Source organism: Dasypus novemcinctus, chromosome 17 (assembly GCF_030445035.2).
Source record: "Dasypus novemcinctus isolate mDasNov1 chromosome 17, mDasNov1.1.hap2, whole genome shotgun sequence".
NCBI classification, from domain to species: domain Eukaryota; kingdom Metazoa; phylum Chordata; class Mammalia; order Cingulata; family Dasypodidae; genus Dasypus; species Dasypus novemcinctus.
This window is the reverse complement of record NC_080689.1, coordinates 78,344,296-78,921,011: the sequence shown is the minus strand read 5'-3', so window position 1 is coordinate 78,921,011 and position 576,716 is coordinate 78,344,296. Positions and strand designations below refer to the sequence as shown.

At 42.9% G+C, this 576,716-nt stretch overlaps 3 protein-coding genes and 2 pseudogenes across 3 annotated transcripts in view; all 5 read right to left on the bottom strand.

Moving 5' to 3' along the window:
- KCMF1 (potassium channel modulatory factor 1) overlaps positions 1-55,489 on the bottom strand; it is an 87,695-nt gene extending 32,206 nt beyond the window's left edge. The window contains exon 1 of the mRNA XM_058278998.2: positions 55,357-55,489. Within this exon, the coding sequence (XP_058134981.1) occupies positions 55,357-55,372 (16 nt within the window). The 5' untranslated portion in view covers positions 55,373-55,489. The remainder of the gene's footprint in view (positions 1-55,356) is intronic.
- Positions 55,490-125,401: 69,912 nt separating this feature from the next.
- TMSB10 (thymosin beta 10) lies at positions 125,402-219,000 on the bottom strand. Its single transcript, XM_071208675.1, is given in 16 exon segments — positions 125,402-125,436; positions 125,642-125,756; positions 216,749-216,950; positions 216,952-217,105; positions 217,108-217,374; positions 217,377-217,409; positions 217,412-217,528; positions 217,531-217,656; positions 217,659-218,063; positions 218,066-218,186; positions 218,188-218,252; positions 218,255-218,480; positions 218,483-218,709; positions 218,712-218,781; positions 218,783-218,873; positions 218,975-219,000. Coding segments are annotated over 16 exon segments (2,280 nt in total).
- Positions 219,001-219,731: 731 nt separating this feature from the next.
- Positions 219,732-224,357, bottom strand: LOC101424858 (TATA box-binding protein-associated factor RNA polymerase I subunit D pseudogene; annotated as a pseudogene).
- Positions 224,358-245,218: 20,861 nt separating this feature from the next.
- Positions 245,219-565,560, bottom strand: DNAH6 (dynein axonemal heavy chain 6). The gene is made up of 77 exons (XM_058278997.2): positions 565,457-565,560; positions 563,572-563,804; positions 522,106-522,282; positions 518,300-518,562; positions 494,239-494,506; positions 492,130-492,264; positions 491,914-492,034; positions 491,159-491,288; positions 489,315-489,483; positions 486,434-486,550; positions 481,123-481,323; positions 474,006-474,126; positions 470,204-470,355; positions 466,744-466,896; positions 462,452-462,703; positions 458,860-458,988; positions 457,127-457,240; positions 455,284-455,427; positions 450,336-450,548; positions 449,676-449,768; positions 447,821-447,940; positions 444,454-444,634; positions 435,109-435,205; positions 431,556-431,775; positions 429,645-429,809; positions 429,425-429,538; positions 428,112-428,237; positions 427,873-428,028; positions 427,423-427,584; positions 417,060-417,197; positions 415,442-415,609; positions 412,767-412,915; positions 410,832-410,939; positions 378,183-378,738; positions 377,402-377,524; positions 375,547-375,729; positions 374,875-375,018; positions 366,280-366,501; positions 365,304-365,451; positions 364,212-364,369; positions 362,357-362,488; positions 358,528-358,699; positions 354,601-354,747; positions 353,981-354,054; positions 349,088-349,242; positions 342,990-343,221; positions 337,654-337,806; positions 335,561-335,701; positions 333,968-334,210; positions 332,494-332,661; positions 331,828-332,063; positions 330,043-330,304; positions 328,811-328,934; positions 327,671-327,867; positions 326,493-326,696; positions 325,641-325,766; positions 321,924-322,088; positions 319,784-319,851; positions 315,302-315,482; positions 311,015-311,194; positions 305,881-306,114; positions 300,804-300,939; positions 295,700-295,869; positions 291,421-291,611; positions 284,078-284,238; positions 283,111-283,199; positions 282,157-282,303; positions 279,733-279,871; positions 273,686-273,805; positions 272,702-272,823; positions 261,704-261,833; positions 258,989-259,116; positions 253,968-254,153; positions 253,436-253,508; positions 252,535-252,686; positions 250,563-250,785; positions 245,219-245,505 (listed from the first exon to the last, which is right to left on the bottom strand). The coding sequence occupies exons 2-77, from the start codon at positions 563,794-563,796 to the stop codon at positions 245,402-245,404; spliced, it is 12,480 nt and encodes a 4,159-aa protein (XP_058134980.1). The 5' UTR covers positions 563,797-563,804; positions 565,457-565,560; the 3' UTR covers positions 245,219-245,401.
- Positions 371,013-372,915, bottom strand: LOC101422364 (baculoviral IAP repeat-containing protein 2 pseudogene; annotated as a pseudogene).
- Positions 565,561-576,716: the final 11,156 nt, after the last annotated feature.

Sequence of the window (576,716 nt, the reverse complement as noted above, 5' to 3'; positions counted from 1 at the left end):
AGACCGGTGGGAATGGGTGGAACAGATCATAAACAAGCTGGGAAAGCGGATTATCCACATGTGGGGAAAATAAACTGGGACTTCTTCTTTACATCTCACACAAAAATCAATTCCAGATGGTTCAAAGACAAATGCAAAAGGCAAACTACGAAATTTCTGGAAGACAATGTAGGGAAATGTTTTTATGAACGGAAAACAATGTATTAAATCACACACATAGTCCACACCCTAAAGTAAAACAGATAAACCCAACCACATTAAAATTAAGACTTCTTCATACTACTGAGTTGTATGTGCCCTTGAATGTGGTTGAAATGATAAGTTTTGTGCACTATAATAAAAATTTTAAAGGGGGGGGAGGGGCTTTACTTCACCTTTTGACATCCTACTGTGGCTGACAAGTCAAGGCCCAGAAACTAGGAAGTGATGTGTGTAACATACATCACAGGTTCACTATTCTGAATACAGTAACAACTTCAATGTATCAATAAGAAACAATATAAAACAAAGGGCAAAGATTTCAACAGGCATTATAAAGAACAACAAACAACTGTATGACCAATAAACATGAATAGATATTCAATTTCATTAGTCGAAGTGCAAATAAAACCATCACAAGCTATAATTTTACACCTACCAATCTGGCAAAACTTAGAGGTCGGATGATATTAAGTGCTTGTGAAAATAAGGAACAAGACATATACATTAGTACAACCACTTTAAAACTGTCTTCATATTCTAGTAAAGCTAAATACATATACTTCCTATGACTCTACATATTCACTCTTAGATACAATGCCTGGAGAAACTTCTCATGTACACCAGGAAAATGTAGAAAGTTAGGACATTTTTGTAACTCAGTAGTGTGTGGGAGAGGGAGAAGAGTCTGTTCCAACCCAAAGGCCCACCAAAAAATGTTTATTATGAAAAATTATACATAAATGCAAAAGAATGAATCATAGCCTCAGGAGAAGGTACCTAAGAATCTCAGATGAATGAAAGAAATCTGAAACTAACAGCTATTAACTCAAATGGGATCAAGAAGCTCCAGGCTCCATCACCCCACAGATGCTTTAAACAGCAAATAAGAACTGGTAGCACTACTCACAATAGCCAAAAGGTAGAAGCCATCCAGGTGTCCATGAACGGACGAACGCATCAACAAAATGCAGTATATACATAAAGTGGAATATTACTCAGGCATGAAAAGGAATGAAGTCCTGATACATGTGACAACATGGATGAGCCTTGAAGACACCATGTTGAATGAAGTAAGTCAGACACAAAGAACAAATATTGTATGATCTCACTGATATGAAATAATTAGAACAAGCAAATTCATAGAGGTTATCAGGAGTAGAGGTGGGATAGGGAATGGAGAGTTAATGCCTAGTTGACACAGAGTTTCTGTTTGGGGGGACAGAAAAGCTCTGGTAGTGGGTGGTGGTGACAGTAGCACAATTAATACCACTCATTGCATATTTTAAAGTGGTTAGAAAATTTTGAGCTATATATATATGTTAGCAGGATAAAATAAATTTAAAAACATAACAAAACCAAAACCATATAGAACTATACAACATAGAGAACCCTAGCGTAAATTATGAACTATAGTTAAGAGTATAATTAAACAGTATTGTTTTTAACAAAGGTACCACAGTAATGCAAAGTGTTAATAACACAAAAAACTGTGTGACAGAGGTATACTATACTTCCTGCATGAATTTTTCTGTAGACCTACAACTTCTGTACTTAAGACAAACAAAACAGTTGGATCTCGTGGTGCCCTTGCTGGCCTGGCCGGGGGCTGGCCCATGCGCCCAGTGTGGCTCTCTGGCCCGGTTCCTGAGGGGCAGAGCAACCCTCAAGCGCACACCAGGACAAGTATGCTGTGCCAGTCTATCTGGTACAGCCGGCGAGACTACACCACGACATTCGTCACAGGCTTCGCGGAGCCAGAATTCGCCCAGGGCAGACAGGCAGCTCACAGAGGACTCCCACAGGACGGCGGGAGGGTGGCCTGGCGGTCATACAGGGAGTGTGTGAGACTGTGAGGAAAAGGGGGCACTCGAATCTGTGTAAACTGAGGAATTCCTAGGGTGATGAGCGCATACTCAGGACAGGATGAATGCAAAGAAGAGACCAGAAAGCAACCTACGCTGTTCTCTAAATATTTTGTTAGAAAAGCTAAGCTCTGAAGGACAGCACTCACACAGGCAAACTGCAAAGACTGGGAAAGGGTGTTCTGTTCTCTTTCTCTCTCTCTCTCTCTCTCTCTCTGTTGTTGTTGGCTCCTGGCACTCAAGGAATTCTCAGTCATAACACTAGCCAAAATTCTGGAGATACCACATTAAAATATTAAAATGTCCAGGTTTCAAAGAAGATTACAAATCATACCAAGAAACAGGAATGGCAGCTCATACAAAGCAGCAGAATAAACAAGGAAAACCAGTTCTTGGACATATATACAAAGACATTTTAAAAATGGACCCGAGTATACTCAAAGAGGTAAAGGAAAACATGGACAAAGAAATAAATTCAGAAAACAATAGATGAGTACAAAGGTCATGAAAAATGTTCCTTATAACAACTTTCCCAGCTATAGTGTTTTCAGCCAATCTTGAATTCCAGACTTGAGACATATATTATGCCCTCAATTTGAGCCTTTCCAGAGATCTGCTTGCTACTACTGTTTTCCCTTCCGTATGCAATGAAATTTCATCTTTCTCTGCCTTGCCATGTAAGTTTGAAAATTCATTCATCTACTTTCCCAACTTGCAAGAAATCATTGCAATCTCTCATCTCTGTCATATTTGTCCTTAGGTGTTTAAAACTTTATTACCCAATTGTTCTTTCAGTGGTGATTCATGAGGTCAATCTTTGTGCTCAATAGGTCATATTTAACTGGAAAACATTGTTGTTCAAACAGACCAGTGTCTTATAGCAAGTTGAGCTGTTTAATAAAATAAATGGTCTTAAAAAAAAAAGTCATGAAAAGGAACCCGACAGAGCTGAAGACCACAGTAGTAGGAATTAAAAATTCCCTGGAGGGATTCAAAAGCAGATTGGAGCTGCCAGAGGAATCAGTGAACAAAGATAAAACAGTTAAAATCATTCTGCCTGAGGCACAGAAAGTAACAAGAATAAAGAAAAGGAAAAGAGCCTGGAAGACCTGTGGGATACTATCAAGCATATCAATATCCACACTGTGGGAGTCCTAGAAGAAGAGGGCTGAGATAAAGAGGCAGACAGATATTCAGAGGAATAAAAACTGAAAACTTCCTGCTTTCAAAAGACATGAATATGTACATTCAAGAGGCTCAAGGAACTACAAACAGGATAAACCCAAGTTAACCTAGACCAAGACATATGCTGTTTACAGGAGGCTCGTCTTAAATTCAAAAGTAGGTTGAAAGTATGATGGGAAAAAATATCTCACGAAAATAGTAATCAAAAGAGAGATGGGGTGGCTATACTAAAATCAGACAAAATAGACTATATAAAAAATTGTTAAAAGGGACAAAGAAAGGAACTATATCCTGATAAAAGGGTCAATTCACCAAGAAGATATTCAAGGGAAGATGTGGCTCAAGCAATTGGGCTCCCGTCTACTACATAGGAGGTCCAGGTTTTGATATCCAGGGCCTCCTGGTGAAGGCAAGCTGCTCCGTGTGGCCACCTGACCCACGTGGAGGCCTGGCCTGCGCAGAGTGCTGCCCTGCACAGGAGTGCTGGCCCACGTGGAGAGCTGGTGCAGCAAGATGAGACACAGAGGAGAGACAACAAGAGATGCAGCAGATCAGGGAGCTGAGGTGGCGCAAGAGAATGATCACCTCTCTCCCACTCTGGAACATCCCAAGATTGGTTCCTGGAGCCGCCCAGTGAGAATACAAGCAGACACAGAAGAATATACCACAAATGGACACAGAAAGCAGACAATGGCGGGGGGGGGGGGGGGGGGGTGGGGTAGTAAATAAAATAAATCTTTAAAAAACAAGAAGATATTATATAATAATTATAACATATATGCACTGAACAACAGAGTCCTAAAACATTGACAGATTTAAAGGAAGAAATAGACAATTGTACATCAATAGTAAGAGATGTCAATACATCTTTTTCAATAAAGGATACTGAACATCTAGGTAGAAGATCAGTAAAGAAATAGAAGATGAACAATACTACGAACAAATTAAATCTAGTGGACATACATAACACTTCATCCAACAACAGGAGAATATACATTCTTCACAAGTGCACAGAGATCATTCTCTTGGATAGGCCGTATTAGGTCACAAAACTAGAAGGCTCAATAAATTTAAAAAGACTGAAATCATACCAAGTATGTTCTCTGGCTACAATGAAATGAAGTTAAAAATCAGTAAGAGGGAAAACTGAAAAATTCACAAATATGTTGAATTAAACAGTACACTCTTCAATGAACAAGGGACCAAACAAAAAATTTTAAGAAAATTGAGAAATACATTGAAAAGAATGAAAACAGGCACACAACATACCAAATTGTGTGGGATGAAACAAAGGTAGCCCTATATGTTTACATTAAAAAAGAGCTATCTCAAATTAGTAACCTGACCTCATATCTGGAGGAACTAGTAAACAAAGAGCAAACTAAACCCAGAGCAAACAGAAGGAATTAATAAAGATTAGAGATAAATGAAATAGAGAAGAGAGAAACAATAGAGAGAAACAATGAAACTAACAGCTGGTTCTTGACAAACCTTTAGCTAAACTGACAAAAGGAAGAGAGAGGACACAAATAAGTAAATCAGAATAAAAGTGGGGATGTTACTATTGATGTTACAGAAATAAAAGGGATTATAAGAGGATATTATGAACAACTGTACACCAACAAATGAGACAACTTAGATGAAATAGATAAATTCCTAGAAACGTACAAATTATTTAAACTGACTCAAGAAGCAACAGAAGATGTCAACGGAATAACAACTAGTAAAGAGACTGAATCAGTAATGAAAAACTACTAACAAGGGAATTCCAGAACCAGATGGCTTCACTGGTGAATTTTACCATTCCAAGAATTATCACTAATCCTGCTCGAACTCTTCCAAAAATTGAAGAGGTTACACTTCCTAATTCATTCCAGGAGACGAGTAGCAGCCTAATACCAAAGCCAGATAGAGATATCACAAGAAAAGATAATTACTGATCAATAACCCTTAAGAATATAGATGTAAAAAATCCTCAACAAAATAAAAGCAAATTGAACCCAAGAGCACATTAAAAGGATTATATAACATGATCAAAAGGGATTTATCTCAGGAATGCAAGGGTGGTTCAACATAAAATCAATCAATGTAATATACCAATTAGTGGAATGGAAGATAAAAACCATGTGATTATTTCAATTGACAGAGAAAAGGTATTTGACAAACTCCAGCACAATTTCTTGACAAAAGTTTTCAGAAAACTAGGAACAAAAGGGTACTTCTTCAACATGATAAAAGGTGTCTATGAAAAACCCACAGATAACATTATACTGAATAGGGAAAGACTGAAAACCTTCCCCCAGGATGAGAAACAAGACAAGGATGCCTACTACCACTAACCACTGCTATTCAACATTGTACTGGGAGTACTAGCCAGAGTGAGCAGGCAAGAAAAAGAAACAAAAGGTATCCAAATTTGAAAGAAATAAGTAAATCAATTCTTATTCAGAGAAAATATGATACTACATATAAAATATAGTGAAGACTACAAGAAAGCTACTAGAGCTAATAAATTAATTCAGCAATGTAGCAGGGTACAAGATCAGTACACAAAAATCGGTGATGTTTATATGTACCAGTAAGGAAAAACTTGAAAAGGAAATTGAGAAAACAAATCTGCTTATAATAGCAAATGGAGGGAAGTGGACTTGGCCCAGTGGTTAGGGCATCTGTCTACCACATGGGAGGTCTGTGGTTCAAACCGCGGGCCTCCTTGACCCGTGTGGAGCTGGCCCATGCACAGTGCTGATGTGTGCAAGGAGTGCCCTGCCACGCAGGGGTGTCCCCCATGTATGGGAGCCCCACGCGCAAGGAGTGCGCCCGTAAGGAGAGCCGCCCAGCGCAAAAGAAAGTGCAGCCTGCCCAAGAATGGCACCGCACACATGGAGAACTGACACAACAAGATGATGAAACAAAAAGAAACACAGATTCCCATGCTGCTGACAACAACAGAAGCAGACAAAGAAGAACATGCAGCAAACAGACACAGAGAACAGACAACTGGGGTGGGAGGGAAGGGGAGAGAAATAAATAAATAAATCTATTTAAAAAAAAATCAAATGGAAGAATAAAATATCCAGAAATAAATTTAACCAAAGATTTATAAGACTTGTATACAAAAAAATAAATCATTCAAGAAATTACAGATCTAAATAACTGGAAAGATTTCATGTTCATGAATTAGAATAATTAAGACCATTAAGATGTCAATAGCACCCACAGCAACTTAGAGATTTAACATAATCCCAACCAAAATTCCAACAGTCTTCTTTGCAGTAATAAAAAAGCTAGATATAAAATTATTTGGAAGAGTAAAGGGCCCCAAATAGCCCAAACCATCTTGAAATAAAACAACAAAGTTGGAGGACTTACACTTGCTGATTTCAAAACTTATTACAGGGGAGCAGATGTAGCTCAAGTAGTTGAGCACCTGCTTCCTATGTAGAGGTCCTGGGTTTGATCCCCAGTACCTCCTAAAAAACAAACAAGCAAACAAACAAAATGAAAAACCAACTCTCATTGGGGAGCAGTTGTAGTTCAGCAGTTGAGCACATGCTTCCCATGTACAAGGTCCTGAGTTCAATTTCCAGTACCTCCTAAAAAAAAAACCACACACACAACTTATTACAAAGCTACAGTAATGAAAACAATGTGGTACAGGCACAAAGACAAATGAACTCAAAATGGATCAACGTCCTAAAGAGCTATAACTATAAAACTCTTAGAAAAAAACACAGGGAAATATCATCAGGACCTTGTACTAGGCAATGGATTCTTAGACGTTATACCCAAAGCATGAGCAATAAAAGAAAAAAAAAATAGATAATTGAACTTCATCAAAATTCCAATCTTCTGTGAAAAGGACATTACCAAGACAATGAAAAGAAGGTACAGAAGAAATTATCTGGAAACAGACATATCCAGAATAAACAACTCCTCCACCTCAATAACAAGACAAACAATCTAAATGAAAAATAGGCAAAGAATTTGAATAGACATTCTTCCAAAGAAGATATTCAAATGGCCAATAAGCACATGGTAAGTTGCTGGATATCATTAGCCATTAAGAAAATACAAACCTAAATCACAATGAAATACTACCTCACATTCATTAGAATGGCTATATTAAGAAAACAGAGGGAAGTGGATGTGGCTCAACTGATAGAGCGTCCGCCTTCCACATGGGAGGTCCAGGGTTCAAACCCAGGGCCTGCTGACCCGTGTGGTGAGCTGGCCCACGCGCAGTGCTGATGCATGCAAGGAGTGCCAAGCCCTGCAGGGTTGTCCCCACATAAGGGAGCCCCACGCGCGAGGAGTGTGCCCCATAAGGAGAGCTGCCCCACGCGAAAAAAGCGCAGCCTACCCGGGAGTGGCGCCGCACACACGGAGAGCTGATGCAACAAGATGATGCTACAAAAAGAGACACAGATTCCTGGTGCTGCTGACAAGAATACAATCAGACACAGAAGAACAAAGAACGAACAGACACAGAGAGCAGGCAGTTGGGGGCAGGGGTGAGGGAGGAATAAATTAAAAAATAAATCTTAAAACAAAACAAAATAACAAGTGCTGACAAGGATGCACAGAAACAGAAATGTTAGCACACTGTTGGAGGGAATGTAAAATGGTGTAGCCACTGTGGAAAACAGTTTGGCATTTCCTCAAAAGTTGAACATGCAACCATTATATGACCTGGCAGTCCCACTTCTAGGTATATAACCAAAAGAACTGAAAGCAGAGGTGAACACCAATGTTCACAGAAGCATTATTCATAATAGGTAATATTAATAGGCAGAAGTAACTATTAACACCAGCAGATGAACGAATAAACAAAACTGTTAAATACATACAATGGAATATAATTTTGTTGTAAAAAGTAATGAATTTCTAATACATGCTACATAGATGAACCTTGAAGACATAATGCTGAATGAATTAAGTCAGTCAAAGTGACAGATATCTTATGATTCCATTTTAAATCCAAATTTCCTGAACTTGGTAACTGTAATTAAGGTGGTTACTTAAGTGAATAGCCTTACTCTTAGGAAAAGTATATGGAAGTATTAAGTGTTAAAATGTTCATAAAATAGACATAAAATAGATGGAAGAGAAAGAATGATATGGCAAATATGGCAAAATGTTAAAATTTGGTGGGTCTGGGTATCTGGGTGGGTGGGAGTATGCTGGATTTCCCTATGTCTGTTTTTGTAGTATTTCTGCAATTGTCCTGTTTAAGTTTAAAATTATATAAAAAATATACACGGAAGTGGATTTGACTCAACAGATAGAGTGTCTGCCTACCACATGGGAGGTCCAGGGTTCAAACCCAAGGCCTCCTGACCCGTGTGGAGCTGGCCCACGCGCAGTGCTGATGTGCGCAAGGAGTGCCATGCCACGCAGGGGTGTCCTCTGTGTAGGGTTCATCCCACGCGCAAAGAGTGCGCCCTGAGTGAAAAAAAAGTGCAGCCTGCCCAGGAGTGGCGCAGCACACACGGAGAGCTGATGCAGCAAGATGATGCAACAAGAAGAGACACAGATTCCTGGTGCTGCTGACAAGAACTCAAGAAAACACAGGAGAACACACAGCAAATGGACACAGAGAGCAGAAGGGGAGAGAGAGAAAAATATATACATACATACTTTTTAAAAAGACTATATATCATACCAAGTTCAAAACCAATATTTTGTTTAGGAAATTAAATATATGATAAAACTATAAAGGAAAACAGGGGAATGTTAAACAAAATTCTGGTTAGTGCTTCCCTCTGGAGGATGAAGAGAGAGGGGAAAGGAGCAACAAGGAGCCTGTGGAGTCTTGAGAGGTAACCATTTTTAAATCTGGGGGTGGGTATCTGTGGCACCGTTTTTATTTTATCTTGCATTTATTTTACAAATATTCTTATATATTCACTTGGTATTTTATTTTTATCTCTCTCCTCTTCCCCACTCAAGAAAAACAAAGCAAAACAAAAACCAAAGGTATGACTGTTCACAATAACCTGTAGGTAGTCACAGTTCAGGGTAGAAAACTAGCTTAGTTCTGACCGACTGCATATTCTCAATAAATGTTTAATAAATGAATATATTTTTATTTTAAAAGATATGGGATTCCTGTTATATTAGCCACTAACCATGAGCTTTTAGGCAAATCACTTAATCGTTCTCTGCCCAATTTCTTTTTCATGTTTGCTCTGATAATCAACGGGAGGGGGAAGAAGAGATATAAAGTCCTAAAATTTTAAAGGTGCTAATCTTAATAATTAGCTCAATATTTTATTCAAATACAGTGAAATCATGCTATCACATTTCCTAATATATAATTTAATCTCACCAGTAATATACATTACCTTTTAAATTAGTCCTCAAAATAGCCTTCAGGATCTTTTAGATTTCCAAAGTTTGCCCTGACATTCCACCAAGTTACAATGAGAGCCAATAATGGCATTAAGGCAGCAATTTTTCAACAAACTCAACATATACTGAGTGCCTATTATGATATAAGCACTGGGTATACAGCAGTGAACAATACAGACAAAACCCTGTCTCCACTGAGCTAGCAAGCAGGTGGGTAGAGAGACATAAAAACAAAACAACTGGGAAGCAGGCTTGGCCCAGTGGTTAGGGCGACCGTCTACCACACGGGAGGTCCGCGGTTCAAACCCTGGGCCTCCTTGACCCGTGTGGAGCTGGCCCATGTGCAGTGCTGATGCGCGCAAGGAGTGCTGCGCCACGCAGGGGTGTCCCCTGCATAGAGGAGCCCCACGCGCAAGGAGTGCGCCCGCCCCGTAAGGAGAGCCGCCCAGCGCAAAAAGAAAAGTGCAGCCTGCCCAAGAATGGTGCCGCACACACAGAGAGTTGACGCAGCAAGATGACGCAGCAAAAAGAGACACAGATTACTGTGCCGCTGACAACAACAGAAGCGGACAAAGAAGAACCCGCAGCAAAATGGACACAGAGAGCAGACAACGGGGCGGGGCGTGTTAGGGGGGAAGGGGAGAGAAATAAATGAATAAATAAATCTAAAGAAAAAAAACAAACAAAAAAACCCCCAAAACAACGAAGTTATATGGCATGTCAGACACAGTATGGAAAAAATAAAACAGGGAAAGATAGTGTGGGCAAAGAAAGCCTCACTGAAAAGGTGTTATTTGAGAAAAAAGCATATTTGAAATAGCTTCCAAGCATGACAATGCTTTAAGCCTAACACTGAAAATATTAAAGGGGGTAAATATCTATTTAGATTCTCAAACGAAAGTTTAATGTAGCTGGTTATGATAACCTTGCCAAACAGATGTAGTGAGAACTGTGCTAAAAAGGTGCCAGGAAGATAAATCCAGTCCTGAACACGCAACGCTTTGGAGTGTGCCCTGCCTCTTCTTTGACAAGTAAAAATGAACAAAGCAAGGCTACTGTGGACTATAGTATTACTAAACACTGCTTCATTTCAGTAAGAAGGTGCCAATGATGCCTGCAACTATTGCTGGCTCTGCTTTCCTAATTTCATTAGAAGCTGTCTGAATCTGAACGCCCGTGACTCACGGAATGGGGGTGGAGTCTTGGCTTCAGCTACAACCCAGCTGGAATTTAGTAGCTGTTAGTCCTTTAGGAAATGATGTTTCTTTGATATGTTCTATTAAAATGTATTTACTATTTTTTAAATGAACTTTGTCTAAAAATATTGTTTTCTAGCTTCTTAAACACTGAAAGACACTGAGCAACTTTTAGGACTCGAGGTCATTATTTGACACATCAAATATCATATATTTAAGTCATACCATCAAACATTAAGCTAGGTGAGTTCTCAACAGGTTCTCTTGCAAGATTCCTTTATGATAGCAAGTACCCTGTAGAGGACGTGGGGTTTTTGGGTGCAATTAGCATACCATGAATAAGAAATCAAGGAAGTAAAAATGTTTTAGGACATATAGCTTCCCTTATAATCTGGTATGCCCTTCTCACTCTTTTGCTTGAAACAGCTCTGCCCTTTCATATTGTCTAATCTGTTGTCATAAGCTTCAGTCAATATTTAATTTTATAGACAATTCCACACCATTTTGACTTGAAGGTAGCTCTCAGTCTCTAGTAAAAACCCAGAAGCACGCATGGACTTTGCTGCATTTTCTCGGCAGCAGCATCCCTGCCCCTACCACATACACATGTAACTTAGCATTATTAAATCTCATTTAGCTTTGAAAAGGACTGCAGAGTCCCGAGAAGTGGACGTGGCTCAAGCGATTGGGCTCCCATCTACCACATGGGAGGTCCAGGGTTCGATTCCCATAGCCTCCTGGTGAAGGCAAGCTGGCCCACGCAGGAGTGGTGGCCTGAGTGGAGAGCTGGAGCAGCAAGAATAGGCAACAAAAAGAGACACAGAGGAGAGACAGTAAGAGACACAGCAGACCAGGGAGCTAAGGTGGCGCAAGAGATTGAGCACCTCTCTCCCTCCCACTCCAGAAGGTCCAGGGATCGGTTCCTGGTGCTACCTAAAGAGAAGACAAGCAGACACAGAAGAACTCACAGAGAATGGACACGGGTGTATGTGTGTGTTGAAATAAATAAATCTTAAAACAAAACAGAGTCCCTTCTAAGCATACCTGCAAGAATTTGTGCATTTTATAATACAGGCTGACAAAATTTTTTCCCTTAGAGTAATGAAGGTAACATGCAGTTGCTATGAGAGAAAACACATTAGCTCTTTGCTGCACAGTCCCTTTTTTAACACCAGTGGTTCAACCTGGTGCCATGATACTCGGGAATCTGAAATAGAACATACATGTGGTGCATGTAAAACTATCAGTTCCTTGACAGGAAGACTGGAGTTGCTTCTGATGAGCTATCAATAAGACATATTTAAGATATTAAGAATTAATTTCCTATAGAAAAAGTATTATGTCATTACAATATGTCAAATAGAATATTTCTTTGAAAGACAAGAATGGAGAATCATGGGTAACACTGAGAGCCACTGGAAAAGTGTTTTGGTTTCATTTACTTCATTTTACACCCTGCAGAAAACAGAGTTAACAAAATAAAACATGCAACTCTCCCTTGAGTGATTTAGCTTTAGATATCCTGTGTCATAAAGAACTAAAATGGTAATTAGCACAAGCCACATCATGAGGTTACTGTAAGATTTGTGACCCCTTATCTGATTAGGTTCACCTATGAAGAGAAACGAAAATGCAAGTAAATACAGTTTAACTTCAATTTTGACACTAACATAGGTGGAATCCAAATGAAAATGACAGTGTCTATGTTACAACCCTTCTCTACATTTACCTTTGAATTCGGCAAGTCTGTAAAATATATAAAAGCTATGGACTAAAAACTAAAGAGAGAGAGAAAGAATGCCCTCTAGTGGGAACAGGTTTTTGAAAGTCATTAAAGTAATAGGAAAAGTCATTTCTTTCTTTCTTCCTTTTTTTAAAAAATAGAACTAAGAGGTTTGTCTATTTATTTATTTACAGCTTTTAAAAAGGGAATAAAAAAATTTACTGATATTCTGCTATAAAAATATTGTGACTAGTAATAGAAAATATTGTAGCGTCGAGGTGGAGATAGCGGCCACGGTACTTGCTGAGGGCAGGGAGAGGGAAGCAGTGTGACGTGGGGGCATTTTTGGGACTTTGAGCTGTCCTAAATGATATTGCAGGGGCAGATGCTGGACTTTATATATTCTGCCATAACCCACTGAATGTACGGGGCGAGACTGTGAACTACAGGGTAAACTATTATCCATGTGGTGCAGCAGTGCTCCAAAATGTGTTCACCGAGTGCGATGAGTGTGCCACAACGATGCAGGAGGTTGTTGGTGTGGGAGGAGTGGGGTGGGGAAGTGGGGGGTATATGGGAACCTCTTATTTTTTTAATGTAACACTTTTTGAGATGTATATATCTTCAAAAAAATACAACTTACAAAAATGATGGGGGTGGGGAGTGGGTTATATGGGAAACTCTTATGTTTTTTAATGTAACGTTCCTTGTGGTCTATTACCTTTAATTTTAAAAAGTGTTAAATAAAAAACAAAACAAACAAACAACCCAAAGGTTGCTATAGTTTTACTTTTGATTTGAATTAATTTTTAGGTAGGGAGTAGAGAGCTGGTAGGAAGGGAAGGTCAAAAAAGGGCAAGTTATCTGTCAAGAAACACAGTGAAAAAGAAAACAAGAGGAAGTAGACCCCACCTGGAATCTAAAAGCCCAGGGTGGCCGTCCAACATTTGACAATGACAAACCTATTTGGACTTCTGGAAGCCATGTAACAGGCAGGCGGGGTGGGGGGTTCTTTTTACTTCAGCAAGAATTCTCTCTCTTCAGGGCCTATTCACCTCTGACAAGGGTGACTTTAAATATACTACGCAATAGTCTTGAGAACGGCATAGAAAACTATGCCACTAATAAAATTTTTTAATGATAAAGACAATTTTTAAGAAGAGAATCTTTTTCTGTGTGTTTAGGCAGCTGAAAAATCATGTACTCTTTGAAGAGGATATCAGATGATAATAAAAGAAACTAAAGGCATGATTTATAGTAACACTGAAAAGCTGTAGCAGTCAGAATTATTTTGCTTAAAGGCTAATTTCCAGAAGTAAAACTGTTAGAGGAAGGAATCAGATTAGATATGACAAATTTTATAAGGCTTCACAAGCTGGGAGCCTGCACCAGGAGTGGAAAGCTTTTTGCTCTTCTATTAAAGAATCAATCAAGAAGACAATCAAGCATGCCCTGCAAAGGTAAAAAGTAACTTTAAGGGTTTGTTTCCTTTTTTTTTTTTTTAAAAAAGGAGCACTGTTTCTTTTTAGAATTAAGAACAGAATTATTAAATATTATTAAATATACATATAAATATACATAAAAATAAGTGTTCAATGTAGAGGAAGTTGGTCCAGTTTGGAACAAATGATTGGCTTGCTTGGTTTTACAGAAGTGTCTTACACATATTTCGTAGAAATGCATTCCTGGCCTGCAAACAGAAACCTATCTAGTAACAATGGACTTGTCAATGAGTGAGTCTTTCAGAGCCTCTTATCAAGTATAGAGAAGCTTCTATCTTACTGAATCTACTATTATACTCAGCCATGATGAGAGCCCGTTTCCTGTGTCATATGAAATGAAGGAAGGGGAGATGTGTAAGGAGTGCCTGGAACAAAGGAGGGATTCAATGAATATCTGATCAAATGAAGTGAATGGAAAGAGAAGGGGATATTTTCCTAGAGTAATTAGGGTGAGAGTTCAAAAAGCAAGAAAGGGGAGTGATATGTGTCTATGACAGATCTCTTATAACAGATACGAGAATTTGACTGAATGATGAAAGTACAGAGGAAAAAAGAAGGGTTGAACAACAGGTAGATACTTGTTTTCTGCAGGAGAAAAAAAATTTAAGCAGGTAAAAATACTGTCAGATATTTCTAAGCATCAGCCACCAGGCGGCAAGGTCTGCCCAGGAGAGCTGGCTTGTCAACTCTAACAATTAAGTGGTTAGGGGCTTCTATATTGGTGGGAAACAGGTTTTAAGAAATGAATCCTCTGTCAGACAGTTTTACAATAATTTTAGATGTAAAAACCAAAAATTTAAAAAACAATGCTTTCGTATTGCATAATTCTGTTTACTTGCTTTTCAAAATGTACAAGAGACAAAAACTACTACTGCTCCTTTTTAAGGTCCTGTAGATACAGCTTGGTTCAGTCTCTACCCCTTCCAGAAGACACTTCCCTTAGGGAAGGTAATCATGTTTGTGAAAAGATCTGGTGATTACAAGAGCATTTTGCAGAGACTTTTAAAAGAAGAACATCAATGTAAAAAAAACAAATAAAAAACATTAAATTTCAAAACTATAGGGGCTTGTCTAAAAAATTTAAAACCTTTAAATGGCTTAATACCACATATGAGGATTTCCCTCAGATATCTCTACCCAGCAATGTCTCTTCAATAACCAATTAGGGCTGGGTGCCCATGTGGTGAGCCAAGTGCCCACGCAAGTGCCCATGCGGTGAGCCAGTGCCCATGCAAGTGAGTCATGCAGCAAGATGATGGCACAACAAAAAGAGAGATGAAGGGAGAGCCAAGGTGAAGCGGAGCAGAGACCAGGAACTGAGGCGGTGCAGGTGACAGGGAACCTCTCTCCATGTCAGAGGTCCCCAGGATAGAATCCCGGTGAATCCCAGAGGAGAAAAAACAAGGAGAGAAGACAAAAAAGAGAAATAGATACAGAAGATCACACAGCGAATGGACACAGACAGCAAGAACAGCAGGGAGAGGGGAGGGGAAGGGGAAGAAAAAAAATAACCAATTAGCTACTAACCTCAGTGCCCCAGGCACCTACTAAGGTCTCGGCTAGTTAACTTTTCTTCTTTTACTGATGAAGAAACTGAGGCATACAAGCACAAAATAACTTGCCCCAAAGACAAACAGGCCATTATGTGGCAAAAGCAGTCATTGGGATGAAGGGCTCGCTATCTACTGAAGCTTGTCTTTCAACACCAGTGGGTCTGATTTTTTTTTTTTGAGGGTGTGCAGTGGAACTTTAGAACTTTTTATTTACTATGGTACAGAATATACATTTAGTGCCATGTTTGCTGTTTTTCCCTCAACTTTTTGTTTTCTAAGAAACCTTAACATTACCAATCGCGTAACTTCTTTGGAATGGAATCTTGAGGTTGAGGAATTACCCTTGAGGCCAGTGCTTAGAGATCCTGGCCTCAAACACAGCTTACCTGAAGTCAGTATTTTGTAAGTTCTTACTCTAGAGTAGTGTTTACAACTTCTTGAAAATCCATGTCCCACACTGGTAAATGTTGAAAAATGCTACCATCTCAATATTATTTAAACCAAAATACATTAAGTAAACATAACTAAAACCAAATCAAGATAATAGTAAATTTTAATGATTTTTCAAGCTAGAAACATATCTTACCTCACCTTTTGACTTAGTGCGGAATGAATAACAATCATTGTGCCCCTCAAATATATAACTTATTTTTCATTTTCAGTCTTTTCGAACATATAAATAACTCTGGCACACTTACATCTTCAGACATGAGAGTCAACAATCTATGACATCTGATATAATCACATAATGAAATAGAACACTAAGCTCCAAAGAATCAGATTTGTGTATCAATGTGTAAATCCCTACAACAATCCTCACAAAAACAAGTTGCAAGAGAATATGTACTATATGGAACCACTCATGTAAATTTAAAAATGCATAACAACACTATATAATTATTTATGGACATACATATGTGTGGAAAATATGGTAAAAAGTGGATGGCATGGATACACACCAACTGCAAAGAGTGATGGCCTTTGAGAGTTAGGGAGAGAAAAAGAAATAGAATGGAATCTAGAAAGTGTCTAAAGTGGAATTTACTTGTATCTGCAACACCATATTGCTCCATTAAGAGAAAATTTTAAAAAACTAACATGGACAAAACTCCCACCTCTGCTCAATCTGCAACATTCACACTGCAAGCAGCATGTAAGGTGGCTTTTGGTGACTGGGCGGTGGGTTTTATGATGAATAAAAATCGCAAAATTGAGAAAGAAAACTACCCTTTTTTGCCCCCAAAGTTGGTAACATCCTTCAATGTACCACAAGATAAATACGGAGAGATAGAAAATATACTGTTTGCTTAATGGTATTTGAGCTAAAACGTGATGCCTGCTTGTGTATTTGTGACAGATTCCCAGTCAAGTCAGACACATGTCAGTGAACGTCAAACTAAGTGTTCACAGCCTGGCCTCTGCTGGGTGCAGCACAGGACACAGACATGCCACACAGCCTTGGGCACGAGCAGCCGTGTCTGGGAACTACTGGAAGGCCTGCCCACTATCCACTTGGCCAATAAGGGTCACAGGGTGCCAGGGGCTCTGGCCTGGAAAGGCAGATTGCTGAGATGGAAATGAGAGAAGGATGTCATCTCAAGCTAAAGGGTGAAACGTACATTCAATGGGGCTTCCCTTTTTTGGATCCTCTAGCCTGTTGCTTAAGGACTTTTAAAGTGATTTTCGGCAACAGTTATGAAGTAAAGGGGGAGAAAACTGGAAATCCTTAGTGTACCACAAGATGAATAAGGAGGGAGCTGAAAACATGCTTTGCTTGCTTAGTGGTATTTTAACTAGAGTCTATTTGCACATGTATTTGTGAGAGTCCCAGTAAAGCCAGGCACATTGACAGCTTTCTACTGGAGTGAAAAAAAGATGTGCCCTGGATCCATATTAGCAGACCATTTTGCATTGACTTATCTTAACATTATTTCAATGAATAAAATGTTTTTTAAGTACCTGCAGTACCCATTTAGTGCTTCAGTCTAACAGAAAATACAATAAACAAACAAAGTATGAAGACAGAGGAACAGAAGAACAGAGAAATATAGAAACACATCCAACATATAAAAACAATAAAAGAAGACCTGTTCTGGTGGTAGTGGGGTTTGGAACAGAAGCCGACGTGCAGCCCTACCCTGACATAACTCTCCATACCAAGCAGCACTCAAGGAACCTACTCTTGAAAACACTGACAGACCACTTCAGGTTGCTTTGTTCCATGCTCTCGTCAAAAAGAGCAGTTACTCTAAATCCTCTTTTTAAAAACATACAATATAGCTCAAGACAAGAATTAAGTCACTTCCTCTTCTTTCCAGGCTAACTCAATTTAAATCCAATAGGTTCTCAACAATGCCACATTCAATTACTTTATTTTTCTTTATGTCTGCTCTAGTTCCTTTGTTGATTTTTTTCCCCATTAATTCAAAGATATTTAATTTACATTGCTATATATACAAGGATTAAAGGATGGATAAGATCCAGTTCTTACCTCGGAGGGCTCAGAGTTGTGATTATATGAAATACTTGATACACTAATTCGAGTACCATATTCTCTATTCAATTAATTTTTAAAAATTTTAAGATCATAAAAAATTTATTTATTTATTTAAAAGAAACTTTAGATTACATAAATGTTAGACAAAAAATGTAGAGATTCCCATATGCCTTACTCCCTCCCCATCCCACACTTTCCCACATTAACAACATACTTCATTAGTGTGGTACATTTGTTACAACTGATGAACACATACTGAGGCACTGCCACTAACCACAGATTATAGTTTACGTTATAGTTTTCACTCCGTCCCACGTAATTTTCTAAGTTATGAAAAAATATATAATGACCTGTTTCTGTCATTGTGACCTCATGCAGGACAATTCCAATGTCCCGAAAATGCCCCCATATTACATCTCTTTATCCCTCTCACTTCCCTAGAACCTCCAGTGGCCACTGCCTCAACATCCATGATAAAAGTTCTTCCACTGCTAGAACAACAGTTAAGTCTGTAGTAGAATAACAGTAAGTCTCCTTTAGTCCAGTGTTCATGCCCCAGTCCTGAGAGTTTTGGGATGGGGATGCTCACTCTGCCTCTATTTAGATCCCATGGGGCAGATGGGTGGAACTACCTTGCTTGCAGCTGCCAGACTCTTTCTGTTTCTTGAGATCATCACCTTGTTTGTTGTCCTGGGTGAGTCCAATGAACTGGAGAGCAGATGTTGCAACTCCACTGCGGCTCAGGGCCCAAGTGGCACATGCTCAGACCAAAGATTTAAGCCTCTTGGTCATACATCTATCAAGTATAGTACTAACGACAGGTTCAAACAGAGGGGGCAGAAGAACCATGTGTAGGGAAACCACCAATTAGTCTAACCCTGTTACAGCGGGCACCATAAACTCTAAGGTAAGGCCCACTGGCAGAGTGCCAAAGTCCTGAGCTGTCTGTCCTGCCTACAGTGCCTGGATGTTTCTAGAGTCCTGATATTGGACACACTATTTACCGTTGCAGTCAATGAGCTCCTGCTGAGAGGTGCATAAGCATAGCCTCTGGAATGACCTTTCGACTGTAGCCCACCATACCGACACCCCGCACCAATGTTCCTCCCCTGCCACAGCTGTGACCCTTCTGTGATCCAAAACCTCTCCAAAGATTTTTAAAATGAAGGAATCAACATCAAACAACTCTGGACAGGACTGGGAAAAATTAACCCAAAATACAGAGGAAGCTCTGGCACTGGGAGGAAAAGGTATGGCTTATGTCTACTTTAGGAGGCAAGTAAACTGAATTCTACATGTTAGGTCTGAGGTGATTATGAGACATGCAAGTAGAAAGGTACATTAAATAGCTGCTTAGGATGATTTTTAAATTTCCTTTGAGAGAGAACAAGTTTTTCTATCACTGAGAGTGATATATGACAGTGTGGATTGGAATGAAGAATTAAGCATAAAGATTAAATGAAGAAAATGGACAGTGCTTGTATAATGTGAAGTGAATCTCTAGGAAATCAAGTTAACTGGTCAAATATAAGTATCCCAATATACAAATATATTTTTAAATCACTGGGCTTTAATATAAATATTATCCATGTTTTTTTTTCTCTCTATTTATGAACACTTTGAGCCATGATTCTGGTTAGTAAGGATGATCCCTGCAGGGCTACATTTAGAAAGAGCAACCAGGTTGACAATGTATCAAAAGCAACTTGAGGGAAGTGGATTTGGTTCAACTGATTGAGCATCCACCTACCACATGGGAGGTCCAGGGTTCAAACCCAGGGCCTGACCTGTGTGGTGAGCTGGCCCACGCGCAGTGCTGATGCGCGCAAGGAGTGCCATCCGACGCAGGGGTGTCCTCCGCGTAGGAGAGCCCCACACGCAAGGAGTGCCATGCGACGCAGGGGTGTCCCCCGCGTAGGAGAGCCCCACGTGCAAGGAGTGCGCCCCTCAAGGAAAGCTGCCCCGCACGAGAAAAGAGCAGCCTGCCCAGGAGTGGCGCTGCACATACGGAGAGCTGACACAACAAGATGATGCAACAAAAAGAGACACAGATTCCTCGTGCTGCTGACAAGAGTGCAAGCAGACAAAGAAGAACACACAGTGAATGGACACAGAGAGCAGACAATAGGAGAGGAAGGGGAGAGAAATAAATAATCTTTTTTAAAAAAGCAACTCTGAAATGCAATTCTCAAGCGTAGTTCACCCATTTAATAATTGAATGGTAATACCTTCAACCCAGAAAATTTGAGAGCAAACTTTAAGGTCATGTAAACAAACCTCAACTTTATTAACTGTATTAGTTAGGATCAAGGACTTGAATCCTGCCTAAAAAATATACATACAGGGAAGCAGACTTGGCCCAGTGGTTAGGGTGTCCGCCTACCACATGGGAGGTCCACGGTTCAAACCCCGGGCCTCCCTGACCCGTGTGGAGCTGGCCCATGCACAGTGCTGATGCGCGCAAGGAGTGCCATGCCATGCCATGCAGAGGGGATCCCCCATGTAGGGGAGCCCCACGCGCAAGCAGTGCACCCCGTAAGGAGAGCCGCCCAGTGCAAAAAAAAATGCTGCCCCATGTGAAAAAAGGGTAGCCCACCCAGGAGTGGTGCCGCACACATGGAGCGCTGACACAGCAAGATGATGCAACAAAAAAGACGCACAGTTTCCCAGTACCACTTCATAATACAAGTGGGCGCAGAAGAACATATAGTGAATTGACACAGAGAGCAGACAATTAGGGGGAAGGGGAGAGAAATAAATCTTAAAAAAAAAAAAATACACTAGAGGCATACATCAGCAGATTTGAACAGGCAGAAGAAGATATCAGTGACCTAAAAGACAGGATGACCAAACTGACACAGTCAGAACACAGAGAACGAAGAACTGAAAAAATCTGAGCAGTGCCTCAGGGATTTGAGTGACAGCATGAAGTGCACAAATACACACATCATGAGTGTCCCAGAAGGAGAAGAAAAGGCAAAAGGGGCAGAAGGAATATTTGAGGTAGTAATGGTCAAAATTTTCCCAACTCTTGTGAAAGACATAAATATACATGTCCAAGAAGCGCAATGCACTCCAAACAGAATAAACCCTAATAGACCTTCTCTGACACACATCCAAATGTCACATCAGAATGTCAAATGCCAAAGATAAAGAGAATTCTGAAAGCAGCAAGAGAAAAGCAATTCATCATATACAAGGAATTCTCAATAAGCCTAAGTGCTGATTTTTCATCAGAAACCATGGAGATAAGGCAGCAGTTGTATGATATATTTAAGGTAGAGAAAGAGAACAACTGCCAGGCTGAAATTCTTTATTTGGAAAACTGTCCTTAAAAAATGAGGGAGAAATTAAAATAGTCACAGATAAACAGAAACCAAGAGAGTATGTCAACAACAAGACCTGCCCTACAAGAATTATCAAAGGAAATTCTGCAGAGTGCAAGGAAAATACAGGAAGGAGTGGCTTAGATTAGTGTGAAGAAATGAAGATCTTCAGTAAGGGTAACTAAAAGTGTAAATCCAAAACTCAATGGTACTGTAATTTCAATATACAACTCTACTGTTTAATTCCTACAAAGAGCCAGAAAACAACTGAACAGGAAAAGGGCATATTTCCTGAAAATGGACATGCAAAATATAAAGTGGTAATGTGGGTCAAAAACAACCCAAAGGGCAAACAGGGATACGGGAGCAGAGAACACATATGCTATTGAAGTGAAGTGGGTCTCTTTTCAAATTAGATTATAGGTGTAGGTTGTGTAATACAAACCCTAGGGTAACCAAAAAGAAAATATTTAATGATACATACAGAAACAAAAAATGAGAAAGGAACCAGGCAGATACATCACACAAGATCAACTATACAGAAAAGGAAGTTGCAATGAAGGAAAACAGAGACCCCCCTCCCAAAAAAAAATATGACATATGAAACCTAAAGAACACAATAGCTGAAGGAAGTCTTTACAGTAGTAACACTGAATGCTAATGATTAAACTCCCCTAGCAAACGGAGAGTGGCAGAATGGACAAAAAAGCAAGATCCAACTATATGTTGTTTATAGGAGACTCACCTTGGACCCAGACACAAATTGGCTGAAAGAGAAAGGATGGAAAAAGATATTCTATGGAAATAGTTAACCAAAATAGAATTGGAGTAGTTATACTAATACTGGACAAAATAGAGTTTAAGTCCAAAGTTATTATAAGAGATAAAGAAGGACATTATATATTAATAAAAGGGACAATCCACCAAGAAGAAATAGCAATCAAAAATATTTATGCATCTAACCATGGTGCCCCAAAATGTATGAGGCAAACACTGGCAAAACTTAAGGGAGAAACAGACACCTCTACAATAATAGTTGGGGACTTCAATATACCACTCTGATCAACAGACAGAACATCTAGATGGATGATCAATAAGGAAACAGATAACCTGAATAATAGATGAACTAGACCCAAGAGACATATACAAAACAACGCACCTCATACCAAAAGAATATACATTATTTTCAAGTGTGCATGGACCATTCTACAGGACAGACCACACGCTGGGTTAGAAACAAGTCTCAATAAATTTTAAAAGACTGAAATTAAATGGAGTATCTCTCCGACAATAACAAAATGAAGGTGGAAATCAACAACAGGCACAGAACTGGAAAATCCACAAATATATGGAAGTTAAACAAAACACTCAAATAATCAGTAGGCCAAATCAGAAATTGCAAGGAAAATAGGTAAACGTCTTGAGACAAATGAAAACAAGAACACAACAAATCAAAACTTATGGGATGCAGCACAGGCAGTGATGAGAGGTAATTGTAATTTTACATTAAAAAAGAAGAAAGAGCTAAAACTTATGGGATGCAGCTCAGGCAGTGCTGAGAGGTAATTGTAATTTTACATTAAAAAAGAAGAAAGAGCTAAAATCAAAGACCTAACTGCACACATGGAGGAACAAGAAAACTGTAAACTAAACCCAAAGCAAACAGAAGGAAAGAAATAACAAAGATCAGAATAGAAATAAATGAAGTTGAGAACAGAATTAACAAAACCAAAAGCTGGTTCTTCGAAAAGACCAATAAAGGTGACAAGCCCTTAAATTGACAAAGAAAAAAGAAAGAAGCAAATAAAATCAGAATTGAGAGGGGGGTACATTACCAGTCACCCCACAGAAATAAAAAGGATCATAAGAGGATACTATGAACCACTGTATGCCAACAGATAAGACAACTTGGACTAAATAGACAAATTCCTAGAAACACACCAACAAGCTGTACTGATCTTAGAAGAAATAGAAGATCTTAAAAGACCAATTACAAGTAAAGAGATTGACGCAGTCATCAAAAACCTCCCAAAGAAAAGCCCAGGACCAGATGGCTTCACAGGGGAAATCTACCAATCTTTCCAAGAAAAATTAATAGCAATCCTGCTCAAACTCCTCCAAAAAAACTGAAGAAGGACACCTACCTAAATCATTCTAAAGAAGCCAACATCACCTTAATATCAAAGCCAGATAGATATTACAAGATAAGAAAATTAGACCAATTTCTCTTACGAATATATAGATGCAAAAATTCTCAATACTTGCAAATCAGATCCAACAGCACATTAAAATAATTATACACCACAATCAAGTGGGTTTTATCCCGGTATGCAAGGGTGGTTCAACCTAAGAAATCAATTAATGTAATTAATTGTACCACATGATCATCTCACTTGACATAGAAAAGTCATTTGACAAAATTCGACATCCATTCTTGATTTAAAAACACTAAGAAAAATAGGAATAGAAGGAAACTTCTTCAACATGATGAAAGGAATATATCAAAAACCCACAGCTAACATCATAATCACAAAAGACTGAAAACTTTCCCCTCTAAAATCTGGAACAAGATAAGGATGCCCACTGTCACCACTGTTATTCAACATTGCATTGGGGGTTCTGGTCAGAGCAGTTAGGTAAGAAAAAGAAATAAAATGCATCAGAATAGAAAAGGAGGAAGTAAAACTTTTTCTACTTGCAGATGACAAGCCCTGAAAAACTATAACAAAGCTACTAGAGCTAATAAACAAATTCAGCAAGGTAGCGGGTACAAGACAACATGCAAAAAATTAGCAGAATTTTTATATACTAATAATGAGCAATCTGAGGAGATAATCAAGAAAATAATTCCATTTATAATAGCAACTAGAAGAGTAAAACATCTAGGAATAAATTTAACCATGGATGCAAAGGACTTGTACACAGGAAATTCAAAACATTACTAATAAAAATCAAAGAAGTCCTAAATAAATGGAAGGACATTTCATGTTCATGGATTGGAAAACCAAATTCACTGAATGTCAATTCTACACAAACTCATGTTCACACTCAACACAATTCCAATCAAAATTCTAACAGCCTACTTTGCAAAAATGGAAAAGCCAATTATCAAATTTATTTGGCAGTGTAAGGGGCCCCAAATAACCAAAAACATCTTGAAAAAGAACTCCCATTTCCTGACTTTAAAGCTTATCACAAAGCTACAATAGTCAAAACAGCATGGTACCGGCACAAGGAAACTATAGTGATCAACGGAACTGAATTGAAAGTTCAGAAATAGACCGTCACATTTATGGCCAACTTTTTTTTTTTTTTTTAAGATTTTTAATTTATTTCTCTCCCCTTCCATCCCCTCCCCTCCCCCAGTTGTCTGCTCTCTGTGTCCATTTGCTGTGTGTTCTTCTGTGTCCGCTTGTATTCTCGTCAGCGGCACCAGGAATCTGTCAGCTCTCCATGTGTGCAGCGCCACTCCTGGGCAGGCTGCATTTTTTTCACGCTGGGCAGCTCTCCTTACAGGGTGCATTCCTTGCGCGTGGGGCTCCCCTACGTGGGGGACACCCCTGCGTGGCATGGCACTCCTTGCGAGCATCAGCACTGCACATGGGCCAGCTCATCACGTGGGTCAGGGAGCCCTGGGTTTGAACCCTGAACCTCCCATGTGGTAGGCGGACACTCTATCCATTGAGCCAAATCTGCTTCCCTGGCCAATCCATTATTTATTTATTTATTTATTTTTTTAAAATGTTTTTTGGCCAATCCATTTTTGATGGGGAAATAGTCTCTTCAACAAATGGTGCTGGGAGAACTGGATATCCATATGCAAAAGAATGAAAGAGGATCCCTACCTCACACCATACACAAAAATTAACTCAAAATGGATCAAAGACCTAAATATAAGAACCAGGACGGTAAAAGTCCTTGAAGAGAATATAGGAAAGCATCCTCAGGATCTTGTGTTAGGTAAGGTTTTTTATTCTTTACACAAAAAGCACAATAAATAAATCTTTTTAAAAATCTGATATTTTCCACAGCAACACTGGACACTAAGAGATTATGCATTCATGTCATCAGAGTTCTAAAGGAAAGGATTTCCAAATTTTAAAAATCCTATACCTTGGGGAGCAGATGTGGCTCAAGTGGCTGAGTGCCTGTTTCCCACATGGGAGGTGCTGGGTTCAACCCCTGGTGCCTCCTAAAACAAACAAACAAACAACAAGGAAAACAAATGAAAAAACCAACTCGGGAGCCAATGTGACTCAGTAGTTGAGCATCAGCTTCCCACAGGGCTCAAAAAACTACTTCCCATGCATTCCTTCTTTGGAAGGTATAGAAGCATGTGCTGTGAAAAGCGAGGAGGAGGAATAAATGAGGAGATAGGATCTAGCAATCCAGAGATACAATTTAAGAGAGAAGCAATGAAAATCATCAGGAAGATGGTGAAGGGAAAACCCGGAATAAGAAGCCTCAGTGAAGCAGATGAGGAGGGCAACTAACAGGTCCACAACTGGATCAGTGACATTCAAGAGCCAGAAACAAGAAGCCTAGTCACCACCCAGACCCTGAGGCTAAGGGATTGTTTTAAACTGTTTTCTCAGGAGTACACAGGCAGAAAGTATTCCAATAACAAATGCTCTCACCTCCAGGTGAAAGTTTCAGCTGAGGACCCTCATTTTACCCCTGAACTGTTCTGCTGAAATTCTGCTCCTGGGAGCTGGAGATGGGCCATGGTGAACAGTTTATCCTCTTCTGAAAATCCAATCCCTGATCCAAACAGAACAGCCCAGCCAAATTTCCCCTCAGTGTGGCCTCTGAGCCTCCAAGGTTTACCTGTGACCTTACTAATGACTTCCCCGAAAGGGTCTCTCATAAACTCTAAGGGAGTCTGAAGACAGACTACAGCTTCTCCTCTTCTAATAATGCAAGCTGCCCTTCCCTCACAGAGCTAAATCTGAGCTTGCTACTCCATTGTTTCATAACTAAACAATATGTTGCATGCTTAGGAATACATATATGTAGATAAGGTCCAGATAGTGGTTAATGACATTTAAATGAGATATTTTAGTTCTTAATCTGGGTGATGGATACATAGGTGTTTGCTTTATCATTTTACTGAATACATAAATTCTGAACACTTCTGAATGCAAGATTCTGCGCATATAAATACAGATTCCATACTCAGAGAAAAGATGTATGGCTGGCCCCATACATCTAAAAAATCATAATATTTAGATTAAAAAAAAACAAACACCTACAGACTCCTTAAAAGAAAAGATGACATTTTTATCTATTGGTGGGTGAGGCCTTTCTTAGCAATACAGAGAACCATGAAACCACGGGAGGGAGTACCTTGTAAATTTGGTAAGTATAAAGCTTTATATGTAAAGTCAAATTACAAAAGATGGGAATAAATATTTGCCATAAATATAACCAAAAATGGGTTCTTAAAATTAATAAGAAAAAGCAATAGAAAAAAATAGAAAAGTGAGAAATGATATTTCACTAGGCATTACAGATGAGGAAATATGTCATTCACATATCTCCTTGATAATAAAAAGTAATATGCCTAAAGTCCTAAAATTTTCAGTGTCATTCATAAAAAGACCTAATTCAAGCAAGGCTCATGAAAAGTTTACAGTTTTGGTGAATAAAATTATAAGATACACTAACAATCCTGTCAATCACAATTGGCTTCACTCTTAACTAAGCGTGACCCTCCCCCACCTGCCTCTTCTCCAAAAACTTCTGTTGCTTTCATTCTGCAACTAGCAGTAAGAATGAATCAAGGCCTTCACCCTACGAATCAAGGCCTTCGCCCTACGCTAACAGGATTTTTAGCCTTCTCACCCAGTTACATATTCGTTACATCTTCTTGTCTCTTGCCCTGGTATCTTTCTTCTTTCTTTTTTTTTCTTTGAGGTGCCAGGGCCGGGGATTGAAGCCAGGATCTCCTATGTGGGAAGCCAGTGCTCAACCAGTGAGCCACACTGGCTCCCCTGAGTTGGTCTTTCCATTTGTTTTGCTTGTATGTTTATTTGTTTTTAGGAGGCACTGGAACCAAAACCAGGACCTCCCATGTGGGAAGCAGGTGCTCAACCACTTGAGGCACATCTGTTCCCTTGCCCAGTTATCTTGCCGTAGAGGAAGGTTCCAGTACTTGACCCTGTTCTTCACAATGTTTTTATTGGGGGCTTCGAAAATGACGGAAAACATGCCTACAAACTTGAGTACCAAAGAGTTAAAATATTGGGTGATAGACTAGAGACGCAAGAGAGGAAGTAGGTGTGCCAAACAAACGAAGAATTTTAAAAGGGATTCATATACAGTCTTGCCGTTTGGATTTTTTCACATCAAAACCAATTCTGGGTGAATTAACTAAGCAGAATTTCCGCTTCAATATTAGTCCAAGATGGGATGCAGTTGCTAAAAAGCCAGGAAATAGACAAACTAGTTTAGTCCTCATTAACAGATGTACTGGATACATACTATATTTCCACAACATTCTACTCTTGTCAGACCATATGTGAAGAAATGCACTCATTGGGTTCTGGTATCTTGTTTTAAATCAAAAGCAGCACAGTATACTGATAGAACGGCAAAAGATTTGGAAACTATGTCAAGAGAAATTACAGAAAGGCAAAATGGGCTATGTAGCAGATGAGCAGAGAGAGGGCAATGCTGAAGGGATGTGCATGCTTCAAACAGACCTAGCATAACTGAGACAACACACTTATCCTGGGTGTAGCTACTGAGGTTAAAATTACATGCAACATGGCATCCTAGATTGCATCCTGAAACAGAAAAGAGATACTAGAAAAACTGGTAAAGTATGAATAACGTCTGGAGTTGAGCTAGTAGTAAAGTTACAGGGTTGGTTTCTTAGATTTGGCAAGTATGCCTTGGAGATGTAAGACGTTAACATGAGGAAAACAAGGTAAGGATTGGAGGGGAACTCTCTGTACTATCATCTGGCCAACTTAGTTCAAAAAATGACTTCCTGGTAGGTGTAATGAATGCTCTGGCCATGCACAGCTGGCGCTCCGAGATCGAGATCCGAAAACAACCCATGCCAGGGGCTAGTGATGGGAGTGGGACTGACCATAAACAGCAAGAGGAACTTTGGGGATGATGAGAACATTCTGAAACTGGAATGTGGTTAAGGCTGTACAACTATATCCATTTACTAGAGATTATTGATCTGTACACATTCCATGGGTGAATTTTATGGTATATAAACTACTCCTCAATAAAGTTAAAAAATAAAAAAATAAAAAACTGATTTACAGTTTACGCAACCCCAATAAAAATCCCAACAGCCTTTTTTGCACAAACCAAAAAGCCAATAATCAAATTTATTTGGGAGAGTAAGGGACCCCGAATAGAAAAAAATGTCTTAAAAAAGAAGGAAGTTGGAGGACTCTCACTTTCTGACTTTAAAGCATATTACTCAGCAACAACGGTAAAAACAGCATGGTACTGGCATAAGGACAGACTGACTAATGGAACCGAATCAAAAACTCAGAAACAGACCCTCACATCTATAGTCAGGCGATTTTTGACAAGGCTGTTAAGCCCACGCAGCTGGGCCAGAACAGTCTATTCAACAAATGGTGCTGGGAGAGCTGGGGAGCCTTATCCAAAAGAAGACCCCTACCTCACATCTTATACAAAAATTAACCTAAAATAGATAAAAGACTTAAAACATAAAAACCACCACCATAAAACTCATAAAAGAAAATGTAGGAAAACAACTTCAAGATCTTGTGGTTACAAAGCTGATTTAGGTCAAATGATAAGAGTGTCCACCTACTATATGGGAGGTCCAGGGTTCAAACCCAGGGCATCCTGACCCGTGTGGTGAGCTGGCCCACGCGCCGTGCTGATGCACACAAGGAGTGCTGTGCCACACAAGATGGTCCCCTGCGTAGGGGAGCCCCACGCACAAGGAGTGCACCAGTAAGGAGCGCCGCCCTGTGAGAAAAAAGTGCAGCCTGCCCAGGAGTGGTGCTGCACACAGGGAGAGCTGACACAGCAAGATGACGCAACAAAAAGACACAGATTCCTGGTGCTGCTGACAAGAATGCAAGTAGACACAGAAGAACACACAGCGAATGGACAGAGAGAGCAGACAACAGGGGTGGGGAAGGGAAGAGAAATAAATAAAAAGTAAATAAATAAGATCTTGTGGTAAGCATTAGTTTCTTAAAACTTACGTCCAAAGCAAGAGCAACAAAAGAAAAAAATAGATAAATGGGACCTTCTCAAAATTCGAAACTTTTTCACCTCAAAGGACTTTGTCAACAGGGTGAAAAGGCAGCCGACTCAATGGGAGAAAATATTTGGTAATCACATATCTGATAAGCGTTTAATATTCATGATATAAGGAGATCATACAATTCAACAATAAAAAGACAAGGTATCCAATTAAAAAATGGGCAAAAGACTCGATAAGACAACTGTCCAAAGAAGAAATACATGAAAAAATATTCGACATCACTAGCAATTAGGGAAATGCAAATCAAAACTACAATGAGGGAAGTAGGTGTGGTTCAACTGATAGAGCATCCACCTACCATATAGGAGGTTCAAACCCTGGGCCTCCTGGCCTGTGTGGCGAGCTGGCATGTGCAAGGGGTGCCATGCCATGCAGGGATGTCCTCTGTGTAGGGGAGCCCCATGTGCAAGGAGCACACCCGACAAGGACAGCTGCCCTGTGCGAAAAAATGCAGCCAGCCCAGGAGTGGCGCCGCACACATGGAGAACTCACTCAGCAAGATGATGCAACTAAGAGAGACAGAGATTTCTGGTGCCACCAAGAATGCAAGCGGACACAGAAGAACACACAGTGAATAGACACAAGACAGCAGACAATCGGGTGGGGGAGGGAAGGGGAGAGAAATCTTAAAAAAAAAACTACAATGAGAGATCATTTCACACTTACTAGACTGGCTGCTATCAAAAAAAAAGTCAGAAAATTGTAAATGTTGGAGAGGATGCAGAGAGGCAAGAGTGCTTATTCACTGCTGGTGGGAATGTAGAAAGGTACAGCCACTGTGGAGGACTGTTTGGCAGTTACTAACGAGGTTGAATATAGACTTGCCATGGGACCTGGCAATACCAGTGCTGGGTATATACCCAAAAGAACTGAGAGCAGTGACATGAATAGACATCTGCACGTTGATGCTCATAGCAGGGTTAGCCATAACAGCCAAAAGTTGGAACAACCCAGGTGTCCATCAACTGATGAATGGATAAACAAACTCTACACAGATGATGGATTACGCAGTAGTAAGAAATGAAGTTGTGAAACTTATGACAACATGAACATGGAGGATACCTTGTTGAGTGAAGCAAGCTAGACACAAAAAGAAAAACACTTTTGCTCTATGAACTAAATAAATGTCAAATATATATTATTTTGCATATATGACTTATTTTTCCTTGAAGCTGATCAAATATAAGCTGATACTCTACAATGTTAATCAGACCAAAAAATTATAAAAGTGAAGGAGACCAGAGATACTACATATTGGATGATTCCATTTATATAAAATGTAAATATAAATCAGTTCATAAAGATGAAAGGAGATTAGTTGTTAAGCAGGTCTGAGAAAAGAATGGTAAGGGGTTTGGAGTCTTTCTTTTTGGAGTAATGAAATTGTTCTAATATTTTTAAGATGATGAAATACATCATTGTGATTATACTAAAAGCCACTGATTATACATTTTGGATAGAATGGCCAGAAAGAGCAGTTATGTACAGTGGGACAAGCATAGAGAGATTTTGAGAGGTGAGGAATTTTTTTGTTTGTCTGTTTTATTATTATTGAAATAATGAAAACGCTCTAATGATCGAAGTGATGAATGCACAACTATGTGATTACAGCAAATACCACTGATTGTATACCTTGGATGAACTGCATATTTTATTAATATGTATCAATAAAATTTATTTAAAAATAAGTTTATACAATTAAAAAAAAAAAAGACAACAGCCCAAAATGGGTGCTCTTGAAAGGACCCCTCACTATTCTGTGGGACACTGGTACCATTAATATGTATTTTGGATCTGAATGACAGAAAGTGAAGAACAAAGCTAACCAAAGCAGATCCATCCATACCAGGAAATAACAATCTTTTATTTGCAATCTGTGATTTCTTCATTCTTCTACCTGTTTTGAGGAGGATCCCAAAGCCTCTACAAATGTGTTTCAAACTTGAGGCTATAGCCCAGGGAAATCAATTCAGTCAGAGACACTCCACTGGGAGGTACTCCACACCCCATGGCATTTTGGGACACTGGGAGTGTGATTTTTGGTTGTCACAATGATTGGGGATCTTACTGACATTGGTGCTGGTGGTGGTAGGGGAGAAGGTGCCAAAGACGTTAGGCATCTTAGTCTGCCTACCACATGGGAGGTACGCGGTTCAAACCCCGGGCCTCCTCGACCCATGTGGAGCTGGCCCATGCGCAGTGCTGATGCGCGAAAGGAGTGCCGTGCCACGCAGGGGTGTCCCCCGCGTGGGGGAGCCCCACGCGCAAGGAGTGCGCCCTGTAAGGAGAGCCGCCCAGCGCCAAAGAAAGAGCAGCCTGCCCAGGACTGGTGCCATACACACAGAGAGCTGACACAGCAAGATGACACAGCAAAAAGAAACACAGATTCCCGTGCCGCTGATAAGGACAGAAGCGGTCACAGAAGAACACACAGCGAATGGACACAGAGAGCAGCCAACTGGGGCGGGGGGGGCGGGAAGGGGAGAGAAATAAATAAAAAATAAATCTTAAAAAAAAAAAAAAAAAGAATTGTCCAGCATCTCAACAGGGCTTTCAAATCTCTCACCAGATATTCAAGAAGAAAATGGAGGTGGGGGTGGGGGTGGAGCAGACAACAAAAATCCAAGACTTTATATCTAAGTATACTATCTAACTTCATTTTTCACATAAATGCAAAATATTTTAGCAGTTTCAATAAATGCTTATTTTATAGGCATGCCACTATCCCCAAAATTTTAAAAAAATTGTTTTACTTTATTTACAACTTTACCATAGCCTGTATGGCATCTCCAAAAACCTGATGGTGAAACTGTTCATAGTAGCTGAATTGTGAGTACAGCATACCTGTATCATCCTGCTTTTACAGCTGCTGTTTCCAAATATGTAATAAACTGGAGACTATGCTGGACAGATTTATTTTCAAATGTTATTAAATTAACAGGAACTCAAGAAACACAATTCTTGCTAAACTTCATTAACATAAAAAAATCACCTCAATGTCATCTTACAAAATTATTTTTAATTTTGTGGCACAATGATTAGAAAGCTATGTTGTGACAAGTAAATACTGAACTTATTTGGGGGTTACTACCATTTTTCTTTCTTACTCTCACATTCCCCAAAGTCTACCATATAAGCTGCTGCTATATCTTCTGACCTATTCGCTAGTCCCTATGGATGATCTCCAGGGGTTTTAAGTACTAGAGGCTAAATAAACGTATGGATATAAAGATATGATTATCTGTGAGACTTCATCATTTTCCTGCCCCATGCCAGGTCATTTCATAGGGAATTATTTTCACACTACACTTCTAAATAAAACTGAACTCACTGGAAAGATAGGTGATATTTTATTTCTCCATGCTGATAGTCTGTAATTTGTCTTATGGTAGATCTGCATCAAGTAAGATTATCTCCTGCTTTCTCTTATATACAAATGATTCTGTTTTTATTTATCCCAATAGTTTTTATTCTAGTGTCTACCTATATCTCAGCTCTTTTATTTTCCTACACTTTTTGCTGGGTATACCTTCTGATCTTATTTCTTTTAAATCCAAAATTATCTATTTTAAGCAGGTGCAGACACTCAACTACTTCAGTATAACTTCTCAGGCAGCTGTGGCCCAAGAGGGAAAAAGGTGTAATATGGGGGCATTTTTGGGACTTAAGAGTTTTTCTGAATGATACTGCCAGACATTACATATCTTCCCTTAACCCACTGAATGGACAGGCAGAGAGTATAAACTACCACATAAACTAAAATCCATGTGCTCCAAAATTATCATCAAATGCAATGAATGTACCACACTAAATGAAAGAAGTTGTTGATGTGGGAAAAGGGAGGGGTTGTGGGGAGGCAGACATATGGGAACACTCTGTATTTTTTATTTGTAACATTTTGTGTTCTATGTATCTTTTAAAAATAAATATTTTTAAAAATGGGGGGTATAAATAAATAATCTTTTAAAAAATAAAATAAATGAAATGGCTCAGTGGTTGAGTACCGGCTTCTCACATGAGGTCCTGGGTTCAGTCCTTGGCCCAGTACCTAAAAAATGAATGAATGAACGAATAAGTAAATAAATGAGGGAGAGTGGAATGTAACTCAAGTGGCTGAGCACCTGCTTCCCATACATATGAGGTTGTATGTTTGATTCCCCGGTACCTCCTAAAAACAAAACAAGCAAACAAAAGGACCAACTCTCACTGAGGAGTGGATGTAGCTCAGTGCTTGAGCACCTGATTCTCACATATGAAGTCCTGGGTTTAATCCCCAATCAATCAATAAATGAGGCACTAGGTCTGATAGGGATGAGAATCACTAATCCACCAGAATTTCTTAAAAATGGTACAAAATTGAAAATAGCAGAGCACAGTGCAAATAGTGTATGTTTCACAAAACTTGTTTCCATTACTTGTGCTGTAAAAATGTACTTCTTCCTTATTTTCAGTCAAGCTCAAATAAGTTTGCAAGCCATTATTAAAACGCTCCCCCAACCCCAAGGCTTTTCAGCACTTTTATTTTTTTTTTTAAGATTTATTTATTTCTCTCCCCTCCTCCCCCCCACCCCACCCCAGCTGTCTGTTCTCTGTGTCTATTGGCTGCGTGTTCTTCTTTGTCCACTTCTGTTGTTGTCAGCGGCCCGGGAATCTGTGTTTCTTTTTGTTGTGTTTGTTTTGTCAGCTCTCCGTGTGTGCGGCACCATTCCTGGGCAGGCTGCACTTTCTTTCGCGCTGGGCGGCTCTCCCCACAGAGCACACTCCTTGCACGTGGGACTCCCCTACGCGGGGGACACCCCTGAGTGGCAGGGCACTGCTTGCGCACATCAGCACTGCGCATGGGCCAGCTCCACATGGGTCAAGGAGGCCCGGGGTTTGAACCGGGGACCTCCCATGTGGTAGACGGACGCCCTAACCACTGGGCCAAGTCTGCTTCCCTTTTCAGCACTTTTAGATGAGGTTCAACAGAAGAACAGATCTGAGTTCTCCTACAAGATCCCTTAAGCTTCCTTCACAAAGGTCTTCTCCATTCTTGGCTCTTACTCTGTGATCCACGTGCCAGCTCTAGGTTCTCCCCCACCCAAGGGGATGCTCTCACCTTCCCCACTTCTGCGTATGCCTTCCTCAAATCACTCCTTTAACTGCTCTTTTACCTTTTCAGTTTTTTGTTGTTTTTGAAGCATGGGCACAGCAGCGGCCTTTTTAGGGATGATAAGATGCAGAAATCATAAAAGAAAAGGCAGCAGCTCTTACTTACAGGTATGTGCCCAGGAGAAAGGAGGGCATCTGTCCACTTCCACCACATTCCACTGGTCAGTGCAAGTGACAAGGTCAGCCCATCCCAAGAGGAGGGGAGAGATTCCCTTGATGGGTGTGAGGGGAGGGTTGAGCAGACAGGGAGGGAAAGAACTGATGGCAGCCAATCTCTCTACCACACTCTCTACCACAGTTTTCTTCACGTGCCTTTCTTATTTGATTTACTACCAAAAATTTTACAGTTTTTATTATTCCTGTGAAATAATTTCCCTCACATTTCAATGTTTAGGTGCTTATGCTAGAGCAGAAGAAAACTATTTATCATAATTATCATGTATCCAACCACTTACTAAATTATCTCACGAATTCTAATAATTTTAAAAGAATTAAAAAGATAATTTTTAAAAAGATTGCTGAAAAAAGGGAAAAAAGGAAATATACTATACTAAGGGAAAGAAACTAGACAAACGGTACTCAATTATTGCTTGACTCCATCTATATAAAACATAAATACAAATAAACTAGAGACAAATAGAATAGCAGCTATGTATGGTGGAACTGAGGTGAATTATTTTTGTCTCATTTTTGTTTATTATCGGAATGATGAAAATGCTCTACTAATGATTGAAGTGATAAATGCACAACTATGTGATTATACCAAATACCGTTGGTTGTACACTTTGAATGGACTGTGTGCTTTATTAACATCAATAAAATTGATTAAAAAAAGAAAAAAGAAAAAAAAACTGAAGTAATATCAGTAGAAAGCAGTTTCTAATCTCAAATTTTCAAATGTTTATTTATGTTGATTATTTTATTTTTGCCTAAAGATATTCATTTGACCTGGTTCTTAAGGAGGTCAGTACTACGTTCTAAAGGGCATTTTCAAATCTGGTTGTCACAGTATCTGGGTGCCATCAGAGCCTGCGATGCTGTCCTGTGACAGACAGCACTACCCAGTGAAGAATAGGCCTGCCCCTCACATGGCTTTCAAGGGTGCTGGCAGGAAAATCTGTCTATCTGAACTGAGAAGCGAGCTCAATCTTACAGAGGGATACAAAGTATTTTTGCATGGTTTTAGCTTTCATGGAAATTACTAGTAATACAACTACTGGTAAATGGTTTGGAACTTGCTACAATGAGTTGTTTGAAAAGAACCAGCACTGTGGCAACACTGCTTATGGTATTTGACTTGCCAACACAGTGCTGGTATGGATTTGCATTTGACATGGGAACATTCACAGTGACACTATATATAGGTACAGACCTCTAACCCCTTCTTTATATCCTCTAATATAATTGTGTCTGACCACCTCTATCTTGAATTACGTATTATTTTACTATACATGATTGTATTTTATTACCTTAGAGCATTACAGTGATTTTTAAAAGTATGTGAGTAGAATTCCAATGAATAAAGTCAGAAAAACATCAACATCTTGGAACAACTATGAAACAATGGCTCCAGGTAGCTTAAGTCAGTGACGACCAATGGAGGGACAGGTTGACATGTGAATCCACTGAGACAAGCAGACATTATAGCACTCTTGATGTTAAAAGCTAGGCAGTATTATGAAATATTCAGCACCTATGAAATATTCTTACCAACCCCCTCCCAAAAAACAAAAATAAAATGGACCTGAATCAAAACAAGCCTCCAGAACTGAGTCTCACCTCAAAGAAATATGGGGGATGGGAGGATATGTTAAAAATGACACCATAAAAATGCAAGCCAGAATGTGGGAAATTCTACCAAACAAATAACCCAGTTTCTTTAATAAACAGCATTTTAAATTGGGGGGGGGGGGGGCGGTGACTGTAATGATCCAGATTAAGAGAGATTTCAAAAGATATACCAACCGTCATAAGTCAATCTTGTTTGGATCTTCATTTTAACAAAAATACATTTCATTTTATTTTTTAAAGATTTATTTATTTATTTATTTATTTACTTCTCCCCCCTCCCTCCATTGTCTGCTCTCTGTGTCCATTTGCTGTGTGTTCTTCTGTGTCTGCTTGTATTCTCAGTAGGCGGCTCCAGGAACCAATCCTGGGACCATCTGGAGTGGGAGAGAGGTGTTCATTCTCTTGCATCACCTCAGCTCCTTGGTTTTGCTGTGTCTTTTTATTTCTCCTCTGTGTCTCTTTCTGTTGTGTCATCTTGCTGTGCCAGCTCTCCACATGGGCCAGCATTCCTGTGTGGGACAGCACTCCTGCACGCACTCCATGCAGGCCAGCACTCCATGTGAGCCAGCTCGCTGTACAGGCTAGCTTGCCTTCACCAGGAGGCCCTGGGCATCGAACCCTGGACCTCCTATAATATAGATGGGAGCCCAACTGCTTGAGCCACATCCGCTTCCCACAACCTAACTTTAAAAACGTATTTTTGAGACAATCAGGAAAACTGAACAGATAATATTTAAAAATTACCATTAATTTTGTGTTATGATGTGACATTGTGGCTTCTGTAGTTACACAAACATACACTGTTCCTATCTGTTGTTAGAGAAAAATACTGAAATATTTACGTATAAAATACGCAGGTCTGGGATTTTCTTTAAAACACACAACAAAAAAAAGGGGGGAGGGATAGGGAATTGATCTAAAAATGGCAAAAACACTGATAAGCAATGATGGATAATAGTACAAGGGAATATATTAACCATGTGCTAATCTCAGTCAAAAACAAAACAAAACACCTTAGAACCAAAAAAAGTTACGTTCTCTCTTTACACTAAGTTGATACTAACCAATGAGCTACTGTATGATAAGTTCCTCTACTATCATCATCCAACACATCCGGCTTGTCCTTGTGGACAATGAGTCTCTGTTTGGTACTCCCTGTTCATGAAGAAAGGTATACTATGACTATGATGATGCTCTGATATACAAATCTGGAAACCCAATCAAAAAGAGGTTAAGTTTGGTTTGTTTAGTCTTGGTATATCCCCAACAAATCTAATTACTACTATTTTCCATGGACCTTTTCCTTAGCAAAACTGTTCTTTTCACTGCTCACAAATTCTCTCCTGGGTGTTCCTGTCTTGTTCTTGCACACTCACTTCTGCCCACCCCACAGGCCCAGGGTGATCTGCTGGTGTACCCAGGCAAGTCCCTTCTTCCCTTCTCCACAAGCCTTGCTCAAACTCCTCTTCAGTCCCCTCGCCTTTATCTGAACATTAGATTCGCAGAATGTCAGAAAAGATTTTTCATAGCTAAAACTATGCTGTAATTTTAAATAGGGACTTTCATGTATCTCCTATTTTTTTACAATTCCTAGTTCATAATGCCTGCTATTTACGAATTTATGCCCTGTCCTTCCCCAAAAGAATGCAAATTCCTTGAGGGCAGAGACCATATTTTCCTAAGGAAATAAATCCTGTGTATTACTAGTACTCAAATTATATACTAAGTATTTGAGAATGGTAGACAGCTGTTTTCCGTATCCAAGATGAAAATGATGGTGCCATCTACTAAGAGCTAAAACAATGAGTGTTCACTTTATGCCTGGCAATATTTTAAACAAAATGTACATATATTCAAGAATCCTAATGCCACCAACAAGCTTGTAATTTACTCATCTTCATTTAAGCTGGCTTACTCACCAAACAGTACATATATCATCACCACCTGAACATCTAACAGGTATCTCCAACCTAACAGGTCTAAAAGGGAATCCCCAACCACCACCTCCAAAAATGATCCTCCCTCCCCTGTCTTCTCCATCTGAGGGAGCAGTCCTCTTCTCACTCACATGCACCTGTAAGTATGACCTAGGTGCATGCTCCCCAAACAACACCAACAAGTCCTGCCGGCTTTTCTTCAAAATATACCCAGGTTTGGGAAGCGGACTTGGCCCAATCGATAGAGCATCCACCTACCACATGGGAGGTCCGCGGTTCAAACCCCGGGCCTCCTTGACCCATGTGGAGCTGGCCCACGTGCAGTGCTGATGTGCACAAGGAGTGCTGTGCCACACAGGGGTGTCCCTGCACAGGGGAGCCCACGCGCGAGGAGTGCACCCTGTAAGGAGAGCTGCCCAGGGCGAAAGAAAGTACAGCCCGCCCAGGAATGGAGCTGCAAACACGGAGAGCTGACACAGCAAGATGACCCAACAAAATGAGACACAGATTCCCTTGCCGCTGATGAGGACAGAAGCGGACAAAGAAGAACACACAGCGAATGGAGAGAGAGCAGACAACTGGGGTGTGTGTGTGGTTGTGAAATTTAAATCTTTAGAACAAAAAACAAAAACCCCATATAGGCCAGGTCAGGTCAGGTCTCACCACCTTTATGCCATCACTGTCTAGTTCAAGCTATTTTCATCTTTTGCCTAGAAAAGCCTCCCAATGGTCTCTTTGCCTTCTATTCTTGCCTTACTCCACCTGATAGCTAGAACATATTTTTTAGAAAGCATAAATCAGGTCGAGTCACTCACTTAAATTTAAATTTTTAAAAAACTCGATTTAATTAAATTCCTCACCATAACCTCTAAGGCCTCATGTAATGTGGACCCAGTCTATCCGTACCTCATCTTCTCTACCTCTCTCCGTTGCTTAATCTGCTCTAACCACTCTGTTCGTCAAGCATTCTAACTCCTTGTCACCCCAGAGCTTTTATAATTGATGAAGTCTCTGCTCAAATGTCGCCTCCTCTGAAAGGCCTTCCCTGATCACTTTCTAAAATAGCCATACAGACCACTCATCTGCCTTCCATCAATCTGTATTCCCCTACTCCTTTATTTTCTTCAAAAATTTATCACCATCCAAAATTATATCGTTTCTTTTCTGCCTCCCCACCCCCATCGAAATGAAAGCTCTATGATTAGAAGAACTGTCTGAGCTTTCATTGCTCTTCCCCAGCTTCAGTAACAGTGCCTGGCATGGTATTTGTTGCAATGAATGAATTTTCCCAGGCTCTCTTATGTGTCATACCGGGTGCTAGGGATGCCTCTAGCTGTTGTCGCCTCTCCTTCCCTTCCCAGCCAAACCCCCGGGCAGCGTCTCCAGCTCTCATGTTCACTGAGGCCTGGACACGCTGCAACACGGACGCCAGCCCCCTCCTCTGAAGCCACTCGCTAAGTTCCGCGGCCTTCCGCACTCCAAGGGCCCAAGCCCATGAACACTGCATTCCTTATTTTCTTGACCCTTCTGCAGCAATACTGACCATGTCCTCCTCCCTAAATTCCAATATTAATATTCTTCTCCAGGTTCTCCTTCTAGCCTCTAGACCAGGGATTCTTAACAAGGGGTCTGTAAGCCTGAATTGAAATAAAAAATATATTATTCTTGTGGGGATGTGTTGTTACAGATGTGATGTATTTAATAAATAATACACAGTACAATGTGAACTTAATAAGATATCCATGGTTTTCACCTGACTGGCAAAGGGGTCCATGGAACAAAAAAGGTTAAGAACCCCTGCTCCAGGCTGTTTCCATTCAATCTTTCTCCTTAAATATTAAGTTCATCCCAGGGTTTAGCCTCATATTCTAACTCCCCCTGAGCAAGCAACACCACCACCATGGCTTTATCTTAGCCCAGACCTCTTCCTCCTATCTTCCAGATCCACATATTCAACTCCCCCTGGACTTCCCTCCCTAGATGTTCTACAAACCCAACAAGGCTAAAAACAGACTTTACCTCTCCTGTCCCTGCTCCCTGCTGCCACTCCACCCCTACTCTCAAAATATGTTACTCTGTCCCGTATTTGAATCCTGATGAATGGCACTATCCAACTAATCAAGCCTGAAATTGGAGTCTTCCTAGAGTTTTCATTCTTCCACAATCCCCGTGCTAAAACACCACATCGATCTCCTATCTATCCTACTACTGCAACTGTAGCATCTTGTGGTAATGCATCTGCCACCCTCCTGCAAATCCATCCTCCAGAACCTATCTTCTTGGGACAAAAACCAACAAGTCACTCCTTGCCTTAAAATTTCAGAAAAACGCACTCCCCAGTGCCTTGCCCTCTGGAGAGGCATCTCCTGGCATCAGCAAGCCCCTTCTCCCCAGGAAGGTTCCGCTCTCGATGGTGCCCCACGAAGGACAACCCCGTTCCGCTGTTCGTGCCCCCAGGCCTGCTCTCCTCTCCGTGGAGTGCACACTCTGGAGTGCACGCACTGCATGCCTGGCAACTCACCAACCAGCAGCTCCAACCCCTTTTCTTCTGGACGCCCTCAGGAACTCATCCACGCAAACTGAGGATCCGCCCATATCTATTCTTCCACTACACCTTAGACGAACATTCTACCACCACGGCTGGCTTTTCTTTTAATACACTATATTATAATTACCTGTCTCATTTCAGAGGGCTGGAACTCCCTTTGTTTTATGTCCCCAGTGCACAGCACAATGACTCCAAATAAGATAAGTATTCACTACACATTAATTCAATACCTACTTACAGCTGTGTTAGTACTACAACAGCAGAGCTGTATGGCTGTGAAAGGCAGCATTTGGTTAGCAAAGCCAAAAATACTTACTACCTACTTCTGTAGAGAAAGTGTGCCAACCTCTGGATTAAATATAAATGGACAGGGTTTGGTTTCTGACAGAACCTGGTTCAAAACCTTGGTTTTACCACTTACTACCTGTGTGTCCCAGGGCAAGTAACCTAACCTCTCTGAGACTCAATTTCCTAATTTGTAAAAGAGAGTATCATTTACCTTTGCTGGGTTGTTTTGGCATTTTAATACTCCTTTTAACTGAGCTCCCTTTATCAAGTGCGTGGTACAGGGTATTACTAAATGATCAGAACCCAGGCCTGGGTCTGAATTATAGCTCTACCACATACTAACTAGTGACCCTGGGCAAGACACTTAGCTTCTCAGTGTGTCAATTTCCTCATCTATAAAACTGGGATAGTAATACCTGTATCAAAGGAGTACTGTGGTGAGAATTAAATGAGTTAGTACATATGAAAGGCTGAGAGGAATGCCTGCCACAAAGCAAGCACTCAGTCAATTTCAGCAGTAAATGAATGCTTGGTTGATATTTATTTAATGCTTAATGCTACTCCACCTCCCACCCACAATTCCAAGAAGCTTACACCTACAGGAGGAGACAGGCAAGTTGAGTCAACAGCTGGAGTCCTGCGTGACAAGTGCTACTCCAGAGGGGAGGTGGACGGGAACCGGGCTCTGGCTTCCAGGTCAACATGCTGCATGATGCTGCATGGCTCTCCTCTCCACTCTCTGCCTCGTCCCACCCTGATGCCTTCCTTTCCCCTTGCTCCTAAATAAATACCCACTCAATTCTCCTCCCTTCTCTAGGCTTTCTTCCTTAGAAACAAAGCCAGTCCCCCAGGTAATTAATTCTTAATCATGCAATTCTTAGTCCCCAACAAAATTCTTATCTCTAGTCATGATTCCTCCCTCCTGGGCCCAACTCCTGGACATATTTTTTCTATCTCATCTTAAATTCAAAACGTCAAAAGCTGAAAATTCATTCTTTTCTTTCTCTCCACCCCATCTTCCCTATTTACTAGAAGAACCTGCCATTCTTCCAGCAGGTTCTAGCTGGCTGTCCTGAAATTACACTTTCTTCTTTGTTCCCTCACAGTGATTTCACAGTCATCTTTCTCCTTTCCGTTCCTATGGCCACTGACTAATTCAAGGTCTTTTTACTTCAAATCTTATTCAGGAAAAAGCCTCAGGAACCAGTCTGTCCCTCACATACTACTACACTAGTCTTCTAGGTACTGCCTTTCATCACGCTCTTTCACTGCTTGAGAATTTTTACTGCCACATCCTCTTCTCCTTCCCATCATCTCTGTATGGAAAGAGGAAGACTGACCTTAGTCAATCAGAATCCTTCACCATCTACCTGGCTCCAACCGCCCTTTCCAATCTTATCTCCCATGATAAAAATACCATCACCTTACATTTAGGCAGTGCTTTATCTAGCTGCGAGAACGTTCTCACGTGTCCTGGCGTTTCATCCCCACAACCACCCTAGGAGAGAGGCTAACAGGCAGTAGTATCCTTTCCTTTTACAGATGAGAACACAGACGTCTAGCATTGAACTGGGAGTTGGAACAAATGGGCCTTGTCCCACTTTCCTTTCAGAAATCTTAGCTAAGTCAAACCACCTTCCTGACATAGCTCACTCTCACCACTTACATACAGGAGCCTTCTGTTCCAGAAACTGGTCTACTCAGTGCAGGCCACCCACCTCTCTCAGACACACCTCGTGTTTGCTTAGCTCTGCACTTGACCTTCTACCATTCTCTCATTTGGTAGAGACGTCCCTATCCCAACTGTTTCTATAAAAATACAGTGTTTCTTCAAAAGTCTTGAATTTAAGTGCCTCAACTTTGGAAATGCCTTCCCTGACACCCAAACAAAACCTCTTTCTAATTGCCAACTCTATGGAACTTGGAGTAATTATTGTGACACTTTTTACTACTCCAGTCATACTACAGCTATAAAGTATTTTATATACTTAGATCTTACTGTTTCAGCCACATAACATAACCCTCTGTGAGAAAAAATTACATACCTTTAACACAACACCTTGCATAGAAGGATTCAGAGTTTTGGACTGGACAGCCGAGGCCAGTGCTGTACTCAAACAGCAGGTTATCCACGAGTAGAGTGTGAAATCAATTTAGAAGGTCACCACTAGCATTTTTAATGAAACAAAACAGAAAATAAACTACACTTTTCACAGTAAAGGTAAGTAATGTTTTGTGAAACTTATTTCAATTATAAATGTATGTGGCTATTGGATCATAAATATAAAACATATTTCTTACTATGTGTCAAAATATTTTAAAAAATATTTAAAATTAAAATTTAGAAAAATCGCTAATGTAGATGACCCAATTTCCAGCCTCAAGGGTTGTACAATCAAACCAGGGAGATATTTATTCTCCACCAAACCCAGACCCTCTAAGACACAGCAGTTACACAGAATACATACATGGGGGCCACAGAAGACAAAACTTAATGATGCTTGTGGGGCAAAGGTAGTAAAGAAACACCGTTCCTTTATTCAAAAAGTCACCTCTAAGCAGGGCTGCTGAACTTCCAAAGCACTCACAGTAAAACAGAGTCCTCACTGCAAGCTGCCCTGCAAGGGTATACAGGATCTGGCCTTGGCTATATCAGCTCATTTCCCACCCCATTCCCCCTAGAACATTCCAAGTATCAGAGCCCCTGCACTTGCTGGCCCCTTAGCTATACCATGTCTTCTTTAAATATCTCTTTTATTCAGGTTTTTCTTTACATGCCCCATCATCAGTAAGGCCTCCCTGACCATTCTACCTAAAACCGCCCCCTCTTCTCTGTTCCCTTGCCTGCTTTAAGGTTTTTCACTCACTCGTCACTTCCTAACCCTCGATTATGCTGTCTGTTTCTTTGTTTTTGTCTAGCAAGGGGGGGTCCACAAACTCTTTCTGTAAAGAATGGGTTAGTAAATATTTTCACATCACAGGCTATTATTCAACTCTGCCACTTTAGCATGGAATGGCCATAAGCAATAGGTAAATGAGCAGATGTGGCTGTGTTCCAATAAAACTTCACAAAAACAAGAGGTGGTCCATAGCCGGTCAACTTCTACTGTTTTCCTTATAATAGAATGTGAGTGTCACAGGAACAAGAACCTTCCAGTTTTCTTCACTGTGGTGTTCCTTATGGTCAAAATAGAGGCTGGTCCCATATATGTATTCAATAAGTATGTGCTGGGTGAGTGAACAGTACTAAACTGTGGTGGGAGCGCCATTTCTCTTCCACCTCCTCAGGTGACAGGACCACTAGGTTCAAGCATAAAAGAACGAATCCAAGATTAGCAGCTTCACTCCCATTTGGTCAATGTCATACCATTAAAAATGGCCCCATAATCATTGTGTCCCCCTGTCACCACTAATAACCAACTCGCACATAAATGCCTTTGATAATAACCAGGTTCAGGTAGGAGTTTAACACACAGATTGCTGGGTCATGCCCAAAAGTTCTGTTTCAGCAGATTTAGGGTGGGGCCCAAGAAACCTGCATTTCTAGCAAATTTCCAGTTGATGTGGATGCTGCTGGTCCGACGGCCACACGTGGAGAACTACTGGATGGGCACACCCAAAGCTGTAGTTCTAGCATTTTTATACTAGTAAAAAAAAGTCGCACATTCCTGAAGCTCCAGTGAGCTGGCTGGAGGCAAAATGAAAAAGAATACAACCACAAAACTGACTGCTCAGTGGAATTGTTGCTTCAGTAAAATGAAGGCAGGAAAACACTATGACTTTAATTTTTAACAGACTGTTTTCTAAACGCGGTTTTATTTTTGCTTGCAAAACTAGTTTTAACTACTTTAACCAGTTAAAATAATAAGCCAGACAAGGAGAGAAATCACCAGAAGGTTGCTAACCTTGAGAGTGGGCTATCGTCTTTGCAATCAGTTTCCTTAAAATTACCTTAAAGAAGGATCATTACCATCTGCTTTTCTATTGTTAGATGCCAAGAGCCTTTATGGGACGGATATAGAAGATCAAATTTTGTTTCAATGAAATATACCTGCAATAAATCACTAAGCCCAGTTTGCTTTCTTCAAATGATGAAAAGTCTATCACAACCAGACAGAACTCACATCTATCCTTGGAATTCATCATTATAAAATGTGCACTGCACGAGTAACAAATTCTTCAAGTTCTACATTTCTCAGGACAGGGGACTTTAAAATACTCCCCAACTCATATGAAAACCACTCCAAGGGAAGCGGATGTGGCTCAAGGGATAAGGTCTCCGCCTATCATATGGGAAGATCCAGGTTCGATCCCTGGGGCCTCCTGGTGAAAAAGAATAGAAAGCGTGCCTGCACAGCAAGCCAGTGCCCATGTGGTGAGCCGAGGGCCCGCGTGGTGAGCCGAAGCTTGCATGGTAAGCCAAGTGCCTGTGTGTGTGCCCAGGTAGAGAACCAAGTGCCTGTGTGGAGAGCCAAGTGCCCGCGCAGCAAGCCAAGTGCCCGCACAGTGAGCCAGTGCCCGCACAAGTGAGTCACACAGCAAGATGATGACGCAACGAGAGAGAGATGAAGGGGAAAGTCAAGGTGAAGCACAGCAGAGAATAGGAACTGAGGTGGCACAATTGACAGGGAACCTCTCTTCACATCAGAGGTCCCCAGGATCGAATGCCAGTGAATCCTATAGGAGAAAGACGAGAAGAGAAGACAAAAAAGAGAAAGAGCTACAGATACAGAGGATCACACAGTGAATGGACACAGACAGCAAAAACGGGGGGGGGGGGGGGGGATAAAAAAAAAAACACTCCAAGTCATTACTTACTCCTCCAACCTGAACTGCCCACAGAGATTTGAAATTATGTACATATAAATTTATAAATTGATGTGATGATGGTTATGTTCCTGAAGTAGATGAAAATATAATTTTAAGATTAAAAAAAGGTAAGATAAAAGCCATGTTCTTAGAAGAGAAATTCAAGAAACAGAACTATAACACGTTAAAGGATGACCCATTACGTAGAAGGCAATACTGTTATCAAGATGTGCGTACAAAATGAGGCAGCACGTGCAAGTCTTAAGAGAATTCTCATCTAAGATCACTTTTTTTAAAATCAAAGTTTAGCATCCACATTAAAATTTGCTGAGATGGAAGCGGATGTGGCTCAAACGACTAGGCTCCTGTCTACCTTATAAAGGGTCCTGTGTTTGGTTCCTGGGGGCCTCCTGGTGAAAGTGAGCTGGCCCAAGCAGCATGGAGAGCGGGCCTGTACCATGTAGAGCTGGCACAACGAGATGACACACAAAAAAAAAAAGACACGGAGAGAGTGAGAAACACAACAAACCAGGGAGCTGGGGGTGGCTCAGGCAATTAAGTGCCTCTCCCCCAAATCGGAAGGTCCCGGGGTCAGTTCCTGGTGCTTCCTGAAGAGAAGATGAGAGGAGACAAGCAGACACAGAAGAACGTGCAGTGAATGGACACACAGAGCAGACGCAGCAAGCGTAAGTGGCAAGGGTGGGGGGAATAAATAAATAAATCTTTAAAAATAAATAATGGAAGTGGATGTGGAAGTGGATGTGGCTCAACAGATAGAGCGTCTGTCTACCATATGGAGGGTCTACGGTTCAATCCCAGGCCTCCTGACCTGTGTGGTGCTCTGGCCCTTGCACAGTGCTGATGCGTGGAAGGAGTGCCCTGCCACGCAGGGGCACCTCCACGTAGGGGTGCCCCACGCACAAGGAGTGCGCCCCGCAAGGGGAGCCACCCCACACAAAAAAGCGCAGCTTGCCCAGGAGTGGTGCCGCACACACAGAAAGCTGATGCAGCTAAATGACGCAACAACAATAGATACAGTTTCCTAGTGCAGCCGGATAATGCAAGCAGACACAGAAGAACACATAGCAAATGGACATAGAGAGCAGACAACGGGGGGTAAGGGGAGAGAAATAAATAAAATAAATCTTAAATAAATAAATATGCTGAGGATAAAATGCATACCAGATTTAAAGATCTCATATTTTTAAAAAGGTAAAATTATCTCTTTTTATATGGATTATACCTTAAAGTGATATTTTGGGTCTATTGACTTAAATTGTTAAAATTAATTTTACCTGCTTCTTTTAATTTTTTAATGTGGCTCCTAGGAAATTTAACAGAGATAGCACTGGTCTACCCCCACTCTGCTTTTTCCTCTTCCTTGGGTGGCTTCTTAAAAGCTTGTAGAAAAGAGCATGGAGCAATGAAGGAACATAAAGATACACAGTGCGTCACACAGGTAGTGAGAGTCCTTCATCCTCTTGGTGCTCATCACCATTTTCCCTTGAGAAGAGAAGAGGACAAATAAGTCCCTCCTCCACAACCATTATGTAGTCCATATCTACAGCCGTACCATCATACTGTACAGTCTACAAAAAATTCAAATTGCAATTAACTGTATCAGAATCTGTCATGGTGTTAATTAGGCTGAACAGAAGATTTCTGAAGATGAAAACTACTGATCCCCATCATTCGACCACTCCCAGCTCCTAGCATCTCCTTCATCCTTACAAAAAAAAAAAAAAAAAAGGGACATATCTGTAACAACTTCTCCTTTATATAATCACTGCCCCCTTACTTGAATGACTTTAACTTCTAATTTAGAAAGCTGCTCACTTGCTTGCACTGCCAGACCTCTACACACAGAGGACACCAAAGGAGAATACTGCTTGACAAAGAGTAACAGGAGTTGGGTCTCGCTGCTTACCCTGGCAGCTGTCAGTCACACAGCTATTAGGGTTTTGCACAAACGTATAGTGCAAAAAACTACACTGAACACAAAAATTAAGCATTTAATCCCTCAAGTTGTTTTCCCTGGAAGCATCAACAAGACAATTACGGACTTACGAGGAATCCTCTATTGGGGCATACTTTACCATATGTGGATATATGTTGAGATTTCAGAATGACTATAGTTTAAGGACACTACTGTTAAGGAAAGAAATTTGCTGCTGAGCAGAATTAAAAGTAATTGTGAAATTTAGAAGAAAATACACTTTAAAAAAAAGGGCAGGGTGCAAATATTTGCCAAAACGCTAAAATACTTGATTTAATTACCAGTCATAAAATTTAAACTTCAAAGATGAATTCCTGCACACTGGAAAAAAGCCACAGCCCATGCAGCAGGAAAGCATTTAATTTCCAAAGATGTGTTTCAAAAGCACTAAATATTATCATCCTTCGGCAAGGGTCAACAACCTATGCCAAGCACTGGAGATGACTCTAGTGGTACTTGAGTAAGCACCCCATAAATATCTGCTGAATGAATGACTGAATGAACCAGAAAACTCTCACACACAGTACAATTAATATGCAGAACCCAAGGCCAGTTAATCTGAAACCAGAGCCAAAGGGAGAACAAAACCGTCTAGTCCCAGGCCGTTCCCCCGGGAATCAGTTCCCAAGTCATTCATCCCCTCCTCTACTTAGAAATCCACCAATTCTGTAGAAGTTCCAAGTCCTCTTTCCCATAATCCCCCTTCCTCTTAACCAGCTCCCATCCCCCCACACCCCCAGAAAAACAGAGGAGTGCATTTTCCAGTCTGTGTTTTAGACAAGTGTGAACAAACCTAACAGCCACCCACAAGTGTTCACCTGGCCTCCCACAGGCCAGACACGCTGCTGTGGGATAGGGTACCAAGGTAAGAGAAAACTACTGCCCATCATGTGGCTTGTGGGCTAGAGGGGGAGGCAGGCAAATAAACCATTAGTGTAAAAAACACCCAGAGAGTAAGGTGGGAGTACCGCTGGAGAGGCTCTTACTTTGCCAGGTAGGAGAGGAGGGTGACAGAATCAGAAGCTTAAAGGAACAACAACAAAAAAGAAACAAAAGACAAAGCCCAAAACTACAGTCGAAGACACCTGTCACTGTCATAGTCTACCAGTCAACTGATCAGGTCAGCACTCTAAAGTGACTCTCCTAAAGACAATCCTCTTACTGGGGAAAAAGCTGGAGCCCATGACACTGGCACCACCAGAGAAAACCTGAACAGACTGGCAGAAGGTAACATGCAACCCTAACGAGCCATGATGTCAAGTGGCTTCACCCACTTACCTCTTCTGTCCCTCTTGGCTGAAGGTGACATGAGTGACCCACTCAGGATCTCAGTGTTTTGTTTCTAGCAAGAGATGAGACCAACTGGCTGCATATATGAACTGGGCTGACCTGCCACTCCGCTTGGCTACTCTTCATAAAGCCAGCAACTACGACGACGATACCCGCAGTGATGACAATTAGCAAGCGCTTAGGAAGGGCGGGTGCGGGAGGCAGCAGCAGGGCTCGGTGGAAGGTGCCTAACAAGGCCAGTCATCTCCTGCTCCTTTCCCAGGACACGGAGTGTTCGCGGCCCTGGTACCCAGCTCCAGGACATTCCAATCAGGCATGCCAGCACATTTGCTATTTCTGACTCCTGTAGCTGCCGATCATTTCCCAGCTGCATACCCACCTTGTCCGCCTCTCCCCTGCCCACACCCGCCCTGGCCTCCTGGCCTCACCATCCCTCTTCTGGATCACTCCCTTCCTTTCCAGGTAGTCCAGGCCATCTGTTCCTTAGGGGACTGTCTGCCTTATCCTAGACCCCAAAATCAATCATAGCTTGTCTAATATGTTAGAAATGGTCCCATTTAAACATGCTCTCGTCTGTGTATCTCTTTATTTCTGAGGCACCAGGGTTGGGGACTGAACCTGGACCTTCTATGTGGGAGGCTAGTACTCAACCACTGAGCCACGTCAGCTCTCAAGTTGAGTTTTTGCTTGTTTTGCTTGTTGAAATGAAATACACCATGACCCTTAGCACAACACTAAAGTTAGCACACAATTAATCTTCTATAAACAAAGATTTTTATTATGAACTGCATTTACATTTAACTTTTGTAAATATGAAGTGCAGTAAATGACTCCTGTGAATCCATATTCATAATTATAGTCCTGTGGTAACATCTGTAATGTAATTTTTAAAAACGCTATTTCTAAAATAATCCAAAAACTCCTTAACATTCACTAAAAACAAGTCTTGGAAACTTTAATTTAAAAAACTTATGAAATTTGTACATAGATGTTATAAAGCTGATGTTTTAGAAATTAACTTCTGATTCATAAATGCGCAAATGGCTTTTTAAAAACTGTTTCAGGCCTATTGTAGGGATTGGATCATTTCAAATAAAGTTTCATAATTTCTACTGTGAAAAGAAGTTCACTATCTTTAAACAAGGTTGCTGCTAATATACCTTAAAATTCTAGTAAAACTAAAAGGAATTAAATCCCCAATTTAAAAGAGAAAAAAGGTTTTATTTTTCTAATTTCAACTTAAACTCAAATAATGTCAAAGTATGGGGAACAGCTTCAAAATCAACTTTATATGAAATCATGAAGTCAAAGACTCCAAAAACCGCATTTTTTTCTGTAAATTTACATTCTCATCTATCCTTTCTTGAAAGCCAAGATAGATGGAATTACTGATGTTTTGAAATTGAAAAATTCTTAAGAATATCATAATCTTTTAACAGATTATAGTTAAGGTAAAATAAATTGTAAGAAGACATGATAGTAAACATCTTTTCAATGGCAGTCAATTTACTTTGCTACAGGAAGGCAAAAGGCATGACATTAAAATCACAGCTAATTATCAATCCTGGCTTTGAAGTAATCAAATCCTGAAAACAAAATTATTGCAATTCACTCTGGGACTGTGTTTTAAATGCCATACAGAATTTTTTTGAGAGGAGAAAACTGAAATCTACTAACAAGAGTGGCAAACCTTCCAAAAAGTTGGGAATAACCAGACTAATGACCGACTTAGTCTTATACTTTACATTCTGAAAATATCAGATGTTTCTGAGAATAGCATAACAATATGATCACCTGTCTATTTACCAATTATATTTTTAACTTACAACAATCTTCATAAACCTAGGGGAATAATAAGTCAGGTAAAGGACTCCCTTTGAAATCTTGAACAATTTTGCCCAAAATCAAGAGTAGCCCCCAAATATTAAGAAGACCCTCAAGAAGAGGGTGTTAGAAATTACAGTAGATTCCAATCTCAAATTGGACAAAATTAGTATGAAAAAAGCTGGCAATTACTTTATCATCAATTTATTTATCCCTTCCTTATAGCATGTATCATGCTGTGCTGTAGAAGCACAGAAGATGTATAGATGCATGTTCTCCAGCAGACGGAAGGGAAGGAGCTGCATCTCATTCACTTCATCCATCTCTGCATCCCTTCGTACTTAGCAGAGAGTGCTTTATGCACAGTAGCAACTGAAAAAACCTTGACTGATTTAAGGGGATCAATGCATTCCTAACTCCAGGTTAATTAGCCTCCAACTCCTGCAAGAATATTCACAATTTCATATTAGCTGATAAGGAGAGTGATTTGATAAGTGTTTTCCTTAATGTACAAAGCTCTGCAATGGACTTTAAGCTCAGAATAACATGTTTTAAATGTATTTAAAAGAAAGTACAATAGTGAGAAATCTTTAAAATATGCTTACACAAATAAAATAGAAAATGATTGGTTTAACTGAGTGTAACAGAACTAGATGGTTTTGGTATGGTGGACACAAAGTGACAGGGCCTAATGTCTGTATATATGCTTGTTAACATAACAAGAACATTACAAAGAGTATAGTAGGCCCTGGAATTCTGGCTGGAAAAGTCAGAATACGTAAGCAGAAGGCTTAATGAGTGTAGCTGCCATCTCCACTCACGACGGGTCTGGGAGGTGGAAAGCCCACTCCCCAGCCCCGAGATACACTCTACCCCCGTCAAGACGATGCTGCTAGAAAGTGAGGTACAGAACAGCGAGCAAAGACCAGGGACTCACTCTCCGTGACTCAAAAGATACGATGGAATACCAAACAGAGTGGTCCTTTTCTAGGCTCCCAAAAGTTCCAGTTCCATCAAATCTCCAAAGCTCTTTTCTGGAGGAAGGGTCAGCAAAGTAAGGCCAAAGGACGAGCCCCAGGCTGAATTCAGCCACCACTTGTTTCTGTGTGGACTGTGAGCTAAGAATGGTTTTCACATTTCAAGATAGCGTGAGGGGAAATCAAATAAAGAATAGTATTTTGTGGCATGTGAAAAGTATATAAAATTCAAACATCAGTGTTCATATGTGTCAACTGGAATATGCCCATGCTCATGCATTTACTCAGTCTACACCTGCCTTCCCCTGAAAACGACAGTGCTGACAGAGGCCTCAGAGCTCACAAAGCCTAAAATATTTACTATCTGGCTCTTTACAGAAAGTTTGCTGAGCCCTAGTCTTAGAGCACTTTGGTGTGCTCTCGGTCGTCTCCCTCCTGCCCCAGAGGCAGTTCACTGCTTCACTAAGTAAAAGCTCAAAGTTTGACAGGGTCCATCCTGGGACAGTTTTCTAGCCAACAAGGTTGTCCAAAGTTACATCATTACATACAATATAATACAATTTATAAGAGTGGGCACAAAGACAGGGTAACAGAGTATAGGCACACAGAAGGACCTGAAAAGGTAGCACAAGAAAGTACATCACAGGCAAGAGAGAAAGCAGACCTTTTTCCCGACTACTTACTTACACGTAGTTCTAGGTCATACTACTGAAAGGAAACAAGGAAGACAGGATTTAGAGGTGGGCAGATGATTAAAAGAGCTAAAAATCATACTTCTAAAGAAATGTTAAAAGACATGGGATTAGGTGACCCAAAGTAGAGGTTAGGTGAGAAAAGAACTATAATCGTGAGGGAGTCAGACACTACATTTGCGGAAAGGTCAAATTCCCAGATGAAATTATAGGCAGCCTGAGCTAATATTCCACAAAACGCATACCTAATGAATTAAACGTGATTCTTAATGAGACTGCCATTCCTGCCTTGGGCCATAAATCAGACCCTTAAAAGATAATCACTTGTCAAAACTGTACTGTAAGTCTTCAACAGATGTATTATAGGAATGTTCCTTCTTCAGAAACATCTGGCATGAATGAAAGCTACCAGGAAAGGTGTGCTATTGGGGTGCTGAGGTTCAGTGATGTTCAAGTAACCAAAAGGTAACACAGGTTTCATAATCACACGTCTTTCCACAGGACCAAATAGGGGGGAACTGAGTTTAAGTTACAGAATTTACATTACTTTCAAGAACGTGCCAAATGTGGGATTTTAATTGCTCCAAGAGATTATTAAGGGTATAGGAATCTTCTTCCCGGGACACTGTTCATGTTCAATTAGAACACTCGGTCTGAACTACCTGGATGTTTGCTTGAAGCAAGGAGAATGGGCTACCTAAGTTCAAAACCCTCCTTCCGTCTTGCAGGCTATGATTCTGTAATTTTAACTCTCCCAGTTCTTATAAGCAAGAGAGCCGGCAGCCATTGCTCACTTTCGTTTTGTCTTCAAGGTGGTCAATGTACACAGCTACCTACACGTTGAGATAAACCTTAATATTCCAAAATAAAATTTGATTAAAAGTATAATTACAACTTCTTTTCAATTACAGAGATAGGGGATAGATTCCCATTAAGCAGGTAAAATGGAGAAATAGGTATAGCTTCTAAATATGTCCTTGTTCCTTTCAATGTTACTAAGTACCTTATTTCAAAATGTCCACAACAACTGAACACAGTAAATGCTCAATAAATACTGTGTTGAGAAAATGCAGTCATTTCATATTATTTTTGTAACTTGAAATACTGAATCCTTGAACACAAAATGTTGAGTCAATCTCAACACTGCAATTAGGATTGCAAATTCTGAAACTTGCTCCAAATATAATTTCAACCAATCTGGGCTTCTTAACCCCCAAATTCTAAATTCTTTATTTCCTTAAAAATATGGTGGGAATCACACACTAAACGGGCATGTTAAACTTTCTCCTCTCGTCCATCACCTCTACACGATTTTAAAATCAAGAGTACACAATACTTTCAAGCCACTTCTACAATCTTGAATTAACCTTACCAGGATAAACTTTTACTTAAAAGACCTGCAGCAGTGAAACAAAGAAAACACGCCCCCCTCCCCCTTTTCTAACCCATATGGCAGTAAATTGAAGTTAACTTATTTTTCACCGGCTCCACGCCTAGCCCTCGGCCCCCAAACATTTGTCTCTTTGTGCCCAGGAACTGGGCGAGAGGTGCCTGCTCATTTGCAGCTGGACCCCCGCCGTATTTTCAAATCGACAACAAAGTCCAAAGGGCTCCCGGCCCCTCCACTGAGCCCTCGCCAGAACCACCGACCAAAACCTGGTTCGGGCGGCCGCGGCGGGCGGGCGAGGGCCCCGGGGCTGGCCGGGAGCGGGTCCCGCGCCGGCGGGGTGACGGGGCAGGGAGTTCCCTCGCCGCGGCCGGGCCGGGCCCGCCCCGGGAACTTAGTTACCAGAGCCCAGGGCGGCGCCGAGGCCTAGCCGCGAGGCCGGGGCGGGCTCGGGGCGGCGGGGGCTTCCCGGGCGCCGGCCGCACGGCCTTCCCGCCCGCCCCGCGGGGGGAGGGGGCCCTCGCCGTCGTCGCCCGGCGACCGGACGCGCCCGCCGAGTCCCGGGTCGGCTCCCCGGCCCCCGCCGCCCCGCTCGGCCGCCGCGCCGGGCCCTTCCGGGGCGGCGGGAGCGCTAGGCCGCGCCGGGGCCCGCGGCTCCGGGGTGGGCCGGGCGGGCCGCGGCGGCCGGTATCAGTCCCGAGGGCCGGGCTCCCGCCGGTAACGGGCTCCGCCGCCTGCCCTCCCCTCCCCCGCCCCATGACAGTGCAAACCCTCCCGCCGGCCCGGCCGCCCCGCCTCCGGCACCAGGCCCGACTCAGGGCCGCGGCCGAGGCGGCGGCGCCGCGGCTCGCCACCCTCGCTCGCTCGCTCGCTCCCGGGCCCGGCGCCTCGGGCCCGCCCGGGGCCCCCCGCCGCTGCCCGGCCGCCCTCCGCGGCGTCCCGGCCGGGCCCGGGTAGGCCGAGGCCCGGGCGGTGGGGGCGGGGGCGCCTCTCACCTTCATGTCGGGACATCCTAGTTCAGACGGTGGCGGCGCGGCCCCTCCCGGGCTCCGGCTGCAGCGTCCCCCGCGGGGGTCCCGGCGCTACCCGCGCCGGCCGGCCGACTCCCACTCGACTCCCGGGCTCGGCCGCGGGGGCGGGGTGGGCAGGGAGCGCTCCCGCGGCGGCGGCGGGGAGGCGGCGCGGGGCGGGAATGGGGCCGGGCCTGGCCGGGGCTGCGCTCCTCCAGGAGGCGGGTCCGACGCGGCGGCTCCGCCGGCGCCCGCCGTGACACGGTCACTCTCGGGCCCGCCGGCTCCCGGCAGCGGCGCCGCGCTCCGCAAATCCCGCTCCTCCCCTCCCCCGCCCACCCCCGCCCTCTCCCCCGGCTCCCGGCCGCCGCCTCCTCCTCCTCCTCCTCTTCCTCCTCCGCCGCCTCCTTCCGCCGCCCGCCCGCCGGCCCCGCCTCTCGCGGCCCGCGCCGGGCTCAGCCGCCCCGCAGGCCCCGCGGCCGGAGGTCGCGGCGGGGCGGCGGCGGCGGCGGGGCGGCGGCGGCGGCGGCTCGGGGCGCAGCGCTTGCCCGCGCTCTCCGGCAGGCCCCGGTCGAGCGCCCGAGCCGGGCCTGGGCCTGGCCGCCGCCCCGCCGCGCAGCACGCAGGGAGGAAGAGGAAATGCCGGGCCGCCCGCCCGCGTGGCCCGGGTCGCCCGCCCGCCGCAGCGCCTCCCGGGGCCCGGCCGCCGGCGGGCGGGGGCTGCCTCTCCGCGGCGACCTGGGCCCCCGCCCCCGGCTCGCGCGGCCGCCGGGCGGGCCTCGAACCGCCAGGGGACATGTGCTTGTGCGTCTTTTGAAGCCGGCAGCCCTGGAGGGAACGGCGGCTGCCCCGCGCCCGTCGTCGCGGCCTCCCAGGCCCCCTCCTCGGAAGCCCCCTCTGGCCGCGCCCGCCGCGGCCCGCGGGGGCGCCCTGCGGAACCGCGCCGAGCGCGTCCCAGCGCCGTGGCCCGCCGTGCCGGCGCGGCCTCGGAAAGCCCTGGGGATTTCTTTTCTCCTGTTTTCCTTTCTCGTGGACTTTTCTGTTTCTCCTTTCTACTTTTCCCCCTCCCACCGTACTGTCGACTTGGCCTTCAGGCATTAATTAAACGAATATTTTTAAATGCCCTTTTATCGTGTATCCGTTGGCAGCGGGGCCTGGTGGAAGTAGCTCGCGCCGTCAAGACAGCGCTGCCTTGGGAGTCTGGTTCTGAGCCACACTGTGTAGCTTCCGACAGTTTAGTTGGCCTGGTCAGCCTCTTGTTTTGTTATTTTAATTGCTCTTTTACATTTGAAATTGTTCCTGTGTTTGGCACGAAATAAAACTTTTGTGTTCCTAGGCTAAGTGTGCGTAAGTTAGGTTCTAGAGTACCCACATGCTTTGGGGTTCCTCTGAAACTGCTCAGTTCACAACCCATGTGACCTGGGCAAATGACTGCCTTCCCCATCTTTAAAATGGGCAAAAATGACAGATGTTTGCTAATAGTCATGACAGAGGTAGATGTTTCTGTGCTGAAATGTATATAAGACATCCAGCACAGGAAACCCTAAAAGCACTGTTACCATATTTCATTGAAACTGATTGTAAGATACTTTCTGGTTGCAAAGGGATTGAAAAGCTCTTCAACAAATATTGTATGATTCCACTTATATAAAATACCTAAATAGTAAACAAATTAACCGAGACAGTGGTTTAGAGGTTGAGGGCCGGGGGAAGGAGAAACGGGGAGTTACTGCTTAATGGGTACAGAGTTTCTGTTTGGGGTCATGAAAAAATCTGGGTAATGGATGACGGTGATAGTAGCACGCATTGGGAAGGTAATTAACGCCACTGACGTATGCACTTAAAAATAGCTAAAATGGTAAATGTTGTGTTTTATGTATGTTACCCCAGTTTTTAAAAGAAGTCTGCTAATGGTGTAATCTACCAAAAACGAAGTAAATTATCCTTGCTAATACTGTCACACGAAGGAGCATAGTTATGCTTACATCTGGACTAAACTATAATTAAATAGTAAATCATATCATTTATCATGAGAATTTAGGTCTCCATGATCCAAATTGTGCTACTAAAAAAAGTAAGACACTGATAGCAAGAGTGCAGAGCACTGGAAAACAATGATTTCATCTAGTATAGTTGGAATTAGAACGCTAAACACTTGAGAGGCCTGTGCAGTATAATGATCAGCATCAATTGGATACAACTACTCTGTTATACTCTGTCCTTGGCTCTCAAACACCTGTCTGCAAAAAAGTACTGATGCGTGACAAAATTTTCACTGGTACATGGCAAAAATAAAATTCCATCTAAGGCCATCAGATATCTTTTCTTATAAAGGACTGCACTGTATTCTGAGATTATGTCCTGAATTTACTTCTTGTGTTAAAATGTTCTCTTGTTCTCTTTTATACATAGTGATGATAGATGCTCTTTTTTTTTAATGTCCTTATCGAAATACAAAGCTGATAACAACAACAACAACAATAAAAGTTCTTAAAGTCCAGGAAATAGCCTCAGGTCTGCTCAAGGGCTGTAAGTGGTGTTAACTTAGATAGCAAACAATCAGCCAAACTAAGGCTTAATGAGGGCTTAAATGAGGACTTTTGTGCCCAGAAATATTTCCATTGAGTGTGTGGGCTTTTACCTAGATTCAGTCCAGCACAAGCGGTTGTAGTGACATCGAGGGGACTGACTATTCAGTGGACTAGAGAGCAAGGCTTCTACTACAAGGCTAACTAGCATTTTCTGAGTGCTTGCCACATAGTGGTTGGTGCCACTGTAAGCATTTTACAGTATCCACGTGTTCCTGGGTACCCACTTGGACTGTAAAAGCACATCTCAATGCTTTTCTCACTGTCTCCTGATGAGTAAATGATGTTGGTGAATTTGTTCTGCTATATAGAGATTACAGCATTCTCAGTGATACAGTCAGATAAAATGTTGGAGCAGGTAGGCAAAGCTTACAAAAATGACTGAACTCCAGGAAGGAAGGACAGTAAGTAAGAGGTTTAGCTTGTTTTGGTTTTGGGAGGGGCTAGCTAATCTTGTCAAACAGGTAACTTTGTCTAAACCTCAGGGGAAGGGAAGCGCTTTGTTGCTATTTCATTGTTTTCAATCAGGTAAAAAGAAGAAAGTGGCTGAAATTTTTTCATTGTTTGAATAAGAGTGGGCTGGAGCATTGCATTTATGTGGGACTTTGATGACCTTCCATTTAATTAGTGAGCAGGCCCTGCAACTTAACCTTCAGCTTGCTGGTCTACCATATGGGGCATTTCATTTCCAAAAATAATATTAATTTAAACCATCCTCCACGTTGTTAGTCAAATGCTTTCTGTTCTATCCCAGAAATGTTTTCCTCTCCTTGGTCCTTTCATCTGCAGGCAATTATAACTAACTCCTGTCCTTGACTTGCCGGCCCATGGCCCTATAACATTCTTTAAAACAAGCTAAAGCATGTAGAAATTCGTGGAATCTGAGCAAGGCCTGTAGTCTAGTTAGTAGTATTGCACTAATGTCAATTGCCTAGCTTTGATAGTTTGATAGTTTTCTCTAGTTATATAAAATGTTACCGTTGGAGGAAGCAGAGTAAAGGGTACACCTGTGGGCCTGGAATTATTTCAAAATAAGAAGTTAAACTAAAGGGACAGAAAGTAGATCAGTGGTTGCTTGCAACTGCGGGGGGTGGGGGAGGGGGTTGACTACAGAAAGAACTTTTGGGAGTGATGAAACTCTTCTTTATCTCTGTTGTGGTAGTGTTTACCTGACTGCCTGCGTTCCTCAGGACTCACCTAAAAAGAATGCATTTTACTTCTATGTAAATTATACCTCTACAAACCTGACTTAAAGCGGAGTGGGGGGGGGGGGGGGAAGCACGGGGGAAGCAAGTTCTTGTCATTCCAGACTCCTGTGACCTAGAGAGTAAAAATTTAACTGTCCTATAAGGTACAACATGCTTTTTCCAGGCTAATGAATTTTTCTTCTTTTGCCAATGTACCCTGTGCTCCTCCTTGATTCCTGCCTCTGGGCCTTTGCACATGCCAGTCCCATGGGAAACTTAGAAGGAACACAGGAAACTCAAGGCCAGTTCAAATTCCCTGTACTCGTTAAGCCTTCCCTGCCTCTTTCAGGCACACCAGTCACTTCTTCCTCTATGCTCCCTCATTTAAATTTTTTTAAAAATCACTTTTATCATTTTTTAAAATCACTCTAGGCTAGACTTCTGGAAGTTAGGGACCACACGATTCATCTCTGTATCCCTGGGATCCCGTAGTGTTGAAGGGATGAATGAATAGTTGATTTAGAGAGGAAGAAACCTTAAAGTAGCTCCAAAAGTGCAGTCCAGGGTGGCCTATGGCTTTTCAGAGGGTCAGCAAAGCCCTAGAATTTTCTTCATATGCTTCAACCAACAGCACATCTCAACAGATGGAATGCAGAGGCAGATATTAGAATCCAGCTGTCTTCAATTAAGCCATCCGTTAAAGAGGTTTGTAAAAATGTAAAACAAGTTTACACTTCCAATTTTTTTTGTTTGTTTTGATAAGTGTAGTTATTTTTCATTTAAAAGTGTTATTTATGTTACCAAGTAATGGGTTTGTTATTGTTTTAAAATAAATAAATATTTAAAAGGTAATTTCCTATGGAGTGGGTGTAGCTCAGTGGTTTGAGTGTCAATTCCCATGTATGAGGTCCTGCATTCCATCCCTGGTACTTCCTGGGAAAAAAAAAGTATTTCCTCAGTTTAAATTTCTAATTGGAAGGTATCAATAGGTATAACACATTTAAATTAAAATTTTAAAACTCTTTGGAGTGGCAAGGGGTCCTGAGGCGCTAAAGTATGAGCATCTCCACCTTAGGAACTGTTACGGCCCCTTATTGTTCAGAGGGGCAAGATAATGACATATTTATGTGTTCTCATACACGGGCAGGTGTTGTTCTGAGCTTTACTCGAGTTAATGCAGGACATCCCTACAGGATGGATGCTATTGCCTCTTCATTTTATAGATAAGGCAGATGAGGCACAGAGAAGTTACAGGCCTTGCCCAAGGCCACAGTTATTGAGTGGTAGACCTAGGATTTGAACCCATGTGTTCCAGAGGCCCTGCTGACAACCACAGTCTTCTGCTGTCTTTCTCTAACCCGGGAAAGGGTTTGAAAGGCTCATGCTGTCTGGCTGCCCCACCAGTTCTAACCTCTTCTGAAGTCACAGACACTGCGCAAGAGGCGTGGTGGCCTCAAATCTGCTTTACAGTCTTCACCCCCGGTTGTGGCACCCTGTGTGTTTTCCACAGTGGCCTCACAAAGCCTTGATTTCATCAGATCCAATCATGTGCACCTCCAAAGTCATGACTCCCCTCCCACCACCATCCCTGGATCCAACATAAAACTTCCTGTCATCTAACTTCACATTGTTCCAGTTTTCTTATTCTCTACCGCTAAATCTGTTCTTTTACTTCTTCAGGAATCCAAACTCTTGGTCTTTCCCCTTGGCTTTTTTACTTTTTGTTATTTTCTTCTTTTAACCCAATTTTCTTCCTGATCCAAGGTGTGCCCTATGCTCCACTCAAACCAGTCTCATTTGTCCATTCAACTCCTTAGACGACTTATCTCCAAGCCACATCGGCTTTGCAAAGGCCCAACCCTGAATCAACTGCACGGTTCAGTTTCTCCTCACCTGCACCTGCTGGGGACGCAGAGCACCGGGTGAAAAATGGTGGGATTGCACAGATTGCAGCTGTTTTGAATCCAACAGCAATTGAACCTGTTCCACTGAGCGGTCTTTGCTTTATTCAGCATCCTCTACTCTTCTCAGATTAGTATTGCCTTCATCATTGACACATTTTCCACATTCTTACTTCCCCATATCCCCAGTAGAAAACCTTGCTGCCTCATTCATTGAAGGAATAGTGGACTTGTATGATCAAAACCACAAAACACTGATGAAAGAAATTAAAAATGGCCTGAATAAATGGCAAGACCTCCTATATTCTTGAGTTGGAAGTCTTAATATTGTTAGGATGTCAATATCATCCAGAGTGATCTACTGATTCAACACAACATCTATCAAAATCTCGGTAGTTATTTATGCAGAAATGGAAAATTCATATGGATTTGCATGGAATGCTGTATAGTCAAAACAATTTAGATTCCAAAACTTTTACAAAGCTACAGTAATCAAAACAGTGTGGTGCTGGCATAATGATCAATGGAATTGAACTGAAAATCCAGAAACAGACCTACATATCTATGGTCAGTTGATTTTCAACAAGGGTGCTAAATAAATGTAATGCAGAGAAGGGTGGATGTAACTCAGTGATTTAAGCATGTGCTTCCCATGTATGAGGTCCCAGGTTCAAGCCCCAGAACTTCCTAAAAGTATGTATATTTATATATTAAATATTTATATATATAAATATATATTATACATATATATATAGTGGAAAGAATAGTCCATCTCTATAACAAATGGTTTGGGAAAACTAGAAATCCACATGCGAAATGGTGAAGTTGGAACCCTATCTCACATAATACATAGAAATTAACTCAAAATGGATTAAAGACCTAAATATAAAAGCTAAGGCCAGAGGAATGGAGGTGGCTCAAGCAATGTGGCACCTCCCTCCCATATTGGAGATCCCGGGTTCAGTTCTCAGTGGCTCCAAAAGAAACAAGGAGGATGAACAGACACCAGTGCAAACAACAAGGGGTAAGGAGAAATAAATGAAATAAATCTTAAAAAATAAAAAAAAAAGCTAAAACCATAAAACTCTTAGACGATAACAAAGGGGCAAATCTTCATGACCTTGGATTCAGCAATGGATTCTTAGATGTGATACTAAAAGCACAAGCCAGAAAGACAGACTAGATAAATTGGACTTTATCAAAATTAAAAATTTTGTGCATCAAAGGTCACCATCAAGAAAGTAAAAAGACAACCTATAGGAAAGCAGATGTGGCTCAAGCAATTGGGCTCCCATCTACCATATAGGCAGTCCAGGGTTTGATACTCAGGGCCTCCTGGTGAAGGCAAGCTGGCCCACACGGAGTGCTGGCCCACGTGGAGAGCTGACGCAGCGATATGACACAACAAAAAGAGACACAGAGGAGAGACAATATGGAGAAGTGGCAGACTGGTGAGCTGAGGTGGTGCAAGAGAATGATCACCTCTCTCCCACTCTGGTAAGTCCCAGGATCGGTTCCCAGAGCCGCCTAGTGAGAATAATAGCAGACACAGAAGAACACACAGCGAATGGACACAGAGAGCAGACAATGGAGGGAGGGGGAAGAAATAAATAAATAAATCTTTAAAAAAAAAAAAAAAAAAGACGACCTACAAGGAGTGGATGTAGCTCAGGTGGTTGAACACCTGCTTCCCATGAATGAAGTCCTGGTATCAATCCCCAGTACCTCCGAGAGAGAGACAGAGACAGAGACAGAGACAGAGACAGAGAGACAACCTACAGACTGGGAGAAAATAGTTGCAAACTATGTATCTGATAAGAGTTTAATATCCAGAATATAAAAAGAAATCTTACAACTCAACAACAAAAAAACAAACAATCCGTTGAAAAATGGGCAAAATATTTGAAGACATTTCTCCAAAGAAGATATACACATGGTCAATAAGCACATGAAAAGATGAGCAAAATTATTAGCCATTAGGGAAATACAAATCAAAACCTTACTGAGATACCACATCACACCCACAAAGATAGCTATTATTAAAAAAAAAAAAAAAAAAAACAGAAAATAAAAATGTTAGCAAGAATTTGGAACCCTTGTGCATTATTGGTGCGAATGTAAAATGATGTAGCCACCGTGAAAAGCAGTATGGCAGTTCCTCAAAAAATTAAACATAAATTTACCATATGACTTAACATATAGCCAAAGAAATTGAAAGCGGGGATTCAAACAGATACAAACAGATATGTGTACATGTAGGTTCACAGCACTATTCATTATAGCCAACAAATGGAAACAACCCAAGTCCCCGTCATCAAATGAATGGCTAAACAAAATATGGTACACTCACACACACACACAATTGAATACTATTTGGCTAAAAGAAGGAATGAAGTTCTGAGACTAGATAACATTATATAGGGGGTGAACCTAGATAACATTACGCTGAGTGAAATTTGTCATAAAAAGGACAACTGTTTTATGATTCTGCTTATGAGAAAGATCTAGAATAAGCAAAATGATAGAGACAGAAAGTAGACTAGAGGTTAGTAGGGGCTGGGGTGAGGGGGATGGGGAGTTATTGCTCAACAGGTAAAGAGTTTCAATTTGGGTCATGAAAAAGTTTTAGTAATTGTGCTAATAGTACAGTATTGTCAAAGTGGTTAATGCCACTGATGTGTACACTTAAAAATGGTGAAATGGCAAATTTTGTGTTAAATATATTTAACCACAGTAATTTTTTAAAGTAGACTGTCCATATAGTGAATATCAGCCATAAAAGGAATGAAGTCCTTTTATGCTACAACGAGGAAGAACCTTGAAAACAATTATTCTGTGTGAAATAAGTCAGATACAAAAGGTCACATATTGTGTAATTACATTTATATGCAATATCCAGAACAGGTAAAGTCTACAGCAACAGAGACGGAGGGGAGGGGAGAATGGGGAGTAATTGCTAATGGGTACCTGATTTCTCTTTGGAAATGATGAAAATGTTCTAGAATAGAGACTGGTGATGGTTGCACAGTAATATACTTTAAAAAAATGGGGTGGGGTAGGCATGTGAATTTCATGGTATTTGAATTTTATCTCAATAAATTTTTAAAAAATCCTATCAAGGTCTAAAGGCCCTATTTATTTGTCTGGCTGGTCTTTTGATACCCACTGCATGGTCAGGGTGGTTGGGTTGCTGCAGTGTGGTCTCCTTCCATTGCTGCCTTAGACATTCACATTTGCTACTCTCTTCCTGGAAGGTCTGTACTTGATTCTTCCTGGAGAGACTTAATTTCAAGGTCGTCTCCTTAGAGAGGCCTCTCTTGACCACTACGTCCTCTAAGTTCCTCCCCCACTGACTTTAAAATAAAAATATACTATTCTGTATATTCCCTTTTTTTTGAGGAGGTACCTGAGATTGAACCCAGGACCTTGTACATGGGAAGCAGGTGCTCGACCACTTGAGCTACATCTGCTTTCCTGTGCATTCCTTCTTTTTTTTTTTTTATTTCTTTCCTTTTCCCACCCCTCCCCACCCCACCGCCCCAGTTGTCTGTTCTCTGTCTATTTACTGCATGTTCTTCTGTGTCCACTTCTGTTGTTGTCAGCGGCACGGGAATCTGTGTTTCTTTTTGTTGCATCATCTTGTTTTGTCAGCTCTCCGTGTGTGCACCACCATTCCTGGGCAGGCTGCACTTTCTTTTGCGCTGGGCGGCTCTCCTTACGGGGCGCACTCCTTGCGCGTGGGGCTCCCCTACGCGGGGGACACCCCTGCGTGGCACGGCACTCCTTGGGCGCATCAGCACTGCACATGGGCCAGCTCCACACGGGTCAAGGAGGCCGGGGTTGGAACCGCGGACCTCCCATGTGGTAGACGGATGCCCTAACCACGGGGCCAAGTCCGCTTCCCTGCATTCCTTCTTAAATGCTTATTCATACTGTTACAATTTTGTTTTCTTGTTTATTCTCTGGCTCCCTTTGCTTCAGTGTAGATTTTTAAGGCAGAAATCTCTCCACCTTTCAGCCCAGCACAGGCTGCTCAATGAATATTTGTTCAGTGAACAAATGAATGCTTGGAGGAAATACTGGGGTGGAAAGGGCGTGCAGGAGAGAGATGATGAGAGCCTGAACATGGGCTCTGAAACACTTAGAGGATGAAATTATCAGGACTTGGGAGCTGAGTGCTTATGGAGGGTCGGGGAAATAAAGGAGAGGAGGGTAACTTCTGGGTCAGGGTGGGTGAGGTTGAGGCAGGTTGGTATACGGAACGGGGAATGTGGCTGGCCCGGCAGACAGCACAGCTGACGGACCACGTGGCCATGAGACCCTGTCTGGAAACCTCCTGAGAAGAAGGCTGCTGGAAAGACACTGCAGGATCCTGGCCATGAGAAGCTCTTTTGGAACAAGAGGGAAAGCCCTGGATATCCTCAAAAGGCCCCACCACTGGCCCCCTGAGAAATGACGGTTGGGGTGGCCAATCAGAACAGCAAACAGCTGGGGCCCCACCCCAACATTATACAAAGGGAGATGGAAAGACGTTAAAAAGGTCTGACCTGGGGCCCCAGGTGCACAACTCACCCTGCGGTGTACCCATGATCCATGCCTCAGACTGTGTACTTCTCTTGTTTTCTTGTTACTTAATAAACTCTTTATTTCTCCGCCTACCCTTTGGCATGTCCTTAAATTCTTTCATGTGACATAAGTCGAGAACCTAGATGCCCAGAAACCAGAGCCATCCAGTGACATAATTTGGCGAGCCAGCCAGGAGGCAGAGAGCTAAGTGGTGCTCCTTGACACCGGCTGGGGAGTGGTGAGTTTTAATTGAAGCCTGTCTGTGATTAGCATAGCCCTAAGCCCCAAAATTCTCACCTGGGGCCACACCGGAAGTCTGTTCCTTCACTCAGCCCCAGAGGCCCTGAAGTACCTCTTGATCCTTTGGGACCCCTGAGGCTGTTTGCTCATAAGCCACAGAACTCCCTCTGCTTTATAACATGCCTCTTAATGTCGGGTTTAACTGCAGAACTCGGTCCCTGGGAGGGCTGTGAGATGAGCTTGCTGGTGGCTATCTCCTAAGACCTCTGCAAAGCAGGCAAAAGAAAGGTCCCTAGCCAGTCCCTTTCCTAGCAGGAAAGTCCAGTTTGGGAGCTAAGGTCTGGGAACTGGACCCAGATGTCTCCCAAAACCTCTAAGGCTCTGGGATGCCCAGAGGCATAAGGCTTCCAGTCCCTGCAACATGGGAACAGCGACTGGGGCTCCCGACCTTCAGGACACTGGCTCAGTGAGAAATCCTTCAACCAGGTCTAGCGGTGGGTGCCACTCAGGCTGACGGGCACGATTATCCTCCCTAGGCTAATGGGCGGCTTCTATTTGGGGCAACCTGCCTACTGATGGTCTAACAAGGAAGAGGCTAATCTTTTCTTGCCGCACCACATTGCCACAGTATGGCTGAGGGTGGGTTCTGTAGGGGACCCCGAATTCCATTTAAACCTGTGTAAGACGGAGAGGACAGGCAGATCTGAGGGCCAGAGACCACGTGGGCATATCTCCTTAAAAGATATGAGGAGGGAAGCGGACTTGGCCCAGTGGTTAGGGCGTCCACCTACCACATGGGAGGTCTGCGGTTCAAACCCAGACCCCTTTGATGCATGTGGAGCTGGCCCATGCGCAGTGCTGATGCGCACAAGGAATGCCGTGCCACGCAGGGTTGTCCCCCGCATAGAGGAGCCCTGCGCACAAGGAGTGCGCCCCGTAAGGAGAGCCGCCCAGCGCAAAAGAAAGAGCAGCCTGCCCAGGAATGGCGCTGCACACACAGAGAGCTGACACAACAAGATGACGCAACAACAAGAAACACAGATTCCCGTGCCGCTGACAACAACAGAAGTGGACACAGAAGAACACGCAGCAAATGGACACAGAGAGCAGACAACTCGGGGGAAGGAGAGAGAAATAAATAAAAAAGAAATCTTAAAAAAGAAATAAGTAAAAAATAAAAGGTGTGAGGAAATGTATTACCAAACTGGTCAATTTCAAATAAACTCAGGGTAGTTACTCAGGCAGAACCTAAAAACCCAGCCTTACTTCATAGATGCTGGAAGAGGTAATACAAATACCTTCTTGGTAGATCCCAAGTCTAGGGAAGGACAGGCCCTCTTAGGAGCTCAGGCTGCCTCGGATTTCTGTAGGCAGCCGCAGAAACTTTCCCCGGGCCCCCAGACTTCCACTCACTCCTTTTTAGAAACAGCCTTCTCAGGTTCCAATAATCGAGACCACACCACCAAGAGGGCGAAGGCAAGGAGGGCCAGCTCAGGGTCTGGGCAGGCTCCCCTTTTCACTGCCACCGTTAAAGGCCCCGGTCACCTCGGGGTTACCCGAATCCAGGTAGGAACCTGGCCCCAAGCTGCCCCACCACGGGAAAGCTGGGGCCTGCTCCGGGGAGGGGACTCAAACACCAGAGCAGCCCCAGGCGACCCTTGAAGTGGCAGGTAAGATGGTTGACTTCTTTTTTTTTTTTTAAGATTTCTTTATTCCCCCCTCCCCCCTCCCCCTCCCCTCTCCCCCTCCCCCTCCTCCGCTTTATTTATTTTCTAAAGATTTATTTTATTTTATTTCTCTTCCCTCCGCCCCCCCCCCCTCCCCCAGTTGTCTGCTCTGTGTCTACTCTCTGTGTGTTCTTCTTGTCCGCTTGTATTCTTGTCAGCGGCTAGGAATCTGTCTCTTTTTGTTGAGTCGTCTTGTTGTGTCAGCTCTCCGTGTGTTTTGAACCAAGGACCTCCCATGTGGTAGACGGACGCCCTAAACACTGGGCCAAGTCCGTTTCCGGGTTAACTTCTTAATGAACGTGGGACTCAAGTGCTCAGTCCTGGCCTGCGCTCTGGGCCTCTCCTAATCTTGATTGTGCCTAATGAGGGGAGTGAATGGGGACTCAAGCTCTAGGCTACTTACTACACATAGAATAAGGAACTTTCTCACAAGCCAGCCATTGAGATTAGGGTCCCTGCCTGTCCCTAGCTCCCTGCCTGTTCCCTTTAACGCTCCAATCCTTCCCGTGAAAAAGCCTCGCCCTTGCTGGGGGGTAACCAATGAGCTGCAGTCCCCAGAGCAGCCCCAGGTCCTGTCTCCGCGGGGGCAGGGCTTCCCTGGACCCCTTAGCTCTGTACCTAGAAGCTGCCCGGGGATTTTCCTGGAGGAAGGAAGCTGCACGAGGTTTCTGCCACGGATGGACACTGGGAGCTTTGCATTAAGGTGATTCTAAAGGCAGGACTTTCCCTAAGCTAAGCTAATTGTATAAAACTCTCTCTTCTGTTCTTCTTAACTTTTAAGTTTGTGCTTGCTTTAACTTAGTCAGTCTGCTCATGCCTAGAAACTACTAAATCAGATTGGGGGGTTGCCTGTTACAAATTGGAAAATGGTGAAAGGTAACCTAAAAATGTGACGGAAGGTGTCAATACTATCTTGAAACTGAATTTAATGTATAAAAGAAATCACAAGTGAAATCAAATCAACTGCAAGAGCAGAAAACCTTAGCAAAGTTGTTACTAATAAAATTGTTTTAGTGGCTTAGTTAATAAACAAAAAAGTGCCCAATTTGTTCTAAAGGAAAAACTCACTAGAAACTGTAACTAAGAGTTAAAATCATTATATAGATGCCTTTATGTTATAAAACAGCAGAGGGATAATATCTGAAATTGCTGAACTGGGTGGATGTAGCCTAGAACCTACTATTGTAATAGTAATCTTAGACTTACTGACCATTGTTTCTGGGTATTTCCGGTCTAGCCACATCCTTGCTTTAACTGGCCAGCTTCACCTCACCCTTAGACTTCAGCTAATGTGATGGTAATTATAAACTGAGGGTGCCTTTGTTTATGGTTACTTCAGTCTAGACTCCCCCCTTGCCTTTGCTTATGGTTATGTCATGAAAACATCTGTCCCCATGGCTTAAGGGAAGGCAAACTTAAGACACCTCTGTCTCCTGTCCTTCCACTGGTTTTAGTGACCCTGCTTTCTCTCTTGACTCCAGATGTGAATTAAATTGCTGCCTGGTGGAATTCTCACCCCTTGGGGCTGGACATCCACTCAATGGCCGAGGACTGGGGAGGGCGGCGCCGCCCACCTCGAGTGTCAATGTTCCTAAAAGCAGCAAGGTAAGAGGAAAACAGGTTTCCCTGAGGCTTCAGTGACCGCAGCGAGTATGTACCGGAATTAGTCTTGCTCTCCCAAGGTCTGTCAGAGTCAAAATGGGAAAGAAGCACAGTTCTGAAGTAAAGGAAATTTGTATTTTAAGCACTGGGGACATTTTGGTTATAAGCCCATAATCGAAGAACGAAATTCTTGTGCAAAACTGCATGGACACAGTGCAGATGAATTAGAATTAATTAGAAATAGCTTTCAGAGAGATCTTGGAAATGTTATCTTCCAGTTAAATTTTGAATAATAAGTAACATTAGTGAGTTGTGTGTTTCTGTATCTAACTCTCTAGTTGTGTCTGCCTGTTTGTTCAGTGTATATTTTCGTACATCAGGATGGTGATATCAAATTAACAAATGTAAATTCTTGGGAAGCGGACGTGGCTCGACTGATAGAGCCTCCGCCTACCGTATGGGAGGGTCCAGGGTTCAAACCCAGGGCCTCCTGACTCGTGTGGTGAGCTGGCCCACGTGCAGGGCTGCTGCGCGCAAGGAGTGCTGTGCCACGCAGGGGTGTCCCCGCGTAGGGGAGCCCCACGCACAAGGAGAGTGCCTTGCAAGGAGGGCTGCCCCGTGTGAAAAAAAAAGCACAGCCCACCCAGGAGTGGTGCCGCACACATGGAGAGATGACGCAACAAAAAAGAGACACAGTTTCCCAGTGCCACTGAGGGTGCAAGTGGACACAGAAGAACACACAGTGAGTGGACACGGAGCGCAGGCAATGGGGGGAGGGGTAAGGGAGAGAAAGAAAATAAACCTTTAAAAAAATTAACATGTAAATTCTTAAAAGAGCTCTATTCAAATTGTAAAATCAAATATGTTCTTCTTATGTGAATAAGTATTCCTAGAGCCCAAATTAGGCTAGGCAGGATGGAAAGGTCATATAGAAATCTGGATGTAGAATCTACTGGGAAAGGAAAAAGGTTTTTCCTAAGCTCTTTGACCTACCCACCCCCAGCCCTTCTCTTTGCAAGAGCTGTGGGGGAAGGGCGAGGTGTGACAAATTAAAACTCTATCTTTTAGACTGGGGAATTAAGAATTATAGTTTGTCCTGTAATTCCCCAATTTAAACCTTTAACAGCCTTAAGATAAGGGTAGTTAATAACCCTATTTCCAAATTTCAATAAGTAAAGGAAATGTCCTTGAAAGCTATGGAAAGATCTTTTAAAACAAAGTAAACAATTATAATTATTTCAGAACCTAGCAGTCAGTATGCTTTTAAGACTATTCAGTTTAAACTTTTTTTAGCTTGAATGTAATCTCCTTAGGTTTATAGGATACTAATAAAATAAATCAACATCTTATGTATTAAGTCTTTAAGATGATGAAAATTGTAAGTTCATGTTTAATGAAATTAAGATAAAGGTAAATTTCATTCGTTACTAATTGTAATTTAATAAGCTTATTTAAAGGTAAAGTAACTTCTAGTTAATTAGAAGAGGTTTTGTAAAATATCTTCTAAAGTGAAGCATTTAAATGGCTAATTCCAGGAAGCCATTACTAAATAAAAACCTAAATTAATATTAATAACAAAAAGTAACTTCATAATAGGGAAATCTATCAGAGGCCACCTCAGTCTGTATATTAAAGTGGTGGGGGAAGTGGACTTGGTCCAGTGGTTAGGGCATCCGCCTACCACACAGGAGGTCAGGAGGTCCATAGTTCAAACCTGTCCCATAGTCCTGACCCATCATGTGCAGCTGGCCCACGCGCAGTACTGATGTGCGCAAGGAGTGCCCTGCCACGCAGGGGTGTCCCCCACGTAGGGGAGCCCCACGCTCAAGGAGTGCGCCCCGTAAGGAGAGCCCCCCCAGCACGAAAGAAAGTGCAGCCTGCCCAGGGATGGTGCCGCACACACGGAGAGCTGACACAGCAAGATGACACAACAAAAAGAAACACAGATTCCTGTGCCGCTGATGAGTATAAAAGTGGTCACAGAAGAACACACAGCGCATGGACACAGAGAACTGACACCTGGGGGAGGGGGGGAGAGGGGAAAAAATTATAAAATGTGGTAAGGAAAAATAATCTTCAGTTTTCATAAAATAATTGAGAAGGTAGTTTCTCCTGTACTGCTAAAATAAAATATCTGTTAATTACTGTAATCATGGTAAAGGCATAAAAGTAAAAACAAAGTACTAAAATAGTTAAGTTCATTTGATATGTTATGCATTGCATTGGAAGTGTTTAGAATGTGTATAAAGAATGAAAGAGATAGACTTAGGTATTGTCAAACTCTCTTGTGCATTCAAAGCAGGCCCAAATATCCTGCATGGTGCCTCTCCATTTGCGTTACCGGCAAGGTTGAGCATTGACCCCTAAAACATGAAAGTATCTACTGTACCTCTGAACATGCTCCTGAAGTGGATGGAGAGTACACGGCAGTTTCAGGCTCCTGCAGCAGCCGGCAATGGCTCCGTATGGTCGGCTGTACAATGGCCATTGCCTCTAGACCGGCTCTGTTTCACAGCGCTGAAGGGCGCTATGCACCAGGCCAGTGAAGGGTCAGCGGTGCTGCAGCATGCGGACAGTGTGACGGACATGCCAAGTGGAGCAATGATCACCAGAGAATGTGAGTAGAACTCAAATCCACACAATTGGCATTGCGGCCTGCTCCCATGGAGAGATAACATGCGTGGTATTGCAAACCTGGAGCTTAGAGACTGCAGCTCAAAGAAAAACTTGTGCATTCATTAGTATTAAGAACTCTACCTATATTTCTTCTATTCCAGATCATATGCAGAGGGATACTGAACATGTTAAAAGTCCTGGTAACCAGTACATTTTCTAGTAGTTATTGAGGGTGCCTCTAAGATAAAGGAAAGTCTCTCTTAAGTACTGTCTTTACTTTGCTGCCACATGCTGGTCTTGTTGTTGTCTATCCTGTCTTTGTGAGTTTATGCCCAGGGCAGTGCCTCTCTTCATACCTCTCCAGCTGTCCTAGGCTTAACCGCTGCTGTGGGAACTGGGGTGGCAGTTTATACCCAAACCCAGCAGGTCTCAGTCTCTCCCTAGAGTTAACCAACAGCATAAAAGAATGCAAGGAAGAACGCTGCTTCCCTCAACTTTGGGAGGAGGCGGCCTCTCAAGGCACCGGGCCTTTCTCACTCTCGTGGTCCAGTATGTCGTGCCTGGTGTCCTTTTTGGGCCTGCTTACTACCACCTTCTTCATCCTTTTTTTTTTTTTTTTTAAAGATTTATTTATTTATTTATTTCTCTCCCTTCTCTCCTCCCGCCCTGGTTGTCTGTTCTCTGTGTCTATTTGCTGCATCTTCTTTGTCCGCTTCTGTTGTTGTCAGCGGCACTGGGAATCTGTATTTCTTTTTGCTGGGTCATCTTGCTGCGTCAGCTCTCCGTGTGTGCGGCACCATTCCTGGGCAGGCTGCACTTTCTTTCGCGCTGGGCGGCTCTCCTTATGGGGCGCACTCCTTGCGCGTGGGGCTCCCCTATGCGGGGGACACCCCTGCGTGGCAGGGCACTCCTTGCGCGCATCAGCACTGCGCATGGGCCAGCTCCACACGGGTCAAGGAGGCCTGGGGTTTGAACCGCGGACCTCCCATGTGGTAGGCAGACGCCCTGACCACTGGGCCAAGTCCACCGCCCTTCTTCAACCTTTTAATAGGACCACCTATCTTCAAAATTCTAATTAAGTTTATTTTTTATAGAATCAACGCCTCATTAGTCATGCAGGGATTTCATCCGTTCCAACCAGGGTGCTGGGCCTGTCTTCCCTCAACTGTGATAGAACAAGAGGATTTTATAGCTTGTCAGGCAGTGGCTACTGCCCCTAGCCAGCAGGACGTAGTTACAGAAGAAGGAACACTGTCTTTCAGTGTCACCCTAAGAATAAGGGTGATTACCCCTGAGGGGGAGCTGAGGCAGGTTAGTACAGTGAAACGGGGAAGGCGACTGGCCCAGCGGACAAGACGGCTGTGAGACCCCTCCGGGAGCCTCCTAAGGAGGCTGCTGGAAAGACACTCAGGATGCTGGCCACGAGAATCTCCTTTGGAATGAAAAGGAAAGCCCTGGATATCCTCAAAAGACCCCATCATTGGCCCTCTAAGAAATGCCAGGTGGGACAACCAGTCAGAACAGCAAACAGACTTTAAAAAGCCCTGACCTGGGGTCCCCTGTGCACAGACCCCCTGAGGTATGCCCATGTCCCATGCTTTGGCATGCACCATGAGCTTTTCTCCTTTTCTTGTTTCTTAATAAACTCTTTACTCCCTTGCCTACCCTATGGCGTGTCCTTAAATTCTTTAAGGCGACATAAGCCAAGAACCTAGAAGCCCAGAACCCAGAGCCGTCTGGTAATAGCGTAGCCATCAGCTGAGCCCAGGGTACAGGTTAGGGTGGGAGCGCCCACGGGATCCATTTTGGATACACCGTTGGAGAAGGCTGTGGTTCACCCTGCTGGCCAGGAGAGCCCTGGGGAGAGGTAGGGCAGGGCCACTTTGGAGGGTCTCAGGCCTGCAAGCGGCAATTTAAATTACCATCAGGTGGACAGAGTGTAAGGAAGAATGGGTCCAGGGCGGAGGGGGAAGGCTGGGGGGACTGGCGAGTCCTGGGGAAGAGTGCAGGGACCCTCAGGGAAGAGGACTATGCCGGAGAGCAAGAGTGGCCAAAGAGAGGCTAGGTTTGCAGAAATCAAGCAAGCACACCCAGCCAGGAAAGAGAGCCTGTGGGCTCCACTGCTGCAGTGACATCGCATGAGATACTCGTATTTCAAGACATGGATGTCCTCGGTCACCCTGTCGCGTCCAATGACTGGGGAGGGTCAGTGGCGAGGCGCCAGAGCCAAAAGCAGGAGTCCAGGGCAGCCTAGAAATGGAGCATGGCTAGAGAGGACTTCTTACCAAAGGTAAGCTGAGCCATGCATGCGAAACAATGCTTAACCACCAGGAGTCGAATGCATACCAGCTCAGAAGAGACAACATCTTCATTTCCTGCTCTCAGATTGGCAGATATGTTTTATTTCATGATCCTCAATCATCTTCAGGGTTTGAGAAAGGAATAGGAATTGCTCCAGCCTTTCCAAAAGGATTTTGCAGCGCGTTGGAAGGGCCACTGACTTTTGCCCAGCAATCCCACTTCAACTCATTTAGCCTATTTAAATTATGATTGATACTTGCCAGGACTTTGGAGGGCTGGGGTCCAAGGATCTGCATTTGAAAGGACACCTTTGGGGGTCCTGATGGTGCAATAAAGCCGGAGAACCCCACTAAGTGCCCCCAATTCCCTTTTACAAATCTCCATTATTGCAATGAAACCTTTCCTTCCCCCCACTGGGCTGCCCTCGGGGCAGGTATGTTAAACTTTATTTCCATCTTTTCCTGTAGGTTCTTCTAGTTCAGCCTTGTGCCTGGCTTTTCTAGAGGGCTCTGGGCACTTACTTGTGAAATGAATGAAGGGTGTGTCCACAACCGGCACCCTTTCACAATTTCCCAGACCTACAATTTCCCCCTATCACATCAGATATCATCTCCATTTCAGAAGCCAAGAGAGAAAGTGCTGAATTCATTTTCTGCTTCAAACTGTGCCTAAAAATCCTATGTTCATTTAAGAGCCTCACAAATCCACCTAAAAAGATCCTGGGAAGCAGAGGCAAATCTTCAGGCTGTTCACAGGCCAGCTGAACCCTGAGTCTCAGCAGAGTTGGCAGCCAACACCTACCCCCAGTTCATCAGACTCGCCCAGGACGACTGTCAAAATGATGATGGAAAACCCCCACCTCCAAAGCAAAGAATATCTACAGCTGCAAGCCAAACAGTTCCTTCTATCTGCCCCATAAGGTCTAAGCCCTCTTTCAATCTGAAGCAGAGTGGACATCACCTTCCCCAAATCCTCAAGGCTGAGGAATGAATAAACATAAGGGAGAATTGCAACTGTTACCCGATTTTATTTAGGTTCTTGACTGCTGCAGAAATGAATTTCAAGAGCAGGTCAGGTGAGTTAGGCCAGTAATTTATTCAGGTAGGGAAAGATGAGAAATGGGAGAAAATAACAGAGCAGGGGTCCCAGGTAGAGAGGAAGGGGCTGAAGAGTGATAAAGAGGGCTGGTTTACAGCCTGCAATTCCCCATGATAGATGATAAATGCCCAGGTTTTACTTGCGTGACCACGTGGCAGAGGGAAAACAGCGAGAGCGGCGTGTAGAGGGCAAGGATGGGGTCCACAGGGGAGAGAGAGTGAGAGAGAGAGAGCACTCAGGTCTGTGCCTGCCTTTTTGAGCTGTTGCTTATCCCACCCCTTTGCTAAGGGCAGGGAGGGGTTCCAGCTGTCTGCTGATCTGATGACCCCGCCCATCGGTCCCCCACGAGGCCCCCATGATAAAGTCCCCGGGGAACACCCAGGGCTTCTCCGGGCTTCCAGAAGAAGCCTTTGCTCTGGATGGCAGAATCCTGGCTTGGGGGTGCTCCAGCAGCCATCCTGGGGGCTACTGACGTCCACGTGACTCTCTGCCAGGTTCTAGATCTGTCTATTTATTCCCGATCTTACTAACCGGCTTCACAACCATGGACCAAGGAGAAGTATTATTGTAGTGACGGAAGAACTTGTAAGACTGATATAGAGATAGTGGTCCCCAGGGCTCTGAGGGGAGGGAGAGGGAAGAATAGGTGGAACATGGGGCTTTTTTAGGGCATTGAATTTGTTCCATGATAGACAGAGGCCATTATACATTTTGCAAAACCTATAAAACCGTATGGTACAAAGTGTAAACCATAATGTAAACTATAGACCATGCTTAGTAGCAATGATTTGTTTATTTATTTTTCTATATAATTAAAAAAAATTTTTTATCTCCCCTTCCCACCCCCATTGTCTGCTCTTTGTGTCCATTCGCTTTGTGTTCTTCTTTGTCTGTGGCACTGGGAATCTCTGTCTCTTTTCTGTTACATCAGCTCTCTGTGTGTGCGGCACCGTTCCTGGGCAGGCTATTCTCTTCACGTGGGGCATCTCTCCTTGAGGGGCACACTCCTTGTGCGTGGGGATCCCTTCTGCAAGGGATACCCCTGCATGGCACGGCACTCCCTGTGTGTATCAGCACTGTGTGTGGGCCAGCTCCACACGGGTCAGGAGGCCCGGGGTTTGAACCCTGGACCTCCCATGTGGTAGGTGGATGCCTTATCTGTTGAGCGAAATCCGCTTCCCTGCAATGATTTAATATTTGTTCGTCAATTGTAACAAATGTACCATGAGTAAGATGTTATTAATAGGGGAAAATGTGAGAGGAAGAGAGGGTGAGGCATATGGGAATCCCTGGTACTTTTCAAAAAAATCTTTTTAAAAGTTTTTATTTGACTGTCTTTTTTTTTTTTTTAAGATACATAGATCACAGAAAATGTTGCATTACCCTATACTTTTGGTGTAACTTTTCTGTAATCTAAAACTTCTTTAAAAATCAGGTCCTGGCCATGGGAAGATCCTGGGGAGAATGGGGCTTGGCCCCAGGGAGGTGAGAAAACAAGGCCCTCTGCAAGTGAACGTGAGGGCCATCGACCTCAAATGGAGGTGTGAGCCCCAGCAGCTGTCCTGAGCGTGCTACCCGATGTCCCCCAAACCCATCAGGGAGACGACCCTGGAATGTCCCAGTTACCCAGGTGGATGGATGCTCAGAAGGTAATGAGTCATTACAGAGGGGTTGTGGGCTGCATGGGATCCTGACAAAAGGGACGCCGTAGGCATAGAAATTATGGGTAGTGTCTCCCTCACGCTATCCAAGGATAAAGATGCTCTGATACTGTCGGCTGGTGTCACTATTTTTTCAAACAGTTTTATTCACACACCATACAGTCCATCCAAATTGTACAATTAGGGGCCCTCAGTGGTGATGTTGCTATAGAAAGAACAAGGCCAACAGAATGCCAGTTCCTTTTAGGAGAAAACGAGCTTTCTCCTAAGAACAGCGAGTTCCCTTCCTTTGATCGCTTAGTCGGCCTTTTGGGAGGCCCTCCTATGAGTCAGGGGCTGGACCAGGTGCTAAGACGCAGCCATGGGCAAAGCCGGCCCCGGACCTGGAGTCACTCCTTGAATTTCCAACCTGTAATTTAGGTACGTTTTGTGGATTTGCCTGGCGAGGCATAGTCCTCTGAGCAAGTGGCTGAAGCCAGGTGTTTTGTGAGCGAGGCCTCGTCTTCTTACATGGGCAGCATTCTAGTTTTGAGTCACAACTGACTTGGGTGAGTGGGTAAAATTGTCACTTCCCCATAGTTTAAATTTCCCCAGAAAATGGCAACAGAGTCGGGCCCATTGACCTGAAAAAGACATCCCCACCCTGCGAAGTCCTCCCTGGCGCCAGCTGGCCTGTGCTCAGCGGGCCCCCAGGTACCACACGGCCTCAGTCCCTCCTCCAGCCCCGTAAGGATTGTTAGTGTCCTGTCCCACCAGCATGGCCCCCCCAAGAGGCCTCCGAGAAGATTCTTGGAGCTGTTGGGCCCCTGAGCGTCTTGAAGGCCAAAGAGCTTGGGCAGCAGAAACTGTCGGGTTCTGCCCCCCGCCCCAACTGTATCCCCCCCACCCAGATGGCTCCCTCGGCTGTTTGCTCCTTGTTTTTGCTTGTTGTTTGCATTGTTTTTTTCTCTCATTTGCTCGTTTTTTCTTTAAGAGGAACTGGGAACCAAACCGGGAACCTCCCATGTGGGAGGTGGGCACTCAACTGCTTGAGCCACATCCACTCCTCCAACTGCATTCTATTTTTTTTTAAGATTTATTTTATTTATTTCTCTCCCCTTCCCTCCTGTTGTTTGCTCTCTGTGTCCATTTGCTGTGTGTTCTTCTGCATCTGCTTGCATTGTCAGGCGGCACCGGGAAACTGTGTGTCTTTTTTGTTGCTTCATCTTGCTGCGTCAGCTCTCTGTGTGTGCGGTGCCACTCCTGGGCGGGCTGCACTTTTCTCACGTGGGGCAGCTTTCCTTGTGGGGGCACACTCCTTGCACGTGGGGCTCCCTTACGCGGGGGAGCCCCTGCGTGGCACAACACTCCTTGTGTGCAGCAGCACTGTGCGTGGGCCAACTCACCACATGGGTCAGGAGGCCCTGGAGATTGAACTCTGGGCCCTCCATATAGCAGACGGATGCTCTATCGGTTGAGCCATGAAAGCTTCCCTTTCTTCTTTTTTAAAAATATTTATTTTATTTATTTCCCCCAACTGTATTTGAAAGCAGAGGGAGCAAGATTCAATGATGGCACCTTGAGGAGAATGGATATAATGGGAATAGAATTTTGGCTGGGACACCTGTGACATAGAGAGCTCTTGGTTCTCCTGAGAGAATACCTGAGGGCCAAAACTAGAAATGCTAAGCCCCTGGGAATTCCTAAAGGTAGCTTTCCTCCAACAGGAGGCTTTGAAAACATTCACTTGGGGGGGAGATCCAAGTTTTGAGAGCCTGAGTCTTTTTTGTTTTGAAGATTTATTTCATTTATTTATCCGCCCCTCCCCCCTTTGCCACTTGCTAGCTGTCGGCTCTCGGCGTCCACCCGCTGTGTGCTCTTCCGTGTTTGCTTGTCTCCCTTTGTTGCCCCATCTTGCTGTGCCAGCTCCCCACAGGTGCGGGCTGTCAGTTCTCCGTGGGTGCAAGCCAGCCTGCCTTCACCCTGGGAAGTGAACCCGGGGCCTCCTGTATGGGAGCCCAATAACTGAGCCACATTCGCTTCCCAGGAACCTGAGCCTTAAACGTTTGGGTGGGAGGAGGAGGTGGGGTGATGGCTCTTTAAAAAAGGAAAAAAACACCAATATTAGATCCAGGGCTATGAGTAAGCAAGTGACAGATCCTGAAGCTTAAACCTTAATATTTTCACACACAATCCGCCTGGGCACTCATTTTAGAGTGTAAAAATATCGGACGTCTTTGATCCCAAGGGATCGGAGGTTTCTCTCTGGATGCTTAGAGCAAGGAAAAAGGCCAGGGTGAGAGTAACTGAAGTGTTTGACTTCCTTGATCTTATTAATAAACCACACTCCCTTTTCTTCATGCCCTGTCTCCAGGTAAAAGTTTAAATCCTAGCGTCTGAGCTCCTCAAGGACAGGTCTCAGATCTCCAGGACCCCACACCCAGCAGAAGCAATTGTTTGTTGAATGAATGAATGAACGAGGGACGATCCTGTGTATTTTCTTCTTCCTATCTCTTGCGCTATCTTTTTAATATTTTTTTGTCTTTTTTTTTTTAATATATAGCTCACACAAAATTCCCTTCTCTCTTGACTGCCTCCAGGAGGTGGTGTGGCATAATAAGAAAGTGCACGAGCTGCAGAATCAAACCTGAGTTTGAATCCCGGCTTTGTCTCCCCCTTCGTGTGACCTGGGCAAGTTACCCCATAGCTCTCAGCCTCAATGTCCTCAGTCAAGTGGAATCCATCACACTCCCCTGCCAAGTGGGATAAGCGTCAGCAATAATGTCTGTGAAGTGCCTGGCAAGAGGAGGTTCTCAACAAACGATAGCCGCTTCCGGCCGTCTTTCTGTGCCGCCACAAGGTGTGCGTGAGTGTCCTGGCTGACGTTCTCAGAACACCAACAATGCCAAGAAGAGAGGCCAACGCCAGGTTCTTATCAGGCCATGCTCCAAAGTCACGCCAGGTTTCTAAGTGTGATGAAGCACGGGTACACTGGCGAATTTGAAATCATTGCTGATCGCAGAGCTGGGGAAATTGTTGTGAACCTCACAGGAAGGTTAAACAAGTGTGGAGCGATTGGTCCCAGGTTTGATGTGCAACTCAAAGATCTAGAAAAATGGCAGACTCATCTGCTCCCATCCAGTCAGTTTGGGTTCAAGCTCCTGGCAACCTCAGCTGGCATCAGGGACCATGAGGAAACAAGGTGAAAACACGCAGGAGGAGAAATCCTGGGATTTTTTTTTCTGGGGATGTAAAACATGCATGCAAATAAAATGCCTCCATGGACAAAAATAATAATAAAAAATAGCCATCATATTATAACTTTAGGTCAGGGGTAGGCAAACGGTGGCCCTTGGGCTGAGTCTGGCCCCCCTGCCTGTTTTTGTAAATAAAGTTTTATTGGTGCACAGCCATGCCCACTTGTTATGCATTGTCTTTGTCATTGCTTCTGCACTACAACAGCAGGGTTGAAGAGCCACAGAGACGCGATGGCCCACAAAGCAGGAAATATTTACTCTCTGGCTTCACAGAAAGTTTGTCTCGATTTCAGCTTTCGTCACTTTGCTCTTGATTTGTACTTGCCTTCTAGCTGGTCTCATAGCCTCTGGTCTTTCTCCTTCTCTATTCTCTCTCTACTTTGCTGCCCTCTGTTTTCTAACATATTAATCCCAGTTGGTCCTGCTTCTACTCATAAAAAACAAAATAAAACAAAAAAACAAAACAAACAAAAAATCCTTGTGGTTGGTTCCTCATTTTCCACAAAACAGCATTCACATCCCCAGTGTGGTTTCCCCCTCAAGATGGAGCCTTCATCTGTTTGCTTGTTGTTTTTGCTCTTTGTTTGTGCTTGTTGTCTGCTCATTGTCTATTTGTTTCTTCTTTAGGAGGCACCAGGAGCCCAACCTAGGACCTCTCATGTAGGAGGCAGGCACTCAACTGCTTGAGCCACATCCACTCCCCCCATTGTGGTTTCCAAGACTGGTCCCTGACTGGCCCCAATCTACCTTTTCAGTCTCATCTCTTTCCACTCCCTTCTCCTCTCTGTGTCCTGCACACTGGCCACGGCAGACCACAGGACAGGTCAGTCAGTGGCTCACACAACTTTGTAATTTTGCGGCTCCATCCCTGCTCTAGAGAGTCCTTTGTTCTTTTCTCTTTGGCCTCAGTCCTTTCCATCTTTCCAAGCTTTTCAGTGAAGCCCGGTCTCCTTCCTCTATACTCCTACATTAGTCAGGATAAGGTAAGTAATACTGCAATAACAACCAACCTCAAAATCTCAGTGATTTCAACTACAAATGAATTGAATGAATGATGACTAATGTATATATTTTGCCATTTACTTATGCATATTTTTTTTTTCTTTAGGAGGCACCGGGGACCAAACACAGGACCTCCCAATGGGGAGAGAGATGCTCAATCACTCAAGCTACCTCCACTTGCTGACTGATAGATAAAAAAAGTCCACCTTCCAAGATCACTCGATAAGTAGCTGTGAGGTTTTTTTTCCCTCTCAAGAATAGAAGAAAATAGCCTTCTATTTTATCCTTTTTTGGGGGGGTCATATCTACATGATGACTGATATTACCTTATTAACTTGCCACTTTACCTCAAACAAATGTGATTGTAGAAGCTGTGGTTGATAAATAATTGTAAAAAGAGAATTTCATTTAAGGAAGAAAGAAATAGAAAGTCTGCGTGGATAGACTGCAATTAAAGGCTTGCTTTGGAGTGGTGATTGGCACACGAGGGCCCAGCCAGCGCTGCTCACAGCGGGCCACTGCTGCTTTCTCCGACTCCGGTTCTGGAGCCAGTCCTAACGGAGGTGGGGAAGGATGAGAGCACAGCCCTGGCAGTAGGGTTCAGGGAAGAGGGAAGAAGGTCGGGGCGTTTGTCGTACCCGGCCTGCTGCTTTGACCAGTACCCTCCCCTCAGGAAGGCATGAAAACTACCTTGACTGTGCCCCACTGCTCGGGGATTGCCTCCAGGGCGCCCCGAGCCTCCGTCCTTGCTCTTCCCTGGCAGCTCTAGATCTGGTCCTGCCTCCCGGTATTGGGTGGGGATGTGCCCAAACAAAGCAGAGGAAGCAAGTGCTCCCTCTTGTACAGGAAGATCTTTGGGAGGAAACATGGAAGCAAATCGCCAACGGATATGGTTCATTGGTAGAGCAATGTGCAACATTTTTAAAAATTGGGATTTAATTCATGTGAACATAAAATTCTTCCTTTTAAAGCGTGAGTTCAGGGGTTTTTAGTGTGTTCACGAGGTTGTGCAACCATTCCCACTATCTAATTCCGGAACAGTTTCATCCCTCCCCCAGAAATTCTCCTATCTGTTGGCAGACACTCCCCATTCCCACCTCCCCTGTCCCCACCCCTGGCAAACACTAATCCACTTTCTGTCTCTATGGATTTGCCTTTTCTGGACATTTCATATATGTAAAGCTATAAAATAGTTGTCCTTCAATGCCTGGCCTCTTTCACTCAGCGTAATGACTGCCAGGCTCACCCATTTTTGCAGCATGTATCAGTACTTCTTCATTTCTATAGCTGAATGAGAGTCTACCATATAGACATATCACATTTTGTTTCTTTATTCATCAGTTGAGGGGTATTTAGGTTGTTTTTACTTTTTTTTGATTGTTTTCACCTTTGGTCTATCATGAATAATGCTACTATGAACATTCCTGTACAAATTTTTTGCATGAACATATATTTTCATTTTTCTTGGCATTATACCTAAGAGTGGAATTGCTGAGTCATATGGAACTATACTTTTAACTTTTCCACAGTGGTTGCACCATTTTACATTCCCACCAGCAAAGTATGAAGGTTCCAATTTCTCTACATCCTCTCCAACCCTTGTTCTGGTTTAATTTTTTTACTTTTCATTTTTCAGGAGGTACTGGGGATCGAACCTGGGACCTTGTACTTGGGAAGCAGGTGCTCAACCAATGAGCTATGTCCTCCCCCCCACAGTGAAAGTTGATTTATTGTTCGTTTTTTTTTTTTTTTTGTAGGAGGTACTGGAGATGGAACCCAGGACCTCGTTCATGGGCAGAAGGCACTTAACCACTTGAGCTACATCCATTCCTGATCTGTTTTCAATTGCTGTTATTATAACCATCCTCGTGGTTACACTTGCTTTGTACTTCTCTGATGATGTTGAGCATCTTTTCATGTGCGTATTGGCTATTTGTGTATCTTCTTTGGAGAAATGTGCCTAAATAACAATATGTAACTTTAACATTACACAAGCAAATCTACATTCCCCAGGATAGCCGGAGACTGTGCACTATTTTTGATAACTGCCTCTTTAATTATCGTTGGTGGTTATGTTTGACGGAGGCAATTCCTAAGGCTTGACAGGAGGAAGAATGCAGTATGGGATGATGTCATTCTTTTGGATGTTGGATGCATTTAATCCGTGGGGATTAAACTGAGAGATGAGTAAGGGCAGAGTGATATTTAGCAATTCACACGGTTCAGCATCTACTCTGGCTGGTGGATGCCCTTGCTGTGATGACTGCTCAATATTGGGGATATCGTGCCTATGTACAGTGTATCTAGCACGTGCGACTTGCACCTGCTTGGTAATTGTTAATTTCCCTTTCTTTCCTTTCCCCTTTCATTTGGATATCTTTATGCTCCTCCATGATTGACCGTAGGCCATTGATTGCTAGTGTCTATTATTTTATTGTCTTGCATCCTTGATTTTTCACCTTACCCTGGGCCCTCGACTGGGTTTTGGGGGTCGTTTGGCTTCTTTATCATGGAAACTACCCCTTGGCCTTGGTGACTTTGGCAATTACCCACCTCCCCACCCACAGCGGTCCCTTGAGCCACTTAGGCCGGTTAACTCAAAGGCCGTTTTCAAGGGAACTCTTTCTGCCTGGACACACTGGGCTCACTTCTGCTAATGTTGTCACTCATGATGCCCAAAGGGGTCACCACCTGCAGTTGTGCTGGGGAAAAGGAGTGCTTATGGTGGTATTTGCCATGCTGAATAAATAGAAAGAATGTAAACGTTATCAGTAGGGGGCTGGTTGAGTAAAGCGTGGTACAGCCATATAAAGCAGGGGGTGGCACACGTTTTCTGAAGGTAAACATTTTAGGTTTTGAGGCCATGCAGTTTATCTTATTTATTTTTAAGAGACTTCATTTTTTAAAAAATTAATTTTATTTATTTCTCCCCACCCCCTTGTTGTTTGCATTTGCTGTGTCTGTTTGTTGTGTGCTGTTCTTTTTAGGAGGCACCGGGAACCAAACCCAGGACCTCCCATTGGGAGGGAGCACCTAATCGCTTGAGCCACCTCCGCACCCTGCTTTGTTGTGTCTCTCATGTTTTCCTCCTTGTGTCTCTTGTTGCACCATCTTGTTGAGTCAGCTTGCCACACCAGCCTGTCACGTCAGCTCGCAATCTTGCTCATCTTCTTCAGGAGACACTGGGAACTGAACCTGGGACCCCCCCCCCATGTGATAGGCAGGAGCTCAATTGCTCGAGCCACATCCACTTCTCATACAGTTTCTGAGGCAGCTATTCGACTCTGCAGTTGGAGTGCAAGAGCAGCCAGACAGTAAGACAAATGGGCATGTCTGTGTGCCAATAAAACTTTATTTAGGTGATGGGCCATATTGGGTCTGCAGCCCATAGTTTGCAGCCCCAATAGAGTGAACCTTTCTATGTGATCATTAAAAATAATCAAATAGAACTGTATGTGCTGCCAAAGATGTCCATCACTATTTGGGTTGAATGTTTTTTAATGGCTTGCAATATATTTAAAGCAGTTTTGTTATGATATATGCACATGCTTGCATTATATTTATTGGGCAGTGTTGCCATAGAGATACAATGGGGGGAAAGTGAGAAGATAGGACAGAGGGAGAACTTGAAGGGTCTTGAATGCCAAGCTGAAGAGATTCTGCTTGATTTGGTGGGCTATGAGGAGCAGTTCAAAGCACTCAGATGGAGAGATGGTTCTGCATTTGTCAATATGGCTCTATTTCATGACCTAATTTTTTTTACTAGGAAAGTTGTGAGTTTGCAAAACAATCCTGCATAACTTTCAGGATTCCCACCAAATACCTTGCACTGTTGTGGAACGTTTGTAACAGTTGATAAAAGAACATCTAAATATTACTACTAACTCTAGTCGATAGCTTACATTTCACGTATTTTGCCCATAAACCACCTTACTATTAATGCCAGGAATTAGGACTGTACCTGTTATGAAGGTAAAGTTTCTGAAATGGATGGTAGTGTTGGTTGCACAACATCATGAGTATAATTAGCAGCACTGAATTATATAAGTGGATGTGGTTAAAAGGGGGAAATTTTAGGTGGTATATATACTAGAATAAGACTTAAGGTATAAAACATAAGACTGTACAACACATTAAAGTAAATGATGGACTATAGTTAATAGTACAATTATAAAAATATTCTTTCATGAATTAAACAAATGTACCACACTAATGCAAGGAGTTAATAATAGAGTGGTATATAGGGAAAAATATATATACCCTAATGTAAACTATGGACTACAATTAATTGTAAAATTATATTATTCTTTTATCAGTTTTAACATAGGTACCACATTAATACTAAGTGTTAATAATAGGGAAGGGGGGAAGCGGACTTGGCCCAGTGGTTAGGGCGTCTGCGTACCACATGGGAGGTCTGTGGTTCAAACTGAGGACCTCCTTGACCCGTGTGGAGCTGGACCCTGCGCAGTGCTGATGCGCGCAAGGAGTGCCGTGCCACGCAGGGGTGTCCCCTGCGTAGGGGACCCCCACGAGCAAGGAGTGCGCCCATAAGGAGAGCCACCCTGCGCGAGAGAAAGTGCAGCCTGCTCAGGAATGGTGCTGCACACTCGGAGAGCTGACACAGCAAGATGACGCAACAAAAAGAAACACAGATTCCTGGTGCTGGTGACAACAGAAGCGGACAAAGAAGAACACGCAGCAAATAGACACAGAGAACAGACAACTGGGGTGGGGTGAGGTGGGGTGGGGTGGAGGGGGAAGGGGAGAGAAATGAAATAAATCTTTTTTAAAAAAAAGGGAAGGGGTACATGGGAGTGCTGTACTTTCTACGTGGATTTTTTAAAAAAGATTTATTTTATTTATTTCTCTCCTCCCCCCTCCCCCCCATTGTCTACTCTCTGTGTCCAGTCGCCATGTGTTCTTCTGTGTCTGCTTGCTTTCTTGTCAGGTGTCACCAGGAATCTGTGTCTCTTTTTATTGCATCATCTTGCTGCGTCAGCTTTCTGTGTGTTCGGTGCCACTCTTGGGTGGACTGTGCTTTTTTGCGCAGGGCGGCTCTCCTTGCGGGGTGCACTTCTTGTGTGTGGAGCACCCCTATGCAGGGGACACCCCTGCGTGGCACAGCACTCCTTGCGCATGGCAGCACTGTGCATGGGCCAGCTCCACACGGGTCAGGAGGCCCTGGGTACTGAACGTGGACCCTCCATAGGGTAGGCAGACACCCTATCAGTTGAGCCACATTTGCTTCCCTACACGGATTTTTCATGAAGTGAACCTCCAAACTTCTCTAATTAACAAAATAAAAATAAGGAGCAGGTACAGCCCAGTGGTTGAGCCTGCTTCTCACGTACGAGGTTCTGGTTCAATCCCCAGTAACTCCTAAAAACAGAAAACAAATGACAAATACCAAAACTCATTGGGGAGCAGAGGTAGCTCAGTGGTTGAGCACCTGCTTCCCATGTACGAGGTCCTGGGTTCAATCCCCCATACCTCCTAAAAATATAATAAAAAACAGAAGTAAATAAAAATAAAAAATTAACAAACAAAAACCATACCTTTGTCTACGCCTGAAGAAGAGTCTGTAAGATCACGCCCTCGACTGTTTTTTTTTTTAACCCTCGACTGTTAACAGCAGTCAAGCGGGGGAGGCTGGAGGTGGGGGCATTTTTCCTAACTTCGAGTGGCTTGAAAGAAAGATCCTTGCTTTTGGAAGGAAGAAAAACGCAACCGGGATTTTTTCTGTTTTAAAGCTCAGAAGCGTTTTGCATCTCCAGCCTCACGTACAAAGCTCGTGTCCTAATAGGAACTTCACAGCCCTAAGACGCACGCGCGCTCCAGCCCCGGGTAGGCGTGTGCGCTGGAGTCCAGTCGGGTTAGCGAAGGGAGGTTTGGCCGAGGAGACGGAGCAGAGCTGGCCTGGAGGGTGGAGACGGTGCGGCCGTGAGCGGAGCCGGGATCCGAGCGGAGCCGGGCGCGGGCTGCGCAGCGCAGGCCCTCTTCAGCCGGCCGACCCGCACCTGGAGCGCAGCCTGGTCCTGCGGGGCCTCGGGACGTGCCGGCAGCGTCCACCGCCCAGTGTGGGCCGCCCCGGGCCAGGCACCCTCTTTCCTCCACTTGCTCGCCCGCTGGTGCCGAGTGGAGGAGGCCTGGACCCCCAGCCAGGACAGGAGGGTGACCTGTAAGGAGGTGACGTGCATGGCCCTGGGCTGCCTGCGCCCAGAGGTGGCAGGTGGGAGGGCCTTGGTCGAATAAGGTGCACGGAGTCACTCTGAAGGATGGGTGGGCATTTGCACATCCGCCAAGGCAGGGCGGGGATTCCAGGTCGAGAGGAGCAGGGAAGACCGTCCAGAGATGGCCCCGGCAGGGGTGTAGGAGCTGAGCGAGGCTGAGTGGGCACGGGCGGCGGGGCCAGCCGCGGGGCGCTGGGAAGTCCGCCTTGAGCTTCAGATGCGGTGGAGGAGGACGGGCGGGCAGGGCAGGTGGTGGTCTGTTGCCCAGGTGAGAGGCGGGGTACACCTGGGTTCCGGCCGTGCTCACTGCTGGGCGCTGCAGAAGCTGCCCCCTCCGCCTGCTCTGTCCTCTCCTTTTGGCATCACCAGCTCCCCTTTCAGTCTTCATCTTAAAAACTCAACCCGGGCGTCGCCCACACTAAGCAGAGTTCACTGTGCAGCCGGTGTAGTCGGTGGTTGAGCACCTGCTTTGCATGCACGAGGTCCCGGGTGCAAACCCCAGCACCTCCTAAAAAAAAAAGAGCTCATTGCCATCCCGCACTCCCAGGCCAGGGACCTGCCCGCGTGCCCAGGACGCCCTGCGTGCTTCTCGGCTTCTGTGTGAATCCCGTTGCCCGACTCCTTTGGTCTCATTTCCCTCTGGGTCCCCAACGCCAGGCGCAAAGCCTGGTGTAGAGAAGGTCCTTAGCCAGCGCCTGCTGACCTAGAGATGAAGGAAAGGGGCAGAGGGGAGACGGGAGGGAGCTTCAGGGAGGGAGTCAGACCGCTCGGCCGGTGGTTGACCTGCGGGAGCGGTGGGGGGGGGGGCGGCGAGAGCGGCCTAAGTGTCCCCGGGTCTTCTGGTTTGGGGAGAGGGGGGTTGACGGTGGCATCGACCGGGCAGGAGGGGTGAGAGGAGAAGCAGACCTGGGGAGGAAGGCAGCCCAGCCGTCGCCTGTGTGCGCCGTGGACCCAGCCCTCTGTCGCTGTCTCTCCTGGAGGAGGCGCCGCCCGGGCCCCCACCTCCGCCGCGGGGACAGCCTTGGCCACCAGGCTCGGCTTCAGAGCGACCCGCTTTCCCTTTTCTCCTGGGTCTTTACGAGCCTGCCGGACTGCTTAGGCTTCTGGCGACTTTGTGCAAGAAAGCCTCTCATTAGATCTGTTCTCTCTACCCAGAAGCGCGGAGGACAGAGCCCTCGGGCCGCGTTCTCGCTTGTGACTGAAAGCCTGGCACAAATCGGCCTCAGTCTAAACGGAATTTGTTGGCTCACTGTGTTACTCAGCCAAAGGGGTGCTGATGCAAAATACCAGAAATCGGTTGGTTTTCATAAAGGGTATTTATTTGGGGTAGGAGCTTACAGATACCAGGCCATAAAGCATAAGTTACTTCCCTCACCAAAGTCAATTTTCACATGTTGGAGCAAGAAGGCTGCTGACATCTGCGAGGGTTCAGGCTTCCTGGGCTCCTCTCTTCCCAGGGCTTTCTTCTCTTCCCTCTGTGAGCTTTCTTTCCAGGGCTCTAGCTTAAGGCTTCAGCATCAAACTCCAACATCAAAACTCCAACCTTTAAAAGCCCTAAACTCTGTCCTTCGTCATGCCTTTTACCTTTGGTGGCTGGGGACTCAATGCCCTACTGGCACAAGAGGTTTACATAATTACTTAATCAAGCAAACCTCTGAATCCAATATAATCTAATATGCCCAGAGGAAAAGATCAGTTTACAAACATGATCCAATATTTCTTTTTGGAATTCATCCATAATATCAAATGCTACACTCACCTACTGGAGAATTCCAGGGGCGGCTCTCACTTGGGCGGCTGGCGCTGGGGTGTGACGCTGTGGGGACCTGGGCTTCTCCCTGATGGCCCAGCGGCTCTATCTGGCTCTTGCTTGGCTCTCAGCACTTCCCCGGGTGGCTCGAGTCCAGCCCAGGAGGAGCAGGCCTCTCACTCGCAGGCCAGCCCCGGCCCCGACGGTCCGTCCGATGGGGCGGGAACGGTCACTTGCCGGACCCCTAGCCCACCTCTGAGGTCAGGGCGCCTCGGCAGGGTCCTGTGCTGGAGGAGGAGGAGTGGGTCCTGGAAGGCGAGGGACAAGCTTTCACGACCGGAGGTGACACTCTGGGGTCCCACGGAGTCGGGGCTCCGACGGCACCCGTACGGTACTTGGCAAAGTGTGGGCCTCGGGAAATACTTGCCTGAAAAGAGAGCACCCCGGAACCAAAATCCGGGATCCCGGGAAGAGGCTGCGTCCTGGCTTCGTGGTCGAGGTGAGGCAAAGGGCTCGTGAGCGCTGCTGGCTGAGCGCAGGCCCCCAGAGGCCAGCCAGGCGCTGGCCCTTTTGGGGTTTTGCTCTTTAATTACTCACCTCTCTGCGGAAGTAGCGGCAAGAAGACAAAACCCCCAAATATGGGAAAATTGCAGAGAGTTGAGAAATCTCTGAAGGTGGCGATTGCTTTAGTCTTTATTCTATTGTTTCCAATTATTTTTCTAGATGGAAACCAGAGTTCCCTTGACCAATTTGTTCACTCATCTAATGCACATCTATCAGTCAGCTTGGGGCCAGATTCAGGAGGTGTAAAGATGAATAAGGGCCAACCTTAGCTCTCACAGAGTTCACAGGCCAGAGAGCGAGATGAACTAAACGAGTGACATCGGGAGTTTGATGACTGAATAATAAAGGTATGGGAAGAGACAGGGGGGCTCCCTGGAGGAAGCAGCCCCTTCCTTGGGTGGCTCACTCACCTGTGCTCTTTGCAGGTCTCTTGGATGGGAATTACATGGCACGGTACAGTCCACATCATCTCATTTCATACCTGGAACGATGCCAGATATTGAAAATGGAGTGTGAAGTTGCCAGAAATTTTATGGAGGGCTGCTTGGCAATAATTATACCAAAATTATAAGGGTGCATTCCCTTTTTTCCAGCATTTTCTCTCCAGGAATGTATCCTGTCCATTTCCTTGCACACGTAGGAAATCACACATGCACAGGGTTTTTCACTGTGGTGCTATCGGCAATAACAAAGTCTGGAAACATCCCCCATGTGCCACGAAAATAAAAAGCATGGTGCTGCGGTACCAAGGAATCCCGTGTAACCCCCCCCCCCCCAACAACAAGGAGGCTTTTTAGGAGCTGATCTGGAACGTTCCTCCAAGGCATACTGATCAGTGAAAAAGCAAGGGTCTGACCTGCGTGATAAAATGCTGCTGTTGGTAGAAAAAAGAAGGAAGGATAATATATATATATTGCTAGGATATGTGTGAACTAGTTCTAGAAGGAAACAAAAGAAATGGGTAGTTCCTTAGGGGGAGAGGAACTAGATACTGGGGAGTGACGGGAGGGCGACTTCCCTGGGTCCTCCTTATAGAGTCTGCATTTTGACTCGGGGAACATGCCTGGGTGACTTATCTCAGGGACCCCTTTATTGTCCACCAGCAGGACCTCCTTTCTTCACCTTGACCTGAGCGCTGGGTGTTATCTAATAGCAGCTTCCGTTTCCTCCCTGCGCACCTGCCCCGCCGGGAGAGCCCTGGCGCCTCCACGAACCTCCCTACGGCTGTGGGAGCTCCCGAGCCTCAGGGTCGCCTGTCCCCTGCTCGGCCCCAGCTGGACGTCCAGCATCGCAGCCTTTTCCCTTGCCAGCCGCAGCTGTCTGCAGCCATCTGCTCTTTGCTCTGGGCTCTTCCAGTTGTCAGCCCTTCTTCCTGCCCGGGCGGGGAAAGCCCCCTTTTTTTAAGCCATGTGCTTAAAACTGAAACCCAAGTCCAACGGCCACGGCTGCCACAAAGGCGGGGTTTCCCACCCCCACGCCGGCCCCCAAGGACCTCCTACGTCCTCGCTTCCGTCCTCCACCATGGGAGAGTCAAGGCCAAGGTGGCCGGAGAAACCCAGCTGCCTGAGGCTTCAGAAGCTAGATGTGCTTTCCCTCCAGAGAGGGCTGTCCCCTGCCTTCCCCTTCCCAGCCAAGGCTGCTCTTTTTCACCTTTTAAATTGAGCCAAGGATTGCAGAAAAGTCTTAAAAGATGACAAGAAGCCACAGGGGGAGACCCTCTCTCTGCAGCCCAAGAGGAGGATTGAGGACGTGTCCCCCCATTTCCCTTGGAGGGGTGGGGACTCAAGAGCTGGGCAGATAAAGAGAATGACAGCAGCCACACCCAAAGAAGGTAATAGGGGCGCGGTAAGAACGGGGGGTCCGTGGCTCAGCACAGGAGGCCACGCTACTCGAGTCCACCTGCTACAGCCACGTGGGGTTTTCTGGAGAGGAGGCGGTACGGGCTTTGGATGTGAAATGCCATGTGCCTTTCAAACATCGTGAGCCTCCAAATCTAGGGGGGGCCTCCAGGTGCGCATGCTCCCTAGCAAAAAGCCCACTGTGCCACCGATTTCCCCCCAGCTGCCCCTCCATCTACTGGGACTGTCTCCAGGTGGGCTGCAGGCTCCCGGGCCTGGCACAACGCGTGCCCCAGCCTTGTGCAACTTTTGTTGTTTCCACTCTTTGGATGTCGTGAATAATGCTGCTATGACTATTCACACACGCATTCTTGTGTGGACTTATGTTTATTTCTCTCGGGTATATACTAATGAGGTAGGACAGCATAGGGACCTAAGGAGGAGAAGCAGAAAACCTAATGAATTTCCACCCAAACACCACCCAGGAGAAAAAAACTGAAGCCGCATCCTGCTGGACTCACGAAGGCAGCTGGTGCCTGCTGACACGCACAAATAAGTTAGAGCTTATGCCTGCTGATGTGATGGGAATAGAATCCATACCATTCACACATCGGCTACAGAAACAACACTGGCAATGTGTGTCCACTGACTGCATGAACAAGTAATGGGAATGCAGCTTCCAATGCCCACTCACCAAAAGAAAAGAAGAAAGACAGGATATTCCCACATTACCTGTCTATTTTCACGAGCCCCACGTGCAGCAAATTCCAGCAGAGCTCAGGAGCAACAATGGAGTCAGTTACCACCGGACACCAATCCCTAAAAATCAAACTACCCAATGAATTTTCCCTTCTTTTCCTAACTACTCCAATCAGCCTAAAAACCCTAACCCCAATGATAGCCAGTAAAACCAGAAGTCCCTGGAAAAGGGCATGTCTCTTTCTTGAAAACTGCCTACATATCTTGATCGGTGTACTTTCCCTATAATAAATTCTTGAACTAACTTTCTCATAACTGTGGTGTGTCTCTGAATTCTTTCTAATGATGTAACCAAGAACCGAGAGATCAGTGCCGGCTACACTAAGGAGTGGAATTCTTGGATCATATGGTAACTCTATGTTTAACCATTTGAGGAACTGCCAGAACGTTTTCCAAAGTGGCTGTGCCATTTTACATTCTTGCCATTGGTGTATGAGGGTTCCAAATTTCTCCACATCTTTGTCAGCACTTATTATTATCTGTCTTTTTTTTAAAGATTTATTTTTTTAAATTTATTTTTCTCTCCTTCCCCTCCACCCCAGTTGTCTGCTCTCTGTGTTCATTCGCTGTGTGTTCTTCTGTGACCGCTTCTATCCTTATCAGTGGTACCAGGAATCTGTGTTTCTTTTTGTTGCATCATCTTGTTGTGTCAGCTCTCCGTGTGTGCGGTGCCATTCTTGGGCAGGGTACACTTTCTTTCGTGCTGGGCAGCTCTCCTTATGGGGTGCACTCCTTGCGTGTGGGGCTTTCCTACATGGGGGACACCCCTGCATGGCAGGGCACTCCTTGTGCACATCAGCACTGTGCATGGGTCAGCTCCACAAGGGTCAAGGAGGCCCAGGGTTTGAACCGTGGACCACCCATGTGGTAGGTGGACACCCTATCCATTGGGCCAAGTCCACTTCCCTCTGTCTTCTTTATTATAGCTTTCTTAGTGGGTATCCTATTAACTTGTGTAAATTTTTGGAATAAACCAGGAAGTACACATGAAAACTGAAAATCCACTGATAATCCTACCATTTTACCAACAACAAGTGCCCTCTTTTAACTTTCTGGTGTTATCTTCCTCATAATTTTATATGTATATTTTCTTTTTCATGGTAACCACAGTAGTGGGGTAAAGACCATAGGTTTAAGTAAACTGACCAAGATCAGTGCTAGTAACTAGCAGGGCCTACCCCACTCGAGACCTTAAAATCTCAACCACCCACTCCCCTCCATTTAAATCTTTGGTTAACATTTATTCTGCCTTTGACTGTGGCAGAAACTACAAGAGCTAAGCTAAAGTACTAGGTGGGGTGCTCCCGAGCACATTCTCCAATGGTGGTGGCTTTCGACACATTTTTAAGGTCATGGGTTGAGATGACTATTGTTAAGACTATGACAAAAGGCATCAGAGAAAGAATGTGAGATCAAGGCTTGGGGCGGATGCCTGTTTTTGAGCTGGTAACTAACCAACCAATGGCTCTGCTTTCTCGCCTCCAGACGACAGATCCTCCTTCTCCCCAGGCCTTTTCCCCAGAAGTTAGAGCCTGGCTCGGCGTCTGTCCATGTTGTAACACCACCAAGAGAACCAGCAGCCAACAAAGCAGTTAGAACTTCCCGGGATGTCCTTAAAGCTCTATTGTTTATAATTTTGTTTTTAATGATCTGTGCCAGCTTTGGAAGATCTGGAAGACTGGCCCCTGCTGTAGAAAACAGAAAGACAAGTCTTCTTCCATGGATGTGAAATAGTTAGGAGGGATTTGAGCTGGCAGCAGCCTCAGATGGACCACAGTTCAATGAATCTAAACTCAAGTTATGGTTTAGGGTGAATGTTCCCAACTCTTGACTAATTTAAAAATGGCACTCTCAGTCAAGAATTGGCCAACTATGGCCTGTGGACTAAATCTAGCCCACTGTCTGTAGCTGTATGGCCCATGGGTTAAGAATGGTTTTTACATTTTTGAATGACTGGGGAAAAAAAATCAAAGAAAGAATAATAATTTATAGCATTTGAAAATTGTTTTACTTTGAAATTTCAGTGTTCCTAAATAGAGCTTTATTGGAATAAAGCTACACTCATCCATTTATGTGTTGCCTATGGCTGCTCTTGCCCTACAATGGCAGAAATGAGTAGTTGCAGCTCAGATTTTATGGCCTTGGTGTGCAAAATCTATTTTCTATATGTCTCTTTACAGAAAAATTTTCCAACTCCTGATCTAAGCAATCAAGTTACCCTTTCCTGCCATTTTGCAGTATATCTCCTTAGGGTAGAGAGGGGCACTGGGATGTAATGTTGCTCGAATCTAGCTTGGTAGTGGTTCTCTAAGTGCTTTCCTGAATGTTTATTTTGGTCAAGGCAGGTGTCAGATTTCAGCTCTTTTCAAAACCATTTTGGCCGGGTCAATTGAATTAGGGCATTGAGACCTACTTTATCTGTGCACACAAATGCAGAATGTAGAATGATCTGCTGAGGAGACTCCTGGCCTGTCTACAAGGTACCTTTGACTTAGATGTGTATCTTCCTTTGCTGCTGATCACTGCCTGGAAGTCTTGGACTCAGTCTGCTTGATGGTATGGACTTACTTCCATGCAGCTCAACTGTGGAGAAATGTGGCAGCAGTCCACATGTCCTTTAGCTTTACTGCCCATTCCTGCCACCACCACCACCACCACCACCATCACCACCTCTCTGCATCTTTGTATTTAAACTGAATTTCTTAATTGTCCTGAATGACATTGCAATGACCAATACAGGCCTTTACAAATCTTGCCATAATCTACAGAGTTGGGTAGGAGAGAGTGTAAACTACAATGTAAACTTTAATCCACATTTAGTGGCCATGATCCACAATGTGTTCCTCAAATTTGTAATGAACATAACTCACCAATGAAGGATGTTATTAGTGTGGGAAAATGTGGGAGGTGTGGGGAGTGGGGCATATGGGAATCCCCTATATTTTTAAGTGACATTTTTATAATCTAAGCATCTTTAAAAAAATAAATAAAGTGCATTTCTTATATGCAACATAAAATCGAGTCTTGTTTTTTTAATCCACTCTGAGCGTCTCTGTCTTTTAAATGGCGAATTTAGACCATTTACATTTAGTGTGACTATTGATATATTGGATTATTACCTACCATGTTTTAAAACTGTTTTCAATTCATTGCACTTGCTCTTCATCTCTTTTTTGATCTTCCCTATTTTTTCCTCCTTCTATTTTTTTAAAAGTTTTACTCTTTTTTTTAAAAAAAATATTTACTTTTTATTTATTCTCTTTGCTTCCCCCCCAGTTGTCTGCTCTTTGTGCTCACTTGCTGCATGTTCTTCTGTGATCGCTTCTATCCTTATCCGTGGCACCAGGAATCTGTGTTTCTTTTTGTTGCGTCATTTTGTTATGTCAGCTCTCTGTGTATGCGGTGCCATTCTTGGGCATGCTGTACTTTCACACTGGGCGGCTCTCCTTATGGGGTGCACTTCTTGCACGTGGGGCTCCCCTATGTGTGGGACACCCCTGCGTGGCACGGCACTCCCTGTGCACATCAGCACTGTACATGGGCTAGCTCCACACGGATCAAGGAGGCCCTGGATTTGAACCGTGGACCTCCCATGTGGTAGGCGGATGCCCCTATCCATTGGGTCAAGTCCACTTCCCCCTTCTCTGTTTTAATGGAGCATTTTATGTGATTCCATTTTTTCTCTCTTAACCTATTAATTATACTTCTTTAAAGCATTTCTTAATGATTCCCTTAGAGTTTGTAATATACATTTACAAATAATATGTCTGCTTTCAAATAACATTTTGTGAGTATTTTTTTCCTCTACCCTTCCCCCCTCCCCGTTGTCTGCTCTGTGTCCACTTGCTGTGTGTTCTTGTCCACCCACATTCTTGTCAGAGGCACAGGAATCTGTGTCTCTTTTTGTTGCATGATCTTGTTGCGTCAGCTCTCTGTGTGTGTGGCGCCACTCCTGGGTGGGCTGTGCTTTTTTCATGCGGGGTGGCTCTCCTTGTGGGGTCACACTCCTTGCGTGTGGGGCTCCCCTGTGCAGAGGACACCCCTCTGTGGCATGGCCCTCCTTGTACGTATCAGCACTGCACGTGGGCCAGCTCACCACACGGGTCATGTGGCCCTCCCACATGGTAGGCAGACACTCTATCAGTTGAGCCAAATCTGCTTCCCATCAAATAACATTTTAAAAGTACTATTTTGCATGTGGTACAGGCACGTAATTTATCCATCTATCTCCTCCTTTTTATTTTTCTTCTTTTATTCTCTTCTGAAGTAGTTTAAGTCAAATTGCAGACATTATCTCATCTCTACATACTTCAACATGCAGCTCTGAAAAAGATCACAGGCCTTTTTGTTGTTGTCATTGCTTGGTTTTGCTTATGTCAACTCTGCTGTTTTACTATATAATTCATCTAATTTCATTTTGCTGACAAACTTAATGGCAGAACCATTTTCTTTTAAAAATCAGAATGCTGTTTTTATATTAAATATTAAAATAGCCCTAAACCTAATTAAAAAAAAAAGTTGACCAGGTTCAAAATCACAAGGATCAGCAAACACAAGTATTCCAGGCAAATCCTTAATTAAGAAAATACCTGACTTTTTTTTTAAAGGAGGTACTGGGGATTGAACCCAGGACCTCACACATGGGAAGCAGGTGCTCAACCACAGAGCTCCAGCCGCTCCCACACTTCTCCTCTTACAGGCAGCGTGGGGAAACGCCACAAGCCCCAGAGGTGCTTTTTTCCGAATGCCTTCAGACCTTGGCTTCTTGTCTGTGTCCTAGTGGTATCCACAGTAAAAGTCGTCGGAAGTACTCATGTGTCTGTGTTGGTGACAGCCAGGGAGCTAGGAAGGCTGTGCTCGCTCAAATAGAAAGGCTTGCATGGAGCGTGTGTGTATGAGTGTGGGTGGAGAGGCTGCTTGGGAAAAGGAAAGCCCGCAGGAGACCCACTGAGTCCTGGGAGGCCCCACGGGGGTCTTTTGAGCTTCTTCTCTATAAAAGTTGTGTCTCTTTTAGTGATGCTAAACTCCTCTCGAGTTTGAAGGGTAGCTTCAACCTGCAGAGAGAGTTTAACTGGAACTGTTGAAACAGAGTGGCAAAGACCTGCTGGGAGAGGGGCTTTCTGAAAAATCAGGGGATCTCCTGAGAACCCAAACAGCTCTAAGGACGGCAGGAAGCCTTGCGAGGACTGCAGGCAGACTGAGGTCTATGCACGCGCAGGGTCCTCCAGCTCCCACCTGTCCTTTCTATTGTGTCGTACAGGATTCGCGCACCAGACTTCATCTCAGCGTTCCTGGGCCCCCTCTGGGCCCACGGTCTCCTGGTGGTTTAATTAAAAAGGGGGGACACCGAGGAGAACTCGGCAGCTCACGCCTCCTAGTGGCTCCCAGGGTGCACGCCCTGCGGGAGCTGCTCCGAGGCCAGGTGAAGGAGCTAAGAGCTGCTCAATCCGTGCCTTCCAGGAGCCCGCAGCGGGCCAGGGGGACAGTGACGCGGCCGCCCGCAGCGAGCGCGGCCCTGGCTGGGCAGAGGGTTGGGAGCTTGCAGGGGAGCGCATGAGCCGCGTCAGAACACACAGACGGTCCCTTTAAATCGGGTCTCCAGGGCTGAGCAGGCAGGTGCCGGGAAGGAGAGAAGGGCACTGAGACAGAGAATGACATTAGAGGGGCCCGTGGGACCTGCTTGGGGGGCAGGGGGAGGCGGTTATTTGTGGCCGGAGCAGAGAGCATGCTGTGGACTTCTGCCTGGTCTGGCGTGGCCCTTGGGACGTCGCTCTCTCGGTCCTGCTTTGCTCAAGGTCGCGGAACCGAGCAAAAGTGACAGTGCTCCAGGTCCCCGCCGCTTCCCCGAGGTCCCACCAGGTGGCGCCCGCTCCCCTCCGCGCGCCGGCGCCCCCGGAAGCTGCTCGTTGCTCCCGGCCGGCTGGCGGCTGGAGCGCCCTGATCTTCTGGGGACAAGTCTATTCTCCCAATAAAACTCTAGTGAAGCGCCTCGGGGTGGCAGCGTGACCGAGGAGGTCGGCCTGGGCCGGGGAGGGCGCGGGAATCCTCGAGAAGGGGCGGCCCAGGGAGCGTGGATCCCAAGCAGGGGCCGGGGGCCGCCTCCTCGCGGGGGGCCCGCAGGCTCCTTCCAGAGACGAGCAGGCCCGGGGGGCGCCCGCGCTCCTCCCGCCGCCCGCGGCCGCGTCCCCTTTCCTGACGGCTGCTGGGGCTGCTGTCCAGACAGGAACCCCATCATCGTGCAGGGTCACAAATGCAGATGCCTCAGGGGCCAAGTGGGGTGCCTGTGGGTGAAGCTGGGGGTCACACCCTGGGGAGCGGGGGGCTCTGGTGGGAGCGCAAGCTCCTGTGAAGTCCTTCCTAGTCAACATTTCTTAAAACCCTGTGCGGCCCAGCGCAGGACAGAGTCCCCACTCGCCCCTACGGCTCCAGGACCCTTCGCCGCAATCCCCAACCCCCTTTCCCGCCCTCCCCCGTGCGCCCTGGACAAATGCAGCGCCTCTGCCCGCTGCGCCCGTGCGTCCTGCTGTGCCACGCCCCGCCACCCGGCCCAGAGGGCCCTGCCCCGCGGCCTCACCGCAGTCCAGACAGGCCAGGCGAGGCCCTGTCTTCCCCACGGGGTCGTGGGGCCTTGGGGGGCAGGCAGGCCCTGGCCCGCACCTGTCCCCGGGCCCGGCCACGTCGAACGCTGTGAGCTCCCCAACACGGCCACCAGACTCAGCCCCCGGAAGTCACTGCGGTTGCCGCCTCCGCGGGGAGCCCCCCCATGGCGCGCTCCCGTCCTTCCAGGGGTCGCGCGCCTCCCAGCCTTGGCTTGAGCACTGGACGACTGACCACCACGGAGCCATTCCCTGCCCGGGAGGGGGGGCAGGTCGCTGGGTGTCAGCTGCATTTGCCTGCTCCCAAGGGTCCCCGGACCTCCTGGGCCGGGTGCGTTTTTACCCGGTTCTGCTCCAAAGTTGCTCCTTAAGGCCCCTCGGCCGCAGCTCCTTCCCTGACTGCACACTGTCAGTCAAGAGACCGCCCCTTGCGTCGCCAGATCCCCTCGCGGAGGTCACAGGCATAGAACAGCCAGTTGCCTGGGCCTGGCGGGGCTCAGCCCGCACCCGATGGCTTGGGCAGGCCGAGGGCGAGGCCCGGTGGCTGCCTGTCCCGGCGGATGGCTTTCCAGAGGGTGACCGGGGGGTTCCGGAAAGGCCTCCCCAAGCCTCAAGGAAGGGCAGGAGCGGCGGTTCCTGGGGATGAAGGCGAGGAGGCGGCGCTGGCAGAGACCCGGGGTAGGTGCCAAGTGCGGCGCCAGAGTGCGTCCCTGAAAGAGACTCTTCTTAAGCATGATACAAAAACCAAGAGCATAAAGGAAATGGGCAGAATGATGTGCAACGTGAGTGGGTAAATAATGCCACAAACAAGGCTAAAAGATGAACAACAGGCTGGGAGAAAATAGTCACCACGTGTATTAATTCTGATTCCCATCCAGAAAAACTACAAGTCCTTCACAAAAGGACAAACAGCACGAGTGGAGCAGAGGCTATCGAAATGATTAGGTAAGTCGCAGAAGAAGAAACACAAATCGTGTAAACTTATGGAAATATGCACAACCTCAGTAGCAATCATGGAAATATCAACTAACAGGATATACCGTACTTTTGTCCATCAGAGTGACAATCATTAAAGGTCCATAGTTACCGGTCCTGGTGAGGTGTGGAGAAAAACATATTGTCATACGCAGTTGGGGGAAACATTAACTGGCCCGACTGTTTGGAAGGGGGGCGGCAGTGATCACTAAAATGTAAATGGACATTCCTTTGACCACACAAGGGCACTATTAATGAATGATTCTGCAAAGTATGTTGTACATGCTCGAACTTGGCAGCATTATTTATCATGGCAAAGAATTGTGTCAGCGACATATTCATCACTGGTTACATGGAATTGTAAAGGCATCAAAAGGAACTGTTATTATGCGTAAAAAAATAAGGTTGATCTATTCACACTGAGGTTGAGAGGTAGTATATTAAATGAAAAAAGCAAGCTGATGAATGAACCTTGTGATATGATCCTAATTGTGTTGACTCTGCAAACCAAGCCACTTGGTAGTTCTAGAAGTATATATACATATGAAGTATGTAAACACATAGAAAAAGGTCTTTCAGAGTGCACCCAAAATTGCCCACAGGTAAGTTGCCTTAGAGGAGGGGGAGAGGGCAGGAGAGGTAAAGTGTTTAAGGAGGCTTTGCTTTATCTGCAATGTTTGAATTTCAGCAAGAAATAATTCAAATAGCGCATTTGTTTAAGAATAAATGTAAAAGACACATAGGTCAATGGAATGGTATAGAGCACCCAGAAGTAGTCCTGCACAGTGACAGTCAATTGATTTTTTTACAAAGGTGCAAAAGCAGGTCAATGAACGAAGGATAGTCTTCTCAACAAATGGTGCTGGAGCAATTGAATACCCATAGGTAAAAACAAAAAGCAAACAAAAATCCTCGACCTAAACCTCACTTTATACAAAATCTAACTCAAAGGAATTTTAGATTTAAATGCAAAATATAAAACTTTAAGAAGGGAATAGAGGAGAAACCTTTAGGATCTAGGGCTTGGTGCAGAGCTTTTAGGCATAACCCCAAAAGCACAACTCACAACAGAAAAATTCATAAATTGACACCATCAAAATTAAAAAGCCTTTGTACTGTAGAAGACCCTATTAAGGGATGAAAAGGCAAGCTTTAGACTGCGTGAGTTTCCTATGGCTGCTGTGAAAAAGAGCACAACTTACTCTCTTAAAATTCTGCACATTAGAAGTCTTAAAATCAAGTTGCCAGCTCGGCTGCACTCCTTCTGGAGCTTCAGGTTCCTTTTCTATCTTCCAGAGGCAACTCACGTTCCTTGGCTTGTGGTCCCTTCCTTGCATCACGCCAAACTCTGCTTTCGTTATCCCATCTATTCTGATGACAGAGTTCGTGGGTCCCCACGACCACACTCAAGTTCAATAACTTGCTAGAAGGCCGCACAGAACTCACTGGAACAGTGATGAAAAGTACAGAGTTTCTGTTTGGGGTGATAGGAAAGTTTGGGTAATGGACGGGGGTGATGATGGCACAGCCTCGTGAATGTGGAATGACACCTCTGAATCATATGCTTGGGAATGCTTAACCTGGGAACTGTTATGTCGTACATGTGTTACCAAGATAAAATAAAGCAACAACACAAAAGTCACAAGTTGTAGTTGGTTACAGTCAAAGGATACAGAGCAAAATCAGACAAGGGAAGAAGTATATGGGACAGAGATCAGGAGTGTTCCAAACTCACAGTGTCCAGTGATCCTTTCCCAGTGGAGTCGTGGCCAGCACTAACGTCTCCCAGCAACACTTTGTGACAATTTTCACAGAGTATTGCCAGCCAGGGAAGCTCACTTGAACCCTGGTGTCCAGTGTTTTTATGTGGCTTGGTCACATGGACGTGGATGACCACCTGTGTGTCTGACCTTGGTTTCCTCTGATGCCAAGTAGTCCAGTTGCCCTCACCATAAATCTCATTCTGTGTAGATTTTCTGGCATGGCCCAGACCCCCAGGCAAACAAAAACACTGATCAAGCAGGATATTCCACGGGCCTAGAGGTCACCTCCCAGGGGCTGAGGGCAAAGGCAAGACCTCTCCTGGGGCAAGGTTAATTCTTTTATTTTTTAAAAAGATTTATTTATTTATCTCCCCTTTCCCCTCACCCCCTCCACCCCAGTTGTCTGTTCTTTGTGTCTATTTGCTGCGTCTTCTTTGTCCACTTCAGTTGTTGTCAGCGGCGTGGGAATCTGTGTTTCTTTTTGTTGCATCATCTTGCTGTGTCAGCTCTCCATGTGGGCGGTGCCATTCCTGGGCAGGCTGCACTTTCTTTTGCGCTCGGCTCTCCTTACGGGGTGCACTCCTTGCGCGTGGGGCTCCCCTATGCGGGGGACACCCCTGTGTGGCAGGGCACTCCTTGCGCACATCAGCACTGCGCATGGGCCAGTTCCACATGGGTCAAGGAGGCCGCGGGTTTGAACCGTGGACCTCCCATGTGGTAGGCGGACGCCCTAACCACTGGGCCAAGTCCACTTCCCAGGTTAATTCTTTACTACCTGTGAATCTACTGCCTTCCTCTTATAAGAACCCTTTTAATTACCTTGGGCACATCCAGAAAATCCAGAATAATCCCCCCACCTCAAGATCCTTAACTTAATTCCATCTTCAAAATCTCTTTTGTTATGTAAGGTGACATATTCAAAGGTTCTGGGGTTTAGAATATGGATACCTTTGGGAGACCATTCTGTCCCCCATGATCACATGTCTGATAAAGGACTAATGTCTAGAATATATAAACGACTCTCAAAACTCACCAGTTTAAAAAAGCAAGCAGTCTAGCTAGGAAATGGATAGAAACAGTGAAAGTCATTTCACTGAAAAGGATATGTAGTTGGTGTGTTCATCAGGGTTCTCTAGGGAAACAGAACCCATAGAAGATATCTGTAAGTGTATATTGTGGGAAAATAATTGTATTTGAACTTTGTATGACCTCTTCTATTGTAGATGTTGCCTTATTGTAACTGTTGCAGTTGTTCCCTATTACTGTAGGTGATGTTGCAGTTCTGATAGCAAACAGCTACTTGGTAGTTTCCAATAAATACAATGTGGAAACTAGGGTACAGGCTCTCAGTTCCCGAAGCTGTGAGTCTCCTGGTCCCATCTTTATTTCCTTTCTTGTGTCTCTCTTTCTGTCCTTTTATTTCATAAAGTTCTGCGTTGCCTTCCCTTTGCGCCAACCTGTCGCTGAGCTGATTGCAGCAGTAAATCTTTTAAACAGAACTTTACCATATCAATAGCATAATTATAAAGTTTCTCAATTTACACAGCTGCTGCAAATGTACATGGACAATTCCAAATTCCATAGGACAGGTTGCAAGTTGGCACCTGTGATGAAGGTTTTTGATGAATTTCCCAGGAGAAACTGGCTAGCTGAAGTGAAAATGGAAATTATCCCTTCTCACTGCTGAAATCATCACTTCTTCTTTTAGGACCTTCAGCTGATTGGATGAGACGCCTCCCATGGTTGAGGTCCCTCTTTTCAGTTGATTGTAGATGTCATCAGCCATAGAGCAATCAACTGACTAGTGATTTAAATCCACAGAAGGCTCTTGGATCAGGCCAGCAGATGCATGACCAAACAGCTGGACATCATCACCTGGCCAAGTGGACACATGAGCCTAACCATCACAGATGGCAAATAAGCACATGAAAAAGCTATCCAACATCACAAGCCATCCAGGCAGTGCAAATTAAGACCACAATGAGCTGCCACTACACACCTACAGAAAGGCTAAAATAAAAATACTGACAACACCAAATGCTGGTGAAAATGGGAAGGAACAAGATCTGCCATATACTGCTGCTGGGAATGGAAAATGGTCCACCCTCTCTGGAAAATAGTTTGGCAGTTTCTTAAAAACAACCAAAACCCCATCACTCACCATATGACTCAGCAAGTGTAGTCATGGGTATATAGCTCTGAAAAATGAGAAATGAAAACTTCTGCCCCATAGACAAACCCATACATGATTGCTTGTAGGTGCTTTTATTTTAGCCACAGCAATAAAAATGTGGCTCATTAGGAGGATAGTTAAACAAACTGGTATATCCATATTCAGAAATACAAGGAGTGAATTATTGATATACTCCACAACATAGATGGACCTCAAGAGCATTGTGCTGAGTTGTTTTTTTTAAACTCATCTCAAAAGTTCACATCCTGTATGTTTCCATTTTTTGAATATTCTTGAAATGACAAAATTGTAGAGATGGAGAACAGATTAGTGGTTGTCAGGAGTTTAGGATGGTGGGGTGGGGAGGGGTGGGTGTGACTCTAAGGTGGTAGCAAGAGGGAGAGCATTGTGTTTTGATTGTGATAACGACACAAACTACATGCATATTGTGCCAGTGTCACATTCTGGTTTTGATATTGAACTCTAATTATGTAACATGTAACACCTGGGGTCACTGGGTACAAGTTACACTGGACTTGTGTACTATCTTTGCAACTTACTGGGAAATCTATAATTATTTCTAAATAAAAGGTTAAAAGATAAATTAAAAGGAAAAAATGAATATAAAAGAATATAAAAACAGAGCAAAGAAAAAAGAGAGAGAGAAACCCTACTTGACTGAGAGCATAGATGGCAGTTCCCAGGTAGGCTGGGGCCAGGTGAGACAGTGTGGGGGGTTGAGGGTGGGGGGTGAGTCTGGTGAGGGGCAGAGGCAAAGATGAGTGAGGGACATGCCAGCAGCACCAAGTTTATCTTTCAAGGTCACAGCCCTTTCATTCTAGGTCTATTCTGCTATTCTCCCTTTATCTAAGCTGCTCTCTAGCTACACCACCGCTCCTAAGCAAATCCTACTCTTGGGAAAGGTTGTAACACCTACATTCCTTTTATTTATTCATTTTTCCTAATTACACACTTTATTTTATACCATGAGTGTAATCAACACATTTAGCAGTTCTCACAGGAAGCCTTTGTTTCTAGGTCACTACAAATACACAAGTTATTCTTTGTTCTTATTAGCCCTCTGATAACAGTTTTCTTTCTTCTTTTTTTTTTTTTTTTTTTTGGATAACAGTTTTCTTAGACTTCATTATCCATACTTAGCAGAGTTTGTTCAACACATAACCTTGGCCAGGGGCACCTTCTTGTTTATCTCTGGTCTCTTCACCTCCTTCTTTTATCTACATTCTTTCTGTGAACTTTGGAGCCTCCTTTGCAGGGCTCCCCACATCTCCCCCTTTTTTGTTACAAATTGAGAAAAAGGCTGCCAGCTGTGACTGTGCCTGTTTTGGGTTGGCCTCCTCTGAGGCTCTTACCCATCATTGACTACCAACCATTGACTACCAGCTGTCCCAGGCAGCTCCTTTCTACAGGGCTGTTCACATCTTATTATGCCACAAGGCCTTTGAGTTAGACGTAACTGGGTGCTTTCAGTCTGTCTGTGGTGTATTTGCCGTTGTACATGTGCACGGATTATAGGCAATAGGCACCAGAGAAGTAACAAAAGACTGGCCAGGGCTAATAAACATCAAAAGTAGTTATGGAGGAGGCCCCCAATGGGTGAAATTATGCAAACTGTTTAATAGACTGTTAGCAATAGCTTCAGGATGTAAGGTAGCGAGATGAGCCGATTGAAGGGCTAAAATTTCATTATGCAGGCTCCGTAAATCTATGCTAATATTTTCATGATTCCAAATCCCTTGAAAATGGAGACAGACAGCAGTCCAATTCCACTTTGTATCATTGAATAATACAGGGGTAACACAAACAAAAACATACTGAGGATGACAGTATAAATGCATGTGATATCATAAAGCATCAAGTTGACTACTTAAGGAGATTACAGTTCCTTCTAAAACATTTAGTTTTTGTTCCAATTTGTGATCAGTTTGTTCCTGGTCTTAAAAAGCTACAGAAGTATTATGTGCTAAGGAATTAACAAAATGTGCTGTTTGAATATTTTGAGAAAGTGCAATCTGGCAGCAATAGAGGATGCAATGACTGTTGTAAGTGTGATAATGCCGGCTATGATTAACCCTGAGGCTTGAGGGTGCGGGGTGGAGGTAGGGGGAGCAGGTAATTGCTGTTGAATAATTTGCAGTACTCTCTCTCCAGTGTCACTATACCAGGGGGTGTTTAAGCATGTGGGAAACATCACAAAAGTAGACTGATGGACTATTAGGAGATCATCATCCCAATTAGCAGTAATAACACAGTTAGTTAAATTACAATGCAAGCAATGTACATAAAAATACCCTTCTTTCTTTGAAATGTTAACAGTTCCTGCTGTAATAGCATAGTACAGGGAGGGCACACAGGCCCGAAGTCCATAGGTAGACTTAAACCGTAAGCTACCTGCATTCTTTTTTAAGGGACTTGCCTTATACCATGCAGTGAAGACAAGATACAGTCATTCCATATATCAGTGGGGGGTGGGGATGATTTGGGGGTGTATTAGTCAGCCAAAGGCATGCTGATGCAAAAGAAAAGAAATCGATTGGTTTTTTAAAAAGGATATTTATTTGGGGTAGGAGCTTACATATATCAGGCCATAAAGCATAAATTACTTCCTTTACCAAAGTCTATTTCCACGTGTTGGAGCAAGATGGCTGCCGATGTCTGCGAGGGTTCAGGCTTCCTGGGTTCCTCCCTTCCAGGGTTTTGCTTCTCTCTGGGTTCAGGGTTCCTTTCTTCCCAGGGCTTGCTCCTTCCTGGGCTCAGGGTTCCTCTCTTCTTGGAGCTGGCTTCTCTTTCCTCTGTGAGCCTACTTCCTGGAGCTCCAGCTTAAGGCTTCAGCATCAAACTTCAACATCAAAACTCCAATATCAAAACTCCCTAACTCTGTCCTTTGCCATGCCTTTTATCTGTGAGTCCCCACCCACCAAGGGGTGAAGACTCAACACCCTAATGATGTGGCCCAATCAAAGCCCTAAACATAACTCAATCACACCCAGGTACAGACCAGAGTACAAACATAATCCAATATGTATTTTTAGAATTCATTAACCATATCAAACCACTACACTCTATCCTCTGAATTCCAAAAAGACATTACAATGTTCAAAAATCAAATCAGTAACAATGCAAGTTCTAAATCATATCACAATCAATTTAAAGAAATATAGTTCATCTTGGGGCAAAGCCCTGTCTATTATAGACCTCTGAAACTTACAAAACAATTTATCTGTTTCCAATACACAAATGGACAGACAAAGGATAAACATTTTCATTACAATAAGGAGAAATTGGGAGGGAAACATGAGTCAAGGGTCCTCTACAGTTCAGTAAACCTGTAGGGCATCCTCCATTCAATTTCAGTCTGAGAGTCATTCTTAAGATGATGGTTTCTTCTCCTTGGTGCCGTATGGGAACCCATCCTTTTCACATGCTTGTCCAATGGCCATTTTCTTGATTCTACCCTCGTCAATCACCTGGGGGTTGATTAAACTCCAGACTTCACCCTCCAAGAGTGTTGGGGTGATTGCCACACTTTACCCAATCTTTGGGTTAGAGTCTTAACCCCCCTAGTACAGTGATGTGAAGACAACATTCTCTCTAACCTTCAGCAAACAGGCCGAACCCACTCAGAGTAGTGAGTTGACCACCTAGCCTTCCCTAATCTTGCATACGGGCTCAAGCCTCTCAGAGCAATGAGTTGACCACCTGTTCTAACCTTTGGCATACAGACTCAATCCTCTCAGAGCAACGAGTTGACCACCTGGCCTTCCCTAATCCATGGGGGACAGGTTCACCCCTCTCAGACCTGTGGGGTGCTGACCTTCACCACCATAATCCTTGGGGAACGTGCTCAACCCTCTCTGTACCCTGGGGCAGCAAAACTTTTCCAGAACATTGGACAGGAACATCCACCCTCTTCAACTGCAAACTCACCCTCTCTGTACACATGGGTGAAGTTCCTCTCTTGGCCCAAGGTGATGTCTTAATTCCAGATCTCAGCTTCTATGGTTTTCCTCTTAAAGCCGTTTCTCCTTCAATCTCTCCTTTCCATGTCCCTTTCAGTCCAAGCTGACAGTGGTTTTGTTCACACAGTTCTCTCAAAAACCTTGTTGGTTTAGCATGTGAGAAGCAGGAGTCCAAGCTATCAGACAGTAAGGCTTTCCACAAGTTTTTACGAGATAAGTGCATCTTTAAACCCAGTTTACAAGTTCCAAGTTTAATTGAGTCCTCCAATGGGGCACTTTCTTCTGGGAGCTTGATTTCTAGAGGCTTGGAATTTCCAGAATTAGTTTCTGTTTTCCTGGTGCCTGACAGTTCGGTCCTCAGTGTATCTCTCTCATCTAGCATTTTGCAATAAGCTGCAAGCAGAAGCCAAGCCAAAATTCCCCAGGTTTATTTTGGAAATTTTCTCAGTTAAATGCCCAGGCTCGCCATCTTCAAATTCTGCCTTCCATAAAACACCAGGAGTTGGGACGCAGACTTGACCCAATGGATAGGGCGTCTGCCTACCACATGGGAGGTCCGTGGTTCAAACCCAGGCCTCCTTGACCCATGTGGAGCTGGCCTATGCGCAGTGCTGATGTGCACAAAGAGTGCCCTGCCACACAGGGGTGTCCCCCATGTAGGGGGGCCCCACATGCAAGGAGTGTGCCCCCTAAGGAGAGCTGCCCAACGGGAAAGAAAGTGCAGCCTGCCCAAGAATGGCGCTGCACACACAGAGAGCTGACACAACAAGATGATGCAACAAAAAGAAACAGATTCCCGTGCCACTGACAACAACAGAAGGGGACAAAGAAGAAGACGCAGCAAACAGACACAGAGAACAGACAACTGGGGTCAGGGGGGAAGGGGAGAGAAATAAAAAAAAAAAATCTTAAAAAAAAAAAACAAACACCAGGAGTTAATCTTGCTAAGTTCTCTGCAACTTTAAAACACAATCGCCTTTCCTTCAGTTTCCAGTAATAGTTTCATCATTTACTTCTAAGGCAACATAAAAAAATCTCTTTAGCATCTATATTGCAATCAACAGTCTATTCAAAGCACTGTAGGTCTTTTCTTCCAAGCATCTCACAATTCCTCCAAAAAATACCCGTTACCAGGAAGTGGCTGTGGCTTAATCAGTTGGGCTCCCGTCTTCCATATGGGAGGCCCTGGGTTCGCATCCTGGGGCCTCCTTGTGAAGGCAAGCTCACCTGTACACTGTGGAGCACCACCTGGCCTGCAGATGCTGTGGAGAGCCGACTCAGCAAGGTGACACAACAAAAAAGGGAGACAAGCAAAAACACAGAAGAGTGTGCAGCAAATGGACACAGAGAGCAGTCTGCAAGTAAGCTGCAAGTGGGAAGGGGAAATAAAATAAATAAATACAGACACAGAGAATGCACAGCTAATGGACACAGCAAACAGCATGCAAAAAACCACAAAGGGGGGGGGGGCGGATAAAAAAATACCGCTTACCCCTTTTTAAAACCATTCCAGCATTTCGGTAATTGCAAAGCACTTCCCCACTCCTTGGTACCAAATTCTGTATTAGTTAGCCAAAGGGGTGCTGATGCAAAATAACAGAAATTGGTTGGTTTTTATAATGGGCATATATTTGGGTAGGAGCTTACCAATATCAGACCATAAAGCATAAGTTACTTCCCTCACCAAAGTCTATTTTCACAAGTTGGAGCAAGATGGCTGCCGACGTCTGCAAGAGTTCAGGTTTCTTGGGTTCCTCCCTTCCAGGGTTTTGTTTCCTCTGGGTTCAGGGTCCCTCTCTTCCCAGGGCTCGCTCCTTCCTGGGCTCAGCGTTCCTCTCTTCCTGGGGCTGGCTTCTCTTTCCTCTGTAAGCTTACTTCCTGGGGCTCCAGCTTAAGGCTTCAGCATCAAACTCCAACATCAAAACTCCAATATCAAAAATCCCTAACTCTGTCCTTTGCCATGCCTTTTATCTGTGAGTCCCCATGCCCCAATGACATGGCCCAATCAAAGTCCTAATCATAACTTAATCACACCCAGGTACAGACCAGATCACAAACATAATCTAATACCTACTTTTGGAATTTATAACCATATCAAACTGCTATAGGAGGTAAGACTATGCCTTCAGGAAATTTCAAGTCTATGATCCCATTGACTCCTTATAGAGTACTGGTACCTTGTTTTAAGGATGGAGAAAGTGAGGCTTGGAAAAATTACCTAATTTTCCCAAAGTAACCGAACTGGTCCAGGTAGGGGCAGAGTCTCTCCTTAGTACTCCTGAAACTATGTCTTCCCTTGCCAGTACACAGCTGCCTCCTTGGCCTCTCTAAGACTGGGGCAGCCAGTGCAGGAGGCTCTGAGGCTCCCCTTGGAGCAGTGCTATGTGGTTTCTGGACTTGGTGTCTGCATAAAAATGCCTTTCTCACTCCAGGATTAGAAAAATATTCATCTGTATATTTTTTCTAGATGACTTTATGACTTCATTTTTAAAATATTAAATCTTAATACATCTGGAATTTCCTTTGGCATCTGATGTAAGGAAAATAAAGACAAACAACCCATTTGAAAAATGGGCAAGACACTTGAACAGACACTTTTCCAAAGAGGAAATACAAATGGCTAAAAAGCACATGAAAAGATGTTCAATATCACTCGTAATGAGGGAAATGCAAATCAGAAGTACTATGAGATATTGCTTTATACCTATTAGACTGACGGTTATTAGAAAACAGAGAACTACAAGTGTTGGAGAGCATGTGGAAGAATGTGAACCCTCATTCACTGCTGATGGGAATGTAGAATTGTGCAGCCATCGTGGAGGATGGTTTGGTGGTTCCTCAGGAAGCTAACTTTAGAACTGCCATATGATCCAGCAATCCACTGCTGAAAGCAGTACATACCCAGAAGAATTGAAACCAAGGGCATGAACAGATATATGCACACCATGTTCATAGTGGCATTATTCACTATTGCTAAAAGTTGGAAGCAACCCAAGTGTCCATCAACAGATGAATGGATAAGCAAATCGTGGTATATACATACAATGGAATGAAGTATTGACACATGGGATAACATGGATGAATCTTAAAGACCCTTTATGTTGAGTGAAGCAAGCCAATAACTAAAGGACAAATATTACGTGGCCTCACTGACATGACCTGAGCAAATTGAGCAGACTCATAGAGTTAGAGTCTGGAAGACAGGTTATCAGGAGACAGAAACAGAACACAGTATGGTAAGCCTATGCTCAATATGGGCAAAACCTATGAGAAGATGGAAGGGGGTGGTTTGGCAGTGGATAGAGGTGATAGTGGTGCAGGGATGTGAGATGGGTCAATGGTGCTAGAATGTAAGGGTGAACAGCATGTGGGGGGTTTGGGATGGCCTATCTATGGAACTGGGGGAGGGACTGGAGGAAGGAATAGGTGAATTATGGGGATTTGTAGTTCTGTCATTGAAACTACAATGGTGGGAATATTTTGGGGGGACAAATATGGCAGGGGATGGCCACTGATGCAGGGCATCAGTGGTGGTGGGGATATGTGGGAATGAATGTACCTAGCACATGCTTCAGCGGAATATGAATGTGTTCATCTTGGCATAGGGTGTTATCTCAGTGGGTGGGGACACACAATAAACAAAGTATTAAACTCCCATCCTGGGGAGTCCTGCATCTCAAGTTCATAGGCAGTGCCTAATAAAAGAAAACAGACAGGTATGTCAAGCCCTCAATATTAACAAATGTAACTACAAACTTTATTGTTCAAAAACTGAAATGTAGTGGTTGCCATAGGTTCTGAGGGGAGGGGAGGAAGGAATGGTGGGACATGGGACATCTTTGGGGCATTGGAGTTGTTCTGTTTGATGTTGCAATGGCTGATACAGGTCATTATACATTTTGTTAGAACCTATAAAAGTAAACGGTGCAAAAGGTAAACCATAATGTAAACCACTGACCAAGGTTAGTAGCAATGCTTTGATATTTGTTCATCAATTGTTACAAATGTACCAGACTCATGCAGGATGTTATTGGCAGGGGAGGATGCAGGGGTAGGGGGAGGAAGTGGGGTATATGGGAATTCCTTGTGTTTTCTATGTGACTTTTCTGTAACCTAAAGCTTCTTGGAAAATAAAGTGGAAAGGAGATAAGACATTGGGGGAACATACAGAAAAAAACTTCAAATACATGAAAGATAAGAGATCTTATGGTGATGAAAGGTACAATGCAAAATTTTAAAAAAATTCTTTTTAAATTTTCAGTGTTTTGTTTTTGCTTATTTTATTTTATAATTTTTTTGATGGCTTTGTTTTGGGGGAGGTTTTGGGTTGCAGAGTGTTTGCAGCTGTGGTAGGAATGTCAGTGGTGGGGGATGTGTGTGGAGGGGTGCACCTAAGGCATGCCCCTGTGGAGTGTGAGCATTTTCATGTGGTCATGAGGTTTTGTCTCAGTGGGTGGAGACCCACAGAATAATCAACGGAGTATTGAATTCCCATCCTGGCGAGTCCTGCTACATTCTTTCATAGAGTGTTGAGAATCTCTGGAATACATGGGCAGTGCCTGGCAAAGAAGGGTGGACCAATGCACCAGCCCCTTGATATTGGTGCTTTTACTTATGAACGTTGTTTGTGTGAAACCAAAATCTGGCCTAGTAATATATATTGCCTAAGAGTTACCTCCTGAGGCCTCCTTGTTGCTTAAATGTGACCTCTTTCTAAGCCAAATTCAGCATAAAAATTTACTGTCTTCCTCCCTTTGTGGGACATGATTCCCAGGGATGAGCCTCCTTGGCACTCCAACTAACAATAACTTTGGAAAAAGACTTAGACCAAAGGGGGGAAATATCAAATACAAATGAGTTTTTATAGGTAAGAGATTTCAAAGTGAGTCAATTCCAGGAAAGTATCTATTTTTAAAACAATTAACTAATTATTTTGTACCATTTATTGAACAATTAAATTTTTCAACACTAATTTGAAAGGCCACCTCTACCATATACTTATTTATATATACATACACATGCACATTTAAGCATTATGTAGATATACATATATACATACACATATATTCCATTCATTTAGCTGGCTATTCTAGCAACAGCATCAAACTTTGATTGGATTTTTAAAGGTATTTTGAGATTGGACACCAAGAATATTTTTCCCCTAAGTTTTTTCATTTTTATTTTTATATATGCCCTCCAATTATTCTTCTGGAATGAATTAGTTAGTTTCAGAAGTTAATCTCATTGGGGACTTATTTAAATTGTACTAAATAATAATAATGTTATTTTCACAATTTTGAATCTTTATATTCAAGAGCATGGTATATCACTTATGTTATTCAATTTCCACTAGTAGAATTTAGTAGTTTTCTATATATAGATTCTGTACATTTCTTGCTAAATTTATTCCTACATGTTTTGTTCTGGCTATATTGCTGCTGAACTAAACAACCCCAAAATGTAGAGCCTTAAAACAACTATTTTGTTTTATCTCATCTATTCTGTGGATTGGGAAATTGAGCAGATTTAACTCAGCAATTCTGTTCTTTGTGGCATCAATTGAGGTCACTCAGTGGTACTCAGCAAGCATAGCAGACGGTCTGTTCTAGAAGTTTCCAGGTGGCTTCACTCACATATCTTGCCCTCTAGTGGGGTCAGCCAAAAGGCTCACCTGGGACTGTGGAGACCATGGATGGGAGTGCTAGTCATGGCCTCTCCAGCTTTGTGGCTAGCATGGACTTCTTGTGGCTAGCATGGACTTCTTCCCCAGCCATGGAATGCTTCTTCCTGAACAAGTATTCCAAGGCATCCAGGCAGAAGCTCCATGGCCCTTTCTGACTGAGCCTTCAAAGCCAGGCAGCATCATATCAGCTGAATTCTATTGATTGCAAGCGAGTCACAGGGCCAGCCCAGAGTCAAGGGACTCTTACTATTTTTTGTTGTTGGAGGTACTAGGGATTGAATCCAGGGCCTCATATATGGGGATTTGATGCTCAACCACCTGAACCACATCCACTCCCCTCTAGGGGCTCTTGATGGAAGTGTGGCAAGGTCACCTTGACAAAGAAGATGATGGGTGGGATTTATGGTGGCAGAGAATTTGGAAAATATAGTCTGCCAGATATAGAAATATTGTTATATATTACATATTAATTATATATTATTGAAAGCCTTATTATATATTATATAATAATACAATATACTAATGATATGTTATCTATTGATATATAAATAAACAATTTTATGAATGACCTCCTTTTTTTCTTTGTTTCCTAACCATTTTCTATTTTTTAAAAACAACTTTATTGAGATATAATCCATATACAATACAATTCGCTCACTTTCAAAGGTTTTAATATATTCATGGATATGTGCAGCCATTCACCACTGTCAATTTTAGAGCACTTCCATCGATGTAGGTTTCTCTATTCAGTACATTCACAGGAATGGATCATAGTGTCTGGACTTTGGTGACTGGTTTCTTTCACTTGGCATAATGGTTCAAGGTTCATCCAAGTTGCAGCAAGCATCAGCACTTCATTTCTCTTTATGACTGAATAACATTCCATTGTATGGCTATTTACCACATTTTTGTTTATCCATTCGACTGTTGAACATTTAGGTTGTTTCTACCTTTTGGCTCTTATGAATAGTGGTGCTATACATACCCACGTACAAGTTTTTGTGTGGACATATGTTTTCATTTCTCTGGGCATATTCCAAGCTGTGGAATTGCTGGGTCCTGTGGTAATGCTGTTTAGTTGTCTGAGGAACTGCCAGACTCTCTTCCAAAATGGTGGCACCATTTTGCATTCCTACCAGCAGAGTATGAGGGCTTTGGTTTCTCCACATCCTCACCAACACTTGTTATTATCTGACTTTTTTATGCTAATCATCCAAATAACAAGGTGAACGGTGACAATGGATTTCCCAATGTAGTAATATACTTGAGATCTTGGAATAAACCTTAATTGGCTGTATTGTAATATTATTGTAGTGTAGTTTTCGATTAAATTTGCTAGAGTTTTATTTAGGCTTTTGCAGTAATATTTACAGTTGGTTTTGTTTTCAGGATCATTTTGGCTTTGTCAAATGAGTTGGGAGGCATATGTCCTTTTCTAGCTATTGAAACAAATTTTGAGGTGTTGAAGCTATTGCTTTCTTGCAGCTTTGAAAGAAATCATCTGTGTCACCATCTGGGCCTGGCACTCTTCTCGGTGTTAACTTTGTATGTGTGTGTGTGCGCATGATGTTATTGAGTGCATAAAAGTTTATGGCTGTTTTTAAAATAGTGGATTATCAATATAAACAACGCTCTTTAATTGTTTACTGTTTTTTGTCTCGGATTTTAACATCCTAATCCCTTTCTGGAAAGGACTGTTGCAGATATATGTCTCTTGAAAGAATATGGTTGAAAATGTTTTTGACCCAGGCTTAGAGTCTTTTAAAAGGATTTTTAAAGAATTAGTTCATGATAATGGTCAACCTTGACCTCTGCAGCTCTTTCGTCTTTTTTTTCCTGTCATCTTGAATTATGCCTTCTTTTCAAAAAAGCTTCCTAGCTTAGTCCTTGTCTTCAATGAGTTCTGTCTTCTTTGGAAATCCAGAATTGGGCTCAGCTGTATGATGGAAAACCTCCTAAAATCCAGAGACTAAAATAGCGTAGAAGCTGATATCTCTTGTCATTAAAGAAGTTTGGAATCGACCCCTGAGGCCTGGGGTGGCAGCTCCAAGGTGTCAGGCTCTGACTGAGGCTCTTTCCGGCGTTCTCCTCCACCATTCTTAGCATGGACTTTCTATCCTTAGGGTTTTTCCTGGCGTGATGTTCTGTACTCAGTCTTTCCCAGTGAAGGCCAGGCCTGGGGTGGGGTAGCCTGGTGCCTCCACCCAAGGAGATAATCCCTGCTGGAGTCCTGGTGCCTGTGAGGATGGAACGAGAAAACAAACCTCCAACCCCGAATGCAGAGTTCTGGCTCTCAGGAAGAGCTTCAGCTATTGCTACTGATGCCACCCTCTTCTGAGGCCTGTTTACATACCCTCGGAAGCTCAGTTTCCCCGGTGAGCCCCCCAACATGGCTTTCAGCCTAGACCATGGGTTCTTAACCAGGCATCTATGCACCCAGGGGATTAGGGAGCTCGAAATGAAAAAAGTCAACTTATCTGTATTTTCTCTGACCTCTAACTGAAATCTAGCATTTCCTTCACTTGTGAATGTATGCAAGTAATTACAATAGTATTCATTTCATATCACATTGCAGTTTGTTGCATATCTCGAAAAATCGCTTATGCTCATCCATACTTTGAAATTATGGTTGTTGTTAGACCTGATGCTCCTTGAGTGTCATGAAACTATCTGCTGCTACATTCTGAGAAGGGGTCCCTGGTTTTCACCTGACTGGCAAAGGGTCTGTGGGACGAGAAAGGTGAAGAACCCCTGGCCTAGACTGTTTGAGCTGTAACTATTTTTCTATCTATTGTTAGAATGTTTTTATCTAAAATACAGTTCCTAGTCACATTTCATCAATTATCCAAAAATGTCTTACAGCATTCTTTTTTTCCAATGTAGAATCCAATGCTGAATCAAACCTGTATTTGGTTGTCAGGCTTCTTTACTTCCTTTAAATCGTGAACAGGTCTGTCTTCAACCTTTCTTTTCTTTAGTGATCTCGACATTTTTTTTTCTTTGAGAGTATAGACCTTTAATTTGGGCTCATTTGGTGTTTCCTCATGATGAGCTTCAGGTTTTGTATTTCGGGCAGGAATATCTCAGCATTGATGCCGAGTTCCTCGAAGCCTATCATATCAGAAGGCATGTGATGTAGGTTTATTCCATTATTGACAATGCCAACAGATTCTTTTTTAAAAAAATAATAATTAAAAAAAACAAAACAAACACTGGATGAGTGGAATCACCCCTTGACGAACTTAGCAGCATCTTTTCTTCATCACAGCATTTTCCAGGCCTTAGTCATATTAAAAAGTTAAGAGAATGAACTAGTGTTCTTTGGTTTCTCTTTGTCTTATCCCTACGTGGTACTTTCTGCCCAATTTTTATGTATAGGTAGACCTCCTAGGTGGTGTATGTGTGTAGGTCTGTCTGTCTTTAACTTCAGGACCCTCCCAGCCCTGGTTTTTGGCAGGGACATTGAGAATAGGGCTCTGATGACAAAGAAGGTGCTGTTTGTACCTGGGAGGAATGAAGCCTTTGAGCTGCAGACAAGGTCTTCACGAGAGGGTGGTCAGCCCGAGAATGGAGCTTTTAGCAGCAGCAGAGGGAGCAGCTGTAGCTCAGCGGCTGAGCGCCTGCTTCCCAGGTATGAGGTCCTGGGTTCATTCCCGGTAAGTAAATGCAGAGCTGAGGAATGCGTGAAGGAAACTAGGTTCCTGCTAGAAACTAGTCATTTAACTATCTCCACCAGCCTCCCTGAGGCAAAACCCTCTCAGGAGAAGCCTCATTTCCTTGAGGCAATAAATCCCTTTGGCTTAAGGCAGTTTGGATAGGGTTTAACATCACATACCAAAGAATCCTCTTGACAGAAGGATTGTGCACCTCACCGATTTTTCTCCAAGACCAGCCAGATCAAATTACCTGGATACCTGAGTAGTTGAAAACAAAATCAGGGACAGCTCGGCAGGAGATAACCCAGTGCCACTCTGGTTTCAGTCCTTGTCCCTTTTGGCCTAGATTGCCACAATAGCCTACAAACTGCACATGGATGCATGTTTGCATTTAGATTTTTCCCACTCCAACTCATCATTGTCAGAACGCTTTTGACGACAGTCACAGAGAAGCCAGCCGCAGATTTCTTAAATGGAAGAAAACGGTGCTATTTCACAAAGCAAGAAAGTTCAGCGTTGAGGAAAACCCAGCAGCGCGAGCGCTCATGGAATTTCCAGATTCTTTCTGTATTTTTCCAGCTGTGGGCAGGAATATTCATTACAGCTGTTTTGGTTCAAGCATTACATCCTCACAAAATGGCATTTGTCCCTTCTCCTTATGCCCTTTGTGAAGAGGACATACAGTTTTCCTGGAAGTTCTCCCAGCAGGCTTCCTCTTGGGTCTTTTTTGGCCAGATTTCCAGCCCCCAGTGTGGTGGTCTGGAGATGTGCAAACCCCAGAAAAACGTGGACTTAAATCTAACCCATTCCTGTGGGTGTGAACCCACTGCCAGTAGGAGCTTTTGATGAGGCTGCTTCAGTTAGGGCCACCGCAGCCAGGAGGGTCTTAATCCTGTAATTGGGCTCCATTAGGAGCAGAATGAATGCGATTCAGAGAGAAAGTCAATAGAACCCGGAAGAGAAGGGAGAGACCAGGAGATGCTGTCAAGTGCATTGCCATGTGACAAGCTAAGGACCAAGGTTGCTGGCAGCCAGGACCAAAACGCCAGGGTTTGGGGAGAAAGCTTGCCTTGATGACATCTTGATTTGACCTTATTTTTAGTCTCAAAACCATAAGTTAATAAATTCCCATTGTTTAACCAGATCCATTTCATGGTATTTGCTTGAGTAGTCAAGGAAACTAGAACCCACATCTATTCTTAAATCAATCACTGGCAAGGGGAATGGAATTGCCATGATTGGTTTGGATCATTGTTTCTCAACACTTTAGAACCAACATCTCCTTTTATAGAAACAATTTTATAAAGGTTTTCTTTCCTGAAATGAAAATAAGATAATATAACCCACCCATACTTAAAAAAAGAAACCAATACAAAGCTCTATGGAATATAAAGGTGAAATAAAGAAAGATGATTTATAAAAAACTATACTGCAATGGTCGATTTCATGTGTCAGCTTGGTTAGGTGATGATGTTCAGTTATTTTGTCAAGCCGGCACTGACCTGATGTTTACTGTGAAGGTGTTTCCATAGAAAGATTTACTTCACCAGGCATGTGATTGCACCTAGGGCTGATTAAATCTACAATCAGCAAAGGAGATTGCCTTCAGCAATGAAAGAAGTCTCATCAATCAGTTGGAGGCGGTAAAGGAGAACTGAGGATTTCAGCAATCAGAAAGAATTTCAATGCCTACTTCAGCTGCCTAGCTTGTCCTGGGGAATTCATCCTGACTGTGTGGTTTCCAACTTGCAGCCTCCTACGGAATTCAGACTTGTCAATCTCCATGGTCATGTGAGCCAATTCCTATAATAAATCTCTCTCTCAATATATATACACATATATATCCTGTTATTGGTGCTGTTTCTCTGGAGAACCCTGATTGATATATATACAATTTATATGGTAAATTGTATTATGGCTCCAAATTATTTTCTGTCCTCCTTTTAACAGAATTATACATCCCAGGCTGGAGGCATGTGACATAAGGTAGGCGCCTCACCCCTTTGATGTCAGGCCTGCTTCACGATTTGCTTTGGCCAATGTAATGTGAGTGGAAGTGCCACCTCTGATCTGAATTTGAAAAGCCGTGGCATGACTCTCCAGTTCCTCTTTCCCTCTGCCATGATGACAGCATGGGCTGTTTCTTAGCCTTTTTCCCTGAATCAATGTATCATGCTGTTAGAAGTTAGGATCGTGGTTACACTTGGAAGGGATATGACTAGAAGGAGGTCCTAGACAATGATGGTGATGGTGGTGACGGTGGTGGTGGTGATGGTGGTAGTGATGGTGTGGTGGTGATGGTGGTGATGGTGGTGGTGATAATGGCGATGGCGGTGGTGATGGTGGTAGCGATGGTGGTGGTGATGGTGGTGATGGTGGTAGTGATGATGGTGGTGATGGTGGTGGTGGTGGCGGTGGTGATGGCAGTGGTGATGGTGGTGACGGTGGTGGTGGTGATGGTGGTGATGGTGGTGGTAATAATGGCGATGGTGGTGGTGATGGTGGTGGTTGTGGTGGTGGTGGTGATGGTGATGCTGGTGATGCTGGTGGTGGTGATAATGGCGATGGTAATGGTGGTGGTGATGGTGGTGGTGATGGTGGTGATGGTGGTAGCGATGGTGGTGGTGATGGTGGTAGTGATGGTGGTGGTGATGGTGGTGGTTGTGGTGGTGGTGGTGATGGTGGTGATGGTGATGGTGGTGGTGATAATGGCGATGGTAATGGTGGTGGTGATGGTGGTGATGGTGGTGGTGATGGTGGTAGTGATGGTGGTGGTGATGGTGGTAGTGATGGTGGTGGTGATGGTGGTGGTTGTGGTGGTGGTGGTGATGGTGGTGATGGTGATGGTGGTGGTGATGGTGGTGGTGATGGTGGTTGTGATGGTGGTGGTTGTGGTGGTGGTGGTGATGGTGGTGGTGATAATGGCGATGGTAATGGTGGTGGTGGTGGTGGTGATGGTGGTGGTGGTTGTGGTGGTGGTAGTGGTGTGATGGTGGTTGTTGTGATAGCGGTGGTTGAGTAGATAACCATTTATGTTGGCCACAGCATTCTCCACCTGCTACCAGATACCTCTCAGATCACTCTGCCCCAATTCTCAAAATCTGCAGTGGTTGCCAGCCATCTGGGGGATAAAACATACCCAGTTTACCTTTGTAGGCTAATCTTGAGGCTTATTCTACTCTCACTGAACCAGTGCCCTTTCTAACTTCACTGTATATGCTATGGTATCAATATGTGCTTGCCTTTACTTCTGTTAAGAAAGCCCAGCATTTCATTGCTAGTTGCATTTCACTCTAAGTACATACCAAATTAGTTTATTCAATCTTTTAATGGGCATTTGGATTGTTTTTGCTTTTGGCTAAGGTGAATAAAGCTGCTACGAACATTTTCAACCATGCCCTTTAGTGGATATATACATTCATTTCTTTGGGATATATAACAAATTGTGGTGTTGCTGAGTCATAGGTTTGCACACTTCAGCTTTAGCAGATGCTGCCCTAATTGATTGTATCAATTCTCCCAACATCAGTGTATAAGAATTCCACATCTTCTCCTTGCCATTGTCACATGCTTTGATTTTAGCCATTCTGGTACGTAGTTTCTTAGAGCTTCTGTAACAAAGGACCATAAAAAGTGTGGCTTCAAACAACAGAAACATATTCTCTCACAGTTCAAGATGTCAGCAGAGCCCTGCTCCCTCTGAAACCTGTAGGGGAGAATCCTTCCTTGCCTCTTCCCAGTTTCTGGGGTAGATGCATCACTGTAGTCTATGCCTCCTTCTTCACATGGCCTTCTCTGCATCGTCTTTGTGTCTCTGAGTCCAAATTTCCTTCTTATAAGGACAATCCCCAATCCAGCCTCTCACCTTATCTTAACTTGATCACATCTGCAAAGACCCTATTTCCAATTAAGGTACATTCACAGATTCTGGGTGGGCGTGAATTTTGGTGGATACTCTTCAACCCAGGACAGATGAGTTCTTCATAAAATTATTACCTCACGGTCTCCTGTTCTCTTCATTCAGGTCCTCCACTCCTCAGGGCCCACATTAACCCTTCAAGGGCCAGTTTGGGTCCTGCAACCTATTAAGGGCAGGGAGATGCCTGGGGGTGGGGTGGGGAATAGAAGGTGCTTTGGGGACATGGTAGGTGGTAGTGGGGGAAAGATACGGAAACTGAAGAACCTTCTATTTGCTAGGCTTGCTTGGGGGTGGGAGAGAGATCTGGCATATTGGGAAGTGTTGCAAAAAGTGGGCCTGCTTCCTGAGGATCCTTGAGGGCAGGATGGCTTAGAATTGATCTGCTTTATAATAGTGTAATATTTTTGCACCAATGGCAAGGAAGACATATTAATTCTAAGGGACAACAACAATAGGGGGGAGTAAGGGAGCATGGAATTTTTCCTTTTGGGGTCATGAAAACGTTCTAAAATTGGCTGAGGTGATGACAGATCTGTGATGAAAAAGAGAGCTCCTGGGTGTCTACACTCTGAATGGACTGTCCAAAGCACAGGGCTGCAGAGCACAGGGAATCCAGTGGTGGAAGACGGACAGAGATGAACAGAACAAATATGAAAACGTTCTCTCATGAGCTATAACAAATATCTAATACTAATGATGTGGGCTCTGGGTGGGAGGCTCTTCATCTCTTCGTAGATAACCTAAGCTGTCTGCGACTTGTGGGTGTGGGACTGTGAGAGGCTGCAGTCCTGCCCTTGGTGACCACGGCAACAACTCCAGTCCCAGGAAACAGTTTAGCAAAGCAAACTCTATAAACTTTAAATATTCAGGGAAGATGCAAACCAAATGTGCTAAAAGCTTATCTAGAATATATAAAGGTCCATGCTAAAAGCTTACCTAGGATGTAGACGATACATGCTAATTCAAGCCTATTGAGAACTGAAACAAAGAACAATTCGACCCTTCCTCTCTGTATAACAGGAACTCAAAATTCTTGTTCAGGGCTCGGGTTTGAAACAGAAAGCTCCCTCAATAAACCATTTTTCCTTCTCAAAATCATTCCTGAGTCCTGGCCTTTACGCAAATAATTGAACCTCTCTCAAATTCTATAGCACTAATACAGGGTGTTAATAATCGAGTGGGTTGGGGGAAAATACACCAAATACAAGATATGGGCCATAGTCCGTAGTATTTATTTTGAGATGCTCTTTCATTGTGTAACAAATGTTTCACAATAATGCAAGGCTGAGGTGTGGGGTGTTGTGTGGGAGCCCTGCATGATGCTATGTTTGTTTGTTTTATAAGTTCATTTATTGTTTATGTATATTCATGTATGAATGATATCCTTCAATAAAATAACACTTAAAAAGCGATCTGTTTTCCCAGCACTCTGACCAGCGTGCCCGGCTCTCGGCCTACGCTGGTGGAATAAATGAAGGCTGGGCCCAGGGGGGAGCCTGCTGGTCGGGGCGCTCTGCAGTTCTGAGCCTCCTGGCGCGCCCCAAGATCGACAGCGAGCCGCCCTGAACCCTGAACTCAACAGGGCCCCCTAACTGTTAAAGCTCGTCTTAGGTCTGAAATAGGAAAACAAAACCGAAAGTTCAGGCGCGTTTAAAAAGGACCGCTACCTCTGCATCCGAGCAAGCCTCACGCATTTTGTGACTGCTCTCATCCCTGGTTCCTGAATTCTTAGTTAGAAAAGGGCATTCCTTCGTCATTCAGGATAATCCTCCCAAAGCGGTCGGTGGCCCCAGGTGGCAAGGAGTAGAAGGAGTGGGACGGGGGCCACACTCTGCCACTGGAGCTGGGGGTGGGCGGCCGCCTTCTCCACGAAGCCCCCCGAGACCCCCTGGCGCGCGGGGTCCGCTGCGCGCGGAGGCGGGGCCGCGGGAGGCGGCCGCGGGGCGCATGCGCGGCCGCGGGGCGGGCCCTGGGGGCCGTGACTCGCGGGCCGTGGGCGGCGCAGGTGGGGTGGGCTGCGCCCGCGGCCGAGCCTCGTGCTGCTTCTCGCGCTCTTAGGCAGAGGGGGCGCTCCCCCGCAGCCCCGCACCCCCAGTCTCGGTGGCTTTGCTGGGAGGGGCTGAGTCGTGGGGGTCTGAGCGGAAGCGGGTCCCAGGACACAGGCCTGTGCCCTGCGCCCCGGGGCGAGCGCCAGGAACGGGGACCCGCGAGGAGCCTGCGGGCACCCGGGGAAGAGCGGCCGGGCTCGGAGTCCCGGCGGCGGCCCCCGGGAGGAGGCTGCACGCAGAAGAGCGTCAGGCGTGGGGAGCCCGGGCAGGCCCCCGCGGGCCCCGAGGGGGGCGCCGGGCAGGAGGGGCGCGAGGAGGACCCTCAGCGAGCCTCGCCCCGGCCTCCAAGCCTCCACGGTCTGCTCCGCCCTCGCCCGCCCCAACCCTAGACCAGCCCCGGGGACTTTTTGCTCTTCCTCCAGCGCCTCCAGCGCCGCTTTTCCTCTCTCTTGTGCCCTCGCTCTTCTGAAGGAGGTCCAGGGGATTGAACCCAGGACCTCGTGGACGGGGAAGCAGGCGCTCAGCCGCTGAGCTCCAGCCGCTCCCCTGCGCCTTCTTATCAAGTCTTTTGTACTTGCGGTTCCCTCCGCCCGGGACACTCATCTCCCCTGCCCCTAGGTCCACTTTGCTCTCCGCTCATCCTTTGGATCTTGGCTCAAAGGCCTCCTTCTCCCTGAGGTCTTCCCTGACCACCGGATTTAAAACTGCAATCGCACCACCAGTCCCTCTCCTACCCCGGCACACTACCCCCCACCCAGTTTAATTTTTTTCCAAAGCCCGTCTCACCAGCAGGCACAATCGTCATCTGTGTTTGAAAGGAGAAGTGATTTCTTCTTCATTTAAAAAAAAATTTAATATAACCCTTCCCAACAGGGGTTTTTACACCTTTCTGCCAGCAGCCAACACTCAGGAAAAGCCTGCCACAGACATGAGCTCGTTGGATCCCTCAGGGCGCACACTTGGCCCTCACTCCTGTCTCCTTCCTTACTCGCAGGCTGTGTGATTTCAGCACATCCCTAAATTGCCTCGAACCTCAGTTTCCCCGTTGGTAAAATGGGAATAATCCTGGGACTGCCCTAGTGACGCTGCTGAGAATTAAAGCGCCCAGCACCTCTAGGCCTTCAGTGGTCAGTGTCCCCGCCTGGATGGCACTCCTCCTCTCCAGCCCTCAACAGCCCGGGTCTGTCAGGTCCCTTTACGCGAGACCAGCAGTGGCCGCCAGAGCCCGTGTCCCCAGCTCTGGTCGGCGGTGGCTGGCTGTCTCACTCCCTAGATTCTAGGTTCTTCGAAGTTCGTTCCCGTTCCCACCCTCTCCGGGCCCCGTCCAGCGGGCAGGCGAAAACGTGGGACACAGCATCCAGCAACGCGCCCTCCTCCCGCTCAGAAAGAAAACCCCACCCTGGAATCGGCCTTCCGCCCCAGGCGGCCCGGCGGTCGCTAACGCCCCTTGGGGCTGGTCCTCCCCATATCCCTAGGGCCCTTGGGTTGTCAGTGCCGGGCCCTCCCGTAGGGCCAGGACGGGGAGGGGGCGCTCCCCGCAAGGACTTGCGGGAGGTTTGGAGCCGAGGTTTTACGACACAAAGCAAGGCCGCCCCCCTCCAGGATTTTCGCGCTACGGTTTCCCAGACCCCGCCTTGTTTTTGTTCTCCTGCCTCTTCGGAGCTCCAAGGCCTCTTGGAGACTTGGTGGCCTCACTCCATCTCCAACATTCCATCTGTACCGCCCCCGCCCCTGCCCCCCAGTCTTTTAAAGTAACGTCCTTCCTGATTTGAATCGGAGCTGGGAGGCGACCAGAGGGGACGAGGGCCACCCGGAAGGCTTATCAGAATGCTGCTCCTTTGGCACAGCATTTTCCAGAGCAGGTTCCAGGCACGGCCAAGGGCGTGAGTTGCCCCGGGGCTGCGTTCTTAGCGGGAGAGAAGCAGCTGATAACCCACGAGAGCTAATGGAGAGGCAGGCAAAGCCCAAATGCAGCACCCTCCCGCCCCCGCGGGGCCCGTTCGCGCGCCCTCTCCCCGCCTTTCTGCGGCAGGAAACCCGGCGCCCGCGCCCGCAGTTCTCCGCACGCCCCGAGCCTGCCCGACCAAGCCACTCGGACCACGCCAGCCACGCCACGAGGTGTCTTTTATTGTCACCAATCACACAAATCATTTTCCCTAACATCCCAGGGCAAACCCGGAGAATTTGGCAGTCCGATTGGGGGGGATCCGCTAAGAGACCCGCGAGCCGGTGGCGTCGGCGGGGAGTGCCCGGGTTCACAGTGCAGCTTGTCGCGCGCCTCCATCTCGGGTCCAGCTTGCAGGTGGCTCTTCCACCACGTCGCCACTGGGGCCGCGGAGATGACGGGGCTCGGGGATCCTCTGGGCTCTTAGGAAGTTTCATTCTGCTTCTCCTGCTCGATGGCTGGGGGGGGGGGGAGCGGGAAGGGTGCATTGGGGGTGGGGGGAACGGGGACCCCCTGCAAACCCCCCTCCCCACCGCGCCTGCCTGCAGCCGTGGGGTGGGCGAGGCGCCCATGAGGGATCCGGAGATGGAGGGAGAAGCGGGGCGCTTTGTGCGGGAGGAAGGGGCGGCGGGGGCGGCGCGGGCCAGGGCGGGGCGCACTCACTCTCTTTGGTCGGCAGGGTGTTCTTTTCCTGCGTTTCCGTCTTCTTCAGCTTGGCCTTGTCGAAGCTGGCGATCTCCCCCATGTCGGGCTTGTCTGCCATTTTCTTCCGCGGATTCTAGCGGGGGAGACCCGGGCGGTTGGTCCGGGCCGGGGAGCAGCGTTCCCGCCCGCGCCCCGGGCCCGCGCCTCGCGACGTGGCGCTTCCGCCCGGGCGTGCCCCGCACCCCGGGGGACCGCGCCCCGCACCCCCGCGCCAGGAGCCCCCGGGCGTGGTGGGCGCGCCCCGCCGGAGCCGGGCGCCCCCCGGGGACTCGGGCCCCTCCCCGGGGCGGGCCCCCGCCCCAGCGCCGCGCTCACCGGGGCGTCTGGCTTTCAGCCGGGGCTCGCGAGACTCCCACTCGTGTCGCTGCAGCCGGAGACAAAAGAGCGGCGCCCGCCCCGCGCCTTATATAGGCCGCGCCGCGCCCCGCCCCTCGTCCGCCGCAGCGGGGGCGGCGCTGGCACCCGAGGGGCGGGGGCGCGGGGGGCTCCCGCAGGCAGGGCGCGGCTCTCCCCTCGCCTTGGGGTCGGGGGCTCGCCCCGCCGGGGTCCTCGGAGCTGCGGGCGCCTCCGGGATGGGCGCGCCGTGCGCCCGGCCTCCCGGGTGCCGGGTGGGGCTGCGCCCCCAGCTTCCGGGAATCTGCAGCTCGCCAGGCAGAAAGGGCGTGGAGGCCGGTGCGTGCGTGCGTGCGTGTGTGTGTGTGTGTGTGTGTGTAGTTGGGGGTGTGCGGGCGTGCCGCGCGCTGTGCAGCCATCCCCGCTGGCAGGAAACACCCCCTCCCCGTGCGGGTCCCCAGGCCTCCGGGCTCTGCTCGTCCACACTCGCTCCCGAGCCCTTACTAGATCTCGCACCTAGAGACTCAGCCGCGGGACCCTGAGGCGAAGAGGGGGTACACCGATAGGGGATCAGTGCCCCTTTCTCAGCTTGGGGAGCCACTTGCCCGCTTGTGGGCCGGCCCCTGCAGGAGCCGTGGCGGGGTGCCCCTTGGACGCCTGCCGCGAGCATTGTCTGAAGGAGGTGGGGAGCCCCGCGGGGTCTGGCAGCGCCCTTCCTCTCCCAGGGCTACGGGGAACTTTGCGACAGGGTGCGATTTTCCTCCTGAGGTTACCCAGGAAGAGGCTTGAGACCCACAGCCCTCAAATGTTCTTGTTTTCCTTAATAACCACTTATAGGAATGGTAGAATGCAACGGTTAAAATCTTAGAAAAAAATGTATTTTGGGCCTCTGCAACATCTTTAGGTAGTAAATTCACAACCCACGGGGTGAATAAGTTCCAGAAATCAACAACCAACAACTGCTGGAGTGAAGCAGGTTATTTATTTTCCTTGGCCCAGACTTTCCTTTTTCAAATATCCAGGCATATTACCAAGCTCTATTAAAATGGGATTGGGGGGAACCATTCTAAATTATGTCCTTTCCCTTCCTAATTTTATCTATGTTTCTCACATTCTGTCAGAGTGTGAGAATAGTGAACTAGTGAGAGAAAAGCTTAGGTTTATGAGTTTGACAGAGCAAATTCCCGGGGTGCCTTGGGCAAGTCCTTTCCTGTGCCTCAGTTTCTTCAACTGTGAAACAGCATTGGTGTAAAACCCAAATCAGATCAACAGCAGCCATCGAGTAGAAGCTAAATATGGCGGCCCCATTAGAATGCCACACTCGTACTTTTTTTGGGGTTTTAGTCAACTATGGCCCCCAAAATGCAGTGCGGCTTAAAACAATAACCATTTCTTCGCACTCCCACACGTGCAGGTCAGCTGGTGTTGGTCTGGGGTAGACTGGGCTTGGCTCCAAGCTCAGGGCTGGGTTGGCGTCTGCTCCACGGTCTCCCACTCTCTCCCACCGTCTCTGGACGGGGGGGATTGCTAGAACTTGTTCTCCTTGGGGAGATGGCAGAAAAGCAAGACGGCAGTAGGTCGAGTGTAGAAGCGTTGAAGTGTGTGTAAACACGCTTGAGGCTTTTGCTAGCACCCTGTCCACTAACATTCCACTGACCAAAGCTAGTAAAATAGCCAGGGCCAACATCAGTGGGGTGGGGAAAGATGCTCCACCCATGGTGGGACGGGGAGGGGAGGGATGATTTTCCAAACAAAAATTCGACTTTGCTGTCAAGGTAGGCAAACAACCATAATAAACAGCTCCAAAGAGGCTTAGGACACACACACAAAAAGTATCTCCTCTGTTCATGCAATAACATTCTTTGCTGGGGTTCCTGGTCAGGCACATCTCACCCATCTGGTGATTTGGGTACTCAGGACCCTTCTTAAATGGCTCTGTCCTCTTCTAGGCCCTGGAAGTCCACTCCATCTAGCCTGTGGGTGGGGAAAGAGGAGAGAGGGGAGACTTTTTGGAGTTTTCACGGGCCAGGCTGGGAAGTGGTCTCCATCTCTTCTGCTCTTATTTCTTGGGCCAGTACTCGGTCACCTGGTCTCACCTAACTGCAGAGGAGGGTGGCAAGCCTAGTCTAGCTGTGTGTCCAGGAGAAAATCAAAATGGGGGCGGGTGACCTTGGAGCAGTCTCTGCCCTACCCTGCTGAAGGATCTGCTAAACTTGAACATGAAAATATCAGAATACCCAGAGACAGTAACTTTTTGGAGGGTTTCCCTGGCAAATGATTCCTTATTGGATGCAGTGTCACACATTTTTTTAGGCATTACCTTCCTGGCCGTCACCTTTGATCCCAGGGTGGGACTATTAATCTTTCTAAAGGTCCAGTGATTTTGGATGGTTCTTTAGCTAAAACTTACTATCCTTGGGGCAGAAATTGCATGAACTCCTGGTGAACTCAAATTCCAACTTCCCTTTACTTGGAAAACAAGGAACCTGCTTCTTCTAAATATAGCTGTGGAGATACATGTTTCCAGTGTAGCAAGTGTGCAGAAGTCCCACTCATAGGAGCTCTAAGTAGGCTTGCAAGCATTCCTCGTTCTTCCACAGTGCAACTCTGTGGCCCAGCTCTCAGAAAGCCTCTTTGGCGTCCATTGCTAAAGAACAGTGGTCAAATCTATGAATCTCATCTCATCCTATGGGTAGAGGCTTTAAACTGTACTTTTTAAAAAGACTTGTTTATTTATTATTTATCTCCCCCCGCCCCCCACCTTGTTGTTTTGCATTCGCTGTCAGCTCTCTGTGTGTTCTTCTGTGTCTGCTTGTCTTTTTAGGCAGCACTGGAAACCGATCCTGGGACCTTCCAGAGTGGGAGAGAGGCACTCAATTTCTTGTGCCACCTCAGCTCCCTGGTCTGTTGTGTCTATTATTGTCTCTCTTCTGTGTCTCTGTTTGTTGCATCATCTTGCTGCTCCAGCTTTCCGCACAGGCCAGCACTCCTGCATGGGCCAGCACGCTGCGTGGGCCAGCTCGTTGCGTGGGCCAGCACGCCGTGTGGGCCAGCTCGCCGCGTGGGCCGGCACGCCGCGTGGGCCAGCTCGGCTTCACCAGGAGGCCCAATCACTGGAGCCATATCCACTTCCCTGAGTATCCTCTGACAGTCTTCCCACCATTTTTGAATATAGACTGGCCTTTGTCTTGTATGGAATAAAACGAGACAGAAATGGCGCTTTGTGACTTAGGAGGATAGGTCATAAAAGACCACGGCCAGGATCTCTCTCTCCGGGTGCCTCTGCGCCAGGAAAGGCCACATCCAGGCGTTCCAGCCGCAGCCTCAGTTGAGGTCAAAGCCGGCATCGGCCACGAGGTGTGCGACCGAGTGAGCCTCCGGAGTGTCAGGCTGCCCCGATGACGCAGAAACCAGCTGCCCACAACAGCAGGCGACCGGGACACTACGCTTTAGTCTGCTAGGCGGCCGAAATGGAGCATCCCAGAAATGGGCTGGCTTTTACAGTGAGGATTTATTTGCTGATGAGCTTACACCTCTGAGGCTGTAGAAATGTCCAGATAGCTGCCCGTGACCCTGGACTCCTCCGTCACACGGCAGGGCACACGGCGGTGCCTGTGGGTCTCGCCCTTCTCTTCCAGGTCTCCCTGCCTTCAGCGTCTGGCTCGTGTGGCTCGCTCTCTGTGTCTCTCTCTGTATTCATCCCAGTTATTAAGGACTCCAGGAAGAGGATTAAGATCCACCCTGGGCCATGCCCTTCCGAAGTAACCTAGTCAGAGGGTCCCTCCTGCAGCAGGTTCACATCCACAGGCCTGGCTTTGCTCTAAGGACAGGATTTTCCTGGAATCCATAAAAGCCCCAAACTCCCGCACGCGACAAGACGGAAGACTCGGCCAGGTGGTGCCAGGGTTTCAGATTCCCCTTGAGGATTCTTCCTCAGTATCTTCCACGGGACTCTTGTGTCTCCAGGCCCGTGGCGTGCCTGACGGTGTGCTTGGTGTGGAGGGACCTGGTGGAGCGGACAGCCGGGCTCCAGGCCCAGCAGTGACACCCGTGCTCGTGGCTGTGTTTACGCATGGCTCGGGGGGTCATTTCTGACACCGTTTCAGCCTGCTGCTGGGAGCAGGTTGTGAACTGTTCACAGATTGTAAGCTGTTCCTAGAGAAAGCTGACCCACTCCACTCCAGTTACATTTCCTTCTTCCTTTTTGAGAAGGATGCCCTGGAAAATGCAGCACTGATTGAGGGAGGCTCTGTAACTGTCAAGCCGGGGGGCGGGGAAGGGGAGCCTTTGGAGATGGGCCGAGGGGCTCCATTCCCTCCAGCCTGCCTGATTCGATGTTTTCCATCTGGGACTCGAATGGGGGTATAGATAGAATGTTGACGCCATTTAGGAAGGAGAAACTCCATCAGCCCCAAAGCAAGCTGGGTCCAGTGGAGAAATGGCCAAGATGTGAGGAGATGCACCAGATAGGGACAGATGCCGAGTCCCTCTTGGTCCAAAAACAGGATGGAGAAAGGATGGAGAAACACGGTTAAGGCACATGTTGCAGCTTGGGTTGTGTGAACTGGAGACTGTCCAGTCCAGATTTCCTGTGGCTAGTAGGACATTCACTCCGGCTCCAGGAGCCTTTGTCCTCACTGTTCCTTCAGCCTGAGATGCTCTTCTTCTTTTTCTTCTTTTTTTAAGATTACAACCCCCCCCATGGCTCCCTTGCCTTGTCAGTTTGCTCGTTGTCTGCACTCATCGTCTGTTTGCTGTTTTTTGCTTGTTGTCTGCTCATTGTCCATTTGTTTTTTTTTCTTTAGGAAACACCAGGAACCGAACCTCTGGGACCTCTCATGTGGGATGCAGGCGTTCAACTGCTCGAGCCACATCTGCTCCCTTGAGATGCTCTTTTTTTTTTTTAAGATTGATTTTATTTATTTATTTCTCCTCACCCCCTCATTGTTTGCATTTTGCTGTGTCTGTTTGTTGTGTGCTGGTCTTTTTAGGAGGCACCAGGAACCAAACCCAGTCCCTCCCATGTGGGAGGGAGGCACCTAGTCAGTTGACTCACTTCTGCTCCTTGCTTTCGTTGCGTCTTTCACTATGTTTTCCTCTGTGTGTCTCTTGTTGCGTCATCTTGTTGTGTCAGCTCGACGTGCCTGCCTGTCACGACAGCTCGCTGTCTTGCTTCTCCTCTTCAGGAGGCACTGGAAACTGAACCCCAGGACCTCCCATGTCATAGGCAGGAGCTCAACTGCTTGAGCCACATCTGCATCCCTCATCTTCTTTAGGAGGCTCTGGGAACTGAACCCAGGACCTCCCACACGAGAGGCGAGTGCCCGATGGCCTGAGCCACATCTGCTCCCTAGCCCTGTTCTTCGTTTAATTTTTCTTCGTAGAATCCATCTCTAACAGGTGTGTTATATATTCACTTCTTTGTTTATTGTCTATCTCCTGCACTAAGAAACAGGAGATTCATTCCCCACTGTACACCTAGCAACCAATGCAAGTGCCTGGATCGATTAATCAATCTTTGAATGAGAGCTTAAACTTCCTAATAAAAGTGGGATCAGCTGCTCTGGGAGAGGTGATAAGTTCTCTGTCATTGGAGGCAGTCAACAAGAAGTGGAGAAACAAGTGGTTGGACTGTTAGAGAGCGAGTTCATGGTTTGGGCCAGAACAAGCTCACAAGTGGTCAGAACGGCTTCTCCCTAGATGACTTGCCTGGTCCTTCTATGGCTGCCATTCCAGTTGCAAAACAGCCTCTTCTGGGGTGCCAGTTTTGCCAGCCTGAGAAAAGCTGTGTGCCTTTAACATCGAGGAGGATTGATTGGGAAGCTAAGAAATTAGGATGCGACCTCTGTATTTTCCATATCATCAAAATACTGAAATCTCTTCTTAGGTCATGGAGTTTAAGGCTTCATCCAAGATAAAAGAAAGTGGGGAGGTGGTGGATGTAGCTCTGTGGTTGATCCCTCCTAAAAAAAATATTAAAAAAAAAAAAAGACTACTGCATGGACTTCTGAGGGTCAGCCTCAGTATTCATTGTTCTGCTCTGTCGCTATGCGGGTGAACCCTTGAACAAGTCTCGGCCGGTGCTCAGGTAGCCCACACAGCTAACAGCCATCGTGTGGGTGAGAATCTTGTTTCCGGTTTCGTCCATCTTGCTAGGATAGCAAAAAGTACAGCAGCTAACGTTATTGAGCACTTTTCATTCTGGACCTGGCGCTACGGGCTTTACGTGTGTTACTGTCTCACTCAGTCCTCATCCGAGTGGTGTAAAGGTCACAGTGTGATGCCTCCCCTTTGCAGAGGAGCTCGCTGAGCCTTGGCGGAGTCTCACGATGACGGCAGCCCTGCCTGACCGTCTGACCTCAACCTGCAGAAAGACCCTGAGCCAGAGCCGCCCGGCCGCGCCGCACCCACAACCCATCATCAGGGTTTGCCTTTTCAGCTTGCTGAGCTTTGGGGGGACTTTACTACTCAGCCATAGACGAGCGGATCCACTATCCAAAGGGGGGAGAAAAGCTAGACCAGGAGTGTCACGGGATTCAAGAAAAACAAGAAAGAGCATACTTATTTGTGGAAGTCAAGAGTGTTTTTGTCATTCTGAAACCTGCCACGGTAAGAACGATGACTCATACGTAGGAACGACGAGGGGGACCAGCCTGCACCAGGCCTGTTTCACTTCTTCTCCTGCTCTGCTGGCCTCCCCGGGTGTTTCGAGTCTGCTGCGCTTGCTGTAGACCAAGCGTGTTTCACACTGTTCGTGAGCCCGTCTATCCTGCGCCCCGTCCTGACGGCTTCTGACCCGCAGGGCACACAAGGGCAACAAAGCAGTCGCCGGGGCGATGTTCGCCCTCACTATGAGTGGTGCCCTCTGACAGTCTCTGCTCTAGTCTGTTCATTTCCTCCTCCTCCTTTTATTTTTTCCCTTTGAGGTCCTGGGGCTGGGGCTTGATCCTGAGACCTCGTAACTGGGAAGTCGGTGCTCAGCCACTGAGCCACGTCGGCTCCCCTGAGCTGTTGTTTTTGTCGGTTTGCTTGTTGTTTGTTCTTGTTTTTTTTAGGAGGCACCGGGGTCCAAACCTGGGACTTCCCATGTGGGAAGCAGGCGCTCAAGCGCTCGAGCCACAGCCACTCCTGATAGCTTTTTATTGTGGAAACATTTTAGACTCACAGGGCATTGCAGAGATAGGACAGAGACATCTCTTGCTCGTACCCTTCTCCTAGATCCTCCATCTTACATAAATACAGTACAATAGTATTTTTAAAACCAGGAAATTGACATTCGTGCAAATAATAGATCTTGTTCATATTTTACCAAGTTTTATGTGCAACCATTTGTGGTGTGTGTGTGTGTGTGGTTTCTGTGCAGTTTTATCACATGTATGGACTTGTGTAACCACCACAAGTTAAGATCTATTCCGCCACCACTAAGAGGATCCCCTGTGCTACCCCTGCACCACCACCTCCATCTGGAACCCTGGCCATCACTACGCTGTTCTCTATCTCTCTCGTTTTTCTGTTCAAGAATGTTATATAAATGGAATCCTAGAGTAGGGATCTTTTTGTGATGGTCTTTTTCCACTCGCATGATGGGTTTCAGATTCAGCCAAGTGGTTGAGTGTATAAATAGTTCATTCTATTTTGTTTCTGAGGAGCATTCCATGGTATGGATGTACCACCTGTTGAAGGGCATCTTGGTTATTTCTGATTTTGGGCTATTAAAAGTAAAGCCGCTGTGAGCATTTGTGCAGTATACACTTTTCATTTCTCTAGGATAAATGCCCAGATTGCTGGCTCATATGGTAGGCATCTACGTAGTTGTTGTTTTTCTTTTCTCTCTCCCCTTCCCTGCCCCCCTCCCAGTTGTTTGCTCTCTGTGTCCATTTGCTGTATGTTCTTCTGTGTCTGCTTGTATTCTTATCAGCGGCACGGGGAATCTGTGTCTCTTTTTGTTGCGTCATCTTGCTGTGTCAGCTCTCCGTGTGTGCAGCGCCATTCCTGGGCAGGCTGCGCTTTCTTTAGTGCTGGGCGGCTCTCCTTAAGGGGCGCACTCCTTGCGCGTGGGGCTCCCCTACGTGGGGGACACCCCTGTGTGGCAGGGCACTCCTTGCGCGCATCAGCACTGCATGTCGACCAGCTGCACATGGGTCAAGGAGGCCCGGGGTTTGAACCGCGGACCTCCCATGTGGTAGGCAGATGCCCTATTCTTTGGGCCAAATCTGCTTCCCCTTAGTTTTATAAGAAACTGTCAAGCACGTTTTCAGAGTGGCTGTACCATTTTACATTCCCACCAGCAATGTGTGACAGAGTGTTTCTTCAAATCCTTACTTGAAAGTGTTATTGCCACTATTTTTAATTTTAGCTGTCCTAATAGGTGTGTAGTATTATCTCATCATAGATTTAATTTGCATTTCCTTAATGGCTAGTGGTGTTGCCTTATTCCTTTCCATTTTATTATTTCATTAGAAATGCTGATTCTGATCCACTAATTTGATTTTATCATCCACTAATTGGTTTGGCCAGCAAACCGCTGTATGGGATCATTTCAATCACTGGCTTAGCATCTGCTGTTGAGAAATCATCCCTTCAATTCCTAAATTCGCCTTTTACCCCCACACGACAAATAATACTGAAATGTTTTATGTAACCAGATGTCCTCTGGGGTCCAGTCAAGATCTAGGTATTACTGATTTCTTCTCCTATTTGATTCTTTTCCATAATTTTGCTGAAGTTTCAGGAATGTTCTGTTCTTTGGTCTCTTTGAATTCTTGTTTCTCCATGCTGGTGCACATCCAAATATGATAGACTGCCCTTGACCTTGGTTTCCTTCTTCAAAGCAACTATGACTATAAGGCTGGTGTGTGGGGCACAGCTTTTACCAAATGTTTGTGGGTCATTGGGGAGGAGCAAACTCATACATATATAAAATTGTATTTACATACTACATCTCCACCGAGCACATACTTCCCTTTCTCTCCTGCTCCCATCCTCTGGTGGCTTCTAATCTTTTTTTTGTCTCTGTGGATTTGCTATTTCTAGACATCTCTTATAAGTAACATCATACAATACTTACCCTTTTGTCTTGCTTATTTCACTGAGCATAATATTTTCAAGTTTCTTCCATGTTGCAGCTTGTCTCAGAACTTCATTCTTTCTCATGGCCAAATAATATTCCATTGTGTGAAAGCACCCCTTTTTGTATATCCATTCATTTGTTGATGGAGACTTGGGTTGTTTCTCCACTTTTGCTGTTGTGGATCATGTTACTAATCTATCTGTATACAGGTATCTGTTTGAGACCCTGTTTTCACTGTCTTTGGGCATATATCTAGGGGTGGAATCTGCAGGTTGTATGGTAATTCGATATTTAACTTTGCGAGTAACTGCCCTATTGCTTTCCACAGTGGCGGCGCCATTATACATTCCCACCAACAATGCACTAGAGTTCAAATTTCTCTGGGTCCTCTCCAACAGGGTTATTTTCCATTTTTAAAATAACAACCATCCTTGTGTGTGTGAAGTGGTGTATCTTCATGGTTTTGGTTTGCATTTCCCTATTGGCTACTGATGTTATTTCTCTTTTTGTCTACTTTTTGGTTCTACCATATTTTCTATGACATATTCTTGATTGGAAAAGTCCTTTTGGTGCCACGGGGTGAACCCTCCCTCCTCTGTGAACCCCAGCCTCACACTATTTCACAGTCTCCTCCTCTGATTCTCTCTTTCCCGTCTTCATTCTTCTCTTTCAGAAATGCCAGCTCCCCTCTTTCTCTCTGGCAGAACAGGGTAGCTGTTCTTTGCTCTCTTGCTTCTTGCTGAAAGGAAGTTCTTGGGCCCCCCATTCTACCACAAGCAACTTACTGAGATATTTCTGAGGAAAGGAAAAGATAGTTCCTTTCCTCAGTGGAAGTTTGGCGGTAGTTGTTAAGATAATACTAATTTAACCTTTTGGTAGGCTATTCTGACTTCTGTATTTTTCTTTCCTTTAAATGTTAAAATTTTTTTCCAGATGAATATTTCTCCTCTCTCTGCTTGTGTGTGTCTCCGTGGAAAGCCTCAAGGTCTTGAATTTTGTCTGTTCCTGATCTATCTGTAAAGCCTTCTCTCTGCGCCAGTGCTGGACAATGGAGCCTCAGTTCTCTATTTTCTACCCCAAACTGTAGGTTGATAAAATTTGTTGTAAAGTCATTCTGATACAAGACATTTACATCTAAAAACCAATAGGGTTTGGTTCCTAAGCTTGTGTGATGGTTTGGAGCTATGTACCCCAGAAAAACACGTCCTTAAATGAAAGCGCTTCCTGTGGAGGTGAACCCATCATAAGTAGGACCTTTTGATGAGGTTACTTCCAGTGAGGTGTGGCCCACCGCAGTGAGGATGGGTCTTTTTAAAAAAGTTTTTTTAATTAAAATAATTTTTTTTCTCTCCCCTTCCCCCCCAGTTGTCTGTTCTCTGTGTCTATTTGCTGCATGTTCTTCTTTGTCCGTTTCTGTTGCTGTCAGTGGCACGGGAATCTGTGTTTGTTTTTGTTGCATCATCTTGCTGCGTCAGCTCTCTGTGTGGGCGGCGCCATTCCTGGGCAGGCTGCACTTTCTTTCGCGCTGGGCGGCTCTCCTTACGGGGCACACTCCTTGCGCGTGGGGCTCCCCTACGCGGGGGACACCCCTGCGTGGCAGGGCACTCCTTGCGCGCATCAGCACTGTGCATGGGCCAGCTCCACACGGGTCAAGGAGGCCCAGGGTTTGAACCGTGGACCTCCCATGTGGTAGACGGACGCCCTAACCACTGGGCCAAGTCTGCTTCCCGAGTTGTATTCTTATTCCTTCAATTGTTCCACCACGACTTTTCCGAGCACCTACTCTATGCAGCGCACCAATGCTAGACCCCGTGAGTGGCACAGATGAGTTGTGCTGCTCATCTCCAGGGATCATGCAGTCTGGTGGGGGACTCACACCTGGAGCATCAACCTAAAATTTTGGCAGAATGAATAAGAGCAGTGGGGGTAAAGACCCTAGACAGCTCTGTCTAGAGGTGAGCAGTGTCTGCTGGGCCCTGGGTGACTTCCTAACCCACAGAAGCTGTGAACTTTCATACGGGACTGTTGTCATTTTAAGCCACTAAGTTTGGGGGGGGTGATTTGTTACACAGTCAGGCTACCTGGACCACACAGTGACAAGTCTCTCTCCCACCTCTCTCCCCTCCCCAGAAGCAATCACTATTACTAGTTTCTTGTACAAAGATAGGAGCAAATGTGTATTGATACACATTCTTCTATTTGTTTTCACAAGTTATAGCACTTTTTTTCCCACTCAATGTATCTTGGAGATTACATCATATCAGTTTAGATAATGAACATAATACTACTGATAGCTCAATTTACTATGTGTCTGTCACTTGCTAAGCAGTTGAGATGTATTGATTCTTTTTATCTCACACAGTCCTATGAGCAAAGTACTAGTACTTCCCTATTTGCAGATGAAGAAACTGTGGCACAGAAAGATTAAATAACTCAAAATTACACATTAGGTGCATGGTAGAGCCAGGTTTTGAACTCAAGCAATTCAGCTCTGGAGTCCACTATCATTTCATTTTCTTAGAAAGCCTGCCTAAGAGTCCATTATAGGGGTATACCATAGGTTATTTAATCAATACCCTATTGATCTACATTTATATTCTTTTTTTTTTTTTGGAGGTACCTGGGATTGAACCTGGGACATAGGAAGCAGGCGCTCAACCACTGAGCTACACCCGCTCCCCTATTTATATTCTTTCCATCATTTGCTACTGTAAACCAGGCAAACTCTACTATTTGCAGGATCCAGGACAAGGGTACAAAGAGAGGCTCACATATTACATGTCTAAGTATTTAAGTTATAAAGGAAGCTAACATATCATTATATAAAATATCTATTCTCTTGCTTAACAGATATGATTCCATAACACAATTTTGAAAAATGTGAAAATGATGGTTGTGATGTAACTGAAAATGAGCAAAATATCACAGGAGACAGAATTTAGTAAGTGTGCAAGTCTGGATTTTCTATTGATGGGTCAGGGATGTTGGAAAGAACAAGAAAACAAAGGCACAATAATTCATAAGTTGGGAAACGGACTTGGCCCAGTGGTTAGGGTGTCCGTCTACCACATGGGAGGTCCACAGTTCAAACCCCGGGCCTCCTTGACCCGTGTGGAGATGGCCATGCGCAGTGCTGATGCGCACAAGGAGTGCCCTGCCATGCAGGGGTGTCCCCCGTGTAGGGGAGCCCCATGTGCAAGGAGTGCGCCCCATAAGGAGAGCCACCCAGTGTGAAAGAAAGTGCAGCCTGCCCAGGAATGGTGCTGCACACACAGAGAGCTGACACAACTAGATGATGCAACAAAAAGAGACACAGATTCCCATGCCGCTGACAACAACAGAAGTGGACAAAGAAGAAGACGCAGCAAATAGACACAGAGAACAGACAACTGGGTGGGGTGGAAAGGGAGAGAGAAAAAGAAAAAGAAAAAAAATAATTCATAAGTTATTAGAAATCTACTCCACAAATATTTTTTTGTCTTTAAGCATAATTACTGAGTTGTTATCCAGATCATCACAGAATTTACACTCTATAAATAGTAATCTAAAAGATTAAAAATGTAATTGTATTCCAAGTGTACAAAACTTGAATATATTTTCATGAAAAATGTGAATTCAATTATTACAAAAATTGAAAAAAATCGACCATGTCTGTGTTCAAAATTTTTTTCTTTCAAAATATTAACATTATCTAAGGCAAAATACAAGTAATTATTAGTGAATGCCAACATTTTAAATAAAGATAAAATAATATAAATTTTTGTAGATATAATTCAACTCAGTTAATAATATTATAAAAGTCGAACTATGTGCAATTGCGGCCTGAATGTCGCTCTCGTGTCCAATGTAAAGGATCTGTACCTCGCTCTGTGTGTGTGGTGTCTGACCTATAAGGACCCACCCTGAAGAATGATATGAATTGTTGACTGTTGCAAAGTGGCCTTCAGCTGTCATATGCACCTGTTGGGAATTCTGCTAATGCGTGTGTTAACTCTGGGTCATGGCCTGGAGCAGGAAGAGACCCAAGAAAATGGAGTGTTCTAAGCTTGGCACCGCTGGAATTCACCATTATGCAGGCATCTCTGGCATTCCCCTGCTCTGAGAGGAAGGCGCTTCCAGCACCCCAGCCATCCCCAGACACTGAAGCTATGTCCCCTGGTACTGGCAGCTGCACCGCCCACCTCTCTTGCCTGAGGCTGCAGGGTCCAATTTTTTTTTTTAATTTTTAAATTTTTATTTAATTGTCTTTTTTTTTTTTTTTTAAGATACATAGATCATAAAAAATGTTACATTAAAAAACATAAGAGGTTCCCACATACCCAACACCCCACCCCACCCCTTTGAACTTCCAGGATACCGAGCAGGGGGAGCCTTTGACCGGGGCTGTGCAGTGCAACTTGTGTGTGGGGCTGGGGTCCCCTCCCTCCCGGGTCTCAGGCTGGCGCTACTACAAGCAGTGCTGCAGTGAGTTCAACCAACCAACCAACCTGTGCAAGTGTCTCTATGGAATAAATCTCACGGTTTCTTTAATCATTTTTGCAGTTTTCCTCAATTCTCATTCATTTCTGCCTTCCATTTAATTTGCATACTTTCCAGGAATCGAGCCCCCTCTGCATACTATATTTTTCATCCTCCTCCTTAGGAGAATATGCAAAAAATCTCCATTTTCTTTCTAGTCAATTCAGAATTCATCTTCTTTTTCTGTCTGTTTTGCTACAATATGTCCCTTTGGCTTAGAGCCAAACTCTGAGGCTTCCCCCGCAATCAGGACTTATAAAAAGACAGTTCCCAGCTCCCGGGGGTGGAGTGATCGTGTATAACAGGCAGGTGGAATAAAAGGTTTCCCTTACTCTCATTGCACCTCGAGAATGGTGTGGTTTGCTTTCAGACAGATTCTCCTTAGCTGGTGAAAAGCCAGGCATACCGATAAAGCCCCCAGGGTAGCTCATGGGGCCTGGGGTCCAGGTGACCTGGCACTAGCCCCTACCAGCCCCGTGTCCTTGGACAGTCACTTCATGTCTCTGAACTTCAATTTCCTCCTCTAAGAAATGTGGATGATAATATAGCTGTTGTGGGAAGTGGGTGTGGCTCAAGTGATTGGTCCATGGTTGGGTTCTCAGTGCCTCCTAAAGAAGACAGCGAGCTGGCACGATAGGCGCAGCAACCTGAAACAACAAGATGACGTAAGAAGAGACACGAGAGGAAAAACATAATGAGATACGCAACAAAGCAGAGAACAGAGATGGCTCAAGCAATTAGGTGCCTCCCTCCCACATCAGAGGTCTCCGGTTCGGTTCCCAGTGCCTCCTAAAGAAACAAGAAAGATGAGCACACATAGCAAGTGCAAACAACGAGGGGGTGAGAAAAGATAAATAAAATAAATCTTAAATAAAAAGCTGAAAAAAAATATAGCTGTCGTGAGGATCTGTGTGATCAAGTGTTTGAAAGTGTTTGGTAGGTGAGGTGCATTTTAAGGAGGGAGGCATTTTGAGTACTTTGGTTTGTTTTTATAATTTCCCTGCACTATGCTAATTACTTCTCTGTAGTATTTTCTGAGGTATTCTCAGTATTGCCCTACTTTGAGCACTCCACGCTGCTCAAAAAATGCTACTAGGCTTAATTTTAATGCGCAAAAGGGGCTTGGGGGAGCTTAAAGGACAGGGCTGTTTCAAAGGACACAGGAACGATGGCGTGGAAGACAATTTCATAGTGCTGAAATTAAGACAGTGATGTAAGGAACGGATTAGAAAACATTTGCCAGGATGTCAGCGGAGGCTTCCAGATATGCGGTAGGTTGGTGACCAGGGGCGGTGGAGGTGGGGCCGGGACTTGCCCGCCAGCGTTGGAATAACACAAGGACAATGACTTGGGCTCTCATTTGGGTTCAGAAAGCGAGCCCTGACTCCTAGCCCCCTGTGCACTGAGGCAGACCTATGGGTGCTTGTCCCCAAACCACTATTTTGTTTTTTTAGGAAGTACCAGAGATTGAACCCAGGACCCGTACATGAGAAGCAGGCGCTCGACCACTGAGCTACACCCTCCCTTCCCCATACCTATTGCAACCGGTGGGGTGAAGCAGGGAGCTCTCACCGGGGAATCTGGGTCTTACCTGACGTGGTTCTTTCTTTCGTTTGCTCATGGGTTTTTTCAACGCCCATTTTCTGGTGACTGTCAGGGGCTGCGCTGCGCTAAGTCAGGTTCAGGGGGTTCCACGGCAGCTCGACCTCTGACCTGGAGGTACCGGTGGCCTTGAGTGGGAGGCAGATACAGCCACGCGTAGAAGCGACTGTGGGTGGTGGGTGCGCCAGGACGCTCTGGCACCAGATGCCGTGGTGGCAGGGGCTGGTCCACAGGCACGCGGGCAATCGAGCCTTTCGGGAGGTGTGATGCTACTCGCGATAGTAGTGGGCATTCTTATCCTGGGTATTTGGTGTGTGCCAGGCTGGCGGCTGTATGTTTTACGTTGGACTTGTGGTATCTCAGTAATAAGAATGTCAACCACAACTGTTATCAGGCCTTGGGCATTTCCGGACACTGCGGGAGGGAGGGTTATTGCCCTCGTTTTTAATTTAATTTAATTTTTTAAGAGAAGTTGTAAGCTTACGGAAAAGTCCTGCATTAAATACAGTTTCCCTCTACCACCCTACTAACACCTTGCACTCGTGTGGTACCTTTAGAATTACTTAAAGAAATTTTTATAATTGTGCTATTAATTGTAGTCCATCAATTACTATTTGTGTTGTACAGTCCTATGGTTTTTGTTTCCTAAACTTTAATTCTAGTAACATATATAACAGCCCCCGATTTCGCCCTTTAACCACATTCACAAATACAATTCAGCTCGGTTAATTATGTTCACAGGGTTGTGCTACCATCACCACCACCCATTACCAAAGCTTTACCACCACTCCAAGTAGAAAGCCTGTGCCATTTAAGCCTTCACTCCCCCTTGCCCACCCCGCCCTGCCCCCTGGTAACCTATGTGCTAGATTCTGACTCTATGAGTTTGCTTATTCTAGTTATTTCATAAAATCGAGATCATACAATATTTGCTCTTTTGCGTCTGGCTTATTTCACTCAACACCATGCTTTCAAGGTTGATCCTTGGGAAGCCAACTTGGCCCAGTGGTTAGGGCGTCCGCCTACCACATGGGAGGTCCGCGGTTCAAACCCCGGGCCTCCTTGACCCGTGTGGAGCTGGCCCATGCGCAGTGCTGATGCGCGCAAGGAGTGCCCTGCCACGCAGGGGTGTCCCCTGCATAGGGGAGCCCCACGAACAAGGGTGCGCCCCGTAAGGAGAGCCGCCCAGCGCGAAAGAAAGTGCAGCCTGCCCAGGAATGGTGCCGCACACAGAGAGCTGACATGACAAGATGATGCAACAAAAAGAGACACAGATTCCCATGCCGCTGACAACAACAGAAGCGGACGAAGAAGAAGACGCAGCAAATAGACACAGAGAACAGACAACTGGGGCGGGAGGGGGCAGGGGAGAGAAGTAAATAAAATAAATCTTAAAAAAAAAAAAAGTTTGGTCCTTGCCACTGCAGCCATCAGGACTTCATTGCTTTCTATGGATGAATACTAACCCACTGTGTGGATATACCACGTGGCATTTGTCCATCCGCGTTTGTCCATCTGCTGCGCAATGGGCACTTGAGGAAGCTGCCGAGGCCTCGTGGTCCTGAGAGGCGCAGGGGGATCTGAAGCTCTGTGGTCTGACAGCCCAGCACAGGGGAGGCAGGAGGATCAGGGAGGAGAAGGAGGGGTGCTAGAAGCCGAGAAGGGTCACATGTGCACCTCACCCCTCCCTGCCTCAGCTTCGTCGCCGTCTGTGAAATGGTGACGATGACAATACTAGGCATTACTAGGACGGCAACGTGCTTGGAAGAGCTCCGGACATATAGAGGGGACCATGCGCGTGTTTGCTGTCCTCCAGTTGTTAACGATTTGAGGGACGCAGGAGATTAGTTAAGACATTGCTGCAATGATCCTGGTAAGAGGTGCCGAGGGGCTGACCCACAGAGGGCCGGCGGGGACGGAAAGCTGGAGAACGCGAGAGGCCATAACTCTCCACCATCGAATGTAAGCAGAGGAGGGCGTGATGTGTTGGGTGACAGAGTGAGGGCTCCAGCTGACTTGGGAGACAGTCACAGAAATAACCGACACTTGGTGGGGTCTTGATCCATGCCAGGTTCTGTGCTAATTGTCCCTTCCAGTATATCCAGAATCTCACCCAGCTTGATTATCTTTTTGTCCTAGTTTGCCAGGGATGCTATGACAAAGATCACACATTGGCTGGAGTAAGTAACAGGAATTTATGGTCACTGTTTTGGAACCTAGAAGTGCAACATCCAGGCATGGACAGGCTGTGCTTTCCCCTGGAGCCCGCAGCGTTCCGGCGCCGGCTGCCGCACCTCCTGGGCTTCCTTGACTTACCTCTCTGCCGACGTCAGGGTGATCTGCTTCATCGTCTGCCTTCTTCTGACTCCTGGCTCCTGCTGCCTGACTGCATCCAAGTTCCTTCTGCCTACCAGACTCCGCTCCCATGGATTACGACCCAACCACCCTGATGCCGTTTGACCTCATCCATAGAAGATTTTTGACACTCTCTCTCACAAATGAGTTCACAGCTAAACTCATAATAACATCTTCGAAAGTCCTATTTACAAACGGGTTCACGACCACTGGGAGATTTTATATACATATGTATGTATAGATAGATCAAGCAATTGAATGGTAGACTGATACCTGGATGGATAGAGAGATAGAGAGAGAAAGGAAGAGATTTATTACAAGGAATTGGCTGATGTGATGGTCAGGGATGGCTAAGCAAGTATGAAATCTCCATGGCACGTAGCCAGGAACGGGAGACTACAAGTAGGATGGAATACCGTGGGATTTCTTCCCTCTCTCTCTCAAGCCTCAGCCCTTCTTTCAAGGCCTTCTAATTGATTAAACCTGGCCTACCCAGGTTATCCAGTGTAACCTTCCCTCAAGTCAACTGACTAGGTACTTTTAATTATATCTGCAAAACCCTTTGCAGCAACATCTAGCTTAGCCTTTGATTGACTTGCCAGGAATTGAAGCTCAGCCAAGTTGACTATCCAGAATCCATCCCAGAAGAAATCAGACATCTGGCCGTAGAGAGCTCCCACTTTCCCGTGAGGGACTCGTGGAATTTAAGGGCTGGGGGGAGGGGTAGGAAGTTTCCCGAAGGGTTGGCCGATGAGCGAGCGGAGATGGGTGTGTCTGCCCAAAACATGGACGTAAGGAAATGGGAGGCTGAGTCTAAGAGGATCTGAAAAGTCTGGGAGACAAAGGGAAGGCTGAGTATTCAAAACAGCCTCTGGGACTTGACTCGCCAACAGACCCTGAGTAAAACCAGCAGCACCTGCAACAAGGCTGGGAGGAGAGGACAAGAGAAGGCGGAGTTGGGGAGCGGATGTAGCTCAGCTGTTGAGCCCCTGCTTCCCATGTACGAGGTCCTGGGTTCTGTCCCTGAACCCCCCAAAGATGGAGCCTGAATGAATCCCCAGGAGCCTGCTTTAAACTGGGGAGACTGAGTTCCCTTTCATTGGCTCACCTCCTCCCCGTCTGCTGGAGTGGACTCACAAGTGCTCCCCAAGACAGGAAGAAAGCTGCATTTATTATTTTTTCAGAGCATGGGTCTCTGTGGGTAAACTTTGACCTCTCCTCCTGACATACACAATCTAAAATCTCTCCCACTTGCTGTCTTTCTTCTTTTAAAGATTTATTTTTATTTATTTTCTCTCCCTTCCCCCTGCCAGTTGTCTGTTCTCTGTGTCCATTTGCTGCGTGTTCTTCTTTTTGTCCGCTTCTGTTGTCAGCGGCACGGGAATCTGTGTTTCTTTTTGTTGCGTCATCTTGTTTTGTCAGCTCTCCGTGTGTGCAGCGCCATTCCTGGGCAGGCTGCACTTTCTTTCGTGCTGGGCGGCTCTCCTTACGGGGCGCACTCCTTGCGGGTGGGGCTCCCCTACATGGGAACACCCCTGCGTGGCAGGGCACTCCTTGCGCGCATCAGCACTGCGCATGGGCCAGCTCCACACGGGTCAAGGAGGCCCGGGGTTTGAACCGTGGACCTCCCATGTGGTAGATGGACGCCCTAACCACTGGGCCAAGTCCGCTTCCCTAAAATCTCACTTGCTGTCTCTCTTTTATCCCCACGGGTGGGTGTTTTCTGAGAACATGTGCTCCCAGCCCCAGCACAGGGAGCTCTGGATGACAGAGCTGGTGATGCAGTGTTTTGTTTTTTTTTAAACAAATCAATTGTATTGACACGTATTAATTCATCCAAGTGTACAGTCAATGGTATTTGGTATAATCAAATAGTTGTGCATTCATCACTTCACTCGCCCTTAGAGCATTTTCATTATTTCCATAACAGTTATAACAATAAAAAACAGACAAGAGACTTCCTCACCTCTCGGTCTCTCTGTTTTCCCTGCTGTACACAGCTGCCACTTGATGCTGTGTTTTGATGGCCAGGAACAGAGATGCTTTCGGCCTTTCCCAGGGGAGAGGGAAGGCGGTGGCGCGAGCAACAGCCGCTGAGAGAGGGTTTTATAAAGGAACGTGGCTGGGCTCAAGCCCCGTGGAAGTGGGGAAGGAAGCAGGCTCGGGCAGAGGCGGGTGGTTGTCCCGAGATGGGCTCACACGGACACTGGAAGGGCTACGGTGTCCGGGGGCGCTGGTACTTGGAGGCCGTCGCCAGCGCTGGGCAACACGTCCCCCGGGGGGGCAAATGGGGCACCCCTCATAGGTGGGCTGACGGGTTTAGGGGAAGAGGCCTGAGGCCTGGCCTGACCGCTGCCGTGGCCCCTGCGAACTCTGGCTCCCCTGCCAGGGATTTCCTGCCCCGCCTGCCTGCCCTCAGCTTTGTCTCCACTTCCTGTGGTCTGCGCCCCCGGCCACCACCTGGAAAGGCCAAATTGTGTTTTCCTGACCGAATTCTGGAGGCGCCTTCACTGCGACCTAAGCCTGTGGTTCCCAAACCCTGCTCGGTGGAACCCCCGCTCGGAGGAGCTACGTTGGTCTTTGCAAGCTGGGCGACAGGCACACGTGGGTCCACCGTACTCTCTCTCCTTTGGTGTGTGTTTGAAAAAACCCCCGCGATAGAAAATGTATATAAATAGATCTCCTGAAAGAAAACGCTAGCTGGTAGGGGGAGGCGCGGAGGGAAGCGGGAGAAAGCTGGGGTTCTGACAGTGGCGCGTGGGTGTGCACCTGCCTCCCGGAGGGCTGGCTTCGGGCAGGTAACCTCCTTACAGTGGGTGTGCACCTGCCTGCCGGAGGGCTGGCTTCGGGCAGGTAACCTCCTTACCGTGGGTGTGCACCTGCCTGCCGGAGGGCTGGCTTCGGGCAGGTAACCTCCTTACCGTGGGTGTGCACCTGCCTGCCGGAGGGCTGGCTTCGGGCAGGTAACCTCCTTACCGTGGGTGTGCACCTGCCTGCCGGAGGGCTGGCTTCGGGCAGGTAACCTCCTTACCGTGGGTGTGCACCTGCCTGCCGGAGGGCTGGCTTCCGGCAGGTAACCTCCTTACCGTGGGTGTGCACCTGCCTGCCGGAGGGCTGGCTTCCGGCAGGTAACCTCCTTACCGTGGGTGTGCACCTGCCTGCCGGAGGGCTGGCTTCGGGCAGGTAACCTCCTTACCGTGGGTGTGCACCTGCCTGCCGGAGGGCTGGCTTCGGGCAGGTAACCTCCTTAGTGAGCTGAGCTCCCCTGAGAAGGGCTGTGGGCGGGGTGGGCCGCGGAGGGGCCAGCGCGTCCAGGGCAGGTACTTTATGGAGCGACCACAGCTCAAAATGTACGTTAAGGGAGGAGGAGGGGGTATATGGGAGTCCCCCTCTATTTTCCATATAACATTTATGTCATCTAAAGCTTCTTTTTAAAAAAATGTATTAAAAGAAACACCCCAAACCTCTATACATATGTGTATGGGAGTACATATATATAGAAAAAAAATTTCTTGTATTGGTTTTACTGAAATTATTTTTCTATTTTATTTCCGGGAGGCTGGGAAGCATTTTTCTTTGCAGTCACCACGCCCATCCACCCTGGGAGGGAAGCCCCTTCCGAGGCTGGAGTTCTGGGCGCGGGGGGAAGCCCACAGGAGCCAGGAAGGGAAGCAGCTCGGCGCAGCCCGCGGGGAGGGGGTGGGCGGAGCCCCCGCAGCCCGGCTCCCGCCCTCCTGCGCACCCGGGCCCCGCAGGCACGTCCGTCTACGCGGCGGGAAGACCCCGCTGTCCCAGGAACAGCCGCCCTCTCACGAGGCCTGGAAGAAGCGCCCCCGTCGTGAAAGTATCCAGCGCCAGGCGCCGGGGCGGCACTGCCGAGGCCGGGGGGCCAGGGGCTGGCGGAGGGGCGCGGCGGCCGCTGCTCTCGGGCCCGCGGGCGTGCCCGGCGAGGGGTGACCTCCCGGCCGGCTCCTTCTGCCGCCCGCGCGACCCCTGCAGCGGGCCAGGCTGCCGAGAGCCCGGGAGGCGCGCGCTCCAGAAATAGCCTTTAATAAACGAGCATTTCCAAAACCGGTAAAAGAGGTGCTCTGCTCGTTGTTAAAACAAACAGCGCCCCAAGCGCGGCAATGCAGAAGCGGGGCGCGCCCTCCCTGCCCCGCGCCCCAGGCCCAGACCTTCCTGTGGCCTGTGTGCTTGGACTCCAGGGCCCGAAGATCGGCCTCATTCCCTCGAAGGGCCACCCCACTCTCCACTGTCGGGATTGCTGGAGATCCAGCGCTGGGTGTTCACGCGTGTGTCAATATTTCCTTAGGACAGATTCCTACCGTGGAATTTGGAGATCAAAAGGCAGGCACCCTTTCAAGGGCGCTGAATGACCTTACAGACGGCCTTTACATTCCTACTGGCTCTTACCCTGCATTTTTATTTTTGCCGGTCTGAGAGGTGAAAATAGCACCTGTTGGCTTAATTTTTTTAATCTGATTAACTAGTAAGTACATTTTCATGTGTCTATTGACTATTTCTATTTTTCCAACTCTCTTTGTTCCCTTCCTCTTTCTCTGTCTCCTTTCCTCTCTGGCTCCCTTCCTTTTACCTCTCTGTGATCCTCACAGATTTTCCAACCAGGCTGATACACTCTAGTTTTTAAAAATTAGCATCATTCTATACTATGGACGTTATCCTTTAGTTATTTATGCTTTGCCAGGCTTATTCTTATTGTATTATTATTTTTTTTTAAAGAAAGCACGTGAAGCTATAATATAGAAATATTTAGGTTACACTTAACTTATGCGCGAGTAAGAAGAAAACATCTACTCATTTTTTTGGAGGGGAGAGGGGTTACCGGGGTTTGAGCCCAGGACCTGGAACATGGGAAGCAGGCACTTAACCACCTGAGCCACATCCACTCCCCGCATTTACTCTTTTTTTTCTATTACATTTTTTTGTCTTTCTTTATTTTTTTGATGTTACATTAAAAAAATATGAGGTCCCCATTTACCCCCCACCCCCCTCACCCCACTCCTCCCCCCATAACAACAACCTCCTCCATCATCATGAGACACTCACTGCACTTGGTGAATACATCTCTGAGCACCGCTGCACCTCATGGTCAATGGTCCACACCATATCCCACACTGTCCCCCAGTCTACCTTTTTGATCTCAAACATTCTCTTCTCAGGTAACGCTCATCTCCTGCATGCTTTGGGCGCCCTTTGGCCATTTGACTGGCCTTGTCATTTCACCACTCTGGTTATCCTGAAGTAGAAAGCGACTTCTAAACAAAAACAGTTAGTTGGAGCAGAGGGAGAAGATCTTTCTTTGGGCAGATTCCATAGAGACTGTGCAGAAATGGATGTGGCCAAAGCCAGCAGTTCCATTTATGCCCTGTAATGGTTTTTTTGTTTTTGTTTTTTAAATAATTCAGAACTAGAATATATTTTATTTCTGCTCTCATATTTGTCTGACAGTTCCAAGCCCGTCCATCACTTCCTCCTTCCACCACCTCCCCCAATAAGTTTTCTGCTTTTCACTCATTCACTGCCAGTTCTTTTAAGCAGCTCTCATTTGCTAAAAAAAAAAATTCCAAAATGTTCCGGGTCACTGTTCTGGGCAGTCTTGTTATCCTTATTTTCAGAATCGAACTTCACATGTCCAACACTGGTTTTTTTTTTTTTTTTTTTTTTTTTAATGTAGTAAATGATGTAATTGTAGCTTTTTAAAACTATGAACCCCCTGACAGATTATCCCTTCTAGTTGAAATAGTGTTTATAATAGATTGGGGCTTCAGATGCTGTTTGCTGCTTTTTGTACCTTTAGGAAACATTTTCTTACCTACGTAGAATCCTGAGGACGTTTGCTGTTGTTTTTTCCCCAGACATAGAAGGGGCCTGAGTATAACGGTGGCATTCAGGTGAGCTCTGAGCTCTTTCAGATCATGGTCTTGCTAGAGTTGTGGTGTCATCTCCGAGGTCCCCCTGACTTCCTGTGAATGGAAAGCGTCCACTTGGTGCATGCTCTGGAAGGGCTGGGACCCGCTCTTCCACATCTGGAGATGAGGCTGGATTTCCCACTGGGAAGCGCAGAGGGAAAGCATGAGTCACGGCCTAAGAGAAAGGCCTCCCATGGACACAGTCTTCCTGCGGCCGGCTCACACAGTCCCAGGAGAGGCCGCTCACCCCCCGCGGTGACTGGGCAGTGTCCGGGTTGGTGGGCACGGTCGTTGGCAGAGCTCGTGAGGCTCCCCGTCGTTGCCCGGCCCCCGCCGCGGGGCCCCAGCACCTCTCCCCCACCAGCCCCCAGCCTCCCCAGGAGGAACCGCTGGATCATAAGACTCTCATTGTATCATTTCTAGCCTTTAAAATACCCCTGCAAAACAGCTATGGTTATTCCTGTTTTCCAGAGGAAGAAGCTAAAGTTGAGAGAGGTTCCAGTGACTTGCCCAAGGTCACGTGGCAGAGACAAAATGGGACTCCAGCTCAGTCTGCTGCAAGGCTGGACTGTTCTCACAGTGGGCAAGTGCGTGACCCGGTGTCAGGGTGGACCGGGCCGGCAGGCCTTGAGCAGGGGCGGGGTGGGTCCCAGGGACTCGAGGTGAAAAGTGGGGTAAAAGAGTTTCGGGGGAATCTAGAAGATCTGAGTTAGGGCATCTCAGTCTGACCTGAGCGGGGAGGAAATGAAAGACAGAAACCCCTCCCCCTACTGCTCCTGTTGCACGAAGGGTCACTGAAGCGCTTAGGAAATCGGGGGTCTTGTGGGTGTCCACTTCCTGCTTCACACTGCGCCTGAGGAATCGGGAGGCTCTGCTCCGAGGCCGGAGGATGTGGTCTGGAGGCCGGCTGGGTGTGCACCCTGGGAGGTTCCTGTTCCAGCACCGCCGATCCCCGCCCCCAGCCGCTCAGCCCCCACGTGTGATCTCTTCTACTTCCTGAACGCACTTTGCTATTCTTCAGCCTCTGCCTGCTAGAGCCCGTCCCAGGTCTCCACCGGCTCTCCTCGCCCATCTGGCCACTTCCACTCCTGCTCCCTCCAATCTCCCCTCCGTGCTGAAGCCTGAATGTTCTTTGCATATTTGATTGCGGAGCCCCTCGGCTGAAAACACGGAGGGTTCTGCAACGCCTGTGGGATCTGGGCTAAAACCCCAGCCCAGCTTGCGGGTCACTCACCCTCCCACACCAGTGCCTCCCATCTCGGTCTATGTGCCAACCAGACTGGTCTCCTGAGCACGCCAACCCGAGCCCTAGCCCTAGCCCTAGCCCTAACCTAACCCTAACCTAACCCTAACCACAGAAGCGTCCTGCCCACCACTGCTCTGTGTAACAGACTCTCTTCTGCCCTGCGTGGACATAGCCACCCCCTCCAACAACAAGGGAGCTCACGCGGTGGGTCTGACATGGGGGATGCTGACCCGGGAAGCTCTCCGCATGCGTGGCCCCTTCCTGTGTGCACTGGTGGAGGTCATGTCTGATCTCTAGCCTGCAGAGATCCTGGAGAGACTGAGAAAGAAGAGCAGGTGCTGCTGAGAAGGCTATGACCAAGGAGGAGTTTCAGGGTGAATGGCCCGCTCCTGCTCGTGGTTGCAGGCTGGCTGAAGGCGTGCGGGTGCCCTCTGCCCCCGTCAGCAGTTCCTCCTTTAGACTGGTGCGCTCAGCCTGTTGTAGCAGTTGTGAGAGGCTCAGTTATTTGCGTTTAGAAAGGCCAGGACTCAGGAATGATTTTTTTTTTTTAATATTTATTATTATAATTATTTTTTAATTACATTAAAAAAAAATATGAGGTCCCATTCAACCCCACCGCCCCCGCCCCCCACTCCCCCCACAGCAACACTCTCTCCCATCATCGTGATACATACATTGCACCTGGTAAGTTCATCTCTGAACATCACTGCACCCCATAGTCAATGGTCCACATCATAGCCCAGACTCTCTCACGTTCCATCCAGTGGGCCCTGGGGGGATCTACAGTGTCCCGTAATTGTCCGTGAAGCACTATCCAGGACAACTCCACGTCCCGAAAACGCCTCCACATCTCATCTCTTCCTCCCGTTCCCCACACCCAGCAGCCCCCATGGCTACCGTTCCCACACCCATTCCACATTTTCTCTGTGGACATTGGATTGGTTGTGTCCATTGCACACCTATGTCAAGTGAGGGCTTAGATTCCACATGGGTACTGGATGCACTCTTCCCGCTTCTAGTTGTAGACACTCTAGGCTCCATGTTGTGGTGGTTGACCTTCTTCAACTCCATGTTAGCTGAGTGGAGTAAGTCCAATAAGTCAAAGTGTAGGAGCTGAAGTCTGTTGAGGCTTTGGGCCTGGGTGTCATATTATCAGTCCAGAGATTCAAATCCCCTACATATATCTTAAACCCAGCACCAACTACAATTCCAATAAAGTAGCATGCAAGTCTTGTGAAAAGAGATCCCCTCTGAGTCCATTTCCATCACGCAGAAACACCAGCTCCAAAGAAGGGCCTTCTGTCATGGCAGTGAACCCCTTCTGCCATGACCATAGAACCTGTGGGTCTCTTTATCCCTCAAAAGAACCAATACCTGGGGTTGTATCTACCTTATCTGTCTCTTAGACTCTGTTCAGTTGTACATAGGGGTATTCCTTCTGACAACCTCCAGACTCTTTTTTAGAGACTCACAGCCTTATAATCTCATTTCTCTTTTCCATTTCCCCCTTACATTAGGTCAAACCGCTTCCCGAAGTCATGTTATTATATGTAGATAGGTATATTCTGCTGTTCCGCATTGAATCTTTAATTCAAGGTCATTTTCTAGTTGCTTCTTCAGCTGGTATGTGGTAGTGATCCCTCGGTGCCAGGGAGGCTCATCCCCGGGTGTTGTGTCCCACGCTGGGGGGAATGCATCACATCTACACGCTGAGTTTGGCTGTGAGAGTGGCCACATTTGAGTAACATGAAGGCTGTCAGGAGGAAACCCCCAGGCACAATGCTACTCTAGGCCTTGTTCTTATTGCAGGTGCATAGGCTCAAAAGTGTAGCCATTAGTATCAAGAGCCCACTGTTGGGCCCTCCTTCCTTCCTGGTTCTTGCCGTTGCACCTGGAGGATTGCCGCTGCTCTCCCAGGACCCACAACAGTGACCCCCCGGCCAGGAGCCCAGTACCCCCCCAGCTGTTGTTTTTAATTGTTTCCACTATGAGTATATATAGATATTACCATATACCCTGGGCATATGCCCTGTATAACTCCCTGTCAACCATATATATCCTGTCAATAACATCCCATATCAGTATTCCTCCGCTGCCATTGTTGAACCACTCTGTGATCCAAAACTTCCCGTAAAGTGAATCCCAACATAATGTCAGCTTCAGAAGAGTCTTAGATCACCAAAATTCATATATACAATATACAGTATTTCCCCAGATCCACCATAAAACCTTTTCCCTTCCACAGCAATAATCTTTTAACTTATTCATGTCATATTTCCTGAAACTGATGTACAGATTCCGAAACTATAGTTTTCAAACAAGGTAACATTTGTGCTTACTATGTGGTCCATACTTTAGGTTGTACAGTTTTCTAAATTTTTTAGTTATCCTATGTTTTGTCTTATGGTTTTCATTATTAGTCTGTCATCCCCTATATGTTTTTGGTGTAATATTAGCTGTTTTATATTCATCCTCGTGTACTCTCACATAACTCCTCTTTTGCCCCCTTATTTACCTTTGTTCCATCCATTGCACATCCATTTTCCCCTCCCCTTAGGGCCCACAACGCCTGCCAATCTAATGCCCTGGGAGCCGTCCTTTCTCACGAGAGATACAGTTCTCTCTATTCGACGGCATTAGTCTTCCCCAGGATATGGGTCCACCCCACCCAATGGTAGAACCCACCTTGGCAAAATGAGCCTTCAGCTATTCCCTCCGGAGTCCTCCCGCATCAGACCATACCCCCTGAGCGTCCTAACCAGGTAACCCTCCTACTTATACTTTGATACGTTTTACTCAACATTTAGTTCTCAATGAACTTCTGGCACTCTCCCATGTTTGTATGTTGCCCCTCCCTCCCACCTATTTCTTGGACCTTATTACCCCTCTTCCCATCCCGAGCCCCCCTCAAACCCAGAAAACCCCACCCAAAGGTAACCCCTTGCCCCCAGTTTGTCCCTTCTTTGTGCTCATACTTACCCCCAGCTCATCACAGATTCCACCCCTACAGACATTAACTCACATCCTTCCTCCACCCCCCGATTTCCAGTAAGCCACTTTTCCAGACTCTAGCTCTCTGAGGCAGTTAACTTATTTCATATCATTGAGGTCATATAGTATTTGTCCTTCAATGCCTGGGTTGCTTCACTCAACATAAGATTCTCAAGGTTCATCCATGTTATCACGTGCGATTGTAGTGTATTGGTTCTTACAGCTGAGTAGTATTCCATTGTGTGTATATACCACATTTTATTGATCCACTCATCTGTTGATGGACTTTTGGATTGATTCCAACTTTTGGCGATGGTGAACAATGCTGCTATGAACATTGGTGTACATATATTGGTTTGTGTCCTTGTTTTCAGATCTGATGGGTATATACCCAGCAGTGGTATTGCTGGGTCATATGGCAAATCTATGGATAATTTTTTGAGAAACTGCCAAACTGTCCTCCAGAATGGTTGGATCCTTCTGCATTCCCACCAGCAATGGATGAGTGTTCCCCTTTCTTCACATCCTCTCCAGCATTTGTATTCTACTGTTTTTTTCATGGCTGCCAATCTTATGGGAGTAAGATGGTATCTCATTGTAGTTTTGATTTGCATTTCCCTGATAGCTAGGGATTTGGAGCATTTTTTCATGTGCTTTTTAGCCATTTGTATTTCTTCTTTGGAGAAGTGTCTGTTTAAATCTTTTTCCCATTTTTTAAATAGGTTGTTTATCTTTTTGTTTTCGAGATATATGAGTTCTTTATATATGCAAGTTATAAGTCTCTTATCAGATATATGGTTGTCAAATATTTTCTCCCATTGTGTGGGTTCCCTTTTTACTTTCTTGACAAACTCCTTTGAGGTGCAGAAGGCTTTAATTTTGAGGTAGTCCCATTTATCTATTTGTTCTTTTGCTGCTCGTGCTTTTGGTGTGATATTCATGAAGCCATTTCCTATTACAAGGTCCTGTAGATGTTTCCCTACACTGCTTTCCAAGGTCTTTATGGTCTTGGCTCTTATATTTAGGTCTTTGATCCATCTTGAGTTGATCTTTGTATAAGGTGTGAGATGGTAATCCTCTTTCATTCTTCTACATATAGCTATCCAGTTCTCCAGGCACCATTTGTTGAATAGGCCATTCTCTCCCAGTTGAGAGGGTTTGGTGGCTTTATCGAATATTATATGGCTATATACATGAGGTTCTATATCTGAACTTTCAATTCGATTCCATTGGTCTGTGTGTCTCTCCTTATGCCAGTACCATGCTGTTTTCACTACTGTAGCTTTGTAGTATGTTTTGAAGTCAGGAAGTGTGATTCCTCCTATTTCGTTTTTCTTTTTCAATATGTCTTTGGCTATTCGGGGCCTCTTTTTATTCCAAATAAATTTCATAGTTAGTTTTTCTAGTTCCTTAAAGAAGGCTGTGTTGATTTTTATTGGGATTGCATTGAATGTGTAGATCAGTTTTGGTAGGATAGACATCTTAATAATATTCAGTCTTCCTATCCATGAACAGGGAATATTCTTCCATTTATTTAGGTCTTCTTTGATTTCCTTGAACAATCTTGTATAGTTCTCGATGTATAAGTTTTTTACCTCTTTAGTTAAATTTATTCCTAAGTATTTGATTTTTTTATTTACTATTGTGAATGGTATTTGTTTCTTGATTTCCTCCTGATCTTGCTCATTATTGGTGTATAGAAATGCTACTGATTTTTGCGCATTGATCTTATAACCTGCGACTTTGCTAAACTCATTTATGAGTTCTAGGAGCTTTGTTGTAGATCTCTCAGGGTTTTCTATATATAGGATCATGTCATCTGCAAATAATGAAATTTTGACTTCTTCCCTTCCAATTTGAATGCCTTTTATATCTGGTTCTCGTCTCAGTGCTCGAGCCAGTACTTCCAAGACAATGTTAAATAGGAGCGGAGACAATGGGCATCCTTGTCTTGTTCCTGATTTTAGAGGGAAGGATTTCAGGATTTCGCCATTGTAAACAATGTTGGCTTTAGGTTTTTCATATATACTCTTTATCATGTTCAAAAAGTTTCCTTGTATTCCGATCTTTTGGAGTGTTTTTATCAGGAAGGGGTGCTGTATTTTGTCAAATGCCTTTTCTGCATCTATAGATATAATCATGTGGTTTTTTTCTCTCAATCTGTTTATATGGTGTATCACATTGATTGATTTTCTTATGTTGAACCATCCTTGCATACCTGGAATAAATCCCACTTGGTCATGGTGTATAATTCGTTTAATGTGTTGTTGAATACGATTAGCAAGTATTTTGTTAAGTATTTTTGCGTCTAGGTTCATTAGAGAAATTGGTCTGTAATTTTCCTTTCTTGTGGTGTCTTTGTTTGGCTTTGGTACTAGGGTAATGTTGGCATCATAGAAGGAATTAGGCAGTGTTCCTTCTGTTTCGATTTTTTGGAATAGTTTCAACAGGATTGGTGTTAGTTCTTTCCGGAATGTTTTGTAGAATTCACCTGTGAAGCCGTCTGGCCCTGGGCTCTTCTTAGTTCGGAGATTTTTAATGACTGATTCTATCTCTTTGCTTGTGATTGGTTTGTTAAGATCATCAATTTCTTCTTTTGTCAGTATGGGCTGCTTATGTATTTCTAGGAATTTGTCCATTTCCTCTAAATTGTCATTTTTGTTGGAATATAGTTTTTCAAAGTATCCTCTTATGATAGTCTTTATTTCTGTGGGGTCAGTGGTGATTTCACCTTTCTCATTTCTTATTTTGTGTATTTGCATCTTTTCTCTTTTTTTCTTTGTTAGTCTCGCTAAAGGTTTGTCAATTTTGTTGATCTTCTCAAAAAACCAGCTCTTGGTCTTGTTTATTTTTTCAAGTGCTTTCTTATTTTCTATTTCATTTAGTTCTGCTCTTATCTTTGTTATTTCCTTCCTTCTTCTTCCTGTTGGGTTACTTTGTTGTTGTTTTTCTAATTCCTTCAAATGTGCAGTTAATTCTTCAATTTCTGCTCTTTCTTCTTTTTTGATATATGAATTTATGGCTATAAATTTCCCTCTCAGTACCGCTTTTGCTGCATCCCATAAATTTTGGTATGTTGTGTTATCATTATCATTTGTTTCAAGGTAGTCATTGATTTCTTTTGAGATTTCCTCTTTGACCCACTGTTTTTCTAAGAGTGTGCTGTTTAATTTCCAAATTGTCATGTGATGTCTGGGTCTCTGTCCCTTGCAAATTTCCAGCTTGACTCCACTGTGGTCAGAGATATTGTTTTGTATGATTTCGATCTTTCTGAATTCATTAAGCCTTTCTTTGTGGCCTAGCATATGGTCAATCTTGGAGAATGTTCCATGTGCGCGTGAGAAAAATGTATATCCTGCTGTGTTTGGGTGTAATGATCTATATATGTCTATTAGATCCAGCTCTTCTAATATACTGTTCAAATGTTTTGTTTCTTTAGTGATTCTCTTTTGAGATGTTCTGTCCAGAGTTGATAGTGGTGTATTAAAATCCCCCACTATAATTGTAGATGCATCTATTCTTTCACTTAGTTTTTCCAGCGTTTGCCTCACATATTTAGAGGCGCCCTTGTTAGGAGCATAAATATGTATGATTGTTCGATCTTCTTGACAAATTGTCCCTTTCACTAAAATATAGTATCCTTCTTTGTCTCTCACAATTGTTTCGCATTTAAAGTCTATTTTGTCTGATATTAATATAGCTACTCCTGCCTTTTTTTGGTTGTTGTTTGCTTGTATGATTGTTTTCCAGCCATTCACTTTCAACCTCCATGAGTCTCTGGGTCTAAGATGTGTCTCTTGTAGGCAGCATATAGATGGGTCGTATTTCCTTATCCAGTGTCCCAGTCTGAATCTTTTGATAGGTGAGTTTAATCCGTTGACATTCAGTGTTATTACGTTTAGAGAGTTATTTATGGTAGCCATATTTTGGTTGGATTTGTGTTTGTTATATTTTGTTTGTATTATTTTATTTTCCCCTTCTATTTTTGTCTTTCTTGTTGCTTTTACACTCTCCTCCATCTCTGACTGTCCTGTTTTTTCCTTTCTTCCTGCAGAATTCCCTTAAGAATTTCTTGAAGGGGAGGTTTCTTGTTGATATACTCTTTCAGTTTCTGTTTATCTGTGAATATTTTGAACTCTCCATCATTTTTGAATGCTAGTTTAGCTGGATAGAGTATTCTTGGTTGGAAATTTTTTTCCTTTAGTACCTTGACTATATCATACCACTGCCTTCTTGCCTCCATCGTTTCAGATGAGAAATCAGCACTTAATCTTATGGAGTTTCCCTTGTATGTGATGGTTTTCTTTTCTCTTGCTGCTTTTAGAATTTTTTCTTTGTCTTGAGCATTGGATAATTTGACAAGTATATGTCTTGGGGTGGGCCTGTTGGGGTTTATGACCAGTGGAGTGCGCTGTGCTTCTTGGATATGTACATCTGTCTCTTTCAGTAGATTTAGGAAGTTTTCATTCATTATTTCCTGCAACACTCCTTCTGACCCCTTTCCCTTCTCTTCTCCTTCTGGAATGCCTATAATACGTATGTTTGAGCGTTTTGCATTATCATTCAGGTCCCTAAGTCCTATCTGGATTTTTTCTACCTTTTTATTGACCACTTCTACTATCTGTTTGATTTCCAATGCACTGTCTTCCACATCACTAATTCTCTGCTCTGCCTCTTCTAGTCTGCTGATATTTGCTGCAAGTGTATTTTTGATTTCTTGAATTGTGGTGTTCATTTCCATCATATCTGTTATTTTTTTGCGCATGTCTGCAATTTCCCCTGCAGGAATGATTTTGAGAAGGAAAAATGGTTTATTGACGGCCGGCTGGACTCGGGAGCTTTCTGTTTCAAACCCGAGCCCCGAACAAGAATTTTGAGTTCCTTGTATACAGTAGAAGGACTAAATCGTTCTTTGTTTCAGTGCTCAATAGATTTGAATTAGCATATATCTTCCACATCCCAGGTAAGCTTTTAGCATGGATTTCATACATTCTAGATAAGCTTTTAGCATATTTGGTTTGCATTTTCCTTGAATATTTAAAGTCTATAGAGTTTGTATTGATAAACTGTTTCCGGGGACTGGAGTTGTTGCCATGGTCACCAAGGGCAGGACTGCAGCCTCCCACCATCCCACACCCACAGGTCAGGACAGACAACTCAGGTTAAGGTTATCTCCCAAGAGACAAAGAGCCTCCCCCCCGTAGCCCCCATCCAGCCTGCACCTGAAGACTGGTCTGGGCTCCCGCTGCCCAGGCCCCTGAGTGGAGGGGGACCACTGAGTACGCTGTTCTTCCACAGGTTCCAACAGAAAGCGGAAATGAGGGTGCCGGGAAAGAACCTTGGTTTCTCTAAATTAGAAACCATGGCCCCTGGAGCTCCTGAGTTAACTAACCAGGGATGGGGCCTGGGCTTCGGAATTAAAAAAAAAATTTTAATATAGTATGTTCCCGCCAGTCATATTTATTTATTTTTAGGAGGCACCAGACATTGAACCCAGGATCTCGTACCTGGGAGGCAGGCGCTCAGCCACTGAGCTACCTCCACTCCCCCCGAGCTTTGGCATATTAAAACTCCCCAGGTGATTCTGATGTGTAGCCTCCGTGGAGAACAGGCTGGATAGAAAGCTGGGGGACCAGGGGTCACCTCTGACCCAGTTATCATTGTCCACCCATCACTTGGCCCTGAGATGTTCAGTATTTAATAGAAATGGGTTAAATAAGTGAATGAAGCAGTTTCTCAAAGCGATTCAGGACCCCTTCAGGACAAAAAATGGTGCGTTCCAAATCTGCATTGGGTGGTAAGTCAGAGTGTTTTTAAAACCTTCTAGAAAGCTGTCACCAACCTGTCCTGTCCTGTGGTTGTTCGGGTCACCTTTAAAAGCTATCTGTAGTTTCGTTTGCTTTCGATTCACAGTAGAGCTGCACATTTAGATGACGGTCACGCATGTGTGGCTAGGCCCCCTTCCGGAGCTTTCTCTCTTTCCAGATGTCGCCCCGTCAGATCCCTCAAAACACCCCCAGAGATTGGTGTGTAATGTAAACTTCTTTTTTTTTTAAATATTTATTTTATTTATTTATTTCTTTTACTTCTCTCCCCTCCCCCCCCACACTAGTTGTCTGCTCTCTATGTCCGTTTTGCTGCGTGTTCTTCTTTGTCCACTTCTGTTGTTGTCAGCAGCACGGGGATCTCTGTTTCTTTTTGTTGCATCATCTTGCTGTGTCAGCTCTCCCTGTGTGCAGCGCCATTCCTGGGCAGGCTGCACTTTCTTTCGTGCTGGGTGGCTCTCCTTACGGGGCACACTCCTTGTGCATGGGGCTCCCCTACGTGGGAGACACCCCTGCGTGGCAGGGCACTCCTTGCCCGCATCAGCACTGCGCGTGGGCCAGCTCCACACGGGTCAAGGAGGCCCGCGGTTTGAACCGTGGACCTCCCATGTGGTAGACGGACGCCCTAACCACTGGGCCAAGTCCGCTTCCCATGTAATGTAACCTTCTTGAAGAAATTTTCACTCCACATGAGCAGTAGACCAAAATAAAAATTCTCTGGAACAATGTCGTCACCCTCTTTCACCTCCAATTGCCATTTCTGATCTTTCTCTAGAGTCTTTGTCCTTCCTTCCTTCTCTGAAAGAAAATTTCTTTTATTTTTCCGGCCATTCCACTCTTTCCTTCCGGTGACCAGCCATTGCTTCTCCAGGGCTTTCTGGGAGGCCCCAGCCCACCGTGGTAGCCTCTGAAGCCCCTTCCGTCAGGAATCATTCCCTCGGGCGCCCTCCCTTCCCGCTACCTCTGAGCACTGTCTGCAGGTGGTGTGTGGGGAGGGGTGTGGCAGGAGAGGAGGCAGAGGGGAGCAGAATGGACTCGAGCCAGTGCTGAGACCGTCCCCCTCCCGGGGGGGGGGGCATCACGTGAGACCAAGAGATCCCCAGAGGACGGCTGTCCAAAGTCACTGCAAGGAGACAGACAACCAGCCGAGCGCCCCAGCCAAAGGCCGCCAGAGGCGCCCCTGTCGGTGGACTCCTTGGATTTATTGCACTTTGGAATGAGGAAGAACGCACGCCGCCGTGATGGTCAGGCTCCTGTGTCGAATGGCCAGAGGATGGTGTCCAGTTGTCAGGCCAGGCAGGCACTGGCCTGTTACTGTGAGGACCTTTCTGGACTGAAATCATCAGTAAGCTGATTGCGTCTATCGCTGATGACAGCTACAGTCCACCTGGAGATTGACGAGAGACTCAGCATTTGGAGGCCTCCGAGGGAAAACTGATGATTCCAGCAGCCGGAAGGGAGAATTCCTGTGTCTCCTTCAGCCAACCAGCTTCTCCTAGGGAATTCATCAGAACCGTCATCAGAATTCCCAGCTGGCGGTCTGCCCTACAGAACTCAGACATGCCCATCCCACGGTCGAGTGAGTCAGTTCCTATAATAAATCTCCTAGTGTTTACCTACACACACACACTCACATTTATCTTCTGTCCGTTCTGTTTCCCTGGAGAACCCTAAGAAGGTGTTAGGAGGGCTTTTGATAGAATTTGAATTTGTGTTATTAGGTGAGAGCAGCGCTTTGCTCTGGATTGGCGGCTGTGTTAGTCAGCCAAAGGGGCGCTGATGCAAAATACCAGAAATTGGTTGGTTTTTAGAAAGGTTGTTTTATCTGGGGTAGGAGCTTACAGCTACCAGGCTATAAAGCATAAGTTTACTTCCCTCACCAAAGTCTATTTTCACATGTTGGAGCAAGATGGCTGCCCACAGCTGTGAGGGTTCAGGCTTCCTGGGTTCCTCCCTTCCTCAGGTTTCTCTCTGGGTTCAGGGATCCTCTCTTCCAGGGCTTGCTCCTTCCTGGGCTCAGGGTTCCTCTCTTCCTGGGGCTGGCTTCTCCTTCCTCTGTGAGCTTACTTCCCGGACTCCAGCTTAAGGCTTCAGCATCAAACTCCAACATTGAAAACCTCCACCTCTGTCCTCTCCCATGCCTTTTATCTATGAGTCCCCACCTGCCAAGGGCCAGGGCCTCAACGCCCTACTGACATGGCCCAGTCAAGGCCCTAATCATAACTTAATCATGCCTGGTACAGACCAGATTACAAACATAATCTAATAGGTATTTTTAGAATTCATAACCATATCAAACTGCGATAGGGGCTCTCAGGAAAGGGGGGTAAATTCTGTGATTCCATATCTTAATAAATCTTATCTCAAAGGGGGGGCATGAACTGAGGCTCGTAATGAGCAGCTGCTCATGAGCCGGACGGGGAGCTGTTTGCCCCTCGTTGTGGTGTGGATGATGATCGTGTTCTGTCTGTCTGGACAGGGCTACGCCACGGAGCGGCCTTGCCTTCATCTTCACTGCGACGGTCACAGAGCAGCCTTGTCCGATGTCGGTGGCTGTGATAGGGTTTATGGTCACTGGGGGACCACCAAGGCCTAGCTGCGGTGCGGGCGCCAGGCCAGCTCCCGGCTGTTGGATGGTCTCTCTTTCCTACAATTAGGTGGCAAACGTTGTTTTCGATGGGCAAATGCGGTTTTGGGATAGTCCTTACCCTTTACGACTTAGAAATTCTGGCACCCGGACTGGGTGACTGTAGCAAACTCTGGTTCTCAGAAAAACAGCTTTTCAGTGGAAAGAACACTTGTGACCTTGGTATACAGGCGATTGATGGCCACTAGAGGTTCTGAGGGGGGACAGGGAAGAGTGGGTGTAACCTGGGGCGTTTTGTGGACATTGGAATTGCCCTGCATGACACTGCAAGTGATGGGTACAGGCCATTACACATCTTGTCAAAACCTGTAAAACTGTGCAGGACAGATGGAAACTGTAACGTAACCTATAGACCACGGCAGCAACGCTTCACTATGTGCTCATTGTGACAGATGCACCACACTAACGAAGGCTGTTGTTAATGGGGAAAAGCGTGGGGGGGGGGAGGGAGGGGGTATATGGGAATGCCCTTATATTTTTGATGCAATGTTTATGTAATCTAAAGTTTCTTTAAAAAAAAATTTTATAAAAAGACACAGCAGCTTTGTATGGTGGAGGAAGCCCAGGCAGATTGAGAGGTGAAGAATTTCTTGTTGGTTTGTCTGTTTTATTATTACTGAAATAATAAAATGCTCTAATAACGATAGAAGTGATGAATGCACAACCATGTGATTGTACCAGATACCACTGATCATACCCTTTGGATGAACTGTGTGCTTTATTAATATGTATCAGTAAAATTGATTTGCTGGAAAACAAACAAAAATCCTGGGTCTCTTCCAGGGGTGCGCGGGAGCCGGGGCTCTGATTAGGGGGCAGCGTGGGGCCATGTGGTGGGAGCCACAGGGCCTTGGCTGCTGCGCTCCTGGGCGTGGTGAGCAGACGGGGACTCAGACCTGGGCCGGGGTGGCCTGGGGGGACACGGAAGGGCTCCTTCTGCCCCACGGGGCTAGGAGACCCCAGCCCCAAGCAGAAGGGGGCTCGAGGGGTGCAGCCGCTCCACTGAAGAGGATTTGGCCATTGTTCCGCAGAATAATTCCCATTCTCTGGGCCCCTGAGAACTGGAGGAGCTGGGGAGCCCCAGCACCTCCAGGGCAGCCGACTGCGGGAGTGAGCGCCGGCCTGGAGCCTGCAGCCCGGCAGTGGAGGGAGTGGTGTCTCCACAGCTCCTCCAGCTTAGATCCTCGGCTGCTCCCCCTGAGGACGCGTGCGGAGGGCTGGGGCCCTGCCGGGACCCCTGGGGTGTGCTGGCACCCAGCTCCACCTGGCGCGTTAGTGCCTATCGGGGTGCAACCAGCTACCACAAACGCAATGGCTTAAAATGGCAGCACACGTGTGATCCCACGGTTTCTGCACATCCGAGCGTGGACACGCCTTCCCGGGATCCCCTGCTTAGGTGGCTGCACGGAAGACGGCGGCCACGATGGGGTGCTCATCGGAGAACCCCAGCTGGGGAAGCCCCTGCTTCCAGGCTCACTCGGGTTGCTGGCGACTCCCAGCAGCTTCTTCCAAGCCAGCGACGGAGAGAGAATGGCTCTCAGAAGACAGGCCGGCACGACTCTTAGTGGTCACATCCAAGCCCTCGTGGACATCCCATCACCTTTGCTGCCTTCCCTTAGAAGCAGCTCAGAGGTCCTGCCCCCCTTGGGGGGTGGGCGGTGGGTCCAAAACCAAACTGCAAACACCGGGAGGCGGGGCTGAGGGTGCCCGGCCGGTGCACTTGAGGGAAATTTGCAGAGTGTGTTACCTGGCTCAGGACTCAGAAGGTCCGGAGTGGGCCAGGGAGGCAGGGAGAGGAGGGGGGCGAAGGCACAGAAGTGCAGGTGAAGCCACAGCAACCCCCCCGCAGACCCCGGAATCTTTGTTTTGGAGGGTCAAGCTGAGTTTTGGGAAAGGCTCCAAGGCACCCAATGTCTAGTGTCCTCAGGCAACTGCTAGGAGGGGACAAGCCTCATAGGTTTGGGTAAATTTAGGCGCCCATTGAGAGGGGAGCAAAGGCAGAACTTAAGAGGAGGTGGACTTTCAGGAGGGCGGCCAGGGCTCAGCTGTCAGTGGAGGGAAACAGAACAGGGGCAGAGAAAGGTTCAGAAACACCCTTGTCCTTGCTGTGAGCTCTAAGAGGGATGTCCAGTACCAAGGCTCGGGTAAGGGAGCTGAACTAGAAGGGAAACTCTGTGTCTGTGCAGGCAGGCTTAGTACCTGCTGCCTGGCCAGGAAGGGGAAGCGTAGATGTCTCTGGAAGCAGGAGCCAGGTCAAGTGCTGCACGATGGAGCAAGCAGTGGACTCAGGAATGTTTGTGGCAGGCAGTGCCTGCAGAGATGTGATTCTCTTGAACATTTGGACATGAGTGTCTTATAGAATAAATCTCACTTAATAATGGGTCAGGCTAAGACAGGAAGCCCCATCTATAAGTGCCAGGGCCATACAGAGTTATCCCCATACTAGACATGCCTGGTCACATGCTGGGCCATCAAACAAATCTCAGTAAATTTAAAATGATTGAAATCAGATGGGTATGTCCCCTGACCACAATAGAATTAGATCAGAAATCAATAACCAGAAGAGATCTAGGAACACTCCATAATTTGGAAATTAAACGACATACGTCTAAATTGTCCATGGGCAAGCGGATGTGGCTCGAGTAGTTGGTACCTGCTTACCACGCGGAAGGCCTCAGGTTCAGTTCCAGTGCCTCCTAAAGAAGATGAGTGGTCATGGGAGGTTCGAAGTTCGAACCCCAGGCCTCCCTGACCCGTGTGATGAGCTGCCCATGCGCAGTGCCGATGCGCGCAAGGAGTGCCCTGCCACGCAGGGGTGTCCCCCGCGTAGGGGAGCCCCACGCGCAAGGAGTGCGCCCCGTAAGGAGAGCCGCCCAGCGCGAAAGAAAGTGCAGCCTACCCAGGAATGGCGCCCGCACACACGGAGAGCTGATGCAGCAAGATGACGCAACAAAAAGAAACACAGATTCCCGTGCCATTGATAAGGATCACAGAAGAACTCACAGTGAATGGACACAGAGAACAGACAACTGGGGCGGGGGGGGCGCGGGGGCGGGGAAAGGGAGAGAAATAAATCTTAAAAAAAAGGGGGAGGAAACATTCAATTATAAAAAAAGATGAGTGGTCACAACAAGCAGACACAATGAGCAGAGACAACAAGCAGAGACAATAGCAGACGCAGTGAGCAGACAATGAGCAGACAGACGAGCAGACAGTGAGCAGACAGACAAGTGAGCCCTCTTGGGGGTGGGTGTTAATAAATCATCTGTAGGTCAAGGAAAGATTCACTGGGGAAAGTAGAAAATATTCCTCACTGAATGATAATGAAAACACAAGTGTTCAAAGTTTGTGTGATGCCACTGAAGTGGTGCATAGAGGGAAATTTACAGCTTTCCATCCTTATATTGTAAAAGAAGAAAACTGGCAAAGTTTATGACCTAAGATTCCACCTTAAGAAGCTAGAAAAGGAAGAGCAAAGTAAATCCAAAGTAAGTAGAAGGAAGAAAATAATAAAGCACAGATATCAACTGAATGGAAAGAGACAAGAGAAAATTTTTTTTTTTAGATTTATTTATTTCTTCCCCTTCCCCCCCACCCTGACTGTGTTCTCTGTGTCCATTCGCTGGGTCTTCTTTGTCCGCTTCTGTTGTTGTCAGTGGCCTGGGAATCTGTGTTTCTTTTTGTCCGTCATCTTGCTGCGTCAGCTCTCCATGTGTGCAGCGCCACTCCTGGGCAGGCTCCACTTCATTTCGCGCTAGGCGGCTCTCCTTACGGGGCGCACTCCTTGCGCGTGGGGCTCCCCTACGCGGGGGACACCCCTGCGTGGCAGGGCACTCCTTGCGCGCATCAGCACTGCGCGTGGGCCAGCTCCACACGGGTCAAGGAGGCCCGGGGTTTGAACCGCGGACCTCCATGTGGTAGACGGACACCCTAACCACTGGGCCAAAGTCCGCCTCCTAGACAAGAGAAAATTAACAGCCTCAGTCCTGTTTTGCCTCATATTATTCCTCCCTCCTCCCCCTCCCTCTCTCCACAGCTGTTGGGGTGATAACTCTTTTGGAGTGGGAGAAAGTATGGGACATACTCACAGCCAGAGGAGAAGGTTATTGCCAGTAGGTGGCAGCACTGGCACCTGCAAACCCGGACAGGCTGGCTCAGGGCAGGCCTGGGGACAAATGCTGTCTCCTAGGGAGTCCTCTGAAGGCACCGAAGCTGTTAACCCCAGAGCACCAGTCTCCACCCAATTTCCCTAGAACAAGGAAAAGCGATTTCACAAAAACCCCTGAAGCTTAAACTGCCTGGGTATCAAAGCTTGAAAAATTCCACTCTTTAAAACCAGGGGCTCTTTTTTTGCTTTATTAGATATTAGAGAAGTTGTGGGTTTACAGAACAGACATGCGTAAAACTCAGGATTCCCATACACCACCCCAGCACCAACGCCTTGCCCTGGTGGGGAGCATCTGTTACAACTGATGATAGCACAGTTTTATAATTGTACTAGTAAGTAAAGTCCATGGTTTAACTTAGGGTTCACTGTGTAGTGTAGTTCCATGGATTTTTAAAATAATTATTGTTACTGTACATACAAGCGAATATTTCTCCCCTTTAATCATTCATGTTTAAAAAAGACTTATTTATTTCTCCCCGTCCCCTTGTTGTTTGCACTTGCTGTGTCTGTTGTTTTCCTTGTTTCTGTGGGCAGTGGGGCAACCAACCAGGGAACTTTCACGTGACAGGCGGGAGCCCAATGCTTTAGCCACATCCACAGCCCTTTAACCATATTCAGATGCGCATTTCAGTGCTGTTAACTGTGTTCACCTCGTTGTTATCATCACCCCCCTGTGTTACCAAAACCTTTCCATCTTTCCAAGCAGGAACAAAGCCAGGGGTACTTTACAGAGCTCAGCAGACAGGCATTGAGGGTTGGGGGGGGGGGTGGTGACTCAGAAAAGTCCTCTCCCCATTGTAGGCAAATTTGCTTTCCAGACCCAGACCTTTCCCAGGAGGTTGGCCACCATTTCTATCAGATTCTCCAGGTGGGCTGTGACTTGAAGTTCAGTTAACGGCTGCTGTGAATGTCCCATTAAACCCAGCTCAGAGTTAGTCGCGGCCTAAACCGAAGCTTTAAAGGGGGTAAAGTGAGGCAGGTCACTGGTCGGAAGCTACTAGCTGCTTTCGGAAGATTTTCTTCCTGAAGGTCCAAGCCGTGAAAAGCCCCTCGGGAGGCTATGGGGACAAAAGGGAGCAACTGCATTTGGTAGACCTACTACGTGCGTCAAACGAGGGGCTTTTCATAAGGCTCTCACTGAATCTTGTAGCAGAGGTGGGCGTTCAAATACTCAACAGTCCCTCCAGAGGAGGCACGGCCGGCCACTCCCCTCTCTTTCAGGGACAAAACTTCCCAGTGATTTCCTTGGTTGAAATGAATCGTCCTTTAAATCAACCCCGGGTATTGGTTCTTCTGAGGGCTGCAGGGACCCACAGGTTCTATGGTCATGGCAGATGGAGTTCAGTGCCATGCCAGTTGGCCCTACGTTGGAGTTTGTGTTTCTGTGTGATGGAGCTGGACTCAGATGTGGTCTTGTCCACAAGCCTCTCCTGTTACTTTTACCGGAACTGTAGTTGGTGCTGAGGTTTAGTGTATACCCAGGGGACCTGAATCTCTGGACTGTCCATGTGACAGCCAGGCCCTGGGCCTCAGCAGACTTGCGGCCCCTACACTCTGGTTTGTTGGACTTAGCTCACTCAGCTAACATGGAGGTGAAGAATGTCAACCACCACACCAGGGAGCCTAGAGTGCCTACAACTGAGAGCAGGAGGATTGCATCCAGCATCCATGTGGAATCCAAGTCCCCTCTTGATATAGATGTGGAGCAGACACAACCATTCTAAGATCCACAGGATGGAGGAATAGAGTACGGATGAGAGTGGACTTACTGATATTCTATTCATGAACTACTGTGATTAGTAATCGAAGAAAATGCGGCATTGGTGTGGAGAAAGTGGCCATGGTGGCTGCTGGGAGTAGGGAGTGGGAGGAAGAGATGTGATGTGGGGGCATTTTTGGGGGTTGGAGTTGTCCTGGGTGGTGCTGCAGGGACAGTTACTGGGCATTGTATGTCCTCCCATGGCCCACTGGGTGGACTGTGGGAGAGTGTGGGCTATGGTGTGGACCATTGACCATGAGGTGCAGCGGTGCTCAGAGATGTATTCACCAAATGCAATGCATGTCTCATGATGATGGAGGAGGTTGTTATGGGGGGAGGAGTAGGGTGAGGGAGTGAGGGGTATATGGGGACCTCATTTTTTTAATGTAACATTAAAAAAAAATACAAAAAAAAAAATACAGCCTTTAACTGGTTCTTGGGTCTCTTCCTTTCCATCAAGAGCCACCTTCGGAACTGGCAGCCTGAGCTCAGACAGGAGGCAGGGGCCAGTGGGGCTCGAGGTTGCAGAGGAGCCAGGGCTGGCACCTCACCTTTTCCCTTCTTGCCGGGCTCTCTGGGCCCATGGCAGAGTTTGGGTGGGCAGAGCGCCGGCCGGAGCCGCAGGGTGAGTGGATAGGTGCGTGCATGAACCCACGGGTGGGGAGCGGTTGCGGCGCCGGGCCACGTGGCTGCTGCCGCGCGACATGCAGCCGCTGGGCAGGGGCCAGCCTGGTGGGCAGGAGGGTGCGCCCCTGGCCCGCGCGCCCCACGCCCAGCCCGGGCGGCCCGCGCTTCGGAGCTGCTGCGGGGAGGCCGAGTCGCTGGCGCCGCTGGCTGCCGCCCGCCCTGGGCCCCCTGCCCCGCGCCGCCACGCGCCGGCCTTCGCCAACTGTGAGCTCGAGCTCCAGGTAAGGCGCGCGTCCCGCACCTCCCATGGGTGGCCCCGCCGGGCCCGCGCACCCCGAGCCGTCTCCCGGGGGCTGGGCTCCCTCTTCCCGGTGGGGGCGCCGCGTGGGACCCGCTCTTAAGATCCTCGCCCTGCGCGGGCCCGAGGGGCTCCCGGTGGGGTCCCGCCAACTCGTTTCACAGGGCCGGGGCTTGGGCACGGTGGCCTCGGCAGTTTGTCCCCTGCGTTTAATTTCCCCTGCTGGAGCCGAAGCAGGCCCGGAGCGGGGAGCGGGCCGCTGTGCCCCTGGTCCCCAGAGCGCCTTCGCGCAGGGCCGCCCCCCGCAGCCCCCGCGCCTCCGGAGCCCCGCGCCTCGGCGGCGGGCGGGGGAGGGGGACCCAGGCGACGGCGGCGCAGCGACCTGCCCGGGCGCAGGGCGGGGGCCGGGGGCGCTTGGCGCGCTTCCCTCCTCCTGCCCGCGCTCCTCTCGCTCGGGGCTGTCTGGCTCTCCAAGCCCGCTCTTCTGGACGCGGGGACTGAATTTTGCGCCTCGCTCCGGGTGGGTTCGCCGCCTGTGCGCGGGGAGGGCGAGCCCTGGGGGCCCTTCGGGCGGCCGGTGCGCCCCGAGCAGCCCCCGGGGCCCCCTCTTCCTCTGTCCTAAAAAGTGCAAAGTGAGGGCCACGCGGCTAAACGGCCATGGGCCGCGGGGTCCCTGACGGGCGCTTCCGGGGGAAACCTTCCAGACTCTCCCGCAGAAGGGAGAGCAGGCCGGGCCTTTCACTCGGGCCAGGTATTTTTTTTTTTTTTAGATTTATTTATTTTATTTATTTATTTCTCTTCCCTCCCCCCCCCTTGTCTGTTCTCTGTGTCTCTGCTGCGTGTTCTTTGTCCGCTTCTGTTGTCAGTGGCACGGGAATCTGTGTTTCTTTTTGTTGCGTCATCTTGCTGTGTCAGCTCTCCGTGTGGGCGGCGCCATTCCTGGGTAGGCTGCACTTTCTTTCGCGCTGGGCGGCTCTCCTTATGGGGTGCACTCCTTGCGCGTGGGGCTCCCCTATGCTGGGGACACCCCTGCATGGCACTGCACTCCTTGCGCGCATCAGCACTGCGCATGGCCAGCTGCACACGGGTCAAGGAGGCCCGGGGTTTGAACCGCGGACCTCCCATGTGGTAGACGGACGCCCTAACCACTGGGCCAAGTCCGCCACCGGGGCCAAGTGTCTTACCACCTCCTCTGACGAGTGTGTCTACATGAGGAAATGTTCTCTCCCCTTGAATTTGCCCTCATGAGGCTTCTATTCCAGAGGTTCTCAAACTTTTGGGGCTCAGGAGCCCTCTACGCCCTAGAACAAAAGGACGGCCGCACCTCCAAGAGCTTTTCTTCAGGCAGGGAAACGGAGGGACTGGTGAACCGCGAGACCCCCCCAGCACGCGGTCCCTGGCCCGCCTGGGGGCTCGGGAAGATTCTGCGGTACCCTCCGCAGAGAGTGAGGGTGACAACAAGACACTGTGGGAGCGATTGTGACAGTTTCCACCATAGGCCTGGCCGGAGGGGGGTGCGGGAACCCGCTGGCCCGGGCGGCCCCCCGCGGGCTTCCCCTGTGCAGCTGCAGGCTAAGTCCTGCGGAGGGCAGGAGGGGTGTCCCGCGGCCTGTGGAGGACCCTGTGGCCAGGTCCCTCGGGGGAACTGGTAGAGCCGGAAGCCGTGGAATCAGCCTCTGACCCCTGCGCAGCTGCAGGATTCCAGAAGGACTGGGCGGGAGCGGGGGTGTGGCGTTTGGTGTTTGTAGACAGCTGCCAGGCTTACTCTCGGCACATACACGTGGAGTATCTTCTGGAGTGTTCTTGGCTCTTCCTGCCTGTGGGTTTTTTGTTTTTTTTTAAGGAGGTAAGGGGTAATGAACCTGGGAGGCAGGCACCCAACCACAGAGCCATACCACTCCCCAACGATTATGTTTTTGTTTATTTGTTTGTTGTTGTTTTGGAAGTACCGCAGATTGAACAGGGGACCTCGAACGTGCCTGGTGGGCGCTCAACCGTTGAACTACATCAGCTCCCCTGCCTGTGGATTTTTATACTTACTGTTTCCTCCCCCGGAAAGCTCTTTCCCCAGAGAGTCACATGCTTGCCGATTACCCGATTTAAAAATATGTAACTCCTCCCTCCCTCCACTGCGTAATTTGCCTATCCGCTTTATTTTTCTCTGTAGCACATCACCACCACCTAATAAAGTGTTTTGTCTGTGGCCGGCGTCTCTTCCCCCCAGCCCCTTGCTCTCTCCCTGGGGTATGGGTTTTTGTGTGTTTTGTTTACTGCTGCATCCCCTGTGCCTAGAAGGTGACTGGCCCTAACAGATGATCAGAGGATATTTTTGAATGAAAAAGGTAAACCAGAGCCAACTCACTTCAGTATTGTTCATCTCCTCTCAGATCACACGGGTTAAAGGTACAGTGTCCCAGATCCTGGGAGGCCGCCTGGGTGAAGGGGGTGGCGGCTTAGGAATTTTGCCCCCACTGCCCCCCACTGTGTTGGTGCTCCTTATTTGACTCTGTGGGTCACACGGGTGTCTGTTAAGGTCGCGGTTTGATTCCCCTTTGACAGAACTTGTAGCTTCTGTGTGTGTCACCCGTGGCCATTTCTTTCTATTTTGGGGATAGTTGCAGCAAGGTTGGGTACTTCGTTTTCTTTTTTATATCATCGTATTTTAAAACTGGGTGGATGCACTAGTAGTAGCTCGTACCTGGTCGCGGTGAGAATGAAATGGGGGCAGTGGAGAAGTGGGGTGCGTGTGTGTTTGGTGGAGGTGAGCCGCCCACCCCGAGGCACCCGGAGAGGGAGGAAGAGGCACCTGCAGGCCGCGCGGGGTGGGCCAGCGGGACGGCCCTCGACGCCGGGCTGCGGACGCTCCTTCCAGCCTGGGCCCTGCCGAGGGTGCGCCTGGCGGGCGGTGCCCGCTGCCCCCGGGGATGGCTCCTGGGCTCAGAACGGGAGCCGGGTGTCGGCCTCTGGGCTGAGCAGAGCTGCCTTCCCTGAAGCAGCCTCTCCTGGGCAGGGAGGCCTCTCTCTAAGGTCACCTTTCGAGCTCTTAGTGTGTGGCAAGAAGTTCACTCTTAGGGAAATGAGGGTAAATAAGACACAGCCCCCGCCGTGAGGAAAGTTCAAGAGCCCTGGATTCTGTTACCCTGAAATGAGCAAATGGGGGAAGGCGGCACTTTGAGGCTTTATATAAATTAATAGGGTATTTATCCGCGCAGGTCATCCGGGAGGGGAGCTGCACGGAGCCTTTCTAGAGTCGGAGTCGGGAAGTTCTCCCGACAGCAGTGCACCTAGCAGGGTATTCATTGATGAAAGGTGGGACCGACCCGCAAGTCGAGGCTGGGGGAGTGATGGCTGCTAAGGGGGCATGACGAGCCGGCCAGGTCCTGGCTCTTGCTTCGCAGCCTTGAGGCCTGGGGTCGGATGATTCATGGCTCCTCCGGGGTGGCTGCATGGCCTCCCGTTCTCTCTGGAATGGACCCTGGGCAGGCCTCCAGCCACCTGTGTGTTAACTAAATTCTCAGGTCAGTCTCAGGGAAGCGGATGTGGCTCAGGCGACCGGCTCCCACCTTCCACACGGGAGGTCGCTGATTCCGAGCCTGGTGGCTTCTAAAGAAGACAGCAAGGGAAAGAGATGTGGCTCAGCCAACTGGGCTCCCGTCTGCCATCGAGGAGGTCCAGCGTTCGGTGCCCAGGGCCTCCTGGTGAGGGCGAGCTGGCCCACGAGGAGTGCAGGCTCACGCGAGAATGCGGCCCCCGCGCAGGAGAGCCGCCCTGCGTGGGAATGCCGCCCGGCGCGGGGAAGAAGCGGCTGTCGTGGAGAGCTGGCACAGCAAGATGACGCAACAAGAGACAGAGGAGAGGAAATAAGAAGACGTAGCAGGGGAGCTGAGGTGGCGCAAGAGACTAATCGCCTCTCTCCCACTCCGGAAGGTCTGAGGATCAGTTTCCACAGCTGCCTAATGAGAATACAAGCAGACACAGAAGAACACACAGCAAATGGACACAGAGAGCAGACAATGGGGGGGGGGTGGAATTAAAAAAAAAATCTTAAAAAAAAAAAGACGACAGCATCAGGCAGGCATGGTGAGCTGACGCAACAGGAGACACAGAGAGGAAAAACATAATGAGAGACCCAATGAAGCAGGAAACGGAGGTGGCTCAAGTGATTAGGCACCTCCCTCCCACATCAGAGGTCCTGGGTTTGGCTCCCTGTGCCTCCTAAAGAAATAAGGAAGATGAACAGACACAGCAAGTGAAAAACAACAAGGGGGTAGGGAGAAATAAATAAAAACAAAAAGAATCCAAAACAGTCTTGGTTTTATTTGGCCCTCCAGCCACATTTAGCCCAGTGGCTTACAGTCTTCTCCCCGAAGCACTTCTTAAAGTAGTTTCCACTCTCCTGGTCTTTCTAGCAACACCGCTGGCCACTTCTCATTCTCCTTGGCTGGCTCCCACCCCAGCACCCCAATGTTTGTAGACCCTGGTGCAGTCCTTGGCCTTTTCCTGCCTAGCTACACTCAGTGCCTTGGAATCTCATCCCCCCTCATCTTTAAATAACACTGAAACAGTGATGATGATGCTCTCATTTGTACCTGGGGCCGCCCTCTCCCAGCCTCTGGACTCAGAGGTTCACCTGCCAACGGGGCATCTCCACTGGGTCGTCTACTTGACCTCTCCCCTCGACGTGCCCAAGACCCAGCCCCTGGCCTTCTTTTCTTATCCACTGCCTCCCCCTGGCTTCTCCATTGCAGCTGGCGGCCACTTTCCTTTCATCGGCAAATCCTGTTTGGCTCTAGCTTCCAGCGTGTGTCCAGGACCTGCTCGCTTCTCCCCCATCCTGCCACTGCCACTCTGGGCTCTATTACAGATTGTTTCTGGAACCTTCTCTGACCAGCCTTATTGCGTCTGCCCTTGTCCTCGACCGGCTCTTCATCCCAGCTGCAAGAGTGATCCTGCCAATGCCTTAAGTCAGGACACGGCACCCCTCTCTCAACAACCTGCGTCAGCTCCCGTCCACGCTGGGCGCCCCAGTGTGGCCTGGCGCTGCTCGCGCCTCCGCCCTGGCGGCCTTCTGCTTTCCTCTTCAGTTGTTTCCCTGCAGTCGCCTCCTTGCTGTTCCCCCAGCCTATCGGAGACCTTCCTAGGAGCGGATGTGGCTCAAGTTGTTGAGCTCCTGCTTCCTGGGTTCGGTCCCTGGTACCTCCTTAAGAAAAAAAGAAAGAAAAAGAAAAACCTTCCTGCTGCAGAGCCTTTGCAAGGCCCATTGCCCCGCGGCGTCCTTCAGGACCGGCTGACGTGTCTTTCTGGAGGTGCGCTGAGTTTCCTGTTGGTTGCTCACCCCACTCGCCCCTCCAGCACCCCCTGCTGGCCATCTGAGGGCGGGACTTGCCCTTCACCCACGGCCGCATCTCTCCACCTAGAGCAGGACCTGGAGCTGCAGGCCACGAGCTGGTATCTGTTGAGTGAACGCAGCAGAATAAAGCGTGTGAAACGCGTGGGTGGTGCCTGCGCTTTCCCTTTTACAGGCTGGAGGCCAGGTACCTGTGAGCGCGTTTTCTTAGTCTAAAATCTGAGCAGTTTTCTGTGAAAAGATCTGGCAAGACCCCGTTTCTAAACTAACGCTCCTCGAAAAGGCAGCCCCAAAATACACAGATAATACATGGTAAGTAAATAGAGCTGAACAGACTTTGTTCTGAAGAGAAATGCAGGTGCTTTGAGGTGGGATGGGGCGTTCGGCTGGCTTAAGTGTCTTGGGTAAAAAAATAAAAAAAAAGATGAAGACACAGTGCTAATAATAAGGCGGCTTGTGGATAAATGCACCAAATGTAAGCTTTGGACCATGGTTAGCAGTAGTATTTTGATGATGTTCTTTCAGAATTTGTGATAAATGTTCCACAACAGTGCACGTGGTGGTGGGGTGATGTGTGGGAATGTGATTGTTTTGTAAACCCACAACTTCTCTAATAAGAAAAAATCTTTAAAAATGAAAACCAAACAAATACAGTACAACCAGACATCTCCCCCCCCAGCATGAATGAATGAACCAACCGAATGTGGTACCCACGCCCTGCAAAGTTATTTGGCTACAAGGAAGAATGAAGCTGTGACACGTGCTGGAAAACATGCTGGGGGAAATAAGCAAGGCAAGGGGTACAAATATTGTCCGATGTCCCTTTGAAGAGAGGACGGGAAGTAGCAGACTCGCAGAGAGAGAAAGTAGATGAGAGGTCACCAGTGGAAGAGGCTGGGGCAGGAGGAATGCTTGTTTGGGGGCAGAAAAAAAAAAAACAACCCTTAAAAAACCAATACCCTAATCCCACAAAACCATGGTCCTGGGAAAAAAATTCGTTTAACATCACATTTTCCTGATAGGGCTATCTTTTTATATTTCTCTATAGATGCAGGGGTTGGAACATTGAATGTGTATCATTCAATAATGGCTGTGCTTTAAAACTGGCCCACAAAATCCCCGAGAATGAGCTTTCAGGCATCGGGGTGACCCCACTGTGTCAGGCACGTGACTGGCATCGTCCCCTCTGCCCTTGGGTCTAATAATGTTTTGGAAGCTGCCCAGGACCCTTTGGTAGACGCCTGGAACGTATGGGCCAGAGGTGCCCAGTCATTTCACCTCCGGGGCCCCTTGTATCAGTGATTCTGTCCCCTAAAACCAACCATCCAAACTTAACTTCTGCTTTGAAGGCCACCTCTAGCAAATCAGTTGTCTTTGGAGATAACCATTGTTTTGTTACCCATTTAAAATTAACCAAAGGCATAACTGTCAATCCCAGCTTTTGATTAGCATCTGGCTAATCAGTGTTTTCCTACTGGGTTGATTTAATCCTAACCAACAGTGAGACACATGACTGTTTAATCTGCCTGGCAGCCAGTGCTCGGGAGATGTACAGTTTCCATTTGGCTTTTAGAGGAAAAGGGATTCCCCTCCCTTCCCCGAGATGGCTCCCTCTTCTGTTTGCTCGTTGTTTCTGCTCGTTGTTTGTTGTTTCTTTCTTTAGGAGGCACAGGGAACTGAACCTGGGTGGGGACCCAACTGCTTGAGCGACATCTGCTCCCTGCTTGTTTGCTTGTTTGCTCATTGTCTGCTTGTTGTTATTTTCCTTGTGGTCTCCTTGTTGTTTTGCTCCATGTCTGCTCGTTGCCTGCTTGTGGTTTGTTTGTCTTCTTTAGGAGGCACCAGGAACCGAACCTGGCACCTCTCACATGGGAGGCGGGTGACCAACTGCCTGAGCCACATCTGCTCCCCATTTGACTTTTCGAAGTATTTATTTATTTATTTTTAGAGATTTATTTTTATTTATTTATCTCCCCTCCCCCCCACCCCTACCCCCACCCCAGTTGTCTGTTCTCTGTGTCTATTCGCTGCGTGTTTTTCTTTGTCCACTTCTGTTGTTGTCAGCGGCCTGGGAATCTGTGTTTCTTTTTGTTGCATCACCTTGCTGTGTCAGCTCTCTGTGTGTGCAGTGCCATTCCTGGGCAGGCTGCACTTTCTTTCACACTGGGTGGCTCTCCTTATGGGGCACACTCCTTGGCGTGGGGCTCCCCTATGCGGGGACACCCCTGTGTGGCAGGGCACTCCTTGCGCGCATCAGCACTGCACATGGGCCAGCTCCACACGGGTCAAGGAGGCCCGGGGTTTGAACCACAGACCTCCCGTGTGGTAGGTGGACGCTCTATCTGTTGAGCCAAACCTGCTTCCCTTGAAGTATTTAAATAAACTTTGGGGCTCTTATGATTCCCTAAGAGGCTGCCTGGGGATGGAGACCTTGTGGGTGATTGAGCTCTTACTATTAATGCAGCCATTCACAGTTTTTTCAAACTCTTTCCGATCACATTCTCTCATTGAAACCCTGTCTAATTGGTTTCTTACTTACTAGGGGATGGGGGGAATTTGTATCTCACACTTACAGATGAAACTGAGGTGCAGAGAAATGTAGTGGCTTAAAAAAATCTCAGTGGGGTAGCTGAGCCAAAGCAGAATCTAGGCTCTTTGTTTCCAGTGAGTGCCTTCTTGAAAAGGTGAGCAGATCTGTAAGTTAAATGCTTTAAAAAGGAGGCTGCAGCCTGGGAGCTAGTGACGTGTTCAGTTTGACCTGCATGGCATTTAAGAAAACTGAGGCAACATCTCCTACTTGGAAGATTTTTGTTTTTTAAACCGGGATTTCTAGTTTCTTTTGAAAAATCTGTCCAGGAGCATCCTGGTGTGGCAGGTACTGGCTGGGGCTGCTTAGCCCTTCATGTGCCCCTTTGGCCCCCCACTGTCACCTCCCCCCACTGTCACCTTCCCCTTACTTTCACCTTTCCCCACTGTCAACCTCTCCCTCTCTTTCCTTTTTTTTAAAGATTTATTTTTATTTATTTCTCCCCCCGCCCCGCCCCAGTTGTCTGTTCTCTGTGTCTATTTGCCACGTGTTCTTCTTTGTCCACTTCTGTTGTTGTCAGCGGCACGGGAATCTGTATTTCTTTTTGTTGCGTTATCTTGTTGTGTCAGCTCTCTGTGTATGCGGTGCCATTCCTGGGCAGGCTGCACTTTCTGTCGTGCTGGGTGGCTCTCCTTACGGGGCGCACTCCTTGGCGTGGGGCTCCCCTACGCGGGGACACCCCTGTGACCCCTGTGTGGCAGGGCACTCCTTGCGCGCATCAGTACTGAACATGGGCCAGCTCCACACGGGTCAAGGAGGCCCGGGGTTTGAACTGCGGACCTCCCATGTGGTAGACGGACGCCCTAACCACTGGGCCAAGTCCGCTTCCCCTCCCCCTCATGTTCACCTCTCCCCACTGTCACCTCCCCCTTAGTTTCCCCTTCCCTCACTGTCACCTCTTCCTACTTTCCTCCCTCCACGGTTCTCCTGTGTAGAGCCCACCTGTTTACCTGCCTGCCCTCTGAGCATGCAGTCCTGGGCTAATGGTGATTTTTGGTATGTGGTGGGGACTGGTGGGAGAAGAGGACATGAAGGCTGTGAGGGCAGGGGCTCCTGCTTCAACCAGACCTCCTCTTATCTGTCTTATGTTTTGGATTCTAAGTAATATTTCATTTGAAAACGGAGGGTTAGGTGGCAGACTTGGCCCAGTGGTTGGGGCATCCGTCTACCATGTGGGAGGTCCGCGGTTCAAACCCCGGGCCTCCTTGACCCATGTAGAGCTGGCCCATGCGCAGTGCTGATGCGCGCAAGGAGTGCCCTGCCATGCAGGGGTGTCCCCGCGTAGGGGAGCCCCACGCGCAAGGAGTGCGCCCCGTAAGGAGAGCCGCCCCGTGTGAAAAAAGTGCAGCCTGCCCAGGAATGGCGCCACACACATGGAGAGCTGACGCTACAAGATGACATAACAGAAAGACACAGATTCCCTGTGCCATTGACAAGAATGCCAGTAGACACAGAAGAACTCATAGTGAAAGGACACAAAGAGCAGACAATGGGAGGGGGGGGCGGAGAGAAATTTAAAAAAATAGAAAAATCTCTAAAAAATTCCATAATATGAAGAAATACTCAGATGTTAGGATATAGTGTTTAGCACATTGAGATTTATAGATAAGGGAACAATAATTGTTGTGTTGATCTTTGAAGGGAGTTTTTTCTTCTTCTTCATTATTTTGGAAACCCAAAGAATCAATATTCTAGCTTTTTCAATGGTTGCATCTAATCCAGTGTATTGAAAAAAAAGGTGCCCAGTATTCTGATATAAAGACTTGCTGATTTTGACCTCAGAGATTTGAAATTTGTGAACATTTTAGCCTGAGCCAAAGCCTTTTCTCATACTTCCAATGGGAAGTTAAATATTAGCCCCGCAAGATATCTTTGTAGGAAGGTATGTAGCACGATCTCTTAAGGTAACACATTTAAGAGATATGTTAGAGCTCTGTTGTTACAGGACTAGAATGTCATGTTGATTTCATAGCATGTTCTTAGGGCTCATGTAGGTATCTAAAATGCCTAACCTAAATTTCTGAGAAGACCTTGGGGTTAAGCTAGTGAGGTTAGAGTTGTTTAAATTTAGGAGGAAAATGTTACATGCTGTATTTCTCAGGCTTTTTTTTAGTAACACCCCCTGCCCCCATGTTTCATTTATAGAGGTAGATAGTAAAAGGCTCACAATCTAGACTCAATGACTTTCTAACAAATACATATATCACGTAACTGCCACCTAGATCAAGACACTAAACACTTCCACCACCCCAGGAAAGTTGGTGTAAGGTTTTTGTTGCAGGACAACTCCACAGAAACGTGCCCTTGGCGAATTTTCACACATCGAGTGCTTGGCATCCAGGTCAGGACGTGGTAGTTCGCTAGCTCTCAAGGAGAATGACGTGGCAGTTTTTGTGTGTGTGTTTTTTTTAATAATTAAAAAAGATTTATTTATTTAACCCCTGTATTAGTCAGCCAAAGGCAAATGACGCAAAATACCAGAAGTTGGTTGGTTTTTATAAGGGTGTTTATTTGGGGCAGGAGCTTTCAGATACCAGGCCATGAAGCATTAGTTACTTCCCTCCCCAAAGTCTATTGCCATGTGTTGGAGCAAGATGGCTGCCGACGTCTGTGAGGGCTCAGGCTTCCTGGGTTCCTCCCTTCCAGGGTCTTGTTTCTCTCTGGGCTCAGGGTTCCTCTCTTCCTAGGGCTGGCTTCTCTTTCCTTTGTGAACTTACTTCCTGGGGCTCCAATTTAAGGCTTTGGCATCAAACTGCAACATCAAAAGCTCCAACTCTGACCTTTGCCATGCCTTTTATCTGTGAGTCCCCACCTACCAAGGGGCGGGGACTCAATGCCCTACTGACGTGGCCCAATCAAAGCCCTAATCATAACTTAATCATGCCCAGGTACAGACCAGATTAAAAACATAATCCAGCATCTATTTTTGGAATTCATAACCACATCAAACTGCTACAACCCCCTTCTGCTCTGATTGTTTACCCTTGCTGTGTGCTCTGTGTCTGCTTGTTGTGTGCTCATCTACTTTAGGAGGCACTGGAAACTGAACCTGGGACCTCCCATGTGGGAGGAAGGAGCCTAATCACTTGACCCACCTCTAATCCCTGCTTGTTGTGTCTCTCATTGCATCTCCTTGCTGTGCCAGCTTCTTGCATCAGTCCATTGCATCAGCTCACTGTCTTGTTTGTCTACGTTAGGAGGTACTGGGGACTGAACCCAGGACCTCCTGTGTGGGAGGCAGCCACCCAACTGCTTGAGCCACATCCACTTCCCTATGTGGTAGTTGGAGGCTTTTATTGATCCCAGAAAATTATGTTCTTAAAGTGAATCCATTCCTGTGGGTGTAGGTTATTTCAGTAAAGTGTGACCTTTGGATCAGGTTATTTCAGTAAAGTGTGGCCCAGAGTGGGTCTTAATCCTCTCACTGCATCCTCTATAAACAGAATGGAGAGAGAAAGCCACTGAGGCAGGGAGCTGAAGTCGCGAGTCCCACCAGAGAAGGATGAGAACAGCAGATGCCGCTGTGTGCCTTGCCATGTGTCAGAGAAGTCCAGGTCACCGGCAGCTGATCTTTGGGAAGAAAGTGTCACTGATGATGCCTCAATTTGGACATTGTCACGGACTTAGAACTGTAAGCTTGTAAGCAAATAAATCCCCACTGTAAAAGCCAACCACTTCTGGTATATTGCATTTTGGCAGCCTAGCCGACTGAAACAGATGATAACCTCTGTGTGGGCACCCTCATACATAAATCTCTTTGCCTGATTTAGAACTTGATGTAAATGGCATATCCAGTGTGTCCCCCTCAGTGCTGAGCTGCTTCGGTCAGCATCACAGTTATGATGCATCCATGTTGCGGGCTGAAGTTCATGGTTCATTCTCATTACTGTGTAGAACTGTAGAATTCCATCAGATTTTTGGGGGTGGGATTCGATAGTCTACCTTCTCAGTAAGTCGAGAGAGCAGTCAGCTCTTGTTTTGATAGAAGATGAACCCCAACTCCTTCACCAGGGCCCCATTCTGCTGCCCATTGGTGGGGTGGCTGCTTCCTTCTGCCTTGTTCTCTGTAGCTCTGAAGACGGATGCCAGGGGGTGCCTGACAGTTCTGTGAGTGGGAGGCTGGCTAGCCTCTACCAGCTCCTGAGCCCACTTTCCCAACCAGCTACGGGGAGGACCTCCTGGAGGAGCATGGAGAGCCCAAGCCATGGCTCGGAGGCCTGGGAAGCCTGTGCTTCTGGGGCTCTCCTGGGACCTCTTGGATTTGAAGGAGCTTGACGAAGGCACAACTGACGTTGACCTGGAGGGCTTGAGAAGCACATTGCTGGGAGCAGAGAAAGCACTGCACTGGCACTCGAATTCCTGCCCTCACTTCCTAGTGTGGGAACCATTCACTTGACGTCTTTGAGCTTCAGTGTTCTCATCTTTGAAATGGGGATAATAATACTTGCCCTGCCATGGGGTTGTCAGAAGCTAATAAAACAGTGCATTGGAAAAATAGTTTATCAACACTATACAGATATAATGTAAATGAAGTATCCTTGAATTTTTGTTTTACTGGGAATTTTATTGGAAGCAGTTGTTGAATTTTATCAAGACTTTTTCCCCCTCCATTGTGATCTCTTGTGATGCCTGGATCTTATGGCTTTTCTTTCTACTGTTACCGGCAGGTTTCTCAGGACTCAACCGTCCCTATCCAGCTGGCTCTAAGCTTCGGGGACCTGGGTGTGCGCTCACCGAGAGTTATCCTGCGGAGCCACCCATTGCTTCATTTGTTTAGTCATCGCATCCATGGAATTCCTAAGGGGCACAGGGCTAAGTCAGAATGGTTCAGGTGTGACCTGGTTCTTGCCCCCGGAAGCCCGAGCTTTTCTGATACAAGTGATTGGCTTCTGGAGGGTGGAACCAAATGTTTGTCACTGATTTCCAGGACTCAGCACTGGACCTGGCCCAGAGTCAACGCTCAGTAAATATTCTTGGGTAAGTGGTTGAAGGATGGCTTTGAGAATTGGTAATTAGGGCGGAAATCCCTTACTTTGCCTCCCTCCTCTCTCTCCCCCTTCACCCCTCTCTTACTACCCTCAATTTGTTCTAATTGAGAACAAAGTATTCCCTTCAGCCCACTCGATTTGACCTAAGGGAAAATTCCCTTTCTTCTTTCTTTTTTTTTTTTTACTTTTAAAAAATTAAAACAAATTTTAAATTATCTTTTTTTTTAAAGATACATAGATCACACAAAATGTTACATTAAAAAATTTAAGAGGTTCCCATATATACCCACTCCCCACCCCTCACCCCCACTCCTCCCACACCAACAACTTCTTTCATCAGTGTGGCACATTCATTGCATTTGATGAATACATTTTGGAGCATTGCCACACAGCATGGATTATAGTTTACATTGTAATTTGCACTCTCCCCCAGTCCATTCACTGGGTTATGGCAGGATCTATAATGTCATGCACCTGTCCCTGCAATATCATTCAGGGCAACTCCAAGTCCTGAAAATGCCCCCATATCACACCTCTTCTTCCCTCTCACTGCCCTCAGGCCCTCCCATGGCCACTGTCTCCACATCAATGATACAGTTTCTTCCATTGCTAGAGTAGCAATAATTCTATAGCAGAATACTAGTAAGTCCACTCTAATCCATATTTTATTTCTCCATCCTGAGGACTCTGGGATGGTGATATCTACTCCACCTCTAAATCAAGAGGGGGCTTAGCTCTCACATGGCTGATGGATGGGATTCTCTTGCTTGCAGTTGTAGTCTCTCTCAGTTCCCTGATGTGGTGGTTGACCATCCTCACCTCCCTGTTAGCTGACCTGGTAAGTCCAACGAACTGGAGAGTTGGTGTTACTCACTGCTGAGGCTCAGGGCTCAGCTGGTACATGGACAGTCCAGAGATTTGAGTCTCCTGAGCACATACCAACCCCGGTGCCAACCACAGGTTCTATAAAAGTGACAGAAGATGCATGTGTAGAGGTCACATCTGAGTCCAACTCCATCACACTCAGGAGCATAAGTTCCAAAGTAAGGCCCTCTGGCAAGGCACTGAACTCCAGAGCTATCTGTCATGACCGAAGGACCTGGGTGTCTCAATAGCCCTCAAGAGCACCAGTACCTGGGTTGTATCTACTTTGGCTGTCTCTGGGATCCTGCTGAGATGTGCATAAACGTGACCCCTCTCATGACCTTCTGACTAATTTTGAAGTCTCTTACCAATATAAACTCATTTGTCTTTACCATTTCCCCCTTTTATTCCAGGTCTCTTTCTAGTTGCATCACAAGCTGGTGCTTGGTAGTAATCCCTCAGCACCAGGGAGGCTCATCCCCTAGAGTCATATCTCATGCTTGGGAGAAGGTAATGCATTTACATACTGAGTTTGGCTTAGAGAGTATCCACATTCGAGCAACATGGGGGCTCTCAGGAGGTAACTTAGGCACTCTGCAGCTTTAGGCCTAGTTTGAATTTCAAGCACACAGGTTCATAAGCATAGTCATCAGTATTAAGGGCCCATCATTGGACCATCCTTCACTGGTCTTTGCCCTTGCACTTGGGGCATTGTCACTGCTCCATTGGGGAGTGCAACACAGTTCCCTGGAATGGGAACTCAGCACTCCCTCAGCTGTCGTGTGAAACTCTACCCACTATGTCAATACCCAATGAACATCTGAACATATCTACATACCCTATATACATGCCCTGGAGAACTACCTCCCACCCATGCCTTCCCCTCAATGACACCCCACATCAGTGCTCCTCACCTGTCATAGTTGAACCCCTTTACGATCCAAAACTTCCTCAAAAACGAAGTCTAAAATATTGCCAAACTCAATTAACAGGAAAACGAGATAGTAATAATAGGTTTAAAGATTACAAATAGAATACATAATAATTTAGAAAAACTAAAATAAGTAAAAAATAAATTGGGGTATTAAAAAATGTCAAAATAAATTTTTTGATGTTTTGCCTTTCATCACTGTAATAGGTGTTGCCCTGCATGTACAGTGGCAAGGTGATCTTTTCTATTTTTTCCTCAGTGTCTATATCCTTTTTTTTTTTTTCAATGTCTTCAAAAAAGTTTTAGGTCACAGTAAAGTTACATATAGAAGATAGGGGACTCCCATATACCCAACATCAGACCCTTTTCCCCCTTCCCCAGCAATGATCTTTTTACATGTGGATGTTACATTTGCTGCATCTGATGTACAGCTATTGAAACATAGCTACTAACCATGGCTCCATTATGATTTACATTATGGTTTATATTTTAGACTATACAACTTTATAAATTTTTGGTTAAATTTAACATGGCCCGTAGCCATCATTGCAGGGCCATGCAGAACACTTCCATTGCCCCCCAGTTACCCCCTCTTCCATCTCTTCTTTTCCTCCCTCCCCATCCCTTTCTTCTTGGTTTCCTGGAGACAAAGCCTTTTTTTCTGAGAAGCTGCTGGAAAAGCATAGAAATGGAAGAGTTGGCAGAGGATGCAAATAAGTGGCCCCTGGGCTGAGTCTGGCTCAGGGCTCTGTTTAGATGCATAGCACAGTTTTGTTATGTTTTCCCCCTTAATAAATCATTTGGTAACATTTAAGAATTTGACAAAGCTTGGAATCTCTTGAGCAATCAGAGGCTCTGGAATGCCGGGGCGCGTTCCCGCGTGAGAGCAGGTGGCTGGAACTGAAGGTGGCCAAGGCTGTGGCTCTGCATGCGGGCCTGTGCCCTCACCCAGCCCCCTTCCACCACTCCCTCCTGTCTGCCCGGCCCCTCAGGCTTCAGGACTCTTGGTTGGTGGAAGGCAGGTCCCTGAATCGAATAGAAGTCTGGGACAGGTTCAAAACTGACAGATGCCTACTTCCCGCCTCTGGATTTGATCTCGCCATCTCGGGGCAGACAGCCTCCTCACCCCTCCAGGATGGAGCCAGGCCACGACTTCCACTCTCTCAGGTCAAAGGAATTCCCCGTGTTGCTGGCAGTTCTTCCCTGTGTGAAGGATGCAAACGAATGGGAGGCTCTGCAGAGTTGGCTCACCTGCGAGTCACCTCTGGACCTGCACATCTGGCTTCTCATTAAAGTTCAGCTTCCCCTAGAGAAATGGCCTTTCGGAACTCATCTGCAGGGCCAGACACCACCGAGCTTGCCCGCTCAGATCAGGCGGGGCATGTCTATGCCTGGTTCCCCAAGGGCATGACGGGTCCACCTTGTCTAACCATAGAGCTCTCCTGCCTACTTCCCCACCGATGGACTGGGTGTCACAGTGGGGTGGGGCGGGAATCTGGGACTCCTCAGCCTTGGCGTCGGGCCTTGGGGACTCCGGCACATTCTCGTTTGGGACCTGAGTCATGGGATCTGAAAGCTAATAGGAATGCCGCCCACAGGTCTGGGTTTGCCCTCTACTTTCGCTGCACAGAGCCTGCACCTGTGGGCTTTGTCTCAGGAGGCATGGTGCCTATAAAAGTCCCACCCACCAGTCGTGTGGGACCGAAGCCCCCTCTCAATTAAGAAGTGGAGTGGGCATCACCATCCTAGAGTCCTCAGGATTGGGGAATAAAATACGGACTAGAGTGGGCTTACTGGTACTCTACTATAGAATTATTGTGACTCTAGCAATGGAAGAAATTATATCATGGATGTGGAGACACGGGAGTTGCTGAGGGCAGGGAGAGGGAAAAGGAGGTGTGATATGGGGGCATTTTTTGGGACTTAGAGCTGTCCTGACTGACATTGTGGGGACAGATGCAGGACATTGTATATCCTGCCATAACCCACTGAATGCACTGGGGGAGAGTGTAAATTGCAATGTAAACTATAATCCATGCTGTATAGCAGTGCTCCAAAATGTATTCATCAAATGCAATGAATGTGCCACACTGATGAAAGAAGTTGTAGATGTGGGAAAAGTGGGGGGTGTGGGGAGGGGGACATATGGGAACCTCCTGTTTTTTTTAACGTGACATTTGTGTGATCTATGTATCTTTTAAAAATAAGTGAAAAATATATTAGAAGTCTTTTGCAAACCACAAAGTGCTCTTCAGACGATGCTTATTTTTATTTTAACTGATGCTGTGCAAAGGATTGTTTTTTTTATTGTTTGCTGTTGCCAGTAGATGGCACTAGCCCATTTCACATTTGCCTTTGCAACTGTCACCCTCTGTTTTAGTTTGCTGAAGCTGCTACCATAAAATGGGTTGGCTCAGGGGTTCTTAAGCTTTTTTATTCCACGGACCCCTTTGCCAGTCAGGTGAAAACCACAGACCCCTTCTCCAAATGCAGCGGCTGATATTAGACTCAACTGGTGTTGGGTATAACAACTACCATAATTTCCAAGCATGGATGAGTGTAAGTGATTTTTCAAGATTTGCAACAACTGTAATATGATATGAAATGAATACTACTGTAATTTGGTGCATACATTCATAAGTGAAGGAAATTCTAGATTTCAGTTAGAGGTCAGAGAAAATGAAGATAATAAGTTCATTTTTTTTTCAATTCAAGCTCATGAACGCCCTGGAATCTTTCCATGGAAAGATCTTTCCGTGGACCCCTAGTTAAGAACCCCTGGGTTGGCTTTTAACAGTAGGAATCTATTAGTTTACAAGCTTACAGTTTTGAGGGTAAGAAAAATGTCTAAATCAAAGCATCATCAGGCTGTGCTCTCTCCCTGAAGGCCAGCTGCTGGCGATCCCGGACTCTTCTGCCTCGTGGCGAGGCACATGTTGGCATCTGCCTGTCTCTCCCTTCTCTTCTGGGTTTCCTTGCTCTCAGCCTTTTGCTCCCATGGCTTTCTCTCTCTCTGTATTCACTGCATTTATAAAGGACCCTGTTAAGAAGATTAAGACCCACCTGGGCCACACCTTACCTGAAGTAACCTAGTCAAAGGCCCTGCTTACAATAGGTCCACAGCCACAGGCGTGGATTCGCTTTAAGAACATACTTTTCTGGGGTCCATACAGCTTCAAACCATCACATCCTCCCGCTGGAGTTTGTAGCAGTAGGTGTCGCCATCACTTCTTGCCCCTCTTTATCTCTGAGACCCTAACAGCTCCCTCCTGGTTACTCTTGTACAGATTACTTTTCTTTCCTTCTCCTTTCATTGTTGATGGACCTTGCACAATGATTTGGCTCCAAGGGACATACTTCTGGGTCTCAGGAAGGAGAGCATTTCTTGAGCCCCAGTTTCAGGGAGCTGGAGAAGATGGAGCTTTGTGTCTTTGGAGCAAGTTCTCTTTAGTTTGGTCAGTTATTGAATAGAAGAAGCAAGTGGGCTCCAGAAGGAGATGATGATCATGGGCTCAGGGAGGACCCAGGGCAGGGTGGAGTGGTGATGGAGGCCTTACCCCAGGAGCTGGAGAGGCGGGCAAAGTCCTGGAGAGACGCTAGCCCTCTCCCTCTCTGACCAGGGGCGGCGGGAGGCGGGCGAGGAGGGGAGGGGAAGGCCAGCTGGAGAAAGCCGCCTTGGGGAGGCAGAGGGATCTGGGATGGGCCTGCCAGCCCCAGGGATAGTGATCCTGGGAATGCTGCGTGGTGCCTTGTTTTGTACTTTTCAGGCCCCTGGCATATTCTCCCATCGTGCAATGAGTCTTAAGAACGACCTCATGGGATAGGCTGGCTGGCAGTACTCTGTTCCCAGAGGCTGAGGCAAGATGCAGCAGCATCACTGAGCAGAGGGCACCAGGAACGGTTTCCTGCAGGGAAAACCCTGGAGAGGCCGAGACGGAGGCCAGGGCGCAACAGCCTGGGGTCACAGCCAGAGTGGGTGCAGAGCTGGCCTGGGGTCACAGCCAGAGTGGGTGCAGAGCTGGCCTGGGCTCCCGGCCTCCTGTTTGCCTGTCTAGTTCTGTTTCTCAGCACTGCCATCTGCCAGAATTAGAACTCGGATTCCTGCTCCCTAATCATGGAGTCCAAGAGCAGGAGGTCTCGACTTGATAATTGGCCATGATGCCGATGGGTGACAGTTTCACGTTTTCCGTAATTGGGATGGAATGTGCCTGAACGTGGAGATTCTGACATTTCATGTTTCACTAGTAGTTTGGTTTAAACATTAAATATGCAAACTCTCCTAAAGGGAACTGTTTCCTAAAATATGGGCAGATTTATTCGTGACGTGTGGTGCAGCATCCTTACCTGCGACCTCTGCAAAGCCTGTGTGCTGTGTGTAGGTTTCTTCTGCCTGGAACCTTCCCCAGTGGTCCCTCTGGCCAGGGGCTGCCTTGGCTTAGACATTATTTCCTCTGTGAAGTTTTCCCGAGTCCAGAGTTGACCCCTCTACTGTCTTCTCAGTGTCCCCATGGCAGCGTCTCCTGGAGCTTTGGTCACTCTTTCGCTTGCAACTCCCTCAAAACTGCAGGCTCCTCAAAGCTGGGCCATGTCCTCTTGCCCCTTGTCTCTGTTTGCCAGGGCTGCTACGACAAATGGCCACAGTGGGTTGGCTTAAACTGCAAGCATTTTGGAGCAGATGTGGCTCAAGCAATTGAGCACCACCTCCCACATGGGAGGTCCTGGGTTCGGTTCCTGATGCCTCCTAAAGAAGACAAACAATGAACAGACATCAGGCAAAAACAATAAGCAGGCAACAAGCAGGAACAATGAGCAGACAACAAGAAAAAATAAGCAAAAACAAAGAGCAGACGATGAGCAAAACAACAAGAAGCAAGACAAGGAGCAAGAACAGACAAGCAGGGAGTGAATGTGGCTCAAGCTGTTGGGCACCCGCCTCCCACATGGGAGGTCTTAGGTTCTGTTCCTGGTGCCTCCCAAAGAGGAAAACAAAGACAACGAGCAGACAACAAGCAAAAGTGATGAGCAAGAGCAGTGAGCAAGCAGATGGGGAAGCCATCTCAGAGGGCAAATAAAACAACCCACAACCAAGAACACCCACAAGTGTTTCTTGTCTCATGGTTTCAGAGGCTAGAAGGCAGGCAGTATGGCCTCGGCAGGCCACGCTTTCTTCCGGAGGTCTAGTCTGCCGCCATCTGGTGGGCTCCTTTCCTGGCTTCTCTCCTGCCATCATGTCTCTCTCTCTCCTTGTACCTGCTCTTCTGGTTTACACCAGCTTCTGGCTTCTTGCTCCTTCCTGCAGCTTTTCTCTGATTGTATCAGAATTTTTTCTTCCTATAAAGGACTCCATACAGATCAAGCCTTCCCTGATTGAGTTAGATCATACTTCAATGAAAAATAACATCTTCCAGGGGTCCCACTGCAATGGGCTTATGCCACACGGATGTGGATTAAGAGCACGGCTTTCATTGGGGTACACGATTCAACCCAATGCAGACCTTGCATCCTGTGCTCCTGGCATGGCAGTCCTGCTGGATGAGCGACCCACTTGGATTTCCATGGACAGAGCTTGGGAAAACCAGTGGGAGACCCGTGAGCCTGTTGGTACTTGGTGTGTGCTGATGACTTAGACAAATTGCATATGTCCTTTCTAATAGCTGCATGGAGATGGAGCCGCCATCTTAAAATTCACATTAAGGGAAGCGGACTTGGCCCAGTGGTTAGGGCGTCTGTCTACCACATGGGAGGTCCACGGTTCAAACGCCAGGCCTCCTTGACCCGTGTGGAGCGGGCCCATGCGCAGTGCTGATGTGTGCAAGGAGTGCCGTGCCACGCAGGGGTGTCCCCTGCATAGGGGAGCCCCACGCGCAAGGAGTGTGTCCCGTAAGGAGAGCCGCCCAGAGCGAAAGAAAGTGCAGCCTGCCCAGGAATGGCACCGCACACACGGAGAACTGACACAACAAGATGACGCAACAAAAAAAGAAACACAGATTCCTGTGCCGTTCATCAGGATAGAAGTGGTTACAGAAGAACACACAGCAAATGGACAGAGAGCAGATGACTGGGGGGAAGGGAGAGAAAAAAATCACATTAAGTCCAATTTATTTTTTATTAAAAAAAAATTTTTTTTTAAGGTCTAATTTATTTTTGCATGTAATTTGCTTCTGTCTCCTTCTGTTGCTCTTTTGTATTCTTTCCCAATTCTGTTCTACAATATTTTCTTGTTCTTATGCCTAGCAGCTGAGGAAGTCACTTTAAATGCCCTTGGAGCCCGGGAGGCTCTTCCTTGAGTAGATTTGGACTCTGCTTTCTCATAAAGCAACAAAAACATTATTGGGGGGTGGTCCTGGCTGTCTCCCACAGCATTTCTTTGCCTCAGCCATCACATTTACTGAATTCCTTATCTTTGACCAGAAGTAGAAGGTGGAAGCGACTGTGTGTTGCCGTGAGGCCCTGAGCATCCACACGCAGGCAGTAATTAGTGGTGTGTTCCTGCAGCTCCTGGGGGCAGCCTGCTCAGAGCTTGGGTTGTTCCTTTTACTTTCAGTCCCTCTTCAGGCGCCATTTCCTAAGCACTCGGCATGGACAAGTGCTTTAATCTGCCGGGCTGCCAAAAGCCACACACCAGGCCTGGGCTGGCCTTTCCAGCACCCGTTTATTGGCTTTCGAGGTACAGTTCTGAGGCTGAGAAAAGCACCCAAGCCAAGGCTTCAGCAGGAGACGCGTTCTCCCCAGAGGCGGCTGTTGGTGTCCCAGCAGGGCACCTCGTCCCCACTGTCCTTTCCTTGGTTCCTCCTGACACTTGCTTTTGTGCCATCCTCCCTTCCAAGCATTGACGGTCACCTGGGGCTTGAAAGGGAGCCCCTGTGGGGCCATGTCAGCCCAACTCCAGCCTCTATGCACCCAGCCCAGTGAGAACCCCTCATCCTGAGCCTCTGCTCTCAGGGCACGTTCCACCAACTGCCCTCTCAGGGGAAGGGCATGGAGCAGCGATGGGGACCCTGCGTGCCATCTGGGGCTCTGTGGTGTCCCCGGCTTCCCTGTGGCCAGGCAGCTTGGCTACTCTGCTTTCTCCCAGAGCCCAGCGGGGGGCGATCAGGCATGTGGCTCGTCCCTTCAGCCTTGAGCTGCTCCGTGGGCCCAGCCTCTTGGGGGCTTCGGGCTTCAGCTTCCACTGCCAGTGAGCCTGGGGTCCTCTCTCCCAGGGCAGGGCCAAAATGGTGGCTCCTTTCTCCTGTGTGTTCTCAGTTTATAAAAGACCCAGTAAGAGGACGGAGGTCCAATCTGTGCCGTGCCTCACTGATGGAGTCCAGTCAGAAGCAATCCAAGCCAGTGATCTAATCAAGGTCCCCTAACTGACTCTAATCAAAAGGGCCCATCCATACTGTGTTTATAGGCACAAGAATGGGTGAGCCAAAGAACATAATGTTCTGGTCACCATTTCAATAGAAGTGTTCATCGAGAAGGGTAAGATCCAGCTGGAATAATCATACTAGCAGGTGTTCAGTTGGAAATGACCATTTACAAGAAGTGTGGCTAGTCCAGCCAGTTTCAGCAGTTTCTGATATCAACCTTTGGCTATTTTATAATAGGAAGTAAAAGACATCTATATAATGATTTAATAATCATGATTATTTGTTAATTCTTAACGCTCAGTTACAACCTCTCTCCCAGGGCCTCGGCTTCTCCACCTGGCCAGCACTTCTCGTTTGTGGGAGCACAATGGCCCTGACAGTTCCCCAAAGCCGTTTCCCTCTCCAGCCTCATCTGAGGCAGGCCCTGGGGTGTGGCTTGGTGCAGAGGCCAGCCTCCAGGGTTCTCCTACTATGGGGTGATCCAGATACTGTCCCTGGTTGCCATTCCCGTGCCTCTGGATTTTCATCCTTTGCCTCTAATTGTGATTATACAGCCTTTGTCCTCTAGAGAGCATTTCAGACAAAGGCCACACGGGTGGGTCCCTTTAAAAGGTTCCTAAGAAAGCTTCTGGCCCTGGAGTACATTCTACTAGAGTAGTCATAGAGAAGTTGGAATGGGAGCCAGACTGCCTGGGGCTGAAATTTCGGCTCCACCACTCACAGGTTTTGTGACCTTGGGGTAAGGTCACAGCCTTTCTGGGACTCGTTCTCCTCATCTGTGAAATGGGGATGCTGAAGATAAAACCACCCTCGCCATTTACATTAAATAACTATTTTATTGAAGAGACCTTGCCTGGCGATTGCTAAGTTCTTTAGCTCCTGTCCTCCTCACAACAACCCGAAGGCAGAGGGGTGGTTCTCTGTGCTTTTCTGGTGAGGAAGCTGAGCCTAGGGAGATCGACGTGCCCAAGGTCATTCAGCACAGAAGTGGCAGAGGCAGGATTTGAACCCATTTGATCTCACTCTGGATCTTGGGCCTTTCTGAGACAGGATAGATTAGGGACGCAAGAAGGGAGGGGGCAGAAAACCTAATAAGCCTCACAAACAGAAACTGAGATAACGGCCTGCTGATGCACACAGGCTGAGGCGGTGCCCTGCTGGCTCACACAGGCAAGTTAGGAAGGGGCAGCTCCCAGCACACACCTGCAGCTCCCAGCACACACCTCGGTTCCCAGCACACCTCGGCTCCCAGCACATCTCGGCTCCCTGCACACACCTGGGCTCCCAGCACACACCTGCAGCTCCCAGCACACACCTCGGCTCCCAGCACACACCTCGGCTCCCAGCACACACCTGCAGCTCCCAGCACACACCTGCAGCTCCCAGCACACACCTCAGCTCCCAGCACACACCTCGGCTCCCAGCACACACCTCGGTTCCCAGCACACCTCGGCTCCCAGCACATCTCGGCTCCCTGCACACACCTGGGCTCCCAGCACACACCTGCAGCTCCCAGCACACACCTCGGCTCCCAGCACACACCTGCAGCTCCCAGCACACACCTGCAGCTCCCAGCACACACCTGCAGCTCCCAGCACACACCTCAGCTTCCAGCACACACCTCGGCTCCCAGCACACACCTGCAGTATCCAGCACACACCTGCAGCGTCCAGCACACACCTCGGCTCCCAGCACACACCCACCAGCTGTGTTCTCAGAAGGCAGCCAGCAGCAGCATCGTCCCATGGCAGGAAAGAGGAAGGGGTGGGAAGGGCAGGAGGGGCTCCAACCCCGCCCCCCACATTTTGAGGTTGCCTCACGCCTCGTGGACAGTGACCAGAGGACAATCACTGCCAGCCAACATGCTCTGCAGAGCTCGTGGCTGGCAGCCAGAAGCTAGTCATCACTGGACAGCAAACCCTAACCTCCTAAGAAAATCAGATCACCCAGTAGAGCTCCCCTGCATCATCTCCAATATGCCAATCAGCACAGGCCCTGGAGTCCTGTACCCATAAAACAGGGACCCCAGGGCAGAACTCTGAATTTCTCTCCCTTGAGAATGCCCACTCCCACCTCCAAGGGTATGCTTTTGTTACTTTGCTTTACCCCCCAATAAATTCTTTCCTTGCCTCATTAATGTGCGGCTTGTCCTTGAATTCTTTCTTGCAATGAAGCCAAGAACCTAGGCAATGACTCTGAAAACATTTCTGCTGGCTGATGAGAAAAAAGGGGGCAGGGGGAGCCTTTTTGGCTGCTTTGCCCAGAGCTTCTTTCCCCCTAGCTGCGGATCACTGGTCTCTGTGTCCACAGGTCCTGGCTTCCAGGCTAAGGCTCTAGCATAGTAGCCTCAGGCCCTCAGAGGTCAAGAGGAAGACATCTGGAATTGCGGAGCTGGCCAGTGGGGGAGTGAGAGTTTTGACTTTTATTGAATTACTCATTGTACAAGGGAAAACCTGACCTGGGTGCAGAAGGGAGATGGTCTTTCTTCTGCAGCTACTTCCTGCTGGTTAGGGGCAGTAGGTCCTACCTGAGAAGGTGTAAAACTCTCTGGCTGTTCTATCTTGGATGGAGGAAGATGGATCTGGCATCCTGGCCTGAGAGAATTTGGATGAAGTCCCCATATGGCTAACAAGATGTTTATTTTGGAAGAAATAAACTTGATTAGACTTTTGAAAATATATGGTCCCACTAAGAGGATATTGGACCTTGAAAGTAGAAAAGGCCAGGTGCCTGCAAAGGCTGCATTTCCCCGAAGTTGGTGGGAAACAGCATTCTTCCTTCAGTCATTTTTTGCTGTTGGTTATCTCTAGGGAGAGACTGCAATAGACAATGGGTTGGGTATAAATTGCTAATCCCAGTCCCTATAGTAGAAAAGAGGAAAGAGAAGAGTTTTTTAGTTAAGTTAAAGGAGATGAAAACAGACAAGATTTTTTAAAGGGGTGTCTGGTTTTCCCTCCCCCTAGCAATAGGCATTTGGGCTGGTGTTAAAGGGAACAGCTGACTTTGATACAAACACTACTTAGCCTTTTCTCTTCAAGAGGTAAGTCAGGCTGTCCAGTGACTGGCATTTGTGCATCCTGTCAGGTGCTTCTGGTGAATTGGTATTTCCTTGGGCAGCTGGCTTCACTCAGGATAAGTGCACGAAGCAGGAAATTCCTTTAACATTTACAGCTGTGGGAGTGATCAGAACTAGAGAAAAGTCCTCCATTTTGGCTCTAACTGAGAATGAGGCTTGTTTTCTTGCCAAGTATTGATCAGAACCTGGTTTCCAGGTCCTGGGTGGGGAAAGGTTTTTCATGGACCATCTCAAAGGGGCTCAGCTGAAGTGGGTCCTAGCCACCTCGTCTGCTCTTTCCCTTCTGGTGGGAAATGCTTAGCCCTGGTAGCATGGCATGTGGGTCTGCAAGTCCTCCCCAGGATATGATTGGGGCAGGTTCTGGAATAAGGGTTAGGAGGGAGACCTGGGGTAAGCACGTTCATCAACTACTTAGAAAATGAAGTTTAACAAGACTTTTAACATGTTCAATATTTCTCTGCACATGGTCTAATAGAAAAGATATCACCATCATCATCAGGCATATATCTAGAATAGGACATAGGTACAGTACTTAAAACTAATTAATGAACTATACAATGCATAAGTTTGTCTTTGAGTTACAATTAATAGATTCAAGTTCCAGGTTTGCAATACCTTACATGTTCTCTCTCCATGGGAGCAGGCCATAAAGCCAGCTGTGTTTAAGTTCTACTCACAGTGCTCTGGTGATCGTTGCTCCGCTTGGTGTGTCCTTCACACAGCCAGCAAGCTGCAGCACTGTTGACCCTAGAGAGAAGCTAGGAAGGTAGTTTCCAGTATTCCACTGGCCTGGTGCATAGCACCCTTTGGCACTATGAAACAGTGCCAGTCTGGAGGCAATATTCATTGCACATTTGGCTATATCAAGCCATCACTGGAGGCTGCAGGAGTTTGAAATTACAACATAGTCTCCATCGACTTCAGGAGCACAGCCAGAGATGTAGTACATACCCTTATCGTTTTAGGGATCAGGGACCAATCTAGCCAATAACTCAAATGGAGAGGCAACCTGCAACGCATTGAAGGCCTGGTTTGAATGCACAAGAAAGTTTGACAATGCTGAAGTTTATCTCTTGATTTTTATACACCTTAAACACTCCCAATGCAATGTGTAACATATCAAATGAACTTTTTAGTACTTTGCTTCATACTTTTACATTTTTACCATGAAGACGTTAATTAGCAATTATTTCACTTGAGCAGTACAGGAAAAACTGCTTCTTCTATTTTTTAAAATGAAAACTGAAGATTCCCAGTGGAATCAAGGTAACTTTTTATTACCACCACTTGAATAGGCACACTGAGGTGGCTTCTAGACAGGTTTCACTGCTATGAAATATCAATTATTAATAGCCATTAATATCAATTTATGTTTCTAATTAATAATGTCTTCTTAGAACTAGCCATTTAAATGCTCCAGTTTAGAAGATGCTTTTACGAACTCTTTATAATTGACCACAACCACAAAGACTGGTTAATTTATCTTAGATTACAATTAGCAACCAATAGAATTTACTTTATGCATTTAAAAAACTATAAGCAAAGGCAAGGTAAGGTCAGTTTAGAATTTACACTTACAATAGTAGGTTTAGGCTAAATCTATGCAGTTATATTTTCAGTTACTATCCTTCTGCTGTTTTATAATATAAACGCATCTATAAATGATCTTAACTCCTAATTACAGTTTCTAGTAAATTTTTACCGTAAAGTGAATTCAATACTTTTATTAACTAAGCTACAAGATTTTATTTGTAACAACTTTGGGAAGTTTCTCTACTTTTTTTAGCAGTTGAATTAATTCCACTTGTGATTTATATATCAAATCCAGTCACAAGACAATATTAACATTAGGTTACTTTCACCATTATTCAATTTGTAACAGGTGAACTTCAAATCTTATATCCCAGACACAAGCAAATTGACAAAGTTAAGCACAGATTAGAACAGAAGAAAGAATCTTATACCCTTAGCATTTCCAGTACCTCTTTGACCTTGATTGATGGCATGTGAGATTTCTTATTTTCCAGGAGAGGTTTACTGACTGGTCTGGACCTTGATCTCTATTCACAACTTTTATAGGCACAACTGAGGTTAAACTAATGGAAGTTTGAGGTTTACTTCCTCCTTTCCTTAAGGAGACGGTGCATAAGGTTTCTGGGCCTCAGATCTACCTGTCCTCTTTTCTTACACTGGTTTAGCTGGAACTCAGGGTTTCATACAGAGGCTGCTCTCGGCTCTAGTGTGGCCGGGTGGACCAGCAGTAGCAGGGTTTCCTGATTCTTGAGAAGACGCTCCTTGGGGGTTTGCTGCTATGTAGAGGCTGCGCCTGTTATTCTGGGAGGAATGAAGAAGCCCTTTTCAGCCGACCGCCCTGGCGTCCCAGAGTCCTCGTCTGACTAGAACATTCACCAGCCACGCAACTTGGAGCTGATGCTCTGTTCTCAGGGTCCTGAGAATTTTAAACTTCAGAGCCTGGCCTGCAGGTGTCCCTGTGGGTGGCCAGGGTCCTGGGGGACGTGTGATAATTCCAGAGATCAGACCGATGAGCCAAGCCGAGTTGGTGGAGACGTTCTGAGCAGTTACCTCAAATCTAAGCGCCTGAGAAGCCTCAGGGGCTATTTGGCTGCCCTCTGAACGGGAGGGCCCGAGGAATGGGGGCCACGCAGGGCTCACTGCTCTGGTTCTCGGCACCCCTGACATGCTGAGACCGACTGCACCGCTCCCCGAACAGAAGCCCTGAAAGCTCAGGGAACGTTTGGCTGCACGTCGGTTCCCGCCACCCCGGGAAGTCACAGGGCCACTGCTGCCAGGCGTTTCTGGGACCGTTCTGGACTCGGGAGACAGGCTGAATAGATCTCTGGGTTGAAGAGATTTCAGCCTGAAGCTACCAAGCCGAATATTGCTCCTCCTTTGTTAAGGGCCAGAAAGCTGCTTACTCCTATCCTTCCAGAGGTCTTTATTTTATTTTATTTTTTTATTATTTTATTTTATTTATTCATTTAAAAAAATATTACATTCAAAAAATATGAGGTCCCCATTCACCGCCGCCCCCACCCCACCACTCCCCCCACAGTAACACTCTCCCTCATCATCATGATACATCCATTGCATCTGGTGAGTACATCTCTGGGCACCGCTGCACCTCATGGTCAATGGTCCACACCATAGCCCACACTCTCCCACGTTCCATCCAGTGGGCCATGGGAGATCTACAATGTCCGGTCATTGTCCCTGCAGCACCACCCAGGACAACTCCAAGTCCCGAAAACGCCTCCACATCTCATCTCTTCCTCCTATTCCCCACACCCAGCAGCCACCATGGCCACTTTTTCCACACCTATGCCACATTTTCTCGATTATTAACCACAATAGTTCATGAATAGAATATCATTAAGTCCACTCTAATCCTTACTGTATTCCTCCTTCCTGTGGACCTTGGCTTGGTTGTGTCCACTCCACATCTATGTCAAGAGGGGCCTTAGATTCCACATGGATGCTGGATGCAATCCTCCTGCTTTCAGTTGTAGGCACTCTAGGCTCCCTGGTGTGGTAGTTGACATTCTTCAACTCCATGTTAGCTGAGTGGGGTAAGTCCAATAAATCAGAGTGTAGGAGCTGAAGTCTGTCTTCCAGAGAGGCCTTAGACGCCGTCCTAGTTTTATGACTTGACTGTTTCCCAGTTAGTCCAGCCATCGAAAGGCCATGACGGGATTAGGGATCAGTCGTTCTGGCTAACAGGCCTTGGGGCCCTGAGGCGATCGCTTCCTCGCTAGCAAAGGCATTTTCAGTTTTGCAGTTTTTAAGACATTTTAAAGCATTTGCACACAACCCTGTAATGAGAGATTCAGTAGCCGAGAAGTAGGAAGGTAAAAACACGGGTAAAGGTTAATATTGCAAGGGTGTCCCGGCCTGTCACCCCTGGGGAAGGGGACGCCCATGGCATCCCTTTCGTCCTGCCCGTTGCCTTCCTCCTGCTGGGGTGGCGGGTGGAAAGGCCGCCTGCCAAGGCAGGGACCGCGGGGAGGGCAAGACCGCGGCTCTCACCATTACTGTGCCACCGCCGAGGGGAGAGGGCGGGAGAAGGCAACGGAAGGCAGGCCCAAGGGCAGAGCGGCCGGCAGCCTAAAGGGCTGGAGAAAGCAGCTCTGCAGAGCCTGGCGCTCTGCCGGGGCCCCTCTGTCTCGGCGGGGCCGTGGTTTGAGCCACTGCCCTATGCCCCAGCTGTCCTCACTGGGGTCAGATGGGCCGGAACAGGCACACAGACCAGCACTGGGACAGGTACTGGACAGGCACCAGGGCAGGGTGAAGGCAAGAGTGGGGGTCCAAAGGTAAAAGGGCGAGTTTCGGCCCTGTGCCTGCCTTTAAGTTGATAATTATCCCACCCCTTTGCTAATGGCAGGGGCGGGGTTCCGGCTGTCTGCTGTGTGGATCGACCCTCTCTCCCCTCAGTCCCCCACGAGGGGCCAATGCTGAAGTCCTTGGCGAGTATCTGGGGCTTCTCCTGGCTTCCAGAGGAGGTCTTGTTCTGAGTGGCAGAATCCTGTGTGTGTGGGGTCTTCCAGCGGCCACCTGGGGACTCTGGGTGTCCACGTGGACTCTGCCAGGTTCCAGATCCATCTACGGAGTCCCTGTCTTACTAGCCGGCTTCAGTACGGTTAAGAGTGTGCGATTAGCTCGATTGTGCTTTTTATTTGATTAGAACATGTTGGATTATTCTTCATAGATTTGATACCGAGCAAAAGTGGGTTCCTTCCTACCAATGTCTCTTTAAAGCCAATTCCTGAGACACCAGGGTTTCAAAGAGAGAACGAATGTTGCTGGTTGTACAAGCAATGGAGCATAGTGGCCTCATGACCCCAAACTGCCCCCGATCTGCATAAATGTTAATATTTTATAACATTGTGGTGCCAGTGAATAATTGGGGTGGAGCTAAGCACAGGTTCCCCCATTAATAAACATTCAGGGGCTGACAGGATGGTCAGGGGTAGGGTAGCAAGCCAGGGCAGTCACCAAGATTTGGGGTAGAGGGCTACAGAACCAAGGCCAGCTACAAGGTCTTTCAAGCTAGATAGTACACAGAGGTGGGTGTGGTAGTAACCCTTCAAGTAGTAAGTGGGCGAGGGAGAGTCAATCTACAATTACATCTCTAGAGAGTATACGCAAGGGTGAGGCTAAGTCTAGCACAGCCGTGAACGGGTGAGGCCACTCTCGCCAGCTTCAGTAATTTCAGGTATGAACCTTTTGCTTTTTTATAATATAAAAGCATCTATATCAGGGTTTGGCAGTCATAATGATGTGTTAATTCTTACCCCTTGGTTACAGTTCGTTGCTCCTGAAGTGTGTCACCACTTTCAAAAATCTAAGGACAGTGGACGTGACGAGAATGGAGATTGGCAGGGAGTGGCTGGGACAGCCCAGGAGGGCTCAGTGGAGATGGTGGCTTTCGTTAGCCCTCAAGGACGGGGACACTGTATCCTTCTTACTGTGGCCCCAGCATTGCGTGGCGGGTGTGTGTGTGTGTGGGGGAGGAAATGGAAGTGCTCAGCGAGCCAGTGGAAGTCAGGGCAGGAGTGGGGCGGGGTGGATGGGAGAGCACGACCAGGGGACCCGGGGCCGGCACTGTTGCCTTTCCCCCCACCACCAGGGAGAGGAGAGGGCCCAGACAGCGTTCAGGAGAAGGAGGGCGCGAAGAGAGCCCCCCTGGCCCGCTGCCTTCTTCCATGCTTTCACTGTGTGGGCTCCTGGCTGCAGAGCAGGAACTGTGACCATGTAGAAAAAAGATGCTTCTTCAGGTGGGAACGGAGGTCAGTGGAGTGAGCCTCGTGCTTAAGTCCTCCGGCTGAGAAGAGCTTTCCCCCTGAAAAGCAGACATGGTGTAGTGCTGGAAAAACCCAGGACAGCTCACGTAGCGAGGCACTGTACTGAACCTTTGTAACCGAGAGTTAAGAATCATATAGATACCTTTGCATGACAAAAAAATAGCAAAAGGTTAATATCTGAAATGGCTGAAACTGGCTGGACTTAGCCTAGACTTTCTCTTACGATGGCCATTCTAAACAGGTCCCACCCCTCTTTATGGTGATGCAAACGTTAGCCCCTCCCTCGTGTGTACCCCTCCACCCTGCTGTGGGCCTCCGTAGGGAAAACCTTGGGACTGACCTCAGCTCTGTACTTTCCCATCCCAGAGCCTCCATCTCTGATGATGGTAACCTTGAAATGTTGCCAGATTTCCTCTAGGTTCTTGGCTAAGCTCCAAGACATGAATTTCAAGAGCAAGCCAGGTAGTTAGGCCAGTAGGTTATTAAGGAAGGGAGGGAAGAGAAATGGGAGAAAATAACTGATTATGGGTCCCAGGAAGAGAGGAAGGGGCTGAAAAGAGATGAAGAGGGCTGATTTACAGACTACAGTTCTCCCCTGCAGATTACAGATGCCCAGGCTTTACTTGCACGGTGTTCCAGGCAGGCGGGAAGAAGGCAAGAGCAGGGGCAGGGGAGAAAGGCGAGAAGAGCGGGACTTTCTGCTTTGGCGCATGCCTTTTAAACCGTTGTTTATCCTGCCCCTTTGCTAATGATGGGGACGTTGTCCCCAGCTGTTTGCTCTTTTGATTGGCTACCCCACCCCTCAACCCAGAAAGCGAGGCCGGCGCCTGAGCAGAGGTGAGGCCCTTTGTTCCCAGAGGGGAGGCTGTGGGTGAGAGATGTAACAGGCGTTCACAGGCCGCCCTTCCATCTGAGGGGGATGAAAGTGCTGGAAGTGGGGGCTTTGCCTTTGACAAAGGCGTCTACCAGACTGCACCCCGATCACCACCCCTTCAACCTGAGGGCTACCACAGCAACGCTCCCCAAGGGACTTGGGTCTCCCCACAGACGAAGAAGTTTCTGGAAAGAGAAAACACAGCTGCAAACATGGAGAGAGCGTGTATTAGTCACCCAAAGGGGTGCTGATGCAAAATACCAGAAGCCTGCTGGCTTTTATAAAGGGTATTTATTTGGGGTAGGAGCTTACAGTTACCAGGCCATAAAGCAGAAGTTACTTCTCTCACCTCTCTGTACCCTGGGGTGGCAAAACTCTTCCCAAACATTGGGTGGGACCATCCACCCTCTTCAACTGCTGGGGTAAATTCACCCTCTCTGTACACATGAGCGGGGTTCCTCTCTTGGTCCAAGGCAATGTCTTAGTTCCAGATCTCAGCATCTGTGGTTTTCCTCTTAAAGGTGTTCCTCCTTCAATCTCTCCTTTCCATGTCCCTTTTAGTCCAAGCCAACAGTGGTCTCATTCATACGGCTCTCTCAGAAAGCTTGTTGGTTTGGCATGCAGGAAACAGGGGTCCCAGCCATCAGAGAATAAGAGTTTCCACAAGTCTTTCCCAGATAACTGCATCTTCAATCCTGATTTACAAGTTCCAAGTTTAGTTAGTCCTCCAATGGGGCACTTTCATCTGGGAGCTTGATTTCCAGAGGTTTGGAATTTCCAGAATCAGTTTCTGTTTTCTTTGTCCCTGACAGTTCAGTCCTCAGCGTATCTCTCTCTTCTAGCATTTTGCTATAAGCTGCAAGCAGAAGCCAAGCCACATTCTCTGGGTTTACTCTGTAAATTTCTTCAGCTAAATGCCCAGGCTCACCATTTTCAAATTCTGCCTTCCATACAACACCAGGAGTTAATCTTGCTAAGTTCTCTATAACTTCAAAACTTGGATCACCATTCATCCAGGGTCCAGTAATAGTTTCATCATTTACTTCTAAGGCATCATAAAGTCTCTTTAGTGTCCATATTGCTATCAACAGTCTCTTCAAAGCAATCTAAGTCTTTTTTCATCATGCATTTCACAATTCCTCAAAAAAAAAAAAAATACCCCTTATCCATGTATAAAACTATTCAGCATTTTGGTAATTGCAAAAGCACCACCCCACTTCTGGTACCAAATTCTGTATTAGTCAGCCAAAGAGGTACTGATGCAAAATACCAGAAATCTGTTGGTTTTTATAAAGGGTATTTATCTGGGGCAGGAGCTTACAGTTACCAGTCCATAAAGCATAAGTTACTTCCCTCACCAAAGTCTATTGCCACATATTAGAGCAAGATGGCTGCTGACATCTGCCAGGGTCAGGCTTCCTGGGTTCCTCTCTTCCCAGGGCTTGCTCTTCTTTCCTCATAACCAAGCTCCTCTGTGTACTTACTTCCTGGGGCTCCAGCTCAAGACTTCAGGATTAAAACTTCAACATTAAAAAAAAAAAAAAGCCAACTCTGTCCTTTTATGTGTGAGTCCTCCACCCATCAAGGTGTGGGGACTCAACACCCTACTGATGTGGCCCAATCAAAGCCCTGATCATAACTTAATCACGCCCACGTACAGAACACTTTACGAACATAATCCAATAGCTATTTCTGGAATTCATAACTATGTCAAACTGCTACAGAGTGCTTTATCAATACTTTCCACTCGATTCTTTCCACAGGCCAGGAAAAAAGGGGGATAGAAGAGGGACTGTGGGGAGGCAAAGGGAAGCATGGAAAGGGAGAAGTGGCTGGGAAGGAAGGGTGAGGTTTGAAAACGGAAGGAGACTGTCAGGTAATAAGCTTATTTTCTCCCAGTGAACACAGCTTTTCAGAAAGCAATGCAGATAGGGCAAGTCTACGTGTCACTGGAGGGCCAAAGAAGGGCCATCCCTTGGACAGATGATGATTTTTTTTTTTTAAAGACGGTAAGTTGTAAGACAAGCACTAATGTGAGTCCTGAGTTCATAATAGATTGCTGCATTTCCTAAGGAAAAATGAGTTCCCCTAAACCTTTGCACCCTTGGAAACTCTGTGCTCATGCTTTTTTTTTTTTATCATCACTTTACTTATTCCCAATAATTCTTCTTTTCCTGCTGTGTTTTACCCTCCTTAAAATCATGGGCAAGTGAAGAGACCTGATACAAGCCATTGGTGTTTGGCCTAGAGTTGAAAATTTTCTGCCTGTGGATGACTTTTGAGCCTGTCCGGTGAGGGGGATAGACTCTCTGAATTTAAAGCCAGTGATTCAGCCAGTGCTGCAAGATTGGTCAGGTGTCTGCCCTGGCGGGAGGCTGGCGCTGCTCAGGGCAGGAGGAACAGGGAACCTTCCAGGGGCCACCGCCTCAGTGGAAAGGGTGTGGATCCTGGAGACGGCCTCCCCGTTGGAATCCTGGCTCTACATTTCTAGCTTTCTGACCTTGGCCAAGAATATGAAGTCTTTCTGAGTCTTTTCCCTCATCTGTCAAATGGGCGTGCTGAAGCAGACATCATAGTATTCATCGTGAGGAGTAAGGAGCACCTCTGTGAAATGCCCAGCGCCTGGCAGGCGTTTGATAGGGTTTGCCATGTCCTCTGCCCCAAGAGCCTGCGGGCTCTGGGTCCTGATGCCTGCACACACATTTTTTTTAGGAGGTGCCAAGGATCGAGCCCTGGGGCCATTGAACACGGGAAGCAGGTGCCCAACCACCGAGCTACATCCGCTCCCCAATGAGAGTTAGTTTTTGTTTTGTTTCTAGGAGGTACCAGGGATCAAACCTGGGACCTCAAATGTGGGAAGGAGGCACTCAACCAGTGAGCCACATTGGCTCCCCTGCAGACCCTCTTCGGCAGCCCACGGCCCTCTTGCAGAGTCCCATTTCTTTACTCCTAGGCATTCTTTTAAAACCAGGGGTTGATTGCTCTTTCTGAGCCCTCCTCTTTGCTGACCAATTTGCTCCTCCTCCTAGGGCCATCTTGGCCCCGCCCTAAACATCCCCTTCCTGGGGATGAGTTCGGGAACCCAGCCAATCAGAACACAGCATTCCTTTGCCTCCCCTTGTTGGCCCACGTGGGAGTGGATGGGCCCAACCTTGCCCAATTAGATGGGAGAGAAGGCCCCGCCAAAGACGGTGTGCTTTTGCTCTGCCTGGGCTTGAGTTTTCTAGCCACGAGGCAAGCGCAAGAGTGAAGCAGTTACCCAGACCCGGTGAAGCAGGAGGGCATAGGGACCCGAGGAGGACGGGCAGAAAACCCAGTGAGTCACACCAACACCCCCTGGAAAGAAATCCTGAGGCACAGCCTTCAGCCTGCTGACTCAGCTCCTTAATTCACACAAGTTAGAAGTCAGCCGGATGCAGCTGCTGTATCAGAATGTAACTTGCAACATTTTTACATGGGTAGAAAGAAAGAAAAACACACTACTGAGATGTTCCAATCAAAGCCCTTTGTTGTGGTTTCCCTCTTCCTTCTAGGTTAATGATACTTTATTATTACTTTTAAAAAGAGAATGTCTTCCTTTACAGCAGCATCATACAGGGGTCCCATACATCAAGCCTCCACCAACACATTGTGTGCCAAATGCACGCTGTGGACGTGGTAGCAATCAGATTCTTATAATCTGTAACCAATGTTCCACCACAGTGTTGTGTGTTGATAGAGGGGTGTTGTTTGGGAATTCTGCACATGTGCATGATTGTTTTGTAAGCTTACAACTTCTATCATAAAAATATATGCAAAAATAATAATAGGGTGGGTTAGGGGAAAATACACCAAATGTAAGATAAAGACTATAATTAGTAGTAAGACTTTGACAATATTCTTTCATAATTTGTAACAAATATCTCATGACAATGCAAGGTGTTGGTGGAGGGTCGATGTATGGGACCCTTGTGATATTTCTCTACATTTTCTTCTAGCAGTTTTATGGTCCTTTTTATTTATTAGGTCTTTGGTTTATTTTGAGTTGATTCTTTATAGGGAATGAGATGGGGTCCTTTTTTATTATTTTGGTCATGGATATTCAGTACTCCCAACACCATTTTTTGAAGATACTTTTTTGTCCCATTAACATGGGCTTGGTAGGTTTGTCAAAAACCAGCTGGCCATAGAGGTGAGGGCTTATTTCTGGACTTTCAATTCTATTTCACTGATTGATGTGTCTATCTTTATGCCAACAGCATGCTGTTTTGACCACTGGAGCTTTATAATATATTTCAATGTCAGGCAGTGAAATTCCTTCTCTGTTGCTTTTCTTTTTTAGAACATTTTTGGCTATTTGGGCACACTTTCCCTTGCAATAAATTTGGTAATTACCTTTTTCATTTTTAAAATAGGCTGTTGGAATTCTGATTATTGCATTGAATCTATAAATCAGTTTGGGTGGGATTTCCATCTTCACGATTTTTATTCTTCCAGTCTATGAGCATGGAATGTCTTTCCATTTGTTTATGTCTTCATTGATTTCTTTTGGCATTGTTCATAATTTTCTGAATATAGGTCGTGTCCTTCCTTGTTTAAATTAATTCCTAGGTATTTGAGTCTTTTTGTTGCTACTGTAAATGGAATTCTTTCCCTAATTTCCTTCTCAGATTGTTCAGTACTAGTGTACAGAAACATTATTGATTTTTGCATGTTAATGTTGTATCCTGCCACTTTGCTGAACTCATTTATTAGTTCTAGTAGGTTTGTCATAGACATTTCAGAATTTTCTAAATATAAGGTCATGCCATCTGTGAATAGTGAGAATTTTACTTCCTCTTTTCCATTTGGATGCCTTTTATGTCCCTGTCTAATGCTTTAGCCAGAACTTCCAGCATAATGTTGAATAACTATGGTGAGAGTGGGCATCCTTGCCTTGTTCTGATCTTTGAGGGAAAATTTTCAATCTTTCCCCATTGAGTATGATGTTGGCTGTGAGTTTTTCATATATCCCATTTATCATATTGAGGAATTTTCCTTCTATTCATATATTTTGAAGTGTTTTTATCAAGAGAGGATGCTGGATTTTGTCAAAAGCCTATTCTGCATTGATTGATTCAAATTGTTATGTGGTATATTACATTAGTTGATTTTCTTGTGTTGAATTATCCTTGCACACCAAAAATAAATTCCACCTGGTCATGGTGTGTACTTCTTTTGATACACTGTTGGATTCTATTTGCAAGATTTTGTTGAGAATTTTTACATCTATGTTCAGTAGAGGGATTTGTCTGTAATTTTCTTTTCTTGTAATATCATTATCTGGCTTTGGTATTAGGGTGATGCTGGCTTCATAAAATGTGTTGGGTAATTTCCCCTTCTCTTCAATTTTTTGGAAGAGTTTAAACAGGATTGGTGTTAATTCTTCTTAAAATGCTTGATAAAATTTACCTGTGAAGGGACTTCCGGCAAGATGGTGGCTGAGTGAGCTTGCCTTGCCGTCTCTCCTGGGAAGAGGCAGCTGGGCACCGCTGGAGGTTCTCCGGGACCAGGCTTTTTCAGGATTTTTTCAGGGCAGGAAGTGTCTGGACATCGATTTGGTGGGAAGGTAACGGAAAGGACTGGTCTATAAGATATAATTTGGGACTTTTCAGGAGGGGGAGGCAAGATGGCGGCTGAGTGAACTTCCCGGTTACTAGCTCCTGGGGGGAATCGGCTGGGAGGCGTCGGAGACTCTTTGGGACTGGCTGTTTCGGGATTTTTCCTGGTCCGGAGGTGTCTGGACATCGATTTGGAGGGAAGGTAACAGAGAGGATCCATCTGTGAAATATACACGGAGATCCCAGCTACGTGTGGAGGACTCCCTCCTTGGGTAGGCGGAGCCGAGGCAGCTAGCACGGCGCGGAGCCCCGGTGGGCGGCGGCCAGGGTAGCCTAGCTGGGCCGAGGTGGGCAGCGGGCGGGGGATACGAGCCACGCCGCGGCGGGCGGCGGGTGGGAGAGCCGAGCCGCGCTGTGCCCCGGCGGGCGGCGGGCAAGGGAGCCGAGCCCAGCCGAGCCCAGCCGAGCCTTGCCGCGCCGCGGCGGGTGGTGGGCGGGAGAGCCGAGCCGCGCTGTGCCGCGGCGGGCGGTGGGTGAAGGAGCCGAGCCCAGCCGAGCCTAGCCGCGCTGCGGCGGGCGGCGGGTGGGAAAGCCGAGCCCGGCCGAGCCCAGCCGAGCCGCAGCGGGAGGGGAAACCGAGCCCAGCCGAGCCGCGGCGGGCGGCTCAGCCCAGCTGAGCCCAGCCGAGCCTGGCGGCGGGGTGTCTGTTCTTTGGTTTTTTATTTTATTTTTATTTTTTATTTTTTGTTGTTGTTGTTGTTCTTCTTGTTCTTTTTTTTTTTTTTCAATCCTCTCTTTCTTGTCCCCAATATTCTTCTTATACTATTTTACCTTAACAATACAATAGGTCCTACAGGAAATACCTCACATTTGCTGGGTTTCCTCACCCTCCACTGCCTCATTTCTCTGTGAATAGATTTATCCTGTCTACACTATCCCCTTTCCCCTACAACTTGATATCCTCCACCATCTGCTATCTCTCCTATATTCCATCTCCCTCTCTTTGATCCACAAAGTGTCTAACTCTTAATTTCTAATACCTTTGTTTAGTTTTCCATCTGGTATTCGTCCCTGAAACTATTACCTTTCTTTTCTCTTTCCCTCTCTCACAAAAACAATAGCCTCTTAGTACGTACCACATTCCTCCCATATTCAGTCGTCTACCTCATTATAGGTACTTTCCTACTACTATAACTCTACACAATTTACATGATCTAACCTCCATCCTCCCAGAACTCATATTGTTGCTTTGTAAACATATATCACCAATACTACTTCACACTTTTTCCTTCCTTACACAATTGACGTTCCCCAGCACTAATACTTTCCTTTAAAGTGAGCTTAACTAGCAATAAGAAATTGGAATAAGAAGAACAAAGTGACAAAGAGAAGATATAACACTTACGCAAAAACAACAGCTAATTAATCTCCAAGACTAGACAAAGAAGCTAAGGAACTGATTAAACCCGTCAAGAAAAAATGTTGACAAGACAGCAACAAAAATCTACAAACCAAACCAGTAATCAGGAAAACATGGCTGAATCCAATCAACAAACTGAAAATCAGGAAGTGGGGCAGGACTTCGCACAAGCAATGAAAGATATCAGAACATTTATCACCGACAAATTTGATGAAGTAATGAAAGAGGTTAACAGCGTGAAGACAACACTTGGAGGGGAAATTGCAGACATGCGCAAAAAAATAACAGATATGATGGAAATGAACACCACAATTCAAGAAATCAAAAATACACTTGCAGCAAATATCAGCAGACTAGAAGAGGCAGAGCAGAGAATTAGTGATGTGGAAGACAGTGCATTGGAAATCAAACAGATAGTAGAAGTGGTCAATAAAAAGGTAGAAAAAATCCAGATAGGACTTAGGGACCTGAATGATAATGCAAAACGCTCAAACATACGTATTATAGGCATTCCAGAAGGAGAAGAGAAGGGAAAGGGGTCAGAAGGAGTGTTGCAGGAAATAATGAATGAAAACTTCCCAAATCTACTGAAAGAGACAGATGTACATATCCAAGAAGCACAGCGCACTCCACTGGTCATAAACCCCAACAGGCCCACCCCAAGACATATACTTGTCAAATTATCCAATGCTCAAGACAAAGAAAAAATTCTAAAAGCAGCAAGAGAAAAGAAAACCATCACATACAAGGGAAACTCCATAAGATTAAGTGCTGATTTCTCATCTGAAACGATGGAGGCAAGAAGGCAGTGGTATGATATAGTCAAGGTACTAAAGGAAAAAAATTTCCAACCAAGAATACTCTATCCAGCTAAACTAGCATTCAAAAATGATGGAGAGTTCAAAATATTCACAGATAAACAGAAACTGAAAGAGTATATCAACAAGAAACCTCCCCTTCAAGAAATTCTTAAGGGAATTCTGCAGGAAGAAAGGAAAAAACAGGACAGTCAGAGATGGAGGAGAGTGTAAAAGCAACAAGAAAGACAAAAATAGAAGGGGAAAATAAAATAATACAAACAAAATATAACAAACACAAATCCAACCAAAATATGGCTACCATAAATAACTCTCTAAACGTAATAACACTGAATGTCAACGGATTAAACTCACCTATCAAAAGATTCAGACTGGGACACTGGATAAGGAAATACGACCCATCTATATGCTGCCTACAAGAGACACATCTTAGACCCAGAGACTCATGGAGGTTGAAAGTGAATGGCTGGAAAACAATCATACAAGCAAACAACAACCAAAAAAAGGCAGGAGTAGCTATATTAATATCAGACAAAATAGACTTTAAATGCGAAACAATTGTGAGAGACAAAGAAGGATACTATATTTTAGTGAAAGGGACAATTTGTCAAGAAGATTGAACAATCATAAATATTTATGCTCCTAACAAGGGCGCCTCTAAATATGTGAGGCAAACGCTGGAAAAACTAAGTGAAAGAATAGATGCATCTACAATTATAGTGGGGGATTTTAATACACCACTATCAACTCTGGACAGAACATCTCAAAAGAGAATCACTAAAGAAACAAAACATTTGAACAGTATATTAGAAGAGCTGGATCTAATAGACATATATAGATCATTACACCCAAACACAGCAGGATATACATTTTTCTCAAGCGCACATGGAACATTCTCCAAGATTGACCATATGCTAGGCCACAAAGAAAGGCTTAATGAATTCAGAAAGATCGAAATCATACAAAACAATATCTCTGACCACAGTGGAGTCAAGCTGGAAATTTGCAAGGGACAGAGACCCAGACTTCACATGACAATTTGGAAATTAAACAGCACACTCTTAGAAAAACAGTGGGTCAAAGAGGAAATCTCAAAAGAAATCAATGACTACCTTGAAACAAATGATAATGATAACACAACATACCAAAATTTATGGGATGCAGCAAAAGCGGTACTGAGAGGGAAATTTATAGCCATAAATTCATATATCAAAAAAGAAGAAAGAGCAGAAATTGAAGAATTAACTGCACATTTGAAGGAATTAGAAAAACAACAACAAAGTAACCCAACAGGAAGAAGAAGGAAGGAAATAACAAAGATAAGAGCAGAACTAAATGAAATAGAAAATAAGAAAGCACTTGAAAAAATAAACAAGACCAAGAGCTGGTTTTTTGAGAAGATCAACAAAATTGACAAACCTTTAGTGAGACTAACAAAGAAAAAAAGAGAAAAGATGCAAATACACAAAATAAGAAATGAGAAAGGTGATATCACCACTGACCCCACAGAAATAAAGACTATCATAAGAGGATACTTTGAAAAACTATATTCCAACAAAAATGACAATCTAGAGGAAATGGACAAATTCCTAGAAATACATAAGCAGCCCATACTGACGAAAGAAGAAATTGATGATCTTAACAAACCAATCACAAGCAAAGAGATAGAATCAGTCATTAAAAATCTCCCAACTAAGAAGAGCCCAGGGCCAGACGGCTTCACAGGTGAATTCTACAAAACATTCCGGAAAGAACTAACACCAATCCTGTTGAAACTATTCCAAAAAATCGAAACAGAAGGAACACTGCCTAATTCCTTCTATGATGCCAACATTACCCTAGTACCAAAGCCAAACAAAGACACCACAAGAAAGGAAAATTACAGACCAATTTCTCTAATGAACCTAGACGCAAAAATACTTAACAAAATACTTGCTAATCGTATTCAACAACACATTAAACGAATTATACACCATGACCAAGTGGGATTTATTCCAGGTATGCAAGGATGGTTCAACATAAGAAAATCAATCAATGTAATACACCATATAAACAGATTGAGAGAAAAAAACCACATGATTATATCTATAGATGCAGAAAAGGCATTTGACAAAATACAGCACCCCTTCCTGATAAAAACACTCCAAAAGATCAGAATACAAGGAAACTTTTTGAACATGATAAAGAGTATATATGAAAAACCTAAAGCCAACATTGTTTACAATGGCGAAATCCTGAAATCCTTCCCTCTAAAATCAGGAACAAGACAAGGATGCCCATTGTCTCTGCTCCTATTTAACATTGTCTTGGAAGTACTTGCTCGAGCACTGAGGCAAGAACCAGATATAAAAGGCATTCAAATTGGAAGGGAAGAAGTCAAAATTTCATTATTTGCAGATGACATGATCCTATATATAGAAAACCCTGAGAGATCTACAACAAAGGTCCTAGAACTCATAAATGAGTTTAGCAAAGTCGCAGGTTATAAGATCAATGCGCAAAAATCAGTAGCATTTCTATACACCAATAATGAGCAAGATCAGGAGGAAATCAAGAAACAAATACCATTCACAATAGTAAATTAAAAAATCAAATACTTAGGAATAAATTTAACTAAAGAGGTAAAAAACTTATACATCGAGAACTATACAAGATTGTTCAAGGAAATCAAAGAAGACCTAAATAAATGGAAGAATATTCCCTGTTCATGGATAGGAAGACTGAATATTATTAAGATGTCTATCCTACCAAAACTGATCTACACATTCAATGCAATCCCAATAAAAATCAACACAGCCTTCTTTAAGGAACTAGAAAAACTAACTATGAAATTTATTTGGAATAAAAAGAGGCCCCGAATAGCCAAAGACATATTGAAAAAGAAAAACGAAATAGGAGGAATCACACTTCCTGACTTCAAAACATACTACAAAGCTACAGTAGTGAAAACAGCATGGTACTGGCATAAGGAGAGACACACAGACCAATGGAATCGAATTGAAAGTTCAGATATAGAACCTCATGTATATAGCCATATAATATTCGATAAAGCCACCAAACCCTCTCAACTGGGAGAGAATGGCCTATTCAACAAATGGTGCCTGGAGAACTGGATAGCCATATGTAGAAGAATGAAAGAGGATTACCATCTCACACCTTATACAAAGATCAACTCAAGATGGATCAAAGACCTAAATATAAGAGCCAAGACCATAAAGACCTTAGAAAGCAGTGTAGGGAAACATCTACAGGACCTTGTAATAGGAAATGGCTTCATGAATATCACACCAAAAGCACGAGCAGCAAAAGAACAAATAGATAAATGGGACTACCTCAAAATTAAAGCCTTCTGCACCTCAAAGGAGTTTGTCAAGAAAGTAAAAAGGGAACCCACACAATGGGAGAAAATATTTGGCAACCATATATCTGATAAGAGACTTATAACTTGCATATATAAAGAACTCATAGATCTCGAAAACAAAAAGATAAACAACCCATTTAAAAAATGGGAAAAAGATTTAAACAGACACTTCTCCAAAGAAGAAATACAAATGGCTAAAAAGCACATGAAAAAATGCTCCAAATCCCTAGCTATCAGGGAAATGCAAATCAAAACTACAATGAGATACCATCTTACTCCCATAAGATTGGCAGCCATGAAAAAAACAGTAGAATACAAATGCTGGAGAGGATGTGAAGAAAGGGGAAGACTCATCCATTGCTGGTGGGAATGCAGAAGGATCCAACCATTCTGGAGGACAGTTTGGCAGTTTCTCAAAAAATTATCCATAGATTTGCCATATGACCCAGCAATACCACTGCTGGGTATATACCCATCAGATCTGAAAACAAGGACACAAACCGATATATGTACACCAATGTTCATAGCAGCATTGTTCATCATCGCCAAAAGTTGGAATCAATCCAAAAGTCCATCAACAGATGAGTGGATCAATAAAATGTGGTATATACACAATGGAATACTACTCAGCTGTAAGAACCAATACACTACAATCGCACGTGATAACATGGATGAACCTTGAGAATCTTATGTTGAGTGAAGCAACCCAGGCATTGAAGGACAAATACTATATGACCTCAATGATATGAAATAAGTTAACTGCCTCAGAGAGCTAGAGTCTGGAAAAGTGGCTTACTGGAAATCGGGGGGTGGAGGAAGGCTGTGAGTTAATGTCTGTAGGGGTGGAATCTGTGATGAGCTGGGGGTAAGTATGAGCACAAAGAAGGGACAAAATGGGGGCAAGGGGTTACCTTCGGGTGGGGTTTTCTGGGTTTGAGGGGGGCTGGGGATGGGAAGAGGGGTAATATGGTCCAAGAAATAGGTGGGAGGGATGGGCAACATACAAACATGGGAGAGTGCCAGAAGTTCATTGAGAACTAAATGTTGAGTAAAACATATCAAAGTATAAGTAGGAGGGTTACCTGGTTAGGACGCTCAGGGGGTATGGTCTGATGCGGGACGGACTCCGGAGGGAATAGCTGAAGGCTCATTTTGCCAAGGTGGGTTCTACCATTGGGTGGGGTGGACCCATATCCTGGGGAAGACTAATGCCGTCGAATAGAGAGAACTGTATCTCTCGTGAGAAAGGACGGCTCCCAGGGCATTAGATTGGCAGGCGTTGTGGGTCCTAAGGGGAGGGGAAAATGGACGTGCAATGGATGGAACAAAGGTAAATAAGGGGGCAAAAGAGGAGTTATGTGAGAGTACACGAGGATGAATATAAAACAGCTAATATTACACCAAAAACATATAGGGGACGACAGACTAATAATGAAAACCATAAGACAAAACATAGGATAACTAAAAAATTGAGAAAACTGTACAACCTAAAGTATGGACCACATAGTAAGCACAAATGTTACCTTGTTTGAAAACTATAGTTTCGGAATCTGTACATCAGTTTCAGGAAATATGATATGAATAAGTTAAAAGATTATTGCTGTGGACGGCAAAAGGTTTTATGGTGGATCTGGGGAAATACTGTATATTGTATATATGAATTTTGGTGATCTAAGACTCTTCTGAAGCTGACATTAGGGTGGGATTCACTTTACGGTAAGTTTTGGATCACAAAATGGTTCAACAATGGCAGCGGAGGAATACTGATATGGGATATTATTGACAGGATATATATGGTTGACAGGGAGTTATACAGGGCATATGCCCAGGGTATATGGTAATGTCTATATATACTCATAGTGGAAACAATTAAAAACAACAGCTGGGGGGGTACTGGGCTCCTGGCCGGGGGGTCACTGTTGTGGGCCCTGGGAGAGCAGCGGCAATCCTCCAGGTGCAACGGCAAGAACCAGGAAGGAAGGAGGGCCCAACAGTGGGCTCTTGATACTAATGGCTATACTTTTGAGCCTTTGCACCTGCAATAAGAACAAGGCCTAGAGTAGCATTGTGCCTGGGGGTTTCCTCCTGACAGCCTTCATGTTACTCAAATGTGGCCACTCTCACAGCCAAACTCAGCGTGTAGATGTGATGCATTCCCCCCAGCGTGGGACACGACACCCGGGGATGAGCCTCCCTGGCACCGAGGGATCACTACCACATACCAGCTGAAGAAGCAACTAGAAAATGACCTTGAATTAAAGATTCAATGTGGAACAGCAGAATATACCTGTCTACATATAATAACATGACTTCGGGAAGCAGTTTGACCTAATGTAAGGGGGAAATGGAAAGGAGAAATGAGATTATAAGGCTGTGAGTCTCTAAAAAAGAGTCTGGAGGTTGTCAGAAGGAATAGCCCTATGTACAACTGAACAGAGTCTAAGAGACAGATAAGGTAGATACAACCCCAGGTATTGGTTCTTTTGAGGGATAAAGAGACCCACGGGTTCTATGGTCATGGCAGAAGGGGTTCACTGCCATGACAGATGGCCCTTCTTTGGAGCTGGTGTCTCTGCGTGATGGAAATGGACTCAGAGGGGATCTCTTTACACAAGACTTGCATGCTACTTTATTGGAATTGTAGTTGGTGCTGGGTTTAAGATATATGTAGGGGATTTGAATCTCTGGACTGATAATATGACACCCAGGCCCAGAGCCTCAACAGACTTCAGCTCCTACACTTTGACTTATTGGACTTACTCCACTCAGCTAACATGGAGTTGAAGAAGGTCAACCACCACAACATGGAGCCTAGAGTATCTACAACTAGAAGCGGGAAGAGTGCATCCAGTACCCATGTGGAATCTAAGCCCTCACTTGACATAGATGTGCAATGGACACAACCAATCCAATGTCCACAGAGAAAATGTGGAATGGGTGTGGGAACGGTAGCCATGGGGGCTGCTGGGTGTGGGGAACGGGAGGAAGAGATGAGATGTGGAGGCATTTTCGGGACGTGGAGTTGTCCTGGATAGTGCTTCACGGACAATTACGGGACACTGTAGATCCCCCCAGGGCCCACTGGATGGAACGTGAGAGAGTCTGGGCTATGATGTGGACCATTGACTATGGGGTGCAGTGATGCTCAGAGATGAACTTACCAGGTGCAATGGATGTATCACGATGATGGGAGAGAGTGTTGCTGTGGGGGGAGTGAGGGGCGGGGGCGGTGGGGTTGAATGGGACCTCATATATTTTTTTTAATGTAATTAAAAAAAAAATAAATATTAAAAAAAAAATTTACCTGTGAAGCCATCTGGTCCTGGACTTTTCTTTGTTGGAAGATTTTTGATGAGGGATTCAATCTCTTTAAATATGATTGGTTTCTTAAGTTCCTCTATTACTTGTAGCATCAGTGTAGGTTGTTTGTGCATTTCTAGGAATTTGTCCATTTCATCTGGGTTGTCTACTTTGTTGGCATACAGTTTCTCATAATATCTTGAGATCCTTTTTATTTCCTAGGCATCAGTTGTAATTTCACTCCTTTCTGATTTTATTTATTGGCATCTCCTCTCTTTTTTCCTAGTTAGTCTAGCCAGGAATTTGTCGATTTTAACAATAATCTTCTCAAAGAACCAGCTTTGGTTTTGTTGATTTTCTCTCTCTCTTTTTTTTTTGGTTCTCAATTTCACGTACTCCTGCTCTAACATTTGCTATTTCTTTCCTTTTGCTTGCTTTGGGAATGATTTTCTGTTCTTTTTCTAGTTTCTCCAGTTTTTTGGTTAGATCTTTGATTTTAGCTCTTTCTTCTTTTTAAGTGTAGATGCAGGGCTATAAATTTCCCTCACAGCACTGCCCTCGCTGTATCTCATACATTTTGATATGTGTGTTCTTGTTTCCATTTGTCTCCATATTTCACTTACTTACTTATTTCCCTAATTTCACTTACAATTTCTTCTTGGACCCACTGACTGTTAGGAATATGTTGTTCAGCTTCCACGCATTTGTGAATTTCCCCCTTTCCCATCTGTTTGTGATTTCCAGTTTCATTCCATAAAGAGCTAAGAAAGTGCTTTGTATTATTTCAGTCTTTTTATGTTTATTGAGACCTGCCTTGTGACCTAACATGGTTTATCCTGAGAAAGATCCTTATTTTTCAGAAGAATGTAGAACCCACTGATTTGGGAGACAACATTCTAAATACGTCTTTTAGGTCTAGCTCATTTATCATATTGTTCAAGTTCTCTGTTTCCTTGTTGATCTTCTGTCTAGTTGTTCCATCTAATCATGTGAGCGCTTCTTAGGTGAACTATTCTGTCATTCTTTTCTTTTCTTTTTTTAAGATTTATTTATTTTATTCCCCCTCTCCCCGGGTTGTCTGTTCTTTGTGTCTATTTGCTGCGTCTTGTTTCTTTGTCCGCTTCTGTTGTCGTCAGCGGCACGGGAAGTGTGGGCGGCGCCATTCCTGGGCAGGCTGCACTTTCTTTCGCGCTGGGCGGCTCTCCTCACGGGCGCACTCCTTGCACGTGGGGCTCCCCTACGCGGGGGACACCCCTGCGTGACAGGGCACTCCTTGCACGCATCAGCGCTGTGCATGGGCCAGCTCCACACGGGTCAAGGAGGCCCAGGGTTTGAACCCTGGACCTCCCATGTGGTAGGTGGACGCCGTAACCACTGGGCCAAGTCTGTTTCCCTGTCATTCTTTTCTTCTCTCATCCTTTCTGTAGTGAGCTCTAAGTGGGCAATCACATTTATTTTACCTCTTTTCTGAACTTTTGCATTTTTTATTAAACTGAACTCCTAGTTCACAGAGAAGAGGGTAACTTCTGTGAAGATTTTGGGTGAATTGACTTGAGGTTCATACAATAAACTTGCCATTTGAGTTTGGGAAAGTTACTAAAGACCATAAAATCTGTCTAAGCTCAGCATCAGGGAATTCAGTTGCAAGTTTTAGATTTTCAAAGATGATTGTCTCTCGGGGTCTTTGGTTCCATGTATACAACACAGCCGGTTGACACGTTGTGACCTCCAAATCATTTGACCTACTTCATTTTTAAATGTTATAATTCCAATTGACATGAGATGATGCCGATATAATTTTATACCACTATGATACTTTTGGTAGAAATCTCCTACTTCAGGTATCAGATCCTCCAGTTCAGTGGGAAGTGAGACAAATACTTTCTCAGAGCTTCTTGACCAAGCACCAGCTTTCAGAAATTTTATATTCACTGAGTCAGCTGGTAAAGCCAATTTATTATTTTTGTGCATTTACTTGAAATCTTGGTTCAAATCTTCAGATAACCTATGTCCAGAAACCTCCTAGCAAGCTTGTTTACAAATCTGCTGGTATCCTAACCTCTCTTAACCACTCTACCATATTCCCTTCAATTTCATTATTAGCAGAGATGTCTAATACAAGACATCAGGTCAAATGAGCTTTGTGATATCTCATGTACCTTTATTTTGTACATATTTAAGCACCATGAGCACTTCTTTAAGCTTTGTTTCACTTTCTTCAGAGGTTAGTTTTTTGCTCAATGATGTTTTTCTTAGCAACATGTCATAGTAATTGGCAAGCAGCTCAGGCATTTTGATTCAGGCTGTAAACCTACCCCTTTCTGTTTCAAAGGTAATTCAAGTTTAAAAATGGTAGCTTCATTAACAACTGCTTTATATGACTTATCTTTTGCAGTAAGAAATCGTGGATCATCTTGAATAGCTTATTTGACAAATTTACTAAATCTGTTAAATAAAAGTAATTGCTCAACATATTTCTTAGGGTCAGTAGTGATGATCTCAGCAGCTGCTACCATATCTGCCGAGCCAGCACTAAGGAAATATTCTTCCAGGTCTTTCAACATTGGCTTTATCCCGTTAGGAACTTTGTCCATCAACAAAAACATTAAACGTAATTTTTCAGTTACATTTCACTTAATCATGCCTTGGCACTCTGCTAAAACAGTAACTTTAAAGGATGTCACCAGGGCATTACACAGCATTCTGTAAGTGCTTCAACAGAGGCACAGTCTCATCATGATTCTAAATAACACGGTGCTTATTTTTCTTCTTTTAATTTAGCATCTGTGTATTTCATATAATTCTGTACACAATTTTTTTTGCAAATTCGAGGTTGCCTGTGTTCTATAAAGTCTCTCTCTTGAATCTAAGTATGCCTTCTCCAATTATCCCTATAAATTTGAAGCTTATTCTCAGAATTAGAACAAAGATTTACATAGGATTCTCTTACACCAGGAATAAGCCGAGGAAGAAAAGCGCCTCCAAATCTTTCAGCAAGTACCAGCTTCATTGCACTGTCTTGGCGTCTGCTTTTTATATTTGAAGAGACTGACTCATTCCATGTATCAGGCTTGAGTTTTCGAACAATACGGTCTTCCACATTTGATTTTTTAAATTGCTGCCCTCTTTACCCTTTAAAGTAATTTCTAGTTGACAGAAAAGTTTCAGTAAAATCTTTACAGACTTCCAGAAATTCTGTAAAGAATTTTGCTACTCGACAATGTATGCTTTTAGCAAAGCTGTAGCATCTTGATGGCTCAGTACTTGTGCTTGTGCTTGCTTCATAAACTTGAGAATATCTTCTTTCAAAGCCTGATGATTTTTCGCTGGGACTTTGTCCTCCAGAGACAGACTGCATGCTCGTCTAAAAACAGATCAAAACCTTGTGTTGTAACAGATTCCTGGCGTACAAAAAAGCTTCAAAACAATAGGACTCACGAACTCCCATTTGTCTTCAAATTGGAGAGAACTTTTATTCTTTAACCACTTAGGTGTAGCCGTACTCCTTCAACTGAAAGTCTCGGGAGATGACAGATTTCGTGGGGCTCTGCCACAGGCGGTGCGGTGGGTGTGGGGTGGCGCGCCGAGAGCTGACCTTTACCAAACCCTGGGGGCGTCCCCTCCCCCTTCATGGCCCCTGGATTCTCCCCAGACTGAAGAGCTCATGCAAACACCCAGGGAGACCCGAGAGGCGATGGGAAAAGGGCGACTGCAGCCGACTTAGTCAATGCATTTTAAAATAATTATTATTTTAATTTTTAAAGACGCTTTAGATTACACAAATGTTGCAAAAAATATATAGGGGATTCCCATCTGCCCCACCCTCGCCCGTCCCCCACTCTCCCCACGTTAAAGACGTCTTTCCTTAGTGTGGTGCGTTTGTTACAGTTGATGAAGACATACTGAAGCACTGCTACTAACCGTGGTCTATAGTTTACGCTCTGCCCCGCACAATTTTAATGCATTTTAACTTAAGGAATTTGACATGTTGTGATCATTCCACTGCTCATCAAAGTTGCCTTAATTTCTTTAAAGCTTGAAACAAGATTTATCTTGAAGGTAGCCCTTTTAAAAAGAGCCCACAGGTGTTGATTGTGCAGTCTTTTAGAGGGGCATTTCATCTCCACCTGTTTAAGGACATACTGATGGATACTTCAGAAATTCCCCACCTGTTTATTGAATCAGAATTGGTAGATCTGCTTGGGTCTCAATTTCGGGCAACCTCATCATGAGTTTAGCTTATTACTCCTAAAAATTAACACACGCAAAATAACTAGAGACTTTTATGCCAATACCTGAAACACCGATTATAGTGTCATCAAGATAAAAATCTTGTTTGACATTTAATATTTCTGTCTCCATGTCAGGTCATTCTGACTTTTTGGTCAATGTTTTTGGTCTTTGAAGTTCTCTGTCCAGACAAAGCAGTTTCTTAACTATTTTCTTCTTGTTCTAAACAAACACTCATCTTCTTTGGTAATTCTGAACTTACTATGAAATAATCATCCTCCACCAATTTGATATCACATTCATCACCATGTTCAAGATGGGTTGTATCCTTACCCTCTGCTGTTGACTCTTTGATAGGAGAAATGGATCCATCATCAACCAAGTATTTACATCTATGACTATCAAGACCTTTTTCTAACTCTTCACCAAAATTCATTTTTTTCAAGGATTTCTTTTTTTTAAAGATTTATTTAATTTATTTCTCTCCCCTCCCCCCCATTGTCTGTTCTCTGTGTCTATTTGCTGTGTGTTCTTCTTTGTCCACTTCTGTTGTTGTCAGTGGCACGGGAATCTGTGTCTCTTTTTGTTGCGTCATCTTGTTGTATCAGCTCTCCGTGTGTGCGGCACCATTCCTGGGCAGGCTGCACTTTCTTTCGCGCTGGGCGGCTTTCCTCACGGGCAATCACGGGCGCACTCCTTGCGCGTGGGGCTCCCCTACGTGGGGGACACCCCTGCGTGGCACGGCACTCCTTGCGCACATCAGCACTGCACATGGGCCAGCTCCACACGGGTCAAGGAGGCCCGGGGTTTGAACCGCGGACCTCCCATGTGGTAGACGGATGCCCTAACCACTGGGCCAAGTCCGCTTCCCTTTTCAAGGATTTCTTGAGATGGTATTCATACTTCAGTTTTTCAAAATAGTTGAAAAATCCTCTTGCAATAGCTTGCTCAAAGGTTAAAATTTTCTTCCAAGGTTATGGTTTTCTTCCATTATTTCATTCTGAAAATGGGAACCCAGGCCCTCTTCTACTATGTCTTTTTCCTTTTGGTCTTCCTGCTGATTGTCCTCTTGGCTCATATTTCTTCTTTTTACATTCCTTTTCCCTAAATCTTTCAAAAATAGCTTTTCAAAAAAAATTTTAACTTTCTTTTTTTTTTAATAAGTTACATAGATCACACAAAATGATACATTAAAAAATAAGAGGTTTCTATGTGCCCCCACTCCCCACACCTCCCACTCCTCCCACATCAACTTTTTCTTTAGTGTGGTACATTCATTGCATTTGATGAATACATTTTGGAGCACAGCTACACAGCATGGGTTATGGCAGGATACATAATGTCCAGCATCTGTCCCTGCACTATCATTCAGGACAGCTCCAAGTCCTGAAAATGCCCCATATCACACCTCTTTTCCCTCTCCCTGCCTGCACAGTCAATGGTGTTGGTCCAAAGAGCAGCCGCTTGATGGATCTGTAGCTTGAGTACTTTTGTGTGATTCAACAAATTTCCTAACAGCGTTTTCTTGCCTCAGCTTAGCTTTTCAATTGTCATAGTAGTAGCTGTCATTCTGTAGTTGAGAGGATCCATCCCTGAGTCACAGCAAGAATCTCCCTCAAGAGTGAGGAAGAAAGAGCCCTGCCTTTCTTGCCTACTGCTGTGTCTTCAGTCTCGGAAGAGCTGGCATACAAGGACTATTGATAATTGACTGGAAGAAGGAAGAAAGGCAACTTCAGGCACATTTAGCACTGTGCTAGCTTTGGGCCTACCTTATTAGTCAATCCAAGAAGGAACTTGCATGACTCCTTTCATCATCCCATTCTTTTTGTTTCTTCCCCCCCCTTTCCCCTCCCCCCTCCCTGCCGTTTTTGCTGTCTGTGTCCATTCACGGTGTGATCTTTTATATCTATTTCTCTTTTTTTGGTCTTCTTTTCTCATTTTTCTCCTCTAGGATTCACCGGGATTCGATCCTGGGGACCTCTGATGTGGAGAGAGGTTCCCTGTCATCTGTGCCTCCTCAGTTCCTGGTTTCTGCTGTGCTTCACCTTGACTCTCCCCTTCATCTCTCTTTTGTTGCGTCATCTTTTTTTTTTTTTTTTAAAGATTTATTTATTTATTTAATCCCCCCCCCCCCCCCGGTTGTCTGTTCTGTGTCTATTTGCTGCGTCTTGTTTCTTTGTCCGCTTCTGTTGTCATCAGCCGCACTGGAAGTGTGGGCGGCGCCATTCCTGGGCAGGCTGCACTTTCTTTCGCGCTGGACGGCTCTCCTTATGGGTGCACTCCTTGCGCGTGGGGCTCCCCTACGCGGGGGACACCCCTGCGTGGGGTGGCACTCCTTGCGCGCATCAGCACTGCGCATGGGCCCGCTCCACACAGGTCAAGGAGGCCCGGGGTTTGAACCGCGGACCTCCCATGTGGTAGACGGATGCCCTAACCACTGGGCCAAGTCCGTTTCCCTTGTTGCGTCATCTTGCTGCATGACTCACTTGCCTGGTCACTGGCCAGCACTCAGCTCGCCATGCAGGCACTCGGCTCACTGCATGGGCACTCGGCTCACCGTGCGGGCACTCAGTTCGCCGCACAGGCACAATTTCTCGTTTTCTTTTTTACCAGGAGGCCCCGGGGATCGAACCCAGGTCCTCCCATATGGTAGGTCGAGGCCTTATCACTTGAGCCACATCTGCTTCCCTCATCATCCCATTCTTGATGATACTTGGTCTACCACCTACTCCGTTTCCAGAATCTGAGAGTACCCCAGGGTCATGCATGGCATTTTGCTCCCTTCCCACGTTCTGCCCCCAGCCTCTGCTGTTCCCAGGTCTCGTGGTCCTTGAGGACCAGTGACTGGCAGGGACCTGACCTGGATGAGCATCATTAGTCAAGTCCCTGACCTGATGCCCCACCAGGGACGGGGTATAATTCTGAATGGGGAAGTGTCTGTCTTGGATGACTATAATCCACTGACTGCCCCAGGGAAGAGAACCAGCACAGAATTAGAGGGAAGGAAGATCGGCAGGCGATATCCCCAGCATCAAGTCTAGTCCAGGCTTGGACGATGTCTTGAAGAAGGGAATGTGAGCTCGTGATAAGGTCTATGGAGAAAGTAACAGGGTCATGGGACAGACAGTGACCAGGTGGGGCAGTGGTGGCCTTTGATAGAGGCCTTTGATAGAGAGCCGAATGAAGAGCGGTCTGGGGACAGCTCCAACAGGATGCATCAGGCTGGTCTCCTGTTTGCAAACTGTGGCTTTCTACCCCTTATTTGTTCTACCTTACATTATAATAAATAGTTTTCAGTTTTTTTTTCAAGGAAGGGAGCAAGTAGAGAGATGGCTGTCAGAGGTTATAAATCAGCATCCAGACCTGGGAGAGCACGCAAGAGAAAATGCCATTGGATCTTTTTTTTTTTTTTTTTAAATTTCTCTCCCCTTCCCCATCCCAGTTGTCTGTTGTCTGTGTCCACTTGCTGCATGTTCTTCTTTGTCTGCTTCTGTTGTTGTCAGCAGCATGGGAATTTGTGTCTCTTTGTTGTTGCATCATCTTGCTGCGTCAGCTCTCCATGTGTGTGGCGCCATTCCTGGGCAGCTGCACTTTGTTTCGCGCTGGGCGGCTCTCCTTACAGGGCGCACTCCTTGTGCGTGGGGCTCCCCTACACGGGGGACACCCCTGCGTGGCATGGCACTCCTTGCACGCATCAGCACTGCATATGGGCCAGCTCCACACGGGTCAAGGAGGCCCAGGGTTTGAACTGCGGACCTCCCATGTGGTAGACGGATGCCCTAACTGCTGGGTCAAGTCCGCTTCCCCATTGGATCTTAAGTGCTGCCAGGAGCCCTGAAGAGGGCGGCCAGTCCTAATTCCCTCCTGATGCCACAATTCCCCCTGGCACCAACCAGCTCTCTGATGCCAGGGAGAGTCACTGTACTGTTAAAATCCTCGAATCCAATATTCCCAGATGTTCCAGCAAACCCTTCTCTTGCATGTGTGCCTCAAATAAGTTTGGGAAATGCAGCACACTCTCTTCCCCCTTGGGGTGAATCACATTGTTCAGAGTATTCAAAGTCTGAGAAGTTTGGTAAAAATAAATTCTGTTTAGTTTTTATTTAACCCTCATTTCCCCTTTTTTTTCATACTAACTTCCATGAACATCCCATGGATATAGTGAATCCATTAGGTGGAGAACGCTGCACTGATGGTTAGAAAAGACTAGGAATGTATATTGATCTGTTCCTGTCAAAGCTTTTATGCAAGTGAAACCCATTGGTGTGTGAGTCTGTGCTTCTCCAGCCCCCTCCCCGCCCACCTCTGTTTCTTCACAAGCCAACTTTGGGTCTTCTCACCATCTCAGTTCATAACATGGAGGAATTCCAGGTTGCCTGTTCCCCTCTTCAGGCACTTCTCCAGGTGGGATCAGACTGGGTGTGATTTGGGCAGACTGTCCTCCTTTTCTTGGGATGCCATTCACAGATTTGTGTTCCCTTTTTCAGCAGGAGCATCCGTGTCCTTGCATAACAAACACCGAGGCTATTGCAAACTGGGAACAACAACAAAAATAGTATAAGAAGGCAAGATTGCCTTGTTATTGAATTTGAAAGGACCTGTGGTTTTCACTTCTCTCTTTCAAGTCATCTTTGCTTTGAATCAGACCGTCTTGCAGCAGGGAAGCCTATGAGCAGGCAGTCTTCTGATCCGCTGCACCACGGAGGAACTCATCAAACACTATGACTGTGGCAACCTCAGCTTTGTCATCTTCAGCCATGACAGCTCCCAGATGGGTGCCCTGGCCTCTTCCAAGCTCAGCAAATATTTCAATAAGGATAAAGACATTGCCTGCTGACACCTGCAAGTGTGTTCCAAGGCTTGAAGTCATGAAGGGTTTTAAAAATAAAGATGGGCAGATTTAGACATCATCAAATGAGATGTTTCAGCTAGTGAAGGCATTCTTTAGGAAACTTTTCAAGAACCAAGAGGGTTTATTCTGGGACCCCAGCCAAAGACTGAAACTTTATAGGATCCAGCAGCAGGCCTCAAGGTTTAGGAAGCAGGTGGCATGAGCCTGTCTAGAGGGGCAGAATTCTCAAAAGAAGTACAGTACTTGAACACTGAAAACTATGTGCAATATTGTACACTGAAAAGTACAAAACATTTTTGGAAGAAATTAAAGTAGACCTAAGAAAACAGAAAGACATCTCATGTTCATGGATTCAAAGACAATATTGCTAAAATAACAATAATTCCCATAATGATTTACAGATGAAACACAACTTCTATTGAAATTCCAGCTTCTCTTACAAAGAAATTGACAAGCTGATACTAAAATTCAGATGGAAATACAAGGGACACAGAAGAGCCAAAAACAATCTTGAAGGAGAAGAACAAAGTTGGAGAACTTGTTATTCCCAATTTAACACATATTACGAAAGTACAGTAAACAAGGCAGGGTGGTGCTAGCAAAAGGATGGGCACAGAGATCAATAGAATAGAATTAAGAGTTCAGAAATAAACCCTGACCTTTATGGTCAATTGATTTTTGACAAAGGGCCAACAAAAATCAATAGAGAGGACAACCAGCAAGATGGCAGCAGAGTAGGGTGCTCCTAGAGTTAGCTCCAGCTACCGGCTGTTAGCAAACTCTCAGAGCTCTCTGGTGCTAGCTGAAGCACCTATTTGGGGGCTCCAGAAGACCAGAAGAGCATCCTGCAACATCCTTGAAGGAATGGAAGGAGAAGACTGCCCATCTGCCAAGAAGACTTGTAAGTAGAGGCTCCATGCCCTGGAGGGCAGTGCCCATCCTCTGTTGGAGGCACAAGCTGCCTCAGGAACTGTTCTGCAGCTGGAATTGAAAGCTCCACTTCCCCAGAACAGGGGAGGAAGAGACGGTTGGGCACCAATTTCAGCTACTGATGAGTAAATTCAGTGGGCTAAAGTATAATCCTGAGAACAGCTGAAGTCTGAGCCTGTCCAAGTCAGAAAGAGGTCAGGAGCCAATATCTTAACTCCATGTCTGGCACAAGGGGAAGTGGGGTGGACTGAAAATCCCAATGCTGATGGGGATTGGCTTCTTTCCAGGTCAGATTGCAGCTTTAGCCTAGGCCCCATGCCATCTCCAGCAGGGAGGAAGCTGCAGGGACTTGTGCTGGCCTCTCTGGGAAATTACCCGCTGTGGAGGCCAGTGATTATCCTACTTTGGCAGCACAAGCCACCTCAGGAGCTATTCAGTGGCTGGAACTGGAAGCTCCATTTCCCAAAAACAGGGGAGGAGACGGTTGGCCACCAACTTCAGCTACTGATGAGTAAATTCAGCAAGTTAAAGTATAACCCTAAGAACAGCATAAGTTTGAACCTGTCCAAGTTGGAAAGAGGCTAGTAGCTGCCATTTTGACTCTGGCCCCAGCATGAGAGTGAGCTGGACTGACTGAAAGTCCCAGTGATAGTAGGAACTGATCTCTTTCACCCAGATCTGCCTGCAGCCGTAGCCTAGGGCTCAGCCTCATCTCTGACAGGAAGGAAGCTGGTGGGCCTTGTACCAGCCTATCCAGGTAACTGCAGGTACATTTGACTGGCACAGACTGAATACTTGGAAGTCTACTGGAGCAACTGTGGCCTTCTTGGTCCCACACTGCATAGATTGCTGCCCACACCTGCAGCTCCATCCCTGCCCCAGGCAGGGGAGAAAGGAATGGGAAGCTTCATCATTCTCTCTGGACAATGACAGTCTAGGCCTGCACAACTTGGATTATCCACACAGCTATGACTTTGTCCTTACCCCTGGCAAAGGAGAAGGAGAAGCTTCATCGGTCCCTGGGGTAATGAGGGCAGCTTCAACCTCCACAGCTTATAGCACCAACTACATCCTTGGCTCCTACTGTACAATCAGTAAAGGAGAGAGGGCATGAAGCCCAGAATTAAAGAGAAAAACTTCACCCAGAATAAATACTCTAGTAAGCCAGATACCAAGACACCAACGAAAAATTACAGTCTACACCAAGAAACAGGAAGCTATGGCCCAGGTAAAGGAATAAGATAAGCCTCCAGATGACATAAAGGAGTTGAGATGACTAATCATAGATGTTCAAACAAATCTCCTTAATAAATTTAATGAGAAGGCTAAAGAGATTAAGGATATTAAGAAGACACTGGATGAGCACAAAGAATTTGAAAGCATGCATGGAAAAATAATAGATCTTATGGCATGGAAAGGTGCAATAAATGAATTTTAAAAAACCCACTGGAATCATATAATAGCAGATTTGAGGAGGCAGAAAAAAGGAGTGGTGAGCTTAAAGAAATGGTCTCTGAAAGTGAAAGAACAGATGAAGGAAAGAATGGAAAAAGTTGAATGAGGTCTCAAGAAACTAAATGATAGCAAAAGACTTGCAAATATACATGTCATGGGTGTCCCAGAAGAGAAGGAAAAAGGGATAGAAGGAATATTTGAAGAAATAATGGTAGAAAATTTCCCAACCCTATTGTAGGACATAGATAACCATGTCCAAGAAGCACAACATACTCCCACCCAAAAAAATCTGAATAGACCAATGATGAGAGACATACTAATCAGAATGTCAAATGCCAAAGACAAAGAGAGATTTCTGAGAGCAGCAGGAGAAAAGCAATGCATAACATAGAAGGGATACCCAATAGATTAAGTGCTGGTTTCTCACCAGAAACCATGGAGGCAAGAAGACAGTATGATATATTTGAGATAATACAAGAGAAAAACTTCCAGTCAAGAATCTTATATCCAGCAAGATTGTCTTTCAAAAATGAGGGCTAAGTTTAGAATATTCACAGATAAACAGAAACTGAGAGAATTTCTAAGCAAGAGACCAGATTTTCATGAAATACTAAAGGGTGTGCAAGAGACTGAAAAGAAAAGATAGGAGAGAAAGACCTGGAAGACAGTCTAGAAATGAAGATTATATCAATAACAGTAACAAAGTGTCAAAAGAGTGGTGAAAATAAAATATGACAGATGAAACTCAAATAGTCAGGAATAAACTTAACCAATGATGTAAAGCACTTGTATTCAGAAAACTGCAACTCAGTGTTAAAAGAATTAAAAAAAGACCTAAATAACTGGAAGAACATTTCATGCTCATGGATCGGAAGACTAAATATCATTAAGATGTCAATTCTACTCAAATAGATATACAGATTCAATGCAATCTTGATAAAAAAAAATCCACCAGCATTTTTAAAAATTGAAAACTTGATTATCAAATTTATCTGGAAGGGTAGGGGATCCTGAATAGCCAGAAACATCTTAAAAGGAAATGTGAATTCTCATCTCCAGACTTTAAATCATAATACCTAACTATAGTGGTAAAAACAGTATGGTACTGGCATAAAGACAGACACATAGACCAATGGAACCAAATTGATGGTTCAGAAACAGATCCCTTGCATATATGGTCAAGTGATTTTTACTTAGCCTGTCAAACCCACACGGGTCAGGCAGAACAGTCCAGTCAACAAATGGTGCTGAAAGAACTGGATATCCATCTCCAAAAGAAGGAAAGAGGACCCCTATCTCACATCTTATCCAAAAATTAATTCAAAATGGATCAAAAACCTGAAAAATAAAAGCAAGAACAATAAAGCTTCTAGAAGATATTGTAGGAAAATATCTTCAAGACCTACTGGTAGGTGGTGGATTCTTAAAGGAGATAAGAGGAGGACTGAAATAGATTACTGATGTTTAATGTGTGTAGAAGTTTTAAATAGCTTTACTGTAAAAGTGTGGGAATGTATAGAGTGGATGGTAACACATAGTGGTTAACAACTAGTTTATAAATTGGTATGTGGCTGAAAATGGTAGTCTAGGTATGTAAATGCCAATTGGCAGAATTCTAGAGAATAATCTACTAACTGAATAGCACAGTAAACCAAGAGGTGGATGAGAATTGTGGTTGATGGTACAGATGCAAGTGTTCTTTGTTAGCTAGAGCAAATGTACATCACTATTGCAGGGTGGTGGGAAAGTGGAAAAGCATGGAAAAATACAACTGGAGTGACCTATGGACTGTGGCTAGCAATAGTAATATAATATGCTTGCATCTATGCCAAAGACATACTGTGTTGATAATAGGGAAATATGGAAAATGTGTGCCAAATATACCCTATAGACAGAGTAATAATCAGGTGATATTATCTTATCTGTAACAAATGTTCCACCACAATGTGGTGTGTTGATAGAGGGTGTTGTTTGGGAATTCTGCACATGTGCATGGTTGTTTTACAAGTTTACAACTTATGTCAGAAAAATATATTTAAAAAAACAATAGGGTCTTTTGGAGGAAAAATACACCAAATGTAAGATAAGGACTATAATTAGTAAGATTTTGACAATATTATGTCATAATTTATAACAAATGTCTCATAACAATGCAAGGTGTTGGTGGAGGTTTGATGTATGGGACCCCTGTATGATGCTACACATGTTTGCTTTGTAAGTTCACAACTTTTACTATACACTATTGTTATGTATGTTTATATATAAATGATATAAAGGTAATAATAATAATGGGATGGGTTGGGGACAATACTTTGGTTAGTAGTAATATTTTGACAATGCTCCTTAGTCATTAATGAAAAATGTTTAACAACAATGCAAGGTATTGGTGGTAGGGTGAGGTATGAGAGTCCTGTATGATGTTATATATGTTTGTTTTGTAAGTTCACAACTATTACTATACACTTATTGTTCATGTATGTTTATGTATGAGTGATATACTTCAATAAATTTTTAAAAAGTTAATAGGGAAAGATAGTCTCTTCAACAAATGGTGCTGGAAAAACTGAAGATCCACATACAAAAGAATGAAGTTGGCTTCTATTTCACACCATCTACAAAAGTTAACTCAAAATAGATGATAGGCCTAAAAGTAAGAGCTAAAACTAAAATTTTTAAAGGAAAACATAGGAGTCAATCTTTGTGACTTTGGATTAGGTGCTAGTTTTCTAGATAGGACACTAAAAGCACAAATGAGAACTGAAAAAAATAGATAAATTGGACTTCATCAAAATGATATTCTTCCCAATCCATATGCTTTTTATTTTCCCTCCTTTTTTGTCTTATTGCACTGAGACTTCTGGTACGAGGTTGAATAAAAGTGGTGGAAGGAGCTATCCATTCCTTGCTCTTAATCTTAGGGGGAAAGCATTTAATTCCTTACTCTTAAGTATGATGCTAATGGTAGGTTTTTGTAGTTGCAGTTTAAAAAAAAAAAATCAGTTTGGAGACATTCTCCTCTATTCCTAATTTGCTGGGAATTTTTATGATGAACAGGTGGGATTTTGTCAAATGATTTTTTTCTGCATTAATTGACATGATTATTTGATTTTTCTTCTTTAGTCCATTGATGTGATAGATTGATTTTCAAATGTTGAATCACATTTCTATAACTAGAACAATCCCACTTGGATGTGGTGGGTAATTCTTTTTTTTTTTCCCAAATTCTACTCAATTTCTTCTTCTTCTTTTTTTTTTTAATATTACATTCAAAAAATATGAGGTCCCCATTCACCCCCACCGCCCCCACCCCACCACTCCCCCCACAGTAACACTCTCCCCCATCATCATGACACATCCATTGCATCTAGTGAGTACATCTCTGGGCATCGCTGCACCCCATGGCCTGTGGTCCACACCATAACCCACACTCTCCCACGTTCCATCCAGTGGGCCATGGGAGGCATGCAATGTCTGGCAATTGTCCCTGGAACACCACCCAGGACAACTCCAAGTCCCGAAAACGCCTCCACATCTCATCTCTTCCTCCCATTCCCTGCACCCAGCAGCCACCATGGTCACTTTTTCCACACCAATGCCACATTTTCTCGATTATTAACCACAATAGTTCATGAATAGAATATCATTAAGTCCACTCTAATCCTTACTGTATTCCTCCTTCCTGTGGACCTTGGTTTGGTTGTGTCCATTCCACATCCATGTCAAGAGGGGGCTTAGATTTCACATGGATACTGGATGCAATCCTCCTGCTTTCAGTTGTAGGCACTCTAGGCTCCATGGTGTGGGGGTTGGCATTCTTCAACTCCATGTTAGCTGATTGGGGTAAGTCCAATAAATCAGAGTGTAGGAGCTGAAGTCTGTTGAGGCTCAGGGCGTGGCTATCATATTGCCAGTCCAGAGATTCAAATCTCCTAGATATATCTTAAACCCCAGCACCAACTACAATTCCAGTAAAGTAGCATGAAAGGCTTGTGAAAAGAGATCACATCTGAGTCTAGCTCCATCATGCAGAAACACCAGCTCCAAAGAAGGGCCAACTGACATGGCTGTGAACCCCATCTGCCATAACCCATTTGTGGGTCTCTTTAGCCCTCAAAAGGACCAATATCTGGGGTTGTATCTACTTTATCTGTCTCTGAGACTCTGCTCAGGTGTGCATAAGGGCAATCCTTCTGACAACCTCCAGACTCTTTTTTAGAGACTCATAGCCATATAAACTCATTTGTCCTTTCCATTTCCCCCTTACTTTAGGTCAAACAGCATTTTTAACTCCTGTTATTGTATGTAGACAGGGATATTCTGCTGGTCCACATTGAACCTTTAATTTAAGGTCATTTTCTAGTTATGTCATCAGCTGGTACTTGGTAGTGATCCCTTGGTGCCAGGGAGGCTCATCCCCGGGTGTCATGTCCCATGCTGGGGGGAAGGCATTGCATTTACATGCTGAGTTTGGCTTCGAGATTGGCCACATTTGAGTAACACGGAGGCTGTCAGGAGGGAACTCTTAGGCACAGTGCTGCTCTAGGCCTTGTTCTTATTTCAGGTGTATAGGCTCACAAGCATAGTCATTAGTATCAGGGGCTCACTGTTGGACCCTCATTCCTTCTCGGTCCTTGCCATTGCATCTGGGGACTGCTGCTGCTCCCCTAGGGACCATGACAGAGCCCCCCCTCCCGGCCAGGAACCCAGTACCCCCCCAGCTGTTGTTTTTAATTGTTTCCACTATGAGTATATCCAAACATTTCCATGCAGCCTGGACACATGCCCTGTATAACTCCCTGTCAACCATATATTGCCTGTCAATAACATCCCATACCAGTATTCCTCCGCTGCCATTGTTGAACCACTCTGTGATCCAAAACTTCCTGAAAAGTGAAGCCCAATATAATGTCAGGTTCCCTTACTAGTAAAATGGAATATAGCGATGAGTTTAAAGGTTAGATATAGAATATATATTGATTTGGAAAAATTCTACATCCTATCTTTTTCTTTTCTTTTTTCCTAATTATTGAGCTTCTCTTCACAAGAGCCTTAGATCACAGTAATTCATATATACAATATACAGTACTCCCACATATCCATTGTTAAACCTTTTCCCTTCCACAGCAATAATCTTTTAACTTATTCATATCATATTTACTGAAACTGATGTACAGATATTGAGACAATAGCTTTCAAACAAGGTAACATTTGTGTTTACATTGTGGTTTATACTTTAGGCTATACAGTTTTCTAAATTTTTTAGTTATCCTATGTTTTACGTTATGGTTTACATTATTAGTTTGTCATCCCCTATATATTTTTGGTGTAATATTACATGTTTTATATCCATCCTTGTGTACTCTTGTGAAAAACTTCTATTGCCCTCACAGTTACTTTGGGTCCATCTATTCAATATCTATTTTCCCCTCCCCTTGGGGCCCACAGTGCCAGTCAATCTTCATTTCTTGAGGAGCCATGTTCAGAGATACTTGCAACAGTGTTGACAGCTTGACTTGCTCAACTGCCCTAATGCCCTGGGAGCCACCCTTTCTCTGGAGAGATACAGTTCCCTCTATTTGATGGCATTAGTCCTCCCCAGGATGTGGGTATACCTTCACTCTCATTATATGGGTCTCTACCCAATGGTATAACCCACTCTGGCAAAATGAGCATTCAGATATTCCTTAGGAGTCTGTCCTGCATCAGATTATCCCCTTTTAGTATCTTAAACAGGTAACTTTCCTAATTATATTTTGAAAAGGTTTTCTTAGCATTATACTCTCAACCAACACCTGACAATCTCCTATGTTCTTATGTTGCCCCACCCTCCCCTCAATTTCTTGGGCAATATTACCCATCCGCCCATCCCTAGCCCCCTTCAAACCCGCAAAGCCCCACCCAAAGGTATCCCTATGCCCCCATTTTATCTCTTCCTTGTGCACATACTTATCTCCAGCTTATCATAGATTTCACCCATGTAGATGTCAGCTTACATCCTTCCTCTACCCCCCCGATTTCCTGTAAGCCCATCTTCCAGTCTCTAGCTCTCTGAGGCAGCTTGCTTATTTCATATCACTGAGGTCATGTAGTATTTGTCCTTCAATGTCTGGGTTGCTTCACTCAACATAAGGTTCTCAAGATTCATCCATGCTATCACGTGTGTTTGTAGTGTATTTGTTCTTAAAGCCGAGTAGTATTCCATTGTGTGTATATACCACATTTTATTTATCCATTCATCTGTTGATGGGCATTTGGGTTGATTCCAACTTTTGGCGATAGTGAACAATGCTGCTATGAACATTGGTGTGCATATATCAGTTTGTGTCCTTGTTTTCAGTTCTGCTGGGTATATACCCAGCAGTAGTATTGCTGGGTCATATGGCAAATCTGTGGTTAGTTTTTTGAGAAACTGCCAAACTGTCCTCCAGAATGGTTGGATCCTTCTGCATTCCCACCAGCAGTGGATGAGTGTTCCCATTTCTCTACATCCTCTCCAGCATTTGTATTCTTCTGTTTTTTTCATAGCTGCCAATCTTATGGGAGTAAGGTGGTATCTCATTGTAGTTTTGATTTGCATTTCCCTGATAGCGAAAGATTTGGAGCATTTTTTCATGTGCTTTTTAGCCATTTGTATTTCTTCTTTGGAGAAGTGTCTGTTTAAATCTTTTTCCCATTTTTAAAATGGGGTGTTTACCTTTTTATTTTCAAGATATAGGAGTCCTTTATATATGCAAGTTATAAGTCTCTTATCAGATATATGGTTGCCAAATATTTTCTCCCATTATGTAGGTTCCCTTTTTACTTTCTTGACAAACTCCTTTGAGGTGCAGAAGGCTTTAATTTTGAGGAAGTCCCATTTATCTATTTGTACTTTTGCTGCTCGTGCTTTTGGTGTGATGTTCATGAAGCCATTTCCTATTACAAGGTCTTGTAAATGTTTCCCTACATTGCTTTCCAAGGTCTTTATGGTCTTGGCTCTTATATTTAGGTCTTTGATCCATCTTGAGTTGATCTTTGTATAAGGTGTGAGATGGTAATCCTCTTTCATTCTTCTACATATGGATATCCAGTTGTCCAGGCACCATTTGTTGAATAGGCCATTCTCTCCCAGTTGAGAGGGTTTGGTGGCTTTATCGAATATTATATGGCTATATATATGAGGTTCTGTATCAGAACTTTCAATTTGATTCCATTGGTCTGTGTGTCTCTCCTTATGCCAATACCATGCTGTTCATTACTGTAGCTTTGTAGTATGTTTTGAAGTCAGGTAGTGTGATTCCTCCAATTTTGTTTTTCTTTTTCAATATGTCTTTGGCTATTCGGGGCCTCTTTCCTTTCCAAATAAATTTCATAGTTAGTTTTTCTAGTTCCTTAAAGAATGCTGTGTTGATTTTTATTGGGATTGCATTGAATGTGTAGATCAGTTTTGGTAGGATAGACATCTGAATAATATTTTGTCTTCCTATCCATGAACAGGGAATATTCTTCCATTTATTTAGGTCTTCTTTGATTTCCTTGAACAGTCTTGTATAGTTCTCGGTGTATAAGTTTTTTACATCTTTAGTTAAATTTATTCCTAAATATTTGATTTTTTAATTTACTATTGTGAATGGTATTTGTTTCTTGATTTCCTCCTGATCTTGCTCATTGTTGGTGTACAGAAATGCTACTGATTTTTGTGCATTGATGTTATAACCTGCGACTTTACTAAACTCATTTATGATTTCTGGAAGCTTTGTTGTAGACCTCTCAGGGTTTTCTATGTATAGGATCATGTCACCTGCAAATAATGAAATTTTGACTTCTTCCTTTCCAATCTGAATGCCTTTTATTTCTGGTTCTTGCCTCAGTGCTCGAGCAAGTACTTCTAAGACAATGTTAAATAGAAGGGGAGAGAGTGGGCATCCTTGTCTTGTTCCTGACTTTAGAGGGAAGGATTTTAGGATTTCTCCATTGTAAACAATGTTAGCTGTAGGTTTTTCATATATACTCTTTATCATGTTCAAAAAATTTCCTTGTATTCTGATCTTTTGGAGTGTTTTTATCAAGAAAGGGTGCTGTATTTTGTCAAATGCTTTTTCTGCATCTATAGATATAATCATGTGATTTTTCCCCCTTCAATCTGTTTATATGGTGTATTACATTGATTGATTTTCTTATGTTGAACCATCCTTGCATACTTGGAATGAATCCCACTTGGTCATGGTGTATAATTCATTTAATGTGTTATTGAATACGATTAGCAAGTATTTTGTTAAGTATTTTTGTGTCTAGGTTCATTAGAGAAATTGGTCTGTAATTTTCCTTTCTTGTGGTGTCTTTTTTTTTGTTTGGCTTTGGTACTATGGTAATGTTGGCATCATAGAAGGAGTTAGGCAATGTTCCTTCTGTTTCGATTTTTTGGAATAGTTTCAACAGGATTGGTGTTAGTTCTTTCTGGAATATTTTGTAGATTTCACCTGTGAAGCCGTCTGGCCCTGGGCTCTTCTTAGTTGGGAGGTTTTTAATGACTGATTCTATCTCTTTATTTGTGATTGGTTTGTTGAGATCATCAATTTCTTCTTTCATCAATATAGGCTGCTTATGTGTTTCTAGGAATTTGTCCATTTCCTCTGAATTGTCATTTTTGTTGGAATATAGTTTTTCAAAGTATCCTCTTATGATAGTCTTTATTTCTGTGGGGTCAGTGGTGATATCTCCTTTCTCATTTCTTATTTTGTGTATTTGCATCTTCTCTCCTTTTTTCTTTGTTAGTCTCGCTAAAGGTTTGTCAATTTTATTGATCTTCTCAGAAAACCAGCTCTTGGTCTTGTTTATCTTTTCAAGTGCTTTCTTATTTTCTGTTTCATTTAGTTCTGCTCTTATCTTTGTTATTTACTTCCTTCTTCTTCCTGTTGGATTGCTTTGTTGTTGTTTTTTTTCTAATTCCTCCAAATGTGCAGTTAGTTCTTCAGTTTTTGCTCTTTCTTCTTTTTTGATGTATGAATTTATGGCTATAAATTTCCCTCTCAGTACTGTTTTTGCTACATCCCATAAATTTTGGTATGTTGTGTTATCATTATCATTTGTTTCAAGGTAGTCATTGATTTCTTTTGAGATTTCCTCTTTGGCCTACTGTTTTTCTAAGAGTGTGCTGTTTAATTTCCATATCTTGGTGTGAAATCTGGGTCTCTGGCCCTTGCAGATTTCCAGCTTCACTCCACTGTGGTCAGAGATATTATTTTGTATGATTTCGATCTTTCTGAATTCATTAAGCCTTTCTTTGTGGCCTAGCATATGGTTATCTTGGAGAATGATCCATGTGCACTTGAGAAAAATGTATATCCTGCTGTGTTTGGGTGTAATGATCTGTATATGTCTATTAGATCCAGCTCCTCTAATATACTGTTCAAATATTTTGTTTCTTTAGTGATTCTCTTTTGAGATGTTCTGTCCAAAGTTGATAGTGGTGTATTAAAATCCCCCACTATAATTGTGGATGCATCTATTCTTTCACTTAGTTTTTCCAGCATTTGCCTCACATATTTAGATGCACCTTTGTTAGGAGCATAAATATGTATGATTGTTCATTCTTCTTGAGAGATTGTCCCTTTCACTAATATGTAGTATCCTTCTTCGTCTCTCACAATTGTTTCACATTTAAAGTCTATTTTGTCTGATATTAATATAGCTACTCCTGCCTTTTTTTGTTATTGTTTGCTTGTAAGATTGTTTTCCAACCATTCACTTTCAGCTTCCATGAATCTCTGGGTCTAAGATGTGTCTCTTGTAGACAGCATATAGATGGGTCATATTTCCTTATCTAATGTCCCAGTCTGAATCTTTTGATAGGTGAGTTTAATCCATTGACATTCAGTGTTATTACTTTCAAGGAATTATTTATGTTAGCCATATTTTGATTGGACTTGTGTTTGTCATATTTTGTTTTTTTTTTCCTTCTTCTCCCTTTTGTTTTTTTGTTGCTCTTACTCTCCTCCAACTCTGCCTCTCCTGTTTTTTCCTTTCTTCCTGCAGAACTCCCTTTAGAACTTCTTGAAGGGGAGGTTTCTTGTTGACATACTCTTTCAATTTCTGTTTATCTGTGAATATTTTGAACTCTCCATCATTTTTGAATGCTAGTTTAGCTGGATAGAGTATTCTTGGTTGGAAATTTTTTTCTTTTAGTACCTTGACTATATCATACCAATGCCTTCTTGCCTCCATGGTTTCAGATGAGAAATCAGCACTCAATCTTATGGAGCCTCCCTTGTATGTGATGGTTTTCTTTTCTCTTGCTGCTTTTAGAATTTTCTCTTTGTCTTGAGCGTTGGATAATTTGACAAGTATATGTCTTGGGGTGGGCCTGTTGGGGTTTATGATGTTTGGGGTGCGTTGTGCTTCCTGGATATGTACATCTGTCTCTTTCAGTAGATTTGGGAAGTTTTCAGCCATTATTTCCTGCAACACTCCTTCTGACCCCTTTCCCTTCTCTTCTCCTTCTGGGATGCCTATAATAAGTATGTTTGTGTGTTTTGCATTGTCATTCAGGTCCCTACGTCCTAGCTGGATTTTTTCTATCTTTTTATTGATCAATTCTACTATCTCTTTGATTTCCGATGTACTGTCTTCCACATCACTAATTCTCTGCTCTGCCTCTTCTAATCTGCTGTTATTTGCTGCGAGTGTATTTTTGATTTGTTGAACTGTGGTGTTCATTCCCATCATATCTGTTATCTTTTTGCATATGTCTGCAATTTCCCCTCCAAGTGTTGTCTTCATATTGTTAACCTCTTCCTTTACTTCATTAAATTTGTCTGTGATATATGTTCTGAGATCTTTAATTACTTGTGTGAAGGTCTGCTCCCCTTCTTGGTTTTTAGTTTGTTCATTGGATTCAGCCATGTTTTCCTGATTACTGGTTTGGTTTGTAGTTTTTGGTTCCTGTCTGGTCATCATTTTTTCTTGACGGGTTTAATCAGTTCCTTAGCTTCTTTGTCTAGTCTTGGGGATTAATTAGCTGTTGTTTTTGCATAAGTGTTATATCTTCTCTTTGTCACTTTGTTCTTCTTATTCTAATTTCTTATTGCTGGCTGAGTTCACTTTGAAGGAAAGTATTAGGGCCAGGGAAAAGCAATTGTGTAAGAAAGGAAAATGTGTAAAGTAGTATTGGTAATAAATGTTAACAGAGCAACAATATGAGATCTGGGAGGATGGATATTAGATTCATGTAAGTTGTGTAGAGTTATAGCAATAGGTAGAGTACCTATAATGAGGTAGTCGACTGAATATGGGAGGAATATGGTATGAATTAAAAAGCTAGTTTTCTTGTGAGAGAGGGAAAGAGAAAAGAAAGGCAATAGTTTCAAGAGTGGATAAAAGACAGAAAACAAAACAAAGGTATTAGAAATTAAGAGTCAGACAATTTGGGTATCAAAGAAAGGGAGGTGGAATATAAGAGAGACAGTAGATGATGGAGGATATCAAGATGTGGGGGAAAGGGGATAGTGTAGGTAGCCAAAATCAATTCACACAGAAATGAGGCAACGGAGGATGAGGAAACCCAGCAAATGTGAGCTGTTCCCTGCAGCATCTATTGTATAACTAAGATAAAATAAAATAAGAAGAAAATGGGGGACAAGAGAGAAAAAAAAAGAGAAGAAAGAAAGAAAGAAAAAGGGTGGTGGGTAAGGGGAGGGGAACAAGTAAGGAAAAGAAAAAAGATATAGAACAAACACAACAGCAACAACAAAAAACTCCCCTAAATAACTGAAAAAAAAAAAAAAAAAAAGAAGACCTTGGGGGATACAATGGGAGAAAAGACTAGGAGATAATGCAATGTTAGCAACCAGGACAATAAAAAACAAAAAATAAAAAGTAACAAAACAAAACAAAACAAAAATAACAAAAAAGAAAAAACACAAACGTTGAGGGCTAGGACATCCAAGGACCTCAGATGGGCCTCAGGGCGTGGTGGATTCAGGGATGGGAAGTCTGTGATATTGCAGACCCAAGAGGTGTGAGTCTCTGGGGTGTGGGCCACCAGGGTTTAGGGGACACAGACCTGGGAACTACGAATCCAGTTAACAGGGTGCCTGGGAGCACCACAGTGCAACACAGCCTTCAGGGATCCCCGCAGCTGGGCGCCAGCCCTAGGGGGGGGGGGGTCACATCCGCAAATTCTAACCTCTGTGTCAGAAACCCAAAATTTCCCCTCTCACAAGAAGCTCTTCTGTTGCTGTCTCACCAAGTCGACTTCAGGACACCTCCCGCCCTCCAAGCCCCTGAAACAGCCTGCTGGGGGCGCCTCTGTATTGCAACCAATTTAAGGACCACCGCTGAGATCAGCAGCCAGGTCCAGGGGGTGGGGCTCCAGCCGGAAGCGCTGATAAGAGTGTCCGAAACTGAAATTCCCACGCTTTGCAAAATATTCCCCTAATCGGCTTCCAGACGTCTCCCACACTGCCAGCCCCTGAAACAGCCTTCTGGTGACGTCTCTTTATTGCGAGCAATTTAAGGCCGCTGCAGATCGGCAGCCGGCCTTGGGGGCGGGGCTCTAGCCTGAAGCGCTATTATTTGTGTCTGCAATCAAAAATTCCCCGCCTAGCAATAAAACTCCCGTCTGTCTCCCCAAATCGGTCTGCGAAGGCCTCCTGCCCTGTTAGCCCCCCAATAGCCTGCTCAGGGCTTATGAATTCCCCAGTACTGCAGAGCCTCCAGGAATCGCCGCCGCGGTGCCGGGTAATTCTTTTTATCCATCAGTAGAATTAGACTGTTAATAATTTTTTGTGAACTTTTGCATCTATGTTTATGAGAGATCTTTCTTCCTTAGGTGTTTGGTAGATTTCACCATTGAAACCATATCGGCCTGTTTTTTCTTTTTTGAAGGTTATTAATCAATTTTAAATTAATTAATAAACCTTTTATTAATTGATTAATAAACCTTTTATTAATAAAATTGATATTAATTCAATTTTTAACATAGTTATGGGCCTTTTTATGGGCTTTTTTCTTCTCATGTGAGTTCTGGTAGATTGTGTCTTTCAAGGAAAATGTGTTTCACTTAGTTTGTGGGGAGAGAGCTGTTCACAATATCCCTTTATTATCCTTCTAATGTCTATGGGATCAATTGTAAGGACCCTCTTTCTGATATTAATAATTTGTCTTCTCCCTTTTCCCCTTGGTTAGATTGCCTAGAAGTTTATCAATATATTGATCTTTTCAAAGGACCGGTTTTGTTGATTTTCTCCACTGATTTCCTATTTTCAATTTCATTATTTCTGCTTGCCTTGTGGGTGGGGGATGGGCGCTGGCTGGGCTGAGTGAGTCACTCACAGCTTTTCCTGCAGCTCCTGTCCTGGATGCTTCCTGTGCCCCTCAACAGCTGCTCCAGAGAGTTCCTGCCCACCCACCAGCCATTCTGAAGGAGTAAATCTTGGAGCTCCCTGCTTTGCCATCTTCCCAGAACTTCTCATAATTTACGTTTTTAAAATTTTTTATTTTTTACCACACTACCCCATTATCCTGCTCCCCACATAAGCAAGGCTACCTAGAAATATTGTGTTAATCAAACCTAAATCCTTTACCTTGGGATTTAAACAATCCCTTTCATTCAATTAACCCCAAAGCCCATCCTCACATTTTATAATTCCTGTGTTCTAGTCGGGAGATAAACAGTCTTATTTAACTTCCCCATTCCTAGCAGAGTTCAGGAGCAGGATTTTCCCATGTTTTTAATTTTTAAAATTGTTTTTATTTTTTTATGGCCTTCCTATAACAGGTTTATTTTTTTCCTGAGCGGGATTATGGCTGATTCAGACACACATGACACCAAAGTCTCTTCTGTCCTAGTGCACGTCAGTGTACCCCCAGCTCCCCAAGCTATGGATTCCAGGGCAGTGACCCCCTAAAAGGATAGACTCATCCGCAGAGGCAACGCCCCTGGAGCTGACAGCAGGACCAGCCTCTGTGGAACCCCTTTGGATCTCTTTTCCTGGATGGATGTAGAGTCTGGATAGCAAGCCTTCCCTGGCAGCTTGTTCAGAGGACATTTGGCAAGACCTGGAGACAGTTTTGCTTGTCACGACGGGAGGTGCTGTGGGCATACGGTGGGTGGAGGCCAGGGATGCTGTGAACAGGACACAGGATAGACCTTCACAGCAAACAGTTACCCAAACGTCAAGAGTGCCAAGGCGGAGAAGCCCTGCTTGGGCGAATCCTTTCATCTCTTTTATTTCCCTATCTATAAAGCAAGGACAAAGAATATTTTTCATTTTTTTTTTTTTAAACCAAAACAAATTTTATCTAAAAAAAATGAGGCACTTGGATATATAAAAAGGAGAAAGCAAAGACGTCACCACCCAGAGCTGACATCTGTCATTCAGCAAATACTTGCCAGGTGGTTTCCCTGAGCCTGGCCGGGCCCTGCTGTGGGAGCGGAGGTTATAGTGGTGAACTCCCGGGGGTGCTTCCATTCCAGTAGGGTGGATGGAAAATGAACAGAGAGAGCCCGTGGTGTGTCAGAAGCCGGTACACGCAGCAAAAGCAGGGGAGAACAAAGGGTGCAAGAGAAAGTAAGTCGGGAGAGACCTCACCGAAAGGGTGACATTTAAGAAAAAAATCTGCAGTTGGTGAGAGAAGGAGCCTTAGGTAAACCTGGAGGTAGAGTGCTCTCTGGCAGAAGGAAAAGTAAATGGCTAATTTGCATTTTTGAATGGACAGAAGCCAGCAGCCAAATTGGACCTGGAGACAGGGACCCCGAGAACAGAGACAGATGCTGCCTTTGTCCATGGGCCCAGGATGGCTCCTCAGTCACCCTTCATCAGTGAAGGAATCTGTTGACCTCTTGGGGACTTTTTCATCCGGGACCTGTTCTTTCACGGCAGCTGTGGGCTTGGGCGCTGTCCACCTGAGCGGAGCTGAAAGCCCAGGGGAGCCTGAGGTCGCCCATCCCTCAGCTCGTGCTGTCTTGCCCTGGGATGTTTGCCTGTTGTTTCCACCAGGCCTGGAGTGGGGTTGAGGAGAGAGGCAGGGCCTCAGGAGGAACCCACCTGCCCTGGCTGTCTTGAGTGTGGTCAGGGAGGAGGGTCCCTGCCTGGCATTGCCCAGCGGCTAATGATGAGCATGCTCTGAGCCGAGCCTTGATGGACAGCCTTAACCATCCTGGAACCAAGCACCAACAGCCAGGGCACAGAGAGTTGGCCAGTGTGCTGGTCTTAGCGCCTCCGATCATTTGGCTTTCTGGTGGCAGGGGTAAAGGGAAAACCTACTGACACACTGACACCCATCCTATCTTTAAGGAGAGGCGATGAAAAGAAGCTGTTGGGGCACTCGGGGGCCTCGGCATGTGCCGTGGCTCCTGCTGTGCCCTGAGCATCTCTCTCTCTCTGCATCCCGGTGCTGCGGTCCCCAGCCTGGGACAGACCCACCTCTGCTGAGCCGCGGCTCCCTTGCCGTGGGTATTCCCATCCCAGCCAGGCGGTGGGCGGCAGTGCCCGCCGGTCTCTCTGGACTCCTGTGTTCTGGGCGCTGGGTTTCCAGGGGCACCCCTTCTGTGATGGTCCCAGGCAGGCAGGCCAAGACCCTCAACCCCTGACTTGACAGATGGCGTTTTAGTTTGCTAAAGGCTGCCGAGGCAATATACCAGAAATGGGTTGACTTTCGCAGTGGGGATTTATTACCTTGTAAGCGTACAGTCTTGCGGCTGTGGAAACGCCCACATCAAGGTGTCATCAGGAGGTGCCTTCTCTCTGAGCTGCCGCTGTAGCCGTCAGGCACGTGGTGGAACCTGCCGGCGCCTGCCGGCCTCTGCCTTCTCCTCCAGGCTCTGTGGCTTGCTGGCTGCCTCGGGCTTTCCCTCTGCTCCTGCGGCCTCCCCCAGGTTCCCTTTCTTCAGCTTGCTCTCTCAGCTCTAGGAGTTTTTCTTTGACTCTGCAGTCTTTTCTCTGCATATCCATTCCATTTATAAAGGAGTCCAGGAAGAGGATTAAGACCCACCCTGGCTAAGCCTTCCTGGAATAATAATCCTGTGGCCCTTAACTGACTCTAAATCTAATCAAAGGTTCACAGAAGGTTCACACCTACAGGAATGGACCAATTTAAGAACACGATTTTCTGGGGTCCAGATCCAACCCAGGAGAAAAGCCGCTGGTTCTTCTCTTTCTCAGGAATGACTTTAGGGTGCCCACCTGGCAGAGGGGAGGTATAGTCTTGCAACATAGCTGCAAATGCGTTGTAGGGAAATAATTAAATACCTTTTCGTGTGTAGACATTTTTTTTTCACTATGCATATTAATCAGGCAAAACTCTCTTTTGCGCAGCTCCTCTGAGGACTCTCAGCCTTCCCTCCTGGCCCTATATGACCCAAGTGCATTTCTTAGATACGTCTGGGAGCTGGCCTTGGATCCTGACTCTTCCCTCCTTCCTGCTGCTCTCCTGGTTTGCCCCTGTTTCTGGATGCAGGGGGCAGTTCCACGTGGCTGCGTTCTGCTCCTCCCTGTTCAAGGTCTGGGGAATGAGCGTTGTCTTGCTCTGACCGGAGCTTTCATTCCTATACAGTCTGTCAACAAGCCTCCCCAGCCAAAGGCAGGCAGAGTGGGCTGGCTTTGTCGGAGGTACTGTGCCAGAAAGTGGCTTCAAACTTGTCCCCTTCTCTGTCTTATTCACTTATTCATTATTTACATGTTTATTGGCAGTTGTTTTTTTTTTAAGGAGGTACCGGGGATTGAACCCAGGACCTTGTCCATGGGCAGCAGGTGCTCAACCACTGAACTACATCCATTCCCCAGTCTTTTTAAAACTTGTTTCTTTAAAAAAATTTTTTGTCAAAGTTAAGTGTTACTCAGTTAACACAACTACAATAACAATAAATCTGCTTTAGTCAAAAACAAGCATGCTTTTTTTTTCTTGAGAAGCTGTGAGTTAAAACAATCATGCGTTCCATACTATTGGCGGTCTTTTCTAAGCAAAGTCTTATGGTAAATCTCTATGTAAAGTAAGTGAGAGTAAGATGGGCCCTGGTTGAGTTTGGGGTGGGCAATTTTAGCCCAGCCCTGCCGTGGTTCCAGACCAGCTCTCCCACCTGAGGCCAGTTTCCTGAGTAGCTCACAGACACCCCGAGGGTCTGCCCCGGACGTGGGTGGAGCCAAAGCGGAGGAGATTGGCTTGTTCCTGGTCTGGTTTAGGGTAAGCGTCGCTGCCTGGACCTGCAGCTCTGGCCGCCCCCTTCCTTTCCAGAAGCTTTCTTGTGGGTTCCTTCTCAGTCATTTCCAGGGCTCAGAAGATCTTGGGGTCTCACTGTACGAGTGCGGGTGCTGGCACTCGATACCCATGTCCACCACCTGTGTCCCATTCTGCACCCCTTTTCTGGCAGGGATTGGAGGGTCGAAAAATGTCCCAAATACCCTTGCTGCTGTGCTTCAGAGCCTCCCAAAGAGCGACACTTAGGTCAGATTTGGAAGACAGAAGGGGCCAGGGGACTGTCGTCCTCAGCAGGGGGGGCAGAGCGTAGGCTCTAGCAGCAGTGTGCGCGCGGGGCGAGGCTCTGCGTCCGTCCGGCGTGGCATAGCTGCGGGTGTGTACGGTTTCCTGCAGTTTCCTGACCTTGGATTACAGCTGTGAAGGCACCTGAAGTGAACGCACGACTTCCGCGGCTGTGGCTATTCTTATGACCTTGCAGGCACCTGTTCCTACTTGAAACACCAAAGTCAATGTGGCTGATGGCAGGTTCTCTGTTTCTCTGCCGCTGGAGTCTTAAATAGGTGGGGAGGTTGCGGTAAAACGGGAGAGTAGCATGCCTGCGGCCCACCCTGTTCTGTGAGGGGTGGTGTGGCTTTCTCCAGGGGCCCACGTCCTGGTTGGGGGCTCCCAGATGCAGACAGACCCCTTGCTCACAGGATGGCAGGAAGTGGTTTGTCACATGGCCGCTTCACCTTCCCACACACCCAGCAACTGCTGCATTCGAGGTGGCAGGAGCTCAGATGCACCAGGGGGTACTTGGCCAGGTTTTCCACACAGGCTCATTCTCAAGTGGAGGGGGAAAGCTCCCCCTGCCGTTGGGCAGAGCCCCCTGCGCTTCTGGGAAAGCACAGGGTCTTCCGAGCGGGGCACGGGCACCGAGGGCCAAGAGCTCACCAAGCCTGCTCATTTGTGCAACCAGCTGTTGCTGTCACTGCACCAGCCTCCCCCTCGTGGGCCCTGAGCCTTCACCTGGTCTAGAAGCACCTGGAGCCACGTGACCGGGGGGTGCACCAGGCCCTTCATCCTAGCCTGAAGGAGGGGCTGTAAGGCAAGGGCATGCCTTCCCAGACCCCGGCAGGCTTCTGAGGGGAGCCGCGTGGTGCCCCTTGGGGTAGAGGAACAGATTAGCAGGTGGGTGCTGGGCCCACTACTTTCACATCAGAGTTGGATTTCCAACAGAAAGAACAATTCACTTTATTTTAGGTTATAAGAGAAATAAAAACCACACTTTCTACCCTTTAGGTTAATCCAAGTAACACTGTTTTGCTCACACACAAATGACACAGACGTCCCCCCCCCCCTGCGTCAGGCAAATCTCTGGAGGGTTCTTTCTTAGCCCCAAGGATGCAGTTTCACTCGCTCAGCTGGCAGAGCAACGCCGACCCCTTGGCAATCCAGTAGTCTTTGGACCGCTTGGAGGGTAGAAGGACAGTCACCACAAAGTTGGTTGAATGACCTAATTATGGGTACAGAGAAAATAAGATTGTTACTTTAAGGGATAATTTCTCCCCACCACACAAAAAGCATACTGGGAGTCGAGACTCCTGGGTTCCAGACTTGACTCTGCCTCTGACAATGCTGGGCAAATTTAGTCTACAGTTTTTCAGTTTTATGCTCTACAAAATGGAAATGTTAGAACAAATGATCCTTCAGGGCCTGCCCAGCTTAGACTTTGTGTAACTATAGGAGCTATGTTTCTAGTTCTCTGTAGTCTGACTCCGGGAGCGCTGGACCAGCGTCTAGTCCTGGGCTCTCAGGGGGACCCAGGGGATGCAGCTGGTAGGCATGTGTCCATTTATTCACCCATTTGTCCATCCACCAATTCAACCAGACAGACAGCCATGCATCCCCCCACTCACCAATCCACCAGCCCACCTACCCACCCATCCATCCATCCATCCATCATCCATCCATCTATCCACCCATTCATCCTTCCATCCATCCATCCATCATCCATCCACCCGGTCACCCGCCCATCCAGCCATCCAGCTACCCTTTGTTCTACCCGGAAGTGCTCAGCACCGGAGCCCCTGAGATGAGTGAATGCAGTGTTCTACCCTCAGTTCTGGGACATCCAACCTAAGAAGTCACTTTTGCAGTTTCCTCAGTGAGGACCTGTGTGAAGGGGTGAGAAAAAGAGGGTCCTACCCTCAAAACGGAAGGTGTTACTTCTGGCCTTGCAGTCAAGCGGCACTGATCTGCGTGGACGCTGGGGAAGGCTGGTGGTGTCCCCAGCAGAGAATGCCTCCATGCCCCTGTCTTTACCTTCATATGCCCTTCCCTGAATGGTGCTGGGCAGGGGCCCTGTTTACAGCCAGTGCTCAAGGGACAGGCCTCCCAGTGCCACTACCCCAAATGCAAGGGAAAGTAACCGGGTCAGTCTTCATATGGACTTCTCCTGGGTTTATGGGGCCCCGGAATGTAGCTCAAGGGCCTAAGCACCTGCCACTTGCTCACAGCCCGATCTCTATGACTTCCAGGCTTCCTCGGGGCAGACATGCCATTTGGGCAACGAGTCCTGGGGCTCTGGGGCCTCCTCCAGGTCTGTAGAAGCACTCTGGGGAATCAACAAACTCTTGGAGCCATTATTGCTGACTTAAGCAGAATAAACTTGCTCCTGGCCAGAAGGAACTCGGCCGCCTTTTAAAATTGTTTCTTTCACCACTGCTTTTTTCTTTTTTTAATCTTCCTTTTTTTTTTTAAAGACACATAGATCACACAAAATGTTACGTTAAAAAATATAAGAGGTTTCCACATACCTTACTCCCCACGCCCCCCACTCCTCCCACATCGACAACTTCTTTCATTAGTGTGGTACATTCATTGCATTTGATGAATACATTTTGGAGCATAGTTACACAGCATGGATTATAGTTGATGTTGTAGTTCACACTCTCCCCCAGTCCATTCAGTGGGTTATGGAAGGGTATATGATGTCCTGCATCTGCCCTTGAAATATCATTGAGGACAACTCCAAGTCCTGAAAATGCCCCAATATTATACCTCTTATTCTGCCTCCCTGCCTGCAGCAACTGCCATCACCACTGCTTCCTAATGGCTTCATGGTGAAGTGCTAAGATAACTCAGCAGCTGGATATGGGAGGGGGACGGTGGGGACGGGGTGGGCGTGGCCCCCACGTCACACATGCAGTCCTGGAGGGCTGTGTGTGGGCTGCGCCGCCAGAGGCCCTGTGGTCTAGTGGCTGCAAACCAAGCCTACAGATGTTACTCCAGAGGAAAGCGGTTGAAAGGAATTAGGGGTGGGCTGCTTCTTGGGAAGGGAAGTAGAATGGTTAGAGGGAGGCCCGGGGGTAACTGTGTGCACACTCGCATGTGTGTGCAGAAAAGGGTATAGGATAAAGACTGTATTCCTGACCCCCAAGGGGCAATGGTGCTTGGTGTGCATAGAACCCGCCTGGCAGGGACGCTTGGGCCTTGGAGCGATCAAGCCAGGTAAGAGGCAGGCCCACACCTATGGGCAGGACGCGGCCTGTCACTGCTCCTAGCTGGACTAGCTCCGGGGCGGGTGCACATTTGCACCCGAGAGTGATCCAGGCCTCTGCTAGCATGCGCTGATGTGAAAACTGACTGCATCATCATCTCTTACACCGATACAGCTAACAAGGGACTTCAGATCGGAGATCAGAGTTCTCTGGAAACCCGGAATGAGTTCTGACCCGGGTGCCAGCTGTTTTTTAACCTGGACTCCGGACACGTGGCGGGGGTGCGAGATGACCAAAGCAGAAGCTGGCCTGGCTGAGAAGCGCCCTGCCCCCCTGCCCTTCCCTCCTTCCTCCTGGAATGAACTGAAGCCAACGTCAGCCAGGGCTGGGGGGTGACCCCTGTCTAGTCTACTTCTCTTTAGATTCAGGCCTTCAGCTCATGGCCTCTTGATAGTTCTCTGCCAGTTACCAGGATCCCTCTCCAGTGAGGCCTATAACCCTGTGTTTCTGTTGCAATATTAGCTCTTTCCTTTAAAAAAATTAACAAAAAACCCAGGCATTACACCAATTAATTAAAAAAAATAGTATCCTTTCCTCACTTTAAATGAAAAAAACCATACTCATTGAGAAATTTTAAGAATGCACTGAATTATGATCCAGGATTATCATTAAGGTTTTATCATCATTATTTTTTCTTTTAATGGCAAAATTAAAACATAGAAAAAATTGAATTTCATTTTGTTCCCCATCCCAATCCTATCCATTTCCCCATGTTCCTCCCAGAGGAAGCATTTCTAGACAGCCTATCATTTTATCTGTTAATGTTTTAATATATAGAGCTCTAGATCATGAATTAAAAAACATAACCACAAAGCCATTTGCATATTTCAGAAAGTGATAATTTCTTATTATCAACAAATATCCAGTCATAGTTCAAGTTTCCCAAATTAGTTTGTGTGGGGGTACATAAACAGATATATATGTGTATGTGTATGTGTATTTTAACAGTTACTTTGATTCAGGATACGCACAAGCTCCATCCCTGGCAAACAGGGATTTCTCTCTTAAATTTCTTTTTAAAAAATTTATCTCTCCCCCCTCCCTCCATTGTCTGCTCTCTGTGTCCATTCGCTGTGTATTCTTCTGTGTCTGCTTGTATTCTCATTAGGTGACTCTGGGAACCGATCCCAGGACCTTCTGGAGTGGGAAAGAAGCAATCATTCTCTTGCACCACCTCAGCTCCCTGGTCTGCTGCATCTCTTATTATCTCTCATCTGTGTCTCTTTTTGTTGTGCCATCTTGTGGCACCAGCTCTCCGTGTGGGCCAGCACTTCTGCGTGGACCAGCACTCTGCATGGGCCAGCTCACCACAAAGGCCAGCTTGCCTTCACCAGGAGGCCCTGGGTATCAAACCCTGGACCTCCTATATGATAGATGGGAGCCCAATTGCTTGAGCCACATCTGCTTCCCTTAAGTCTCTTTTAATTAGTAGGTTTCCTCTCTGCTCTTTTTGCCACTTTCTTGAAATCTATTTGTTGAGGCAAACCAGGCTGTTTGTCCTTAGAGTCTGGATTGTCTGGAGGCTCTATTTTGCTGACCACATCCCTGGGGTGATTTTAAACATGTCCTCCTACACCGTAAAGGGGTGATTAGATCTACAGATATGATCACCTTCAAGTATGAGCTTTTTGGCAAGATACTTCTACCAGGTGTGTACCTGGTAGAAGTGGTGTGTACTTCTACCAGGAAGCACCTCATGTCTGGTTGTTGTTCTTTCTGGAATGTTAGCAGCCAATGATGGGTATTGTTGGAATCACTCTTTCAATAGGGGTTAATAATTTTAAAGTTTATGATGATTACGTCTATGGAATCCATCTGTGATTTAATTTATCCAAGTATTATAATAGTGTGAGATAAGGGTCTAAATTTATTATAAACAATTGTTATTGTAACAATTGTAATCTGCTCTTTTTTGATTTTAAATGATACTGCTATTATACGCCAAGTCCCATATAAGCACGGTGGGTTTCTGGGCACTCTCTCTAGTGCATTTGCTTTATTTCTTGCATCTTGAGCCAGTTCAATGCCATCTTGATTAATTTCATTTTAATATTCATTAGAATTAGATCCTCTTATTTTATTTTCTTTAAAAAAATTCTTGCTGTTCTTTGTCCATTATTTCATATGAATTTTGGAATAAATTTCACCAAAAATTCTATTTAAATTACTAAGAACACTTTAAATTCATAGATTAATTTGGGGAGAATTGGCATCTTTACCACATTGAATTTTCCCCTGCAGAAACATAATATATAGTGCCCTCATTTATTCAAGTCTTACTTTCTAACCTTCAGTAACATTTTACAAAGTCCTCCAAAAATATCTTTCTTGGTTTTGTTAGATTTAGTCCTAGCATCCCTATTGATTTTGTGTTCTTGGAATGGGACCTTTTATGCCAGTTCCATTTTCTCTTTGCTTTTGGTACAATATAGGGGTTCTGGTGACTTTTATATATTGGTCAGTCCTGTTGAACTTTTTATTGCTAGCACATTTCTGTAGATTCTCTTGAGTTTTCCACGTAATCAATTATGTCAGCAAATAACCATTTTGTCTCTTCTTTCCAAATTTGCATGCCTAACTTTACTCCTTGTCTAGGGCTTTCTGGATAATGTTGAAATGCAGGAGTTAGAGTAAGCACCTTCATCTCAATTTTGACTATACTCAAAGCTTCTAGCATTTTACCCATATGAATGGTATTTGCTGCATTTTAAAATTGGTTCTATCAATACCATCATTGCCTCACCTCTACAGTAAGAATTAGAGGAGCTTTCCACATAGAGCGGCTCCCCGAGGGTCTCCCCAAGGTCCCTAGCTGGGGTGCACAGTGCCAGAGACGCTGACTGCTCCGTCGAGGTTTGCCCTTTCCAGATCCGAGAAAGCTAATGTGTTGTAACCTCATTGGAAATCTAGTTAACCAGCCCCAGATCTCCTTTTGCTCATACACACTAAGTGTACTTTGTAGTTTGTACTTGGTTGTTTTTTACGCTAAATTAATTTAGATCCTCCTCACCTGTGGTTGAGAGGGTCCCTGCCCGGGCCCCTGTTTTGTAAAGTGGGGAGTGGTAAAGTGTCGGGCTGGGCTCATAATTTTGCTGAGGTTCGAAGTGCACCACCGGCAGCTCTGGATTCATCTGTCCAGGCAGCGCGTCTTCTATAATCATTTCCTTATCGTCCCATCGAGAAGCATCCATGAACATCCCGTGAACGAGAACGCCATCCTCTGGAGAGAGCAACTGAAAGACACCCAGAGTTCAAAGGTGAGAGGTGGAGAAGGGCCTCGGCGGTGGCAGCCATGCGGAGTCCCACACTCTCATCAGGTCATTCGAGAAACCACTCTGTGAATTGCTGTTACTACTCACAGTTTAGAAAGCAGAGCATGGAGGCTCTGAGAGGCCAGATGACTTGCTACTCAAATCTTACACTTTTTGTACCCCACCAGGATGTCTAAAGGGGGACACCTCTGGGAAACCCGTTTATGTGCTTCAGACTGATACCATGACTTTTCCATTTCTCATGGGAAGCAGATGTGGTAAGAAGGCTGTAATTATCATCTGCTATTCTTGGCAAGGTCTTGCAAGGCTCTGAGTGTCTTCCTGTAAGGGAGCTATGCATCTGCAGTAGTATTTGCAGAAAAAAAGGCATGGTCCTTTTATTTATTTATTTATTAGCATTTATGCTCACATTGCAAAGTTTTTATTTACTAAAGGAGAAGGAGAGGGGGAGAGGTGGGGAGACAGAGAGGGAGCGGGGGGGAGAGACCGACTCTGCCCCTCAGTGTCCCATGATTGGATATTAACTGAGTACTATTTCTGCTCTGAGGAAACTAGAAACGGGTCCTCTTTGGCATAGACCCTGGACTGGGTTTTCAGAGGTTCAGCTGTAAACTGTGGACACAGTGGCTTTCTCCCTCCAACACGAGTTGAACTGAGCCAGTGGTTCTGGGGCCCCAGATGTTTGGGTTTTGGGGCCTCATAGCTGCAGGCAGACGACCAAGCAGTGTGCACACCAGGTCGTGGCGTTTACAGCGAATAAAGGGCTGGTCAGCACTTGTCTGGGCCGGGCTTTCTGAGGTCCTGAACGTTCTGTCTCTTGGGTGTGGGTGTGGGGGGGCCTTCCTGTTTCAGGGCTGCCCCCCACGCTTGTGCAGGCTGGGGCCGAGCAGAGGCTACAGGCGCGCCTGCTCGCGGCTTCCCCAGCCGTGTGGAGGGGCCGTCGGCCTGCTGAGCCGCGTGCCCCGGCACGGTGCCCACCCAGGGGAGGGTGCTGCCTCAACTGCGTGGAGCCGCCAGCGGGCAAGCGGGCCTCGCCCCGCAGAAGCACGGTCTCAACGCGCCCTTGCTGTCTCAACCCGCTGGCAGGAGGGTGGCTGTGCTTCAACAGCGGCCACCTGGCCGGGGGATGGACCTGGAGCCAGGCGGCCAGCCAGGCAGGGCGGAGGTTCTAACCCCGTGGCGGTGCTCGCACATGACCCCAGACGGCGAGGACCGGGCGTGGGGCGGGGTCCGGCTGTCACTGGGCACTGTCATCAGAGCCAGCCTGCGCGGCAGGTAGAGCCCGCTTCCTGGAGCCCTGGGCGAGCGCTGCTGGTGGCTCTTGTGTGCCGTCCTCCATCCTTCTAATTCCACAGTAGGCCAGGGACACTCTCCCTGTTCAACAGGGCCCCCAAATAAAGAGGCATCCGCCTCTCAGAATATTTTCTCTTACTTGAAAAAATATTTTGAAAAAAGTTTTGATACTGAAATCAATGTCCTTTTTAAAAAACTGCCATTTAAAGCGACAGCCAGCGAAGAGGCGTAGGGTCTTATAGTATTCCACAGGTTTAAGCCACAGGTACGGGGTCAGCCCCACCTTGTCTGCTTTTGCTAATTAGGGAGCTTGTCTTGGGGGTGTGAGGCCCCTCCTGCCCCTCGCCCCCCGGCAAGCAGATGGGTGGGGACCAAGGGAGACTGGCTGCTTTGCTGTAACCACGCTCGGGGTGGTACCTCCACGTCCATGGGCAGTTCATGCCCAAACGGCACTGTTTTGGCCACTTCTATCACCGCGGCTTGATCCCGATATGTAGGCAGCACGTTGTACTTGAAGCTCAGCTCATCTATCGGCTGGTTGTATTTCCGAGCATGATTTTGAAGCGTTCCTGTAAATACAAAATCCAGAAAGCCGAGTCCTCCAAACGCCACTGTAAGGCCTGAGTGCGCCGCGGTGTGGGTTGGTTAACGGGAGGTGACAGGGCAGCAGCCCCTGCCCAGCCGCCCCACCCAGGCTGCGCTGGCACCAGAGGGGCCTTCCTCAGAGTCTCAGTCTGAGTTAGTCCAGAAGAGGCAGGAGGTCTGCGGGTCATGTTGGGAGGGAAGGAGCCAAGGTAGACAGGCCAAGTGCGACTGTGGAGGGGCAAAGCCAGTGAGCGGGTGTCCTGGGGTGAGGAGCCGGCGGGGGGCAAGGCGAAGGCAGGACGCCGGACCAAGGGAGCGAGAGCCCAGCCTCCCTGACCTCAGGGTCACGCCCAGCTTGTCACACAGGGCTGTCTACTAGGGCTGCTGAACGAGAGCCTCGGCCGCCTTCCCCGAGGAAGCACTCGGAGCTGGGGCCAGAGCAGGCCGTGTCCTCGGGGGGCGATGCCGGGGCCAGGGTGTGTGCTCTGAGGCAGCAGGGCCCACGTTTTGTAACCTGAGGGGGCAGGGATGAGGCGGCTGGGGAGCGCCTGCTGTTCACGCCACCTCACGCTCGGCGAGTGAGGGAGAGCAGGGCTTCCCGGGAGGGCTGCCTTCTCAGCCGCGGCCGGCAGCAGGCCGCCAGCAGCCGCGCCATCTCCCCAGCTCCTTGAAGCCCCTCCTGTGATGAAGTGTGACCTTTCCCGTGGGATTTGTCTAGGGCAAGCCCTGGTACCTGTTAGAAATCCTTGAGGAAAGAAGAAACCGGAGATCCAGTAGGATTTAGGCTGTCCTCTTTTGAGCCATAACTGAAGGAAAAATGGCACTCCCTGAGGCACTGTTTCTGAGGCAGCTCGGTCATCTGCAGCAGTCATAGAATCTGACCCCCTCCCGAGGTGTCGCCAGCCCCATTCTGACTGCCGGTCCTGTCCCCCTCCCCGGCCCACCAGCCTGAATGCAAACACAATGCTGTTACTTCAGGGGACACGGAAGAGGGAGATGGCAACAAGGTTACATCTGCAAGGCTTCTGCTGCCCCACAAATTAGATCTGAAACCCCACGGATGGCCTGGAATAAAATGGAATGTGGGGATAAGGGCTCAGGCCAAACTATGTTACAGTCAGGAGAAGACTTTCAAAGTGATTGCTTTCTTGAAGTGTTGTTTCTCTGGGATCAGATGATCCCTCAAAGGTTACTGGTACTTCAGTCAGCTATGGTTTCCTGAGGGCCTGAGATTCAGCATACCCTGGAGAAGTGAATTGCCTTACGTCAATGAACGCAGTCCTCAGAATGAGGTCTTTCACCCAGGACCCCAGCGGCTTCAGGGACGGGTAGGCCGTGTTGGACCACAGAGAGGGAACCTGGTTGTTGAGGAAGCTCTGATACACCTTTTCCATTTCTTCAGACATCACCACAATTCCGGCAATGGCTTTGTCGAGCATTTGTAGAGAAGTCTGAAAGAACAACAAGGCGGTGCCTTTCACAGCTGTAAGGGTCAAGTGGCAGGTGGGGCTGCCTCAGGCTGAAGGGAGTTGGCTGGGTTCCACCTTCTCTCATACTGGCTGTGGGCCCCCCAATCTTCCACGCATTTTTACCACATGTGCCCGCAGTGTGTAAGCCTTGGGCTGGGGGCGGTTCACAGTCTAATGCAGTGGAAAGAAGGAAAGCAGGGGAAACGTCCCTGAAGCGTAGAGAAATGGCTCCTAGCCCTCCTTGCCACTGTCCAGTTCTCCATGTCCAAGGGAAAACGGGCCTGATGGTTAGTGACTTGGGAATCACGGGGAGATAGGGAGGGGACAGAGACCACCTCATGCCACTGGTCATCCCTGCTTGGAGGGTGCCTGCAGCCCCAGGAGTTTTAGAGGAGACCAAGTTTCCAGCTGGTACCAGAAGGTCTCCTTGTACAGGAAACATTTCCTTAAGATCCTCCTCTCCCCCACTGCAAGACAGAGGCAGGCAGTAGTATTGGGAGATAAAGGGCTGGCAGCCACCATGAGAAATACAGGGTAATGTTGCCCCTTGGACAAGGGCAAAGAAAGAGCATATGGACTGATTGTGGCCCCTGTAGGTTCCACGAGTGTTTATGAGCGTGATGTCCATATATGGCAATGAGTGAGTGTGCCTATTTCTCCACATCTGCTCCAACACTTGTAATTTTCCATTTTTCAAATTAGTAGTCATTCTAGTGGGTATGAAATGGTATCTCATTGTGGTTTTTTGCATTTTTCTGATGGTTAATAATATTGAGCATCTTTTCATGTGCCTTTTGATCATTTGCATTTCTTCTTTGGAGAAATGTCTATTCAAGTCTTTTGCCCATTTTTAATTGAGTTGTCTTTTTATTGTTGAGTTGTAGGATCTCTTTATATATTATGGATATTAAACCTCTATCACAAATGTGGTTTTCATATATACTCTCCCATTCTATAGGTTTTTAAAAAAATTTTCTTGATGAAGTCCTTTGATACTCAAAAGTGTTTAATTTTGATGAAGTCCCATTTATCTGTTTTTTCTTTTGTTGCTTGTGTTTTTGGTATAAAGTCTAAGAAATCATCTCCTAACAGAAGGTGCTAAAGATGCTTCCTTTCATTTTCATCTAGGAATTTAATAGTTTTGGTCCTAATATTTAGATCTTTGAGCCACCCTGAGTCAATTTTTGTAAATAGTGTGAGGTAGGGGGCCAGGTCATTCTTTTGCATATGGATATGTAGTTTTCCCAGCAAAATTTGTTGAAGAGACTATTCCTTCCCCTGTGAGTGAATTTGGCACCCTTGCCAAAAATCAATTGGCTACAGATATGAAGGTAGGTTTGTGAATTCTCAGCTCAATTCCATTGGTCTATACATCTGTCTTTGTGCCAGTACCATGCTGTTTTGATTACTGTAGCTTTATAATATTTTAAAATCAGAAAGTGTGAATTGATTAATACAAATTATTCTCTTTTTCAAGATGGTTTTTGGCTATTTGGTACCCATTAGCCTTCCATATAAATTTGATGACTGGCTTTTCCATTTTTGCAAAGAAAGGAAGTAGAATTTTGATTGGGACTGTGTTGAAACTGGAAATTAGTTTGAATAGAACTGACATATGAGCAATATTTAGTCTTTCAATCCATGAACACAAAATGTTTTGATTTTTTTTTTAGCAATGTTTTGTATTTTTCTGCATATAAGTCCTTTACACCCTTAGATTTTTTCCTAGGTATCTGGTTCTTTTAGCTACTATTGTAAATAGAATTTCTTTCTTGATTTATTCTTCAAATAATTATTTGCTAGTGCATAGAAACACTACTAATTTTTGTGTGTTGACCTTGTACCTCGCCACTTTCCTGAATTATTAGTGCCAGTAGCTTTGCTTAGATTTTTCTAAATCTGCAAGTAGATTTAGTTCTTCCTAAAGTTTTACTTCCTCCTTTCCAACTTGGATGCTTTTTATTTCTCTTCCTTGCTTAATTGCTCTGGCAAAAACTTCCAGTACAAGGTTGACTAACAGTGGTGACAGTGGGCATCCTTGTCTTATTCCTGATCTTAGAGGGAAAGCTTTAAGTTTTTCACTGTTTAGTAGTTAGCTGTGGGTTTTTCATATATGTCCTTTATCATGTTGAGAAAATTTCCTTCTATTCCTAGTGTTCTAAGCGTTTTTATCATGAAGGGGTGCTGGAGATTTTGTTAAATATCTTTTTATTGCATCAATTGAGATGATCATGAGTTTTTTGCCCTTCATTCCTTTAATGTGGTGTGTTGCATTAATCGATTTTCTTGTGTTGAACCACCCTTGCATAGCAAGGATAAATCCCACTTGATTAAGGTGTATAATTTTTAAACTGTCCCTGCAACTCCTCTTTTACATTACCCTGTTTCTTTCTCTTTTCTTTTCTTTTCTTTTTTTTTTTTTTTTGCAGCACTTTTAGTGGGCTAAAACTATCTTGCTTACTTGTAAATATACTTGTTTCTCATCTGTCTTCATCTAAAGACTGTCAGCTCCCTGAGGTGAGGCCCCTGCCTACCTTGTTCACCCAGGCATTTTCAGTGCTTGAACAGGGATGGGTGCAGAGTAGGTGCTGGTTAACTTCATTCATTTAACAAATATTTACTGAGCTCCTCTATTTGCAGTAATTGAGGTAGAAGCTGGGATACAAGGATGATAAAAAAGTGAAAATGGAATGGATAAATAGGGTGGCCTAATATAATTGGGTGGGGTGGAGGGAGTCATGATCAAAACTTTTCTCTTTTAAATCAGTAAGGATGAGGATGCTTGAAAGAGACTAATTAGAAGGTAATTCTGGTTACTTCACGTGAGGTCTGAAGTGGAAGGTGGGCAGGGGGAATAGAAGAGACCAACAAAAAAGAGGGACAATGCTTGTGGTGGTTGGGTCTGGAGGGAGAACTGTGGCAGGGGAGCTCTTGGAAGTCGGACTGAGGACTGGAGATGAGTCTATGCTCTAGCCAACCCCCAAAACACTTAAACAAGGATAGTTAGGAGGCTAAACTGCACTCTGAGTCATTCCACATAGACTGCGATGGCCCTGACTTGGCGACCTGCTGATTCTGGTTCGTACCTGACTAGATGCCAAAGTACTAAGGTGGGGACTTCACATACTCAGTCGACCAGCGACCAGCCAACCGACAAGCCTAGGTATTGCCAGCCAAGCAGCAACCCTTGGAGACGCTGTTTTCCTAATACAGAACAGAGATGGTCATTGACTTGAAAAGATCTTCTACCACAGTTCTCTTCCCCCAATCTTATCTCTGAGGCTTAGCAGAGAGTAAAAAGTAAAACTTTTCCAGTTAATGCTCAGTATTTGGTCTTGAATAGTCTTCATTTTTCCCTTACCAAAATTACGCATATTGAAACTAGGAAGCCCTTTACCCAGCATTCTAAATGCAAGGAAAGCTAGAGAGAAAGTATCCCTGAATCTAAGCCAAAGGATCAAACATTTGTTCTGAAACTTTAGTTGCGTCAAAATCATCTGGGGAGTTTGTTTAAAAATTCATATTTCAGGCTCCACCTCAAAGAATTCTGATTCAGTAGGTCTGGAGTGTGATCAGGGACTCCATATTTTGAATATGCACCAGAGGGACTCTAACAGATGTGTTTTGTGACCTTTGCTTTGAGAAACTCTGTTTTTTTTTTTTTAAAGGTTTTATTTATTTCTCTCCCCTTCCCCTGTTGTCTGCTCTCCATGTCCATTCGCTGTGCGTTCTTCTCTGTCTGCTTGCGTTGTCAGACGGCACTGGGAAACTGCGTCTCTTTTTTGTTGCGTCATCTTGCTGCATCACCTCTCCATGTGTGCGGTGTCACTCCTGGGCGGGTGGTGCTTTTTTCACGTGGGCAGCTCTCCTTGAGGGGCACACACCTTGCTTGTGTGGCACCCTCATGCAGGGGTGCCCCTGCGTGGCACAGCACTCCTTGCATGCGGCAGCACTGTGTGTGGGCCAGCTCAACACACGGGGAGCGAACCTTGTACCCTCTGTATGGTAGATGGATGCTCTATCAATTGAGCCATGTCCAATTCCTGGTTTTGTATTTTCTTAACAACTGTTATTAAACGCAATCTGGACATCAGGAGCAAGTATGGAATCTCCATCTTGTGCTTAAGTCTGATCAAATTTCTATTGAGTCAATAATAATTTTAAGGGTATAATTTAGGATGATGAGGATATAAGATTTGTATGGTTACACATTCACTAGGCCATTATTAAAAGTAGAGAATACAGACCCATTAAAGGAGGATAGATTCAATTTCAGGTAAGTTAAGTCAGAAGAGATGTGAGTGTATCCGAATGGAAATGCTTAAGTGATGGGAATGGAACATTCTTTTTTTTTTTTTTTTTTTAAAGATTTATTTATTTATTTAATTCCCCCCCCTCCCCTGGTTGTCTGTTCTTGGTGTCTGTTTGCTGCGTCTTGTTTCTTTGTCCGCTTCTGTTGTCGTCAGCGGCACGGGAAGTGTGGGCGGCGCCATTCCTGGGCAGGCTGCTCTTTCTTTTCACGCTGGGCGGCTCTCCTCACGGGCGCACTCCTTGCGCGTGGGGCTCCCCCACGCGGGGGACACCCTTGCGTGGCACGGCACTCCTTGCGCGCATCAGCACTGCGCATGGCCAGCTCCACACGGGTCAAGGAGGCCCGGGGTTTGAACCGCGGACCTCCCATATGGTAGACGGACGCCCTAACCGCTGGGCCAAAGTCCGTTTCCCGGGAATGGAACATTCTAAGCACAGCATATTATTATACCACTCTCTACAAAGCTTTGCAACCCAAAAGCAATGATGGAGGTGAGCTCTCTTACATGCATGAGCTTCAGCAGATTGTTAAACCGGTCCACCTCCTGTCCAAGAACCGTGGTCAAGGAGTTAAGGCGTCCTTGATGATCCTTGGTGAAAAGGCTCTCGGAAGCACCTTCCATTTCTAATCGTTCTGAAACACACATAGCTGATTTCTCAGATAAGTCATCACTTATTTTTAACTTCATAACATGATTATGTTAATGTTTTAAAAATTCACTTCTTCCATTATTGAAGCCACATATATACAGGGTTCAAATTTAGAACTCTTTGTTGATTCACTTGAGTAATCATAGAATCAGGCTTGAATTCATATGTATGAGGGATATAGATATATATATATTTACAAACATTAAACCAATGCATTTTCTTTCTCACCATAAAGCATGTTCCCCATGCGTCTTTTGTCATCTCTGCCAATCTGAGCTTTGTGGTATAGGACCCTGGGACAGGCTTTTGTAAGATACTCTAGAGGCTGGCTGTGCTAACTCAGAAGGGGACTGTGAACTTGACAAAGTAAAAAGAAGACTGCCCCTTTTCAGCCCTGGGTGGCTGTGTGGAGGATGAAGGATGGGTTGAGAGGGAAGAAGCTGAGGTGGGAGGTCTTGCCACCTTGTAAGCGTTCAACAGATGGTAAAGATGGTCAGTGTGACCCAGCAGTATCTGTGAGTTTGAGTGGGATTTCCACATTGTCGATGAGGAGGCTCTGAGGAGGGCACAGAATAGCACGCTGAGGCTGGGCTGAATGGGAAGCAGAGTCTTGCAGACTTCAGGACAAACCAAGGGATTTCTCTGAGTCCAGAGGGGCCAGTGGACACAGCCCTGGGCCCCTTAATTGTCCCCTCTGCCAGGCCGGTATGTAAGCCATGGTCTTCCCTGACTACCTACATCGTACTAGGGAAGGAGGAGGTGGAGGCAGGAGTCTGAGCGATGAGAGACTTGGCATTTATCCCACGATTCTGAGCATTCCTCGAAGGGACTGACTGAATAATTAAATAGGCCCAAGGTTCAAACTGGTGGAAAATTTGGCTCTTCTTTCCCCCTACAATCCAGCAAGGGGATTGGTGAAGAACCATAGTGCTATAAAAACAGAGAAACTGTTTCCTTGCATATCTGAGTCAAGTAAGAATCAATGAATGGCTCTGAAATAAGCACATCAGATTTCTTCTTAGCCACTCACATCTGGGCTGCTGAAGAAAAATCACACAGCAGTGTGGGTTAGTCCAATCTCTCCAGGGCCCAGAGTGCTGTGGCTGTATGTCCTTGGTCTTCTCCTTCCTCCATTCACCTCAGGAGCAGTTGCATCCTTACCACTCACTCTCAGCAGATGACCTCACTTATCATTTCACGTAAAAGAATAAGTTTTGGGATGCTTGGAGAGAGAAACCCAGGTATCAGTGGGGCGCTATGAAGCAAGCACTTTCTCTCCCTCTAGCCATCTATCTATCCGTCCCTGCTTCACCCAGCCCTCCACCTCATGTTTGCTGTTACAACATTGCTTTCTGAAAGAGCCAACCAGTTCACCTCAACATCAACAGACCCTTCTACTTGAGCAGTCATTGTTTAGAGGCCTGCTCCTGGGAGGCAGATAACTGGGTTCTGAGGTCACCCTGCTCTCTTTCTTCTGGGTGCCTGAAGAGTCATGGCAGACTCAGTCACTGGCCTCTTCTGCCTTGGTTTTCCTTTTCTTAAGATGACTTCCAAACTCTGCAGAGGAGTGTGAAAGTGGATCTCTAATGATCATTCAGGAAGATTCCTTAAATCACCAGAAAACAAGGTGAAATAAATTAGCTATTTCTCCTGAATGGAGAAAAAAAAAAAGAAAAGAAATTGGAATGGAATTTAGAGCAGCGCTTCCCAGGAGAACTTTTTACGATGATGATAATGTTCTGTATCTGTGCTGTCCAATATAGTTGCAATTGAAATGTGGCTAGGGCAACTGAGGAACTGAATTTCAAATTTTATTAAATTTAAATTTAAGTAGGCATATGTGGCTAGTAGCTACTGTCTTGGAGAGCACAGGTTTAGAGACAAAAGAATAATGAAGCCAATGGAAGCTTAGAAAACAGTCTGGTTAATGTTACATTGGGCTAGGTAGCCACTTGCTACTTGCTTCTTGTAATTAGGTGCTGAAGTGCTGATGTCTCCAAGTCTACACATGGAGAGCTCCATGTCAGAATTCAGTGGTGTTGGGGGGTGAATCATGCCCAACCCTCCCACCCAAAAGACATATTCAAATCTTAATCCACGTTCCTATGGGCGTAGAACACATTGTGAATTGTATCTTTGAAGATGTTAAGGTGAAGTCATTTGTGAATAGGCTTTCAGAGGACCTTGAGAGAGAAAAGTTTGGGCACAGAGACCCAGAACTCAGAGAAAGTCACAGGAAGAAACAGAAGATGAAGCAGCCAGAAATAGAAGCCAGACAGGAGAGGGAGAGAGAGCTATCACCAGAATGCTACAGACTTCAGAGAGGAAGCATGGTTTTACTGAAGACTTGGTGGGGGGACTTCTGGCCTCTAAAACGGCAAGTCAGTAAATTGGTGTTTAAGTTGACCCATTGTGTAGTGTTTGTCATAGCAGCTCTGGCAAACTATGATGAATGGGTGGAGAAAAGTCTCTATGTAATAAGCCAGGTTTGGACTCTGTTGTATCGCTCAGCTGCCTCTGAGTTTATTCCTAAAAAATTCCATGATTTGATGGCAGGAATTATTTATTACCTGGAACTCTTGTCTGGACAGAAGCAACTAATTCTTGGACAATTTCATCATTGCTTTTTCCCTCGCCACCAGAAGACGATCTTGGCTGAACCTCAAGTATGGTGTTGATTAAAGTGTTGGTCTCTTTATACTATAATGATGATAAGAAACAGAACAGTGAAGACTCAAATTCTTAAAATATAACTTTCAGCACACATAATTTTACTTACAGGAACGAAGGCAGTTCTCAAGAATAAGGAAAATTTTAAAATTTGTTTCTGTAATTGGTAAAATATGCACATTATAAATGCACAGTACACCATTGTCAGTGTTATATTTTAAAACCTTTAGCTAATAATTTAAAAGGCAGTTATGAAAGTGTGGAAGAAATTATGAGAACACAGTTTTTGGGCATACTTTTCTTTAAATAACATTTAAAAAAATAATTTATTCCCCCCACTTGCGGCTTGTTGCTGTCTGCTCTCTGTGTCCATTCGCTGTGCATTCTTCTGTATCTGCTTGTCTCCCTTTGTTGCATCATCTTGCTGTGCCAGCTCTCCATGGGTGTGGGCCAGCTTGCCTTCACAAGGAGGCCCTGGCACGCAAACCCAGGGCCTCCTATATGGTAAATGGGAGCCCAATCGATTGAGCCACAGTCACTTCTAAATAACATTTTTTCCCAATTAAAATATGACATTATTGAAAGTTTAGAAAACAAAAAAACATATGAAGAAAAATACTCATAATCCTGCTGTCCAGAGATGATTATTTATAAAATTTTGATCTATCCTCACTTGGGCATTTTCTACATATATGTGTATATAGTTTATAAAATTGGGCTCATACATTTTATGTAATATTTCTTCATTTTCAATTTTATATTCCAATACCATGAACATTTTCCCATTCCACTGAAAAACCTCATGTGAAATTCCACAGTATAAATGTGCCATAATTAAAGTAGTTGGTCTGGCTTGATCTCAGAAAATAATGTTCTTAAGCTAACCCATTTCTGTATGCATAAGCCTATTGTATGTGGGTCCTTTTGGTTAGAATCAGTTAAGGGACCTTTAGATTAAATCACTTTTGATTAGATCACTTTAGTTAAAGGCCTTTGATTAGATTTGTGGAGTCCAGGGTGGATCCTAATCCTTACCATGGAATGCTATATAAATGGAGGTGAGATGAGCAGAGCCACCATTTTACCCTGCCATGTGAGAGAGGACTCTAGGATTACCTATAGTTGCAGAAGGACAGAGAAACCCCAAGAGGTTAGAGAAAGGCCGCAGGCTGGAATCAGCAGAGCAGCCCCAAGCTGATTCCAGGGAGAGATGAGCCATATGCCTGATTGCCCACAGCTGAGCTTGGGAACAAGTGAGCCAGAAGGATAACGCAGAAACCAGATGCCATTTTGCCTTGTCAAGTGGCAGGAGACCAGGGTCATCAGCAGACGACTTTGGTGAGACAGAATCTCTGATGATACCTTGATTTGGACATTTGCACAGCCTCAGAACTGTAAGCATTTACCCTAATAAATTCACACTATAAAAGCCAGTCCATTTCTGGTATTTTGCATTGGCAGACTTAGGCAAACTAAAACAATCGTTTATCTATTTTTTGGACATTTCAATTTAGATCTTCATGAATTCTGGGAATAGAATGTCCTTATATGAATCCTCTATCTTTGAAAAAATTTAAATGCTAGATTACTAGAAAGAATATGTTTAAATGGCACATTGCATTGATTTAAAAAAATGTACTGAAGTGTATCACTCATATATAAACATATATAAACAATAAGTGTATAGTAATTGTTGTGAACTTATAAAACGAATATATATAGCATCATACAGGACTCTCATACCTCACCCTACCATCATTACCTTGCATTGTTTAAACATTTTCAACTAATGATTAAAAAACATCATCAAAATATTACTACTAACCAAAGTACTTTTCCCCTAACCCACTCTATTATTATTATCTTTTTATCATTTATATATGAGTACACATAAACAATAAGTGTATAGTAAAAGTTGTGAACTTACAAAGCAAACATGCATAACATCATACAGGGGTCCTAACACTTTGTATTGTCATGAGACATTTATCACAAATAATGAAAGAATATTGTCAAAATATTGCTCCTAATTGTAGTCCTTATCTTACCTTTGGTGTATTTTTCCAACTCACCCTATTACTATTTTTTAAATATATTTTTATGACAGAAGTTGTAAACTTACAAAATAACCATGCACATGTGCAGAATTCCCAAACAACACCCCTCTATCAACACACCACACTGTGGTGGAACATTTGTTACAGATTATAAGATACTATCATCCAATTGTTACCATGTCCTTAGTGTACATTTGGCACACATTACTCATACTGCCCCATTATCAACACAGTACATCTTTTGCATAGATGCAAGACTATTACATTATTACTGCTAATCTTAGTCCATAGGTCACTCCAGTTGTAATTTTCCCATGCTTCTTTATATTCTCACCACCCTGCAATAGTGATGTACATTTGCTCTGGCTAACAAAGGACACTCTTGCATCTGTACCATCAACCACAATTCTCATCCACCTCTGGGTTTACTGTGCTATGCAATTCCTAGATTATTCTGTAAAATTCTCTCAATTGGCATTTATATCCCTAGTTACATCTCCATTTATGAACTAGCTGTAATTCACTATGTGTTATCATCCACTCTATACATTTTTACACTTTTACAGTAGAGCTAATTAAAACTTCTGCATACATTAAACATCAGTAATCCATCTCAGTCCTCCTCTTATCTCCTTTAAGAATCCACCACTTACCATCACCTGTCGAAGATATTTTCTTACATTTTCTTCTAGACACTTTATGGTTCTTGCTTTTATATTTAGATTTTTGATGTGTTTTGAGTTAATTTTTGGATAAGATGTGAGATAGGGGTCCTCATTCCTTCTTTTGGCTATGGATATCGATTTCTCTCAGCACCATTTGTTGAATGGATTGTTCTGCCCGAGCTGGGTGGGTTGGACAGGCTTGTCAAAAATCACTTGACCATACATGTGAGGGTCTATTTCTGAACCATCAATTTGGTTTCAGTTTCGTTGGTCTATGTGTCTGCCTATATGCCAGTACCATGCTGTTTTTGCCACTATAGCTAGGTAATATGATTTAAAGTCTGGAGATGAGAGTCCTCCAACTTTGCTTTTCCTTTTTAAGATGTTTCTGGCTATTCAGGACCCCTTACTCTTCTAAATAAATTTGATAATCGTGTTTTCAATTAAAAAAATGCTGTTAGAATTTTTATTGGGATTGTGTTGAATCTGTATATCAGTTTGAGTAGAATTAACATCTTAATGATATTTAGTCTTTCAATCTGTGAACATGGAATGTTCTTCCACTTATTAGACCTTTTTTGATTTCTTTTAACATTGAGTTGCAGTTTTTTGAATACTAATGCATTACATTGTTAGTTTATTCCTGAATATTTGGGTTTTATCTATCTTAAATTATTTTATTTATTTTTCCCTCCCCCTCCCCCCCACCCTGATATTTTTGCTGTGTCCATTTGCTATGTGAGCTTCTGTATATATTTCTCTTTTTGTCTTCTCTTCTCATTTTTCTCCTCTAGGATTCACCAGATTTGATCCTGGGTACCTCCGATGTGGAGAGGGGTTTCCTGTCACTTGTGCCACCTCAGTTCCTGGTTTCTGTTGCACCTTGTTTTTTTTTTTTATTCTTTAAAGATGTATTTATTTATTTATTTATTTTTTCTGAGTTTAACTTTTTTTTTTTTAATTGATTTTGTAATGCACCTTGCTTTGATTCTTCCCTTTGTCTCTCTTTTGTTGCATCATTATCTTGCTGCGTGACTCACTTGTGCAGGCAGTGACTTGCCATGCGGGCACTCAGCTTACCATGTGGGCACTTGGCTTGCCATGTTTTGGCACTGGCTTGCTGTGTGGGCATGCCTTTTTTTTTTTAATGAGGAGGCCCCAGGGATCGAACCTGGGTCCTCCCATATGGTAGGGGGAAGCCTAAGCATGTGAGCCACATCTAATTCCCATTTTATTTTCACCACTCTTTTGACACTTTTAGTTACTTTAATTGATATAATCTTCATTTCTAGACCATTTTCCAGGCCTGTCTCTCCTGTCTTTTCTTTTCAGACTCTATCACACCCTTTGGTATTTCCTGATAACCCAGTCTCTTGAGTAGAAATTCTCTCAGTTTCTGTTTACCTGTGAATATTCTAAACTCATCCTCATTTTTGAAAGATAATCTTGCCGGATATAAGATTCTTGGCTGGAAATTTTTCTCTTGCAGTAACTTAAATATACCATTGTCTTCTTGCCTCCATGGTTTCTGGCAAGAAATCAGCATTTAATCTTATTGAGTATCCCTTACATGTTATGCATTGCTTTTCTCTTGCTGTTCTCAGAATTCTCTCTTTGTCTTTGGCATTTGACATCCTGATTAGTATGTGTCTTAGAGTTGGTCTATTTGGATTTTTTCAGATGGAAATATGTTGTGCTTCTTGGACATGGATATCTATGTCCTTCAATAGGGTTGGGAAATTTTCTACCATTAATTCTTCAAATATTCCTTCTGCCCTCTTTCCCCTCTCTTCTCTTTGTGGGACACCAATGACACATATATTTTCATGTCTCTTGCCGTCATTTAGTTCCCTGAGATCTTGCTCAATTTTTTCCATTCTTTTCTTCATTTGTTCTTTGTATGTTCACTTTCAGAGGCCATTTCTTCAAGCTCACCAATCCTTTCTTCTGTCTCCTCAAATCTGCTATTATAGAATTCCAGTGTATTTTTTATTTCATTTATTGCACCTTTCATTTCCATAAGATCTGCTATTTTTCTATGTATGCTTTCAAATTCTTCTTTGCATTTATCCAATGTCTTTTTAACATCCGTAATCTCTTTAGGCATCTCATTGAATTCATCAAGGAGATTTGTTTGAACATCTATGATCAGTTCTCTCAATTCCTTTATGTCATCAGGAGGCTTATCTGGTTCCTTTAATTGGACCATATCTTCCTTTTTCTTGGTGTGGATTGTAATTTTTTTGTTGGTGTCTTGGCATCTGGCTTACAGAATATATATTCTGGGTGCAGTTTTTCTCTTTAGTTTAGGGCTTCCTGCCCTTTCTCCCTTGCTGGTCGTGCAGTAGGAGCCAAGGATGTAGTTGGTGCTATAAGCTGTGGAGGCTCAAGCTGCCCTCATTGCCCCAGGGACCGACGAAGCGTCTCCCAAATTTCTCCTTTGCCAGGGGTAGAGGCAGAGTCATATCTGTGTTAAATAATCCAATTTGTGCAGGTCTAGACTGCAGTCACCCAGAAAGACTAATGAAGCTTTATGCCTCTTTCTCCCCTGCCTGGGGCAGGGATGGAGCTGTAGGTGTGGGCAGCAATCTATGCAGTGCGGGTTCAAGATGACCGCAGCTGCCCTGGTATACTTCCAATTATTCCATCTGTGCCAGTCAAATGTACCTGCTGGTACCTAGATAGGCTGGTAGAGGGCCTGCCAGCTTCCTCCATACCAGGGGTGGGGCTGAAGCCTAGGCTAGGGCTGCAGGCTGATATGGGTAAAAGAAATAGGTCTCTACTATCACTGTGATTTTTGGTCAGCCCAGCTTCCCCTCATGCTGGGGGTGGAGTCAAAATGGAGGCTACTGGCCCCTCTCTGACTTGGACAGGTTTAAACTTTAGCTGTTCTTAGGGTTATACTTTAGCCAGCTGAACTGACTAATCAGTAGCTAAAGTTGGTGCACAACTGTCTCTTCCTCCCCCGTTTTTGGGAAGTGGAGCTTCCAATTCCAGCCGCAGAATGGCTCTCAAGGCAGCTTGTGCCCCCAGTGGAGGATGGGCACCAGCCTCCGTGACATGGAGGGCTCTACTTACAAATCTTCTCTGCAGATGGGCAGTCTTCTTCCATTCCTTCATGGATGTTGCAGGATGCTCTTCTGGTCTCTGAGAGTCCCCAAACAGGTGCTTCAGCAGCTCCAGAGAGTTCTGGGTGTTTACTAACTGCCCTGTAGCAGGAGCTGAATCTAGGAGCTCCTTAATCTGCCGCCACCTTGCTGGTTGTCAATTGCATTGATTTTTAAAAATACTGCATCAATTTATACTTCCAAACTTAGTGAATCAGAGGATACTTTTGTGTGCCGTTGTAAGAATTAAGAGTAATGTTTCAAAAAATCTTTCTATTTTACAGCTAAAAAGTGGTTTCTCATTTGTTTTGTACTTCTTTGAGGATTAGCAAAGTTACAGTTTTTTGTAATGCTCATTGGTCATCTATTTTACTTCTTTATAAACTGGTCATGAATTTTGCACATTTTTTATTTTAGTGTTTTTATTGTTGATTTTAAGGGAGAATTACATAATAAGCATATTTTTTTTGTTTTTATTTTTGCTTCAAAAATATTTGACATGTGTCTTTTAGTTTTCTTACGATCCTTTTTATATAGTCAAATCTATTGGTCCTTTCAAATGTACTTTATTTTTCTCTTGCTTTTTATGTTTAGAAATTCCTCCCTATTCCAATGTCAGTTAAATATTTTCAAATTTTTGGTGACTTTTTCTTCTTTTTTTTTTCATTTCTTAGAAGTTTACTCTATGTGGCACCCACACATTTCTTGTGGGGGTGATTTTTTTGGTGATTCCTGTCTAGATGCTCATGTGCTACAATGCCTCCCAAACTACCCACTCCAGTCTTGGCACAGCACTTGTCATCCACTTACCTGATTTTAGATTTGATTTTTAAAATTATATTTCACATGAGAGACACACTTTCAAAAGTTACTTTTGAGGGAAACGGCTGTGGCTCAATTGGTTGGACTCCCATCTACTATATGGAAGGCCCTGGGTTGCATCCCGGGGCCTCACTGTGAAGGCAGGTTCCCCCGCACGCTGTGGAGAGCTTCTGGCCCTCAAGTGCCGTGGAGTGCCGCCCAAACCTGCAAGCGCTGTGGAGAGTCAACTCAGCAAGGTTATGCAACAAAAAGGGAGACAAGCAAAAATGCAGAAGAGTGCACAGCAAATGGACACAGAGAGTAGACAGCAAGTAAGCCATGGGGTGGGTGGGTGGGTGGGGAGGAATAAATAAAAATAAATGCATACACAGAAGAACGCACAGCGAATGGACACAGAGAGCAGACAGCACGCCAAAAGCCAAGGGGGGGGGGAAGGGCAGTTAAAAAAAAGTTACTTTTGATATATTCGTTAGGCTCTGTCATGGTTAAGTTCCTGTGTCAAGTTGGCCAGGTGATAGTATCCAGTTGTTTGATCAAATACTGACCTGATTGTTACTGTGAGGGTATTTCATGGATTTAAATAATCAGTTGATTGCATCTATGGCTGATTACACCTACAATCAACTGAGGAGACTGTCTTCAACAATGAGAAAGGTCTCATCTCATCAGGGGAAGGTCTTAAAGAGAGAACTGATTTTTTCATCTGTCAGAAGGGAGGAATTCCATCTCTACTTCAGCCAGCTTCTTCTGCAGAATTCATTGAAACCTTCAGCAGCATTTTACAATGAGAAAGGTCTCATCTCATCAGTGGAAGGTCTTAAAGAGAGAACTGATTTTTTCATCTGTCAGAAGGGAGGAATTCCATCTCTACCTCAGCCAGCTTCTTCTGCAGAATTCATTGAAACCTTTAGCAGCATTTCCAGCTAGCAGCCTGCCCTATGGAATTTGGACTTGCTATCTCCACAGTTGTGTGAGCCAATTTCTAGAACAAATTTCTTAATATTTAAATATTCTGTTGGTTCTGTTTCTCTGTAGAACCTAATACAGGCTCTGAACACACATATGAAGTTATTTACTTAATGTTCTAGTTAAACAGTTTAGCTTCCCTGTTCAGTGCTAATCATTTAATATTAAGACTTCTCCATTTTAGTTCTTGACTTCTTGGATGGATGAAGTGAGTTATGAAATATTTAGTGTGGCCAGCCTGCTTCTCTTCTTTATTTTACTTTATTTTTTTAAATTTTTATTTTTTAAAGATTTATTTTTTATTTGTTTCTCTTCCCTCCTCCCTGCCCCCTGCCCCCAGTCATCTGTTCTCTGCTGCGTGTTGTTCTTCTTTTGTCTGCTTCTGTTGTCAGCAGCATGAGAATCTGTGTCTCTTTTTGTTGCGTCATCTTGTTGTGTCAGCTCTCCGTGTGTGCGGCGCCATTCCTGGGCAGGCTGCAATTTCTTTCGCGCTGGCTGGCTCTCCTTATGGGGTGTACTCCTTGTGTGTGGGGCTCCCCTATGCGTGGGGCTCCCCTATGCGTGGAGCTCCCCTATACAGGGGCACCCCTGCGTGGCAGGGCACTCCCTGTGTGCATCAGTGCTGCGCATGGGCCAGCTCCACACGGATCAAGCAGGCCCGGGGTTTGAACCACGGACCTCCCATGTGGGAGACGGATGCCCTAACCACTGGGCCAAGTCCAAGTCCCTGGTTCTCTTCTTTATGGCACAGGGAAGATTACACTTCCCCACACCCTTGCAGTTGGGTGGGTGCTATGGGTTGAATTGTGTTCCCCAAAAAGAGACATTGCAAGATGAGGTCATAGTGGAGTAGTGAGCCCTAATCCATTATAACTGGGGCCTTTATAAAAAGAGAAGAGACACAGAGAAACACAGGGAGGCAGGTAACTGGAGCAAGTATCTACAAGCCAAGGAAGGCCAAGGATGGCCAGAAACACCAGAAGCTAGAGGAGGTGAGGAAAGATTCTCCCCTACAGGCTTCAGAGGGAGCCTGGTTCTGTCAACATCTTTATTTCAGACTTCCGGCCTTCAGAAATGTGAGACAATATGTTTCTGTTGTTTTAAGGCACCCAGTTAGTAGTACTTTGTTATGGCAGCCTTAGGAGACTAATGCAGTGATATGTGAGCAGAAGTGATGGTGGAATTTCTGGGTGGAGGCAGGGAAAAGCTTACGCATAATTCTCTAGTTTCTCTCTTCCCATGAGGCAGCAAATGAAGAGGTCATTTGTCCTGGTTGTGCAGCTACAATATAATAATAGAACTTCTGCCAGTTTGGATCCTAAATGATAGTGGGGAGCAAAGCCCATCTGTCAATCATTCAAAACAACTTTTGTGGGAGCAAGCCACTGAGAGTTGAGCAATTTTGTTACTGTAGATCAGGAGGTAGGAGTCGAGAGGTAGGCTAAATGCTGTAGTTCCAAACTTTTTCCAGGATTTGTCCAAAGCACAGCTTCAGTCATTTTCTTTTTGGCATAGCAAAAAGTAATTCGAGACTCTCTTAAATCACTGCCTCTGTTTCTTATTGTTTCGTTGAATCTCCTTGCACTGTCCTTCATCTCTATCATCATATTTCATCATTTTCTTTCTTTTTGGACGTTTTATCTCCATTCTGGCAAGTTGATTAAGTTTACCCCCTATATCATATACGTGATAATCTATACATCAGTTCTGGTCTTTAGCCTCCAAAGCATGTTTTACATGTTATGGTATGTTTCCTTGGAATATTTCATTCTCATGCATCTTGTGGCATCCTTTGTCAGCCTGTTCTGAAGCTCTGAAATAACATGTCAGCCTGTTCTGAAATTTTGACTTTTTCTTTTATACAGACTAGGTCTTCTTATAACTTATCTCAGATACCAAATTTGTATAACTTTCCCTCCAGGTTCCTGCAGTAGTTAATTTGTAGAAGGTGACTTTGAGGCCTCTGGATGGGATTTCCTATTCTTTATCCTTCAGTATTTGTGTGTGTATTCTATTTGCTCAGCTTCTCTTGGTTTTTCCTTTTCCTTTGATTCAGCCTCTAATAAGAAGATAGCCAATAAATCACTGTTTGCCTGTAGACAGTTATGCAGATGGTCGTTGATTACACACAGCATCCTCTTTGGAGGCCAATGTCCTTGCAGTGCCAGCTGATGTGCCTGGGTCCAAATGCCCTTACTAGTTTTTAGTAAGCATCTGTGTAAGAAGAGGTTGCTGGGCTGAAGGAGGAATCATTTGTCTTTTGTATGAAGACTCTTTTGATTGCAAGAAGCAGGGTTATTTAATCTAAACCAGCTAGAGCAAAGAAAAGGAAGCTCTTGGCCCCGATCGCTGGGAAGAAGGGAACATGAGTCGCATGGTCTCAGGCATGAACGGGGCTCTGTTCCTGTTTCTCTCTAGGTTGTTTTGGTTCTTCCCTGTAGTGGAGGAGAGGGAGCATGGCCCTGCCAATCTCTTTCCTAGTCTTCCACGTGGAGGGGTGGGGGGCGGTCTGAAACAAGGCCACGGACAGCTTCAGATGCACAGAGCCCTAGACAGGGATGCCAGAGCAGCATCCACAGTTACCCTTTCCATATCACCGGCTTAGAGGCACAGTATGTAATCTTTTTGGCCCTCCCTTTGTACCAGAGAAGGAGCCTGAATTTTTTTTTCTTTGATGGGGTGTTTATATTATTGTAAAACTTGGGCTAAGTATTTGGCCACAGGTGACATTAGACAATACTATACATGTATTTTATGCATGTCCAAGATTCTCAACTTTTTCTGTGTTATCTGCTGGCCTTCACCTGTCATCTATGGCTTCTGCAACCTCCCCCCGCCCCAAATTTCCCATTTAATTTCTTATGCCGACCTGTGATGTATCGAAACCACGACGGAGTAAGTGGCGATGTGGATGGGTAACTGTATATAGAAAAACCTCAGGAAAGGACCCTCATTGACCTGGAATGGGTTCTGGCCTACTCCTGGGCCAATTAGGGTTTAGAGAGTCATCCAATCCCCATGATGTGGTAGGGTATGAGCAGGTAGATGACAGATGAAGCAGAAGGCTGGGAGGTGGAACCAGTGATAGGAAAAAGGCTTGAGATCTTAGGACTCTGTGAAGGGACCAGAGGGAACAGGCTAAACTGGAAGCAAATGCAGAAGTTGAGGTGAAACCTTTGTTTATTTAAGGATATCATAACTTACAGAGCTGGTGAGGGGATTACTGAAGTTTCAAGTTTATATAAATATGAATATTTATTTTCAGTTGAAAGGCCACATACCTGGAAAACAAGGTTGGCATTCTCATGCATTCCAAATATTTCTGGGTCATCTATCAAGGGCAGATTTTCAATATAGTCCCTAAATTCTTGCAGGCTGTCAGCCACGGGTGCAAAATAAATGCCTGTTAGCAAAAACAGAGGGTGAACAGGTCTCAGACAGACAGGATCTGTGCCACCAGCCGGGTCACCTTCTGCCTGGTTCTGCTGGGGTCTGTGTTCAGCTGCCTCCCAGGGAAAAGGGGGTTGTCTTCCTCAGCCTCCTCTCTGTTGTGACCATCTGGTCTCATCACCTTCTCTGGTCGGCCTCCTGACCGTTCAGGATGTCTCTTCCAGAATATTTCAAGCTTATGAGAATCTAGGGATGTGCTGCTGAAAGGTCTACCGTGTCTGAATTTATGCTTGAGCAAGAGACTGCACTTGCATTTAATTTGTTTGATAAACGACCACTATCTGCCCTCGTTCCCCGGACCCAAAGTTACATCTGCAAAACATTGAAATCTAGGGTTACTAAATTTACTGTAGAGATTACAGTAGAGTCTTATTAACTCTGAGTCTTATACACTCTCTTACAACTCAGTGGTAGGAGCCCGCTCTGCACTAATCAGATTGCCCTCTCCAAGGGGATCGACACTTAAGAACCATCACTACCTGCTCTCTGACCCACAATTAATTATCACCAGTACACAGACCTGTTTCTCACTCAACCTGCTGTAACAGAAGCTTTGTTTAATTGCATCCCAAATGTACAAATTAAAACTTTGAAAGCACATGTGAATGGAATACAACCAACTTTAAGAGGGAAACTCAAAGTAGTTACTGCACAATGTATGTATTTATACTCTTACTAGCAAACCAGCTTTGAAGGTGGCCAAGCTGGAGATGTGGTAGAGATGGGGCCTAGGTGGGGAAGACAGAAGCTCCTGGGAGGGGCTGGCAAGGATTTCCTTGGAAAGGCCTTTTTCATAATATTCAAAAGTCATTTACCTGATTCAGAATATTTATAATTGGGTACTAATGTTTCAGGAGAAAAAAATCTTTTCAAGACTGTACGAAGGCATCTTTGATCCCAGGTGTCTGTCACTCTACCGCCGTATGTAATTTCACCTGAAAGGGAGTTTGCATTTAAAATGTGTTATTGTTAGTTTTTTCAATTGATAAGCATTCCCAAATTTTAATAGGTTTATTTATACTCATTTATCTGAGTAATAAATATGGAAATAGCATATCAGAATTTCCTTCCACTACTCCTCAAAAGGAGAATAAAAGTTGTATTTTTTAAATAGGCAAGGAGAAATGCAGCATATGTTACTCTACCCCAATTATTTTGCTTTTTCCAAATAACAGGAAATAAAGGCACCAAGCTGTAGTCACATATTCCTTCTTCCTGTTCTTTTGTGTCAAAATCTTGAGATTAGGTCTTATCCCATCATTAACTAATTAATGGGTGTATTCTAAAACCCATCCGATTTCCAAAAACTGATGTTTCTTTTTGGAGCCAATGAAAAATAGTTACAGCAAGACATACAAAGTCTATAGATATAAATTATTGGGAGGAAAGATAGATCCCAGGTGAAAGAGACAACTGGCCTTACAGAAACTATGTTATGGGTATTTAAAACTCCTTGGTATGTAGTCTCTCCTTTTCAACTTTCAGCATGAGTAGGAAAGAACCACACTGGAATGATATTCGTTGCTCATCTAATTCCTTGGGAATATTCCAGATGCACTGCTGCCATTGATCCTCCACCCCTGTAGTAGTGTTCGTGGGAGGCGTTCATCTATGATACTGACATCGCCAATGTTAGAATCCTCTGTTCATCCAGTGTCATCTCTAACTCTTCCAGTGCCTGAGGAAGACATTTTTTTTTTTCATTTTCTTTCAAGCTGAGATGTTTGAAAGTTATTTCACTCCTTGGAATCTCAATAATCCATTTCTTCCAAGATAGTAACGTTCTATCTTCCCTCTCCTGTTGGAGCGCCTCGTCAGTCTGGTTGGATCAGCTGCTCAGGGAGAGCGGAGGGGAGGGGAGGGAGGCTGGGCCCGGCTTGATGCTCCCCTTGGGTCCTTGGGGCTGAACAGGACTATGGAGCTCAAGTTTCTCCAGTGGCATGACTGTATCCAGGAGAGGAGGTTGGTGAGGAAAACACAGACTCCAACCCTAAGTCAATGGTGAGGGGAGTGATTGCCCTAAAGTATAGCACTCTAAAAAAGTGTGAAACAAAAATATTAGCATTTTGAAAAGCAGTGCAGAGATATTTTCCTTACCAATCAATAGACTTTGGGTTTCTCCACCCAGGTTTAGTTTTTTAAATTATTATTTTAAAAGATACTTAGATTACATAAATGTTACATAAAAAATATAGGGGATTCCCATATGCCCTGCTCCCCACACCTCCCCCATTTTCCCACATTAACAACACCCTTCATTAGCGTGGTACATACATTACAATTGATGTTTCATCTTTTTTTTTTTTTACCAAACTGAGAGAAAAAGGAGCTCTGCCATGTTGACTCAGGGGTAGATGACTCACAGGAAGAAGTCTTCTGGGCTTGGTCTTCTCAGAAAAGGAGCTCTGGGGGACTGTCCATCATATACACCCACCACCTGGCCTGGCCCCAGCAAAACATTTCCAATGTGGTGGCTTCCTCCTTCTCTTCCTTTCCTATCCCCATGGACTGGCTTCGGGGTGGCCCAATACAAACTGGATAGAACTGAGATTTGGCCTCTGTCCCCTTCCACTTTGAACTCAGACCTATCTCCAACCACTCCTGGATTTATGCATGATTGGAGCCTAAACACAGAAACTTAAAAAGTCCTCCCTCCTCAACCCTGAATACCTTCCTTACCCAGAGGTTTCCTAATCTTAATCTGTTTATTCTCTCCGTCTTTCCACTTGGTGTTACTATATCCCCTTGTTCCCTCAGCATCTTGCTTTTATCATGGCTTCATAAATCGTTGTACCTTTTTCCAGTCTACAAGACTGTACTTGGTAATCATTGCTTACATGGTAGAGCCACACTTTATTAACATGACTCATGGACCTTTCAGGATGTGGCGTAGCTCCCCTTTATTGTTTTGCTGAAGGTAAAGCTTTCATCCATACACACCTTTCTTCCCTCCATACACACTTACGCCCCAGCCCTGCAGAACTGCTCTGTCTTCTACAGTCAAGCCATGCCTCACATGCAGCTGGGTGTGGCACGTCATGGTCCTCTCTGTCTACTGTGCTCTCCTGCCTCTTCTCTCCTGGTGAGCTCAATTCACTATTCAGCACTCAACTCAACTATCATCTCCTCAGTGAAACTTTCCCAGATTCCTCTGGCTAGTGTACTTCTGAATTCTCATGACATTGTGCATACATCATTTTGGTAATATTTTATAATTTATTCACTATCTCCCACCCCCAGCTGTGGGCAAGGACTTTGCCTTTCCAGCATCTATCATGGTAATACTAATCAATATTTTCTGGATTCGTTCATAAATGACTACATAAAAATCCCACCATTAGCAAGTATTGCCATACGGATATAGCACTCTTTTTTTAAAAAAACAAAACAAAACAGCTTTATTGAGGTATAAATTTACAGAATGTAAAATTCATATAACACTTAGGTGTGTGTTTTAATTTCTAGTAAATTTAAAAACTGTGCAACCATCACCACAATCTAATTTTAGAACATTTCCATCACCCCAAAAGGAAATCTGTACCCACTGTGCCATTACTCCCCATTTTCACTCCGTGCCTCACTCAACCACTCATTTACTTTATGTCTCTATAGATTTGATTTTTCTAGTAATTTCATGTAAATGGACTCATGCCACATGTGGTCTTTTGGCTTATTTTTCTTAGCATGTTTTTGAGGTTTACCATATTGTGGAATGTATCAGTACATCATTCCTTTTTATTGCTAAACAATATTCTATTGCATGGATATTCCACACTTTATCTCTTCACCACCTGATGGACATTTGGGTTGTTTCTACTTTTTGTGATTATTATGAATGATGTTGTTATCAATATTTGTCTACAAGTTTTTGTGAGGACAGATGTTTTCACCTTTCCTTGGTATATACCTAAGAGTGGAATTTCCAGGTCATATGGTAACTCTGTTTTTAATTGTGTGTGGAATAGCCAGATTGTTTTCTGAAGTATCTGCACCATTTTACATTTCCACCAGCAGTGAATGAATATTCACATCCTTGTTAATTATCTGTTTTTTTTTATTATAGTTGTCCTAATAGCTATGTGAAATGGTGTCTCCTTTTGGCTTTAATTCATATTTCCTTAATGACTTATTGAGAATTTTTTCATGTACTTATGTTTTCTTTGGTGAAATGTCCATTAAAATCTTTTGCTGTTTTTTTAACTGGGCTATTCTTCTTAATATTATTGAGTTGTAAGAGTTCTTTATATACTTTGGATACAAGTCTTTTTTTTTTTTTAAAGGTTTCTTTTCTATTTATTTCTACACCACCACCCCCAGTTGTCTGCTCTCTGTGTCCATTCGCTGTGTGTTCTTCTGTGTCCACTTGTATTCTCGTCAGCAGCACCAGGAATCTGTGTCTCTTTTTGTTGCATCATCTTGCTGTGTCAGCTCTCTGTGTGTGCGGCGCCATTCCTGGGCAGGCTGCACTATTTTCATGCTAGGTGGCTCTCCTTGTGGGGTGCACACCTTGTATGTGTGTGGCTCCCCTATGTGGGAGACACCCCTGCATGGCATGGCACTCCTTGAGTGTGGCAGCACTGCATGTGGGCTAGCTTATCACACCGGTCAGGAGGCCCTGGGTTTGAACACTGGATCTCCCATGTGGTAGGCGGATGTTCTATCCGTTGAGTCAAATCCACTTTCCTGGATACAAGTCCTTCATCACAAATGTGATTTGTAAATATTCTCCCAGTCTTTAGATCGTCTTCTCACTTTCTTGATGGTGTTTGTTGAAGTGCAAAGGTTTTAAATTTTGATTAATTCCAATTTATAATTTTTTCTTTTATTGCTTGTATTTATGAAATCATTGCTTAACACAAAGTCACAAAGATTTACTTCTGTGCATTCTTATAAGAGTTTTATAGTTTAATTTCTATCACCTATTTTGGGTTAATTTTTGTATATGATGTGAGGTAAGGGTACAAATTCATTGTTTTGTATGGATATCCAATTGCATCAGCCCCATTTGATGAAAAAACTATATTTGCCCCATTGAATTGTTTTGCTACTTTTGTTGAAAATCAATTGACCATAATTGTAAAGGTTCATTTCTGGACTCTCCATTCTGTTCCATTAATCTATATGGTTACCCTTGTGGCAATTCCACATTGTGTTGAGTCTCGTAGATTTGTAGTAAGTTTTGAAATGGGGAAATGTAAATCTTCTGACTTGGTTCTTTTTTTCCCCCTAGGCTGTTTTCGCTATTTGGGGTCTTTTGGATATTAATTTTAGAATCAGTTTGTCAGCTTCTACAAAAATACCAGCTTCAATTTTGATAGGGATTGCACTGAATCTATCAATCAATCTGAGGAGTCCCAATTCAGGAGTTCCAATCCATTAGCACAGGGTACCACTCCATTTATTGAGATCATCTTTAACTTTTTTTCCTAAAATGTTTCTAATTTTCAGTGTAAAAGTTTGCCCTTCTTTTGTTAAATGTATTCCTAAGTATTTTATTCTTTTTAATGTTATTGTGAATGGATTTTATTACATTGAATTTTTGGGTTGTTCATTGTTGGTGTATAGACATGCAATAATTTTTGTGTATTGATCTTATTTCCTGCAACCTTGCTGAACTCAATTATTACTTCTAGCTATTTTTGTATGTGTGAATTCCTTAGAATTTTCTAATACAAGATCATGTCATCTGTGAAAAAAGACAGGTTTACTTCTTTCATTCTAAGGTGGATGCCTTTTCTTTTCCTTGTCTAATTTCCCTGGCTAGAACCTCAAGTACAATGCTGAAAAGAAGGAGTGAGAGCACACATCTTTCCTTTGTTCCTTCTATTCCTTTTGAAGCACAATTATTTCCACAAGAGTAGAAAATAAGGTAGTCTGAATTGTCAGGGGTTGTAAAAGTGGAGGAAGGGAAAGAAAAACAGAACAGAAAAAATTCAGGGCAAGCAGAGAGTGCCAGAGAAAAACTCTACCGACATCACCACTTTGCTCAGCAATTTCGATCAAGGTGACTGGCAGCAGGAATATAGTAGCCCCTTCTGATCTGCTTGCCAGATTCTGAGCCCTTCCCGGGTGCACCCTGGAGACTAGTCCTTCTCTTCATCATTGTTATTTCACCATCCTCTGTTCAAACACATTCCAAGGCTTCATCTGCCTTTCAAGGCTCTGGATCTATAGATACCCCTCTGTTCTCCTTTTCCCTTACTTGCCAATGAAAACCACTCATTTCCTAATACCAATTCTCTCCTTTGCCTCATTTTCAGAACTTTCACTTTTCCCCAATTTCCAGCACAAATCTCCCTTCCCTTATTACTTGGGCCAACATGGTCCAAATTGGATCTAGTTCTGGCAGTAAGATACCACGGTGGTCATGATTAATGTTTGCCATGATTGTATTCCTGATAGTTTTTCCTTTTTCACAAGTGTACCTGATTTAACATATCTCCATTAGTCCATCAATTTTTAGATTCATTTGTATTTAAGAGCACAGACACTGGAGGCTAGGCTGTCTGGGTTTAAATCATGTGATATGTGCCTCAGTTTCCTCATGTGTAAAACAGGATAATAATAGTCCTCACCTTATAAGATTGTTGTGAGGATTAAATATGCAAATTCACAGGAAGTACTTAAAAGTGCCTGGCATGTAGCAAGAATCATATGTAAGTACCCACTATTATTTGGGAAAACATCTGCCCCATTTCCTATATGTAACTATTTTCATGATGTTTTTTGTCATGGTCTTATCTGCACAAAGGGAAAGTCAGCCACTGTCATCACCATCGTCTCTGGGGTAGGACATAATCTCCATATGATCTGGCAGGGCCCCACAACTGCATGTGGCACAGCTGGATGTGGGCATACTGACCTGTAATGTAAATCAGGGCATCCCAGGGGATCTGTCCTTCCTGACAGTAAAGGTTGAGGTTCAGTAAAGCACATTCTCTGTCACTGTCATTAAATTCATAGCAGATATTCCAACCAAGAGGACCAAACTTCTTTCTCTCCTAGAATAGAAAATGAAAATAGTCTTCAATAAAATTTCATAAAATTATTTTTGTGTAAAATATTGAAAACGAAAAGGCTTCTATTGAAGTGGGATATCCTCACACTGTAAAATCAGTGAAAGTCCTGAAGTTCAACTTCAGCTAGAAGACAGAAACAGAGGAGGCATCTTTTCACCAGTACTGCTCCTTCCCTAATATTTCCAATGTAGCTGCTAGAAATTTGAAAGGCCTGTCAAAAGAACATTTGTTCTTCAGGATAAAATGACACATTTTTTCATCAAAATAGGAAAATAAATTAAAACCCACCAAAGAAACTTTTGGCATAAAAATAATTACCCATCTGGGGGAGAGAGCTTCCTGACCTGGAGGAGTCTGTCCATCGCCTGACTCTTTGGTCATGCAGGCTATGCTGATGACATTCTCATACCTCCACAGTGACAGTTTTCATTAACTGACACCCAGAATCATAATCCTTGATTCATGACATCCTCTAGTGAATCTTATCCTCTCTTGTTATCCTCTTGATTGCACAATTTTCCTAAATCTTAAACCACCTCCTCATCCCAGCTGCTGTTTCAGTGGAACAAGAGCCTGTCTTGGTTTGGTATGCTGCTTTCACAAACACCACACACTGGTTGGTTTACCACAGGAATTTATTGGCTCTTGGTTTTGGATGCTAGAAGTCCAACATCAAATCATTAGCATGCCCATGCTTTCTCCCCAAAGTCTGTAGTGTTCTGGTGCTGGCTTGCTGCAATCCTTGGGATTGCATGGCTTGCATGTCTGTCTCCCATCACATGGCCATGTCTCTTTCTCCTTGCATCTGACCTTCTAGTTTCTGTTGACTTCTGGTTATTACTTTTTGACTGTGCCCAAATATCTTCTGCTTATAAAGGACTCCAGTAATCTGGATTAAGGCCCACCTAATTCAATTTGGCCACACCTTAACTAAAAATAACATCTTGAAAAGGTCTTTTTTACAAATGGGTTCATACCCAAAGGAATGAGGATCAAGATTAAGAACATGTCTTTGTCGGGGTACATAATTCAGTCCACAAAGGGCCTTAGACCTAGAATCCCTAATCCCATCCCCTTGGGTCTCCTCTAAGACCTTGTTCACTTAATTGTCTTAAATCTTTATTTTTTTTCTTTATTAATTCTTTCTCTGTAGGCCACATACATTTGAAAACCAGGTGTCCTGTCTAATCAAGACACCAGCTGGAGGGAAGTAGTCTGAGATCAGAGTTTTAAGCAGAAGGAAAGAGAAAGTGGTGCTGAGTTGAAGGTCGACTTTTAGGGAACTTGGAGCTCCAGTCATGGGTGGGGAGGAAGCCATATCATGCGTGCTGAGCCTAGTCAAACACTACTCAAAGGGAACAGGTGAGAGTGAAACTATTGCAAGGAAAATAAGGACTTGATGACTGACAAGATATATATGTGTTGTGGTAGACTGGATCATGTACCTCAACAAAAGATATGTTCTTTATCTTAGTCTGCATTCCTGTGGGTGTGAGCTCATTTGTAAACAGAACTTTTGAATGAAGATGTTAAGGTGTGGCCAAATTGAATCAGGGTAGGTCTTAATCCATATTACCGGGGACCTTATAAAGAAAGGAAATTTGGATGCAGTCAGGCAGTAGAAACTAGACCTTGGGAGAAACTTGGAGAGATAGAAACTAGAAGTCAGAGAAACCCAGAGGAGGAGGAATGAAGCAGACTGCCATGAGGTGGAGGGGTGCCACTCCAGAATGCTACTGACCCTGGGAGAAAGCATGGCCTTGTTGACATCTTCATTTTGGATTTTTGGCCTTCAAACCCATGAGACAATAAATTCTTTTTGTTTAAGACAATCAGAATTTGTTATAGCAGCTCTGGGAAACTAAGACAGGTGTGAAGAAGGAAGAATAAAATAATTCTGATGTTTTGATTGTGGGTGATTGAGAAAATAGGCCCATCATTTTCAGAAATAGAATCTGGAGGATAAACAGATTTTAGGAGTGAGGCAGAGCTGAGTAGAATTGTGCTTGTTGAAGTTGACCTAATGTATTCATTCTGGTGATGGTATTCTGTAGGTGGATGAGAATAGAGATGGGGGCTGAAGTTGTGAGATACTGAGGCAAAAGGGTACAGAGATAGATGACTGAGTTAAAACAATTTGAATTCCACCTAGAACTGGCCTTTAGCACTTCACAATGACAACTGTAAGCTTTCATTTACTTTTTACCTTTTTTTTTTTTAACAGAATGTACCTTCTTGTTGCTATTAAAAAGCAGAATTGAGTATACCTGAATAATTGCATGGAAGAAACAAATGCCAAATATTATTTGTCTCCATTTTCTTCCAAGAATATTTTCTTCAAAAAATGATGGGGTCATTTCAGTAAATGCTCGTCTGATATTTGCACGAAGGCCTTTTGGAGGCTCATTGGTTACCTGGATTTAGACAGACAGACATGGCAGAGAGAGTGATTTTATAGATTTTCATTATTTCTGAGTAATACAAATAGACTGGAGCCATTGTGCAGATATAGATAACTGAGGCCCATGGCAGCATTCCTGGCAGGCACCTGCCTACTCTCTATCTTGCTTAGCCATGGTCCTGAAAGAACAGGGCCTGGCAGGCTTTTCAAACCTATAACGGGTGAACCATTTGTACAAGACCCTTAGCAACTGCCTTTTGGTGCCCAATTCTTGAAACATGGGCCAGAACGTGTGCTCAGGCCTTCTGTGTTGGATTTTCCAGTCACTGCAACATAATATGGCATTGTCCCATACTTTGCCTTGATGACATGGGGCTGGGAGAGAAAAGACACTCCCTTGTTCCTTGGTGATCATTCATATCAGAGGCTGCCTACACACTGGAAACTTCCTGCACTAAAAGCCAGCAGCCATACCAGCTGTAGGTCTTCCTGTCTCTCGACTGAGACATCCCCTTCATTCTGGGAGGGGTTCTGATCTCATCATTCTGCACCTTTCTCACTGCACACTTGACATTTTCTTGTAGAAGGAAAGAGGGGGAAGAGTTGAATGACTGGAAGTTCAAGGCATACAAGGATTAGCAGTGGCTTAGGGAATTGTTTCCCTGCTTATATAATGTGAGAGGATACTGACTTCCAACTCCCCTCCGTGGCCGTACAGATCTCAGTATAGAACTGCATGGGGTCTGAGCTTATTGGAGCCATTTCCCGAACACTCTCAGATCAACAATTTCACGTCATTCAAACCATGTGCATACATTACCTTGACAGAATTTTGAAGAACTGTAACAGGAAATGTATTACTAGGCATAGAACTTAAAAAAAGTCGAAAGCTGTCCTTGATAGCAACATCTGTTTAAAACAAAGACAAAACAGCAAAGAAGGAAAACGTTTAACTCTTAGTAACACTTTCTATAAGAGTAATTCTGGGGTAGAGAAAAGCTCTATTTAAAGACCTAGGATTTCTATTTTACGTATGTTGTAAAATGTTCTAAAATGGTGGTAGAGGAATATTTCTGAAAGTTCTTCACATCAGGAGGCTTTGACAGTCTAAAAGTTGGCATATTTGAGTGAAAAAATTAGAGGAATGGTAGTTTTCAATACTTGATAGGGGCATGTTGACGGGCTTCTCTTTGAAATGGAGAAAACCTTTAATTGAGAAAGGACAGATACTATCCTCCTCTGCAGAAAATCTGCAAGGGGACAGAGTAAGGGACACAGAGAGACCTCACATGCCTTAGCTTGTCAATATGCTCACTGGCCAAGCTGTGGGCAGAGAATCTAAGAAAGAACTAGCTGTACTCTGGGTTCAGAAGGCCATGCAAAGTTGGGACAATCATTGTTCTCATTATAGGAAGACACAGGCATTGTCCAAAGAATTGGGTTTTCTGTATATTGCGCTGTTCCTCAAATAGGTCAGGATGGCTCCTTAGCTGTCCCTTTGCCTGGAATGCTCAGGTTTCCTCACTTTCTTCAAGTGTTGCTCAGATGTCACCTTCTCAAAGAGATCCATATAAGATTGCTTATCTACCCTTCCTCCCTGCCCCCAACACCCAGAGTCTGGAGGCCTTTGTTTGAATCCTGGTTGGGTAACAACTAGTTCTCACATTTCTCCTCTTTAATATGAGAAAACACAAAGTACATAACAAAGAATTATTTAACGATTGGAGTCAAGAAGAAACTGTTACATAACAATGGCATTATTATGGAAATGCTAGGGTTCAACATACATGAATCTGTGAAGGTTTTAATTAGCTCTTCCATTGCCACCATCCAAGAAACAGCAAGATGGCAGTTTTGCAAAAATACCCAGTTTCCTGATTTCATTGCATCTTTGATCATTTTTTCAGCGATGGGTCCTTGTCCTTGACCCAGTGAAATTGACTGCACCCTGAATTGAACAACAGAAAACTGTTTTATGCTATTTTTAAGCAATGTAAATATTAAGAAATATAAACATAATAGGCACTTGTCTGAACAATGCACACATTTCTAATGCTCATTCTGATAGCTATGCAAATATTTTTCATGTTATCTTTTAAAAAATAATCTTTATTATAACACACATGCAGAAAAAGCATTTTTAAAAACCTAAATATACAGCTCTACGAATTTTCACAAATAAATACCTGTGGTAAAGAAAGAAATTTTGCCAACATCCTAGAGACATTTACCCCATCATCTCCCCTACCCCAATCATTTTCCCTTCCTCTATCCCAAAAGTAACCATTTTCCTGACTTCTAACAGTCTAGATTAGTTCAAACATTTTTTAAAAGTTTAGATTATGTCTAGAAGTAGCACACAAATTAGTATATGGCTTAATGAATTTGCACAAAGTGAATGTACATGCTCCACCAACTGGGCTGAGAAACACATTACCAGTGCCCTCCCAATCACTATCTTTTCCAAAAGCAACAAGTATTTTGAATTATTTTGAATTCCAACACCATAGTTAAATTTTCTTGTGTTTGTATTTCATATAAATAGATTCATATAGTATGTATTTATTTACAATGTATTACATTGTGCTTTTAGATCCATTCGTGTTATTACATATCATTGTAGTTCAATAATTTTCATTGCTGTATAACATTCCATGCTGTGACTATACCACAATTTATTCATCCATTCTGCTCTTGATGGACATTTGAGCTGCTTCCAGTTTTAGCCATTAAATACAGTGCTGCAATAAACATTTTTGCACACGTCTTTTGGTACACATGTGCATTCAATTTTGTTTTTGCATATATTCTGAGAGTGGAACTCTTGGGTGATAGGGTGTGAGTATGTTCAACTACTGTAGATAATATCAAACTGTTTTCAAAGAGATGGCACCTTTCCACATGTCAACAAGCAGCAGACAAGGGCTCCTGTTTCTCCATGTCCTTGCTCACATATGGTGGATATACAGTGGTTTCTCACTGAGGTTCCCAGTGTTTTTCCCTGAGCACTTTTCCATAGGTTTATTTTTTTGGCCATTTGGCTTTCTTCTTTTGTGTCTTTTGGCTCTTCCTTCCTTTTCCCTAATGGGTAGTATCTTTTTCCTAATGATTTCTAAGACTTTATATTGGATATAAACTCTTGGTTAGTTGTATTTACTACAAATATTTTCTCTCACTCTGTCACTTGCTTTCATATTTTAAACCTCTTGATGTTAACGTTTATGAACAGAATTCTAAATTTTATGGTATTTCAGTCAAATTTATAAATATTTTTTAGATTATTATATTTTGTGTGTATCTATTATGACTATTATATTTTGTGTAAATAATCTCTCCATACCCAATGTCCAAGACAATATTCTGGGAAAACTCAACTGATAGAGCATCTGCCTACCACATGGTAGGTCTAAGGTTCAAACCCAGGGCCTCCTGTGCCATATGGTGAGTTGGCCCTTGCGCGGGCTGATGCGTGCAAAGAGTGCTGTGCCACACAGGGGTGTACCCCATGTGGGGGAGCCCCATGAGCAGTGAGTGCACCTCGTAAGGAGAGCCGCCCTGTGTGATAAAGTGCAGCCCACCCAGGAGTGGTGCCGCATACATGGAAAGCTGACACAGGAAGATGATGCAACAAAAAGAGACATAGATTCCCAGTGCCACAGACAAGAATACAAATGGACACAGAATAACACAGCAAATGGACACAGAGAGCAGACAGTTGGGAGGGCGGGGCGGAGGGGAGAGAAATAAAAAAAAGACAATATTCTTTTTTATTATCTTCTATGTATTATTATTTTGTCTTCTACAATCCATCAGAATTGTTTTATGTGTATGGCGTGATGTACAGGTTCATTCTTTCCAGATGGCTAGCCAACTGAGTTGGTATCATTTATTGAAAAGAATGTTTCTTTATGGTTCTGTGGTACCATTTCTGTCATAAATAATGTCCCTGTATACATGAGTCGGTTCTGAATTCTCTATTCTATTTCATTCATCTATTTATCCAGTCTTGCCCCAGTGCCACACTGTCAAATACTGTAGCTTTAGAGTAAGTTGGTTTATAGTAAGTCTTGATATCTGATCTTGATGTCTTTAATCCCACTGTGTTAATCTTCTTCAAGACTGTCTTGGTTATTCTTATTTTCAGTTAACATCCACACAACATAAAATTCACTGTTTTAATGATTTAAAAATGTACAATTCAGTGGCTTCCAATGTATTCACAATGTTGTGCAACCATCACAACCATGCAGTTTCAGAATATTTTAATCATCCCAAAGTGAAACCCCACACCCATTAGGCAGTGATTCTCCATTTCTCCACCCCAGCCCTTGCAACCACTAATCTGCTTTCTATTCCTATATATTTGCCTATTCTGAATATTTCATATTATTGGAATTAGGTAGTGTGTGATCCTTAGTATGTGGCTTCTATAACTCAGCATAATTTAAAAAGTTTCATCCACATTATAGTATGTCTGAGTAGTTCATTCTTTAAAAACATTTTAAAAACTTTTGAAATACTTTCAAACTTACAGGACAGTTAGAATAATAATACAAACTGCATATGGAAACCCCCAACATCCCTTACTATCTCAAATACCCAGATCCACCAATTTTAACATTGCCACATTTGCTATCACTCCCTCCCTCCATCCATCATCATCTTTCTTTCTATCAACCCATTTTATCAACACTCTAATGTAGGTTACACCCAACATTGTTATGTACATTTTCTAAGAACAAGGACACTCACTTATGTGTTCACTTTAAGTGCAGCTATCCAGTTCAAGAAAATGAACACTGATATAAAGCTTACAGTCTATTTTCCAATTTTTTCATGTCCCAATAATGTCGCTTTGAGCCATTTCTCTTCCCTTGCTAGAACCCATTCAGGAACTTATACTGCATTTAATTGTCACTGTCTCTAGTTGCTCTTTCTTTTTAATGTAGGAACATATATACAACATAAACTTTACCATCTCAACCATTCCCAAGCACACCATTCAGTGAAAATAATCCCATTAATAATATTGCAGTACCATCACCATCTTCCATTATTAAAACTTTCCCATCTCTCCAAACAGAAACCCTATACCCATTATGCCTTAACTCCCCTTTCCCCCTCCTCCCCAGAAACCTGTATTCTAATTTCTGTCTCTATGAGCTTGCATATTCTCTAATATTTTCTTTATAGTTACTATGGGGTTTAAATTTAACCCCTAAATCTATGACAGTCTCCTTAGCTTTGATATCAACTTAACTTCAGTAGTATGTACAAACTTTCTATACGCAACTGTGCTCCCACCTTTATGTAGTCCTTGTCACAAATTACATGTTTACAAATTATGAGTCCAAAACCGTTGATTTAACTGACCTACATGCGTATCCTTATTCCTGTACCATGATGTCTTGATCACAGTAGCTTTGTAGTAGTTTTATAATTGGGAAGTGTGAGTCCTCCAACTTTTTCAAGATTGTTTAGCATTAAAAACATGAAAGCAGAATTAACACCAATCTTTTCCAAATTCTTCAAAAAAATAAAATAGGAGGAAACACTTCCTAACTCATTGTTTGAGGCCAGCATTATCCTGCCACTAAAGCCAGACAAAGATATCACAAGGAAAAAAAAGCTATAGACTAATATCCCTTATGAATACACATACAAAATCCTCATCAAAATAGCAAACCCACTCCAAACCAAATGGGACATGGACTGGGTTATGTCTATTTGGGGAGAGTTGCTATCGTTACAAAACGGAGTCATCCACTTGATGAATAATGGCATATTGATCCATTTATTTAGCATTTTTGATTTTTAAAATAATAATATATATTTCTCTTTTTGGGGCTATCTTGCATATCTTTAATTTGACTTGTCTCTGGGTATTTTATTTTTTGATGCTATAATGAATAGTATCTTTTAAAAACGTTCATTTCTTCTTTATGGTTCACATACATTAATATGATTGATTTTTACATCCTTCAACCTTGCTAAATCCACATTTTAATTCCAAAATACCTTGTAAAAGAATGTACCTCTATTTCTGTTTTTCTATTTCCAAGAAAAATTTATGGGTTCTTAGTACTAAGATTTTTTTCATGAACAGATGTTAAATTTTAAGATATGCCTTTTCTGCATTTGAGAAAATCACAGTTGTTTCCTTTATATAAAGCCTTCCCACAATGTTAGATTTCTTCCAGGAATGCAACAATGGATAAAATATTTAAAAGTCAATAATGTAACTCACTATATTAAAAGAATAATGAACTCAATTTCTTCAAAAATTTTAAGACTATTTAGATATTCTATTTATTTTTACTGGCTTTTAAAAGTCATATTTTTGGAGGATTTTTTTCACTTTATTTAAATTCATAAATTCACTGGCCAATATACTCTTATGATGTTGCAATGTCTGTTGATCTGTAATGATATTCCCTTACCTATTCATGATGAAAGTTTTTTGGATCTTCTCTCTCTCTCTCTAATAAGTTTCACCAGAGATTTAACAGTTTTATCAAACTTTTCAAAAACTAGTTTTGGTCTTTTGGATTCTATTTATTGAAGGTACGTTTTCTATGTCATTAATTTCTGCTCTAATTCCCATTTTCTTTCCTTATGTTTTGAGTTTAATTGCTTATATTTAGATTGCTTCTTTTCTACTAAGTGCAATTAAGCCTATAGATTTCCTCTTAATTCTCACTCTAGTTGCATCTCACAAGTTTTGATATGCTATATTTTCACCATCATTCTGATTAGTATATTTTAAAATTTCCACTTTGATTTCTTCTTTGTCTGAAAATGGATTAATTGTGCTTCATTCTTAAGAGAATTTTTAAGTGGAATAAAATTCTTAGTTAATCGTAATTTGCTTTCAGCACTTCGAGTATCTGTCTTCTGGCTTCCATCGTTTCTATGGAGAAATCAGTCAGTGATATGTTTTTGAATCTCTGAAAATAACCTGTTTCTAGTATGTTCTCTTTGTTTTTCATCAATTTACTAGGATGGGCCTATATATAATTCTCTTTGTGTTCATTTTGCTTGGGTTTGGTTGGCTTTTTTAAATCTGTAAATTGATTTTTTTTCAGTTTTGGAAAATTCTTAGCAATTGTTTATTGAAATATTACTCTGTCCCCTTCTTTGTTCTCTCCTTCTGGGACTCAGGCTATACGTTTTTTTAAAAGATATTTTTGTCTCTTACCTTCTTTCTTCTGTCTTTACTAGTGTTTTGTCTCAGCATGCTTTATTCACTAAGTCCATCCAATGAATTCTTAGTTTTATTCTATTTTAAATTCTAGAACTCTATTTTTAAATTTAATTCCAGTTCTCTGCCAATTTTCTCAGTCTTCCATTTCTTTGCATGTTTTAAACATTCTTAAATTTGGTCTAGTGCATCCATTATCAGCATACTCTGTATTCTATTCCTATAGTGTTTTGTTTTTCTTGGGGTTTAAACATGTTATTTGACCTTTTGTATATCTGCTTATATTCTATTTTGTGCCTAGAATGATATCATCTTCCTCCGATAGGATTTATGTGTTCTTTTGGTAGGCAGCCTGTTTTAGTTTGCCAAAGGCTGCCAATTCAAAAATTACCAGAAATGGGTTGGCTTTTATAACAGGAATTTATTAGGGTAAAGCCCTACAGTTCTGAGGCTGTGAAAATGTTCAGATAAAGGCATCATCAGAAATGCTGTTTCACCAAAGGTTGGCTGCTAGCAGATCCTGGAGTCCTGTCATGTGGCAAGACAAAATGGCAGCTCTTCGTCGCAGTGTCTGCCTTCTCCAGGACGCTTTCTCCTCAAGCTCAGCAGAGGGTGATCAAGCACATGGCACGGCTCCTCTTTTCAGCTTTGAGCTGCTCTTTCCATGGCTCCGTGCCCCGCAGATTCCATGCTCTGGCCTCTCTCTCAGCCTCTCAGGGTTTCTCTTGGCCTCGCTCTCAGCTGTAGCTGATCCTGGAGTCTCTCTTTCACATGGCAGGGTAGAAATGGTAGCTTTCTTTGTGTAATTTCTGCTCTCAGATCTCCACTTACCTAAGTCTCCAGCAAGAGAGTGGAGAACCAACCTGGGTCTCATGGATGTAATCCAAACAAAAGGCCCTAAAGCAATCAATAAAATGATTTAATCAAGGCCCCTTAACTGAATCTAATACAATCAAAGGACCCCATGTCCACAGGAATGGGTTAGTTTAAGAACAAGATCTTTTCTGGGATTCACAAAAATCTTCAAACTGTCACAGCAGTTAAGGATACTAGTCCTTAGGGGTCACATTAGCCCCTTTAACAAGCAGTCCATTTCTGCCTGTTCATACTCCTGGTGAATCTCTTTAGAGTTCCCAATCCAAAGTAAGTGGGCTTACCAGGCCCTTCCTAAGTGGTGGGCTCTGGGCTCCACCTGTTATCCCCTTGACCCTTGAGTCGTTCAAAAGCTTGCTCAGCTTCTCGTTCTCTTAGCCCCCTCTTCTGATGCTTCTAGGAGAAAAATGGCCTGAGAGCTGGGCTAAAGCTCTGGGTTTCCTTCATCTCTTAGATATTCTTCCCCACTTGATTAGTTCTCTAAGCCCTCAAACATGTTTTTTATTTTTTATTTTTAAAATTTGGTCCAAGGTTTTCTAGTTGTTTTTCATGGAAGGATTGTTCTGAGTTCTTAGTTTGCCATTACTGGAATCAGAAGTCCTTAAATAAACATAAATTTATCTCTAAGTGCCTTTTTACTGTACCCCACAGGTTTCTAATATGTAATACTGTTTTTGTCACTTACTGCCACTTATTAGAAAATTTCTATTATGATTTCCCTTTAATAGATGAATTATTCTGAAGTGCTCTTTCTATGTGTTCCAAAAATTTTTTTTAATTTAAGTTTTAAGACTACTTCCTAATTTGATTTTATTGTGGTCAAAGAATGCATTCTGTCTCATTTTTTGGAATGTGCTGTCTTTCTTTGTGATCCAGTTTGTTCATGACTAATTCTTGTAAATGTTCCACATGCATTTGAAGATCTTGCGTTTGTTCTTTTCGTTACCTATAGAGACCAAGGTTGTTAATTTCCCTGGGGGGCAGGTAGAACAAAGGCACATTTTAAGAAGGAGACATTCACAGGGATTACCGAAACTGCACAGTATCTGGCCTTACCGTTCTGAATACCCCATGTCTCTGGCAAACCTCTGAAATGCGCCCATGGGATCTGAGCCTGTGCTCAAGATGAATACCAAGGGAGTGCTGTATGACATGTCTTGATACAGAGTTGCCAGGTCCACAGGTGGCGTTTCTATGTACTGTTTTCCAAGATTTTCAATCACAAAGTCTGTAAGAGCAAAAACCACCTGAAAGTTGAAGACATAAATATCTTTAAGGACAACATGTTGAATGAAGAGTCTCCATAATTTTATTGTCATTCTCCTCCTTCAACTCCTCAGAGGCTGGTGTACTGTACTTATGTACTCATTATCCACCCATATGTCTCTATAGTTCCTATAGAAACACTTTTGTGGATTTGTAAACCAAATATCTTGTTGACAGCCACGGTTCTCAGGACTTCTCTGAATAAGAAGAACCACTGGATGAGAGGAAAGTCCCTTGTCACTTTATTTACCTACAAACCTGCCATCTCCCCATCCTTGCCTCCTGTCCCACCCGTCTTGCCTTCTGGTGGATTTTACTTTCTGTACTATTAATCTATCATTCTTCGATCTTCTCATCATCTTAAAATTAGTTTACTCGCTCACAGTTCTAAAAAAAATCACCTTCCCTCCACAGCAGTCCCACCTACTATTTCATTTCTTTGCTTCCCTTCACAAATCCACTTGACTCCATATATTGTTTCTCCTTCGTCATCTTTCCTTCACTCATTGGCCCCTTCTGACTTTCCTTGGGAACCAGCCTCAGTTCTGATGATTGCACCCATGATTGGTCATTTCCGACACTGGTGTGTTTCCTTCACTGACCCTACCCTGGCCTACCTATCCATTCAGGCTCTTTCAGACCTTGCCAGTATTTTACCCCAGGTCAGCCTCTAGCCCATATGGAAGTTCTGTGTGAGACAGACAGAGGTGTCCCTTCTTCAGGATACTCCAGTGTGCCAAAAGCAAGTTTTCATGATAAATATATCAGTCTACAAAGTCTACAATGTGACTGATTTTCCCTAGGGTCATGTAGTGCACATCCTGCACGACGTAAGCAGCAGCCCCAATTTAACCTCAGCTTTCCATTTGATATTATTAGATGTAGGCACCACCTCATCCAAAGAAGGTTTCCCACCGTTTTTCAGGGAGAGGTGGGGGGAGGGTGTCCCAGCGTGGTCTAGGGCCATGGCCTTGAGCCACACACTTCTGTGGCCAACCTGGGAAAAGGTGCTCACATGCCTCCCTGCCCAAGTGAGGATGTGGTACCAGCAATCAAGGCAGCATGGGCTGAAGGTAAGACCTGCAACAGGGCCAAAGGTTTGGGGGTTAGCTTTCTTTTGCAATTATCCGTAGATCAGGTCTACTGCACAATTTATTTTCTATATTCCTACAGAGATGGCAGAAAAGCCTACAGAGTCTCAAGATCTCCCAAATATCCTTTGGCTTTCTCTAGGTGCCCTCCCCACTTCCTCTCTCATTTCTTATAGGAACCACCTCCATTTATCTTCAGTGCCTCTTAAATTCACCACATGGATTCTCAGTAGGCAAGAGTATTCCTTTATTATCAATAAAACTGGGAATTATATATGCAAATATCCTCATCAACTTTCCTCCATCTCAGAGGATGAAGTGTCTCTCCTGCTTTAGGCCAAACTTGCTATCTGTGTCCTTGATTCCATAACCTCCCATCTGCTCTGGGCTTTCAACACTCAACAAATTAAATACTTCTTTTACAGAGCATGACTTCTCTTTCTAAGCTGGCTTCTTTCATTTTTGTTTTAGCATGTCTTTCTCACCTTAGAAAAATGACCCACCTCTTCTCTACTTATCCTCCCCATCTGTAGCAGTTTGATATAATTGATGAATTCCAAAAAGAAATATTGGATTATGCTTGTAATCTGATCTGTACCTGGGCGTGATTGAGTTACGATCAGGGCATTGAGTCCCCACCCCTTGGTGGGTGGGGACTCACAGATAAAAGGCATGGTGAAGAACAGAGTTGGGGATTTCTGATGTTAGAGTTTGATGCTGAAGACCTGGAAGTCAGCACCCAGAGAGAAGAGAAGCCAGCACCAGGAAGTAAGGAAGCTTGAACCCAGAGAAAAGCAAGCCCCAGGAACGTAGGAACCCAGGAAGCCTGAACCCTTGCAGACGTTGGCAGCCATCTTGCTCCAAAAAGACTTTGGTGAGGGAAGTAACTTATGCTTTATGGCCTGGTATCTGTAAGCTCCTACCCCAGATAAATTCCTTTATAAAAGCCAACCAATTTCTGGTATTTTGCATTAGCACCTCTTTGGCCAAACTAATACACCATCCTACCCCCGTTCTTTTCTTTCTTTCCTTTCCCAGTCAAGCAACTCTGAGTAGTTTAAAATTTACTGATTATTTCTCCTAACTTCTCTTTATTACTCAGCCTGCCAGAATCTGGCTTCTGCTCCTTTTATGTCACTCAAACTGGTATGGCAAAACCTACCAAAGACCCCAAAGGTGCCAAAGTCAAAGTGAACATTTTGGTCCTTAGAAAATCGTAACTTACTGCGATGCTTCATGCTGTTGACAATAGTTACCTTATTGCAACTCTCTACCTCCTTGGTTTTCATGACACTTCTTAGTTCTGGTGGTCGTCCTGTTCTTCTGACTACTCCTTCTCATGGGGTCCTCATGCTTTCCTTCCTGCCCTATAAATGTTGGTGTTCTTCAGGGTTTCATCCTTGGTCCATCTGTCCTCTTATGATATTATGTCTTGTTCCTCTACAATCTCATCAGCTCCCATGGTTATACTTTCTGACTCAATGCTGAGGATTCCCAAATCTCAACTTCTAACCCATAATTCTCCGGAGCATTTCCTATCTACATAGCAACTGACTGGTATCCATTGTGATAGCTGGCAGCCACTGCAGACTCATTGACATCATCCTCTGACACTTTTCTCCTTCCATGTTTGCTTAGTTGTTGGCACAACTATCCCTTTTGAATCCCAAGCAGAAGTTGGGATTCAACTTCTCCTCATCCACATCTCTCCACTCTACTACCTCTATCCTACTTCAGGCTGTCATAATTTCTTACTTAGACTACTCCAACAATCTTCACACTGGTTTTGATGACTGTGATGTTAAGTTCATGAGTCACCTTGGGTTCTGGTGTCTAGTTGTTTGGTCAAGCAAGCACTGGCCTGATAGCTGTTATGAGAGTGTTTCATAGATGGATTTATTTATTTTTTATTTTTTAAAAATTTATTTACTTTTTAAAAATTTATTTCTCTCCCCTTCCCCCAGTTGTCTGTTCTCTGAGTCCTTATCAGCGGCACCGGGAATCTGTGTTTCTTTTTTATTATGTCATCTTGTTGTGTCAGCTCTCTGTGTTTGCGGAGCCATTCCTGGGCAGGCTGCACTGTCTTTCGTGCTGGACGGCTCTTGTTATGGGGTGCACTCCTTGCGTGTGGGGCTCCCCTACGTGGGGCACCTCTGCACGTGGGCCAGCTCCACCCGGGTCAAGGAGGCCCGGGGTTTGAACCGTGGATCTCCCATGTGATAGATGGATGCCCTATCCACTGGGACAAGTCTGCTTCCCTCATAGGTGGATTTAAATCATTAGTCATTTGACTGCATCTACAGCTGATCACATCTACAATCAACAAAGGAGATTGCTTCCTGCAATGAGAGGAGTCTCCTTTTCCATATCAGTTGGAGGCCTTACCAACAACAAGTGAGGATTTCAGTAGTCAACAAGTGAGGATTTCTATTTCTGTTTCAGTCAGCCTACCTCTCTGAGGATTCAATGACACTTCCACTGGCATTTCTAACTTGCAGCATGCCTAAGGAATTCAGACTTGCCAATCCCCATGGTTGCATAAGCCAATTCCTATAATAAATCTCTTAAAATGTCAGGTCTGTTTCTCTAGAGAACTCTGACTAATCCTGGGACTGTGGTTTTGTAACCTTCAAATTCCCAGTGTTGCCAAGAGCTGAAAGTCACATCAATATCTTGCTAAAGTCCTCCCACAAATCCCTCTCCCTTCTGGCAGAGCACAAGTTCCCTGACAGAGCACACTGGAAGAAGGACAGCCAGGTCTCTACCTTTCTGTCATTACTCTAATGTTATGTTCTAGTAATAACATACTCAGTTTCTCAGAGCCTCTTAGAATATCTAAGAATTGCCTACTAAATATGGCACCGGTACGCTCTCAGAATTTAGTAAGTCTAACAAATTTATAAATCATAACTGGCATGCTGAGCTTTAGTGGAAATAATTACAACATAGTCATTTAGTTAAAAAAAACCCAACCCTACCTTTTCTTCTTTACAACATTTAATAAGAATTAGTTTCTGGAAAGAATTCAATTCTGGTTGCCAAACTTCCTGTTTCATGACCTCTTTTTCCTGTCTCACATCTTGCTCTTCCTGACTTGGTTTAAAATAAGCTTCCGATTCCTGTGGGTTAATGTAAGTCTCAAAAGATCCTGGAAACACAATTTTAAAAAGGTGCTTTGTTTTTTTTTTTTATGACTTTGAAATAAAATAAATATGTATTTAATAATTACAAGTTTTTCTACATTTATTTTCAGTTATTACCACAAATGTGAATACATTAATCTCTTCCTACCCAACCAAATAAAAAAAGAATTTAAAATTGGATCTGAAAACAAAATTCAAAAGCATACCACTTAGAACAAAACTAAAACAAAATAACAGGTTAAAAATAAAAGAATGCGGAGAGGTATATCAAGCAAATGTGAGCAAAAGGAAATTGAAGTGGCAAGTTAGAATTCAAGGCAAACAAAATTAAATGGGATAAAGCAGGTTAAGTTATATGAATTAAAATGCAAAATCCACACTAAGACACAGTAAAATGTGCCAGATAGCATAAAAATACAGCAAACAATCACTGTTGGAGGTCAAAGAAAAAGTAGGGAAAAATACAATAGTGATGGGAACTCATACGCAATCATCAGGCTATGACAGATGAAGTAAACTGAAAATGCTGTCATACTTACTTTGAACAGTATAAATAATAGATGAGTGCAATGACATACATTCAACTTTTTGACTCAATAAACAGAAAAAATAAATTTCCCCCATGAAGCATTTATAAGAAATGGACTTGCATCTTATAAGAGGGTAGGATCCTACTTAGCCCTTATGAGGGTTAAAATGTTTAGTAATAATTAGCATTGAAATTCTTATAGTTGCAGGGTACACAGAATGCTGTAAACCTCTTAGCAAGTCAACACAGCTAGCGTTTCCTCCAGGGAGGACATAGCTTTGTTGGGTTGAACGTTAGGCAAAGTGCATTTCAGGGCTCGAAAACCACTTTTTCCAGCTAGTCTGCTGAGGAGAGCCTAATAATAACAATCAAAGAGCTGGTGAAAGAAATGCAGTGGCACTCAACACCGTGGCCTTGGAGTGCTGTGCAGCTCTGCAAGGTTTCTAATTTCTATATGGAACACAGACAATTACATATACCAGACCTCAGGGCATACTGCACCACAGTGCTCGTTAGTTGAAGGTGGTTGCATTACATTGAGGACCAAGTAATGGCACCATTTAGTCCAAAAGGACTTCTTTTCCCCTGAGGTTTCTGTTACTTAATGTATAGTTTCTAAGACTCCAGCTAATAAGACAGGCTCTAACAAAGGATATTTTAAATGATAGCTTTCAAGTAATAGGATATGAAGCACTTAGAAACCATAAAGACAAAAGATTAAGGCAATTAGGAAGCTTTTAAAGGCAAGAGTGATACTGGAAGCAATAATTAAACATCATTTGCAAAGATCTAAGCTCACTTTAAGAACACAAGTCATCCATCACACATGCACAACCTTCATGATTAGGTTGGATTTCCAGAGAATAATCCTTGAAAATTAACAAAGGAAAGCAGAAGTTGTTTTAAATTGCTCAATGTCTTGAGTCTCAGGTAACAGGGATAATACACAGTGCTTTAATAAAAAAATGATGAGTGGCCCCTGGAATTACTGTGCCTATCAGCTGTACCCCTATAGCAGTTTGATATTATTGATGAATTCCAAAAAGAAATATTGGGTTATGTTTGTAAACTGCTCTTCTCCACTGGGCATATCAAATTATATTGGATTCATAGGTTTACGTGATTAAGGAGTTACGTAAACCTATTGTGCCGCTAGGGTGTTGAGTCCCCGCCCTGTGGTGGGTGGGACTCACAGATAAAAGGCATGGCAAACGACAGAGTTGGGGGTTCTTACTGTTGGAGTTTTTATGTTGGAGTTTGATGATGAAGCCTTAAGCTGGAACCCTGGAAAGTAAGCTCACAGAGGAAAGAGAAGCAAGCCCCAGGAAAAGAGGAACCCAGCAAGCCTGAACCCTAGCAGACATCGGCAGCCATCTTGCTCCAACACATGGGAATAGACTTTGGTGAGGGAAGTAACTTATGCTTTATGACCTGGTATCTGTAAACTCCTACCTCAAATAAATACCCTTTATAAAAACCAACCGATTTTTGGTATTTTTCATCAGCACCCCTTTGGCTGACTAATACAACCCTCATTCCTCTTTCTTTGCCTCTCTGTGTATAAGGCTTGTCTAGTTCTTTTTGCTTTGGGTCTGCACATAACATGCCCATCTCTGGGCTTCTCCATTGTATATTTACAATATATAATGTATATTGTATAACTAGTCCACAATATAGAATCATAATTATTATTTGATGTATTTCTTGAGAAGCATTTTATTTTTTCTAGTCTTTATTTGGAAATCATATGAGTTTAAGGATCTCAGGAATTCTGGTCCATGTAGACTTTAAACTGACACACTTCCTGGAGGTTCTCATTTAAATAAATATTCACAATAAAATTATAAGGGTAGGGAAGCGGACTTGGCCCAGTGGTTAGGGCATCCGTCTACCACATGGGAGGTCCGCGGTTTAAACCCCAGGCCTCCATGAACCGTGTGGAGCTGGCCCATGCGCAGTGCTGATGCGCGCAAGGTGTGCTGTGCCACGCAGGGGTTTCCCCCACGTAGGGGAGTCCCACGCGCAAGGAGTGCACCCCATAAGGAGAGCCGCCCAGTGCAACAGCAAGTGCAGCCTGCTTAAGAACGGTGCCACACACATGGAGAGCTGATGCAAAAAGATGAGGCAACCAAAAGAAACACACATTCCCATGCCGCTGACAACAACAGAAGTGGACAAAGAAGACGACACATCAAATAGACACAGAGAACAGACAATCTGAGTGGGAGGGAAGGGGAGAGAAATAAATAAATCTTAAAAAATATATATATATATATATATATGGGTAATCACTAAAATAATAGAAGTGGAAGAAAGAATATCAAATCAGTAGAGGGGAAATAATAAAAAGATAAGAAGAACATGGACAATCCACAAAAGGTAAGAAAGAAGAGAAAAATAATCCCTACAAGATAAGATGGTGCAAGTAAATCCAAAGAGATTAGGATTTCTTAAACTCAGGACTCTCGACATTTTGAACCAGCTAATTATTTGTTGTGGGTGTTGTCCTGTGCAATGTAGGATGTTTAGCAGCAGCCCCGGCTGTGGCAGACTCAGTTACGGACCCCAGCAAAGGCGTGTTCTTAATCTTAAACCACTGTCCTGTGGGAGTGAACGCATTGTAAACAGGGGCTCTTGAAGATGTTATTTTTAGTTAAGGTGCTGCCCAACTGAATGAGGGTGGATCTTAATCCATATTACTGGATGCCTTGAGAAAAGAAGAAACCAGATGCCAGAAGTTGGAGAAAGCCACACAGGATGAACCCGGACTCATTGAAGCTAGAAAGGAAGGACATCGCCATGTGACTGGAGGCAGAGGCAAGCCAAGGACCCCCGAGGATTATTATAAACCATCAGAGAACACTACAGACTTTAGCATCACCTTGCTAGTTCCTTGATTTTGGACTTCTAGACTCCAAAACTGTGACCCAATAAATTCTCATTGTTAAGCCAACCTGTTGTGTGCTATTTGTCATAGTGGCCTGGCAAACCAAGAATCTGGTCTCTACCCACTAGACGCCAGTAGCACCACCCCAGTTGTGGCAAACAAAAATGTCTCTGCAAAGATATAAGATCAAATCTTCAGTTAGGAACTACTGAAATCTATAACCACAATAAATGTAATTAGATTGAAACTTGCCTGTTTAAAAAGAAACACTTTCAGACTGTTCAAAACAACAAATCCCTTGATGATACAGCAAAATTGAATATGACACAAAAATTGAAAAAAACAATGGAGAAATATATAGAGGGATTACTAATCAAAAGAAAACTGCTGTAAGAATATTAATATTAAAAAATATATCTTAAGGCAAAAAAGCATTATTCAGGGTAAAGAAGAATAATTTTTAATAATAAAAGAAACAATTTCAGGAAGATAATAAAGAATCAATTTCAGGCAAGCCATGAATATGATTTCCATAATATAATCAAATTTGAAACAATATAAACACAGTGTCCCCACATTCTAAATACTTTCAAACTAAAAAGTGTACTTTTAGGATTGGAAGGTGTACATATTAAAATGTGGGGAAAATTAAGTAGAATGTCCTAACTCAGAGCAGTTGTTACCTCTGGGGAAGAGGGAAGGGATGGTGGGACGGAGAATAAGGGATTCTGGGATGCTGGTACTGTTCTATTTCTTGATTTGGGTGGTGTTTACATAAGTGTATTTAGTTTTTGATAATTAATCAAGTTGAACATTTTTTGATTTGTATACTTTACTGTATCTATATTAGCCTTCAAAAAAAGTAAAACAAGGGAAGCAGATATGGCTCAGGTGACTGAGCTCCTATCACATGAAAGGTCTGGGTTCAGTTCCTGGTGCCTCCTGGAGAAGATGAGCAAGATGGTGAGTTGGGATGGTGAGCTGACGCAACAAGCTGATGCACTGAGATGGCACAATCAAGAGACACAACGAGGAAACACAGAGAGAGATACAACAAAGCAGGGAGCAGAGGTGGCTCAGGCGGTCAGGCACCTCTCTCCCACATGGGAGGTCCTGGATTTGGTTCCTGGAGCCTGCTAAAAAGAGAAGACCAGCACACAACAAATGGACACAGCAAATGCAAACAGCAAGGGGGTGGGAAGAAATAAATAAAATAAATCTGAAAAAAAAAGAAAGTAAAACAAAACAAAACTCTGTGGGATGCAGCTAAAGCAATACTTAGAGAAAAATTTATAGCCTTAATATGGATGTTTTGGTAAACATGTAACATTGAAAATTCATGGGCCAACCACTGAAATGAAGAAACTGGGAGAACAAGTGATTCACAGTTTCATAGTAATGAAGAAATTTCCTATTAAAAATACCGATATGGTTGAAAAGGTCAGAATAAAGGAGACACTGAAGTTAGATTTGAGAGCCTTGTGAAAACAAGCCCCTACAGCAGATCCTTTTTGTTACATTACCTAAGCGTATGAGGATGGGATGTAGCGATACATATTGTGTAAGTCCTTTAAAAGCTGGAAATGACTCTTCTAAGTCACAGCATGTGAACCAGATGGCAGTAAGTAGCCAGGGAACGTCAGGCTTAGGAGGGCGTTCCTATCAGAAGATAGAAAGAAAATGAGTAATAATTCACAAAGGTAACCACAAATTCACTGTTACCTTGTCAAGGTGAAAAATCAATCCAATAGCATGCTAAAAATAATCATTTACCTAGGGAAAGTAGTAAATAAGGTGAAATAGAAATGGTGCTGAATCAATTCTACCTGTAGACCTTTGTATAGAAGTGGAACAGATAAAAGGTTTTCAGGATCACATTTGCAGAAAGGCAAGTTGATCTGGTGAAGGGTTAAAACTAAATGTATAAAGATTTTCCCTGAGTCATTCTCCAACACTCATTCCAGTCTCTCCTCAATCTCCAAATATTCTAATGATTAATGGTTTTTTTCCTAAAACATTTACAGTATCCAAATAAGATTCCCGGATTTTCTCATCCTTGGGAGATGGGGAAAGCTGAGTAGTGGAGTAATATCAGTAGCAAGACAAGAGGCAATTATATTCCAGCTGGGATGAGTACATATACAATTTCAGATATTCCTAGAAATTTCTGGGAACTGGTGTTATGCCATCTGGCAATGTCCATGACTTAAAAATGTCATAAACTTTGACTGAAACTAGTTCTTTGAGAATTTCATGAATATTTGGCTGAGGTCCTGTGCTAAAAATTTTTAAAACATCATTGAGATATAATTCATATACCATGAAATTCAATTACTTAAAATTTACAATACAATAGATATTAGTATATTCACAGTTATGTCCAACCTTTACCACAGTAAATTTTAGAACCTTTTACCACTTAAAAGTATACCCCTTAGCCATCACACTCTATCCCCACCGTCTTCCCATATCTCCCTACCCCCTAGGTACCCCTAAATTTACTTTCTAAGTCTATAGATTTTTCTATTCTAGACATTTAGTATAAATGGAATCTTATTTGATTTTTTTGGGGAGACAGGCTTCTTTCATGCAGTTTAAAGTTTTCAAGGTTTATCCATGTTGTGGAATGTATCAGTATTGATACACCATATTTGGTTATTCATTCATCATTTGATGGACCTTTGGGTTGTTTCCACCTTTTGGCTATTATGAATAATGCTGCTATAAACACTTGTGTCCAAATTTTTTGGACATATATTTCCATTTCTCTAGGATACATATACTAAGAAGTGGAACTGCTGAGTCATATGATAATTCTATGCTTAACCATCTGAGAATCTGCTCACTATTTTCCAAAGTGGTTGTGCCATTTTACATTCTTTTTTTTTTTTTAAAGATTTATTTATTTATTTATTCCCCCCCTCCCCCGGTTGTCTGTTCTCTGTGTCTATTTTGCTGCATCTTGTTTCTTTGTCCACTTCTGTTGTAGTCAGCGGCATGGGAAGTGTGGGTGGTGCCATTCCTGGGCAGGCTGCACTTTCTTTTGCACTGGGCGGCTCTCCTCATGGGCGCACTCCTTGCGCGTGGGGCTCCCCTACGCGGGGGACACCCCTGGGTGGCACGGCACTCCTTGCGCGCATCAGCACTGCGCATGGGCCAGCTCCACACAGGACAAGGAGGCCCGGGGTTTGAACCGCGGACCTCCCATGTGGTAGACGGACGCCCTAACCACTGGGCCAAGTCTGCTGCCCCATTTTACATTCTAATCAGTAAAGTATGAGGGTTCTAATTTCTCTACCTTCTCACCAACCCTTGTTATCTGTCTTTTTGATTCTAGTCATTCTAGTGTGAGGTTATTTCTTGTGATTTTCATCTTCATTTTCTTAATGGTTAGTAATGGTTAGCATCTCTTCTTGTGCTCGTTGGCCATTTGTATATCTTTCTAAGTCTTTTGTCCATTAAAATGTTTTTGTTATGGAGCTGTAAGCATTCTTTATATATTCTAGATTTAAGTTCCTTATAGTATTTATCATTTGCAAATATTTCTTCCCATTTTGTGGTTGGTTTTTTCATTTTTCTGATAGTGTCCTTTGAAGCACAAATGCATTTAATTTTGATGAAGTCCATTTTATCTATTTTTCTTTTTTTGCTCATGGTTTTGTTATCATATCTAAGTAATCCATGGCCAAATCTAAAGTCATGAAGATCTATCCTTTTTTTCCAAAATTTAAAAAATTTTTTATAGTCTTATCGCTAACATTTAGGACTTTGATCTATTTTGAGTTTATTTTTGTACATATAAGGTATATGGGTCTAACTGCATTCTTTTGCACTTGGATATCCTGCCGTCCCAGCACCATTTATGGAAAAGACTATTCTTTACCCAATGAATTGTCTTAGCACTCTTGTTGAAAATAAGTTGACCCTAGACATGTGGTTTTATTTCTGTTTCAGTTCTATTTCACTGATTTATATATTTATCTTTGTGCCAATACTACCCTGTTTTAATTAGCATTCTTTGGAGAAAGTTTTGAAATCAGGTCGTGTGAGCCCTTCAACTTTGTTCTTATTCAAAGTTGTCTTAGCTATTCTTGGTTTCTTTCAATTCCATATTAATTTTAGAATACACTTGTCAATTTCTACAAAGAAGTCTTCTGGGATTCACAGAGGGGTTGCAACGAATCTGTAGATCAATTTGGGGAGTAGCTCCATCTTAATATTAAGTCTTCTAATTCATGAACATGAAACATTTCCCATTTATTTAGATCCTTAATTTTTAATTTCTTTCAACATATTTTGTAGTTTTTAGAATAAATGTTTTGCTTTTTGTAAGAATTTTATTTGTTTTGATGTTACCATAAATGGAATTGTTTCATTAATTTCATTTTTGGATTGTTCATTATAAGTGTACAGAAATGGAATTGAATTTTGCATATCAACCTTACGTCCTGCAACTATACCAAACACTTCTATTAGTTCCAGTAGTAGTTTACTGAATTTTGTAGGATTTTCCATTCAAAAGACCTTGTTCTCTGTGAATAAAGATAGTTTTACTTCTTCCTTTCCTATTTATAGGTATTTTATTTACTTTCTCTTGTCTAATTGCCCTGGCTAGAACTCCAGTGCTGTGCAGAATGTAGAAATGGCAATAGTGGACATCCTTGTCTCATTCCTGATCTTAGGGGGAAAGCTTTCATTCTTTCACCACTGAGTATGATGTTAGCTGTGGAGTTTTCCGAAATAACCTTTCTCATGTGAGGAAGTTCCCTTCTATTCCTACTTTGCTGAGTATTTTTATTATGAACATGATGAATTTTGTTAAATGCTTCTTTGGCATCAATTGAAATGATCATATGGTTTTGCTTTTTATTCTATTGACATACTGTATTACATTAATTGATTTTTAGATGCTAAACCTACCTTGCATTCCCGGCATAAGTTTCACTAAGTCATGGAATGTAACTCTTTTTTTTCCCCCTTAATCTGATTTATTTGCTATATGAAATAGAAAAACATACCCAAACTACAAGATATTGGGACCCAAAAATTGCTTTCTAGAACAGCCTTTGATATTGTTTCATATTAGCTTAAATAAAACAGAAGTTAAAGAGAAAAATAAACTTATTTTCTGTATGTTTTTCTAAATTTACATAGTTTTGACTTGATTGCACAATTTTTATATATTTGGAGATAAAAATTAATTCAGAACTAAAAGGATACATGATAAATACTTTCTTAGTAAAATAACTGAGTCAAATATAATCAGATATTAGGAATATAATTTATGAACCTTGCATTAATTAATAAATATAATCAAATGTATAGAAAATACGTTTCTTTTAGTCAATCTCATTTTCACATACATATACTGACAGTGATAAAACCCTTCACTATTTTTCATGGACTCTCCCACATACTTATTTTTGTCTGTAGAGAATAATCTCAAAGAATGACCTAAACAGAACCTAAATAGGATAAATATGCTTTAGATATATTGGCATGAATGAAAGATAAAAACTGGATGCACTAGATCCAATTATTATTTCATATTTAATATGTATATATATAAAAAGATATTGTTTATCATATTGTATTATATACAATTCTGTATAGATAAAAATGTTGATAACATCCATTACATTAACTTAAATCTTTTACATAGAGAGTACCACAGTCTACACACTGGACCAACCCAGATTATGATATAGTTGAGAAAATGTGTAATAGCAAAGGTAAGTGATTGTCTTCTCACCATTTAAAAAAATATGAGGCAAAACCAGGAGACTAAAAGACTTCCAAATGCTTTACCCTTTAGTCACAATCACATCAGCTTTTTAAAATGCTGGAAGTATGAATTTTCAATCAATTAGGAAAAATAAGACTATACTAGGAGCCAAAGCAAACGTCATTTGAGCTAGCATCAATGTTCCTACAAAGATGCCAGAAAAGGAACGAGTTCTAGTGATATTTCATGTTTCTTTTCTATTTATTATTAATCCTGTAATTTGAGCTGCATTATTCCTCATAAATATCCATTATCTAAATTTTGATTAATATTAATGGTTGTGATTCTGTGTGTAATTATTCCTTATTCTTTGTAAATTTGCTGGTGCGACCAAATACTAATGACCTAAAAGTTTAAAAATGTTTCTATAATGTGCAATAGTGACCAATTATCTGGTGTAATCACAGTGCGTAAAGGTAAGTAAGGACTCAAACACTGCTGAACAAGTACAGATATCAGGTCTGCAGGGGTCAAGGGCAGGGCTTAAGATCGTCAGGACAGAGCTAAGAGTTTACAGTGGGGCTGAATGGCAGGTCAGGGTTGGGAATTGCAGTTTACCTCTGCGGGCGACTGGGTTTGTGGTATGTGGGTCAGCCAGTGTGAACTGATGCCTAAGGAGGTTAATGTCACTAAAGTTACACAGCTAGCTGGAGGCACAGCTGAATTGTAATTTGGGCTTCTTGACCAGTGCCTTCTCCACTGGACCACACAGCCAAATGTAGAACCTTCAGCCACCAGAGTCACTGAGGAGCCTTGATAGGTACTTGTGGCCTCTGTCTAGAATAACATTCACCATTCAAATGGAAAACACATACCTTTTCTAATCCAGCAGAACCTCGGAGAAAGAAATTCCATTCGGCATCAGTTAGGTTTCCTTGCTGACGCATGATCTCAACACAGAGCATGAAACTGTATATGAGTTTATGTTGTTCAAAAAGTCCTCTGGAAACAGTGATGTAAGCAGTCAGGAGAGTTTGTTCCAGTAGTATCTCTAGGCGATGTAGAAGATCATCTGTCTTTGTAGATGTTTCAATCGTTGTATTGAACAACTGTGTGAAAGAGAGTTCTATCAATGTTTCTGATTTAACTCATTCTCTGTGAGAAAAAAAGAATCGTGCTGCCTCTTGCCCACCCCAGTTTAGTCAGTTAATGACAGCTCAGAGGTGAATATTCTACTGTGAAAAAATTCAGACATCATCCCATATTGAAATATGATATTTGTGTCCTGTACTTCTCTTTCTATGTATTTGTAACATGTATCCTGGACTAGCATTTTTCAGAAATGAACCAGTGCCAAATGCTTGACAATCTGCAAAAGGTATCATTTTCATGTGAGGCAGAAAACCTTGGAAAATGGAGAGACACTGGCAGAACCAGTTTTTTTTCACATCCACAATTCAGATTTGATAAACTCTTCATTTTGGAGTGAGAGATCTAAGGACAAGGTAAGGTCATTCACTTTTTTAATTAAAAAAATTTTTTTTGTTTTATTATTTTACTGTGAGTCATTCACTTTTATTGGCACTTCCCCAAGATAATTACTAGGGTGTGGGAAGAACGTATTAGAAATTTTTTTGGAAATTTCAGAGAAACTGGTCTCAGAGGAGACTTGCACCTTGCTTCACATCTGGACATTCTAAGAGCACCACAACCCTTGCCCCACCAAAGGTGTCCCACACGATAAGGGTGTGGGGGATGCAGTAGAGATAGATGGTGGCATTGAAAGCTAAGGCATGAGTGGGCTAGAGGCAGCCCCTCCCCATTTCCTGAAACTTCCGCATAAGATGAGAGGAAATGAAACAATTTCCGGCAGCCCCAAGCTGTGGGAGGAAGCTGGCTAGAGCCTGAGCTTGTGGGCCCGTCTGGAGGGCTTGGGATGAGAAGACCTTGCAGCAAGGACGTGGGGGTCATCCCAAAAGGAACTAGAGGGGCACATGGCTGGATCTCAGAGCAGCACAAGAAGGCAAAGGTGGGAAGTGAGCTGGTGTCTGCCCAATCCCTGTGCCGCCTTGAGATTGGAGAGCTCAGACAGTTCTCAACAGAACTAAAGCTGGAAGCCTGCTGTGAACCGAGTCAGATCTGGCCCCAAAATGCCAAATACAATTGTACAGGCCTCCCCCTTGTGCACCTCCTATATCCAGAGAGAATATCCTGATCGTGTCAGCGTCCCCTCACCAAAAGAGAGTTCTCCATTTCCAAACATGAAAGGGGCTTGGAGGAAATGCACAATTAGAGAACTGGGAAAGCCCTTGTTAATTCTCCTGAATTTTGACTGCCAAAGGATAAGAGTTGTTAATCAGAAGAAAAGAGGATTGAACTTCCTTTAACAACCTGACAAGAAGCAGAGAGGCTAAAGACCAGTGAAGATGTAATGAGTTTGGTGGCAACGGGAAACATGGTGAGTCTTGAAACACCCTAAATGCTTTCAGCACAAACCATGGATAGGTTAGGCAGAAGATGTGCTGCCCAGGACTGTCACCTATAAATAGACCTTTGGTTTCTAGTTTCCCTTCCAGCCAGTAAGACCCCAGGGTTTTAACGATTCTTTCCTTCATCCACTTTTCTCTCAGCCCAATATATTTTTGGAACATGTGTACTTTTACTGATTTAATTTTATTTTTGTATTCTTTAATTTTGTATTTTGTTATATATTATTAATTTTTAAATTTGCCTCCTCCCTGCCTTGAGGTACTTCACAGCCTCAGGCCTGCACTACTGAATCTCTAGCCTGCCTCAGGGAGTTTCCACCACCTCTCTGCTCTAAAGAGTCTGCATCTGGACCACGCCTGAAGAGATTAACCCTGTCTCACCAGATGAAACTGCAAGGGAATGCCCTGAGGTAATTAGCTGGCAAAACACTTCTAATTTTTCTCCATACCCACCCCAACACCCTTCTTCTCTTCCAGAAACCTATAACTAAAGTCACAACATGGGAAGTGGACTTGGCGCAGTGGTTAGGGCGTCCGTCTACCACATGGGAGGTCCGCGGTTCAAACCCCGAACCACCTTGACCCGTGTGGAGCTGGCCCACACTCGGTGCTGATGCGCGCAAGGAGTGCTGTGCCACGCAGGGGTGTCCCCCGTGTAGGGGAGCCCCACGTGCAAGGAGTGCGCCCCATAAGGAGAGCTGCCCAGGACGAAAGAAAGTGCAGCCTGCCCAGGAATGGCGCTGCCCACACGGAGAGCTGACACAGCAAGATGATGCAACTAAAAGAAACACAGATTCCCGTGCTGCTGACAACAACAGAAGCAAAGAAGAACACGCAGCAAAATAGACACAGAGAACAGACAACTGGGGCGGTGTTTAAAAAAAAAAAAGTCACAAAAAGACCCCAAAAGTGAAGTACAAAGTGTGACCCATGAGGAAGTACACTACCCTCTAAAAGAACTGCATGAGCTTTCCAATTTATATAGCCAGACATCAGGAGGATATGTGTGGGAAGGGATAAAAAGGGCATGGGATAATGGTGGAAGGAATATAAAGTTGGATCAGGCACAATTTATTGATATGGGTTCATGAAGGAGAGATTCCGGATTCAGTGTTGTAGCTCAAAGGGTTAGAGAGTGTTCTAACAGTTTGTGTGGGTGGCTGGCTGAAACATGGGCCAAAAGCCGGCCTACAGTGCCTTAGGTCGAGATGCCCGATTTACCCTGGTATACTATGGATGAGAGGATCCAAAGGTTTAGAAAGATTGGAATGCTAAAATGGATTCACCATTCAAGATCTGCCCACCCACCCCAGGAATGTCAGGAGGGCACACGTTTTATCTACTTTTATTTCTTGAAGGAACTTGTAAAATCTTGAAAATCTCGAATTTACAAATGCCCGGGATGAGAAAAATCTTATCAAGGCCATTTAGGAGGTATCCCAGAATTTACTGACTCTTACTTGGCTTGGCTTAATACTCTCGACTAAAGGAAGGAAGCAGAGGCATGAGGATAGCAAAACTCTGCCTTGAAGAAATGAGGTTTAACCCCAGAAAAGGCAGCTGCTGGACCCCCAGCTACACCAAGAGAAACAAGCTTAGCTTAGAGTCATAGGAATTCCTTGAACATTTCAACAGCTCTCTTTTGGAGTGTGGGAACAGACTTTCCATTCATGAAACACTCCTGAAGTGTTAACGGTACTCAGGTGTCAAGATTGGGTGAGGCTTCCTTGCCTTCTGGAAGGTCAGACTACAGCGGGAAAAAGAAGCCCCTCACCCGGCCCTATGAGGCATATCAAGTGTGTTGAATTAAAGACTGCGATAGATTCTTTGCCACTCCTCCCACTGAGTGGAGGCACCTAAACCCCTCTTCCTGAAACTGAGCTAACCTTAGTGACTGAATCGACCAGTAGAATGCAGCAGAAATGAGGATACATGACATCCAAAGCTAAGTGCCAAGAAACTGCAGCTTCCATGTTGGTTTCTTGGAATATTTACTTTTGGGAGGCTCCGTCTGGAACCCAGTTGCCGTGTTTGAGAAGCCCAAGCCGCCTGGAGCAGCCCATCAAGCCTAGGGTGGACAACCCAGCCATGTGAGCCAGCCGCCTTGACATCCAGCCCAGTCCAGCCTCCAGGTGACCGTGGCCCCAGCTGCAGGCTTAGCTGGAGAAGGTGCTGTTGAAGCAGGGAGGGAGGACACTCTAAACAGAGGGAGTATCACGAACATGAAAACAGTCAGTGAGCCTCAGGAATGTAATGGACCAATGTGGCTATGGCAGAGGGGTAGTGGGGAATGTGGCTGGAGAGACAGAATAGGGACAGGTGAGATGCAGCGGTGAATTCCAGGCCATGGTACCTGATCTATGTTTGATGGGTGACATCTGTGAAGACCTGTTTAGCATCCTAGGTGAGTGGAATAGTGTTTTGGAAACAGTAGGCTTAGGTTGGCCTGGCTTTCAGGTGTGAAGACAAATATAAGAGGAAATAAAGCTGTGTTGCAGGAAAGAGGGTGTATTTACAAGTCTCCACTGTTTGCTACTGGGGGTGGTACTGTAGAGCGGCCTCTGTTTGCTGAGCTGTGCTATGGGTATGAGTATGGATGACCGGAGAAACGAGAGTGGGCTAAACTGCTACGCATAAAATAGGAAATGAGATAGACCATAGGGGAGTAGAATGTGGAAGATGGGAAAACAGTCAGTGAGACGTGGGGGGTGGGCTGAGAGGAAGAGGCCACTGGTAGTGGAAACTACCTACTGGGGATGCTTGGTGAGTTTTGCCATGTAACGAGTAACACAAATTATTTCCCCTCAAAATCATCAGTAAACTTGACACTGCTTGCCAGAGCTTTTGGCATTGAATTTGCTTTGGGGGAACAGGATGGACTACTGCTAGAAAGAAGGCGAAGGATGAAAATAGATTCTATTTGTGGGAGATCAGATGGCATCAACTGTGACTAGGAAATAGAGTTGAGGGACCAGAAATAAAACAAGGAAGTCTCCTAGTCATATGGTGAAAGTGGGAAAGGATCAAAGGGGAAGAGACTAGGGCATTTAGGATTCCTCTAAATAAAAGGGTGGGGAGAATAGCCTGTTGTATAAAATTTTCTGGGAAAAAACAAGAAGTACCGAAACCCATAAAACAAGAAACCAATTTGGTTATGGTCGGTGCTGTCAGAGACTAGACACAGAACATAAACAGTGGAAAGGAAGCCCAATTACTCTGGAGAAAATATAAAGAAATAGCACAGAGCTGTGACTCTTAAAAAAGCAGGCAGGCAAACAAGAACGTAAGTTAGTAGAGAAAGCCAAGACACAAAGAAATTTGTAAGAAACTCTTTTCTTCAGCTAAAGAGTGTTCTGTGCACTCAAACCTTTAGGGGACATACTCTTAAATTGTATATTTGAACCCAAACTCCTTGAGGATTTTACCTGATAACTTGGCTGGTGTCTTACATGAGGCCAGAAGGAACTCAAAAAGCTTTGGAGGGAAACAACAAGAACTAGGCCAACCACAGCAAACCTACCTGTTTAAAATATTTTAATGAATACTGATACATAGGATCGATTTCTGAGAGGCCGGCGACCACAAAATACACAACAGAGCCTTGAGTGGCCACTGGACGGTACTTCTCACGAGCAAGGTTGATCATCTGTTCTGTGGACTCCGCTTCCTTCAGCCTGGTTTTAATGGCACCAGAAGTGATCTGAATAAACACATGGTAATAGTAAGTTCTTGGGGATGTGTCAGAAAAAATTTCTGGAATATATCCAGTGAGGTCTAGGAAAGACATAATAAAACGAATTCCACTGCAGGGGCGGGGGGCAGATGGAATGGCTGACTCTGGGCTCAGCGACCACCTTCTGACAGACCTCCTGTCCTTCCAGAGCCAGCAACAGGCACAGGGAAATGGGCAATGCAAGGAGCCCTACAAAAACTGAGCAGTACTTCTCTGAGACTCAAACCCGAGTTACTTTCGAAATGGAAATGTGGGGAAGGGTTAAGTTTAATTTTCACAAAGGGGAAGCCAGAGCCAGCTCTGCCGTTTGAGGAGGGAGGGAAAGGGGTTCTAGCGGCTTTGGTTCACCAGCAATTTGAAAAGTGGTGCCAAAACGAGGGGGCCAATGGTAAGAAGTGGGGGTGGGGCCAATAGTGAAAATGGCTCCAGATTTGAAAAGTGTGCCAGGAATGAAAGCCGCACCGAGACTGCCCAGCCTCTGGAGTGTAGGGAGTGCGGGAGCGGTGACTAAGAGCGGGAACCATGAAACTTAGACGATTTGGATAGGCTGAAACCCCCGAAGTAGCCAATCAATGGGGAACAAGGGAAGGAACTGCATGTTAGGTTTAGGGAATAAATGTCAGTGTTTCTTGCTGTTTGGTACACTGGTCATTTTATCCAGGTCATGGGCCCATTCTTGCAAGATCATTAATAAAATTCTTAATAAATTCTAATTAAATTAATAAAATCCTCCACAATCTGGTGAGCTTTTGTTCTTTTACATGTGCAGCTTTCTTTCTACAGCAATATTAACAATACCACTAATTGTTCCTTAACTGCTTCATGAGCAGTCTTTCGTTTGTTTGAATTTTTTTTAAAAGTAGTTTTATTGAGATATATTCACATACCATACAATCCATCCAAAGTGTGTAATCAATGACTCTCAGTCTTGATTGTGCAGTCATCATCACAATCAATTTTAGAACATTTTCATTACTCTAAGAAGAAAAACCCCAGACCCTTTATATGCCCTGCTGTTGACACTTAGCAATGGAGTGGAACCTTTGCTACAACTGATGAAAGAATATTAAAACATCACTTTTAACTGCAGTTTGCATAAACATATTTTCCCCATATACCACTCTATTATTGACACCTTGTAATTCTGACATATATTTGTTTTAGTTCATGAAAGAACATTCTTATATTTGTACTATTAACCAGAGTCATCATCCACAACAGGATTCTCTGTGTTATAGTCTCATGTTTTATCCTCTAGTGACATCCATGACCCTAAACCTGTCCTTTTAACTACAACCATAACATAATTCAGGGCTGTTACAGTCAACTCTATCCGTTTCCAAACAACCTAATTAAAAATCCTGTACAAATTAAACACCAGTTCATCCTCTACCCTCACTCCATCTCCTAGTAACCTTGAGACCAGCTTTAACACTGAGTCTGCCTATTGTAATCAGTTCCTGAGCAGTCTTAATGTGGCCTAGGCTATCTGCAGTGAAAGAAGGTATGGGTGGAGAAGGGAAACCCATGAAGCTGCCCAAAAGAGGGGGACTGAAAGAGGCTGTGAGAAATGGTACCACATCCTGCCCTGGAATAACGAAGGTGGCTAATATGCTCACCCCTTTTTCCAAGCATTCCTTATACACTTTAGCAAATTTGGGCATAGGAGCTGTTGTTTTTGAAGGTTTATAAGCCTAAGCAATTTGGAGAAGTTTTCTGATTTTCTTCTGGCTTTCTATAATTTGGGCTGTGGCTTTGGAGAGCCTTTGGCCAACAGGTTTTTCAAGATTCCCTTCTTTCTCTTCTTTGTTCCTCTCAGTCTATTTCTATTGCTGCCTGTTCCTGCCTCCTCCCACCCCACTCTTATCAGCTGTGGATACCCCCAGGTTGAGAGCCTTTGTCTCTAGAAAGTCAAAGGGTCTAGGGCAGGACTCTGAAAAATCACTATGGGAATTGACTGATAATTATTTGCTCTGTTGAAGGGAGCTGAAGGGGACCATCAGGTTTCTTTCTAGATCAACACTATCCAAAAAAAATATATAAGGTGAGGCACATATGTAATTTAAAGTTTTCTAAATTTATTAAAAATAAAAAATAAACAGGTGAAATCAACTATAGCCTTATATTTTGTTAGAGTATAACAATTTAGAGTATAATAATTTTCCCAGAAACTACACCAAAATAGGAAAAAACAAGACAAATATTTAGGCAGAAGAACAGTCCAGGAGACCCAATAGCAAAATAACAGAAGTTTGAAAAAGAGAAAACAGAAAGGAAGAAACAGTTGATAAAACATATCAAGGAAATTTTCCAGAATTTAAGGTCACACATTTTACAGACTGAAATGTCCCATCCAGTCCCCAGCACTATGAGTGAAAATATTCACATCAAGACACATGTTGTTAAAATTCAGAACACTGAGACAAATCCTACAAACTTCTTGAGAGGGAAAAAAAGTTTACATATAAAAAATTACTTCTGACTAATGACTTTACACTTAACTAACAATAAGTTAACTGTGGAAGATGGAACAGGGTGAAAAGATTCATGCATTTAAAAATCTTGAAAGGTGAGTTTGTGGAATCAGTGATATAAAGACAACAAAGAAAACACAGGCACAAGACTATACTTAATTTATAAAACAAAGAGTTATACAGAAACAGAAAAAAATCCATACTTAATATATGACTCATTTAAGAATAATTTTTATGTACTCAAAAATAATGTAAACATTGAATGTTTGGCTCCAAACACAAATAAACATAGTGGGAGGCTGGCAGATGGGAAGGGTATGTGTGTGTGTGTATGTGTGTGTGTGTGTTGGAGATGGGGGAAGAAAGAGAACTAAAGACTCATACTCTACTGTGAATAGACAACAGTTGACAAATTAAATGAAAATCTCAAGAAGTAGCAGGATGAGTTTCTTATGTAGAGAAAAGGTGTAAAAACCAAGATAATCAGAACAAACAGGTGAAAGGAATTGACTCTACGAAGAGAGTCATGGTGGGGTGAAGGCAGAGAATACTGTCTTTTCATTACAAGCCTTGTAGAACTATTTCATTCTTCAAACAACTGGCATGAAAACCTTGATTAAAAAATAAATATAAATGGGTTAAAAACTAATTGCCAGAAATGAAAAACCCAAGGAAGAATGGATGAAGACAAATAAAACAGATGAAAAAATAAGCAAAAAGATAAAGAGAGGAAGAAAATGGGAAACCTGGGATTACTTGTTTATTATTGATTAAACATTGAGAACTCAAGAGACTATAGCATATAAAGCAGGAAGTAATTTTTAACAATGGAAGGCAAAGACGATCACCTTATATGGTCCTCGTCTTGAAAAGTCAAAGGCATTGTTTAGAAAATTACTTTCTGTTTCTCACGAATGGATAAAATCATTTTATGGGCTGTATTCCTAGTGGACATATAACCCTGATCTGAATCAGAGAAATAATTCATTGCAGGGCTATATATTTAATGTAAAAATTCATCTTTCTATGGGGTGTTCATTCATACAGTCAACACCAATTATGTGCAAGGTACCATGTTTAGCCCTTGGAGAAAAAAAATCAAGATAAAGCATTCACAGATTTTAATTGCAATCAACTAAACCACCTACCTGGAGAGGAGAGACATGTAATTGGGGAAATATGACACAAGATGAACAATGGCAAGTGCTGTAAAAGAGGTCCAGATAAAGCACTACAGGAGTTCCAGGAGCTGGGGATTAGTGGTAGCTGGGAATGCTAGGGAGACTTCTTGGAGGAGGTGGCATATATATGGACATAAAACTGTGCTTTTTCATTCAACTTATCATGTTGCTGTTCTTTTCACTACATGCTTTGTTTAAAAAAAACCCAAAAAACGGTAGACTAGACTCCAGGAGCTTCTACAGTTTCTCTACCCTTCCTTTGGCTGGCAAGGGGCCCTGCAGCCAGAAGTACTCTTGGGTATGCCCTTGGCAGCCCAACAGCAGCCGCCATTCTTGCTTTAATGGCCTCTGCAAGGACTCTCCCAGGCCGTAGCTCTAACTTTTGAAATAACACACTTTACTAAAAGTGTTTTCCTTGCCTTTGAATCTTGGAGTGTCTCAATAAGTTCTTCATTGTCCAGAATATTTCCTTCAGAGGTAAAGAGCATTTTGAGGATCTTCTCTTCGATCGTCTTCAGCTGGTTTTTATCAGTGTTGATACTCACAATGAGCTTGACTCTCTGTTCCTCCAACTCAGGTTTTTCAAGCCGCACCACATCGCTAGAATCAAAGTTTCAAAAGGTAAATTATGTCTTTGTTAGTACCCTAAAATATTTTCTGTATTTATTTCCCCTCTTCCAATGTTTTCATTCCGAGTACTATTTAGCTGAGAATTAAAGTGACCAGCAGACTCTAAAGTATGAGGTCCCTCTTTCGCTGGGCTTATATAATGGCTTTTCGCTCAACTACTTATCAGTTCTAATTCCTTAGAATGTATTTCAGAGCCCTGCATCTTACCGCAGGCAGTTTCCATGGTTTCTGCTCATTTCTCTCAAGAAAACCTGTCTAATGCTTGGTTTCTCTAATCATTCCACTTCTATTTCTAATGCTTGTCCCAAGCTGAAAATGGTGTCCAGAACATTTTCATACTGACATGGAGCTTTCTTTTTCTTTCCCTTATTTAGGGAGATTCTGAAACCCCACCTTCTCCATGAAATGATCCTCGATGCAGCTGAAAAAGAGGGGCCTGATTTTCAGGTTCATTTGTCTAAATAATTTAATACATGTCATCTGTCACTTGTCTGCTCATAATTTGTCCCCAGCCCTCTGTTTGTAGGAGCTAATCTTTATTAAGTGTCACGCTGCACAAGGTTTACATGAATCAGCTCTCACTCCTCTGAGGGCTCCTGTGAAGGGTGCACTGTGGTTATCGCCCCCAGCTTCTAGACGCTGGAACAGACCCTTGGGGGGTCTGTGGCTGTGGGATGCAGTGTTGAGCTTGACTGAGCCTGTTGGCTCCCCAGCACGTGTACCCAGTAGGATGGATGGTCACTGTTCATTTGTTACGTATGTGCTCAATTCAGAAGCTTTAAAAATTGTGATGTGGAGACCATAAGAAATCAAATTCAGAGGAGAGGAATTAAAAGAATTTTAAAGATTAAGGGGAGCTTTGGAGAGAGCATGAGAGACACATAAATCAAATTAGACAAGAGTCAAAAAGGAGTACCTTTTTGCCTGTTAGGATGAAATAGAAAGTATGTGAAGATGAGTTAGCATTTCTGGGAGGAGACAGGAAGTCAGAAGGAGCAGGGGTGCGTGGGGCGGCTTAAGGGAGTTCCTTGAAGCTGAAAAATGACCTTGTCCTAACGCATGACTGGAGAAATGCTGTTGGCAGCCTCTAGGAGTTGGGAGGTGAACTGTGGTGTTTAAAATTGTGAGGACCCTGGAGGAAACCGCCAATAAGCCATTGAGTGTCATGAGAATATGCTTGTTGGTCTGGGCTCAGCAAAGCAGGGGACAATTGAAAGGGACAACAGCTTGTTGGAACCCAGGGAGGCAGAACTGCATCCTGGCACTGGCCGGAGGTCGCCAGCCTCCCTCTTCAGCGCCACTAATCAGAGAGAAATAGCCGAGAGGTGCTGCGCCCCCTGACCCAGTCTCAGCCTTGTCCCTGTTCTTGCCAGGGAACCTCTCCTTCTGTCCCAGGCGGTCTAACACGCTGACAGCTTAGCGCAACAGCTAAACTGAACTATTCGTGGGAATAAACTGCTGTGCAAGATGTTCAGACATGCTGTTAGAACATGCTCAAAATGTGGTAAAACACCCTTTGATGGGAAAGAAATTAACCTAGCTGAAGTTAAGTAGCTTAGCAGATGGCACAATAGATTCTGAAAAGCAACAGGGGAAACAAGACTTCAGTTCATTAGTGATAAGAGGGTGATATAGGATGATCTTGACCTCAACAGAAGGGATTATCTTTTTTTTGAATATGGGTCTCAATTATATTTTCCTTTAAAGTTATGAATATGTTTATACATACACATATCCACATCTCTATATGAAACTTAACCAATAGTGATGCTATTATTTTATAGATATTTTTAAATTTCTGTATCCCAAACCTCTTGGCTAATTCCAATGACTGACAATTCATAACCCCATTTTTGGGAGATGGGGATTTAACCACATATAGAGTAAAATGAAGGAGAAAACTTATTTTTTTGAGGTATATTTATATACACTAAATGAACACCTGTAGAAAACGCTAAATGTGGGAAATTGCATTTGAGAGCAAGCAGTTTTTTCACAGATATGGGAAATGCGTCTCTAGGAACAAGAGAAGGATTGACTTTCTTCACTAGCCCTGGTTCTAAGTACTGGCAACGAGGAAGAGGCAGGGGTGGGCTGTGTGCCTGGCCATGTGGTGGGTGAGAATTAAGGGTTTATTCAAGATTTCCTTGAGAAGCCTGGGGGCAAGAAGGGACAAAAATGGTAAAGAACTTGGCCAGTTTACTATGATCCTAATGGAGGGCTAATGTGTGGTGCTTCACACCTCAGTATCTTTTCCTCTTTAAAGTAGAATAGAAATGGTGAAAGCTCATTACAGTGTTTGTAATTAGCAGTGCTAGTACATGGGGATGATAGTGGTTGGACTGGAATGTTGAAGGTCATGTAAATCACTAGAAGGCAGGCTGAAAAATGAAACATGGGGCTGTATAGCACAGCAAACCCTCTTGTGAAAAATGAGTGTGGTTAATAGTGCGTACAGGATTGCACAAAGCTTGAAAGCGTGTAACACGGGGAATCCAGTGATGCAAGATGGACTCTGGTTAATAGGACAAATACAAAAATGTTCTCGCATGAATGGTAAATATATAATATTAAAACAGGATGTTAATAATTGGGTGGGCTGGGGGAAAATATACCAAATGTAAGATATAGGCTATTATTATTCCTAACTAGTAGTAATATTTTGATGATAATCTTTTCATAGTTTTAAACAAATGTTTCACAATAACGCAAGGTGTTGGTGGGAGATGTGTGGGAGCCTTGTATGATGATATGCACGCTTATTTTGTAAATTCACAACTTTTACTATACACTTAATGTTTATATTCAGGTATGCATGATATACTTCAGTTAAAAAAACTGCAGCTAAAAAAAAAACGCCTATAGAAGAATGTTTTCTTCTGAGGTAGAACAAATGTATGTTAATGTTCTAAGATGTTAATATCAGGGTAATATTTGGGCAAAAATACAACCAAAGCAAACTATGGGCAGTGGTGTAAAGTAATACATTAATAACCTTCCATCAATGGTAAAAAGAAAACAGGAATTATGTTAAGTGGAAGAAACTAGACAAAAATACTATATAGTGTTTGACTTTTTTTTTTAAAGATTTATTTTTATTTATTTTTCTTCCCTTCCCCCCCCCAATGGTCTGTTCGCTGTGTCCATTTGCTGCGTGTTCCTCTTTGTTCGTGGCATGGGAATCTGTGTCTCTTTTTGTTGCGCCATCTTGCTGCGTCAGTTCTCTGTGTGGTGCCATTCCTGGGCAGGCTGAACTTTCTTTTGCGCTGGGCGGCTCTCCTTATGGGGTGCACACCTTGTGCGTGGGGCTCCCCTATGTGGGGGACACCCCTGCATGGCACGGCACTCCTTGTGCGCATCAGCACTGCACATGGACCAGTTCCACATGGGTCAAGGAGGTCCAGGGTTTGAACCGCGGACCTCCCATGTGGTAGATGGGACGCCCTAACCACTGGGCCAAGTCCACTTCCCTGACTCCATCTTTACAAAATGTAAATACAAATAAATTATAGAAATGTAAATAGATTATCAGTTATGTATGGCAGGAAAAGGACAGAAAGATTACGGGCTGACTACTGAAGGGCAGGTTTTTTTCTTTATTTGTTGTTTTTCCTTTCTTTTGTGGAGTGATAAAAATATTCTAATTCTGATTTTTTGAAAAAAGATTTTTATTTATTTCTTCCCCCTCCCTCCACTGTCTGCTCTCTGTGTCCATCCGCTGTATATTCTTCTGTGTCTGCTTATATTCTTATTAGGTGGCTCTGGGAACCAATCCTGGGATCTTCTGGAGTGGGAGAGAGGCAATCCTTCTCTTGCACCACCTCAGCTCCCTGGTCTACTGCATCTCTTATTACCTCTTCTCCATGTCTCTTTTTGTTGCATCATCTTACTGCGCCAGCTCTCCATGTGGGCCAGCACTCCTGTGCGGGGCAGCACTCCTGGGTGGCACGGCATACTGTGTGGGCTGGCACTCTGCGTGGGCCAGCCTGCCACATGGGCCAGCTTGCCTTCACCAGGAGGTCCCGGGTATCGAACCCTGGACCTCCTATATGGTAGATGGGAGCCCAATTGCTTGAGCCACATCTGCTTCCCTCCAATACTGATTGAAGTGATAAATGAACAGCTCTGTGATGATAAATGCCATTGATTGTACTGAGATTGTTTGTGTTTGGTTTATGAATGCATTTCAATAAAATTGATAATAAAATTTTTCTAAAACAAAATATTAGAAAATTCTTGCCCCTCTCTTCACCCCTGCCCCCCTTTTTTACCTTAACAACTGGTCTTCCAGACCTGATTTGGTTACTGTGAAATTGATGATGGTGACTTTAATGCACACCTGGAAGAGAAGCAGAGGATCCATAAAAGGCTCAAGTGCAGACTAATAAAGGAGAAGTGCTGTCTGGGTTAGAATACAGCTCATTATCACCTAGCTGGATATAGCTTTGGTCTGGCGGTGCCATCCCCCCCTCCCCAGGATTTCCCCTGCCAGGAACCTTGTTCTTCCAACACCACAGCTACAGAACCCTACAAGGTGTTAAAAGGAAAGGTTAGCCAGAAAATGGTTAGAAGCAAAGTTTTAGAATCATCAGCTTGGGTTCAAATTCCAGCTGCACCCGTTAGTGGATGTCTGATATTGCATAAGCTATTCATGGGCTCTAAGTTTCCATTGCTGATATTTAAAAATTGGAATAATAGTAGTGACAACTACTGAGATATAGGAGATAATAAAAAGCACTTAATTACAGTACCTTGTACATAGTGGGTTCCTGTTAAAAGAAGGTTTCACTGATAAGTGAAACTTTACATATTTTTCTCATTATAATATTTTAATGAAAAACTGCTATTCTAAGATTAGAATATTGACATTACTTGAAATTTGAATGTCAACAGTAAAAAAAAATAAGAGTGTTTAGTGTCTGTCAGACACTTTGCTTAATTATCTAATTTAATATTCACAATGAACCCTTGAAGTAGGCTTTTCCTTATATAGATGTCTGACTTGAGTACCCAGGAGGTGAAATGATTCACCCACGGTCACAGATCTTGAAAAAAGTGGCAAGGTTGAGTCCTGTGTGCAATGCCTTCTCTCAAAAGTTAAAGAAGTGAGAAATCAAAAGATTGCAATTTGGCATGTTGGTCACTTTTCTGGATTTTTTCACATGGGCCTTGGGGCACAGAGCTCTGCCAGTGGCCTTGCCATTGAACTCCTCAAGGCTGACAAGGAAAACCTCAACCTGGGCTTTTAACGGCAAATCTCCATCTTCAAGAAGTGTATCGATTTCATTCAAAATGAATGCATCTTGTGAAGACCAGCAGCTCTGAATAATTCAGTAACAAAAATGAAAATGTCCTTGTTTGGAAGGTGGGGTGGAGGAGTGGAGATTTAATTCCTAAAGTCCCTTCCCTACTTGCGCAGGTCCTATTAGAGACGTGGACGCCCTGAAGAGGGCGCGCAGGGACGCCTGGCACTGGGGCAGCACTGAGGGCGCGTGGAGAAGCACCAGGGGCAGGAGAGGACTCTCAGTGGGCTTCATTTCTGTAGCAAATGCCTCGGCTCTGCAGCACCAGAGCAGGGATTCTCTAGGATCCTCCCGTGGCTCAGGGATGTGTATGGAAGTGGAGTTCACACAGCTCCCCTCAGATAGTCTGAGGCCTAGAGGTAGGGGATAAGATGCTCCTTGGCCCCAGCACTTGACATTCAGATGCTGGGCATCTGAACCATTATTCTGGGGGTTTCAACTGGACAGCCTCGTTCTGTGGGGTATGAGCTGCAGGCATTTGCATACCTAAACACCCAAAGACTGACCCTCTCAAACCCCCAAGACTCTCAGTTAAGCTCTGATGCATTAACCTGTACAGTAAGAGAGGTTAACATGTTCTTGTGCTGAAGGAGGGAGAAGAATGTTAATTTAGAAGGGAGTGGTGCCTGGCCTTCTAGGAGGAGCTCAGCTGAGACTGAGCAGTGGCCTGGGGAGGGAGTGGGAAGATTCTGAGGCGCTAGAGGGTGAGGGCCAAGGCCTGGGGAACAGGGGCTGGTATCACAATCAGGACTCAAGAGTAGACACTAGGGTAGACAAAGGTGGAAGGAAGGGGGGTTAAGACCACCTTCCAGGTGGTTGAGGAGTGCACCTCATTTTAGAGCAAGGGTTCCTAACAAAGGGTACATGAGCTTGAACTGAGATTCAAGAAAACATTATCCTTGTGGGGACATGTTGGTGTGGGTGTGATATATTTATTATATTTATTAGATAATATACAGTGTGGACTTAGTACGGGGTCTCTGGTTTTCACCTGACTGGCAAAGGGGTCCACGGAACTAAAAAGGCTAAGAACCCCTGCTCTAGAGGTACACAACACAGCACCATAAAAATCCACTTAGGCAGGGAATACCATACCACCAGCTCATACCTCAGGCAGATAGTGGGGATTGGACATTTTGGTTGTCATATAGAACTTAAAATTTTTATCATAGTCAATGTCCGAGTCTCCGAGGTGAATGAGAAGTCGTCCACCACTGAAGAAAGTCTGTTTCAAAAGAATGGGCTCTAGAACTGGATCCAAGGTTTCTTTAAGCTTCGACATTAAAACAAAATGGAATAACACACAAAAAAAGCAATTAAAATGTCATCAAAATCCCTCAAGACTGAGGAATGAACGCACATAAGGGAGGAGTAAAATCCTAGACCAAAGTAGATTTATCATTATCACAGTTATTATCTTGTGTTAAGGGAAGAACCTGTAACACTGATATAAAGACAGCGGTTGCTAGGGGTTCAGAAGGGGGGCGGGGGATGAATAGGTGGGACATGGCATTTTTAGGACAGTAAAATTGTTCTGTATGCTACTACAATAACGGACACATGACAATATACATTTGTCAAAGCCTACAAAATGTACAGCACAAAGAATAAACCATAAGGTAAACTAAAGACCATGGTTAGCAGCAGTGCTTTAACACTGGTTCATTGATTATAACAAATGTACCACACTAATGTGAGATATGTTATTCATAGGGGAAACTGTGTGTGGGTGTTGGGAGGGGGGTTATATGGGAATTTTCTGTAATTTTACTATAAATCTAAAACTTCTCTAAAAATAAAGCTTATCATTACTTTTAAAAAAAGTCATCAAGTTCTCAAAATTCCCTAGGCCTCAAAATTCACTCTGAATGAGCAATTTTTAGGGATCTTATAGTCATTTAACAACGCCCTCACCTCACATCCAGTACTGTACATTTCCCAGTGCTTATCCTCTCAAGAGGCTAAGAAAATAGGAACATGCGAAGGCCATACATCTACTTAGACTGATCTCACACGTGTTCCTCCCCATGAGAAATAAGGCATGGGAGGAGAGGCGGGGCAGCGTCAGTCACTGCTGGTGGGATTCCACAGGCCTCAGATGGCCAACTGCTCATTTTCATGGCTGCTCCATGTCCAGGGCTATAAACTACCACCCACAGGCCAAATCCCATCTCCTGCAGCCTGTTTTTGTGTGGCTCTCCAACTGAGGATGGTGTTTACATTTTTAAAGTGTAGAAAAACAAAAAACAAAACAAAGCAGGACGAATATGTGTCAGAGACTGTATGTGGCCTACAAAATCTAAGATATTTACTGTTTGACCCTTTACAGAAAAAATGTGTGGATTCCACTTCTACGTTCTCCCCCTCAGAGCGAATCTGCTTGTTGCTAAGAACGTGGGCACGTGTACACTGCCAAGTAGACATCTTTATGTCAGGGTATACAGGACAGGGTCTGCATCCCCAACAGTTGTCACATTTTTCACTATACTCCACAGTAACACATCTATTTCACATTGTGATGTGGTACACGCAAATGCAAATGCTCAAAAAAAAGTACATAAGATAAAATGCATCCTTACTGCCTAGGATGCAGTCTGGGGTTTTAAAAAATTCTATTATAGTTTAATACAAATGATAACTGAGACTGGCTAAAGTGATTTCATACCCACAATTGTGTGGAAACAAAGTCTGAAAACTCCACCCTAGTTAATATAGAAAGCAGCTACCCCCAAGTAAGAGAAAACAGGGAAGGCCCAGGCGCAGTGCTCCTTTCCTGTCTGGGGGCGTCACTGCCAGGAGTGCTCTGCTGCAGCTAAAGGCTCTTCTGTCAAGGGCAGAACATCAGAGAAAGTCTTTTCTCCACTGCCACTGAGTGAGAAGTCCCTCAGGACCTCCTGCATCATGGAGCGACACTGGATTCAAGAACCCAGTTTGGGGCTACCATTCTGTGCCAAAGACTTTGGGGGACCTCACCCTATTCTGCCTCGTTAGGGTTTGCAGAGGGTCCGGGGATGCATCGCAGACTCTTCCCTGTGTTGGTCACGATCAGAAGCTGCACATCAAGACTTCTCATGTTCCTTATTTATGGCTGGGTGGGGAGTGTGCTAACTTGCTGTGGGTTTTCTGGGCCAGCAAAGTTGTTCAGGTGGTTTACTTATTAACCTTCCATGCCCTAGTTTCCTCCTCGGTAAATGTGATGATAATAGCAGTGTAAAGATGAGAATTAATGAGTCTATATATGTGTAAAATACTGAGATCAGAGTCTGGGTAATGCTAATACATATATATAAAATGTATGATTATCTTATTTATTATTATTTTAAAAAGATATTTAGATTACATAAATGTTACATAAAAAATATAGGGGATTCCCACATGCCCCACTTCCCACACCTCCCCCAATTTCCCAAATTGACAACAGCCTTCGTTAGTGAGGTACATTCATTGCAATTGATGAACACATTTTGGAGCATTGCCAGTAATTGTGGATTAAAGTTTACATTGTAATTTACATTCTCTCCCACCCAATTTGTAGGTTGTGGCAAGATATATAATGGTCTGTATCAGTCATTATAATGTCATTCAGAACAATTCCCAAGTCCCAAAAATGCTCCCCTATTATACCTGTTTTTCCCTCTTTCTGCCCTCAGAACGTTATGGCCACTGCCTCCACATCAATGATACAAGGTCTTCCACTGCTAGAATCACAGTAAGTCTATAGCAGAATACCAGTAAGTCTACTCTAGTCCACAGTTTAATGCTAGTATTAATAATTATTCCTAGGTAACAAGGCAGTGCTACAGCGAAGCTGCCCCAGGTCAGTGAGCTTCTTGCCTTTCTGTTGAAGCAGAGACACTTCTGGGAATAGTTAAATTGAGAGTCACTCACAGCCAGTCCTTTCACTCATTTGTTCATCTCTTCTAAGAACAGAACGATAAATTAGGGAAATAAACCACTATCATTAACCAGTCCCTTTTGTTCCAAGGACCTCTGCACGTGCTGCTGCCGTTGCCTGGGACATTCTCTCTGAGCTCACTGTATGGCTGAGCTCGTCACAGAGGTCACCACCTCCAGCCTCCGTCTAAGTTAGGTTCCTACCTCTCCCCTCACTGGCTATCTCAGAATGCTGCTTGCTCCTCTAGAGTCCTTATCACAAGTTACCCCCCTCCCTCTCTCATCTCCTTTCTCTCTCTCTTTACCATCTTTGTGCCCAACTAAACTGTAAGCTGTGGAGGGAGGAACCATGTCTATATTGTTTTTCATTGGTTCTCAAATAGTGTTTACTGAATGAACAATTTCACAAATATCCTTTCTCTGAGTGACAGTTAAAGAAATAGGATGCCTAGCTTCAGTACCTTTTTTATTATTTTTAGTTTTTACAAAAGTTCATCCTTCTCAGTTATTACTCAATCTAATTCTGACCTTATGCCCCCAACAGAAAATAATGTTTATGACCACTGGAGGTTTTATCGGCTTCAAATGATTAGTGCATAGAGATGGTCCTGGATGATACAACTGCCTTGAATTTTCAGGGCAGCTAAGTCTCAGGCACCACAATGAGGCCTGAGAATCAGCAGTGCCAGAAAACAGAGGCCATCACACTTAGCACCAAAACAACACGTGGAAGCGAAAAAAAAAAGTCATTCAGTCCCAGATTCTCCACCACGTGAGAGTGTGTCATTTAAGGAGCAAAACAACCGGTTGAACCAACTTGAAAATGGAGCTGACTGGTGTCTCTGGCATGATGCAGATATGGCCTATATTGGACTCTATGAATGACCTGAAAGTTGGGAACTAATGAGATAAAAGAAAGTGAAAAGCAAACCTCTTCCAGTAGAACAGGTAAACCAAGTCGGATAGAATTCTCAAGTATACGTAAGAAATTAGAATCCGTAAGCTTAATGATCTTTAAACCACTTTTCCTTTCCTTGTTCCTTATCCAACGGTTTGCCTGCATAAGAAAGTACAGAGCAGGGTATTTACTTTGGAGTTTTACAAATGTCCAGAGAATGAAAGCTTTGAAAATAAAGTGTACAGATTTCGTTCATTCAATATAAAAATAGGTGTTAAAGACAAAGAAGAGACAATAAAATAACCACTCTCTCACAAAACCAAACAAAAACAAAAATCATCCCTTAAGGCCAACCTGTTGGATTCTCCCTTTATACTAATGTGGAACAAATAAAAGAGCCAGCTAAGAAAAGAATCCATACTTAAAAATGGTAGTAAAGCTTGTTTCACTTGCTTTCCCAACTGTTCTCTTTTTCAAACTCCACTTAGTATAATTTGATCCATGGACTTAGGGAATTGGGCTATGGGATTCTCTAAATTCCAGGCAGACTTGCTCAAGAATTCATCATACCCTGACTTCATTCTGACCCCTAAGACTGCTGAGGAACAAGGACTAAATAGGAATGAATTTCAGTGAACCACAGAAAGCAGAAAACTCACGCTCAACCTCCTAAACAAAGTCAATCAAAATCAAGTAGGCATAGCATTTAACCTCATCCCTTCTTACTTTCCACATCCACAAAACAAGGGACTTGAACTGGATGACCCTGGGCTCCCTTCTAGATCTAAATGCCCATGATCTGAGTACGTTAAATTCCATGGCTATAATATGTAATATTAACCAGAGTTAACAGACCACTCTTTATCTTAGGTATTTCCTACATACCTGATCTTGGGGATCAATCATCAAAGGCCACCTTCGTCCTTGAGTGACCAAAATGCCATTTTCTGTTGATATCATGTCACGGGGCAGCCCATCAGCGTTCCACTGTCGTATTTCATAGGGATCTCCAAGGATGTTGATGAGGCTGAAGGAAGTATTGATTGGGATATCCAGAACCTGGCAATTCTGGATCCAACACTCTATGAGCTGTAGGAGGAGGAAAGTTTACATGTATACAGTTAGGGACACTCAGTAAATGAGGACACATGCAAAAGGAGTAAGTCAGTGGCTAGAAGAGCTAAGATCTACCCAGTTTCCACAGGCCTTAGGGTATCAGAGGGTGGGACAGGCCCCACTGCTGCCCAAGAAGTGGACTGAAGATCAGGAGACCTGGGTCCTGGAAGTACGCTACTAATTAGCTGTGGCTTTGAGTATGTCATTCCCCCTTTCTGGACCTCAGTTCTCCCAGCTATCACAGTGACTGTTCAATCATTATTTATTCTTCCTTGGGAGAGTCTGGAGGCATGGGTGATTTTGGGTGCCCCCGAAAGGCACCACTGCCCCAGTGAGAAACATGGCATCAGATGATCGCTGAGCTCCTGTAGCATCTGCATGAGCCATGTACAAGGCTTTATAATTCCAGGGCAAGGATGAAACAGTTTGAGAAAGGTATTTCATTACAAAATGGCTTTAACATTCTTCCAAAGAATTTGATTTCCTGGAAAATGCATTTAGATGAAATTTTTATTCTCTGATAAATAAGACATTTATTATAAACAATGAACCACAGATTTCTCTTGTGCCCGGCTCCCTTCCCTTGCCTAGCTCCTCCGCTAACGGTCTTGACGGTTCAGAAAATGCCATCCTGGCAGACTTAGCTAATGCTCCTGATCCAAGGTTACAGGACGTAGTGTCCCTTTTCCTCTCCCAGGTTCTTGTGCTGTGTACTGAAGTGAAGGATAGCTTCCCAAGGCAGCAGAAGGAAAGGAATGTGTTAAGGAAAGCCTAGGGATAGACTGTCACTGGCTGCCAGGGAGAGGAGGATGCTAGGGAATGTATGAATGATTTCCATCCTGGAGAAGGTCCATAATGGGGGGCCTCCATCTGAACTCAGAAAGATGAAAGCCCCCCACTGTCTCCGCTGACCCTCGCCACTCTGCACAGGAAGTAGATTTACTCACCAGCTGCCTGTACTGGGCTGTGAAAGCACCGTAATAGGCCACGCAGGCCGCTGCTATGAACACGTTCCCGATGATGTTCGATATCTCCTCCTCAAATTTCTGGATGCTTTCTTCCCATCGAACCTGCTCGTCCCCTAATGCAGCTGTCAGCTTCCCAGCACGCAGGAGGCGTGCTTTTGTCAGGGCCATCGTCTTCGCTACAGAATTTTAAGAAAATCAGATGCTGTTGTCCAATATTTTACTGAAGTGTTAAAAGATTTATTCACCTGCTTTTGTTTATAGTGGAATTAGTGTTGTTTAGCTCATAATGTCAATGCATCTCTATGAAGCCTCACCAGTTCAGCATTATTTCCCACTTCAGAGCCAAGCCCATGTCTGCCTCTTCTAGGAAAAGAACTATTTTGGATACTCGACTATCCTGGCTAAAGACTGTAATATAAATATGCCAAAGATGGCCCCTGTCAATGGGTCCCTATGTAGTTTGTGTCTTCAGCTAGCCCAAAGCTTACCAGGGCCAGTCTCAAATTCTTACACATCCAATTGCTTTAAATGTAGACCAAATAAACGAGTTTTTATCCATGAGAGCCTGCCTACTTTGCATACCCTATGAACCTGCACCCAACATTTGCTAACCATAGATAAGGCAAACCTTATAGCTATAAAAGATCCTGAAAGGCTGCTGCCCTTTGGAAAGCTCCCTCTCTAATTGCCCTCTTACCTGGCTGTGGACTCTAAAGGTCTCTTGCTGCGAGAACTTCCCTCTCGAGATTGAGAGATCCTCCATGCACCACCCAAATAAAACTTGCTGTGAACTACTGCCATCTCATGGTCTTGTTTTTTCCTTGATCACCCCCAACATCCCTAGACTAACCTAACCACTTCTATGGTATCTATTTTCTGTACCAAATTCATATGCAGCTTTATAATGCTGTAATAATGTAACATGCTCCAACAAATGCTGTTCAGATATGCTGAATATATTTAATATACGAGGTTTTAATTGTATACTAGAAGGCTAACGGAATAAATCTAAAGTAAATATGTCCTATATGTTGGGTGAATGCTGAGCTCTACCTGGAAACTTCCTACTTTTGAAAGTGAGGCATTTCCTGACCAATGTAAATTCAATGAGCGACTTACCCAGACTTTCTTTTTCATTCACACTTTTGTCATATTCATCTTGTAAGGCCTGTATTTGAGTTTCTACTTGTTTTAGTAATTTTTGCTTTTCTCTCAGTGTAGCCATAGTAATATCAAGTTCAGCCTAATAAAATGAAGTGAATATTTAAGAATAGGCCCCAAAAGAAGGCTGAATTTGCCCAATTATAAGAGAATTAAAAAAAATATGATTTATGTTCTTTTTCATATTCCAAAAGACTCTGATAGGATAATAATGTTAACAAATACAAAATAGAATAAAAGAAGCAGCAAATGAAACAAAACAGAAACAAAGGCCAAAAAAATAAATCATAAAAGGAATAAACTAATGTACCAAGCATTTGGGACAAGTTAGTTATTAAAATGTATTATTAACTTAAATGGTGAAACAAATCAAATACCCACATACTAGGGAAACCTAATCTTTCCTAACTAGTTCTTTTCCTCGAACAGGGAAACTATACGTTGGCAAACTATGATCTGGAGGCCAAATCCAGCTGCCTGTATTTGTACAACCCATGAGCTAAAAGTGGTTTATACATTTTTAAATGGTTGGGGAAAAAAATAAAAATAATATTTTGTGACATATGATCATCATATGAAACTCAAATTCCAGTGTCCGTAAATAAGCTATACTGGTACACAGTCATGGACATTCATTTATATGTATTGTCTATGGCTCTTTTTGCACTGCAACAGAGTTGAGTAATTACAACAGGGACCATCTGGCTCTCCAAAGCCAAAACATTTACTATCTGGGCCTCGACAGAAAGAGTTTGCCGACTTCTATTCTATAGCCACAATGCGTTAGGTAACTTGCTTCATTAAATGGCAATTCTTTGTTCTAATTGTGAAGACTAAGGACCTCACATCTGACTGTGGTTTAAGCTGGTTTTCAGAACTTCAGATGACACCATCTGGGGTGAGAGTATTTAGCAAATGGAAGCACAGACCATCAAATACTAGAGCACCTTGCAAATATAGTATTTCTTTTCAGATGAACATACTAAGGACTCTACTCTTCCTTTTATACTGGAAGAGGGCTCATTTTCTGAAACAAATTTTGCCAAGTTGTGTTTACAAAGAAAGCTAATATCCAAAACCTTTGTTGCCATCTGTATTGTGTCGGTTCACGGTGGCATTAGAAAGGGAGCTCGAATGATAAGTGACCATGACTTTTAATTCTATAAAACATCACAATTCTGATAATGTACCTGTGCAGCACGAAGTTTTTGCCTCTTTGGTTCGACTTCTTTGACTACTCGAGAGTACAAATCCATTGCTCTCACCCACATGCACATGGATTTACATGCTTTGGATACTTTCTCAACTTTTTCAGGCACAAAGTCAGGGTTATTGATATACTTTTGAAGTTTGGCCAATATCTGAGGCCTTATGTTTTCCTTATCATATTCTAAGAGCCTTCTCAGAAAGTAAGAGTCACCAAGAAGTTGCTTTGCTGTTGGCCAATCAGGCCTGAAAGACAGACATGATAATATAATAATATTAAAGAAATATAACAAAATAAATATGCTTCTTTGATAAACTTGTGGTATTATCCCAATAAGTGGGTAGTTTTAATTTCGGAACCATAATCCTGGTAATTGTCAGGTTTAGTAAAAGTATAGTACAATTCATGGAGAGACAGATAACTGGATGACGTTTCCATACAACCCAGTTTTAGTGGGAATGACTGTAAAATCTTAGTTTTAGAAATATTAGGCATTAAAGAGATGACTGTTTTATTTTTTAAAAAAAATGACCCAGACACCCACAATTTGCATCTTTTGCCTTAAAACCTCTTGCTAGGATCACTACAATCATCTTCTACCTGGTTTAATGTCTATCAGTCAAGCTGCTCCTTCTGTGCTTTCACTAGATTAGTCTTTCTAATGTGAAAACCTGATTATGTAAAAAATGTTCAGTGGTTCTCAGTTCCCTATGGCAGGGTTCTTCATTTGTGCTCTGCAGTGCCCTAGGGAGGTGCCAGCCTGAGTGTTGGTGGAGAGGCTCCCTACCCTTCTTAGCAGTTTTGCACTGCAAAGTTCTTTGTAAGATAATTTGTATTGAAGAAAGGGTACTTTGCTAAAGAAAGTTTGAAAACTACAGATCTCCAAGATGAAATACCACCTGCTTGGCTCAGCATGTATGGGTGTGGACCCACTGTAACCAGGATCTTTTGATGAGGCTACTTCGGGTTGATGAGACTCATCCAAGATGGGTCTTAATCCCATTACTGGATTCCTTTATAGGTGGAAGAGAGAGAGCAAAAGAGAGTGAGCGAGAGAGAAAGAGACTGAGAGTCACGGAAGCGAGAAGCTGAAGACAACAAAACCCAGAAGAGAAAGGAGACCAGCAGATGCTGCCATGTGTGTTGCCATGTGGCAGAGAAGAAAAGGATAGCTAGCAGTTGGTCTTTGGGAAGAATGCATTGTCTTGAGATGTCTTGATTTGGATGATTTCTTAGCTTCAAACTGTAAGCAAATAAATTCTCATTGTTTAAACCAACCCAGTCCGTGGTATCTGCTTTAAGCAGCCTGGGAAAGTGAAACAGCCTACAAGACCTCTCATAATGTAACTGCTGCCCTCTTGCCCCAACCCAATCCATTCCATAAGCATCAAAGGTCCCTGAGCCCTCCCCACAGTCTCATTCTCAATCCAAGCTTCATCTGAAAAAACTCTTCCACCACCCCACGTGGGACTTAAGAACTCTCTTCTTGACATTCCCAATACTACGCATCTTTTGCACTGTCTTGAAGTTATTATTGTTCATGTCTGTCTCCTCACTAGACTGTATGTGCCCTGTTGGGAAGAACTTTATATCTTCCATCATCTAGCACAAAATAGATACTCAAAATGCTTGTTGAATTAATTGGTTGAATGACTGAAAGACTCGATAAGTGGGTAGAGGAGAGAGTGAAATCATGTAAATGAAATGGAGAAAAACAGTAGAGAAATTCAATCAACTATCTGATAACGCATGCTTCTGAATTACTCACTTGGCATTCAAGAGAATGGAAATTGCTTCCATTACAGTCATGACCATATCTGGGGGCTTTGTAAAAACTCTGATTTCAGATATATCTGCTTTATCCAAGGAATCCAGTGCTTTATTGGCAGCTTCGAGTGCAGGTAGAGCTTCTTCTAGGTCTCTTTGAGCATCATCAGCTATGGCTTGGGTTTCTTCAGCTTTCACTTTTGCCATTGCTTCATCTTCTTGCACTATATGACGGACCTAACCATTGAAATACAAGTGCTTATATGGCCTCATTAGTTGAACTTCAATGTTTAAAAAGAACACCAATAAACATGAGAGATAGCTGCTCCTTTGGACTAGAATAATGATGAATGGGTATTATCTATATTGTATTTTATGTTCTCCTCTTATGCCATGTTCAGTAACTAAAGGAGACAAAATTATTATGACAGTTCCTTCCTGGAAGAGGGATAGCTCTTTGTCTCACTCACTGGGATGTGACAGGGAGAGAACCAGGTTGATTGACCGAAGGGGAATGTTCACAACTTAAAAATTTGTGATATTTATCTGTCCTTTAATTATTGTAATGACATATAAAGTAAAATAATCCAGTCATATTCCATTGTATATGAGTGATTAGGTGGTGACCCAAACCTTATCACAAATACTGCCAGATAATGCAGCATACCTGATCAGCATTTTCTTGATCCACTGCCAATTTTTCCATCAGGGCTTCAACATCCTGTGATTTGGTTACAAGGACAGGTTCTAAAGCTGAAAGATCTAATTTCATTTCATCTACTAGTAGGTGGGTTTCTAATAGCTTGGTTAGACCATTCTTCACTCGATCTCGTGCCTAAATGAGAATGACAGTACCTATTGTAAGGAGTATTATAAACTATAAGTTTACCTGCACCCAATAGTCATGTAGTAGAATTTAATGTTTATAGAATTTATACATCAGTTTGTAATACAGAACTCTGAGGAAATGGCTATTTCCCTCACCACGAGTATAGATCTAGGCTCCCTGGCCACATCGTGGAGGTCACTGGACTGGGGACTCACTGAAGGCAGGGACCACATCTTATTATTTGTATTCCCCATGGCAGCAGGTTAAATAAATGAGGAATAAGTTTAGGCAGGAATCCCTGGAGGTTATAGCTCTGGGAGCTTCTTCATTCAAGGTACGTCAACAGGATGGAGAGGTCCCAGGGAGGCATCTCTGATTGCTGGACCTAAGCACTACTTTCCAGTGGTAGGAAAATCTTGATTAGGATCAAAGAGGTGGAATCTGGCAGAAGAGCTACCTGGGGATAAGTGTTCTTTGGAGGTGGCTTAGAAAACTTTAGCTCAAATTGGCAGGTTTCAAAACAATCTGTCAAATTATTTTACAAGGCATGCATTTTTTAATCAGGTGAAAATCCCCTGAACAACATTTTATTTACTATCTAAATGGTAAATGCCTCTATTTTTACTGTTTAAATTTTTGAAAATGTTAAGTCACATTTACAGCCTGAAGACTATGATAACTATGGTGATGATGATGGCAGCTATGTTTTTCTGAGCACCTCTATTTATCAGATCATATTCCCAGCACTACAAGAACAGAATGTCATTTAAACTCCACAGTCCTCCAAGAAGTAGATATAGATAATCTTTAACCTTATTTTCTACTCAGGCTGAGACAAGTTACATAATATGCCTAAGGTCATGCAGTGACAAAGAGGCAGGACACAGGCTGTACACAGGCTGGCTGACAGCAATGTCCTTGCTCAGACTGAGAGCCACTAATACAACAGACCATTAAAATCCCATTTTTATTGCTTAACAAAACAGTTTTTCCTCCTATTAAATACTACAGAGATGACAAAAGGCTTAACGCTGCTGCTGCTGCAATGTCTGTATCATTCTACTGAGCCCAGGGCACTTCTGGAAATGAAAGAAGACATATTACAAATACCAAAGAAGCAGAAGGCCCTGCACTGACAGCACCTCCAGCTATAGCAGGAGACACCTCTTGTCATATTGCAGCTATATGTCAGGATGGAGAGGACTCCGGCAGGTGAAGAGGGTGGTGCATAGAGCTATCATTCATTCTGGCAAAAATCTTGAGTTCAAGACAAAAAAGACAAAAAGAATTTCACTGTTAAGATGACACTTACTGAAACGAGCTGCTTCTTTTTTTCACTGAGCATGGACAGGTAGAGGTTGATGAGCTCCAGGTAGGAGGTGGGTGTGGAGTAGTACCGCCGCCGGAGCTCGGTGTAGTAGCGGTCTGCCATTTGGGAGACACTCAAGTGGACATTCACGCACATGAGGGAGAGCTTTTCTTTCAGTTCTTCATTTCCAGGGTCAACATTCGAGAAAAACGTCTTCGAGACGGAAAGAAGTGCTTCTCTGGGCCACTGAAAGAGGAAATCACTCGGAAATTCTGTTGGTCCTATCAGTAGTGTACGGCTCAACCATCGAGGCTAATGTATTGCTCTGGCTTCCCCTCTCCCACTGCCACTAATGCCCGTGGCGCTTCATGAATCAAAAGGTTCTGTCCTTCCGTGTGTGGCCTGGGTCTGCTTCTGCTCACCGCTGTGTCCCCAGCGCAGTGTGGAGCACAGAGAAGCTGTTCAATACAGAGCTGCTCGATGCATCTTTGATGAATTAATAAATGACTGGGTATCTTCAGAATAATTGTATGACTAAATTTATACATTGCCATAAGTGATAAATTATACATACATAAAATACATTATTTATTACAGGGTTTGGACTTTGGGTCATCATTTTGATCACTGTCCTATGCACCCCTCATTTCTTTGAAGCCAACTGAAGCCTTGTTCAATGCAACTTTCTACTAGCCCATGCCTGCAACTGTGCAGATGAGCCTGGTGGAGAAAAACACACAACCACGCCGACTGGCCTCACTCTAAATTCATGACACCTAGTGCAAGTGGGGCCTTAGGGTCCAGAAACGCTACTCTATTTGCTAATGCATTCCCTTCTCTACTCTCCTTAAGTGAGTGTTTCACACACTGTCCCACCTCCTCACACCTTAAACATCTCTGCTCTCTTTATTCTCAGATGATGACCTTGCTTCCAACACCACTACACTGGAAGCAACGGGAAAAGAACTTTAAAAAGCTCCCACCTGCACATCTACCCACCCATCTGTGCTCATTGGCTCCCTCCTATCACTGTGGGGGGAGCTGTGGGTGCTCCCTGCTCAGATCAGCACCTTCACTGATAAGTGGGTCCCCTCCCTTCTTTTATTATTCCAGTACACCGACCCAACAACGCTTAACTCTTTGTCAGTTGCATCATCAATATACTTCTCTTTTTCTGGATCATTTTCATCAGCGCACACACAGACACGCTATTTGTATTTTCCATTTAAGAAAACTTCTTTCTTGACCTCACAAGCCCCTCTAGCTATTGCCCTATCTCTCTACTTTCCTTGAAGGCAAAACTACTCACTGCCTCTCTTCTCTCTGGCACGCTCTTCCCTGTCACTCAACTCAAACAGCTCTTTCAAGTTCAGCAATAACCTCTTCATTGCTAAATTTAGTGGTTTCCTCTTCCTTAATAAGTCCTGTTTTTGCATTTGTTTGATGAAAATAATGTAGTGACTGCCATCCCTGACAGACAAGTAAACTCGTAGTGGGCTTTAAAGTGAATGCCAGTGCCCATTCTTTGACGATCCTTAACCCCTTTAAAATCAAGCAAATCCCACTTCTTAAGGAGTTACTGTGGAAGCCACTGACCTGGACAAACCAGTCAATGGTGCAGCAGTTCACGAGGGATGGAAACATCCGGCATCGGGATCGAAAGGCCTCCCCAACGGGGCTCATGCAGAGAACAACGTGCAGCTTCTGACGGACTCTGCTGATAAAGTATTGAAATACCTGCCCAAAAGAAAGGCATGTTTTAATTTAGAATGAGGATGAAGCCACAATGAGAATAAGAGTTGGCTAAGGACTGTGAGGCTACCAATCTCAAATATAAAATATGTTAGTGTAGCAGACAGATGAACTGGCTTGGTCAGCATCATTCCAACCCCATTCTAACACACCATTTGGAAAGATAAAAAAATGACATTCTGCAGACTCTGTTCACTGGGAGAGAAGAGCAGGATGCAGGGCATCCATTTTGCAGGTGCAGAGCCTGGCCGGAGTGGCATGATCTAGGAAGTATTGGCTGCTCATTTCAGCAGTTAGCGACATGGTGCAGGAAGCATGCTTTTGGAGCTAGAAGTGAAACTGCTGCTTACCAGCCCACTTTTCAGAGTGGCTCCTCCCTTACTGCTTGCAGAAGTTTCTAGAAATGTCTTCTTCTCATTCAAATGCCCCTTCCTTTTGTTTATTCATGGGATGCTTGATGCCTCAGAAGAAGTTACCATTTCCTTTCCCTTACAGCACCTGCTAAAGCCGGCTCTGCCTGGGTCTAATCACCTGGCACGCTAAGCTCCCAGTCTCAACATGTGATATAAGTAACTACAGATGATTTTCAACAGAGCATGCTCTGCTCAACTCCACCAACTGGCCCACATCATTGCATCCCATCCTCAGTCACTCCCTTTTGGCTACCCTTCTCCATACTGGATAAAACCGCCCAACCTCTTCTGCTCAGGGAGAAAGATCTGAGGTGTGCCTCCTGTCCCTTGCTGGTCAACTCTGCAATAAAATCTTTTCTCAAAATCCTGGTGTCATGGCACTGACTCCTGTGCACATCAGGCAGTGAGCCCACTTGGGTGGTAACAGCCCGAAGCAGGGGCATGCTGATTGGAATGGCTGAAGCAGGGGCAGCAGCTTCCTTGACCACTGACTTCCTCTTCTCCTTCATACATTTTATTTTTACTTTTAAAGATACTTTAGATTATATAAATGTCACATAAAAAATATAGGAGATTACCATATGCCTCACTCCCTACCCCTTGCAACAGCCTTCATTAGTGTGGCACATTGGGTACATTGATGAACATGTATTGAAGCACTGCCACTAGCTGTGGATTATAGTTTACATTATAGTTTATACTTTGTCCCGCACAATTTTGTAAGATATGGCAAAATAAATAATGGCCTGTATTCATGACTACAACATCATGCAGGACAATTCTAATGTCCTAAATGGCCACTGATTTCTGCAGTGTGCATTTTATATTCATTTCAAGGAGTTCTGCCTAGAATCTCTTTCTCTGTCCCTCTCTCTGATTCTGTGTCCTTCTAATAAATCCCTTTCTGCTTACATGAGTTAAAATTGATCCTGATGTCTGTAACTATAAATACTGAGAGAACGGTAGAGGAGAGTGTCATGAAAATTCTTAAGAGAACGTGAGAAAGAACAGCCAAAAACGTTAAAGGTACAGAAATTGGGGAAAGGAAGGGCTGGGGTGGATAAACAGAGGCACACAAAATCTAGCTCTGCATTGGAGAAACCAGAGGAGAGAAGTTACAATTGTTCCTGAGGCAGCCAGGGGAGATGCATTTCCATTTTGCTGGCAGGCGTATCTTGCCTTTGGCCCGCCTCAGGGAGAGCGCTGTGGGGCTGTGAAATAAACTTGTACTTGAAGGACAGGAGACGCTGGCCAGTTTGGACAAGACCATGAGCTCCGCGAGGCAGTAGTTCTCAGATTTCTGCTTTCCATGGACCTTTCTAGAAGTCTGGTGAATTAACATTTTAAATGCAGAGAATAAAATATATAGGGTTGTAAAAGAAACCAATAACATTAAATCAAAACAAAACAAAACACTTCTACCCACAGACTTCTTAAGGGAATCTGTGGACCCTTAAAAGTAAAAGCTGTGACAACAACAACTTTTTGTTTACAAAACCATAAAACCACCCTGGTGGGTCCTACCTCATCTCTATTCCCCTCAGAAATTCCTACTTCTTTTGCTTTTGGTCTGGTGGCTGCTAAAACCTGCTCCAGTTCATCCTTTTCAAATAAATTAGGCACTTCACCTGAGTTTAGTATGTTATTTATATCTTCTAGGAACTCCTCCACTACAATCTGTAGAAGAAAGCAAAGGTATTACTGTAACTCACTCACCATTTTCTATTTATTTCATATAAATTATAAAGCAAACATTTAACCTAAAACTCACATTGAGTTAATTTTATCTTTTAGAAAAGACAATCTAAAAATAGAGTACTGATATTTGAACATAGCCAAGTACAATTTTTCATTTTTCCTTCTTACTTTGTTTCTTAAAAGGCACTCATGGTTTAACTCATAGGTACAAGCATTTTATATTCTGCCCCTACCACTTTATCATCAATATTAATCTACAATATTGCAGAGTACTTGTAGCAGTTTGATATTATTGATGAGTTCCAAAAAGAAATATTGGATTATGTTTGTAAACTGATCTTTTCCTCTGGGCATATTAGATTATATTGGATTCATAGGTTTACTTGATTAAGTAATTATGCAAACCTCTTGTGCCAATAGGGCACCAAAGGGTGGGGACTCACAGATTAAAGGCATGGCAAAGGACAGATGTGGAAATTTCTGATGTTGGAGTTTGATGCCGAAGTCTTAAGCTGGAACCCCAGGAAGTCAGTAAGCAGAGGAAAGAGAAGCAAGACCCAGGAAGAGAGGACCTGAGCCAGAAGAACACAGAGGAATAGGGATGGCTCCTTAGACACAGCAGAAAACCCAGGGAGAGAGACAGAGCCATTCACCTGAGAGTCTAGAGCTGACCTTGTGGAGAAAGGCAAAGCCTAGAGAGCCTCATAGTCTACAGCTGACGTTGTGGAGAAAATGGAGGAGCTGAGCCTGGAGGAACCCAGGAAACCTGAACCCTCACTGACGTCGGCAGCCATCTTGCTCCAACACGTGGAAATAGACTTTGGTGAGGGAAGTAACTTATGCTTTATGGCCTGGTATCTGTAAGCTCCTAGCCCAAATAAATACCCTTTATAAAACCAACCAATTTATGGTATTTTGTATCAGCACTCCTTTGGCTAACTAAAACAGTACTTATCATATTTATCACTGTAAATGAGAGCATAACACACCTTGAGTTTGATATGTCATATGTTTACAGGGACTTAGATGGCTTACTGAATTGTTAATATTAAATAAACACATTTTTGGGCCTATTCCCTTTCTCCCCAGTTGGGTTATTTCCTTATGATAAATTCTTCAGGAGTGAGATTAGCAATTAAAGTGCATGAATATTTTATGGATTTAAAAAATTTTACTCATTCCCATTCAATTCAAGAATGATTTCAATAATTTTTTACCATCTAATTTTCCTCATTTGGGGACTTTAAATGTTACCTTTAGGAATTTAATATGCATTTCTTTGATTATTAGCAAGACAAATACTATCATACATTTGTTATTTTCCTTTTTTAAAATGAATTATCTGACCATACTTTGTAACCACTTACATAGTAGGGTTTTCTTTTAAATTTGAATAAGTACTATACAACATATGAAATAAACCTTTGTCTCTGAAAATTGATGCAAATACTTTAAAATAATGTGTCAATTATCTTTTTGCTCCAGTTAGTTGTATAGTATCATAGAAGGTTGAATCCTATATACTTAACTAAGACAATGTATTTGTTATCTTATTTGCTTCATTTGTTTTTTCTTGAATGAACTTGGCATAATTGCATCTGTTCATTTCCCCTAAGAACAAACCACAATTCTATGCTCTAATTTATTTCTGTTTTTATCTTGTTTCATTTACTTATCATTATTGATGCTTTCTTGTGACCTTTTTTCTCTAAACTCTGAAGCCAACTAATTTATGTAGTTTTAAATTTTCGATTCCAATCTATAAATTTACACTGAGAGCTGTCTGATTGTGCTCCATAGATAAAAAAAAAATTTTTAAGTTCATTTTCACTGTTTTCTAGAGGTTTTGAATTTTAATTTCCTCACCCAGGAGATCTTTGTGATTTGGAAAAAAAGAGATTTATTTATTTATTTATTTCTCTCCCCTCCCCACCCCACCCTGGAGGTCTGTTCTCTGTGCCTATTTGCTGCGTCTTCTTTGTCCGCTTCTGTTGTTGTCAGCGGCACGGGAATCTGTGTTTTCTTTTTGCTGCGTCATCTTGTGTCAGATCTCCATGTGTGCGGCACCATTCCTGGGCAGGCTGCACTTTCTTTTGCGCTGGGCAGCTTTCCTTACGTGGCGCACTCCTTGCATGTGGGGCTCCCCTATGCGGGGGACACCCCTGCATGGCATGGCACTCCTTGCACACATCAGCACTGTGCATGGGCCAGCTCCACACGGGTCAAGGAGGCCCGGGGTTTGAACCGTGGACCTCCCATGTGGTAGATGGATGCCCAAACCACTGGGCCAAGTCCACTTCCCTTTATGTGATTGTTTTGATGTTCTGAGCTACATCATTAATTTCTCCTTAGAGTAAAGCATTGGCAAAGAGTGTTAGTACAGGTTATGCTTTTTTGAATTTATTATAAATTTTTAAAATAAATATAAAATAAATTTTTGTAAAATTCAGTGATATTGGAAATATTTTTTTCCTCTGGAAAATATCATCGAAGTACATAGGTATTCATTCCAACTTGGAATTATATTTTTCATAGTATTTAAATGTACCTATTTCTATTCTGTATTTGAAATAGCAAGTTAAACTCTATTTTTAATATTGTGTTTCTCTTGATTTTTCTCATATTTATAACAGTTTTGTACATATATAAAGATATGAACATATACAAACATGTGAATTTTAATTGTTATGATCATGTTTATCCTTCATTAATACAGAAAATTTGAGATTGACTGGCACTCTCAACAGAGTATAATGGCTTTTTGTTTCTTTAAAATGCAGCAAACAAAACAAAACAAAACAGAAAATAGAGTCAGACAATCTGGTTTAGTCTCTGGAGCTTTAAAGTTGGGAGCCCTTTAATATTTTATAGAACTTGATTTTTTTTTTTTTTTTTGAGGTACTGGGCTGCGGATTGAACCTGGGACCTTGTTATGTGGGAAGGTGGCACTCAAGCACTGACTCACATCGGCTCCCCTGAGCTGTTTTTTTTTTGTCTGTTTGCTTGTCTTTTGTTGTTGTCTTTAGGAGGCACTGGGAACCGACCCTGGGACCTCCCATCTGGGAAGCAGGTGCTCAACTGCTTGAGCCACAATTGCTCCCACTTATATGATTTATGAAAACAGCATTAAATATTCTATGAGAGGTTTTTATTTTAGCATAATTAGAAACTACTGACTAAACAAAACTCACAATCCCATGATCCATAAATTTCCTGATTGTGTACATGGCATATCTGTTTAGATATACATTAAACCCAAAAGCTTATATGGTAGATGTTCTATGTACAAGTTATGATGTAACAACACATCATAAACTTTTTTTTACGTTAATTAATGTTTATATGTCTACAATATAATTTTTTGCATGGTACGCTATGATATGATTCTACCATAATACACTTTTGTAAATCTCTCTCACTGGACGATTATTTTAAGATACTGCAATAGGTATTATATTGTACATACACCTATGTGTTCAGCTCTGACCATTTTTAAGAGAATTTTAAAGGCTTTACATAAATATTGCCAATTACTTTCCAGAAAGAGTTTGAATTCATAATCTACCAGGTTCTTTTTGGTCCTGTTTTCCCCCACTTTTGCCAACACATCATATCATGAATTTAAATTTTTGTCAATGTGCAAGAGCAAAACCACTGACAGATTTCTTTATTTAAATTTTTTTGAGCACTGGTGAAGATGAACATTTCTTCACACATTTAAAGCTCTTCTATGTATTTTTTAGGAATTTTTCATTCATATTCTATTCTTATTTTATTCTTATGTATTCTTATATTTCTTCTATCGGTGTGCTTGTCTTTGTTCATTTATAATAAATATTTATGTAGAAGATATAAACTAATTGCATGTCATAGATGTTAAAAATATTTTCCCCATTTTATGTTTGTATTTAATCCTGTTTACAGTGTTTTAAAAACTAAAAGGAGGTTTAAAATATTTATGGGTTGGGAAGCTGATTTGGCTCAATGGACAGAGCATCCGCCTACCACATGGGAGGTCCAGGGTTCAAACCCTGGGCCTCCTGATCCATGTGATGAGCTGGCCCACGCGCAGTGCTGATGGGCAAGGAGTGCTGTGCCATGCAGGAGAGTCCCCTGTGTAAGGGAGCCCCACGTGCAAGGAATGCGCCCCATAAGGAGAGCTGCCCCGTGCAAAAAAGGTGCAGCCTGCCCAGGAATGGCGCCGCACACACAGAGAGCTGACACAACAAGGTAATGCAACAAAAAGAGACACAGATTCCCGGTGCCACTGACAAGAATACAAGTGGACACAGAAGAACACACAGTGAATGGACACAGGGAGCAGACAACTGGGGGAGGAGGGGAGAGAAAAAAAATCTTAAAAAAATGTACTTGTGGGTCAAATCTATCACTTTCTTATTTTTTTTTTTAAGATTTATTTTATTTATTCCCCTCCGCCGTTGTCTGCTCTCTGTGTCCATTTGCTCCATGTTGTTCTCCACTTTCTTATTCATTGGCTAATTTCTGGAAAGGTTTATTTTCCCTAAAGTTAAAATACCCAAGTCAATGAAGAAAATCCTCTACCACAGAATAAATTCAAAACCAGTTAAGTTAGTCATTGTAGACATAGACGTAAACCTATTTTAATTTAAAAATCCATTTAACCCCCTTTTTCTTTCTCTTTTCTCAGGTAATTTCCCTAAATTACTTTTTTAGTAGTTTTTCTGCAGAAACACTGTAGTACTTCTGCTATCATCTTGCCCTCCAAGAAGAGAGAAAACTTTCCTCTTTGCCCTTCGATTCTTTTACTACTTAGAATCTAGAGCAGGGAACCGTCCTCAGCCAACCACCCTGAACCGCCTCTCCGGAGCCCCGGCCCCGCCCCGGCCCCGCCCCGGCCCCGCCCCGGCCCCGCCCCGGCCCCGCCCCGGCCCCGCCCCGGCCCCGCCCCGGCCCCGCCCCGGCCCCGCCCCGGCCCCGCCCCGGCCCCGCCCCGGCCCCGCCCCGGCCCCGCCCCGGCCCCGCCCCGGCCCCGCCCCGGCCCCGCCCCGGCCCCGCCCCGCCCGGCCCCGCCCCCTGACGCCCGGCCCCGCCCGGCCCCGCCCCCTGACGCCCGGCCCCGCCCCCTGACGCCCGGCCCCGCCCGGCCCCGCCCGGCCCCGCCCCCTGACACCCGGCCGTACCTGCGTGTCGGTGAAGAGGAACACCATGTTCTTGTCGTCCACGCCGGCCAGCCTGTACAGCTTCCGCAGGTCCTCGTGGAAGCTCTCGTAGCTGTAGCCGCGGCAGAGCTCGATCTGCAGGCACCGGTAGCCGCAGATGTGCGCGGCCAGCCGGGTGAGCGACTGCTTGCCCGTGCCGCCCACGCCCACCAGCAGGGCGTTGCCGCGCTCCTGCCGCACCATCCGCGCAATCCTGCGGGCCGAGCGGAGGGTTAGCGCCCGGGCGGCGACAGGCGAGGCGGCGGGGAAGGGCGGGGAAGGGCGGGGCAGGGCGGGCCGCCTCCCGGGCGCGGGCCCCTCTTCCCGTCACGCCCCATCCCCTGCAGCCTGGGGTTCTCTGCGCTGGTCGCGCAGAAGTCACATCTCCCCTCTTCACCCAAGTGCGAAGGATTCTGTCAGGGACTCTGGAGGATCTAGGTCACATGTTATAGTCTCCATTATATTGCCCGGCCGGGGGCTCCATTGTTAAGGCTGAATAAGAAGAAGAATCACCGGACCCAGGAAGAGGCACGGCAGTTCCGTAGGAGAGAGCAGTGGGAACGATGTGAAATGGATTTACTGCGAGATACCAATAACATTTTAGAAAATTTCTGATGCTCGTTAACAGCAAGATTCAAAAAGCGTTGCGACCATGATTTAGAGTGAGCACTCAGAAAAAAAGGAAAAAAAAATCCTCCAAGTTTAGGAAAAATGAGATAGGAATGGAAAATTTGTCTACCAAATTCAGACTCTCAGTAGAAGCCGGGTTTGCAAATAAGATACCATGGAAAATAATGAGAAAACAAACTCAAGAAATTTACCCAGAATGCAGTGAAAAAAAAAAAAAAGATTAAAATGATGAGAAAGAAAATGGGAGCTAAAAAGGACCAATCTAGGTGACCAAAATAAAAGAAAAAACCCACTGGAGCTTCTACACTTCCAATGAAGTCACTGAGGGTCAGGAAAGAAAACCAAAGAAGAAAAGCAAAATATAAACACTTTCTAGGGGAGCTATATGTATGTCTCCTAGAAAAATACACATATACACATATATAATAGAAATCTATACTTGAGATATAACTGAAAAATTTTTTGAGCCTCTAAGGCATAAATAATAAATTACACCCATAGGCACAAATAATTTTAGGTTGGCGATAGCCATGTACTCTATAAGATGAATTCTAGAAGACAGTGGATAGAGAGGAGACCATGTGATGATTAAGAAAATAAATGACTTGCAAACCCTTCCTGAAAGTTCCTTTGAAGATACACAGAAAAATGAATACAATTTCAAAATCCAAGAAAGGGGGAGGAATGTCAGTATAAATGTAAGCAGTTATGTATGAGAATTTTTTACACCATACTCTATGATGAGAGTCAAGTCCATGTATTATTAAAATGATAAGAAAGGTCATGATAATGTCAAATTTATTTAAAAAGAAGATACACAATGTAAAAATAATAATTTCTTACCATCATTGTTTAAAATCTCAGATTTGGTCAGCAGAAACTAGGAAATCATGGGAGAAGGGTAAAAGTAGGTTTAATTTCTCTCTTTTTTTTAAACAGGAAGCATCTATCTGCCTATCTAGTTCTTTATCCATTTATTTATCTAATTTTATTCATGATGCTGATAATTGGAAAAAATAGGGTTCAAATATTTTAAAGTCTTAATGGCTTTATTTATTTTTTAAATATGAAAGTAAAACATGATCATCTTTTGCTTATTTCTCTGCAGCTGCCTATGTGAGTATAAAATTGAAGCTGATGGATAAATAATAATATTTTGAAAAATTTTCCCATAATGCACAAGTGTACTACAGTGGATGAAATACTGAATATTATAAAAATCTTGTACTTCATATGTAAATGTTTCCTTGTTTCATATATATTATTATTGATAGTAATTTGATTATTTCCCCCTGAGATTAGTGAAAACAAGTGACTTATCCATTCTGTTTCTCAGGGTTATTTTTTCCGTTAATGTACATACCAATAGATAGAAAACTACTCCTTTAAGTACCCTCCAATGTTACATTTTCTCTAATGTAGAAGGCAAGAGATGACTCTCCTAATTAATGACTTATATTTTCATAGAGATATCTGTTCTAATATCCTGGAAGTGTGCTGACAGTCTCAGGGCCATGGGATGAGTAGCAACTGCCTGATACAAATTGGTCGTCTTTGAAAGCACAGATTTCCCCCCCTGAATTGGGAAGGCTTTTACCACTTATTCTCCGGAAAAAAAGATGGAGATATGTATCTGGTACATTATTGAATATTTAGTAAATATCCCATAACTCATGTTCATCCCAGAGCGCTTTCCACTGATAATCCGCAATAGTTGTCTGACACTCTTACTTACAGCAGTTAGAAATTTGTTCCCTCTAATTTCTAACTACTGATTCTCCCCAGAAAAAAAGAGGACGTCTACACCATTATTTACATGGCAGTCCTTTGTGTATGTGAAAACCAAATCTCCTCCTTTCTACAGCTGATTTTTAATCCCCCCTCTAATATTCTAAACAAACCTTGAGCTGCCCAGTGATTCTCTTTCACCAAAGTAAGAAAGATGATGACTACAATAAAGCTGGCTTTGCCTCACGTCTAGGCTACTCTCCAGGAAGTTTCTCAGACAGAATGCTGCCATTATTTTTTCTTCTTTGCAGGCTTAGAGCTTGGAATAAAAGTTGTCAGGGGATAGTGTGTGTGTATGTCAGCGGGCAGACAGATGGGAAGCAAGCGGTATCTCAACAATCCAATGACAGAAGATCCTATTTTATAACACTTGAGCTCAGACAAAAAAATTCTGGAGTTGGAGTTAATTAAACAGCAGAAATAAAGGTTAAGTGAAAGACTTGATTTGTTTAGGGTTCATGTGAAAAATTCCTGGTGATTCATTATCACTCTTAACTAGGACCAATGCTAAAATGCCGTTGATGAGGGAAAAAACAGAGCCATCAAAGTCTTCTTCCAGTGTTAGACCATGGTACATACTCTGCACTGCTGATCCTGCAGAATACTATATCAAATCTGGGTACCACATTTTAAGTGGAACACTGAAAAGTCATAAAGTTATAGAAATTTCTAAAAGGCAGTAGTGAAAGAAGCGAGATATTTTAGCTTGGAACAGATAAAGCTAAGAGGAGACATGGCAATGAGTATCAAATATTTGGAGGCCTATTATGAAAAGGACCTATGTTGAACAGAGTTAGAGGCAGAGTTAGAGCTGAAGCATTGGATGTGAATTCCAGTTTGCCACTTACTAGCTGTAGGACTTAGGGCAATTTACTTTATCTCTTTGTGGCTAACTGTATTGTCCAAAACTGGCTGCAATTATGTTTCTGGCCCTACTTGCTCTTTGACCTCATCAATATATAGAGTCTCTGTTCTCCTCTTGTGAGTGTGTGTGCCCTGTATGACTGCTGTGACTGACAGAGTATGGCAGAAGCCATGCTAGGTGACTTCCTGCGCCAAGTCATGGAAGGCTGATTGGCTTCTGCATGGCTGTCTCTTGGAGCCCTGGGTCACCCCGTAAGAAGCCGGGCTGCCCTGAAGCTGCCGTGCTGGAGAGACACGCGGAGGCAGACATGCTTCAGAAGCTCCAGGTGCTGTCTGACTGTAGCTTCGTGAGGGACCCCAAGAGAGAAGGCCAGGAACCATGAGAAATAATGATGAAAGTAAGTGTCGGCGCGGCTTATTCAGTAGCCTGCATCAACAGATTACTGAAACATTCTCTGGGCCTTATTTGTAAAGAGGCCATTATAATTTTGACCCAGTGAGGGGCGTTTTGACCATGAAGAGAGCCACTCCATGTCATGTTTTATAGGCACAGAAGGTCATTATTATTACTGCCCCACAGGTGAGAATTGGTACCAGAAGCCATGGGGAGCAGACTGTGGCAGAATTGTCCAACAGGACATGATTCACTTGGAAAAATTGGGTGTGTTCCAGGACTACAGATATTTAGGCTGGGTGCTATGTGTTAGGGAGGTCCCTGCAAGGAGCCTTGCAATGGGTAAGAGTCAGACTCATAGCAGATGGAATCTATGATCCTTTTTAAAAAGTATTTGTAAGGGAAGCAAATGTGGCTCGAGCGATTGAGCTACTGCCTACCACACGGGAATCCCTGGTTCGGTTCCCAGTGCCTTCTAAAGAAGACAGTGAGCTGGTGCGACAAGCAGGTGTGGCAAGCTGAGGCAACAAGATGATGCAATAAGGGACACAAGAAGGAAAACATACTGAGAGACCCACAAATCAGGGAGCAGAGGTTCCTGGTGCCTCCTAAATAAGACAGTGAGCTGACACGATGGGCAGGCACAGCAAGCTGACGCAACAAGATGAAGCAACAAGAGACACAAGAAGAAAAACATAATGAAAGATACAACAAAACAAGGAATGGAGGTGGCTCAAGAGATTAGGCGCCTCCCTCCCACATTGGAGGTCCTGGGTTCGGTCGCCAGTGCTTCCTAAAGAAACAAGGAAGACAGACACAGCAAGTGCAAACAATAAGGGGGTGGGGGTGGGGGGAGAAAGAAAGGAAGGAAGGGAGGGAGGGAGGAAGGGAGGAAGGAAGGAAGGATTTGTAATCCTTTAATAGATTTTATTTCCCACAATATCTTTATCTTCCCTGATATGTGTTCAGTTAACCCTTTTTAAGATAGTTAAATTTCAGCCAATACAAAAATCTGTATATATACACACACATATATATAAACTATATTTTTAAAGAAGTTTCATATTACAGTAAAGTTACATAGAAAATATAGGGGATTCCCAAATACCTAACCCCCCTCACATTTTCCCCTATTAATAACATCTCTCATGAGTGTGGTACATTTGTTACAATTGATGAACAAATATTAAAGCATTGCTACTAACCATGGCTTACATGATTTTCACTTTGCATCATGCAATTCTATAGATTTTGACAAAATGTATAATGGCCTGTATTTGTCATGGTAATATCATGCAGGTCAATTCCAACGCCCTAAAAATGCTCCATGTTCCACCTATTCTTCTCTCTCCCTCCCCTCAGAATCTCAGGTAACCACTATCTTTCTATTAATATTACAAGTTCTTCCATTACTACAATAATAATTAGTCTACATTGGCCCACGGCTGCATTCCTCCCTTATGTTTGTTCACTCCTCAATCTTGAGGATGTTGGGATGGTGATGCCCACTCTGCTTCCAGTTGAGAGGTGGCTTAGATCTTCTGGGGTATGATCCTTCGATTCAACTTGTTTTGCTATCATCTGAACCCCCGTCTTTCTTTAAACATGCAGGTAACTAGCCCTGTTATCCTGCCTATGTGTCTCTGTAAAACACCTCAGGCCCTATTCGTAATAAGATAGGACACAGAAAAACAAACTAAAACAATCTCTTAATATTTGTGCAAAAATCGATTAAGATTTAGCAAAAATAATAACTTTGGGGATTCCATAGAATGTTCATATCACATATATTTAAAAATAACTTTCAAATCGCAGTGAGATACTGTGGTGGTTTGGAGCAGTACGTCCCCAGAAAAACACGCTCTTAGATCTACACCATGCCTGGGGGTGAGAGCTCACTGTAAATAGGACCTGGTAGTAAGGTTACTTCAGTTAAGGCGTGGCCTACCTCAGTGAGAATGGGTCTTCGTCCTATTCCTGGCATCCTTTATAAGCAGAACGAAATTTAGACCGTTAAAGAGAAAGCCTGGGAAAGCAAGAGCCGAGGGGCAACAGAATCCAGAAGAGAAGGGAGGGGCCAGAGAGGCCGCCATGCACGTTGCCAGGTGACAGAGGAGCCCAGGACCACGGATGACCAGCAGCCAGCCCTAGAATAGCACAGTCTTCGGGGAGACAGCATCGCCTTGATGATGCCTCAAAACTGTGAGCTACTAAATTCCCACTGTTTAAACCACCCCATTGCTTGGTATGTGCCTGAGCAGCCAAAGGAAACTAAAACAGATAGAGACCTTTGTCCATCTAGCAATCTATTTGGAGTTTTATCCAACAAATCCTTACCTTTCGATACAAAGGAAATTAGAACAAAACTTTGTTGTATACTATATATATATATATAACACTATACCTTGATACATGCTCTATAGCATCCTGGAAAAACACCAACTTCACTTCTTTGGGATTTGTGAGGTTATAATCATCAAGATAGTCCTGTAGAACATTTGCAATTTTATGTATATCTGGCATATCATCATAAATTCGATCAGCCTTTTCTGCTCCAAACTGTAAGATAATTTATGGGAAAAGAACCAAGTTGAATAAAAAAAATATATAACATGCATAACATAGGATGGAACATTATTTTATCTACATTGCCATTTAATCATTTGTTCATACATGTGTGCATGTGTGTATGTGCGTGTGTGTATGTATGAGTTAGCAGGGCTTCTAAGCTAGGGAGATGGGACTGAAACCCAGATTTTCACTGAAAATTGGAAAAATTCATTTCATTTGAATTCTTTCAGTGGTACATTGGACTGTCAATGACCTTTGCAATAAAATTTACATAGAAGGTCAGAAATAGGTTTTTAATTTTTCTCACTATACTTTGTTCTGGCTTCATACTTTTCTCTAATGTTGTTGATATCAAAAAGCTAAATATCTTGAAAATCATGCATGGTAGACTATTATGGTTATTAAAAAATCATGCCAGAACTATATGTAGTTTTTTATAAAGCAGTCATTTAAGGTTAAATAACTTATCAAGAATTAAATGTGGGTTATAAACTATAGGGGATTGAGTCCCCATTTGGACCTACTGATATTTTTCTAGATTGTAACAAATGCCCTGGGACATTTTTACTTGGAACTTTTGACTAAAATACATATATAGACAACACATCACAAGAAGAGTCCAGATGTTCTTTTCATTATTTATTTATTCTACTTGATGCTAATATCACTAGAAACACGAAGAGAATATAGTATCCACATGAAAACAAACCTTGGTCTTTATCTTTTTTAAAAAAATTATTTTATTGAAATATATAACCCACACACAGACATACATAAACAGTAAGTGTATAGTAATAGTTGTGATCTTACAAAACAAACATATATAACATCATACAGGACTCTCATAACCCACCCTACCACCAATACCTACATTGTTGTTAAACCTTTTTAATAATGATTAAAGAGCATTATCAAAATAATACTACTAACCAAAGTATTTTCCCCCAACCCTCCCTATTATTATTTTTATATCATTTATATGAAAACATATATAAACAATTAAGTGTATAGTAAAGGTTGTGAACTTAGAAAGCATACATGCATAACATCCTACAGGAGTCCCATACATCAACTCTGCACCAACACCTTGCATTGTTGTGAGATGTTTGTTACAAATTATTAAAGAATATTGTCAAAATCTTACTACTATATATAGTCCATATCTTACATTTGGTGTGTTTTTCTCCAAACCCACCCTATTATTTCTTAAATATATTTTTTCTGACGTAAGTTGTAAACTTATAAAACAATCATGCACATGTGCAGAAGTCCCAAACAACACCCCTCCATCAACACACCACACTGTGGTGGACCATTTGTTACAGATAATATAGTATCATCTGATTGTTACCATGTCCATAGTATACATTTGGTCGCATTTTCCATACTGCCCCATTATCAACACAGTACCTCTTTTGCATAGATGCAAGAATATTATATTATTACTGCTAAACACAGTCCATAGGTCATTCCAGTTTATTTTTCCCATGTGTTCCCAATACCCTGCAGTAGTGATATACATTTGCTCTAGCTCACAAAGGACACTCTTGCATCTGTACCATCAACCACAATTCTCATCCACCTCTTGGTTTACTGTGCTATTCAGTTCCTCGATTATTCTCTAACATTCTTTCAATTGGCATTTACGTACCTAGACTACAATTTTCAGCCACATCCACATTTATAAACTATTACTCACTATTTACCATCCATTCTATATATTTCCACGCATTTACAGTAAAGCTAATTAAAACTTCTACATACATTAAACATCATTAGTCCATCTCAGTCCTTCTCTTATCTCCGTTAATAATCCACCACCTACCACCAGGTCTTGAAGATGTTTTCCTACAATTTCTTCTAGAAGTTTTATGGTTCTTGCTTTTATTTTTAGGTTTTTGATAGATTTTGAGTTAATTTTTGGATAAAGTGTGAGCTAGAGGTCCTCTTTCCTTCTTTTGGCTATGGATATCCTGTTCTTTCAGCACCATTTTGCTGAATGGACTGTTCTGCCCGAGCTGTGTGGGTTTGACAGGCTAGTCAAAAATCACTTGACCAACCTGTGAGAGTCTGTTTCTGAGCCATCAGTTTGGTTCCATTGGTTTATGTGTCTGTCTTTATTCAAGTACCATGCTGTTTTTACTACTATAGCTTGGTAGTATGATGTAAAGTCCAGAGATGAAGGTTCATTTTTCTTTTTATGGTGTTTCTAGCTATTCAGGACCCCTTACCCTTCCAAATAAATTTGATAATTGTATTTTCAACTTTTTAATAAAATGCTGGTGGAATATTTATCGGGATTGCATTGATTCTGTATATCAATTTGAGTAAAACTGACATCTTAATGATATTGAGTCTTCCAATTCATAAGCATGGAATGTTATTCAAGTTATTTAGGACTTTTCTGATTTCTTTTAACATTGGGTTGCAGTTTTCTGAATACAAGTGCTTTACATCACTGGTTAAATTTATTGCTATTTGAGTTTTGTCATATTTTATTTTCACCACTCTTTTGACATTTTTAGTTACTTTTATTGATATAATCTTCATTTCTAGACTCTCTTCCAGGACTCTCTATCCCGTCTTTTCTTTTCAGACTCTGGCACACTATTTAGTATTTCCTGAAAATCTGGTCTCTTGCTTAGAAATTCTCTCAGTTTCTGTTTATCTGTGAATATTCTAATTTTGCCCTCATTTTTGAAAGACAGGCTTGCTGGATATAAAATTCTTGGTTGGAAGTTTTTCTCTCATAGTATCTTAAATATATCATACCATTGTCTTCTTGCCTCCATTGTTTCTGGTGAGAAATCGGCACTTAATCTTATTGGGTATCCCTTATATGTTATGCATTGCTTTTCTCTTGCTGCTCTCAGGATTCTTTCCTTGTCTTTGGAATTTTTTATTCTGATTAGTATGTGTATTGGAGTTGGTCTATTCAGATTTTTTCGGATGGGAGTACCTTGTGCTTTTTGGACACAGATATCTACGTCCTTCAATAGGGTTGGGAAATTTTCTAACATTTTTTCTTTAAACATTCCTTCTGCCCCTTTTCCCTTCTCCTCTCCTTCTGGGACACCCATGACATGTATGTTTGCACATCTCTTGCTGTTGTTTAGCTCCCTGAGACCTTGTTCAATTTTTTCCATTCTTTTCTTCATCTGTTCTTTTGTATGTTCACTTTCAGAGGCCATTTGCTGTTCTCAGGATTATACTGTAGGCAACTGAATTTACTAATCAGTACCCGAAGTTGGTGCCCAATAGTCTCGTCCTCCCCCGTTTTTGGGAAGTGGAGCTTTCAATTCCAGTCACAGAACAGCTCCCAAGGCGGCCTGTGTTCCAGTGGAGGTTGGGCACCAGTGGAGTGCTCTACTTACGAGTCCTCTCTCCAAATGGGCAGTCTCCTCCTCCCATTCCTTCAAGGACATTGCAGGATGCTCTTCTGGCCTCCTGAAACCCCCAGACAGGTGCTTCAGCAGCTCCAGATAGCTCTGGGTGTTTACTAACTGCCCTGTAGCAGGAGCTGATTCTAGGAGCTCCTTACTCTGTTGCCATCTTGCTAGTTCCCGGTCTTTATCTGTTAATAATGAATTTAAGTAAATATATTTTACACAAACAAACTGCTTTTTAAAAAATATATTTGTCAGGTGGTAATACTTAACTAGAGGAGGGCTACCAGGGGGACGAAGTATCTCATACATATACTCTCACAATGAATTTATTCTTTTTAAAACTAGTATCAGCTGCTTGCTATTAACTTAGCTCTGTAACTGGAGATAGAAGGTGAAGAAAACAAACCTGGCCCCAGCCATCTCAGAGACCCTGGAAACATTAATCAAACAAGAGGCAACCTGGTAAACAAGGTAGGTCTATCGACATAGGCAGGTGGTTGGATGAAACAGTTATGCTAGGCAGGTCCAGAGGGTAAAATTAGGTAAAGAGTGGAGAAGTTATTGGGGGGACAGACTTGAGGAGCTTAACATAAGGAAAAATTTGCTAATTATTAGAGCTACCCTGAAATTTAAAAAGCTAAGGAATGCAGAAAGTGCAATGAGGGGGATAGCATTTCTTCCAAATTGAATACCTGATGAATCTCTGTTTCAAACTACTATCCAAGCAAATATAGCTAGATCAGGGGCTGGGCAAATTTTTTCTGTAAAGGACCAGAGTGTGATGATTTTAAGACTTTGCAGGTGATATGGTCTCTATTTGACTACTGCATGCTCCTGTTATAGCACAAAAGCAGCTGTTAAGGATAGAATGTAAACAAATGTGTGTGGCTGTGTCCCAATAGAACTTTATTTACAAAAACATGAGGTAAGTGGCTTTGCTGACCCCTTGGCTAGCTCTTTTTTTTTTTTTTTTCCATTTGTGGAACATTTATTTATTTATTTATTTTGATGAATACATTTTATTTTTTTAAATTTTATTTTATTTATTCATTTTAAAAAAATTACATTAAAAAAATACGAGGCCCCCATTCACCCCCACCTCCCCCACCCCACCACTCCCCCCACAGTAACACTCTCCCCCATCATCATGACACATCCATTGCGTCTGGTGAGTACATCTCTGGGCATCACTGCACGCCATGGCCTATGGTCCACACCATTTGGCTAGCTCTTTAATCTTAACACACATAAAGTTCTTGTAGAATATGAACCTAAATTGGAAAAGTGTAAATGCCTTAAAATCCTCACATGTAGTCAAGTCAACACAACATACTTGCCTTAATAAAATCTCCAAAGATGATGGGCTTATTCACAAAATACTCCAGGCCAATTGCAATTCCAAAATGTTTGTCTATTGAAAAAACAAAATCAATGTTTAATATAATGGTAAGCTTAAAAGCAGTATTTTAATGCTAAAACACAGAGAATAATAAAACCTGTTGCTTCACTTGGAAGTCTTAATTAGTATAAATGAAAACTTAGAGAAAACCATGTTAACACTTTACCACTTTTGTTTAATTGAGTGTCCCAGATTTAAGATGAAGAATAATATTTTTAATTTTTATGAAATAATAAATATGGAATATGTTATTTAATTAAAAAGAAATGCTTTAGAAATACCCTGGCTTCATATCAGGTAAAATGCTGTGTCTTATACTTTCTATTCTCTACCTAAAAATTCTACACTGAATTAAAAATATGAAACTTTACTTCTTGAAATTTCAATAAAATAAATCTCACATATTTGAAATTCAAAGAAAATAACTTTGACTCATGAATGACTAAAATTAGTTTTGTATTACTTGACAAACTCATCTTAACTTTCTTTTATAGAAACCAATGGCTTTTCTCCTATATCTATTTAGATAAGAACAGCTATATAAAGATTCATATTTACTGGCCATTTCTGTCAAAATTACATGGAAATAGTTTTTATCTTCATTATTAATCAAACGATCATGGAAGACTCTTTGGCATTCGTGGCAAAAGAGTCTAAATATCTGCATCTCTTCTCTTATTGTTCCTGAATCGCACTGAAGGATACCTGTTTTTCAAGAAAAGAAAAGAAAAAGATATTAAACATCTGTGGAATATCTAGTAACAGTTTAAAAGATACTGATTAGGGAAACCTGAAGTCCAAATTTGTCCCCATACCGCCCAAAATAGGAGCTTCCCCAGCGGATATATGCATACAATAATGATGACCTCATTTTTGGCAACTAAAGTTAGGACACATTCCCTGACATCAGCATTTTCCTTGTTTTGTGACGTTTCTTTAATTGACATCATGCTGGGTGCAGCATTTATCTCATTATTACTTTGGTTTGCATTAAAAATATATCTATATGTCTCTATATTCATCCAGCAATTTTTTTCCTTCCTGCTCTTTACACTGCTTTCAAAAACACTGATTCCCTTTCATTCTTCCATGTGCTCTGTCCTCATCGCATGCCCCTTGTTCTTGGGGCTCCTGCTCAAAGTATCCCGAGTGCTCTTTTTGTTAATATAAGACCTGCCATTGCAAACACAGTGCTAATAATTTCAAACTACAACAAAAGCAGTGATGTACAGCAGTGCCTGGGAATGTTCATTCTCCACTGGGGTCCTTCACAAGGATGTGTGGGAATGGGGGACAGGGAGGGGATCTGCCCCATTCCCAGAGATGTGGCCCACAGCGTGCCTGGACAACTAGCAGGCCCTGCCCTCGCTGCTTTGGCATATCAGGGCATTTCTCTAGGGAACGATGCTACGTTCTTTTTGTAGCTTATGTATTGTGTATGTGTGTGACATATATGTGTTTCTTGAAGTGATTAAAGCTTTAATTTTTCTCAGTCAATATTTGTGGAAGTAAAAATTGCCGGGACATTAGATAATATGTGGGAACAAAGGGAGAAGATAATTGAAATTGGAATTTCTTGGATATTTTATGATGGACGGTTGTCAGAAATAAAATGGATCCTGAATTTTGGAGGCTTAAGAAAGAGGAACATTGTATGACTGTTCTGTAAACCCACAACTTCAGTGATACAACACAAAAACAAAAGCAAATAAAAAAGCAGGAACAGAAAGGCAATGGGGAAGGATGATAAATAAATGAGTAGATTAAAAAAATGTCTGAGAACTAGGAAGGGAGTCTGAAGCTGTTCATTACCACTAAAGAAACAAAACTATATTCCAAGGTATTCTAGAAAAGTGAGTTCCTTACTGATTGAGCTGCCCTTTTCCATAACTTTTTAAAAATTTGAATTAAAGTTTGAATAAGAAAGGAAAATGAGTTCATGAATTCCAGGACTGAACTGCTAATATTAGAGAGTTAGATTTCTATGAAGGGATGGGGAGACAAGTTATTGTGTCATCCCGCAGCAAGGATGGTGTGCCAGCTTTAAGACTCTCCAGGCAGACCATGAAGGAGGAAGGAAAAGAAGACGGCCACAGAGCTGGGGTTGGGAGTTGGAGTGACTGGGGACCCGGGGGGAGACCTGAGCTTTAGGACAGAGCAGGTGAGGCACTTGGGGTTCATGAGGCCAAGCCTCAGCTCTTGCCATCGGCCGTTATCTCCTCGTCGGCGCCCACTTTCATTGGCACGCCGCATAGCTCAGCTGTGTTCTATAATGGATTTGATTTTGGTGAGGACAGGAAAGGGGGCTGGATTTCAGAGACCTCAGTCATTACTTTACATGGAAGTGCTCAATAACGTCCACTTGTGCTACTTCACGAATCAGATATTTAAAACACACTTACATCTTTTAGTTGGTTGAGGAAAAAGTATTCTGGGTGGGCAGCTCGGGATGGGGAGTCAGGAGGCAAAGGAGATCATGGGGCAAGCAAGAGTCTGTGAGCTTTGTGCACAAAATAAGGTGAGGGGCTTGCTTGGTTGGGATGTTTCCGCAGCTTTCTTTCAGTTCTGACACTCTACAACATCATTTACTTATTCACTCACTCATTCTCTCACTCACTCACTCATTCATTCATTCAATGCCAGCTGGATTCTAGGTCCTGGGAATATGGTGGTGACATGGCACTGTCCTCATGGCCCTAACCTGCTGGTGGGAGAGAGAGAAGGCAACCCAGAGGCAGATAAATATTGAGGCTATGATTTCTGGACACGACTGCTAGGACAGGGCTGCTACGAAGAGGACGTGGAGACCAAAGGTTTTGCCGAAGAGGAGACACATGAGCAGGGAAAGTGAGCCACGTGGCTATCTGGTATAGGAGCATTCCAGGGGAAGTACAAGGGACCTCTGGCAGGCCCTGTTTCAGGAATGGCAAGAGGGGGACAGCAGCGAGGGGGGAGGTGGAAGGCAGCGAAGGCTGAGATGGGTCCAGCTCACACAGAGCACTGGTCATAGGGCAGGGGGGGCAGGCAGCCTTGGGGGGTTCTGAACAGGAGACGGCACTTGCTGCTGTGCGGAGGCCAGAGCTGGGCCAGGGTGGGCAGGAGACACGGGAGGAGGCTCTTACTGTTAGAAATCCTGGTGGGAAACAATGGAGGCTCAGGCTAGAGCAGAGGAGGGAGTGGTGGGAAGTGGTCAGATTGGTGATACGTTTTGAAGATAAAACCTTAAGAATTCCTGATGGATTGGATGGAGGAAGGGTGTCAAGGACAGAGATCAATCAAGAACGGCTCCAAGGCTCCCCAGTGGTAGCGGGGCAGGGGTCCCAGGGCCAGGTGTGGAGGGACTAATGCAAGAATTACACAAATGAGACTCTTAGAGGAGAGACTGAAGGTGTGGGGAGACATTTGAGCACCATCTCTGATTAACTTAGCACCGTAGAATTGACTGAGGTTACCCAGGGAGTATGTGTAGATAAAAAAGGGGACCAGTGATGGAGCCCTGGGCACCCCCACATAGTGAGGGGGGAAGCAGAGGAGCAGCCCTCCAAACAATGAAGCAGCACAGCCACTGAGAGAGGAGGGAACCTAGGAGAGCGGTGTCCGCGACCACCAGAGAAGGAGGGGGTTCAAGCGGGGCGGAGGGGCCATCTAGGCTCCAGGCTGCGGAGAGGTGACTGTGCAGACTGAGACGGCCCACTGGACGTGTCCAGATGGAGAGTGGATTTAAAACCAAAAACCAAAAACCAAAAAATGTACTGAAAAGTAAATACGTTTATAAAATTGCAGATTAAAAAAATGTATTGAAATGAAAATACATAATATTGTGGATTTTAAAAAATTATTGAAAAGATGGAGAGGGTGAATTTGGGCACAGTAGTTGAGTGCAGCAGCAGGTATGAAAGCTTGACAGGCGCCTATTAAAGCGACACGGAGTGGGTGTAGCTCAGTGTGAGCGCCTGCTTCCCACTTACAGGTTTCCATGCGCAATCCCGGGTATCTCCTTAAAAGAAGGAGAGACCTGGACGGGCTAAGTGGGACAGTGAGGAGAGACCCCTGTACGGCTCTCGATGAAGGGCTTTTAAGGTGGGAGGTAGGACAGCAGGGAGGATTCTTAACAAAGGGAACACCGCGGAGGGCCCAGACGCAGCGCATTCCCTGCCGCGGGAGGGAAGGCAGAAGCAGGCTGCCTGGGAGGTTTGGGAGATGAGGCAGGTCTAGTCTGACTACTTTCATTTATTCATTTTTTCCTTCAGTGAAATAAAATGCCAGGGCCTCAGCTGGGAGCAAGAAACGAGAGGAGAGACTGGCTGTGAGGAAAGAGCAAATGCTGTGAGAGCATCAGCCTGGAGTGCGGGGGAGGCGAGTTGAACGAGGACATGTAACTGGGACTTCGCAGACAAGAGAGTACCCCCAGTTCGCCTCGGGGATGTGGGGGCAAATGAAAAAGAAGGGAGGGCGCAGGTCAGGGAGAAGGCTTCAGTACACTACCTTGCACACATTTGGATAAATCTCTCAAATTAAAGATGTAATGGGACTTCGCCGGTGTTGGGAGAAGATCAATACTCATTCTGTTATAAATCTCGACTGCGGCTTCTACGATGTTGGATGCCGTTTGCCTTACAGCTGTTGAGAAGTCGGCCAGGAAGCCATTTAAGATGGCCTAGAGTCAGAAACAGAATATGAGAAGGTTACATTTGTTTAAACCTAATATTTATCTTTCAAATATTCCAGCTCTGATGGTCCTTTTTCTAGTAATCACTAGAAAGCCGAACTCTAATGCAAGGTCACCTGGATATAAAAGCCCTTCTGTTCATTCCAGAAGACGTTCTCAAGAATGGGCTCGTCCCTGTCTTCCACTATTGTGCCGCAGCCACACCTGACCATGAACTTACCACGAGTAACTCTTGAGCCATTTAGACCTTTGTTCATTAGGGGGTCCAGAGTCTTCATGGAAGGCCCAAACTCATCTGGAAATGGACCGAAGTCCTTCCTCTGATTTTAAAAAAAAAGATTTTATTTATTTATTTCTCCCCACCTCCTCGTTGTTTGCACTTGCTGTGTCTGTTCATTGTGTGCTTGTCTTTCTTTTAGGAGGTACCAGGAACCGAACCTGGGACCTCCCATGTGGGAGGGAGGCAACCAATTGCTTGAGCCACCTCCGTTCCCTGCTTTGTTGAGTATCTATTATGTTTTCCTCCTTGCGTCTTTTGTTGTGTCAGCACAACACACCACCCTGTCATGTCAGCTTGCTGCCCTGTCTTCTTTAGGAGGCACTGGGAACCGAACCCAGGACCTCCCATGTGGTGGGCAGGAGCTCAATCGCTTGAGCCACATCCACATCCCCCTTCCTCTGATTTTTATTGGGGAATAACGCACAATTCTGTAGACTTTTCTCTTCATGTATATTTAAAGTATAACTGCTCAAAACCAGTTCCTCTTCTCCATGAATGGCCCCACATTCCACTCAGACCAACAACTGGGAAGTCTCCTGACACTTCCCGCTCTCTGTCCTCCCTCATAACTAACCATGAACACATTCCTCCCTTCTTTCTGCTTCCTTCTGTTTTCCTGGACACCAGTCTCTGCAGCTCCCGTTCTTGTTCACCCCATGCTCTTCCTCCCTCGGGGTCTCACACATGCTCTCTTCTTCTCCCAGGCCCCCCGCCCCTGCCGTAGGGCTCTGCTTGGCTGTACTGCCACCTCTCCAGGGAGGCCTCCCTGACCACCCGTCTATAATAAGTCCCCGCGTTGTCTCCCCCGGGCTCCTTGATCTTCTCCTAGCTTACCAAGATTTTAAAGTTCATGTTTATTAGCTGACCACCCCCCACCTCAGTTGCTTGGGAAATCATTATAGACTGTTTCAATTGACTCTGGCTATTTAGTCATGGAGAAGCCACCAGGATGCGTATCAATGTTTAAAGTCAGCCCCTGTGACTTTAGCCGTGGGGCTCACATAGGAGATATTTTGAAATAACCTGGAATATATTTATTTTCTCTGACCACAAGGGGTCTCCTGTTGAACATGAGTTTCAGCAGCTTATGAAGACTACTGATCTTTCTTGAGATTCTCCCTGTCCTGGGCCCCAGCATGAGCTCGATGCCCTCCACAAGGCACTCATTTTGAGGACAACCATCCCATATGCTATCTTTAAATTTAATGAAAATCTGGCCAGTTTTACAGGTGAGACTGAGAACAGAGAAGGGGATTTTTATTTTATTTATACAGATGAGTTCCTTCATCTCTTTATTACCCATCCTCATGGTGGAAGCTGCATAAGGACAGGACAGGCATCTACGCTGTTCCAAATGAAACACGAACGTCTGGCCTGCGCCAGGTGCTCAATAAATATTTGTTTAATGAATTACAAAGGGTTGCTAAACTGGTATTCGTAAACTAAAATGAGTGTGCCAGGAGCAGATGTGGCTCAGGTGAGTGTCTGCCTCCCACATGGGAGGTCCTGCGTTTGGTTCCCAGTGCCTCTTAAAGAACAAACAATGAACAGACAACAAGCAATGAGAAAAAACAATGAGCAAAAATGAGCAATACAACGAGCAAGCAACAAGCAGACAACAAGCAAAAAACAAAAAAAATTGAGCAGGAAATGGATGTGGCTCAAGCAGTTGAGCACCTGCTTCCCATATGGGAGGTCCCAGGTTTGGTTCCTGGTGCCTCCTAAAGAAAAAAACAGACAACAAGCAGACAATGAGCAAAAAACTACGTGCAAACAATGAGCAAAAAAAAAAAAAAAAGAGCAAACAGATGAAGAAGCCATGGGAGGGATGTTAAAAACCGGTAACATGTAGAGCTACATTTGAAAAAAATAAGCATGCCATTAGAGTATACTGAGGACACAGCTTGGCATTCTACTTAATCATCTGGCTGGCAACGTGGCAAAGTTTCTACTGAGAATGTGCAGAAGATGGAGTTGGAATTCCCACAATTTGGTAGAAGAATGCTCTGGTAGGAAGACATTTTCAAAATATTGCAGTGCTTATATCTCATTTTGGTAATAGCTCCAAAATGCTTATTGGAACTATTTCAAATACATTAAAAAACAACTTCCCATGGATGTAAACGATTTCACTATGAAAACCACTTTCCCACCTACTGAAGGTTGTGCATGTGCTCCCTCTGCCCCTTTCTCTCTTCTAAGAGGGTCTTCATTGGAAGAGAGGCCAGGGGTGGTCGACAAAGGCTGCACCGCCCGCCCTCCGCAGCTCCTCAGGAACGACTCCAAAGTCAGGGTCTCCAGACCAGCTCCCCCTTCACATTTCCTGCCCTGACAACTGCATTCGCCCAAGGACCTCCTGTTCCCAGGCTCTGTTCCTCCCTGTCAGTTCTCCCAGCCTCAGTTCGGTCTCTCTTCTCCAAAGCAGCCTTTGCTGACTGCTGATCCTCTCCTCTGGCTGCTCCATGTTCTCTCATCATTCTATTCTAAACAATCTCACATTTACTGAACACCTACCTTGAGTGCTTTGCGTTTCATCTTTGAAATGACCTTACAGGGCAGGCACCATTATGGCCCCCATTTAAAAGACAGGGCAGGGAAGCAGATGCGGCTCAACCACTTGGGCTCCCGCCTACCACAAGGGAGGTCCCAGGTTCGGGTCCTGGTGCCTCCTAAAAGAAGATGAGCAGATGCTGCCTCCCGCCACAATGAGCAGATGCCACTAGCCAGCAGATGCCGTGCCCCATGGGGAGCAGATGTGGCTTAGTCTGTTGGGCACCCCCATCTCAAGTAGGAGGTCCCGGGTTAGGTTCCTGGCGCCTCCTGGAGGAGGGGGGCAAACAGTGAGCAGACGAGAGAACCATCTGGGGAAAGGGGGATAAATAAAGAAAAATAAAGCAAATAAAATAAATCTTAAGAAAAAGAAAGGCAAGTGGCACCTTGGGGAAGGTAGGAAGTGCGGGTGGAAGAAACCTGGGTTGTAGTTCTTGGGGGGTGGCAGCTGTGCAGATGAGGGGTTCTCTTTGTGGTGCATTGAGCTTGAGCTCCTTAGGGGAGGGGATGTCAGGTGCTGCCACTGGTGGGCAAGTGGCCGGGAAGACCTGGGAGTCAGAAGAGAAGGCGCAGACGAGACCTGCCAGGGACTACAGTAGCAGGTGCTCAGAGGCGAGAGCCTTCCTTGAAGGCAGGGCTGTGTTGACAATCTCCTTGCCGCCCTAAAACCACCTCTAGGGCCCAGACCCAAGCACAGCAGGCTGTCAGCGCTTCTCCAGGTGCGCGCCGTGTTCACATGCTTTCTATCCGGGAAGAGGTAGCCGCGATCCCGGCCAATGCGCCAGGACAAACGCACCGAAGACGCCGACACTCACCTGAAAGATCTGTTTCAGGCTGTGCTCCGAGGGCATCGGCAGGTTCAGGATGCTGAAGTGTCGCAGGAAGCGCGGGGTCACGGGGTTGCGGCCGCCACCTGGAGGGCCACACGCTGACGCGATGGTGACATCCTGGGCGGGAGGAGAAAGCCAGCGTCACCCGGCAGAGGCGCGATCTGCTCATGCCAGCGGCGGGACTCTGGGCGCCCACCCTGCGGGCCTGCCGGGCGCCGGCAGCGCCTTCCGTCCTGTGATGATTCACAGGTGGGCTCCTGTTTAAATGGACATCAAGTCCAGGCACCCAGTGGCCAGGGTCCCTTTCTCAGGGCACACCTGGGTGCCCATCGGCTTTCACCTCTCCGCAGAATTCTCCTCTTCTCAAGCTCTGCTTCTGCCTCGCCCACTTACACTTCATTCTTTCACTTCAAAGAATGATTATGTCTTATTTAAAGACAAACACCACAATTCATCTCCGAGTCGCGCCCTGACTTCGTGTGGCGGCTGCATTTCAGTTGTCACCCTCCCTGGGCCGACACTCCCACCAGAATGTCACCTCCTCTAGGGCAGAGATTTTGGCGGTTTCGTCCACTCTGATACCCTAAGAACTACTGCGGGGCCTGGCACAGAGCAGATGCTCAATGAGTACCTGCTGAAGGAGTGAACATACACACGCTGCGCCCGCTTTTGTAGTTTAAATTGCTGGACACTGTCTCTAATACGTTGCGTTAAATACTAAAGGTCTACAATGACCTGTGGGTTTTTTGTTTTCTAAATCTGGCTTCTGACTACAACCTAGAGGCTGACTTTTTATTTTCCTTCCAAATTTTGACCTTCCTGCCCAAACTTTCTCAGAGCTCTAGATTAGGAGGCCACTGGCTTGGCAGCCAGAGCTCCACGGGGAGGCCCAGGGCGGCTGGACTTAACACGGGGGCATGGAGGACTCTCGGCTCAAAGCACGGGTTCAGGATCCAAATGCTCTCGGCTCTGATCCCAGTTCTGCCACGAACTCGTCGTGCCGTCTTGGGCTGACTATTTAGCTTGGCTCTTAATGCTCTGGGTCTTTGTTTCCACATCTGTAAAATGGGTCAAACAGCACCGCCTGCCTCACCTGGACGTTGGGTTAGGGTTAAATGGGCTGCCAAGGGGAGGCACTTACCCTGTACCTGTGCAAGCGGGCGTTTGTTTTCATTGTGAGTGAAGTGAAACGCACCCCAGCCACGCCCCCCTTCCTGCCAGAGGTGGAGGAACTGCAGCTTCCCATTCTCCCCCAGCCTCACACCCCGCGGGTCCTGTCCAAGGGCGCCTACCGCTGCTGACGCGCCCCTGCCCTGGGGCTGGGACCCGCACCTCTTCTGCCTCAGAGGCTGCCCCTTCTCCAGCCCACGGCTCCCCGCGGCGGCTGGGACCCCTAACGTTTCCTGCAGAGGCTCCCCCCCACAGGCTCAGTCCACGCCCTCCTTGCGGCGTCACGGCCCTCTGGACATGGCCTCTCCTGCTGCCTTGCGGCTGGCATCATTTCACTCGCCCCCTCCCGTGCCCCAGCCCCCTGCAGCGCTGTCAAGGGAGTCTCGGCTTTGCCGGGCCCTGCCCTCCTCTGGGGAGCCTCTTTCCTCCCCCTAGTCCCCAGCACCGCCTACCGCCTCCCTGCGCTCATCACCCCGCATTATAAGCGGGAGTTTGTCCACGCTCTGAGGCTGAGTCCCCTGGGAAGAGGGGACCATCTCACCTGCCCGTGCTTCTCTGCCATCGAGCATGGCAAGAACACAGGTCAGAGCCAACACCTGGGAAACATGGCGGCCGTACTTCCTTGCCGTTTAAACTTAAACACGGCAAGTAATTGAAAACCTAAAGTAACCTGTATCTCTTTCCAAAAGAGTTTGCTTCTGTCGTAAAATCCACCAAAATCTTGGTACTGCCGAAGCAGTTCAATCGGAGGCTGAGAGCCGTAGCGATCCAGTCTGGGCATGTTTAAATCATCGACAAAAATCACAACTTGTTTGTTCCCTGGTGCTCCTGGGGGAAATACAAGAAGTGAATTTCATTTAAAAATTATGATTTGCCCTGGGAAAGCAGAAGGGACAGGAATACCTTGCAGGTCATGAGCAACTGGCCCTCTCCTGAGTGAGGTGGGAACCAGCGGTCCATCTGAGAGGAGGGAGAGCCCCCGTGGGCCCACCCTGGCCCCCGCAGGGGGACGCGGACCCAGCCAGGTAGTCCAGCTGGCCAGGTGGCCCCTCACCCCACCCTCGGAGAACCTCTCCATCCCTTCACACCTTGCTCACTGGGGCGAGGAAGCCCATTTTATTTTCACGCCAGGAAGCAGAAGAATGCAAAAGGTTTCCCTATGCAAATGCCATCTCGCCATCCTGGATGTTCAAAAGCATCCCTGTCATATCAAAGGGTAATCCAGTACAGTGGAGCTGCACGATGCCACACTTATGAAAAATCAATATGTACATATCAGAAAAATCAATATGTACATAGCAGAGAAAAGTAAATAGTTCCAGCAAAGCAGGTGACTCTACGGCTCTGGGATAGAGTAGTTAGGACCCGATGGGCAAGAGCCATGTCCCTAGGGAAGGGATTCATTACAGGAAGCAATCTCAGGGGCCCCTGGAGGCCAAGTAGGAGGGGTGTTGGGCAACGGGGCTGGTTGCTGGCTCATGCTTTCCCTTATAGAAGCTGAGCTCCCTGCACCTTCTTGCTTCCTCTGGCACTCCTGTAGTTGTTCTAAAGATCCATTCTGGTTCCATGATTACCACCTTGTTAATTCCAGTCTCTTTTTTCAGCTCTTTCATTTTTTCTAGTGGAGGGAACCATTTGTAAAACTTTCTACTCTGCCATTTTGTGGCTGTACTCTCCCAATTGTAATTTTATTATATGCACTGTTTTGGTGATTAACTTAATGAATATATTTTGTGGGTCAAACTAAAATGATAATGCTTACCTAGAATATTTTTTCTTTTCCTTTCCAGTTTTGACTCAATGATCTCTTGTGTCCTTGCAGATGAAGTTTGAGCAGAAAAATTTAGATAAACAGGAACGTAGCCAGCTGATTCCTGAATTTTATTTAGCAATCCTTTTGCAATAACTGACTTTAAATATAAAAAATGTTCATTGATTTCAATATAATAGCTTTCAATTGCCTATATCAATAACAATCCAGCACAATAAGTAATACATAGGATTAAAGGAGAGAGGTTACAGTCAGATTGAAATGTTTGCTTTTATTTTACCGGAGATTCCATTTAATTATCAGAGTCAAAGAACTGCTCTAATCAGCTCTATGTTAGCAAAAAGGTTCATTCCAGTTTCATACCAAAAATCCATCTTGGCTACTATCCAAGTCGATTTTATATCAAAGAGTCACAGAAGGAGTCAAACAAAAATTCTACTTTTATTAGAAATAATTGCAATAGGGGACATTAAGTCCCTGTGGATTCTCCAAAATCCAAGAAACCCAAACCGTCAGCATTTCCCTCTATACGCTCCTTTTCTCAAAAAACAAAACAACAACAAAAAACCAACATGATAAAATGGCACTGTTGCAGTGTCTGGTAGATGTACAGAGGCCAGCAGTCCTCTGGAGACACAAACTGCTCTGGCCCATTCCTGCCCTAATCAGGGAGGCAGGCCCAGAAACCCAAGGGGGACCACGTTAAATCACCAAAACATGAACAATGGTTCACGCGGCTCTCTGGTTTATGTATCATTGACACAAAGGATTTATACAGAAACTAGAAAAACTGGAGTAACCTCTAGGGTCACTCTAGACTCAGAAAGCTATGTTCACCCTGAAAAAGCCATCAAAATCCAAGAGAATTTCCCCTGAGAAAGAATGTATTCTTTCTGGTGCTTACAATACTGAGGCTGCCATGATCTCATTTCTGGACAGGTATTTTTGTCTGCTGTAGGTTTCCTACCTTGCCAACGCCAGTTATTCCAGTAAACAACACCGAATGTCTGACCGCCAGCAGTTTTTTCATCAGATACCCGAAGCGCACTGTGTCAGTTGTGGGGACAAGCATTTCAAAAAACGGGACGTCTCGACTGTACTTGAAGATAGGTATGACGCGCTCCCAGGGGTCCAGCCGTTTCGTGTCAAAGTCCATGTGAATGCTCCACAGATCGCCAGAACTGGGGAGCTAAAACAAAAACGAAATCCTTCAAGAGGACTGACCCACTGCAGTAGAGAGAGTCACACAGAAACAAAGGTAACGAACATGAATAGCTTTGGACTTTTTTCTTTTTAGAGAACTGGTTGTTTTAGTAGCAGGCTCTAACGCTTTCAGTACAACCATACAACACATGATAAAACTGATTCTACTGAAGCTCCGTCTTAAAAGTGTAAAGCATTTTGTATTCAGTTCAACCCTCAGGGGCTCACTCCATTCTAGACCCTGTGCTTGGTGCTGAGGGCGCAGAGCTGAATGAGACCCAGCCTCTGCCTTTGAGGACCTAGGACTCCACATGGGGGAGACCAGCCCATCAGCCAACGCCCGAGGGAGAAGAGGGCTCTAAGCGAGTTTAGGGCATTCCCAAAGGAGGGACGACTCAATTCTACTTGCAGGGGAGTTGTGGTGGCTGGAGGTACAGGAAGGCTTCCAAGGGGTAGTGATGCTACAGCTCAGACTGGAATGACAAACTGCAGTGAGATGGACAAAGGAGGGATGAGGAAGAGGAACAAGGGGCCAGGGTTCAGGCTGGGAAGACAGGAAAAGCACAGTGCACGCTGGGAACTATAAGAGCCATGCCCGCAGTGAGACATGAGGCCAGGTTACAAAAAGTCTCACTTGTCAAGGTAAAGAGCTTGGAGAGAGAGTTCAGCGAAGGACAGGACCAAATTACATTCCAGAAAGTTTCTTCTAGGCACTGTACTGAGCGGTGGGCTTTTCACCTCATTTTACATGGTTACCCAGTACGTACATATATACGTGTGTCCACACACATGTAAAATATTTATGCATTCTCTGCACAAGTCGCTCTATTAAAAAAAGAACACAAAACTTTAATGCGGTATATGGTGGCTTGGAGTTGTGTACCCCAGAAAAACATGTTCTTAATCTTAATCCATTCCTGTGGATGTGAACCCATTGTAAACGGGACCTTTTGATGAGGTTAAATAAGTTAAGGTGTGCCCCACCTCAATCAGTAGAGGTCTTAATCCTTTTACTGGAGTCCTCTATTAGCAGAATAAAATGCAGACACACAGAGAGAAATCCACAGGAAGAAGTTGGATTTGGCTGGAACCCAGAGAAGCCAGGAGAGGCCACCGTGTGCACTACCGTGTGACAGGGAAGCCAAAGACCAAGGATTGCCAGCAGCCAGCCCCTGAATGTCACAGTCTTCTGGCAGAAAGCATCTCCTTGATCGTGCCTTGATTTTGCAATTGTAGCTCAAAGCTGTGAGCCAATAAATTTCTGCTATTTAAGCCAACTTATTGCATGGTATTTGTTTTATTTTATTTTAATTTTTAAAAAAGATTTATTTATTTATTTCTCTCCCCTTCTCCCTCCACCCTGGTTGTCTGTTCTCTGTGTCTATTTGCTGCGTCTTCTTTGTCCGCTTCTGTTGTTGTCAGCGGCACGGGAATCTGTGTTTCTTTTTGTTGCGTCATCTTGCTGTGTCAGCTCTCCGTGTGTGCGGCACCATTTCTGGGCAGGTGCACTTTCTTTCGCGCTGGGCGGCTCTCCTTACGGGGCGCACTCCTTGCGCGTGGGGCTCCCCTATGCGGGGACACCCCTGCGTGGCGGGCACTCCTTGCGCACATCAGCACTGCGCATGGGCCGGCTCCACACGGGTCAAGGAGGCCCGGGGTTTGAACCGCGGACCTCCCATGTGGTAGACGGACGCCCTAACCACTGGGCCAAGTCCGCTGCTTGCGGTATTTGTTTTAGCAGCCAGGAAGCTAAAGCAACATATATCTTTTGTCAGATCTTAAGAGCTAAGTTCAAAGAGTTTTCACATGTATAAACACACAATCACCCCTGGATCAAGCTATAGAACTTGTCCAGTGCCTTAGAAGTTTCCTTTGCAGCTCATCCCCCTCAATACCAGCTACCCCTGCACCCTCCACGGAGGTAATCATTAGATTAGTTTGCCTGTCCTTGACATTTATGTTAATAGGATCACACAATATGGACTCTTTTGTAATGAACATTTTTTTCAGTAACATTATATTATATGAGATTCATCTGTGTTGTAGTACGAGGCAGTAATTAATTTCATTTAAATGCTGTATAGTTTCCCATTGTATGAATGTGCTATCATTTACATGCCCATTCTGTTGTTGAGGGACATTTGAATTGTTTCTACTGTTTATTAAGAATAAACGGATCACTTTCTGGACATTTAATTATATCAGGTATATTATCAGTTCTCCTCAGTTTAATGTCTGATATGTCTCCTATTCCAGGACAATATGTTAGTTAAATGAACCAAAAAAAATATGATCATCTCAATGAACATAGAAAAGCATTTGACAAAATACAACATTCATTCCTGATAAAAATTTTCTGTTAAGTGGAAGGAAAAGAGAAATTCTTTAACCGAACAAAAGGCATCCATGGAAAACTTATAGTTAATACCTTACTTAATGGTGAAAGAATAAATGTTTTCCCACTAAGATCAGGAAACAGGCAAGGATATCCATTCTTACCACTCCTACTCACTACTGTCCTAGAAGTTCTAGCCAGGACGGTAAGCCAAGAAAAAGAAAAAGATTGGAAAGAAGAGGTCCAACTGTCTTTATTTGCAGGTAAAATGATTGTCTAAGTGGAAAATCGGATGAAATCTACAAAAAAGCTACTAGGAGAAATTAGTGAGTGTACTAAGTTTGCAGCATACAAGATTAATAAAAAATCAGGAAAGCTGACTTGGCCCAATGGTTAGGGCGTCTGCCTACCACATGGGAAGTCCATGGTTCAAACCCCGGGCCTCCTTGACCTGTGTGGAGCTGGCCCATGCGCAGTGCTGACACGCGCAAGGAGTGCCCTGCCACGCAGGGGTGTCCCTCGCGTAGGGGAGCCCCACGTGCAAGGAGTGCACCCGTAAGGAGAGCCGCCCAGCGCAAAAGAAAGTGCAGCCTGGCTAAGAATGGTGCCGCACACACAAAGAGCTGACACAACAAGATGATCCAACAAAAAGAAACACAGATTCCCGGTGCCCCTGATAAGGATAGAAGCGGTCACAGAAGAACACACAGTGAATGGACACAGAGAGCAGACAATGGGGGGGGGGAGGGAGAAAAAAATCTTAAAAAAAAATCAATCGCAATTCTATATACTAGAAATGGACAATTGGAAATTGAAATTTTAAAAATACCATTGACAATTGCACCAAAACTATGACATACTTAAGGACAAATCTTACGAGAGAAGTGCAACACTTGCATAGTGAAAATTACAAAACACTGCTCAGGGAAATTAAAGAACACCTAACTAAATTGAGAGAGACATCGTGTTTGTGGGTCAAAAGACAATATTGTCAAGATGTCAATTCTCTCCCAAACTGATCTATAGATTCAACTCAATTCCAGTCAAAACCCCAGCAACAGTTATCCTGAGGATCCAGAAGGGTTTCTTGTCCACTAGAAGTTCTCAGATTCCTGATTTAGGGAATATTTTTTTTTTTGGTAACTTAATTTTTATTTTTCATTATCTTTTTTTTAAAGAAACATGGATCACACAAAATGGTAACTTAATTTTGATATAACTTAAAACTTACAGAATAGTTTAAAGCTTAGTACAAAGAACTCCCATATATCCTTCACCAGATTAACTGATTAATACTTTGCCCCCTTGGTTTTATTATTATCTTTCTCTCTATCTTTAGCTGTCAGTTATATACACCATTGCCCCTTGCCCTAAACACTTGCCTGTGTATTCACTAGGAACAAGGATATTTTCTTACACAGCCAAAGTAAAATGATCAAAATCAGGAAATTAAATACTGTGTGATATTATCTAATTTACATTCCCTTTTCAAATTTTGCCAGTTGTTCCAATAATGTCATTTTAATTTATATTTTATTTATATCTTTCCCAGTCTAGGATCCAATCCAGTATTATGCATTGCATTTAGTTGTGTTTCTTTAGTCTCTTTTCATCTGGAATGGTTCCTCAGATTTCTTTGTCTCTCATGACACTGGCTTTTTTGAAGAAGATAGGCCGGTTTATTTTATAGAATATTCTTCAGTTTGGGTGTTCCAGGTGTATTCTCATGACTAGACCCAGGTTACGTATTTTTGAAAGGAATGCCACAAGAGCAAGGTTGTACCTTCTCAGTGTACTACATCAGGAGGCACAGCCTTGTCCCAGTATTGGTGATGTTACATTAATCACTCAGCTGAGGTGGCGCCACCTGCAAATCCCTAGAGTTCATCTGTTCCTTTCCCCGACCCTCCGCCCAGTCCCCTGGACAGTCCATCCCAACACCCCCCTCCCAGACCAGCAGTACTGAACCCAACCACACCACTGCACCACTGTCACCCCATCCCCTGCCCCATCACCCCTTCCACCATATCGTAGTGTTTGCCCATATGGGAATCACCACCTTCTACTCCCTTTCTCCTACTCCTACTCCTTTCTCCTACTCCTATAAACCTATCTTCCAGACTTATATTTTTATTTTGGAAACAAGATTTATTAGTACCAAAGCAGAGTAGAATGCACAAAAGTTACTAAAAAACCAGTAAGTCCTTCTTTACTTCAGATGGCTCCAAATATTCAACATTTTAAGGACTTCTCTATATAGATTAGCATATAGTCTATTTTTCTTTTATGTAAGAAATGTACAAACAGTACCCTTTATTATACCTCTGCAAACTGGACATTTTATTAGAGAAGGGACACACTCCTGGCATCCAACCAGATGGCCACAAGGAATGAATACAATAGAAACTTCTTTGTCCATACACACTTTACAAGTCCTTTCTTCTTGCAACCTCCTCAATTGTTCTTCCAGTGATAAACCTGAAACATCTTCTGTTGGAATGTACTTCATATTCTTTTCCACAAATAAGTTCTTATATAATGTAGAGTCAATTTCTTTTAGACAGTTTTTGAAGATGTTGGCTGTTACATTTCCTTTAACTAAAATAGTATCAATCAATTCTCTTGCTTGTAAAGGTATCTGTGTTTTTTGTTTAATATCATGTTCCTGTTTATTAATTACATTGGCTGTTAAAAGGTTATCCAGGATAGGAAGCACACCCATCAACTGCTGAAAGAGAGTCATTCTATTCTTCCGAATTAATGTCAGGTCATCTGATGCTACTTCTTCAGTCTGTCTTTCTTTTTCCTCTTCTCTTTTTTCATCTTCAGCATTAAGAAGTGCTAACACAATACCACTGACAGTTTTGTAATTCTCTCCAGTTGTTAGGATTTTACTCTGAACTGTCTGTTTTACCAGGCTTCTCCTGAAGCCCATTTCCAAGGCAGGCTTTAACCACAGGTGTATTCATGATGATAGCATCTTCTGAAGAACTTTCTACAGGTCCAAAATGAATAATTGGTGGATCAACAGGTTCATCTCCAGGAGTGTCTGAAGCTGACAACAGCTGTTCAAGGAGATGAGGATATCTAGCTTGAATCTTATCAACAAACTCCTGCCCTTTCATGTGTATCAAGAACTCACATCTTGGAAACCACCTGGCATGTTCTACCTATGGATCATCTCCAGATTGCCAACACCTCAAGCCACTGTCACAGCAGAAGCACTTGATGTCATCACTGCGACCTACCTAATAAAAACCAGCACTTGCAAGCTGCTTGGGGTGAACTGGAACACTCGGTGGCCTGTACATAAATGTTCTCAGCTTGCTGCATGTGTTTGCATGCTCAGATTTGAAATGCTAAACCTCAGTGTTTCTAGAGAATTTTCCAAAAATAGGCAGTTGGGAAAATGTCTCTTGTGTTCTGACATAGCATCGTCTTTTGGTTCCCTGTTACTCAGTTTCCCACCACAGGCAAAGCAGGCTACCCTATTTCCAGGTCCTACATAATAAAAGCTAGCTCTTGCCAATTCTGACGGTGACAAAAAAGATAATGGCCACATATTGTAAGTAAGAAATCTGGCTTCTTCAGTACTCATTGCATAACCGCAGGGATTAGTCCTCAAGGGAGAAAAGTCTTCAGCTGCTCTGGAATTAACAGGGTTTGGTGAAAGGTTGGAATAAGAACCACTGAATGAGCCACTATGTTCAAAAGTGGGAGATAATGAATGTGCAAAACTGTTTCTCACTGGAGAAGTATTCTTAGAGGTGGATCCCAGACTAGTAACTGAAACCAGATTCTGAATAAAGCTACGGCTAGGATACAGTTGTTTATGCTTTTCATAGCATTGTCTCCTTCTTTCCAGTTGTCCAGCATCAGGCCACAACAGAAGCATTTGACTTTATTATTCACACCAGTGTAATAAAAACCAGCACGAACAAGACTCCTTTCTGAAATGGGAGCACCGGTAGGGAAAGTCGAATACGTAGACATTCGGTACAGTTCACATGAAAAGTCATATTTCATTTTTTGTTTGTTGCCATTTGTCCAACTTGACAAGACTGTGCTGCCTTCCATTTTATTAACGGATTTTTGATGAGAGGTACCTGAAACAAGTCTTTGGGAAGTAGTTTTGTGCATGGGTAGGTGATTTCAGTTAGATGGCTAAAAGCCTTCACATGAAATTTCTTATCCCTTTACACTAAATTAGACTTTTTCACAACAAGGAACCAAATAATAGCCTCCTACTTATCTAGAATTCGCTGATCCTTCTTCATTGGATTTATAACTGATTTTACATTCAAGTAGGATGACTATCTCTCTAAGGTTGTACCGAGATGCAACTTAGTACTCTTTGTACTTATATTTAGTGCAATACTAACCTAATGGCCTGAAAGAATTGATATACTTCTGAAAATGTTTTAAAAAAAGACCAAACAAAACCAACTTTTAAAGGAGGCTTATGTTCCCAAAAGTCTAAGCAATTATAGAAGTCTTAAACTGTGCCTTTAATTTGCTTTTGCTTACAAGCTACAATGCCTGGTATCAGGCCAATTATTGATTATATATTATATGAGGGGGAAAAGTATATGCATCAGGCTTCTTTTCCTACAAGCACTTTACTAAAGCATTGTAAAAATCTTGTTTTATTCTAGTAAACAAAAATAGTTAAAGTCTTCATATGGTCACATTATCTAAAGGCTAATTTCACAAAGCTTATCGTCATAATATTTTACATTAGTTTCTGTTAACTTCTGGGGAAGTCAGCATTCACAAGCTTTGTTGAACCTAAGTTCGTTACGGTGTAGATGATGTCAAATGAAATGTATTCTGCTTAAAGCTCAGAAACTGTTAACTCTTCCATCTTTGTTAAATATTTTCTATATTTGATTCCTCTTCCTATAACATCACTATTATTTCTTACTAACTTTGCACATCACTTTATTATACTTAATGAATTGAAGATATCTGAAGGTCTATCTCCATAACAAATTAAGTGTAAATTTTCCACGGCAGAAACTTTCTACATTGCCTTTATAAAAATTAAGTAACCTATTTTTCATTTAAGAACCATGAATCTATATCATTCACTTTGTAATTAATGATAAATCAATTCATGAAAAGATGTAGCTTGTCTCTTCTACTGTCATCACAAATGCTAACAAAAATATTGTATTACTAAGAGAATTACTGCTTATGCATAATATACCAATAATTACCACTACCAGCCTTTCTGAAAACTCTTTCTACTTTTCAACATAATTCATATACAAAATTACACTCCACAGAATTCAAACTATATCCCTTTGTATCGTTTCTGGGTTTCCATAATGGGATTTATTACTGCAGTGGGTAAAAAAAAAAAAGTAGATTCTTCAGGGCTGTGAAATCGCTGAGCTGGCGCGGCTGCCCAGTGGCTCCCACAGGGCTGGCAGCGGCGCCCACAGTCGCCACAGCAGCCAGCCGGACTTATATTTTTAATGTAACATTTATGTAATCAAAAGCTTCTTTAAAAATAAAAAAAAGTAATTAGAAAAACAACAATTTTAGAAAACCCTTCTCAAAATTTTCCTTTTTTTAAAATGGTAGGCAAGGGAGTAAAAGTTTATTAAGAAACAAGGGAGCAGATGTGGCTAAAGCAGTTGAGTGCCTGCTTCCCACATGGGAGGTCCTGGTTCAGTCCCTGGTGCCTCCTAAAAATACAAAAATAAACAACAAGCAAAAGGACAAAAAACCAGCTCAGAAGCTGATGTGGCACAGAGGTTGAGTGCCAGCTTCCCACATACGAGCTCCCAGGTTCAATTCCCTGCCCTGGTACCTGAAAAGAAAAACAACAACAACAAGAAAACGGATCCGAGGAATGGACCACGGGCATACTGCAAGGTGACTTGTGCTTTTAGAAACCCTTTAATCAAAGAATTCAAAGAATTTATATTTACAGTAAGACTAGGGCTCTTAAAATTTTAATCTTGAAATTTATTTTAATGATTCAAAATTATTATATTAAATCTATTTGGCTCTTACCCTGGCATCAGGATTATCATCAAACTGTGTTCTAATAAACGTATCAAAAGAATCCCAGTAGTTTTCTGTTAAATTTCCACCCACAGACCATAAATAACAAAATACAAAAATTTGACATAGTACAGTGTTGAGTTTTGATTGTTCCTGAAATAACAAAGAAAAATAGTTTTAATATTTCTACATGTAAACATAAGAAGAATCCTAAATTTAAAGAAATCTAAAGACTTTTTTCTTTCACTTAGACATACACATTTATAAAGGGCCACCGTTTGTGTTTCCTGGCATAGTTTGATGGTTCACAGAGAAATGTTCTCTTTCACTAATACATATTTAAACATACAGTTGAGAAAATGAACGGCAAGAAGTGTGTAGAGAAAAAAGGTGAAAGTTTTCCTTCAACTGACTCTATAACTGTTTGACTGCTAGAAGCTATTTAAGCAGCTGCTAAATAGACACACTGGTTAGAGGAATAAATTAGAGGGTCTCTAACACTCTTTTCAGAATTTAGATTCTCTGAATCCAATCACAGTCATTAGGCCCTTGAAAAATAAACCTAAAAGTCATACTATATTAGAGATCATTTTAGAGAAAATTTGGAGGTAGTTATTTGCAAAGCATCTAGACGATAACCTCACTTTCCTAGCTTCATAGCAGTAAGAAAACCCTTTATACCATTGTCAAGATAGCTTTATTCTTCCCCAAAATCAAAGACTCCAATAAGCAGCAGAGCGTGGTAACTTTGCTGATGTCCACTTGTGGTATTGCTTGGCTGCATTTTTTGTTGATAAAATTTAAACCATCATCAACATAACGTTGGAAAAGGTTCAGTATATATTGTTGGGTCTCCTCACTCAGCTGAAAATAAAACACAATAATTTAGCAAGGCCAGATGAAATATACAATTGTTTAGAAACAGGTTGGTTTGAATCTGTACATTTCATGATCTTTACACTAAAGGTGGGCATTAAAGATATGAAACATAAAAATTTCAAAAAATCTTCTATGACTGGAAGGGGACACGTGGAGGGATTCTGGGCAGCTGATAGTATTCTACTTTCTGGTCTGGTGTTCATTTTATAATTATTTCTTACAGCACCAATAAATACATTTTATGTGCTCTTCTGTATCGGTGAGATCTTTGACAAATAAGAACAATGAAAGAGATGAAACACTGGAGAGAAAAATTTAAATGTCTCTGTAAGTTTGAAGGAATTATTCCCAAATATTTAGAAATGGTATCAGAAAAATTTTAAACCTTATGGTAGCCCAGGATAAATTCTCAATTCTGAGAATTACTTTCTTCAGTAAGGTACTCTGAGACTAGACGACAATATTCTTGAAATGCTGATGCCTAAGAATGAGGAAAAAAATAATTTTCTGATGCATCTTTGTGGGGGAGAGGTGAGAGGCAGGGAGGAAGATGGCTTCTTTGAGTTGAGGGTGGGAGGGGAAGAAATACTTGTTTAAGCCGAGGCAACGTCAAAATCCTATTTCAGAAGGGAGAGGGTACAGAAGACGATATGGAGTGAAGCTGTTCTGAATAACAGTGCAAAAGTTTTCTTTCACTTCATGTGGAATTGAGCCTTTGAGGTTAGAATGTATCTTGGGTCATGGACCTAAGATTGGGTGGTATGTTGGTTCTCTTTCTTTGTCTTGATTTAGGTTTTCTTTTCCCTTGCTGTGATTTCTTCTCATTATCTCCAACCCTTTTGCAATGTCTTCTTAGTGCCCCGTCCTATTCTTACTGTGTTTGTGTTTTCTGGGGACTCCAGGAAGTGGCCTGTGTTTGTGAGGCAGGATAGTCTTACCAATTAGAAAACGAGCCCCAACATGGCTGACAGACAACATGGCTGACAGAAAACATGGCCATGAGACGAGACCCTGCCGACACCTTTACCTTGAGGTTCCAGTTGGGACTCTCTCATGGGCTGAGGGGAGGCCCCGGATGACCCCAATCAAAAGGCCTCACCCTTGGCCTCCTCTATTGGTGGGGCAACCAATACCAGCTGGGGCCCCTCTGCTTAGCATTAGCAAGAGTAAGAATAATTAACAGCTTAAAAAGTAACCACACAAGCCAAATTTCATTCTCTCTGCCTAGAGGAGCCCATGTCAAATCTTGGTGTGTATTTCTCTCCTTCTCTCCCATTTCTCAGCAAGCTCTGTTCTTTCCCCTCATTTCCCAATAAATTCTTTTTACTGGGCTAGCTAAACTGGTGTGTTCTTAAGTTCTTTTATGCGACATAGCCAAGAACCTAGAGGATCCAACACTTTCCTGGCTTCATTTGTACCTGAGAGGAAACAGTGAGGGAAGAGGTCAGGCAAGGAGAGTGAATTGGCAGCTGAGGATTTGGGGAGTGAATAAACATTCCTGGAGGATTCCAGGAATTCTCTGGGTAAGAGATTAGGTCAAACTCTGGAATTCCCGCAGTCCAGCAGAAGGGGCCTTTAACCTATTGCTGTTTGGGCATACAGGGGCAGCGTGAGACCAGAAGAAAGGAGATATTAGGGGGCATTTGGTCGCGCTTACTTTATTAGAAATACCATTCATCCAAGTTTGAACGTATGGCATCCACTTCAGTTCTTCAGGATCGACAAACACCATTCCACATCGACTGACAGTCGCAGGGGAGGCAACCCTTAGATCCTGCACCTAAAATTGCAGGAAGGTGAAGGGAATACTGCTAATGTGATACTTCTTTGTTCCTCCTACTGTAGTGTCAATGAATCACTTTTAAAGGTTATGCTAACACTGAAAGGCTTTATGTGGAAGAGACAGGGAGAGCTGTAAGTAACAGGTGCACTCTCCATTTCAGGAAAGTGAAATGAGGCATAAGGTGAAGAATAAACATGAGTATGGTAGTAGGCATTCAGTGTTTGATGAGTGGCTAGAGCAGGTGTGCGCCACAATGTTTTGTAGCTGTATTTGGTTCACAGCCCTCTTTCAATCCCTTTATCAATGGCATATGACAGTGATAAAATTTATTCATATTAAATATAATGGTATTTTTTACTTGGAAAGCATTCCAAATATGTAAAGGCACACACACACATATTCACTGAAAGAAAACAAAAACAAACAAATGCTTGGGAAGTCAGGATTTATGGCATTTCTTGTTTAAACAGAAGCAGGAACGTGTGAGAGACTTCAGGTGTCTGGATGAGCAATCAAGGACAAAAGAAATAAGCAAACAAAACACCATTTTAGGCCTTGCAGATGGTAAATGATACATTAGAGTGAGAAAAATGTCTCAGGATGGTGCATGCCAATCTAAAGAATGATTTCACTCTTCAGTAATGAACACATTTACCTCAAAAAGCATGTGGATCTGGGGTGTCAATTTAATCCTCTCACTGTTCGCCAGGCAAAGCATCTTGTTATCATCCAACACTGTATTCATATTTTCAATCCAAAGGGCATCCACCGGCCCATCGCTGACAATCCATTTATGGTCTTCTGAAGTGTCATTCACAGCTGCTCGGACACTCAGTGCCATCAAACCGTCTTTCCATTCCAAGGTTACATTATTAACTTCACCATATAATTCACCCATTGTAATTGATTTAGGGTTAAGAACGTATGTTTTAACCGGTTGGTAAAAGGGATTGTCTATGCCAAGTGTACTCAAATTCCTTAAAGTTTCTGCTAGAACTTGGTAAACTGTGGTCTTGCCACCTCCTGTTGGTCCAACCAACATAACACCATGCCTTACGAGCATAGTTTCATAAAACTGTATCACTTTTTTAACCATACACATCTCAGGCTGAAGATTTTTTCCAGTCATGACCTCTATAATTGTTGACTGCAAAATACCATAATCATGCTCTGGAATTTGGACTCCAGGAAAAAGATCAGATATGATTCCACTGACAAAACAAAAATAAAATCAATTATATTTTACTGCATCAAAATATATTATTGATCAATTGTCATTGATATTTCCCCACATTTCTATACTGAATTAAAAATTACAAGTAGTCTTGTTATTCCTCATTATCTCCTTTTCTTCTGAAAATGCACAGTACTAGTCAGTCTTATGTACAACACCAGAATCTATCATTTTTCTGATTTTGTTTGTTTCCTGTACACTGGATCAATGTTCTTAAGTGTATTAGATGCTTCTTGAGGGTAGGCAATATATCTTTATGTTTCTCTATTATCCTTAGTGTGTAGCATAATATCAAACATATAGAAAGTGATGGATTTATCAAATAATTTCTAAAATTTTATTTATATCACATCTTTCTTTAAAAATATGTATATATCCTTATAAATGCATATGTGAGTATTCAGAAAAAAATAATACAGAAATAAAAATACAGAAAAAGGGCAGAAGTAGGGAAGATTGTTTCTATGGGAAAAAAGAAGCTAAATCCCTACTGTACAATATCTACCCAAATACATTTGAGATGCAGTAAAAACTGTGACACAAAGTGACAGAAGTACTAGGTGAAACATTGTGATATAAACACCTTTCTAAGACAGAAAATCTAGAAATACAATTCTAGAACATTTGTGTTTTGTTTGATTTATTCGTTCACTTTTGTAAGATGAATGGCATTACAACATTAAAGAATGAATGACAAATTTAGAGAAATATTTCCAATGTTTATAACATAAAGGGTTTGAGTTCCTACATATCAATAAGAAAAATAGCACAATAGAAAAATGCTTTAAGAACAATAAATTGGCTAAAAAACACAAAATGAGGCTCAATGATACTAATAATTTTAAAAATGCATATTAAAATAGGATACTACTTTTGACCCTTTTTAAAAACATTTAAGGGGAAATGGGAACATTCATAAAATTGTATATATAAATGAAAATCGTAAAGGTTCTTGGGAGGACAACTTGATAGGATCTATGCAATTTTTAAAATGTGCGTATCTATGACCCAGGGAATGTATTTCCAGGAATCTAGCTTATAGAAATATTACCATAAATATGCAAATATATATGTATAGGAATGTTCATCACTGGCATAGAAATGTCCAAATATAAGACATTTAACACCAATGCAATTCAATATCTTTATCTCAAAGTACCAATATACAATAACAAATGAGCAGGGGTAAAAATAAAAAGAGATGTATGTATATATAATAACCTGAAACAAGATGTTTGATGCATTGTTAAATGACAATGCAACTTACAAAAAGCAAAAGTAATAAAGACAGGGAAATGGATGTGATTCAAGCAGTTGGGCTCCCGTCTACCATATAGGAGGTGCAGGGTTCGATACCCAAGTCCTCCTGGTGAAGGCAAGCTGGCCCATGCAGTGAGCTAGCCCATGTGGAGTGCCAGCCCACGTGGGAGTGCTGCCCGGCATGGGAGTGCTACCCTGTACAGGAATGCCACCCCGTGCAGGAGTGCCAGCTGACACAGAGAGCTGGTGCAGCAAGATGATGCAACAAAAAGAGACACAGAGGAGAGACAATAAGAGATGTAGCAGAACAGTGTCAGTGGAGGTCACATGGGAAGCAGTAACAAGGCTCTCCCGCCACTTCCATCCGGGGCACTGTCAGTGGAAACCTCATGGAGAGCCAGAACTGCCTCCAGGTAAGAAGGAACTTCCCCTCCTTCTCAGAGGTCACCTGGGACCAAGTTGGGAAAATGAACTTCTAAGCCTACCTGGAATAACACAGTTGCACCCCTATGTTCTCCTGCCAGAGTGACATCAGAGGAAGCCAGCTAAAATAAGTTTCAAAATATAATACCCAAAGTGCTCAGGTTTCAGTCAAAAATCATTTTTCATGCTGAAGAACCAGGAAGATTTCAGACTGAATGAAAAGAGAAAATCAGGAGATGCCAACACCAAGATGACAGATATATTAGTTATCCACTAGAGATTTTTAAAGTTGTTATGACAAGGTTTCAAAGAGCAATTATAACACACTAGAACAAAAGAAAAAATAGAAATTCTCAGCAAAGAGTTTCAGCAAAATAAATAGAATATATAAGGAAGAACCAAATTGAAATTTTAGAACTGATAAATATAATAATTGAAATAAAAAAAAGTGGATGGGCTCAACAGCGTAATGGAGATGACAGAGAAAAGAATTGGTGAACTGGAAGACAGAAAAAGACAAATTGCCTGATCTGAACAACAGAGATGAAATAGTCTGAGAAAAAAAAAAAAAAAAAGGAACAGACCCACAAGAACCTATGGGACAACTGTAGGGGTAGCTAGAGCCCAATAGTTAAACAGTCTAAGAGTCCTGGATACTTGTTTGCTACATCTGGAATGCAGTAACACAGCATAACTGCACTCAGCTTCTGGGGGATAAACTGACCCACATGCCAGCTAATCAGTATATGTAATATGATAGGTATGCCACGGTAAGAACCAATCATATATTTTGATAGTAGAAACATAAAAGGAGCTCCCATGTAAACAGAGGAGAGGAGAGAACAAAGAAAGTTTAAAGGAGGAGGAACCAGAGAGAACAAAGAGGATCTCAAACCCAACATTTGGCGTAGCCGGCAGGATCCTCCGAGCATAGTGAGTGGATCTTCAGCCCTGGTGGACAGTGCATGATGGGGGTGGGATGTTGTCCCCTTCAGGTCTCTGGTATCTGGTGGCACTGATTCTCCTGTAATGAGCCCTCTCAGGAGCTGGGACATGGTTCATCTCACTCGAGAGTTTATTGCGAAGGCACTGGAATCCTTGGGAACCACATTAACCCTTTCCCGGAAGGAGTCAGTTGGGAAAATGCCCTGGTTGTTCCTATGCTATGGGAACAGCACAAGGAAATTTTGGCTGTGCAAGCTCACATTCAGCGACTTACAGGGTGGCAGGAGAGACTGGAGGCCCACCTGAGTGCGTGGGAGGAAGAGATGGCTCTCAGGGAGGCTGATGGTACTGTGAGCACTCACAATGCACCCTGGGCTGGGTCCCCACACCATCCCCAGGACTGTTGGATGATGTGCCACAATGATGGGGAGCTCCGAGACTGTTAGTAAACGGGCCACTTATATGGACCTTGTTCAGACTGTGCGTGAGATAGGAAGGCACCAAATGATGTTCCAGACAGATTACATGGGCCTGGACAGTGAACTCTTTTCCACTCATATAAAAGACGTGATTCTGGCTACAGCTCTACTAGGTACTTTTGGTTCCTTAGCAGCCTTCTTGGCCCCATATGTGGATAAGGCAGAACCGTGGAGTCCAAAAGGGTCCCTCCCCCTTCTGGAGCAGTACAAAGTGGGGGGCCACATGGTGAGGGGGCAAGGGACCAGCCCAAATCGGCCCACGGGTGCAAGTCCTTGAAGCCGCTGGAAATATTTTGACTGCAAATGTGGGCAAACCTCACTGTTGCCAGTGTGAATCTGGATAAGATAAAGCAGCAAACTAATGAAGTGCTACTAGCTCTTTGGAAGGAGCCGATGCAGGAACAGTAGTACACAAAGTTGCAGGGGAAAAAGTCCCCACTAATGGGATGTCCTCTCCATTTACAAGATGTCTTATGGGCAGAAGCAGAAGACAATGACTATGAAAATTGGCAAATGGGATTAGGGAGATTGGAGGACTGAAGGCCGCACCAAGTCCTCCATGTGGCCTGTCCAAAGCCTGACGTAACGTAGTGCATGATAGTAGATTACCATGAGCTGAATAAGTGACTCCACCTTTACATGCAGCGGTCCCATCAGTGACGGAGATCATAGATCAGCTATCACACGTATTCAGACCATACCGTTATGTGATGGATTTAGCTAACGTTTTTTTTTCTTGAAGTTATTACACCAGAGAGTCAAAAACAATTTGCTTTTACATAGAAAAAATGCTGGTGGACCTTTTTGGTGCTTCCTCAAGGGTATATTCATAGCCCAACCATCTGTCATGGTTTGATTGCATAGGATCTCTCTATTTGGATACATAAATCTGTTATGTTATGCTAACTTCTGATACTCTTTCAAATTTAAAACCCACAAGATAAGCCGACAGCATGGAGTTGGGCAGTCAGCCAAGGAAAGGTCCAAGAGCCTGGAGTATCTGTCAAATTCTTGGGAGTTGTTTGGTTGGGGAAGACAAAAGTTATCCCTGAGGTAGTAATAGATAAGGTACAAGCGTATCCCCGACCTACTACTCTAAAGCAGATACAGGCATTTACTGGTCTATTAGGATATTGGAGGGTGTTTATATCTCATTTGGCACAGTTACTCCACCCCTTGTATGCCCTCCAAAAGAAGGGAAGTGTTTGGGATTGGACCGATACCCAGGAACATGCTTTTCAAGCTGCCAAGCAGGCAGTTGGTCAGGCTCAGGCCTTGCAAGTTATTGATCATTCCCTGCCTTTCCAATGTGATGTCATTTGTCATGTTGGGTATGGCTGGGGCCTCTGGCAAACACATGGGAAACACAGCATGTCCAGAGGGTTCTGGTCTCAACTATGGGAAGGGGCAGAACCCCACTATTCTCTCACTGAGTGCCAGTTAGTGGCAGTGTATGCTGTTCTTCAGGCACATGAAGTGCTTAAAAACCACAACGAGTTGTAGTACAAACCTCCCTCCTGTGGCAGGATGGGTATGTTCGTAGTGGAATGCCCCCCAGGACTGGGGTAGCTCAAACACCCACATTGACTAAATGGAGAGCATATCTAGAACAGCAGGCAATGTTAAGTACTAGTCCCCTGTCTGCACAGTTGCAGGAAGTGTTAGGACCAGTAGAGTTTCAAGTTAACCCCTCGGCCAGAGGGCTTTCTGGTCCCCAGGCTTTAGAGCCTTGCCCATACAAGGATGGCACTGTACCAGCTGATGCCTGGTATACTGTTGGGTCCAGCCAAGGCATAGTGATGTCTTGAACCACTGTAGGTATCTGAACAGATACAGAAGATCTCTAGTTTGAAACTGAATTTGGTCAAAGCAGCCAATGGGCTGAACTGAGAGCCATGTGGCTCGTTATAATGCATGAACCTGGGCCCCTTACTGTGTGTACAGATAGTTCGGCCATGTACAAAGGACTAACTTAATGGCTGCCCAGTGGGAGCAGCAAGAATGGATGATTGCTAAAAAACCTCTCTGAAACAAAATTTGTGGAAAGACTTGTAGTCCAAAGAACAAGAGTGCAGCATAACTGTTTATCATGTTATAGGGCATAAACCTCTCATAAGCCCAGGAAATGATGCTGCAGAGAGTCTAGCACAAATAAGAGCTTTATACTGTCCAATGAATGGACAGGCTGCCTGGTCACATACGCACATGGTAAATATGAGAGCTCAAACCCTCCTGCAGATAACCAGGTGGTATGGTATCCCATTAATAACTGCAAATGCAATGAACACAGTAACAGCCTGTGAGCTATGTGCTAAACAATACCCATGTAGGTGTTGGGTACCCATGAAAAAAGGGGTTGTAAGTGAAGAGATAAACCCCTACAAGTATGGAAGGTAAATTATAGTCGACCTCTGCCCTTTGATAAAGGATATAAGTTCCTGTTCACAGCTGTGGATACCAATACAGATTTAGTTTTGCCCTTCCATTCCAAATAGCCACCCAAAAGAGTACCATTTGACACTGAATATTTTGAGTGCCTGGTATGGGTGTCCCCTTGAAGTGTGGAGTGACAGAGGCACCCATTTCACAGGTTCCAAAGTGCAAAACTGGGCAAAAAATGAAAACATTGATTGCATTTGCATGTTCCATATCAATCAGAGGCTGCAGGCATGATTGAACAATATAATGGTTTATTAAAGGACAAATTACACATGACATCTCCAAAGGAGCTGATCTTGCAGGGATGGGATGGGCTACCTGTCTGCCGCAGGCAGTACACCTGCTAAATGAGCAGCTGTGGAGAATGGGGCAGTCATTCCTACACTTTGTTGTACAGGGATGTGCTTTATTCTTACACAAAATAATGAATACCTCAGATTCTCTTGCATTTCCTAAAATTTTAGATGGTACTTTGGTATTGCCTGCCTCCACTGCTTTGGGGTCAGGACAAACAGCAGTGTGGAATGGCCATAGACTGTTGTAACTGAAGTCCCCACTTAGAGAGCCATCCTGTTACCATATGGAGATGGCATGAAGAGGAAATTGACCGTGATACCATGAGTTTGTAAATGGCCATCTGAGGTACGAGTTACACTGCCTGAAAACTCAGGGGGAACTCTTATGAGGGGAATTTTTGTCTTGCAAATGTGGCCCATACCATTGTTCCCAGTGAATCTATACACTATGTGGTCAGCTTTAGTGTGGGGAGACAAGGTATGGTATTCCAGACCACGGCGGCCACTAGTGCCTGCCATCGTTCTGTCCCAAAATGAACAGGTTGCATGTATATTGCCGGAGGGACATAGTTTACCTCTCATGGTATCTTTGGGCCTACTATCTTTCCGCCCAGGTTAATAGTAGCCAATACTGTACTGTCACGGACTCATCATGCCTATGCCTATGTTCACAACATAGCACAGTGCTGGGTATGCACTGACCTGCCAGCAGAAGGAGCAGAAGGCCTTCCATGGACCATTGCCCCAGCGACTGAGGCTAATCGGACATAGCTTCAAACAACCGACCAGTCTACACCAAAATGGGAAACGACATGAAAATGAGTAAAAGTACCACTCCACAGAGATATAAACAATACCCACCCCCATTGGGTTATGCTATCTATAATGGGTGGGGGTGGCTTCCAGCTGAACGTGTAACATTAAGGAAATAGTATCCCAGTGCATTGAACAATGTGCCAATGATTCCCGGAGAATAGCTGGATGGACCTCCCAGTTTCTTTGTAATTGTACTATAATCAGTAGTCGAACTGGGTATTGGTGGGAACATCTAAAATCCATTTGGAAATGGGTTGTGTTAATCGTCATTACTTTGATAGCTTTCTTAGCTATGTTTGGCTGTGCCTTATATTATTGTTGTGGCCTTCAGGCCCAGGGTGTGGCCCTGTGGCAAAAAGCCCCTGAGACGCTGGCCGTTTAAGGGGTGGAATGTGGGGGGAGCTACAGCCTAATAGTTGTACGGCCTAACCATCCTGGATACTTCTTTGCTACATCCGGCATGCAGTAAAACAGCATAACCGCACTCAGCAACTGGCGGATAAACTTGATCCAACTGACCTGTGCAACAGCTAATTAGTATATGTAACATGATAGGTACGCCAGTGTAAGAGCCAATCATATATTCTGATAGCAGTAACATAAGAGCAGCTCCTGTTTAAAGGAGCAGAAAGGAAAAACAAAAAAAAAAGCTTAAAAGAGCAAGAACCAGAAAGAATAAAGAAAAAAATCTTGAACTGAACAATAAAAATTCTAACTTCTGTGTCATCAGACTCCCAGAAGGAGAGTAGAAAGATGGTGTATTAGTCAGCCAAAAGGGTGCTGATGCAAAATACCAGAAGCCTGCTGGCTTTTATAAAGGGTATTTCTTTGGGGTAGGAGCTTACAGATACCAGGCCATAAAGCATAAGTTACTTCCCTCACCAAAGTCTATTTTCACGTGTTGGAGCAAGATGGCTGCCAACGTCTGCGAGGCTTCAGGCTTCCTGGGTTCCTCTCCTCTGTTTTCTCCACAAGGTCAGCTGTAGACTATGAGACTCTCTAGGCTTTGCCTCTCTCCATAAGGTCAGCTGTAGACTATCAGGTGAACAGCTCTGTCTCTCTCCTTGGGGTTTCTGCTGTGTCTAAGGAGCCATCTCTATTCTTCCGTGTTCTACTTCTGGCTCAGGTCCTTTCTTCCTGGGACTTGCTTCTCTTTCCTCTGCATGCTGACTTCCTGGGGCTCCAGCTTAAGACTTTAGCATCAAACTCCAACATCTAAACTCCAGCATCAGAAACCCCAGCACTGAAAGCCCTCAACTCTGTCCTTTGCCATGCCTTTTAATGCCGTAATGGCATGGTCCAATTAAAGCCCTAATTATAATTTGATCACATCCAGGTACAGACCAGATTACAAACATAATCCAATATCTATTTTTGGAATTCATAACCATATCAAACTCCTACAGAAGGAAAGATTGAAAAAGTACTCAAAGAATTAATGACTGAAAACATCCCTAATTTACCAAAAGGCAGGACCCTACAGATTTCAAGAAGCTAAGAAGGCCATAAATATTATTTGGGATAAACACAAATATACACCAAGACACATAATAGTGAAATTCTTGAAAATGAAATATAAAACAAAAGTCTTAAACTCAGTCAGAGAAAAATGACACCTTATCCGTAGGGGGAAAAATGCAGTGACAGAAATATTGTAATCAGAAACCATGGAGGTCAGAAGGACAAACATTTTTCAAGTGCTGAAAGTAAGACATCAACCCACAATCCTATATTTAGTAAAAAATATCCTTTTGGAATGAAGGGGAAATCAAGACATTCTTAGATAAATGAAAGCTAAGAGAATCGTCACTGGCATATCTATACTAAAAGTGTAGCTAAAGGAAGTTTTCTCTATAGAAAGGAAATGATAAAAGAAGTAACCTTGGAATATCAGGAAAGAAGATGATAAGAAAAAATAGGGATGAAAACAATAGACTTTCCTTCTTTTCCTGAGTTTTCTAAATTATGTTTGACTATTAGAAAAAAAAACTATAACACAGTCTGAAATGGTTCAAATGAATGTGGAGGAAATATTTAATACAATTATATTATAATCAGGAGAAGCTAAAGGAAGATAAGGGATCCAAGGTTTCCATACCTCACTCAAGCTAGTAAAATGGCACCACCAGTAGACAGTGATAAGTTATGTAGGTATAACGTAACACCTAGAACCACCACAAAAAGAACTATGCAAAGAGATACACTAAAAACACTATGGGTAAATCAAAATGGAACTCTATAAAATGTTCAGATAACCCACAGGAAGGTAGGAAAAAGAAAAAAGAGAAACAAAAGAGAAAACAAAATACAAAATGGTAGACTTAAGCCCTCATCTATCAATAATTACATTAAATATAAACAGTCTAAATACCCCAATTAAAAGACAGAGATAGCAGAATGGATTAAAAATATGACTCAATGATATGTTGTATACAAGAAACTCATTCCAAATATATCAAAAAAGGCAGGTTGAAAGTAAAATGATGAAAATGATATATCATGTAAACATTAATAAAAATAAAGTAGAAGTGACTATGTTAATATGAGCTAAAACAGATTTCATAGCAAAGAAAATTACCAGTGACTGAGAGGGACATTTTATCGTAATAAAAAGGTCAACCCACCAAGATGACATAAAAGTCCTAAACATGTACACACCAACAACACAGCTGCAAAATATGTGGAGCAAAAAATAATAGAACTGAAATGGACAAATCCACAGCTGGAAACTTCAACATACCTCTCTTAAAATTGGTAGAAAAACTAGACAGAAATCAGGAAGGATATAGAAGAATTCAATAACACCATCAACCAACAACAGAATGTAATCAACATTTATAGAACACTCTACCCATCACAGCCGAATATACATTCAAATGCCCATGGAACATATACCAAGATAGACCATATCCTGGGCTGTAAAACAAACTTTAACAAATTTTAAAAAATGGAATTGAATACAACTAGATATCAATGACAGAAAGAAAAGGGGAAAACTTCCAAACACTTGGAAACTAAACAACACTTCTAATTAGGTCAAAGAGGAATTCACCAGGTAAATAAAAAATAGATTGAACTGAACTAAAATGAAAAGACATCACATCAAAATTAGTGATGCACAGCTAACATGGTCCTGAGAGAGAAACTTAAAGCACTAAATGCAAATGTTAGAAAAGAGGAAAAATTTAAATAATAATTTGAGCCCCTATCCCAAGAACCTAGAAAAAGAAGAGCAGCATAAACCCAAAATAAAGACAAGAGCAGAAATTGATAAAATTGAATATAGTAAAAACGACAGAGAAAAATCAAAGAAACAAAGAGTTTGTTCTAAGATCAATAAAAATGACAAACCTCTAGCAAGACTGACACAGGAATAAAGAAGAAGCAATAACCAATATCAAGAGTGAAACAAGATATCACTATAGACACAACAGACATCAAAATGATAATAAAAGACTTTATAAACATAATATTTACAACTTAGATGAAATGGACTTCCTAAAAAATAGAAAACACTTCCACAAATTACTCAATATGAAATATGTAATTTCAATAGTGTTAAAACTATTAAAGAAATTCAATTCACAATTAAAAACTCTTCTAAAAGAAATTTCTAGGTCCACATGTTTCCACCCGACACCAGGAAAGTCTACCAAATATTTAAAGAAGAATTAACACCAGTTCTACACAATCTTCTCCAGAAAATAGAAGAGGAAGGAACACTTTCCGATTCATTTTATCCAACTGGTATTACAGTGACACCCAAACCAAAAAGAAAACTATAGACAAATATCCTTCATGAATATAGACAGTGGGATCCTTAACAAAATATTCAGCAATGAATTGATTCAGCAACATATAAAAAGAATTTTACACCATGAGCTAGTGGGATTTATTCTAGGGATGCAAAACTGTTTCAATATTTGGAAATCAATCAAGGTAGCTTATCAGATTATCAAGCTAAAGAAGAAATATCACATGATAACATGCATCTGTGCAGGGAAAAAAGCCTTTAACAAAATTTAACACCCATTTATATTAAACACTTTCAGGAAAACAGGAATAGTGGGGAATTTTCTCAACTTGATAGAGCATATACAGAAATTATATAGCTAACAGTATATTTAATGATAAAAGACTGAATAGTTTTCTCTTAAATCAGAAACAAAGGAAGGATGTCCAAGTATGTTTCATACTCATATTCAATAAAGAGCAGGAAGTTCTAGCCAGTGCCATGGGCAAGAAAATGAAATAAAAGGCATACAGATCAGAAGCAAAAAAATAGAACTATCCTTATATGTGATTACATCCTGTCTCTGTGGAAAATCCCAAGGAATCTACAAAAAATTCCTAAAATAAGTGAGTTCAGCAAGGTCACAGGATACAAGATAAACATACAAAATCAATTTCATTTATATATTAGTAATGAACACAAGGAGACTGAAATTAAAAAGAAAATCCCATTTACAATTGCTCAAAAATGAAGAAATACGCATAAATCTAATCATCATGTATGCTACTTGTATGCTAAAAGCTGCAAAATGATGAAAGAAATCAAAGCATATCTAAATATGTGGATATGCACAGTATGTTCATGGACTGGAACACTCAACATAGTAAAGATGGCATTTTTTCACAAATTTATATATAGGTTTAACATAATTTCTATAAAAATTCCAACAATTTTTATAGATTTAGGTAAGATTATTCTGAAATCTATATGGAAAGGCAAAGTAACTAAAATTGTTAAAACTGATTTTGAAAAAGAAGAATAAAGTAGAGGTAGCAGTCTACTTATTTCAAGACATATAGCTACAGTAATCAAGATTATGTGGTATTGATGGAGGAATAGACACATATATCAATGGAACAGAATAAAGAACACAGAAACTGACACAAATGTGCACAACTGATTTTTGACAAAGTTGCAAAAGCAATTCAAATGGTGCTGGAGCAATTGGACATCCTTAGGCAAAAAAATTAAACGTTAACCTAAGTCACACTTTATACAAATTTAACTCTATGGATCATGGACTTAAATGTAATATTCAAAAGTATAAAATATTTATATAAAAACATGGAAGAAGGACTTCCAGGAAAATGGAGGATTAGAGAGGTAAAGGGATCACTTCTCCCAGGAAAAAATAGCTAGAGAAGAGGCAGAGACTTCTGGAGGGATGCTCTGGGGCTCAGGATACCAGGGGAAGGTGATACACCAACCAGAAGAGATAGGGACAAAAGAAAGGATGCTCGGCTGACCAAAAAATCCCATGAGTAGAGCTGCAAAAGCAGCAGCAGGCACCTTTCCCCCAGCTATGGAGCAAGTAGCAGTCTATGGGCTGCAGCAGCTGTGGACTGCAATGGCTGTGGACCGAGGGAGTTACAGGGATCCTCTTCCCCAAGGAGAGGGGAGAGGAGGGACTGAGCCTACAGCAAATTCATATTTTGGCCAGCAAACTAGGTTTGCTGCATTGGAGGGTCCCAAACTTCCAGGCCAGGTGGGGCCATGACATTGAGTGCCCTGAGAGCAGGCAGGGAGTTAAAGATAATCTGCTTTTTCAAACACCCTCCCTACTGCCCCAGGCTGGTTGCTGAAGAGGCAGAGGCAGGAAGGGTGTGGCTGGCCAATGGTGGAGAACAGTCTATGAGAAAGTTTGTGAGGCTTGGGCAGCCCTGTGGACATTGCTTCTGCACTGTCCACCCAGCTGAGGAATTACTCTGAATGTATTTGCCCCTAGCATCTGGCGTCTGAGCTGGGAGGTCTGCTAAAGGGCATCATCTGCTGGCCAAATCAGAAAAAAGGAAAACAGATAGGTAGGTAGGTAGATAGATAGATAGATAGATAGATAGATAGATAGATAGATAAAAGAAGTAATCAGGTGCCTTTATTGCCTCTCTTCCAAGGTCCTTGGAAACTGGCATGCACCTCATTACTGGGTCCTTAGCCCTGGTTTCAGCAGCTAAACAGGGGCAACCCTAAGTATCTAGAACAAGTGGAACCAAGTGTCAAAGAACAGTGGTAACACACAGCTAATTAACAGTGAATCCCTAAACGAGAGAGAAACTGAACATCAGAATAAACTCAGCATCAGAATCAGATACCTAGATATCAGCAAAAATTACAAGCCATACAAAGAAAAAGGAAGACATGACTCACACAAAGCTCCAGATGAAACAAAGTACTTGAAACAGATAATTAATGAGGGTTATACAAATTTCCTAAATCAAAGCGTGGATTTGGACACCTAGGCTAAAGATATAAAAGACATTAAGGAGACAGTGAATGAGCACAAAGAAAAATTTGAAATCTTAGATAGAAAAATAACAGAGCTTATGGGAATGCAAGATACAATAATTGAGATTAAAAGTACAGCAGAGGCACACAATAGCAGCAGATCTGAAATCATGAAAGAAAGAATCAGTGATGTAGAGGAAAGAAAAACTGAAATTTAAGAGAATGAAGAACACAGAGAGAAAAGAATGGAAAAATTGAGCTTGGGCTCAGGGAGTTGAATGATAACATGAAGCACATCAACATATGTGTCACAGGTATGATGGCAGTCCCAGAAGGAGAAAAGAAGGAAATAGACACTGAAAAAGTATTTGAGGAACTAATGGCCAGAAATTTCCCAACTCTCAAGAAAGACATGGATATACTTGTCCAGGAAGCACAGTGCACTCCAATTAGAATAATTCCAAATAGACCTACCTCAATACACATAATATGAATAATGCCAAATGCCAAGATAAAGAGAATATTCTGAAAGCAGCAAAGGAAAAGTGAAACATCACATGCAAGGGATATCCAACAATATTTAGCATGGCTTTATATTCAGAAGCCATGGAGGCAAGAAGGCAGAGGTATGATATAATTATGGTACTGAAAAAGAAAAACTGCCAGCCAAGAGTTCTTTAACCAGCAAAACTGTCCTTCAAATACGACAGTGAGTTTAAAATATTCACAGATAAATAGAAATTAAGAGAGTTTGTAATCAAGAATCCAGCTCTGCAAGAAACACTAAAGGGAGTTCTGCAGCCAGGAAAGGAAAGAGTAGAGAGAGAGGGTTGGAGGAGGGTGTAGACTGTCAGAAAGGGCAACCAAAAATGTAAAAAGATGGACAAAAATTAGATATGACATATGAAAGCAAAGGATAAAATGGCTGAAGAAAGAAATGCCTTTACAGTAATAACATTGAATGTTAATGGATTAAACTCCCCAATCAAAAGATGTAGGCTGACAGAAAGGATAAGAAAACATGAGTTATCAATATGCCATCTGCAGGAGTCTCACCTTAGACCCAAGGATGCAATAGACTGAAAGTGAAAAGTTGGAAAAAGATATTTCATGCAAATAGTAGGCAAAAGAGAGCAGGAGTAGCTATACTGGTAGCAGAAAAAACAGACATTAAATGCAAAAAAGTGGTAAGATTCAGAAGGCCATTATATATTAATAAAGGGGATAATCCACCAGGAAGGGGAACAGTCATAAATATCTGTGCATTTAATGAGGGTGCCCCAAAATACATGAAGCAATCTTTGGCAAACCTGGAAGGTGAAATAGACATCTCTGCAATAATAGTTGGAGACTTCAACATGCCTCTCACATCATTAGATAGAACAGCTATACAGAAGATGAACAAGGAAACACAGAATGTGAACAAGATGATAAACAATTTGGACCTGACAGACATACACAAAACATTGCACCCCAAATGAGGAAGTTATACATTCTTCTCAAATAGTCACAGATATTTCTCCAGGATAGACCACAGTTTGGCCACAACACAGCTCTCAATAAATTAAAAAAGAATGGAATTATACAAAGCACTTTCTCTAATCATAAGCTGGAAATCAACAATAGGTGGGGAAGGGGAAAATATATGGAGGTTAAAGAACATACTCTCAAACTATCAGTGGGTCAAAGAAGAAATTGCAAGAGAAATTTTTAGATATCATGAGATGAATGAAAATGAGGGTACAACATATCAAACTAGGACACAGAGAAGGCAGTGCTAAGAAAGAAATTTATAGCCCCCCAAACTATATTAAAAAAAGAGAAAGAGCTAAAATCAAATACATAAGTGAACTGGAGAAAGTAGAGAAAGAACAGCAAACCAATCCCAAAGCAAGCAGATGGAAAGAAATAATAAAGATTAGAGCAGAAATAAATGAAATTGAGAACAAAAAAAAAAAAAAAAAAAGAGAAAATCAACAAAACTAAAAGGAGGTTCTTTGAGAAAAATCAATAAAATCAACAAACTCTTAGCAAGACTAACAATGAAAAAAAGAGAGAAGATGCAAATAAATAAAATCAGAAATGAAATGAGGGATTTTATGATTGACCTTACAGAAATAAAAGGATCATAAGAGGATATTATGAGAAACTGTATGCCAACAAATTAGACAACCTAGATGAAACGGACAAATTCCTAGAAATGCACAAACAACCCATATTGACTTTACTAGAAATACAGAAACTCAACAAACCAATCACAAGAGATTAAATCAGTTATCAAAAATCTTCCAACAGAAATGTCCAGGACCAGATGGCTTCACACATAAATTCTTCCAAACATTTTGAGAAGAATTAAGACCAATCCTGTTTAAACTCTTCCAAAAAATTGGAAAGGAAGGAAAATTACCCAACACATTTTATGAAGCCAACGTCACCCTAACACCAAAGCCAGATGAAGATACTACAATAAAAGAAAATTATGGACCAATCTCTCTAATGAACATAGGTGCAAAATTTTTCAACAAAATACTTGCAAATTGAATCCAACACCATATTTAAAAACTTATACCTCATCAAGTGGAATTTATTCCTGCTATGCAAGTGTGGTTAAACATAAAAAGATCAATTAATGCATTACATCACATTAGCAAATTGAAGGGAAAAAAACACATGATTATCTCCATTGATGCAAAAAGGCGTTTGCCAAAATCCAGCATTCTTTCTTGATAAAAACACTTCAAAGGATAGGTGGATGAGGAAATTTCCTCAACACAATAAAGTGCATATATAAAAATCCCATAGCCAACATCATACTCAATGGGGAGAGTTTGAAAGCTTTCCTGCTAAGATCAGGGACAAGAATGACCACTGTTATCACTGTTATTCAACATTGTGCTAGAAGTTCTAGTTAGAGCAATTAGGCAAGAAAAAGGAATAAAAGGTAACCAAATTGGAAAAGAGGAAGCTAAACTCTCATTATTCGCATATAACATGATCCTATATTTAGAAAATCTGAATATCCACAACAAAGCTACTCAAGCTAATAAATGAAGTCAGCAAAGTGGCAGAATACAATATCAACACACAAAAATCAGTAGCATTTCTATGCACTAGTAATGAGCAAGCTAAGGAGGAAATGAAGAATAAAAATTCCATTTACAATAGCAATAAAAAGACTCAAATATTTAGGAATTAATTTAACCAGGAATGGAAAGGATCTGTATTCAGAAAACTACAAATCATTGCTAAAACAAATCATGGAAGACCTAAACAAATGGAAGGACATTCTGTGTTCATAGATTGGAAAAATAAACATCACAAAGATACTGATGTTACCCAAATTGATTTACAGGTTCAATGCAATACCAATCAAAATTCCAACAGCCTAATTTACAGAAATAGAAAAATCAACTGCCAAATTTATTTGGAAGGGAAAGGAGTCTGAATACCCAAAAACATCCTAAAAAAGAAGAGCTAAGTCAGAGGACTCATGCTCCCTGACTCTGAAGTGTATTATAAAGCTACAGTGGTCAAAACAGCAGCATACTGTCATAAAGACAGACACATTGATCAATGGAATCGAACTGAGAATTCAGAAATAGAGCTGCACCTCTACGTTCAATGGTTTTCAATAAGCCTGCGAAGTCCAGGAAAGTGGACTTGGTATCCATGGTATAGAAAGAGATCCCACAGCTCGACAAAGAGGACACAAAAAAAAACATTAAAAAATGGGCAAAAGACCCAAAGAGACATTTTTCTAAAGAAGAAATACAAATGGGAAAAAAAAAAAACACATGAAAAAATGCTCATCATCACTGGCTATTAGAGAAATGCAAATCAAAGCTTACAATAATACATAATTTCACAGCTATTAGAATGGCCGCTATTAACAAAACAGAAAACTACAAGTGTTGGAGAGGATGTGGAGATAGGAATGCTTATTCACTGCTGGTGGGAATGTAGAATGATACAGGCACAGTGGAATTTTGTTTGGTGGTTCACAAGGAAGTTAGATAAAGACCTACCATGTGACTTGGTGATATCACTAATACGTATAAACCCAGAAGAACTGAGGGCGGTGACATGAATAGACATCTGCACACATAGCAGCAATATTCCTGATTGCCAAAAGATGGAAACAACCCAGGTGCCTATCAACTGAAGAATGGATAAACAAAGTGTGGTATATACACTCGATGGAATATTATTCAGCTATAAGATGAAAATGAAGCTGTGAAGTATATGACAACATGGATGGATCTGGAGAACATTAGCTTGAGTGATGCAAGCCAGGCACAAAAGGACAAATATTGTATGACTTCATTATTATGAACTCAATATAATAAGCAAATTCGTGGAGTTAATAGCTAGAATGTAAGTCACCAGAGAAAAGAATGTGATTAGAGAATGGAAAGCTAAGGTTTAATCTGTGCAGAATTGGTAAAACATTGTAAATGAACAGAAATGGTGAAAGTGTACAAATAGGATTTGTAGAGAAGTGGTTGTGGTTCAAATGATAGAGCATCCACTTACCATATGGAGGGTCCAAGGTTCTACACCCAGGGCCTCCTGACCCATGTGGAGCTGGCCCACACGCAGTGCTGATGTGTGCAAGGAGTGCTGTGCCACGCAGGAGTGTCCTCCACGTAGGGGTGCCCCACCTGCAAGGAGTGCGCCTCGCAAGGAGAGCTGCCCCACACGAAAAAAGCACAGCCTGCCCAGGAGTGGCACCGCACACAAGGAGAGCTGACACAGTAAAATCACGCAACAAAAAAGCGACAGTTTTCTGGTGCTGCATGACAAGAAGGCAAGTGGACACAGAAGAACACACAGCAAATGGACACAGAGAGTAGACAATGGGGAGAAGGGGAGAGAAATAAATAAAATATTTTTAAAAACCCACAAAAAACAAATAGGATTTGTAATTAGCAGTGCTAACATATGGGTATCATAGTGGCTTGATTTTTGCTGTTTTTGGAGTAATGAAATGCTCTAATATTGATTGAAGTGAACAATGCACAACTTGGTGATTATAACAAGTGCCACTGATTGCACAATTTGATAAACTATATAGTTTATGAACAAAAAAATGATAGGGTGAGTTGGGAGAAAAATTACACCAAATATAAGATAGGGACTATAGTTAGTTGTAATATTTTCATGATGCTCTTTCATAATTGTTACAAATGTTTCACAACAATGCAAGGTAGTTGGGATGGGGTGATGTATGGGAGCCCTGTACTATGTTATGCACTTTTGTTTTTTAAGTTCACAACTTATATTATACACTTATACATGTATGTTCATTTATGAATGATATACATCAAGAAATTGTCTTTAAAATGAAAAAAAAAACATGGGAAAAATCTTTGGGATCTATGGCTAGGCAAAGAGTTTTTAGACTTGACATTAATAGCACAATCCATAAATAAAAACTGATAAATTTGACAATCAAAATTTAAAAAAAACAAACAACTTTTGCTCTAAGAAAGACCCTGTTAAGAGGATGAAAAGACAAGCTGGACGATGGGAGAAAATATTTTCACATGACCTTTCCAACAAAGGACTAGTATCTAGAATATGTGAAGAATTTTCAAACTTAACAATAATAAACAAACAGTAATAAATAAAAGACATGAAGAAACATTTCACTGCAGAGCATATGCAGATGGCCAATAAGCACATGAACAGATGTTCAACATTATTAGCCATTGAGAAAATGCAACTTAAAATCACAATGGAATACCACTACACACATGTCAAAATGGCTAAAATGAAAAATACTGACAACATCAAATGCTGGATAGGATGCAGAGAAGCTGTATCCTTTATATCATACATTGTTGGTGGGAATGAAAATAGTTCAGCCCTTCTGGAAAACGCTGGATAATTTCTTAAACACAAAATATGCAAATATCATGTGACCCAGCAATTGCACTTCTGGGCATTTATTCCAGAGAAATGAAGAATTACGTTCACACAAATGCCTGTACACAAATGTTTAAAGCAGCTTTACTTATAATACCCTCAATGTTCTTTCAATGAGGCTAAATGAACTATGGTACACATCCATACCATATTCAGCAGTAAAAAGAAATGAACTATTGATATATGAAACAACCAGTCTTCAGAGAATTATGCTGAATGGAACAGCTAATTTCAAAATATATATACTGTATGATTCCATTTATATAACACTCTTGAAAAGACAACATTCTAGAAATGTAGAACAGGTTAGTGGTTGCTGGAGATTAAGGAGGTGGTGAGGGCAGGATAGTAGTAGGTGTGGCTATAAAAGGACAACAGGAGGGATCCTTCTGGTGATGGGAATGTTCTGTATCATGACTGCATCAATGTCAATATCCTGGTTATGGTATCATACTACAGTTTTGCAAATGTTACCATTGGGGAAAACTATGTAAAGGGAACTCTCTGTATTATATTTTACAACTGGACAAGAATCTACAATTATCTTAAAATTAAAAATTGAACAAAAAAGTATCAACCATTCATCTATCTAACCATATATTTATCCAATCAATAATATTTATAAGTGTAAATACTTGTGTTGAGAGTGACTGGTGGGGGTGGCGGACTTGGCCCAGTGTTTAGGGCGTCCGTCTACCACATGGGAGGTCCATGGTTCAAACCCCAGGTCTCCTTGACCCGTGTGGAGCTGGCCCATGCGCAGTGCTGATGCGCGCAAGGAGTGCCGTGCTACACAGGGGTGACCCCCGCGTAGGGGAGCCCCACGCGCAAGGAGTGTGCCCCGTAAGGAGAGCCACCCAGTGCAAAAGAAAGTGCAGCCTGCCCAGGAATGGTGCCGCACACACGGAGAGCTGACACAAGATGACGCAACAAAAAGAAACACAGATTCCTGTGCCGCTGACAACAGAAGCGACAAAGAAGAACACACAGCAAGTAGACACAGAGAACAGACAACCGGGTGTGGGGGGAAGGGGAGAGAAATAAATAAATAAATCTTAAAAAAAAAAAGAGTGACTGGTGGGGGTAGGAGTGTGGTTTGAGGGGCTGGAAGAAGAGTTATGTCTTTCATTTTTTTAATTTTATATAACTCAATTAATTAGTTACAATAAGCATATGACATATTTGTAAGATATTTCAATTTTTAGTTTGGTTGAGTAAAAACAAGGTGTAGCAGTTTGATATTATTGATGAATTCCAAAAAGAAATATTGGATTATGTTTGTAAACTGTTCTTTTCCTCTGGGCATATGAGGTTAGGTTAGATTTTGTCAGTAGGGCATTGAGTCCCTGCCCCTTGGTGGGTGGGGACTCGCAGATAAAAGGCATGGCCAAGGACAGAGTTGATGTTGATGTTCTTGATGTTGGAGTTTTAATGTTGGTGTTTGATGTTGGTCTTAAGCTGGAGCTGTGGGGAGAAAGACAGAGCCGTTCACCTGATAGTCCACAGCTGACCTTGTGGAGAAAGGCAAAGCCTAGAGAGCCTCATACTCTACAGCTGATGCTGTGGAGAAAATGGAGGAGCTGAGCCCAGAGGAACCCGGGAAGCCTGAACCCTCGCAGACGTCAGCAGCCTTCTTGCTCCAATATGTGAAAATAGACTTTGGTGAGGGAAGTAACTTATGCTTTATGGCCTGGTATCTGTGAGCTCCTACCCCAAATAAACATCCTTTATAAAAGCCAGCAGGCTTTTGATATTTTGCATCAGTACCCCTTTGGCTGACTAATATACAAAGGAACTGAAGTAATCAAAGAAACATATAATTCCATACAAGGACAATGAAAAGAAGGGGAGACAAATTCAGTGAGAACTTTCAACAGTGTTTTAGAAGTTAGAAGGCAGATGGTGGAATGATACCTCAGCAAAGCAGTGGTAACAGCAGCCTGAAGGTGGATGGCAGGGAGTGGAGATCAAATATACTAACAAGAAGTGCCCCAATTCACCCCCAATAAATGCTGAGAGGCTCAGGACTTGTAGGTACCATGGCAGGGTGATCTACTTAAAGCTGGGTTGTAAATTTTGGAATCCTCATCCTTTTTCATCACATTGCACTCAAGATATGGGAGCCAGATAAAGATGGGAGGTTACTTCTCTGGATAAAATAAATCTCCTCAGAGTAAATATCTCATGATATTGACATTTGGGAGTCCCTCCTCAAGGAAAGAACAGCTATCTGTCCAATCAAACTCCTCTGAAACCCACTGGTCAACAAGTGTTGCCCATGCCTACAGAGCTTCCACATGTGCTTCTTTCTCTCTCTTAATTATGAATGGGTAGCTGAGAACCTCCAGATGTTTTCAGAGTCTTTAATGTGAGAGAGCAAAATCAACTAGTCAACCCACTATAGGAAATGGAACAAGGAACAGAAGAGAACAAAACACACCACCCAATACTCTGAGAGGGAACGAGAAAGAAATAGACAATGAAAGAGAAGAAGTAAATAAAGAAAACTATTTTGGCAAGTACAATATTCAATTAACAGGAGTTCCTAAAAATGTGAGCTGAGAAATAAGAAGGGAGGAAATAGTCAAATAAAATATAAGAAAATTTTCCCAAAATAAAGGATTTGAATTTCCAGATTTTAAGATTCCACTGAGTACATAAGAAAATGAGCAAAAGAATTTCAGATCCCCAAGAATAAAAGAGAAGAACCTAAAAGTTTTTGGGTTGGGCAGTAGTGGGGGAGAACAAAAAATCATCTAAAAGAAACAAAATCAGAATGGAAAAGCACTTCCCAGCAACAAATGTATGTTGGCATTCTGAGGGAAATTATTTCAGCATAAAATTCTCTCAGCAGCAATACACTGGTGAACAACATGAGGCAAGTCTGAGTACACAGAGAAGTGGGCAGCCGTCTTCCACGGCACTAAGGCTGAAGTCAATGAGAGGTGATTGTGACTAAGGAAGAACACTCCTTCTGGGGCATTTGAAACCTTGGTCCAGCAGCAGTATTATTCAGCTAATAATAGGGAAAGACATGTCATACATGACATCTTAAGATGCCATGGATGGCAAGCACAAATAGTGGTTAGGAATATAAGTTCCAAGCTGATTATGCTAAGGAACTTAAGGTTGGTTCAGCCTCTGATAGTTGCTGCTACAATAATTTTGGAAAGGGAAGGTATATTAGTCAGTCAAATGGGTGCTGATGCAAAATACCAGAAATTGGTTGGTCTTTATAAAGGGTATTTATTTGGGGTAGGAGCTTACAGATACCAGGCCATAAAGCATAAGTTACTTCCCTCACCAAAGTCTATTTTCATGTGTTGGAGCAAGATGGCTGCTGATGTCTGAGAGGGTTCAGGCTTCCTGGGTTCCTCCCTTCCAGGGTTTTGCTTCTCTCTGGGCTCAGTGTTCCTCTCTTCCTGGTGCTTGCTTCTCTTTTCTCTGTGAGATTAATTCCCGGGGCTCCAGTTTAAGGCGTCAGCATCAAACTCCAACATCAAAACTCCAACATCAAAGTCCCTCAAATCTGTTCTTTGCCATGCTTTTTATCTGTGAGTCTCCACCCACCAAGGGGTGGGGACTCAACACCCTAATGATGTGGCCCAGTTAAAGCCCTAATCATAACTTACACCGGGGTATAGACCAGATTACAAACATAATCCAATATCTATTTTTGGAATTCATAACCATATCAAACTGCTACACTCCATTCTCTGAATTCCAAAAAGACATTACGATATTCAAAAAAACATTAAATCAGTAACAATGCAAGTACTAAATCATATTACAAAAAATTTAAAGAAATACAATTTGTCTTGGGGCAAAGTCTGTTCACTATAGACCTCTGAAACTTACAAAACAATTTATCTATTTCCAGTACACAAATGGACAGACATAGGATAAACATTTTTATTACAATAAGGAGAAACTGAGAGAAAATTTGAGTCATGGGTCCTCTACAGTTCAGTAAACCTGCAGGGCATCCTCCATTTGATTTCAGTCTGAGAGTCATTCTTAAGTGATGGTTTCTTCTCCTTGGTGCCTTATGGGAATCCACCCTTTCCACAAGCTTGTCCAACAGCCATTTTCTTGGTTCCACCCGCATCAAGCATCTGGGTATTGACCAAGCTCCAGACCTCATCCTCCAAGAGTGTTGGGGTGATTTTCACACCTTACCCAATCTTTGGGTTAGAGTCTTAACCCCTCTAGTACAGTGTAGTGAAGACAACATTCCCCCTGACCTTTGGTATTCAGGCTCGACCCTCTCAGAGCAACAAGCTGACCACCTGGCTTTCCCTAGCCTTTGGCGTGCAGACTCAACCCTCTCAGAGCAACGAGTTGACCACCTGGCCTTCCTTAACCTTTTGGGGGAACAGGTCCACCCCTCTCAGACTTGTGGGGTGCTGACCTTAATTCCCCTAATCCTTGGGAAATGTGCTCCACCCTCCCCGTACCCTAGGGCAGCAAAATTCTCCCAGAACATAGGTTGGGAACATCCACCCTCTTCAAATGCTGATGCAAATTCACCCTCTCTGTACACATTGGTGGGGTTCCTCTCTTGGCCCGAGAGATCTCAGCTTCTATAGTTTTCCTCTTAAAGCTGTTTCTCCTTCAATCTCTCCTTTCCATGTCCTTTTTATTCCAGACTGACAGTGGTTTTGTTCATACAGTTCTCTCAAATACCTTGTTGGTTTAGCATGCAGGAAATAGAGGTCCAAGCCATCAGACAGTCAGACTTTCCACAAGTCTTTCCAACATAACTGTATCTTCAATCCCGATTTACAAGTTCCAAGTGTAGTTAAATCCTCCAATGGGGCACTTTCACCTGGGAGCTTGATTTCCAGAGGCTTGGAATTTACAGAATCAGTTTCTGTTTTCATTGTACCCAACAGTTAAGTCCTCAGCAAAGCTCTCTCATCTAGCATTTTGCTATAACCTGCAAGCAGAAGCTAAGCCACATTCTCCATTTTCAAATTCTGCCTTCCATAAAACACCAGGAGTTAATCTTGCTAAGTTCTCTGCAACTTTAAAACACAATCGCCTTTCCTCCAGTTTCCAATAATATTTTCATCATTTACTTCTAATGCATCATAAAAAGTGTCTTTAGCATCCATATTGCTATCAACAGTCTGTTCAAAGCACTATAGGTCTTTTCTTCCAAGCATCTCACAATTCATCCAAAAAATACCCCTTCCCCATTTATAAAACTGTTCCAGCATCTTGGTAATTGCAAAAGCACTTTCCCACTCCTTGGTACCAAATTCTGTATTAGCCAGCCAAAGGGGTGCTGATGCAAAATACCAGAAATTGGTTGGTCTTTATAAAGGGTGTTTATTTGGGGTAGAAGCTTACGGTTACCAGCCCATAAAGCATAAATTACTTCCATCACCAAGTCTATTTTCATGTGTTGGAGCAAGATGGCTGTCGATGTCTGTGAGGGTTCAGGCTTCCTGGGTTTCTCCCTTCTTCAGGCTTCTTTTTCCTGGGCTCAGGGTTTCTCTCTTCTTGAGGTTTGCTTCTGTTTCCTCTCTGAGCTTACCTCCTGGGGCTCCAGCTTAAGGCTTCAGCATCACACTCCAACATCAAAATCCCTCAACTCTGTTCTTTGCCATGTCTTTTATCTGTGAGTCCCCACCCCTAAGGGCACCCCAATGCCCTAATGCCCTAATGCCCTAATCATAACTCATTCATGTCCAGGTACAGACCAGATTACAAACATAATCCAATATCTATTTTTGGAATTTATAACCATATCAAACTGCTACAGAAGGTGAGCCTAAAAGTATGTAATATTGCCATGAAAAAATTATTGTAGAGGCAATTTCTGAGATACCAGAACTGCTGAAATCTCCATTGATAGGATAAGATCTGGAAATTCAGATATATGGGAAAAAAGAGGGCTTACATTTCAATGTGTGTGACAAAAGGAAATCAGTATCACTTATTTCCCTGCATAATCCTTTTGCTTTCAAAGCTGTTTCCAGTGTACTTCTGTTTCTCAATAGTCATTAATAAGTGTTTCAGTTTGCCAAAGGTGTGCTGATGCAAAGCACCAGAAATATGTTGGCTTTTGTAATTGGGATTTATTTTGGGTAAAAGCTTACAGTTCCAAGGTCATAAAATGTGCAAATTGAGGCATCAGAGGATATGCTTTTTAACCAATGTCAGCTACTGTTGATCCTGGTGTGTTGCCACATGGTAAAGCAGATAATCATTGATCTCTCCTGAGGTTTTAGCCTTCCCCTCTGGGTTCACCATCTCATCTTCTTTTTTTTGTAAAGACTTATTTTTTATTTATTTCTCTCCCCTTCCCCTCCTCCCCAGCTGTCTGCTCTCTTTGTCCATTCGCTGTATGTTCTTCTGTGTCTGCATCCATTCTTGTCAGCAGCACCAGGAATCTGTGTTTCTTTTTGTTGCATCATCTTGCTGCGTCAGCTCTCTGTGTGTGTGGTGCCACTCCTGGGCAGGCTGAACTTTCTTTCACGCTGGGGACTCTCCTTATGGGGTGCACTCCTTGCACGTGGGGCTCCCCTACGTGGGGGACACCCCTGTGTGGCATGGCACTCCCTGCGTGCATCAGCACTGCACATGGGCCAGCTCCACACGGGTCAGGGAGGCCCTGGGTATGAACTGTGGACCTCCCATGTGATAGGCAGACACTCTATCTGTTGAGCCAAGTCCGCTTCCTACCATCTCATCTTGAGTTACTCCAAAGGCCCAGCCTTTTGGGGCTTCATGCTTAAGTTATCATCTCTCTTACACAGCAGTATCAAATATGGCAGCTTCCTTTTTCCCCCTGTGTCTGTCCATGTTTGTCCATCTATATCAGACCCAATAAGGGGGTAAAGAGTCAACCTGAAGTCACACCTCACTGACATAATCTAAGTAAAAAGCCCTAAAGTAACCTTATCAAGCAATCCATTCAAAGACCTCTCAGCTGAACCCAATGCAATCAAAGGGTATCACACCCAGAGGAACAGATTAGTTTACAAACATAATCTTTCTCATTTTGGGATTCATAAAATAATCTCAAAACTGCCACAATAAGCAACCATGGAAGTATCTCTAAATTATAGGCATTGATTTGCAGTTGGCTGCCTTGCACACAGGCAACTACATGTCATTTGCCTCAGGTCGAGGAGTCATATGAGTATATTTATTTTCTCAGGAACTCACATACTCTGTGAAATGATATTGAGAAATTTGGTATATAATGAAGATTTAGTACAAAGATTAGAATTAGAATATAGGTTTATTGAATATTAAAATTACAAAATAATGATAAAAATTCCAATGAGAAGTTAGTTTCTATTGAATATCTCAGAATATGGCAGAATAGGGAGCTTCAAGAATCAGACTTTCCACTGAGGCAACAATTAAGCTGGCAAAAACTTAAACCATCAAGTTTTTCACAACTTCAGAATTCAATTAAAAACTTACAGTAATGAGGAGAATTCTTAATGAAGAAAGTGGCTGTTTAATTTTGATGTTTATGGTAATATGTGGCAAGTCACTGTTGCCCCCAGAGATAAGGCAACAGAAACTTCAGTGACAACACAGGACAAAGAATTCAGTCTTTGAAAAAAATTGTTTGGAAAAGTCACTAAACAGATGATTACAGTCCTCAAAAAACAACATCATTAAACCCTGGGGAAGGAGGGGAGATCGATTTCCACAGCTACCACCTTTTAATACTCAAAATGTCCACTTTTCAACTAAAATTACAAGTCGTTGGAAGAACCAAGAAAGTATGACCCATACACAAGAAGAAAAGAAATTATCTGAAAAAGTCCCTGAGGACACCCATACATTTGATTTAGTAGATAAACACTTTAAATCAACTGCCTTAAATATGACAAGAGAGCTAAAGGAAATCATGGGGGGAAAAATGAAATCAGGAGAGTGATATATGAAGAAATAAGTACTGGAGCTGAAATAAAAAATTCTGGAGCTGAAATAAAATATTCACTGGAGGGCTTCAACAACAGATACGATGAGGCAGGAAAAAGAATCAGCAAGTCTGATGATGGGACAATTAAAATTATTCAGTCAGAGGAAGAGAAAGAAAATGAAGAAAAATGAACAGATTTTTAAGGTACCTGTGGGACAACATCAAACATATCAGCACTAGCATTACAGGAGTCCTAGAAGGAAGAAAAAGGGACAGAAAGAATATTTGAAGAAATAATGGCCAAAAATCCCCCAAATTTGAGGAAAGATATGCATCTACACATCCAAGAAATTTAATGAACTCCAAGTAGGATAAACTTAAAGATATTCACACCTGGACACATTAGAATTAAATGCTCAAAGAGGAAGAAATGAAGAGACGCTTGGAAGCAGGAAGAGAGATTTACCTTGTCATGTTCAAGGGATCTTCAGTAAGATGAATAGTCAATTTCTCATCAGAAAACAGAGACCAGAAGGCAGTGGGGTGATATGTTTACAGTGTGGGAAAAGAAAAAAAGAAAACCTGACATCCAAAAATGCTGTATCCAATCAACCCATTCTTCAGAGAAGGAGAAATAGAGATTCCTAGATAAACAAAAATGTACGGAATTTTTTGCTAGTAGGACCCACCCAAAAGAAAAGACTAAAGGGAGTGAGTCCTTCAGGTTGAAATTAAAGGACAATGGGCAGTAAATCAAAGCCTTATGAAGAAATAAAGAAATTGATAAAGATGACCACATAAATAAATTAAAAAACCAATATTATTGTATTTTTGGTTTGTAAATGTCTTTTATTTTTCTATGTGACTTAAAAAACAAATGCATGAAACAATAATCATACATCTTTTTAAATGGGCATACAATGTATAAAGAGGAATAACTAATTATAAAATTAGAACTAAGAAAACATAAAGCAGAACTTCATAAATAAATTCAAGAACTGGTTCTTTGTAAGGAAATCAATGGTAGGCAAAAATTAGGACAAACATGTTTAACAAAAATAGAAAACAAATTAAAAACTTAAAAGCGAGAAGAGGGATACACAGCAGACGCTATCAGTTTAAAATTATTTTGTAAAGTCCTATGTAAAATTGGATGGCAAACATATTATTAAAATGTGAAACTCACAACCTACTGACGAATTTGATAAAAGTTGAATCAAGTAACAAAACATAAATACACTGAAAGCATTAAAACACATTTTAATATTAAAATTTCCTTCCCTACTAAGTCCTTTAACAGATGATTTAACAAGTTTTTAATCCATTCATCCAAGAATTCAATTCCAAAATACATACCTGTATTCTGAGATGAAATTAGAGGAAAATTTAAGAATTTTAAGGAAAAGATGAAAAAATAAAAAATTAATTTTATGAAACTAATGTATCTTTAATACCAAAATCTAAACATCTTTTTCTAAAACAGGTTCCCCAGAGCCCTTGTCTATTTGGGTGTTAATAGATATTATGTGGTTCCAAGATTATCTGCATTTGGTACAATATAAGCAGGGTTTTAAATACTTTATTATTATTATTATATTATTATATTGCTGGACTTAGCCTTTCATATGCTGATGTATTATATTTCAGGAATCTACAAAAGAGAGAATATGCAGGGCATCACAGACTTATTTACTCATTATATTTTCATTCATAAAGTTTTCACTGGTTTACTGTGCTGGAGACTGACTTAGGGTAATAGTACTAACTCTGTATTTCTCCCAGAAAATCTGACCTGCCTAACGGAAAAAAAAAAAGACTAGAGATGCTAACAGTTGGGGATTCACATACTTTTTTAGTGCCCCTCTTTTAAATTACTTGAGTGGAAGCCAAGTATCCTCACACATTTGAGGAAAACTTATAGAACAAAAGATAGAGGCAGAAGAAAATGCAAAACTTTATAAATTAATGTTAAATGGATCAAAAGTAAAACCCCAAATGATAAAACTTCTGCAAGAAAATATAGGAGAAAATCTTTGTGGCTTGGGTAAGGCAATAATTTCTTAGAATTGATACCAAAAGTACTATCCCTAAATTTTTTTTGATATATTGGACTCATCAAAGTAGAAAATTTTTGGTTTTTGAAAGACACTGTTAAGAAGATCAAAATATATACTCAGGGAAGAGGATGTGGCTCAGGTGACACACGAGAGGTCGCTGGTTCAGATCCTGATGCCTCCTAAAGAAGACAGAGCTGGTGCGATGGGCAGCCACAGCAAGCTGACATAACAAGTTGACCCAACAAGAGACACAAGAAGAAAAAGCATGATGAGAGACACAACAAAGCAGGGAGCAGAGGTTTCTGGTGCCTCCTAAGGAAGATAGTGACAGCTCAGGCATGGGATGCTGGTGCAACAAGATGACGTAACAAGAAATGTGGGGAGGAAAAAGCATGATGAGAAACACAGCAAAGCAGGCAGTGGAGGTGGCTCAGGTGATTACACACCTCCCTCCTGTATTGGAAGTCCCAGTTTGGTTACTGGTGCTTCCTAAAGAGATAAGGAAGATGAACAGATTCAGCAAGTGAAAAACAACAAGGGGGTGGGGAGGAATAAATAAATAAAATAAATCTTAAACTATATCTATATCTATATCTATATATAGAAGCTACAGACTGGGAGAAAAAAAATTCATATCACATATTTTAAAGGACTTATATCCAAAATATATAAAGAGCTTTCAAAATTCCTTAATAAGACTACATAACTTAATTAAAAATTAGCAAAATTTTGAACAATATATAACCAGAGAATACATATGAATAGTAAATAAGCATATGAAAAAATGCTCAACATTGAGCCATTAGGAAATACAGTTTAGAACTACTTTACTATAGTGGTGTAGTACACCTATTGAAAAGGCTAAAATTAATACAAACCAACAAAAATAATAAACTGACCATATCAAATGCTAGTGAGGATGTGGAGTGATTAGAACTTTCATACGTTGCTTGTGGGAATGCAAAATGGTATAGCTATTCTTATAACCCAGCAATTATGTTCACACAAAAACCTGAATGCAAATTTTTATAGCGGGTTTATTAATAATTTCCAGAACCAGAATGACCCCAGACGTCTTTCAATAGGCAAATGGATAGAGAAATTGTGGTGCATACACACAACTGAAGACTAATCAGCAATAAAAATGAATGAACTATTAATACATGCAACAACATAGATGAATCTCATATATAATATACCAGGTGAAAGAATACAGCCTTGAAAGGCTACATACTGTATGATGCCATTTTTATAGAATTATAGAGGCAGGGTTGGCTACAAAGGGGCAGCATCAGGGAATTTTTGTGTGGAGATGGAACTGTTATGTGTCTTGACTGCGGTGGTGGTTATATTATTCTATGCATTTGTTAAAAGTAATGGAATTGTACATCAAAAGAGTTAATCTTATTGCATGTAAATCTAAACATAAATTAAGAGTTGCTGGGAAGCAGATTTGCCTCAACTGATAGAGCGTCCACCTACCACATGGGAGGTACAGAGTTCAAACCCAGGGCCTCATGACCCAGGTGGTGAGCTGGCCCATACGCAGTGCTGATGCGTGCAAGGAGTGCCCTGCCACGCAGGGGTGTCCCCCGTGTAGGGGAGCCCCGTGTGCAAGGAATGTACCCCGTAAAGGAGAGCTGCCCCACATGAAAAAGCACAGCCTGCCCAGGAGTGGCACCACACACATGGAGAGCTGACGCAGCAAGATGACGCAACAAAAAGAGACACAGATTCCCAGTGTCACTGACAAGAATACAAGTGGACACAGAAGAACACACAGCAAATGGACACAGGGAGCAGACCATGGGGGTGGGGGAGGGGGGAAGGGAGAGAAGTAAAAAACAAGTCTTAAAAAAAAAGTTGCTAAAACATGTAAAACAGGAAAGTAGGAAACTGGCTAAAACAGAGACAATGTGAGGAGAAGAAAATTTTTCTCATTACATAAGATTGAAAAAAAATCACACCAAAGGACATCACTGTGAAATTTAAGAACACTGGGGTCAAAGGAAAATTCCTAAGAGCTATTAGAGAAAAATACGTCTCACTTCTGATAACCTGGGCATATATGGTTAGAACTTGGCAGCAGCAATCCTGAAATTGAGAAGGCAATGGTGCACCATCTTCGAAATTCTGAGAGAAATGAATTTCTTCTCTAGAATTCTAGATCCAGTCAAATAATCAATTAACTGAGTTAGAATTTAAAGACATTTTCAAGAGAGGCAAAATCTCAAAATATTAACCTCTCATGAACTCTTTCACAGCAATTAGAGAAGAATGTGTTCCACCAAAAGGAGAGAGGACAAAGGCAAGGGGACTCCCCAGTATGGTCACGGGGGAACCTCAGGATGACAGATGTGCACCACAGATAATGGGCCAATCTGTCCAGGAGGACAGAGAGCTCCAAAGAGATGAAGTCCCAGAATGGTTTGCATGATTGAAGGTTTTTTTGTTCTTGATTTTGTTTTTTTAAAGGAGATTTACATTCTGGCAGAATATGAAGATGTATTAGGGATAGATTTATAAGAAAGTAGGCAAAGGGTTAAAAAATAAAAACCAAGACAATTGATAACTGCAGGGAAAACAAAAAGCTAGAGAAAAAAAGTACAAAGGAAACATATGACTCAGTTGAGGGTAATATGTATGTAGGTATAATAAATAATGGAAACTGTATATTTAGCTCAAGTTGTATGGTAACATAACTTTAGAGAGGATGGGTGTAGGGGAAGAAATACATTTGTGTGTCAACTCCCTTTTGGTAACTTAAGAGATAACATTTAAAACTGAAAAATCAAGGAATAGCATAAATGTGGTACTAAGGAATATGGAGGGAAATAGCAAACTAAATAGATGAAAGAATTGCAAAAATGATCGAGTCTGGGAAGGAGGAGTTGGTGCATAACAGTGAACTGTTGTTTTTCAATAATGTATGAAACTTTTATTTCTAAAACTGTACAAGTAAAACTTGGGAAAACAAAATTAAATAATAGATAAAAGCAATCACACTTATGTTTGAATTTTGGGGGTCATGAGTTTCTCTTAGACCAGGAACTTATAACCAAATGCTAACTTGTACAGCACACAACCTGCTGATCAATATTTTGGAAAAAAAAAAGATTGAATTGATGCTAAATCTTCAGTATCTTTATTTAAAGTAGCATTTTAAAAAACTGCAATAAGTATCACTAGAAAAGATGAGAAAACTATTACCTTTTTAGAGGCGGAAATAATGAACATAAGACCATCTTTTACCTCTACGTGATAGCTATGCTTTATTCTGTAACATCTAGAAAATTACCTGAACAGAATAGCGTCATCTGTAAGGAATTTTGGTAAGTTGGAATCGCGTAAAGCTCTTATCAGTACCACATCTTCATTTAGGTGTGGGTTCTCTCTTTTTAGAGACCTAAATGAAAGGGATAATTCAGATGCTCTTATAGGAAAATAACACTCACTGATTTTCCAAACCTGTGGGTCAGGGATTCTGCTGGTAGAAAGCTCGGAGGGCACTGGCCTGCAGAGTCCTGCTGGAAGGGGAGGATCATTTCCCCTGCGCGCTCAGTGACCCTCTGTCCCCATCAGACCACGTGGAGGATTCCTGCACTGGCGACATTAGTCTTGAGGAGAATGACAAGGGTATCCCCTGCCCCACCCACCATTAATCCAGACTTAACCCATTCTGAATTTGCAGTTCTCTGCATGTATCGTTTTGTTTCATATTCCCCAGGGACTTTCTTTCCCTCAGAAAGTGTTTATTTGCTCTTTGGCCAACTAACTCTTACTGCCCTCTTCAAATCCCAGTCAAGTTTCTCCCTCCTCCAGAAGGCCTCTCTGCCGCTGTCCGTAGAGGACCTGAGGTGCAGCCCTACCGTGGCCTTCCTGACATAGTATCCTAGATGACTGCTCATTTGCCGGTCTCTCCCACTGGTCTGAGGTGGCCTTCTTTGAGAGCAAGTGTACTTGAAGCCTTGGCAGCCCTGAATGGGGGGCATGGGGGTGTGGAGAAGGGCAAGGAGATGTGTGCAGAGCCCAGATTACTGGAACCAGGCAGCACATGCAGAACCCAAGCCAGTGAGTCACGGCCTGAGAGTAAGGACTAGAGAGAAAGTAAGAGTCCCTCAGAGACTTTGGATAAATTGGGGATTCCATCAGTAAGAGCTTCAAGAATTAAGAGGTGGAGTGGGTATCACCATCCCAGAATCCTCAGGATTAGGGAATGAATGATGGACTAGAGTAGACTTACTGGTATTCCATTACAGACTGACTGTGATTCTAGCAATGGAAGAACTTTTATCACTGATGTGGAGGCAGTGGCCACTGGAGGTTCTGAGGAGAGGGAGAGGGAGAAACAGACGTAATATGGGGGCATTTTTGGGACTTGGGAATTAGCCTGAATGACGTTGCAATGACAGATACAGGCCATTATATATCTTGTCAAAACTTACAAAATTGTGCAGGGGAGAGTATAAACTATAATTCACACACAATGGCAGTGCTCCAAAATGTGTTCCTCAATTATAACAGATGTACCACACTAATGAAGGATGTTGTTAATGTGGGAAAATGAGGGAGGGGTAGGGAGTGGGGCATATGTTTTCTATGTAACATTTACATAATCTAAGTATCTTTAAAAATTTTCTTTAAGTGTGTGTGTATATATACATATAATTATACATATAATTATAAGAAGAAAAGTTGGGAAAACAGGAAAAGATTCTTTCTTTACTAGAAACTAGAAAGAAACCAGGTCTTAGCCCAACTGTAAAAGCAGTTTACAACACGGGCCTGGGCTGAGAGTGGAACCGTGAAATTGAAACGCGTCAGCTCTCCAGGCTGTGTCCAGTGTCTGACGTGCCTTACTGTGTGTGCATAATGACAAACCGGCGCCTTTTGAGTCCAGCCATCCTCTCCTACGCTGGTCAAGGCTTCTGGTGTCCTTGACTCCAGCGCACACCGTGAGCGCTGGGGCAATGAAAGCCTGTGGGGACCCAGGTGCAGTCGGGGGCGGCCGAGCTGGACCTCGCCGGGTGAAGGGCTGTGTGGGAAGGCAGAGGGACATCTCGTTTCACTGCAGTGGGGACTGCAAAGGTAAGTCTGGGGCCCAAGGCAGCAGCAACCGCTCACTGTCACTCGCTGTGCACTACGTGCAGCTCTGAGAGCCTTTGGTGGCTTGCCCACTGAATGCATTTGATTCCATGCCGTAGAATTCCACTTGCCCACTGTGGATTCTTACCCAGCCATGACAAGTACAGACTTCACCGCTCGCATGCCAAAATCATAGTGGTCCTGCTGGGAGAGCTGCTCACTGCAAAGCTTGTACATCTGGGTCATTTTTCTTGCTAATATTTTACTGGATTCAAATCCTTCAGAATATAGAATTACCTAGAATAGAAAAGTATCATGCAATGATTATTTTGATATGTTATGCTGGTAATTTAACATATTAGCATAGCACCAATATACTTGAAATCTCTTTTAGGCACTGTACTCCTCCAAGCTGTTACAGAATTCAAAAAGAAATGCACATCTAAAGACAGAAGGGAAAAAGTTATTCTGTGCCACAGGAAGGCGCAAGGTGGAATACTGTACAGAGACTTCTGGTCACTGATTCTGCATTTTAAAAAAAACTTTATTTCAACTTCAAAAAATAAAATAATAGACCAAAGTCAGCTTAACAAACTATGGAAGCATTACTTTAAAAAAATCCTGTCTGGGCACATTTATCTATTTAATCCTAAAAATAAATTTGTTTCTCCAGTATTCTGAAAGATGAATAAATGAGCACAGACTGATTAAATGACGTGACCAAGTTCTTGTTAATGAAGAAAATGAAAAAAAACAAACAAACCCTAAATCCCATATTCTTTCTTTTTACTTTTAACATGATATAGCACTTTCTTTTGCCTTTGCTTTAAAAATATTACAACATTATTAACTATAGTCTGTAAGTTGCATTAGTTGTGTTTTTCCCATGTATCACCATATTCTTAACAACTTGCAATAGGGAAATGTGGAACATCCTGGTATTTGTATAATTAACCACAGTCCTCTTCTACCACAGAAATTACCATGTTATACAGTCCCGCGATTATCCCCTAGCTGTCACTGATCCTGAGTTTCTGCTCCAGAGGAACACGTGGCCTTGGTGACATTTGGTTCAAGGAGCGGCAGAGCCCAATGTCTGAAGAAGTTCACGTCATGGAGGGGGTAGGGCTTTATAAGGTCCGGGCATGAAAGGGCGACGTTGTGGCAAGAACTGAGCTGCTCTGGCGTGGCAGGAACGAGCCTTGGGGAGGTTTCGGTGATGGCTGACATGCCCAGGACTCTGGGAGTCGAGGGTGCCACACAAAGCTTCCACGCCCTCCCTGCCCTCGTGGCCACCTTGCTTCAGAGGGTTTCTGCAGGGCCTTGACAAGGGGGAGGGCATGGCGGACCCTTCCCCTAAACCACAGTCTGTCAGAATCGCTGCAGCTGGCAGAAAAGTGGGATTTGAAGAGGCGCAGGGATCTCCTACTGCTGTCTGCTCTGTTTACCGCTCTGCTCCTACCTATCAGCCCGGCATTCTGCACACAGTAGGTGCCTAAAAATATTTACTGGTGACAGGCCCTGATTTAGTCAACATGTAGCAACGATAAATAGCACTCAGACGACTGGGGTTTGAAATTTCTTCAACTATACTGAGTAATAGAACAATAGGGCACAACCCGAGAGATGAACAAAATGTTGGATTGGGCTCTAAACCTGGTTTTCTCCCTACCACTTCTGGGCCAATGAGCAAATCGTGTATCTTCCTGACCACAGAGAGGGCCAAGATTGACGACAACATCTCCCCTTCCTGCCCACCACCCCACTGTGCCCACAGAGGGAGGGGGAGCCAAGAGGTGCTGTGAGAATTATACTAATACAGGGTGTCACTTTTCTGATGATAGGACTTGACGAGTCTGTTCTATCTATTCTTTGGCAATTACTTCTCCTTCACATAGAAGAATATTTAAAATTGGTTATTATCAAAGGAAAACTACTTCAGGTCATTAGATATATCTGCGTACAGATAAAAAACTAACTCAGGCTATTGTTTAAACATGCATCACGGGCCTTTTTGCAGTACTTTATTAGTCAAAACAGTAATCTGTGCTTTGGGAGAAATTCCATTCTAAAAGGGGTGGGTCCCTTGTTATGAAACGTGGAGCTGAGCACAAGGGGTCTTTCTGGAGTCCGAAGAATGCCCTAGAATTTGATCTTGGTGGTGGTTACACAGATGAATGCAAATGTGAGACTTCACTGCCGTGTACCCTCGTAACTTTATAAACGTCACTGTTTATAAATTATGCCCCCAATAAAAAGTGCCATGAAAAACACTTATAAAACTTAAATACGTTGGTTCTTAGCAAGCACAAAGAACAAGAGGAGCAAGAACAAACATCATAATTTATTAATTACTATTTTTTTCACTAAGCTGATACAAATTACAGACCAATCCCCCACCCTCCACCATAGTGACTGACTAGCACTGCTTCTACCCGAGATCCCTGGATTCTAATTAAAAATAATGGGTAAAGGGAAGTGGGAATAAAAGTGTATTTTTAGCCAGACATTCTATTCCTTGGAGATGAACTAATAAACTCCAATAAACTGGCTAATTTAAACTCATTTATTCATTCCAGTTTTGGGGGCCTGCTATGTTCCAGATACCTTCCGGGGCCTTAGAAATATAGTAGTAAAAAACAAAAACAAAAACAAGCACTGAATGAAACATTCTATCTGATATATACACTTAAGTGCAAACCGCAATATGCAACCTTCACTCGGGTGCATTCATAAAGGCAAATTTCTACCTCGATAAGCTCAAATGGCAAAGAAGAGAAACAAACCGGAACTTCTGTGCTTCGTTCCTGATGCCAAGCTCACCTCTGCAATCAGGGCGTAATTTGGGACCATCATGGCGAATGGTCGGAATAGGGCTTTCAGGTTATCAGGCAATTCCGTTCTGCCCGCGTAGCCAGGATTCATTGTGATGAAGGCTGCACACGTCATAACCAGCTTTATTTCCCGCCCCTCAAACATGAACCTAGAGAGCTGTTTAAAGGAAAGGGAAAATATGAGTCGACACTTGCCCAGACATTTGTAAATCCTTTCCTGTAAATCGGTACTTGAATACAAGCTTCATGGAAAGGAGAACTCATGCGGAAAGCATTTCTCCGCTGACTGTCACGCCCCTTTCTAATCTCTGCCTCCCGCCTCGCCTCTGCCCTCCCCACAGTGCCTTGGCTTTCCTGGCCCAGGCCTGAAATCTTCTGGGCCTCAACATGTTTTGCTGGGCCTCCTCAATTCAGCGTAGACTTGGTGCCATCACACTTCTCCACCCGCGTTCCCGGGTGTGCCCCGAGGGCCTCCAACCCCTTGGAGTCCCTAAGCTTTGCTCTCTGTTGTTTGCTGAGCAAGGGGATCCTGACCTGCGAGGTTTAACGGGCTGTGTCTGATGTCCTTGCGTTTACTACAGGCCCCCCTCAAAGGACGTGGGAGGCGGGAAGGTGTGCTGTTCAAGGGGCTCAGACTTTAGGGTCACACAGATTTAGGGGTGTATTGCATTTCTCTAGTGCCTCGGAATTGTTTTTTACTCTTCCTTGAACCCTTTACCCCTGTAGCCCAGGGGAAAATGCCATCTACTTCACACAGGTTTGGTGCAAAGGTGAAATATGCAGAAGGTCCATACCACAGTGACTGTCACAATTTAGCAGTTCATTCAAGGTCCATTCCTGTGCTCTTTTTTATTTGATCTGTAATTTGTGTTTTTGCAGAGATGGTAATCAAAATATTTGCTAGCTCTTAAGCAGGACACCTTCCCAAGAGAAGGGCTCCTGTGTCTCAAGACAGAGTCCAGAGGCCCCCTTGCGATGCCAGGGCAGTGGCTATTTAAATATTAAACAACTGGCAAGGCTGTTCTGGCTTGTCCAGGCTGACCACGATTCCTGTCCTCTGGAGATCTCAGGACCCCACTTCAGAAGATAAACAGAGAGTTAGGGGACTTGGTCCCACCCTTCATCACCTTCAGTTTCTGAACACAAAATCCCTGCTCTCCGCGTATGGTCACATGGAGTTAGAACAAGTTTTAAATATAATTGGATCATTTCAGTATCCCTAGATTCCACACTTCTTGGATTTTCAAGTCCAGTGAGTTCTAGAAAGCCAAGGTCCCCCAGGACCCCATTTTATTTGACCAGCAAAAGGTCTGGGGGGAGGGGAGCCATAATGAAAGCAGAGGAATCTTACCTTTCTCCACAGAGAGCTGTCCCATGCCTCACCTTTCTCCACAGAGAGCTGTCCAGTTCCTTACCTTTCTCCACAGAGAGCTGTCCCATGCCTCACCTTTCTCCACAGAGAGCTGTCCCATGCCTCACCTTTCTGCACAGAGAGCTGTCCCATGCCTCACCTTTCTCCACAGAGAGCTGTCCAGTTCCTTACCTTTCTCCACAGAGAACTGTCCAGTTCCTTACCTTTCTCCACAGAGAACTGTCCAATGCCTCACCTTTGCAGCTTTGGCATTCCTGATGGTGATGAGTTGCTGTGCTATTACCGACAAAACTTCTATGTCTATTCTATTAAATTCATCAAAGCAGCACCAGGCCCCTGATTGTGCCAAACCGCTGAAGAAGCGCCCCATCATCTGAAACCAAAATAACACGTTCAACTTGGGATTGCATATTTCAACTCCTTCACAAGTTAAATCTTAAACTGAAATAATAAAAGGAAAGGGGGTGGTACAGGCAAGAAAACAATGGTTTCATGTGGAAACTGGGTTATCTCAGAAGTTAGCGGTTTTATAAAAAAGGAAATAACTCTTTATCCCTCTCTAAGTGATTTGAATTTAATTTAATTTTAAAATAAAATGACAATTAGGAGAAGTTTTTTTTTTTCTGTCTGCATTTCCATGACTTCTTTTGACCTCTGCAAATACTTGATGGGCTCAATACATGGAGTAGAAGAACTTAAAACTTTTTCAAAAATCTTGAAAATTTAAACTCATGGAAACTTTCCTCCTCCCTGAAGGTACTACAGGTGATGGACAACATACAGGAATTACAGAGCAGAAGCACAGCTGTGCAGCTCAGGGCAGTGGTTCTGAATTTCTTTTACAGCAGAATCCTAATGGTAGGGGAGAATGAATACGTGCTTGTGGCATTTATGAAAACACCCTTCTCAAGTGTAAGATTCCTTCAGAGAGATGAGTTTTTGTTTCAGGATTTATATGAATAATGCCTTATGCTATATCTCCATCTCTGTTTAAAACAGAGCTAACCGTTTTTCTCTGTAAGGTAGTCAGTTGGACACTAACTGCTACCTTCCCTTCACCCCAAATTCCCGTGAAATGACAGAGAGATGTCTGTGTGTGTCTCTCTCTGTCTCTTGTGCCTATACTTATACCTCTACTTGTCAGATGAAAACATAATAGGCCAACAGCAAGATGGCAGCAGAGTAAGGGGCTCCTAGAGTCAGCTCCTGCTACAGGGCAGGTAGCAAACACCCAGAGCTCTCTGGAGCTGCTGGAGCACCTTTTTGGGGGCTCTAGGAGACCAGAAGAGCATCCTGCAACATCCTTGAAGGAATGGAAGGAGGAGACTCCCCATCTGTAGAGAAGACTCATAGGTAGAGTGCTCTATGCCACGGAGGCCAGTGTCGATCCTACACTGGAGGCACAAGCCGCCTCAGGAGCTGTTTCATGGCTGGAATTGAAAGTTCCACTTCCCCAAAACGGGTGAGGAAGAGACAGCTGGGCATTCAGCAGGCTAAAGTATAATCCTACAAACAGCTAAAGTTTGAGCCTGTCTAAGGCAGAAAGAAGCTGGCAGCTGCCATTTTAACACTGTGCCTGGCACGAGGGGAAGCAGGTCGGACTGAAAATCCAGTGCTGGTGGGGACCAGCTTCTTTCCATCCAGATCAGACTGAAGCTCTAGCCTAGGCCCCAGCCCCATCTTTGGCAAGGGGGAGGCTGGGGGGACCCGTGCCAGTCTCTCCGGGAAATTACTGGCCAAGCTGCAGAGGCTGGTGATCCTCCTACTTTGGCAGTGCAAGCTGCCCTAGCAGCTATTCTGTGGCTGGAATTGGAAGCTCCATTTCCCAGAAATAGGGGAAGAAGAGACAGTTGACCACTGATTTCAGCTACTGGTTAGTAAATTTAGCTGGCTAAAGTATAACCATAAGAACACCTGAAGTTTGAACTTGTCCAAGTCAGAAAGAGGCCGCTAGATGCCATTTTGACTCCATACACAGCATAAGGGGAAGCCGGGCTGACCGAAAATTACAGTGACAGTAGGAACCAGTTTCTTTTACCCAGATCGGCCTGCAGCCCTAGCCTAGGCTTCAGACCCACCTCTTGGACATGCACTGCATAGATTGTTGCAAACACCTGCAGCTCCATCTCTGCCCCTGGCAGGGGAGAAAGGGACATGGAGCTTCATCAGTCTCTCTGGGTAACTACTGTCTAGCCTGCATGACTCGGATTATTCCACACAGCTGTGAATCTGTCCCTACCCCTGGCAAAGGAGAAAGTTGGGAGAAGCTTTGTTGGTCCCTGGGGTCATGAGGGCAGCCTGGCCCCCCACAGCTTATAGCACCAACTACATCCCTGGCTCCTACTGCACAAACAGCAAGGGAAAAAGGACAGGAAGCCCTAAACTAAAGAGAAAAACTGCATCCAGAATAAATACTCTAGTAAGCCAGATGCCAAGACACCATCAAAAAATTATGATCCACACCAAGAATCAGGAAGATATGACCCAGTTAAAGGAACAAGATAAGCCTCAAGATGACATAAAGGAATTGAGACAACTAATCACAGATGTTCAAACAAATCTCCTTCATAAATTCAATGAGATGGCTAAAGTGAATAAGGATATTAAGAAGACACTGGATGAGCACAAAGAAGAATTTGAAAGCATACACAGAAAAACAGCAGATCTTATGGGAATGAAAGGCATAATAAATGAAATTTAAAAACATTGGAATCATATAACAAAAGATTTGAGGAGGCAGAAGAAAGGATTGGTGAGCTTGAAGAAATGGCCTCTGAAAGTGAAGATACAAAAGAACAGATGAAGAAAAGAATGGAAAAAATTGAACAAGGTCTCAGGGAACTAAATGACAGCAATAGACATGCAAACATACGTGTCATGGGTGTCCCAGAAGGAGAAGAGAAGGGAAAAGAGGCAGAAGGAATACTTGAAGAAATAATTGTAGAAAATTTCCCAACTCTATTGAAGGACATAGATATTCATGTCTAAGAAGCACAATGTACTACTATCCAAAAAAATCCAAACAGACCAACTCCAAGATACATACTAATCAGAATGCCAAATGCGAAAGACAAAGAGAATTCTGAGAGCAGCAAGAGAAAAGCAATGCATAACATGTAAGGAATGCCCAATAAGATTAAGTTCTGATTTCTTACCAGAAATCATGGAGACAAGAAGACAGTGGTCTGATATATTTAAGATGCTACAAGAGAAAAGCTTCTAGTCAAGAATCTTATATCTGGCAAGACTCTTTCAAAAATGAAGGCGAGGTTAGACTATTCACAGATAAACAAAACCCGAGAGAATTTCTAACCAAAAGAATGGATTTGCAGGAAATACTAAAGGGTGTGCTGGAGCCTGAAAAGAAAAGACAGGAGAGAGACACCTGGAAGACAGTCTAGAAATGAAGATTACATCAGTAAAAGTGTCCAAAGTGGTGAAAATAAAATATGACAGATAAAACTCAAACAGTCAGGAATAAACTTAACCAATGATGTAAAGCACTTGTACTCAGAAAACTGCAACTCAGTGTTAAAAGAAATTAAGAAAGGCCTAAATAACTGGAAGAAAATTTCATGCTCATGGATTGGAAGACTAAATATCTTAAGATGTCAATTCTACTAAATTGATATACAGATTCAATGCAATCCAGTTAAAAATTCTACAGCATTTAAAAAAAAAAATGAAAACATGATTATCAAATTTATTTGACTGAGTAAGGGGTCCTGAATAGCCAGAAACATTTAAAAAGGAAAAGCAAACTCTCATCTCCAGACTTTAAACCATATTACCTAGCTATAGTGATAAAAACCACATGGTACTGGCATAGAGACAGATACACAGACCAATGGATCCAAACTGATGTTTCAGAAAGAGACCCTCACAGGTATGGTCAAATAATTTTTGACTAGCCTGTCAAACCCACACAGGTCAGGTCGAATAGTCCATTCAAGAGATGGTGCTGAAAGACCGGGATATCCATACCAAAAAGAAGGAAAGAGGACCCTTATCTCACACCTTATCCAAAAATTAACTCCAATGGATCAAAAACCAAAAAATAAAAGCAAGAACCATAAATCTTCTAGAAGAAATTGTAGGAAAATATCTTCAAGATCTGGTGGTAGGTGGTGGATTCTTAAAAGAGGAGGACTGAGATGGACTGATGATGTTTAACATATGTAGAAGTTTTAATTAGATTTACTGTAAAAGTGTGGAAATGTATAGAGTGGATGGTAACAGTGAGTAACAGTTAGTTTATAAATGGGTATGTGGCTGAAAATGGTAGTCTAGGTATGTAAATGCCAGTTGACAGAATGCTAGAGAATAATCTACGAACTGAATAGCATGGTAAACCAAGAGGCGGATGAGAATTGTGGTTGATGGTGCAGATGCAAGGGTGTCCTTTGTTAGCTAGAGCAAATGTACATCACTATTGCAGGGTAGTGGGGACATGGAGAAGCATGGGAAAAATACAACTGGAGTGACCTATGGACTGTAGTTAGCAGTAATAATATAATATACTTGCATCAATGCCAAAGATGTACTGTGTAGATATTGCAGCAGTATGGAAAATGTGTGCCAAATGTACACTATGGACATGGTAACAATCAGATGATATTATCTTATCTGTAACAAATGTTCCACCACAGTGTGGTGTGTTGATAGAGGGGTGTTGTTTGGGAATTCTGCATATGTCATGGTTGTTTTATAAGTTTACAACTTCTGCCATAAAAATCTATTTTAAAAATAATAATAGGGTGGGTTGGGGGAAAAACACACCAAATGTAAGATAAAGACTATAATTAGTAATAAGATTTTGACAATATTCTTTTATAATTTGTAACAAACATCTCACGACAATGGAAGGTATTGGTGGAGGCTTAATGTATGGGACCCCTGTATGATATTATGCATGTTTCCTCTTAAGTTCACAATTTTTACCGTACACTTATTATTTATGTATGTTGATATATAAATGATGAAAAAATAATAATAGGGTGGGTTGGGGGAAAAATACTATTTTGACAATGCTCTTTAATCATTAGTTAAAAATGTTTCACAACAATGCAAGTTTTTGGTGGTAGGGTGAGGTACAAGAGCCTTGTATGATGTTAAATATGGCTGTTTTGTAAGTTCACAATTATTACTATAAACTTTTTGTTTATGTATGTTTATGTATGAGTGATACACTTCAATAAATTAAAAAAAATATATATATATAAAACAAAACAAAACACACAAAAACATAATGGTAAGAGAACCAGCAGTGGGAAGAAAGTTTTCGAAATATGCTGGCAGGTGGAAGTGCACTGTGGTAGGCTGACTTATGTCCACGGTTTAAACCTGCCCCTAATCTTCACCCACGTCCTTGTGGGTGTGAACCCCATGTAAACAGGACCTCTTTTTAATTAAGGTGTGGCCCAGCTGGATAAGGGTAGATCTTAATTTGGACCACTGGAGGCTTTATAAAGAAGAAACCGACAGAATCGAGTGGAAGGTAGTGTAAATGACAATGTAAAGTACGATCCATGCTTAGTGGCCATGCTCCAAGGTGTTCATCGAGTGCAGTGAGTGTGCCGCGCTGACGTGAGAGGCTGTGGGGTGGGATGGGGTGGGAGGTGTGGGGAGTGGTGCATACGGGAATCCCTTATTTTTTGTGTGTAGTATTTTGTGCAGTCTGAGAGTCTTTAACAACAAAAAAAAAAATTAAAAAGAAAAAGAAAGCCACGGGGAGGAGCTGGAAGCTGGAAGTCAGCAGGAAGAACCCAAAAGAGAAAGAAGAGGATATTGCCATGTGACAGGAAGGCCAGGGGACCCAGGGATTTCTGGCCAGCCGGAGCACAACTGACCCAGGGAGAAAGCAAGCTTCCCAGCCTCTGAAACTGAGACCACAAATCCCCACTGTTTAAGCCAGCCACTGTGTGAACTGTAATCCCACAGAGCTGAAACAGATGGTACCTCATGCCACAGGAAGGCTTTTCCTTTGAAAGACCTTTCAACCGTCCTGGGCAGGACATGGAGCAGGTCCTGACCCTTACACAGGGAGAGAGAAGGTCACTGACTAGTAAGAGGAGGTGGGGGAGAAGAGGAGGTCTCCGTGGGCCACCCCCTGAGGAAACGACTGTGAGCCCTTGAGGCAGCTCATGACCCGTGCTCTCAAGAGCTGTAACACTGAGAGCCCAGATCCACGGGGACACAGAGCACTAAGGCTGAACGCATCCTTGAGGAAAAGATGCCCTCCTGCCCAGGACCCTGGAGGAATTACTGCCCAGTAATGGCAGGAACAGCCCTGGGTGCCATCAAGGCTTTAATTTTGTTTGTTTTTAATAGCTTCATGGAGTTTCAATTTATGTACCATACAATTCGTTGTTTTAAGTGCATACTTCAATGGCTTTTTAAAAAAGATTTATTTATTTATTTCTCCCTATCCCCTTGTTGTTTGCACTTGCTGTGTCTGTTTTCCTTGTTTCTTTTTAGGAGGTACCAGGAACCGCATCTGGGACCTCTGATGTGGGAGGGAGGCACCAGATTGCTTGAGCCACCTCTGTTCCCTGCTTTCACTGTGCCTCTCATGTGTTTTTTTTCTTCTTGTGTCTCTTGTCGCATTATCTTGTTGCATCAGCTTGCCGTGCCTGCCTGTCATGTAAGCTCGCTGTCTTGCTCGTCTTCTTTAGAAGGTACCAGGGAGCCCCCTGCCTCCTTTGTTGTGTCTCTCGTTATGTTTTTCTTCTTGTGTCCCTTGTCGCACCACCTTGCTGCCTTCTTTAGAAGGCACTGTAAACCGAACCTGGGACCTCCCATGTGGTTGGGAGGAGCTCAATCACTTGAGCCATATCCGCTTCCCTCAATGACTTTTAATATACTCACAGAGTTGTGTATCAGTCACCACAATCAATTTTAGAACAGTTTCATTCATTACCTCATATAGAAACCCCACACCACTTAGCTATCCCCCCACTCCATCCAATCCCACCATTCCCCTCTGTCTGCTCTAGGTAACCACTAATCTACTTCCTGTCTCTACATAATTGCCCTTTCTAGACATTTCATATAAATGGAATCACACAATGTGTGGTCTTTTGTGACTACCATAATGTTTTCAAGGCTCATCTGTGTCACGGCATGTATTAGTACTTTGTTCCTTTCTATGGCTGAATATTTTATTGTATGGATAGACCACATTTTATTATCTATTTATCTATTGAAAGGTCCTTTTAATAATATCCATTATTATGAATAATGCTGCTATGATAGTTTGTGTACGAGTTTTTGTGTGGACATGTTTTCAATTATCTTGGGAATATACCTAGGAGTGCAATCGCTGGGTAAAATGTAAGTGTTTCACCTTTGAGGAACTACCAAACTGCTTTCCAAAAGAGCTGCACCATTTTACATTTCCACCAGCAGGATGTGAGGGCTCCAGTATCTTCACATCCTTGCTTAACACTTACTATTATCTAGCTTTTTTATTATACTCATTCTAGTAAGTGTGAAATGGAATATTATTGTGGTTTTGATTTGCATTTTCCCTGATGGCTAATAATGTTGAACTTTTTTGTGCTTATTGGCCATTTGTTTATCTCCTTTGGAGAATTATCTATTCAGATCCTTTGCCCATTTTTAAATTGGGTTGTCTTTTTATTATGGAGTTGTAAACAGTTCTTTATACATTTTAGACTTAAGTTCCTTATGAGCTATATGATTCACAAAACTTATTTCACTTTTCGTGGGCTGTCTTTCACTTTCTTGATGGTAGTTTTGAAGCACAAATGTTTTTGTGATATTCAGTTTATTTTGTTATTGTTACTTGTGCTTTTGTTTTCATATCTAAGAAGACATTGCCTGCTCCAAGGTTACAAAGATTAACAACCTATATTGTTTTCTAAGAGTTTTATATTTTTAGCTCTTACATATTTAAGTCTTTGACTCATTTTGAGATAATTTTTGTATATGGTGTGCAGTCCAGGCCCAACTTCATTCTTCTACAAATGGATATCCACTTGCCCCAGCACTATTTGTTCAAAAGACTATTCTTTTCCCATTGAATTGTCTTGGCACTGTTGTCAAAAATCATTTGACCATAAATGTGTTTATTTCTGAACTCTTAATTCAATTACATTGATTTATAATTCCATATTTATTTCAGCACCATATTGTCTGGATTACTATAGCTTTTTAGTATTGAATTGGGAATCCCGAGTCCTCCAGTTTTGTGCAGCACCCCCCTCCCAGGAATATTTTGGCTCTTCTGGGACCCATACATTTCCATATGAATTTTAGAAGCAGCTTATGAGTTTCTTCAAAGAAGCCAGCTAGTTTCAATGACTCTGCAGATCAATTTGGAGAATACTGCCACATTAAGTTTCCTGATCCATGGACATGGGATGTCTTTCTATTTACATAGTTTATTACATAGTCCTTTATTCTTTTAGTAATATTTTGTAGTTTTGCATTCTTTTATTAACTTTACTTCTAAGTATTTCATTCTTTCTCATTCTATTGTAACTGAAATTATTTTTTTTAATTTCCATTTTGGTTTGCTTGTTGCTACTGTATGAAATACAATTGATTAAAAAAGAAGTTGTAGGGAAGCAGACTTGGCCCAGTGGTTAGGGCGTCCATCTACCACATGGGAGGTCTGTGGTTCAAACTCCAGGCCTCCTTGACCCGTGTGGAGCTGGCCCACATGCAGTGCTGATGCGCGCAAGGAGTGCCGTGCCACACAAGGGTGCCCCCGTGTAGGGGGGCCCCATGCGCAAGGAGTGTGCCCCGTAAGGAGAGCTGTTGAAAGAAAGTGCAGCCTGCCCAGGAATGGTGCTGCACACATGGAGAACTGACACAGCAAGATGATCCAACAAAAAGAGATACAGATTCTCATGCCACTGACAACAACAGAAGCGGACAAAGAAGAACACACAGAGAACCCACAACTGGGGCCGGGGGGGGAGGGGAGGGGGTTGGGGGTGGGAAGGGGAGAGAAATAAATAAAAAAAAAAAAAAAAAAAAGAAGTCGTAGGTTTAAAGGAAACTCATGCATAAAATACAAAGTTCCCATATAGCATCCCACCTTGCATTAGTGTGGCACATTTGTCACAATTCATGAAAAATATTTTTATAATTGGACCGTAATGGACCATAATGGACTATAATCCATCATTTACAATAGAGTTCACTGTTTGTGTTGTACAGTCCTATGTTTTTTTTTAGTTTTTTATTCTAATAATGTTTACACAACCCAAAATTTCCCCTTTAAACCCCATTCAAATATGGTGCTGTTAACTACATTCACAATGTACTACTATCACCACCATCCATTACCAAAACTTTTCAACAAACCCAAACAGAAACTCTGTACAATCTAAGTATTAAATTGATTTTTGTATATTGAGCTAATGTCTTACAAACTTGCTGAACTTGATTATTAGTTCTGATATTTTTTAGGGCATTCATTAGGGTGTTCCTGGGCAGAACACATCCAGTACAATGTTGGAAACAAGTGGGAGGGGGAGGAAATGGGGCATATGGGAATCCCTTATATTTTTTATGTAACATTTACATAATCTAAAGCTTCTTTAAAAATAAAAATATTAATGATAAAAAAATGAAATATTTTATGACTTTTTTTTATAATTACAAATTAAAGAGCATAGTAAAGGTGCTAAAGTCCTACTGTTAGAAGAAATAAGATAACTCAAAGTTAAAATAATTCCAAAAATATGGATAAAATAATAAGGCTTGTATTCATGTATAACAGATGGAAAATAAAAATAAATACGCCAATTAAAAAAAAGAAGTTGCAAGACTGGACATCCTTGTCTTTTTCATGATCTTAGGGGGAAAGCCTTCAGTCTGTCAAGTGTGATGTTTGCTGTGAGATTTTCATAGAGGTGCTCTATGAGGTTGAGAAGATGCTCTTCTATTCCTAGTTTGTTCAGCAATTTTATTATGAAGATTTTTAAAAATCTCTTAAGTCAAAGGACAGAGAGCTCTTCATGATGCTGGTCACTGGGGTTACAAAGTGTTCATGCCCAGCTCGTGACAGCACTTCCAGTGGTGCACAATGACACCCTGGCCTGGTATCCTTACATTAACAAGTAATGTGTTTGTTATTGTTATTTTTTAAAAATAAAATATTTTTTTAAATTCTAGCATGGTAAATATTAACAGATTTAAAACCACATAAACAAAAGCTCGTTGGAGAGCTCAACAATTTAAGTTTGAGAACCTCCTACATATTTCATTTTCCGTACACTACTTGGTGAGTTACTCACCTCTTCCTGGAAGCTTATTTCTTGTTCCTAGGTTTCCCCATTGTTGCATCTTGTATCTCACCTCATTTCTCTCTACTCACTGACATTTGCAGGTTTTGACTTTATCACTAGTGGACAAATCCTCTGCTACCTGCCCAACCCAGTCTGCCCAGTGTTGACTCTTCTCCTTTGTACCACGTATTTCACTGGGACCACTCCTTGTCCCAGTTCTCTTCCCTTGCTTTCTATCAACCCATTCTCTCCATTTGTTATATCATGTTAAAAGTAGAAAAAAGCAAACAAACAGGTAAAACACTCAAAGCTAATATTCAGATGCCAGGACCGTACCTTGTAGTCCAAACCGTCGGAACAGTTGAAGACCACACACTGGATGGCGAGAGCTTTTGCCAGGTCTTTGGTAGTCTCGGTTTTCCCAGTGCCAGCAGGACCAGCTGGGGCACCCCCAAGGTCGAGCTGCAAAGCCCCCATGAGGCAAAGGTAGCAGCGATCCTGAAGAAATTGATAAGCTCATTACTGAAGGGAATTGACCACTCACAAGCCCCTAAGTCCTTCCTTTTCTATGGGGGGAGGGAGGGGTACTGGTTTCTCAGAAAGATTTTCTAGAAGTGGAAAGAGACTCAAAGACCCACGCACAGAAATAAATTTCAAATCAATGTTTCATGAAGATGCATTAGGGCAAGTCCTTTCGTGAGTTAATAGTAGATGAAACTTTTTAAGATGTAACTTGGTAAAAAAACACTCTTGTGTCAACATTAACCTCTGTAAACAGTAACGTACTGTGAGGGGTGTGATAACTAATCTTGGGCAGGCACCCAAATATTCGTAGCCATAAGTATACTGAGAGAGCGCCATCCTAGCCATGCAGTTATCCAGGTCCACGTCCCAGTAATAGCGCAGTTGTCGCTGCCAGTCAAAGGATTCAACTTGGTCCACCTACAGATGATACAAATGGTCCATGCATTGGATGCACTCATTTCAGAAAGACATATATGCTCTCATTTAAATGCAACGTTTACCTTGGCTTCAACAAGCTCGGAGACAATGTCTCTCGCATGGACATCAATAGTAATCAAGGCAGTAATGATGTTTCTGTGTAATTTAGGAAGGCTGCCTCGAACTAGGGCAGCCAGGGAATTTAACCGCTACAAAAAAAAAAAGTCATAATGAATTTTCAGACATTGGGTGACATCTATGTCTTTCTTTACTATTAAATTTGAAGTAGATATCAGCTAAAACCACCTAATTCTGAGAGTCTGTAATTCTGTGACCAAAGATGACAAAAGTTTATCTTGCGTAATTCTATTAACATTTCTATGACGTGCATACTATCTTCACCCCCATTTTACATCTGAGGAGACTGAGAATCAGAGAGGATAAGTACCTGGATGTCAGCCACAATACTATGAAGGGGAGGAATGAGACACAAGTAGACATTTGCCCTGAGGAATGTCCCAGGCTCTAACTACTCTAGAGAAGACTAAAAATTAAATGTGATTAAAGACAATTCTCCTCATCTTCAGGGGTAATTCTCCCACTGACGTTAGAAAACCTGAGCTGTTTAATCAAGCCAACGCTTGAACAAATTAAAGAGTATAGTTTCTGAGTTCCACCTAAGTGGGTCAATCGATTTCAGGGATGAGCAGTGCCTGTGACACCATGTGCAGCTGGGCTGAATTTTCACTCGGGCCCAACTCTGAACAGGGACCCCCTCTATAGAGAGGTTGATGGAAATGTTTTGAAGCTTTTTTCTTTCCTGGGGCTCTCTGAGAAGCAATTCCATTGAGGACCTTCACGGGAAAATGCAATATAGCTTGGAAGTTGAATGCAATTTGGATTAAAAGGTTAGGCCCAGCTGTAAAATAGCATTTCCAAACTACAGCCAATCTTGTAAATGGTATCTAGAGTCACTCCATTACTTATTGTTTTTTTGATGGTTGCAGAAGGGTACTATAAAATAGAAAAGCACATCTTGAGCCTAGAAATAGAAATGGCACAAATCCTGGGGGTGTTTCCTGGATTGAATGAACTTCTGTGGGAGATTCCAGCACCCAATAAATATAATTTCTCCTTAAAGGTTACAAACCATTATAATTTCTTTTTTCCCTCCTATTTTCATAAGTGTTTGTATAAATACCACACACACATCATGGTAGAGGCCCTAGGAAAACTTGACTGTAAATGGTTTTAGTGAGAACTGTGAAGTTTTACTGGTCCTGTCAGAGCATTAGAATTTATGAAACAAAGTGACTTGGCATTGACCACGCTAATAATACCTCTGTGACCAGCCTGTGCAGAGGCATGCGCACTGTTACTCTGTTAAACAGCTCACCTCAAAGTTTACTTTTTCAAAAGCTTCCAGGGCCTCTAGGCGATTGCCAGCATCTGCTTCCAAACACTCGGTCATGTCTCGGCACCACATGATTTGAGAAATGGTCAGGATCACCTGCGTGAAAACAGCCCTCCTTAGCATCGATGCAGGCCTCCAAAAAAATAAAAAATAAAACAAAATAATAAAATACAGAGATGGCAATTCAGTGGAAGTCACTGACCTGAGAAGGATGGCCGGCGACCACCCACTGTGTCCTCAGTTTCCCCTGGTAGTCAGCGATGGCAGCCTTGCACAGGCGACGCAGGGACGTGAACATGGCCTCTTCCACCTTGCCGAGCCAGTCCTCCACGTTGCCTCGGGCCTTGAGGCCTTTTCCCAAGGTGACCTGGGGGACAGTCCAAGCCACCAGGAAATGGCTCATCCAACACTTGCAGGCTGGCCATCCTTGGTACTTCAATGTCAGAAACCTGAGCTAGGAGAGCACTGAGGCCTGACCACAGATACTGGAAATTCCTATTGACAGCCCTCTTACCCCTCTTACTCTTCCTCTACTTACCGTTTTATTTTACTGTTTTCCTTTGGAGTCAACTCCCCAAAAGGGGTGTCTACATGCATTACATGAATTTCCTCATGTCTCATCATTTTCCTACGCGTTGCAATCTGATTTACGACCCGCCCTGCCACCACTCCTCTTTAAGTTTACCATTGTCCTTCCAATCATCAAGTCCAATTGACACTTTTTGGCCCGTCTCATACTTATTTCTTGGATTACCAATGAACAGTATGTCTTGTTCATCTTGATCTCCTTCATCTGCTCTTATTCTTCTACCCACCCTTGAAATTTCATGTTTCCCACGATTCTAGCTTTGGTGCTCTCCTTTCTCTTCTTCTGCAGTAGTGATGAGCGAATTCTTTTGCCAAAGGGTCAATTCAGGACAAACAAAATGCTCATGGGCTCCAGCTCCTCTGTTGCTCTAACTGGACGCAGAAGCGTGGGGTTTCCCTGCCCTCTGGAATGCCCTTCCCTCCCTCCCTGTCCATGTTCCTGGGCTCCCGGAGTGAGTGTCACTCAGCCTGCTAATGCATCTGCTGGCTCAGGGCTTCACGGGAGTGCCAGACACTGAGACCACCAAAGGAAACTAATTCCCGGTGCTCTCAGCATGCTCTTTTAAGTAATTTACACGGACAGCCCCCTGAAAATCCACACGCCCCCACCAAGCAGGTACGTTTATGAATCCCCATTTTACAGAGGAGGTTAGAGGCCAGCTCTGGAACTTGAATGCAGGTATCCCGGCTGCAGAATCCAAGTCTGTAACCAGCCCACCTCTGTGCAGCTTGAGGAGAGCTGGGAGAGACAGGGTTTCTGTTTTGCCCGCTCTGTTCCCAAGCACAGAGCAAGTGCCTCTACGAGCGCATTGGCCATGGTGCCTTTTGTTCACTGGACTGTTTCTCCCTGAGGCTGTGAGCACTCAGGGCAGGAGCTGGAGCCTGGTCATCTTTGAAAGCCGTGAGCACACACAAGCCCTGGATGAGTGCTTCTGCCCCCAACCCCAGAAGAGTACGTTTAGTCATGAAGAGTGTAGCAGTTTAGTATGGTTATGAATCCCAAAAATAGATATTGGATTATGTTTGTAATCTGGTCTGTATCTGGGGGTGATTAAGTTATGGTTAGGGCTTTGATTGGGCCACATCATTAAGGCATTGATAAAAGGCACGACAACGGACAGAGTTGAGGGTTTTTGATGTTGGAGTTTGATGCTGACGCCTTAAACTGGAACCCTGGGAAATAAGCTCACAGAAGAAACAGAAGCCAGCCCCAGGAAGAGAGGAACCCTGAGCCCAGGAAGAAGCAAGACCCTGCAAGGGAGGGACCTTGAACCCAGAGAGAAGCAAGACCCTGGAAGGGAGGAACCCAGGAAGCCTGAACCCTCACAGCTGTCAGCAGCCATCTTGCTCCAACACGTGTAAATAGACTTTGGTGAGGGAAGTAAATTACACTTTACAGCCTGGTATCTGTAAGCTCCTACCTCCAGAAAGATACCCTTTATAAAAACCAACCAGTTGCTGGTATTTTGCATCAGCACCCCTTTGGCTGACTAATACAAAGAGTTACAAATAAAAAGCGCCTCACCTTTTCTCCTTCTGGTGACAGCATCGCTAAAATGTCATTCGTATAAACCTTTTCTGTCTCTCCATCAATACCAGGAATTTTTCCCTCGGCAGGAGGCAGGAGAGCAAATTTGAGTTTGGAAATGGAGTCGAAGCATTTCCTCAAGTGTGGCTGCACGGCTTGGGGGTTTCGCGTCTGGGCCAAAATCTCCAGAAGTTCGTCATTTGACAAGAAGTAAAATCTGGATTAAAGGAAAAGCTTAAAATATAAGTGGAAGTCAAAGCAAAGCCTAGAAAGACCTACCAGGTAAATTGCTTAGCTACGTTTCTTCCCATCCATAGATTCCCTGTGCCTCCGACCTACTAGGAAGGCCACAGGTGGGTAAAAAGATTTCTGTCAAGATTAGGGATGGTACATCTCAAACACCTAGAAGTAGTGCCTGGTACATAAAAATTAAACGATTTTAATAAAAATTGCAAAAAAAAAAAGGGAAAAGGAAAGAAGCTATTTCTTACAGTCATAATGATTTGTACCTGTCTGCTTTAGTTAGCTTTGAGCTCCTAGAGTAAAGACGTATTATTTCCCCTAGAATCTAGCCTCACCCATACTTGGTATTCAGTACGTCGTGTGTTGACTGGATGGATGGATGGACGGACGGATGGATGGATGGATGGATGGAGGGTGGTGGTGGCAGGGACCTTATCTGGCCTGTAGACGTACAGAGGGTGTTTCCCCCAACCCAAAGGTAACGCTGTTCCCTGCAGCATGTGCTACTGGGAGCAGGAGGCAGAGGAGGACGTTGCCAATACACCATTTCCAAGTATGAAGCTACACCTACATAGAAATCAAGCATTTGCATACATTTCAATATCATTAGCAATAAGGTGGGTAAAGCAATTGTGAACTTGCAGGATACTCTTTTGCTATAGATCAAAGGCCAAATCTGGCCTGCTGCCTGTTTTTGTCAATCATATTTTATTGTTACACAGATGTGCCTATTTGTTTATGTACTGTTTAAGGTTTCTTTAGTTGTAATGGCAGAGTTGAGTACTTGGGACAGAGACTGGCAGCTTAAAATATTTACTGTGCCAAGCCTAAAATATTTACTATGTGGCCCTTTATAAAAAATGTTTTTCAAATCTTAGATAACTAAAAATATTCTTGTAAATGCCAACCTTTCATGTTAGAGTCTGTATTATGTTGAATAACTCCAAATGAATTTGATTTATTATCCCATCTGGCTATTCTAGCTCATTCTAAATAGCTTCTGAGGGGCTAAATATTAAGATTTAAGACAGTGGTTCTCAGTTTTTTTCCCTGTCAGCAAGGCTTCCTTTTTACTACTACCCTGTTCCTAACTCTCTCACGCTTTGAAGGTCTTGGTGGACCGAGCAGCACTTAGTAAATGCCCAGGCCGACGCTGGCTGTCAGCCTGACGATGCCCCTGCAGCAGAGAGAGGCTGAAGCAGTACTTCCCGGAACCCCTTTCCGCGGCCATTCGCGACCCGATGCCCGCGAGAGGCCCTGCTGGTAGACCGAGAAGCCATCGGGAGGAGAAGCCGCCCTTCTCCGTTGGCAGCCGAGGCCTGAAGCGGGGGGTTTTGCCCTTGATTTCCAGGGGCCCCTGAGAGCCCCCCTCTCTTCCGCGGCAGGCGGCCGAGCCTGGTGGAAAGGCCCCGTGAACGCTGCCCGCCCTTCCCGAGCTCCTTCCTCCGCCCCCCGCCCCTGCGGGAACCTCTGATCCCCTGCCTGGAACCTCTTTTCCAAGTGCCAGGCGTGGCTTGTGCGTGCCAGACCAAAACTTCCTCAGGTCACACGAGTGGACGTTCCAATGGAACCATTTCAGGCTCGGTTCTGGCTGCAGCCGAGGGCCGCAGTGGCCCACAGCCCACGGCTCACGCCCCGCGCTGACTCGCGGGTGGACGGGGCAGGCCTAGGGGCCCTGCTCGCTTGAGCGTTTGGACGTGCGGGGGCTAGAGACAGGGAGAGGGATGCGTTCAGGGTTCCCCGCCCCTACTAGGGAGCATGGGTGGTGCTTTGATCCCTCCTTCCCCCCCAAAACCTAGCTTTCAACAGGGAGCGCTCGGCGGGCATCCGCTGAGGCCCGGGGGACTCGCGGTGTGGGACCCGGCCGCGCCTGAGGAGCCTGAGGGACGGACAGGGGGCGCGCTGGGGCCGAGCGGCTCCCCACTGCGCTGAGGCGGCGGTCCTGGGGCGACCCGGGGGCCAGGCCACGTGACCCGCACGCCCGTCCTTCCGTCCTTCCGTCCTGCCCAGCAGGCCCTCGGGGCAGGGCTGGATGCCGGGGGTGAGGGAGCCACAGCGAGGCCCGGCCAGGGAGACCTCCGCTGCTGCGGGGAGCTGTGGCTGCGGCGGGCGCCCCCCAACTGAGGGGTGGTGAAGAGCCCGGGACGGCACCACACGGGCGGGGGAGCTGGGAGGGTCCCGGCCCAGCCCGGCTCCGTCCACGGCTCCCCCTGCCGCGCCTCCCTCCCCGGCCCAGCCCGGCTCCGCCCGCGGCCCCCCCTGCCGCGCCGGCCTCCCCCGGCCCGGCCCCGCTCCGCCCGCGGCCCCCCCCTGCCGCGCCTGCCTCCCCCGGCCCGGCCCGGCTCCGCCCGCGGCCCCCCCTGCCGCGCCTCCCTCCCCGGCCCAGCCCGGCTCCGCCCGCGGCCCCCCCTGCCGCGCCGGCCTCCCCCGGCCCGGCCCCGCTCCGCCCGCGGCCCCCCCTGCCGCGCCTGCCTCCCCCGGCCCAGCCCGGCTCCGCCCGCGGCTCCCCCTGCCGCGCCTGCCTCCCCCGGCCCGGCCCGGCTCCGCCCGCGGCCCCCCCTGCGGCGCCTGCCTCCCCCGGCCCGGCCCGGCTCCGCCCGCTGCCCCCGCCTCCCCCAGCGACCTCCGAAGCCTGACTGGAGGGCGAGCGCGGAGGGCCACACGCCTTCGTGGTCCCTAAAGCCTCGGTCCCGCAGTAGGCCTGCACTGAGGGAGGGGGACGTTTCAACTTTGAAAGCATTTTAGAATTTTGCTGTTCACCCTGGCTGGACTTGGTTATGTAATTGAGACCATTTATTGGGTTAAAGTGGCCTTTTCTTTGCCTCTTTCTCACTGAGCATAACACTTGATATGTTTTTGGAATGAATGACTGAATAAAAGAATTTCATTTGAGATTTATAAAATGGGGAATCTACAAGGACCCCTTAGAAAACCTCTGCAGTGACACATTTAGGCCACCAATTAACTGAAAGAAAACTGCTCTGGCAACACAGGTCTCTAACACGCACATCTGTGGGTACACGCACGTGCAACCCACCGTGAGCAACGCAGGGAGTGAGGAGCCCGCCAGCACCTCGGTACTTGCCTGCTGAACATTTTACCAAATGGTGTACAATCTTTGAGACTTACTTTCCCCAGTGAAGAAAGTAGTGGGATTTCCATGATCAAGTATCTCCTCATTCCCCTCTCCGGTTCCCTGATGTTTTGAAGTTATAGTTTGTGTTAAGTATATCCTTTTAAAAATTGATGGATGGTCTTAACTTCCAAAAAAATATCTTAGGTTGCCTAGGAAGGTTTATAAACTCACCTTGGAAAAATCACTCTTTTTGATTCTAAATAGGCCTCTAGACACTTCTGAATTTGATCCAGTAGTGCATTATTGTTTTGAAAAGTCTCCATAAGTCCTAGTCATTGAAAAAAAAGAAAAGAGTATTGGTGAACTTGTATTAAAATAAAGACTATATCCAACTAAGATAGCTATTATTTTAAAGGAGAAAATACCAAATGTTGGCAAGGATGCAGAGAAATTAGAACCCTCATGCATTGTTGGTGGGATTATAAGATAGGGCAGTCACTGTGTAATATGATTTGACACTTCTTTAAACAATTAAACATAGATTACCATATAAACTAGCAATTCCACTCCTATATGTATACCTCCAAAATTGCAAGTAGGGACTCAAATACTTGTATACCAAAGTTCATGGGAGCATTATTCACAATAACTAAATGTGAGAACAACCCAAGTACCCATCAGCAGATGAACTGGTAAACAAAATGTGGTATATATCCATACAATGGAATAGTATTCAATCATAAAAGGGATGAAGCTCTGATACATGCTACAGCATGGATGAACACTGAAAGCATTATATTGAGTGAAATAAATTGGAGAGAAAAGGAAAACATTGCATGATTCCACTTATATGAAATATCTAGAATAAGAAAATTTATGGAGACTGAAAGCAGATTAGAGGTAATCCTGGGCCAGGCGAAGAGGGAATAGAGAGCTATGGCTTAATGGGTACATAGTTTTGTTCGGGGTCATGGAAACATTTTGGTAATGGATGGTGGTGATGAGAGAACACAATACTGAATATATTTAATACCACTGAAGTGCTCTCTTAAAAATTGTTAAAATGAGAAACGATGTGTCTCATATATATATATATAGAGAGAGAGAGAGCACAATTAAAAAGTAAACAAAAAGCCAAAAAATGTCAGTATAAATCTAATACTCTTCAACAAGCAAAAACTGAAATCAAACCAAACCAAACCAACGAACAGTTTGATTTGCTGATGGAGGCTTAGGTTGCACCTTTAGCCCTCGAGAGAATGGAAATTAATACCAAGTGGTTTTTTTTTTGTTTTTTTTTTTGAGGTAATGGGATCAGGATTGAACCTGGGACCTTGTAAGTGGGAAGCCGGTGCTCAACCTCTGAGCCACACTGGCTTCCTGAGTTGGGTTTTTTAAATTTGAATGCTTGTTGTTTGTCTTTTTGTTGTTGTTTTTTAGGAGGCACTGGGAACCAAATCTAGGACCTTTCCTGTGGGAAGCAGGTGCTCCACTGCTTGAGCCGCATCTGTTCCCAATACTAAGTTCTTTTGACTTCCAGTCTATATCCTATACTATTCCAGCAGAACCACCAGGATTTTAGCAGCAGATCCACACCACATAGAAAACGGGACAACAATAAATATGGTACACAATCAGACTAAAAATAAATAGAGGATATAATTTTAAATGGAAGTAAAATATAGTATTAACACTTTAACGTTTTGGTTTCATTGATGGAAGAATGGCCTAATAAATTAAAATTGGGGGTCAGGGAGCAGAGGTGGCTCAAGCAGTTAAGCACCTGCCTGCCACATGGGACATCCTGGGTTGGGTTCTTGGTGCCTCCTAAAGAAAAAACAGAGAATGAGCAGACAATGAGCAAAAACACAAGGAAGCCATCTGGGGAGAGGGGGGACTTAAAAAAAATTAGGGGGAAACGGACTTGGTCCAGTGGTTAGGGCATCCATCTACCACATGGGAGGTCCGTGGTTCAAACCCCGGGCCTCCTTGACCCGTGTGGAGCTGGCCCATGTGCAGTGCTGATGCGCGCAAGGAGTGCTTTGCCACGCAGGGGTGTCCCCCGCATAGGGGAGCCCCACGCGCAAGGAGTGCGCCCCGTAGGAGAGCCGCCCAGCGCGAAAGAAAGTGCAGCCTGCCCAGGAATGGTGCCGTACACACGGAGAGCTGACACAGCAAGATGACACAACAAAAAGAGACACAGATTCCCATGCCACTGACAACAACAGAAGCGGACAAAGAAGAACATGCAGCAAGTAGACACAGAGAATAGACAACCGGGGTGGGGGGGGAGGGGAGAGAAATAAATAAAAATCTTTTAAAAAAATTAGGGAGTGTTGGTTAAGAATGTTAACTATTAATTTAAATAACACAATTATTTTATTAATAAATACGATAAAATTACTATGTGTGACCAAGTATGCTTAATTTTAAACATTTTTAGCTGGCAGTGCCTGAAGTGCACAAACCAAACCAAGCAGTCATCCCCTCTTGACCTTCAAACTCAGTCTCTAAGCCCTCCTCATTCTTTGTCACAGTCTTGTGCACATCTTTTCTGCTTCCTCGGCATCTTTACAGGGCGTAATTGTGGCAACAGATTCCTACTTCTTCACCTCTCAACTACAGCCGTTTGAGGAACAAGAACCAAGTCTCCCTCATCTTGGGAGTTTGGCTTCCCCACCCACCCAGAATCCAACCTGCATCTCCACAGTGGGCTCCACGGCTCTGGGTGGGAACGTGGTCCCACCGCTGGCTCCTGCTGTCGCCTCTGCGCCTCTGCGGGTGCGCTCCTCTCCCAGGCACATGGCCCCTCCCATGGGCTGGGCTCCAAGGCGGGAACAGGGTCCCCTCTGCCTCTCACACCCTCCCAGAGACCCCTAGCTGGCCTCACTTCCTCATTTCCTGCAGGCTTCTGCTCCAAAGCCACGTTACCAAAAAAGCCCCTACCTCCACCTCCACGGCAGCCCCTGGTCATTCTCTAGTCCCTTTACTCTGCTTGAGATTTCTTCATGGCCTTGTCATTAATTGAAATAATGATATAGGCCACACTTCTTTAGTTGAAATCTTTAGGACCAGTTGTATTGTGGAATCAGATTTTTAAAAAAGCAACACAAACCCTTCCCCCACAAAAAGCCAGATTACTCAAGCCTTCTTCTCCTGACTAGAATTCCCTCCCTTCTATAAGTACTAAAATTACTATCAATAATTAAGAAGTACCTGAAGTTTTATAAAAGTCGATGGAAGTGGATTTTAAAAATTAATTACTTCTTCACTTACTCCCCAGAGAGATTCATACATAATTCTTTAGTTTCCCTTACAATGCCATCAGAAGTTGGCAGCCTTTAAGGAGGAAAATTACTAAGTTTGGAGAGAAAGCAATACTTGTAATAACTACTATAACTGGTTGTATCTGAATCTCAACAGATTTGCAACATCTACTCTTCAGTTCATTGGACTCACCCAGGACAACTAATAAGGAGATAATTGACAATGACCATCTCAAGGAACAGACAGAGTCTATAACTGCAAGCAAGATAGTCCCATCCATCTGCCCCATGGGATCTAAGCCTCCTTTCAATTAGAGGTGGAGTGGGCATCACCATCCCAGAATCCTCAGGATTGGGGAATGAATGATGGACTAGAGTAGACTGTTATTCTACTATAGACTTATTGCGGTCTTAGCAATGGAAGAACTCATCATTGACATGGAGGCAGTGGCCACTGGAGGTTCTGAGGAGAGGGAAAGGGAAAAATAGGTGTAATTTGGGGGCATTTTTGGGACTTGGGAATTGTCCTGAATGACACTGCAATGACAGATACAGGCCATTGTATATCCTGTAATAACTGACAAAAATGTGTGGACGAGAGTGTAAACTACAATGTAAACTATAATCCATGCTTTGTGGCAATGCTCCAAGATGTTTTCATCAATTGTGGCAAATGTACCATACTAATGAAGGATGTTGATGTGGAAAAAATATGGGAGGGCTAGGAACCAGGCATATGGGAAATTCCTATATTTTTAATGTAATATTTAGGTAATCTAAATTTCTTTTAAAAATAAAAAAAGAGAGTACATTAAAAAATAAAGCAAATTTGCCACATCTATACAAATTTATTTTAAGGTAACCAGAAAATCAAATGTTCTTGACTGAAAGAAAACTCATAAGGAAATACCACTATGAAGCAGAAAAAAGTTGAGCAACAGCATTCCAACATTAATTTTAAAAGAAACATTTAATGAAGTAATTATAACTATGAAAGAACACTCAAAAGCATAAATAAAGGAATTTAGGGAAGAGATACCAAGACAACAAAAGCACATGAAAGAAAATGACAGAAAGAAATTGAAGAAGACAAAATCATCACAGAAATGAAGATCAAGTTATAAAGAACACAAGAAAAATAGGTTTCTCAGAAATCTCAATAAAGAAATCTCATAGAATATAGAAATGTTAAAAGAAAGAAAATGAAACAAGTTAAAAATTAAGGCTAACATGATAAAAATATGAGCAAGAATAAAATAGAAGAGAGTTAAAACAGAGAAAAATAGAATAGAATAGATGATAGTCAAAGGAGTCCTTGGAGAAAAAAACACATGTCAAAGAATACTTAAATTATAAATGAAACTCCCTTGAAGTTAAGAAAACTTATCTACATATTAAAAAGTCATTCAGTGTACCTGGAAACATTGTTCTTGCACAGTCAGTACTCAGTCATAAACTAGTAAACATTTAGTATTTTAAATATAAAGAAAAGTGTTTTGAGTATCTAGGTAAAAAGACCAAATCATTTACAAGGGAAAAAACACACACAAAAAACTTGCCATCAGAGTTTGACAGAAACAACAATGCTTGTAAACAATGAAGGAACAACTACAAGATCCTCTAAGAAGGTAAGAGACATGGAGTTGTAAACCAGAAGATCTCATGGAACATTCTTCCATGAACTCTTACTCAGGAATCTATCAAAGGACAAGGTACATCCAACCCAGAGATGATTAGAAAAACACTGGAAAAATGATAGGTATTACAAAAATCGCAGAAGAGAGAGGAACATGCTAAATGACACCATGTAGCAGCAATCAGACAAATTCAGAAGTTGGAACATTCAAGGGGATAAATGATCTAGTCTCTTTAACAAAGAGTGTTATGAACAAAGTTGCAGTTCTGGATTTAAAGAGATTTAAGGTGTGGTCTACCGATCTAATGTGAGGTCCTGGATTTGGACAGGCCAGTTCTCAAAAATTTGGAGGGAATTTGAATAGAACAGGGAATTCACTGATGTTAAAGAATGATTATTAATTTTATCCAGTATGATCATATTAACATAGCTATATAGGAAAATGTATTTTTTTGAATTGCATACTTAAGTATTTAGGGATAAATAACATGATTTCTGTAATTTACTTAAAGCAGTCCAGTATATAAGAATATAAAGTGGGTTAAAAAATGGCAGCTGGGAAGCAAAGAGAGCTAATATATATATATAACTCTTTCAAGAAGTTTGATGTAAAAAAGGGCAAAGAAGTTGAAGGGAGGTTAGGAGTTATGGCAGGTTTTTACAAATGTACTATGGGGCATTTTAGGGCCTTTTGATTAGAATGTTAATGGAAACAATTCCATAGGAGAAAGAAAGTGAAATGGAAAGGGAGTGCCGCCTCAGTTGCAAAGGACCTGAGCTGAGAGAGAGAGGACAGGAGCCAGAGCCTAAAGGAGGAGGTGGCCTTTGCTAAAATCAGGGACAATTCTTTCATTGATAACAGAGGAAGTCAGTGAATATTGGGGGGGGGGGGCGGGGGGGAGTCGGGAAGGGAGCAGTCGATACACTTAGTGGTAGAATGATGGGGAGTTCCCATCTGTCTGCCAATAGCAAAGCAAGTTCCAGGATAGTTGGTGGCAGCTGAAGTCGGAGGCAAGAGGCCACGGGTGTGAAATGGTCATGTTGGTGAGAAGGTAAGCAAGCCTACTGAGGGAAATGTAGAAGGCTTGCCAGACAGAGAGGGTTGCATATCCATTTGCCCATTTGAGAACTGGGAATATGAATTTAGACGAGACCCCTTAGCAAGATTGTATGATTTCTTCTAGCAACTTCTTGGGTGCAGGGGAGGAGTTGTGGATAATAGATTTTAACTAAGATTATGTTTTGGCAGGTGAGTATGATGGAAAAGGACAGTGAAGAGGGTTTGCAAGGAAGGCATTAAGGAATGGATGGTAGGATCTCCTCTGGGTAAAGATGGAAGTAAGAACATGATGGCGGTGAGGATGGACAGATTCTATGAAGTCAATGATTGTTGCTCTTGTAAGACTAGAGAGAGTGAGCTGGGAAGAGGGTAGCAGGGAGTATAGAGTAGAATTTGGAGATGGTATAATTATAGTGTCAGCTCATTCCAATTTTTTTTCTATTTAAGATTTATGAATTCATGGATATACAACAGAAGTTCAGTAGATCTAGCACAACTCAGGAATAACTTCAAAATGGGAAAGATTTAGTACCTGAAATTTCTTTAGTTTTTGTACCAAGTGCAAAAATAAAGATAAAAATGATGATAAAATGGCACTGATCTGCTAAGATCTACAAGTCGGTATACAAGCACATTCCAGGGCAGGTTATGATTTTTTAAACAAATCCATTCACACTTCCTCATTTGATAACCCATAAAACCATATGGAAAGCATACAAAACCAACCAACCCACCATACAACCATATGGAAAGCATACAAAACCAACCAACCCACCAAACAAACAAATAAACAAAACCTGTAAACACACATTTGGCCACACCACAATGATAGTCATGAAAGTTAACCATTCATATTAACTAAGAGGACGGTCATATAACCTGGCTACTTCATCTCACTTCACTCTTTACTCACAACATTGTTTGGGGCTCATAATAGGTATTCAATAAAGAGATGGTTATAGAAGTTGCTCTTTCATTTTGAGGGAAAGCTTAAAACTGACAGTGAATACTTTTTTTCGCAAACTAATTTTCCCAGGACTTCATTTTGGTTTCCTATCACACAATTGTTTGCATAATTTTTTCAGTCTGTTTTGCTAAAATATAACAAAATGTGCAATTGTTATTTTAGTGATTTTTAACTTTTTTTTCTTATTATGAAAGTAACACATGCTGGTTTATAAAGTTTGGAAAATAAAATAAAGCTTGTAAAGAAAACATAAAAGGAAGAAAAAGAAGAAAACAAACATTAGTCATAATTCTGCTGTAAAATTGCCATTTAAAATATTTTAATATATGAAATTTTTGTCTTTTTATGCATGTTTATCCAGGTGGGTCTTGTTATTTGCAGTAGTTATGTTCTGTAAAGTTGCTGTGATTGCTGAATTTGTGGATACTGACTCTCTGCCCCTAGGGGAAATACAGGGTTAGGTTCTTGCAAGCCTGAGCCTCTGGTCACAACAGTTAATCAACAAATCAGGACAGGACCTTAGTTTTCCACGTTTCTTCCATCTTTTGTTCCTTCCTTCAATTTGCATATAATGATTCTTTAGGAAGCCCTTAGAGACCGCCCCCATTTAAGGCCATCTAGAAACAGCGTCATTGCCTTTAGAACATATTAGAGCAGCGTTTGGTGAGAGCCTCTGAACATAATTTAAGTCAGTTTGGTCATGGATCACAATTGGGGCCGTGAAGTGAGGCTGATTCATCAGCACTGATCTTGTGGCCAACAGCACTAGAATCAGGACGGAACCCAGCTGACCTAATACAGGCATTTTCTCCTTACAGCACAGCACAGCCTTCTTGTGCTTGGGAACACTAGGTGATACTTCATGCTTTGGGCCATTTCAGACAGTGAAATCACCAACAAAAATTCCAAAACCATGGCACTAAATACACAACAGAAAGCACAGTGGTTTACAGTATGAGAACTGAAGCCAGCAGGCAGTGTTGCCTTGCTCCATCTCAGCTGAGAAAAGTGCTCATCAGGTGACTCAGATCTTCTGTAGCTCTGAGCATGTTTGTGAAAGTGCCACAAGTATCAGGGTTAAAAATAAATTTCAGTGAGTGAGAAGATTTGCTATTATGGAATCTGTGAACAATGAGGATTGAGTGTATATGAAATTCTATTATAAAACATTCAAGTATAAGCTATAAATGTAGTAACTTTTCATGTGCTAGTAAACTAAAAACAAAAGAAACCTATAAAAATGAGCCTCTACTGGGAAGTTGCTGAGGCAACTTCAACCACACTCAAAAAAGTCATCATTAAGTGTAAGAAGACAGAGGAGCCTTCTGTTAAAACTACACGGTAACTTTCCAAAAGCAAAGTGGTAGAACAATTTCTATAATCAGAAGATACCTAGTTACGAGTTTTTCCTGATTATAAAAGTAATGCCTCTTTTTTCTAGAAAACTTAGAAATTGAAAAAAGCATAAAATAGAAAATAAAAATTACTTTTAATACTCCCACCTTTTAAAAAATAATTATACTTGATGCTTATAAAGTGAAAAATAAAAACTGCCTTTCACTTCCAGTCTTGCTTCTTCTCCACTCCTCTCGGTACATTATCCTATACCCAAAGGAACAACTCTAAACAAATTGATGTGCATACCTATATCCTTCTAGATTTTTTATATATTTCAACAACTATACATTGTGCATGCATATCATTTTTAAAAAATAGGATTATGCAACATCTGTTGTGCTTCAACTTGCACATCTTACTTAGCCATATATCATGTACATTTTTCCACGTTAGGTCATACAGTTCAAGCCCATTGCTTTTAATGGCTGCATAATATTCCATTTTATGAGTGCACTGTAATTTATTAAACCAGCTCCAGGAGCTTTGAAGTTTTCAATTTTATCAGTCTACATAGTTTTCCCTTTCTGTTTCTGTCTTATGCAGTAGAGTTTTTGGGGCAAAGAGCATACCTAGCAGGCTGCATCTGCTTGGCAAGGAGGCTGCCTGGGGGGTTCAGGAGGAGAGGTCACATGCTTCAGTTTGGCCAGAACACCAAGGCACTGAGGCTGCGGTATCATATATAGCACATACAGCATACATATATGATCCCAAGGTCTCTAACCACACTGCTGCACCCTGAAAGGCTTGATTTCACATCCTTAGAAACAGAACTTCTTGAAACACATTTTACCTTTGAGACTAGAATGACAACATTTTTTAATGTGTTTTCATGAATTAATTACAAATAAGAGGTGGAAAGTTCTGTGATTAGAAATATGGGGGAGCTTTGGCAGAATGGGTTAACTGGAGGCAAATGTAGGCCTTGCAGTCAAGACTGTGGATGGAAGCCTCACTGGTCCTCTGGGCCAGAGTCCTCAAATTAGAGAAACAGAAAGGAAAAAACCAACACACACAACAAGAAAACCCAGATTCTTGGGTGCCAAATCTGCAGCCTAAGCTGAGAGAGAATAATAAGTACGGCACTCAGTGGGCATTGCTTAGCAATATTCCCAGTCAGCAGCGCTAACTATTAATAGAACCAGCGGCTTCACGCACCACGTGTTATCAGATTGTTATAGGTGACGGACACTTTAGGTGCTCGTGCAGCCTTTTATTTGCGGGTTTTGGTTTACAATGTTCTGGTTCTTACCCGGTTGCGTAGCGGCTCGCAGAGCATTCGGCAGCCGGTTCACCTTCCTCATGATCTCCTTCCATGACTTGTCCACCTGCAGGAACATCTTGGACTCCGCAGGCAGCTGCCTCTGAATATCTGGGGCGTTAAAGATGCTTTCTAGGTAGAGCCAGTTTCTCTGACAGGTCAGCCACTCTTCCTAGGAGACCATAAGACCGTTAAATATTGAATCTGAAACACAAAGTTGACCACATACAGACACCTTAGAAATGATGACACGGGCACTCGCTCCCACTACACCTTGTGTTCCTTGGGAGCTGTTTAATGACTGACGCCTCACAGGGCCTTTCGAATGAAATCTCTTTGTAGGGCCCAACATTCTCCTCAGGCTGCAGTTCACCGCACTCTTTGCGGAGCAGCCTTTTAATGAGCCTGCTGTGTGGGAGCCAGGATGGACCCGGAGAAACAAGACTAAAATGCCCAGAGGAGACATTCAAAGGCGGAGGCAAGAAACTTGTCAGGAAATCCGAGGCACTGAAAAGCGGTGAGTTTAGTGACTATTCACATAAAAAAGAGTTACCATGAAAAGTGTTGTGTGTGTGTGTGTTTGGTTTTTGCCTAGACTGTGTCTACTGTTCTTCCCTCTCCTTTTTAAAAGAAAACATGATTCGTTTTCTTCGATCATAAAAGTAAAACATACTCGTGAGAGACCATGCGGCAAATACAGAAGACTGGGAGGAAGAAGAAAATCACTCATTGCCCTTCCTCTTGGAGCAATCACCATTAATAAAAGAAGCCAGCACTGCGCGTGGGCCAGCTGATGCGCGCAAGAAGTGCCAGGCCACGCAGGGGTGTCCCCGTGTAGGGGAGCCCCACGTGCAAGGAGAGCTCCCTGTAAGGAGAGCCGCCCAGCGTGAAAGAAAGCGCAGCCTGCCCAGGAATGGCGCCGCACACACGGAGAGCTGACGCAGCAAGATGACGCAACAAAAAGAGACACGGATTCCTGTGCCGCTGACAACAACAGAAGTGGACAAAGAGGACGACGCAGCAAATAGACACAGAACAGACAACTGGGGTGAGGCGGGGGAAGGAGATAGAAACAAACAAACAAATAAATAAATCTTAAAAAAAAAAAAAGAAACCAGACATGCAGTGTGAGAATTAAAATCTGCAGACCTGGCTTAATCATGGTGTCTTCCATTGCACGTGAAGGCTCAAGGCCCATGGAAGAGTCTCGCTCTAGGTCTGGAGTTCTGTCGAGGCCCTAATGTCACAGCCGCTGCCTGGTCTACCTCAGGTCTCACACTTTCTGCACTGTCAGTTCCCTGGAGGGTCCCACTCTCCAGCACAAGCTTCTTTTAAGGATGGGCTTGAAAACACACCCTTTAACTGTGATCTCTACAAGGCCCCAGCCATTATGGACAGGATCAAATAAAGTGGTTTGGATGAAAGGGGAAGAATTCCTGAAAATGTTCTTTACAAAACAGAGTTGTAACAAATAGTTTTTTCCCATTTATTGCCTTTATTATTTCATAGATAACTTTTCATATTAGGGTGTATAAAAACATAAATCAAGCTGAAAATCTGCAGTCTATGAGCATGACTGGATGGGAACAAAGTGAGATGAGGGCAAGTACGTTCTTTTTCAGTCGAATAAAATAAAAGGGAGGAGTGTAGCGCAAGGAAGACTTCCAATGAGACTTCAAGTGGCAGTGAGTGTTTCTCCAACAAATAGAAGGTTGTGCTGGCAAGACTCTGGAAGTGGCCCCAGGCCCTCGTGTTCACAGCCTTGAGTGATCCTCTACCCCTGAATGTGTGTGCTTCTGGCCGCGCAGAATATGGCACTTGTAACGGGAAGTGCATGAGTTTGTGGGTGTATTTACCTGTTATAAAACTGTAGTGCCTGTCTTGACAGTGAACGAGACCAAAGCAGTCATACGATACATGGCCTGCTACCGCTTTAACCTTTAGATTGAACTAGTGAATGATGGTTTTGCTTCACCTGTGTAATCTGACTCCTGTAATCCATAGTGCGTAGCTGCGCATCATTGCTTATTAGTGAAAACTGTCTTTAGGGACAAAGCAAATCCCTGTTTTCCACTCCCTAGCAAGTTCCTGCTTTCCACTGCCTAGGAAGTTCCTGTTTTTTTCACTCTCCCTTATCTAAAACCTAATGAAAACTTGCACCAGATGGAGAAGCCTGAGACCAAGGACACTCTAAGGAGGGAACAAAACTGGCAGCCCTGAGCTCCCCCCTTATCCTCTCCTCTGATGCCCACTCTGCTGGTTTGCAGGGGGACTCAGCCATTGGCATCCCTGTGCCCACCTCTCTTTGTCTAATTCTAATAAAACCCCTGGAGACTTTGTCTCCTGACCTTCCGGCTTAATGAATCTTTCTCTAGTTCAATCCATCTGGGCGTGGACCTCGATATTCTGCACCGGGTAAGGACTCGGAGTATTGTGGGTTCCCTTCAACAGGGGAGACGCTCCATGCTGGGTTGATGAAACCCACATGGCAAAAAAGCCTGCAGGCAGCCTCCAGGGGACAAGGGTAGCCTCTGACTTACAACCAGCAAGAAAGTGGAGCCCTTAGCCCTACAGCTTCAAGGAAATGAACACTTCTAAGAAGCTGGGAACCCCTCTGTCCTGGCCAACATCTCAATGGCAATTTTTGTCTTTTTAAAAAAAGATAAATAGATTACACAAAATGTTACATTAAAAAACATAAAAGGTTCTCATATACCCCACTTTCCTTCCCCGCCCCCCGAACCCCACCCCCACCCCTCCCACATCAACATCCCCTTTCATCAGTGAGGCACACTCATTGCGTTTGGTGAATGCACCTGGAGCACTGCCACACTGCATGGACCATAGTTTACACTGCAGTTCACACTCTCCCCCAGTCCATCCAGTGGATTATGGCAGGATAAACAATGTCCTGCATCTGTCCCTGCAACATCATTCAGGACAACTCCAAGTCTCAAAAATGCCCCATATCACACCTCTTCCTCCCTCTCCCTGCCCTCAACTTTAAGACCCTACACAGAGGACCCAGTGAAGCCAGGTCCAGACTCCTGACCCCACAGAAATGTGCGAAACCACTAAGTTTATGGCAACTTGTTACCATTAGCCATAACATAACTAATACAAGGATACGAAGGTGATGTTACTAACAGTAAGCTATATAATCATGTAAAGAAAAGCTCAATACATTTGCACCTTCCTTACATTCAGAACATAAAATGTCAACAATTAAATCTTACAATTCTCAACGATATGGTATTTAGATGGTGGGCCAAATGATTTCTAAAGGTCCTTGTGGCCTCTAAATTGCTTAAGGCCCCCCAATTCTCTGAGTCCATAATTTGCAATTATCCTTACATACCAGTGTTTGATTAAATAGGGCAAGTTGTTTCTGCCACTCATCTACTCGAGTTTTCAGTGGACCAACGTAACGTGATGAGGCAATGGTTGCAATGTTGATGGTGCTGTCATCAAGAAGGACCTTTCAAGAAAGAAAGAGAAGTAAAATAAAATAAAATAAAAAATAAAATAAAATAATAAAGTAATTTTTTAAAAAGCTAGAAGGCGAGAGTCTATGCAACCCCTTATTTGTGCTCTCAGGGATAGATATTCGGTCCCAAGAGTCTACCAAAAAGCCAACTTTTTGAACGAACAGCTTAGCCCCCCGTTTCCTACCTTCGACTTCCCCTCCTTATCCCCTGCACTGTGGCTTACAACTTATGATGATGTTCAGTCACACGACTGCACGTAGGACTTCTGAGCACCAAATCTATGCCGTTCTTCAAATTTTTTTGGTTGGTTCAGCATTCCTTTCCTTTCTCTTCAAACTACTAGGGAACTGATACCTTCTCTACTCCACTTGGTCACAGAGGCCTTCGTTTCTAAAGTACCCTAGGATTGTAAAATCAGTGTCTTCTAGCCAGTAACATATTCCTTTCCCTCAACTAGCTTGAGGTAGAGGGATACTGACCTCATTCACACCAAGCTCTGAATGGTAGTGGCCCAGAGAATTTCTATTTGAGGCAGGGGACAGCAAACTTAAATGCAGAGGTTGTATCACTTAAGAGACTTTTAACTACACAACAAATAGCTGCTTCAGACTCTGGGTAAATTACTGAATGAAAGCTTGATATTTAGAAGGACGGCATACGCAATAGATATATGTTTTGTATTATGCTGAATTTTCACTGGCCCTATGACGTCATTTCACTGGAATGTTCACATTGTCTCTTTGCTGTCTTTTTTGCGTACAGATTCTTCTGAAGATTTAATTGTGTTACCACTATGCCTTGTGTATAGCCAAGTAGTCCATACAAAGGCTGTATATACTGATCATTATTTTTGTTGTTCTATTATAAAGTATGCAAGTTACCAGTTTCAATAAAGGATTGGTTACAAACACAGAAAAAAAACTTCTCCCAGTACACCACAGCAGCGCCCACTGAACATCTGAATTTCTAAAAATGGGTTTGTTAAGTTACAGGATTTTACTTGCTCTGTTTCTACGGTAAACTTGAGAGCAGAAGCCCCATCACCTGTCACCTAGACTGATTTTCACCTTGATGCTGCTCTACCAAGCCATTTCATTGCCCTCTCAACTCAGGTACATCCTTGTAGGCCAGGTGTTTGCCTCTTAAGTTGGGCTATTACGTTTAATTCTTTCTGCTAAACAAGATTGTCTTCAGACTTTCTTAAGTCACTAATAATATTCCAAACACATGGGTTAATTGATCTTCTTTTGTGGTGCACATCTCAACAAATTCAAGTGAGTTTAGTTTCTTACTGTGTTGTAAAACTGGCATGCCTATTCATGCTTCTTTTTCTTTGTTTAAATGGTCTGCAATGCTCTCCTTTCTCTTCTATGTCTGTTGAATCGCATCTAATCTTTAACATCCACCTATCTTGACACGTCCAGGAAGGATTCCTGGATCACTTTGACTATTACTCATCTCTTTGCTTTTCTACACTCCTCAGTGCTTATGAACTCTGGAATATATATATATATATATATGTCATTTCTTACTTGTTAAAATATTTCATGTATATAAGCTCATGTCAATTATCACATGTCCATATCTTCCCTTCTGAACTAGCTTTTTTTCTCTAAATTTAGTGACTCTCACATTTCATTACTTCATCAGAATCTTCCAGAGAAGACTAAGATTAGGTCTGACCAGGACTTTTACCAATAAATTTCCAATAACCAAGTTACCCACCTGTATGTCATCTGTGCCGCCCAAGATAAATACATCTTTGGTGTCACGGTGAGGCAGAATGACAAATTCAGTAGCTTTCCATGAGTCTTCCACCTTAGAAATAATCCAAGACTTAGGCTATCTAGATCCATTTCTGTTTAGGTTCTCAATAAATGCAAATTCCATAATTTTCCCATTATGCCCTTAAAATTCTTAAAACCCTCTTCTTGGTTAGATGATATTATTTGCTTAATTTTATTTGACTAATGTTAACACATATGAATCACTCATGATAATTAATTGTGTTATTCTCTATGGTTAAGTCCTTTAACTAAAATGAAGAAATTTCCATTTAAGAAGATGATTGGTAGGTGTGCATGTATTTTTAGGGTGAGAAGACAGTGTCATGAGCAGAGAGTGCTTTTCAATGCCTCTCAAAGCATTTCACACAGTCTTCCCTGGTAGTTGGTAAAATAATGTGTTTTGGTTTAAAAGATCATCCTTGGTATGTGGGTCTTTATATCAGTAGGTAATTTTAAACTTTGAGGCCATCAAGAAGGTACGAGCGGCAATGTTGAAAATCCATCCAAATAACTAAAAGCTGTGATTTCTGTGGTGAATCTGAAACCTTCACTTTTCCCAATTATATAATTTTCTGAATATATATATTTCCAGATTTACCTTTTTCAGAATTGTTTCTAAGGAAGCTTCTCCAGAAGCTTGCCCAGAAATGTCCTGGATTTCTTGGGCAAAGTCAAATACATGCAAATCAGAGAGCCTCTCCAAGGTTAATGGAACGTCAGAGTCCACCAGAACGGCATCGACTGTTTGTTCAATAGCTGCCCAATGTCTAGGCTTCAAAGTTGGATTCCTCAGGTCAATGACTACTGGAAGCTGAAAAACAAACATTCTCAGAGATGCCATGCTTTCTGTATTCAACACACAGCCCAAGGCTTCTGATTTCAGCCTGGGAAGGGAGAGAGCTGGGAAGACTATCACTTTTACTCTTACAACAGCAAAGAAAAATCTGGACAATTGGCAACTTAAATGACTGTTCTTGAACTCATCTGATAACTGAGGTTACAGGGCAACCAACCAACCTTTGGGGAAAGACTGGTACCCACACAGAGAAATCTGCCTACCTGGGGCAGATGCCCTTGGGATGTCATATAAGGCAGGCAGAAGATTCAGCTAAAACTTTAAAAATAAGTCGTGAAGACTGAGTGTGGGGTAGAATGATAGGAAAAAGCCCCTGGGGGCCAAGATACAAGGGGGTTCATGGGGAAGATTGAAGAGAATCCTAAGAAAGCTGCCTTTCAGGTGCTGGCTGGGAAAGAGGAACAGCAGCCACTACTGTAACTCTACCCAGACCCAACTCCTAGCTCCCTGGTGAACAAATGCATTAAAGCAACAAAAATTTTTCACCTGAGGGCACTGGTGATAAACATTACAGCTGGAGAAGTGGAACAGGAAGGAAAAAAAGCTCTATCCCTGGTGAAGGGGAAGAAATACATGGTAGGCTCAGTACTATAGCTGGAGGAGAGGCAGAAGCGCCGGTGAAAGCCAGATCTCTGAGACCCAGGGACACAACGATTGCTAGACTGAAGCTTACCCGAACATTAGAGCATGCCCCTCCCCATCTCTTTCACCAGGCTAACTAGTATAAAAACAGTGATTAGTAATGGAAGAAAATGTAACATTGATGTGGAGAAAGTGGCCACGGTAGCTGCTGAGGGAAGAAGAGATGTGATGTGGGGGCATTTTCAGGACTTGGAGTTGTCCTGGGTGGTGCTGCAGGGACAGTTACTGGACATTGCATGTCCTGCCATGGCCCACTGGGTGGAATGGGAGAAAGTGTGTACTATAATGTGGACCATTGTCCATGTGGTGCAGCAGTGCTCAGAGATATATTCACCAAGTGCAATGAATGGCCCATGATGATGGAGGAGGTTGTGGTTATGGGGGGAGGAGTGGGGTAAGGGGGTGAGGGGTATATGGGGACCTTATATTTTTTTGAATGTAATGTTATAAAAAAAAAAAATCCATCTGAAAAAAAACGCAAAAACAATATATATACAATACAGCCTGGAAAGCTGCAAAAGACTGACTCTCTCTGAAGCACAGCACAAAGAAAGGACATGAAGTCAGGGGGAAATAAAAACGTAAAAAATAACTGGACAAGCCTAAGTCCTAAACACAATGTAGCATAGAGAAGTTTGAAACCTGTGGTGCACTATGTATAACCATGGTAACAACAAACCTCATATATAGTCCAACTCCTAACTAGATTTAACAAAACGTGTCACACTAAGGGACAAACAGAAGGAAAGTTACGCTTATCCCCAAACATAAAAATTATTTACCTAGTATCTACTGAACTACATGATATCTGGCTTTCAACAAAAAATTAAGAGACATATGAAAAGTTAAGAATACACACGCCCAAGATACAAAGCAATTATCAGAACGAGACTCAAATATGATACACATATTGGAACTCATAGAGTATTTAAAATAACTATGATTAACATGTTAAAAGCATGGAAAAGGTAGACAACATGCAAAGGTCAGGTGAGTAATTTCAACAGAGAGATGGATACTATAAGAAGGAATAATAAAACGCAAAAAGATAGTAAAAGGGATGAAGAATGTCTTTGATGGACTTGACACAGCTGAGGAAAGTAGCAATGAACTTGAAGATAAGTAAGTGGAAATCCCCTAACTGACACACAAAGAAAAAAGTGTGGAAAGAAAAACAAATTGTCAAAAACACAGAAGAGAAAATATCAAATGGCCCAACATACATGTAGTAGGTATATGAAGAAGTAATGGCCTAAATTTTTTTCAAAATTAATGGCAGATGCCAAACCACACATTCAAGAAACTCAGAGAGCACCAAGAGAGTAAAGACAATTAAATAAACAACAAAAACCCCACACAAACACACCTACACATATCATATTAATACTGCTGAAAACCTAAACAAAGAGAAGACCTTGCAGCAGCATTCCTCACCTAAGAGAAATAAGAATAACAACTACTGGAGACTTCTTGTTAGACACCAAACAAGCAAGAAGATAGAGAAAAGGTATCTTTAAATTGCTGAACAGAAGTAAATAAAGCCTGTCAACCCAGAAAGATATAACCAGGGAAAATATTAAAAAATGAAGGATAAAGACTTTCTCAAAACAAAAACTGAGGAAATTCACTGCCAGCAGACCTATTCTTTTTCCTTTTCTTTTTATTAGAGAAATTGCAGGTTTACAGAAATAAGCAGACCTATTCTATGAAAAACATTTAAGGAAGTTCTTTAGGCAGAAAGAATATGTCATGAGTCAGAAACTTATATCTATACAAAGAAATAAAGAGCACTGGAAACAGAATAAATGAGTATAAATGAAATTCATTTTCTTTCCTATTTGTCATTGCTCTAAGAGATAACTATCTAAAGCAAAAATAGTAATGACATGTTTTGTTTGCAGTATGTGTAAAAGTAAAATTTATGGCAAAATTAGTACAAAGGATGAAAGGGAGGAATTTGGAATACACAGGAAACAGTATAATAATTGTTGAAGGTCGATTCAGATTAAGTGAAAATCTAAATTTTAAAACTAGAGCAACCATTAAAATTGTTTAAGAAGAGGTATGAATAGTCATTCAATAGAGGAGATAAAATGGAATCATAGAACACATGCAATTTAGTGAAGAGAAGACAAAAAAGAAAAAGAAAAAAAGAACAAATACAACAAAGAGAAAACGACTAGAAAGTTGTAGATTTACAATGCACACTTCAGAGCTTTTTAAAATAGTGACTTTACTCTGAGTCATGGCTGTGCAACCATTACCACTGCCTAATTTTAGGACATTTTTCTCACCAAGGAAACCCCAAACCCATTTTGCTATCATTCTCCATTCCTCCTCCCGATAGTCCCTGGTAACCACTAACCTGCTTCCTGTCTGTATGATTTTCCCAATTCTGGACATTTCACATAAATGAAATCATATACTACGTGGTTTTTCATGACTGGCTTCATTCACTTGGCATCATGTTTTCAAGATTCAGTTATGTTGTGGGATGTATCTGTACTACATTCATTTGCATTGCCAAATAATATTCTATTGTATGTATATACCGCAGTTTGTTTTTCCATTCATCATTTCATGGACATTTGTGGTTTTTTCCACTTTGGGCTATTATGAATAATGCTGCCATGAACACTATGTAAAAGTTCTGTGTGACCAAATGTTTTCAATTTTTGGGGGTATATACTTAGGAGTGGAATTACTGGGTCATATGATAACTCTACAATGAACATTTTGAAAAACTACCAAATTGTTTCCCTAAGTGGCTGCATCATTTTACAACCCCACTAGCAATGTATGGGGGTTCCAGTTTGCCCTGATCCTTGCCGACATTTGCTACTGTCTTTCTGAAGATAGACATGATAGTGGGTATGTAGCAGTATCTTATAGTTTTGATTTGTAGTTTCCTAATCTCAGACAATGCTGACCATATTTTTATGACTCTGTGGAAATGTCTATTCAAGTTCTTTGACCACTTATAAGGGTTTTTTAAAATTATTGAGTTTTAAGAGTATGTTAAATATTTTGAATATAAGTATATGAATGGATCTTAAATGCATTTTTCTGATATTACAGTCTGTGAAAGGCAAAACTGCAGGGACAGAAAACACACCAGTGGTTCCCAGATTTGGAACACTGAGTAGGTACTGACTACAAACGTATAGCACAAGGGAATTTTGGGGTGATCGAACTGCTCTGTAGGGTACTTTTGTGTTGGAAAGACAAACGCATTCATTAGTCAAAATTCACAGAGCTATACACCAAAAGAATGACTTTTACTGCACATAAATAAAAAATAAAAAATAAAAAAAAGAACCAGGATATTGAGGCAAAGCAAGATTGGAAAGCAGGCTATGACAAACAAACCTAACTGTATCACAACTGTGTAACATAACCATACTGAAGGTGAGAGGAAGAAAGAAGCTGATTTAAGTTACTCTGGAAAACAGTGTTTAGATTAGATATTGTCAGGATAAAGGCCAAATATATATAAATATGTATATACACACACACGCAAATACTTTTCTCAAAGTGGTAAATTTGTTCATCACTGTGCCTGAAGTTTTGCTTCCCTTTCCTACTCATATCTTCCTTTAGCCCTTTGTCTCATCCTTTTTAAAAAATTCAACTCAGACTAGTTAAAAGGAAAAAATCATTTCCCTCTTCCTTCCCATTCCAAGCACAGGCTCAGCAGTGCTGGGTTTCAAAGAGCGGGTACGGCACCCCTGCTGTGGTGTCAGTGACAGGGCCGCTGGGATGGGCTGCCCTGAGGGCAGCGGCTTCTTGATCCACTTACACCCCATTTGGCAGCATTCCCCCAGCACCTGCGAAGGCCTTCGTCTGAATGCCCATTTCTAACCAAGGTGCTCAGCTGCTCTCTCTTGATGGTAAGGATGTGCCTCTGCAAAAATCTAATGTCTACTCTGTCTTCTCTCTGCAGAGCTGACTAATTTAAACAGGGAAGGATTCCTCATTTGAATGTCTCATAGCATCAAGTTGTAATCAGTTGATCTCGATATTCTGCAATAATTTCTACCAACCTTACCTTTTCTTTCATTTTTTCCACCTTACTTTTGAGCTGGGGCACTACACTGTTGGGTGGCAAGCCTTTTTCCAACTGGGTCACAAATTTGGTGTATTTAGAAACTTGGGCATTTAGCTGTTCTGGATCCAGGCAGTCAAATTTGGACTACGGAAATTAAAAAAAAAAAAAAAAAAGAGAGAGAGAGAGAGTTTAGACATGTGATAAAAGGTAAGGTTGAGTTAGTACAAATATTTTCTTTTCATCAAAGTCTCCTAGTAGTTAAATTGTTAATCCAAGTCAATTTCATGCTTTTGAAATGACTTTACTTATTAAAATTATTAGTAATATATCAGGTATCGCCTGTTGATTTCTTTCACGGTCCTTGTCTCCCGTATCTTCAAGTGTAATAGTGCAATCTCTGGAGTTTATTCCTGAGGGCCAACATATTTAATGACTTCCAAGGAGACACTTAGATAGTTTGGACTCTGGCTAACCAGACTTTTCTAATACAGTAGTCTTCTATTATTTGATTATGTATACTTTTAATAAAGTGTTTTGAAGATACACCCCTAATTTGTGTATATATATCCATAAATATATTTATAAATTATATAAGCATCTAGGTGTATACATATATTGACATGTCAGATAGTCAAAAGGACTGAGGGCAATAGAAAATTTGTAAACCTTAATATTTTCTTCCCCCTACCCCAGATTCAGTATTTTCCTTCCATCCTCTAATGGGTTTTCCTGGGCAGTTCCTAAAGTAAATGCCTCCCACTTTGGAAGCTACTCCTCTAATCTTTGCAGGTAATGAGAAAACTCTTTAAGTTTCTTCTTTTTTTCTCTGGAGCATTTTCCACTTCTGAGATCACTGATAAAGAATCAGACTAGAAGATTTAAGTTTTTCTGGTATGATAGCATACATTGGTTGGTTTGTGTAAGGTCCGCGTCCCTCATCAACAGGTAAGCTCCAGGAGGGCTTGGACTTTGTCCTTCTCCACTGGTGTCCCTAGCACCTGGAACACTACCTGGCAAACATTGCCTGGATCACACTAGTTAGCCCAGACATGCGACTTCTAAAATTACAGAGGTGTCAGCACAGGTAGAAGGACTGAGCAAGGGTAAAACAACATTTGTGGAGTTGATGATGTTTCTAACCTGTCCACATTACACTGGACTGGGGAGGGGGCCGTCTGTTTTGCCTCCTCCAGGATTGACTTTATTAAGGATAGCCTCTAGAAATGGGCTCTGTGGGGGTTGTTGGTATTTCTTCCCTAAGCAATTTTATTGAGATATATTCATATACTGTACAATCCATTCAACCGTTATCTTCAATGAGTTTTGGTATAATCACAGAATTGCGCATTCTTCACCGCAATCTATCATTGAGCTCTTGATAGAAGATTCTAAATCTCATCACTCCAGGTCTGTTCTATTCCAGGGAACAAATGAGTTTCCTTTTGTAAAGGTCAGCAAGAACAGAAACCTCAGTTAATAAGGACCCAAGGGGTGGGAATCACACACACACACAATCCTAAAGCCTCAAGAAGATTTGCATCAAGACAACACTGTGTCCAGAAACTATCGAGTAGTTAACTCTCATGCGGTGAGGTTCCTTGGTGGTTCCTTCAGTTAGCCTTCTCAAGTGGAGGAGCGGCCTGCCTTATAATAATATATTCTGCTCTGTAGCAAACAGTGGCAGTGCATTTGACTGGAAAAATGATAATTCCTATAAAGTCAAAACACAGCATAATTTTATTGAAATTATGATAACACCAGATTGATAAAAATTTCTAATTTATATTATTAGGATTTTAATTTTAATTAATATGAAAATGAAGAATTGAGAGCTTTTTTCTACCTTTAACCACTCTTCTTGGAGTTTATCCCATTCAAAGTAAGAATCCCAGAGCAGTTGTTTGAGCTTCAATTCAGCACTAACTTCTTCCAAAGCTTCAAACTTGGACACTTCCACCTTTAAAAATATAATGAGCAGAACGCATTATTTAGTTTTCAGATATAAAGATCTTGTTTTCCTTTCATTAGTATTCCTTGATTCAGTGACTGCTTGGCAGAATGGCGTCCTAACTGGGGAAAGAAAAGAAGAGGGAGAAACAGATGGGGACAAAAGGCCTCACATAAATTACAATCTCCATTTGAGTGACAAAATCCTACTCCTTATTTTTAGAACTTAAACATCTTAAACATTCTCCAAGGACGTAACCATGACAAGAGGATCATGGGCATTCTCCCCTGTGTTGGCTCATAGATGCACACGGATGTCTGTCCTGTGTTAGAAAATGGATGAGTCTCCACAGGCACGGATTTCCTTTAGGGCTGTGTGGCTAAATGACGGGAGAGGAAGATGTGTGGTAGCTCGTAAGGAGGCTCAGAGGATTTAGAATGGAGGGGAAAGCCTGGTTTCTTATCTTGCTCTAACCCCATGGATTATATAATATGAACTCTACGGAGAGAAAGTTTGCAAGAAAATCTGAAGCAGTTGTTTTCCTGTGGAGTGTTGTCCAACTGCTTTGGTTGTAAAGTGGGAAAACTTCTCAGGGGTTGGTTGCTCAGAAATAGTGAGCTCTGTGAAAAGCTAGGGACTTGACATGTGGGATTTAGCCTTAAGTCTTTGGTCAGAAGTTAGAAATGCTTTCACAGCACCTAGACCAGTTGGCCCTCTGCTTCTATACCCCAATGGCTGGGAGCTGCAGAAGGAGGTTTAGATCTGGAGTGGTCAAGAAGGAAGAATCAGTCACGTGTAGACCTGGAGTGTGGAAAAGAGGGTTCTGGCTCAAGGAATGCTAGATACACTGACCCAAAGAACACCCGTGTGTTAGTTGTACCTTTAACCAAGCAATGTTTCCTCCACATATCCGACTGCAGACCTTCCTTCCTATCTTGAAAGGCAGTGAACTCAACTGGGGGGAAACTTGGAACCTTCCTTCTCTCACACACAAACCTCCTGCCTCAAGAAGTACGCCCCTGCACTGCCCTGTGCTAACCTCATGACTGAGCAGATTTCTCTACCAAGCCCTGGCCTTCAGAGGGCAGAGCACCCCAAACCCTCTCTGGCCACCCACTGGGGCTCTGGAAGAGACAGCTGTGTTCCCATGTGAGCTGCAGGCATGCTGCTCTGAGGCTTTTGAGACAAACACCACCACCCTAACTGCCGGTGGTCCCTTGGTTTGGATCTTAGGAATCTTCCCTGTTCTGTTCTCGTCTTGTTGGTCTCTCTAAAAGCTGCCCAGAGCACTTGCCATTCCTCCCCCATCCACCTTCTCTTCATTTCTGTGAGGCCCATGAGGTCTTTCCAACCTGCCCTTTTGGCCCCGTCCGTCTTCTGGCTTGGCCAAAGATCCCTTCTTTCATCAAAGTGGCACAGCGAACGAGGGAGAATCAGATGAGAGGCATGGAATGCATGAATGCAAAAGAAGTTTGACTCTTTCTTTAGAAAGAAGAGAGTAGTTTTCATTGACCACATTTTAAAATGCACAAAGGTGTCTAAGTACTGAACGTTTACAGAATGGCACTTTTGAAAGTGCCATTTTCTACACATGTTTTAAAAAAACAGCTGTGTGCAGCTGCTGTTACCTTAAAATTCTTCTGGTAGGATTTGTATTGAAATGCACGCTTTTGAAGATCATCTAGAACTACCTGCAAGTCATTCAACATGAGCTTTACTTTTTCTGGGTCAGCAGAAATATCCAAAATTTGTGGATCCTGGAAATGGAAGATTGTTTATGGTTAGTCATTCCAACTATTTCATGTAGACCAAGTAAATTAAATACATTAATGCACATTTGAAAATTGTTTTCTAATTCTGTTTTCATCATTTTCAACGAAAATATCTTAAAATAGTTGCTTTTCTTGCACTTTAAAGCAATACATATACACTGTAAAAAGCACAAAAATGTATAAAGAAGTACCATGGTGCTAAATGTATAAATAGTACCTAATAATACCTTGCTCACCTGCTTTCATTTCTTACACTTCTTCAACCAACATGATTTCAGGGAAGGAGAAGTAAATACAATAGGGAAGAGAAGAAAGAAGATAAAAGGAAAATTCCCAATTTACAAACAGGGGAAATGGAAAGCCCTTTGAGGTCCTAGAGTGAGGGAAGAAGTGAGTGAAGAAGAAAGCGAGCACACATAAGTTTTCTGGCCGATCTGTTGGGGTAGAAACTCCAGTGAACGGGACTGGAATGATTTAGGAGGAAAGAAGGAACACCTCACGAGGTTGGGAGGAACCTGGGAAAACCAGAAGGAACTGACAACTCCTGTAGCCATAGCTTGGGGAAGCCAATTACTCCATCTCTGGTTCAGCATGGCCTGCGTGCAAAATGGCAACAGGCTCTAGATTAGAAAAAGCTAAAGGAAGTGGCCAGGAGGAGGGGCCTGTGCTGACTCTGCTTCCTCACAGCGGGATGTGGGAGGATGGGGACCCTCAGGCGCGCCAACTGCCTGGATCCTGCGAGTAGGAACTACTGTGAGAACTGCTGGTCCAGAGGAGGTGTGAGAAAGGCGCAGCTCACTGCACACCACAGGGCACAGCAGAAATGGCTGACTCAGCAGCAGGGGCTGCTGGGCCCTGAGGGAAGAGCTGCCTGGCACAACCAGGCCTAGAGCAGCCTAACTGTGCAGACGCCGCCGTGGCCCAGGGTGAAGCACGAGGCCCAGGGCCTCTCTTCTCCATCCGCCACGAGTCAATCCAAGTTGTCCCTTACGGGGCAAGAGATGGGAGGGGATGGCGACAAGGGTAGTGCACTCTCTTTAGGGAAGAAAATGCCCGGTAGGGCATTTACATTTGAATTGAATTAAAATCAGGGGCATTTTCAGGACTTGGAGTTGTCCTGAATGATATTGCAGGGACAGAGGCTGGACATCAAATATCCTGCCATACCCACTGAATGGACTAGGGGAGAGTGTAAACTACCATGTAAACTATAACCCATGCAGTGCAGCACTGCTCCAAAATGTACCCACCAAATGCAATGAATGTGCCACACTGATAAAAGACCTTGGTGATGTGGGAGGAGCGGGGGTGGGGCGGGGAGTGGGGGTATATGGGACCCTCTCATATTTTTTAAGGTAACATTTAGTAAGATCTATGTATCTTTAAAAATCGATTAAAAAAACAAAAAAAAAAAGCAAATTCATGAAAGTTTTAAAAAAATGAGTATTTGTACATTTCTGTTTTATATGTTGTAATTTCCTGGTGTGCCATTTGTATTTGACTTTACGGTATACTCTTTTAAGCGAAACATTCTATTTTTATAAAGTGGGATGCATAAAAAAAAAAAAACCTATCCAAAAGAGACCACATTAGGATGAACCAGACATTTCAAAGTAAAATAGACTGAGTTATTGTCAATTGCCGAGTTTACACAGGTTTTCTCCCTCACTTCCTCATCAGCAAGAGTGGGGTTGTGACAGTAAGATATCATTTACGGAAAGAATGAAGTTGCAGCTCTTTGCTCCAGAATGATAGTGAATTAATTAAAAAACCTCTACAGAATAAGCACTAGTTATTCTACCACCTAGAGAGAATGCCTCCTATGATTTTTGTATCTATGCATCATGCTTATTAAAATACACGATTAAACATCAAGCATTTGTGGCACTTTTGCTCTTCCTGGTAATTTATCTATACATGCATAGATTATTCTTAAATGAAGAATAATTATTCATACTTCTTCGTAATAGTCTGCTGTGTTTAGAATGCAGTATATAGTACAACAGTTAGTAGCAGACTATTAACCGCTGGAAGCAGACTGTGTCCTTGAATCCTGGCTCCTCCATTTATTAGCTGTGTACCCTGGGCAAGTGACTTAACCTTCCTGTTCCATGGGTTCCTTCTCTATGAAATGTGAATAATAAAGCCTTATATGTGTTTTGAAATGTAAATGAGCTTCAACATAAAACATACACAAGAATGCTCCTAGAAGCATTATTCGAAATTGCCCCAAATGGTCATAACGCCCTTGTCCATCAACCATGCAATGGATAACTAAACTGTAGCATAAATGAAAAACAATGGACAAACTACATACGCACAGCAGAAAGGATGACTCCCAGGGCCATTAAAAAAAAGAAACAAATAAAGGACATACTGTAAATCTATTCAATTGAATTTCATAAACATGTGAAACTAACTGATGGTGTTAGATAGATATCAGGGTTGTGGCTGCCTTGGAAGACAAGGGAAGCCTTGCATAAGAGGGGCACCGAGGGGCGCTGATAACGCCACACGTCTTGACCTGAGTGGGGTCACCGGGTATGTTCACGTTCTGGTAATTCACTGGGTTGTGCGGTTATGTACCCTTATGCACAGTCTTCTCTGTGAGCCAAGACAGGAGCACTTCTAAACAGAAGTAGAAGCAATGCTTGGCACATAGTAAGCACACAATAAACATTAGTTATCACTATGTTTCCATGCCAGCACACATAAATGGACTGTGCAGTTTTTGTATAATGTCTGCATTATATTCTTTTGAGTAGTTGTACACTCACACATTTTATTAACACTCTCTTGATGGCGATAGAGTTTGTTTCCCATTGATTATAACTTTACATGTTTTTGATTGATTATAGCTTCACATGGTTTTATACTTCCATGTTATGATTTAGTCAATATGAATAGTAAAATAATGTATCATTACAAAATCATATTTTAAGGTATGCTTCAGGTAAGAAGCATCCAGATGCCTATTTTAAATTCTTAAAAAAAAATTTCCCCTGTATCTTTTCTATAATAACATTGGTGCAAGCTAGCTAAATACTCGTCATTATCATTTATTCATTCATGCTCTGCCTCTTTCTAAAGGGACATTTTCTAATGTTCTGGCTAAGTAAACTTTAAAATTGTGCCTGTAGCTATAAAACATGCTAGCAAGTTGCAAAAACACTCATTTCAAAGTAATAAATACAAGCCAGTAGGAGAAGAATTCAGTATTACGTATATGCTTTACTTGCAATGGTTTGGGATGTATTCTGTATTTCAAGAGGTTCAAAAAAACATTCCTTTATATAGCAGCTCAAAGACATTGTAAAAGGTTAGAATGAAACCATATGAACAAAAGGAAAATCAGATAAAATAAGACATGCTCCTTAAATGGCTTAATAAAAACATAAAATTAAAATTTAACATAGATTTGGTTTTTTAAAATCCTGCTTTAGCTTACCTGTGCTTGCAGCTTTATTTCATTCACTTCATTGTTCAGCTCTTCAAGATCTCTACCCAAATGCAGACAAAATTGCTTAATGCTTGATTCTCTATCGCCCACTGATTTATCGATAGCATTCCGAACAGCAACAATGGATGGCTTCATAGTTGCAAAAACAGCGAAGTCTTCGGGAGGTGTGGGAACCTGATACTGATCAATGAGCTTGTACATCTGAATCACCACGTTGGCTTCTTCTTCAAGGCTTTCAATCTAAAGAGAAGCAGAGGGTGCCTTGTAAATACAGTAGAGTCTCAGTATATCCTTTAAGGTTTTTTCTAACAGGAGATGGCTACTGGGCACGAGCTCATGAGGGGTGCTGCTGAAATGACAATCAAATTGGCTGGAGTCCTTGTCGTCCCTACAATACACGTCATCTAACAGGAGATAGTTTTGCAGAGCTGAGCACAGGTGGTATTACTCCTATAAATGTTTGTCTCTCTCGCTCTCTGTTCTCTAGCAGCATTACACAGTGCTGATATTCCGACAACAACTGCTGGGAGAATGTTCAGTTGTGACATCTGGGCTTCTAGGCACGTGTGCTGAACAGCGGTTGTCCCAGAGCAGTTCCCGAGCTGCGGGTAGAGCATATTCCTGGCTGCACGCGTTCAGAACCCAGATCAAAGAGCCTCCCACTATCTTTTGTTAAATTCTTTTACTAGATTCAACTAAGGACTGAACATCTTCACTTATAATGTCCTACCTTGCAGTGGACAATGTATTTCTTGTCTCTCCTAATATTTTAGCAACCAGTTTTGGGGGGAATCACCCTCCCCTCAGCCATGTTCATCCAACTTGACCCAAACTCCTGGCCACGAGCTGAACAAGCAACATCAGACTGGGACCTAGAGAACCCAGCTCAGACTGACCGTGTTGCTGAGCAAGGGAAAAGTCAGACTCTGTTGGCAGAGGCCATTTGCTTTCGTGTGGAAATGGAAAGCAGGTCCTTAGCCTGAGAACATCACAGCAGAGAGGCTTTTCCAGGAAAGCTTCTCCACCTTTAGTTTGCATCACAATCACTTGGAAAGCCTGTTAAAACACAAATTGCTGGACTCCTCTCCCCAGTGTCTCATTCAGAAGGTCTGGGATGGAGCCTGAGAATTTGCATTTCTAACAAGTTCCCAAGTGATGCTGATGGTGCCCGTTTGGGGACCAACCTTTGAAAAGTACAGGTGTAGAGAGGAGCAGATATGAGGCCTGGAGAGGGAGATGCTTTTGGTTTTGCTACGCTTCTCCAGTCCTTAGGTCATGTCCTTTTTAAATACTCCGCTCCATCCCATGCCTTTGGATTCCGGAAGATACCGCTCTTACCTGACAATAAGTCATTCCCGTTTTCTAAGCTAGCTATGTGAGCTTTCATTGCTTTTAAAGCAAAAGGGTCATAACATCTCAAGTTATAAACAGAATTCTCTTTCTACCATGATCTGGAAGATATGTTTATCTTCCTATGTTTCCCATTCTTGGGTTATCATATGTCCAGGATTCTCTGAGCATGTACTGTTTTACACTTATGGTGCTGCCATATGGATTAATAGTGCCCTGTTGACTCACAAAAATGTCCTGGTCAGACAATGAACTGTGTGGCCCACCCTCACTCTACTCGTTAATGACCCCAGAAGCTACCATTCACCTTGGGAAGACACCTGAGTCATCTTGGACTCCTCCTCCTGACCGCTCGTCCCGTTGCCCACTGGGTTCTTCCAATTCTTTCTATTTAACATCGACAGGAACCATTCCCTCTCTCCTATCTCTGACCATATGGATTTAATTACAGTTCACCAGCTTTCTCCACCAAGCACCCTTTCTTCAGAGGGTGCCCATCACCTTGTACTGCTCTGGTCCTGCTACCTCTTGTCTTTGCACATGGTTTTCCCTCTTACTGGTATGTCTACCTGGATGTTTAGATATTCTTCAGGGCAAAACTTAACTACCCCAAACCCCACAAAACCTTCTGTGGCTCACAGGCAGGGTGGACCACCGGCCTCCCTCTCCAAGTCCTACACAACAGTGTCTGCGGCTACAACCATTGTACTATTCACCTTATAATAATTGCTGCTCTCCTTCTAAACTCTGAGCTCCTTGAGAGCAGCTTTACTCCCTGTTGTAATCCTTGCACCCTACTGTGTGGGTGCTCACTAAGTTTGTTGAGTGAATGGATGAGGCTCCAAAATTAGCTGCTCCTGAGTGCAGAACATCTCCTGGGGGAAGCTGCTTCCCCAGCACACCACCCAGCCATGCACAGACAGCCCTGTTTTCTGCACTGTGCACCCACTCTATAGTCTGGAAATACAGGGAGACACGTAGGCTCCCCCCACAGCCATGTGTACAGTGGGATCCTGGCTTCCTCTCATGGTTTATAGGATGGGAAGGACACCTGGATCTCCTTCCTACACATTTAATATGGTGATTCGAAGAGAGAAATTGTCTCTCTCAGTGGCTGGCTAGACTTGCTGCATATGCCTGGGGTGCTTGTGTTTTATATGCTGTTGGATGAAGAAGCAGACACAGCTTGTTTGGGGCAGGTGAAGAGAGAGAGGGAGGGGGAGAAGGAGGACGAGGAGGACGAGGAGGGAGAGAGAGAGAGAGAAAAGAGAAGGGGGCAGGGGGAGACCAAAGCAGAAACTCAGAGAAAAGTAGAGACATGAGATGGAGAAGGAGGGCTCCCTCAGCCCATACGGCCTCCCCTTCCCTGGTGGTTCTGGTGGGTTCTGAAATCTAGTTACATTCTTGACCAGAGAGTCCATAAACACCCTTGAATCCTTAAATAGGGCCCCCATTTTGACCTACAATAAATAGCTCAAGTGAGTTTTGGTTCTTTGTCCAAAGATGCTTAATGAATACAAGTAATAATAAATTCTTACTAATAATTTAATAATAATAAGGGCATCTTTAGGATCCAGGATGATGCATAAGCTAATCTGAAGAAAAATCACAATCATCTGCCCTTTTAAGTAGGCACTATTTTTTTAAAAATGAGAAGCAAAATTGTTACTGTTGTAGGCACATGAAATAGGCAGTATTAGCAATTCTGTTAACAATATCTAACACACTACCCAGTTGTTCATGACTTATTTCATTACGTTTACATTTTTTAATTGGTAAAGTAAAATACAATTTTGTTTTCCTTTTCCAATTATTTAAGGAAATAACTTCTCTCTTTTTCCAATGCTGATGCCAAATTGATAAGAATGAAAGCTTAAGAAAAAACAGACCGTTGAGGCCCCTTGCTAGGTTGCCTGCTGCAGGGAAGAGCCTGAGAGGAGGAAACCAAGCGTTTTCAGAGAGAGAGAAGCAGGGGAGACAAAGCAGTGACGGTAACTGTGTACGCGTGCGTTGGACAGAGCTGAGCACGTCATTTGGGTCGTCTGAGTGCCCGTATCGCCTGCTCTCCCCTCCGCCCTTAAGCTAGCTCCGGTTGGGGTCTTTAGCTTGTGTCAGGAAGGATCCTGCCTACTACGCCAGCAGAGGTCAAGGGCGAGAGGCATGGGCTCTGCCTGCTCTCTAGATTACAGTGGGCTTCGTGGTCAGAGACCCAAATCTATACTCTGGCTCCACCACGTGCTAAGTGCCGTGATCTTGGGCACCATAGCCCATTTTAATCTGGTAACTAACTCATCAGCAGAATGAGGATAAAAATTATCCTCACGTTTTAGTGAGGATTAAAAACACATGTAGATAAAAGTGCAGAGTTTGTACTTGAAATGGTAATGGGTGGTGGTGATGGCAGCACAACATTGTGAATGTAATTACCACCACTGAATTATACATTAGAATGTGGTAAAGGGGGAAATGTTAGGTTGCATACATGGTACTAGAACAAACACATAAAAAAAATCCATGGAAATACACAAGACAGCGAACCCTAAATTAAGCCATGGACTATAGCTAATAGTACACTTATAAAAATGTGCTTTCATCCGTTGTGACAAATGTTGTTAATAATAATAGCATGGTATATGGGAATCCTATATTTAATGCACACAATTATTCTGTAAACCCACAACTTTTCTAATAAAAAAGCTAAGAAAAAAATGCATGTAAAAAGTTTAGTGCAATGCCTTACCAATAGAAGAATGTAATCAATAAATGTTACCTTCCATTAATACTATGACATAGGGTAGCCACTTACTTTAAGTGTTTTTGATGTTTTGACAGCTGTAGCCTGACCTTCAGTTCCTCATTCTTTCTTGTCATTATCTTGCTAACCTACCATAAATGCTGGAATACTGATTTATATAGGACCATCAACTCACCCTTTCCTGAATTTCGTCAAGAAACACTAAACTATTAACATATTCTATGGTGGTAGTTGGAATAAACTCAAGTTTATACTCTGCGTCTTGTGCCTCAGAGATAATGGCATCCACTTTTTTCTTGCTTTGACGAGGAAGCATAAAATTTAGAACCTGAGAAAGAAAAAGACAGTGTGGTTTAAAAACACTTGAATATTTCCCCTTTGTGACATATTTGAAATCAATCCTAACTGGACATTAGTTTAGTCTTCAGGTATTGGAAGCAGCAGGGTATATGAAGGGACTGTTTTTTCTCATTAAATCATGGCTAGTGGGTCTCTCTGTCTAGAGGGGCCCACACCAAATCTTGGTGTGTATTTCTGTCTCTCCCATTTCTCTCAAGCTCTGTTCTTTCCCCCATTTCCCCAATAAATTCTTTTTACTGGCCTAACTAATAACAAACAAATGAACAAACAAAACTCTGCTAGTCAAGTGAACCAGAATGGCCAGGGCTTTTGAAGATCACTTCCAAGGTAAAATGAATAGATTATACAGCTTATTGACAAGTTTGTCCAAATGCTCCGCGCGCTTGGCATTTCTGCTTCTTGTACCCTATGGGTGGACATTATGGTGGCCTCCCCAGCATCAATTCCACTCTTCCCTTGTGGGGTGGTGGCTCTGTGGCTTTGGCAAAATTGACCTCTCCTTCAGGAACAAGGATGGAGTCTGGCGGATTTCCAGGCAAATATGGGCTTGGCTTCCTTTGTCCAAAGCGATTGGTTTAAGGTGGACCTCTGACCATAATGGGTCTAGGACTTTTGTTTAAGGCTGTTTTGGGGTGTGGGAGAGGTGTGTTCTTGGAATTCCAATCTTTCTTTCTCTCTCTGTATATGAACAGGGAAATAATTAGCCTAGGGAGCTGCAGACCGCTATTTCACAAACATAAGGGAATGCAAGCTGCCTTAGGAGGAAGGTGACACCTCAGGAGGCTCAATAAAGAAAGAAATTGGGTCCTTGGTAGCTGGGTCAAACCTCCTTGATGTCCACCTAACCTCTGGACGTTTTAGATGCATGAGCCCAAGAACTTTCCTATTGATCAAGATAGCTGGAGTTCCGTTTTCTTTGGCTCGTCCCGGAGTATTAACTCATACCATCCAATTCTCAGAAGTGACGTGACCTAATTAAATTGCACTATGAAAATCTTTGGCTTCCCCTGTTGGTGAACTTGGAACAGAGAGAGTCCAAAGGGCAAGGAGGGTAGAGGGTCTGGTCCCACTGTGGATGATTTCCCTGAGGGAGATGGGGTCCCTAGCACCCCAGGGATAGGTCCTAAGCCATGCAGGGAAGTAGAGGAAAGAGAACAGATAGAATTTTAAATCTGGGAAGGATCTTTAGATTCACCTTTGATTTCTCCCTCCCACCTCTTTCCCCATCCTTTAATCTGTTACCCAATGCCATCCCTTTTACTTCCGTCTTCTCTCAAATCCAGCACTGCCCTGTGCATTTTTACAGTCAGTTCTCTGTACCATGTCCTACCTCTATTACTGCAGTAATCTCTGAGCCTTTGTCCCTACACCCAGCCTCTCTCCTCTCTGACAGATCCCCGTAGTAGTTTTAGAATATCTGATAAAAAGCGAATTAAGTAATGTGTTTGCTTTAAACACTTTAGTGGATCCCCACTGCCTTCAGAATAAAATCTAAGCTCCTTACTGTTACCCAAGTGCCTTCACGATCAACCCACGTTGCCAGCTTCATCTGGAAGCACTCTGCCCCAGTGATTTTCAAATGGCACGTTGTGACTCATCAGTACATACAGAGTGAAGACAGTCATTAACAACCATCATTTTTCAGAAATTAGAAGAAAACAGACTAGAAAATATTAGAATGCATTCCACGTAGTCATGGCAGAATTGTTGTTTCATGGACCTTTTGTTTCCTTTACACGTGAGTGTGTTTGCCTAGGTGTCAATTATCAATTCATGCCTCTCAGCAACAAGTCCATCTGCCATCGCCCGCTCTATCAGAAAGGTTCTGGGCCTTTTAAATATTTTTCCTTTCCCAGATGGCCCAGTGCTAAACTTCGCCAGTAGAGGGCACTGGAGGGACACTAGACCACAGTGGGAATTAGGGCCCTGTTGACCTAACGTCCTGCCCCGGGTGCCCTGACTGTAAACTCTCTGCTTCCAGGCGGACCACATGTGCCCTCAGGGAACGCACTTCTTGTGTGTGAGCCCTGATTATTGTGACACGGCCCCTGACAGTCCCATCCTTTCAAGCCCATGATGGGGGAGCAAGGGTTTCTTGCTCAGATCCTGAAAAATCAAGGGGTGGAGTTGAAGAGTCTGGCTTCTAGTTAAAATCTGATGTGTGATTTTCAGGCCCAACCATACACAAATGCTGCTGAGAACTCCTTATTGGAGGCAGGAGGGGGAAAAGATTTCTTTTTCCTTTTAATGGTGCACAGAAGTGTCATCTATCACATCTTTGATGGGTGCTATGGAGAGCCAACTCATTGTCCAAAATAGACAATGGGTATACCAAAACTTTAATTGCTTTGATTCCCTAGTTCTTGGGGTCCCAGGAAAAATTGAGGGGTGGACATTGATGGGGGATGGTCCAGGTGAAGCCTGCCACCTTTGCCTGGGACACGCAAATACATCCTGTGCTCAGGAACAGATATGCTGGTCAGATGAGACAAAACACAGTCTCCTAATAAATGGGGGCTGCCAGGACATTCCTTCCCTATTGTCTCAAGCATATGTAAATATTCACTGGAGACTGACCAGAGAGTAAATATTTTAGCTGTGTGGACCATACAGCCCCTGTCTCAACTTTTCAACCAAGCCCTTGAAAGCAACTGTTGATAAAATGTAAACAAACCGGCATGGCTGTGCACCGGGGAAACTGCATGTTCTTTTGTGGCAGGCTGGACTGGACCTATGGGCTCAAGTCTGTGGATCCCTGTACTACGCCATTGTCTCCCTGGAGGTATTTGAGAGACACATATTCTCTGGCTACAAGGGGGAACCTCAAAGTTATTCTTGAACCAACACAAATGTCTCTTGCTCTAAAATTCACCAAAACATAATCAGACATTTGAGGTTCATTCTAGATCAGAAGATGATCTCAGGGTCTCAGAATTGACCAACACTCCTGAGGCCCACGTTAAATGTGCCCGAGTGTCTCCTGCTGAGCTGTTACATGGGGATCTCTTTGGCAGGAAGCCTTGAAGAAAAAAGGCGTGGACCTAAGGGGAGAATCTGAGGTCTGCCGTCCCCTCGCTGCCCTCACCTGCAAGTTGACTGTGCATAAGGCACAGAGAAGAATATGGCCTTTTCCTAGAAATCAAGGATGCCCAGTGGTCTTACGTTCATTTTAAATATGTGCAATTCTAGAAAACAGATGTGGTTTCTTTCTGAAGTAGAAAAACCATAAAGTAATTGTAAAGATAATATTAAGTTTTTTCCTAGTTTATAGTTACCTCCAAGCATCGCAAAGGTGATGGAATTAGTTTTTCTTTTAGTAGCTTGGTGTCGATGAGCAGCAATCCTACATTTCTGGTGGGTCTAAGAGCCACTGCATCCTTGTGCTGTTTGTGATATTTTTCCAGTTGTTCACTAAAAAACTTAACATCTACATTTTTTTATAGAAAGCAAAAAACAAAACAAAACAACTAAACAAACCATATACACATTAGATTTTAAGGGATCATTATGAAACATATTAAAGTCATTGCATTAATAAATTTACACATTTACTTATAATGCTATTTTCCATAGATAGAGTACCTTGGTATAGCTTTAAATGTTCATTCCAAATGCTTTATAATATTTTATTCTTATAATAAAGAAACCAATATTTTACTATATATGTCTGTCTATCTATCTATCTATATATGTTTATCTAGCTCCTAATAAGAAATGACAGGTGAAAATGACTTGTAATTGTATAAAAGAATCTCATCTGGAGTGGACTAGATTTACAGTGAGATTGGTCTGAAGTTAACCTTGATCTAAGGGGTTCCACTTGGTATCAGAAAGGAAAATATTTTAAGGATGTCAACAACAAAAATGTTCAAAACATTTTTTGGTCAGTCATAGTTGAAGCTATCGCCATTGCCCTCACCAGTGCGCCTCTGCCATTCCTGCTCCCGACGTCAGGGTTTAGGGCTATCGATGTGCATCTGGCAGAGCATGCAGCTGCATTTTGGTTATCTTTCTGCCTCCACTCTCTCCCTTCTCCAATCCACCTGGTACCAGTGGAAGCCTGACTTTCCTTGAAGACACTTTTTTTCATCCCATTAGTCAAAAACAGCACTTTCTAACACACTTACAATTCTAAAATACTCTGCTTGTTCAAAAATCCTATACCCTCTGGGCTTCTGCCAACTAGCTAACTATATTCCATTACTTCCTCCTCTTGGGCCAGATTGGTATTTTTGTTGTCCTTCCACTCCTTGCAAGGAGGAAAGGGTGTTGATCCCTGCCTTTCACCAGGCCGCCTCCTTTCCTGAATACTGTAAGGGACATTTGACAGAGTATAGAGAGCAAGAGCACACCACACAGGCACTGGAAGACCTGGACTAAGTCTTCCCTTAACCCACGAGTGGCCTTAGGTACGTCACTTACTCCTTCTGAGCCTCGGATTCCTCAGAATATGAATGGGGACAACTACCCAATGGGCTTCAGGAGGTTTTGATATGCATGTTTTTGATAACTGAAGAAATAAGGCTATCAAATGATCTGAGAAGTTCTCTGGTAAAATAACCAATAAAAACTGTATAATGTTGCTTGGCCTAGTGTTTTCCCAACTTATTTGAGCACAGTTGTCCTTCAGAAGAGTGATCCAAGGAACTCCAGTTTGGGAAATACTGATTTGGTCTAATTCTCTCTCTATATATATATTTATTTTTGAGGTACTGGGGGCCAAGGATTGAACCTGGGGCCTCCTATGTGGGAAGTTGGTGCTCAACCACTGAGCCACTTCAGCTCCCCTGAGTTGGTTTTTTCATTTGTTTGGCTTGTTGTCTTTGTTTTTTCAGGAGGTGTCAGGAACTGGGCCTGGCATGTAGGAAGCAGGTGCTCACTGCTTGAGCCACATCCACTTCCCTAGTACTCTCATTTTATACATAAAGAAATTGAGATCAAGAGAGGTTCAATGCTTTGGCCATACTCATATAGCTAAAGAGAAATGAAAGAGTAGAGCCGATTAGAAGAGAAATTACATGTATTTTCTATCCTTTTTGAGACAAGGAGAGGCAGTAGGCATTATGGTTAAGTGTGCAGGCTTTTAAGCCAGAGAAGCTCGTTTCGAAAGCTCTTACTAGCTGTGAAATCTTGAAGTTGCCTTATTTCCATATAGCTTCATTTACTGTTTCATAAAATGGAATTGTTAGGATTAGAGGATATGCCTGAAAATCACTTAGCAAAGTATTTATCATACCATAAGTGCGCAAGGAGAGCAGAAAGTACTAGTAAATACTGACATTTATAGGGATTTGATGGTGGGATGTGGCTGATCATGTCTGGAAGCCAGAACCTGTAGCCCTTGATCAAACTTGAGCTGGACAGGGGACAGTTTGGCTAAAAGCTCAATTAAACAAATACTCATTAAATATTTACCATATGTGATAGGCATTGTCAGAGTAGTGTGAGGGTACAGTAGGCAAGGCACAGGATCCAAAGGGTAAAGCTTCTGGCAAAGAGATGGACTGAGAGGTTTAGGAAGTATCAGGGAGCTCCCAAAAGAGGAGGAACACGGAGTTAGAAGTCCAAGCAAAGGAACTCCAAAGACCCAGCCGACAAATATTTAATACCTACAAGGGCAGGTTTCAGGACGGGGTTTCAGAAGCAGGACGGGAAAGTGACTGTAGGCCTGCATTAAAGGCAGCTTGGGAGTTGGGCGACCCCACCCAGAGGAGAATTTGGGGGTCAAGAGTTATCCAATCTGAGGAATGTGGTAGCAGAAGGAGACTAGGATGGTATGAGAAGACCTAGGCAACTGCAGTTAGCAGCTGGGATGAAAGAGCAGGCACCTGAGGCCGTGTCCCCACCAGCTCACTTCAGTCTCTCACCCACCAGGTCTCAGTACGCCATGTTGCCAAAGAAAAGTGGGAACAGACTTGTCGAATTGTTTATTCTCTAAGTGGGGTCTCTCTAGCCAGGTGCTGTCTTGAAAGAAGTTTTTTTTTTTTTTCTTCAGATTTTAAAAACTCAAGGGACATAATGATCAGATACAATGTCTGCTCTTAGATTGTATCCTGTTTGGGTCAAATGAGCTTTAAATTGCTTTAACTGGGGGATTTTCAATATACACTAAGTGATGATATTAAGGCATTGCTGGTTTTTTTTTTTTTTGTCTTTTTCCGGTTTGGCATTACTTTTTTCTAGGTGTGGTACTAGTATTTTGGTTCTGTGGGAACAAGTTATTTAGAGATGCATATTGAAGCATTTAACTTAGGGATTGAAGTATTTAATTTAGTTTAATTTACTTTGAAATACTTCAGCATAATAAAAATAAAGATTTGATAGAAAAAGCATAAATAGAAAAAAATTAGTGCTGATTCATGAGGCAAAGTATCAGTGCAATTATTTTTGCATACAATAAAATAAAGCAATAAAGCCAGTTCATGAAACAAAAAATAAGAATGACATATTCCATTTTTAGGCAGTTACAACAAATAATATATACTTAATTTTTGTTAATCATCTAAGACATCCCTTGCCTGATATTTCAGTTGGGTATTATAAATTAAATTACAATAAAAAAGGAAATTGTAGATATTTTCTTCTGTTGAAGATAACAAGGCAAATAAAATAATTTCCCCCTGGGTCTAATTTCATGATTAAATGTTGTTGTTTCACATCCACCAAGTCTCAATGTGTCTCATGAATAGAGAGTAACTTGAATTCCAGAGATCTAATACACTTATTGTAAACTTTATTTAATAGAATTTATTGAGTTATCCATTTCCTTTTAACTCTTTCCCATACACAAGCTATATAACTTTAGCAAGGATTCAACTTCTTACCAAAATGTAAGACATTAGGGGAGAACAGCTTCTATAATATCCACAAATAAAACAGTAATACTGCATAAAAATAAAGAGAAAGCAATTCTACATAAAATAACTTAGAAATGAATGTATTTGGGCCTTCTCTCAAGCCCACTCTTTTAGGCTACCATTTTCTGCACAATACACTACCAAACAGAAACCTAGAAGACTACATATAAACTTGACCGCCTTAACAAAAATAATTAGTAAGAACAGATGGAAATTGTACCTGGTTCCTCAAGTTTAAGAGCTTCTAAGTCAAGACTTTCATTTTCCTTGAAGAATATCTGGAACTTTTCAAATGTAGCTGCATATAATTTGGCAGAATCAAATGCTGCCTGAATGGTTTCCTAAATGTTACAAACAGACAAATACTTTATGCTTACTAGGCAGAATTCAATTCAACATACCTAACTAAGCAAGCAAACTTCTCTCTGCTCAAGAGTATGCTTCTACCTGTGAGGGAGGATACCATCCCTGAGGCAAAGGAGCAGTTAATGGTTTCAAGAAGAAATTCATATGTAATTTTATTTTAAAAAAACAACATTTTCAAATCTGACTGTTGACCGAAAGGGAGCACACATAATTTGTTTGGCTTCATAGTGAACTTACACATCACTAGTAAATATATGGTAAAGATGCAATGTCAGTTTATTTTCTAAACTGTACATTTTATGTTTTAAATTAAAGTGTTTTTGAGCAAGGGTCAAATGGTTTAGCATGTCTACAAAATGATTTGCTTATTAATCTTACTACCAAACCCTCTGTACTGGTTAGTCCTCTTACAGTATTTGAGAGTATCAGCAAGTTATTTTGTAGAAAGTGTCTTTTTAAATTTTTAAATTATTTTGTTTTATAGGCACACTTATTACTTAGAAAATGAATTAAGTTTACCAGGACTTTTAACATATTTGATATCCCTCTGCATATGATCTAGAATAGAAAAGATATCACCATAATCACCAGGCATGTAGGTACAGTACTTAATACTAATCAATGAACTAACCAATGCATAACTTTCTCTTTAAGCTCTAATTAATAGATCTAAGTTCCAGGTTTGCAATACCACACATGTTGTCTCTCTATGTGAGCAGGACATAATGCCAATTGTCTTTAAGTTCGACTCACAGTACTCTGGTAATTATTGTTCCATTTGGTCTAAATCAAGGCACCAGAAGAGAAGCTTTCTCAATAAAGCAGTTTCTCAAAAAACTAACTATAGATTGGCCATATGACCCAGCAATTCCACTGCTGGGTATATACCCAGAAGAGTGAAAACAAGGACACGAACTGATACATGCAAACCAATGTTCATAGTGGCATTACTCACTATTGCCAGAAGTTGGAATCAACCAACTGCCTATCAACAGATGAATGGATAAACAAAATGTGGTATATACATACAATGGAATACTACTCAGCTATAAGAAGAAATACAGCACTAACACACAGGATAATATGGATGAATCTTGAGGACCTTATGTTGAGTGAAGCAAGCCTGGCATTGAAGGACAAATACTATATCACCTCTCTGACATGAATTAAGCAAATTGAGCTTTTCAGAGCACTAGAGACTGGATGATATACTTATGGGAAATAGAGGGGGAGAGGAAGGTTGTGAGCTGATGCCTACATGGGGGAAATCTGTGATAAAGTGGAGGTAAGTAGTTGTGCAGGGAATGGATAAGATGGGGGCATCGGGATACTATTGGGTGGGGCTCTGCAGGCTTGAGCGGGGCTAGGGTTGGGAGGATGGGTCAGATGGCCCATGGAATTGGGGGAAGGGTTTGGGGGAGTGGGTGAACATGGGAGATTGTCAAGTAAGTGGTTGAAACTATAATGTTGAGAAAACTCTTTAGAAAATATCGTAAGGAAGGGTTACTTGTTTAAGGTGTTTGATGGGGGGCATCTGGCATAGGGTGTACCGGGGGCAGGCTTCTAGAGTGTGTGAGTGCTCATCTTGTTATATTGTGTTATATCAGTGGGTGGCAACTCATACAATGAGAGGGAAAATGTTACACCCCCATCCTGGGGAGGCCTCATATCTCAAACAGAGAAGAGGGTGTCTCTCAAGAGCATGGGTGCCTCCCAATGGGGGAGAACAAACTAGAGTGTTAAGGCCTCAGCATTGTTGTAAATATCTATGAATCTTGTCCTTCAAGCAGTGAAGCTTGGTTGTCACTGTGGGCTCTGAGGGGTGGAGAGAGGAATAGAGTAGATGGAAGCCGGGTAACTGGAGGGCAATGGAAGTGTTCCACAAGATCGTGCAATGATGGATATAAGCCATGTTAAATTTCACCAAAAATTTATAGAAGTGTATAGTCTAAAATGTAAACCATAATGTAAATCATAACATAACCAAAAATTTAGAAATGTGTACAGTCTAAAATATAAACCATAATGTAAGTCATAATGGAATCATGTTTAGAAGCTATGTTTCAATATCTGTACATCAGCTGTAACAAATATATCACCAAATGTAAAAAGATCATTGCTGGGGAAGGGGGAAAAGGGTTTGATGCTGGGTATATGGGAGTCCCATATATTGTATATGTGATTTTTACTGTGATCTAAAACTTTTAGAAGACAAAATTAAAAACTGGAGAAAAAAAAAAAAAAAAAAAAGGATGTAGACCCTGAGGAAGGAATGGAAGAGATTGCCTTGCCACTGTAAATGCAGGGCAACACCTATTACTGTGATGAAAGGCACAATGGTAAAAACAAAGTTTTATGGCATTTTTCATTTTTTAATACCTTAATTTATTTTTTACTTTATTTTAGTTTTTCTAAATTATGTATTCTATTTCTAATCTTTAAACTTGTCAATACTATTTCATTTTCCTACTAATTGAATTTGGCAATATATTAGTCTTCATTTTTGAAGAAGTTTTGGATCACAGAGGGGCTGCAGGGGAGGAGCATTGGAGTGGGGTGTCATTGATGGGGGATGCATGGGTGGGAGGGAGTTTTCCCAGGACATACATATAGGGTATATAGATAAGTTTGGGTATTGTCATAGTGGATAAAGTTACACATGATAACTGGGGAGTGCTGAGTTTCCATCCTGGTGAGCCTGCTGCATTCCTCAATGGAATAGCAACAACCCCCCAAGTGCAAGGGCAAAGACCAGTGAGGAAGGATGGTCCAATGATGGGCCCTTGATACTGATGACTATGCTTATGAGCCTGTGTGCTTGAAATTTCAACTAGGCCTAGAGCTGCAGGGTGCCTAAGAGTTACTTCCTGAAGGCCTCCATATTGCTCAAATGTGGCCACTCCCTAAGCCAAACTCAGCATATAAATGCATTACCTTCCTCCCCAGGGTGGGACATGACTCCTGGGAATGAGCCTCCCTGGCACTGAGGGTTATTACCATCACCAGTTGGTGATGCCACTAGAAAAAGATCTTGAATAAAAGGGGGAAATGGTAAAGACAAATGAGTTTATCTGGCTAAAAGACTTCAAAATGAGTCAGGAGGTCATCAGAGGGGTCATGCTTATGCACATCTCAGCATGATCCCAGAAACAGCCAACATAGATACAATCCCAGGTACTGGTCTCCTAAGGGTTATGGAGATACACAGGTTCTATGGTCACGACAGATGGCTCTGGAGTTCATTGCCTTGCCAGTGGGCCCTACTTTGGAATTTGTGCTCCTGAGTTGGACTCAGATGTGACCTCTCCACACATGCCTCTTCTGTCACTTTTACTGAACCTGTGGTTGGTACTGGGTTGGTGTATGCTCAGGAGACTCGAATCTCTGGACTGTCCATGTGCCAGCAGGGCCTAAGCCTCAGCAGAGTTGCAACACCTATTCTCCAGTTCATTGGACACACCCAGGTCAGCTGTCAGGGAGGTGAGAATGGTCAACTACCACACCAGGGAACCAAGAGTGTCTACAACTGCAAGCAGGATAATTGCATCCACCAGTCATGTGGGATTGAAGCCCCTCTCGATTTAGAGGTAGAGTGGACATCGCCATCCCACACACACAGGATGGAAGAATATAATATGGATTGGAGTGGACTTGCTGGTATTCTACTATAGAACCATTGTCACTCTAGCAATGGAAGAAATTGTATCAGTGATGTGGGGATGGTGGCCATGGTAGCTGCTGAGGGCAGGGAGAGGGAAGAAGAGGTGTGATTTTGGGCATTTTCAGGACTTCTAGTTGTCCTGAATGATATTGCAGGGACAGATGCAGGACATTGTATATCCTGCCATAACCCACTGGATGGACTAGGGAAGAGTGTGAACTACAATGTAAACTATGGTCCATGCAGTGTGGCAGTGCTCTAGGGTGTATTCACCAAATGCAATGAATGTGCTCTACTGATGAAAGGAGATGTTGATGTGGGAGTAGTGGGGTGGGGTGGGGAGTAGGATATATGGGAATGTCTTATGCTTTTTAATGTAATGTTTTGTGTGATCTATTTATCTTTTTAAAAAATACAAAAAAAAAAAAGAAATGATATCAAATTTTAAAAAAACCAAAAAACCAAAAAAACCACTACAAGCTAATAAATTCTCATTGTTAAAAGAAAAAAAAAAAATACTATGTCCAAAAGTTGATTTCTCTCGCTCTCTTGTTCTCTCTTTTTCTTATATGCCTTGATTATTCTTGTCCATTTCTATGATGGCCACCAAATGGTGACTTTTCTAACTACATTTTTCTTCTGCATTTATTAGTTGGCATTCTACTCTAAAAAGCTCTCCCTTCTCATTCATTTATTCATTTATTCCAGTATTGACTCATATACTGGATACTTATTGATAAATTTTCATTTAAATTTATTCTCCTTGGGGCACTATGCAAGTTAGTCTTCATTTCTGAGATGATTTTTTTTTTTGCCCATTTCTATTTTGAATTTTGTCTTCAATGTGGTTTTCCATATGTTGAAATGCTTGTTTGAGGATATTTAATCTACTTTTTAGTGTTGTTTTTGCTTCAAGGCTGCATATTGATCATTGTTTTTTGTTTTTGTTTTTTTTAGTTCTTTTTTTTTTCTATTTTTTATCATTGTTTTAATTCTCATTTTCTGTCTTTTCCTTATAGTAGCTTTGCTTATATTTAAATCAAGGTACAACTTTTAATTTTATTATTTGGTGGTGGGGAGAGAGTTGGATACACTCTATTTTTTGGTTCTTTTTTACTTAAAAATTTTTTTTTTGCCTTGCAGAACCTTAAATTTTCACCATATGCTTTATTTTTCCTTTATCATCCATTGTTCAAATAATGACTCTTCTTCCTTTTTAATCTGATTTTCTCCCTCAGAACTGGTGCTACTTTGAAAACCTCCACTTTCATGGGTCTTTTCAGTAATGAGTACTCTGTTGTACCAGAACATCTTTAAGGCATCTTTGCATATGCGAGAATTTTTCTGTTAGTAATTTTAGATCAATCTCAGGCTGGCTGCTAGTTTCCCAATTCTCTTTTGAACAATTTTTCAGGACTGGCCTCAATCTCTGTAAAACCATTGGCAGGAGGATGAGAAAGAAAGCCTACTGGGATTTGCGTTTATTTTTCTACTCAAGATAATTTGAAGTTTCAGTATTATCTGTCTGACAGTTACTAGCTAAGGACATGAATTTTGTTTACTGTTATTTCTTTTTCTTGGAGGCCCTTATTATTTTTGGAAGATAGATGAGAAGATTCATGTTTAGATAGCTGCCATTATCCTGAGCACCCCCCAGTTGAAATTATAAATTTTAATTACAAATGTTATAGTCATCATTTTAAAGGAAAGTAATTGAATAAGGTAGAGAAAATTGATGAAGCAGAAAATAACTGAATAAGGGAAAGAAAGCTGATGAAGCCAGAAATCTATCTTGGTATTTGTTACTAACCCAGATGATATGGTAGTTAGTGAATGAAACGAAGCTGTGTAAGACCCTCTGTGGAACAGCTATCAGTGTCTAAGATCCAAAGATGCAGGGAAAAATTCTGAAAGTGGGATCTTCATGAAGTAAAGACACTGCATAGTTAAAGTTATGAAATGGAGACAAAGAAAATAGTGTCTAAAAACATGGTAGGGATTTATAATGCTTCAATTGATGATTTAAAGTAATAAAGCTGAGAATAAGAAGTCCATCAGCAGCAGATAAAGAAACAGCAGTAGATGGACTACATTTGCTTTTATGATTATGCTGGGATAATTACAACCACATCTTTATGGAATGAATAAATTTAAACGCTGTGCTAATTTTGAGTTGCAGAGGGATAAGTGTGTAATGGATAGCTATGATTGACAAGCAGGTACATTTTCAGTTAGGAAGGTATAGGAGCACTGACGTGTCAAGGAGAAAATGCAATTGCAGTAAATTGAGAGTCTCACGTGGGTCACGGATTTGTCACTACCCAGAGATCTAGGGGAGAAAGCCCAAGGACCAGGGCTGTGCTTTCCATCTTCACCTCAATAAATGTGCATTTATTTTTAAAAATTGAGGCATCTAAGCTAACGATTTTGGTCCATGAGAGTCTACTTTCAAAGCCCTCAAGCATGCTTTAGTTAGTGTGGACATTTGAAGGGCCATGGATAGATGCCATTACATTTCTTTTCTAATGGGACTAAGAGAAATACACTGTTAATAAGACAAAAAAAAATTAATTAAAAAATGGCTTCAATAAAGAGATTAAGGCTGGTAAGCCAATGTGACTCCATGTGCACCTGTCAGCATTCTCGACGGCCAGTATTGCTTTGCTGGAAACACACAAGTGGATTGTCAATGGCACATACCTCCCATGCCAGAAAATGTAAGACCTTTTGAAAGTTATCACATGCTTTATAGGACAATTTTTTTTTAATGGGACAAACAACATTATTTTCAAATTTTACCATTTAGAAATTAGGCAGTGCCTTAGCTTCCTGGGTCTGCTGCAACCAAGTGCCACAAACCGGGTGGCTTAAAACGACAGAATGCTATTGTTTCACAGATCTTGGGACTTGAGGCCTGAAACGGAGACGTGAGCAGGGCGGCGCTCCTCCTGGCCTCCTCCAGCAGCAGGGCCGTGGCATTTCTTGGCTGGCACATGCGGCACCTCGAGCTCTGCCCCTTTATCATGTGGGTTCCCCCCTCCATCTGCCTCCACTGGACGAAGGGCCCAGAACAACCTCATCTCAACTTCACTCATTCCATCTGCACTGGCCCTGTTTCCATCAAGTTCACAGGCACCGGGGATTAGGGCTTCAGTGTATCTTCTGGGCGGATCCAGTTCCAACCCCAAAAGGCAGCCCCCTAATGCCCTCAAATGGAAGGTTGAAATAACGAGCAATGGAGAAAATACATGACTCCATTTCTTAAAAGTGTGAGGATGTCATAAAATCGTTTTGAGAAAAGTAAGCCTACCTTTATTTGAGAGATAATGCGGTGGAAGGCCCTGTCATCGTCAAATACTGCTGCCAAGCTGGGTCCAGAGCCGCAGCTCTTTTCTTCAAGTTTGTTGTTAATGTAAGGGCTGGTGAAGGCATCAAAATAGGTATCAAGCACGAGATTAGGAACCGACAACACGGTGCTCTGGAAATGATTAATGGCACCCAAAATACCCTCCTGTTGGAGAGAAAAGAGCTAGTGTAAATGTAAATGGGTATATGGATTGATTTTTCAATATTTCTGAGTTTCCTGAAATGCTAAGTTAAATAAGAATAAGTCATTCAACCAACCCAGGTGCTGTGTTGACTTTGAATCTACTGTAATCAGAAGACACAGCCCCTGCTTTCTGGACACGTATTTTCTAATTTAGAGACAGGCAGGCGAGAAATTGCAACAAATTGTGATGAGTGCTATATTTGAAGTGTGAACAAAGTACAATAGGGGCATAAGGAAGGCCAAAGTATGCCTGAGAGAAGGAGGGAAAGTTTTAAGGGAGGGTCAAAAGCTTATATTCTTTGAGCAGTAATTTCTATTCGAGCAATCTAACGTTTAAGAGAAAAAATTAGGCATGTAAACAAAGGTTTATGTGTCAACGACCCACATTGCAGCATAACTTATATAATAAATCGCTAGAGAAACACCTAAAATGTTAAAAAAAAAATAGCAGTATGATTATAGAAGTAGTACATATATACAATGGAAAATTATTATGCAGCCCTTCAACATGGTGTCTCCAAAGATCATTTATTGACATGAAAACAAACTTACGGCATATTGTTAAGTAACAAAAATTCAAGATATAAAAATGGTATATAATATGATCCCAATTTTGAAATACATATATATACATATTCTTGTAAATTATATGTCTGTATATCAATATGTACTGAAACAAGATTGGACGGAAACATATCCAAATGTTAACAGGGGGTATTTCTGACACATAGGATTACAGATAATTTTAATGATTTTTTCCTGTTTCTCAACATCTACCCATTAAGCTCAATTAGTTTATAATTTATTTTAAAATGCAAAACTTAATTAGAGAAAATGGGGCAATGAAGGGTCTTAAATGATGAGCACGAGCTTGCCGAGTGGACAAGGCAGGAGAAGGAAATCCTTGCTAAGTCTCTGTGAGCGAGAGGCCTGAGGGGCCCGGCGGGCTTGGAGGCCACAAGCCATTGAGGTGCTGGGGTGTGCGTGCCAGTCGCTGTGTGAGGCACAGGACACGACGTGCTGGGCTCTGGGTTCCAGTGCCAGCCTGGAGGTCAGCTCTCCCGGACCGAGACCTGGGAGGCCCTTGAGGATAAAAGGGTCCCAAGGTCAGGTAAGTTGGGGAAGAAACTGTGTTAAGTGGAGTTGGACAGGATTCTTCTCAGGATCTGCTCAACAGGGCTGAGTTCACAGGCCAATATGCAAATGATATTGCCACCTGTGTCCTCCTGGCCTACCTACCAGAAGCTCGCACTGCGCCCTTTGAAAAGGGTAAGGGGGTAGTTTTTAAGCAGGAAAGCAACACCACCAGCTATGCCTATGAAGATGATCTCACTGTCAGCAATGCAGAAAAAGGATGTGAAGGAAGACAGGCAGGTCAGAACAGCCGGTTACAGCAGGCCAGGTGGGTGCCAGCGAGTGACCGAGGGGCTCGGTGACTTCATCTCGAGTAAGGGAGAGTCGAGCATGATTCCTAACGCTTGCTTGAAAGCTTTGGAAGAAGCTGATCAATTCAGTTTATTTTGCTGAGTTGGAATTAATTGCAGGACATTCAGATGGAGACTTCCAGGTGGCTATAAGCCTGGAACTTAGAAGGAAAGAGCTGGACAAAAATTCTTATTCATAAGTTGCTGTTCTAGAAACGATCGTTAGAACAATGGGTACAGAGCAGAGCAGCCAGGAAGAACATGTGGGATGTGACAACAAGAGGACAGAAACAGCCAGGATCATACAAAAAAAGAGGCTCTGGGGAAGAGGATTGAAAAGGAAAAAATGTTGGTATGGAGCATAATAAAGAGAAATTAAAACAAGGGAGCAGTTTATTTCAAGAGGTGGAGGCAGTTAATAGAGTCAAATGCAAGAGGAGAGCTGTGAATTGCAATAGGAAAGATAATAATTGAAAAATATATTCATATTAGAGCAAGTATTAGGGAACCAGAGATAACCTCAACAAGAACAACTCTAGATGCCATGACTTAGGTATAGAATTTCCTTTAGACAAAGCTCTATATACGTGTGTATGTTTGAAACAACTAACTGGGGATGGAGGGAAGGTTAATGAACAAAACAACAGTGGGGACAAACAGAAAATTCATGAATGATAGTCCAGTTTATACTTTCATTGGCTAATTTTGGGTCACATGAAGTAAAATTTTATGTGTTGGTGAGAACACAAAAATATGCTGATTATACTCAGAGCTCAGTTGAATATACTTCATGTGTAGGAATTAAAAATACTTATTGGGAGGAACAGATGTGGCTTACAACAGCTGAGCGCCTGACTTCCACTTGGGAGGTCCTGGGTTTGGTTCCCAGTGCCTCTTAAAGAAGACAAACCATGAGCAGATAACGAGCAGACATTGAGCAAAAAAACTGAGGAGACAATGTGCAACAAGAGCAGACAATGAGCAAACAAAGAGCAGATAATGAACAAAAACAAACAAACAGGGAGTGGATGTGGCGCAAGCAGTTGAGCACCCACCTCCCACATGGGAGGTCCTGTGTTCAGTTCCCAGGGCTTCCTAAAAAAAACCAAACAGACAATGAGCAGACAACGAGCAAAAAACAACAAGCAGACAAGTACGAATAATGAGCAAAATAAACAGCAACGAGCAAACAGATGAGGGAGCCATGGCGGGGCAGGGGTGGGGTAAGATTTTTAAAAAAACTTGTGTGGGGATCAGGGTCCTATATTAGGAAATGGGGTGGGTGTGTCCTTTTTTGAAGGCTGTCACTTGGGGATAAAGAAGAACAGCCAACCGCGGGCTGGAGAGTCTTCAGGCTTCTCCAGTCATCTGCAGCACAGGGGTACCTACCTCCTGTGTGAAGGAGGGGGTGGGAGAGCCCAGGTATGCCTGGAAGCTCCTGAGTGAGGCTCCAAACCTAAATGTCTGCTCCCTGGCATTTTAAGTGTCTTAAAATAGCCCGAAGTACAGAACCAAACGCTGCTGGAATTGGAAGCGGCCCTGAGGCTTTTTTGCCTTCTCATCTTACAGACGCAGTAACTGAACCCTAGAGACAGAAGTGGTTTCCTCAAGGTCCAATAGCTTATTAATTGGAGAGTTAAGACTAGATTCTAGAGAGTCTGCCTTTTGCACCTTATGGAGTATATATCAGATAACAACGGAAAGTACAGGCTCTGATTTATTAATGTATGCACATATAAGATGATGCCTATTCTGGATTGAATTGTACCCTCCAAAAAGACATGCTTAGGTCCTAACCCCAGCCCTGTGGATGCGGACTTATTTGTAAATAGGGTTTTTGAAGACGTGACTAGTTAAGATGAGGCCAAACTGGGTTAGGGTGGGCCCTAATCCAGCATGACTGGGGTCCTTATAAGGAGGGGAAATTTGGACACAGAGAGAGCTGGCGAGAGGTGCCATGTAACACAGGCAGAGAGGAGTCATGGCATGAGCCAAGGACTCTCATGGATTGCTGGCCACTGCTAGAGCCCTGAAGACTTCAGGAGCACAGCCTGCCGACACCTGGTCTCAGACTTCTACCCTCTAGAATTGTGAGACAACACATTTCTGTGGTACGTCAGCCCTGGCAGATGGAGACCGCCCCACGATTCCCTTGCCCTGAGGAAAAGTGCCCTCCTCTGGAGCGTGGGTGGGGCCCTGTCACTATGCTGGCTTGTCAACCCCATGTTAGGGGATGCTACACGAAAAAGGCAGAGAGACATTGTGGATGTAACTGAGGTCCTACATCCGGTGCTTCTGAGTGCATCAAGGAAGATTATCCTGGGTAGACCTGAATGAATCAAGGGGAAACACTTCAAAGAAGGACTGGTTCCTTCCCGATAGGCTCTCCCGCTGGCCTGGGAGGAGTAAACAGCCTCGCTGTGAGCTGCCGGGGAGAGGGCCCGGGGCCGGGAACTGGGTGTAGTCTCTGGGACCTCGGCTAGTCCCCTGGGGTCCTGCCAGAGAACAGGCACCTCAGTCTGAGGCATGTGGAAATGAATTCTTCCAGGAACCTCAGGGGGCCTGAAAGTGGATCCTTCTCTGGTCAAGCCTTTCATCAGACACCCCAGCCGAGACCTGCAGCCCAGAGAGGCCCAGAAGCACAGGACCCAGCAAGCAGTGCCCAGACTCCTGACCCACAGAAACTGTGAAGAGATACCAGTTTTAAAAAACAAACAAAGGAAGCCGACTTGGTCCAGTGGATAGGGCGCCTGTCTACCACGTGGGAGGTCCACGGTTCAAACCCCGGGCCTCCTTTCCCGTGTGGAGCTGGCCCATGCGCAGTGCTGTTGCGTGCAAGGAGTGCCCTGCCACGCAGGGGTGTCCCCCGCGTAGGGGAGCCCCACGCGCAAGGAGTGCACCCATAAGGAGAGCCGCCCAGTGCGAAAGAAAGTGCAGCCTGCCCAGGAATGGCACCGCACACACAGAGAGCTGACGCAGCAAGATGAAGCAACTAAAAGAGACACAGATTCCCGTGCCCCTGATAGGGATGGGGGCTGTCACGGAGAAACGCACAGCGAATGGACACAGAGAGCAGACAACAAGGGGGGTGAAGGGGAGAGAAATAAATAAAAAATGAATGTTTAAAAAAAAAAACCAAAAAACAAAATGTGGAGTGGGTATAGCTCAGTGGTTGAGTGCCTGCTTTGCATGTATGAGGTTCTGGGTTCAATCTCCGGTACCTCCTAAAAATAAACACTAAATTTGTGGTAATTTGTCTACAGTAGCAGAAAATTAAAACAAAAATTTCTTCAAATGCAGCATATTTTAACAGCAAAAATTATATTTACAACAGATCATTTCCTTGAGGGATGCCTATATCCAAATCTAAATTTCTGATAGACTACGTTCTCTCAATGGTGAACCAAGCCCTGGTCTCTCTCAATGGTGAACCAAGCCCTGGTCTGTTTCAATGTTAAGAAAGTGTGCTAAACATTTGGGTCATTTTTATGTATGGAGATGGCATGCTGCCCATTGAACAACGCTTTCTCGTTTTATGGTCCTTGTGGACAGGCCTCAACCGTCTTGCCAATCACTTGCCAATAAGACAGTTGCTTTATTTCCCAACAAAGCACTTATTCGTGGGTGTTATATGAGGAAACACAAACCAGAAAGTCTTCCAAAGAAGGCTCAAAGAGGAGCGACTGAACCGTCAGAATCAGCTCTGTGAGAAACATGGGGATGAGAGACTCATCTTCTTCTTGCTTTTCCACCACAGAGGGCCCCTGAAATGAGCACATTTGCAATGTTAGAAATCCAAGTACCAAGGTGTAAAATTTAAAAGTAACCCACTTTTTTTTTTTTTACAAGAGGCATGTAAATGGAAGCTTTGAAAATTAGTTGATTTTATAATCCTGTATGTGGAAAGTCTTTCAAAGAATATTACCATAGACACCCCCTCCCCCCAAAAAGGTAAACGTTTAAAGACTATGTAACCATATAAAACTTCTCTCCTTGTAAAAACATTATGAACAAAACAGAAAGGCAAACAACAAACGGGGAAGACATATGAGTATTGTTTATAGCAGACAGAAGGTTGGTGATATTTAAATAGGAATATATTTGATATGCTTAATATCATATTATAAGCAACTCAGAAATATACTTAAATAGAAATGTACTTCAATTTTAAAAACTGGCAAAGGGCATTCTGTGATAATTCTTAAAAAGAAAATATACCTGATCAATAAACCTCCTCCTTCTTCCCTTCTTCAAAAGAGTTTATTGAGTAACAGTGTTTATTGCATGTTTACTGTGTCAGCACTGAGGGTTCATGTAATTCCTACACCAACCATATGAAGCAGGTACTATTATTTCTCCCATGGGGGGAAAAATGATATCTGGAGAAGATGACATTTCTTCTAGAACACACTGGCTAGTAAAAGGCATAATTCAAACCCAGGTCTTTCTGATCCCCAGACCTTGCTCCTATCCCTGCCACTGGGTGGCAACTAAAGGAATACCACTTGGAAAAAAGTAGGGATATACCACTTTACATCCAACATACTCACAAGGATGAAAATGAACGGTAACGTCTGGAGTGTGTGGGGGTAAATGGTGCATGGTTGTAAAATGACACCAAACTTTCTATGCATCAGTGTATATTAAAAGCCTTAAGAAGTATGTGAGCAATTCCAGCTCTAGAAATCTCTTCTAAAGAGAATAATCAGAGATATGTGAAAAATGTATAGATAAGGATATTTTTTGCATTAATTATAATAGTGAGAAAGCAATCAACAATAGGAAATTGTTTACAAGAATTATATATATTAAAAACAAAACAAAAAAAGAATTATATTACATTTTTATGTGAGATATTATGCCATAGGAAATGTACACATTGACCTGGGATATTTTTCACAATATTTTGCTGAGTTGGGAAAAACAGGAAATAAAACTGTAAGCCAAGTATGGCACTTTTTTTCCAACTTGGAAATAGTTATCTCTGGGTAGCAGAGGATATTTTTTTCATTATATATTTCTGTGTGTTTCAAATTCTCTGCATTGATCATATATTACTTTTGTAATGAGGAAAAGAAAGGTTGCTTTAAAAATGTGATAGTGTTTAGAAAATGGAGGAATTGATAATGGGGTAGGGGAGAGAAGCAATGAAAAGGAGTGTGAAAAGCAAATTCCACTTTTGGAGAAAAGGGAAACCAAGGCAAAGAGCACCAGGCCTTGACTCTGAATAGATGGGTTTCCTGGGAAGGAAGCCAAGATGTGGAGGTGGGCTGCTCGAAAAAACCAGGCAAGCCTGCTTTGCTACCTGTGCAATTTGAATCTTATTGGACCCCAGAAAATATAATTCTTAAAGCTAATACATTCTTGTGCATATAAATCTATTGTAGGAGGGACTCTTGAATAGTTACTTTAGTTAAGTGCCTTTGATTGGATTGCATGACCTAGGGTGGGTCTTAATGAGTTCTTTATAAACAGAGGAATAAAAAGATGCAGACACTGAAAAAAGCTGCAGAGACAGAGAAGAACCCAGAAGCAGAGAGAGAGGGTCCCAGGAGCCAGAAGCTGAGAGGAGGCCACTTTAGCCAGAAGCTTAAAGCAACAAGGCCTGGGGGAGACGGGGGCGATGGCCAGCTGCCTGCCACGTGCCTGGTCAGCTACAGCTGCGCTCGGGGACACAGCATCTCTGATGGTGCCTTGATTTGGACATTTCCACGGCCTACTAAATTCCCAACCCATTTCTGGTATATTGCTCTTGGCAGATTTTAGTAAACTAAAACACTATAGTCTCAGGTGTTCTGCCGTGAAGCTGTTACCAGGGACAGAGTTAGGGGAAAAGTTATTGGGAAATGTGGATAGGAGATAATATGATTTTTCTCTTAGCTATGAAGGGAGGGAAAGAGCAAATTGAGGCTACTTCAAACATCCCGAATTACTGTGTCCAAAAGATCAAGGTGGGATACAGAAAAGTGAGAGTTAACATCCTCCCAAGAGCTTTTCCAGAGCACAAGGATTTGCATCCACGATTTGCTTCTTTTCACCTCTCAGCCATTGCTTATCTCTTTAGACCACCTTTGTACCATCATTTATACCAACTTCCCACTTCCGCCAGTCAGGTCAAGCTCACAATGACCCTGTGCCACGAGCTTCTTGGAAGTGGGGGTCCCCTCTATGCTTTCCATCACTGTATACCTAACATTCAACTCAGGGACTGGCACACAGTAGGCACTTAAGAAATATCTGTCAAATGAGCACATCAATAACCTTTAGTAAATGAAGACCTATGAGAGTGACAGCAACATTCTGTCATCATGGTGGGTTCTTACTCTGTTATCAGATACTTGGCAATATGCTGATTTTCACTTGGTCATTTCATATGTGTAGGGTGTGCTCTGATTCAACTGTAAATGAGATTTCTCACCATTTCCCCTATTTTTCTAATACACAGAAAATAGCATAACTCATCGTGCATAATAAGATTTCTCAATAAATGCTGACCCATGAACAGTCTTGATTTTGTCTTGAACGTACCTTTTTATCGGTGACTTCAGGCTTCTCTTCACTAATCCATTTCTGAATGACATCTGCTGAAGGTGTTCGTTTTAACTTGTCAGTAAGATAATTTAAAAGAGAGTTGGCAGAATTTACTGTTAGGACATGAATTGTGTTCTGAATTAGATAGTCATTGAGACGGATAAAGCTTGAAAAGAAAAAAATACAGCTTCAGTGTTCTATAGTCACTACATATTTTTGAAAGGTGCTGTAAAGCAGGTATTAAGTATAAAATATCATATTTTCCCTTGGATTTCTATTTAATCTTATTGCAATATCAAAGATTTATTGTTCAGAAGAGTTTTCTTGGATGTTCTTCATTTTAAAACACAAATATATTCAAACATCTATTACCAATTTTAGCTTTGCTAGGTATTCTAATTCTTCTACAGGATATTTAATGAGCAATAATCAGCAATATAGGGGGTTATGGAAAAACGCACCAAGCTTACCAATTCACATAGCCAAAAGGGCCATAAGATTTTTTAAATAGATACTTTAAAGAAGAGATCAACAAATACACATCTGTAACTTGCATTCTAGTGGCAAAGGTATGTTATCTTTACTATTTTTTTAAGACAATTGTTATATTTATTAAAAAGACATCCATTTTATCCACTGGCTTTGGGAAAAGGTAGTTATTTTCTTTGGGAAACAGTAACAGCAACGTAACAGTGGAGATTAAGACCCATTTTAGCCTTGAATAGCTGTGAAGATGTACTCATGCTTAACAGCTCTTTAGAGTTTGATATATTTTCTTGTAGTCACCAGTTCTTTAGCCCAATTCATTGCTACTTGCTTACTACCTTCTTTTTTTAAACTGTCTTTTTTTAAAAAGAAAAATAGATGACACAAAATGTTACATTAAAAAACATAAGAGGTTCCCATATACTCTACTCCCCACGCCACCCCCATCTTTTCTATTGAATAAATATTTGTTGACAGCAATTGTTAAGCCAAAGGCACAAATCTTATGCTTCCTTAGTTGTGTACCTAGAATATAGGCTTGAGGCAGCAAGACATTTTTAGAAGAATGTTTGATTCTGCTTAAGTGGACTCCCAGGTGCTTTGGAACCTGGAGGCCAACCGCGGTGGCCTTGGGGACTGCTTCACTCATTTCTGTCGTGACACAGATATTGTCATATATATATTGCGTGCACAGGTAAGCTTTACTAACTAGGAAGTTGTAAAAAGTTGGCTGGAGTTACAATAATATAGTGTTTCATTGTTCTACAGATAACGTTTCAGGTAATGTTTGGTAATTTCATTTTCAAGTGTTATTTACTGTCAAGTTTTACCATCCTGATTTACTTGCACGAGAAGGTTTTAGAATGATGAAAAATCCAAAGGCTGGTGCTGTCTTGGTCAAGACCAAGTTGGGTAGGTGGACGGCAGAGCTAGCCTTAATGAAGGAGCCTCCCCTGGGAGTCTCTCCCTGCTCTCCTAATTCAAAACCTGCCTTTTGGATAGGGCAGAACTTGGTGTGGCTGTGCAGCATATGAAGTTCTTTAGCAACCAAAAAGATGGAACTGACTCTCTAGGCCCACAAACCTCTGCATGCCTGATTTCTCTTTCACGCGACTGCCCCAGTGCTGGGCCAGAGGGAAGCTGAGCCTTGGGGCTCTTGCCTTGGACCGTCCCAGCAGCTGCTTTGCTGGGAGGGATGTCAGAGAGGCAGGCTTCTGGCGCAGCATTCAGTTGACCATACGCCCCTAAATTCCTCATCACTATTAGCAAATCCTGCGCAGAGGGGATTTAATTTTTAATGAAATTCGAGAAGCATGATGCCCTCATTTTTCTGGAAAGAAAAAATATTCGTTTACCATGTCAGCCTCTTGCAGTGATGTCTTTTGCTGGCTTGTTCTGTGTATGTCATTTTCTCTGAGTCTCCGTATCGGGGCAACTCAAATGGAATTTCAGTGAAATTTATATTGTCAGGCATTTTATAATCATCTAAGAACAATAAAAGATACAACAGTGATTCTTGTATAAAATTCCATGTCTTTCAATACAAATTAAAAGGAAAGTAAAATTCAAAAAACAATGAAATCCTTTGGTTCATGAAGAATTTCAAACTCCAGAAGACAGCTCAGTTATCCAAAAGAATTCCATATCAAGAGATTTCACTCAACAAAAGACTGTAGACAGTGTATTAACATTCTCTTTAAGAGGATTTGATATGTATACCATGTCACCTCTTCCCCAGGAATTTCTCTGCCCTTTTTCTCTACCTGCAATTTAGTCATCCTAAATACCAGCTGGGGCTAATCCTGTGATCCATTCAGTCCCTTAATTTTTTTTTTTTTAATTGCGTTTTTTAGTAGGTTGGACCTATGTTTAAGTAGAGAGACCCTGAGTCCACCATAAAGTGTTTATGAAATAAAAGTTCCAGTTTAAAGAGGCTATATGCAGGCATGGCTAATGTAAGGAAAAGGTAGTACTTACAAGGGTATATGTATTAAATATATAACATAAGCATAAGACTGGAAAAATTGAAAATCAAGATCATTGAACATGCAAAAAGTGGAATACAAAAGAGCTACTATTTTAGAAAGCCACCCCTTTTTCCCCTTCCTACCCGCTTCAGGTTCAAATGCACAGTCATCGGGAATAAATCCTACAGCGCGCAGAGCAATTCGACAAGCCTTCCTGACCACATCTTTTGCCTCGTTTCGAAATTCTTCTAGGATCTGTGTTACCTAGCCATTGAGAAATATGTAAAATTATTGGCACTGGAGTAGTAAGAATAAGAAAAATGAAACTCTCTTGAACAACATAGACAAAAATCCCTTACCTCTGCTAGCCGTAGGACTTGTGCGGCCTTAAACTCCTGCAGGGTGTAGGTGTGCCCTTTCTCAATTGAACAAAGTCCCATTGAACTCAATTCATAACACAATTCATTTATTTTAAGAAGAGTTGGTCGTAAATACTGAATAAAAGTAAGAATTTATTATTATTTAGTTAAAAAAAAAGATCTTACCTTTAAAAGTATAAAAACTTCTGGAAAGCAAGAATGGTTATTACGGACAACAAACAACTCCATAGGTTAACTACAAGTTGTATACATTAAACAGGATCAGTTTTGAAACTGCTCTGAAAGTATTCCTCAAATTACCAGATTTTAATTTGTCTGAATTCCTAGTGTTTCATTTTGAAGACATGCCTTTTGGCTATTTAAGGATGAAATTTAGGGCAAGAGAGAACTGGGCTTCAATTTCAGCAGACTTGGCTCATGGTTCCCAAAAGATTCTTTGTGTCACCTTAAGGACTTCACAATGTCCGGTCAAGATAATAAAGGAGAGACCCTTCTGCTGATCTAAGAAGCGATGCCACAGAACAAAGCCAAATTTAATTTTAAAATTTCAGTGGGCAATAAATTCCCCAAAAGAAAATTCAGTCACTATCAGGAACGTAGCTTACAACTTGGAATTGTTTGGGAAGTACACTATCCAACCTTAACTTAACCTTTATGTCCGCCACCATCATGCCAGAGTTCTAGGAAAATGTGACTCCCAGGCCATTTACCCTCACTTCTGCTAATATTCTCAAAGGAGAAGCTGTTACATCAGAAAAGTTAACATTTATTTATTTGCGTGTGTGACACTGTTTTGTGTATTATAGATGACACACAATTGGGCCCTTTCCTAGAAGTTTCCAAATTACAACAAGCAGATATTCAGACCAACAGTGAAACAGTGCTTTAATTATTTACACAAAGTATAAATAAAGGAAAGGTATGATTAGTATTGTGTTAAGTAAAGAGAGTTTTGTGAGAAACATCTCCAAAGTCCTATTGTCCTTAAGACTCATCTCATGAGCAATTCCTGAGAAAAAGGAAGTTGCAAAAGTTTAAGGGCTAAGTCTGTGGACTGAAATAAGATACTAAATAAATGAAATTAACATGAATACAGGAGTAGAGTGAAACTGCAATCAAAAAGTGATGCAATCAAAAAGTGGCAGGCAAAGTAAGGAAGTCCGAGGCACTCTGGGGAAATTCCTTGAACCCAAAACACAAGTTCTAATCAGTAAAGGGGAAAATAGCCAGGATCAAAGATCCAGGTGGAGAGCAAAACTGATATTGATAATCTGCCAAAAAGGGAGAGTTTGACAGTGGGAATTTTTTGGAAGGAAAACATGTATATAAATAATGTAAGAGATCACTTTGGCTTAACCTAAATATCTGGCTGTCAGCATACATAAGCAAAGTGAGCATATGACCAGCACAAAGCAAACCTGAGTCTGTCCTGAAAGGTAGGGATTCAGTGTCAGAGACACAGATAGTTGAGGACCCAGTACTTTAACAGTGACAGTAGTGATGATTCTAGTTCATTTTCAGGGGCCAGGTAGAAAACTCTGAATGCAAGTTGAAATTCAATGGACAGAAATTGTAAACAAGGTTTCACATCCTTTTATATTTCTTTCTCCATGACCATCCCATCTCCCAAAGTAAATATTAAAATTATTCTTGCTGTCTGAGTTCATGAAGGAACACATGATAAACTGGGAAACATTGGTCCATGAAGACGAGCCCTCAAATTGTTTGGACCGTAAAGTCTAGAGTGTCTCAACGATGAGGAAAGGTAAAGGAGGTTGCCAGATGCTCTGCTCAAAACAATGCCCAACTCCCTGATCAACAACAAAAAGGATCATGGATCCAAAATTCTGAAGCTGCTTCTAAACAAAGGTACCCTGATCAAGACTTTTCTTATACCTTTGAATCTCACAACCCTAGTTAAAGGGAAGGTAGAAACACGATTAGATCAGGTGCCTAAACGAGAAGACAGGACGAAAACTGTGAATTCCCTCAAAAAGATAGAGTGTTTCAGGGACAGTCTATATCATCACCTACAATAGATTCACACATTCTTTTTCTGTAATTCTTTCAAAATATGATAATACATACGGCATTAACAATGAATAAATCTTTTTGTAGAGATTTTCGACATCCAGCAATTTTCTTGGAGCGGACATTCTTCCTCCACACGCTAAAAGCCTTCCATTTCCGAAAGAGTGAGAATATGGGAATCTTAGTGAGTTCTCTGTGATACAGATATTCTTTTTCCCATCGATCAAGTTCGATAAACTCAGTATCCTCATTTAAAATGTGTGTTACTGCATTTCGGCTAATAGTGTAGTAGTCATTTTTATTGATGTTCTCATAACTTACAACTCTGTGAATAAATAAAAATTGGGACAAAATGAATGAAGTATTCAATACGAAACCAAGCTATTCTATTACTTTTTTGTTTTAATGAGATAAAACGCTTCTGGAAAACAAATATTCAAAATTCTAAAAATTCTAACAAACTACTTCCAGGCTGAATATATTATATAAGAGAAGTGAAGGGGAGCTGTTTTAAAACAACATTTAGGCTTATTATAGCTCTTAGAAGACTTTACAACCCTTGGCAAGATGCTTGTAATTTCAATTACCTAATTTTTATAATAAAACAAATTAATTACAGATGTTTTAAATATAATAGCCCTATACGAATGCTACCTGGAAATAAGTATTTATTTATTAATAATTCTTTAGAAGTATTCAATATTACTAGTGTAGAAGTTTTACACTATCCAGTATTGACCTAATTACAGAATTGACAGAATAACAAGAGATCAAATTATAAGATCAAATCGAGAAAATGTGAAACTAGATTAGATTTATAATTAAGACCTAGAGTTAAACTAAATATATGTTCAATTTATCATCTATAAAGTAATTATTATTGAGAAATTGCTTAGCTCAAGATATCCAGCTTTCAACAGTCAACAGGGGCATTTTTCAACCATATGAGTATTAGGAAATGGATGAAGTAAAGAAGAGTAATAGGATTAAAACAGGAGTAGGGATAGGAAAAGGAAATGAAGTAAAGAACAGAAGGAGCTGATTCTCATAAACAGCTTCTTAAAATAAGAACTTGCCTACAAAGGTATTTTCTGTCATTTTAACTATATATTGAAATATTGGACACAATTTAAATACCCAGTAGGAAAGCAAGTGTGAAATACATTATGATATAGCAACTTGGTAAAATATATCAAGGAATTTAAAATAAAATTTATGGGAGCCTAGAATAATGAGAAAAAGTACAAAAATAGAAGCCCAATTTGTTTCTCTGTTAAAATTATACAAACATTACATGCACTAGACAAAGACTGGACAAGGAACACTGAGAATTCACTCCAGGGTAAACCAGCTTTGTTTGCATCTATGTTCTCTCCCAAGCCTTGGCTTGTATTTTGAACCTGGGGTCCATGGTTCTTTAGAACAGCCTTCAGGTCATCTGTAAAATCACTGAAATTGTCTTGTGGACAAGATTTATGTACACGTATATGATCAGTTTTTAAGGGATTGAAACAAAATTCTCATATGCTTTGGGTCTGTTAACCAAAAGAGTAAGAACCACTAACATAAATAATTTTTTAACTTTCTATTTTTGTTTTATTGAAGCTAAATAAGAAAAAATAAGTATAAATATTTTTAAATTAGGGCATCTGGGACCAGCAAACCAAAACCAAGTGCTGCCCAGGGGAGCACACGAGGGCAACAGCTGAGGGTGTTATGGAGAGTGGGAGGATCTGACAGCTCCATGGCTGCTCCCCAACATTAGTGCTGCAACAGAAAACCTTCCACCTGCTTGGCTTTTGCCTCATCCCACTATCTGACTGTTTGTGTTCACATCAGAAATTTCTGGGGGAAAAAATGCCAGGTATTACATGTTGGTGAGGTGTATGGAAATTATTTTAATGTGTTTTCCTTTTTCAATTGTCAACAGCAGAAGACATTAGTAGGATTTTAAAATCAGGCTATTTTTGAGGTAATTCTCTCCAAACTATGAAGCTTCAACTTGCCTTTGACACTGTAATCAACTTCAGATGGGGAAGCAGATTTGGCTCAACTGATAGAGCATCTGTCTACCGTATGGGAGGTCCAGGGTTCAAACCCAGACCCTCCTGACCAGTGTGGTGAGCTGGCCCATGCGCAGTGCTGATGCACACAAGGAGTGCCATGCCACGCAGGGGTGTTCCCCATGTAGGGGAGCCCCATGCACAAGGAGTGCACCCTCCAAGGAGAGCCGCCCCATGTGAAAAAAGCGCAGCCTGCCCAGGAGTGGCACTGCACCCACAGAGAGCTGATGCAGCAAGATGATGCAAAAAAAAGAGACACAGATTCCTGGTGCTGCTGACAAAAATGCAAGCAGACACAGAAGAACACACAGTGAATGGTCACAGAGAACAGACAACGGCGGGAGGGGGGGGGGCGGAGAAATAAATAAAAAGTTTAAAAAAAATAAAAAAAACAAAACAAAAACACTTCAGATGTTTTAAGAACAGTCATCGAACCAACCTAAATGCAAGAACAAACATTCAACTGTGGTCTCGTGCACAGCTGGCTTGCTTGGCCCTTCTGGCTCAATCTGCTCCTGAAAGCCCTTCTAGAAGGTGGCAGGTGGGGTGGGGTCCATGATGTTGGATTTTAATTTGTTGGAGCTCAGTGCTGTTTAGAAATACTTTTTATTTATATGTTGCTACCCATTCAAAAGCCTCATTCTCAAGCCCCTAAGCTGGTTCCTCATCTCTCCATCATGCAAGTGGAGGCCAGGGAGTCTTTCAAAGTGCAGATCACCAGCCTGAAAACCATCTGGGGTGCTTATTAAGACTCTAGATTCCCAGGGTCAATAAAGAATCAGAATTTCTACAGGTGGGACCCAAGACTAGTTTAACAAGCTCTGGTGATTGTGATTCATAATATTTGTGAACCACTGAACTTTGACAAAAAACAAACATGTAAACAAAAGAATAAGCAACACCACCAACAAAAACCATGCCAGGACGCTCTCTCTTACACCTTCACTTGAAAATCAACCTACTGTGTAATTCCCTCTGGGTGCATCTCTCACGCCTTCTTCCAATCTGAAATTGAAAGGTTTCACCACTCTTTTTTCTAACCCTCCTCATCTTTTGGCCACTTTTCCTCTGTGTCTAAAGTTGTGCATATCATCCCTTTAGTGGGCAGAAAACTTTTTCTTGACCCTGCTGTCCATCTAACTTAAATCCCATGTCTTCTTCCTTCTCGTCAACTTGCTGAATAAGGGTGTGTTTCAGTTGGCCATATCCTCCCCATGCACACCTTCTCAAAGTTTCTCAAAACCAGCTTTGATCCCCACTACCCCAATGAAATTAATCTCTTCAAAGATCAACAGGGACTTCCTATAAGCCCAGTCTACTTGGTAGGTTGATGGGGCAGCCGGGTCAAGAAAAGCTTTGCCAAAATGAAAAGGAGCTAGGCATAGCTTTCGAAGGTGCTCTTCTCCTTGGGCTTTCCAGCTCACTGCTATGGGGTTCCTCCCCAAAAGTCACTCCTTGGGCTTCTGCAAACCACTCGGCATTTTCTGGCATTCAGGATTCAGCCTCAAACTTCAGCTGCCTCCTGGAGAGGGGCTTTGGATATTTGTTCCCCCAAGGCCTTTCTTTGAGGAAGTAATCAGAAAACTTAGGCTCCCTTTAGTAGCCAAAAAAAAAGACCTTTATTTATTCAAGGGCTGGGCTATAAAATTGCTGATAAAGAAGATGACTTTATGACCCAGTCAACTAAACAAAGATGCTTGGTTAGTTAGGCTGAGTTGAAGGTCTTGAATCAAAGCACAATTAATGACACTCTACTGTCTAATAACTGGCAAAATTAGCTGTAGTGTTTTCTTTCAGCTGTAGTGTTTTCTTGATTCAATGTAGAACTCAAGGCGTCCCTTGTCAAATTATTTTACTATAGAACCTGTCTCAGTTGTAGTGTTTTCTTGATTCAATGTAGAATTCAAGGGGTCCCTTGTCAAATTATTTTACTATAGAACCTGTCTTTTTTTTTTTTTAAACGATTTATTTATTTATCTCCCCTCCCTCCCCACCCTGGTTGTCTGCTCTCTGTGTCTATTTGCTGCGTCTTCTTTGTCTGCTTCTGTTGTTGTCAGCGGCACGGGAATCTGTGTCTCTTTTTGTTGCATCATCCTGTTGTGTCAGCTCTCCGTGTGCGCGGTGCCATTCCTGGGCAGGCCGCACTTTTTTTTGCGCTGGGTTGCTCTCTTTATGGGGTGCACTCCTTGTGCATGGGACTCCCCTATGTGGGGGACACCCCTGCATGGCACGGCACTCCTTGCGCACATCAGCACTGTGCATGGGCCAGCTGCGCACGGGTCAAGGAGGCCCAGGGTTTGAACTGCGGACCTCCCATGTGGTAGACAGACGCCCTAACCAGTGGGCCAAGTCCGCCGCCCCCTAGAACCTGTCTTTGTCCATCTGAAATGAAACTTAGAATCCAAGGCTTTTATTAATTTCTTTTCTTTCCTTTCCTTTTTATTAAAAAGATTTATTTATTTGTTTGTTTATTTTTCCCCCTTCCCCTCCTCCCGCCCTCCTGTTTTTGCTGTCTGGGTTGTCTTCTCTTCTCATTTTCTCTCTAGGATTCACCAAGATTTGATCCTGGAAACCTCTTATAGGGAGATAGGTTCCCTGTCAATTGCACCACCTCAGTTCCTGTTTCTTCTGTGGCTTCACCTTGACTCTCCCATTGTCTCTTTTTCGATGTGTCATCATCTTGCTGCATGACTCACTTGCGCGGGGCACTGGCTCACCATGTGGGCACTGGCTTGCCGCACGGGCATGTTTTCTCTTCTTTTTCACCAGGAGGCCCCAGGGATTGAACTCAGGTCCTCCCATATGGTAGGCAGAGGCCCTACCACTTGAGCCACATCCACTTCCCTCTGTTAATTTCTAAAAGCAAGTAGTCTTACTTAGAAACTGGCACGGAGTGAGAGAACTCCTTGGCCCCTGTGGCAGATCATGTGTTATCTTCACCCAGATGTCTTCATTCCAGATGTCTCCTACTGGTAGTTTCTAAAAAAATTTTTTTTCTCCTCCTGGAATCAATTCCTTGCCTTTCCAAAACAATAAACCGGCTCTGCTTTGTTTTTTAAAACTGCAGCTTTGTCTGTTATAACACCCTGCAGGGATTAAAAATGTCCATTTGCCTCTATACCAGTCTACCAGACACATATTGTAGAAACATGATTTGTCTCACGAGAACCCTTCTGCCCGAGAACTTTGAAGAGGCTCCTCCTGCTCAGATGATTAAATCCAAATTATTCTGCCCGGTGTTTGTGGGATTCTAATTCATCTTGGTCCCTTCTCTGTCCGCACAAATCTCCCCTTTTTGCTGTGCCCATCACAGGCAGTGCTTGTATGCAAACATAGGTCTTTGCTCACCCTGTCCCCCAATTCCATTCCTTTCATGTTTCTGATTTCTACAAGGTAGTAACCTGCATCAGGAGAGTGGGCTGAATCAGATGATCTCTGGCCCCATGCAATTTATATTCTCTAATTATGTTCATTATTATCTAGATTGTTACCATTTGATCATATGTATTGCATGAAGGTAAGCAGCAGTACTTGGAGAGAAATACACCATTTCCTGAGTCCTGCATTTGTAAACATCTTTGTTGGATGGAGTCAATATCATGATTCAGTCTGAGTCTCGATCTAAATTGGGGGAGAGAAATTCAGGATTTGCTTTTGGTTTGATGAACCAAAGACAGTAAGATATCTCATGGGGAACACTTTCATACCTAAAATATTAAAAAAGAGGGTAACTCAGAGGAAACTTCCAAGTTTCTTCAATAAGAGAATGCTCTAGGGCCAGTGGTTCTCCACGAACATTCCCTGGGCCAGCAGTATCAGCATTACCCTGTAACTGCAAACCCCAGACCCCACCGCACAGCCCTGGGATCAGAAACTCTCAGGGTGGGGCTTCGAAACCCCTTTTGTAATATGTCCTCAGGGCTTGCTTGAGAACTGCTATTGCTATTCTAGGTTCAAGAGCTCAACCCTGGCTGGATATTGGAATCACCTGGTGAGTTTTAAAGAAATGCAGAAATGCATATACTCAGGCTCCACAACAGAGCAATTTGATAAATTCCTGGGCAGGCGGGGGGCGCCCAGCCTGGGTGGTTCTAATTTGTAGGCCAGGCTGAGAACAACTGCTCTAAATTCTTCACATTTTCGTATGACATGAAATCATCTCCCACTAAGTTCTCATAGGTCCAGAGTAGTGTCAGGGTGTGTGTGTGTGTGCATGTGCACACGTGCTCTTGTGCTCATGCTCCTTTGTTTTGTTAATATTTATTTATTCCTATCCCCCTTGTTGTTTGTGCTCACTGCTCTCTGTGTATATTCACTGTGTGTTCTTCCTGTGTCTGCTTGTCTTTCTTTTGAGGAGGACTGGAACCGATTCTGGGACCTCTAGTTTGGGAGAGGCACTCAGTTACTTGAGCAACTCAGCTCCCTGGTCTGCTGTGTCTCTCACCATCTCTCCTCTGCATCTCCCTTGGTTATCTTGCTGTGTCAGCTCTTCGCGGCGCAGGTCACCTGCTCTCTGTGGCTCAGGTAGGCTTGAACCAGGAGGCCCCGGGAATCAAACCCCAGGCCTCCCATGTGGTAGACGGGAGCCCAATCACTTGAGCCACATCCGCTTCCCCTCGTGTTCCTTTGAGTGAAGAAAGGGTAGTTTATTAGTTTCCTGGTCCTGCTGTAACAAAGGACCCCAAAGTCAGTGGCCTGAAACAACAGAAGTTTTATCTCACTGTTCTGGAAGCAAGAAGTCAGAACTTGAGGTGTTGGCTGGGCCGTGCTCTCTCTGAAGGCTCTAGGGAAGAACCCCTCCTTGCGTCTTCCCGGTTTCTGATGGTGGCTGACAATCCTTGGGGTTCCCTGGCTTGTAGCTTCCTAACAGCAGTCTCTGCCTCTGTCTTCACGTGTCTGTCACGTCTGTCTCTGCCTCTACTCCTTGCCTCACAAGGACACCTGCCATGTTGGATGCCCCCTCCCCCACTCCAATAGGACCTCCTCTCAACTTGACCCCAGCTGTAAAGGCCCTATTTCCAAACTGGGGGGACCACAATTCAACCCAGGATAGGTAGACATATAATGTGGAACTGAGGATTTTTAACAGCTTGGTTCCAAGTGAAAATCCAAAGTGTTTCCACAGACTGACTCAAATCAGACTCATCAGATTTAAATTTCTTCATGGAATAAGCCAAGAAAACTGCCATCGTGTTCACCAACTTGGTGGGGGTGCTGATAGTGTGGCTTCAAAATGAGATGTTTCTTATTGCATAACATATAAACTTCATGATAGTTTCATATAATGATTAGTTCACATGGAAATCAAAGGCAAACACATGGAACCTGGAATGCTGCCATATGAGAAAGTTTCATGCTACCTTCTACCTGTTTTTCTTGTTCTTTGACCACCAAACAGGTCATCTAACTTCAAAGATAGAATAGATTTAGCTTGGAATTTTAAAAACTGCCTAAAAAAATATTTTTAACGTAATAGGCTTAGAAATTACCTGAGAATCAACTTAAGTACTCAGAAAGTTATCTGGTATGAGCCTAGAGGAGATGCTTATATGGTTCTAATACTGCCAAATCACATGGCTGTGTTTCACAGAATCCTAATCCCAGCAGATATCCCACAAGAAAGGGCTCCTTGTCCTTTCTTAAACATATGCTTAGCATTATTCAACTCAGGCTTTCTCAATATGAGCACTATTGGCATTTTGGGTCAGATAATTCGTTGTTGTGGAGAGCCATCCTGGATATATCATGAAATGTTTAGTAGCAGCCTGGCTTCTTTCTATTTGATACCAGTAGCACTATCCTCTCCAGTTATGACACCCAAAAATGTCTCTTGACATTGCCAAATGTCCCTTGGGAGGCAAAATTGCCTTGTTTGAGAACCAGTGATTTACCTTAATGTTTCCAAAATTAACATGATTACAGAAGATATATATATATATATACTTCTTACCATCCAACTATTAATATTACTTAGTGCCAATGCTCCTAGAAATACACTTTTGGGAAACACTAAGGCAGAAAAGAGAGCCATTCATAGAACAGAGCCATTCATGGCTTTCTGTGACCCTTAAAGATACTCAAGATTTGGGGAGGGCTATTATACCTTCTGAACAATTCATAAATTCTAAAAGCTTTAATGTTGACGTTACACAGAGGATGAAATTATACACCTGAAAGGTGGAAGTATCAGCCATTCCTCCAAATTTCCTATCCGCAAACCACAAACAAGACCAAAGATCAAAGTCCTTAATATGTCTGCATCTCAATTTCCTCGTCTTTATACTAGAGTTAGAGCCTTTCTAGTGGGGCTCTTGTAAGGATGAAATAAGATTACTGTACAGAAAGCATCAGCACAATGCCTGGCACATGGTGTGTGACACGAACAGCAGGAGCAATTGTTACTATGACGGTGAGCTTATTAGGTATTGTGCATGAAAGCTTGGGTCCTAAAGTTCCAGCCCCATGACTCACTGCATGTGAACTTGGTCAAGTTACTCAATTTGTAAAATGGAGATATCATTTGTAAAATATCATTACTGCCTACCTTAAAAGAGTTACCAAGTTTAAAGACTATAGAACAATGTCTGGCACACAGAAAGAGATGATGTTAGTAATATGGGGGTACAATACTCCCACACTGGTGTTATAAAGTCTTGGTACCTCATTATGGCCTTACAGAAGAAGCACATAGGTGCTTACCAATTTGAGTAATAAGTTTATATTTCAATGACCAAAAACAAAACAAAAAGCAAAATGTGGACTTATATAATTAAAATAATAGGGAGAGGATTTGCCTCAACTGATAGAGCATCCGCCTACCACATGGGAGGTCCAGGGTTCAAACCCAGGGTTCCCTGACCCGTGTGATGAGCTGGCCCACATGCAGTGCTAATGCACACAAGGAGTGCTGTGCCATGCAGGGGTGTCCCCCACATAGGGGAGCCCCCGTGCACAAGGAGTGCACACCACAAGAAGAGCCGCCCCATGCAAAAGAACTTAGCCTACCCAGGAGTGATGCCGCACACATGGAGAGCTGATGCAGCAAGATGATGCAAAAAAAAAGAGACACAGATTCCCAGTGCCGCTGACAAGAATGCAATTGGACACAGAAGAACACACAGCAAGTGGACACAGAAGAACACACAGCAAATGGACACAGAGAGGAGACAATGGGGGGGAGGGGAGAGAAATAAATAAAAAATAAAATAAAATCTAAAAAATTTTTTTTAAAAATATATAAAATAATAGTGAGAAGGGAGCAGATGTGGCTCAAGTGGCTGAGCACCTGCTTCCCACATGGGAGGTCCCAGGTTCGCATCCCAGTGCCTCCTAAAAACAAAAGAACAAACAACAAGCAAACAAATGAAAAGACCAACTCAGGCGAGCCGATGTGGCTCAGTGGTTGAGCGCCAGCTACCCACATACAAAGTCCCAAGTTCTTTCCCTGGTCCCAGTACCTAAAAATAAAAAATAATATTAATAGTGAGACTAGTATTAAAGATACAGATTGTAAAATATCTTTCATCTCCTAGGGAGGGAAGTATCTGACACCAACAGTGGCCGTTTTCACATCAACCTGAAAAAGAAATACACCACAATAGCTAAATAACAGATATATTAAGGAAAATGAGAATAACAGCAATCATATATACCACTGGTATTAAAGGGGTCTTCTTAAGGTTAAATTAACTTTTCAAATGCACAAGACTCATAGACTGTCCTTGGCACCCATCTACTCGGAATGTCACAGGACAGGAACCTCCTCTCACAAGTGGAGCAACATCGGGCTTTCCTTTTCAGTGGGAAACCTTGCAGGAATCCAACATCTGTCCAGCAGCTCTCCTCTCCCTAGATGCTGGGCATTAACATCCACTTCAGGCAGATATGGAAGCCACCCTGACTTAAAAACTTCATTTCTGGGAAGTGGATGTGGCTCAAGCGATTGGGCTCCCATCAACCACATGGGGAGTCCTGGGTGTGTTTCCCGGGGCCTCCTGTTGAAGGCAAGCTGGCCTACACTGCAGAGAGCTGGCCCATACCACGAACTGATGCAACAAAGACAAGACTCAGAGGAAAGACAGTGAGAGGTACAACAAAGCAGGGAGCTGAGGTGGCTCAAGCGATTGTGTGCCTCTCTCCCACGGTGAATGTCCCAGGATCAGTTCCCAGTGCCTCCTAAAGAGAAAAGAAGAAGAAAAGACAAGCAGACACAAAAGAACGCACAGCAAATGGACACAGAGAGCAGACAGTGAGTGTGGCGGCAAGGGAGGGGGAATAAAGAAAATATATATATAAAAATACATCCTAAAAAAAATCTAAAGGTGGAAACAACCTAAATATTAAAAAACAAAAACAAAAAACCTCATTTACTACAGAAGTCAATATTTCTTGTAATAACTCCATAAGCACAGAGTCTGGGGTCTCTGTAATAAACACACCCAGGCAAAGAGTCACTACACTATGGGAAATCCCAAATAATGGCCCTCCCCATGAGGTATTTATAATTTGTTTTTATAAATTTCTCCAGAAAATTTGCCACTCAGGTCATTTTTATAATAAGTAATGCTGCCTAGAAATAATTTACATTTTTGCTCCTATTAGGTTGCAAGGAGAGCAGAGGTACAAAATTAGCCAGAAGTCAGAGGGTCATGCAGGAGAAAGCGACTCTACAGCTCTCTAGAGCAATGCTTTCCAAACTTTGTTATAGCACACTTATCCAAAGGCAACATGTTATGAGAGCGCTGAGAAAAACTGCAGGGGCTTGGTGAAGAGCTTAATTACATTTTCTTTAAACTATAATAAGAAAAATAAAACAGTAGGTATTGCATCCAGCATCCATGTGGAATCTGAGCCTCCTCTTGACATAGAGGTGCAATGGACACAACCAATCCAATGTCCACATAGAAGAGGTGGCATTGGATTGGGAAAAGTGGACATGGTGGCTGATGGGTATGGGGAAAGGCAGGAAGAGATGAGAGGTGGAGGCGTCTTTGGGACATGGAGCTGCCCTGGATGGTGCTTCAGAGGCAATCACCGGACATTGTAAATCCTCACAGGGCCTACTGGATGGAATGGAGGAGAGTATGGGCCATGATGTGGACCATTGACTATGAGGTGTAGAGGTGCCCAAAGATGTACTTACCAAATCCAATGGATGTGTCATGATGATGGGAATGAGTGTTGCTGGGTGGGGGGGGAGAGGCGGGGTGGGGGGGTGGGGTTGAATGGGACCTCACATATATATTTTTAATGTAATATTATTACAAAGTCAATTAAAAAAAAAAAAAGAAGTATAATTTTGTATCTTACACTAGTATTTGAATAAAAATTAAATGTGTAAATGAACTAAAAAAAAATTAAACTGAAAGTGATCTGGCAAAATTAAATGAATAATCTAAAAAAACACAGAAGATGCTGTTTGTCTACCTCAGTAAAGAACAGATGATTTCTTAAAAAAAAAAAAACAAAAAAAAAACAGTAGGTATTAAGGGAAATATGACTTCGATAATACTTTCCAATAAAATCTAGCTCATAAGCAACCACAGCTGTAATTTTTGAAGTAACTATGTGCATTTATACTTCAGACATGATGAATGATTTGTTCAAATTCTTTGTAGGAGGCAGTAGATAGCAGAACACAATTGATTGCTTATCTTTGATGAGTGGAAGATCCCTTTTCCATTAAGAAGAATTTGTATAACTTATTCTCTTGAAATTGTACACAAAAGGTGCCATCGTTTTGTTGTTTTTTCATTTTTAAAAAATTTATTGAAATATATCACTCATACATAAACATACATAAACAATAAGTACATAATAGTTATGAACTTACAAAACAAACATATATAACATCAAACAAACATACATAACATCTCACCCTACCACCAATAACTTGCATTGTTTTTAAACCTTTTTAACTAATGATTAACGAGTATTGTCAAAATATTACTACTAAACAAAGTATTTTTCCCCTAATTTCCCCCTAATAGGGGAGATAATAATTCTCCCCTATTACTATCTTTATATCAGTTATATATGAACATATATAAACAATTAAATGCATAGTAAAAGTTGTGAACTTACAAAGCAAACATGCATAACTTCATATGGGGACCATACATCAAACCTCCATCAACACCTTGCACTGTCATGAGACGGTTGTTACAAACTATGAAAGAATGCTGTCAAAATCTTACTACTAATCATAGTCCTTATCTTACATTTGGTGTGTCTTCCCCCTAACCCACCCTATTATTATTTTTTAAATATATTTTTTTATGACAGAAGTTGTAAACTTATAAAACAATCATGCACATGTGCAGAATTCCCAAACACTTGCTACAGATAAAATAATATCATCTGATTGTTACCATGCCCATAGTGTGCATTTGGTTCACATTTTCCATACTGCTTCAGTATCAACACAATACATCTTTGGCATAGTGCAAGAACATTATATTATTACTGCTAAACACAGTCCGTAGGTCATTCCAGCTGTATTTTTCCCATGATTTTCCACATTCCCAATGCCCTGCCTTAGTGATATACATTTGTTCTAGCTAACAAAGGACACTCTTGCATCTCTACCATCAACCACAATTTTCATTCACCTCTTGGTTTACTGTGCTATCCGGTTCCTAGATTATTCTCTAACCTTCTGTCAATTGGCATTTACATAACTAGACTACCATTTTCAGTCACATCTCCATTTATAAACTAGCCTACTCACTGTGTGTTACCATTCACTCTATACATTTCCACACTTCTACAGGAAAGCTAATTAAAACTTCTACATACATTAAACATCAGTAGTACACTCAGTCCTTCTCTTATCTCCTTTAAGAATCCACCACTTACCACCAGGTCTTAAAGATATTTTCCTACAATTTCTTCTACAAGTTTTATGGTTCTTGCTTTTATTTTTAGCTTTTTGATCCATTTTAAGTTAGTTTTTGGATAAGGTGTGCGATAGGGGTTCTCTTTCTTTCTTTCAGCTATGGATGTCCAATTCTTTCAGCACCTTTTGTTGAATGAATTGTTCTGCCCAAGCTGTGTGAGTTTGACAGGCTAGTCAAAAATCACTTGACCATACCTGTGAGGGTCTGTTTCTGAACCATCAATTTGGTTCCATTGGTCTATTGTGTCTGTCTTTAGGCCAGTACCATGCTGTTTTTACCACTATAGGTAGGTATTATGATTTCAAGTCTGGAGATGAGGGTTCACTTTTCCTTTTTGTGATGTTTCTGGCTATTCAGGACTCCTTACCCTTCCAAATAAATTTAATGATCGTGTTTTCAATTTTTTCTTTAAAGCTGGTGGAATTTTTATTGGGATTGCATTAAATCTATATATCAATTTGAGTAGAATTGACTTCTTAATGATATTTAGTCTTCCAATCCATGAGCATGCAATGTTCTTCCTGTTATTTAGGGCTTTTTAAATTTGTTTTAGCCCTGAGTTGCAGTTTTCTGAATACAAGTGCTTTACATCATTGGTTAAGTTTATTCCTTACTATTTGAGTTTTACCTGTCATATTTTATTTTCACCACTCTTTTGACACTTTTAGTTACTTTTACTGATCTTCATTTCTAGACTATCTTCTAGGCCTCTCTCTTCTGTCTTTTCTTTTCAGGCTCTAGCACACCCTTTAATATTTCAATTTTTTCCATTCTTTTCTTCATCTGTTCTTTTGTATCTTTACTTTCAGAGGCCACTTCTTCAAGCTCACCAATTCTTTCTTCTGCCTCCTCAAATCTGCTATTATATGATTCCAATGATTTTTAAATTTCATTGATTGCACCTTTCATTCCCATAAGATTTGCTATTTTTCTATGCATGCTTTCAAAGTCTTTGTGCTCATCCAGTGTCTTCTTAATATCCTTAATCTCTTTAGCCTTCTCATTGAATTTATTAAGGAGATTTGTTTGAACATCTATAATTAGTTGTCTCAACTCCTTTATGTCATCTGGAGGCTTATCTTGTTCCTTTAACTGGACCATAGCTTCCTGTTTCTGGGTGTGGATTGTAATTTTTTGTTGGTGTCTTCGCATCTGGCTTACTAGAGTATTTATTTTGGGTGCAGTTTTTCTCTCTAGTTTAGGGCTTCCTATCCTTCCTCCCTTGCTGGTTGCACGGTAGGAGCCAAGCATGTAGTTGGTGCTATAAGCTGTGGAGGCTCAAGCTGCCCTCATTGCACCAGGGACCAATGAAGCTTCTTCCAACTTTCTCCTTTGCCAGGGGTAGGGACAGAGTCACAGCTATGTGGAATAATCCAAGTACAGGCCTAGACTGTAGTTGCCCAGAGAGACTGATGGAGCTTCACATCCCTTTCTCCCCTACCTGGGTCAGGGATGGAGCTGCAGGTGTGGGCAACAATCTATGCAGTGCAGGTCTAAGATGACCGCAGTTGCCCTGGTAGACTTCTGATTTTCAGTCTATGTCAGCCAAAGTTACCTGCAGTTACCTGTATAGGCTGGCGCAGGGCTCCTCAGCCTCCTGTCTACCAGAGGTTGGGCTGAAGCCTAGGCAGGCTGCAGGCTGGTCTGCATGAAAGAAACTGGTTCCTGCCAACACTGAGAGTGTCATTCAGCCCGGCTTCCCTTCAGGCTTGGGTGGAGTCAGAATGGTGTCTACTGGCCTGTTTCTGACTTGGGCTGGTTCTCACCCCCCTGTTCCCAGGGTTATCTCTTAGCCAGCCAATTCTACCAATCAGTAGCTGAAATTGGCAGCCAACCATCTCCTCCTCCCCTGTTTCTGGGAAATGGAGCTTCCAATTCCCGTCACAGAACAGCTCCTGGGGCGACTTGTGCCACCAGAGAAAGATAATCACCGGCCTCCGCGGCTTGGCCGGTAATTTCCCAGAGAGGCTGGCGCAGTTCCCCGCAGCTTCCTCTCTGCTGGAGGTGGCACTGGGGCCTAGGCTAGACCTGCAATCTGACCTGGATGGGAAGAAGCCGGTCTCCACCTGCACTGGGATCCTCAGTCCACCCCACTTCCCCTTGTGCCAGGTGTGGAGTTCAGGTGGCGGCTCCTGGCCTCTTTCTGACTTGGACAGGCTCAAAACTTAGCTGTTCTCAGGATTATACTGTAGCTGCTGAATTTCCTCATCATAGCTGAAGCTGGTGCCCAACCGTCTCTTCCTCCCCCATTTTGGGGAAGTGGAGCTTTCGATTCCAGCCACGGAACAGCTCCCGAGGCGGCTTGTGCCTCCAGTGGTGGATGGGCACTGGCCTCAGGGGTGTGGAGCCTCTATTTATGAGTCTTCTCTGCAGATGGACAGTCTCCTCTTTCCATTCCTTCAAGGATGTTGCAGGATGCTCTTCTGGTCTTGTGGAGTCCCCAAACAGGTGCTCCAGCTAGCTCCAGAGAGCTCTGGGTATTTACTAACTGCCCTGTGGCAGGAGCTGACTCTAGGAGCTCCTTACTCCACTGCCATCTTGCTGGTTCTCCTTGGTGCCACTGTTTTTTAAACTCCAACAGCTTTTATTTTTCTTTCTTTGATAAATGCAGTGTTGAAACTTCTTGTGATAATGTGAACAGATTTAAAATCCAAGCAAATGTTTCCACTTGAAGTATTTAAAAAGCAATATGGGACTTCAGGGAAGGATAGAGGATTAGAGAAGCAGAGGGATCACATCTCTCCTAGAAAATATAGCTAGAGACAGGCAGAGACTCTCTGGAGGCTGCTTTGGGGCTCAGGCCACCAGGGGGGAAGGTGAGACACCACTCAGAAGAGAGAGGGGTGAAGGAAAGGAGCCTCAGCTGGCTGAAAAATCCCCTGAGCTAAGCTCCTGAAGCAGCACTGGGCACCCATCCCACCACCTTCAGAGCAAACAACAGTCTGTGGACTGCAGTGGTTGCTGACTGAGTGGATTTGCAGTGGGCCTCTTATCCAAGAAAGGGGAGAGTCGCTTGGCACATTGGGCAGCAAATGTGGTCTGCTGCATTGGGTGGGGGCTGAGACATTGTGCTGAGAATCAGCAGGAAGCTAAAGATCCTTTGCCTTTTCAAACACCCTCCCTACTGCCCTGGGCTGGTTGCTAAGGAGGCAGAGAGAGGGAGGATGCAGCAGGTCAAGAAAGGAGAACAGCTTTTGAGAAAGTTTGTGTGCTTGGCCAGCCTTGAGGACTCTGCTTCTGTACCACCCACCTTGGAGTTAGTGGGTACTAGGTACCCTAGTACCTGGCATCTGAGCTGAGAGGTCTGCCAAAGAGTGCCATCTGTTCACAAGACCAGAAAAGAACACAGCAGGCAATACATACATACATACATACATACATAAATAAGAGAGGGAAGCAGGTACCTTTACTTCCCCCCTCTCCAAGGCCCTTGGAAGCTGGCTTGCACCTCACTACTGGGTCCTTAGCCCTGATTTGAGCAGTTAAATAGGGGAAATCCTAAATATTTAGTAGGTAGAACCAAGAGTCAAAGAGCAGTGGTAGCACACAGCTACTTAACAGTAAATTCTGAGTCTAGAGAGAGAAACTGAACATCAGAATAAACTCAGCATCAGAATCAGATGCCTAGACATCAGCCCAAAATTACAGGCCAGACAAAGAAAAAGGAAGATATGTGTGGCAATTTGAGATTATTTTATGAATCTCCAAAAGAGAAAGATTATGTGTGTAAACTAATCTCTTCTTCTGGTGTGGTACCGTTTGATTTTATTGGATTCAGATGAAGGGCCCTTGATTAAATTACCTGTTGAGACAAGGGCTTTGATTCAACCACATCAGTAAGATATATAACTCAGGCTGAATCGCCACCCACTTGGGCCAACATAAACGGACACTCACTCACGAAGACACACGGGTAAGAGGGAAAGCTCTGTGTAGGGCTCTGGGAAGAGAGGTGAGTCATTTGCCTGACCTTGGGAAGAGAGCAGAGACTGATAAAGACAGCATGGAAAGATACGAGCCCCATGTCAAGATGTTACAGGAAGCCCTGAGAGACAAGCCCTGTGCCAGCCTGCAGCTGAGCCTGGGAAGCTGGGGCCACGGAGCCTCAAGAGAGAAAGGCCCAGAGGGCAAGGCTGAACCCTTGCATAGATCGCACCCATCTTCCTTCAACACGTGGCAAATGATTTGGTGAGAAGGCAACTGTGAGAGGGCTCTTTAGGGCCTGTAACTGTAATCTTTTACCCCAAATGAACGCCCTCTATAAAAGCCAATAGATTTCTAGTACTTTGCATCAGCATCCCTTTGGCTGACTAATACAATGTTACTCAGGCAAAGGAACAAATCAAAGCTCCAGATGAGACAAAGGACTTGAAACAGCTAATGAATGAGTTTTTTTTTACAAATCTCCTAAATCAAATAATGGAGCTGAAGGACAGCATGGCATTAAGAAGACAATGAGTGAGCACAAAGGAAAATATGAAATCTTGGGTAGAAAAATAACAGAGCTTATGGGAATGAAATACACAATAAGTGAGATTAAAAATACAGTAGAGGCACAAAACAGCAGATTTGAAATCATGGAGCAATTGAAATTGAAAAGAGAGAAGGGAGAGAAAGAATGGAGAAATATTGAGCAGGGGCTCAGAGAACTGAGGGACGGCATGAAGCATACCGTGTTAGTCAGCCAAAGGGGTGCTCATGCAAAATACCAGAATCTGTTACTTTTATAAAGGGTATTTATTTGGGGTAGAAGCTTACAGTTACCAGGCCATAAAGCATAAGTTATTTTCCTCACCAAAGTCTATTGCCACACGTTGAGGCAAGATGGCTGCTGATGTCAGCACGGGTTCAGACTTCCTGGGTTCCTCTCTCCCTGGGGCTTGCCTCTCTCCAGGCTCAGCTGCTCTGGAATCTCCACAAGTCCAGCTATAGACTATGAGGTGAAAGGCTTGTTTTTCTTCCTGGGGCCTTTTCTCTTTCCTCATGACCAAGCTCCTCTGTGTGCTCACTTCCCAGGGTTCCAGCTTAAAAACTCCAACTCTGTCCTTTGTTACATCTTTTATCTGTGAGTTCCCATCCACAAATGGGCGGGGACTCCACACTCTACTGACATGGCCCAATCAAAGCCCTAATCATAATTTAATCATGCCTAGGTACAGACTAGTTTAAAAACAATCTAATATCTCTTTTTGGAATTAATGAACCATATCAAACTGCTATACACACCAACATACATGTTACCAGACTTCCAGAAGGAGAAGAGAAGGGAAAAGGGACAGAAAGAGTATTTGAAAAAACAATGTCCAAAAATTCCCAAACTCTCAGGAAAGACATGTATATATGTGTCCAGGAATCATAGCACACTCCAATTAGAATAGATTAAAATAGACCTACCCCAAAACACATAATATGCAGAAGCCAAATGCCAAAGATAAAGAGAAAATTCTGAAAGCAGCAAGGGAAATGTGAAACATCACATAAAAGGCACATCCAGTAAGACTTAGTGTGAATTTCTCTTCAGTAAACATGGAGAAGACAGTGATATGAAATAATTAACGTACTGAGAGAATTCAGCCAAGAATTCTTTATCTGGCAAAACTGTCCTTCAAATATGGCAGTGAGTTTAAAATATTCACAGATAAACAGAAATGAGGAGAGTTCATAAACAAAATCTAGCTCTGCAGGAAACACTAAAGGAAGTTCTGCAACCAGAAAAGAAAAGAAAGAGAGTCTTGGGAGAGAGTGTAGAAGTGAAGACCGTCAGAAAGGGTAACCAAAAAAGGTAAACAGATGGGCAAAAAGAAGATACGACATATGAAAGTCAAAGGATAAAATGCTCGAAGTATAATACTTTTACTGTAGTAACACTGGATGGTAATGGATTAAATTCCCTAATCAAAAGACATAGGCAGACAAAATGGATTTAAAACTATATAAGTTATCCATATGTTGTCTGCAGGAGACTCACCTTAGACTCATGGATACAAATATTCTGATAGTGAAAGGATGGAAAAAGATATTCCATGCAAATAGTAACCAAAACAGAGCAGGTGTAGCTATACTGGTGTCAGATAAAATGGACTTTAAATGCAAAATAAGTGATAAGAGATGCAGAAGGCCATTATATTTTAACAAAAGAGACAATCTACCAGGAAGGAATAACAATAATAAATATCTATAAACTAATCAGGGTGCCCCAAAATATATGAGGCAAACTCTGGAAAAACTGAAAGAAAAAATAGAGATATCTACAGTAGTAGTTGGAGACTTCAACACACTACTCACATCAACAGATAGAACAACTACACAGATACCAACAAGGAAACAGAGAACTTGAACAATATGATAAATGAGCTGTACCTGACAGACCTATACAGAGCACTGCATCCCAAATTGCAGGTTATACATTCCTCTCAAATGCTCATGGATCTTTCTCTAGGATAGAACACATGTTGGGCCACAAGAGATAATTCAATAAATTTAAGAAGATTGAAATTATACAAAGCACCTTCTCTGATCATAATAATATGAAGCTAAAAATCAATAATAGTCCAGAAAAGGGAAAATATGCAAATATATGCAGGCTAAACAACACACTCCTAAACAATCAATGGGTGAAAGAAGAAACTGCAAGAGAAATTTTTTTTTGTCTTTATTTTTTTAATGTTACATTCAAAACATATGAGGTCCCCATATACCCACCACCCTCCTCACCCCACTCCTCCCATAACAACAACCTCCTCCATCATCATGGGACATTCACTGCACTTGGTGAATTCATCTCTGAGCACTGCTGCACCTCATGGTCAATGGACCTCTCCCCCAGTCCACCTGGTGGGCCATGGGAGAACACATAATGTCCAGTAACTGTTCAAGAGAAATAAGTAGATATCTTGAGATAAATGGAAATGAGAACACAACATACCAAAACTTATGGAATACAGTGAAGGTAGTGCTAAGAGGGAAATTTATAGCCCTAAATTCCTATATTAAAAAAAGAAGAAAGAGGTAAAATCAAAGCACTAACTGAACAACCAGAAAAACTAGAGAAGGAACAGCAAACCAATCCCAAAGCAAGCAGAAAGAAAGAAATAACAAATATTAGGGCAGAAATAAATGAAATTGAGAACAACAAAAACAATAAAAAACATACAGAGACCTACAAAACCAAAAGCTGGTTCTTTGAGAAAAATCAATAGTATAAACAAACCCTTAGCAAGACTAACAAAGAAAAAAAAAGAGAAAATGCAAACATATAAAATTAGGAACGAAAGGTGGGACATTAAGACTGACCCCACAGAAATAAAAAGGATCATAAGAGGATATTATACAAAACTGAATGCCAACAAATTAGACAACCTAGATGAAATGGACAAATTCCTAGAAATGCACAATCTACATTGACTCTAGAAGAAATATAGGAACTCAACAAACCAATCACAAGTAGAGAGAATGAATCAGTCATGCAAAATCTTTCAACAAAGGAAAGTCCAGGACAAGGTGGCTGTACACGTGACTACTACTCAACACTTTGAGAAGAACTAATACCAATCCTGTTTAAACTCTTCAAAAGTTTGAAAAATAGGGAAAATTACCTAACATTCTATGATGCCAACATCACCCTAATACCAAAGCCAGATGAAGATACTACAAGAAGAGAAAATTACAGACCAATCTCCCAATGACCATAGAAAAAAAATTCTCAAAAAAATATTTGCAAATCAAATCCAACAGCATATTAAAAGTATTCTACATTGTGATCAGGTGGGTTTTATTCCTGGTATGCAAGGATGGTTCAACATAAGAAAATTAATTGACGTAATACACCACATTAACAAACTGAAGGAGAAAAAACCACATATTCATCTCAATGATGCAAAAAAGGCATTTGACAAAATTCAGCATAATTTCTTGATAAAAGTGTTTCATAAGATAGGTATAGAAGGGAAGTTCCTCAACCTAATAAAGTGCATATATGAAAATCCCACAGCCAATGTCGTACTCACTGGGGAGTGGTCGAATGCTTTCCCTCTAAGATTGAGAACAAGACAAGGATATCAACTGTCACCACTGTTCTTCAACATCGTGCTAGAAGTTCTAGTTAGAACAATTAGGCAAGAAAAAAAAATAAAAGGCATCCAAATTGGAAAAGAGGAAATAAAACTCTCCCTATTTGTGGATGACATGATCCTACATTCAGAAAATCCTCGTATATCTGCAACAGAGCTGTTAGAGCTAATAAACGAGTTCGGCAAAAGGGCAGGATACAAGATCAACGTAAAAAATCAGCAGTGTTTCCATACACTAGTGATGAGCAAGCTGAGGATGAAATCAAGAAAAAAATTCCATTTACAATAGCACACAAAGACTCAAGTATCTAGGAATTTATTTAACCAGGAATGGAAAGGATCTGTATTAAGAAAATTATAAAACACTGCTAAAAGAAATCAAGAAGTCCTAAACAAATGGGAGGATATTCTGTGTTCATGGATTGGAAGACTAAACATTGTGAAGACGTCAGTTATACCCAAATTGATTTATACGTTTAATGCAATTCCAATCAAAAGTCGAATAGCCTACTTTACAGAAATAGGAAAGTCAATTACCAAATTTATTTGGAAGGGTAAAGGGTCCCAAATAGCCAAAAACATCCTAAAAAAGAAGAGCAAATTCAGAGGACCCCTGCTCCCTGATCTTGAAGTATATTATAAAGCTACAGTGATCAAACAGCAGGGTATTATCATAAAGATAGACAAATTGATCAATGGAATCAAATTCAGAGTTCAGAAATAGACCTTCAGCTCTATGGTCAACTGATTTTTGATAAGCCTCCCAAGTCCACTTTTCTGGAACAGAATAGTCTTTTCAACAAATGGTGAACTGGATATCCATAACCAAAAGAATGAAAGAGGACCCCTATCTGACTCCCTATATAAGAGTTAACTCAAAATGAATCAAAGACCTAATTACAAAAGCCAGGATGATAAACATCAAGGAGATAATGTAGGGAAACACAAAAGACCTTGTAGTAGATGGGGGTCTCCTAAACTTTACACACAAAAGCACTAGCAATAAAAGAAAATATAAATAAATGGGACTTTCTCAAAATTAAACACTTCTGCACCTCAGAGAACTTTGTGAAGAGGATAAATAGGCAACCTATTCAATGGGAAAAAATATTTGGAAATCACACAACTGACAAGGGTATAATAGCCATGATATATAAAGAGAGGCTACAACTCAACAAAAAGAGAAATGACCTGATTAAAAAATGGGCAAAATACCTGACCAGACATTTTTCTAAACAAGAAATACAAACGGCAAAAAAAAAAAAACAACACATGAAAAAAAAAAGTTCAACATTGCTGGCTATTAGGGAAATACAAATCAAAGATAAAATGAAATATCATTATACACCTTCTAAAATGTCCACTATTAACAAAACAGAAAACTGCAAGTGTTGGAGAGAATGTGGAGAGATAGGAAAACTTATTCACTGTTGGAGGGAAATGTAGAATGGCACAGCCAATGTGGAGGACTGTTTGACAGTTCTTAAGGAAGTTACATATATAACTACCGTGTGACCTGGCATACTGCTACTAGATATATACCCCAAAAAACTGAGAGCAGTGAAAAAAAAACAGACATCTGCAAGCTGATGTTTAGAGCGGCATTATTCACAATGGCCAAAAGATGGAGGCAACACAGATGTCTATCAACCGACAAATGGATAAACAAACAGTGGTATTTACACATAATGGAATATTTTTCAGCTGTAAGAAGAAATGAAGTCATGAAGCATATGACAACATGAATGGACCTGGAGGACATTATGCTGAGTGAAGCAAACCAGGCACAAAAGGACAAATACTGTGTGGCTGTGCTATTAAGATCAAAAAATAATGAGCAAACTCATGGAGTTAATAGCTAGAATATAAGTCACCAGAGAATAGAATATGGTGCTCAATAAATCCCATTGAATGTTTTGGGTTTTCTTAAGTTATCACTGCTCTTCCTATAAATTATTTCTCAGTGCTGTTAAGCTCTTTCAGATTTGTAATAAGTCCATTGTATTTAAATTATGATGAAAATGTTTTTCTTCTGTCTTCTCTCCAGTGCAGCCCCCTCTTTATCCTATTTTATCCTTCTCAATTGAGCAGGACCATTGGCCTCGGTGTCATCTAGTTCAATCAAATCTACAGAGCTGAAACAGGGAGAATAAGAGAATTCCAGAAGGAATTCTGCTCCCCCACCCCCTTGCCTCCTGCACGTGCTCTCTGCTATGTCATCTGCTGTGCATTCTTCTGTGTCTGCTTGTCTTCTCTTCTCATCTTCTCTTTACGAGGCACCGGGAACCAATCCTGGGACCTCCAGTGTAGGAGAAAGGCACTCGATTGCTTAAGCCACGTCAACAACCTGGTCTCCTGCGTCTCTCACTGTCTCTCCTCTGCGTCTCCCTTTGTTGCATCATCTTGCTGCACCAGCTTTCTGTGGCACGGACCATCAGCTCTCCATGGAAGGCCACCTGCCTTCATCAGGAGGCCCCAGGAATAGAACTGGAGCCTCCCATATAGTAAATGGGAGCCCAATCATTGGAGCCACATCCATTTCCCTGTGCTGAACTTTAAAGCAACTGGCTGACTCAAAATTGTGTAACTCTCCAAATTATAATATCATCAACAAATGTGTCTAAAGCAACAAGAGAGAAAGCACATGTATGTATGTGTATTATTCACCAATATTAATATCCTAAGTTATTGAGCTCATTTCTTAAAAATCCTTATTCTACATTATAAGGGAAAGCTGAAATGACATGTCAAATAACTCATGTTATCACCTACTTTTTATATATTGCCATTCTTTTCTTGGTAATCACAAAATATCAAAAATATGCTTTTACTACTGATGAAAAATAGATATCTAACTATAGAGAAGCACAGTTAACAGTGTACTGCTCCATAAACATGGTTAATGCCCATAAGTAAAGATAAATGGGAAAAATAAATAAAATTGTTTTGATTAGGAATTCATTTACCAATGGGTAATAACCAAAATTGATCACATTTGTCATTCATACATAATCAAGTATGGATAATATTTGCAATTTTACTTGTAATTTTCAATGTTAAACAAATTACTTCAGAAAAGAGAACTTACTTCAGGTTATATGTATCATATTCAATGGAAGACTTTGGCACTGCAGAGATCATATAAAGAAATCCAAGATTTTCATTTTCACGCACTATTTTAATGATTTGCAAGGGGTCACGAATGTTGGCTTTAATGACTTCTTCCTGTTCATGAAAAGTGTACTCTGGGTAAACTGAAGAACTAGTCTGGTAGAGACCTCTTCTTCCAATACCGGTACGTGGCAGTTTAGGAGGCGAGGGACAGAATGTCTCAACAGTGGGCCGATGCATCTAAACAAAGCCAATTGTAAGGAAATGAATTTTTGCAAAAGAAAATGCACAAATGCTATATAAAAAAAAAAAGGGACAAGAGGTTATACATGAGGGTTAATTACCATACTGCATGACATGTTTAGGGCTCTGAGGCAAGCATTCTGGACCTGGAAATCACAAACTACTATTAGGCAGTAACAGTCCTTCTCAGAACTCCCTCTCCAGACACCCACCCTCTACCCTCAAAAAAGTCCCAGGGTCGGTTCGCATTGCCTTCCCCTCTCCTTTAGTTCAAGGTTTATTTCATCAAAAAGACCACCTTTCTGTGTTAATGAAACCCTGCCCCTCCTTGCTCAATTGCTCTGCATCAGCCTCGTCTGGGACCTCTTATCCCAGCCTCCTGCCCTGTTCAGACCTGGATGCATTTCAGTGAATGTCATCTTGGGTAGCGGCCATCAAAACTGCTACGTGAAACGCCACTGTTCTGTGAAGGTGGGGGCGGTTGCCTCGAGTGTTGGGAATCATGGAGGAATAACCTTGGAGAAGCAGACATTTTCTTAACTCATAACTGCTCATCTGTAGAGCAGTGCTTCTCAAATTTAAATGTACGTACAGATTGCCAGGGAGGTCTCGCTAAAATGCAGATTTTGACTCGGTCAGTCTGGGCTGAAGCCTGCGAGTCTGCACGTCTAACCTGCTCCCAGGCGATACAGATGGAGGGAGCTGGTCACCGACCACGCTGCCCCACCACGTTCGGGAACCTGAGCTCTGCTCTAATCCCTGGATTTCACTGTCCGTGCTCTCAGGGCCAACACGCATCTTTGCTCCTCCCTGGCACATCTTGGAGTGACTTCACCCACATCCTTTCCTCCCATGGAGGAGGCTAATGACCATGTTTAAGGAAATTTGATACAAACTCCAACCATCACCACCTTGCCTCTCTGATAATACAGGGACAGTCAGCTTTAAGACAAAAGAATCACCATAAAGAACAGGCTTTGTTGAATAACTAGTGTAAATACATACATGATTTCTTTACTGCCCTGTGATGGTTAGGCTATCGTGTCAACTCGGCCAGGTAATTGTGCCCAGTTGTTTGGTCAAGCAAGCACTGGGCTAACTGTAACACAAGGGCATTTATGGACTTTAGTCACCATTGACTTTACTGCAGTGGTAAATCATAGATAGCTGATTACAATCACATCAGTCAGGGACAGTGCCATCAGCAATGAGCAATGCTTAACCCAATCAGTTGAATGCCTTAAAAGGGGAAGGGATTCCAGCATTGAGAGAGAATTTCCCAGCTCGTCTTTGGACAGCCAACATCTCCCAGAATTCATCAAGAATCTTCATTGGACTTTCACTGCAGCCCCTGGTTGCAGCCCGCCTGCGGAACCTGGACTTGTGCATCCCCATGGCTGCTTGAGAGACTATCATAGAGTTGCATACTATTGACAGATATCTCTTGTTGAGTTTGTTTCTCTAGAGAACCCTGACTAATACATGCCTGTTATCATAGCTGATAGAGGCTGAGATTTCTTCAAGTGATTTATTACCACATGCTCTGTGGAACAACTTTCCTCCAAAGTTTGTATTCACAGGGGTAATGATTCTTGGCTATTGATTAAACATATTTTGTTGAACAGAAATGTCAGAGGAGAAACCTGGAATATTCAGAGCTGCATCTGGTTGTAAAAAGTCTAAAGGCAATACATCTTTGAACTCCAAAGAAAAATGTGTTTTTCCCCCTTCTGGGCAGGGTACAGCAACAACGGCACAGCAAACACCCAGAACCAGCCTTATCCCAATTTTTTAAACAAGGGATATATTTATTATTTTATGAGACTAGAGTATTAGTATTTTTAGAGAAAAGTGCATTTCTTTCCTTAACAACCTTTTCCTTTAATATCCTTTAAAAAGTTTCCTATATTAGAAGTGACAGATTTCTTCACCAATAGGACTAAATATTTTCATCTGAGCATTTATTTCTAATTACGTAATACAGTAGGATGGTGTGACTCAATTTAAACATTCACATACATTCAGATTGGGGGTGGTAAATGAGGCATTTCTTTGTTAACTGTAGAATACTTACTTGTAGATCTCCTCCCTGATGGATGACCAGTCCAATTTGATTGGCCAATACCTTCCTCAATTACCAGAAGCCTCCAACATTTCTTCCTTCCCTTTTTTATCTCCCATGAAATCCTCATTGTTGCATTTCCTTTTTAAGCTCATTCCAAAAGACCAAATTCACAAAAATGACCTTGCCTAGGAATAAATACCCTTCTCGTTTTACATGCAATAGACTCCTTCTTCCACATTTCCTTTCAACCACTAACTCTTTACTGGATTCTTCATTGTGTGACAACTACAACGAGGGAGTACACTATCTGACATTCCTTTTCAGCCCCCACTTCCATCTTGGATGAGCACACAATTTTTCACCAAGTTCAAGAACTTAAAGCCCATTTTATACCAAATGAATTAACTTACAGGCAAGCAGATCTTTCCTGGCTCTACTTAAGACAGCTCTCTCTACTTCAGAGAAACCGCATTAACCAAGGCTGTATAATTTCACAGAATTTATCACATAATTTCATTCTCCCTGGATGATCTCACCAAAACCCGTGGTGAGCCTCCTTCCACCTGGCATCTCCTTAACCTGCCAATGCTTTCCTTTTCTCTGCCTGATTAACTTTCCACCCATTCCTCTGAGCACAGCTTTTCCTCTTCTGATGGGTCTCTTGGCCACTGGGTATCAGCATTCCCTCAATTTAGTCCTCTACCATTTTGTCCCTTAAATTACCAGCAAGAACTCTTTTCATACCCCACTGGGCTGGAGGACTCAGGTGTCTGTCTACCTACTTCCAGATGCTGAAATCTTTGGGGACAGAGCTTGTGCTCAGCTTGCATTTCCAACACTCCAGCCTAATATCTCCAACACAACTAGCACTGAGATGTTCAGTGAGCATCAAAGGGTCCCTCAGCAGGAACCGCAGAGAAATCCTGGCTCCACTGGCTCTTTTACTGTGGGTGTGCCTTTCATGTTTTCTACCTCCTGTTACTTCCCTTAACACTGGTACTCATATTAGCCAACACTCTGGTGGTTTCTCCCCTGAGCTTCTAATCATTTTTTTCTTGCCAAACAACTTCACTCTACAACACTCATCAATTACAAAAACTGTCTTTCCCTCTCTTTTCAGTCTCCATTTTATCGCCATTTTATTCACCAAGTTCTTCAAAGATTCCCATTTTCTGGCAATAGTGATGATGATTTCATACGAGTTTTAATAACATTCACAAAACTATTAAGTCTTATTTTAACCTGCAAGTGAAGGTCATAAGACATTGTACAGCAGTGAAAACTTCCTTTACAATTTTCCTCTACTGTCCAAGTTCTCCGTACATAAGAACCTAGAAATACTGTAATCCCCAAACCTATTATGCAACCTGACAGAAATAGATTTTGCTACTATTCACATGAATTAAAAGGACATTCACAATTTAGTTATATAAACTAAAATTAAATTAAAAGATTCAATTATTATAGTACTCTACCTGCTTTTTTCCCACAGCATCTTGAGCTTCAGAAGACTGAAAAAGTGATTCAGCAGAGGGTCTACCTTCTTTGCTGACTGTAGAAGATTTTAGGATTCCAGAACGGATTAACTTAATTCGATTCTGTTGATATATGTATTCTGGCTGCTTATGATCTTGGTAGACTTTTAGCACTGGCTTTTGGGAAATAACAAAATATGTTAATCTTTTTAACACTGTAAATTTGTTTTATTCTTCACAACATTTGGATGCTACCCCTGCTGGAAATTCATTTCCTTCCTGGACTAATATCCTATCCAAGCCACAATCCTGATAGCAGCTACCACTTTTGTCTGTGTCTGGCCTATTGCTTTACTAAGACTTTTTTTTAACCTGGTTTCTGTGCACTTGGTACCTTAAAGGAACAATGAATGCCGCTGGGACAGAAAGAGCTCAGAGGCATGAATTCATACACCTACTTATTGTCCATTACAAAGCCCCACCATTCACTATCACTGCTATTGTGGGGAGAGGGATACAACCTCCTACCTGAAAATCACCTCTCAATTCCCATAGCCAAAACTGAGTGAGGATCTAAAGAATGATGGCATTATTTTACAAATTAAGGAATAAAAATTTAGCTTTTAAAAATGATACACTGAAGGAACTCACCATAATGGCTTTTCTAATCATTATGATTTTAACATGATAGTTAATCTCTAATACACTGGAGTTAGAAAAAGGCTTGAGAATAAGTAGAGGCAAACAGCTGTGACGTTTCCAGGTATGAGTAAATTGCAATAGTTTGGGATAAAAATCCCTCTTAAGCCATTTATTGAAGAAAGGGAAAAGAATAGTCGGTGTTACAGAAATGTAATAGGGATAAAAAGGAATAAGGACCTCAGCTATAAAACAGTGAGGAAAAGTTAAGGAAAGAAGAAGAGGCAGTGTTGATTTAGACAGAATGACTACTATATAGAGACCAAATAACGATCTGCAAAAATGGTAAGAGTAGGGTACATTTACGAAACCTTCTCTGAAACCTAATGAAATGAACAAGGCAAGTTTAACTGAAATTAAGGAATGATTGTCACCAATATATAACAGGTAGATATAATTAGGGTAAAAGTGAAGGAACAATGGGAGTTAAACACACGACTAACACCCCCCATACACACACACATTTGAAAACATAATGAAGAACAACAAATTACCCTCCAAATTGTGACAGACAGCTGACTTACCTACCAGCAACAATGGGAGACAGAAGAGTGTGGACTGAAATTTTCACTCTAGAATTCTATGCCCAGTAAAAACATCTTTCAACAATTGAGGTAATAAAGAACATTTTCATATAAGCAAAAATATATATGGTAGAATCCATTACCAGTGCAATTGCATTAAAATAAATGCTAAAATATTTATTTTAAGCAGAAGAAAAGACAGGAAAGAATGAAAAGCAGAAAATATAAGGTAAATTCAAATAAGTATCAGATGAATAAAGAGTATAATAATATATCTTATGGAGTTTAGGATATAGACATGAAATATGTGATAAATAGTATAAAGAATTGTAATCTGGGAGGTGATAATATTGGACATGGACAATATTCTAGGGTAACTATTTCTAGGTTAACTATGAACAGGATAGTAACAGAGTAGATAAATTCCAACTTATAGCTTGAAAACCAGAATCAAAAAGCAATCAATTCAATGCAATAAAATATAGAAAGGAAAACAGAGCAAGTTGGACATGCAGAAAGCACAAAAGATTGGTATAAGATTTAAACCTAAGTATTTCAGTAATTACAATAAATATAAGTGTACATATATAAGTGAACTAAGTGTCAGTTAAAAGACAAGACTTGTCAGCATGGCTTTAAAAACAAATCCCACTCTATGTTGTTTACAAGAGACAGATCTAAACTATAAGCACATAGAAGAATTGAAAAAGGATGGAGAAATTATAACATGCAATTATCTATGAAAAGAACAATGGTAAAGCCATTTTGATATCAAAGTAAACTATAAGTCAACAGCATTACTAGTTAGAAAAAGGGTCACTTCATAATAATAAAAGGGTTCAATCCACCAAGAATATAAAAATTTTAACTTTATATGCAACAATAATATGGCCTCAAAATATATAAAGCAAATAAAACTGACTCAGAAACTAGGATCACTAAATCAAAAGCCCATTTATACCTATAACAAAACAGCATGGTAAAGTTCCCCCCAAGAATCCCCAAATCCAAGTAGGTAGTGACAATCCACCAAAAATCTATGTGATACGAGGATCTGTGCTGGAGGAAGCAGAAAGAAGACAATGGGGAATGTGTCCTGAGGGTGAGAAAATCCTAAAATTTCCAACACATGATCAGTGAAACTTACGACAGAAAAAACTGAGGAAAGCAGTGGAAGCTGGGTGAGAGTTCTCCAATTTCAGTCCACAGTTGGCTGATGTAAAGTCTGAAAATGGTAAAATGGTCTGAATCCTATAAACTCTGAAAAGTAACAAAATAAAGCTCCATCCTAAGACAAAGTGCCACATGGAAAAAATCAGAGAAACAGACACAGTAGGAGTGAGGAAAAAGGAGGTACAGACAAATGTGTGCAAGGCAAAGAGGAAACAGATTGTGGTGATGTGAAACTGTCACAATCTGTTTCCTCTTTGCCTTGCACAGATTTTCGTACCAGGAGAGTTGGGTGCTCCTTTAGAAGCTAGACAAACTGTGAGGTGCTTGATAGAAAAAGCTCAGACCACATTGAAGAGACTGTTGGTATAAATACAGATGCTAAAGGTATTTCTATGAGGCCTTATCAGGAAATGATTAATGTGTTATTGGAATATGGAGTTACGGCAATCCTTGTTTTTTGATTTTTTTGTTTCATTTTGTTTTTTTGAGGTACTGGGGTCAGGGATTGAACCCAGGACCTCATATATGGGAAGATGGCACTCAACCACTGAGCTCCTCCAAGTTGTTTTTTTTTCATTTGTTTGCTTGATGGTTATTTTTTGTTTTTAGAAGGTACTGGGGATCAAACCCAGGACCTTGTACATGGGAAGCAGGTACAACCCCTTGAGTTACATCTGATCCCCTGATCCTTTGGGGAAATTAAATTCTGATGTTGCATGGAAGGCAAAACTTGAGAGTGATGAATCTGGATATTTTTAGCTGAAAAGATTTCCAAACTAAATATGGAAACTGCAGCCTGGGTTTTCGCTGCAGCTTACAGTTAAGTGCAAGAGAAAAGGGAAAAACTGAGAACTGAACTCATGGGCACAGGGAAATGAGAAATCAATGGTTTGGAAAATCCTGAGTTTCCAGAAAGTGAGGCTCCAGAGAACAGTACGCCATGTGAAGGTTAATTGAACAAGGGACCAATCGGCCATTTCAGTGCAACTCAGAATTAGAAATGCAGTTATCCAGGAAGGAACTGTGGAAAGCTCTTTTGTCTGATCATTCAGACCCCTATATACTACATGCAAAACCAACAAGTATTTTGCATAATTTGTATAAACAAAACCACTGCCAGCTTGGATTTTAGGACAAAGAAGGAGCAAATTGAAGGAAAAATCACTTGAAAGTCAGAACCATGGAAGCTGGGGTCTGGATCAAAGATATTTTCTTGGGCTGAGAGAATGTGCCGACACATGTATGGAAAGGGTGAGTCTGTCCAGGTGCTTGGAGAAGGTGGGCCTTCAACTCCATTGTTTAGTGCTGCCACCCCAGTGTCCTGAGAGGGTGGAACCTGTGTTCCATAGATTGCAGAGAGTCTGACCACCACCCCAACACTTGCAGAGGGTAGAACCTTCACCCCAGTGTTCAGAGAGAGCATGGCTGCTGCACAAGCACTTGGAAGGAGTAGGGCTGCTGCTTCCTCAGGGCTGGAGGACAAAATATCATTCCATAGATGACTCTCAGACCTTGAAATCTAACTGAGTGTGCCCTGCTTGGTTTTGGAATTGTTTGGGACCTGTGATCCCTGTTTTCCTTCCAATTTCTCCCTACCGGAATGAGAATATTTATCCTATGCCTGTCCCTCCATTGTACATCAGCAGATAAACTATTCTCTAGGTTTCACAGGTTCCCAGGACAGACCACACCCATAACCAGTTTTGATGAGATTATGAATAAGATGTGAAAGACTTGTACACTGAAACTACAAAACATTGCTGAAAGAAATTAAAGAAGACAAATAAATGGAAAGAAATCCCATGTTCATGAATTAGAAGTCTCAATATTGTTAAGATGTTAATACTACCCCAAGTGATCTACAGGGTCAATGCAATTCCTATCAAAATTCTAGCCACCTATTTTGCAGCAATGGAAAAGCCAAATTCACATGGAATTGCAAGGAGTCCCAAAAAAGCCAAAACAACACTGAAAAAGTGCATCGAAGGAGGTTTCACACTTACGGATTTCCAACATTACAATAATGCAACAATAACCAAAACAGTGTGGTACCAATGTGAATCCTGTCTCCTTGAACTAATGGCTACTTTCACATTCAAGGCAGGAAATATACAAGGTAAGCCTATAATATCTTGTCATACCATCAAGGAAAGATGGTATCAAAGACTACTAGGGGGAAATAGACGTAGCTCAAGTGGTTGAGCACCTGCTTCCTAGGTATGAGGTCCTGGGTTCAATACCTGGTACCTCTTAAAAAAAAGAAAAAGACTACTAGGGTATACTTGAAAAGATGGACTATGTTATTCTTGGTCACAAATGAGTCACTCTGAGCATCAACAAGAATAATAATTGCAAATGATTGCAATATATCAAATATATCTAAATACATGACTTTAAAAATTTCTTTGCTCACCTTTGGAGGATATTAGAGAAACTACTGATTATTTTGAAACAGAAAAATAAAGGGAATTATTTTGCCTAACCAATAAAACTGTAGTGAAGGTAACCAAATTGTTGAAAAGGAAGAATTTCTCTTTAAAGAATGATTCCACATAGTAAATGAAAAGTAAAGGATAGAATTCCAAAATTCTGTGACCTCTAACAGATTTGTCGGTCTAGATAATGATCATCAATAACTGCCCATATAAAAAAAAAGAGAGACAACCAGAAACTATCTTCTAATTTATAGAAAATATGGGGGCCAGAGAAATAGGGTAAATATCACAGTTGGGGTATAGTCAGCCATAGCGGACTCTGGCACAAATTCTACAGAACACATACCCAAATTTTGTTAAAGTGTTTTTTTCAAGAAAAATAAAAAGATTTATAAGAACCTATAGATTGAAAGAGATTTAACAGAAATATCAACCAGTTAGTATATGGTGCTTATTTTAACCCAATTTTAACAATCTACAAACAAAAATAATATAAGACTGTTTCAGGGAAATGCAAGTATTTTAACAGCATAACCTTATTTCTTTTTAACAGCTCTCCTGGAGTATAAGAGACATACATTACACTGCATATGCTTAAAGTGCACAGTTTGATCGGTTTTGACATACATTTATATCTGGGAAATAATCAAGTAGCTTTCAACCTTGAGCTTCAGGCAAATACTGATCTTCTTTCTGTTTTTATCTATTACTTTTCATTTTCCAGAATTTTATATAAATGGAGTCAAACAGTATGTATGTTTTGCCTGCCTTCTTTCAGCATAATTATTGTGAAATCCATCTATGTAGCTGCATCAATCAGTAGTTCGTTCCTTTTTATAGCTCAAAGTTCATTTCTTCCAACATTATTTGTTTACAAAAAACTAGTCCTTTTCATTGAATCACCTTTGTACCATCTTCAAAAATCAGTTGTCTATATACGTGTGGGTCTACCTATATCTGGATTCTATTCTATTTAATCTATTTGCTTCTTTTGACAACAGTATCATATTAACCTGATAACTATAGTTTTATACTAATTTCCATAATGAACTAGATGGGAAACCAACAAGGATTTGACAATAGTATACAAAACAGAAACATGTCAGCCTACACTGAATGGGATTGAGATGGGAATAAATTAAGGAAGGCTGCTGGACTCAGTTATGGTTTGAATCCTACCCACCACCAAGTCAGGGTCAAGTCCAAAGCCTGGTCCTGTGGATATGAACATATCTGTAAATAGGAACTTTGAAGGGGCCATTCCTTAAGGGGAGGCCAAAGTGAATCAGGATGGGCCTTAATCCAACATGACTGGACCCTGTATAAACAGAGAACCTTTGGCTGCAGTCAGGAATGGAAGACACATGGAAACAGATAGCCATGTGACAGAGGCAGATTGAGTTATGGAATGCCAGAAAGCCTACACCAAGTGATAAAGACCTCAGGGAAAGCAAAATACTGCCAACACCTTGAATTCAGACTTATAGCTTCCAAAGCTGTGAGACAATAAGTTCCTGTTGTTTAAACCAAAAAGTGTATGTTATTTGCTGTAGTGGCCCTGGGAAATTAAAACAGAATCCCAAGCTTTTGCAGGTAGGAAATGGGCTCTTAGGGATATTTGGCTACAGACATGTGTTATACTTTAAGGAAAGAAGAGGAATGGCTGAGGGTGGACGAGAGCCAGCACAGCCACCCAAGGCAGCTCTGAGGTTGGTGGGGCCATCAACTCCCCAAGCTCAGAGGATGCGGCTTCTGCCTACTTGGGCCCAAAGACCTGGCTTCCACCCCTGCAAGCACAGAGGCCAGGGTCACCTCTGTAACACCCAGAAGTCAGACCATTGAGCCACAGAGGATTATTTCATGTCTTAAAACCTAATAGAGGGAAGTGGGTGTGGCACAAGTGATAAGGCCTCCGCCTACCACATAGGAGGACCCAGGTTCAATCCCTGGGGCCACCTTGTGAAAAAGAAGAGAAAGCGTGGCTGCATGGTGAGCCTGTGCCCACATGGCGAGCCAAGTGACCATGTAAGTGCCTGCATGGTGAGACAGACAGTGTCTGAGTGGAGAGCCAGTGCCTGCACAGTGAGCCAAGTGCCTGCATGAGCACCCGTATGGCAAGCCAAGCGCTCACATTAGTGCTGGCAATGGTGAGTCAGTGCCCGTGCAGCAAGCCAAGTGCCCATGCGGTGAGCCAGTGCCCGTGCAAGTGAGTCATGCAGCAAGATGATGACGCAACAACAAAAAAAGGAGATGAAGGGGAGGGTCAAGTGAAGCGCAGCAGAGACCAGGAACTGAGGTGGCGCAGGTGACAGGGAACCTCTCTCCACCTCAGAGGTCCCCAGATTCAAATTCTGGTAAATCCTAGAGGAGAAAGACAAGAAAAGAAGACCAACAAAAAAAGAGAGAGAGAAAAATAGATACAGAAGATCACACAGGAAATGGACACAGGCAGCAAAAACAGCAGGATGGGGTAAGGACAGGGGGAGGGGAAGAAAAAAAAACTAATAGAATTTGCCATGTTGGGGGTTGGACCTACTTTGGACAAGTGACCCCTTTATTTCTTAAATTTTCTCCCTTTTTGGAATGGGAGTATCTATCATATGCCTGTCCCACTATTGTATTTGGGAAACACATAACTTGTTTTCTAGTTTCGTAGGTACCCAGAGGGAGAGGTGTTTTGCCCCAGGATGGATTATATCCAGTCTTGTCCATACTTGATCCAGATTATGAGATTTGGCACTTTTTGAGATGAAGATATTTAGATGAAATTTTGGATTTAATCCCCAGTTAATGCTGGGGACAACAGCAAGATGGAGGTGGAGTGAGGCGCCCCTAGAGTCAGCTCCTGCTACAGGGCAGTTAGCAAACACCCAGAGCTCTCTGGAGCTAGCTGAAGCACCTGTTTGGGGGCTCCAGGAGACAAGAAGAACATCCTGCAACGTCTTTGAAGGAGAAGAAGGAGGAAACTGCCCATCTGCAGAGAAGACTCGTAAGTAGAGGCTCCACGCCCTGGAGGTGGGTGCCCATCCTCCACTGGAGGCACAAGCTGCCTCGGGAGCTGTTCTGCGGCTGGAATGGAAAGCTCCACTTCCCCAAAACAGGGGAGGAAGAGACGTTTGGGCACCAATTTCAGCTATTGATGAGGAAACTCAATGGGCTACAGTATAATCCTGAGAAGAGCTAAAGTTTTAAGCCTGTCCAGATTAGAAGGAGGCTGGGAGCTGCCATCTTAACTCCATGCCTGGCATGGGGGGAAGTGGGGTGGACTGAAAATTCCAGTGCTGGTGGGGACTGCCTTTTTCCCATCTAGGTCATATTGCAGATCTAGCATAGGCCCCAGTGCCACCTCCAGCAGAGAGGAAGTTGCGGGGACCTGTGCCAGCCTCTCCCGGAAAGTACCGGCCAAGCTGCAGAGGCCGGTGATCATCCTACTCTGACAGCACGAGCTGCCCCGGGAGCTGTTCTGTGGCTGGAATTGGAAGCTCCACTTCCCAGAAACAGGGGAGGAGGAGACAGTTGGCTGCCGAGTTCACCTACTGATTGGTAGACTTGGCTGGCTAAGAGATAACCCTGGGAACCGCTGGGGTGAGAACCAGCCCAAGCCAGAAAGAGGCCAGTGGCCGCCATTTTGACTCCTCCCCAGCCTGAGGGGAAGACGGGCTGACTAAAACTCTCAGTGTCCACAGGAACCAGTTTCTTTCACACAGAACAGCCTGCAGCCTACCTAAGCTTCAGACCTGCCTCTGGCAGGGAGAAGGCTAAGGAGCCCTACACCAGCCTATATAGGTAACTGCAGGTAACTTTGGTTGCCATAGCCTGAAAATCAGAAGTCTACCAGGGCAACTGCAGTAATTTTGGACCTGCACTGTACCAATTGCTGCCCACACCTGCAGCTCCATCCCTGTCCCAGGCAGGGAAAAAAGGGATGTGAAGTTGCATCAGTCTCTCTGGGCAATGACAGTCTAGGCCTGCATGTGGATTATTCCACATAGCTGTGACTCTGTCCCTACCCTGGGCAAAGGAGAAAGTTGGAAGAAGCTTCATTGGTCCCCGGTGCAATGACGTCAACTTGAGCCTCCAAAGTTGACAGCATCAACTACATGCTTGGCTCCTACTGCACAACCAGCAAGGGAGGAAGGATAGGAAGCCCTAAACTAGAGAGAAAAACCTCACGCAGAAAAAACTCTAGGAAGCCAGATGCGAAGACACCAACAAAAAATTACAATCACACCAAGAAACAGGAAGCTATTGCCCAGTTAAAGGAACAAGATAAGCCTCCAGATGACATAAACGAGTCAAGACAACTAATTATAGATGTTCAAACAAATCTCCTTAATAAATTCAATGAGATGGCTAAATAGATTAAGGATGTTAAGACACTGGATGAGTACAAAGAAGAATTTGAAAGCATGCACAGAAAAATAGCAAATCTTATGGGAATGAAAGGTGCAATCAATTAAATTTTAAAAACATTGGAATCATTTAATAGCAGCTTTGAGGAGGCAGAAGGATTGGTGAGCTTGAAGAAATGGCCTCTGAGAGTGAAGATACAAAAGAACAGATGAAGAAAAGAATGTAAAAATATTGAACAAGGTCTCAGGGAATTAAATGACAGCAAAAGACATGGAAACATATATGTCATGGGTGTCCCAGAAGGAGAAGAGAAGGGAAAAGGGGCAGAAGGAATATTTGAAGAAATAACGGTAGAAATTTCCCAACCCTATTGAAGGACATAGATATTCCTGTCCAAGAAGCACAATGTACTCCCATCTGAAAAAATCCAAATAGACCAACTCCAAGACACATACTCATTAGAATGTCAAAGGCCAAAGACAGAATTCTGAGAGCAGCAAGAGAAAAGCAATGCATAACATGTAAGGGATATCCAATAAGATTAACTGCTTATTTCTCACCAGAGACCACAGAGGCAAGAAGACAGTGGTCTGATATACTTAAGGTACTACAAGAGAAAAACTTCCAGCTAAGAATCTTATATCCAGCAAGACCATCTTTCAAAAATGAGGGTCAAAATTAGAATATTCACGGATAAACAAAAACTGAGATAATTTCTAAGCAAGAGACCAGATTTTCAGGAAATAATAAAGGGTGTACTACAGCCTGAAAAGAAAAGACAGGAGAGAAAGGCCTGGAAGAGAGTCTAGAAATGAAGAATATATCAATAAAAGTAACAAAAGTGTTAAAAGAGTGGTGAAAATAAAATACGATAGATAAAACTCAAATAGTCAGGAATAACCTTAACCAATGATATTAAGCACTTGTATTCAGAAAACTGCAACTCAATGTTAAAATAAATAAAAAAGCCCTAAATAACTGGAAGAACATTCCATGCTCATGGATTGGAAGACTAAATATCATTAAGAAGTCAGTTCTACTCAAATTGATATACAGATTTAATAGAATCCCAATAAAAATTCCACCAGCTTTAAAGAAAAAAATTGAAAACACGATCATTAAATTTATTTGGAAGGGTAAGGAGTCCTGAATAGCCAGAAACATCATAAAAAGGAAAAGTAAACTGTCATCTCTAGACTTGAAATCATAGTACCTACCTGTAATGGTAAAAACAGCATGGTACTGGCCTAAAGACAGACACAATAGACCAATGGAACCAAATTGATGGTTCAGAAACAGACCCTCACAGGTATGGTCAAGTGATTTTTGACTAGCCTGTCAAACTCACACAGCTTGGGCAGAACAATTCATTCAACAAAAGGTGCGGAAAGAATTGGACATCCACAGCTGAAAGAAGGAAAGAGGACCCTTATTGCACACCTTATCCAAAAATTAACTCAAAATGGATCAAAAACCTAAAAGCAAGAACCATAAAACTTCTAGAAGAAATTGTAGGAAAATATCTTTAAGACCTGGTGGTAGGTGGTGGATTCCTAAAGGAGATAAGAGAAGGACTGAGTGTACTACTGATGTTTAATGTATGTAGAAGTTTTAATTAGCTTTACTGTAAAAATGTGGAAATGTATAGAGTGAATGGTAATTCACAGTAAGTAGCAGCTAGTTTATAAATGGGGATGTGACTGAAAATGGTAGTCTAGTTATGTAAATGCCAATTGACAGAAGGCTAGAGAATAATCTAGGAACTGGATAGCACAGTAAACCAAGAGGTGGATGAAAATTGTGGTTGATGGTACAGGTGCAAGAGTGTCCTTTATTAGCTAGAACAAATGTATATCACTAAGGCAGGGCATTGGGAATGTGGAAAATCATGGGAAAAATACAGCTGGAATGACCTACGGACTTGGTTAGTAGTAATAATATAATATTCTTGCACCTATGCCAAAGATGTACTGTGTTGATACTGAGGCAGTATGGAAAATGTGAACCAAATGCATACTATGGACATGGTAACAATCAAATGATATTATTTTATCTGTAGCAAGTGACACACCACATTGTGGTGTGTTGATGGAGGGGTGTTGTTTGGGAATTCTGCATGTGTGCATGATTGTTTTATAAGTTTACAACATCTGTCATAAAATATATTTTAAAAATAATAATAATGGGGTGGGTTGGGGGGAAGACACACCACATGTAAGATAAGGACTATGATTAATAGTAAGATTTTGACAGTATTCTTTCATAGTTTGTAACAAATGTCTCATGACAATGCAAGGCATTGGTGGAGGGTTGATGTATGGGACCCCTGAATGATGGTATGCATGTTTGCTTTGTAAATTCACAACTTTTACTATACACTTAATTGTTTACGTATGTTCATATATAAATGATACAAAGATAATAACAATCGGATTGGTTAGGGGAAAACTTTGTTCAGTAGTAATATTTTGACAATGCTTTTTAATCATCAGTTAAAAAAGTTTAAAAACAATGCAAGTTATTGGTGGCAGGGTGAGATGTTATATATGTTTGCTTGATGTTATATATGTTTGGTTTGTAAGTTCACAACTATTATACACTTATTGCTTATGTATGTTTATGTATGAGTGATATAGTTCAATAAATAAAAAATATACATATAAAAATAAAAAAATTAAATAAAATAAAGTTAATGCTGGAATAGGTTAAGAATTTGTTGTTGTTTTTTTAGGATGGGGGGGTGAATATATTTTCCATGTGGGATGGATATGAATTTCGTAGTACCAGAGGGTAGAATAATATCTTCCAAAAATGCCTGTCCACTTGGAGCCTCAGAATGGGACATTAGTTGGAAATAGCATTCTTTCAGATGTAATTATATAAGATAAAGTCATACTAAATTAGGGTGTACCCTAAATCCAATGACTGGTATTCTTATAAGAAATCCATATACTGACATAGAGAAGACACATAAGGAAAAGTGTCATGTGACAATGGAAACAGATTGGAGTGATGGTGCAATTAATGGTATGACACATTTTCTGAGGCTCTGTTCATTTATTTCATTTTTTTTTCTCTTTCAGCTTGTGTACTCTCTATTGCTCTATCTTCAAGTTCACTAACTCTTTCTTCTACCAGTTGAAATCAACTGTTGAGTTCCTTTAGTGAATTTTAAAATTTTAATTATTTTTTCAACTCCCAAATTTCCATCTGGTCTTTTAAATTTTTATTTCTTCTCTTTATTTATATTGTTTGATGTGACATTGTCATCATACCTTTCTTTACTTCTTTAATCATGTTTCCTTTAGTTCTTTGAACATATTTAAAATGGCTGCTTTGTAGGCATTTTCTCTTAAATCTGCCACATGGTCACACTCACAAATAGTTTCTACCACCTGCTCTTTTTCTGGTGGGTGGGTATATTCTGTTTCTTTGTATGTCTAGTGTTTTTGTTTGTTGTCATTAGAAACTGGATATTTTAGATACTTTGTCATAGCAAATCTGGGTACTTGCATCCTCTCTCTGGAGCATGTTATTGATATTTGCTTGTTTATCATTTTAGTGACTGATTGGATTATTTTTCATGAAATCTATTCCTTCCCCTCTCTCATGAAGTGTTTAGCCTCTGATGTTGCTCCTCAGGGAGATGAAGCTTTGAGTATGCCCACAGTCAATCTGGGATGACAATAGTTTTGTCAAAGTTCTCTTTGTTTCTTTCCCTGAGCACACCCAGCTATTAAGCTCCACTAAGTGCCGGATGACTGCTCTAATTTTTTTTTTTAATGATTTATTTTATATTTCTCCCCCCACCCCCATTCTCCCCATTGTCTGCCCTCTGTGTCCATTCACTGTGTGTTCTTCTGTGTCTGCTTATATTCTCATTAGGCAGCTTTGGGAGCCAAACCTGGGACCTTCCAGAGTGGGAGAGAGGCGATCATTCTCTTGTGCCACCTCAGCTCCCTGTTCTTCTACGTCTTCTTATTTTCTTTCCATGTCTCTGCTTGTGTCATCTTGCTGCTCCAGCTCTCTTCATCAGCCAGCAATCCTGCACAGGGCAGCTTTTCCACATGAGGCAACTTTCCCATGCAGGGCAGCTTTCCCACATGGGGTGGCATTTAAACGCAGGGCGGCACTCCTGCATGGGGCTGCATTCCTGCATGAGCCAGCACTCCACATGGGCCAGCTTGCCCTCTCCAGGAGGCCCTGGGCATCGAACCTTGGACCTCCTATATGGTAGATGGGAGCTCAATTGGTTGAGTCACATCTGTTTCCCTCTAATGTTTACAATAACGCCCAGGATTCTAAATTGCTCTACACACTAATCCAACCAAAAGTCAGGCTCCTGAAGGAGTAGTTTTCTAGGTCAATATTTGATATTTATTTTACTCCAGGAGGGCTTCTCCCAGCCATAACCTTCCCTGACTTCCTTCCACAAATTAGCTAGTCTACAGTTTAGCCTGTATCATCACTGAATGCATGAATCTCCTCCCAATTGCCTCTCACCACAATCGCAATTATTTTTTAAAGTACTTTTAGCCATGAACTTCTCCATGCTCCCTTGCAAGTGAAGTCAGTTCTTTTGGAAAAGGAATGGGAGTTTTCTGCTTTAAGGCCTTCTCTTCTGCCCTGCCCCCACACCCCAGGCACAATCTCTGAGCCAGGGCCCTGGATTTGGGGGTGGGAATAATGGCGTGATTCTAAGTGACATCCTGCTTTAGGAGCTGAGCACTAGGTGGAGAGTGTACAGTAGCCTGAGGTTTCCATGGTTCTCTTTGTTTTTTTTAATCCTCCCCCCCCCCATTGTGGCTTTATGCTTGCTATCTGCTTTCTGTATCCATTTGCTGTGTTCTTCTGTGTCTGCATTTATTTATTTATTTACTCCCCCCTCCTTTCATTTTGCTTGTTTTCTACTCTGTGTCCATTCACTGTCCGTTCTTCCGCATTTTGGTTTTTTTTTGCTTGCCTCCCTTTTTATTGTTGCATCACCTTGAGTCGGCTCTCTGCAGCACTTGCGGGCCAGCAGCACTCCGAGGTGCCCAGGCCAGTGGCTCTCCACAGGGTGTGGGTGAGCCTGCCTTCACAAGGAGGCCCTGGAACGCAAACCCAGGGCCTCCCATATGGTAGACGGGAGCCCAACTGATGGAGCCACAGATGCTTCCCCATGTTTCTCTTTTCTTGGCCTTAGGAGCTGGAGAAAGGGTGATCGGGGTCTCAGAATTCTCAGTATGACTGCACTCAAATAAAGCCTCTAAGTAGGGCTGTGTAGAAGGGAGTCTCCACCTCTTGATCTCACTTTCCAAGAACCTGGCCCCAAGAACAGCTATCTGGAAGGAGGATGAAAAAGGATGGCATCCACCTCCTCCCAGGAAGAAAGTCCTCCAACCAGGACCCTCTGTGCTTGGCTGTGCCAGTCTAGAGTATCCACCTCACTGAACTGAGAATGAGGAGGGAGGGAGAAGCCTTGGTTTAAATGCTGCAGACTCATGCTTTTCGTACTGAATTTTCATACATTCTCTTGAATAGATGCTTCTTCTTTTGTTATATGCCCTTAACACCATTTCCAGAGAATTTAAATGCTATTTTTTAAAAGAAGTTTTATTGATTAATGGATCTGTGGAGCTCCTCACTCTCTTATGCCAGAAATTCATTTCCTATACTCATCTTTTTGATATGTGAAATGGTTATAATAACCACTTTAATTATCATGTCTAGTAAATTCTAACACCTGTGTCACCTTTGGATTGTTTTCTTTTAAACAAATCAATTTTATTGACACATATTAATAAAGCATACAATTCATCCAAAGTGTACAATCAATGGTATTTGGTATAATCACACAGTTGTGCATTCATTACTTCAATCAATAGGGCATTTTCATTATTTCACTAATAATAATAATAAACAAAAACAGACAAACAAGAAAATTCCTCACCTATCTCTCTGTGCTTCCCCTGCCATATATAGATGCTATTTCTGGCTATTCTTCACATTTATTTATTTATTTATTTGTTTGTTTGTTTGTTTATTTATCTCCCCTTCCCCCGAGATGGCTCCCTAGCCTGTTTGCTCATTGTTTTTGCTTTTTGTTTTTGCTCATTGTTTTTGTTCATTGTCTGCTCGTGGTCTGTTTTTTCTTTAGGAGGTACCAGGAACCAAACCCAGGATCTCCCATGTGGGAAGCAAGGGCACAAGTGCTTGAGGCACATCTGCTCCCTACTTGTTTTTGCTCGTTGTTAGCTTGTTGTCTTGCTCATTGTTTTTTCACTCATTTTCTCATTGTTTTTTGCTCAATGTCTGCTCATTGTCTGCTTGTTGTTTGTTTGTCTTCTTTAAGAGGCACCAGGAACTGAACCCAGGAACTCCGATGTGGGAGCTGGGCACTCACCTGCTTAAGCCACATCTGCTCCCTATTTATTTTTTAAGCAGTTTTATTGAGATATATTCACATACCATCTGATCTATCCAAAGTGTATGATCAATGGCTTTTAGTATAATCACAGTGTTGTGCATTCATCACCACAAAATTTTTAGAACAATTTCATTACTCCAAAAGAAAAACTCCACACTCCTTAGCAGTCACCTCTCAATCACTATCCTTCCCCGCATTACATAACCACTAATCTAATCTCATCTTTATGAATTGATTTATCTTTACATTTTAGATAAATGGAATCATACAACATGTAGTTCTTAGTGTCTGGTTTCTTTCACTTACCATAGTATGGTTTTATTCTGTCTGAAAGTAACATCTTGTAGAATTAACATATATTAGTTCAGTTTCAAAGAAAAGCAGTTTTATATATGCAATTTTAACCATATTCATATTTTACATGAGGTTTTAGTATGCTATACAGTCCCATGTTACATTTTTTAGCTTTCCTTTTAGTAATTTACATGACCTTAGAATTTCTGTTTAAACCACTGTCCTACCCATATAATAGCACCACTAGTTACAAACATTATGTTGTGCTTTCACCTTTTCTATTCATTTCCAAAGATTAACACACAACCTTTTTACTCATTCTCCACATGTTAACACTCAACTTTCCATTTTCTAACCTCATTCCATTTTCTGGTGACCCATATTCAAGTTAGTAGCTCTATGAGAGTACACAATATATTTAGTTCATAGTAGCACAATCATACATTATTTGTCCTTTTGTGTCTGGCTTGCTTCACTCAATATAATGGTCTCCAGGTTCATACATGTTGTCCTATTCTTTATGACTTCATTTATTCTTACAGCTATACAATATTCCATTATATATACACACCATAGTTTATCCATTCACCAGTTAATGGGATCCTGGGTTGTTTCCATTTTTTGGAAATCATGAATAAAGCCGCTATGAACATTGGTGTGCAGATGTCTGCTCATGTCACTGCTTTCAGTTCTTCTGGGTATATACTCAGTAGCAGTATTGCTCACATGGCAAGTCTATACTCAACTTCCTTACAAACTATCAAACAGTCCTCCACAGCAGCTGTACCAGTCTACATTCCACCAACAGTGAATAATGGGTTGGTTTTCATTATCTGATTTTTTTTCCATAATGGATTACATTTTTCTTCTTCTTTGCATTCCTGGTAATTTTTTTTTTTAAGATTGATTGATTGATTTATTTATTTATTTATTTATTTATTAACCCCCTTGCGGCTTGTTCCTTTTCTTTTGCTGTCTCTTCTCTGTGTCCATTTGCTGTGCGTTTTTTCTGTACCTGCTTGTCTCCCTTTTGTTGCGTCATCTTGCTGTGCCAGCTCTCCACAGCGCACGGGCCATCAGCTCTACGCAGAGCACAGGCCAGCTTTGCCTTCACAAGGAGGCTCTGGGATGCAAACCCAGAGCCTCCCATATGGCAGACGGGAGCCCAACTGATTAAGCCATAGCCACTTCCCCTTCCTGGTAATTTTTAATGATTCTAGGCATTGTGAATGTTGGATGCTGGGTATTTTTTAATTTCTATTAATATTCTTGAGTTTTGTCTATTATGCAGTTAAATTCCTTAGAAACAGTTTGGTCATTTTGGGACGTTCTTAAAACTTACAAGATGAAATCAGAATGGTATTTAATCTTGGCCCAATAATTCCCTATGATTGATGCAAGACCCTATAGGGGAAAGACTCCACTATGGTGCCCTGTTGATCTTGCACATACCTGCATAGGCCATGCAAGCAAAGGCTTGAATTGCAGCTATTCTGAGTCTTGGTCAAATGTCTTACAATCTTCCTAGAACAGAAAATGATGGTATGCCTGTGAGGATTGTCTCCGAAGCTATCACTCACCTCCTATCTTCATTGGTAGGCTATCATGATGTAGTTTCTCATTGTCTCCCTCGTTCTAACGGTTCAGAAGCTTTCTTCCCCATCCCTTTCATAGTAAACTGCAGAATATAAAACCACTTAGCAATAGTCTACAACTGGCTCTTCAGTAATGGGGTCTCCCAAAAACTCAAGTTGCAGACATCTGGTCCATTTTGGTTTTGGTGTGTGGGACAGGGAGCATGGGGAGCTGGCACTTTCTTTTCTAATTTACCTTCCACTGTCTCTGTAAGTAATAAGCTATTTGAATCTCAAAGTAGCTCACTGTATCTTTTTCTTAGGCCACTTTTTTCCTCTCCCCCTCCCCTGCCCTGCTGTTTTTGCTGTCTGTGTCCATTTGCCCTGTGATCTTCTGTATTTATTTCTCTTTTTGTCTTCTCATCTTTCTCCTCTAGGATTCACCGGGAATCGATCCTGGGGACCTCTGATGGGGAGAGAGGTTCCCTGTCACCTGCACCACCTCAGGTCTTGGTCTTTGCTGCACTTCACCTTGACTCTCCCCTTTGTGTCTCTTTCTTTGCATCATCATCTTGCTGTGTGACTTACTTGCGCAGGTACTCAGGTCATCATACGGGCACTCGGCTCACTGTGTGGGCACTTGGCTTGCTGTGTGGGCACTCAGCTTGCCACAAGGGCACGCACGCAGGCACTCAGCTCCCGTGGGCACTTGGTTCACCACGCAGGCACTCAGCTCACCATGTGGGCACTCACGTGGGCACTTGGCTCACCACATGGGCACTTGGCTCACCACATGGGCACTCGGCTCGCCATGCGGTCACTTTATTCACACAGGCACTCGGCTCACCATGTGGTCACTTTCTTGCTACGCAGGCACACTTTCTCTTTTTCTTTTTTACCAGGAGGCCCCAGGGATCAAACCCGGGTCCTCCCATATGGCAGGCACAGGCCCTCTCACCTGAGCCACATCCGCTTCCCAGCTCATTGTATCTTTATTGGGTGAATCAGTCAGGCCTTGACCTCACCTTTTCCTATACACACTTGACAGACCCTGAGACTCAGTTCAATGCTCCACGGATTATGAGGTTTTCCAGTGTGACTGATGGGAACAGCCCCTATTCCAGGCCACGTGTAAGCACTGGACACTGTTCCTCTAGTGTTCTCAGATGGTTGTTTCTCTGACTCTGGGTGGTTCCTCATATACATGTGCCAACGAGTACTCTGTTGAACACTCAAGGGGAATCTTCCACATGTCTCTGGATTTCTTTCTCTATGCAGCTTTCCCCCTGGGCCCCTTGGTCTCCTTCAGCTCTTAGCTCCACCTCCTCAACGCAGGGACTCCATTAGGCTCCACCATCTGATTTTCTCCTTGTGCTGTGTCAGAAAAGTAACCTGAGGCAATATTAGGGCCTGCCTCATTTGTTTTCTGTCTTTCAGGAACAATAGTCTTTCATTGCTTGATGTTCAGAGTCTTTAAAATCACTTTCATTTATTTCACTTGAATTTTTTTGATTGTTTCAAGCAGGTGGGTAAATCTAATCCCTGTTGCACCTTCTTGCACAGAGGTGGATGTCAGAAATGCAAATATTGACTGGATATTTTATAATACTAAGGTTTTGAGGAAGATAAAATCAAGCCCTGAATGCTTCAAGCTGTCAAGTGGCACCTTTACTAATTTACAATGTTTCCTGTTGAACATAAACAATTTTCAGAGAATATAAAGAGATAACCAGATTAGATCCCGCCAGGAGAGTGATGAAACATGAGAAACTAAAATCACACTATAATCCTGTATGGAGACACAGAGCCAAGAGCCCTATGAAGAGATTGTACCAAACACACCTTTCAGCTAATCTTCCAGTGACTGCCGCTTATTTTAGATATAGTTTAAATCAATTTTATTGTGCTATAACTTACATATGATAACATGCACATATTTTAAGCAAATAGTTCGATACGTTTTGACAAATTTATATACCTTATATTGACCATTCCAGTCAAGTCACAGAATAATTTCATCACCTCAGGATGTTCCTATGTGCCCGGATCATTCCAGAAACCACACATCTGACTTCTCTCACTATATCAACCTAATGTTCTTGAAATTAATCCTTCTTGTTACATACAGCAGAAGTTCATTTCTTTGTACTGAAAAACAGTATTTCATTGTATGGATATGTTGCTGGCGGCTGGGTTCAAGGTTCTTGGCTACTTCGCTTAGGGGAATTTAAGGACCTGCCATAGGGGAGGCAAGCAAGTAGTTTACTGAGAAAGGAGAGAAAGGAAACTACACTCCAGGGTCGTGGGAAAGGCCTGCCCTGGAGCCCCAGGGTAGGCTTTTTCAGGGTCATTCTTTCCTGCCCTTTGCCTTTGTTGGGGAGGGACCCCAGCTCTTCGCTGTCCTGATTGGCTGCCTCTCTGCCTTCACACTGGTTTATATTCTGGACCACTCAGGTTGCACCTGTCGGCTCTCAGGGAACCAGTGGGCAGGCTTTCTGCTTGGAGTTATTTGGGCTTCTTCTGAGCCGGGAGTGTAGGACCTTGTGCCCTGGTTCTTGATGGGCTTTTTGACTATAACAGTTAGGGTTTTGCTTTCGAGGAGCTGCCTTCCCTCAGCGTGTTTCCAGGCAGAGTCTTGTGGCCCTGTTTTTTGTGGGGTCCCAGCTGTGCCTTACAGCTTTGTTCTTGAGCAGCTGCCTCCCCTCGTTCCCCCTACTAATCTGCCTCAGCTATTCCACAATTTGTTCATCTACTCACCTGCTGATGGATATCTGGGTCACCCCCAGTTTGGGGAAATTTTGAATAAAGTTGCTATGAAAATCCATGTACAAGTCTTTGTGTAGTATTTCAATAAATACCAAACAATGGAATTGTTGGGTCATATGAAAGTTTGCATTTAATTATGTAAGATGCTGCCAAACCATTTCTGAAATGTGTTTTTACCACTTATATTCTCTCCAGCAGTACAGGAGAGCTCCATATGCTCTACAGCCAATCAACACTTGGTATTGTCAGTCTTTTTAGCCACTCTCTTGGGTGGTTAGTAGAAAATTATTGTGGTTGTAATTTGCATTCCCTGATGACCAATAATGTTGAGCATATTTATAAGTACTTGTTTGGCATTTGCATATCTTCTTTTGTGAAGTGATTGTTTAAGCCTTTTCCCCATTTTTAAGGGTTGTCTCTCTTTGAATTACAGAGTTTTAGGGGTACTTGATATATTCCAAAAACCTGTTAGCAGATATAGGGATTGAAAACATCTTCTCTCAGACCATAGCTTGCCTTTCATTCTTATGGCATATATGAAGAGAAGTTTTTAAGTTTGATAAAGTTCAGTTATCAAATTTTCTTTTATGAATAGTACTTTTAGTGTCCTGTCTAAAAGGTCTTTTGCCTACTCCAATGTTATAAAGATTTTCACCCATGTTTTCTTCTACAAGTTTCATATAGCCTTAGGTTTTAAGGTCTATGATCCTTTTTGAATAATTTTGTGTATGTTGCAATAAAGGGGTGAGGTTTTGGTTCATTTTGTTCTGTTTTCATATAGACAGCCAGTTGTTTCAGTAACCTTTGTTAAAAAGACTATTCTGTTTCCCATTGAATTACTTTGGCTCCTCTGTTGAAAATCAATTGACCATCTATGGGTAGGTCTATTTCTGGATTTTCTTTTCTGTTCCATTGGATATTCATTTATCTTTTTTTTTTAATATTTATTTTTGTTTATTTTTCTCCTCTTCCCCCCACACCCCCCAGCTGTCTGCTTTCTGTGTCCATTTGCTGTGTGTTCTTCTGTGTCTGCTTGTATTCTTGTCAGCAGCACCAGGAATCTGTGTCTCATTTTTGTTGCGTCATCTTGCTGCGTCAGCTCTCCATGTGTGCAGCACCACTCCTGGGCAGGCTCTCCTTATGGGGCACACTCCTTGTGTGTGGGGCTCCCCTATGCAGGGGACACCCCTGCATGGCATGGCACTCCTTGCACACATCAGCATTGCGCATGGGCCAGCTCACCACACAGGTCAGGAGGCCCTGGGTTTGAACCCTGGACCTCCCATGTGGTAGGCGGATGCTCTATCCATTGAGCCAAGTTATGTCAACAACACACTCTGTTGGCTATTATCCCCAGACCACCCCTATGTTCTATGATTCACAAGGAAGACTCACAGGACTCAGCATATAGTTGTAATTATGGTTATGATTTATTATAGTAAAAGGATACAAATCAAAATCAGCAAAGGGAAAAGGGACACAAATCTCCAAAGGAAACTAGACACAAACTTCCAAGAGTCCTCTCAGAGTAGCATCACAAAGGATACATTTAATCCTTCCAGCAACAAGCTGTGACAACACATGACACACAGGAAACACCTACCAGGGAGGCTCATAAAAGAGTCAGCACCCAGGAATTTTACTTAGGCAGTTTCTGCCTAGAAGGTTTCAAAGGCAGATATTGGGAAGTGGACATGGCTCAAGAGTCTGAGCTCCAGCCCACCACATGGGAGGTCCATAGTTTGGTTCCCAGTGCCTCATAAAGAAGACAGTGAGCTGGCACATTGGGCAGGTGCAGCAAGCTGATGCAACAGGGGACACAAGAAGAAAAAACATAATGAGAGACACAACAAAGTAGGAAGCAGAGGTTCCCAGTGTCTCCTAGGAAGACAGCAAGCTGACTTAACAGGCAGGCTCAGCAAGCTGGCACAACAAGATGATGCAACAAGTGACAACAGAACAGGGAGCAAAGGTGGCTCAAGCAAGTAGGCGCCTCCCTCCTACATTGGAGGATCCAGTTTGACTCCCAGTGCTTCCTAAAGAAACAACAAAGACAAACAGACACAGCAAGTGCAAACAACAAGGTGGTGAGGAGAAATAAATCTTTTTGAAAAAGCAGGTATTCAACATAAATCCCATTATTTGTTCAAATGGTTAAACAGTTTAAGTACAGTGAGTCATTCTTCAGTGGTGGTAACTCTTCTGAAATCTTATTTCCCAGATGTTAGCTAAATGCAAATCTCATAGGCAGGCATTTTAAAGGCTAGCAATAAGGCCTGCTATTTTCATTTTTTTTCTGCACAGTAGCTTTATTTAAGTCTTAATATTAGCTAGTGTAAGTTCTCCAATAGTGTTCTTTTTTTTAGATAGTTTTGGTTCTTTTATGTCCAAACAATTTCCAAACATACTTTAAAATAATCTTGGTGATTTTTACATGATATTCTGGTGGGATTTTGATAGGGATTGCATTAAGTCTATAAATTGTTGAGGGGGAAATGAACATTTCAATGATATCGAGTTTCAACCTGTGCATACGGTATATTTCTGTATTATATTTTTAATTCCTCAGCAATGTTTTGTAGTTTTCAATGTAGAGGTCTTGCCTTTTGTTATATTTATTGCTAAATATTTTTCTAATTTATGTCATTGTAATGATATTTTCAATTTAATATTTTTATTATTTCTAGTATAAATAAAATTTAATTTTTATACTCAACTTGTATCCTGAAACTTTACTAAACTCACTTATTAATTCTAGTACTTTTCTAGTAGATTCCTTAGGAATTTTTAGATAGCTAATCACATTGTCTGCCTTTTGTTTTTTTCTTCCCAATTTTTACCTTTTCTTTTTCATATTTTATAGTACTGGCTAGATCCTCCAACACAATAATGAAAGGAAGAGGTGGGGGCAGATTTCTTTGGCTTGTTAGTTCTTTTTTCCTTTTTTTCCTTTTCTTTTTGTCAACAGATGAATTTTATTGCATACTTAAAATATTACAAATAGGTCATATCTGGGCATCTTATTTCCACAGCTGAGCAACTCTTAGATCTTATTCATCAGCCTGCTAAACTGTTCCTTTCTCAGAGACACAGATACCATCCACAAATTTTCTGTTATCTTTATATTTAACCACTGTGGCTTATTGAATCAAGACAGCTGAAATTGATACAAGTTGTTTCCTTCATGAATTAATTCATCTTTCTGGGTCTGAGATACTTAACAAGCACCTCTTGGCCTCATCCAAACCCTGCAAATATATTTTTCACCCAAGAACTCTGGATTTTCAACAAGAGACCCATTTTCCTGAATAATGACATTGATGGGAAGTGTGCATACCTAGGAACTCATCTTGTAACAGAAGCCCATAGTGTAACACCCTGGATTATGTTCTGTACGTGACCACAGATTTCAAATTGTAGCCATTCCCCTTTCTATTTCCCCACCATCTGTCAACCAGATGCCTCTTCTTTTTCTTTCCAAGGACACTGAGTTCTACAATGAAGTCCCTCGAAAGGAACTACAACTCAACAGCACAAAGACAAACAACCCAATTTTATAAATGGTCAGAAGACCTGAAAAGACATTTCTCCAAAGATCTACAAATGGCCAAAAAGAACATGAAAAGATGCTCAATATCATTAGCCATTAGGGAAATCCAAATCAAAACCACAATGAGAAACCATTTCACACCCACTAGAATGGCTACGATTAAAAATAATAACAATAAGGATTGGAGAGGATGTAGAGAAAAAGGAATACCCGTTCAGTGTTGGTGGGAACTTGGCTTATACTCAATTCAGGGTAAAAGTATTTAGTCATTCACATTAAGTATGATGACACTTGTGGGGGCTTTGAGTTGCTGTTTTTCAGGTTGAGAAAGTTCTCTAGTCATAGCTTACTGAGAGGTTTTCTTTGTTTTTGCTTTGTTTTTTTGAGGCTTCAATATTTTATTCCAGTTTTATTTTGTGATGTTAATTAACAGCACTTGAAGGGATGACTTACGTCCACACAAAATGGAAGACTCTAAAATGTATCCATTTAATGCTAAAAATAGTGGTGAGAATACAATAGAAGTCCAACTTGGATTCTGGAGTATTGTCACCATGTAATTATAGTCACAGAGACTCTTCCCAGCTAGTAAAGGGAACTCGTGGAAGCTGCTGTTTGGGTACTAAGCCACAAGCTAAGAGGGAAATAAGTCTGCAATTGTAGGCTTTATTATATCCACTCTCTGCACCCCAAAATGGCACAAAAGAAACAGCTATCAGATCAAGCTCTGCAGACTACTTTTGGTGTAAAAGAGAGGAAGGATTGGGGTGGAAATAGGTCATGAAAATGTGTCTTGGACTTTCTTTTCTATTTGTTAATAAAATGGTGCAGCCACTGTGGAAACAGTTTGGCAGGTCCCCAAAGAGTTAAACAGAATTACCCAGCAATTCCACTTCTAGGTATATACCCAAAAGAAGTGAAAGCAAACACTCAAGCAGATACCTGAACACCAAGTCCATACCAGCATTATTCATAATAGTCAAATGATGGAAGCAACCCATGCGTCCATCGACAGATGACTGGATGAACAAACTGATTTATTTTTATACAGTCATAAAAATATTATTCAGTCCTAAAAAGGAATGAACTGATACATGGTACAACCTAGTTGAAACCTGAAGACATGCTAAGTGAAAAAAGCCAGAAACAAAGGGACAAATATTGTATGCTTCCACTTAGATGAAATATCTAGAATAAGCAGAGTAAGAGAGACAGAAAGATGAGAGGTCATCAGGGGATAATAGAAAGGTACTGCTTAATGGGGATAGAGTTTCTGACAGAGGTGATGATTTTGGTAATGGGTGATGGTAACTTAACATTGCAAAAGTAATTTAAGCCACTGTATTGTATACTTAAAAATGGTTAAAAGGACGAATTTAGGTTATATATATATATGACAACACCAATAAATTTTTTTTAATGAGGCAAAGGTTGGTGAACTGTACCTCTGATCTAAGAGTGATAAAACTCATAGGAAGCAGGGTTTTTAATTATTTCTAGCCTCTGACTGGAACTCCCAGCCCTCTCACTAGCCAATACATACCCCTCTGTGCCAGCACTTCAGCACGTTCGCTAGGAAGTCTTTTTAATGTGAAGGTATCTGCCAAGGCCAGCTAACTTTGCACTGACTATTTCCAGAGCCGGACCCACAGGCTTGCGCGGACCCTCTCTGTTTACAGCACATGCCCAACTGCGGGAACCGTTTTACCCCCAAAGGCAACAACCCGTGTCACAGGATTGCCAAACTCTACAAACGTCTTCTCTTTTGGTTGGTGAGCCGTCCGACTCCAGTACATGGAAATCATTAGATACCCTATCACTACTGTCAGTAGAGACAGTATCCCAGGCATTCACCTTGCTAGAGCAGCAGCGGCAAAACTTGGCATTCGCCTCAACTTATCCACTTCTATGGCTACGGTAAATTTTCTGGTTACCCACACTGTGAAAATTCATCTGTTGACAGAAAACACTCAGGGCTCCTCGCCTTACCTCCACTGGAATATTGCACTTTCTATTTCCTGCATCACTATCAAAACCAGTCCAAGTAGGTAAACTTAATTTATCTGCAAACCCAATGTCTAGAAAAATTATGTCACAGTAGTTGTCAAATATACTTCAACATTAGAAAAGTATTGATGTATTTCATATTATGAGATTAAAGATTAAAAAGTATGAACATCTCTATGGATGTGAACAACGTATTTGACAAACTTATGTTTAAAACTCCACGAAGAATAGAAGTAAACTTCCTCAAGATGATAAAAGGTCTCTATCAATATAAGTCTATTGTAAGCAAACTTTATCGTAAAGACTTTGTCATAAACAGAACTTTAAAATTAAGAATAATACAATAATACCAACTATCATCACTTTTAATACTTTTATTCAACAGCAATGAGTAGTTCAAAAGTATAATTTATAAATAAATATTATTTATAAATTAAAACTATTTGGTGTCTAAGGGAAAAAATCCAAAGAGAGAGAAGCAAGGCCTTTATCCGGAAAATTACAAAGTCTGATTTGGGAGACATTAAGAATACCTAAATAGGGGAAACGGACTTTGGCCCAGTGGTTAGGGCGTCCGTCTACCATATGGGAGGTCCGCGGTTCAAACCCCGGGCCTCCTTGACCCGTGTGGAGCTGGCCATGCGCAGTGCTGATGCGCGCAAGGAGTGCAGTGCCACGCAAGGGTGTCCCCCGCGTGGGGGAGCCCCACGCGCAAGGAGTGCGCCCGTGAGGAAAGCCGCCCAGCGTGAAATGAAAGAGCAGCCTGCCGAGGAATGGCGCCGCCCACACTTCCCGTGCCGCTGACGACAACAGAAGCGGACAAAGAAACAAGACGCAGCAAATAGACACCAAGAACAGACAACCAGGGGAGGGGGGGAAATTAAATAAATAAATAAATCTTAAAAAAAAAAAAGAATACCTAAATAAATCTCTGCCATACTCAAGGAAGGCAAGAAAGACTTAATATGGTAATATAATAATACCAACTCTCCCTTAGTTGATCTTGATTTAATACCATTTTAGTCAAATTCCCAAAGACTATTTCTTGGATCTTGACAATATTATCCCAAAATTCATACAGAAGAACAAAGGTCTGAAAATGACATACATTTTTGAAAAAATTTTGAAAGGTAGGGATTGACTTGTCCAACCACATATCAAAATGTTTTAATAATACTTTAGTAATTAAGACAAATTTGCACTAATCAACAAAAAGCCCAGAACAAAATAAAAACTTTTTATGTATCAAAGGTAGCAGGAAAAAAAATCAGTTGGAAAAGAACGGGTCATTTAATAAATGGTGCTGTAACCATTAAGTATTTATATAGGGAAAGTAGAGCTCTACTTTATACAATATTAAAAACTAAATTGCAGGAAGATTAAAGAAAACAAAGTAGAATATCTTTCTGAACTTAGGTTAGGAAAGGATTTGTTAGATAAGATATAAAAGGCTTAAACATAAAAAGAAAATTACTGAAAAACTTTACTGCACTAAAATTAAAAATTTCTAACCAAAAAAACCCCACAAAATTAATGGACGACTCATAGATAAGAAAAATATCAACAACACAAATAATCTAAAAAGTATTACAACCAAAAATATAGAAAAATTCAAAACAACAGCAATAAAATAAATTAAATAAAAAAGGGCAAAGGACAAAAATAGTTCACAGAAGAAATTCTAAAATGGCCAATAAATATGACAAGATATTAAACAAGACCAATAATCAAGAATAATTTAAAGCTAGACATCATTTTATCCCCATTAAACTGACAAAAAATGAAAGTCACACAATACCAAACTTGATGTACCCACATAGTTAAGTCTCAAAAAATAATATTGGTGGCAGACTTGGCCCAGTGGTTAGGGCATCCGTCTACCACATGGGAGGTCTGCGGTTCAAACCCCGGGCCTCCTTGACCCGTGTGGAGCTGGCCCTGCGCAGTGCTGATGCACGCAAGGAGTGCCATGCCATGCAGGGGTGTCCCCCGTGTAGGGGAGCCCCACGTGCAAGGAGTGCACCCCATAAGGAGAGCCGCCCAGCGTGAAAGAAAGTGCAGCCTGCCCAGGAATGGTGCCACACACACGGAGAGCTGACACAACAAGATGATGCAACCAAAAAGAGACACAGATTCCCATGCCGCTGACAACAACAGAAGCAGACAAAGAAGACACAGCAAATAGACACAGAGAACAGACAACCGGGCTGGGGGTGGGGGGTGGAAGGGGAGAGAAATACATAAATAAATAAATCTTAAAAAAAATAACTAAAAATTAAAAAACAAAACAAAACATAATATTGAGTGAAAGGTTTTGTTTTGTAGAATAAAAGCCATTATTTTTAAAAAAATTAAATATGCCATATGAATGTGTGTAATGAATGTTCAGCTAACTATATGTAAAAGTACAAAAGCAGGCATACAATGATATACACCAAATTCAGGATAATGGCCACCTCTGGGAAAAAGGAAGGGCTCACAGAGAATCTCAATAATATATGTGTTTATTTCTTCTGTATTCTCTCTATGTTTTGTATAATTTAAATAGTTCATACTTAGGACACACAGGAAGAAATCAGTATCTATGGCTGTTCTAGTTTGCTAGGCTGCCGAAAACAATATACCAAATATGGGTTGGCTTTTACAATGGGGATTTATTAGCTTACAGTTCTGCGGCCAACAAAATGTCTAAATCAAGGTATCATCAAGTCAAAACCTTCTTCCCCCAGATGGGCCCCCGGTGATCGTGTCACCTGGCAAGGCACATGGCAGGGTCTTTTGGTCTCTCCCTTCTCTTCCAGGTTTCATTGCTTCAAGCTTCTTGCTTCTGATGCTTTTTTTCTCTCTCTCTCCATATTCAGCCCATTTATAAAGGACTCCAGTAAGACCAACTATGGGTCATGCCTTAACTGAAATACCCTAATCAAAGGATTCTACTTACAACTGGTTTACCCCACAGAAATGGATTAACTTTAAGAACATACTTTTCTGGGGTCCATACAGCTTCAAACCATCACAATGGTCATGCCAGCTATTACCTGTCCTTTCCTGTATTCTGAAATCTTAGGGAGGTAACCTCTACAAACTCTCCTGCCAACTGGCTTCCAACTAGACTAGGTCAGCAGGACGGGAGAAACCAGAGTCTCTCTCTCTGTCTCTCTCTGCTACAAGCAACATTTTTGGTAGAGTCCATCTCCTCCTGGGTCCCAGTTCTCACCAGACAGCCCCTTTCTCCATGATCATAGCTCCTGCCAGGTAAGCCCTGACCTGATCATTACAGCTGATCCACAGAGGAGGGAGTCATCAGGAGAGTGAAAGAGACAGGTATTTGGATGACATTCCAGTCTGCATTCAAGAGTCTTCTCTCTTTTTGGTAAAGTAAAGTAGTCTCTTTAATAAGTGGTGCTTTTTGGTAAAGAGTGCCAATGGGAGTCTATACCTCCTTCTAGACTAGAGTTACCAGATAAAACATAGGATACTCAGCTACATTTGAATTTCAGATAAACAATTCATATTTTTAGCATAAATACGTCCAACACACTATTTGGGCGTCATTTACACTAAAAAGATTTCTTGTTTATCTGCAATAAAATGTAACTGGATGTTCCATATTTTTATTTACTAAATAAGGCAACAATATTCTAGCTCTTCTTTTTCTTCACCACCAAGCCCCCAAAAGACATCTTCCCTTAACAAGGTCATTCTTTTGCTTGAAGAAGTGTCTTCCCAAGACTGCCACCTTTGGTCCCTCCATACTTATTTTCAGAAGAATACAATGAATAAGTATGGAATGAATGGTGAAATGTCCCACTTGATTCAGGTAAGAATTATCATTGGAGGCTAAAACCATTATGTAAAAGGTTTGGAGAGAACAAGATATTTGCATAAAGCCAAATTATCACACCCAGATTACTTGTTTATTTACCAAACAGTTACCACTTTAGCCAAGTCATCAAATTAAGCATCATGAATAGCAAGACAAAGGAATACAGTACACCTTTTGCTGTGACAGAATATGAAGTTCACAATATCACCCATAAAGCACTCCTGCCTCCCACAAAAACATTCAATCTGAATCAAATCAAGCCTCTAGACATACAGGAGACAGGAAACAAGTCAAATGATCCCAGAGAGAAACATTCAGACAAATCCAGAATGTACAATATTTTATGACAGTCCCAGACTCTTCAATAAGTCAATGTTCTCTAGGAAAAAAAAATATTTAGGGGAATCTCTAGACCAAAAGTGATTAAAAAGACAGAACAACTGAACCCAGTACACGAATTTCCACTGAACCGTGGTTAGGGGAAAAGACAATCTAGGCACAAAATCGAGAAATTTCAATGTGGATTAGATTTTAGATGATATAGAATTACTAATTTTCTTAGGTGTGATCATATATTCTAGCATACAAGAAATGGTTCTTATTTTTAGGTGTTGTGTGCCAAATTATGCAAGAGTGAAGTGCCATGATGTCTACAGCATACTTTCAAATAGCAAAGTGACAAGCCTATATATGTATATATAGAGAAATAAAGCAAATATAGCAAAACATTAACTCTTGAGTCTAGGTGGAAAATATGTAAGTATTCATTATATGTTTGAAACTTTCATAATAAAACGTTTGGAGAAAAATGTATTTAAAAATGAAGTAGCAAAAATACAAAAAAAAATGGGGATAGATTCATATGAACCTCATAGCAGTCACTTCTGAGAAGGAAGAAAGGGAATTGAGACTGAAATGGGGTATCAAAAGGATTCAACCATCTCTATAATATTGTATTTCTTTAAATTAGATACTGAACAAATATGCAAAGGTCAGCATTTGTTAATTTTGCATATGGGTATCTATGTATTACATTTCACTTGGAACTTTCTGTATATTTGAAATTTTCATAGTAATAAAACAAGAATAGAGAAAAATTACTTAATATAGATTATTTACCAAAATCAGAAGCAAACATCAGTCACCTTAAATAGCAAAACCCTAAAGCCCTTAATAAAATCAAGAACAAGACTATTATTTTAACTATAACTTTATTATTCTACTCTCAATGTATTAGGAACATCTACATCGAGGGTCAGCAAACTTATTCTGTAAAAGGCCAGAGAGTAAATATTTTAGGACCACTCAACCACTCAACTTTACCATCATAGCAGAAAACAGCCTTGGACTATAGATAAATAAATGGATGCAGCTGTTTTCCAATAAAACTTTATTTACAAAAACAGGTTACAAGACTAGATTTGACCCACAGGCCATTGTTTGCTACCCCAATCTAGAAAATGAAGTAACTGGTATAAACACTAGAAAAATGAAGGCAAAATTTTTCTAATTGTCAATGATATTTATTATATACCTTGAAAATCAAAACATATTACTCAAGTACATTTAGGAATTTGAAAGGATATTGGTGAAGTTTCTGGTTACAAAGTAAAGACACAAACTCTGCTTTTCTTTATATTGAAAATAAACAAGTTGGAGAGGGGAATCCATTCACAAGAAGGAAAAAAAATTAAAATAATTTTACAAGAAAGGTACAGGACTTTATTATAGCAAACTAAAAATCTCATTGGAGATGAAAACCAAAAAGTGCACAAATATATGGAAATGCCAGATGTTAATTAGTAGGGGGAAAAATCACATGATCAACCCCATAAATACTGAAAAGACACAATAAAATTCAACACCTATTTTTGATAATAGTTATTAATTGAAAATAATAGATACTTCCTAGTATCTTAATGGCTACATCATGTTTAATGGGGAACACTAAAAAGATCTGTACTAAACTCTAGAAATAAACAAGGATGTCCACTGTCCCCACTTTTTAAAAAAAAATATTCTATAAGCATTAGCTAATGTAACTAATCCAAAGAAAAGTTATAATTATGAAAATTGGAAAGAAGGTAGTAAAAGTATCATTATTATCAAAGGATATTAATGTATACTTGAAAAAACCTAAGAGAATAACCAGAAAAATTAGCATAAAATTAGGATACAGAACTAATGCCCAAAGAATAAACTTACTAAAACATAAGTAAGAGTTAAATGAAGAAAACTTTAAAGCACTCATGATGGTCACAAAACAAAATTCAAACAAATGAAAGTCCATTTTGTTATTGGCTTATAACACTAATTATAATGATAACATCAATTTTAAATTAATCTACAAATTTACCATGATCCCAATAAATACCAACGAGATGACTTGGGAATTAGACAAACTGATCATAAATTTCAGATGTAAAAAATAAATAAGGAAGAATAGCCAGCAAAGTTCTGAAAAAAATAGTTATCAGGGAGGGTCAGCTCTGCCACCTATTAAAATGTTATAAAACTATGCTAATTAAAACTGTATCAGACCAATGGAGCAGAACAGAAAATCCAGAAACAGACCTCTCATATATATAAGGGATCTAGTCCTTAATAAAGGTGACATTGCTAGGAAAATATATTATTCAATAAATAATGATGAAATAACTGGGTAGTTAGGAAAAAAAAACTAGATCCCCTGCTACATTACACTGGAAAAAGTTCTGAAAAGAAAAAAGATGAAATGTAAAAGAGCAAAAATAAAATAATTTTAAGTACTTTTTAAAAAGTATCTAGGAAAGATTGGATGTGGCTCAAGCAGCTGGACTCCTGCCTGCCACATGGGAGGTCCTGGGTTTGCTCCCTGGTGCCTCCTAGAAAAGGCAAGCAAGACAGTGAGCTGACACAACAAGTGGACGAATAAGATGACACAGTGAAATGACGCACCCAAGAGACATAGCAAGGAAGCACAATGAGAGACACAACAACCAGGGAGTGCAGGTGGCTCAAGTGATTAGGCACCTCCCTTCTACATGGGAGGCCCCGGGTTCGATTCTCTGTGCTTCCTAAAAAGAACAGCAGAAAACGAGAATAAAACAACAAGGGCAGTGGTGTGGGGTGGGGGGATAAATTAACAAGGTATATATATTTTTTAGTATGTAAGAAGCCACTGGATGATTTTATTCTCATTATCTTGCTAGGTGGTAGGTCTAAGTATTACATAAATTTAGAAGACATAAACTTAATGAAATAAAAATTAAAGATTCCTAAATGCAAGAATAAAAGACAAAATCTGAGGGAAAAAAACCTTTTACAATGATAACCACAGAAAAAGTGTTTATTTCCCTAAAACATAGGGAGCTAATACCAATCGATAAGAAAAATACCAACTACCCAGTTAAAAAATTAGACAAGAATATTTGCATAGTTCCAAGAAATAAATACTAAAACACATGTAAAGATTGTCATTACTCAAAAAAGAAACACAAATGAAAACTACTCTGAGATACCATTTTTCTTCTATCAGTTTAACAACATTTATTTACTAATACTACAAATTAACATATCATTTAATTCAGCAATTCCATTTCTAGGAATTCTGCCTACAGATACAATCTCACACATGTGAAATGACATATATACAAAGTTAATAATAACACTGTTGTCATAAAATAATTGCTTTAAAAACCTAATGTCCAGAATAATGGATTTATTAAATGAAATACGGTATATCCATCTATAATAGAATATAATGCAGCCATAAAAAAAGAATTTGTAAAAAAGAACTTTTTGAACAGAAATTAAATGGTTTCCAAACTACGTTGTTAAATGAAGGAAGCAAGGGGGCATATAAGTTTACAGAATGTGCTAGCTTTATGTTGTACAAGCAAAATATATCTCTGGAAGGATACACTAGAAACTGATTATCACTGGTTGCCTCTAGAGAGGGAACTGGAAAGATGAGGGACAGTGGTGGAGGGAGACTTTAAGTACATAATTTCTGTATCTTTTGAAATGAATTACTAATGAGTATGTTTTAAAGTCCATGTGGTAGAATAAATATCTAAAACAGAAAAGAAATATATAAAAAATAATAATAATAAAGAAGCACTTGCCTTTCTACCTATTAAAAACGTACACAAAGGGAAGCGGCTGTGGCTCAATCAGTTAGGCTCCCGTCTACCATATGGCAGGTAGTGAAGGCAGGCTCGCCTGCACACCATGGAGCACTGACCGGGCCACAGACGCTGCAGAGTGCCGCCTGGCCTGCAAGCACCATGGAGAGCCTACTCAGCGAGGTGACACACACACACACACACAAGAGGGAGACAAAGCAAAAACACAGAAGAGCATGCAGCGAATGGACACAGAGAGTGGACAGCAAGCAAGCCGCAAGGGAGGAGGGGGGAAAAATAAAGACACAGAAGAATGCACAGTGAATGGACAGAGAGCAGACAGCACGCCAAAAGCCATGGTGGGTGGGAAACATACACAAAGACGTTGTAATCAAAACCGTATGGGAAAGCAGATGTGGCTCGACCAGATGGGCATCTGCCTACCACATGGGAGGTTCCAGGTTCAGGTCCTGGTGCCTCCTAAAGAAGACAAGCAGATGCTGCACCCACCATAACGAGCTAGATGTTGCACTGCTGCAAAGAGTAGATGCCACAAACCAGCAGACAACACAGCCCACGGAAAGTACATGTGGCTCAGGCCATTGGGCACTTGCCTCCCATGTGGGAGGTCCTGGGTTCAATTCCCAGTGCCTCCTGGAGAAGGCGAGCAAACAATGAGTAGACAGACAAGAGAACTATCTGGGGGACAGGAGATAGCTAAAAATAAATGAATAAAAATAAAGTAAGTAAGTAAATCTTTAAAAAAACTGTATGGATGGATGGCAGTGGTGGTGGCACTGCATTGCAATGAGTTGTATATTTGAATGTAGTTCAAAGGGGAAATTTTAGATTGTATAGATGTTGCTAGACAGAAAATTTAAACAAATAACATAGGACTATACAATACAGTGAACCCTATTGTAAACAATTGTCTACAGTTAATAGCACAACTATAAAAATGTTCTTTCATGAATTGTAACAAATGCACCACACTAATGTAAGATGTTAATAATAGGATAGTATAGCAACTCTGTATTTTATGCACGATTTTTCTGTAAACCTACAACTTCTTTAATTAAAAAAAAAAACAGTATGGCTAAATCAGTAGGGAAAAGAATTTAAGAATTTGTAATCAGATCTCACTATTGTTGGGAATTTAATAAATGACAAAGGTGGGGTTTTAATTCAGTGAGAAAAGCATGGTGCTAACAAAAGATTTTTAAGAAAATAAAGTTAATCCCCTCCTTCAAACCAGATATAAAAGAAAATTCCACATGAATAAAAGATTTAAAGGTAAAATACAAAAACAAAATAAAACAAAACACTAAAATAGAAAACGCTGTCTGTCAACATAATGTAAATAAAATGTCAGCCTATGAAACAAAGAGAAATGTAGGGAAAACAAGTATAACCTAAAGAGAAGGCTGTGATCCAAACAGGAGGAACAGAACACAAAAGAACTCTAACCACAGGAAAAAAAATCAGCTGCAACCTGCACAAGGTTACAAAGTTTCACTTGTCCAAATCAGGCAATGAAAAAATTGAAAGAGATTAAAATAAAACCTAGGTAATGGTGAAACTAAAAATTCATTAATTATAAATGTAATTAATATCACTGAATTGTATATCTGAAAAAGAATAAAATGGGAAATGTTATATCACATATATGTTACCTCAATTTAAAAAAATGGAACTGGTAACAAAACAACAACAACAAATTTAGGCTACTCCTGTGCATTGGTTCCCAGGTAAAACAGTATGACTTAGGAAGATTATATATATATAATTTTCAACTCAATAATGCCACTCCTAGGACTCTATCCCATTAGAATATAAGGACCAGTACAGAAATACAAGGATTGTACTATTTTACTGCACCATTGTAAATACTGGCAAAACAGCCTGAATGTCCCAAAGAGGAATGATTTAATAAATTCTGAAATATTCATGCAATGAAATGCTATGCAACCATTAAGGTGTGTTACAGAAATATCCCTGACTTTGAAAGAGCCCATGATATATATTTATGTGTAAAATGCAAGATGTAGAGTGTAGTCTTAAAAATATTTATAGTATTTTTTAAAGCAAACAGTAAAAGTCCAGACATATATTTTTGCATGTGTATTTATCAATTTTTATAAAATTGTGCATAGAGAAAAGCAAGAAAAGGTATATTCTAGATTGCTATTAATGCTTGAGGTCATGAAAAGGAGGGGTGGGGATAAGGGAAAGCAGAGATAAAGGAAAATTGGAAAAGAAAAAGGAGAGGGAAGAAAGAGACAGAGAAAGTAAAGGGAAGGAAAGACAGGGAGGGAAAAGGAGAGGAGAGGAGAGGAGAAGACAAATCATTAAAAGAACCAAGACTGCAAAAACAAAGCCAACCACTTACACCCACCCACACACATGCATGAAAGTAGTCACCTGAATATTAAGGTACTTTCTGCATTGTGGAATTTCAAGTCATTTTTACTTTATTCCTTATATATTTTAATACCATCTGAATGACTGTACTCACATATTTTTTTTAAGTTTTTTTTTTTTTTTTTTTCAATTTCTCTCCCCTTCTCCCCACTCCACCCCAGTTGTCTGTTCTCTGTGTCTATTTGCTGCATGGTCTTTGTCCGCTTCTGTTGTCAGCGGCACGGCAATCTGTGTTTCTTTTTGTTGCATCATCTTGTTGTGTCAGCTCTCCGTGTATGCGGCACCATTCCTGGGCAGGCTGCACTTTCTTTTGCGCTGGGCGGCTCTCCTTATGGGGCGTACTCTTTGCGCGTGGGGCTCCCCTACACGGGGGACACCCCTGTGTGGCACGGCACTCCTTGCGCGCATCAGCACTGCGCATGGGCCAGCTGTACACGGGTCAAGGAGGCCCGGGGTTTGAACCGCGGACCTCCCATGTGGTAGACGGACCCCCTAACCGCTGGGCCAAGTCCGCTTCCCTATACTTACATATTATTTATATTGTTTCAGTTATCTATTACTGAATGACAAACCACCCCAAATTCAGTGGCTTAAAAGAATAGCAATTATTTTGCTCAAAAATCTGCAATTTAGGTGGGGCTTGGGGAGCACAGTGTGCCTCTACTTCACTCCTTATGATTTTCATTAATAAGGAGTCCTGACTATGTCATTTAACTAATCTGTGTTGATCTGTCTATCTTTCTGAACACTAGAGGAACAACTGAGTTAGTAGTTGGAATTAGATGGGATAAAAGTGCCTGGAAAGAACTTTTTAGGAGTAATGTTTTCATAAATTGTTGAGTTGCATTTTTCTGTTTGTTTGTTTAATTTGAAATAAGCTGTTTAAAAAAAAGAAGGAGGCTTGTCCATCCACACACCTGGCAGCTGATACAGGGCACTGGCTGGGACTCTTTCATATGACATTTCCTCGGAGATGTTACCCAATCTAAAAGAGCCTCCCATTTCTCCCTCCCACTTTCCTTGGATTATTTGCATAATGATATCTACCAGTAGATGAAATTGTTCACTCTACTTATGTAGAATTATGAGAGTGACAACTGGATGGTGGTATTCCCACAGCATGGTACCTGCTATGCATTGAACTGTGTCCCCCATGAGGTCTGTTCAAGTCCTAAACCCTGTCCCATGAATGTGACCCCATTTGGAAATAGGATCTTTGAAGATGTCCTTAGATAAGCTGAGGCCAACCTGGATTCAGACTGGCATCCTTATAAGAAGAGGGAGCTTGAACACAGACAGACAAGAGAGAGAAGACAGTCATGCACAGAGGCATTGAGTTATACCACAAGCCAAAGAATGCCATGGATTGCCAGGAAGTCAGAACCTTACAGAATTTGGAGGAAGTGTGGCCCTGATGATAACTTGATTTTGGACTTCCAGCCTCCAGAAGTCTGTGACAATCCATATCTGTTGTTTTAAGCTACCCAATTTATGGTATTTTGATACAGCAGCCCTAGCAAAGTTAGTAAACTAAGGCAACACATGTTAAACATTTTAATGTATATGAATGAACTATATTAGTGATGAGTGGAACAACTTTACTCATCAAAGGTGAATGATGTCAGGGCATGGGACATGACTCCAGGGAATAAGCCTCCTGGCATTGAGGGATTATTACCAAGTGCCAATTAATGATGCATTTGGCAAAAGACCTAGAACAAAAGGAGGACATACTAAATACAAATGAATTTTTATGGCTAAGAGATTTCAAAGTGAGTCAGGAGATCATTCAAGAAGTTACACTCGGGAAGCAGACTTGGCCCATGGTTAGGGTGTCCGTCTACCACATGGGAGGTCCGCGGTTCAAACCCCAGGCCTCCTTGACCTGTGTGGAGCTGGCCCATGCGCAGTGCACAAGGAGTGCCATGCCATGCAGGGGTGCCCCTGTGTATGGGAGCCCCACGTGCAAGGAGTACACCCCGTAAGGAGAACTGCCCAGCGCGAAAGAAAGTGCAGCCTGCCCAGGAAATGGCGCCGCACACACAGAGAGCTAACACAACAAGATGACACAAGAAAAAGAAACACAGATTCCCGTGCCACTGACAACAACAGAAGCGGACAAAGAACATGCAGCAAATAGACACAGAGAACAGACAACTGGGGCAGGGGGGAGAAGGGGAGAGAAATAAATAAATGTTTAAAAAAGAGAAGTTACACTTATGCACGTCTCTGGAGGATCTCACGGACTGCCACAGTAAACAGTGCCTCAAGCAGGGATACTCCTGAGGCCTCTGGAGATATCTAGACACTAAAGGAGGGGCATGCAACCCCAGCATAGGTGGGCCTTACCTTGGAGTATATGATAACCTATCTTCCCAATGTATTAAAGTTTGACTCATTTACAGTTTTCCTTCACATGGTTCTTCTGCCCCTTTTATTTGAACCTATAATTAGCACTATACCCATTAATTATATGTCCCAGAGACTTACATCTTCTGGCTGTTCATATGCTGGTTGGCCCTGAATCTCAGCAGAGTTGCAGCCAACACCTACTTTCCAATTCATTAGGTCAATTTACAAAAGGATGATGGACAATGCCCATCCCCCCAAAATAGAAAGTATTGACAACACGAGCAATAGAGTTCCATCCATCTGCTCCATGGGATTGAAGCCCCTTCTCAATCAGAAGTAGAGTGGGCATCGCCATCCTAAAATCCTTAAAACTGAGGAATGAACAATTATAAGGGGTGAATGCAACTATGGGTTAAAGTAGATGTATTATTATTCTAGTAATAGAAGAACTATAACATTGATATAAAAACAGTGGTCACCAGAGGTTCTGAGGGGAGAGAGAGTGAAGAGTAGGCATTTTCGGGACATTGAAATTGTTCTGCATGACATTGTAAGGACGGATACAAGTCATTATACATTTTGTCAAAACCTATAAAATTGTACAGTTCGAAGTGTAAACTGGCGAAGCAGATATGGTTCAAGCAGGTGGGTGCCCACCTACTACAAGGGAGGTCCCAGGTTTGGTTCCCAGTGCCTCAGAAAGATGAGCAAGAAAGCAAGACAAGGAGCTGATGTGATGGGCTAGCATGGCAAGCTTACACAGTGAGATGACGCAACAAAGAGATGCAGCAAGGAAACACGATGAGAGAAACAAGCAAGGAGCAGAGGTGGCCCAAGTTATTGTGTGCCTTCCTCCCACGTGGGAGGCCCCAGATTCCGTTCCCAGTGCCTTCTAAAAAGAAGACAAACAGAGAGAAGAAAGCAAGTGCAAACAACAGTGGGGGGTGGGGAATAAATAAAAATAAATCTTTAAAGTAGGCTATTAAAAAAAAAAGCGTAAACCATAATGTAAACTATAGATCACGGTTAGTAGCCATGCTTTAATATTTGCTCATCAACTGTTAACAAATGGACCACACTAATGAAAGATGATAATGGGGGAAAATGTGGGAGGGAACGGGGTGGGGTATATGGGAATCCCCAATATTTTCAATCTAACATTTATGAAATGTAAAGCTTCTTTAAAAATAAAGAATTATTTTTATTTAAAAAAAAGGTTAATGGTGCACTTTTGCCAAGTGAAGGTCAAATACATCAGAAAGAAATACATGACAAGTTTTCATACTAATTCCACGGGAGAAAAATGGTAGTGAGGACATGACCACTATAACGTGCAGTAGTGCAGGCAAAATTGAGCTCCAGAGAGCTTGGCTGCAGCCATCAGCATCATCCGCATGCTGCAAAAGGAAGTTCAGTTTCAACTCGAGCTGTCACCACATTTTTTGTTAATTTGTACTAGTTTTGTGTGTTTCTTTGTATTTAAGATACAATTTGTTAATTAACAAATGGAATTATTTTTCATATAAAGCAACATTAAAATAAAAATAACAAATTAGCACTATGGACCCTCAAAAATGCTTTCCTTCAAAAGGAATCAGTATTTAAGTATGGGAATCAATGGAATAAAGGTTAATATCCATAATATATTTTAAAAAATGAGTTAGGGATAAACAACCTCATTTTAAAGTAGTCAAAGCCTATGAACAGATAATCCACAAAACAAGCTTAATATATAGGTCAGTGAATGGACGAAAAACTTCCGTAAGAAAATGCAAATTATAACAACAATGCGATGCCATTTTTTAAAAAATGGTGATTACATTTATATGACATAGTATTTCCAATTTCATCCACCCTCGAGAATAAAATTCAGGGGTGATACCATTTTTAAACTAGCAATCTAGCATAAATAAAAGAACTGATAGCATCAGTTCTGCCAAAGATATGGGTAAAAAGGGCCTCCCATACCTCTATAGAAGGTGATTGGGCAATATTTTCCAAAAATTAAAATTGCATATAGGCTATGATATAAAATATCATTTCTAGGAGTCCAACTTTATATGTACAAGGACAAGGCCTTTCCATGTAGCATTATCTGTAACAGTAAAATAAAAACGAGGTACAAATACCAAAAAAGTAAGTAACCTGAACTCCCATCAACAGGAGACCAGTTAATGGATAATATATATACTACGGCACATTCATACAACAAAATACAATGCAACTGTTAGAAAAGATACCTCTATATGCACCAATTGGAAAGATTTCCAGGCTAAAGGGAGAAAAGTACTTTGTAGATCAGTATGTACTGTATAATCCTACTTTAAAGCTATATATGTTTATAGATACACATATACATATATACTCAAATAAACATATAAAACAATATGGAAGGACATACTGTGACTAATAATGGTCACTAATATCTGAGGGTGATGGTGAGAACATTTACTTTTTACTTTTAGATTGTTACTGCTATTTTACATGAATTATCAAAGAGCATAAATGGTTTCTTAAAATTAAGTAATTTCAGACATATACACAATTTTTTCAGAACACTAGGCAGGTACTTTTTAAAAATGAAACTACAGAACTCTTTTTATATATTATAAATAACGATATATATATTTCTTTTACTGAAGCTCCCAATATCAAATGATGTCCTGACATCTAAAAGAGGCTTACGAGCTACATAAAGAATCTGTATTGTACATAATCCTGAAGGAACAGTCAATCCACTAGAAAATTTTGTCCAACACTGTATCCCTTCACCTCAAACAGTGCCTAGAAATCAATCAATATTTGTTGAATACATGTTTGCAGTGTTTACAATTTGATAAACAAGACTTAACTTTTAGACTTTCTTTCCTTTCATGTAAAATAATTAAGAGTCTGGAAATGATTTTCCTTCCCCAAACCAATTTTGCAACCTCCTACGTAACCAAAAAGTTGTTAAAATGCTGGTTTTTGAACTTACCAGAGGTTCCAGTTTTATAGGCTGCTGTCGTTTTCTTGTCTTCTCCTGAGCTCTTGTAATGTGCCTAAACTTGAGGATGTGTTTATCAGATGCCTTTTCTGTGGGTGTTATATAACTCACTCTTTTCGTTGCTTTTAGGCTATTCAGTCTTGAACTGTCAGCCTTTTCTAGCAGCTCATCAGTATTTTCCGTGTCCAAGTCTCTGTTTGTGGCTGAAAAAGCCATCCTTTATCCTGGAAAGGGTGGGATCAGGTAAAGAAAAATGAAAAGAAGAGCAAAGGGGGTTTAAGGTCTGGGGAGAGGTGACTTCGCTCCCGTCTAAGGAAAACGCATCAAAATTAACTCAGTCTTCACAAACCAAGGACTTGGACCATAAGAACAAAAAGTAGGAAATGTGCCAGACCCTGGGGAAGCCCTGTAGCTGGAATGGGGTACGGAAATTTGCTTTTCTAAAAAATTCTACAGTGAGGCTGAGGTTGCTGACTTGGAGACCATTACACTTTGACAATGGTCTAGATTTGGAAGGATGAAGAGAATACAATTAATATTGAGCTCAACGTTTCTCACCTTTGAGTATGCACAACATCTCCCAGGATACCTGTTCAAAACGTAGACAATTCTAATACAAGCAATCTGAGAAATATCACTTACATTCTAGTAAACAAACCAAGCAAAAGAAAATAAGAGTTGGTGCCTTAATCCTAAAACATTCTGTTCATGTGCATAAGCATAGCTTCAGGAGCTTCTTAAAATGCAAGCCTCGGAGCAAGTGTAGCTCTCTGGGGGAACAGGTGTAGTTCAGTGGCAGAGCACGTATGAAGTTCCAGGTTTGATTCCCAGTACCTTCTGGAAAAAAAATGCAAGCTCTGATTCATATACCCTGAGTATTAAAAAATAACAATAGGGAAGCAGCTGTGGCTCAATTAGTTGGGTTCCCGCCTACCATATGGGAAGCCCTGGGTTCACGTCCAGGGGCCTCCTTGTGAAGGCAGGCTCGCCTGCGTGCTGTGGAGAGCCGCCCAGCCCACAAGCGCTGCGGAGAGCCAACTCAGCAAGATGACCCAACAAAAATGGGAGACAACAAAAACACAAAAAAGCTCATAGTGAATGGTCACAGAGAGCAGACAGCAAGCAAGCTGCAAGGGGAGAGGGGAAATAAAATAAATACAGACACAGAAGAACACACAGTGAATGGACACGGAAAGCAGACAGCACACAAAAAGCCACAAGGGGGGAGGATAAAAAAACAACAGCAACAACAAAAAACCAATTTAGTAGAAGCCTTCCAGTTCTCATCACCATACTCCCACCTCACCAGATGAGAGGACTTCTCTTAAGAGAGCCTGAACCAAGTGTCACCAGACCTAGGTTTTAGTCTAGACCAGCAACATCCAATGAAAATATTATGAGCTTCATGTGCAATTTTAATTTTTAAGTAATCACATTCAAACAACAACAAAAGCCAACCAGTGAAATTACATTTAATAAATAATTGTATTTAACATGCCAAAAATATTATTTCTACACATAACCAATATAAAGGTTATTAATGTGATATTTTACCTTTATGAGTCTGTGCCACATTTTGGAAACCTACTGTGTTGTTTCCATTTAGAGCCCACCTCACTCGTGGTTAGTGGCTGCCATATTTAACAACACAGGTGTAGATTTGACCGCTCACTGTGAGAGCTTGGGCAAGTGTCTTTACAACTCTATTCCTCACTTTTCATCCCTCTGAAAGGATAGGTAGGTAGTAGGTAATCACCAAAATGCCTGCTACTGATGCTCTCTGCCTCTATGGGACTTTGCTCACTCCGAAAGCCACGCTAAGCCTTCTGGCCCAGAACAGCAGTCCGGCCCCAAGGCAGGGTCCCACTGGACTCACCAAGTTACACGACAGCAACCGCCACCGAGTGTCTCCAGAGACGCCGCCAAGCCGGGTCTGGAAGGCGAGTCGGCTCCAGTCGGGAAAGTTTCCGGTTGCCTAGCAGCCACCAGGCCCCTACCCAGGCGCTTTGCGCCGACGCGTGCCCTGTCGCCACGGCAACCACGCAGCCCGCCGCTACTCTCCAACCAGACGCGCGCTGGGCAAACTAGCCAATCAGTGACTCGGGAGCAATTCCTTAGTCTCCGATTGGTGAGAGTCCGCGCGCAGGCCACGCAGCTCCGCGGAGCCCCAGGAGCTGAAGGCAGCCCGGGTCCCGCGAGTAGGGCTGTTGAGGAATTATTCTCTCTGCTCTACACTCGTGGTCTTTCCTTCCTCTCCAGGAATCTCTATTATTTTCCCCCAAGGGACTTAAAACAAATTTGACATTATGTTTCCTCTAAATGTCTCTGGTTAGAAGAAACGAGAATCTCCGGAGAGGGGCGTGTGTTGTGGAGTCGGCCCAGGTCCAGCCTCTGAGGGAACGGGCGCCCGTGCTACGCCGCTGCGCCGCCGCCGCCAGCCTCCTCCTGTGAGTGTCCGCAGGCCAAACAAATGGGGGCTGGTCTTCCCCTCAGCTCCTTCGTATCCTTTCAACGCCTTTCCCACCTGGAAGGTAACCTCGTGGCAGGCATGGCGTGAGTCCCTGGCACCCCCAGCGCATTGCTTGGTCTCCGCGCCGCAGCTGCCAAAGCAGACCCTGGATTTTGAACTGGCGTTTAGTCCCACCTAATGAAGTCCCCAAAAGACTGCCTCTAAGGCTGTACGTAGGCGACCCCAATGAAGCCCGGGACCGGTTGCTTACAGAAGATGCCTTATCTCAGCGATCAGGGCAGCAGCTCTGTGACCTGCCTCAAGGAAATGTTACCTCAGATGAAAAAACCCGGGTTTTCAATTTCTCCTCCCGAGAACATAATCGTCGTCGGAGCTCATTATCATCTTTTCCATTTTGATATTCGTTTCCTGACCTGATTGCCTTATACGAAGTATTTTTACTTCGTATAAATATATTATATTCACGACCTTCATTTTCTCAATCTTATATTCAAGAGTGCATTTTCCTTGCTGGGTAGGACACTACCTCCGACGTAAGAGTCACGTAAGCACGGAGATTACAGATCACTTAATGCAGCTTCCCCATTTGTTTAAAAAGAAACTGAGACCCAGAAAAAGCCTAGCCTAGATTTAGCCTAGGTCAGGCAACTAGTTGTGTCAGAGACAAAACTAGAATACAGGTCTCCCAAACCCTGAAAAGGAACTAGAAACAGGGAAGGCGTAAAGTCGGTTTAGAAGCAAAACTCAAATGTAGACATAAATATTAATTTCCCAAAGATGAAAGATACCCAGAAGCCAATCAATCAAAGCCGGTAAAACATAATAATCTGTATAAACTAGTCAGTGAAAAAAATTCAGGGGAGTGGATGTGGCTGAAGCAGTTGAGTGCCTGTTTCCCACATGGGAGGTCCTGAGTTCTTCCCTGGTGCCTCCTAAGAACAACAACAACAAACTAACTAACAAAACTAACTCAGGAGCCAATGTGGCTCAGTGGTTGAGCATCAGATTCCCATATACAAGGTCCTGAGTACCTAAAAAAAAATAAAAAAAATTCAAAGCCAACCCAATATATTGAAGTATAAAATTATAATACATAATATTAGACACAGTCAAAAAATAGATTTCATTTCAGGTGGACAGTGAAATAAAATCTTAATGTGTTCCCTTCGAAGTTTATGTGGTGGATAGAGCTGGAATGGAGATTACGTATCAATCCCTTTTTTTAGTAGATTAAAGTGTGTTTTATATATGTAGGTGAGAGCATTTCAGAAGCCAAAGGGGAATATGCATAAATGAGGCATAGACACACTTTTATGAAGACATTAATATATTAAACACTACTCATCAAACCTCTCTAAACTTATTTTTTTAATGTGGCAGGATGTCATCTTCATTATCAACTGAATTCTTACTAAATCACTGTATATAAGTGAGAGCTTTGAGTATAGTCTATTTTTTTCATAATTCCTATAAATGTAAATAATAATTGGTATTATTTATTGCATATTCCCTATGTGCCAGTTACTATGCTGTTTATTTTGCATTCATTCTCTCAAATACTTCCAGCAAGCCTGAAATTCCCTTTTCATAGCTAAACAACTAGGCAGTAAGACGTTTAGTGACTTCCAAAGTCACATCTTCAAAACTAAAAGTGAAAATAGTAGAGCGTTATTGAGCATTGGCTATATGGCATGCCATTTGAGAAGTGCTTTTCCACCATTCCCCTATCAGTGAAACAACCTTACGCAATTATTATACTTGCTCCACAGATGGTGAAATTGAAGCTTAAAGAGGTTAAACAACTTGCCCAGAATCACTCCAGGGTTGATAAATGGCAAGAACTGAGATACATTTTATTCCATAAATCGTATTCTGTCCATATACTCTAGAAACAAAAATGTTCTGTGGTATTAACACTATTGAACCAAGCAGCTTCAAGATAGTTATTTCTCAAAGGTTTTAAATCTTAAGATGTCTTTTCCTTAAGTGACAATTTAGGAGGCCTACTTTGAAAAAAAAAATATTTTTTCTTGACTAATATTATACAGAATGAGAGATAAGAAGTTACCATCAGTCTGTGGATCATCCTAGGACCCAGTCAAGCCATTCTATAGTGGCTGCTGTGTGACCACTCAGATCCTTCCTTCAGGACCTGGACACTCATTCCTCTAGATTTCTGGAGTGTTGGAGGTTAGCATCTCAGGGATTTCCCTCAGTAGAAGGAAGGTGTCTTATCCAAAGACATCCTGCATCCAACTACTGGTCCATGTAGGTATTTCAAAGTCTGATCACTCTACCTCAAGGTGGGACAATTCTGAAGGGCCATGACAGCTCCATAGACTCTTGTGCTTTGCAGTTCATTTCTCCCTCTGCCCAGTCTGCATCCTTTACTCTGTCTTAGGTGCTGTTCCTTAGAGCTTTCCCCTATAAATATCTTACAAATCTCCTCAGGTTCTGCTCCAGGGCAACCCAATCTGTGACAATATCCTCTTTAAAAACAACTGTAAGTTCTTTTTTTTTTTAACCCAAATTTCTCTTTCTTCAGACAATTGAAATCAAAGGATTATTTTATATGCAACAATAAACTAATGTGTTTCTTGTGCTTGGATCTTTCCTTTTAAGATTGAGATTGAAGGAAAAATGGTCCATGGAGCTTGGTAAATTCAATCAGGATGGCCTGTGAAGGCAGCATGGGAGAAACAGTCTCAGGGAAGCACCAAAGAACTTTTTGACTGGGACTAGATTCCTTGTCAGGAGGAAAAGTACAAGTTCAAGTCTTGAAAACAAAGTAGTTTGAGCACTGGGAGGTGATTGAGTAATTTCTCAAAGAAGAAATTCCTGGCAAATGGGAATTGGGGAAATAAATTGTGAGCTAGAAGTGGAAAAATACCAAATGAGGTATAGATTGGTTAAATATTGTTATGAACTAAATCCTCTTTCATGTAATTTGGAATATATTTCTAAGGAAAAATAATTTTCTTAACAAATCAGCTTTGCCTGAGAGGTTGTAGAGAGACCCTAACTGATCTTCAAAGAACCCCACCTCCTGGTATTAATGTGTAATCCCCTTCCCTTGAGGGTCAACTTGCTTCTAACAACAGAGTATTGGCAAAATGAAGGGTCTCACTCTTGTGAATGGGTTATGTTGTATGGCAAAGGTGTCACCACTGTGATTGTTACATTATGTAAGACTCTGTCTTAGAAGATGGTAACTAGAGACTATCCTTAGGGACTCTATAAAGTAAGTGGCCATGTTTGAGAAGCCCCCATGGCAAGGAACTGTGGGTGCTTTTATAACTGCAGATGGCCTCTGAGGGTGATCTCCAGCTGATAGTAAGAATCCAGGGCCCTCGGTCATACAGCTGCCAGGAAATTATTTCTGCCAACAACCTGAATGAGCTCAGAAGAAGATTCTTCCCTAGTTAAGTCTCCAAATGAGAATTCAACCCAGCCACACCTTGATTGTAACTTAGAGCAGAGGACTCAATCAAGGTGTTCCCAAATTCCTGACCCACAGAAACTGAGATAATAAATGTGCATTGTTTTAAGCCACTAAGTTTGTGGTAATTTGTGATATAGCAATAGAAAAGTAACACATAGGTCAAATAGAATTAAAATATGCAGACATTTATTGAGCAACTGTTATGTAGCAGGTACTGAGCAGGATGCTGGGGAAATAAAAATGAGTAAGAAAAGTCATCCTCACCTGAAATAAACTTCTGTAAGATTGTGAGCCAAGATTATGTAAGTTTGGGAATCTTTCTGGAAAAATTCCTGAAACAAAGAACTATGCATTTCGATAAACCCCAGTGTGAATAATTTTAATTGTGCCACTGAGCTCACAGGAGCAAGAGAATCCCCAAGGGTCAAAACAACAGTGAGATGAAACCAGAGTGATAAATAACATGGACATTGTGGCCACCTTAGGAGAAAATACCCTTACAAAGAACCTAGAGCCTTTAGAGATGAATAATGAGCAGAAACAGAAAACTAGACCTTGCTTGCATCAACGTGGAAAGGGGGCAGCTAAACTAAGTCTCTGCACAATGCTAGAACCCTTGAAATGACTATTTTCTATGGTCATTGGTTGGGCTAGGGGGATAAAAAGAATGAAGAAAGCATATCAGAAAACCAGTATGTCTTTGCATGCAGCCTTATGCAAAAAAATGTTAAAAATATAAAGTTTCCCCAAATGAATTTGAAACCATAAGCTAGCTCTCAACAGTTGTTCTGGTTTGAAGCTGAATGTACCCCAGAAAACCATGTTCTTAAATTTAATCCATTCCTATGGGTGTGAACCCATTGTAAGTACAATCTTCTGATGAAGCACTTCAATTAAGGTGTGATACACCTCAGTCAGGATGGGTCTTAATCATATTCCTGGAGTCCTTTATACGCAGAATGAAATTCAGACAGAGAGAGAGAAAGCCACAGATAGCAAGACGCTAAGATGGAACCCAGAAGAGAAGGAAGAGACCAGGAAACACCACCATGTGCCTTGCCACGTGACAGAGAAGCCAAGGATCACCAGCAGCCAGCCCCAGAACACCACAGTCTTTGGGAAGAAAGCATCACCTTAATGATGCCTTGATTTGGACATTTTCAAAACCATGAGCAAATAAATTCCCATTGTTTAAGTCAAACCATTTCATGGTATTTGCTTCAGCAGCCTAGGAAAATAAAGTAAACACCAACTCTGTGTTTTAAATGTATACTACCTATGTAGTCTGGGGAAAGAAATCCAAGTTACTGGGAAATTACTATAAAGAGAAAGTAGGGGAGCAGATATAGCTCAAGCAGTTGAGTGCCTACTTCCCTCACGGGATGTCCTGGGTTTGGTTCCCAGTGCCTCCTAGTAATAAAGGAATGAGACAACATACAAATGGATGAAAAGTGCCAACTTGAAGGAGCCAGTGTGCTTCAGTAGTTGAGTGCCAGCTTCCTGCACATGACATCCCGGGATTGGTCCCCAGCCCTGGTACCTGAAAAAAAGGAGAAAATGGTCATCAACTTAATATTAGAGTCTAGATTAGGTTCAGTTAATATAAATTCACAAGTTAGGTTCAGCCAAACACAAATTCATGATAAAGAAATTACCAAATGTAAATGAAAATAAGCCACCACAAACAATAGTCAGCAGAACAAACAACAGATTTAGAAGGCAAATACTCTAGATATTGAAACTCTTAGATGTGGAATATATAAGAAATAATTATGTTCAAAAAAATAAAAGATAAAATTAAAAAGTAATTATGGGGGAGGGATGTCAACAAAAATGGTAAAGTGGGTAATTGCAACAGTACATTCTACCACAAAAGTAGGAAATTAGACTTCTGTGACTTCAGACACTTCAGTGTTTATCCAGTGTGAAAAGCAGAAAGAAAAACATGGAAGAAAAATGAGCAGAGTCCAAGAGACCAGTGGGACACCACCAGGTGTATCAGCATATGCATAATGGGAGTCCCAAAAGGAGAGGAGAGATAGAGGCAGAAAGATTATTTGAAGAAATAATGGCTGCAAACTTCCCAAATGTTATGAAAGACATGGATCTACATATCTAAGACACTCAAAGTACTACAAATAGCATGAACTCTAAAGGATCCACAACAAGAGATGTTATAATCAAACTATCAAAAGACAGAGACAGAAAGGGAATCCTGCAAACAGTGAGCCAAGCATCTCATCATGTACAAGGGATTGTGAAGAGAAGATTAAGAGCTAATTTCTCTTTAGAAACCATGGAAGCCAGAAGGCAGAAGGATGGCATATTCAAAGTTTTGAAAGACATGTTCAAAGTGCTAAAAGGCAAAGTGCCAAAAAACTGTCGACCAGTGCAAGTCCAAGTGGTCTTAATAGGAGCATATAATGTTATAGTCAAACAAGCTTGCCTGGTATCTGCCTTGCATTCAGCATCTGGGTCAACTAAATTGATTCTGGGCTTAGCCCATTATTGCCCCTATTTGTGTGAGATTAGCCCCTGGATATTGTTGTTGGATGTTATGGTTTAGGGGAAGAGGCTCATCTTTATAAGTGAGGTGTATGGTGAAGCTTGGTCAGGGGAGAGGTGTTAGGCTATGTGTACTAAAATCAGCAAGGCGACGACAAACTCAACATGAGGTGAAATTTGCCATCTTGAGTATTTTAGCAGATAAGTCCATATGTAGGTTTGGTTTGGTGGAAAATTGCATGTTCCTCCCTGTTTGGATTGGTGACTAAGTTCCCTGCTGATTGTCAGTAGTAAATGACATCAGTGTGTTTCCATGGTTTTGCAGGTGCTTTCAGCAATTTGATAAAAATTTGCTGGCTTAACTTTGCAAGATCCTGAACTATGGGATGCTCACATATGGGATTCTCACAGGTGGGCCAAATTATTTCAAAATAAAGGTCAGTTATATTATACATTTGGTCCATTCCGTCCCTGTTTACTAGGATGTCGCTGTGTTTCAGCAGGGGACCACTTACTCCGTCATCTCTATGCTAGGGAAAACTTTCTTAGGGCAGCCGTTTTATAGACTTAATAGCCTCTGCAGTGGCCCCTTGAGAGATGGTAGTGATTACATTAATAAATTTCCTCCCAGGTTAGCTTTTCTACTGGGGACTCTCATTATTCCTATCTTTTGTAAGGTGGAATGTGTATGTTTCTAAGGAGCCCCCAGAAGAATAACCTTGGGGTCAAATCCCATTGAAAAATATTCCTAGTCATTATTATTATTATTATTATTATTATTATTATTTGGAGGTACCAGGGATTGAATCTGGGACCTCAAACAAGGAAAGCAGGAGGTCAGACCATGAAATTACAACCACACCTCCCTAGTCATTATTAATGTAGAGCTATGATTGTTTACCGTGGGCAGCCAACGTTTCAATCGTTGTGCAGCTCACTTCCATTGAGTGTGACCTAAAATTTGGCAGTGGTATTGTGAGAAGGTTAAGTAAGGGAAGAATTCCCAGGTGGATTGTAGACCTTGACTCTTGAAGACATAACTTGGCCCAGGTAATATTATGCTGTAAACATTGCCTTCCTTGCATATATTGCTTAGCCAGGAATGACGTCCATGGTAAGATGCCCTTAGCCCCTTGGTGAGGGCAGTTTCTCTCTGCCTCAATAAACGCGGCCTGTACTGGAGGGGGAAAGAGATCATTATGATTACCAGGAAAAGAGACCTGTAGCTGTATGGATGTACGTTGCTGGCACAGTCATTTTAGTTGCTGCAGGTCCTGAAAGGTGATCCCATGAAGGTTTAGGTACCAGAACCTGCCCTGTCCGGAAGGACATTGGTGTACATAGCTTACACAGTCTGGAGTTCATGGTGGGGAACTGCAGGTCCAGGAAGGGATATGGCCTCTAATCACAGAGATATGGGCAATTTGACAAGGAATGGGGAAGGTCGAGAGACAGAGACCCTGTGAATTTCCAGGGATCATTACTGGGTCTGTGGCCACACTTTTAGTGCCAGTTTGCCCGGATTGCCTTAGTGCTCCTTATAAGTCCCTCCTGGCTTGTTTTTATCCTATATTAGACTTCTGGTTATTCAGTAACACTTTTGCTCCTAAATTATAGTTATGTATACTCATAAAAATGTCCTAACTTTCTGAGTTACAAAAAGCTTGCCAACTTGTTTTTATTGTTCTAAATACTCTAACAATGGTCTGTAACAGAGAATCTTGGGGTAGTTCAGCGGCTTAAAATTCTCAAAGGTTAGTAATCCCATTTTACAGTTAAGGTTCAGAGAAGTGACCTTACTCTCCTGAGGCCACACAGCCAGTAAATTACCAAGTAAAGAGGGTCACATGAACCAATACATGACCCAGGTATTCCATTCCTAGGTATTTACCCAAGAGAAGTGAAAGAATACATCCATGGAAAGATCCATACAGGAATATTCAAGGCAGTTTTGTTGGTACTAGCCAAATCTTGGAAACAACCCCAATGTCCATTAGTAGGTGAATGGATAGGAAAATTGTGGTCCATCCATACCACGGAATAAAAAGGAACAAACTATTAATACATTGCAACAACATGGAAAATCTGAACATTAGGCTGAGCTAAAGAAACTAGACAGACACAAGAAGCACATATTGTCAAAGTCCAATGGTAGGATGCTCTAGAAAAGATAAGCCTAACTGATAGTGACAGAAAGCAGATCAGTTTTTGCTTGGGCTGGCAAGGAGATAGGAGATTGACTGGCAGGGGTCATGGGGAAACGTTTTTGAATGATGGAAATGTTTTCTATCTTGGTTATGGTGGTTACACTGATGTATACATTTGTCTAATTCATGGAACTGTATGTCTTGAATGTGTGCATTTTATTATGTATTAATGCATTAAAACTCAAAATTGATTTAAAAATTATATTCCTATTATTACACCTAAACATCACAGGTGGGAATTTCTAAATCTACTGATTTCCGGGTCTCACTGTAGACCTGGTAAGTCAGAAGCTCTGGAATTGATGTCCAGGCAAATATATGCTTAAAAATCCTGATATGTGATTCAAATGAAGATCTCTGGTAAAGAACCACATCTGCAGGTGAAAATGTATGAAGAAAAAAGATGTTAGAAATATATTAAATTAAAACGGCTTGCATAACATGATTCTATTTTCCTATGCACAGATTGTATATAAACCCAGAAACTGCCTGGAAGAATGACATATGTGTTCATGAGTTAATGGGTATTTTTATGTTATGATCCTTGCTTGTATGTATATTTAACAATAAAGATCACATTCTACTTTTACATTGAGAATAGAATGAGTTATTTTGAAATTAGGACAAAAAATAAAAGAGAGCAATAAAGTGGAGGCACCGTGAACTTGGTGGAGGCCAGGGTGGGGTAGATCAAGAACAATGGTGGGAGTTTTAGCCCCCAGTAAAAAGGAAACACATGGATTCCGTGTTGGTGGAAGCAATGTGGGGGTGATTCAGGGACTGGCTTCCTCTATTTCTCTGTGAAGCAGGAGTTAGGGCCAGCTGCTGAGCAGGATGTAGCTGGTTAATTGTACCTGTAACTTGTCTGTCAGTGTTAAATTCAGTGCTGTGGACAGCTTAAAATTGTATTCATTGGGGAGTAGATGTGACTCAAGCAGCTGAGTGCCTGCTTCCCACATGGGAATTCCCCGGTTTGGTTCCTGGTTCCTACTAAAAACAAAACAAAACAAAAAAAACCGAACAACAAGCATACAAATGAAAAAACCAACTCAGGGGAGCCAATGTGGCTCACTGACTGAGCTCTGACTTCCCACATATGAGGTCCAGGGTGCAAGTCCGGACCCTGGCACCATTTAAAAAAAAAGTATTTACGTTTATTTGTGTACCTCTCTGGGTCTGTGGCTTTCATCAGATTCTCAAAGGGGTCTGTGGCCAATTCCCCCTCAGAATTGAGAACACACTATGCAAGACTGTCACCCCCGCTGTTAACATAGGTCACCGGGGCACCCCAACTTTCTGAGGGGTTTGTGATATCATATTTTGTTGCTTCATCACCACCTTGTGGTCGAATGAATGTACTGCCAAAGGAGGTAGAGATTTTGAATCAAGGCAACGGTCTATCATTTCTGATTGATAATATCTTAGATTTGGAAGGGACTTGATGTACTATGTGGCTCAAATTTCCTATCACTTATAAGAATTAACAATTGACACAAAATTTTCCTCCAAAATGCTGAACGATTTATGTGTAAGCGAGAAGGCCAGGTCAAGCCCAAGTGAATGACATTCCAGGGGTTACAGGTCTTTGCAGGAGCCTCTCTAACCCAATGTTGAATGGTTGTGAGAGGCCATAGAGAGGTGTCCTTTAATCTGGCTGCACATTCGGATCACTTGGAGAGTGTTTTAAAATCCCAGTGCCCAGGCCACACCCCATACAAATTAAATGCACTGAGTGAGACCCAGGTATCTGGATGATGCTAAAGTGTCCTACCCTCCAGGTGATTCCAGTACAGCCAGGGGGCGACCCCTGCCATAGGGCCTCCTATTCAAGGTGTGATCCGTGGCCCAGCAGCACGTACATGTCACTTGGGAGCTGGTTCCTGCCCAGGTCTCAGTCAGCCGGCTGGTGGTCACGGGTTCACATGTCCATTAAATTTGACAAGCGCTGTTACAGAGTCTGGAATGGGTGTCCAGGAGGTCTGATGGCTATACCAGACTCCTCTTTTCTGATCATGTCCAGTTGTATAGAATGTATTGCTTCTGTACCTACCGTTGGGCGGTTCTAATTGTTAGAAAGTTTGTTTTTGGTGGGTTTTTTTTTTTTTAGTTGATATAAAAAATCTGCCTTCTTGTCAGTTCTACAAACTGCCCTTCATATTTCTTAAAATATTTGAAGGTATGCCTCCCTTAATCTTCCCTCTCTGAATCCGTCCTTCCTCACCTTCCATGTCTTAAGACAGTCTATGTATGATATTTTTTTCAGAACTCTGGTAATTCTACATTAAAATTGGCCCTTGGAACTAAGGTAAGACTCTAGATGTGGAATGATATAATGAATACAGAAGGAAAACAGCTGTCCTTTATCTATAAATTCCATGCATGACTTCCTTTTACTTCCTGAAAATCAGGATATGAGTCAGGTCTTTGTCCAACACTGCATTGTAGAGAACATGTATCCTGCAACCAATCAATGCAAGGATCTCAAAGGCCTCTGGTCACTCACATGTGACTA

Bases quoted from the DNA above. Each gene is read 5' to 3' on its own strand.
- DNAH6 (XM_058278997.2), bottom strand. From the start codon at position 563,796: ATGGCTTTTTCAGCCACAAACAGAGACTTGGACACGGAAAATACTGAT. The intron at 428,029-428,111 runs GTAAACGTTGCA...TATCATCTGTAG, and splicing joins CCGAGCTTGTTGAAGCCAAG to GTGGACCAAGTTGAATCCTT. The intron at 322,089-325,640 runs GTTTGCTTTTCA...TTAATGTCGAAG, and splicing joins TACCTGTTCTACTGGAAGAG to CTTAAAGAAACCTTGGATCC.